At 37.9% G+C, this 532276-nt stretch overlaps 20 protein-coding genes and 1 long non-coding RNA gene across 34 annotated transcripts; 13 read left to right on the top strand and 8 right to left on the bottom strand.

The window, feature by feature from the left end:
• The first annotated feature begins 11458 nt into the window (after positions 1-11458).
• LOC117321569 (scavenger receptor cysteine-rich domain-containing group B protein-like) lies at positions 11459-29301 on the top strand. The gene is made up of 13 exons (XM_033876029.1): positions 11459-11767; positions 12090-12225; positions 17113-17327; positions 19102-19240; positions 20443-20648; positions 21399-21537; positions 22530-22765; positions 24056-24158; positions 24958-25079; positions 25796-25840; positions 26132-26240; positions 27436-27551; positions 29087-29301. Coding segments are annotated over exons 1-13 (1842 nt in total). The 5' UTR covers positions 11459-11493; the 3' UTR covers positions 29089-29301.
• Positions 29302-32402: 3101 nt separating this feature from the next.
• On the top strand, positions 32403-41252 carry LOC117321570 (neurotrypsin-like). The gene is made up of 6 exons (XM_033876030.1): positions 32403-32694; positions 33202-33340; positions 34494-34672; positions 35077-35176; positions 35798-35919; positions 39130-41252. Exons 1-6 carry the CDS (start codon positions 32430-32432, stop codon positions 39138-39140), a joined length of 816 nt encoding a protein of 271 aa, XP_033731921.1. The 5' UTR covers positions 32403-32429; the 3' UTR covers positions 39141-41252.
• Positions 41253-42834: 1582 nt separating this feature from the next.
• Positions 42835-50474, bottom strand: LOC117321571. Its single transcript, XM_033876031.1, has 6 exons — positions 50326-50474; positions 46985-47093; positions 44427-44545; positions 44146-44224; positions 43247-43365; positions 42835-42937 (listed from the first exon to the last, which is right to left on the bottom strand). The coding sequence occupies exons 1-5, from the start codon at positions 50387-50389 to the stop codon at positions 43248-43250; spliced, it is 489 nt and encodes a 162-aa protein (XP_033731922.1). The 5' UTR covers positions 50390-50474; the 3' UTR covers positions 42835-42937; position 43247.
• Positions 50475-73397: 22923 nt separating this feature from the next.
• Positions 73398-74459, bottom strand: LOC117342178 (protein rtoA-like). Its single transcript, XM_033904213.1, has one exon. It carries the CDS (start codon positions 74457-74459, stop codon positions 73398-73400), a length of 1062 nt encoding a protein of 353 aa, XP_033760104.1.
• A 35297-nt stretch (positions 74460-109756) lies between these two features.
• Positions 109757-125332, top strand: LOC117321568. 2 transcript variants are annotated; one of them, XM_033876027.1, is made up of 3 exons: positions 109757-116300; positions 117075-117098; positions 124456-125332. In XM_033876027.1, exons 1-3 carry the CDS (start codon positions 110114-110116, stop codon positions 124467-124469), a joined length of 6225 nt encoding a protein of 2074 aa, XP_033731918.1. In that variant the 5' UTR covers positions 109757-110113; the 3' UTR covers positions 124470-125332. The 2 variants fall into 2 exon arrangements, with proteins under 2 accessions (XP_033731918.1, XP_033731919.1); XM_033876028.1 differs by lacking the exon at positions 117075-117098 and having other exon boundaries at positions 109766-116300.
• Positions 125333-139361: 14029 nt separating this feature from the next.
• LOC117321560 (ADAMTS-like protein 2) lies at positions 139362-293192 on the bottom strand. The gene is made up of 19 exons (XM_033876017.1): positions 292971-293192; positions 280681-280787; positions 280475-280547; positions 280185-280287; positions 279493-279656; positions 277693-277813; positions 277353-277433; positions 151547-151716; positions 151220-151434; positions 149750-150036; positions 149424-149510; positions 148083-148178; positions 147662-147788; positions 147273-147480; positions 145105-145260; positions 144444-144617; positions 142650-142829; positions 142326-142470; positions 139362-141226 (listed from the first exon to the last, which is right to left on the bottom strand). The coding sequence occupies exons 1-19, from the start codon at positions 293067-293069 to the stop codon at positions 141093-141095; spliced, it is 2727 nt and encodes a 908-aa protein (XP_033731908.1). The 5' UTR covers positions 293070-293192; the 3' UTR covers positions 139362-141092.
• Positions 153197-156216, top strand: LOC117321567 (histamine H1 receptor-like). Of its 2 annotated transcripts, none has more exons than XM_033876026.1 (2): positions 153197-153738; positions 154933-156216. In XM_033876026.1, the coding sequence occupies exon 2, from the start codon at positions 154949-154951 to the stop codon at positions 155942-155944; it is 996 nt and encodes a 331-aa protein (XP_033731917.1). In that variant the 5' UTR covers positions 153197-153738; positions 154933-154948; the 3' UTR covers positions 155945-156216. The 2 variants fall into 2 exon arrangements, with proteins under 2 accessions (XP_033731917.1, XP_033731916.1); XM_033876025.1 differs by lacking the exon at positions 153197-153738 and adding an exon at positions 154258-154463.
• Positions 160935-168413, bottom strand: LOC117321561. Of its 2 annotated transcripts, none has more exons than XM_033876019.1 (2): positions 168346-168413; positions 160935-165406 (listed from the first exon to the last, which is right to left on the bottom strand). In XM_033876019.1, the coding sequence occupies exon 2, from the start codon at positions 163033-163035 to the stop codon at positions 161830-161832; it is 1206 nt and encodes a 401-aa protein (XP_033731910.1). In that variant the 5' UTR covers positions 163036-165406; positions 168346-168413; the 3' UTR covers positions 160935-161829. The 2 variants fall into 2 exon arrangements, with proteins under 2 accessions (XP_033731910.1, XP_033731909.1); XM_033876018.1 differs by having other exon boundaries at positions 163432-165406.
• Positions 190774-195279, top strand: LOC117321564. The gene is made up of 2 exons (XM_033876021.1): positions 190774-190865; positions 193710-195279. The coding sequence occupies exons 1-2, from the start codon at positions 190848-190850 to the stop codon at positions 194790-194792; spliced, it is 1101 nt and encodes a 366-aa protein (XP_033731912.1). The 5' UTR covers positions 190774-190847; the 3' UTR covers positions 194793-195279.
• Positions 195905-200435, top strand: LOC117321565. The gene is made up of 2 exons (XM_033876022.1): positions 195905-196004; positions 199234-200435. The coding sequence occupies exons 1-2, from the start codon at positions 195987-195989 to the stop codon at positions 200305-200307; spliced, it is 1092 nt and encodes a 363-aa protein (XP_033731913.1). The 5' UTR covers positions 195905-195986; the 3' UTR covers positions 200308-200435.
• Positions 218213-232667, top strand: LOC117321566 (octopamine receptor beta-2R-like). The gene is made up of 2 exons (XM_033876024.1): positions 218213-218277; positions 230896-232667. Exon 2 carries the CDS (start codon positions 230896-230898, stop codon positions 231952-231954), a length of 1059 nt encoding a protein of 352 aa, XP_033731915.1. The 5' UTR covers positions 218213-218277; the 3' UTR covers positions 231955-232667.
• Positions 243752-272467, top strand: LOC117321563 (histamine H2 receptor-like). The gene is made up of 2 exons (XM_033876020.1): positions 243752-243858; positions 266179-272467. Exons 1-2 carry the CDS (start codon positions 243814-243816, stop codon positions 267337-267339), a joined length of 1206 nt encoding a protein of 401 aa, XP_033731911.1. The 5' UTR covers positions 243752-243813; the 3' UTR covers positions 267340-272467.
• A 3416-nt stretch (positions 293193-296608) lies between the features above and the next one.
• Positions 296609-364025, bottom strand: LOC117321558 (protein vav-like). Of its 9 annotated transcripts, XR_004531381.1 has the most exons (32): positions 363790-364025; positions 356957-357073; positions 356531-356586; positions 354340-354438; positions 351900-352017; positions 349878-349979; positions 349581-349649; positions 347599-347823; positions 347248-347343; positions 346723-346794; positions 345609-345682; positions 345173-345191; positions 344825-344916; positions 344005-344050; positions 342546-342566; positions 333343-333441; positions 332828-332937; positions 327457-327546; positions 325497-325528; positions 324994-325044; positions 323614-323628; positions 317643-317669; positions 316743-316766; positions 313245-313369; positions 311944-312000; positions 310058-310191; positions 308026-308148; positions 305964-306054; positions 303449-303557; positions 303114-303268; positions 297061-300097; positions 296609-297006 (listed from the first exon to the last, which is right to left on the bottom strand). XR_004531381.1 is itself a non-coding variant. In XM_033876011.1 (31 exons), the coding sequence occupies exons 1-31, from the start codon at positions 363997-363999 to the stop codon at positions 300050-300052; spliced, it is 2688 nt and encodes an 895-aa protein (XP_033731902.1). In that variant the 5' UTR covers positions 364000-364025; the 3' UTR covers positions 296609-300049. The 9 variants fall into 9 exon arrangements, 8 of the variants coding, with proteins under 8 accessions (XP_033731902.1, XP_033731906.1, XP_033731898.1 ...); XM_033876011.1 differs by lacking the exon at positions 351900-352017 and adding an exon at positions 353608-353707 and having other exon boundaries at positions 296609-300097; XM_033876015.1 differs by lacking the exon at positions 310058-310191 and adding an exon at positions 311672-311721 and having other exon boundaries at positions 296609-300097.
• Positions 364026-364200: 175 nt separating this feature from the next.
• Positions 364201-371641, top strand: LOC117321559 (rab9 effector protein with kelch motifs-like). Its single transcript, XM_033876016.1, has 4 exons — positions 364201-364359; positions 365763-367206; positions 367379-367678; positions 367995-371641. The coding sequence occupies exons 2-4, from the start codon at positions 366384-366386 to the stop codon at positions 368276-368278; spliced, it is 1407 nt and encodes a 468-aa protein (XP_033731907.1). The 5' UTR covers positions 364201-364359; positions 365763-366383; the 3' UTR covers positions 368279-371641.
• Positions 371642-381508: 9867 nt separating this feature from the next.
• On the bottom strand, positions 381509-384159 carry LOC117321556 (DNA repair protein XRCC2-like). Its single transcript, XM_033876006.1, has 2 exons — positions 383987-384159; positions 381509-382378 (listed from the first exon to the last, which is right to left on the bottom strand). Exons 1-2 carry the CDS (start codon positions 384011-384013, stop codon positions 381530-381532), a joined length of 876 nt encoding a protein of 291 aa, XP_033731897.1. The 5' UTR covers positions 384014-384159; the 3' UTR covers positions 381509-381529.
• Positions 384160-384338: 179 nt separating this feature from the next.
• Positions 384339-407604, top strand: LOC117321555 (E3 ubiquitin-protein ligase COP1-like). 2 transcript variants are annotated; one of them, XR_004531380.1, is made up of 23 exons: positions 384339-384687; positions 387772-387831; positions 388426-388523; positions 393877-393941; positions 395244-395360; positions 395646-395714; positions 396076-396135; positions 396886-396927; positions 397375-397461; positions 398122-398230; positions 398966-399101; positions 399853-399913; positions 400173-400255; positions 400641-400749; positions 401372-401453; positions 401705-401821; positions 402227-402344; positions 403196-403320; positions 404061-404149; positions 404391-404450; positions 404845-404889; positions 405539-407244; positions 407282-407604. XR_004531380.1 is itself a non-coding variant. In XM_033876004.1 (22 exons), the coding sequence occupies exons 1-22, from the start codon at positions 384581-384583 to the stop codon at positions 405554-405556; spliced, it is 1857 nt and encodes a 618-aa protein (XP_033731895.1). In that variant the 5' UTR covers positions 384339-384580; the 3' UTR covers positions 405557-407604. The 2 variants fall into 2 exon arrangements, 1 of the variants encoding a protein (XP_033731895.1); XM_033876004.1 differs by having other exon boundaries at positions 405539-407604.
• Positions 407605-424286: 16682 nt separating this feature from the next.
• LOC117321554 lies at positions 424287-441245 on the bottom strand. Its single transcript, XM_033876003.1, has 2 exons — positions 441018-441245; positions 424287-425715 (listed from the first exon to the last, which is right to left on the bottom strand). Exon 2 carries the CDS (start codon positions 425713-425715, stop codon positions 424924-424926), a length of 792 nt encoding a protein of 263 aa, XP_033731894.1. The 5' UTR covers positions 441018-441245; the 3' UTR covers positions 424287-424923.
• A 20192-nt stretch (positions 441246-461437) lies between these two features.
• LOC117321552 (uridine phosphorylase 1-like) lies at positions 461438-472627 on the top strand. The gene is made up of 8 exons (XM_033876002.1): positions 461438-461596; positions 465437-465551; positions 466593-466751; positions 467215-467329; positions 467938-468008; positions 468324-468462; positions 469082-469228; positions 470556-472627. The coding sequence occupies exons 1-8, from the start codon at positions 461562-461564 to the stop codon at positions 470741-470743; spliced, it is 969 nt and encodes a 322-aa protein (XP_033731893.1). The 5' UTR covers positions 461438-461561; the 3' UTR covers positions 470744-472627.
• A 638-nt stretch (positions 472628-473265) lies between these two features.
• On the top strand, positions 473266-475997 carry LOC117321553. Its single transcript, XR_004531379.1, has 2 exons — positions 473266-475375; positions 475430-475997. It is a non-coding gene; the product is annotated as an uncharacterized LOC117321553 (long non-coding RNA).
• A 1176-nt stretch (positions 475998-477173) lies between these two features.
• Positions 477174-532061, bottom strand: LOC117321551 (tripartite motif-containing protein 3-like). Of its 2 annotated transcripts, XM_033876000.1 has the most exons (4): positions 531772-532061; positions 484361-484490; positions 479658-479876; positions 477174-478949 (listed from the first exon to the last, which is right to left on the bottom strand). In XM_033876000.1, exons 2-4 carry the CDS (start codon positions 484368-484370, stop codon positions 478150-478152), a joined length of 1029 nt encoding a protein of 342 aa, XP_033731891.1. In that variant the 5' UTR covers positions 484371-484490; positions 531772-532061; the 3' UTR covers positions 477174-478149. The 2 variants fall into 2 exon arrangements, with proteins under 2 accessions (XP_033731891.1, XP_033731892.1); XM_033876001.1 differs by lacking the exon at positions 484361-484490.
• LOC117342173 (stress protein DDR48-like) lies at positions 512247-514357 on the top strand. The gene is made up of 2 exons (XM_033904199.1): positions 512247-512288; positions 512753-514357. The coding sequence occupies exons 1-2, from the start codon at positions 512247-512249 to the stop codon at positions 514355-514357; spliced, it is 1647 nt and encodes a 548-aa protein (XP_033760090.1).
• Positions 532062-532276: the final 215 nt, after the last annotated feature.

The raw sequence follows: 532276 nt of genomic DNA, 5'->3' as shown, positions 1-532276 counted from the left end.
TTGTGTAAAAGGGGATTATCTCGCTGTATGGAAAGGGATTATTGAGTTGTATAAAAGGAGATTCTCGAGTTGTATAAAAGCATCACTCGTGTAATATTGACTTTATTTAAAGAGTACAGCGGAAATGAAATAATTGGTGAGTGGTACCTTATTGAATTATTTAATGTTCGCAAGCGTTACAATGTTAATAATAGTATATATGAACTGCACCAATACTACGAATTAAGTTATGGAATGTCGATTAACGAATAAACCTACGACATACAACAATTTCATCCTTCTTACACTGGACTCTTACACTGGACTCTTACACTAGACTCGTCAGTAATGCCGGGGGATGTCGCTTGGATAAACAGTGTGTTAATTAGATATATTTCTATACCGTGATAAGCAGTGTGTTAATTAGATATACGTTTGTATTTCTATACCGTGATAAGCGGTGTGTTAATTAGATATATTTCTATACCGTGATAAGCATTGTGTTAATTAGATATATTTCTATACCGTGACAAGCAGTGTGTTAATTAGATATATTTCTATACCGTGATAAGCAGTGTGATAATTAGATATATTTCTATACCGTGATAAGCGGTGTGTTAATTAGATATATTTCTATACCGTTATAAGCAGTGTGTTAATTAGATATATTTCTATACCGTGATAAGCGGTGTGTTAATTAGATATATTTCTATACCGTGATAAGCGGTGTGTTAATTAGATATATATCTATACCGTTATAAGCGGTGTGTTAATTAGATATATTTCTATACCGTGATAAGCATTGTGTTAATTAGATATATTTCTATACCGTGACAAGCAGTGTGTTAATTAGATATATTTCTATACCGTGATAAGCAGTGTGATAATTAGATATATTTCTATACCGTGATAAGCGGTGTGTTAATTAGATATATTTCTATACCGTTATAAGCAGTGTGTTAATTAGATATATTTCTATACCGTGATAAGCGGTGTGTTAATTAGATATATTTCTATACCGTGATAAGCGGTGTGTTAATTAGATATATATCTATACCGTTATAAGCGGTGTGTTAATTAGATATATTTCTATACCGTTATAAGCAGTGTGTTAATTAGATATATTTCTATACCGTTATAAGCAGTGTGTTAATTAGATATATTTCTATACCGTGATAAGCAGTGTGTTAATTAGGTATATTTCTATACCGTGATAAGCGGTGTGTTAATTAGATATATTTCTATACCGTGGTAAGCATTGTGTTAATTAGATATATTTCTATACCGTGGTAAACAGTGTGTTAATTAGATATATTTCTATATCGTCATAAGCAGTGTGTTAATTAGATATATTTCTATACCGTGGTAAGCATTGTGTTAATTAGATATATTTCCATATCGTGATAAGCAGTGTGTTAATTAGATATATTTCTATACCGTGGTAGGCAGCGTATTAATTAGATATATTTCATTAGATATATTTCTGTATCGTGGTAGGCAGTGTGTTAATTAGATATATTTCTATAGAGTGGTAAAGCATTGAGGTGTCAAACCAGTGGTATTAAAGGTTTAATTCACAAGGAAAATTGTGTCTCAACAACAACTAAAATAGATATCTGCTGGTGTGGGGATAAAATACTTATACGGTTAAAAACAAATACGTTAAAATATAGTAGGAATTGAATCAATTTGTAAAATTGGATCATTTAAAGGAATTAAATTTACAATATACACGGTTTTAAACTAAGTGTATACATAAAAACTTTGATGTGTCATGTAACGCAGCGGCAAAATTGAAACGGACTGAAGAAAATCAGCAGACGAACAATAATTGGTCAACTACTGCTTATGTTCGTTCAAGGGAGTTCGTAGGTCAGAAACTATAAGCTATCAAGCGATATGAAAGTAAAGACATTCAATAAACGAAATAAGCATTGTCTATTTTTCATAATAGGCATTGCCTTTTTATCATCAGACATATCTAGAAACACATCCGTTCAGAAAGTATAGAGTGAATATCTTGGAGTTAAAAAAATTCAAACTCTAAAACGATGAAGCAAGATTAGAATGTGACAACACAACATTGAAACCTCTAAAACTGTTGAGGGAAAGTAAAAACAAACAGATTATTTGGGGAGACTGACTTCTGCTCCATTAACGCCACTGATAATGGAAATCTAATCAGAAAGAGGTATGTTTGTTTAGAATTGCTCAGCAATAATCTTATATAAGATAAACCCCTACCTCTCTAGTTTGAAATTTAGAATCAAACGTATCCTAGGAACCAAAATTGTTAAGCTCAATTGTATTTTATAATGACGTTAATCGTAAGGTAATGCCTTCGTTTCTGCTGAATATAGTACGCCGATCAATAATAACATATATATTACATGACTACCAAAAATCACTCACTGTAGATTAATGTACATACACTGAGTAGATTTATAGACGGAAATGACTCAATTCCGAGGTTAACTTGTCAATATAAAGATTGATATTGACACGACTTACCACAAAACTACCCTCCACGGAAACGGCCGGAATAGGGTGCAGCATGGAAAGTGTTTATATGTTCACGCGAATCGATACATACAATCATTCCACTAATTGAAGCGGTAAGGTCGCCACAGGTAGGTTACATGTATGGGAAACAATGCAGTTACGGACACAGTTTGTATGTAATAGATGCTTCCTGGGTTAACGAAATTAACCACAGTTAAAAGACGACTTACACAATACTAATTGCACGTTTTCATATTAATCGACTGTGCAACTATGTATATTGTAAAAGATGCAATTTTCCGCTTTAAAATTGAAATATTATCGCGAGCCTATACAGTCACGGTCGAGATTCCTCTATTTCAGAATTCCCATTTTGACATTTCGAACATAAGATCTTGTCTTTAAGATCAACTCGTACAAATATCTTCGCGACAGGTGACCTCTACAGTATTACTGTAACACGAAATTAGCAAAAAAAAAAAATTTAGAACAAGAATATTTCTACTTCTACGTTAAGGTGCTACATATGGGACAAAATAATTATGATGGACTGAAAACAAGAAAACACTGTTATATATTTTATACAATACCGATAATTACATACTTGATGTAATATCTTCTATTTATTTGTGTAAACGTATTATTACTTTTCTTCAAACAATGTAAATTACCTCCACGTGTTTAAAGGTATATCGATATAAGCATTTACAGCAAGCTTGTCATTATCATTTTTTACAACTTCTCTTTTAAGAGTAGTTCTACCGAAACTTTGACATCCCTTCAGAGCTTAGCACTGATATAAAAGCCTTGGTACTTGGAGACAATATAAAGGTAGTATGTTGTATTAGGAAATGCTTTGGAATTAACAAATAAATATATCGATCAAAGAAGGTCTAAACGAATACATATTCTGTCCTAGAGTAAGATATGAAGATCCAAAGTGTCCTGTATGTTTGCCTGTTTGCTGCGTGTGATTTGGCGTTGGGTGATATTGACGTTGATGAAATACTGCCGTTTGGGCTCCTGGCATTGGCAACACAACCCCAACTATTTAGTGGTGCTAACACAATAGGATACGGTTATGAATCCCCAGTGTCTGGAAAAGGTGAGTTTACAACATCAATTATATAGTATAGTGAAGTATATGTTAATATTCCAGTAAACACTAATCTTCATCCTCATGTGGCACCTCGATATCCTCACGATTTTAAATGCTTTTTACAATTTAATTGAAAATTGTGTGCCGTTTCCCAATAATCGCCCGAACTAATATGTCTATCGTACAATATCCATAGACACATCCGAATGTCTACTTCTTGTGAAGAGTATATAGATAATATATGTGTGTTACGTCATTACAAATTCGTTTCACATCTTTACTGCATATATGGAAAAAAAACTATTTCCGCCAATATTTATGGTGATTATATATATATGTTAATGTTTCCCGGTGTAGCAGAGTTGATATATTGCTGTATAGGATGTTGAAATACCGGCGATTTCCTATTATTTATCACTACAGGTATATTGCTGATTGCAGTATTGGCATTCGTATGGCTTAAAGTAAGTTTACTTATGTAGCCGATATCCCACTTACATATCAGCATGTGTTGTCAAATATTTTCCAATCATAATGCACAATATGTATGATTTTGAAGAAACCGTTTCGTCTATGTTTAATAACATCAACTTATTTCTTCTCGTGTTCATTTTTACATAGGAAATACCAAAGTTTAGATAATTTAAAATTATACCTACATATGTAGTACAATGAACAGAATTGTTTTTTCGTTTCCTCTCGTCACGTAAAAATTAATTGGTAAGTTGTGGTTCGGCCTTGTATTTCCAGAAAATTAATACACATTCACCGTCTTAATTAAAATACTATTGATAATAATGTATTGTTGTTGTTTTTTTCAGTTGAAAGATGATGCCAAATAAATTTACACAAATTTCCTGTCAAAATGTCCATTGACCAACATTTGCCTGTCTCATTTGATGCTTTATCGTACATTTGAAATCCAAGAAAACTGATAATAAACTATACAATAGTGATTCAGCTACTTATAATCTTTTCTGATCATACGAAGTCAATGGCGTCGTGAGTTCGTGGCCCGGTCAGGGCACGAGTCAAAAAGTTGCTTTCCTTCGTCGTTTGTGTTACTATGTTATACATCTATTTATTAGTACAATGTATCAGATATAGATTTGAATTTCCTGTCGTAGTTACCGAGATAAATATTTATAACATATGTACAATTCGTATCCATGTATGTAAATACATTGCGATCCAGGTATTCATATCATCTAATAGACGACTTCCACAATGATCATGTCAGGGTATCGGGCCGATCATCACTGCGCCATTGAAACGTTCTTTTTTAAGAACGCCGATGTGGCACAGTGGTGTAAGATGCGGGTATTTCTGGCTAGGCGATTTGGTGCCGTAGACCGTGAGTTCGAGGCCCGGTCAGGGCACGAGTCAAAAAGTTGTCTTTCTTCGTGATTTGTGTTACTATGTTATATATATATATATATATACATTGTGTTATATATATATAATTGTCAAGTAGTAAAAACGACAGTACAGACAAGTAAATTGTCGAATTTTCGAGGCAACCTGCCCCTTTATCAAGACACAGGCAAATTACATACGATCACATGTAGACATAGAACATGGAACAGTTACACAAACATAGTGGGCATAAACAACAATAAATATCGTTATGTTGTGAAAACAATCCCCCCTCGACCGATAATCAATTCGCCGAGGGCCCATTATGATTAACTAGAAAACATCTTAGGTGGTGTACAGATGGTAAAAGCAAATGCATAAATAAATAAATAAATAAATAAATAATATAACTAAAAGGTTTAACAAAATAATATCGCGAGTTGAATCGATGTGATGGCAGCGCGTGCTATGTAGTGAATGTTTTTGTTTATGTTTTTCTGGTGATCGAAAGATCCTATTAGTGTAACGAAAACCGGGTGGCGGTATCAGGACGACTCGTCACAAACCGACAACATGTACATTGTAGGCCTACTCACACAACTTATTCAGCCAATCCAGCTGCTGTTTCACGTGAACCAAGTCCCTAAGGAAAGTGTGTTCATGAGGTGATTGATTGATTGATTGATGGGCCTTAACGTCCTTGTTCCGGTTACAACCGAGCCTAGGCACTAAGGGGGAAAGGTGTGGGTCGGGGCACTAATAGGGAGCAATTCCGTATTTCGTCATCGCCAAATGATCTTATACGGGATGGACAGACGATTATCTCTGTGTATTTTGTCTTAAAAAACAAAATTTGGAACAAACATAATATACATGTACACCCCTACTTAAATAGGATGGCGTAAGACTACAGGTGGAAAAAAGGCGGGAATTCCCCAGATAGGGGTTTCCCCGTCCACTGTAAGGTCCTTTGAGAACCTGTGCACAATATCTGTTTGTGTGGCGAGAACTTCAAACTACAATGTGGAACAAATGAATGATAGAGGCGACTAAATCTCCAGTTTTGACATATAGTGAGGAGGTTCTGTTGTGAGAGTCCCTCAACTACGTAATATCAGAGACACAGTGACGGACCGTAAATAATATCAATTACTACTGTTTTGTTCAGATAAATTTTACCTAAAATCGCCGGGTTTAACAAAACAAAAAATCAAAGTTTTGACTGTCATAGTTTGAGACGTTAAAACAGTTTCCGGACAGATACTATTTTTACCATGACAAAGTTTAGAGGATTTTTTAGTGTCTTATCACAGACATGTACATAAATTAACCGACCGTAGGATCTTTCTCCTAATATTTTTTTTGTATGCAAATCATTCCTGGTTTTGATTTTCCTGAAAAGTTTGACATTTTATGTTCCTTAATGATTACCTGGAAAAGGGACATATAAGATATGTATGTCCCTGCTTGATAATACCGCTGATAAAAATAGCGTTTGATACCTCCTGAAATTGGCTACAGACAATTATACAACTATCAAATTATTAGGAACATGTGTGAATTTGCTTGTGTACTCATCACCGTTTGTCAACATGTCACCCGATCACAGCCAGGTAATTAGTTGTGAATTTTATCACAGGTAAGTTGCAAGGTTCCTTTGAACTGCAGCCAGAGAACTTTAGATCACAGTCCTACCTGTACCGGTATTGAAGATACATGTATAAGCTGTAGGTAAAACCCTCCATGCCCGGAGGGGGTTGGGGGTTCAATTTCAATTTCAAAACATTTTATTGACACATAAGGACAATAGGATTGGACAGCAGGCAAAGCCTATATAAGTCCTCTCACAAAACAGTGACATACACAATGGTACAAACATGGACATAATATAACACATTACATATTACAATCTCAATGCTTAACGAAGAGGCAGCTCCATTAGATTAGTATTAATTTTGTTTTATGAAAAAAATACTCTAACCTTTTAAAATAGGTAAAGCAAAAAGACAGAATAGGCATTTATATCCTAATTGAATAAAATTTAACAAACTGTATGGAATAAACATCTGATGATATTGAATTTCCTTATCCCAACAGATACAGGCCACATAGTCCATTTCATCATCACACTGGCCATCCACTGATGAAATTTAGAAATTCCATATCACCAGATAGTTTATATTGTCTGGGTTAAAGGTTAAATATAAAGTTTGAAATGATTATTTGACTGAGAATAGTATTTAACCGGAGCTGCCTCACAATATTTACATATAGGTAGAAATATATATACTTTGACCACTAAGCCACACTCTCCATAGTAAACAACCATATGACTTATATATAGAAAAATGTAGGCAGAAGCAGGAAGTAGCATTACATTATATGGTACAAGTTTCATGGTATCGCTATGTGATAGAGGTACGGACAAAAGCCCCCCCGGACATTAGCCCCCCCGGACATTAGCCCCTAGGACAAAAGCCCACCCGGACATTAGCCCCTTCACACTAATCAAAAAGTGGACAAAAGCCCCTTCATAAAAAAAATATATTTATTTCTTTTATTTTTTTACGTTTTTATTTATTCATTTTTTTTTTAAATTACAATATATGTTTTAGCAGTGGTTATATTAAGTGCTACATATATATGTAAGTGACTTCAGTCACCAGTGGCTTCTGCAATGTAAACAACTACTTGAACTGTTACATAAACAATAAGCTGTTACACAGGTGTTTGGTAGGTTTTTCATTGATTTTACTGTTACATAAACAATAAGCTGTTACACAGGTGTTTGGTAGGTTTTTCATTGATGTTGTATTCTCCTCGAAGGAAATATATCATTAATGGCTTCATGTGTATCAACAGTGAAATTAATGTGTTGTAATGAATAATAACAAATTAAAAACTATGAAATCTACACCATGTTTTTGTATTCATTAATTGAAGTATGCAACATATATGACAGAAACTGTGAGTAAGTTTGTGGGAAAACATCATAATTTATTGTACAAACTTCAAGACATTTTGTTTTAAATGATAAGCTTTCCTGAAATGTTCAGCTTACTTAATAATATAAAGTTTGAACAAATAAATTATGATGTTTAACCACAGACATATAATGCAGCTCTGACATTGAACCAAGGACCTTCATTTTCCACACAATTATTCTCCAAATTTCAGAGATAAAAACAGCAGTATATATACAGTTTTTGTTTTTCAAAAGTACAGATTTATATAAAGTATACCAGTTAAATTTATAATGAAGGGGCTTTTGGTCCGGGGGGGCTAATGTCCGGGGGGGCTTTCGTCCGGGGGGGCTTTTGTCCTAGGGGCTAATGTCCGGGGGGGGGGGGGGGGGGGGGGGGGGGGGGCTAATGTCCGGGGGGGCTTTTGTCTTTTTGTCTTTTGTATATATACCATCTTTGTAAAAATTCATTCATTACTACTAGTATATCACAATATACAAAATGTACATCATTTTTATTATATATCTCACTACACATGCATATTTTGTTAAAGGAAATAATAATAAATAGTAAATAATAATAAATATTATAAGTATGTCTTTTATATCATAACATGCTTACATACATGTACATTTTGTATATGTACTATACCAATATGTTTATAAGTTATCAAGTATGAAATTTAAATCTTTTTGAATCAGAAATGTATTTAGATACTGCAGAGAGAATAGTTAAATTTTCAGTTTCATTACAATTTCCAAAGCCGTTGAGAAAAACATCTAGTAGTAAGTGGTCATGATGAATTACTTGTGTAGTAGTTTGACAGAGAATGATACGTATATCATTATATCTAGTGCATTCAAAGAAGTGGTATGCAGTTTCAATACTAGCATTACAAGAACACATGGGTGAATCGGATAGATGATCTTGGAAGAGGTCGAAGTTAAGATTGCTAGCATTATATCTTAGTTGACAGAGAAGAATGTTCATCTCTCGATTTCCTAATAGTTTGAAAACATCAGTAGTATTTGAATTTGGGATATGGTGCTGAGAGATTAATTTTTTAAACTGATATATAGAGTGAACATTTTCTAGACTAGAGGCAATGTTATTGAATTCATTAAACATGGAAGGAAAGAAACTATTAAAATAATTAATTGTTCTGCATAAAGGTGGATCAAATAGTCTAAGTGGATATCCAGATAGGGTTGGATCATGGAGATAGGGTTCAATAATATCATTCAAATAATCTGGTGATTCATTATGGAGAATTTTGTACATCAACAGTAGTTTGTGTTGTTTTCTTCTACTTTCTTATGTTAATGGGGTTGGGGTTTGGGGTGTTAATATGGTGACATCTAGCTGGAGGTGGTCAATTAACGTACATACCGGGTGGCACAGGACGCAACAAGCAGACGCATTTTTCACATTCACAATGAATCAATTTTATGGTAAATTAATAAGTATTATGTTAAAAGTGTCCATTTTTTAATATATATAAAATGGTGTAATAATCAGTTTGAAATTAAGAGCATCCTTGTATGAAATCTCAAGGAAAATATATCATTTAACAGATACAACTTCGAATTCACTTCCCTAGAAAAAACAGTATTTAGGACCGTTTTGGTCATTTTAATCCATCACTTAGTTGCGTGTTAATTTGTGTCTTCCTCATCACGTGAAAGTGTCCGATTTCTGTTATAAAATAAAGTATTTTGTAAACGTCTGACAGATTTGAAATTAAGAACAACAATGTATGAAATGTCAAATAAAATATAGCATTCAACAGATTAAATTTCACTTCACTAGAAAAAAAAATGAGTATCATGGACCGTTTTGGTAATTTTGACCCACTGCACGATACGAGTTTTTGTATCTTTGTATATCGACCTTAATTTGAAGACAAATTTACCTCTCATAACATCAATGAAATAACGCAAACTTTACACCGATTTGTTAAATTATACCAAACTAGAAATCAAACGTGTGACTTGCGTTTAATGTCGGCCTATTTCGCCACAAAATAGGCTTTAAATCCCAGTGTGTTTCGAAACGCTACGAGGCGATGCAGCCAATATGGCGGCGAATTCGGTGTCAACTGGGTTTCAGAACGAGGCACTCCGATACTTCCGGGCATGGGTGATATTTGGTAAGATATATAGATTGGTACCAGTCTCCCTATAAAAAAATCTATAAGATATAAATATTCTTATTTACGAAAAATATGTTTGTTAAATGTAATAGATTTTTCGTTATATCGCCGTAAAGTTGCATCAGTGAACGTTTTGCAACTTTTGACGTTTTTTTTTCGAATTCAAATCATTTCTTTACATAAAGCTCGTATGATGACCATTTTTTACAACATACCAATGTACCATGGTGATCTATTGCGAATCTCAATAGGTCTCGTGATATTCTACCTGGTTTCTACCTGGATACGAAATTACCAAATTTGTCAATGTCGTCGCCACAGGGGCTTATATACTAATTTTGCGAAATGCAAGACACAACAACACTAAAAGCTTATGAAAATCGGGTTATCGACAGGGTTTTCGGATATGAATACATGTTGGATTTTAGTGGTTATTCATTGATATCGAAGGTATTCCTTACTCCCAAATCCGAAATTGTACTCTGTGAACATCGTCCGCTAGACCTAGGACCTTCCTAAAGACTCCGATCAGGCCATTCATTTAGACATCTGTTTCAAACGATATTTATAGGCAGAACGACTTTCATTTAGAATTTACATATTGTTAGAGCTGATATTTTTTTCCTGAAAATAACGTAAATCCAGTCTATAGAAGCATAAGCGTTTCTGAGGAAAGAATCGAGTGTATCCGGTAAAATAACCGTTCTATGTCGCATTACCTCTAAATGTCAATTGGTAAACATTTTGCGCCATCTACAAATGTATGTGACTTATATAATAAAGGTAAAATATCAAATCCATTTTATAAGCAAGTCTTTTATGATGACACGAAGAACCATATTGTTAATATATTTCTTCTGGAAATCAGCTGTTCTTGGGTTTGAGCTTGCTGACTTCATATAGGCGATAAGAGGGCCATTCAAACGCCATTTTGCTGCAACGACAAACACGAATGTAATTATAAGCATTACATTTTTACCAGATGCTATTTTACAGTCGACACATTGTATTTATATCAGCTGGTCGACATGAATGTTTATCTGTCACTCAAATAGTAATCATATCTACAAACTACATGAAAACATCATGGTAGCTTAAATGGCTCCTATAAGGCCATCGTCGTTTTACGGTCTGTCCCATTATGCTCTCACGACCCCCACAATTACATGTACATACATTTGAATTTTTATTCATTGGATGGGTTATTCTGTCATACGAAAGTTTTGGTTATTAAGTCCGGGCATATTTTAAGTGAAATTAACTAAATCAAATCCCAATTGCTACAATTACTAGCTGAACACCCACCACATGATCATTTTAATGTTCGTAAATTACGTTAACCTTTGGAATTGTCACGTTTCAAACATGTCTTTAAATGTGACGTAGCTCCTGAGTATACATATAACCTGGACCCACCAGAAGGTGTCACATCAGGAATAGCCATGGAGCCTGTTACGCGTGCCTCGGTATCCGTGCTGGTTTTTATGTCTACGTTGGCTTTGCTTACGTCTGCAATGCCACCCAATAGCGAATACATGAAGTCTTACAGGAAGTCCAATATCGCAAAGCGACAAGATCTGTCGCAAATCAGTTCCGAAATATCGGAGATTAAAACTGATGTGGAGGAACTGAAGGCACAACAGCAGCAATTCGAGATGGCATTGGACAGCCTAAATGAGACCATTGTTGACCTTGTAAATAAGGCTAGTCAGAAAGGTGCGTATTCGTGGACTTATATTGAATTCCCGATTTGATAGTCCAACATTGACGCTTCGATGGTAAAATATAATCCAATATGTTTCCTTTCAAATATATCATATTGATTTAACAAAATGATAGAGCAAAAGGTGCTATCTATGTAAGCTATCTCAATGGATTTCATCATGATTGTAACAATTGAAGACAATGATACACAACCTTGCTGTTGTAACTATTTACCTGTTTGTAAAGCGGAATGATGTGGTACCCCGGTAATAAGTTCGAGTTATTTTTCATGAGGTTATTGTCATACTGATATCGATTTGTATATATTTTCAAGGTATAAGACTGGTAGACGGTGGTTCCGCGTATGAGGGGCGCGTAGAAGTGTTCCACGACGGTCAATGGGGTACAGTTTGTGATGACAGTTGGGACAATAATGATGCTGAAGTCGTGTGCCGTCAACTGGGGTACAGGTAATTATAATTGTTAATATGTTGATGACAGTAAGGCGGGAAGACAAAACTAGGTTACAGGTATGTACTTCTATATTAATGACATTAAGACAGACGGACAAAACATGGTTACAGGTAAGTGATACAGGTAATTGTTTGTATAATGACGACATAAAGACAGACAGACAAAACATGGTTACAGGTAAGTGTTACATGTAATTGTTTGTATAATGATGACATAAAGACAGACAGACAAAACATGGTTACAGGGAAGTATTACAGGTAATTGTTTGTATAATGATGACATAAAGACAGACAGACAAAACATGGTTACAGGGAAGTGTTACAGGTAATTGTTTGTATAATGATGACATAAAGACAGACAGACAAACCATTGTTACAGGGAAGTGTTACAGGTAATTGTTTGGATAATGATGACATAAAGACAGACAGACAAAACATGGTTACAGGTAAGTGTTACATGTAATTGTTTGTATAATGATGACATAAAGACAGACAGACAAAACATGGTTACAGGGAAGTGTTACAGGTAATTGTTTGTATAATGATGACATAAAGACAGACAGACAAAACATGGTTACAGGGAAGTGTTACAGGTAATTGTTTGGATAATGATGACATAAAGACAGACAGACAAAACATGGTTACAGGTAAGTGTTACATGTAATTGTTTGTATAATGATGACATAAAGACAGACAGACAAACCATGGTTACAGGGAAGTGTTACAGGTAATTGTTTGTATATTGATGACATAAAGACAGACAGACAAAACATGGTTACAGGGAAGTGTTACAGATAATTGTTTGTATAATGATGACATAAAGACAGACAGACAAACCATTGTTACAGGGAAGTGTTACAGGTAATTGTTTGGATAATGATGACATAAAGACAGACAGACAAAACATGGTTACAGGGAAGTGTTACAGGTAATTGTTTGTATAATGATGACATAAAGACAGACAGACAAAACATGGTTACAGGTAAGTGTTACAGGTAATTGTTTGTATAATGACGACATGAAGACAGACAGACAAAACATGGTTACAGGGAAGTGTTACAGGTAATTGTTTGTATAATGATGACATAAAGACAGACAGACAAAACATGGTTAAAGGGAAGTGTTACATGTAATTGTTTGCATAATGATGACATAAAGACAGACAGACAAAACATGGTTACAGGGAAGTGTTACAGGTAATTGTTTGTATAATGATGACATAAAGACAGACAAAACATGGTTACAGGTAAGTGTTACAGGTAATTGTTTGTATAATGATGACATAAAGACAGATAGACAAAACATGGTTACAGGGAAGTGTTACAGGTAATTGTTTGTATATTGATGACATAAAGACAGACAGACAAAACATGGTTACAGGTAAGTGTTACAGGTAATTGTTTGTATAATGACGACATGAAGACAGACAGACAAAACATGGTTACAGGGAAGTGTTACATGTAATTGTTTGTATATTGATGACATAAAGACAGACAGACAAAACATGGTTACAGGGAAGTGTTACAGATAATTGTTTGTATAATGATGACATAAAGACAGACAGACAAACCATTGTTACAGGGAAGTGTTACATGTAATTGTTTGTATAATGATGACATAAAGACAGACAGACAAAACATGGTTACAGGGAAGTGTTACAGGTAATTGTTTGTATAATGATGACATAAAGACAGACAGACCATGGTTACATGGAAGTGTTACAGGTAATTGTTTGTATAATGATGACATAACGACAGACAAACCATGGTTACATGGAAGTGTTACAGGTAATTGTTTGTATAATGATGACATAAAGACAGACAGACAAAACATGGTTACAGGTAAGTGTTACATGTAATTGTTTGTATAATGATGACATAAAGACAGACAGACAAAACATGGTTACAGGGAAGTGTTACAGGTAATTGTTTGTATAATGATGACATAAAGACAGACAGACAAAACATGGTTACAGGGAAGTGTTACAGGTAATTGTTTGGATAATGATGACATAAAGACAGACAGACAAAACATGGTTACAGGTAAGTGTTACATGTAATTGTTTGTATAATGATGACATAAAGACAGACAGACAAACCATGGTTACAGGGAAGTGTTACAGGTAATTGTTTGTATATTGATGACATAAAGACAGACAGACAAAACATGGTTACAGGGAAGTGTTACAGATAATTGTTTGTATAATGATGACATAAAGACAGACAGACAAACCATTGTTACAGGGAAGTGTTACAGGTAATTGTTTGGATAATGATGACATAAAGACAGACAGACAAAACATGGTTACAGGGAAGTGTTACAGGTAATTGTTTGTATAATGATGACATAAAGACAGACAGACAAAACATGGTTACAGGTAAGTGTTACAGGTAATTGTTTGTATAATGACGACATGAAGACAGACAGACAAAACATGGTTACAGGGAAGTGTTACAGGTAATTGTTTGTATAATGATGACATAAAGACAGACAGACAAAACATGGTTAAAGGGAAGTGTTACATGTAATTGTTTGCATAATGATGACATCAAGACAGACAGACAAAACATGGTTACAGGGAAGTGTTACAGGTAATTGTTTGTATAATGATGACATAAAGACAGACAAAACATGGTTACAGGTAAGTGTTACAGGTAATTGTTTGTATAATGATGACATAAAGACAGATAGACAAAACATGGTTACAGGGAAGTGTTACAGGTAATTGTTTGTATATTGATGACATAAAGACAGACAGACAAAACATGGTTACAGGTAAGTGTTACAGGTAATTGTTTGTATAATGACGACATGAAGACAGACAGACAAAACATGGTTACAGGGAAGTGTTACATGTAATTGTTTGTATATTGATGACATAAAGACAGACAGACAAAACATGGTTACAGGGAAGTGTTACAGATAATTGTTTGTATAATGATGACATAAAGACAGACAGACAAACCATTGTTACAGGGAAGTGTTACATGTAATTGTTTGTATAATGATGACATAAAGACAGACAGACAAAACATGGTTACAGGGAAGTGTTACAGGTAATTGTTTGTATAATGATGACATAAAGACAGACAGACCATGGTTACATGGAAGTGTTACAGGTAATTGTTTGTATAATGATGACATAACGACAGACAAACCATGGTTACATGGAAGTGTTACAGGTAATTGTTTGTATAATGATGACATAAAGACAGACAGACAAAACATGGTTACAGGTAAGTGTTACAGGTAATTGTTTGTATAATGATGACATAAAGACAGATAGACAAAACATGGTTACAGGTAAGTGTTACAGGTAATTGTTTGTATAATGATGACATAAAGACAGACAGACAAAACATGGTTACAGGGAAGTGTTACAGGTAATTGTTTGTATAATGATGACATAAAGACAGACAGACAAAACATGGTTACAGGGAAGTGTTACAGGTAATTGTTTGTTTAATGATGACACAAAGACAGACAGACAAACCATTGTTACAGGGAAGTGTTACAGGTAATTGTTTGGATAATGATGACATAAAGACAGACAGACAAAACATGGTTACAGGTAAGTGTTACATGTAATTGTTTGTATATTGATGACATAAAGACAGACAGACAAAACATGGTTACAGGGAAGTGTTACATGTAATTGTTTGTATATTGATGACATAAAGACAGACAGACAAAACATGGTTACAGGGAAGTGTTTATATGTCGATGACAATAAGATTGACAAATATTTATTGTATGTTTAAAAACCGTTGAAACAACATGGTAACACTGGTATAGTAATAGATATACTGAATAGCGCTGTATATTGTGGTCCTGACAACTCTCTTCACTGGTAGACGGAGTGGTATATACTTATGATATTGATCATATTTTAATGTTGATGTCGATGAAGATCATACAATATCCAAACCTCTCAAAATGCACTTTGAACGAGTCTGCAATCCGCGAAATTCATCAGGTGATAGTATCGATGGAAATAATGACAAAAAGTAGTACACTGTATGTCTGTTTTGTCGTACCGTGACTATACTGTATTGTTTACCAATCTAAACGCGAACACCACATGTAACTTCTAGTTGCTGAATCCAAATGCCGGAGCTTTGTACGAAACTATAGCTAACATTGCGTAGCGGGCAACTAGTGTTGTACAGCCTCCCATTTTATGCTGTCACTTTATTCGGCCACATTTTATAAAGAATGAATGAAATCAATTCAGAACATGCATCACTGGCTAACCAGTAAGCAGATGTAATAAAGTAACATAGAACATGATTAATCAAATCAAAGCCTCCATTAGGGATCGAACCTGAGACCTCTGGCTTATTAGTCTTACGCTCAACCGATCAAGGTAAGGAGAAGATCTATCTCTCCCTCTAAGAACGGTATACTGTGGCTAATATTTAACAGGGCTATATACTCCCCCTCAAGGAAACAATTCGTTCTCGAGTTATACCGGGGTAAGAGCGATGCTTTCGCAAGCAGCGATGAGTTCCTACGCTGGCGCCAATGTAACAGAACACATGATTAATCAAATTTAAATCACTGCCTCCGCTAGGGATTGAACCCGGGACCTCTGGCTAACGCTAAACCGATCGAGCTAAAGAGAAGATTTCTAGCCGAGCAGTATATTGCGGCTAGTATTTACCAGGCTTACAAAAGCAACAAAACGAAACTTTATGAGTATTACCCTCTCGATTGTAATGTAGCGTTTATGGTCTCGCTAATACCATACCAAGTATGACACTACTTACAATGTTTGTTCCATTTCATATCTTAGTGCTTGTTTTTTTGTAGTTTACACTATTCCCATTTATTGTAAATTACTGCTTAACCTTACCTTGGCACTCATTTGGAAATATTTTATAGTGGTGGAGATGCAAGATCCAATGCATATTTCGGACGTGGAAGCGAACCTACGTGGATGGACGACGTTAGGTGTGACGGATCTGAGAGTCGTCTTCAGGCCTGTAGGTTCAGTGGCTGGCGGATTGAGAACTGTAACCATGGGGAGGACGCTGGGGTTGTGTGTGTTGATCCCTCCATGCCTACTACTGAGCCAACAACAACGGCGACACCCCCAGGTACATAATGCTTCTTCTATAGTAGTTTGTTACGTTCAACCATAGTGTTGATTGAAATTGTTTATTAAGCAATGACACTTCCTTTTCATAAGTAAAAAAACTGAGTTTGAGAATTTTTATCCAGAAGTCTAGGAGATGATAAGTATCGTTCGGCGAACTATAGATGTGCTCCACAACCGTAACCAATCATCAGGGCACACTATAAAATATGTTAGAAGTGCATACATGCCTTCTAGGTTCCATACATCTTAAGACACATGGCATGCTCAGAAGTTTTGATATTATGAAAACGTAACCATAGGATGACATCATCCTTTTATGCAGCGTTTGTAACACAATTGAGTGACGTTATAGAATTTGTTTTACATTCATTGCACAATCGATGAGGGTGTGATGTATTCGATTTACAATTACAAAATACAGCAAAATGTAGGAGAAAAATAATTGGTGACCTCTGTATAGTGTAGACTTAGGCGTGCCGATTCTGAGGAGCAGTCATTAAATGTTTACTATCGGCCGGTACCCTTGATACGCATTCTTATTACTGTAAATGTACAAATTCTAGTGTTATTCTTATTTTTACGCTTTTCGCGCTACAGCAATGCGCTAAAATATAATAGCACTAGATGTCTTATAACATTTCTATATCTTAATTTGTTATACAAACTATTTTGGTGCGCTGTTTCTTCATTTCAGTAATGTGCTAGATTATAGAAATGTGCCTGAAGATAAACCTTGTTGAGATATTCACATTACACTGTGGTGTGTTCATCTCTCGTATTGTCGTACTCTCTATTTGGCGACATGAAACAGCAAACAATAAAGAGGTATGGCGCTTATTCGCCTGTTTCGACCGAACGTGGACTGTTTTCAAAATAAAAAAATATGTTAAAAAAAGATTTTTTGAATATAAGCCTTAAATCTATAACACGAATATTCTTATCTGCAATAAATGTGTGTAAATTGCATTGCATATTTTAATAAATGACTGAAAAGTTGCATCATCGGTCTATTTGCAATTTTAGAGGGGGGTTCCTCTCATTCCATTCCTGTTTTGACATCGTGCGCATCGGAAGATCAACTTTTACAATGTCTTATTTTATTCTATGTGCGAAAAGACATCTAAAATCCTATTCTAAAAAGATGTCCTTCGATGTACTGGTATCGAAAAAAAACATTTTAAAAAATTTAAAAAAAAAAAGAAAGAAAAAGTAGTTGCTGAAATATTTTGATTTAGCATTAACTAGAGATAACATATGCTTCCCATTTCAAAAGTGGGCTTGGCTCATACGGTAGAACCTCAAATAATCAACCCAAAAGTCCGGAGTTCAAATCACCCGGATTCATATTTTCATTTTTTTTTTATTCTTAATTTCTTCCCATTTTCTTGATTTCATTGCCTGCAGTAATGTATTGCTTTGCAATGCCTTGGTCAAGCGTCGAGGCTGTCTATAGTGTCTTACATACAAACATTTACTCAATGGATGATACAGATTGCCCAATCTGTCAGTGAATTCCATCCTCATAATACGACCTCAACTGTTATGGTACATGTAACCCCATTCTTATAATATGACATCAACTGTTATGGTAACTCCAACCTTATAAAACGACCTCAACTGTTTTTGTAACTGCAGTCTAATAGACACGCCAGCAAAGCAATGCTCGTGTTTTTATGACATATTATAATGTGCATGCTTATCAAATTCTTTAAGATTAACTTTCTAACTCTGATGCTATGTTTCCGTCTTATCGGAACCATTTATCATTTTAGCCAATCTCCGCCTCGTTGGTGGTCCCTCTGTATCCTCCGGACGACTGGAGGTATACCACGACGGTATATGGGGTACAGTGTGTGATGATTCATTTGACGTCCTAGACCTTCGTGTAGCTTGTCGACAGTTAGGGTTCAAGTAAGTTTTTTTATACTGGAGCTTATGTACAAAATAGAACGTTGATACATGGAATATATTATCATTGCCACGTCTAATGTTGACCAAGGTGCTACAGAATATCATCTCCACCGTCCGTAAGTCCTTTTGTTCGTCAACAATTGGTTAAAGTTTTGTTTCGGGGCAAATGTTTTTAGTAGTCAACAGTTCAATAACACAATATGTTTTAATTCTAATACTTTTTTGAGGTCTTACAATGTTTTAGGTCAAATTAGTAGATTTTTATTTTAATTTTGAAGAAGTTTGGACGTCATTATTTCGAGGAATTTTCAGTTACATCTTTTTCTTCTAAACTGTTTTTTTCCTGTTTTTGTAAAGGTTTATGTGTTTATGCAAATATGTTCTAGGGTCTAAAAGTCATAATTGTGGGTACTGAATTGAACCTTTATTGATGTTTTCTATAAAACTTCATTCACACACCTTTATTAGGGACCAACCAACCAATTGTTTTCCCATAGACTTTAGTGTTAACGTTTTGGAGTATTTCATTAAAATTCTTGAATTCAATATGACAATTATGGTTTATAACAAAAGTTTAGGGTATGATATAACACCTGATCAAAAAAAAAGTTGGGTCCTTCAGCTCAAATTTTCTCCAGTGTAGCCATTTTGAAAATGGGTGAATTTCGCAGTAAAAATCTCAAAAATCTGAAATGTTTACCTGTTGTTTATTATTACCTGAACTTTTGGGAAAACAATCAATCGGACTTACGAAATTTATATCAACATTTCTTATTGACAGTTACCTATCAGGCTACATATCTATTTTCTCACTTCATAACATACTGGCCAATCAATGGCTGCCAGACATTTTATCCTTGGCTCAACTTCCTATACACAGGGGCTGTTTCAAAAATATATTTTTTCAATTGGTTGGTTGTTCCCCATGGGGCATTTAACATCGCTTTACATCTAAGCATTCGATATGATCAGACGGGGGCGTCTTTGGGATGATCCTGTTGTGTGGTATTTCCTGCTATCACCTGTCAGCTTTTTAACTTAACTCTCCTCTGGGTTTTTTTTATTTATTTATTTTATGTGATATATCATTTTCTTGTATTTTGTTGTTTAATTTATCCTGCTGTGATCTATTCTCTAAGCCCTATTATGGTTTTTCTTTGCTTGATACATAGACATTATCGTTCGTGATGTTATTCTTTCAGTCACACTGGAAGACAAAGAATTCAAAAATTTAGCATAGGATCAGGACGAATATGGATGGACAATTTAGAGTGTGTTGGAGGAGAGTCAGCCCTCTCGGACTGCACATTTAACGGCTGGGGCAATGAGAACTGTGGACACAGTGAGGACATAGGCATAATATGTGACGACGAAGAATCCACTGCCGCACCACCAGGAAACCATAGTGGTAGGTAGGATTGATTTAAAGCAATTGGATCAATTTCATTGGATTCAATTTGATATTCAAAAAGTATTGACAAATAATGAAAACAGTGATGACATAAACTAAGATATAAATGATCAAATTGAAAGCTCTGTTTACAGCGAGAACATTAAAAATGTTCATGATTGGTACTTCGTATGGTAGGTATGTTCTGTTTACACCGAGACTGTTAAAGTGTTCCGGATTGGTACATTTTAGGGTAGGTGCATTCTGTTTACACCGAAAACATTAAAATGAGTATTAGGTATTGACAACGGAACTATACAGTACACCAACATGCAATGTAAACACCTCAAGACAATGCATTAGGATATCATCAAAGATAGTTTTGTATCAATTTCTATACAATTACACCTATTATGGATTACCCGTCAACATTTAAAGGCTATGTTATACCAGGTATATTTGTTATTTTTAACCGTGCATTGAACTTTACAAACATGTGTTCATTCACAACCTCGTAACTCTTCAATGTATTTACTTTTTATTAAGTAATCATAGAAAAAGACCATAAATATTAAATATTGTTATATCTATATTATAACTTGTCTGGAAAACATCATATGATTAGCTGTCTATAACCAACACTAATGTCAAAACTGATTTGAACAGCGGAGGTTGTCTTAAATGAAGCATACTCAACTGGAATATTTTTCTCGCTGATAGTTATCATCAAAGTTCCGAATTTGATAATTTATACCCTTCCAATCGCAGATAAGATACGCCTTGTCGGGGGTAACACACAGTTCGAGGGGCGGGTCGAGGTCTTCCTCAACGGAAGGTGGGGCACGGTCTGTGATGACTTATGGACATACGCCACTGCCATGGTCGCCTGTCGACAGCTGGGATTTAGGTAAATACATGTGTTGAATTATGATACAGTGCATTGTCTTGCAATTATTTATGTCATGTTTTATTTGCTATAATTTCCTTCCGCCTTTGTTGCTATACAAAATATAAGTAAATGTACTGAATTTATAGTATCATACATTATATCATGTGAATAATGTGAAACTATGAACTCACAATAATGTATCCCTCATTAATGAATTACATTTTAACAACAATACACTTATTGATTGTCCTTGTGAGTCAACCTGCTTTAAGAAACGAGCTTCATCAGGCAAACACAAATACATTGTCATGTAAATGTACATGTATCAAGGTAGTACATGTGTTGGATGCATCGGATATGATAGGAACACCATTGTCATAGGCGAAAACATACGAACTCAGCATACGACTAATCAGACCATGCGGGTTGTTTAATTATTTCTGGAACTTCTTGATTATGTTGATTTTACATCGGATTAGTTAATTTGCATGTTTTTGTTCGTTCTAATGATTTAACTTTAAGGAATCATACTAAAGTGAATTGATAAACACATATTCATTTAACTATCAGACAAAAAGAGACGACCTGTGCGTGGTCGACAAACCGATTGTCTCACCATGTTCAACACAACAGATGGTCTTTACCTGTCTGACAAGACAGAATATCTGAACATGAGCGACAAAACAAATGGCCACTACCTGTCCCACAAAACAAAATGTCTGAAATATCCGACAAAGCAGATGGTCTTTACTTGTCCGAAAAACCGTTGGTCTCTGTCTGTCCGACAAAACAGATTGTCTATATATGTCCATCAAAGCAGATTGTCTAGATATGTCCGACCAAACTAATGGTCTCTACGACTCCCTCAAAACAGATTGTCTGTATGGTTCCGATAAAATATGTGGTCTCTAACTATCCCACAAAACAGTTTTTGAATACGTTCTTTAACAAGAATCCATCATTTCCACATATATTGCATGATTTGGCTGCTATTTATTTTCCACAATCAGAGGAGGAGAGGTTCATCGCGAGGCTTACTTTGGACAAGGTACCGGAACTATACAGCTGGACGATGTTCAATGTCACGGTGACGAGTTCAATCTACTGCAATGTACCTACTTGGAAACACCACGTGGGAACTGCAACCACATGGAGGATGTAGGCGTCACGTGTGAGCCACCCGAAGGGACACCTATAAATACAACAGAAATTGTGACACCACCTATAGTCTCTACAACTAGTGAAGGTAAATAAGTGCAAGTGCATGCTCACCAAGTTTTATCTTTAAATGGAATTGAAATATATGGTTAAAGGCGTGTCTATTGTGAGTATCACTATTGCTACGCAATAACGGGAATGAATATACCAACTACGATTATACACTAGATCTGTTGAGGTACCCCTAACCACGATTATATATCAGGCCTCTTGAGGTACCCCTAACCACGATTATATATCAGGCCTCTTGAGGTATCCCTAACCACGATTATATATCAGGCCTCTTGAGGTACCCCTAACCACGATTATATATCAGGCCTCTTGAGGTATCCCAACTACGATTACATATCAGACCTCTTGAGGTATCCCAAACCACGATTATATATCAGACCTCTTGAGGTACCCCTAACCACGATTATATATCAGGCCTCTTGAGGTATCCTTAACCACGAATATATACTAGGTCTGTTGAGTTACCCCTAACTACGATTATATATCAGGCCTGTTGAGGTATCCTTAACCACGATTATATATCAGGCCTCTTGAGGTATCCCTAACTACGATTATATATCAGGTCTGTTGAGGTACCCCTAACTACGATGATATAGCAGGTCTGTTGAGGTACCCCTAACTACGATTATATACCAGGTCTGTTGAGGTACCCCTAACTACGATTATATACCAGGTCTGTTGAGGTACCCCTAACTACGATTATATACTAGGTCTGTTGAGGTACCCCTAACTACGATTATACACTAGGCCTCTAGAGGTATCCCTAACTACGATTGAATGCTAGGCCTGTTATCATATCCCTGACTATGATTAAATACTAGGTTGTTATCATATCCCTGACTATGATTAAATACTAGGCGTGTTATCATATCCCTGACTATGATTAAATACTAGGTTGTTATCATATCCCTGACTATGATTAAATACTAGGCGTGTTATCATATCCCTGACTATGATTAAATACTAGGCCTGTTATCATATCCCTGACTATTTTTATATGCCAGGCCTGTTAATGTATACCTAACTTTATTTATATACTAGGCCTGTTATTATATCCCTGACTATGATTAAATACTAGGCCTGATACTAGGCCTGTTATTATATTCCTCACTATATTTATATACTAGGCCTGTTAATCCTGTATCCCTGAAGGTTCATAAAGCCAATTCAATGTCGGAAACAACTGTTATAGTAATACAGTTAATCAAGCATTGTTGTAAAGTTTGTAATTGTAATATCAGCAGAGACAAACTTTCAAAATATCATGATTGAAGTGTTTATTTTAGAAACAAACTTTGATATTAAGGGTCCTTCTGTGACATCATGGACGCCATGGCCTGTTTGGACTATATTACGAACATTGATATGTCCAGTGTCAGCAGTCCTGAGGGTTTACATCATCTATGCACGTAAGAAATACACAGCTGTTATCAGTTAATATCAGTTGTAGGCATTTTGATAAACATTACCTGTAAATTGTTTGCGTTTTCATTCAATAGAAATTGCTTTGTTAGAAAAATTAGGCAAAAATCAATATAGTTTGTTAGTTTAAAAACTTAAGTTTCTCTATATATTCATCGTCTTTTACGTTTATGAATATATGTGAAGATATTCATGAACATATACGTTTATAAATATATTTAAAGATCTCGTGAACATATACGCTTATTAATATTTGTAAAGATATTCGTTAAGATATACTTTTATGAATATATTTAAAGATCTTCGTGAACATAATTATACGTTTATAGATAAATGTAAAGATGTTTGTGAATATATTGTCAATAGCTTTAGATATTCATACTTTCAAACATACATTTTTAAATAACTGTAAAGTGATTAAAGTGTAGTAAACTTGCACAAATATTAAAATTTCTGTACATATCAGTTGTTTATCGATTTTTGTCATTTAGATCAAAAACATTTCTACGTATGTTTTAACTTATTAGTGATATAACTTAACTAAATATATTAGGGGTAAATATTGATTGTCAGTCTACATATGAAACACCTTAATCGTCATAGATTACTCTTAAATACCATTAAACTGTCATCGATTATCTGCTAAATCCCCCCTCACAGTTAGATATTCTTAGAGTCAAAGTCAGACATATCCTAGAGACAAAAGTCGTCCTAAAGTTAAATTATATTTATAATTTTAGACCAGGAGGCCAGTAAATACCATGTGATATGTTGATGTGTTGACAGGGAAGCATATCCACAGTTTATGACCTGTATTGACGCTCTGCCACAGGCCTGTCTGCCCAGCGCAGTACAACATCAGATGGAAATGCAACAGCAAGCCATAGACAACATGTGTGCTAATATAGGTATAGACTTAATGTCAAAATTTATATGATAAAACAGTCACATGAGAGGGGAGGATTATGTCACAATTTCAAAACCATTTTCCAATATTTTATATTTTATGTGCACGTTACTCGGTTATGCCTGACTCACGTATACATGTTATACAAATCTAAAAAATAAACTGTATTATCATGTAGATATAAGGTAGATATTATGTGTTCACAATAATTCACTTGGAAAAATGCCATTGACAATTTTTCTGTAACTTAATGCATTTTTTTTATTATATCAATTCGTATTAATGATACCGGTTTTACTGTAATCTGGGTAAAATGAAGTAACTATGATAATGATTAATGTTATCTGGGTATAATGGTGTGAGTATTATGATAATTTTGGATATGATAATAATTAATGGTATTTGGGTTGAAATTTTTTCACGTGAAATCCACATGAAATTCACGTGAATTTTTTTTCATGTAAAATTCACGGGATTTTTTTCACGTGAATTTCACATGAATTTTACATGAATTTCACTTGAATATTTTTTTCACATGAAATTCTCATGAATTTTTTCACCTGAAATTCATGTATAATTCTCTTTTTTGCCCTTTTCACGTGAATTTCACGTGAAGGAATATTGCCTGCGTATAATGGTGTGAGTAATATAACAATTAATATTATCAGGGTATAATGGTGTAATAATGATATAATTAAGGCATTCTGTGTGAATTAGGTCCCGTGCCTCCCCCGACAACTGCTACACCTGGTGGCGAAGACGGTAAATACCTTAAAAATTAACAGACATACGATATTCATGTAATGGTTAAAAATCGCTCCATATCCAATAAAAAATTTGATTTGTCGTATCTTAACTTTAAAATGTGAATTAATATCTCAGCATCGTACATTATGTTTTAATTTTGGGGTAGCTTTTGATTTTTTCAAATCTGCATACATATATATTGTACAAATGTATATGAATTCTTCATTGAAGGGAAATTCTAATTTTTTTTAAAATATGTCACAAAATCGATAATCAGCAATATTGTTTTCTGGTGCCATTCTACAGTAACAGCCATGGGAACATCTGGCAGTTGCGATGTCCTTACATTTATGCCATGTCTTGAAATCGTGATGCCAGACCATACGGAAGCAGTGAATGTTGCCAAAATGTGCAGGTGAGACGTTAATATGGTTAGAATGCATATGTTATCTTCATGATGTTAAAGTGAAGGACAAATCTTCGTATTGTGAACGTGCAGGTGCGACGTTCATGTGATTTGAATACTGCTATAGAGTAAGTGAAACTCGTATCTTTATACTGTCATAGTGCAGGTAAGATATCCATAAAGTTAAAGTGCAGGTGATATATTCATACTGTTATATTGCAGGTAAGATCCTCATGTTGTTATAGTGCATGTGATTATTCATGCTGTTATAGTGCAGGTCATATCGTTATACTGTTATAGTGCAGGTCATATCAGGAGCAGGTGATACCTTCATAATGTTAATTGCATGCGAGATATTCACATTGTGATATTACAGGTGAGACTTTGATACTTTTAAAGTGCAGTTAAAGATATCAATATTGTCATAGTGCATGTAAGGTATTCTTGCTGTTATAGTACAAGTGATATCTTCATACTGTTAACGTGCAGGTAATATATTCAAACTGCTATAGTGCAGGACATATTGTTATACTGTTATAGGGAAGGTGATATATACTGCAATAACGCAGATGATATATACTGTTATAGTGAGAGCAAAATATTCATAATGTTAGAGTGCAGGCGAGATATTCATGCTGTTATAATGTAGACAAGCTTTTCATACTGTTAAAGTCCAAGTAAGATATTCATACTTTTAAAGTGCATGTGAGATAATCATGCTGTTTTAGTGCAGGTAAGATATTCATACTGTTAAAGTACAGGTAAGATATGCATACTATAGTAGTGCAGTTGAGATATTGATACTATTATAGTGTATGGGGAGATTTGCATACTGTTAAAGTGCAGGTAAGATATCCATACTATAAACGTGCACGTGAGATATCCATACTTTTTTCTTCCCTTTTTAGGTGTTTAAACTATGTAAAAAAAATAATGATATTCTTATTGCCCCAACCTACACTAAATAAATTACAAAATGTTAAACAGAGAATATATACTGAATACTCTAACGAATAAGGACATCGATCCATATATGATTTTAATAAATACAATAGCTACATGTATACGCATTCAAACCTGTTCATGCCGCAGACCAATACATTTACGTCGTACTTTTATATAATGTAATATTATACCGTTCATGCTGTGCTATTGGTATATCATAACAACGTTGACATATTTTTCTCTGTTCTTCCTGTTTTAGCTCCCATCCCCAGTTTGTAGCCTGTTTAAATAATCTCCCAGCATCCTGCAGTGACGACAGCACTTACAACCAGGCAGTTATCCCTACCAAGGACATGCTACAGTCCTTATGTCAATGTAAGTACAATACCACCACACATCTAAATACCTAAGTACAATACTACCATACATCTATATACCTAAGTACAATAATACCATACATCTAAATACCTAAGTACAATAATACCATACATCTATATACCTAAGTACAATAATACCATACATCTATATACCTAAATACAATAATACCATACATCTAAATACCTAAGTACAATACTACCATACATCTATATACCTAAGTACAATAATACCATACATATATATACCTAAGTACAATAATACCATACATCTATATACCTAAATACAATAATACCATACATCTATATACCTAAGTACAATAATACCATACATCTATATACCTAAATACAATAATACCATACATCTATATACCTAAATACAATAATACCATACATCTATATACCTAAATACAATAATACCATACATCTATATACCTAAGTACAATAATACCATACATCTATATACCTAAGTACAATAATACCATACATCTATATACCTAAGTACAATAATACCATACATCTATATACCTAAATACAATAATACCATACATCTATATACCTAAGTAAAATACTACTACACATTTATATACCTTAGTACAATACTACTATACATCTATATACCTTTATATATAATAACTTTTTACATTATTTCAAGTTAACGCATCTATTTTACATGTACTATACGGCAAAATCTTTGTATACCATGACCGGTTTTAATTTGAGTACGGAGTACGGATCTATAGATTTGTTGTACAGATCTATACGATGTAATTGCTCCAATCAAGTTTTTAATGGATTGGTTTGTTTAAACCGTATCTTATAGTTGGTCTCAACCCTTGTACACTGGACAAATAAGTGTTTTATAAAATAATTATGTACTTTACTATTATGACGCCATCAAACTATGACGTCATAAAATGATGTACCGAATAAAATTCATATTCTCCTGAAGAGCGACACAATGTAGCCGCGAAAGTACTAGGGAGACAGCAGATCTGTGTTTGACTTTTTATTATATATATATATATATATATATATATATATATATATATAGTACAATACTACCACACATCAATATATATATATATGCGCTGTGTTAAATATCCATTTTAATGTATTGCGATGATATACGATGACGTCATGTTAAATAACAATAGATTCCATACACACGCAAGCCAGTCATGAAACTATTGTTATATTTGATTAGCAACAGTTTTGTATTTGTACAAGTGGAAAAGCAATATTCCGTTTCTGTTAAATGATCTCTCTACATAATGGTATTATGTCATTTTAGCAGCGTTTTTGTTTTTTCGTTTTGTTTTTTCGGGGTTTTTTTTGACAGTTTTAAATAAGCGGACTTTTTATGCGATATCATAACAGTTGCGGATTTTTTTTATGGAATATCAATAAATTACCGGACTTTTAATGTAATATCAATATACATGTAATAGTGGACTTTTTATGTAATATCAATATAGTAGTTATTATATGTAATAATATATCAATATATGATCGCGGATTTTTTATACTTTACAGAGATTGAAGGGCAGACCAAAAGAAACGATGCTCCAGGAAATCAACTTCTTATGACTGACCAATCACGTGAACCTGAATACAAATAGATAACATGCAGTAGATGTTGCAAAATCACTACTATGTATAAACCTTTTCCTCACACGAGGACTTTGTATGTGCGTGCAGTATCTCCATGATTGGACATGATGAAATAAATCATATTTTGTCATGTTGTTTCTATTCTTAATAGTTTTATTATATTTCTAACTACTAAACTGCAAAGTTTAATCAGGAAGTGAGTTTGTGAAAAGCGATTGATTCAAAATAATTGAAGCATGTTTTTATCATTATACAAATAACACTTATACAACAAAAACAGTAAGTTTCCTTTATGGCTCTTCAAATTCAAAGACCAAACTTAAATACTTACTAATTCGTCGTGAAAATTCGCGAATTCTGCATGATTCGATTGCATCAATACCAAAACATACATCATATTGAGCTAGATAATCTGAACTTATGTAACGATATTATACAAATATTGCCCTTGTTCCGGGTTGACATGAATATTTGACCACCCGAGAGGTGTCATGTCACCCGAGGGCGTAGCCCGAGGGTGACATGACACCTCAAGGGTGGGCAAATATTCATGTCAACTCGGAACAAGGGCAGTAATTGTTTTATTATACCGAAAAAAACATAAGTGAATTAATTTTGGTATCAATAAGTTTATTTATTACTATCAACAGTTTTTAAGAAAACTTTTTAAGAGGTACCCCATCGTCTTTCTGGACCCGGCATAAAATTCTCCCAGTTGAACTTTCAATGTATGGACGTCGAAGTTTTCACAATCCTTGGTCTAGGCCTACCTGTTGCAGATAGGAAATGTCTAAAGGAATCCACGGCCACATTGATGACCCTTTTGGTGTTTTTAGAATCCTTTTCTTGCAATAATTTCGCCAATTCCTCCTCTGTTGGCAGACGATAGCGTCCGCCGGCAGCCATTGTTGTTGTCAAGCAGAATACTCGGAACTTCTCTAATTCGACTACTTTTGAAGACGTTACGGAAGAGAGTTCCGAGTTGGGGCTCACGAGAGGGTGACATAACGATTTTGGAGGGCTCACGAGAGGGTGACATTATGATATTCAGAGGGTGACATGATGTTTCGAAAGCGACAGCAAGTCAATAATGAATTATTTGGAAAGTTGTGGTTGACATAACGAATGTTTTTAATCACGTGACATGGTTTTCACTAATCAGAAGCTGTGATACAAGTCTGAGGTATAATAAAAGATATTGATTCACTATTTATGGTAATCGAAGTTGCTTACGCAAATTCAAAGGAATTGTATCGCACTTTTTGACTGAAGACCATAATCAATTTGTATAGAAGCGAGGAGATTATAATACTTGGTACGTGTCTAGGCAATATTCAATAAAACACCAATGTTATGCTGAATCTCATTTACGGAAATATACCACTAAAATAATTATGACATAAGAGCAAATAGATATTTTGATAATATTTACCACTTCTCACCTGACATCCGAAGCAAATAAGGGTAATATGTCTTGCCCAAGTATACAACCACCGCTGCTCAAACTGGTCAATATCTCAGCTTACCTAAAGATCAAACACTTACGGGTGGAGGAAAAACTACCTTTTTCTCAGGTCATATCACACTAATATGTAAGTGTGAGGTCATGATTACTATTATATTTATTTAGCGATTTAAGAAAGACATTTAAACCGACAATTTTTTCAAATATTTTTAAAATAAATGACAAATTTTCATAATACAAGCAAGTCACTCAGCAGAAGATCGATAATTTAGTGGCATGAATATATAGTATATAAGTAATTGACTTTGATATATCAAAAATTGAAGATGTAAAACTTCCCAACGCACCTCCCTCTACATACGCATAGACATGGGATAACAACTATATTAATGTGAACTCAATGCTATGACGGTTACAATCAAATAATATACTAGTACATTAATGTATATAAAAAAACAAAACAAATAGTATGAATATTTTCTAAATTCCACTGTACAAAAATATCCCTGTAAACTAAAACGTTAAAGAAAAATTAAATCAACCCTGGAAAAACGAAAATAATACGGCAGTGAGCATGACAAAGGGTGACAGCTAAGTACGAAAATCTAGCAAAGGCAGCTTCACTGACATGACATTAAGGCAGCTTCACCGACATGACATTAAGGCAGCTTCACTGACATGACATTAAGGCAGCTTCACTGACATGACATTAAGGCAGCTTCACCGACATGGTATTAAGGCAGCTTCACTGACATGGTATTAAGGCAGCTTCACCGACATGACATTAAGGCAGCTTCACCGACATGACATTAAGGCAGCTTCACTGACATGACATTAAGGCAGCTTCACCGACATGACATTAAGGCAGCTTCACCGACATGGTATTAAGGCAGCTTCACTGACATGACATTAAGGCAGCTTCACCGACATGACATTAAGGCAGCTTCACTGACATGACATTAAGGCAGCTTCACCGACATGACATTAAGGCAGCTTCACCGACATGACATTAAGGCAGCTTCACCGACATGACATTAAGGCAGCTTCACCGACATGGTATTAAGGCAGCTTCACCGACATGACATTAAGGCAGCTTCACCGACATGGTATTAAGGCAGCTTCATCGACATGGTATTAAGGCAGCTTCACCGACATGACATTAAGGCAGCTTCACCGACGTGGTATTAAGGCAGCTGCACTGACATGGTATTCACCAGGGTGGCAGGTCGTTTCGGTAACAAGTCGTTTCAGTACTTTTTCGGAAGTCGTTTCGAGACATTCGGAAGTCGTTTCGGTAGAAGGCCGGGTCGTTTTGGTACATTCATTAAGCAGTGTGTATAACTGGCGTCCAGTGGACGGGCATATTTAGATCAGTTTGGAAAGGTTATGATGATATCAACATTGATCAAAGTACATTACTGGCAATATTGTTTATATAGCATATATCAATCAGTATAAACACCATTAAGAAGCAGCTGTATTATGTAGTTTGATATCATTATTAAGCTTTTACTCAATAAATTACTTAATTGTGATGTCCAATTGTGTCCTTTGTCACAAATCTTAATTCGATACATCTAGCTATACATATGCTAAGAGTAAAAGAGGTACGAAATCAAAATGTCAAGGTAATTATCTCATTTAGTTCCCTCGTAGTAATGACTTAATTTGAATGTCAAATCTAATTCGATAGAAATTTTTGAAAAAAAAATGATTGTCTGCACATGGCATTGTTTTATCCCTTTTGTCGTTAGCTTGTTAACATTCCGTCTGTAAATTCAAAGTTGGAATAGTCAGCAGATGTTCAACGGTATCACAATGGACATAAGTAAACTCTATTTACTTAGTATAACTAAGTTTTTGTTACTGTCTGTCTGGATTACGTCGGTAAAAACACAGGACAAAGAAGTACTCAAAATCGGGCAACTTATAGCAAATTATAGAAACGTGTTAGATTTTATTTCGGAGAAGCGAACGATAATAGTCGACCGGGAACAGCTTGATGTACGGCAACGAGAATTAGCGAGGGCTACTGCGGGACAACATAAACACCTAGAGGGAGAAGGTTGGTTATAAACCTTAAGGTGACTCTTAGTTAAATTCAAAGTATATTCAATCATTAACTAAGTACCATTATATTCTTACACAATGTAAGAACACATTTTTACACTTCGGGGCCCACCTGCCAATGGTTCCATTTATTCGTAAACAATTGAGAAGCAATCGTACTATGGTGAAACCCAAGGCTTGACAACGAATAATGTGTATAAAATGTAAAACAAAATTATGATGCTTTTTATCAATAATTCAAATAAATGATAATTGATAGTTTTTTAAAGACAAATTATAAAGGACGAAATCAAATGGAGGCAGCCATTTTCTTGCAAGATTTTCATTTCATGACGTAACATTGTCAAAATTACCATGTGCAGTCAATGAAATAAATTCCATGGTATATTGCACTAGTTACGTATGCAACCAATATTACACGGACATTCATTGGATGATAGGTTGATTATGTCATCAAACGTTAAAAGGCCACTGATTTGTTGTGTATATTGAATACCCACAGGTACACTTCGCCTGGTTGATGGTCCTTCCGACTTAGAGGGGCGTCTGGAAGTGTTCCACGGTGGTGAATGGGGGACAGTCTGTGATGACGGCTTCAACATAGATGATGCACGTGTTGCATGTAGACAACTGGGAAACAGGTTGATATTTATTTCCGATTTCTATTGCCGCTTACTATTGGTTACATATCTTGTTGGATGTTACAGTACATGCTTTTTCTGCACTCATAACAAAATCTGTCATAGCTTAATATCATAGATTATAAATTATATTTCGCCCCGATTCATGTTTCGAACTGAAAGCGTTGTACCCTTAAATATATATCGATACTGGAAAAAGAAATGAAACAAATACACACATCTAAAAATACTTAAAAATCAATAGTTTACGTCATATAAACGCACATACGGGTACATTATAAATTTCGTTTGAAAACAATTACTGAGAAAATCAATTTAAGAGACACAAGTATTGATACGGCATTTTGTCAGCTTACAGTTGTTATTTCAATGTGTAATCTATGCATAGAAGTACTTTTTTATTTCCTTATCTTAACTAGTAGTCTTTAAATTCGGGTATACTTCTCTGTCTTTATTTTAATTGGAAATCTATTTTTATTTCTATTTTGCTTTTGAAATTGCATGTAATTGTTATGTTACAGTATCAGATAAAAATACCACAGCATCGTGCTTAACCTTTGTGAAAATATATTCAAACTCATGACTTGTATACAACTTTTGATCCTTAGGTTAAGGAAGCAAGATAAACAGGCGAGCTTCAATATTTTTTTTATTTTTTTTCATTTACAAACCAATATTACGAAACGAAGATGCAATTAAAACAACAGACGAATGTGAGAAATATATTGTGTGATATGGTATTTCTTATGCAATATATGTACAAATGTATACTGGATCTATTGATGCTTATAAGACAAGTACAAGTAAGACCATTTGTTTACTTTTTCAATGGTTCAAAAATGCGTTGATCTTTAGATTTGAATCTGTTACATGTGGTACTATACTTTGAAAACATTAAATAACCCTAATCACGCTTATCCTAATTTCATATGTGGTTTGTAGATATTTCATCATGACCGATAACTGACAACATGTGTTTTCCTATTCGGTTTTGTAGTGTCTCCTTGTGTTTTTCGTTTCGTTGTGGAATGTCCTCTGTCCTTGTCTCTACAAGATGTGATTTGCGTTCAGATTGCGGCCCTGTTTGTGTGTTTATTAACTTGATGTTATACATTAAACACAAACAGGCTGTATTATATGCTGATTATTTCAGTGGTGGGACTTACATCAGATACTATACCCCAGGCAAAGGAATGATATGGATGTCTAATCTGAGGTGTGATGGTGGGGAGACCAGACTTGCTGACTGTAGATTCAGTGGCTGGGGGGAGCATTCCTGTAGACACTGGCAGGATGTAGCACTATCGTGTGAATTACCGTCCGAGGCAGAAGGTAACTTGTATATATATATACTTATATACCTTCATGAGTACATTTTGTATAATTGGTATCTTTGTCACATTCTGTGGCCTAATGGGTGGGGTATTCACATCAAGAAAATACCAATTTGTAAACACCGACCACAATTCTAACGTGAAATCGATTACGTGTGTGTTAAACACAACATATGAATAGAAAAGGAGAATACGATTTAGTGTTCCAGCATGTATATTATCAATATCAGAATATTGCGTACGTTCAATGCCATATCGAACAAGTGGATATTACGTAAATATTTCCCAATTAGGTCATAATAAAACACCCCATATCATTTTTTCTATAAATATATCTTGACACCCAGTGTTATTGTAAACCGCTAAAACCTGAACTATATTGCATTGTGGATGTTTCACTAGATGCCGGAGCCCCATGCGACACAATGGCAGCCCAGGAATGTTTTGATCTACTAAACATGGCCAATCGCCGAAGTCCAGCCCGTCGCTCACGTCGCTGCAGGTATTGTTTTATTTGTTTATTAAATGTTTTATTGCACCTCCCAATCTAAATTTTAACAATACTTTCGACTTTTTTTTTTCTCCATTGCCTCCTTGCATCACATCACTGACGAGTCCAAGAAGGTCAAACAGCTGTATGGCGCAGTCAAATTAATTCCATTTGAATGCACATATAATATAACGTGTTCTTTGACCAATCACCTGATTATCTGGGTAATTAGTGGTGGGACTTCACACCATGCCAATGATTTGTGTCTTTTTTTCATTTTTTGTTTTCTGTTTTGTTTTTATGCTGTGAAATTTAACAACTAGAATCTATACAGTATAGTTGTCAGAAATTTTATGGCAATTCTGAAAAGATTTTCTGATACCACAACTAGCATTTAAATGTTGTTCTTTTACGTTGTATATGTATTTGTGATTATACATGTTTAAACAAAGTGTATTTGAATGAACTGTACATAAATTCTCCCAAATACATACAAAAAGACAAACCCGATGACCCAGTTTCAAACGTATGTATTGTAATAATTAATTGGAAACTAAAAGTTAATATGGTTGATATTTTGCATTTTTTGCTTTCTCTTTTCTTTCATTCTTATTTCTTTTATTTGCATTCCAGTACAACCTACCGATGGTTTCTCGCGTGTGCAGAGGGGTTGCAACAAACATGCTTTTCTGGACCACTTGGAACACAAATTGCAGAACAACGTGAAGCCATTACTAACATCTGTGGTAATATAGGTATGTTGTGGTTATGTTGTAATATAGGTATGTTGTGGTTATGTTGTAATATAGGTATGTTGTGGTTATGTTGTAATATAGGTATGTTGTGGTACGTCTGTGGGTTATGTTGTAACATAGGTATGTTGTGGTACGTCTGTGTGGTATGTTGTAACATTGGTATGTTGTGGTACGTCTGTGTGGTTATGTTGTAACATAGGTATGTAGTGGTACGTCTGGTGGTTATGTTGTAACATAGGTATGTTATGGTACGTCTGTGTGGTTATGTTGTAGCATAGGTATGTTGTGGTACGTCTGTGTGGTATGTTGTAACATTGGTATGTTGTGGTACGTCTGTGTGGTTATGTTGTAACATAGGTATATTGCGGTACGTCGTCTGTGTGGTTATGTTGTAATATAGGTATGTTGTGGTACGTCGTCTGTGGTTATGTTATAACATAGGTATGTTGTGGTACGTCTGTGTGGTTATGTTGTAACATAGGTATGTTGTGGTACGTCTGTGTGGTTATGTTGTAACATAGGTATGTTGTGGTACGTCTGTGTGGTTATGTTGTAACATAGGTATGTTGTGGTACGTCTGTGTGGTTATTTTATAACATATGTATGTTGTGGTACGTCTGTGTGGTTATGTTGTAACATAGGTATGTTGTGGTACGTCTGTGTGGTTATTTTATAACATATGTATGTTGTGGTACGTCTGTGTGGTTATGTTGTAACATTGGTATGTTGTGGTACGTCTGTGTGGTTATTTTATAACATAGGTATGTTGTGGTACGTCTGTGTGGTTATGTTGTAACATAGGTATGTTGTGGTACGTCTGTGTGGTTATGTTGTAACATAGGTATGTTGTGGTACGTCTGTGTGGTTATGTTGTAACATAGGTATGTTGTGGTACGTCTGTGTGGTTATTTTATAACATATGTATGTTGTGGTACGTCTGTGTGGTATGTTGTAACATAGATATGTTGTGGTACGTCTATGTGGTTATTTTATAACATATGTATTTTGTGGTACGTCTGTGTGGTATGTTGTAACATAGGTATTTTGTGGTACGTCTGTGTGGTTATGTTGTAACATTGGTATATTGTGGTACGTCTGTGTGGTTATGTTATAACATAGGTATGTTGTGGTACGTCTGTGTGGTTATGTTATAACATTGGTATGTTGTGGTACGTCTGTGTGGTTATGTTGTAGCATAGGTATGTTGTGGTACGTCTGTGTGGTTATGTTGTAACATAGGTATGTTGTGGTACGTCTGTGTGGTTATGTTGTAACATTGGTATGTTGTGGTACGTCTGTGTGGTTATGTTATAACATTGGTATGTTGTGGTACGTCTGTGTGGTTATGTTATAACATTGGTATGTTGTGGTACGTCTGTGTGGTTATGTTGTAACAGGTATGTTGTGGTACGTCTGGTGGTTATGTTGTAACATTGGTATATTGTGGTACGTCTGTGTGGTTATGTTGTAACATAGGTATGTTGTGGTACGTCTGTGTGGTTATGTTGTAATATAGGTATGTTGTGGTACGTCTGTGTGGTTATTTTATAACATAGGTATGTTGTGGTACGTCTGTGTGGTTATGTTGTAGCATAGGTATGTTGTGGTACGTCTGTGTGGTTATGTTGTAACATTGGTATGTTGTGGTACGTCTGTGTGGTTATTTTATAACATAGGTATGTTGTGGTACGTCTGTGTGGTTATGTTGTAGCATAGGTATGTTGTGGTACGTCTGTGTGGTTATGTTGTAATATAGGTATGTTGTTGAACGTCTGTGTGGTTATTTGATAACATTGGTATGTTGTGGTACGTCTGTGTGGTTATGTTATAACATAGGTATGTTGTGGTACGTCTGTGTGGTATGTTGTAACATTGGTATGTTGTGGTACGTCTGTGTGGTTATGTTGTAATATAGGTATGTTGTGGTACGTCTGTGTGGTTATTTTATAACATAGGTATGTTGTGGTACGTCGTCTGTGTGGTTATGTTGTAATATTGGTAGGCTGTGGTAAGTCAATATGGTTATGTGGTAACATAGTTATGTTGTGGTACGTCTGTGTGGTTATGTTGTAACATAGGTATGTAGTGGTACGTCTGGTGGTTATGTTGTAAAATAGGTATGTTGTTGAACGTCTGTGTGGTTATTTGATAACATTGGTATGTTGTGGTACGTCTGTGTGGTTATGTTATAACATAGGTATGTTGTGGTACGTCTGTGTGGTATGTTGTAACATTGGTATGTTGTGGTACGTCTGTGTGGTTATTTTATAACATAGGTATGTTGTGGTACGTCTGTGTGGTTATGTTGTAATATAGGTATGTTGTGGTACGTCTGTGTGGTTATTTTATAACATAGGTATGTTGTGGTACGTCGTCTGTGTGGTTATGTTGTAATATTGGTAGGCTGTGGTAAGTCAATATGGTTATGTGGTAACATAGTTATGTTGTGGTACGTCTGTGTGGTTATGTTGTAACATAGGTATGTAGTGGTACGTCTGGTGGTTATGTTGTAAAATAGGTATTTTGTGGTACGTCTGTGTGGTTATTTTATAACATATGTATGTTGTGGTACGTCTGTGTGGTATGTTGTAACATAGGTATATTGTGGTACGTCTGTGTGGTATGTTGTAACATTGGTATGTTGTGGTACGTCTGTGTGGTATGTTGTAACATAGGTATGTAGTGGTACGTCTGGTGGTTATGTTGTAAAATAGGTATGTTGTGGTACGTCTGTGTGGTTATTTTATAACATATGTATGTTGTGGTACGTCTGTGTGGTATGTTGTAACATAGGTATATTGTGGTACGTCTGTGTGGTATGTTGTAACATTGGTATGTTGTGGTACGTCTGTGTGGTATGTTGTAACATAGTTATGTTGTGGTACGTCTGTGTGGTTATGTTATAACATAGGTATGTTGTGGTACGTCTGTGTGGTATGTTGTAACATAGGTATGTTGTGGTACGTCTGTGTGGTTATGTGGTAACATTGGTATATTGTGGTACCATTTAGGTAAACACGACCACACAACTACTTTGAAAAGTAATACTGTATTACATTGATAGCAATTTTCGGCTTCGACCTTTTTTTTTAATTGTAAACTTGTGTATTGTTCTGAGCATTCATTAGAAGTCATACATGTACAGTTGTAGATCTCAAAATGTATATTTTACAATAACATCTTTTAATGATATTGCTGTGTTTCTTTCAGAACTTAACTGACGTGTAGGATAATCAATGAAGAACCTAAGAAGAAACAATTGATATGAATGTTGTAAACCAAAAGGTTATCAAAGCTAGTAAAAAATACATATTGTCAACTTTGTATGTTTCTGTATTTATTAATCGTTAACCTGTTTATACTTAAGCCAACTTATATGTAATTAAAGGCTTCAGAACATAAAAATCAAATAACATTAAATACACATTTTAATCATTTTTTATCACTTCAAAATATGGTCATACAATGTATTTGAAGTGGTTGTAACATCCAATTTTTAAATAAAACTACTTTTATGTTCAGACATATCCATTTAATTCCCTTTTTATGTATTGTGTCCATTTTTTTTTACAATTCAATATTGGCCTTACATCCTGTTTGATTGACATAACATCATTCCCCTGAAATATGCGTATACAGTTTTACTTAAAATTCGAGCTCTGTCAACATAAAACCTTATCATGGTTTGATATATTTCTTTATATATCACGAATAATTTTCGTTGAATGTTTAGTTTTGTTTCGACTAATTGTAATATCTAATTTCTCATTTCCTGTCTCTGGAGAAAGAAAACATGTTTTTATCGTATCTGGCTCCTGTAACATGATGGTAGTAATTGGGATGCATACATTGTTTAAGGGTTACAATGACTTGGAGTTGTTCGTGGTAATTTTGTGTATTCAAAGTCAGATTATCTCTCTGGTGTAGAATGATGGTTTGAATATAAAGATCAATACACGTGGAATCAACTTAGTAATAACAACATCCTTGATATTAGATGAAAGATTTAAATAAAGGCAAAATGTTATACTGAAGATAAATATATTAATAAAGGTATTAAAAAGGTAAATCACCACCTGTTAATTACTAGTTATACCCTTTATTACGGTTATTACGTTCGTCCTATATCATACTGTTCATTTCTGTTGCGCTATACAATTATACAATAAGCATCAAGTACAAGATTAAGTTGCAAATTAAAGTTAATTGTTTTTTAATAAATACTTGGGCCATGCACCTATATTTGTAACATTATTTGTACCATACTTTATGTTGACAGTGGTATTGGTTTACAGTGTTGATACTTACTCTCCCTCCATATCTAATGTTGTGTGACTGACGAGGCTAAAAGATATGAAACCTTATTTTTTGTGAAAATATCTTTTAATTGAAAAGTTCTTTGAATAGCTTACTGCCTCAAAAGAGTGTAGCAATAAATGATGAGAAACTTTTATATGATGTTTTCTGTATTTCTACCAGACACGTACTAAATTATTCATATCCTTTTTATGCATGTATCACTACCAGTGCACAAAAGTGATGAATATTATCAAACTTGGCGCGATGATGCTATATGAAAGGTATAAAGGTGCGTGTTCATTGTTTGTTGTTTAAATGAGAGAGGAAGTTGAATCAAGTTTATTTGAACATAGAAGTTGAAGGTAACATGCTAGATTTTTATCAAACGTAATAATCCTAATGTGATACCGGTGATTCATTATTAATTAATTCCAATATCTTAAGGATCTCGCAGTCATATCGAAGGATGAAGAAGATATTTTGAGAGACAGTAATATTGAGCTAAACGTAAAGTTGATGTCATAGCTGTTAATAAGGATTTGTCTAGAGCTTTTGATATGATTATTTATGAATATCTTACTGACGAATAAAAGGACACATTACCAGTTGATTTGTTAAAGCTAGTACTATGTTACAGGTAAGATGTTTTCCTAAGTCAGTGTATCTTACTTAAAAAGGGGAATAAGAGTAATGTCAATAACTACAAGAGAATTACATTATGATAGACTGTTACAGATGCTCAATTAGGTTTTAAATCCGGGCTTGGAACAAGAGGCGTCTTTTTAGCTATTAATGATAATGCATTCATTCAAACAAAACGAAATAATGTATTGTGTAAATAGTGCAAGTCATCAGTATTTATTATACTTACTTTGGAAAAAGTATATTGGAGGTAGACTGTTAAATGTATTCAATTCATAATGATGTTCGTGTGTAGTGGTAAATTATCCGCCATAATTGATATACACGTTGGTTTATTAAAAGGGGAGTTGTAACCACCATTTTGAAATAATAAATAACGAAGCTTAAATTCATTGCTGAATTTGTCTTATTTATTGTCATTTTGAACTTTTCTCCAGTCGATCACTATTATCTACCCAATCCTATGACAGGTAATGAGATTCATTTTGTAATGTGAAAATGTTGCAGTTTTGTCATATAGTAAAGCAGTTATTAACCTGTTTTCAGGTGAATACGATGATTTATCAACCCTCGAAAATGATATTTCCATCGGCCATCTTGTATGATATTAACTTGATGTTTCTATTTTCAGAAACGCCAGGGTAATGTTGCGTTTATGACGTCATAATCATTGAGACGTCACAATGAATGTCCCAGTGTAAATTTCCTGTAATAAAGATAAAAATTATCAATAATGGATCTCTGGTGAGGTCAATATGGTGTAATACCAACCTAATAGAATAAAATACTAACTGAAGACGAAAGGACGGAATTGAATTACATTAATGAATTTAAGCTTCTTTTTTTATTATTGCTTAAAATTCAACAAAATGTTGGTGTAACAACATCTACGAATTCAGTCTACTAAACTCTGTCCGGGAGCACATACTTACATATTTTTGTACATTTTTGAATAGTTTTTGAAAGTCTCATGTTACTATATTTGGGTACGAGCTCGAGTTGTTTGATTATTATATCACCCTGTAGCGCGGATTTGACGTCATGGACTGTGGGGAAGTCCCATGTTACTATATTTGGGTACGAGCTCGAGTTGTTTGATTATTATATCACCCTGTAGCGCGGATTTGACGTCATGGACTGTGTGGAAGTCCCATGTTACTATATTTGGGTACGAGCTCGAGTTGTTTGATTATTATATCACCCTGTAGCGCGGATTTGACGTGGTGGACTGTGGGGAAGTCCCATGTTACTATATTTGGGTACGAGCTCGAGTTGTTTGATTATTATATCACCCTGTAGCGCGGATTTGACGTCATGGACTGTGGGGAAGTCCCATGTTACTATATTTGGGTACGAGCTCGAGTTGTTTGATTATTATATCACCCTGTAGCGCGGATTTGACGTCATGGATATCTTTGGGTATGAACTCGAGTTGTTGAATTGTTATATCACACTGTTGCACGGATTCGGGGTTGATAGAATATTTGAGCAAAGTGAAAATGTTTAGAATTGGCCAATCAGGAAAGGGAAAAAATCGAAGTCATGTAATAAAACAAAATGTGACCATGTTTTAGCAAATGAGAATTGAGAAAAACTAAGCTTGTCTAATATGCCAGTTTTTATGTACAGGACTGTATCTGCAATGTAACATTCGGATTTCATATTTTGAGAGTGTCCGAATATAAACACTACATGTAGCTAACAATATATACTAAAAACATATAAGAAAAAGGGGGAAAGTAATATGTACACAAACTCATTATTGATAAAATAGTGGCAAAGTTAGAACAAATGTTGATTTCAAAGCGAGATCATTACAGTAAAATGAGGAAATGAAGTGTCTTGAGCGTAGTCGCCTTCATTGACGACACCGCAAAATAAATCGTAAATTGAGAAACGGGTTAGTTCAGACGGAAAAACCGATCGAACACATTTCCGTGCGTAAGATACATGCAAAAATAATAACTTGTTTTCTCTTATCATACAGAGTTTATTTGTTATGTAAAGGACACCAAACACAAATGTCATAATGCTGATGATATCCTTATTACACAGACTGCTGTTGTTCTTGATTAACCTGAAATTAAAGCACACGAATGTAAGACCATATCTGATACCATATTATAATACTGAGGTTATTGGGACTTATACCTGTACAGACCGCCTTGACTCTCAAAATTATACGATGTTGTCTATCATTTATATTATGTACTATCTTGACTTTACAAAATATTTTTATTTCATTATTATTATTATGAGCATTTAACGTGCTATAGCTGAAAATATATTTCGTGATTAATTTAAACATTTGCCGAGGTACAGTGTACCATCAGTCATACCGACATGAATGATATTCGAAACGTACAAAACTGGCCACCATATTTACCTTAGCAATTCATGGACTCAAGCATTGTACGAAGAGGTGCCATGTTCTGGTTGTAGTTTGAGTCAGATCTGCACGCATCGGGAAGTCCGCTGTCACAGTCAAGGTATTGTTCTTTCACACTGAAAAATGTTTAGATGTATTACTGATTTATATGAAAACAGGTTTATGCTGACGAGTAAAAGAATTTCACATTAAAATTAAAAGTCAGGCTATGAAAATAAAATAAACAATAAAAGAACAACAGTTTTACTTTAAGACCACAAGACAAATAGAAGTTAAAGCGCGATTCCTTGTCTTTTGCGTCTTTGATAAGAAATGCCACGTTTTCAACGTAAGAACCATGGTACTACATGTAGTTAAAAAAATACGATGTTTCCGTTAGTATTAACAGATATATAGCATGTCGAATATTCCTCAATAAGACCATAATTTTGACCATTTAACATCTTTATATTTTCTACAACCTTTCACTTATGAAATGTAATTAATGACATGACATCGATATTATGTATACGATGCTACCAAATGAAAGATCAGGATGCCAAAGTATAGCATTCAAATCTCTTTGTAAGCGGTTTGAAATCCATATCGGGATGAAATAAATACTTTCAATGTTGGAGAAACGCTTGGATAATATTGATATAGCACGACATGAAAAATAACAGCAAACGTAAATATGTCTGAGAAGGATACTTCGGCGTTAGTACATAGACTGGATTACCTGCCGTAGTTTTTCTACTCTCTGTTAGGCTTCGCTTCGAAAATTCAAAAAAATCATATTCATGAGCGCAGCCTGGCGGAGAGAAATGGTACTAAGGCACACAATCCAGTCTACGTGATTACAATCACAGACATCTTTTACACTGACTAATGACCATTAGTAGTAGGAGTGAATGTACCTGCATATTGCAGCAGCGCTGTTTCCAGACTGTTCTATAATGGCCATGCATGATATCATATCAGACACCGTACAGCCGTCTACAAAGAAATATATTATTAGATTCGAGGCGGAACATAATACGATTTTAGATATAATATGAACCTTAATACATATATCAAATATTAGCTTCTTACCTAGGTACTGAGTATCTACACAGAACATTGCGGGTGTATCATTATAATACCACTCGCTTATAAGGTCCCGATGATGGGCTCCTTGTATTATCGTGATCGATTTTACCTTTGCGACAAAGTTGATCTAAACCAGAGCGCATTTCCCCTAGGTTGAACTGTTCCATATAGGGTGCACAATGTTCCGGCAAGTTGTCCACACAGCTGTCAAACGGAGCGTGCATTGAGCTGAGAATAGAGAAAATCATAATTGTAGATCAAATTTTGCCAAGTTGTGTGTTAAAAGTTTAAATTCCGTCAAAATAATACACCTGCTACGCAGTCAATACATATCAATATGAAAGATATTATAAATCCCATGAAAGCGAAGTTGTTTCTGAAGTCTCAAGTGTATCACGCGAAGTACAAAGGTACAAGCCGCAGTATCACTAAACAATAATCTAAACACAATACAGGCTTTGATTCAATGATATCATTAATGATATCAACTTACCTACATGCTTCATTTACCAACACAGCATTACATGTACCTACATACTACCTTACCTACATACCTACATACTACCTTACCTACATACCTACATACTACCTTACCTACATACCTACATACTACCTTACCTACATACTACCTTACCTACATAACTACATACTACCTTACCTACATACCTACATACGACCTTACCTACATACCTACATACTACCTTACCTACATACCTACATACGACCTTACCTACATACCTACATACTACCTTACCTACATACCTACATACCTACATACTACCTTAACTACATACTACCTTATCTACATACCTACATACTACCTTACCTACATACTACCTTACCTACACACTACCTTACCTACATACGACCTTATCTACATACCTACATACTACCTTACCTACATACTACCTTACCTACATACCTACATACTACCTTACCTACATACCTACATACTACCTTACCTACATACCTACATACTACCTTACCTACATACGACCTTACCTACATACCTACATACGACCTTACCTACATACTACCTTACCTACATACCTACATACTACCTTACCTACATACCTACATACTACCTTACCTACATACCTACAAACTACCTTACCTACATACCTACAAACTACCTTACCTACATACCTACATACGACCTTACCTACATACCTACATACGACCTTACCTACATACCTACATACGACCTTACCTACATACCTACATACGACCTTACCTACATACTACCATACCTACATACTACATACTACCTACATACCTACAATAACCTACCTTACATACACTACCTACAACTATACCACACTACCTACTACATACCTTACCTACTACCTATAACCTACTACTACACCTACCTAATCTAATTACCTACCTATAAAACCTACCAATTACCATACACTACCTAATACCTCTATACCTACATATACGCCTTACCTACATACCTACAACTACTCACCTATACAAACCTACATACACCTTCCTACATACCTACTACCTACACTACCTACTACTACCTTACCTACCTACCTACTACCTACACTGACCTACATAACCTACTACACCTACATCTACTAACTACTACTACCTAACATACATACCTACCTACTACCACCTACTACATACCTACATATACCTTACCTACATACACTTACCTACATACCACTACCTTACTACATACCTACATACCTTACCTACATACCTACATACTACCTTACCTACATACTACCTTACCTATATACCTACATACTACTTACCTACATACCTATATACCTACATACGACCTTACCTACATACCTACATACTACCTTACCTACATACTACCTTACCTATATACCTACATACTACTTACCTACATACCTATATACCTACACCCTACCTACTACTACCTACTACATACGAACCTTACCTACATACCTACTACTACCTCATACCTATACACTACTACTACCTACATACTACCTTACACACACATACTACCTTACCTACTACCTAACACCTTTCCATCCTACATACGACCTACCTACATCTACCTTACACTACACCTTACCTACATACCTACATACTACCTTACCTACATACCTACATACTACCTTACCTACATACCTACATACTACCTTACCTACATACCTACATACCTTACTACCTTACCTACATACCTACATACCACCTTACCTACATACCTACATACTACCTTGCCTACATACCTACATACTACCTTATCTACATACCTACATACTACCTTACCTACATACCTACATACTACCATACCTACATACCTACATACTACCATACCTACATACTACCTTACCTACATACCTACATACTACCTTGCCTACATACCTACATACTACCTTATCTACATACCTACATACTACCTTACCTACATACCTACATACTACCTTACCTACATACCTACATACTACCTTACCTACATATCCTCGCTATACCTTACCTACATACCTACTTACTACCTTACCTACATACTACCTTACCTACATACCTACATACGACCTTACCTACATACCTACATACTACCTTACCTACATACCTACATACTACCTTACCTACATACCTACTTACTACCTTACCTACATACTACCTTACCTACATACCTACATACGACCTTACCTACATACCTACATACTACCTTACCTACATATCCTCGCTATACCAGCTGGAGAAGTATAGTCAGCGGTGGCGATATCTCCCATACATCCACTAACACTCATAGTACACATCATTTCGGTCATATCTCGAACTCCTGAAAATAAGAAAATAACAATTAATAAAACCTGAATATCGCATGCTCTGAAATAACACATGAAAGTGACAAGACCTTGTTATACCGCGATCAATATTAAGTTGTTGATTACCAATGTAAGCTATTATAGATAGGGGGATTTTCGGTATTGTGTCCTAACAGCAAAACGTTTTAATGTTCAGGTATTAGATATTTAAACATAATTGCCAAACTGTAATTTTGCTTTACCAAATATAAAAGCAGTTTCAATTTATTCAGATTGATATTTCAGAAATCAATTTATGTTATTTCAATCACATCATGAAATGTAACAACGATTGAAGGAGAGGGCAATATTCCTTTATTAAACTGTTACTTAAACAATAGTAAACATACGACAACGCCAAGCTGTGAAAAAACAAGACGTCACTCCATTTAATACGTGTACACCGAAAATACTTTATACGGCAAATTGGTATTTATATTTTTTTACATATTACGTATTGTACACGAAAATATGTTTTCAGTGCTGGGTTAAAAGTTGCTGTTTTTCTAATTAGATGTGCACGCATACGTCATAACGTCATCTTGTTCTGTGTACACAGATACAAACTCATGTTAATAGTGATTCTGCACTGACACAAAATACTTAAGTTTCCAATTTATGTTGATGTCACCAGTGAAATAATAGCTTCTTTGGTAAAAACAAAAAGAGATGTTTTGATTGAACGTAATATTTCAAAAATTGTAAAATAGCCAATCAGAGAGCAGGGTTAATGTTTGAATATGAAAAATTCATTTCAAAAAGTGCAACAAAATGTCAAAATTATTACAAAGCAATTTTAAATGCTTCAATATTTTTCAAGTAATATACGTTGGGAATGCGTTTGGCATTTATTATTACTTCAGCTACGCTGAACGAGTAAATGTGTGAAAGGTAGGTTAGTTTATCGCTTTTATTTATTATCATTTTTCCCGTTGTAATATGCTTGCGAATGTCACTTGTATAATATAATTTAATTTTGTATGAAACACGCATTTTCATTGGCTGAAATAATTTTGTTATACCTCCATAACAAAATTTTTGACGTTGCGAAATGTAACGTCATTTTTGATTGGCTGATGACTTTGCGTAATAATTGATCACAGAAAAGAGTTCGCCAAAGAAAGTGAAATATCTTGGTGTGTATAAGACGAAATTAAATTATAAGAATTAACATTAATTATTTTTTCTGTTATACAGTCATAACATAAAAAAACTGGAGTGTACTCTCTTCATAAACCGCTTCGCGGTTTATTTAGAGTACACTCCAGTTTTTTCTGTTATGACTGTATAACAGAAAAAATAATTGATGTTAATCCTTAAATAACCGTGAGCCTTTTCATTAGCTACACCATTCAGAAATCGATTGTGACGTCACTACGGAGGTGACGTCACTACGGATGTGATGTCATTACGGATGTGATGTCACTACGGACAATCACGTTATATTGACACAACAAAAAGGCTCTTAACGTCTTGATTTGTTCGCATACTTTTTAAGTTTAAAACTTGTCATTAAGTAAGTTTTCTTGGTTGAGTGATCAAAAGTATCCTACATTTATTTTCGTTATCAATGTGAAAACAATCATCCTACATTTACAACATACACTCAAAAACTGCAGTGAATTAAGAAATCAATTAAACCCCGAATAAATTATGTTCAATAAGTTGTTGACAGTTACTATTACCTTTCGGCTACCGAAAATAAAGGATATGAATGAAAACAATCATCCTACATTTACAACATACACTCCAAAACTGCAATGAATTAAGCAATCAATTAAACCCCGAATCAATTATGTTCATAAAGTTGTTGACATTGACTATCTCCTTTCGGCTACCGAAAATATAGGATATGAATAATACTCAATGTAACTAAATGTCTAGCTTCCGTCAATTTATTGATGATCAAACAGGATGTCGTTTGTTAGGACACTTTTCATAAACGGAATTAGAAACAAACAAAAAACACTTACTCTTTGCACTGACCTTTTTTTAAAAAACAGTAAGATATGAAATGTAAAATGGCATTACTTTCACAACATAAATGTAGATGTATCAGCCATTTTCGTGATGTAATAATCCGTATGTCGCTAAGTAGTACTAATTGAAAGATAGGGATCATTTAGTGTCGGTATCTAAAATATAGAGCTCTGGCAGATCTAAAGGAAGGTTAGTTCGAACTTGTACAATAATTTAGTATTTGACGCATGCAGCTTTGGTTTATAATCATTCATTTTAACACCGACTTCTTTATTCTGGAATTACGGAAAACAATATATTTTACGCTGTTATGTCATGTCAATCATTGCAGTGGTGCACATCATATGCTGGTTAAACATGTAATGTATAAATCACAATGTTATGTTTATTCTTATATACGTTAGTAGCAGGAAGGTGCGTTTCCTATATAAGTATGTCATATTTATTTTGTGTGAAAATATCTTTTATTAATTTATTTATATGTAGTCGTTGATATAATATTCTAACCCTCTAAATCTCTACCAAGTATTTAGTACATGTAGCAATTGTGATTAAGACTTAGTTAAACATTCGTGCTATTAATGAAACCTTCACTTTAATACGAAAACCGCCATATTCTGTCAATGATAAAATTCATTCTAGATATGCACCATAAAAATGTATGTAATAATACGTTTCCGAACGGACATAACATGTACAAGTTTTAAAACACATATTCAACAAGAAATATCTTTAAAAAAGATAAACGGCATAGCTTTAATGCTGGTGGTTATAATGTAAAACTGCTGGTGAAATAAATTAACGAACTAAGTAATAAATGCGCAGTTTCAGCACGGATAACAAAATTATACCAGTTTGAATCATTTTTGGTGATAATAAGACTGCATTTGAATCAGGAATATGATTTTATTAATGTGTCATTTGAATAGATACATTCACTTATTCAGCTTGCATTCAATCTTAATTTTGTTTCGTCTTTAATTGTATGTCTGCATTTTGCATTTACCGCTACATTGACCAATCACATACTTCATCTTGACCAGTAACGCCACCTGTTGCGTCATATCCGGGAACAAAAGAAAATTATACGGCTATGCCGAAAAATCTGAAATGTGAATTGCAAGATATAGAAGATAAAATAGCAATATATTTATATGTAGCAACGTTGGAGATGTAATGGACACAAAGTATTTTGGTAATATCAAGATGTACTAATATTATACATACCCGGCCTTGCTGCCACCAGACACACAGACAACGACAAGAGAATAAGGTTAAAAATCGTCGCCATTTTCTGTCGCTCTCCTACAGGATATCAGCACCAGTCAGTGGATAAATGACAGAGAGTATAGAGAGGTACCCACTCCGCCTCTTTATATACTTGTCATTGTCTGTAATTAAGTCATGGCGTAGGCTTGAAATCCAGTCTCCTGTTCTAGCAATTTCTACAAATCACCATATCTACCATAATTATATGTACTGTTTCACAAATAGGTTTATGGTTTGAATAGGCTAGCTCATATTTAATAGCAATCATTCGACGATTTGATGTCGTTATTCATTTCGGCATCTTTTAAATTGCCTCGCTAACAAGCAATTTGTAGAGCGCCAATCTAGAATTATCTTGAGTTCATAGGTTTAACTTACATGTACATGCTGAATGTCCGGTCGTAGAGGATGTTAAAATAAAAACATGGATATAACAGACAGACATCTAACTCAAATGAAATTCACATGGACCTGTAGATACTAACGACATCAATAGGATTACATTTACAACGATCGGTCTAAAACTATGGCCCATTAAAACAGCAATGTTAACTACTAGTAATATGTTCTCCACAAAGTATTCAACTTATCAGGACAAAAGAAGAATAAAAAGTATCGCCTTTAGTTTGTATCCGCCTAAATAGATAATGTATTCAAATATGAAGCAAAATATCTAAGTAGTATGATAGAGAGATTCTTACATTCGTTTATTTATCATAGATGGGTTACAATAATTGCATTTGCTCCCGAGCGCTAGAAATTCGTCAACTCGTTTATAAGGCCTCTGAGGAATTCAAATACACGGTATTAATATTGTATGTATGAACAACTTATACGAACTGTAAAATCTGGCTGTGAACACGGATCGCTGTGATAGTTTTAATACTAAGCATATGAATCTTGTCAACACCTTTTACAACAGAATGTTGTACCGATTACAATAGGTTTTAATGTTAGTACCCTGTCTGCCGACTCGGGGTCCTCTGTCCCGTCCCAACACAATCGACTGATGGACATGTGTATATATACTGCATATATATATAATAATTGTGATATCACGTTCTCATAATGATGACAAAACAGAAACACTTTTCATACAAGTATTCCATAAGTTTCATATGTATTTTTCGGAGTGTTTGGCGCCATATTTTCCCCAAAAATATGAGAGATGGCAACTGCTAGAAGAAAAAAGAACAGAGGGTTAAATGAAATATAACTTGACGAATAACATTGTGGTTCTGGAATGACTGGATAGTCCTATAAACGGACGAAACAAGCTGTATGGTAGAAGTTGATATTCATGTTTCTATAGTGTTCCGTTAGGGCCAAATTTCCAATATCCAAACACGATAGCGAAGGAGCGAAAAACGATGACGAAGGAGCGAAGGAGCGAAAACACGATGGCAAAGGAGCGGTGGACCTTCGCGTTTAGGTCAAAGGAACGATATTGAAAACATATTTATTGTTAAACTTACAACAAAGCATTAGACACAAGTTATAACAACGTATCTACGCCTTCCCCAAATATACATTTACAGTGATGTATTGCTGAAGGACACTACTTCTAAATATATTATCCACTGTAACGCCGACAATTGGATGCTCTAGCATTTTATTTTTAAACTGTGCTTACATCTAAATTGCCCAATTTAACATTTATCTTTTTTTCCATTATTCTTGTCAGATTAGACAAAGCATCAATCCGATACACATTCCCACACAAAGGTACATGAACCATCTGGTTGTGGTTTTGCTAAATAGAAATAATTGGATGCGTTTTCCAATGAATGGATAACTAGGAGAAATTGGAAATTATATTACTAATGACGAATATTTGTGAGATATAACCTCAGGCGTAAGGGGGATGTTTATTTATTACACTGACAGCAATTGAGCATGGATGATTACAATAACTGGAACCTGTCTGCATTTCACAATGTCACTCACAGCTGGTGTCGCATTGCTATGACTTCCGAATTTCTTGGTCCGACATATTGTACAAATCCAATCCTGGGGGTGTGCACACCAACAATTAAAACCATCCTTGGTATCGGTATATACATAAGAATTGATCACAAAACTTCAAAATCGCTCTAAAACGTAAAAGTTAACAAAGGGATCCCTCAAAGCTGTTTGTCATTACAAAGGTGATAATTGTTTAAAATATGCTTCTACTATATTTACTCTATATGAAAGGAATGCATTGGCTTCGCATGGCTGTGTTTCAATCCGGTGTGTTAGTCGGGGAACTTAAATATCCCTGCTGAACTTAAGTTTCATTTAAATAGTAAATCAAGTGATATTTATCCAGATTAAAAAACACTTTTCTGTTGCAATTAAACAGAAGTAACGTAACCAATTGTTAATATGTATCATGGCTATCACTGGGTCTTGATTTTGACATTTAATTTGCTAAGCTAGCTGTATATCTCGGCAAAACAAGCGTAAATTCAAGTTTCAGGAAAACAAATAAAGACATATAGCACAAAATAACCATGCCGGTATGGTCACATATTATAAAAAGCTTTATAAAAGCATAAACGTCGATTCTCTTTTTACGTTAAAATGCAAATGGCGACTGTGAATTGCATTGCACAAATATGAAATATGGGGTGGGGATTTCAATCTTCAAAAACGCTCTTATCAGACACTATAAAGAACTCTGATAATAGCAAGTACACATGTAGCCCGTCTTTAGGGGAAATACTTCAACAGCAGAATTTGAAGTAAAATATTTTATTCAGCTTCTGAAAAATAGCCCCAAACTTCACTATTTTACTATTTTTCTCGAAAATAGTCCTCTTACTGTGCCCATTAATAGTATATAATATGGGCATTTATAGTAATTGAAATGCCTCCCTATATTTCATATTGTGCAATAATTCACAGTCGCCAAGTTATCAGGCGAGAGGTTGACTTGGTAACTGACGGCGAACATAATGCTCCATGTTACTGGAAACGCCGTCAGTTACCGAGCGACGCGATATGTAGGCGGTAATTCTTGCAGAGGAATGCGAGGCGAGAGGTGGGCGAAGCTTGTTACTGAACGCGCCTTCTACGTGCAGACGACTGTTTCTCAATTGTTTGCAATGTCACACTTTTTTGAAACAAATTAAGATGATCCGTAGCTGTACTTGCAGAATAGATAGATTTTTGTCGACGATATTAGCAGATGTCAGATTGTGATCAATTTGATCAGGTATCGAATTTAAAAAAAATACAACCGGTTTGATGATGGACACTATATTACATAATCATTTGCTAAGTCAAAGCCAAGGCCATGTAGTTATTATTGAGATTTTTATTAAAATGAAATGAAGATCACCAAAGCATGTTTATATTAATTTCTCTATGTTGTATTTGGTACCATTGTCATCTAAATGACGGATGTGGCTTTATCATCGATATACTACAATATACCAGCTACTGACGATATGAGAAATAAATTATTTTCTCTGATAAAAATGGGCAGAACTTGAGAACAACTTCTGGTGGGAAACTGCACGTGCTGTGACGAATTCCTGTAATTGACTGTGACAGTGACTAGATTGCAGTTGGAGAAAACTATCTGACGTATACACACACTGAGTTCTGTTACTCCGCCCACAAATAGTCCGTTCAGATTTCTTTTTTTAATTAAAAACGCATTATTTGGAAACAGAATTGGCATTATGCATATTTCGTTTTATTGGATTCATTGAACACTAAATATTACTCCGCCGACATTTGAGTGTCGCCTTGACACTGAAAGACGGTAGCAACATTAACATGTGCTTCGTTGAACTTGTGTAAGTCGACAATGTTATTGTTTAGGCCTATAATTTAAAATCAACCTTCGTTCGAAAAATAAATGATGAGTAGTATATACATTGTAGATGATAAAAAGACAATCACATACTTTTTTCAGTGGTTGTCGTTGGAACAATGTTTCTCATCGCTCGCTATTGGATGAGATCGAGGGGCCGCCGTCAATCTCATCCACGACCGAGCGATGAGAAACATTGTTCCAACGACAACCACTAAAAAACAATGTGATTATGTAAAAATACAGTCCGTGTTTTACAAATGTTTGTGAGTAAGAAATATCTCTCAAGTTTGTATCGATAAAATAAAAGTATAGATATGAAGTTAGGGATATGTATGTCCACCAGGACTATGACAACAGACAAAGTCTATGAATACTCTCACAATATTAAACAGTATAATAATACACGTGTTATTGACAAATATATTAACTTACATATACAAGTGTATTACCATTTAAAAATAAAAAATGATAACGCGATATTAATGTACATGTTACAGTATTTACTCGTAGATTTTTGACCTCATGTTAGCTTAGTGATCATTGCCTGTTTCCCTAATGGATGTTAGGATGTTTATATCATTATAGCGAGCAAGATGTCTCGAATATTTGTATGTTATGTACTCGTTACACCCATGAAAAGGCTGACATACATGTACCTATTCACAAATAATGGGTCGCCTACTATACAACTAGCCAGACTTGAAAAGAACGAAGACGTTTATGCTGTTCTCTTGTCATCTAAGCTAATAATTTCTAATCATTAAATGTCAAAGTGTGTCCCGTTTTAGAGTGATGAAGCTACGACAGCTTGTTTACACTATGATCACGACAACTTGTTTACACTATGATCACGACAGCTTGTTTACACTATGATCGCGACAGCTTGTTCACACTATGATCACGACTGTTTGTCTACACTATGATCACGACAGCTTGTTTACAATATGATTACGACAGCTTGTTCACACTATGATCACGACAGTTTGTTTACACTATGATTACGACAGCGTGTTTACACTATGATTGCGACAGCTTGTTTACACTATGATCACGACAGCTTGTTTACACTATGATCACGACAGCTTGTTCACACTATGATCACGACTGTTTGTCTACACTATGATCACGACAGCTTGTTTACAATATGATTACGACAGCTTGTTCACACTATGATCACGACAGCTTGTTCACACTATGATCACGACAGCTTGTTTACACTATGATCACGACAGCTTGTTTACACTATGATCACGACAGCTTGTTTACACTATGATTACGACAGCTTGTTCACACTATGATCACGACAGCTTGTTTACACTATGATCACGACAGTTTGTTTACACTATGATCACGACAGTTTGTTTACACTATGATTACGACAGCTTGTTCACACTATGATCACGACAGCTTGTTTACACTATGATCACGACAGCTTGTTTACACTATGATCACGACAGCTTGTCTACACCTATGATCACGACAGCTTGTTTACACTATGATCACGACAGCTTGTTTACACTATGATCACGACAGTTTGTTTACACTATGATCTCGACAGTTTGTTTACACTATGATCACGATAGCTTGTTTACACTATGATCACGACAGCTTGTTTACACTATGATCACGACAGTTTGTTTACACTATGATCACGACAGCTTGTTTACACTATGATCACGACAGCTTGTTTACACCTATGATCACGACAGCTTGTTTACACTATGATCACGACAGCTTGTTTACACTATGATCACGACATTTTGTTTACACTATGATCACAACAGCTTGTTTACACTATGATCGCGACGACTTGTTAACACTATGATCACGGCAGTTTGTTTACACTATGATCACGACAGCTTGTCTACAATATCATCACGACAGCTTGTTTACACTATGATAGCGACAGCGTGTTTACACTATGATTACGACAGCTTGTTTACACTTTGATTACGACAGCTTGTCTACACTATGATCACGAAAGCTTGTTTACACTATGATTACGACAGCTTGTTTACACTATGGTTACGACAGCTTGTTTACACTATGATCACGACATTTTGTTTACACTATGATCACGACAGTTTGTTTACACTATGATCACGACAGCTTGTTTACACTATGATCACGACAGCTTGTCTACACTATGATCGCGACGACTTGTTTACACTATGATCACGACCGCTTGTTTATACTTTGATCACGACAGTTTGTTTACACTGTGATCGCGACAGCTTGTTTACACTATGATCACGACAGCTTGTTTACACTATGATTACGACAGCTTGTTCACACTATGATCACGACAGCTTGTTTACACTATGATCACGACAGTTTGTTTACACTATGATCACGACAGATTGTTAACACTATGATCACGACAGCTTGTTTACACTATGATCACGACAGCTTCTCTACACCTATGATCACGACAGCTTGTTTACACTATGATCACGACAACTTGTTTACACTATGATCGCGACAGCTTGTTTACACTATGATTACGACAGCTTGTTTACACTATGACCGCGACAGCTTGTCTACACATATGATCACGACAGCTTGTTTACACTATGATCACGACAGCTTGTTTACACTATGATCACGACAGCTTGTTTACACTATGATCACGACAGCTTGTTTACACTATGATCACGACAACTTGTCTACACTATGATCACGACAGCTTGTCTACACATATGATCACGACAGCTTGTCTACACATATGATCACGACAGCTTCTTTACACTATGATCACGACAGCTTGTTTACACCTATGATCACGACAGCTTGTTTACACTATGATTACGACAGCTTGTTTACACTATGATCACGACAGTTTGTTTACACTATGATCACGACAGTTTGTTTACACTATGATTACGACAGCTTGTTTACACTATGATCACGACAGCTTGTTTACACTATGATCACGACAGTTTGTTTACACTATGATCACGACAGATTGTTAACACTATGATCACGACAGCTTGTTTACACTATGATCACGACAGCTTGTCTACACCTATGATCACGACAGCTTGTTTACACTATGATCACGACAACTTGTTTACACTATGATCACGACAGCTTGTTTACACTATGGTCACGACAGCTTGTTTACACTATGATCACGACAGCTTGTCTACAGCTATGATCATGACCAGATTAATTACACTTTGATCGCGACAGCTTGTCTACACCTATGATCACGACGGCTTGTTTACACCATGATCACGACAGCTTGTTTACACTATGATCACGACAGCTTGTTTACACTATGATCACGACAGCTTGTTTACACTATGATCACGACAGCTTGTTTACACCTATGATCACGACAGCTTGTTTACACTATGATCACGACAGCTTGTTTACACTATGATCACGACATTTTGTTTACACTATGATCACAACAGCTTGTTTACACTATGATCGCGACGACTTGTTAACACTATGATCACGACAGCTTGTTTACACTATGATCACGACAGCTTGTTTACACTATGATCACGACAGCTTGTTTACACTATGATCACGACAGTTTGTTTACACTATGATCACGACAGCTTGTTTACACTATGATCACGACAGCTTGTTTACACCTATGATCACGACAGCTTGTTTACACTATGATCACGACAGCTTGTTTACACTATGATCACGACATTTTGTTTACACTATGATCACAACAGCTTGTTTACACTATGATCGCGACGACTTGTTAACACTATGATCACGGCAGTTTGTTTACACTATGATCACGACAGCTTGTCTACAATATCATCACGACAGCTTGTTTACACTATGATCGCGACAGCGTGTTTACACTATGATTACGACAGCTTGTTTACACTTTGATTACGACAGCTTGTCTACACTATGATCACGAAAGCTTGTTTACACTATGATTACGACAGCTTGTTTACACTATGGTTACGACAGCTTGTTTACACTATGATCACGACATTTTGTTTACACTATGATCACGACAGTTTGTTTACACTATGATCACGACAGCTTGTTTACACTATGATCACGACAGCTTGTCTACACTATGATCGCGACGACTTGTTTACACTATGATCACGACAGCTTGTTTATACTTTGATCACGACAGTTTGTTTACACTGTGATCGCGACAGCTTGTTTACACTATGATCACGACAGCTTGTTTACACTATGATTACGACAGCTTGTCTACACTATGATCACGACAGCTTGTTTACACTATGATCACGACAGTTTGTTTACACTATGATCACGACAACTTGTTTACACTATGATCACGACAACTTGTTTACACTATGATCGCGACAGCTTCTCTACACCTATGATCACGACAGCTTGTTTACACTATGATCACGACAACTTGTCTACACTATGATCACGACAGCTTGTCTACACATATGATCACGACAGCTTGTCTACACATATGATCACGACAGCTTCTTTACACTATGATCACGACAGCTTGTTTACACCTATGATCACGACAGCTTGTTTACACTATGATTACGACAGCTTGTTTACACTATGATCACGACAGTTTGTTTACACTATGATCACGACAGTTTGTTTACACTATGATTACGACAGCTTGTTTACACTATGATCACGACAGCTTGTTTACACTATGATCACGACAGTTTGTTTACACTATGATCACGACAGATTGTTAACACTATGATCACGACAGCTTGTTTACACTATGATCACGACAGCTTGTCTACACCTATGATCACGACGACTTGTTTACACTATGATCACGACAACTTGTTTACACTATGATCACGACAGCTTGTTTACACTATGGTCACGACAGCTTGTTTACACTATGATCACGACAGCTTGTCTACACCTATGATCACGACGGCTTGTTTACACCATGATCACGACAGCTTGTCTACACTATGATTACGATAGCTTGTTTACACTTTGATTACGATAGCTTGTCTACACCTATGATCACGACAGCTTGTTTACACTATGATCGCGACAGCTTGTTTACACTATGATTACGACAGCTTGTTTACACTATGGTTACGACAGCTTGTTTACACTATGATCACGACATTTTGTTTACACTATGATCACGACAGTTTGTTTACACTATGATCACGACAGCTTGTTTACACCTATGATCACGACAGCTTGTTTACACTATGATCACGACAGCTTGTTTACACTATGATCACGACATTTTGTTTACACTATGATCACAACAGCTTGTTTACACTATGATCGCGACGACTTGTTAACACTATGATCACGGCAGTTTGTTTACACTATGATCACGACAGCTTGTCTACAATATCATCACGACAGCTTGTTTACACTATGATCGCGACAGCGTGTTTACACTATGATTACGATAGCTTGTTTACACTTTGATTACGACAGCTTGTCTACACTATGATCACGAAAGCTTGTTTACACTATGATTACGACAGCTTGTTTACACTATGGTTACGACAGCTTGTTTACACTATGATCACGACATTTTGTTTACACTATGATCACGACAGTTTGTTTACACTATGATCACGACAGCTTGTTTACACTATGATCACGACAGCTTGTCTACACTATGATCGCGACGACTTGTTTACACTATGATCACGACAGCTTGTTTACACTATGATCACGACAGTTTGTTTACACTATGATCACGACAGCTTGTTTACACTATGATCACGACAGCTTGTTTACACTATGATCGCGACGACTTGTTTACACTATGATCACGACAGCTTGTTTACACTATGATCACGACAGTTTGTTTACACTATGATCACGACAGCTTGTTTACACTATGATCACCACAGCTTGTTTACACTATGATCACGACCGCTTGTTTACACTTTGATCACGACAGTTTGTTTACACTGTGATCGCGACAGCTTGTTTACACTATGATCACGACAGCTTGTTTACACTATGATCACGACAGCTTGTTTACACTATGATTACGACAGCTTGTTCACACTATGATCACGACAGCTTGTTTACACTATGATCACGACAGTTTGTTTACACTATGATCACGACAGATTGTTAACACTATGATCACGACAGTTTGTTTACACTATGATCACGACAGCTTCTCTACACCTATGATCACGACAGCTTGTTTACACTATGATCACGACAGCCTGTTTACACTATGATCACGACAGCTTGTTTACACTATGATCACGACAGCTTGTTTACACTATGATCACGACAGCTTGTCTACACCTATGATCATGACAAGATTAATTACACTTTGATCGCGACAGCTTGTCTACACCTATGATCACGACGGCTTGTTTACACCATGATCACGACAGCTTGTTTACACTATGATCACGACAGCTTGTTTACACTATGATCACGACAGCTTGTTTACACTATGATCACGACAGCTTGTTTACACTATGATCACGACAGCTTGTTTACACTATGATCACGACATTTTGTTTACACTATGATCACGACAGCTTGTTTACACTATGATCGCGACGACTTGTTAACACTATGATCACGGCAGTTTGTTTACACTATGATCACGACAGCTTGTCTACAATATCATCACGACAGCTTGTTTACACTATGATCGCGACAGCGTGTTTACACTATGATTACGACAGCTTGTTTACACTTTGATTACGACAGCTTGTCTACACTATGATCACGAAAGCTTGTTTACACTATGATTACGACAGCTTGTTTACACTATGGTTACGACAGCTTGTTTACACTATGATCACGACATTTTGTTTACACTATGATCACGACTGTTTGTTTACACTATGATCCCGACAGCTTGTTTACACTATGATCACGACAGCTTGTTTACACTATGATTACGACAGCTTGTTTACACTATGATCGCGACGACTTGTTAACACTATGATCACGGCAGTTTGTTTACACTATGATCACGACAGCTTGTCTACAATATCATCACGACAGCTTGTTTACACTATGATCACGACAGCTTGTTTACACTATGATTACGACAGCTTGTTTACACTATGATTACGACAGCTTGTTTACACTATGATTACGACAGCTTGTCTACACCATGATCACGACAGCTTGTTTACACTATGATCACGACAGCTTGTTTACACTATGATCACGACAGCTTGTCTACACCATGATCACGACAGCTTGTCTACACCATGATCACGACAGCTTGTTTACACCATGATCACGACAGCTTGTCTACACATATGATCACGACAGCTTGTTTACACTATGATTATCGCAGCTTGTTTACACTATGATTACGACAGTTTGTTTACACTATGATCACAACAGCTTGTCTACACCATGATCACGACAGCTTGTTTACACTATGATCACCACAGCTTGTTTACACTATGATCGCGACAGCTTGTTTTCACTATGATCACCACAGCTTGTTTACACTATGATCGCGACAGCTTGTTTACACTATGATCACCACAGCTTGTTTACACTATGATTACGACAGCTTGTTTACACTGTGATCATGACAGCTTATTTACACTATTATCACGACAGCTTGTCTACACCATGATCACGACAGTTTGTTAACACTATGATCGCGACAGCTTGTTTACACTATGATTACGACAGCTTGTTTACACTATGATTACGACAGTTTGTTTACACTATGATCACGACAGCTTGTTTACACTATGATCGCGACAGCTTGTTTACACTATGATCACGACAGCTTCTCTACACCTATGATCACGACAGCTTGTTTACACTATGATCACGACAGCTTCTCTACACCTATGATCACGACAGCTTCTCTACACCTATGATCACCACAGCTTGTTTACACTATGATCGCGACAGCTTGTTTACACTATGATCACGACAGCTTGTTTACACTATGATTACGACAGCTTGTTTACACTATGATTACGACAGCTTGTTTACACTATGATTACGACAGCTTGTTTACAGTATGACCACGACAGCTTGTCTACACATATGATCACGACAGCTTGTTTACACTATGATCACGACAGCTTGTTTACACTATGATCACGACAGCTTGTTTACACTATGATTACGACAGCTTGTTTACACTATGATCACGACAGCTTGTTTACACTATGATCACGACAGTTTGTTTACACTATGATCACGACAGCTTGTTTACACTATGATCGCGACAGCTTGTTTACACTATGATCACGACAGCTTGTTTACACTATGATTACGACAGCTTGTTTACACTATGATTACGACAGCTTGTTTACACTATGATTACGACAGCTTGTTTACACTATGACCATGACAGCTTGTCTACACATATGATCACGACAGCTTGTTTACACTATGATCACGACAGCTTGTTTACACTATGATCACGACAGCTTGTTTACACTATGATCACGACAGCTTGTTTACACTATGATTACGACAGCTTGTTTACACTATGATTACGACAGCTTGTTTACACTATGACCACGACAGCTTGTCTACACATATGATCACGACAGCTTGTTTACACTATGATTACGACAGTTTGTTTACACCATGATCACGACAGCTTGTCTACACTATGATCACGACAGCTTGTTTACACTATGATCACGACAGCTTGTTTACACTATGATTACGACAGCTTGTCTACACCATGATCACGACAGCTTGTCTACACCATGATCACGACAGCTTGTTTACACCATGATCACGACAGCTTGTCTACACATATGATCACGACAGCTTGTTTACACTATGATTATCGCAGCTTGTTTACACTATGATTACGACAGTTTGTTTACACTATGATCACGACAGCTTGTCTACACCATGATCACGACAGCTTGTTTACACTATGATCACCAGAGCTTGTTTACACTATAATCACGACAGCTTGTCTACACATGATCACGACAGCGTGTTTACACTATGATCACGACAACTTGTTTACACTATGATCAAGACAGCGTGTTTACACTATGATTACGACAGCTTGTCTACACCATGATCACGACAGCTTGTCTACACCATGATCACGACAGCTTGTTTACACTATGATTACGACAGCTTGTTTACACTATGATCATGACAGCGTGTTTACACTATGATTGCGACAGCTTGTTTACACTATGATTACGACAGCGTGTTTACACTATGATTGCGACAGCTTGTCTACACTATGATCACGACAGCTTGTTTACACTATGATTACGACAGCTTGTTTACACTATGATTACGACAGCGTGTTTACACTATGATTACGACAGCTTGTTTACACTATGATCACGACAGCTTGTCTACACCATGATCACGACAGCTTGTTTACACTATGATCACCACAGCTTGTTTACACTATAATCACGACAGCTTGTCTACACATGATCACGACAGCGTGTTTACACTATGATCACGACAACTTGTTTACACTATGATCAAGACAGCGTGTTTACACTATGATTACGACAGCTTGTCTACACCATGATCACGACAGCTTGTCTACACCATGATCACGACAGCTTGTTTACACTATGATTACGACAGCTTGTTTACACTATGATCATGACAGCGTGTTTACACTATGATTGCGACAGCTTGTTTACACTATGATTACGACAGCGTGTTTACACTATGATTGCGACAGCTTGTCTACACTATGATCACGACAGCTTGTTTACACTATGATTACGACAGCTTGTTTACACTATGATTACGACAGCGTGTTTACACTATGATTACGACAGCTTGTTTACACTATGATCACGACAGCTTGTTTACACTTTGATCAAGACAGCGTGTTTACACTATGATTACGACAGCTTGTTTACACTATGATCACGACAGCTTGTTTACACTATGATCGCGACAGCTTGTTTACACCCTGATCACCACAGTTTATTTACACTATGATCGCGACAGCTTGTTTACACTATGATCGCGACAGTTTGTTTACACTATGATTACGACAGAGTGTTTACACTATGATCACGACAGCTTGTTTACACTATGATCACGACAGAGTGTTTACACTATGATCACGACAGCTTGTTTACACTATGATCACGACAGCTTGTTTACACTATGATTGCGAATGCTTCTGTACACTACGATCACGACAGATTACACTTTCATAGACTCCTTTTTGAGTGGGTTAGTGATTACGCGGCTTTTTCCTATCAAAACGGTAAATACCAGCCGACATAATATGGAGCATTGATCCGTGAAAGTTTGAAGCTTTCAATTTCTGTCAATCATCCGCCAACAAAAAGTGGCATACATTTGTCTAGACAAACATTCGAACGATTGTTGCCTGAAAGCAAATGCCAGGAGAAAAAGAGGAAACCTAGCCATTGAGTCCCTTACATTCAATCTAAAAAAACCGCTGACAATAAATTGTTGTAACGGAGCTATTCTGCGTCACATAAACATGCAGATGTTAAAATGAGAATAACAACGTGTACATTCTATTTTATGAATTAAATCATGTCAATTAAGCTTATGGAACATATCTTTATAGATGATATTTGTTTGGATCATTGGGATATTTCGTGGAACAAACAGTGGAATAAAATAACTACGATATGGGGAAAAAAAAGCCATGTGGTACAATGCACCGAGTTTCCCTATGTGAATGTTGCTCGTCTCTAATACACTGGACTAGCCGGTAATCTAATATTTCTGTGATACACAGTATATCTTTCTGCGGCACGCATTGGTTACATTGGCACTGGCGTTGTTTACTATATTCCGAACGATGATGTGAAATAGTATTGGGACGCACTAGGTGAAACTACATGGGTTTTTTTTTAGTGTTTTTTTTTTTTTTTTTCAATAACGGCCTGCTTAATGAAGGAAAATCTAATATTCTATATAACATAGATTTAATATTTGATCTTTGATAAAGCCGTTGTTGCGAAGAGGTAAAGTTCATATTACGGGTACTACAAACTGGTCCGAAACTGACGTAATGTCTTCTCGCTTTCGATAGGTACGCGTCACTCTCTCAAATATCATTGGCATTCCGGGCTTTTTATTGGAAAGTATTTTTCTGGTCAAATTGTTTGGATCGACGGTCCAAATTATCTGGGGCAAAAAATATATATATTTGTGAAATTTGATATTTTCCCAATATTTCATGACGTGAGCGATGACCAATTTCAACCAAGTACTAAAAGACATATTTTGTTTTTACAAGACATCGTATACGTTATATTATAGACTGGCCCCCTGTCTCTAGAATATTAAAATTATAAATAAAATTGAGCTTTATGATTTTGATCCCTAATATATGCCTAAGTTTCTAGTATTAGAATTTAGCTTGGCAATTCTTAACAAAACAACTTAGGGTCTGGTGGCCAGTCTTGTTAAATCAATAAGATATCTTATTTAAATGTTTGAGGTATCTTATCTAAATTTATCCTAACACCAAGTTAGTATTGGACATGCAAAGGGAGGCTACTCTTATTAACATGTGCTGCAGGAACGTTTTGTTGGAGTTAAAATTCCCTCTCTCGTTCTCTCTCTTCTCTCTGAAGTTTTCCCCTGTAACATAAAACTGCAATAAATTGTAAAAAAAAAGTCATTACATATAGATATTCATATCGCTGTTTGAAAAATCTCTTATCAAATTCTTAACATTCTCCCCATAATACATGTGATTCAATGTACAGTGTTATTTGATTTTGATAAACATAAATACATTCAAAAACATGTCTTCGCGATATTGTCCTGTTATAAGTATATTGTATTGTTTATCGTTTTAACTGTGTATTGTTTATTTTCTAACTGTATATTGTTATACCCCTGCAACGAAGTTAGGGGTATACTGGAATCAGGTTGTCCGTCCGTCCGTCCGTCCGTACGTCCGTCCGTCCGTCCGTCCGTCCGTCTGTCTGTAGACGCATTTTGTCCGGACAACTCCTCCTAAACCGATAGGCCAATTCCAATGAAACTTCACACAAATATTAATGATCATGTGTAGATGTGCATGCCACTTTATTTTTCTCAAAATTATGGTTGCTATGGCAACTGGTCACTATAAACAGGTTTTCTGATAAGAACCATAACTTTAAGTTTGTCCGGACAACTCCTCCTAAACCGAAGGGCCGATTTCAATGAAACTTCATACAAATATAGAGGACCATGTGTAGATGTGCATGCCACTTTCTTTTCTTTCAAAATTATGGTTGCTATGGCAACTGGTCACTATAAACAGGTTTTCTGATAGGAACCATAACTTTAAGATTGTCCGGACAACTCCTCCTAAACCGAAGTGCCGATTTCAATGAAACTTCACACAAATATAGAGGACCATGTGTAGATGTGCATGCCACTTTCTTTTTCTCAAAATTATGGTTGCTATGGCAACTGGTCACTATAAACAGGTTTTCTGATAAGAACCATAACTTTAAGATTGTCCGGACAACTCCTCCTAAACCGAAGGGCCGATTTCAATGAAACTTCACACAAATATAGAGGACAATGTGTAGATGTGCATGCCACTTTTTTTTCAAAATTATGGTTGCTATGGCAACTGGTCACTATTTTACTGAGTTATCTTTGTTTGCCTCTAACTAACAGTTCCAATTCACCATTGACTCGTGCAGATTGCTGGGGTATTAGTCAGCCATCCTGGCGACAGTTCTAGTTTATTTTGTAACTGTGTGTTGTCTGTTTTTTTAAACTGTTTATTGTTTATTATTGGTTGTTTTGTTACTGTGTATTGCTTATTATTGTTTATTTCGTAACTGTGTATTGTTTATTTTGTAACTGTGTATTGCTTATTTTGTAACTGCGTATTGCTTATTTTGTAACTGTGTATTGCTTATTTTGTAACTGTGTATTGCTTAATATTGTTTATTTCGTAACTGTGTATGGTTTATTTTGTAACAATGTATTGTCTATCGTTTTAACTGTGTATGATTTATTTTCTAACTGTATGTTGTTTTATTTTGTAACTGTGTGTTGTTGTTTTTTTTAAACTGTGTATTGCTTATTATTGGTTATTTTGTAACTGTGTATTGGTTGTTTTGTAACTGTGTATTGGTTGTTTTGTAACTGTGTATTGCTTATTTTGTATCTGTGTATTGGTTGTTTTGTAACTGTGTATTGGTTGTTTTGTAACTGTGTATTGCTTATTTTGTAACTGTGTATTGCTTATTTTGTAACTGTGTATTGCTTATTTTGTAACTGTGTATTGGTTGTTTTGTATCTGTGTATTGGTTGTTTTGTAACTGTGTATTGGTTGTTTTGTATCTGTGTATTGGTTGTTTTGTAACTGTGTATTGCTTATTTTGTATCTGTGTATTGGTTGTTTTGTAACTGTGTATTGGTTGTTTTGTAACTGTGTATTGCTTATTTTGTAACTGTGTATTGCTTATTTTGTAACTGTGTATTGCTTATTTTGTAACTGTGTATTGCTTATTTTGTAACTGTGTATTACTTATTTTGTAACTGTGTATTGCTTATTTTGTAACTGTGTATTGCTTAATTTGTATCTGTGTATTGCTTAATATTGTTTATTTTGTAACTGTGTATTACTTATTTTGTAACTGTGTATTGCTTATTTTGTAACTGTGTATTGCTTATTTTGTAACTGTGTATTGCTTATTTTGTAACTGTGTATTGCTTAATATTGTTTATTTTGTAACTGTGTATTACTTATTTTGTAACTGTGTATTGCTTATTTTGTATCTGTGTATTGCTTAATTTGTATCTGTGTATTGCTTAATATTGTTTATTTTGTAACTGTATATTGTTTATTTTGTAACTGTGTATTGCTTATTTTCGTAACTTCATAGGTGTATTGCTTTTTATTTATATATGTATTAATTATTGTTTAACAATGTTTTGTTTATCTATGTATTTTTCATTGTTTAACTAGGTATTGTTTAACTATGTTGATTAACTATGTTGATTAACTATGTTGATTAATTATGAATTGTTTTTAGCTATTTATAGCTTCGCTCTGTACTGTTTATTTTGAATTACATTTTATTGTTTATTTTTAACTGTGGCTGTTTATTTCAGATGTTGGGCTAATCAAATCGCCCTGCGTCCGTGGTCGGAATTCCGTCTGTACACATTTGTAAATGTATATCGTTTTACTCGTTCAGCTTAGTCTTGTTTTACAGTATAATCTATTATATATTGTTTATTGTTATATATGTGTATTGTTTTTCTATTGTATTTGCTAGTATATTGCATAATACTTTGAATGATTTGTAATACTCTTCTAAATAAATATTGTTATGTGAGGTTTTTTTCCTATATAGTGCTTTTGATATAAATGTGCTGAAAAAACACACTTAAAGAGGCGAAAACAACTTTCATATTTAGACAATATAAACTGTGATTATGAATGATTAAAGATTCTAAACCTCCGACAAATAACGAGCAATTGAAAAACAAGGACGGACTGCTGTGAATTTTACATCACACCAAAAGTTTTCTTGTTTTCTAAATAAGTCATTGTGTTCCGATGGAATTCTATTGTGTTTCGCCGCTATATTTGATACATATCTTTCGGACTTACAAAAGATCATTTTGATGGCGGTGTTGTTGTTATTATAATCATTCTCATCTGTTGGCGTCAATCAGATAAAGTATCTACATTGTACATTCATAATTCAATGAGTGCGCTGGCGGCGGTGCAGACACGGTAGGGAACAACGTGACATAAGTTGGGAAACCACGATAGTCCAAGTCGACTTCGAGGGGGAAAAGCTGAGAAAACGCAGGCGAAATATAACATCTCAAATCTAGACATAGCTCATGTCTTCCGGATAATATACTATACAACCTCCTTGGTTTTCCCAAACACTTATACAAACCGTCGGCTATAGCCAACATTTCCATACGATTTGTTGTATTTCCCACGGCAAAAACTTGTTTTGACGCCAAGACCCATTTTACTGTATATTCATAACTGATCAATAGTAACCAAAAAACACGAATGGTGAAAATAGACTAAAATACGATTTATGTTAATTTTTCTGAAATGTTCCACGTATACTTTTGTGGTTGTGCAAAAATGATGAGTACAGGCAGCTGTAAATGAAGAAAGGAATATGGCACACGTCAAGTCTTAGAAACCGCATGATTCCTTCATGGTGTCCGGAATATCAATTAAACTTTTAATTTAATTCCAGTGTCAAAGAGATGCTGAAACCAAAAACAAGTTTGTCTAGGAATTCTGCCAGGTAAAGAGGTTATAAGGAGAAAAAAAGACACTCGACTTTCATTCTTTCGATGTCCAATCAGAACTATTTTCAAAATTTCTCCCTTCACCTAACAGCCACGCGCCAAAACGGATACATACGTCCCAAAAGCATACAGCAAATTTAACCATCACAGTGGCAAAAGAGAAAAAAAAATACATATGCTCAACTCACCATCGCCTAATGTCAAACGCTTTAAGCATATCACTCCAGAACTGTAAAAAGGTCCTACTTCTGTGCTAATCCCATTTACAGCACAAGATGAAAACGATGAAGAACTTGAAGATATTGTACTTTTACATGATGATATCACCAAAGGTATATCTACAGAGGACGCCTCAGAAGATGGTAAAATACTCAACAGGGACATTCTAAAGGAAGAATTAAATGCGTTGATTCCTGATGTCGTTAAAGAGTTTTCGAGTAATGGAAAATGGGTATTTCCCCGTTCATTTACACGTCATGTATACTAGATATAATTCCATTATTCTAAACGCATGTACTCAATGATTCTTTAATGGTGGCTCATCACTTTCGTGTTTCGGAAAAGTACGCGTGGGAACTGATTATGTAGTAAAAATCAACATAAATTGCTTTTCTAATATATTTTTGTCATTTTGTTTTCATTCGTCAGGTGATAAATGATTAAAACAAATACATACCTATCCGTTAAAGCAGTACGATGGCAGGAATATAGGTCTTAGTGTTAAAACAAGTTTTTGTCGTTGGAAATACCACAACAAATCACATGGAGATATCGACAATAACCGTCGGTTTGTAGAAGTGTTTGTGAAAACTACGGGGGGGTTGTATAATGATTTATGCATCCGAAGAACCAGAAATAATGTCCAAAAGACATGAGCTATGTCTAGTTTTGATAGATTCTTCATTTTCTTATTTTACTTACGTCATCTGTGTTTTTCTGCCTTGAAAATCTCATCGACTCCATCTTGAAATATCGTGGATTCACCACTTATGTCACGTGATTACGTGCTACACTCTCCGGGGGATCCGACAGGGTACGCGATCGCTCTCATTACCGATAGTGTAGCAAGCCCGGTGTGATTCACATCGAGCGGTATTAAATCTAAGCAGTTTAAACATATTTTATAGCAAAATGATTACAAAGGGATTCAGCACAAGTTATTCCAAATTATGCAATCGCTCTTTCCGTAATGCTGTACACAAAATATATAGGTATATACAACTTCCAAAAATACATAGGGTTTTGTTTTTAATCAACATATTTAGAGAGCGAGAGGAGGGGGGGGCGAACTATAATCGATTTTCCCAATGTACGTTTGAATGGCCCGTATGTTATGGTATTTCGGGGCGTGGCTATATATATTTATCGTCGACTTCCCCTGACAAAAAACTAAGTGTGCTAATGTCACCGTTGGATTAAGATTAATCAACATTTTAAATATGCACAATATTATAGCGAAATAGGTTAACTTGACGACCAACATAATGTACATTGTACACATTAATTGTAGCACACGTATATGTATACATTGTACACTAGCAATGAATTGCCCTGCCGACGGCCTCGTGGACGGTGAATCGAGAACTCCCTATTTACGAGTACTACAAAAGCCCCATTAGTTTGTGGCAGCAAAGCAAAAAGGAGGGAAAAGTGGATACGTCTGAATTGCGGATGGTTGTGCTATTCGATATTTTGTTTGCTTTTTCACAGAGGAGAATGGAAATTTAGAAGTGAAGGGGCCTATTTATAGCAAAGAAATCAAACAAAACGCAAAAGAAAAGAGACTTGTTGGTTGCCGGGGATATGAACAAGTGATCAAACAAATTGCCCGAGATAGATGTGCGTATACATACGTATAGAATTCTGGTCATGTGATACCGGCTACCGTTTGTTGCTCTGACTACGCACGCGGTGAAGCGCGCGCCAGTAGTAGCATCATCAGCATATCCATGTATTGTATATCTAGCGGATGTTGAAATTTACCTCGGCTGTTACACATTGGTGGATCATTGGATGTTTTCGTACCGGGGCGTTTCCTCCGGGCCCTTAAAACTCATGGCCGTAATAGTGGAATATTCATTGACAAGGTAAGATAGTAACGTCGGTTGCAATGCATGAGGTCAGTTTTGAACGTGTTATGAAGTATAAGTAAAGTTGCTGTGCTGAATTGAAAAAGTTACATACCTATGTAGGTACCGGTGTACGCATGTGTTACATGTATGTGTGCCACAAGGCGCCGGTTAGGGTTAGCATGTTGTATCGAGGTCAGAACTACTATGTACTCGGATAAAACAAATATAACCATGATCACGGATCTGGTATACCTACATTGTAACCATGGTATAAGTAATCTTAGAGTAGGTAACCATAATTACATACCGATATATAAATGGTGTTCCATAATTAATTTCTACTTTTATGAACCGATATTCAAGTATTCAACTTTCGTTTTAATTTCTCATGGTCGTTATGGATACTTTTCGTTCAGACGTTGCAACAATCCAAATTATCCGATAAATCTGTGAGAGAGTTAAGTGTAAACATTTTGGTGATACAGTAAGACTCGTAGACTTAAAATACTAAATTGGATGTGGAGAAAATGTGATGAACTTGATGTGGAATGTTAATGGAGTTTTGAAACAAGATACGTATACATTTAATGTTTATAAAAACTCACACGACATACGTGTAAGTCATATACACCAACTATTTATACTCGCTTGAATGACGGTTATTTATAGACAGAGGGAAATCTGGTATTAAATTTGGAAATGATTTTGACGGGCTGTGTTGAAATTTGATCGCTTCACAGATGCCCTGGTATTCTCGTAATCAGCTGGGGTGGTGTTGAAAGGTCATCTGCTGCAGGGAAGCGCCATCACAGGACATCAGTTGTGGTTATTAACCCGATATCCCCCACTGTTGCCTCCCGGTTTGTACCAGACTACCCCCCGGGGTCCCCCTGGGGTCAGGATTCCTCCTTAGTTCACACCAGATGTGTAGTAGATGAGTTGGAGGTTATCTTTGTATCTTACTTACCTTCGGAAGGGGGGCATCTCGCGTGGGAGCGGGGAAGGGGATCACGTTGTAGCCGGGAATGGGATCTCACGTGAGCGCGAGGACGGGTATGACACTGGAGCACGGAAGTGATCTCGGTAAAACAAATTACATAATATTGTTTACTTGTGTCAAGTGGCAAAGCGTGAGTTTGCGATTCAATTTGAAGACATCCGTGATTTTCCCGAACTTCCTGTGCACATCTATCCTGGGGATGTGGGGGTAATTATACTTCTTACTCCGGTATAATGAATAATTGATCAAAGTACGGAACTGTTCTAATAACTGATTGGCTTTGTACGTTTATGTTTATTCTTACTAGGGAACCTTATTTCTCCTGTAGGGGCTATCACTGGCGCCCCGTCACGGGTCAGATACAGTTCTGTAACTGGGCCCGCTTTAGTGTTTCTATGACAAGGATCTTTCTATGGGTCACAATATAATCATTGACGGCTTACAAATCAAAACCACACTTCTCAACTGAGGACAAAAACATTAGTGTGTGTGAAATAGTTTCCTCGCCCGTCTCTCATTGTGAGTACAGGGTTCGGATATTATTGACTCAGGAAGTACTGAGGCAGTGTGGCGTACCGACCTTGACATCGATGTTTGACTGGGAGGGGTGTGGCTGTGTCGACAGACTTTACCCACGTGTTGACAGGCGGGTGATTGGAGATGTAAGGCTATTGACAACAACTTGTAATTGTAAGTGCAAATATTTCCTATGCATTTTATGAAGTATACTTGGCGCCGCAAGCCGAGATTATGCTTGAGCATCTTACGTACATACTTATAAGTATATCTTATGACCCAATACAATTGTCTACCTCTATCCGTTATAAATAGATAAGTTTTCCCTTTTCTTTCCTTCTTGAACACATCTTTGTTTTGTGGATTAGAATACTTCATTTGATGATTGAGTAATTGTTTACAAAACATGTTGCTGTCGAAGTAAATTCTACCTTGGTCAGTTCCTGGTTTTTTTTCCTATTCATGTATTTTGGTATGTTTGTGTTCCGCCATTTTTGGTAGGTTGGTATGTTTGTGTTCGGCCATTTTTGGTATGTTGGTATGTTTGTGTTCCGCCATTTTTGGTAGGTTGGTATGTTTGTGTTAGGCCATTTTTGGTATGTTGGTACGTTTGTGCTCCGCCATTTTTGGTATGTTGGTATGTTTGTGCTCCGCCATTTTTGGTATGTTGGTATGTTTGTGTTCCGCCATTTTTGGTATGTTGGTATGTTTGTGTTCCGCCATTTTTGGTAGGTTGGTATGTTTGTGTTCCGCCATTTTTGGTATGTTGGTATGTTTGTGTTCCGCCATTTTTGGTAGGTTGGTATGTTTGTGTTCCGCCATTTTTGGTATGTTGGTATGTTTGTGTTCCGCCATTTTTGGTAGGGTGGTATGTTTTTGTTTGGCCATTTTTGGTAGGGTGGTATGTTTGTGTTCCGCCATTTTTGGTAGGTTGGTATGTTTGTGTTCCGCCATTTTTGGTATGTTGGTATGTTTGTGTTCCGCCATTTTTGGTAGGTTGGTATGTTTGTGTTCCGCCATTTTTGATGGGTTCACCGTAGGTATGTTTGTGTTCCGCCATTTTTGGTAGGTTGGTATGTTTGTGTTCCGCCATTTTTGATGGGTTGGTATGTTTGTGTTCCCCCAGTTTTGATGGGTTGGTATGTTTGTGTTCCGCCATTTTTGGTAGGTTGGTATGTTTGTGTTCCGCCATTTTTGATGGGTTGGTATGTTTGTGTTTCGCCATTTTTGGTAGGTTGGTATGTTTGTGTTCCGCCATTTTTGATATGTTGGTATGTTTGTGCTCCGCCATTTTTGGTAGGTTGGTATGCTTGTGTTCGGCCATTTTTGATGTGTTGATATGTTTGTGTTCCGCCATTTTTGGTATGTTGGTATGTTTGTGTTCCGCCATTTTTGGTAGGTTGGTATGTTTGTGTTCCGCCATTTTTGATGGGTTGGTATGTTTGTGTTCCGCCATTTTTGGTAGGTTGGTATGCTTGTGTTTGGCCATTTTTGGTATGTTGGTATGTTTGTGTTCCGCCATTTTTGGTAGGTTGGTATGTTTGTGTTCCGCCATTTCTGGTAGGGTGGTATTGTTTATGTTATATCCGACGGAAGGGTACGTGTTTATAATATTCTGATCGCCTAGATCTTCCTATTCTAAAGAGGGGAATGCACGTGTGCTCGGGAATATATGATACCATACGTACATTTAAAAATGCATACCTACATTTCAACATGCATCCCATCAAATAAATAACAGTCGTGTGTCCGTACATTGTATATGGAGTATTATGTAATGGTGAACATGCACGCGAATCTCTAGTGCCTGGCTCCTCATAAGCAGATTATTTCCGTCCTACAGAACCTTGTTTGAGGAATGTTTTGAAGTATCAACGACTGAATTGTTGTTCTTTCCATTTAGTTATTTCGAGTGAGTAGACAACACGTGGGACTCCGAGACTAACCCATGTCTGTAGCTGGGCATTTTACTTTAACTGGCCGATATGTAGAAGTGATGTATTTAGTTATTATATAGAATAGACAGACGCTAGCTTGTTGGTGAACGGGTCTAATATTAGAGGGATTTACAGATGTGGCAGTGGTAGTGTGCTGTACAGGTGCAGCTTAGACGCTTCAGTCAGAGGTGAAGGTCAAAATCAAAGCTGGGAGACAAATGTCAAAGCGTAAACCATTTCCATGACGTCAGAAGCGATGAATGAATCTTTACACACGTATTCGGTGAATGCTACAGACATGTTTCATTTGTTCATGTCGGTATTGAATTTTAATTTGACGGCAATACATATACAAACGTACATGACGGTTCAACAATATACATATGTACTTTGTAGGTAGAATATTTGATAATACTGGATGCAAGCCCACTCTCCTCAGGTCTATTGATTTTATTAATGAAAGAACTCATGATAAATTCACACATTTTTGAGAAACTGAAAACTGTGAATTCAGTACGAAAGTCCATCTTCATTCGTGGAGTGTAACGCAATCAGAAGGCTTGGCTAGCGAAGAAGACGAAAGTCTTGCTGCAGCGACATACGAATTCGGATGAATTCGGACATGTCCTTGTGTGTGATGACATATTAAATTATTTATTGTCGGTTAAATTGACACCCATCTTTGTTAATTAAAAAGATAACGGATGATCGAGACATTTCATCAAATCCATCCCTTAGGGTGGCCATAGACGTTAAACAATTCAAGGCGGCTCACTGAATTCCCATACATTAACTACATAGGTACCAAAGGCTATCCTCTGTGGTGACTTATACCGTAAAAAAATGTATGTTTTGGCAATGTTAGACGTGGGTTGTTTTCTTGACTGAACGGCCTGGGAGGAAGTCTCTGTTTTAATAAGTTCACTTATCAGTCATGGTATATTTAACTCCTAGTATTCCAGGGCCACTGAGACGCAAATCAAAGAGCCCGGCCGCAATGTGAAATTCCATGCCAGTAGTTCAGTACTGGAATAATTGATGATTATAAATAAGTGCACTTTCCTGTTATAACTCACCGTAAGCACCGCCCACGTGTTGACCGTCGTGTGGTACTGATGCTGCTACAAAAATCATCTCCAACTCAGATATTGTAAATTGTAGATGTCTTTTGAGATGGGAACTATATATCTAATTTATATCCTGGCTCAGGGTGGGAACCGTAGACTTTGTAGGGTAGGAACTATATACTTTATATCGTGTTGTAGGGTGGGAACTGTAGACTTTAAATCGTGTTGTAGGGTGGGAGCTGTAGACTTTATATCGTGTTGTAGGGTGGGAACTGTAGACTTTATATCGTGTTGTAGGGTGGGAACTGTAGACTTTATATCGTGTTGTAGGGTGGGAACTGTAGACTTTATATCGTGTTGTAGGGTGGGAACTGTAGACTTTATATCGTGTTGTAGGGTAGGAACTGTAGACTTTATATCGTGTTGTAGGGTGGGAACTGTAGACTTTATATCGTGTTGTAGGGTGTGAACTGTAGACTTTATATCGTGTTGTAGGGTGGGAACTTTAGACTTTTATCGTTTTGTAGGGTGGGAACTGTAGACTTTATATCGTGTTGTAGGGTGGGAACTGTAGACTTTATATCGTGTTGTAGGGTGGGAACTGTAGACTTTATATCGTGTTGTAGGGTGGGAACTGTAGACTTTATATCGTGTTGTAGGGTGGGAACTGTAGACTTTATATCGTGTTGTAGGGTGGGAACTGTAGACTTTATATCGTGTTGTAGGGTGGGAACTGTAGACTTTATATCGTGTTGTAGGGTGGGAACTGTAGACTTTATATCGTGTTGTAGGGTGGGAACTGTAGACTTTATATCGTGTTGTAGGGTGGGAACTGTAGACTTTATATCGTGTTGTAGGGTGGGAACTGTAGACTTTATATCGTGTTGTAGGTTGGGAACTATAGACTTTATATCCTATTGTAGAGTGGGAACTGTAGAGTTTATATCGTGTTGTAGGGTTGGAACTGTAGACTTTATATCGTGTTGTAGGGTGGAAACTAGATTTTATATCGTGTTGTAGGGTTTGAACTGTAGACTTTATATCGTGTTGAAGGGTGGGAACTATATACTTTCTATCGTGTTGTAGGGTGGGAACTGTAGACTTTCTATCGTGTTGTTGGGTGGGAACTGTAGACTTTCTATCGTGTTGTAGGGTGGAAACTAGATTTTATATCGTTTTGTAGGGTTGGAACTGTAGACTTTATATCATGTTGTAGGGTGGGAACTGTAGACTTTATATCGTGTTGTAGGGTAGCAACTGTAGACTTTATATCGTGTTGTAGGGTGGGAACTGTATACTTTATATCGTGTTGTAGGGTGGGAACTGTAGACTTTATATCGTGTTGTAGGGTGGGAACTGTAGACTTTATATCGTGTTGTAGGGTGGGAACTGTAGACTTTATATCGTGTTGTAGGGTGGGGAACTGTAGACTTTATATCGTGTTGTAGGGTGGGAACTGTAGACTTTATATCGTGTTGTAGGGTGGGAACTGTAGACTTTATATCGTGTTGTAGGGTGGGAACTGTAGACTTTATATCGTGTTGTAGGGTGGGAACTGTAGACTTTATATCGTGTTGTAGGGTGGGAACTGTAGACTTTATATCGTGTTGTAGGGTGGGAACTGTAGACTTTATATCGTGTTGTAGGGTGGGAACTGTAGACTTTATATCGTGTTGTAGGGTGGGAACTGTAGACTTTATATCGTGTTGTAGGGTGGGAACTGTAGACTTTGTAGGGTAGGAACTATATACTTTATATCGTGTTGTAGGGTAGGAACTGTAGACTTTATATCGTGTTGTAGGGTGGGAACTGTAGAGTTTATATCGTGTTGTAGGGTGGGAACTGTAGACTTTATATCGTGTTGTAGGGTAGGAACTGTAGACTTTATATCGTGTTGTTGGGTGGGAACTATATACTTTATATCGTGTTGTAGGGTGGGAACTGTAGACTTTATATCGTGTTGTAGGGTGGGAGCTGTAGACTTTATATCGTGTTGTAGGGTGGGAACTGTAGACTTTATATCGTGTTGTAGGGTTGGAACTGTAGACTTTATATCGTGTTGTAGGGTTTTGAAGTGTAGATTTTATGTCGTGTTGTAGCGTTTGTTTATCGGTATTAAGTATAATTTATTTGGAAATGTATTAAGATTCCGCCACGCCGCTAAATATGAAATACAGCCGGGTAAATCTACCGGTGTGTCAGAGATTAGTTCCGCTTGAGCGAACGGGTAGATGAGTTGTTGACTATCGTGTGTACTAATATCGGCGACTGCCTTAGGAAATTACCTGATGTAAGTAAAGCAGTACTTTTTATCACCAAGACATGTTGTTATAAGATTCAACCGACAATTTCTTTTATGAATTTATGAAACACTTATAATAGCATGTAGGTTAGTAGTGCCGATATGTTCAGTATTACAAACGGAATTTAGCTCTTAAAAAATGTCGGCGTTTACCACCGATCGACGAAAATTATACTTCGAGTTATTCGATCATTTCAAATAGGATTTTTATTGTTGAGACCAAATTTTCACTTCGTATTATCCGAGTTCTTCGAGTTTTCCGAGTTCGAGTTTTCCGAGTTTTCTTTACTAAGATAAAGAGAGAATTCGGCCGGGACCGACGAGGTACTTCGAGTTAAGCGGGGTATTCGAGTTATCCGAGTTCGAGTTAACGAAGTTCCACTGTATATCTATTCACACCAATACATGTTCGATGCAGTTTCGAGTAGATCCTATATTATGCATATCACGTGCATATTTTCTATATCGTGGAGATTTTGACGTATGTTTCTGTTGGCAAGGTCTGTCTGGTTTTCTACACCTTGTGTTACAATATACACCTGTATCAAACACTCGTCTGTACCGTGTCTGACGTTTCACTACCCAGCGTCTGATATGTGATGATCTTGTTGTCGGATTTTAGAAACTGTTACATGTATACCAGATCAACTTAACGATAGTTCAGACATCATTAGACCTAATTGACACTGAATCGCTTACACAGCAGTCTTAATTGTAGATATACCTTTATATCTAAACATCACGAATCTGTCGTTAAAATGATAAACATGTACAGAGCATATTTTTTTCCTGTGAACTAGACAAAAAAGAAGTTCTGAAATACACTCGATATTTAGTGTAGACAGATGGAGTCTTTGGTCACAAGATAGGATTGCGTGCAGTAAATCTGTGTCAAAGAATTTAACACCACGAACTTCTCCATTGTGATGTGGACTATGTAAGTTTTGTGGTGGGACAATATTCACATATTCACGTTTGTTGTGGGGACAATATTCACATTGTAGTGGGGACAATATTCACGTGTTGTTGTGGGGACACTATTCACGTTTGTTGTGGGGGACAATATTCACGTTTGTTATGGGGACAATATTCACGTTTGTTGTGGGGACAATATTCACGTTTGTTGTGGGGACAATATTCACGTTCATTATAGGTTCTATATTCACGTTTGTTGTGGGGACAATATTCACATGTTGTGGTGGGGACAATATCCACGTTTGTTGTGGGGCCAATATTCACGTTTGTTATGGGGACAATATTCACGTTTGTTGTGGGGACAATATTCACGTTTGTTGTGGGGACAATATTCACGTTTGTTGTGGGAACAATATTCACGTTCATTATAGGTTCTATATTCACGTTTGTTGTGGGGACAATATTCACATGTTGTGGTGGGGACAATATCCACGTTTGTTGTGGGGACAATATTCACGTTTGTAGTGGGGACTATATTCACGTGTTGTTGTGGGGACAATATTCACGTTCATTATAGGTTCTATATTCACGTTTGTTGTGGGGACAATATTCACATGTTGTGGTGGGGACAATATCCACGTTTGTTGTGGGGCCAATATTCACGTTTGTTATGGGGACAATATTCACGTTTGTTGTGGGGACAATATTCACGTTTGTTGTGGGGACAATATTCACGTTTGTTGTGGGAACAATATTCACGTTCATTATAGGTTCTATATTCACGTTTGTTGTGGGGACAATATTCACATGTTGTGGTGGGGACAATATCCACGTTTGTTGTGGGGCCAATATTCACGTTTGTTATGGGGACAATATTCACGTTTGTTGTGGGGACAATATTCACGTTTGTTATGGGGACAATATTCACGTTTGTTGTGGGGACAATATTCACGTTTGTTGTGGGGACTATATTCACATTTGTAGTGGGGACTATATTCACGTGTTGTGGTGGGGACAATATTCATGTTTGTTGTGGGACAATATTCACTTTGTTGTCGGGACCAAATTCACGTTTGTTGTGGGGACAATATTCACAATTGTTGCAGAGACTATAATCACGTTTGTAGGGGGGACTTTATTCATGTTTGTTGTAGGGATCGTATTCAAATTTGTTGTGGGGACTTTAAACGTTTTGTGGCGAGGACTATATTCGCGGTTTGTTGAGAGGGACTTTTAACTTTAGTATCTTATGTAACTTTAGTTACATTTGTATGTAAAATCCCCAATGAAGACAACGGTGTGACTACAGCACCAATCTCTGATAGATTTTGTCGGCCTAAGGACCTTTTATAACTGTTTGGATAGCTATCGTTACCAAGGGTGTGAAGCTGTAGATTTCTATAAATACACATGCGTGTGTGCCTGAGAAATGGAAGATCGTTAAGTACGTAAGTGGTGAAGTCATTTTCTTCCCATGATATCGTCAGACAGTAGATTGGAAGATAATTGTGTCCCTAAATTATTGTCTATATGAATGCTGGTTTTGCTGAAGCCGTTTAATTTCTCTACATAGCAAGTTCGACTGTCCGGGGTAATCACATCTGAGATGTAATACCACATTCAGTAAGTACATTCATATTATGTAGTAATTAATATAGATTAAACACGTTCATCGTATAATCTCAGCATTATCATAGTGAACAAAATGGTAGTGAGATTTCCATATTCTGGTATATTTAATTTCATTTTATAAAGAAAAATTTCTCTAATTTGATCATGAAAAGGACGTATATAAAAATGGATTTCGTTTTCAGTAACATTACAGTACAGACTCAAGTAAGTAGCATGCTATTTATTGGACAACATGGCGCGACTGGGATAAAATACTTTATGGTGTTGATGGCGTCCCTGAACGTGTAGAATTTCGAGCTGAAAGATATACCGACGCAAATGTTATTTTGTCCAAAATTATTACGGACGTCAATCGGTATCCGGGAATTCCGACCTATTGATGTGCTCTGGTCCCACTCGACAGTTACTCTCTAACTCGCTACATTTCAAAATCACATGGACACAGGGAAATGGGTACATGTAACTACTGAGTTTAACATGTGACCTAATAGTCATGGTCTGTTTCACATAGGAAAGTTAAGGGAAGAACAAAGAAGGTCGATCTAATTATACTCGTGTAGGAGATACAACAAATGACACCAAACCTACTAATTAACGACAGCGGCTAACCCTGAATGGGTACACGTGTGTTAAGTCACCAGGTGTTCGACATCTTGTTTACGCTCGTATTCTATACAGTGACATTTCCAGGTAAAACTGTGAATCAGATACCATGGTAACGGGATGTAGTGTGGAAAACTCAGTATGTTTTCTTGTTATGACGGATAGATCGTTACCGTGACAATAATCCTCTTACGTAGTATTCCCTCCTCTGGCCACACCCTCCTCACCTGCAGTCCTAGGGATCGATCGTGGGTACAGCCTGGACGAGGAATTGTGTACTGTTATAATGCTGTATGCGTCACACGTGTTTATGTCGGACAGTACGCGTTCCGTGGAAATTCTAGAAGGCCATGATTGTGCATGATTACAAACAGTGGATTGTATTGTGGGGATCAGTTAGTGGCGATGTAGACGTGTTCCCGTCTAACTGTAAGTACACCATGTTATCCCTGTATGAAATGTATGTGAGGTCTGTTCCTCCTGTATCCGACGAATCCCCATACAATGTATATACCCAGTACGGTTTAACTGAATCCGACACTTACTCGACGTCTGCCCACTACGATGCACTTCCTCGGACGATGCATTGAACTCAACACTACCCCGTAGGTACATTGAACTCAACACTACCCCGTAGGTACATTGAACTCAACACTACCCCGTAGGTACATTGAACTCAACACTACCCCGTAGGTACATTGAACCCGACACTTCCTGCACGTGTAGCCCCGTACGGTATACTTTATCCGACACTTCCCCACACATAAGGTGTACTTTATCCGACACTTCCCCACACATAAGGTGTACATTATCCGACACTTCCCCACACATAAGGTATACTTTATCCGACACTTCCCCACACATAAGGTGTACTTTATCCGACACTTCCCCACACATAAGGTGTACATTATCCGACACTTCCCCACACATAAGGTGTACATTATCCGACACTTCCCCACACATAAGGTATACTTTATCCGACACTTCCCCACACATAAGGTGTACATTATCCGACACTTCCCCACACATACGGTATACATTATCCGACACTTCCCTACACATAAGGTGTACATTATCCGACACTTCCCCACACATAAGGTGTACATTATCCGACACTTCCCAACACGTACGGTATACTTTATCCGACACTTCCCCACACATAAGGTGTACATTATCCGACACTTCCCAACACGTGCGGTATACTTTATCCGACACTTCCCCACACATAAGGTGTACATTATCCGACACTTCCCAACACGTACGGTATACTTTATCCGACACTTCCCCACACATAAGGTGTACATTATCCGACACTTCCCAACACGTGCGGTATACTTTATCCGACACTTCCCCACACATAAGGTGTACTTTATCCGACACTTCCCCACACATAAGGTGTACATTATCCGACACTTCCCCACACATAAGGTATACTTTATCCGACACTTCCCCACACATAAGGTGTACTTTATCCGACACTTCCCCACACATAAGGTGTACATTATCCGACACTTCCCCACACATAAGGTGTACATTATCCGACACTTCCCCACACATAAGGTATACTTTATCCGACACTTCCCCACACATAAGGTGTACATTATCCGACACTTCCCCACACATACGGTATACATTATCCGACACTTCCCTACACATAAGGTGTACATTATCCGACACTTCCCCACACATAAGGTGTACATTATCCGACACTTCCCAACACGTACGGTATACTTTATCCGACACTTCCCCACACATAAGGTGTACATTATCCGACACTTCCCAACACGTGCGGTATACTTTATCCGACACTTCCCCACACATAAGGTGTACATTATCCGACACTTCCCAACACGTACGGTATACTTTATCCGACACTTCCCCACACATAAGGTGTACATTATCCGACACTTCCCAACACGTGCGGTATACTTTATCCGACACTTCCCCACACGAACGTGCGGTATACTTTATCCGACACTTCCCCACACATAAGGTGTACATTATCCGACACTTCCCCACACATAAGGTGTACATTATCCGACACTTCCCAACACGTACGGTATACTTTATCCGACACTTCCCCACACATAAGGTGTACATTATCCGACACTTCCCAACACGTGCGGTATACTTTATCCGACACTTCCCCACACATAAGGTGTACATTATCCGACACTTCCCAACACGTACGGTATACTTTATCCGACACTTCCCCACACATAAGGTGTACATTATCCGACACTTCCCAACACGTGCGGTATACTTTATCCGACACTTCCCCACACGAACGTGCGGTATACTTTATCCGACACTTCCCCACACATAAGGTGTACATTATCCGACACTTCCCAACACGTGCGGTATACTTTATCCGACACTTCCCCACACATTAGGTGTACATTATCCGACACTTCCCAACACGTGCGGTATACTTTATCCGACACTTCCCCAAACGAACGTGCGGTATACTTTATCCGACACTTCCCCACACGAACATGCGGTATACTTTATCCGACACTTCTCCACACCTACGGTGTACATTATCCGACACTTCCCAACACGTGCGGTATACATTATCCGACACTTCCCAACACGTGCGGTGTACTTTATCCGACACTTCCCCACACATTAGGTGTACATTATCCGACACTTCCCAACACGTGCGGTATACTTTATCCGACACTTCCCCACACGAACGTGCGGTATACTTTATCCGACACTTCCCCACACATACGGTGTACATTATCCGACACTTCCCCACACGTGCGGTGTACATTATCCGACACTTTCCCACACGTGCGGTATACTTTATCCGACACTTCCCCACACGTGCGGTGTGCATTATCCGACACTTCCCAACACGTACGGTATACTTTATCCGACACTTCCCCACACGTGCGGTATACATTATCCGACACTTCCCCACACAGTCAGACTGTTGACAGTCAATATTTACATGTATAACCAATTTCCTTCCTCTGTTCGGCCTCACTTCTCTATCTCGCAGTAAAAAACAAAATGTATCAATAAAGAAGAAATATATCAAAGTTATTCCTTTTTTCCACTATTGGGCCTTACCCCTCGACCTCCAGGGGGAAGTTACCCGACCTTTTATACAGTACTGGGTTCCTTCACCGAATTATCCATAAAGTTGGTAATATTCGCGAGGGATTTGATTTTACTATGTTGAAATAACGCGAAAATAAATACCCACAAATATCTATAATTACTGTTTACAAGCCGGTGTTGCGCAAATTTTAATACCCGTGAACTAGTTCCGACTTGAACAACCGCGAAAAAATTGCCCTGCGAAATTTAACAACTGTACAGTACTCAAACTGATTTATCTCTTATACCCCATTTCCGACCCTTCTTGGATGCCCCGTTTATATAAAATGTGTTCTCATCCACCAAAGGATGTTTAGGTCAAGCATGGACCAAATCCTTTCCTACCTACAGAAATGATTTTGTGTCGTATTGTTTAACACGTCTTATCAACATCTACCTTTACCTATATCATAACCAGCAGTATGTTTCCACTATCCTCAGGTCCAAGGGGAGGTGGCCAGATCCAATGTTCATACGTTTGTACAAAATTGATTCCTTTCATTTTCATCCAAGGATGCTTCATGTCTATAATGGACCAATTCCTTCATTGCTACAGGAGGAGAAGGATGTTAAGATCACCTGAAACGAAGTATCGCGAGACGAAGCCTCGAGTGACCTATTGCGATCGCCTTTTGCTCGGTGTCGTCCGTAGTGCGTCGTAAACTATAACATACTCGATTTCTCAATAATCTAGAGGCTCAGGGTCAGGATATTTGGCCAGTGGCATACTTTGATGAAGGACTATCAAGTTTGTTCAAATGAATGACTTTGGTCAAGTTTTTTCATTGTCATTGAGGTTAAATGTCTTTAAATCTTTAAACGACTTCTTCTCAGTAACCAAGAGAAACAGAGCGATGTTATTGAACCAGTATCATGCTGGGAAGAAGGGCTACCACTTCTGTTCAAATGAGTGACATTGAGCTACTTTCAAGGTCACGATGTCAAAGGTTTTAAAAAAAATTAACGACTTCTTCTCAATAACCCAGAGGCCAAATATCAAGATGTTCGGCCAGTAGCATCCTGGGGTGACGAACTACGAACTTTGTTCAAATCAATGACCATGATGTACCCTCAAGGCCACAGAGGTCAAATATATTAAACTCTTTTCAACGACTTCTCAAAAGGCAAGAAGCCAAGGTTCATAATACTAGGACAATGTCATGCTTTGATAACAGACTGAAAAATTTGTTAAGTTGAATGTTCTAAACCTGCATTCAAGATCGCAATGGTCGAATTGTTAAATTCTTAACCAAAAACAAACAAAAAACAAAAAACATCAGCAATCAGTATGTATTCAGAACTCAAATGTCCGTTAAGGTCAATTGGCCCCTTGTTAATAATTTGCTATATTTCCCATATTTGGTCCCGTCCCATGCCCGTGGGCGCGAGACGTGCTCTTGAACGATGCTGCTTCAGATAAACTTAATAAAACACCACTGAGTCGTCTGTAACAATGAATTTAACAGACGGACGGAAGGACAGACGACGGACGCAGCGCCGTGGTACAGTTAGCTCACCGGTCCATCGCACCAGGTGAACAAAAATCTAAACAATATTTCCTCACGATTCAGTGATCCTTGTTCCAGGAAGAGTATAGGTATTAGGGAGAGAGATGTGTAGTAGATAAGGTAGAACTCGGGAGTATACTGCCGGTATGTCCCGTTTTCTAACGGTTTCAATGTATAATGACTGATTGACTGCACATACGGATATCATTGAAAGGCATAAAAACGAGATGGAAATGGAATTCTCAGGGATATACGATACTCATTAAATTGCCCACAATGTATCAGCTATTTATATCGCGTTCCCTTAGTGATGTTTTCCCAGTAGACGTAGTTGGTGTCACTGAGTATAGATAGTGCCAGTTGTCAGGTGTTTTGTGATGCATCGTCATTGGTACATTGATTCACACGAACTCACTCATGTATATAGGTCCTTCAACGAGTTTTCATTTCATATGGGATTTTACTAAACGAACCTTAAAGTTTTTATTTTTGCAAGCCTCGGCAAGCAAAAATTCAAACTTCGAAATAAGTTTCATAAAATCTCATATGAAATGAAAACAAATTCTAAGATACTTTTTATCACACATTTCAGAATGGTGGCATTTTGATTGGTCTGAAAATCAAAATGTTGAGAGCAAAATCAAACGAACACAGCTATGTTCAATTCATGACGTATCGTCATTTTGGTCTTATCATGACGTCACAATCAATTTCAGACTGGCACAGCTAATGAAAATCGGTCCAAGGTATATTAAACTTGTGACGTATACGAAAAAATATTACACGAGCGATTTTAGTGGATTCAGACCAATTATGTGATAAATAGCATACCGTTTAATGTCAGCACCAACCAGCGTCTAACAGAAAACATTACTGAATAACCTGACAACGTTAGTGTTAGTGTAAACTTTGACTGATGTCAAATGTTTTGACATGTTCTGATGTTACTAGTACATTGGACCAGATGTCTGCCCAACTACAGTCGATATCCTGTTTATTCCTATTTCACTACATTACTATATAAAGTAACACAGCCATCATTTGTTCTATTGCCAATAATTTCAACACCATTAAACAGAACTGAAGTACATGTAACGGCTTATCTATTCTTGAGAACGGACATCACACGCATGTTATATTTATTCAGAAGCCCAAGTTTCCTCTAGCCCAGACCCTATACTCAAGTTGTCTAAGACTGATGTCAGGACCACGTGGTAGGGTTACACGTACAAGTGCTGGTCCTTCACTTTCAAATATCGATTTAATTGACTTACTGTAAGTTTACTTTGACGGACAAAGTGTTCACCAATGTCGGCCGGACAGACCAGGGGGGAGGTGTCACAATTTGTCGCCTGTTCGACCATGTAATGGGATGTTACATTTACATTCTGTCTCCACGCCTACATGTTGTATCATTTCTTTTACATGGTAAGATAGAGATGGAAATGATCATCGTAATTTTAACTTGTCCTGGCAAATCAAGGACGACACTTCCGGTCCCAAAATTCCGTGCGATTTGGTTCCATATAAACAAAAAAGCAAACATTTTACCGATTTTTTTAACAATAATCTTGTTTCTATTTTAACCATCGACTGTAAATAATTATGGCATAGTTGTCTACCCATTGTCATCCATATATTACGCATAAATCTGCTTGTAATTAGAACTGACCACTGGTCATTATAGCGATCTCATAGACAAAGAACGCTGAGGCTAAATCCAACATTACATGTATCTCTACTGAAGTGGTGTTGTCCGTTGGCGAAGTTGAATGATAATGATAATTAAAGATAAGACAGCAGAGGCTATACATATCTCGAATTATGTCGAAATCTCGCGTTATTATGTAACTTAACCCTACAGTCTCAAACGTCGGCCGAGGTAAGAACGTATTGGTATAAGAACAATTTGCGTATCCGGTGTTTGTGTCTATTTCCTTTCGACAAGGAAGATAGATATCCTTTTTAGGTAAGGTATATATTATAGAGGCAGTCACTTAATAATGTACTTTAAAACAATAACGGAACGTTTACATACTAGCATCAGTTTGTGTTCCGACTGCTGACTCTAGACAAACTAGTCCGTATCACGGTAATCTAAACTCGAGGCAATCCGTTCTCAAGGATATGCATCAGCGTTTTTTAGAAGCTTGAACTGGGATAATTTGTCAGGGCATTTGTACCTCACTTTACAAGCTTAAGATGGATCTTCTCAAAATGGTGTATCGCCGATATAACGATAGTGCGTGTATGAGTCGTTCGGAGTACTGGGAATTTTACTATGTGCTATTGGGATTGTCGGTATTATTCCATCACGGGTCCGACGGAACCTTTGGATTAGAGGCAAACATATCCAAGTTCTTCCCGTCAATAATCTGGAGTTGGGGTTGCTCTCTTTGGATTGCCATGAGTAAATGTTTGATAACTTTCTATGTGACGTCCGGTGTTATATATATGTTCCGACTCTATCAAGCACAACCCTGGGTAAGACAGACAAACATCGGATGGGATACCATTTAGAAACTGATGCAGTATTTATATCGGAACATATTACTGTTGAATACTTTGCTTCAAGCAGAAACATTAACGGGACACCGACGATCTCTAATCTAAAGGATAAAGTTGTCAAAACAAATACCAATATACATTCCTAAGCCGAAACACGGGTCCATAATCGTAACTTTACACCTTGGCAAGTACCTTTCCACACAAATCAATTTAAAACTCAATATTTAACCAACATTCAACTCCTTTCTGAATCCAAGTCTTCCTCAGGCCTAACCGCAAGTTTTGGGCTGATACTTAATGCCACACTCTCTCTTATCTTGTGGCCCCTCCCACTATACCACTGTACTATCTTGCGACATCTCCCATTATACAATCAGATGCCGCCCCCCCCCCCCCCCCCCCCTACTATGCTCTCAAGTGGCCAGCTCCCACTATATAATCTTACGACCTCTCAAACTATATAATCTGGCGGCACCTCCCGCTTTACAAACTGGCGGCACCTCCCACTATACACTTTGGTCCCTCCCACTATACAATCGGACGACCCTTCCCAACATATAGTCTTGTTGTCCCCTCCTTGAAGAGCTGGCGGCCCCTACCACTATACAATTTGCCGGCCTATCCAGCTATACAATCGGGCGACCCTCCCACTATTCAATCTAACTGCTTCCTTCCCATTAAATAATCTGAGAATTAATCTGGCTGCCCTCTCCCAGTATATAATCTGAGAATTAATCTGGCTGCCCTCTCCCAGTATATAATCTGAGAATTAATTAATACAATCTGAGAATGCTACTTCTTTCCATTATATACATGTAGTGGCTGCTCCCTCACGATCTGACTGCCTCCTTCCCACTGTATAATCTTGCTTGCCCATCCTGCTCCCTGACGATCTGACTGCCTCATTCCCTTTTCATAATCTAGCTGACTACTCCTTGCTCCCTGACGATCTGACTGCCTCATTCCCACTGTATAATCTTGCTTGCCCATCCTGCTCCCTGACGATCTGACCGTCTCCTTCCCTTTTTATAATCTGGCTGGCCTCTCCCTGTTCCCTGACTATCTGACTGCCTTCTTCCCACTTTATAATCTGGCTGCCCCCTCCCTTACGATCGGGTGGTTCCCTCCCACTAGACAATATAGCGGCCCCTCCACTATATCATAAGCAGCCCCTCCTACTGGTTGCCCCCCTTCCAACTGTACAATCTGGCACTTTGGCTGCCTGCAATACAATTTTGCTACCCCCTGATGTTCAATCTGGCTGTCCCTCTCCAACTATAAATTCTTGCTAAGTAGCCTTACAACACAGAGAAACCCATTACAGCACTGTTCACACAATACATCGGCAAAAAAATACAAAGGTTGGCTTGGTAACAGCAAAAATGTGATAAACCTGCATTGCACGTTACAATTACAGCTGTCACGTGACACACGTTGTTCTCAATGAAAATTACTGATGATGCAGAAGAATGTATCATATTGATATTGGTTATTGGCATTGCCTAGTCGGTATCATAAAGCTACAGTGTACTAAATAATGTACCGTACAGTGTGTTACAGTATACAGAGTTATGTACCGTACAGTGTGTTACAGTGTACAGAGTTATGTACCGTACAGCGTGTTACAGTGTACAGAGATATGTACCGTACAGTGTGTTATAGTGTACAGTGTTATGTACCGTACAGTGTGTTGCAGTGTACAGAGATATGTACCGTACAGTGTGTTATAGTGTACAGATTTATGTACCGTACAGTATGTTACAGTATACAGAGTTATGTACCGTACAGTGTGTTACAGTGTACAGAGATATGTAACGTACGGTGTGTTATAGTGTACAGAGTTATGTACCGTACAGTGTGTTATAGTGTACAGAGTTATGTACCGTACAGTGTGTTACCGTATACAGAGTTATGTACCGTACAGTGTGTTACAGTGTACAGAGTTATGTACCGTACAGTGTGTTACAGTGTACAGAGATATGTACCGTACAGTGTGGTATAGTGTACAGATTTATGTACCGTACAGTGTGTTACAGTGTACAGAGATATGTAACGTACGGTGTGTTATAGTATACAGAGTTATGTACCGTACAGTGTGTTATAGTGTACAGAGTTATGTACCGTACAGTGTGTTACGATGTACAAAGTTATGTAACGTACAGTGTGTTACGGTGTACAGTTATGTACCGTACAGTGTGTTGCAGTGTACAGAGTTATGTACCGTACAGTGTGTTACAGTGTACATAGTTATGTACCGTACAGTGTGGTTAGTGTACAGATTTATGTACCGTACAGTATGTTACAGTGTACAAAGTTATGTACCGTACAGTGTGTTATAGTGTACAGAGTTATGCACCGTACAGTGTGTTACGATGTACAGAGTTATGTACCGTACAGTGTGTTACAGTGTACAGAGTTATGTACCGTACAGTGTGTTACAGTGTACAGAGTTATGTACCGTACAGTGTGTTACAGTGTACAGAGTAATGTACCGTACAGTGTGTTACAGTGTACAGAGTTACGTACCGTTTAGTGTGTTACAGTGTACATAGTTATGTACCGTACAGTGTGTTACAGTGTACATAGTTATGTACCATACAGTGTGTTACAGTGTACAGAGTTATATACCGTACAGTGTGTTACAGTGTACAGAGTTATGTACCGTACAGTGTGTTACATTGTACAGAGTGATGTACCGTACAGTGTGTTACAGTGTACAGTTATGTACCGTACAGCGTTTAACGGTGTATACAGTTATGTACCGTACAGCGTTTTACAGTTTATTAAGTAATGTACAAATAAATGTTTTATTTAAGGGGTTTCGGTCGTTGATGAGTTAAAGTATCGTAATTACATGTGTGTGTAGTTTAAAAAATTGTACTCGGGATACATTTTAGGGAATGAAACTTAGAACTCTGACTTATCGCTCGCTGGACTTGGAACAAATTCTTATACACGGCAGTATGACGTTACCGTTATGATTATTTTTATAGTACAGCACTGGGATCTAGACGACCTTGACGTAAAACTTCCCTCCTGTGATCTGGAGAAATCAACGCCATGTAACAGTTACATAATCTCTTTATCTCACTACTACACATACACAGTCCCCAGACGGTAACAATGTGTAAGTACACTGCACGTACAGACGGGGTGACGTATCAATGTCTGACACTGTGTATCGTGTACTATGATGTAGTCAGGTATATAATGTATATGGATCTGGTACATGTATAATGATGTAGTCACGTGGTACTATGCTGTAGTCAGGTATATAATGTACATATATCTGGTACATGTATTATGATGTAGTCAGGTATATAATGTACATATATCTGGTACATGTATTACTAGTATGATGTAGTCATGTAGTACATGTACTGCAATGCACACGGTAACGTAAATATCCAGTACTATGATTAAGTCGTGTGGTACTGCTGTGTACGTGGTAACGTAAATATCCGGTACTATGACGAAGTCGTGTGGTACTGCTGTGAACGTGGTAACGTAAATATCCGGTACTATGATGAAGTCGTGTGGTACTGTTGTGTACGTGGTAACGTCAATATCCGGTACTATGATGAAGTCGTGTGGTACTGCTGTGTACGTGGTAACGTCAATATCCGGTACTATGACGAAGTCGTGTGGTACTGCTGTGAACGTGGTAACGTAAATATCCGGTACTATGATGAAGTCGTGTGGTACTGTTGTGTACGTGGTAACGTCAATATCCGGTACTATGATGAAGGCGTGTGGTACTGCTGTGTACGTGGTAACGTAAATATCTGGTACTATGATTAAGTTGTGTGATACTGTTGTGTACGTGGTAACGTCAATATCCGGTACTATGATGAAGGCGTGTGGTACTGCTGTGTACGTGGTAACGTCAATATCCGGTACTGTGATGAAGGCGTGTGATACTGTTGTGTACGTGGTAACGTAAATATCCGGTACTATGATTAAGTCGTGTGATACTGTTGTGTACGTGGTAACGTCAATATCCGGCACTATGATGAAGGCGTGTGATACTGTTGTGTACGTGGTAACGTCAATATCCGGTACTATGATGAAGTCGTGTGGTACTGCTGTGTACGTGGTAACGTAAATATCCGGTACTATGATTAAGTCGTGTGATACTGCTGTGTACGTGGTAACGTCAATATCCGGTACTTTGATGAAGGCGTGTGATACTGTTGTGTACGTGGTAACGTCAATATCCGGTACTGTGATGAAGGCGTGTGATACTGTTGTGTACGTGGTAACGTCAATATCCGGTACTTTGATGAAGGCGTGTGATACTGTTGTGTACGTGGTAACGTCAATATCCGGTACTATGATGAAGGCGTGTGATACTGTTGTGTACGTGGTAACGTCAATATCCGGTACTGTGATGAAGTCGTGTGGTACTGCTGTGTACGTGGTAACGTAAACATCCGGTACTGTGATGAAGTCGCGTGGTACTGCTTTGTACGCGGTAACGTCAATATCCGGTACTATGATGAAGTCACCAAAGCTGAATGAAAAGATGGGTCTTCCTTTATAATTCTGCTATACATACTGGTAATGGTAATTGATACCAGGCCTGTGATCTGGGGTGATATTACGTATATCAGAGTCTCGTGTCTGCTCCACTCGTCTGTTTGGTAGACGGAGATGGAAGCGGTGTTAGTTCTCACAGGAACATGAGAATTGGTTAGTCTATATGTGTCCAAGTGTGTATACACGTACTACCAGAGTTGGTTCTTAATCCATGAGATGATACCGAAATACCGTGTCCCTGTGTTATTTACCATTGGACATCGCTACAGTTGGTCATCTGATCCGACTATCTCTATATCTGTCATAATTACATGTTTTATAAGTTGTAATGATAAGTATGTCTTTGCAACACCTTTCTAAGAAATGTAAACCATGTTTTTTAATCCAATGTGGTGGGTTGTTTAGTCAAAATGTGCTCTAAATCCTATGGGTTCTTTGAGAAATTGCTACCGGAAGTACTTTGTTTTTTTGCCTCGGTCTGGTCAGTGATTTCCGGTGGTCCTGGGTACACATAATGTATGAATTTTTATATTGGAACTATACCGTTGGTCTATTTTTATCCTATATCATCGTTACATTTTGACGGGTATAGGAAATAATTCACTGCTTGGAGAACGTTTCCACCCACACTCCGGCTCTCAGGTTGGGTAAGGGTGACATCTTTTATATCCCAGGGCCACGATTACTGATCTCGTTAGAAATCGTACGTGAACGAAGCCGCTGGGAGTTCGAGAAGACAGGAGGTGGATGGGGTCTGGGAGAGGATGTGTGAGGAGAGAGAGAGAGAGGGAAAGTCGAGGTACATGTAAGGCGAGAAGGTGGATGGGGTCTGGGAGAGGATGTGTGAGGAGAGAGAGAGAGAGGGAAAGTCGAGGTACATGTAAGGCGAGGAGGTGGATGGGGTCTGGGAGAGGATGTGTGAGGAGAGAGAGAGAGAGGGGAAAGTCGAGGTACATGTAAGGCGAGGAGGTGGATGGGGTCTGGGAGAGGATGTGTGAGGAGAGAGAGAGAGAGGGAAAGTCGAGGTACATGTAAGGCGAGGAGGTGGATGGGGTCTGGGAGAGGATGTGTGAGGAGAGAGAGAGAGGGAAAGTCGAGGTACATGTAAGGCGAGGAGGTGGATGGGGTCTGGGAGAGGATGTGTGAGGAGAGAGAGAGAGGGAAAGTCGAGGTACATGTAAGGCGAGGAGGTGGATGGGGTCTGGGAGAGGATGTGTGAGGAGAGAGAGAGAGGGAAAGTCGAGGTACATGTAAGGCGAGGAGGTGGATGGGGTCTGGGAGAGGATGTGTGAGGAGAGAAAAAGGGAAAATCGAGGTATATGTTAGACGAGGTGGTGGATTGGGGTTGAAAGGATGTGTGAGGAGAGAGAGAGAGAGAGAGGGAAAGTCGAGGTACATGTAAGGCGAGGAGGTGGATGGGGTCTGGGAGAGGATGTGTGAGGAGAGAGAGAGAGAGGGAAAGTCGAGGTACATGTAAGGCGAGGAGGTGGATGGGGTCTGGGAGAGGATGTGTGAGGAGAGAGAGAGAGGGAAAGTCGAGGTACATGTAAGGCGAGGAGGTGGATGGGGTCTGGGAGAGGATGTGTGAGGAGAGAAAAAGGGAAAATCGAGGTATATGTTAGACGAGGTGGTGGATTGGGGTTGAAAGGATGTGTGAGGAGAGAGAGGGGGAAATCGAGGTACACTGTACGAATAAGATGAGATGGATTGGAGTTTTTAGCGGATGTGTGAGAAGAGAGTGAGAAAGGCATGTAAGACGAGGTGGTGGAGGCTGGAAGAGGAAAGGAGTGAAGTGATCTACAATGGAACACTGATGTTTACGAATGTAGTCATTGGATGCGTAATGTTTCGAGATTTGGCTAGTTTTTATGTCTTTTAAGATTTCAAGTTTTTTTTTCTGAGATGTTGCAAGAAAGTTTTGTTTATTTCTTTATTTGTTTTTGTTTTTGTTTTTGTTTTAATTATTTTTGTGAGACTTTTTGTGTGTTTGGCTACACATACATTTGTCGGCGTGCCAGTGACAATATTGGCCTGTTCTCTGGTATATACAGTTTCAGCAAAGTAGCCAACACAGATTACTAACATTTACATGCCAACAACCCAAGAACGGAGGTAAATGTTTCATTTAACTTGAAGTATTCATGTATAGTGTATATATATCCGATTATCTAGATGGTGAGGAATCAAAATACATGTAGATAGTTGTGCAAAACGAAATTTTGGATACAATAACATTTTTAGCTCACCTGGACCGAAGGTCCGGTGAGCTTATGTCATGGCGCAGCGTCCGTCGTCCGTCCGGCCGTCCGTCCGTCCGTCAACATTTGCTTCAAATCGCTACTAGTCAAAAAGTTCTTATTGGATTTTGACCAAATTTGGCCAGAAACATTCTTGGCAGAAGGGGAACAGATTTTGCATAAATGGTGACTCTGACCCCCAAGGGGCCAAAGGGGCGGGGCCCAATAGGGGAAATAGAGGTAATTCTTTTAAATCGCTACTAGTCATAAAGTTATGAATGGATTTGAACCCAATTTGGTCAGAAACATCCTTGGGGGAAGGGGAACAGATTTTGCATAAATGGTGGCTCTGACCCCAGAGGGGCCTGAGGGGCGGGGCCCAATAGGGGAAATTGAGGCAATTCCTTTAAATCGCTACTAGTCATAAAGTTATGAATGGATTTGAACCCAATTTGGTCAGAAACATCCTTGAGGGAAGGGGAACAAATTTTGCATAAATGGTGGCTCTGACCCCAAAGGGGCCAAAGGGGCGGGGCCCAATAGGGGAAATAGAGTTATTCCTTTAAATCGCTACTAGTCATTAAGTTATCAATGGATTTGAACCCAATTTGGTCAGAAACATCCTTGAGGGAAGGGGAACAGATTTTGCATAAATGGTGGCTCTGACCCCAAAGGGGCCAAAGGGGCGGGGCCCAATAGGGGAAATAGAGTTATTCCTTTAAATCGCTACTAGTCATAAAGTTATGAATGGATTTGAACCCTATTTAGTCAGAAACATCCTTGGGGGAAGGAGAACAGATTTTGCATAAATGGTGACTCTGACCCCCGAGGGGCCAAAGGGGCGGGGCCCAATAGGGGAAATAGAGGTAATTCATTTGAATCGCTACTTGTCATAAAGTTATGAATGGATTTAAACCCAATTTGGTCAGAAACATCCTTGAGGGAAGACGAACAGATTTTGCATAAATGGTGGCTCTGACCCCGGAGGGGCCAAAGGGGCGGGGCCCAATGGGGAAATAGAGGTAATTCCTTTAAATCGCTACTAGTCATAAAGTTATCAATGGATTTGAACCCAATTTGGTCAGAAACATCCTTGAGGGAAGGGGAACAGATTTTGCATAAATGGTGGCTCTGACCCCAAAGGGGCCAAAGGGGCGGGGCCCAATAGGGGAAATAGAGTTATTCCTTTAAATCGCTACTAGTCATAAAGTTATGAATGGATTTGAACCCTATTTGGTCAGAAACATCCTTGGGGGAAGGAGAACAGATTTTGCATAAATGGTGACTCTGACCCCCGAGGGGCCAAAGGGGCGGGGCCCAATAGGGGAAATAGAGGTAATTCATTTGAATCGCTACTAGTCATAAAGTTATGAATGGATTTAAACCCAATTTGGTCAGAAACATCCTTGAGGGAAGGCGAACAGATTTTGCATAAATGGTGGCTCTGACCCCGGAGGGGCCAAAGGGGCGGGGCCCAATGGGGAAATAGAGGTAATTCCTTTAAATCGCTACTAGTCATAAAGTTATGAATGGATTTGAACCCAATTTGGTCAGAAACATCCTTGGGGTAAGGGGAACAGATTTTGCATAAATGGTGACTCTGACCACAAAGGGGCCAAAGGGGTGGGGCCCAATAGGGGAAATATAGGTAATTCCTTTAAATCGCTACTAGTCATAAAGTTATGAATGAATTTGAACCCAATTTGGTCAGAAACATTCTTGGGAGAAGGAGAACAGATTTTGCATAAATGGTGACTCTGACCCCCGAGGGGCCAAAGGGGCGGGGCCCAGTAGGGGAAATAGAGGTAGTACATTTGAATCGCTACTAGTCATAAAGTTATGAATGAATTTGAACCCAATTTGGTCAGAAACATCCTTGAGGGAAGGGGAACAGATTTTGCATAAATGGTGGCTCTGACCCCGGAGGGGCCAAAGGGGCGGGGCCCAATAGAGGAAATAGAGGTAATTCCTTTAAATCGCTACTAGTCATAAAGTTATGAATGGATTTGAACCCAATTTGGTCAGAAACATCCTTGGGGGAAGGGGAACAGATTTTGCATAAATGGTGGCTCTGACCCCAAAGGGGCGGGGCCCAATAGGGGAAATAGAGGTAATTTCTTTAAATCGCTACTAGTCATAAAGTTATGAATGGATTTGAACCCAATTTGGTCAGAAACATCCTTGGGGGAAGGCGAAGAGATTTTGCATAAATGGTGATTCTGACCCCCGAGGGGCCAAAAGGGCGGGGCCAAATATGGGAAATAGAGGTAATTCCTCTAAATCTCTACTTGTCATAAAGTTATGAATGGATTTGAACCCAATTTGGTCAGAAACATCCTTGGGGGAAGGGGAACAGATTTTGCATAAATGGTGATTCTGACCCCCGAGGGGCCAAAGGGGCGGGGCCCAATAGGGGAAATAGAGGTAATTCCTCTAAATCTCTACTTGTCATAAAGTTATGAATGGATTTGAACCCAATTTGGTCAGAAACATCCTTGGGGGAAGAGGAAAAGATTTTGCATAAATGGTGGCTCTGACCCCCGAGGGGCCAAAGGGGCGGGGCCCAATAGGGGAAATAGAGGTAATTCCTTTAAATCGCTACTTGTCATAAAGTTATGAATGGATTTGAACCCAATTTGGTCAGAAACATCCTTGGGGGAAGGCGAAGAGTTTTTGCATAAATGGTGATTCTGACCCCCGAGGGGCCAAAAGGGCGGGGCCAAATATGGGAAATAGAGGTAATTCCTCTAAATCTCTACTTGTCATAAAGTTATGAATGGATTTGAACCCAATTTGGTCAGAAACATCCTTGGGGGAAGGGGAAAAGATTTTGCATAAATGGTGGCTCTGACCCCCGAGGGGCCAAAGGGGCGGGGCCAATAGGGGAAATTAAGGTAATTCCTTTAAATCGCTACTTGTCATAAAGTTATGAATGGATATCAACCCAATTTGGTCAGAAACATCCTTGGGGGAAGGGGAACAGATTTTGCATAAATGGTGATTCTGACCCTCGAGGGGCCAAAGGGGCGGGGCCCAATAAGGGAAATAGAGGTAATTCCTCTAAATCTCTACTAGTCATAAAGTTATGAATGGATTTGAACCCAATTTATTCAGAAACATCCTTGGGGGAAGAGGAAGAGATTTTGCTTAAATGGTGGCTCTGACCCCCAAGGGGCCAAAGGGGCGGGGCCCAATAGGGGAAATAGAGGTAATTCCTTTAAATCACTACTTGTCATAAAGTTATGAATGGATTTGAACCCAATTTGGTCAGAAACATCCTTGGGGGAAGGCGAAGAGTTTTTGCATAAATGGTGATTCTGACCCCCGAGGGGCCAAAAGGGCGGGGCCAAATATGGGAAATAGAGGTAATTCCTCTAAATCTCTACTTGTCATAAAGTTATGAATGGATTTGAACCCAATTTGGTCAGAAACATCCTTGGGGGAAGGGGAAAAGATTTTGCATAAATGGTGGCTCTGACCCCCGAGGGGCCAAAGGGGCGGGGCCCAATAGGGGAAATTAAGGTAATTCCTTTAAATCGCTACTTGTCATAAAGTTCTGAATGGATATCAACCCAATTTGGTCAGAAACATCCTTGGGGGAAGGGGAAGAGATTTTGCATAAATGGTGGCTCTGACCCCCGAGGAGCCAAAGGGGCGGGGTCCAATAGGGGTAATACAGGTAATTCCTTTAAATCACTACTAGTCATAAAGTTATGAATGGATTTGAACCCAATTTGGTCAGAAACATCCTTGGGGGAAGGGGAACAGATTTTGCATAAATGGTGATTCTGACCCCCAAGGGGCCAAAGGGGCGGGGCCAAATATGGGAAATAGAGGTAATTCCTCTAAATCTCTACTAGTCATAAAGTTATGAATGGATTTGAACCCAATTTGGTCAGAAACATCCTTGGGGGAAGGGGAAAAGATTTTGCATAAATGGTGGCTCTGACCCCCGAGGGGCCAAAGGGGCGGGGCCCAATAGGGGAAATAAAGGTAATTTCTTTAAATCACTACTAGTCATAAAGTTATGAATGGATTTGAACCAAATTTTGTCAGAAATATCCTTGGGGGAAGGGGAAGAGATTTTGCATAAATGGTGGCTCTGACCCCAAAGGGACTAAAGGGGCAGGGCCAAATATGGAAAATAGAGGTAATTCCTCTAAATCTCTACTTGTCATAAAGTTATGAATGAATTTCAACCCAATTTGGTCAGAAACATCCTTGGGGAAAGGGGAACAGATTTTGCATAAATGGTGATTCTGACCCCCGAGGGGCCAAAGGGGCGTTGCCAAATATGGGAAATAGAGGTAATTCCTCTAAATCTCTACTAGTCATAAAGTTGTGAAGGGATTTGAACCCAATTTGGTCAGAAACATCCTTTGGGGAAGGGGAACAGATTTTGCATAAATGGTGGCTCTGACCCTAAAGGGGCCAAAAGGGAGGGGCCCAGTGGGGGAAATAGAGGTAATTCCTTTGAATCGCTACTAGCCATCAAGTTATGAATGGATTTGAACCCAATTTGGTCAGAAACAGGGGAACAGATTTTGCATAAATGGTGACTCTGACCCCCGAATGGCCAGAGGGGCGGGCCCAATAGGTGAAATAGAGGTAATTCCTTTAAATTGCTACTAGTCATAAAGTGATGAATGCATGTTCTATAAACAATTCTTGAGGTCTTTCAGACCTTAGAGAGTCTGGACTTCATTAATCTTTAAAGCAGTTGGGATTCCCACACTATAACCATATATAGCATTGTTAGAATCTTACAAATAAAACAATTTGAATATGAACATTATTTCAACATTTGGTCTAATCCAACCAGGTGAGCGATACAGGCCCCATGGGCCTCTTGTTTATATAAAAACGGTGACGTTTTCTGATGACGATGGTGTATCGTGTATGGTGATGTGTGTAGGTACCGTGTATCGAAATAGAAAATAGTGTTCAACGAGTCCTGCATCAGATATATCCAACACATAATGTTTGTAACGGTGCAGTGTTTACACGTGCATATACACGGCCGCACGAGCACGTGCTTTAGATTACAATGTTGATATTACAGCTAATTTTCTATCACAATAACGCGGACATATGTATCGGGGATGTTAAATAGTTAATTTCTACAACAACAGACGCGTGTCTGTCGGGAGGGGGGGGGGGGGGGGGGGGGGTCTACATAATCCGATACATGTACTGTTACAATTTTCGTATTAACATACCACAGCTGATGTAAAAACAAGACATTAGGGTTGTTTTAACAATCTGCTTGCTAAAGCCTTCACAGGAATGTAGATTTGTGTACATCCCGTATTTTTGCACACACAATAGTACAATGTACGAGACAGTAAAGGCTGGATTCCTCCCCCTCCCCACTCCTTCCCCTCCACCCCTCCCCCTCCCCCCCCCCCCCCCCCCCCCTCCCCACTCGATTCCTCCCCGTCCGCCCTCCTTCCCCTCCACCCCTCCCCACTCCTTCCCCTCCACCCCTCCCCCTCCCAACTCCTACCCTCCCCTTTCCTCCCTTTGCGGACCGGGTATTAAACCCTAAGAGTACATGCAATGGTAAGGGACAACTAGAAGCGGGTCCTTCATTGAAGAGTTTAAACTCCTTACGTTTCTTGTCGTTCTGTTCGCTGTTTCTGTGATTGGTTTTCTCCTGCTGGTGTTGCCTTGTCACTCGTGCCAATACAACATTAGAGAAATAAACAAAGCAATTCATTTCTTCTGGAAAAGATTGAATTGATAAAGATATTGTTTCCCTGTTGTAGGCAACACTGTAGCTATTATTGGTAAGATGGGTAGTCCGTCTGTTTTTCAACAGTCGTACATGTACAACTCTCTCGCTGACAAGTAGGAATCTCCAAATCTCCTCATAGTCGTAAATATTAACAACAGGAAACCTTAAGTAGTTTTTGACGTCTCGATTAGTGTTGGCGTACTCATAGAACGTATAATTTTAGACCTTCGCAATTCTATATATACATTACCAGGGAGTCGAGGTTTGTTTTTTTTTTTTTTTTTTTTACAATTTATACTAAACAGCTAGAGTTATGGACTTCATTATTTGGATACGATTCGCAAGTCCTGTATATCATCGAAAAAAGGTTGGTAGATATACAATATGTATGGGAAATAATTATCTAATACATATGTAAGTCATGTTATGTTCAAAGTAACTTTCTCAACTAAATCATCTCCCAGAGAAAACAAATCACGACAAAAATATCAATTAAAATGTGTGAACACTTAAAACGAAACATACGTACCCTGGGTTATATCGTATCATCTCGTTGACCAGTGTCCATTTCAAAGTAAGAGACATTTAGATAGTACTTAATACGATTTGCGAATGTTGTATTATAATGAACCCCAACTGTACTGAGGAAGGCAGGCTTGCAGAATTCATAGATTATGTATAACACGTCATGCTAACTAGGTTTTGTTATACAGTTATTTGCTATCGATCCATTGTTTGGATGAGAGTATGCAGTTAAGTTGATTGACTGATTGACAATTGATTGATTGATTGATTGATTGATATTTTTTTAAACATAAAAATACAAACAAAAAACATTAATTTGGTTTTAGGATTTTGAATCTCCGTTTCCGTTTCGTTCCACATTCCGTACTGTTTTATTTAGAACAGCCTCAGTGCACCTGCCGAGGGACGTGTAATACAAATAAATATATCTATATCTATATCTGATCCATCGCTTCTATTGTGTTGTCATCCTTTATGCACCAGCCCGTGTCCCTAGCCCCAATGTTGATATTCCCATCCGATGACCCTTTACAATATACAATATCCAATTCAATTTCTATTTTCTCATTTGTACAATTACAAAGTAACATAGCATATCAACCATTGAACTAGAATTTCGTAGTATTATTTAGACAGAAGCCTTTTCTGTCCTAGGAACTGTATACATGCAATATCTCATAATACATGGATCGTGGTGTTTTGTGTAATGCTGTTGTGTAGGAATAGGGCATTATACATATAGTTCAGTCGACAGATGTGACAAACTTCGATAATTGCACGTGGCCGGATACACAAACATGGACGTCCTACTCAGCTAACGTAATGTCCTTAATTTGTGCAAATTGACCATTCTATTGACCTGGTGGGGGCGTTATTAATGGTATTACAATGTTTGGACATGTCCGGGTAATTGGCCAGGCGACATCAGAGGAAATCGGGCAATTACGAGTCTAATTAGTTGCGGACCCTGTAGCTAACATGGCAAAGTCGTTAGTTGTTTGTGATCCGTTGTCAACTTATAATTTGTTCAACAACCCGTACAATATAAGGCATTAAAGTTAACCATGAGAGAAACGTGAGCTAGCTTTAGGGGAGACATATTAAAATGTGTATTGCCGCTAACGTTGTATTGATATAATTACACTTATTGCTTCCAATCAGTTGTTTACCCGAGAATGGACGTTTAGGGACACTACAAGGTGAAAACGTGTCTACTGAAGGTCACACAGCTGACACAGCAAACACTAATACGGCAATATATAATATAATTGGCCCTAGACTCATCAACGTTCCTAAACTTATTGAAATTCCTTAACTTAAAAGTTTCCATAAGAAAGTATTTAAGAATTTAAGGGGAAATCTCCGTTAAGGAACCTTACTTAAAATCTATAATGCTTTCCTAGGGAGTTTTTTCTGTCAATAAATTTCCTAAACATCGTTAAGTAATTTGTTGACACCTTTGTTTGCGAAAATAACGGTAATAAATGCTACTTGAATGATGTAAAATCTGTACTACTCAATTTTGACACGTCACACCAACATTACACGTGGCAGTAATTAACCAGACTGACCAGCCACATGGTACAACGATCAATCTAATAGCATGGGGGTGCTCTTACGTCACCTTTCTGGGGTTCTGGAAGGTCGCACTGTTGACTTTGCATCACTCAATGCTGTTACATGTCGTCACAGGAGTTTCCCAAAACATTTTATAAAGTTTAAACGCTTGTTAAGTATGTGGGAGTGATCTGTTCAATGTTTAAGGTCAGGTTCCATTTCCAAACCCTCGGCAGAGGTGGAGAGTATTCTACATCGTCTGATTAGCTGGAGTGATTGGTTGAGACGTTGATGGCGAACTCCCACGGTACATCGTTAGACCTATGATTAGTGAAAGATAGTTGAAAACCTTCCTTAATAATAACTATAATGGGTTCCAGGTAAAACAGAGACTGGTGACCGGGATATTCAAAATGGTTACCTCCAACCAAACATCAATCTGTACGATTGCCAAGACTTGCCAGTAGTTCCCCGTGGTCCCAACAGTCCCAACCGTCCCAACATCAAGCTTTAGATATTTTGACAGACACCGATGGTGCTTAAGACTGTACTTAAGACGTCCTAGACTGGCTTGAATATCACGGTGTCTTGACTGTACTTAAGACGTCCCAGACTAGCTTTAATGTCCTGATGTTTTGACTGTACTTAAGACGTCCCATAAATGTCCCGATGTATTTCAATCTTTCTGGTAGATATATTCATATTCGTCTGTTGTATCTGATATCTCGTGTCTCCTGCTGTCTTCCTTATTCGATCCTCATTAAAATACATGTACAATATACGTATTATGCTTTCTCATTACGTGTCCTGCTGTCTCAGTTTTGTCCTATTGCTCATTACGTGCCCTCCCGTCCCAGTTTGTCCTATTGTTTCATTATGTGTCCTGCTGTCCCATTAAGTATCCCGATGTCTCCCGTATCTGACTTATACATCATATACATTATCATGCGTCCTTCCGTCTCATCATCAGTTCTGCTGTCTCCCAAATTCGATTTTCGTTATGTGCCCAGGTGTCTCACGAGTCTGATAAATGTCCTTCTGTCTCCCTAAACCCAACCAATCGGTCTAGGATAATAACTCGGCAGCTGGTCCATACTACGGGTATAACATTGATGTTGGCCGTGTACCAATGCTCGTGAGGAGCAGCTTTATGTCGTTAATTTCTACAGCCTCCGGACAGCTGGGAACGGCAATAACTTGCTGACCACATGTCCAGGTCAGTAGACAGACAGCATTCACTACAGATTATGTAATACATACACATGTTAATCATCTGACCCAGGGGCCATATTATACATCCCTGTCTGACGACAGTACCGCGGTACGGAAGTATTTTTGAAGGGGAGTAACTCTATCATCCCTCGCGTGCCATGATTATGATTCCGTAGTCCGACTCTTTAATTCGGGATTGGGTGATAGTACTATACTCGGAAAGTTGTAGTTATGTTATTATCATCATATTGAAATGACATCACCTTTTTGAATGTCAGTCAGTGCGTTAATTGAATGATTTTAACTCGAACCATTATTATTTCGCGAACTAGAACAGGCTTTTGACATCTGTAGGGTCTATATGTAATGTAATAGATGTTTTTTTTTCTATACCACAGCTTTATTTTCAGACCCACGGTCAAGGTTGTCGATCCATACAAACAGTAGGATGTTTTATCTTGTCTTTAACAGTTACGTCAGTGCGTAGTTGACGCATTTTACAATTTACATTTAAATGCAATGCTGTGTTGTTCTAACAATCGAACGAGACAAGAATGTCTCTGAATATGACAAGTGTATCCATATCTTTCTGATTTGAGGTTAATAAAATATGTTCACGGGTTCAACATTCATGTTAAAAGATCCTACCTAATGATGGGAACTTTCCGTTTTATAACCGTAGTGTGGAACGATATTTCTTTGTCTCCCAAAACCCTGTCGTGTTGACAATCTCACCACAATTTAAAGTCTAGGACTCCCAAGTATATAGTGTGGAGAGATTAATCCATTTGTATGACGTTAATTATGGTTCGGGTGGCGGGATAAACCTGTCATTAATATACCAGGAAATCGCACATCGACCCTATATTGATACATTGTTATAGACATACACAGAGCATGTGTGTACTCGCCTCCGCTAATGCGTCCAAACTGGTCCCGTCTCAAGGATCTCGAATTAAAAAAGAAAGTATCAAAAAGAAAATGATCGCTTTGATATGCTCGAAACCAGATGTAGATAAGCTACAATAGAAGTATGCGGGTGACTAGTCAGTATTCCAAGTTAGCAATTTAAGGTCACATGAACTAAAACATTTTTCCAAATAAAATCAAGATGGAGGAATATATTGTTTCGCGGTGTAATAACTAGTAGTCTGTAAACACTGGGAATGTGCTGACATGTGTAGTTCTACCAAACAAAGATGTTAAAACAAAATCATAAAATAAAACTTTATTTGTTTTAAAATGATTGCGAAATAAGTTTTATCAACTTATATTAATCACGCTTGTTGGGACGAATGGAAACGTGGTCGTGTACAGATACCCTGTACCTTTTCACGTCCGATAGGGGAATTGAACCCCGGTCGACTAGGTGAAAGTGAAGTAGTTGATGAAGAGGGTCGGAGGGGGTGATACTTTATATTGGAGCATTTTGTTGATCGTGACCATAAGTTGAAGACATAACAGAACAGAGGAACATGGTCGGAACCATCACGATATGGCACAAAAGGTTCACAAGTGTTTCACTGTTCCATATATCCCTCTAGATTATGATAAAATAATGGTCCAAATATGGAAGTTGGGTGTTTTGTTGTTGTTGTTGTTGTTGTTGTTGTTGTTGTTGTTGTAGTTGATAGTTAAATTTCACAATATGAATCGATATTAAATAGCGAGTACGGAATCGTGGGAAATCATGACTTGGTAGTAAAGGACTTGTATATATATAATTTATTTTCTATATTACAGGTATGGCGAGTGACGTGTTACCTGGGACACCGGGTCTTCCCTAGGGGGAGCCACCTCTTGACCGATCATAACCACAGGTAAGGTTATACATGTAGGTCACAGACCCTGAGAACTGACCTTATCCATGTGTCTAAGTAAGGACGAACTTAGATTAAATCATTAGATCACATTTAGAGTTAGTCACTTCACAGCGCACGTCAACATCAACTTGTAAGTCGTTAGTCAGTCGTAGTCCCTCGGACATAACAGTCAACAGTATCAGTCGAGTGGGTGAGCCCGTCGCGTTGTAGATTGCGTGCTCGCAACATAGATGTCAACAAAAACGCAGTTAAAATCACGAAATGTCTACAGACTGGTAGTAAACACGTAAAGTCTGTCCTATCGGACTTTATTTATGATTTAGTAAGTTATTAACACGGAATATGTACCGAGGGCAAGGACACGAGAGCGCACTGACAAACCAACATAGCTATATTTTATGCGAGTACGTAAAATGTATTGTCCTGGGCCGTTCCCAGGTTATGGGAAAACGGGAGAAATATCTCTTCAGCCACGTGTAATTTTAAGACATATAGGTCTCAATGAATCTGAATGTGACGAACCACAAATAGTTATGACAATATTACAACCGACACAGATCCCTTTGTCACGTGACTAGCTAACCATAATCACTTTATCTTGTGCTTAAATTCTGAAAATCAATAAACGATTAAATCACCATTCGGCTGTTGGAAAGTTTGTATAGTAGTATCTTGTATAAATCCCGTTGGGTGTTAACCTCCGGTAGACAATATGTAACCGTTATATGACGAGGCCTCGGTACCTCACAGATCTACTGGATCTACGTGAGATATGGCTGGTCCTTCAGAAATCATACGTAAAATCACATTACCATATGTCGATATTGGCATTGTCCTACAGTTACACAACACGTGTGCCTGAGAGCAACAAGGCAATCTGAAAATCGCTCCACCCTGAAAACTTTTTCTCGTGTGTACAGTGTACACTTGACCAACCGGTTTTGGAGTCGGGAGCCCTTTTTCCCCACGATCTTCTGTAGTAATTACAGGCATTTATTAGATAATTGCTAAAGTCTATACAATTTTCTTCCGCGATTATGCAATTTCTACATTTAGGTAACAACGTCAAATTAATTGTAAAGTTAGATAAATGTTATTGAATAAGTCTTTTATTTCCGAAATTACCTCGGGGACAATACTGAATGCCGTCGATAATACAGACTGGCTTCCAGACGTACCGCGGCTTCACTGTCATCATTCATCGCTCTCCTCACATTGTTTCTCTTTTGTAACGGATGTCATTATTTTTCAAGGTCTCCGATAGGAATCGGATCAGTGGCATATGTATGGTTTGTCAGACACTCTCCCGAGGTTGACATACTCCCATTCCAAGATAAAACTTGTCTCGGTTTTAGCAAGCTTTCGGTTCCATTAATCTCCTAGGACTATAATACGTATATGGACCGTTGGTCGGGGATCCATGTCTAGTCCGAGTCCCTGTGTTACAAACAGGACACAGACGAATGTAAAATGGGTAAAAATCGCGGTCTTAGAGAAACCCTCCATGTTCCTAAACAAAGACATATTTTACAATTGGAATTTTAATTAAATATGAATTGAATTTCTTGATTTCATAAACTAGTTTCCATGGATTTCAAACGATGCATTTTATAGAAATTGAACAAAACATTTACTTATTATTATATTTAGTTTTCGTCTCAACGGGTTTGCATTAATAAGAATAAGCCCAACGAACCAATGAATTTGCAATCCCATTCGAAATTATAAGTAAACAGCGTACACACTTGTGTATTTACCTGATCAAAATCTATGACCCAGTGACCCTTCAGTTCCGGATTCCCCAAAGCGCTATATTTAGGCGATCTAATTATAGTGACAGGGGTATCACCATTTCGCTGTTTTGATGGCGATGATAATTTTGAAAGATATTAGAAAGTGTGCCTAACAGATCAAGAAAACTCGAGATGTTTTTAATTTGTGCGAAATAATCCTCTAAATATGTGTTTAATTGTTCAGATCTGGGTATCAGAGCTTTAGAATACATTGAGCTTGATAAATATCTCATTAACATAGTTATGATTTTTTAATCCCATGACAACACTCTAAGTGAACCTATTTAGGCGTGTTGTAGCTGTGTTGGGCTGTAAATTATCAATTTTCTAGTATCTACGCGAATACTAAATTTTGAATAAGACAAATCGCTGACTAGACTTAACATGGACATAAGTTATCTTTCAACGTTGAGTTTTAGTACATAAATGAATCATTGGAATGACTAGGAGTACACTAATACCGCCCCAAAACGTACAAATCTGTACCTTGTAGCCTAGGGCGATTATACTTTGTGATTGTCATGTCGCGGCAGTTGTTGACTTAATATGTAGATAGTGCTCGTGATGAGAACTGTTATGTAAATATTTATATAGTTTGATTAGGGTTTTATTGGATCAGTGGAAATAAAATACCGCCCGATCACATTTGTTTTGTCACCAGAAATAAATGTAGGTAGATTACGTATCTGATATGATATGAAAAGATGCATGATGTATTTGGCCATCATGTCATGACCATAGACGCTTGTATATAAAATGTTAATTTGAAGAAAAAAATAATATATATGTCAGGGGACTGGGTACTGCAGTATATATGTATTCTTTAATTAACATTTTCCTCGGACCTCTGTCATATTTCATTTTATATGCAAGCATCAGTGATCGTGACACGTTTTTGAGCCACCCGGATTTAAAATTTGGGTAACATTAGTTTCGTTATAAAACTGTTTTGGTGTCCCATGTGTCATCTTAGTATAATCAGTATCGCTTGCTTAGTTCATTTATACATGTTCTTAGATATGTTTCTCTGATTTCTCTTAAATTTCAAAACTGATTAGAGCTGCATTTTCACTAGTGTCATGGACCTCTATAATTGTAATAAAATCCACACTAGTGTTGAGGACCATGTGAGAAACATAATCCACGATCAATTGTGGTAAGAGTTCAAATTGCAAACGCCTTCAGTATTTATATTTTTGCCTAAGTGTATTAGGTATAATGTTTCCAAAGGCGTCCCAGTTGTAACCGATATTGATTATTATATCAGAGACATATATAGATGTATATACGTCTCTGATAATATGTTTGTTTTTATTTGTCGTTACTTTACAAAATTTAAAGTTATTTGAATACCAGTTTCCACCATGACGTGCAAGGCGTGCACACTCACAAATAGATGTTGCAGCACCTTCTTACAGACACAAAACAGTGTGGTGTGGCCTTCAACAAATGTGGAATAATATCTTACGCTTACGTCAGCATTTAAAATACAATAAATCGGTACGTATGGCCATAACAAAAACACACGTGTCTGTGCCGGTATACTCACACACACACACACCGTTAAGGCTTATCGCTCCGTCCTATGTTTACAACGCCCAGTGAGCAATGCAAAACACAAGGACAATATCCATGTCCTCTGACCTGCCGGGACGACAGCCACATTATGTCAGGTGAGGCATTGATCTCGATGTAAACAAATGACCAATTAGTGTATGTTAAAACAGTCAGAGTCGCGAGCTGTCATCTCGCTGTTCGACACAATCTCGTGTGTGTGTCAGATCGGTAATAACACTCGTATCGATCCGGACTCTGTGTCATGTGACACAGCTCTAACGCTCCATTGGATAACACCGCTAGGAATCTCGATCTATTCTAAACATTCGTCGATGTGGTACATTCACAAAATGTGTGAGATGTTTTAAGGTGAAAGACGGGAATGTAACCGGGTGGCACGCCTATATACCCGCATGGACACAATGTTATTTCACTGGATTTTGTCTGACAGGGGAGACTTGGCGAGTAAGAGCCTTGCTGATGGACAACACTAAATGGCGGACCACGTTGTATGTGTATGTATATATTTCGTGTCTACCTGTGTTGTGCCGATAGGTACAAATTACAGTACGGGGCTCAGTGAAGTGTGTCCAGTTGACAGATAGGAGAAAACAGCATGGATAACTGGGCTACTAACACCGGTACGGGGACCACGGTGGGGTCTGACGGGGCCTTCGAAAGGTTCCTCACGGCTGCTATAGCTACAATCATAACCATCATGTTTTCATGGAGACTTTTAGTCGAAAACGGCGATGAAAATGGGGATGTTAATACAGCATATCCAACTCGTCAACAAATGCTTGCATTGCAGTGCGCTTCGGGTGGTGCACCGCCTGGTGACCCGGAACAACAAGGTGATAGAGATGGTAACAGACATCAGGGCTCCCGTGGAGAACCCATACCTGTCAGTAATCAGAGATCACATTTAACCCCGGGTCACGATGTTATGGAATGTAAACATGAAAATCAGGTACATTCTTCACAGTTAACGTCCAGTGTACCCGTACAGTGTAGACCCCCTATGGACGGGGGTGGCATTAGAACAGTTGACACCCGTGGGGAGGAGGTGAGTGATCCCGAGGGGGAAGAACAACCTGCATGGGGTTACAATAATTGGGAGGAGGATACCTATTGGAACTTAAACACGCGACGAAAACCAAAAGACTTCATGACGTCACAGGTGAGGACTAAATCTGAGTCCTCAGACCAAAGTTATACTGCAGGGTCAGATAGCAGTGACCCGGACGGAGGGGGCCCCGCCCCGACGTCTGAGGGGGAGGATGATCAGTATGTGAACCGGGAGTACCGCAGTATCGTGGATAATGACAATTACACTAACATGATGGGGGATAGAAGTAGTGACAGTGAAACAAGTGAGAGTGAGGAGGGCGAGTATGAACCTCCTATGATAGATTCTGATGACGACGATGAGGCTAATTATTCTAATTCATTAGAACCTATTATAGAGGAGGATTCAGACGATATGTATGCCAGTGAGGACGAAACAATTGATGAAAATGATGATGATGATGATGATGATGATGATGATGATGAAGGTAAGAGAAACAGTAAAGAAAATTCCAATGTTGACGTGAATACATTTGTCGAACGCACTACATATGATAGGACATTACAAAGTGACATATCACTCGATGTTAAAGATGGTGATGACAATGAAAACATTAACGTCAGGCGAAGTAATGAAGACGATAAGGATGAAATTCGGAAAAGAACCTGTACGTCTGTAGAGGAAACGGATGTTAACTCGCCTGTATGTGTCAGAGAAGCGGAGTTGAATCGTCGTGATCCATCATCTCCCGCGGATATACCTGTCGTACCTGGAGCAGACGACACCAGCTCAAACCACGTGGATTTGTTTACATCTCGGCGTGAAGGCCCGGGGCCCGCTATTGTTAATGTGATTGAAGGGGAGAGGTCACAGGCTGGTGACACCGAACATTGTATGAATGAAAGCCACATTCCAAAGCCTGACATTAATAAATATCGCGGGGCAGATTTAGATTTAAACCCACCAGTAGACAACAGTAGTGTTCCCGAATCGCCTGTACGCACGTGTGCAGTCGAGGATTTATTTGATGGGTACGTCTCGGACGAGTCTTGTAGTAGTGCCTCAGTTGTGACTGTGGTTAGTGTAGATGTCGAGGACGATGAGGACAATGACATTAATCAAAACAGATCGACAGGTTATTCGCTAACTGGACCTACAGTCCACGGGGAGACATGCGATTATCCAGAGCAGCAACATTCGATAGGTAGACTAAGTGACGATGAGGACAATGCATCAGACTCCGAGGAATGTTTTGACGAGAAATGTGTGGAAAAAAGTGATTCAGTGATACATATACCCCAGTTAGTGGAGTCAGAATGGACAGAAATCGAGACAAATAACAATTGTGAGCCGTCGGTAGGATTAAAGGACGGCGTTATTGATATCGCCTTCATAGAGCGGGACAATGGACAAAAAACTACAGAATTCACTTACGGCGATTTTATTACTGACATTAAAGTAACAAGTGATGAAACATTATCACCTTCGGGTGAGGCACGCGAAACACCAAACACACTAATTGCAGACATTGTAGACCCTATAACACAAGCACCTGTTGCACGAACAAGGGAAGCCGTAGATCGTGACAATAGTGATCGGGTGGATACGGGCCGTGTTTGTGGTAACCTCTCCGACGAGGAAATGTTTGCTCTATCCCAACTGGCCAGCATCCCTGAAGAGGGCGAGGACCATGTTGGGAAGGATGAAGATATCGAACAAAATGCTTGTAAACATGAGACTGATGAGAAAACTAGCGACACCGTCGACACAGCCCTGATAGAACCAGATTGTGAGAGACAGGTAGAAAATGTCAACACCAACATCCCTGAGAGGTGTAGTGTCAGCGTTATCAGCTACGAAAATGTTGATGAGGAGGACGACGAGTTTACTGCCTCATCTGAGGAAAATAATGAAAGTGTGCCTCGTTTTCAAAATATTTCGACAACTATACAGGATTACGTAAACAGCTCTGACGATGACGTAGAACCACGTGAGTACAATCCTTATGAAGACGATTTTGCCGAATTTGAATTCCACCAAGATTCAGACGAGGATTCTTTCTTCCTTGTGATGGGTGATCAAAGTCACCTTCGGAAACTGGACACGGTGACTAACCTGGACGCGCTTGGTCTGAACGCATCTACTGATGGGTACAACGTACAGCCAGGCGAAGATGGTAAGTCGGTAGTGTTCTCAAAAACTGAAGAGGTGTACACCGACCACCATGTTAGGTACTTTACAGAGGACAGAGTTCCGGGTACACCGGAAGCACTCATCAATAGTACGATACATGAACAGGACGAAGATGCTCCGAATGAGCATGTGACTGATATCAGCAATATTCCAAACGGAGTTGTTGAAACAGTTGTACCGTGTGTTTTGAATGGTGTGAATGGTGTTGATGGCGATAAACCTCATGCTTCCGAGGAGGACTTATCAGATAGAGACCCGATACCAGGTACAATTGATCGGTCGGCGTGCAATAGCTCAGACAATCTGATAACAGACAATGATCAGGAAAACAATTCCCGCTTCAACAATGATTCAAAAAATGATTTATTGTTTGAGCATGACCAACTCGAGCAGTTAAGGGATATGAGCACAAGTTTAGAGAATACACGTGATACGTCAGACAATGATCGCACGAGTGACTCGCATTCTGATCTCAGCTCAGCTGATATGACAGGAAGTGGTGATATACGCATGCGTAGTCTCCAAGAGTATGTGATTGAACAGAGTTCTCGGGAAAGTTTAAACGAAGCCTTGCATATTGACGAGGAACAAGACTCCGGGATACAGTGCAATAGTTTTTCCCCAAATCAAAGCGGATTGTCTCCGGACAATAGACAGGTGAATGTTATAACAAGTGTCAATTCACAAGATATAGAATCTCAGAACGCGATTGGTAGTTGTGAAGATGTTTCTAACGTGGAATTGTTTATCAATGAGAGTGATTTGAATATCGACCACACGGAAGGAGTCCATCATCAAAAGGAGACTGTTATAGATGATATTCCATCATCATATCGTCAAAAGGAGACTGTTATCGACGATAATTTATCATCCAACCCTCAAAAGGAAACTATTATCGATGATATTTCGTCATCATGTCGTCAAAAGGAGACTGTTATCGGCGATATTTTATCATCAAATCCTCAAAAGGAGACTCTTATCGACGATATTTCATCATCAAACCGTCAAAAGGAGACTGTTATCGACGATATTTCATCATCAAACCGTCAAAAGGAGACTGTTATCGACGATTTTTCATCATCAAACCGTAAAAAGGAGACTCTTATCGACGATATTTCATCATCAAACCGTAAAAAGGAGACTCTTATCGACGATATTTCATCATCAAACCGTCAAAAGGAGACTCTTATCGACGATATTTCATCATCAAACCGTCAAAAGGAGACTCTTATCGACGATATGTTGACTGAAAAGACCTCAGTTAAAACTCCGAGGGAAACTGTTATCGACGATTCTTTCAGCTCAATGCATATCAATGAAACTAGTTTTAACGCCCCACGCCCACAAGGCGAAAGTAACGTGGATGATTGCTTACCAGCTTACCATCAGATTGAGACTGTCATCGATGATGTGTCGCCTGAACTACCTGTAGACGTTTCCAGTTCAGAGAAGTCTCATATTTCGTCTACGAACTACAAGCAAGAAACAAACATCGACGATATATTCTTTTCAAAACAATCTGACATTGACGATGTTTCACCACCACAAACAGCAAAAGTACTGTCTTTAGTGAATCCAACGGAGGCGGGTACGCTAGGGGCTAGCATCGCTAAGGCGGCAAATCGTGAGACGGCAATTGATGATTCCGTGAGATCAGACATGATGAAGTCAAGTACGATGGATGACCTTGAGAGTGCAATAACCCCGTGTATAGAACAGTATACCAAGTCAGTGAATTCTCCTACAAAACTTGAACCGGAAGTTGAACGTGTTTCGTCTTCATCGGAAAACTTAGGAACAAATTCAAATACATCAAACAAATACCAAAACAATACAGATGTACCAAAGTTTGGATGGGTTGTTCGGACGTCTGTTGTCAATCCTTCTGGTTTAAAAGGTATAAAAGCAAAAATCAGTAAACAACAGGAACGATCACGCATGCTCGTACCTGAACAGTACAAGTCTGTGCTCACTGAACCTGTTGTGATTAACGCTAGTCCGCCAGTCATACGGGTCCCTGAGCAAAAGCCGTTACCTATTATTCGCCAAAAGATCATATCCTCTCGACACCGCTTTCTCAGTGCTGATAACCTGACGGACACTGTAAGCGCACAGTTTGACCACTACAAATCGTCCGTGTCTAAAACACCGACTAGACAGCGTATTTATACACGTCGGGAGACAACGCCAGCTCAAAAAACGCGCCGCATCCTTAGCTTCGAGCGTGTAGATACCGTCGGCGGTTCATATTCACTTCGGCACAATAGTGACGACTCGTTTGAGAAACCTCCGTTCGATAAACTACACAAAGACTGTATTTTCTCCGCTCATAAACACAAAGAAATTATAGATACCACTGAATCAATAGACAAATTGCATGAACCTCTGCTTAGCTATGGGTCTGTCTCGTCATTGGTGGAAACTGATATTGACTCTGGTGAAACTTATGAAACATTTTTCGTGCATGAAACTGACGTTGATATGTTTGGGTTTCAGCATATACCTTTACAAAGAACGGCAAGCATGAGTGACATGATGACTTCAAGAAATCAGGAAGAACAAAAGGCGAGGAAAGGTCGGTTTGCCGACCGAAATATGCCCAAGTCCAAAAGTCTTATGACATTGGAAACAAACATTGACGAGGAAGTTGAAGGAGATGGAAGCCTTAAGCGCGTACCCTCCATACACGAGCTTCGCGTGGCTAAGTCTCTACAGAAACTTAATATCCCGGATTGGTACAAAAAATCTAGCGTCTCACGTAGTGGAAGCACGTATAGTCTCTTTTCCTCTGAACGACGGGACTCTACGTCCACGCTGGACTCAATAGGGTATGCAATGTCCACGACGTCATGCCCTTGTCCCTCTTTAAGTCCAACTTCCGGTGCTGTCGTGATAAAAACCAGAGTTACACCGTCGAGTGCAAATAGGTTTCTTCGCGCACCCAAGCTCCCTGTTACGCCAGAAAAATCCCCATTGCCCCCAATGAACTTCCGTTTACCTAGTGACAAATTAAGGAACAAAGATAAATCTAAAGAACTCATGCCGATACCGGTCGTGCCTTTCTCACAACTTAGACTCATGTTTGAAACAGGTAAAAAGAAATCCCCTGTTAAAAAAACTCCTAGTAAAAGGTCTGAAAAAGTTACCCCTCTTCCGTCACCTGATGTACCAGAACACCCTTCTACGTCACCAGTGACGTCATCGGCTGCCCCGCCGCCAATACTCAAGGTGACACAACCGGACCAACCGCCAACAAATGGTACCACAAATGGTAGGGATGAAGAGAGCAGAGTGAAAAATGGTCGCGTGCGAATTAGTGAACCTGAGGTTACAAATGTCAAGCCGGTTCCACCAGAAAAGCCAGCATCGTTATCCAAAAAGGAACCAACTTCGCCGCCGAAAAAGGGATTTTTCTCTCATTTTAAGAAACAGAAAAGCTCTTCTACAAAGTCGGCGCCGGTGTCACCGACTGCGGAGCCTGAGAAACTCAAACCGTCCATCAAACCGCCAGTCCCCGCAAAACCCGTCAAAAGCAGAAAAGGTAAATATGAACTTGTTATCACTTTTCAGTTTCATGATAATTGTAGTTATTACATTGTTAGTTTTTAACAATGTATATTCCCCTTCGGGAATATTATATTCTATCAATAAATTAAGAAAGCTGTAAAATGCATCAAAATTGATGTAATGATTTTTCCTTGTCGCAAAGTATACTATCTAATATCGATTTTTTTCTGTAGAACTATTTTTGTATTTCTTTAAACCACATGTTATTTACTAAGGAATGGAAGTATTGGTTTGGTGTTGATCAATATTTCCCAACGTAAAGCACATCAAATGTGACCGTCACGCACACATCGACCGAGACTGCACGCCTGCTATATCTATTGTTATTCATTTCAATGAATTGATATTTATTACGAAGAGACCAAGTAATTTAGTCTCTGGTTACAATCGATCATCGACAGCACCAATTTTTAAAACTTATATGTCGGGTTAATCTGTGTTCGTGTTATTGATTCTCACCCTTCCTCCGATAAAATTTTCAAACAACCATTATCTAATAGCAATTAACAGCCGACATATGTGTTTATCTCCTGGAAAGAGGGTGTATGTCAAAATAACAGAGTTTCATACCCAAGTCATACTACCAGATAATGTATATATCATAATGTTTTCCATTAAAAAACTATTTTAGTATCTACAGCCGACTTATTATGAGGAATGTGTATGGTATGTTGAGGTTCTGTAGTTATTCTGTTAATGTTGACTATATATATATGTAGCATTAATTTCTGTTATTGCGTTATCACAGAGGAGGTTAACAGTTCGTCTGTCGGTAAGTGAAATGACGGCACAGTCTAAATTACAAACTATATCGCTTCACTTTCTTCTCGCAATTCCCTCTCTCTTCTCTCTACGCTGCTTTGGTGCTGGTTGGTGGTGGTGCTTTATCACAAGCTATCGTGACTGGAGCTATAATGTAAATTATAATAATGCCCTGGTGCGCAGTCTGTCGTCTGTCCGTCTGCCATAAGTTTTCTCATTCTTGTTAACCATATATACTATATATCTACTAAGAGACCGGATATAGTATCACTAGTATGCTAGACTGAAGGCCCACATAGTGTATTCAAATAAATGACCTTCACCTCCTAAAGTCAAAGTGATCAAATTTGATGAAATCTTTTGAACGACAGCTCTTTGATAATCAATTTGCCCATTATTATCTCACTAAGCGGGTAAAGTGCTGAGATTAATGCCTTTGGTCGACGTTCTTGGCCTATTTTGGCCAACCTTCTTTGTCTACTTCCTGGTGAGAGGTGTCAATGTGTTTAATGACTTATCAGTAACTAAGAGGTCAGTGTTAATGATACAAGAGCAGTAGCAGACTTGGATGAATAGCTTCTTATTTTCGTCATTAGAATGAATAAAGTGTTTACCTACATTCGTCAATTTCGTTTGTAATGAAGACAAATCCAGCTTAACGTATGCATATGTTACCTAAATTAACTTTGAAGTCACTGTAATAAAATATTCAGTCTTAATCCTTTCAAAAATGTTATTTATTCATAAAGTGCAATATTTTAGAGATTGGGTTTCATAGGTGAGCGATACAGGCCCATTACGCCTTTTGTTGAAAGTAGTTTTAGTAACATTTGCTTTGCTTCACTTATTTTATATCGGATATAAAAACAATGACAAGGATAAATTTTAATCAGCATTTATTCTGCATAATTAAAATGATTGAATTCTCAACATCAAGATGACGTCATACATCTACATCAGACAGACTATTGTTCTCTATCTTGACATATGATGGTGTACGTTAGATATATACTTGAGGATATTGGAACATCTGCCGTCTACTTTACGAGAGACTTGATGAGTGTTGTTAATGTACAAAAGTCGATACCAGTTTGAAGTAATCGTCAGTTGTATAATTATGTTGGTATATCGAACCTTCCTCACATCTTATTGCAGTGTCTGTATTGTCCAATGCTATACACGGTTAGTGTACATCTGTACATGATGTAGTTTCCACGTCACTGACTCCGTGTACGGTGTACATGATGTAGTTTCCGCGTCACTGACTCCGTGTACGGTGTACATGATGTAGTTTCCACGTCACTGACTCTGTGTACGGTGTACATGATGTAGTTTCCACGCCACTGACTCCGCGTACGGTGTACATGATGTAGTTTCCACGTCACTGACTCTGTGTACGGTGTACATGATGTAGTTTCTGCATCACTGACTCCGTGTACGGTGTACATGATGTAATTCCACGTCACTGACTCCGTGTACGGTGTACATGATGTAGTTTCTGCGTCACTGACTCTGTGTATGATGTACATGATGTAGTTTCTGCATCACTGACTCCGTGTACGGTGTACATGATGTAGTTTCTGCATCACTGACTCCGTGTACGGTGTACATGATGTAGTTTCCACGTCACTGACTCCGTGTACGGTGTACATGATGTAGTTTCCACGTCACTGACTCCGTGTACGGTGTACATGATGTAGTTTCCACGTCACTGACTCCGTGTACGGTGTACATGATGTAGTTTCCACGTCACTGACTCCGTGTACGGTGTACATGATGTAGTTTCCACGTCACTGACTCCCGTGTACGGTGTACATGATGTAGTTTCCACGTCACTGACTCCGTGTACGGTGTACATGATGTAGTTTCCGCGTCACTGACTCCGTGTACGGTGTACATGATGTAGTTTCCACGTCACTGACTCCCGTGTACGGTGTACATGATGTAGTTTCCACGTCACTGACTCCCGTGTACGGTGTACATGATGTAGTTTCTGCGTCACTGACTCTGTGTACGGTGTACATGATGTAGTTTCCACGTCACTGACTCCGTGTACGGTGTACATGATGTAGTTTCCACGTCACTGACTCCCGTGTACGGTGTACATGATGTAGTTTCCACGTCACTGACTCCCGTGTACGATGTACATGATGTAGTTTCCACGTCACTGACTCCGTGTACGATGTACATGATGTAGTTTCTGCGTCACTGACTCCGTGTACGGTTACATGATGTAGTTTCCGCGTCACTGACTCTGTGTACGATGTACATGATGTAGTTTCTGCGTCACTGACTCCATTATTTAGGTTAAACAAATACTCTCCCCACTTATCCATACATTTACACGGTAATAGTGAAGTGTAAGTTTACATACACGAATTAGGAAGATTGAGCGTGCTAGATACCAGATTTTTGTCCGGATTAATTATCTGGCTAGTCCTGCCTTAACTAAAAGTATTGTACTAGACCGAGTTTTACATACAATGATCAAACTAGTTCATTTCGGTAGCATGATTATTTACATAATCTATAGATATTTAAGCATTGATGTCAATTTTTTTTAGTTTCATCGGGTATGAAAAAAAATTGTTTGCAAACTGTATGAATCCGCATAGCGGATTCTTACAGAAGTTTGCAAACAAAATTTTTTCATACCCCTATGAAACTAAAAAATAATTGACATCAACGCTTATAATTAATTTTTGAAAATAATTTTCTAATTTAAAACATGTTTTATGTACAATTTTACTGGTTTTATATGGGATTATTTTCCTCAAATCAATACACAACGTCAATTGTCGTATTGTGACATCACATTTTTCGCGCCATTCTCGGATTTTTTTCATAGTGGTATAATTAATTTTTCGTTGTTTTCATGGTAAATACTCAAATGTGATTGGTCGAAAAATTCTTTTCATTCTTCTATGAAAGAAATTCCGAGAATGGCGCGAAAAATGGACGTCACAATACGACAATTGACGTTGCGTATTGATTTGAGAAAAAGAATCCCATTTAAAACCAGTAAAATTGTACATAAATCATGTTTTAAATTAGAAAATCATCTACGCGGATTCATACAGTTTGCAAACAAAATTTGTTTCATACCCCGATGAAACTAAAAAAAATGACATCAATGCTTAAATGAAAGAAAAAAAAGAAAGCCGCATTCTGCGTTCAAACAACGGAACATTAATTATCACAATATGGCGGTCAATATGTTGGAAGTGCATAGTTTCGTCCCTGTTTAGTATTCGAAGGATAGATACTTCACACAGAAAAAATATCGAACAGGACGCGAATATTTCCTCCACGTGAGGCGTTGATCGCTAAAGATGGCGGTCAACATTGCGGTGTCAGCTTTGTTTGGTTTGGGTCTTGTAGACATGATTAGGTTTCGACTGGTCTTGCTCTGGAGACGGTAGCGACATGGCTCTCCGGGGTATTAGTGCCGATTATATATCCCTGATGAATGGGGCTTTCCATATAAAACAATATCGATTGGAGGACAAGCATCGCCACCTACTGTATGTATATGTACTTAGATAGGGAAACACAGTCCAGGATCTCTACCTTACCTTCCCTAATCTGCAGTATCACTTTTATTTATCCTCAAGGATTCTGAAATGTCGTGCAGATATAATCATTGCCCAGAATTATTGACTCCACGAGGCTCTGAGACACGGCAATCTTAAGTCGACGATGTCGGAAATGTTTACAGTAAATACAAAATGATAGATTCAAAGAGTTAAGCTTTTGTCGTGGGAATAGTTTAAAGAGTATAGCTATTGTCGTGGAAATGCTTTGAAAAGTATAGTTAGTGTCGTTGGAATGGTTTAAAGGGTATACCTGGTTTCGTGGGAATGGTTTAAAGGGTATACCTGGTTTCGTGGGAATGGTTAAAAAAGTATAGCTAGTGTCATGGGAATTGTTTAAAGAGTATAGCTTGTGAGCTAGTGTCCTGGGAATGGTTTAGCTGAAAGTTGCCTGAAATGATCTTGAGATGGATCTGACCAAGTGTTGATATTTTTCGGGTCGATTCTAAATCCAAGATGGCCGCAATGACAGCCATTTTAAAAAACACATTTCAAACTTCTTCTCCAGTTCCACTGGTGCCATTGAGCTGGAAATTGGTGAGGATGTAAAGGAAGGGGAGCCAACAAAGTGTTGCTATTTTTCAGCCTCTTAAAAAACTTTGACATGGCAGCCACAGTGGCAATTTTGTAACATGATTGCACAATTATGGTTTTCCTGAACAGCACCTATTTAAAACGCTTCTCAAGCTCCATCAGCAAGTTTCAGATTAAACTTACCTAAAATGATCCTGAGACGGTTCTGACCAAGTCTGGTTATTTTTCGGGTCGGTCAGAAATCCAAGATGGCCGCAATGACCAACAGTGCCACTATTCTTGCTACAGAGTATTTAGAGTCAGATGACTGTTTGTAAAATTATATCTATAACTAGCGGTCGGACAATACATTTTAGTCTGTGTATGTAGAATTATTTCTTTAACTAGCGGTCGGACAATACATTTTAGTCTCTGTATGTAGAATTATTTCTTTAACTACATTTGAGAACGATTTGAGCTTCAAACTAAAGCCATGAGTTGTTACATAATTTTGGACTCTAATCTTACAACAATTAGTTACTGGACGATTAAATAAACTATTTACGTAAGCCGTGTATTTCTCAGTTTCTGTTAAAACGTTAATCGCCTGCACGTTTTGTCTTACATGTTTGAGTGAAATGAAGTAGAGACTCCGAATTTCCAACTTAAAACAACGGAAACCATGGTATCAAAGTGAACTTTAGTACCTCAAACTTCACGCGGCATTTAGCTACATGTACCATTTCTTGGGCTGGCGGTGATAAAAGTCGGTCGATATTTCTTACTTTGCCTAGAAAAGGTCGTATACAATTTAGTGTTCTCGATGCTAAAACCGTTTCGTAGAAACTGCCTTCTAGCTGCAAGCATTTGTGACGTAAAATAGGCATTAATAAAAGGCAAAACTTATCGATATATTGTCTCTCTTCCGCTTGGCTTATTGATTAGATTAGCCTGCGATGCGCTATAAATCATTGCCGCATATGTGACATCCGGCAAATGAAAGATGTCACACTAAATGTATATTTGGTAAATATTGCTAGTTGTGAAGTCGATTACTTGGACTGGTGAATCATCCGTTGATGAATGTAGTTCAGATACCTATTTAAGTTTTCGGTTAAAAGTATCTGAATTAACAGAGATGCGATGCTGTTTTAATGAAATTTCTTTGTTTTATATACGTTGTAATTTAATTGTGAAACTCTCACTGCAGTTTGTTTGGTAACGTTATTGTATGAATCTCTCACAGTTTACCTATGTAAAACATCCACTATGTACTGACAGCACGGTTCACAGTATATGTATCCCTATAACATAGTGTACTGAGCCGATTTTCTCCACCAACTTCTCTATCAGTAATCTATACATACATAGTACTCGCCTACGTAAAGTGTGTTACGGACGGACAAGTGTCATTTAAATACTTGTACAAAATATTTAGTTGTGTTTGTCTGAAAAACTAATCCCCATTGAAATAGACGGAAACAGTTGTGCTGCTGCCTTACATGGTCACCCATCCGTAGTATGGAATGTTAATGTTTCCAAACAAGGCATTAACTAAACCTAGTGTTACACTATCTATTTATCAGAGTCCTGCCTGAATTACACAGTACATAACCTGTCTCGTACATAATTTACAAATTGTAAAACCAGTCTGTTTCTTTAGTGAAACAGGTTCGTTGTTTTACAATATTGTTGTCGGGAGATGGGTCACATATACTGTTTCACTACTGTCTGTCTGAACACGGCGACCCGGACTACACTACTGTGTGAGAAGGGTTGACAGGGTCGGACACGACCATGTAAATCACAACTTCAGATGACGATTCTTTGACGTATTTTACAAAACTGATGCCGGCAATTGTTTTCGAGTCGTAGACTCTCACGTGCTTTTATATCACATTACATGTATACCTAGGCCTGGTGACGTCATATTGACATGCAATGCCACAATGAGCGATATTTGTATTGTTCAACGTCCAATCAACAGTTATATCTATATAAGGTTGGTCGCCACACAGCTAGTTATGGCATATGTTATGTTGGTACAGAGCTTGTTATGGTACAATTATACATGTATATGGTTTATGTTCGTTGCCAAGCTTACTACGATATATATAGTTTATGTGAATATGGTTAGTACAGAGCTTGCCACGATGTACGGGTTATGTTTGGTTTAGGACTTGCTACGGTATATGGTTTACGTTTAGTTAAAGGTTTGATATATGGTTTATGATCGGTACAGAACTTGCTATGGTATATGGTTTATGCTTGGTACAGAGCTTGCTATGGTATATGGTTTATGTTTGGTACAGAGCTTGCTATGGTATATGGTTTATGTTTAGTTAAAGGTTTTATATGATTTATGATCGGTACAGAACTTGCTATGGTATATGGTTTATGCTTGGTACAGAGCTTGCTATGGTATATGGTTTATGTTTGGTACAGAGCTTGCTATGTCTTGGTTTAAAGCTTGCTATGGTATGTGGTTTATGTTTGGTAGAGAGTTTCTATGTGATATGGTTTAGGCTTGGTTTAGAGCTTGCAGTGGTATATGGTTTATATTTGGTAAAGAGCTTGTTACTGTTTATGGTTTATGTTTGGTACAGAGCTTGCTATGTCTTGGTTTAAAGCTTGCTATGGTATGTGGTTTATGTTTGGTAGAGAGTTTCTATGTGATATGGTTTAGGCTTGGTTTAGAGCTTGCAGTGGTATATGGTTTATATTTGGTAAAGAGCTTGTTACTGTTTATGGTTTATATTTGGTACAGAGCTTGCTATGTTATATGGTTTAGGCTTGGGTAAGACCTTGCTACTGTATATGGTTGATATTCTGTTAAGAGCTTGCTATGGAATATGGTTTATGTTTGGTAAAGAGCTTGCTTTGGTATATGGTTTGTGCTTGGTTTAGGGCTTGCTATGGTATATTTGTATTTGTGTTATGGGATCAACTGACATGTTTTTGGATTCTCTTTTTTGACGGAGCCCGGCTGTACAATATAGTTAAACATTGAACTGACTTACTATGACTTTTTACATTCGTTATTAATGACACTGTTTTGTAGGCAAACATTGCATTGCAATTTATTTACTATGATTGTTATTATTATCTATACAATGTAATATACCCTCGCTACAATGTGTAAATGTTGTTATGAATTTAAAATTTAGATGTATATCAATGATAATTGATAAAACATTAATTTGAGTTATACATACTAACACCACTGACAGCGAATTAATGCTACCCTATTGTTATTTTCAGAGACTACAGTATAACCGTGCACAGTCCTGTGTTGAAATGGAAACTTCTATGTTACCACTAAAACGGTGCTTTGTGTGAGCGTGAGCTGCGATGTGACTACACGTGACAGTGGCTGCTTGCGAATAAAAAAACGAAGCGAAGATCAACGTCAGAGCGAAGCTTGTCAAGCGAGTTATTCCTGACAAGCAAGCGTTCTCGCCACGACGATTCACCTTGGCGGAGACATGCATACAGCACTCTTGTATCTTACGAGAAGTACCAATACATATCACATGCGAACAAAAACGCCTTTGTGATTTTGGAATTACGTCATCCTCACGCCGATCTAATCAAGGATATATATTTATAATGGAATGAGGAATACTCAAGTAAACCGGAGGAATATTGCAATTTGTTGTGTAACATTTCGGACACGTGTTGGTGTTATATAGTTACGTTATTCGGAGTGGATTATATTGGCCGTGTTTTCGTACAAATGTGAAATATGGAGTCAGTACTTAAATGACGATTTGTTCATTCTTGAGTCAAGATCAGTTGCGGTGCTGTTTCATTATTCTGCGGCTTGCTAACTTGGATGTGTCAACAGAGGGTAAGACTTCGTCACGGTCGTCTCTTTTGTATACCGTGGAGCGCTTTCTTTTGTCTTAGTAGGCTTGAATTTCCCGCTCTGCCATAGTTGACATCCTTACGTCACATCCGGGCCGTCTTGTTCTCCTCGTAGTTAGATGTGGACACGCTGATATTGTGAGATGAATGAGACACGTTACGCATGATTTTACTATTTAAGAAGAAAGATATTTGATAATATTTATATTTAATATGGACCCTACGATAAATTATACAAAATTTTTAGTCTGATAAAAGATCATTATTGTACTGCTCTCGTGTTGCTTTGTTAATCAGCCGCATGTCAATCAGGATTGTAAACTCTATCAAGGAGATAACATATCAAAACAGTTGTACAGCGGGAGTATAACAAATGATAGCCGGAGATAGAAAGTAAATATTATCGTAGCTTTGGCCTGTAAATAGGGTTTATATCGACAACCGTGTGATAAGGCTGTTGAACAGTTCGCCCAGAGCTAGTGGTACCCAATCCATCACTGCGTGACACACACGGTCAGATTTGAGGTTTGATTTAACACATGGTCAGTATCATAATGTTAAGTTGTACGGCATGGACTCTGTACTGTCCTGAGTACAGACGGTTCCTCACTCTGTTTTGCATACACTGTACATATATCTGTCACGCTACATTACTCATAATATATTTCATCTTTGATATGACTGCCATGGCTTAATTGTACACTTACACAATTAGTTGAACTTTGTAATTTTTTGGTGTTTTTTGTGAACTGATATGATTATATGAATTCGTTATGATTATATACATATGATGAAATATTTCAAATATACAACTTCATATCGCTGTTGTAAGCTGAACTCCTTTCACTTGGAAGCCATTTTGTTAAGAAATTCTGTTAGGCTGCTGTTAACGACATCTTGCATGTTTTCGTTGCGGCCCGGAAAGTATATTAAAAATTTTGGCGGCATATTCAAATGACGCAATATACAGTAAGAAGGTACGTTTTCGTGCAAAAAAAATACCAGACAGACGTGTAACTGTTACACAGGGTGACGCAATATACAGGTAAAAGGAAACACCATTGGGGGAGTTATATAGTAAGACAGTGAGCAGGGAGGCCCATGTTAGGTTTTGTATGTGGAAGTCAACCGGATATGGCACGGAACAAACACATCTGATGGAATTAGTCATGTATAACTATATTTCTGTTGACATTCATATTGGCTATGAATGTCAATTGAAAGCAGCTGAATACTGGAAGAATCATAATCAATGTCACAATACAGTGTTAGTATTGGTGCATTGATAACAAAAGAAAACTGTCCGCCCTACTCGCATTCCCCTTATATAACAACAAACATAGTTTGTATTCCGCAGGACTTCAGTCTTCTGGCTTTCTTTTCTTTCATTGACAAGCAAAACTGGACGTCAGTCTTCCTTATTAATTTTTTGTCTTTGATAGTAGCGACACCGGGCGTCAGTGGGATTGCGTCAGTGTTCATAGTTTTATTTCATCATTTCCTTGTTTTGTTTTTATCTTTGAAAGTAGCGGCACCGGACGTTTTATTTTTGTCTTTGAGAGTAGCGACACCGGACGTTAGTCTTCCCCGTTTTATTTTTATTTAATAGTAGCGACCCCGGACGTCAGTCTTCCTAGTTTTATTTCATCATTTCTTTGTTTTGTTTCATCGTTGACAGTAGCGACACCGGACTTTTTATTTTTGTCTTTGACAGAAGCGACACCGGACGTCAGTCTTCTTAGTTTTATTTTTATCTTCGACTGTGTTGCCACCTAAATTATTCTCGGCATCAGTATGTTTAGAAAGACCGGGACCAGGCGACAGTAAAGATATTTGCGGAATCGTTAACCATGATTGATATCCGTACAACCACTTTCCAGACGAGTAATTCACACGATAACCTTTCCCAAATCTAATTATTTTCTGTCAAGACGTCGCCGTCGTCGGAAATCAAATGAGCTGCCGTTCCGTTACTGTTTTGACACCTCGGACCACAACTACATACATCGACAGTGTTTCTAATGAAGGTGTCAGGTCAGTAATGTCCAAATCTTCTTCACGTTTTCAATTACATCAAAAAAGTCACAGGAGAACGTTCACCTTTGTGAATTAAATCTAGCCCCAGTCTTGTGTCCAGTCTTTTATCATCTGGCTTAAGGCATGATGTGGCCAATTTTGTAACTAGAGACCCGACTGAAATTAATATCCTGTGTCACTTCTAGCGAAAGATAGTACGGATGACGGATAGCTATACACTATTTGGTGGAATCCACAGAACACAAAAGAAAGAGATAAGACAAGATTTCATATGTTGCTAACTAGTATATAGATACGGTCTCGAGAGCTGATGTCAGGATAAACTTGAAGAATATCTGCACATATGTTTACACTGTGATCAACGAGAGATAATTAGATATGTTGTTGCTATACACTTTATTTTGTCACAGACTTACTTTCTGTTTATTCTAAATGAACCTTCACACACATGGATCTGCACACAAATTCCTTTGACCTTAGACGGGACTACACGGATATGAGAGAAAGTTGTCGGACTTTGTAGGAAAGTTATACCGTGTTTGTATATCCATTGAAACAGGGGTCGTTTCTTGTATTTGTGTGGCCTAACAGGCTAACATTACACTTTGTATTTGTGTGGGTTAAAATCATACCTGGTATTACTATTTGTGTGGCCAAACATCGTACCTTGTATTTGTGTGGCCTAACATCATACCTTGTATTTGTGTGGCCTCTTATCACATCTTGTACATTGTATTTGTGTGACCTAATATAATACCTTGTATTTGTGTGGCCTAACATCATACCTTTTATTTGTGTGGCCTAACATCACACCTTTTATTTTTGTGGCCTTACATCACACCTTGTATTTGTGTGACCTACCATCATACCTTGTATTTGTTTGGCCTAACATCATACCTTGTATTTGTTTGGCCTTGGTTACCTAAGCTTTCTTATGTAGTTTTCTGGCATTATATTTTACACGTAATATACAAGTTATTTAGTTACAGCTCGGCGTAGAATATTGGAACGACGAACAGTATATAATGTTAATAGTCGGCTATAAAATAGCTACCACTGGTATCTCGATAGCACCTGGGATCCGACAGGGATTCAAAGCCAGCTCGATCCCCCGGGAGGAAGTAGTGATAAGGGTATGTTAATATTTCGGGGGGTTATAGGTAAGAACACTATGGTTCCTATAGGTATCTTAGGCCCATTACGATCTGTTGGAGTTTTTCTCGGAACTCCTGGAAATCAGCTTTCATTTCATTTCAAAATAAAACATTCAGTGTACATGTATACAGTATAGCAATGTCGATAGTCCTGTGCAGGGATGACTGCAATATCTACATGTAAAATAGTTCAGTCTATTGGGGAAACGCTTCGCAATGCTGTGAATGCTTTAAATATTTCATTTTGTTTAAAAATTCAAAACATCTGTCGTTAAATTGTCAATATTTTATTGTTTACACCAAGTCTACGGTCTGTATTTCTATGGTTTTAAATGTTAAATAACTGTCATATTGTATGTAGAGCCGGTTGGCAACCCCAGGCGGCTAGTTGTTCAGGTCAGTCGTGAGAATGGCGGACATTGTTATACTAATCCACTCCAGATACGTGTTCGTAATGAGGTCCGTACACATCCCCTGGTGTTAAAGTCACCGTTTTTAGCTAACACTACAAACGTAATCCGTCCAACCAATATGTGGTATCACCTGTGGGCCCAGCCGACAGTTCCACTGTGAGGACACTTGATATTACTAATGATCCTATTGGGTATCGACTTCGAGTGTCCTTATGAGAGTGATTTCTTTATGCCGTCTTTGCTTTTGACGTATCTTGACTTTTGAGTACCATCAGATCACAAGTTTGTATATATACCGCGTTACAATTAACATGTTTACAAGCTACCGTTTATACCATACTACCTACCTACTCCAGTACTCTCCATCGGCTTTTAGAGGGGGAAGGCAATCCTTAGTTTTAAGAAATTCCTGAAATGAAGTGTTCCCATTCGACAGCTTTTCGGGGAAATGTCCACTTCTAGCAATGTTTTGCAATATTTCTGGGTATCTGCGGATTTTTATGCCACGACAGCAAATAGTATGCTTTTATGAAATACTTATTGATTGAAAGAAGTTGAAAATTCTCACTTACTGCCATGTTTAGTATACATGTACGTAACGGAATGATCGTTCAGATTCAACTAACTTTTGAAAAGGAACTAAATCTGATAAAGTCTTCGTTTAGTAACTCATACTGCGATTTACTTTACAAACCTGTTGTTAATGCAAATCATAATAACTTTTGAAACCCAGGAAAATAGAAATTTCCAAATATTTTCACGGGAACCCATCCTTTAAAGTATACTTTGGAAGGTCCCAGTGGGACAAGTTAACCAGGACTTGCTGTTACTATAGGAAACAACAGGTGCTTTGGTTTAGATAATATATATTTAGTATTAAATCAAGAAACATCCACCATTTATAATATTTAACCTCAAGCACCTGTGTCGGAAATACGTTTCATGGTAGCGTTTTAATTGTGTTGGTAGTGTGTGTGCTGTGAAAATATATCGGTTTGATGTTTCTCCATATTTCACCGATAAAATATTTCATAGTCATGATGGTACATACAAAGCATGCATCACAACTTTATATCATGACGCCATTGTTTGGAAACGCGCGTTGATCCGACTATTTTGAAGGTGATATTTGTTCACGTGGGAAAGTCTATGTGCAGACTTAATCATCTGTGTGATGCGCCAGATCCCGATATCTACATGTGAACATGAAAGAGTTCAATAATACAATATACCACATCTGTCTCCTGGCCAGCCACCACCAACACCATCGATCCGGCTCACAACCATAGCAATTATTTATACGTGTAGAACGCCGCACGTGCATTTCTACCTAGTTTATCAACAGATGGTAATGTCTTAACTGTAGCAGGTGTGTCCTGGTGTGTCCTGGTGTGTCCAGGTGTGTCCTGGTGTGTCCTGGTGTGTCCAGGTGTGTCCTGGTGTGTCCTGGTGTGTCCTGTGTCCTGGTGTGTCCTGGTGTGTCCTGGTGTGTCCTGGTGTGTAGGTGTGTCCTGGTGTGTCCTGGTGTGTCCTGGTGTGTCCTGGTGTGTCCAGGTGTGTCCTGGTGTGTCCTGGTGTGTCCAGGTGTGTCCTGGTGTGTCCTGCATGTAAAAATGTAGTCAATTATTTGTCTTGGAAAGCCAAGAGGAAAGCAAATCACGCAACAGATTTAACGAAGTGGATTTTCGGTACACTCCGTCATACTTGGCGATGGATTCACTAAGGATATTCGGATTTCCCATAGGAGACATACCCTTTGACTTCGACACTGATTGGCGAAAAGGAAACTTCATTTAATGAGATGGGGAAAAAACAAGGGTCAAATCCTAAAACGAAGTGTTTTGACACTACATAATGTCTAGTTCCTTAACTTAACGTGTGTTCTAGTTCGTTGACCACGATGTTATGGTATTGACCTACAGTTTAGATTGAAGCTTCCGTCGAAAGTTTGGTTAGTTATGTGAATGTTTAATTGAACATCTGACCCTAAAGAGAATCTGGATACGTGTGTCCACTTCTCGTTCTATTTGTAATCCATTGGAAATTCGCAAGTAAAATAATTGATGAATACATGAATGGTGTTTAGGTGTTGGACTAAGTCGTCCTGAGCTGCTTTGATGTACAAATGTACGAAGCCTCAACCAATATGATAAGCTGCTTTGATGAGTAAAGCTCTTTGTGTGAGAACTAATTTGTAATGAACCTGACAGGTTCCTATTCCGCCGAATTACATATACAACTAGAGTGTTAATGTGTCTGTATATCACCGACAGTAACGCTTCATATAGTCTGACAGTGAGATTTATAAAGTTAAGTTTAAAACCGCGTTTAATCTCCGACCTACATTTAGACGTCTGTGTGACAAAAACAAGTTTTAACTGTCTAAACGGATGAGGTAGGAACTAGTAGGTAAAAAACAACAAACTTAGCTTCCTAAGGTGTGGATCAATTTATCGTATAAATTCGGGACGACTGATAAGATTTGTGATTTAATTTGTCTTTATAAACCCTTTTGAATGACGTCTCGAAGGGTAAATACTGATTTCTGATATTTCATCGATATACTTTATATAATTGTTTATGCATATTGTTCAGATATAACTATAAAAAAATATCATCAACAAGTCTACCCGATTGTCGAGTTAAAATGAAAAAGATCTTTTAAATAATTAACAGAAAATAGAAAATATACTCTTATCACTGAAATGTACTTATAATGTACAGTATTGATGAGTGATCAATAAACATGTACACTAATTTACATATACTACAACTCCTTGGCGCTATATGTTAAACTGACAAGTCTGTGTACTAGGTAGGTATATATGTGTGTAGGTAACGATGTGTATATTCGGTGCAGCAGGGAGATGATCTCAGACCTTAGGAATGCCATCATGGCTAGTTTACCGAGATCTCGGCCGACGGAGCTGAATTTTAATACAACATGCAGAATTTACTTTAAATAGACATTGTTGTTATGCATTGTCCGAGTTCAAACCGTTGAAATAATATCGCAGGCTAACAATTCTAGAAATGTCGCAGTAGCCAGAATTCTACACAGGTAAAGCCAGCATAAATTGTACTATGCTTTCAGTACAAAAATACTCACCAAACCACCCAAACGGACAGATACAACAGTGTGTACCGCCCACAGTGATACTAGTATAAATACAATCAATCAGATACGGAGAGGAAGAGCGAGAAGTTGTATATACTTCTGGAAGCATGCTCCACAGATGTGTAACATCATCGCCAGGTGTATATGACGGTCACCTTCAACACTGTTACGGTTTGTAAACAAAGCGAATGGTCTCTCAAGAACGCAATAACCTATCTGAGCACCGAACTGTCAATATTACACATAAAATTAATATAGGGCGCCATATTGTCAATGCAAATACCATACATCATATCGTCAATATCAGTTATTTATTTAAGTCACTAAAATATGCGATATAAATCGTTCAAGTCACTTAAAGGCGCCATATTGTCAAAAAAACTAAAAAAAAAAAGCCATCCTGCCAATGCCGGAATCACTTAAAGACGCCATCTTGTCAATGTCCAAGTCACTTAAAGACGCCATCTTGTCAATGTCCAAGTCACTTTAAAACGCTATCTTGTCAATGCCCAAGTCACTTAAAGACGCTATCTTGTCAATGTCCAAGTCACTTAAAAACGCTATCTTGTCAATGTCCAAGTCACTTTAAAACGCTATCTTGTCAATGCCCAAGTCACTTAAAGACGCTATCTTGTCAATGTCCAAGTCACTTAAAAACGCTATCTTGTCAATGTCCAAGTCACTTAAAGACGCTATCTTGTCAATGTCCAAGTCACTTAAAAACGCTATCTTGTCAATGCCCAAGTCACTTAAAGACGGTATCTTGTCAATGTCCAAGTCACTTAAAAACGCTATCTTGTCAATGTCCAAGTCACTTAAAAACGCCATCTTGGCAATGCTCCAGTCACTAAAAAACGCCATCTTGGCAATGTCCAAGTCACTTAAAAACGCTATCTTGTCAATGTCCAAGTCACTTAAAAACGCTATCTTGTCAATGTCCAAGTCACTTAAAAACGCTATCTTGTCAATGTCCATGTCACTTAAAAACACCATCTTGGCAATGCTCCAGTCACTTAAAAACGCCATCTTGTCAATGCCTCAGTCACCTACGCCATCTTATCAAGTTCCAGTAACTAGAAGACGTCATATTGTCAATATCAATCACTTTATCAATAAATGACGACTTTTTCAACACAAGACCTGTACCAATCACTAAAGGATGCCATAATGTCATGAATGACGCATTATTGTCAAAATGTAGGTTGAGCGAGCCAGTACCGTCAATTACAGGACATCGCGACTGTTACAGACAATGACAGATGCTATTGTCACGTAAACTGGTATTATAAACAGAGAAGCTCTATCTGCTGACGTTATATAGTGTCGGCACACACGATAGATACGAAGGTCTACTATAGGACGATTTTAAAAGACCATGGATCGAAGCCAAATGTTGTACAGCTGTTTCAAACCAATAGAAAAAGCATCACACAGCGAAGAAAATCCTCAATCAATTTCAAACAGGAAATGGGCAATAGAAAAGCTACCTTCGCATCTGAGCACAAGGGATGTGCTTTCGTTGTAACTCGGTAATGTTTTTGTTAATACGTGTAAGTTGAATTGTATGTTGAAAGAGGATTCGAATCAGTATGAGTAGAAGCAAGAATTCTAACTCGGAGCACAGACCGACGGAAATCACGGAATTAGGATACGGCGAGTTGTGGGTCTTGTAAAGTGGCGTTAGGAGGAGGAGGAGAGTTGGAGGCATTATAAAGGGGTAAGGAGGTGGGGAGTTGGAGGCCTTATAAAGGAGGATAAGGAGGTGGGGATTTGGAGGCCTTATAAAGGGGGGGGGGGGGGGTAAGGAGGTGGAGAGTTGGAGGCCTTATAAAAGGGGGTAAGGAGGTGGAGAGTTGGAGGCCTTATAAAGGGAAGTAGGGATGCGTAGAGTTGGAGGCCTTATACAGTGGGTTTAGGAGATGGGGAGTTGTGGGCCTTATAAAGGGGGGTTAGGAGGTGGGGAGTTGTGGGCCTTTTACAGTGGGGTTAGGAGGTGGGGAGTTGTGGGTCTTATAAAGGGGGATTAGGAGGTGGGGAGTTGTGGGTCTTATAAAGGGGGATTAGGAGGTGGGGAGTTGTGGGTCTTATCAAGGGGGATTAGGAGGTGGGGAGTTGTGGGCCTTATAAAGGGGGGTTAGGAGGTGGGGAGTTGTGGGCCTTTTACAGTGGGGTTAGGAGGTGAGGAGTTGTGGGCCTTATAAAGGGGGGTTAGGAGGCGGAGAGTTGGAGGCCTTATACAGTGGGTTTAGGAGATGGGGAGTTGAGGGCCTTATAAAGGGGGGTTAGGAGGAGGAGAGTTGTGGGCCTTATAAGAGGAGTAAGGAGGTGGGGAGTTGGGGGCCTTATAAAGGGGGTTAGGAGGTGGGGAGTTGTGGGCCTTTTACAGTGGGGTTAGGAGGTGGGGAGTTGTGGGCCTTATAAATGGGGGTTAGGAGGTGGGGAGTTGTGGGCCTTATAAAGGGGGGTTAGGAGGCGGAGAGTTGGAGGCCTTATACAGTGGGTTTAGGAGATGGGGAGTTGAGGGCCTTATAAAGGGGGGTTAGAAGGAGGAGAGTTGTGGGCCTTATAAGAGGAGTAAGGAGGTGGGGAGTTGGGGGGCCTTATCAAGGGGGGTTAGGAGGTGGGGAGTTGTGGGCCTTATAAAGGGGGGTTAGGAGGCGGAGAGTTGGAGGCCTTATACATTGGGTTTAGGAGATGGGGAGTTGAGGGCCTTATAAAGGGGGGTTAGAAGGAGGAGAGTTGTGGGCCTTATAAGAGGAGTAAGGAGGTGGGGAGTTGGGGGCCTTATAAGGGAGGATAAGGAGGTGGGGATTTGGAGGCCTTATAAAGGGGGGGGGGGGGGTAAGGAGGTGGAGAGTTGGAGGGCCTTATAAAGGGGGGTTAGGAGGTGGGGAGTTGTGGGCCTTTTACAGTGGGGTTAGGAGGTGAGGAGTTGTGGGCCTTATAAAGGGGGGTTAGGAGGGCGGAGAGTTGGAGGCCTTATACAGTGGGTTTAGGAGATGGGGAGTTGAGGGCCTTATAAAGGGGGGTTAGGAGGAGGAGAGTTGTGGGCCTTATAAGAGGAGTAAGGAGGTGGGGAGTTGGGGGCCTTATAAAGGGGGGTTAGGAGGTGGGGAGTTGTGGGCCTTATAAAGGGGGTTAGGAGGAGGAGGAGGAGAGTTGTGGGCCTTATAAAGGGGGGTTAGGAGGTGGGTAGTTGTGGGCGTTATAAAGGGGGGTTAGGAGGTGAGGAGTTGTGGGCCTTATAAAGGGGGGTTAGGAGGTGGGGAGTTGAGGGCCTTATAAAGGGGGGTTAGAAGGAGGAGAGTTGTGGGCCTTATAAGAGGAGTAAGGAGGTGGGGAGTTGGGGGGCCTTATAAAGGGGGGTTAGGAGGTGGGGAGTTGTGGGCCTTATAAATGGGGGTTAGGGGGTGGGGAGTTGTGGGCCTTATCAAGGGGGGTTAGGAGGTGGGGAGTTGTGGGCCTTATAAAGGGGGGTTAGGAGGCGGAGAGTTGGAGGCCTTATACAGTGGGTTTAGGAGATGGGGAGTTGAGGGCCTTATAAAGGGGGGTTAGAAGGAGGAGCGTTGTGGGCCTTATAAGAGGAGTAAGGAGGTGGGGAGTTGGGGGCCTTATAAAGGGGGGTTAGGAGGTGGGGAGTTGTGGGCCTTATAAAGGGGGGTTAGGAGGCGGAGAGTTGGAGGCCTTATACAGTGGGTTTAGGAGATGGGGAGTTGAGGGCCTTATAAAGGGGGGTTAGAAGGAGGAGAGTTGTGGGCCTTATAAGAGGAGTAAGGAGGTGGGGAGTTGGGGGCCTTATAAAGGGGGGTTAGGAGGTGGGTAGTTGTGGGCCTTATAAAGGGGGTTAGGAGGAGGAGGAGGAGAGTTGTGGGCCTTATAAAGGGGGGTTAGGAGGTGGGTAGTTGTGGGCGTTATAAAGGGGGTTAGGAGGTGAGGAGTTGTGGGCCTTATAAAGGGGATGAGGAGGTGGGGAGTTGAGGGCCTTATAAAGGGGGGTTAGAAGGAGGAGAGTTGTGGGCCTTATAAGAGGAGTAAGGAGGTGGGGAGTTGGGGGCCTTATAAAGGGGGGTTAGGAGGTGGGGAGTTGTGGGCCTTATAAATGGGGGTTAGGGGGTGGGGAGTTGTGGGCCTTATCAAGGGGGGTTAGGAGGTGGGGAGTTGTGGGCCTTATAAAGGGGGGTTAGGAGGCGGAGAGTTGGAGGCGTTATACAGTGGGTTTAGGAGATGGGGAGTTGAGGGCCTTATAAAGGGGGGGTTAGAAGGAGGAGAGTTGTGGGCCTTATAAGAGGAGTAAGGAGGTGGGGAGTTGGGGGCCTTATCAAGGGGGGTGAGGAGGTGGGGAGTTGTGGGCCTTATAAAGGGGGGTTAGGAGGCGGAGAGTTGGAGGCCTTATACAGTGGGTTTAGGAGATGGGGAGTTGAGGGCCTTATAAAGGGGGGTTAGAAGGAGGAGAGTTGTGGGCCTTATAAGAGGAGTAAGGAGGTGGGGAGTTGGGGGGCCTTATAAAGGGGGGTTAGGAGGTGGGGAGTTGTGGGCCTTATAAAGGGGGTTAGGAGGAGGAGGAGGAGAGTTGTGGGCCTTATAAAGGGGGGTTAGGAGGTGGGTAGTTGTGGGCGTTATAAAGGGGGTTAGGAGGTGAGGAGTTGTGGGCCTTATAAAGGGGATGAGGAGGTGGGGAGTTGAGGGCCTTATAAAGGGGGGTTAGAAGGAGGAGAGTTGTGGGCCTTATAAGAGGAGTAAGGAGGTGGGGAGTTGGGGGCCTTATAAAGGGGGGTTAGGAGGTGGGGAGTTGTGGGCCTTATAAATGGGGGTTAGGGGGTGGGGAGTTGTGGGCCTTATAAAGGGGGGTTAGGAGGTGGGTAGTTGTGGGCCTTATAAATGGGGGTTAGGAGGCGGAGAGTTGGAGGCCTTATAAAGGGGGGTTAGGAGGTGGGGAGTTGTGGGCCTTATAAAGGGGGGTTAGGAGGTAGGGAGTTGTGGGCCTTTTAAATAGGGGTAGGAGATGGAGAGTTGTGGGCCTTAAACAGTGGGGTTAGGAGGTGTGGGGAGTTATGGATATAATACTCTTGAAGCTATAGGCAAGGTTCAATGTGTCAGTGTTATTGAAAATTCACGACCTTCCTGGTCCTGGCAATCATTTCATAGCGAGATAAAGAAAGGCTACTTTGAATATTCGTATACACGACGGAGACTTAACACTATGAATAAGTAACACTACTAAACACCCCTGTACGTACAGGCCGGTGTACAGGGAGATCGATCACCTTGTACACGGTTAGATTAATAGAAATACTTTTCGTTTATTTTTTTTATTTTTTTAATTGACCTCTTTTGGTCAAAGAGAATGGCATATTTACAGAGAAGTGTGCAGTCCTTTTGATTGTGTCTAATTGTGTGCTTTATTTTCATGTAATCATCTGTGTGTGCGTGTATGTACAAGGTGTGTGTAGATAGTTACAACAATGTACAGATGTATTTGCTTACATGTCGAGACGTAGAGTACACCTGTGATATTCATTGTCACGGTCGACAAGAATTACAATTTATTTGTTAATTATTATACGAAAGTACACATATAATGCGGCGTCGAGTAAAGAAGACTTCAACGATAATTATGAGCTAGTCTGAGAACCTCATAAATATTCATGAGGTTATAAATACATGTATATATATATATGTTTCACTATAAGTACAAGAAGACAGACTAATTTTCACTAATGCGGGTACCTTGTAGGATCACATCATCGATTGTTAAATCAGCCATGAAGATGTAACTTTATTATTGCTTTCGGATATAAATCTCGTTCGGGTAGTCCTATCATTCATGTACAAATGGTCGAAAAGAGTGGGTCACCTACTGTACATTTCATATATAAGTATATCGTGTACATTCCGTACATTTTCTATACTGGTACAAGTACCTTTAGCTCACACCGGGTTGCTGTCGTAATGACGTCACACTTGTTAAGCGACACAGGATTTTATTTAGGACGTGTTTGTTCCACTTTTTATCATTGCATTCCACCAGTTCCATCAACCAGAAAATCGTTTACCCCATTTTAGTGTGGTTTCACACCGTCACTTTGAGATATTAAGTAGATCTCCGACACTGACTCATTTCGATTTGATTCTGACAAACGTACATGGGTGTAGTTTTATTATAGAAAATCTAATACGTAAACAAGTATTGAAATTTAATAGTCCCTCGATAACTTTATAGCTATATTAACGTTCATGACACGTGACCTTTGAACCTGTCAAGGTTGATACCTACAGGTACCAGTCATGAACAACGTCAAATGAATTACACTCAGCATTATTTCTGATATGAGTGAAATCGTTTTCTGACATCCCTTCATGATTTTCACGGATTTGAACCCTAGCGTCACTGACGGGAGGACGAGACAGCCGTATGATGTCCCTAACATCACTGACGAGTCCTAGAAGGACGAGACAGCCGTATTATGTCCCTAACATCACTGACGAGTCCTAGAAGGACGAGACAGCCGTATTATGTCCCTAACATCACCGAGGAGTCCTAGAAGGACAATACAGATGCAATATGTCCCAAGCATATAACTGGTGAGTCCTAAAAGGACGAGACAGCTCTGTGATGTCCCTATAATATAACTGATGAGTCCCAGCAGGACAAGACAGCTGTATGATGTCCCTATAATATAACTGATGAGTCCCAGAAGGACAAGACAGCTGTATGATGTCCCTAGAATATAACTGATGATTCCTAGAAGGACGAGACAGCGATGTGATCCAATGTATATATCAATATCTTATGGTCTACCAAGATTTGTGTGTATTGTAACAATTCTTCCTTAATACATTCAAATGCGCGTTTAAATACTGAAAATAGTTTCGAAATCACCAATTAGATGACAGATACTGGTCACATTTTATATATGACCAGTCCGATAAAAAGAAAATTTATGTAACAAGGGACATAACTCTTACAGGAAAATGTGAACATTCTATATTGAAATATAGAATCAAACTTGAAGGTGATATACAAAGAAATATAGCAATGTTTGAAGTTACAGCTAAAATATGTATCCAAACCCTATTGTTTACTGTTAATCGTTATAAGAATGTGACATTAATTTATATTTCCAGAAATGATATATCTGTGTTCAATACTGGAGGCAAACATGTTGCCATTCACACTGAATACATATGATATTTTAACAAAACTACTGACCAATCGAAACAAATTCGGCATTTTTTTGTATAAATGATGTATTTTAAGCAATTCCGGATTCATATTTTATTCTGACTGTTAGAAATGCCTTTTGAAGATCGTTTTAAACGAGTTTGCCCATTGTGTACTGACGCCTACTTACCTATCAATACTGTTATACTCATTACAGACATGTAGGTAAACTTACTGGTTTGACAGTGTTTTAAAAACTGTAGCTCAAATATATATTACAGGTGTACTTATTTTAATCATTACACAAATGCAGTATCTAGATATGGCAGATGAAAATGAAAATGTTACAAAACAAAGCGGAATTTTTAACAAATCACTTTTAGTTTTACTAAGATATAAATGACACAAATATATCCTTCATACATATTTTTATTTACTATTCTATCGTATTTTTCTTCCAAAATTTCTTCGTCCGTTATGTTCATTACTACATATTAATGTTTTGAAGGTGACACTTTAAGCGATAAGAGATCATTCGATTTACGTTCCATACAGCGCCTTTTCGAAATGCTGTGTTTTATCGGTCCAATAAGGTTCAACCTCTTTTATTGATTTAAAAAAAGGTTCACTATTCTGACTGGGTTATTTGTCTTATTGAAGTCTTGATTCTTCGGCAGGCACCGCCTCGATAATACACCAGGTCGAGTGTACTAATCCTGACATTTTGTCCAGATTTATTTGTAACACTATTTCATTAGAAGTGTGAACAAGTATAAAAACTTTACATACTGATGGCTGTACAATACATACTGATGGCTGTACAATGCATACTGATGGCTGTACAATGCATACTGATGGCTGTACAATACATACTGATGGCTGTACAATGCATACTGATGACTGTAAAATGCATACTGATGGCTGTACAATACATACTGATGGCTGTACAATGCATACTGATGGCTGTACAATACATACTGATGGCTGTACAATACATACTGATGGCTGTACAATGCATACTGATGGCTGTACAATACATACTGATGGCTGTACAATACAAACTGATGGCTGTACAGTGCATACTGATGGCTGCACAATACATACTGATGGTTATACAATACATAACAAAAATACAGGTAAGATCAAATGCCTACTTACATAAATGTTTATTGATTTAAGACAGTAATTCATACAATACATGACCAAATATATACACTATTTGTTAAGGAAGTATGACGCTCTCATTATTTAATGATTACCAACATGATGTCGGCAATGTACACAGTTTGTTATTAAAGTCTGACAACACAGTAATACAAGTTTACAGCTACTGGAATGTAAACAAGACAGAGACAACATACAGGATGGACCCATAAAATATGTCGTTAACATTATAGGTATTCACAGAACGTGTTTATGTCATACCTGGGATATGTACGTCACAGCGTACGTGTTTATATCACACCTAGTTATGTACCTCACATGTTTAGATCACACCTGGGGTATGTACGTCACAGCGCACGTGTTCATATATCACACGTTATATTAAAATAATTAAACAGGTACATTTGTATGTTTTCCGGTATAGTTTCTATATTATGCGAATTCTATATACGTAATCTTCAAGCGTTTCAGAATAAAATCCTCCAAAATAATAAAAATGTTTGATTTTTTTAACTTATTCTAACCTTCCGAGTTTCATTAAACTATTTGAACTTAAGGTATACATGTAGAAGAACAGCACATCTAAGCCGGAATTGATGACAGTCTGACTTAAGTTCTTACGTCAAGAAATACATAACGATTCAGCTACCTTGTCAGACCGTAATGCTCAGATTTAAAAGAAGACCTATTGTATCGATTGCATTGAATTAAAACAAATAGTCAAACAGGTTTGACACAGTCCACAGTTATCAAATACCTGGTATTTTGTATGAGTTTTACGTAAACCACTACTCAATTACATTTACGTACACGTAACGTGTTACCATGACTGAACAATTGTATAGGTACCTTTTACATATTTCTTGTTCAGGCCCTTAGAAAGCTATAAAATGTTTACTAAGTTTCACTACCTTACACAATTAACCAGAGATATGTTCGGTCGATTTTCTCCCTAACTGTCGTACTTGGTTTGAAGTCAAGAGTTACGCTTCCTTGTCCCCCTGTGCCGTTTTTCGTTGACAGGTGGCACAGCACTGCGATGAATAGTACGCCTGTTTACACAAGTCTGGTACCAACAAATGGCAGTTCTCTATCCGGTCACCATGACATCTGTCGTCTGTAATCAATAACATATAATAGATTACTAGTGTAAATGGGTTTGTCTCAAGGCGACTTGTTCTGATGTTCGAGAACGGCAACTGATGCAAAATTCTTGATGTAATCACCATTATTTGCAAAGCCTGAAATACCCTGGTTGATAGAATAACAGGACCCTGCCAGGTATGGCGTTAGAATCATACCTGCTGTCTTGTTTGGGACATTGCTTTGATAGTAAGAGGCGACTAAATTTTGGACCATTTCTTTTCTCCTCTTTCGAAATAACTTTCTTCATCCTAAGGTCTAATTTGACACTGCCACACTTTTGGCCTTCAGTTGAGCGTTCCACCCAATGAGACATGCTTTGCATTCTGTCCCATGGCCGAGACATGCAACTAATTTACTTCTGCCTAGCACTCGGCATTTGGGAGTGGGAAAACTGATTCTCACTTTCTCAGTAAAATGTGAATAATGTAAGCAGGTGGTGTATTCTTCTGAGTGTCTTCGGTAGTATACTTCAATAAGATAACACTATACAGTCGACGTCAGTTCCGCGCTATCACAAGGAGACAAACACATGCATACACGACACGTATGCATCTCGCACACAAAGGAGGCCGTTCCTCAAACTGCCATAGCTGTTGATAGGACGTTAAACAATACCAAACCTAACCAAACCCCCACAGGGAGAACGTCCTTAAATGACTATATCTATTGATAGGACGTTAAACAATACCAAACCTAACCAAACCCACACAGGAAGGTCGTCCTTAAATGATAGGACGTTCAACAATACCAACCTTACCAAACCCCCACAGGGAGGACGTCCTTAAATGACTATAGCTGTTGATAGGACGTTCAACAATACCAAACCTAACCAAACCCACACAGGGAGGACGTCCTTAAATTACCATAACTGTTGATAGGACGTTAAACAATACCAAACCTAACCAAACCATAGATTAACAATGATACACCAAGAAAACGAATGCTTTATACCATAATGGTTTCCAGGTGACAGTCTATCACGGGGAATCCAGAGGTGTTTTGAGCCTACCTGAGCTGTCAAACATCTGAATAAATTTTAACGGATGTGCGGTTATCTCTCGCCAGTATACCTTCTTGTTCGGGACATGGTCGAAGTTTACATCTTTCAGTAATCTGCGGTTTGTCGTTCATACTACATCTGTCTGAAGTCTGGTTTCCATGGTAACATCGTACATCTCGTGTTTTCACAGCGTCTTCTCCGCATGTTTCTGAACACTGTAAATATGAAGGGTATGAAAAAACATGTATTGTAATCCATGTGATTTCTTTAAACATAAGAACAAATGTGTTGCATTTTAATCATGGTATACTAGTATTTTAACTTATTGAGATTTGATCAATATTGCAACCTGAAAATGACGAAAGAAAACACTGTTCAGATAGCATCGACCCACCTCAGACCAGGTAGTGGTGAACCAAATCGCCCGACACTCCTCCACCAGACAAGGTGTGGTCAACTTGGGGCGCGGGGACCGTTTACAGTTGATGTTGGACTGGAGGCGGAACTTACCGCCGACGACAGAGCCACACGTGACCTCCCGGGAAACTTCTCCTGTCCCACAGTCCAGGTTACACTGCCAAATAGTAGACGTGAGGGTAAGGCTGTATTTCAATCACATTGTTCAAGATATGTATGAAACTTAAGTTTAGAGAATGTACCCTATCAGGTACATAATGTATGTATAGTACATACCAGCATCATGGATTTTATGGCACGGCACACTCACTAAAAACTGCTATATGCATGATCTCATCAGATTCAGACACAGACGCCAATATTGACAATTACCTATAATCTTTGGGCAAATGGAAGAAAAATTTTGATTTCCCCATGTTCTTGTTGAACGCTCTCTTCTTGTTCCTCTCTCTATCCGTCTTTTAGACAACTGCACATTACATGGTTGGCGGACTATTTTCCATTCATTTTCACTAAAGTCAGTTCTACGTTACGTCTTTAAGACGTAGAGAAAACATATCGTTTCATGTGAAACTACAGAAAGTTTGCCTAACGACAATCGCATCCTTTGTAGGATACACAGGCTGGTGTCTGAGCAGCAGAACTGCAGCTGTACATATCATATCGATTTCCTTTGTCATACAGACAGTCACTGCCACAATCATATACGTATGCATTACTATATGATATTCGTATACCGTTGGCTGCGTTTATTATAGCAATATATTTACCATTGTATGGCACTGCCACTATATAACCCTACCAATTCAGTTGCGAGTTCACCAGCTTATGAACTGCCAACTGAAATTTGAATTTGAAAATTTCAAAAAAAAAATCGCACGACAAATAAAAAAATCGCAGATGGTAAATATAAGCATTGAACGGCTTTCAGTTGGCATTCATAGTCAATATGAATGCCAACTGAAAGCCGTTCAATGCTTAAATGTTTTTATCAGGATCCCACACGTCGAATGATAAACTTGGATGCCGAGAAAATGTTACTGGAACATGACCCTAAATGGCAAACGCGAGTAACAAGTAATAATTTCAAATCTTCGGTTAATTAGTGAAGTTCGTAAATTATTGACCTTAGGGAAATTTCTGATGTTCAGAACTTCCAGATGTATGCAGATGAATAGCCCCTAAGTGCTGACTTAATCCTTAAGTTTCAAGGACACAGCGACACCAGCCGCTTACCTCGATCTTTACTTACAACGTGACCAGCAGAGGCAACTTTTAACTAAGCTGTATGCTAAGCGTAAATATTCCAATTGTAAATTTTCATTTCTAGATAGTAACATTCCTACCGACGTTATTTACATGTCCAATTCGACTCGAATTGTTCTTATTATCACGAACAGATGTTGACTTCTTACGGAGAAATTTAAAAAACAAGATTTTGAAAGGTGCCGGTTGATGAGTACAGAAGGAAAGTTTTATGAACGACATCATGACCTTATTTCTGAAACATCCTATTTCTCAAAGCGATAATAAGTCACACACGTTTGATGTTTATTGATATACCTAATGGTGTGTTGTAATAACCTGTATATGAAGTAAAAGACTATTACTCTTCCGGAGAACCTGGTCTTCTTGTACAATTTCAACGGTCTCCATGCAAATCTGTATTGTTTTTCATATTTTGCATTTTTATATTGATCGATTTAAAGTTAGATTTGTGGTTTCGTTATCATGTCAGTATAAATCCCCATGTGTTGTACACTATACATACCGTGCCCCACGGCTGGGCCACCCAAGTTGGTGGGCAGTACAGGGACTCTCCACAGGCAATAGTAGATAAAGGCTTGGTGTTGGGGTCACAATAGCTCTCTGCTAGGAGGCGACCCTGTGGATCCCTACATCCCACGTGGCGCTGACGTGTTCCTCTGCCACAAGGGCCCGAACACTGATGACAGAAGAATTCAATTCCATATACGTATTTGGATTCAAAGATAGACATAAACAGTCCCATTTAAAACATTGCCGTGCCCAGTTCATTTTGGTAGACATGTTTGCGTGAACCGATGAGATGGCAAATTGTGGTTGTGCTCATATTATGATAGAGAATATCGATGAACCACACTGAACGAACTAATGATAATCGATAGACATTGACAGGAGACAGGTCTCCTATGTGAGAAACTGCATACATATATAGACAAGCGAAGGATGTAATCCACGGAGTCTGACCAGTTAACACACTACATTGGTTACTTTCCTTCCGTCCACGAAACACCAGGAACCAGTTGATGGACTGAAGACCAATTGAAAAGGTAACTAATGGTATTTAATGACTTACTGGAGACCAGTCAATGAAATACATGATTGTATGAACGACTCACTGAATATCAATTACATTTGTAATGAAGTACATTACTTTATGAACGACTTACTGGAGACCAGCTGACCGTGTACCACTGATTTGTACACGTCCCCATATTACATGAGCGCTTGTTTTGTGGCCTTGACCGCGCTGAACAGTAAACATCACTTCCACTACTGCATTTGACGTGTCTTGTCTGGAAGCCATTTCCACACATTGTAGAGCACTGCAACAAATAACATATCTTACTGAAATATATGACAAAAGACGCATCTGTGTCTTCTAATGAATTTTAATTACATATATGTAATTTGAGATTGCTGAGAGGTAAGCTCTGCTGATGGTTTTTTCCTGATTGATTACCCTTACCGCGCATGCTACGTCTATTAAGAATATTGGTAGAGTAGTAAACGAAATATCGCGTTTGTTACATTATACAATATCCAAAATTTACAAAATTGACACAGTTAAGCGGTCGGTAAACCTCTTCCATGATTGTTTAAACATATATTTATGTTCTGGACTCCCCATCTGAGTATCATGATTTTTGGAATCTATCAACACAGACGAGTCTTATAGAGACGAACCAGCAGTATGATGTCCCTAATATCACTGACTAGTCCTTGAAGGACGATACAGCCGTATGAAATCCCTAACATCACCAAAGCGTTCTAGAAAGACATAACGGCTGTATGATGTCTCAAGCATCACTAAAGAGTTCTAGAAGAACGTTGAGCCCGAGACCGTTTTGTCGACCATTCAAACCAAAGGTGTCAATCTTTCTGCGGATAATCAGGGAGCAGGCTAATATTTTGCAGGAAGACACTTTAAAATCAGCTGCATATTGCATTATGTTCAAAACATCTGATTTTGTGTGGACACATAGAACGTTAGGGGTCAAAGTGGGAGGATGTAAAATGAGGCCCAAATTGACATCCCTCCTTTCATGTTCTAATCGGCAGTATAGCCACGAAAAACAACGAACTATCCGCATTCTAACACGTTTACTGGAAATGGATATCTATTTCGGAACACTGTTTTACATCGCTACAAGTACGCTTTCAAGTACTCTGTGACCGCCGCTAGTGACGGACAGACCAATCAGAACAAAGCTTTTTAAGTCGGTCATTTGGCCACGCCCATACTGGCGAGATCTCGATCTGTATGTTGACGAAGCGGTGTATTTAGATTGTTGTAAAAGACCTGTTACCTAATATTTAACGACATGTTTGGAATTTCTCCGTAGTATGCATAGCGATACGTGCATTTCGACCAATTCAGTGCTGATATTTTTCTCTAGGCCTAACCGTCATGTGAAGTTTTGTGCACTTGTTGCATTTCATTTCGGATTTTACTTTGCTATCTGCCTACACACGGACCGAATGAACGTTAAAATCAATAAATGACGATAAGAACTATATTTTCTATGTTTACATGTTTATCGGTTTTGTTATTAATTCATCATTTCGATTTCTTCACTTTCATTCCAATCCCATTTGTCATCAATTATAAATTTTGCGGAGTGTTAAATTTCGAGGCGAGCTTGACGCCATATGGTTTTGATAAAAAAAACGGGGCGTGGCTTAAGCGCGACGGGGAGGGCTTAACACGATTGAGCATTATCATATCGCACATTAGAACATGGTCCGTATCCAATCAAAACACGTTAAAAACGAATCATGTTATAATACAAAATTTATATGTAAAGGTGTCTTTTGTACAATCACACTAAGTCATATAGTGAAACAAAAGGCATCGCCCATTGTATTGCACTGAAGCAAAAGAAATCACTAATTGCAAAGCACTGAATCAAAACACATCATCCATTGTAAAGCACAGAAAAAAGACATCAATTGTAAAGCATGGAAACAAGACATCACTCATGGTAAAAGCACGGGAAAAAGACATCACCCATTGCAAAGCACGTGAACAACACATCACCCATTGTAAAGCACGGGAACAAGACTCAACCATTGTAAAGCACGGGAACAAATGATATTTCTTATTTGAAGAACAAGGGCATCGTAAACTAAACGGTTTGACAGCTTTGGAGAGAGGGAGCACTTACGATAACAAATATACCACATCGTTGCACATAATCCAAGTATGTATAGCGTCAGTGACAACAGACAAGAATTTACTGTCGACAAACAAAGACGTGATATACTACAGCGGCAACACAGGACAAAATAGAAAAATTAATTGTGTTTCCTAAATAAGTCGGGCTTATCTACTGACCTGTTGCCATTGCGAAACCTCCCACTGAGGGCCACAAGGGATTTCACCGCATCTACGAGACGACATGGGCTCTGCTCTTAGGTTACACAGGTAAGCGTGAACCGTACTATCAAATCCGGGAGCCAACATTTGCCAACACCGTACCGACCTAACAGACTCCCCTCCACCACACGTCCTGGAACATGGCGCCCAGGGACCCGTCACCCACCTACGAGGAAACACCAGAATAGTCAGCATTGACAAAACAGACATTACTTCATTTTCATTGATATAGTATCTGTATTGTATAAAAATTAATGCACATGATTATTGTAAGGACGAGTAGAAATCCACCAAATTCATTCATACATTCGTGGAAGAATGATTCCGATATCAATAGAGTTACCTACCTTGGCTGGCATCGTTTCCGCCCACACTCGTGATAAGTTGGGCTTGGACGCAGACTCTCGTCACAAAAACTATCATTGACACTGACACCATCCTGTCTCTCACATCTAAACAAGTTTATCTGTGTTCCTAAAACAATCAACTGCCAATCAATGTAAAACGGCAATGGGACACTTCGTATTAACGTATCGTTAATATCTGTTAAAGGAACGTTTTCATTTCATTATTAATATGTTATCAACAACCGTCAATTTAAATGCTGCAGTTCGCTAAAATGTTTATAATCCATACCGTGTACTTCTTAAAGGCGTGATTTATTTGTCGGGCCATACATGGTCATATTAACAAATCATCGAAAATGCAAGATTGTAAAGCGTTAGATATTAGCAGTTATGCAATAAATCACTGTTGAGACCGTCATACCGAAGGAACACGTAGAGCTACATGGTGTGATGGTATTCCTCCGCCATTCATATCCAGTTCTGGTTGTTCGTGGAAGGAATTCCTCATTACCTTCCTCTGAAAAGTAACATATGCACAACTTCATACAAAATAAGCACCTTTATGCAAAATTTCATACAATCAATCTATAATTTCGTTGGAATCAAAGTGCATTCATACTGTTTTTGAAAAAAAAATTGGAAAAATAATTTAAAACGCCCACCATCCGGGCTAAGTTACAATCTTAAATGAGAGCTTGGGTAGGGACACTGGAAACACTAAGGATATCAACAAGCACGTACATTGTATGAATTCATATAAGGAAATAAAATATTTCCAAACTAGGTAATGATGTCTCTTGAAACCTTGTGTTGTTGAGTTCTCCATCAGTGGCCGACATCAGTCACGAAAATCGTAATAATGAGAGCTAAACCCTTGAATATCAAATCATTTGGGAAATGTAAACACCGTAGGTAAGGGATGCAGGGATGTTGCTATCAAGAAATGGAAAACTAACATATCTAAAATTGCAATCATCACACGTAGCATACGGGTTAGTTGTAAGCTGTCCCTGTTGGTTACGTTGTAGGTAAAGCTCGAGATAAGCAGCTGATGTTGAAGGGTCTGTTGTGTCCTTGATTTCAAGTTCTACGTTGTATATCTGATTGACATAGTCAATAAAGTCTTGTTACCTTAAGGCGATATTTAAGTACTTCGCCAGGTCTCTCTTACGTTTTCGAATAGTAAGCTTCTTCAATTTAATCAGCCTCGTGTGAAAAATTAATGATACAAAACGGGAACATTTCTCCCCATGTGTATGTCAATAGTATGTTTGAAGTTCTGGTCACCAAACTCCAACAAAGATATTGTCGATCAGAAATTCAATTATTCTCACGATTTCATATTCGCGTTATATAGTTTGAATTCTAGTCTTACGAATTATGCTTCTGTAGAGCTCAAAACTTGTGAAAGAAAGCTCTCATATCATGTAAACGATCGTTAAGTTTGGAATGGGGAATGGTAGAGTAAAGAAAAGCAAAACCACATTCCATTAAATCAGTAAACATTACCCAATATTGAATAGTTAACTTTGGTAATGCTCCACAATATGAATGCGACAAAATAAATAAGTTTAGAATAGCAGGCAACCGATAGCGGCCAACAGACAACGCCTTTCATAGCTCATGAATATTTATATACATTCGATTTTAAAAATAACGCCAAGGTAAGTTCCCAATGATGTATATTTCAGATATAGAAATCAGAAATTATATGAATGCAGGATAAACGAGCAGTTGATATTGGTACCGGAAGTGAACTGACCTGTGTTGTCCACATGCCTTGTACTACTGCGTACACTGATATCGATACCCAGACTGCGGGCTAGGTTCTGTGACAAGTGACCCTTATCTGAAACAGACAAGACTGGCTACCACTATGAAGAGAACAATGAAGTATTTAATGAAGGTGGTTCTTATAGAGATAGCTGCTTCTGAAAATCATGGAAAGTTGCTGATTCCGAAAATAAAAGCTGTATACATGGTGAGTCTAAATTATATATGGAGTTAAAAAAAACGTGTGCATATAGTAAATGTATTTAGTGGCGGACAGAAAGAAGAAGGAGAACATTTTTGATTGACACAATTTACCTGTAGTATGTTCTTGCTTTCTTTCAACGCCAGTCGTGCTGAGTTTACTGTAGATGTTCCCATGTTCGGTATTTTCCGGGAGGTACTTCGGAACGTTCGATTTTCGAAGTTTTGGCTTTCGTTTGCGCGAAAGGCGTTTTATGATTTTGATACGAGGAAACGATTTATCGAGAACGGTTGTCACAGTTGTACCCTTGGTAGTGGCTTCTTCCGGAACAGGAAGTAGATTCACATCGTCAATAATTCCAGTATCTGGTACTGCTTCGTCTGTGGTGTCGTCTGTATCACTGGAAAAATTGAAACTTGAAAGTCGACAAAAAATCTGAGAAACCAATCTATAGATGTTGGCAACCAAAAGACACTAATATACATGTACAGTTGTTTTATGCCTTATCAGTTTGTTACCTGGATAATCAACAAAATTTTATAAATAGGCTATTTTATTAGGCTGAGGAACGCGTAAAAAGTCTTCAGTAAACTGTATATTAGGATGAAGCGTCTTTCTGATCGTGATTTGTAAACAGTATCTCTAACAACGCTTACTAGATTTGAAGTGAGAAAGATTCGAAGAAATCTCCAATCAGGTTTTGTTGTATATAATTGAAAATAGGGATTCGGCTACCACATCAAAATGTCATAAAAGAGTTTGTATGAATTCTTACAGCCTTCTGTGAGGCCAAAGGAACGTCAACTTTGGAGTTAGAGTTTACTTAAGATTTTAAAATCTTGTTGATTATTCAGGTAACAAAACAGTTGTTTCATGCCTTATCAGTCAACAGTCAAAACTCGGCCGAGTGAAACAGTTCATCGGGTTGGTCCCAAAACCGAGGGGGACAGTTTTGATTATTGACTGATAAGGCATGAAACAACTGTATAATAATGGCCAGACAACAGTCGAAAATACTTACTTTACATTTACATAGAGAGTCAGGTAACAATAATTTTTATACATTATAACTACGCCGGTGCTACCTGATAGCGGGATAATTGAAATAAAACTCGCATGTTATGAACACCAATGTCAATCGTAATTTAAATTGTTTGTTGCCCGGCGCTTTGTTTAGGTAAAAGATTGTTTCTGTTCTCTTAAATTGCTGAACAGAAACGTGTATTAAAGACAAGCGATAAACAAACGACTCTTATATGCACAGAAAAAATAACTTTTGTGAACAAGATGTTACTATATTTACTTCTGCCATCCTGCGGAAACAGTGTGCTCCAGTCTGGAGATATCAGGAATAATACGGGGATACTGCACGCGATCAGGAACTGTCTTTGAATATTAACAAACGAGATAAATACTGCAGTAAACATTTTGATCAAACATTGAAAAGAAGCAAAGAGATACATGGCTTCCCGTGTCTTTTCCAGTTAGTGATGGGAACAAAAACTGATTCTCAAGAACCAATCCCAAGTTGAACAATACTTCAAAACTATCTATCAATACCTAATTGTTGTCTGTCTTATTACCTTGATGGGTTATTCCAACTGGTGGTGTCATCGCGGAATTGGTCATGGGGAGCAGCAAATCCGCTGACTGATGTCACATGCGTATTGAGAAGCTTTTGCCACTCGTAACTGTTTTCTTGGGGCATAGAATCGATGACTTCGCGACTGGTAGTGACAGTTGTTCTGATGAATTCATATTCGAAATTGATGCTACTGTACGTTTCCAGTGTAAATCCCTAAAACAAATATTCGGCACATGTATATTATATTGTTATCACTCATCATAACGTAAACTTAATTGTTACCAATGCTAGTAGTGGGTACCTCTGTATACATGGATATACGTACGAGGATATCGAGCTGCTCGGAGATGGGTCCCTTCATTCGGAGGAACGAAACACCACCATTTTCACTTTGTTCGTAATGCATAACAGTGCCCGCAATGACCTTTGATCCGGCTAGACGTTCGCGTCTGTTGGCATCATTCAGGAAGAAGATTCCATCAGAGGATTTTAGGGCTGTAGAAAGAATTGAACGATTTATTATTTAATCATTGATTTTTGTTCCTTTCCGTAGTTCAACGTTCCTCGAGCATCCAGTGTCACATGAGGACAGGGGACGACTTAGATACAAATAACAGTTTATCATACTTCAATGTGTAACGCTGTGATTGTAAAATCCTAATTTTATTATAGTTGCTCTAATGACATTCAAATTTATACAACTTAAAGTGTGCTAAGTGATCTTACGAAGTCTTCAGTACTTGTAACATGAAGCACCAGTTTTACTTCATCGCTTGTAGAGCTGAACTAATACGAGGGCCGTGCATTTCTGTTTTAAGGGCCGCCTGGTTTATACCACCACACAATTTAAAAGAAATAAAGCTTTATTACTGAACAGATAAACTTTTTTTTCATTGAATATATGTTATTTTTCATGGAAATCAGTTTCCTGTAGGAATAGAAATAATAATTAATGATTTAAAAAAATTATTTTCTCATTGAAGAAGTTTCCTGTGAAGTAAAGTGAATTTTGAATTCAAGTTGTAGCTCACTGATTCGTTCTTTTCTGTTATATTTATGGCTAATTTCAAATTTATCAATTAAATGAACCAAGATTGTTTCCAGTAAAGAAAACGATTATATATTTCCTGAATTTAAAAAGGTGTATCCTTAATTTTTATATAATCTGTAACCGTGTATCATGGAGCTTCTGTTGATCTAATGTTGCAAACCAAGATAAGATCCCATTTAATTCTGCTATAAATTATATGCATTTCCGATTACCCTAACTTCATTCATGGGTTGATTTTAAAGAAATTTTGTGTGTTTAAAACGAAATATCTAGCATTAATTCAAAGTTTCATAAAACTGCAAATGTTTGAAAAAAAAATGAAATTAACAACAAAACCAATTTATTTCCTATGGCATGTTGTTTTGTGAAAATCGACCGATCAACAAATTGGGGAAAATTCATTGACAAAAATGTATACTGTAAGATAATGTAGTAGATTAAAATTTTGGAAACTTAATTTTTGCCAACAACTGTAGATGAAGATAGGTGTTAAACCATCGCAATAAATAGATAAATAAAGAGATGCATTTAACCATATATCAATATAATAAAACACTTGATAAGAAGGTTTAAGCAGAATATAAGTATGTTGTCTATGTTGTATCGTTATGATGTAAACACACTTCAGACAATTCGTCTAGAATGACAAGACCCACTTAATCGTAGTGGACTTATTCGTATCCGTGTTTTAATATGCTGATAAATTAACATTCATGAAAGTACGCCCTTATAAGCTCATTCTTTGTTGTAAACATTGTAAACATGTGTAGACGAGAACCTGAGACGTAATAGTACATAATAACGTTTAACAATATTTACAAAGCTAACAATACCTGGTATTATGGGTTACCTGAAGACTTTCCCCAATTTACAATAACACTTTGTATACTGCACGTGGTTTGTCAACCGTGGCATTTTCACTGGAAGTGCGCCGACGTCGCGTAGACACATTTGTACTGTCCTGAATAGTTCTGACAGCCTAACCTGGTATACGTAAGTGTCGATGTACCAGTTGTTTATTTTCATATTGTGAAATAGCAAATAATCCTCGCCATGTTGTACTCTATATAGGTGTAGACATTTCATCAGTATAGACTTGTACGACTTTTCACTGAATACGATCTATCTTATTACCTGATACCAGGTAAGACCTTCCTTGTGAATTAAAAGGTAAATTAGGACGTTCGCTCAGGTAAACAGGTGACAGCGTTTCCTATATCCATAGGTATTACTGTGACCCATACGCTCGTGTGGTTTTCAGTTGTGTAGTAGGTTAAGACAAAGTCATTCAGTTGTACGTAGTTACAGCCACCAGGGATCCCAAACTGGGTCGAACGTTTTAAAAAAAAGCCATCAACTACAGATTCAAGCGTTTATAAATATACAATGTCAATACGTGTGTTTGAAGTCGTGGACAAACGCAAACGAGACTAGACTCTATACCATCACAGCTGACCGGACATTGGGTAAGTAACTCAAGATCATTGTAATGAACATGCATTAATTAAATACTTCCTGCTCTAAATCTCAATCATCACTTTAATAAGCTTGATATCTTGTTATGTAGCATGTGTCGAACAACAATTAATTTGGAGTGTATTGTCGAGGTATATTCCATGAAATCAATCATTGGACATGATTCTAACGTTGTTTAAGACTTAAGGAATATACGTCTAAATTGTTTCTTTAGTAACTAAGAAAGTGGACCTATGTCGGTACTGAATAAATTTGGTATTGATTATTGGTAAGTCCTGCTAATCATAATTAGCGGACCAACTTCCGGTAGACGTGTATTGATAGCGTTAGTATGTTTTAATTTCACGTTATATGTATGTCTATCATTAATACCGTCACGCAAGACTGCACATGTACTCTCGTCATTTACAAGTTTGACGTCGACGATATTATCAGCTCTGTCTCGGTTTTTATAGGCGTAGATGAAGTGCGCTGCTCAAGGCGCCTTTAGGTGTATGCATACAAAGTGTATATATATTTTATTTTATAAATTCTTATCTAAAACCATGGTAATGACGCAAACAGATCTTCTCCACGAGACTAGTTTTACATTGTATAATTTATGTTAAAGGTCCATGTTGCACACTTACGTTAGCTGTGATAATAGCGACTGTTAATATATCCTCCCTTAGGACATAACATTGAGTGTGGCATACATGGAAATATTAGTAACAATGTAAGTATGACGCTAGCTCGAAACCTGGCAACCGGATCTTTTTTTTTCTCACGTAACAAGTGATGTCACTCTGTTGTGTTCCTGACTATAGAATGGAATCAAAACAGGATATACTTTGTCAGTCATGTTGAGTGGAGAAGTCAGTAGGTGTACGTGAGATAACGGGGTACAGTGTACTAAACAACAAACCAGAGACTATCACTGTGGCATTACGACAAATGTGTATGGTACTGTAACTAGGTCATTAGATAAACTTACATGTATATTACATGAAACCGACCTGATTTGGGTTCTGTATATATGTACGAATCTATCATGGCAAAGTTATCATTTCAAGTTTCATTCTATTTATTTGCACAAGCGCGAAATGGCTTTGCAAAAATATTTTTCTCGACAATCCGGCTTGCAAGCGTTTTACTGTAAAACATTCAATACAGCACGTTTGATTTTGTTTTGTGTATATTTCCAGGAAGTTCACGTGTACGATGGGAGACGAGACAAACGGGTTGTTTGGGTCACGCATTACGATAACTATCGTCGCCATCTTAACCAACGTTACAGCCCTCGTCGTTGTCTTCACATCGACGAGCTTGCACACCAATGGTTTCATTCGGAATATTCTTAGTTTGTGTGTCTCGGACCTCATCACAGCAACTTTCGTTATTCCAATAAGTTTGATCTACCATGGAAATGCAAATATTAATTATGGGAGCGAGGTTTGCAACGCATGGTTAAGATTGGCTTACTGTAATAGAGCACTATCATGCTTCATCCTCGTCACCATGTGTATTTTCTGTCTCGTAAGTAAACTTCACAACAACGGACGCATTAGATTACGCGTTTACAAAATCATAGAAATGGTCCTTGTTATCAGCCCTTGGTTTCTTGTGTTAATAGCGTACGTGCCATTATTTCTCACCGAAAGCAACAATACAAATTCCGGAGCCAATTTTGCAGACCAACTGTGCCTTTTCACAAACACTAATTATAATTTCTCAGTGTCCATCATCTTCTTGGTTTTGCCACCAAGTTTACTTTTACTGACAATCGTAGTGATGCATATCATGTACAAAGTAATGCAGCGCAAACATTCACAAGATCCCGATCAAGAAACGGAAGCAGATGGACGTCTGCGCATGTTTACAGTTGGAACATGGCTTGTAAGCTTAATGACAATTTGTTGTTGGATACCATTCATAATTGTGATGCTACTTCTCCTGTTCTGCCGGACCTCGACATCGTCAGTTAGCCAATGCTACCCCTCCTTACACGCCATAGACACCACCTATACAATATCTCTCGTACCGTCAACACTGACACCATTTTGTTGGCTATTTATAAGTGAATTCCGTGTCAAGTTGTTATCAATAATGTCCCATGTTACACAAACATGTACTTGTGGGCAGTCTGTGGATTGTACCAAATGTTCCTGTCAAAAACCGACAACAGAAGATGACATTAACGCCCTGACTATGTACTGACCTCTGTCGATATAAATCTTAACGTCGCCATAGTGGAATATTTACAAACTATTAAACAAAAGAAAAGTAAACATGGAATCATTCATGATGTATGAAATTGAATGAAATTGAATTGAATTGAAAGAAAGTAGTATTATGCCAGACCAAGTGATTCGTACTGTGATTAAATAGAAATGAGATCCTGGATAAACTGGGTTTTATATATACTGTCACGTTGTTTTTGTGATTGTACACATCTATTGCTATTAAAGTCATTTTCTGTGAAAAATGAATTATTTCTTTGAAATTTATTCAAAACACACGCATTATCTAGACCTATATTAAAACCATTATGTAGACCACATTGACAACATTATCAGACCATAATTCCCCGAAGCCCGGATACTATACCATCCCTCGACAATACTGTCAACCGACCATGTCCTCAAAGGCATTAATATATACATGAAGTATACGTATACAAGTAATAATACCGAAAATAATGGAAATGGTCGGCAATCTACATTACTATGCAGACAGTAGGTATTTTAGATGTTAAAAATGAAAAGGACATGAGGAGCACAGTAAGGCTGATCGTAAAGTGGACAAGAAGGAAGTTATTACCTGTGTTTTGTTATGGTTTTACGTTACAATACTGATCCAGTTTCTGTTTCGGTCGCTATACTAACCACACCTTAGCATATTATCTTAAAACAGAGTTTTGCCCAGATGTTTCAGAAATAGATCAGCACTTCTTGGACATCCTGACATCGTTAAGTTTTCGAAATTGCACATGGATTTGTTGCGTTTTTTATAAACATCGGGAACGAGTGTGGGAAAGAATAAAGTAGTCTTTTATTCAAATCTTTATTAACACGAATACTAGGTGCTCGCTTGCATGACACAATTGTTTTCGTGATTGGCAGGTGCATCTACTTCCTTATAGTCCCCCACAACTTATACTCGTGGGAGATATACCCACCATTAGCTAAAAATAGGTAGTGAACATTTAGGTGAAACATACATCTGTTTCTTCCACGTCGTCAAATGTTCAGCATAATGCCAAGTAAAATTTTGAATGACGTTTGATCTCAATTTACTCTAGACCTCGTTTAACACTTGTTACTGACAATACACAGCAGTCATTGTTACTATTATGATACGCGTACATCAATGTTAATCCAGCCTATTCTTTCCTTTATATGGACCCCAACATAAATAACATACATGATCTATATTGTGTAATTTTCTGGAAATGAAGTGTAAAAGACGGCGATGCTATTCAAATTAGTGCTACAACGAAGAGAAACGGCTAACAACAGAAGAACTATACAGCATCGTTAAAGCATTTTCTCCAAATACATTATCAAATAGAAGACAAATTCATCAGACAGAGCTAACACGGTATTCAATGGTAGGTTGATCGGATGGCACAGTGGTGACACACTTGCCTTTCATCTAGGCGGCCAGGGTTCGATTCTCTGATAGGACGTGAAAAGGTATGGATTCACGTGTCTGATCACGTGGGTTTTCACCGGGTACTCGGGTTTCTTCCCGTTTTCAAAATAAAAAAAAAATGTCCAAACTGAGTTTTTGAATAGAAACCTTTAATATATCACATCAAAATATTCTTATTTGCGAAAATATGTTTGTTAATTGCAATGGATATTTCATTATATAACAGTGAAGTTGCTTCATCGGACTATTTGCAACTTTTGTGGGAGGTGTATCCGAAAACAAATAATGTTTGAACATTGAGCGCATCGGAAGAACAACTTTTTCAGTGTCTTGTTTCATTCTCTGTACCAAAAGTAAACTTAAGTCCTATTCCTAAATAGGTCCTCCGCCACCCTGCATGGTATCAAAAATTGGGGAAAACGTAGTTGATTAAATATCTTAATTTGAATATCAACTAGATTGATTTTTAATTACAATATCAACCTCAATTTAAGTAATTTACCTAGCTCATATGGTAGAACCGCCATCTAGTAAACGAAAGGCCCGGAGTTCGAATCACTAAAATGTCAGTTTTTGATATTTTTCGGTATAGCCGTAAGGTATTCTTTTGACCTCGGATATGACGCGACAGGTGGCGGTAATGGTCAAGATGAAGTACGTGATTGGTCAATGTAGCGGTAAATGCAAAATGCAGATATGCAGTAAAAAACGAAACAAATTTTAGATTGAATGCAAGCTGAATAAGTGGATGTCTCTTTTCAAATGACACATTGAAAAATTATATTCCTGATTCAAATACAGTCTTATTATCACCAAAGATAATTCAAACTGATATAATTTTGTTATCCATGCTGATACGCTTCAGTTCGTTAATTTACTTCACCAGCAGTTTTACATTATAACCACAGCATTAAAACAAATTTTTAAATAATAATTTTCCTGGTCATATTTTAAAGATTTCAAATTTAAAATATATCAAATATAAGTACAACAAATAAACAGTTGGGATATAATTGTTTTAATTAGATTTAAGAAAAAAAGTAAAATGAAGGATTTACTCCGTATGTGTTAAATGTAAAATGAATACAATCTGCCACGTCGACAGGAGACATACATGCATATGGATAGGTAGTGTGGAAATCAGACTTAATTTGTCATTTTAATCATTTCGTACGGAATCAATAGTCTATAATATAATTATACATAAACGAAAAAAACTGTCGATAAGGGCAAAATTAATAACATGTGGAGTTTGTTCAGGCCGAATAAAAAAGGGCCTAGGAAGAAAAATAAAGTTTCAAGAGAGACTAATCGCCTAAAACACACATCAAATCAAACTGCATGTTGCATGCTGCAGTCTCGTCTCGGAACAGACCATTAAACATGGCGTGGTCTCCAACCGAGGGAGTTGCTTCAGAGGATCTCATTGGGTTGTTGGGTAGCATTCGTAATGCATTTAGTGGAACAAGTAAGGTCGACTTTTCTGACCCGTCGTTGGCTGGTGAACAGTGTTACAATACCACTGGTCTGAGGATCGAAGTTTGGGGGTCTGTGTTCTACACTTTCATAGGAACGCTATGTTGGATAGACAATCGACAGCTAGTCTCGAGCAGCATCGTTGCCGCTAAACGCGCACTCGTTGGAGTTTGTTCCAATTCCTTTTGGATGTAGCCACATCTCGCAGGAGGAAGTTCATGAAAAACACACTACAGACTTGTGTTCAACTGTTCTCTAACTTTATATCCGACTCTGTGATATTTGTAATGGATGACACATATCTGTACATCCAAAATAATACCGTATCAGCATATATCTTGTTTCCAAACCTACTGATAGATGTAATTGTATTGTGGTATAGTGTGTAAGTGTATCTGAAAATATTGTTAAAGCTAAATACAAATCCAAAAGGAAGAGTGTTCCATTGCACAAGAACTGTCCCCTGATAAGTCCGTGATGATATAGTGCCCATCGATGAATATATCGTAAGCATTGTTGGACCTTATTTTACCGACGGCAAAAAATAATAATGCTTTGATAACAGGACATCTATATGAGACAAATGCCGATAACATTTCATCATGGATGTAACAAAACGATACCCTACTATCGGACAATAGGTTGTTTTAGGCTTCCTTGGTGATACTGATATAAACACATAGAAAGGGAAAAGCAAATGTAAACGTCAAGGCGAACAGATCGTGTCTTGTCGCAAAATTAAGAAGGGCCGTGAAAACAGTAAATGGGTGATACCTTGAAATTGTGATTCCTAACAAGGACTTGCCAAATGTATGGGAGTACATTTCCATTGTTTCCGTATTGGCCCATTGGACATCGGCCACCATTATCATCAAAATATTCAGCGTCTTGCGCTATCATTGAAAGATGTTCCAATGGATTCACTTAACGCTGTTCCGGATTTCCCAATCATGTGTGATGGTGGTCTGCGCTTAGTATATATAAAGTTAATCTAGGTCCGGAATTATGCAGGTGAGCACTTGAACAGCGAGTCATCGGACGTGTATTAGAACAATGAGGCTCCAGATCTACCGTATACCCGGATGCAGTCCAGACAAACAGGTCGGATTTGACTAAGTGGTACGGAGAGTGTCGTGCCAAAGACAGTAGGGTGTTACGTGCACATTGCCATGTCGGATTTGACTGGGTGTTAATGCGAATTCCGTGCCAAGGACAGTAGGGTGTTGCGTGCACAATGCCACTGTAATGAGGTACTAGTCATTAGTACGTCGTGGAAACAATAAGCACAAAGTAGTTTGATTTTACGAATTTGATTGCGATTTGACAGATAAGTACACAATGTTAATTATAAGAACACTTCGATTTTGATCAGACGAACACTATTTGTTAAATAATCACATGTAAGCCAAGCTACTATTGTTATATATGACATTTTAGAATTTCCCCTTTATGTCATTTAGCATATATTAAGCGAAATAATTAAAGTGATTGTTTTATCAATCTTTACAATAAACCAGTCATAAAACATAAAATAGAATTGTGTTGGCCTTATATAATACAACGGACCAATGGACAATTACGATCTAGGGCCGCGGTGGCCGAGTTGTTAAGATGTCCCGACACTTTATCACTAGCCTCCACCTCCGAGTTACGAGTTCAAAACCCATGTGGGGCAGTTGGCTGGTACTGACCGTAGTTCGGTGGTTTTTCTCCGGTTTTCCTCCACTTCCAAACCAGGCACGTACTTAAATGACCCCGGCTGTTAATAGGACGTTAAACAAAATAAACTAAAAACGAACTCATAAAATGCCACGTGTTATTTAACTTCTATTTTCAGCTCATAATATCGCGGCGCGTGGCCCAAGTCAGGATTAGCGTAAAATAACCTTAATTCTTTCCTATCTTTTAAGAACTGTATGTGTAGCTTCTCTGCCTTCAGTGTGTGTATTCTTTTTGGACTGTTCAGTAGTTATTTTGAAATACCGATAAAACAAAATCCTCATCAAGGGAAGACGAGACTGCATTCAGTAACGGATGTATATTATTGATACTGTACCGTAAATAAGGAGGCGAGTCATTCAAATTTAGTGTAGTTTATTAGGAAAAGCAATGTGATTTTCATTGACAATGTGATTGTAGGAGACATTTCAATTTTACAAATGGTTGTAAATACATACAATTAACAAAAAATAGTTATAAATACATACAACTAACAAACAGGTTAAATGTGGTAGTTAGTGACATCCAGATGATTAATAGTCCGTTGATGTTGTAATACTCTTGAAGACTAATATTGCGTATGGTTCCCAATTATGATTCCATTGTTAAACCGTCAAACACGTGGGGAGAGTTGAAGTGTTTGGATGCTCGGTAGTATGGAACGTGTTTTCCATGACAACATGTTTCGTTTTGGTATTTAATGAATTCAACGTCCTTGCAACAGTCATCGTCATATAAGGTTTTTGGAAGCGGAGTAGTAAGAACATAAGTGAAAGACTAAAGGCGAGTCAGCGGTAGATCCTACCGCATAGTCTGTGACTAATTTAAAGGGAGGAGCCTGTTCCCAGACAGCAATAAAAATAGTATCAACAGCTGTGTTTGTAAACACACACTGATAAGATCACATACTGACCAGTGGCTGACACCAGCCACTGGTCACTTACCAGTCACTGGTATTGAAACACTTTACTACTGCAAACAAAATACGCTATATTTTCTGTAGGTTATTATATTTAATTAACCGATTCAAACTGATTAGTGACACTAATTACATATACATTGTATATTACTTATATTTATACTTAATTATATAGAATTATCACATATATATATATAATTTGCATCAAAAACTTGGATGTGCCAATACTGTAATACTTACTTAATTAGTACATAAAGCAGATATCCTAAATCTCTTCTGTTGATAATATTGATATTCAAGACACAAAAACGATCAAAGTGTCAGAAATATGAACTTAATAAAAGTATGCAATAAAACTGTTCCAAAGTCTTTCCAGGTGTGTATAACTTTGTGGAGTTAAGTTTTTATGTCCTGATCTTTTACGCGGTTTGCGGGGATCCTCATACCAAGTTATTGAAGTGAAGTCACGATCAACATTTTGGTTCCAATCTGGAACTGCCATGTTTGTACGCCTCTGGTATTCCTTATTACCGAATGAAATTCTCTTGTCATGGTATACCAGTGCTGCATTATTGAAGGATTCAACATAATGCGTGTCAATACAATGTATATAGTCCGCTGTATTTTGGTAAATTTGCAAGCCATGGATTGCCTGCAAAAGGAGTTTCTCTGCAGCAGAGTCCTTGATGATAACCTTAGATGGCTTATAATTTTCGTCCGTGTGGCAGCGGGAACTCGGCAAACAACCATCATGAATGTCCTTGTAATGTTGCACAACATTGTCCAGCAGCATCCGTAATTTTTCCACAGACTTTTCACAATGTCTCATCGCATAGTACCAATGAGTTTTTATGGATGCTGCTTTGTCAGATAATTCTCCATGCCATGTTTTTCCATGCATTTTCTTTGGTCCACTTGTTAAACTTTTGATGATTTTTGCTACCCCGTTTGCAGCATGCCAGGTGTCATTGGCATTCGTTACAGATGGCTGTTCTGCATCCAAGTATTTGTTGATTGATGCGTTCCTGTCATGTCCATGAATGTTCACATTAACACCACAATCATCAAAATGCTTATATAAAGTTTTCGCTCCAATAAGCTCATGTCTTTGGCTGACAGGATCATCATCACGTGTTACTGTGACAGCACCGACAACTTTGTGTGTCATACATCCCAGAGCAATGATATCCGATTGTGCTGCGTTTTTTCTCCATCCATGTCGCGCGTCAGTAAGAATGTCAATTCCCTCATAGTCTCCATCTTCTGCTTGCAATATTGTTTGCGCAACTTCATCATTTATAGCATCTTTGATACACTCTTTTGTAACCTCAGATGTAACGTCACAGTATATCTCGTGAATGCCTTCAAAGTAGGACTCTGGGCAGACACCGAAATTAGCAGCATTTCCGATTCGTTCATATCGAGTGTAACGTAGTCCACTTCCTAGTAGGGAATGAAGCATCCTCAAATTTACTAAATACTTCCCTCCTTCGATATGAGGAGATGTGTCACACTTGAAGGTATGCTTATCTTCACCCATAAAAGTCAGTTTTGCAGCATGTCCACTACGTTGCACGTCTTTAACATCAACAAGTTTTGCACATTCCTTTCAATGTAATTGGATTCCTGCACAAATGTTTCTGATGGCCGATTCCGTAATAAAGTAAATTGCTTCCTGTGTGGAATCTTTCTCGCAATGTAGATACTGTCTGAATTGAATACTTTCAATGTTATCTTCTGGTACTGTATCTTCATAGGTTTTCAGAAATAAATCCAAAACATGATTCAAAAGTTCTGTGTTTGTGACATTTGATATCTTGCTATTCAGTAGTAGTTTTGCTCTGTCAATTTTGTTGAATACTTCGGTTTTCTTCTCATCTGACTGTACATAGAATCTAACATTGCCAAGGACAGACTTGTTGTCTTTCTCTTTTCATTTCTTCTTTTCATCATTTCTCCTGAGTCTGATACACGTTTTTCTCTTGGATTCTCAATTCTATTCTCATCTCGTATTCTCTTTGGTGGTTGTGGATTTTGGTCAGTCATGTTTGAAAGCAATTTAGACTATTTTACTTTTGTTTAAAAATGAGGAATATCTAAATTTATTTTTTTGATGAGGGAAATTATACCACACCCCTACCACATAGATTGAAGTCGCGCACTACTATTCTTAAAAAAGGACCTAGTCGTTAAGGCCCGTGCAAATAGTGCATAACATGAAATTAAAGTGGGCAACATGCATAAAAACATGAAACACGACATAGCATGTATACTCATTACATGTTGCGATAATCGAACTTGAGCTAGAGACTTCGGTAATGAGTTTACCAAGCATTTTTTTTTTTTTAATTTTGTGTTAGGAAAACATAGATTTAGCTACATGACAGTTCTTGAATAACTCCTCTACGTTATACAAGAGTATAACTCATTCAAGTTATGCAAGAACTGTCATTTAGCTAAATACGTCTCTTACTAGGACGCTGGCTGGTCCAACACATTGATGAAGTTTGAAGTCTTGTACACGTTAACTTTCCCTTGAAAGTTATCCCCTACCCACAGAGTCCCCGTCGGATCACATGCCACTAGAAAGGGTCTATATAGCGCCTCTCCCTCTCGGTCCTCTAAAACCACGAATCCGCGAAATAATCCGTTATAGTCGAGAACAAATATGGATTGTGTTTCTTCATCTACAACTATGATATTCCCTTCTGCATCACAACATAAACCAGATGGTTTTAAGTTGGACCTGGGCAATTCAACTCCTAATACTGATCGGAGTACCATATTTTCATTGCTTCTTCCTGTGAAATCGCCAACACGTGAGCCATCAACATTAAGTAATGAGACTAACTTCCGGTCAACGTCGGTGAAACATATGCGGTTTTCAAACGAATTGATTGCTACGCAACTTGGCTTAAATGTCATGTATTCGTCGCCAATCCTTTTTAAGAGAGTACCAACGCTAGAGAACACTAGCAGCTGACCGTAATCGGCTCTAATACTAGACGAACCGGAAGTGTTAACTCCAGTTACAGCCAAGCACCCGTCAGACATAGACGCCATAGCATTGCCTCTGAAATCAACCAATGTGATGAACGTGGAATGCGTATTTGACCTTATTTGATAGGAAATAATTTCATTGACATCACTTGCTAATAGAAGCAAGGTCCCTTCATTTCTACAAACAATATCGTATATGCTGACTTTGGGCAGCACGCGGTACTGACTGACAACTACACCACTAAGAGATATCACATTGATAATGTTACTGCAGTCCGCTACTACCAGACAATTACCAAGGGGCATTGGACACAGGCATGTGATCCTTCGTGATCGCTCTATGTTTACGCTGGATAAGAATTGACAATGATAATGCGTCTTGCTGTGGTTTCGTGGAAATCTCAAAACTCGTGGTCTCGTCCATTGCTGCTCGTCTGAGAAGCAATTTTCCTCGGTACCTTGTCCGTCTTCCTCTATGTCGTCCTCGCGTAAGACACCAGTATAGCCTTCATCCGGATCCAGTCCAGCATCCAAGTGTTGTTTGTTGCCTGTAACCTTTTGATCACGCACAAAATAGTTATTAGGATATCCTGCTATTCCTTTTATCTGCAATGGATTTTCCGTCCTGCAACACGGACACACGATTTGACGTTTTGTCATTGGCTCATATCTTTTTATGAGCTGCTCTAAGCAATCTTTACAAAAGGTGTGTCGACACAGCAGTAGCTTAGGTTCCTTGAAAGCATCTAAACAAACAGGACAGTATATATCGTCCATCTCATACAGTAGAGTGCTGCTGTTTTGCTTTGAAAACTACGGTATTCAAGTCGTATTATCACAATAAAATACTGAGACGTGTCAGATACTTTTTTAGTAAATATACTACTCCTCTCCAACACTTGTCATAACATCTGAAACAAAACAGAACACATTAGTATGAATGTACAAATTAACTTATTATCACAAAACACACAATTTAGATTTAAATAAAATACGAGTGAAATATAGCCCCGGTTTCAGCTGCGGTTATTCGCCCTTGTAGGAGCTGGTGTTATTGTATACATAGCTGCTCCATTGGTATAGATGAGGTTGAGTGATACATAGAAAGTCCCTAGCTTTCCGAGACTAGGAACAGTATTCATGAAACCGTGCCCATGCTCTTATATTTTTTTCAGGCTCAGATACTTTTAGAAATAAACTGATACTTGAATTCATGTTTCCAACGATCTGGAGATATCGGGGGAAAAAACAAAGCGAGCTATTATCTTACATGTCTAGGTTTTCCTTTTAAACTGATATCTAATTTTTGAAACGAGTTTGGGTTGAACACGGATTTCACGTTTGAGCATGAGAATGGTTTCATGAAAACGGACCTGGGTCTATTTCGCCTCGGAAAGGAGACTTTGTCTCGGGAAACCAGAAATTTTGCTATACACCCAAGTTCCATAAGTAAGTCCCTGAAGTAGTTGGAATCCACTAAGGCATACATTCTTAAGACCATGGTTTGTTTCCACGTCTCTAGTAAACATTATTGTATCTTATTGGAAAATAGGAAAATCAAACGAATAACTCTAAATGCATGTATACAAGAAAAAAAAATTAAAACGAGTAGTACATACTGTCAACATTGCTATATTTCTTAAAAAGACCAAAGGTGCAAAAGTATTTTATGATTTGTTAATAGTAAATGCATGTATATAAGAACAAAAATGTATTTAAATAGTCAAGAATCAAAACGACAAAAAAATATTCCACAAAGTGTCTTCCCAATACGCCCATTGAGGATATACCGAGAATCAAGCGAGGCCGTTCTCAGTTGACAGGTCATGACAAATACTAACTCCCAGGTCAAGGACAGGTATATCTGTCAAAGTACATGTCTGGGGTGGAATTAAAACAAAACACGTGAGATCAGGCCCCTTGATCCGTTAACAATAGCTATCTAGGATGGTCCGGGGTATTTTGAAATGTAAAAGCTAGCTATTTAGGATGGTCCGGGGTATTTTGAAATCTAAAAACTAGCTATTTAGGATGGTCCGGGGTATTTTGAAATCTAAAACCCAGCTCAGTGCACACGTGGTCAATCTGGTATAGTTGGTGTAGGGAATAAAACTTCTCGTGTCTGTCAATTTCGATATTCTAACAAAATCATAAGGTAAAGCCCGATTCCTTTACAATGTATATAAGTTTAGTTATCCATGCTGCTAGTATAGGGACTGATTTTTACCTAACGGGGGACAAAAAAAATACTGGCCTGTAAGGATATTTTGTTAGAAAGTTTTTTGTCCATCATATAAACCAGCCAACCAGTGGCTAATCCACCCCTACATACATACCTTCCGCAAAGCTATGGAAAACAGCAATGACACTTCAAGTGACGCTATCATATATTCAAGTAAATCAATAACAATATCATGAGAAATTGACATTAATATATTGGGGAAACAAGAAGGTCTGGACAGTGTGTAAGGAAGTGACAAAATCAATTAATCGATGATCACAGTTTGCGACCAGGTACTAACAAATCGTCCCCGAATACTAGTTGTTGGATTTTCTTTTACTATCCTGTACCTTATAAAAACAATTTCTTCTTATTACAAATGTACTTTTTATAACTATTGTTAGCTTCAAAATATATTTCCTGGGGTCAAGTACCTGAAGAAAATGTGTTTCTTAGGTTTGTATCTGTTTTCCCTAGTAAATAACATATGAAATTGGTATTTTGTATATTCGATAATAAAGAGAATGAAAAATATATACTCCTACTTTAATATGACGTAGGAGTTCGTGTGTAAAAAGGTTAAATTCCCCAGGTGGGGGTTCCCCAATACACTATAAATGTTATGGTTACTGTTCTTCGAGTACCCGTGTTTTTTATTTGTCATCAAACCTATACAATAACATCATTAATAGCGAAAACTTCAGACTTTGATATAAATTTTGGACTTCAAATGAGCGAATGAAGGGATGGAGTCATTACCGGTAGTAAAAAAAATTGCGCGAGCACTAAATATAGCACATCAAGGACTCTACACAAGTAATCTAAGCCTTACTTCCTCTCGTTTTTATTATTTACAAAAAAATATTTCATTCTGATCGACACAGTGACACATGTTCAGATATAATCGGGATCACGTGAACGTTTGTTAATCGATTCAGCTAGATCTAAAAAAAAAATCCACAAATTAATTTTATATGTTTATTAACAAGTTTATGTGTATGGTTAGTGAGGCATACGATTTTCATAAGAACACATGTAGATTCTTTTATATGTTTTATAAACAAAATTTAATGAAACCCAAATAAGGGTGGAAATCCCTTTAAAACCGCTTATAATATTTTTTGGTTGTACACACCCTCAAACGACAGTCAGTTCAGCTGCAGTTGTTTATAACCTATCCTTTGGAGTGTGCACTGGTCACGTGTTACACATAACATTGACGTCACAAATATTATTTAGTATTGTACTTATACCACTCCATGTATACTGTGCCCAAGGTGACTATAGGGACACTATATAAGGAAATTACTGTAACTGATTACTTTGAACAATGTCTGATATAATTATTCTTATGTCAAGCATGTGAGATCAAGGCGTACTCCTAGTTAGTATTCCACAAACGCATGTTTATATTTCCACGAATAACTGATTCACTACATACTACAGTATAGATTCATATAGCTTCATATCTATGAATACGGCCGTACAAACCAGAAACACGGATACACACATTTTACAGACTACACGAATACACACATGTTACAGACTAAAGTTGAGACTTATTCATTTGTAGGCAGAAATACCTACAACATAATAATCATAGGATAACCACATCTTGTTGTCACTCACCTTGTGTTACATGTACTATACGTGTAGTTCTCCCCAGTACTGTGTATTTCATTGTGTAACATAATATCGTGTCTATTTTTAGCAACACCCTTATGCGCACGTTACAAATGTACCAATCAATACAGTGTGTTGGCTCATTTTAATTGGCTCACGATCTCTCGTTATAACAATAATAATAATAAGATAATAATTTAAAACAACGAACGAAGTAAAATAATGCCTATTTAAAACGTTTTCTTATTTTTAAAGCTTAAGTAGCTTGAGGCACTCGACCCTTACATGTGTACACATACACATGTGTACACTCCTTATTGTATTTGTATACACGCACACTCACCGTCTGGAGAGGAAAAGATAGCACATTTGACAATACAACTTGGGCAGCTAAGGGCATTTAAGCTTCCGGTGTATGAGTCTACTCAGTGTATATAACGTGTGCGTAAGCATTAGAATTAGACATAGCAGTATGACACATTACGTAAATGCTATTTATGGCATTTTTGCCAGTGAAAAATAGAAATTTATCAAACTGATCAAACATATTTTCACTGCAACGATGAGCAGTGAAAATATCAGAATTTGCAGTGAAAATATAAGATTTTGCAGAGAAAATATAAGATTTTGCAGTGAAAATATAAGTTTTCCGTGTTTGACCAATAAGAGCGGACCTTTCTATTCACTTCGCTGAAACTTGCCTATTTTTCCAATCGAAGCGGAGATAAATAAATTGGATATTTTGCTGAATTTCTGAAATTTTTAGACAATTTTTTAACATAATACTTACTTGACGTGAGCTATACATGCACAGATTCTCCTATAACGGCATTGCGTTGATCAGTCCTTTCAAAATGACGCCGTCAAGTTGACGTGAAGTAACGTCTTAAAGAGATGACGTCATTACTGATTCCCGCACTTTTTGACGCTATTAATTTTTCGTTTTGTTTTTGTTTTTAATTTTGTATATAACAACATATTAAGTTAATGAAATACAATAAAAAGAAAATTGAATGGTTTCCCGTTAAATATAACATGTGTGAGGTTCTTATTTTCATTTATTTGGATTTTTCTGTTTGCTATTTTTAAGGTGAGTAAAAAGTAAGAGGTTAATTGTAGATGGTCAGTTTAGTGGTAATATGGAAGTGGCTTCTAATCGGCCTTGACGACTGTCGAGATCAGAGATAAGGTTTTAAGTAGTAATTGATAGAGTTAAAACCAGTGGAGGTTGTTTAGAGTCATGGTGTAATTATTAGGTCTTAAGTATGTTAGATGTGACACAGGTGCCTGACTCGTTTTATAAAATAATAACATATAGAGTACATATAAATGAGAAAGGTTCTGAACTCCCCCAGGCTTGAAATCTGATGTATTTATTTCTAAGTACCGTAGCTTCGGTTGTTTTGGGTGGATTTTTTCGAAGTAGGACTTAAATTGAAGAGAAATGGCCAATCTTTAAAATAAGCCATAACATGTTGTTGATTTCTCGATATTAGTTTACGAAATCGGGCGTGAAACTTCAAAATCCCCTCGATTTTGTTTAGTCGGACAAGTTGACGTAACGGGGTCACCACACTTTGACTCTATTGGACATAGCTTTAAATACGAAGTCCACGGGTTAATCAAGAGGTACGCTTCATCAGATCACCGAATACAACTATTACATACACTTACTTTATGTATACGAGCACCCTATCGACGGCCCCGGGACTTTTTATGCATACTGATAGCAGATTTTCCACTTGAGTAGCCATGTTGTGTCAGCCGCGGTAAATTTGAACAAGCATTCTGATTGGTTCAACACATTTTCTATAACCAATCAGAATGCTTGTTCAAATTTACCGCGGCTGACACAACATGGCTACTCAAGGGGAAAATCTGCTATCAGTATGCATAAAAAGTTCCGGGGCCGTCGATAGGGTGCTCGTATACATAAAGTAAGTGTATGTAATAGTTGTATTCGGTGATCTGATGAAGCGTACCTCTTGATTAACCCGTGGACTTCGTATTTAAAGCTATGTCCAATAGAGTCAAAGTGTGGTGACCCCGTTACGTCAACTTGTCCGACTAAACAAAATCGAGGGGATTTTGAAGTTTCACGCCCGATTTCGTAATTAATATCGAGAAATCAACAACATGTTATGGCTTATTTTAAAGATTGGCCATTTCTCTTCAATTTAAGTCCTACTTCGAAAAAATCCACCCAAAACAACCGAAGCTACGGTACTTAGAAATAAATACATCAGATTTCAAGCCTGGGGGAGTTCAGAACCTTTCTCATTTATATGTACTCTATATGTTATTATTTTATAAAACGAGTCAGGCACCTGTGGATGTGAATAGTTGTCAGTCCCTTCTGGGGATGATATATTGTACCTTGGTGGTCATTCTCAGAGGCTGGTGTATATATGTTATCAGAGGCTGTGTTAGGTCCATATGGGTGGTTTATAAATAGACATGTGGTCAGTCTCCAGAACTGGTATATGCATAGCCGCCTGGTCAGTCTGGTCAGTCTGGGAGACTGGTTTATAAATAGGTATGCGATCATCCAGGGGGCTTCATTGAAATAGATTCTCAGCTCTGGTATAAATAGGTATGTGGTCATTGGGTAGACTGCCTTAAAATAGCTTCCCAGGCTGTGGTATACACAGGTATGTGGTCATTGGATGGGCTGCATTAAAATAGATTCTCAGGCTGCGGTATAAATAGGTATGAGGTTATGATCTGTTTATAGTTGGTTCCTAGATGATTTATATATAGAACTTGACCATGATGTCATTCTATGATTAGACTGTCGGTGCATGGTTAAGTTTAGCATCTATAATGTAGGTAGTTGGGTTTAGTAAGTGATGTCACTGGTCAAGAATAGTTTGCTGGCCATATATAAAGGCCTGTTACCTTAGAGTAGGGGCTGCTTGTTGAGATCGAGTTGTTCGAAGAGTTTTCAGAGTGAGTCTTTGGAATATGAGTTAGTTTAAGAGAGTTTTTAGGGTTAGTGTTTGGAGTTGGTCTTATCAACAGAGAGACTTTGGATTTTATTATCTTAGTTTAGATAGAGAGTATAGAAATGTGTAGAGTAGTTTAGTTTATGGTTTTGAGTTGTAGTTTAGTTAAGTCATAAGGAATAGCAAGAAACTTGTATTGTGCAGTTATTTTCTTCAAGTTGGTTACTTCTAAAAAGAATTGGAGTGAATTTTATTGGATACTGCTGGAATTGATCTGACTTTAGTCATTTCTTATTTACTTTGTGAATTATTTGTGAGTTTATACGTTCTACTCCTGGAGTATATATTGGATTGGAATTTGATATATCTTGATTGGCAAGTACTTTGAATGAAAGTCATATTTTAATAAAACTGAAGAAATTTACATACCTGTGTATGTTTTGTTTTGAATTTCATCGATTAACGTAACGATGTGGTGTCAGAAGAAATAAAAGGGTTAGCGAGAAACCCAACACATGTATTTAACTCGTACGACAAACAATTTCGATACTTTGTCATACTCGTGAAATATCTGTTATATTAAACAGGGAACCATTAAATATCCTCTATATATAAATATTCTTTAAATTAGTATGCCGTGTCCTATTCGATTTTAGACACAAACCATTAATGCGCATGAACGAGAATCGGATATCAGAGGTTCAATAAAGAATGACAAACATTTCATACAATGTACAATATATGTATACAGTGGTGTAGTCAGGGATGACCTACAGTGGCATGGTCAGGGATGGTCTACAGTGATATAGTCAGGAATGGGCTACAGTGGCGTAGTCAGGAATGGCCTACAGTGGCGTAGTCAGGTATGGCCTACAGTGGCGTAGTCAGGGATGGTCTACAGTGGTGTAGTCAGGAATGGCCTACAGTGATGTAGTCAGGGATGGTCTACAGTGGTGTAGTCAGGGATGGTCTACAGTGATATAGTCAGGGATGGTCTACAGTGATGTAGTCAGGTATGGCCTACAGTGGCGTAGTCAGGAATGGCCTACAGTGGCGTAGTCAGGGATGGTCTACAGTGGTGTAGTCAGGAATGGCCTACAGTGATGTAGCCAGGGATGGTCTACAGTGGTGTAGTCAGGGATGGTCTACAGTGATATAGTCAGGGATGGCCTATAGTGGCGTAGTCAGGGATGGCCTACAGTGGCGTAGTCAGGGATGGTCTACAGTGGCGTAGTCAGGTATGGCCTACAGTGATATAGTCAGGAATGGTCTACAGTGGCGTAGTCAGGTATGGCCTACAGTGGCGTAGTCAGGGATGGTCTACAGTGGCGTAGTCAGGTATGGCCTACAGTGATATAGTCAGGAATGGGCTACAGTGATATAGTCAGGAATGGGCTACAGTGATATAGTCAGGAATGGGCTATAGTGGCGTAGTCAGGTATGGCCTACAGTGGCGTATTCAGGGATGGTCTACAGTGGCGTAGTCAGTTATGGCCTACAGTGGCGTAGTCAGGGATGGCCTACAGTGGCGTAGTCGGGGATGGTCTACAGTGATATAGTCAGGAATGGGCTACAGTGGCGTACTCAGGGATGGCCTACAGTGATATAGTCAGGAATGGGCTACAGTGGCGTAGTCAGGGATGGCCTACAGTGATATAGTCAGGAATGGGCTACAGTGGCATAGTCAGGGATGGCCTACAGTGGTGCAGTCAGGGATGGCCTACATGTACAGTTACGTAATCAGGAATGGCCTAGAGTGGTGCAGTCAAGGATGGCCTACAGTTACGTAGTCAGGGATGGGCTACAGTGATATAGTCAGGGATGGGCTACAGTGGCGTAGTCAGGGATGGGCTACAGTGATATAGTCAGGGATGGGCTACAGTGGCGTAGTCAGGGATGGGCTACAGTGATATAGTCAGGGATGGGCTACAGTGGCGTAGTCAGGGATGGGCTACAGTGGTGTAGTCAGAGATGGGCTACAGTGGTGTATTCAGGGATGGCCAACATGTTACGTAGTCAGGAATGGCCAACATGTTACGTAGTCAGGGATGGCCTACAGTGGCGTAGTCAGGGATGGTCTACAGTGATATAGTCAGGGATGGTCTACAGTGGCGTAGTCAGGAATGGCCTACAGTGGCGTAGTCAGGAATGGGCTACAGTGATATAGTCAGGGATGGGCTACAGTGGCGTAGTCAGGGATGGTCTACAGTGATATAGTCAGGAATGGGCTACAGTGGCGTAGTCAGGGATGGTCTACAGTGGTGTAGTCAGGGATGGTCTACAGTGATATAGTCAGGAATGGGCTACAGTGGCGTAGTCAGGGATGGCCTACAGTGGCGTAGTCAGGGATGGTCTACAGTGATATAGTCAGGAATGGGCTACAGTGGCGTAGTCAGGGATGGCCTACAGTGGCGTAGTCAGGGATGGTCTACAGTGGTGTAGTCAGGGATGGTCTACAGTGATATAGTCAGGAATGGGCTACAGTGGCGTAGTCAGGGATGGCCTACAGTGGCGTAGTCAGGGATGGTCTACAGTGATATAGTCAGGAATGGGCTAAAATGGCGTAGTCAGGGATGGCCTACAGTGGCGTAGTCAGGGATGGTCTACAGTGATATAGTCAGGAATGGGCTACAGTGGCGTAGTCAGGGATGGTCTACAGTGATATAGTCAGGAATGGCCAACATGTTAGGTAGTCAGGGATGGTCTACAGTGATGTAGTCTGGGATGGCCTACAGGTATGTAGTCAGGGATGGTCTATAGTGGCGTAGTCAGGGATGGTCTACAGTGGCGTAGTCATGGATGGTCTACAGTGGCGTAGTCAGGGATGGCCTACAGTGGCGTAGTCAGGGATGGTCTACAGTGGCGTAGTCAGGGATGGTCTACAGTGATATAGTCAGGGTTGGCCTACAGTGGCGTAGTCAGGGATGGCCTACAGTGGCGTAGTCAGGGATGGTCTACAGTTATATAGTCAGGAATGGGCTACAGTGGCGTAGTCAGGGATGGTCTACAGTGGCGTAGTCATGGATGGTCTACAGTGGCGTAGTCAGGGATGGCCTACAGTGGCGTAGTCAGGAATTGCCTACAGTGATGTAGTCAGGGATGGTCTACAGTGGCGTAGTCATGGATGGTCTACAGTGGCGTAGTCAGGAATGGCCTACAGTGATGTAGTCAGGGATGGTCTACAGTGATATAGTCAGGGATGGTCTACAGTGATATAGTCAGGGATGGTCTACAGTGATATAGTCAGGGATGGTCTACAGTGGTGTAGTCAGGGATGGCCTACAGTGATATAGTCAGGGATGGCCTACAGTGGCGTAGTCAGGGATGTTCTACAGTGGCGTAGTCAGGGATGGCCTACAGTGGTGTAGTCAGGGATGGTCTACAGTGGCGTAGTCAGGGATGGTCTACAGTGATATAGTCAGGGATGGTCTACAGTGATATAGTCAGGGATGGCCTACAGTGATATAGTCATGGATGGTCTACAGTGGCGTAGTCAGGGATGGCCTACATGTACAGTTACGTAATCAGGAATGGCCTACAATTACGTAGTCATGGATGGTCTACAGTGGTGCAGTCAGGGATGGCCTACAATTACGTAGTCATGGATGGTCTACAGTGGTGCAGTCAGGGATGGCCTACATGTACAGTTACGTAATCAGGAATGGCCTAGAGTGGTGCAGTCAAGGATGGCCTACAGTTACGTAGTCAGGGATGGTCTACAGTGGCGTAGTCAGGGATGGCCTACAGTGGCGTAGTCAGGGATGGCCTACAGTGGCGTAGTCAGGGATGGCCTACAGTGGTGTAGTCAGGGATGGGCTACAGTGGCGTAGTCAGGGATGGCCTACAGTGGCGTAGTCAGGGATGGTCTACAGTGGTGTAGTCAGGGATGGTCTACAGTGGTGTAGTCAGGGATGGCCTACAGTTACGTAGTCAGGGATGGTCTACAGTGGCGTAGTCAATGATGGCCTACAGTGGTGTAGTCAGGGATGGCCTATATTGATGTAGTCAGGGATGGCGTACAGTGTTGAAATCAGGGATGGCCAACATGTTACGTAGTCAGGGATGGCCAACATGTTACGTAGTCAGGGATGGTCTACAGTGGCGTAGTCAGGGATGAAATGAGCGGTTCCGGGAATCCATTATTGATGAGAAGTTGATTAAAATTGATAAAGATTATTCTATGATTACAGATGCTGAGTTTGGTTTTAGAAAATACCTTTCGACAGTGGATTCTATTGTTGTATTACAATCTATGATTTATAGAACTCTAAGAGGCAGTCGCAGACCTTATTACTATTTTATCGCCTACAAGAAAGCCTTCGACTTTGTTAATCGCCAACACTGGTATAGAATAATTAAGAACGGATTGAGGGCAAATATTTAAAAATTATAAGTAGTCTGTATGAAAATGTAGGAAGTTGTGCTAAATTTAAAAGTATGAGTGCTTTTACAAAATATGATTGTGGATTTCAATTTTAAAGGTGAATTTTGTCACCTCATTTGTTTACTTTTTTCGTTAATGATTTAGAAAATGATTTCATTAAAAGTAACTGTTCGTCGATAGAACTTCAAACTATCGACCTGTTCCTACTTATGTATACAGATGACATGGTTATTTTATCTGAAACACCCGAAGATTTACAGAAAATATTTCATTTGAAGAATATAGTAGGAAATGGAATCCAATTGTTAATGTTTGTAAAACAAAAAAATGTCATCTCCAGGGATGGTTGATTAATACGAAATAACGAGAAATGGGCCTTCGAAAATTTAATTACCTTGGTCTAACCTTAAATTCCAATAGGAAGTTTAGAAAAGCTCAAAATTAACATGCAGAACAAGGACAGGAAGCTTGATGTGTCGTGAATAATATTTGCAAAAATCTGTTTTAATGTACATTGAATTTGTATATAAGAAAAGTCAGAATTTTCAAATATTCTTGAAACGAAAGCGTTCAGACAATTTTGTACTCAAAGCTTGTTCTATTGACATGTTGACAAATTAAGACCCTTAACTTGTATTCTTAATTCAAAACAGGAATATTCAACTGTCGGTCTCGGTTATATTAAATATACAGAATAAGGCGTGTAGATTATTTCTAGGATCTTCGAAAAACTCTTCAAATATAGCGAGTCGAGGCGATATTGGATTCATGGCGACACATCACAAGCAAATTATTGAAGTACTACGTCTACGTCTACGACTACACGGTGCAGAAGAACCCCGTTTAACTAAAACTATATATAATGCTACAGAACATATTGCTAACTCTTGGAGAAGAAAATGTGACACTATTATACACAGTTTTGGATTATCTGATGTAATGAACAGTCAACGTTCGATTAAATGTAAACTTCGTGATATTAAGCGGATATTGGATAATCGAGACCAGATAGATTGGAGAAATGATCTTTTTAATGATAATAACCGTGTAAATGGTAATAAGTTGCGTACCTACCGCCTACATAAAAATGAAATTAGTACAAGTTTTTATGTAAAAAATCTTAGAAATAGATCACAAAGAAAACTTTTATCTAATTTTAGAAGTGGTTCTCTGCCATTAGCTATAGAAACGGGTAGATACGCCAGGCCAATAATTCCTTTACAAGAAAAGACATGTATATATTGTACATCAAATCATGTTGAGGATGAAACTCACTTTTTTATTGATTGCGACTTTTACTCTGACTTGAGACTTTTAGTTTTTAATAAAGCAGAAGCTAATTTACAGAATTTTAATGCTTTAAACAGCAAAGATAAATTAATATTTCTGATGAAAGAAGATAATTTGCAAAAAGATGTCGCCAGGTTATTGTTTGATATGTACCAAAGAAGACAAAACTTTTTATCAATAAGTCTTAATATTAATTGACACTCAAGATTTTACTGTAGTAGTATCTCATAAGCCAAATATGGCTGGGTGTTGATGCATTTTAACGTTTTTAATGAAATTATGCTTGTATTTTATGTATGTTTTATGTATCAATACGTGACACTCTAATAAACATATCTGAATCTGAATCTGAATCTGGTTATATGTAGAAAGCAGTAACTTTCTTGATCAATTTAATAGTAATGAATTTAAACAACGTTAATTTGACAATTTCCAGCAAGAATGTTTTATGAAAGTTAGTTTATTGTCGAAAGGATTTTCATATATGGATTTAGTTGAGAATATTAAACCCCAGTCTTACCTTTCTAAACCGATTAATTCTAATCATCAAAAACTTCTTTCAAAGATTTGATTATCTGTACATGATCAACCTATTGATTGAAATCTATAAATATGTTTTCTGAATCTCGTAGTAAGATTCTATAGAAACCAATTAGAGTTAATGAAATGATGATATAAAGTAATAATACAGGTATGCCTAAAGTGCTTTTTTTGTTGTTGTTGTTGTTTTTCATACCTTTCTTAATTTCCTAATTTGATTTTCGCAGCAACCATTTAATTTATTCGGACCTTGTATCGACACTTTGAATCAGCCCCCCCCCCCCCCCCCCCCCCCCCCCCCCTTCTTTGTATCCAGAGATTGACTGAGTACTTTTCCACGTGCCACACGTTGTTAACATCAGATTGAATGTGCTTGTACTCAGGGTAAGTATATGATAGTACAATTGTATACATCAACTTCTTTTATATTCACTAAAAACAAACAACAAACCAAATATCATATCTTATGTACAACAATGACGTATCAATTCGACGTTCAATGATATTGAAAACTATTAAAGATATTGAATAACTGAACTAAGGTAACTCCACATCATTATTTGAACAATTCTTCAGGTGTACAATGATTTCCCTCCGTCACCTCTTAGACAACAACACTCTGGGCCCCTGGCATTACTGACCAATCTTTTAAAGGCAATGATGCGGCTTATTTTTTTATTTCATTTATTAATTTTTTCATTTATTTATCTATTTTTTTACTTAACATTATGTTCCTCTAATTTGTGTTGATCTTGTGCGTAGTTAATTAGTTAGAGTTATCTCCCTTATACCATATTGGTGATGTGTACCTCACCGATTGGCGGATGCCATGTGCAAATTGTCGCATACATAAAATAGTCTCTTGGTAAGGAAAAAGTTTTAGCATCAACAAGGGTGGGAACTCGGTAATTAACACCTTTCAATTAATTACAGTAAGCAATGATACCTAATTATTGAAGGTTATGTCCTACTTCTGACGTAATGTTGGACCATTGGTTACATTTATCATTTGATATTAATTGTAATTCTACTTATGACGTAGTGTGGTACCATTAATTACAATTATCATTGGATATTAATTATAATCCTACTTATGACGTAGTGTGGTACCATTAATTACAATTATCATTATATATTAATTATAATCCTACTTATGACGTAGTGTGGTACCATTAATTACAATTATCATTATATATTAATTAGAATCCTAGTACTCACGATGTTTTGAATCATTGATGTATGTTTACAATGTACAACATGTAGGCAATGTTACATTTACTAAGGTATGTATTCAGCACTCAGTATATAGTTTTATAGAAGTGAAAAAAGATTATTCTCATTTGGAATGTACATTTTAAGCAATTAAAACAAAAAGATAAAGACAACTCAAGCCGTAAGCCAATGGCTAACTAATACCCCGCTACCCCTCATTAGCAACCATGACAACCAAATGACCATTGTATTTGCTATCCCTCAAAACAACAAGAAAACCCTGTTAATAATGACCAGTAACCATGACAACCAAAATTTTGGAATTTAACAGCTGCATGCACATCTACACAAGCTCTTCTATATTTGTGTAGAGTTTCATTGGAATTGGCCCACCACTTAAGGAGGAGTGTTACTACAAAAGTATCATCAGAAAACCTGTTTGCAGTTACAAGTTATCAACGCAACCAAATTTTTTTAGAAAAAAAAGTTGCATGCACATCCACACATGAATGATTCTTTATATTTGTGTGATGTTTCATTGGAATCGGGTAACCGGTTTAGGAGGAGTTGTCCTGACAAACTTAAAGTTATGGCTCTTATAGGAAGACCTGTTTAAACAGCTGTGTGATAAACAGCGATGTGCGATCTGTGCGATACGGAATGTGCAGGAAAATGTGCGCACGATGGGCGATTGGAACGGTACATGTGCGATATGTATCGTGGTCGATATAAAATGAGGAACGCGTCATCTATTTATTCAAACGTGTGGAACGATTGTAAAAGATATACAACGATTAACATTTCAAGAGGCAGCTAATTACCATATTTTTGGTGAAATATATGCAATAATTATTAGGAATGAAACTAAACACCGATGTATAGTTAAATAAGTTATCTAAATGATTATTAAAGAACTTTATATAATTTGCTCGGACGTCGTCGAGGACACCACTAGGCCTTGGCGAGTCGAAGAAATGTGTATTCAGCGAGATTATATACAGGCTATTTAATACATGTAGAACTAAATAGAAACATTTCTTTTGTGTTTAAAAATGCATAATATATGTAATTTATGTATTAAGTAAGATAAATAATCATAGTGATGTCCGTCTACCATTCTGGTACATGTACATGTAGATGTATCACCAGGCCGTCGAAAACATCACGAATACTTGCGAGACAAAATGACGGTACTTAAATGGCAAACATTAACAGGTCATACATGTTCCATGAATAAAAACATTTTTTTATGCAGCACGTATATATAAAAGCGACCATCTTATATCATAATTTTATTTTTGTCGTATATCTTTTCGTATAACTAGTTATTCCGTAATATTTATAACCCTATCGTTAGCTGTGCGGTTTGTATCATTTGTAACATTTATTACGGAAGACCTCACCAAATATCGTCAGGGACTAGTTTCCCGCCTACTACAGCTAAGACAGGCCAAGTCCATCGACTCCTTCTGGACCATAGACGGTCGGATCTTTTTGAAAGAAACCCCGACTAGTCGAAAACACCTCATCAAATCACATGACGACATCGATGTTTGGGACCGGAACTACTAACAAGAGGCCCATGGGCCTTAACGGTCACCTGATTTTTGAAATATTTCAGTAAATTTGAATGAAAGAATGAATTTAAAAACAAATAAAACAAATGATAGTCAAAAATGTGATTTCCCTATAACTATAGTAAAGTTTATCCCCTCCCATGGGGCAAACGCGAGACCCCAGGGCTAGGAAATTCAAAATTATGGTAAAGCACCTTAAGACCCTTCGATCTGTGAAGAGTATTTAATTCTACCTTAAATGGGCTGTAAGAAGAAGATTTTTAAAATTTCTGTTAATTTGACCCTTTTTGGCCCCGCCCACCAGCCCCTGGGGGTCAACTAGGGCCAACATGTACATACCATCAAACTCTCATCTCATGCTGATAATTTGAACAAAGTTAGAATGAATTCCAATACAAATCCAACAAATAATAGTCAAAAATGTGATTTCCCTATATAAACTATAGTAAAGTTTACCCCCTCCCCAGGGGCAAACGTGAGACCCCAGGGTCATGAAATTCACAATTTTGGTAAAGCACCTTAAGATCCTTCCATCTATGTAGAGTATTTGATTCTACCATATCCGAGAGTAGAGAAGAAGATTTTTGAAATTTTTGTCAATTTGACCCTTTTTGGCCCCGCCCACCAGCCCCTGGGGGTCAACTAGGGCCAACATGTACATACCATCAAAGTGTCTTCCCATGCTGATAATTTGATACAAGTTAGAATGAATTCCAATTCAAATCCAACAAATAATAGTCAAAAATGTGATTTCCCTATATAAACTATAGCAAAGTTTACCCCCTCCCCAGGGGCAAACGTGAGACCCCAGGGTCATGAAATTCACAATTTTGGTAAAGCACCTTAAGACCCTTTCATCTATGAAGAGTGTTTGATTCCACCTTATCTGAGAGTAGAGAAGAAGTTTTTTGAAGTTTTAGTCAATTTGACCCTTTTTGGCCCCGCCCCTCAGGCCCTTGGGGGGTGGGGACCATATAATTCACAATTTTGGTTCACCCTCAGCCATGGAAGCTTCCTGTAAAATTTCATTGAATTTGGTTCAGCAGTTTTTAAGAAGTTGAAAATGTAAATTGTTTACGACGCACGACGGACGACGCACGACGCCGGACAAAAGGCGATTGCAATAGGTCAACTGAGACTTCGTCTCAGGTGACCTAAAAATATCCTTTTGGAATTACATGTAATATATGTATCCCTATGACCAGTAACGGAACTAATTACACTGTATTACACTGTATATGTTTCTAAGATAGCATCAAAAGTTGGTTATTTGTTTTGTTAAAATAGTTCTAGGGTATGTGTGAATGATTTGATTCGGTCTGACTCTCTTATGACACAATTTCAAACAATTACCAAGGATATACATGTGTATACAGTGTAGTGGGTTCACATATTGATGAAAGCGTCTATAAAATATTACTTTTTCCGATGAATCAGTGTACGTGTTACATTATGCTCTGTGATATTAAAAATGATATCAATGAAACTAGATATAAGTATTTTGCCCGTACATTATTTGCATTGTGCAACTCACATTTATATTTCGTTTAATTAGATTGACATATGTTGCATGTAGATCCTTTGTGGACTATAATGTTACATGTGTGAATCATTACTAAAAGTATCATTTGCTATCCGTGAAGCGTAATTAGACATGTCACTGATCACTATCAACTAGCCAGGAAAACGCTGGTCTGTGAATATATTTAATACATTACCCATATTGCTCTTAATGTGTAACACTCATTTTATTTAATATGATATAACTTATACCAGTAATATAATTGTAATTGCATGTTTTCCCTATCGTACTTGGGTGCGAATACAGTTTTTGAGTTTGTGTGTCTGGTTGTTTATAAGAACAAGAAGGTCTGTATATATGTACATATATATAATATAATGCAATTACCGGTAATTGAAGAATTTGTATAGATATATGATACATATATTATTGTACCTGCGTGGCAGTACACTTGTCCGTCTGTATATCTGTCTGTCTTTTCGTCCGTCTGTCTGTCTGATGGTTTTATAAGGATAAGCATGTCTGTATATATACATGTATATTTGTATTGTACCTGCGTGGCATTACGTTTGTCCATGTGTCTGTCTGTCTGTTTGATTCATAAGGATAAGGTTTGAGTATATAGTTTGATATTCGCTCTCGCTTCTGTTGGCCCGTGTCTATACCTGTCTGTCTTTAAGTTTGTGCTGCCGTGTCATAGTGTTCGCGTCCCGGTGTATCAAACATGAAAGGCTTATCGTGCGAGTGTAATTCTGTACGGATTTTCTGTCTGGTTGTCTGTAATGTCTGTCCGCGTCGTATATGTCTATTTGTGGCTATCTTTATTGTTTGACAATTTTTGCTCTTATGTTCAACTCGGCTACCTTAGTTATAAAATAAACAAAATACAACAAATTATGTGAAAAAATGTAATATTCAATCATGACCCAATGAACTGTTCAGCTGTAATTTAGATGATTTGGATATTCAAAAACTTTTAAATAGAATCTCAATTTATATGTTTTTATTAAGTATAAGTTATTCAGCAGCAATTTTAAGAAGTTAAGCTGCCGATCCTCCTTCTATTGAAGGATACACGTGTAATGACCAAAAGTATCTTTTCTCCTTTGAAACGAATGACAAGTCTTTTTATTATTTTACTCTTTTGTTCTAAATATTTTTGTATGTGTGTTACAAATAATATAGCCAGTGTTACCCATACCAGTTCCAAGATGTTTTACTTCTGTTCCCTTGCCTTTCTCTGTACATGTGTCACAAATTTCAAGTTTACAATACATGTAGCAAAATGTGCATTGATTTAGTTTTGTACAGAATGGCGATCGGGACTTATTATTTTAAAGTGTATGGCAAATTAATTTTTGGTAATTATATTTGGTCACCGACTTACATCTTACTTTTTATCATTTTGTTATGTAGTATTCGAAAATTTCCTACACTATACCAGAAAACGATGTTGATTATCTTCTGTGCTCAGAAATATATTTTAAACAATCCTAGTTTCATTATTGTTTTTATCTTACTCCTGTGTAATGACATAGAAACCAATCCCGGACCTGAACATGAACACAATGAACTGTCATTTTTTCACCTTAATGCAAGGAGTGTACGCAACAAAATATCTGATATTGAATTATTGGCCCACGAATATTCAATTATATTATTAACTGAAACACATTTAGATGAAAATATTTTAAACTCTGAACTTATGATCGATGGATATTCTGAACCACTCAGACTTGATAGGAACTGTTTTGGGGGTGGTGTCATGGTGTATATATCAAACGATGTTCATACAAACGCAGGATGGATTTAGAATTTGATGGTGGCGAAATCATCTGGGTAGAATTAAAGTTTACTAACTGTTCATATCTTATTTGTGCGGTTTATCGTCCTGAAGGATCAAATATACCATTTTGGGATAATTTCCAATCATGTATTGAGACTGCGCTAGGTATTAGTTCTAACATTATTATACTTGGTGACATTAATATTGATTTGCTTAGAATTCGAAATCATAGACTCAATGAACTAATACTTCTTTTTAATCTAACAAACGTAATACAAGAACCTACTCGTGTCACTGCTCGTTCTAGTACACTTATTGACCCTATACTTGTAAGTGATACTGTTAATATTTTAGAAGCCTCTGTTATCCCTGTCGAAAACGATGTAAGTGATCACTCTGCCACACATATTGTTGTACAATTACCGGGTAAGATTTTCAAAACATATAAACGAGATGTTTGGATATATAAAAATGCTGATTATGATAAGTTTAATAGTCTTATTAGAGAGTTTCCATGGCAAGATAGGATGGAAAATTGTACTGTAGACGAAGCATGTGAACTATTTACTAATTCTTTCCTCACCTTTGCTAATATGTGTATACCTAAGAAAACAGTAACTATAAGGAAATCTGACAAACCATGGTTTAATTCAGAACTACGCAAAGAGATCAGGAAAAGGGACAGATTCCATAAAAAAGCACGCAAATCTAATCGTCCGGTTGACATACTGAAATTCAAACAACAGCGAAACAGGGTAAATAACATGAAAAAAACTGCTAAATTATCGTTTTTCGAAAATATAAATGGTATTATAAACAATTTTGCCGTACATCATTCTGAGTCTTATTGGAAACTTATGCATCGTTTAATTGGAAAATCGGGTAAATCGGAATCAATTCCTTCACTATACGACAGTACTAAAGGTGAATTGGTATATGATAATAAGAAGAAAGCTGATTTGTTGAACTCTTTCTTTTGCTCCATATCTGAAATTATTGATGAACCAATTGATATTCCTGAATTTACATCAAGAGGTAATAATACTATTGAAAATATTATTTTATCTGTTAGTGAAGTAAAGGATATTCTTTTAAATCTTAAATTAAACAAAGCTACTGGTAAAGATACTATTAGTCATGAAATGTTGAAAAATACTGCTGAAATGTATGCATTCCCTTACAGTTATTATTTAACTTATCCTTAACTCAATGTAAGTTTCCTAACCAATGGAAGACTGCTATGGTAATACCTCTATTCGAAAAAGGTGAACGTTTTTTATCCTCTAATTATAGACCAATTTCTCTGCTTAGCACTGTTAGTAAAGTTTTTGAGCGAGTTGTGTATAAACATCTATATAACTTTGTCTTTGATAACAACCTTTTATATAAGTATCAGTCTGGTTTTCTTCCGGGTCATTCTTCTACTGTGTAACAATTAATTGAGATTTATCATAACATTTGCCTATCATTGGAAAATAAACTGCAAACTTGTATTTTTTTTTTCGATATTTCTAAGGCTTTTGATAGGGTTTGGCATCGTGGACTTCTGAAAAAACTTTATTCATATGGGTTCAAAGGTAATATTTATAACTGGTTAAAAGACTATATAACTGACAGAAATCAATTCGTTGTCATTGGTGACTCAAGCTCAGATACCGGATACTTGAAAGCTGGAGTTCCACAAGGGTCGGTGTTAGGGCCATTTCTATTTTTAATATTTATTAACGACATTTCTGAAAATTTACTTTCATTGTCAAGAATGTTTGCTGATGATACTTCTCTCTCATACTCTGGAAATAACAGAATGAATGTAGAACGGCATTTGAATGATGATTTAACAGCTATAGATCATTGGTCAAAACTATGGAAGTTAATTTTAATCCAAGCAAAACTGATGTTATAATCTTCAACGGCTCTCTTGAAAAAATTGATATTAATTTACAATTTAATAACACAACATTGACTTGCAGTAATATAAACAAACACTTAGGAGTAACGTTGAACGAAAATGCTAAGTGGGAAACTCATATTTCAAATATCGCTAATTCTGCCTCACGTCACTTATCTGTTTTACGTAAGTTGAAATTTACTTTGAAAAAGGAAATTTTGTCTAAATTATATATTGTATTTATAAGACCCTTGCTAGAATATGCGAGTGAATTATGGGATGGGTGTAACAACTCAGATACTGACAAGTTAGAGAAAATTCAGCTAGAAGCAGCTAGAATTGTCACAGGTTTAACCTCATTTACAAGTAGACAGTCGCTATATATAGAAACCGGGTGGGAAACACTATTAGAAAGGCGAAAGCAGAAAAAACTTTTATTATTCTATAAAATGCACTATAATATGGCGCCATCTTATTTGAACGACCTTTTGCCCAACAGAGTTAATGAAAATACTACTTACAACTTGAGAAATAACCAAGATTATGTACCACCTAGATGTCGTCTGTCTCTATATGAATAATCATTTCTTCCCAGCACAGTAAAAACATGGAATTCTTTAGACATCACTGTAAGATCTTCAGAAACAATAGCAAAATTTAAAAGACAAATAAAACGAAAAATACCTGTAGCAATAAGACTAGGAGTTGGTGACAGAAAACTTGATGTCATTCACACTAGACTTCGACATGGATGTAGCTCATTAAATTCAGACCTTTTTAAAGTTAATTTAACTCTGAACCCTTCTTGTAATTGTTCATTTCCCTTGGAAAATGCGCTACATTATTTTTTACAATGTCACCAATATTACGATCATCGTGTCATGCTTTTGAGGAAATTGTCTGTATTTAATGTCCATATAGATCTAAATCTGATACTTAATGGATCAGATAGACTTAGTCAAATTGACAATGACAATATACGATTGATTGTTCAAGAATATATAAAAAAAAATACTAACCGTTTTTATTAATCTGATGTCATTTATGTCATAATTGTAAGTCATGAACAATATACTGTACAACTCCTATATCAATTTGTGCAAAATAAATTATATATGACATATATATTATGCAAAATACTGATATATATAACATCGATAGACTATATATATCGAAACTATATTGTTGATAGTACATGTAAACCAACATTTTTATTACCATATTGTATATTTTGTTTTATGTTTACTTATTAATATTATGTCATGATCATTTACTTAATAGCCATAACACTATTGTAATTTTGGTAACTGGTATGGCACACGTCGTTGTTTCAACCAATAAATATTAATGTTGTGTTCTTTTATATATATATGTGTAAAATATCATTATATTGTATCGTAAATGCTGCCATTTGTTAATACCATTATATTCATGTTTATGGAAGAGGACAATTATAAGTTGTAAAACTTGTGTCCAATTCCTTTTGAAATGTTTTCAAATAAAATATGTTTAAACTATCGCACAGTTGTGCGGTTTGTATCGCACATCGCACATTTGTGCGCACGATGTCTGCACGGTGTGCGCACGATGTTTTTGGAACGTTGTGCGATCACACAACTGTAGTGACCATAGCAGCCATTAATTTTGAGAAAAAAACAAAACAAAGTGGCATGCCCACCTACACATGATCCTTTATATTTGAGTGAGGTTTAAGTGGAATCGGCTCACTGGCATCCATCCATCCATCCATCCATCCATCCATCCATCCATCCATCCAGACAGACATGTCTGTAATGTCCGTAGTTAGAAGTTAACAGATTATCAAAAACTAAATTTTCAAATTGCACGAACCAAACATTCAAAGTTTTGTATTTTTTGTTTATATTTACCCAGACTTTTTACACTTATTTACAAGTAATTTGAACACGACTTTTTAACGTCAGGGTGCCTTTGGCACCTGCCGTTATAGGCGTGGTGGGAAAATGTTGTTACTGACAGATCTCTTCCGGCTAACTATTCCTCTTTTCTGTCATACAAATGATATACATCCGCAGCCTAATATAGTTCCTATTTTGATAGCAATTATTGACACAATTTCAGTGATGTAAACCGTGTTTACTGCAATTATTTAAAATGAAATGTTAATGTTTGGTGTTCTAGACTATTTTAGAGTATAATTATTAACCTTTTTCCTCGTTAGTATATGCAATTTTGTTGGCGTAGGAATACGTAGTTCTGTCTCGATACTGCCTTGAAAACGAAAGTAGAAAAATCAGTTTGATCGTTGTGGACATTTACATGCATTCACAGAGAAACTATCCACATCTGTTCATCCTGAGTTCATATGCTGGAACATTTGATAGCTTAAAACCAATCCTATTTACGTAGTCAAATGCACCCGAGCATTCAACGAGATAACTTCAGCTGTCACGTGACTCTTCACTAGTCAGCCAAAATGGCGGTTATGTTGTAACTAAACCAACGACCGTTCGAAGTTTCATATTCATTTGTAAGTCGCTAGAATACGCAAGAAATATGTCCAGGAATTGAAGGCAAGTAATAACAAACTACATTGCCGTTTTTCGTGAGGATTTTATTAAATAAGATTATTATTTGTTGTTTGAAAAGAATCTAATGATTATGATCCGTGACTGATGTACTGGCGGTGTCAAAACTAGATATGTCTCGTCGGACAACGCGACCGCAATTTTCTATCAGAGTTAAAATGTGTTACTTAAGGGGTCATAAAATAAGATGTTTGATAGGCCTTATTAATAACTTATAGTATAAATAAAATTAAAAAAACTTCGGCTGTGTACATCTTGGATTTTATCTTTAGTTGTAGTTACTTGACAACATATTCTGTTAATAGACCGATTTGTCGCTCAGTTGATTCTTTTTTCAAAGTTTACAAGCAGCTTTATTGATTCAGGAGTATATCAATAATCTTCCACAAGCATTAAAGAAATGGGGAAAGAACTATACTCAGCTATTGTAAAGTTGTCAGCTGATATATATGTTATACATGTTTTCTTGAATATACATGTATATAGAATAGAAATACCAGGGCCAGATGAAGACATTTCATCTGATACAAATGTAACTGTCTGACTATAAAATCCAATTTTAAATTTCTTATAATATGACCTCAGACCCTGACGTTTCTCAGGGCCTTTGGCCCTTTGATTATAAACGGGCATCAGATTGTACACCTCGTTCGATATTTATGGTCATTGTAGTGGAATGATAGTGAATATAACTATTATCACAACATCCACGATGTGGCAGTGTCAAGTGTAGGGAACAAGATAACACCAATGTAATGTTACTACATAACCGATAAAAGGCAATAATTCAAAACACATGTTCCATACAAATAGGAGTAAAGTATATAAATGGAAGATAAAATATGAACCAGGTGTGCAACAGTTATCAAACACATGCTTAACATTCACATACATTAGTTGGCTAAACTAAATATGGTCATGGATTTTAGTTACGTTGTACGATACCATAAAATATTTCGAATGTTTCAAATAAAACCGCAAATTTTGAATGATAATTCCGTCGCGATATGTCACTGATGACAGTATTTAATAAGATCTATAACGGTCGCATCTAACTGATGGCTTTGTGTTATTTTACAATGCCATTTTAAAAGTGATACTTTGATGAAGAATATTCACTGGTGGTATTTGATAGTGGTATGCCACTGGTGGTTTTTGATGGCGGTATGTTACTCTTGGTATCTAAATGTGGTATGTTACTGTGGTATTTGATAGTGGTATGCCACTGGTGGTATTTGATGGCGGTATGTTACTGGTAGAATTTGATGTGGTTTGATATTGGTGGTATTTGATGGCGGTATGTTTCTCGTAGTATTCGATGGCGGTATGTTACTCTTGGTATCTAAATGTGGTATGTTACTGTGGTATTTGATAGTGGTATGCCACTGGTGGTATTTGATGGCGGTATGTTACTGGTAGAATTTGATGTGGTTTGATATTGGTGGTATTTGATGGCGGTATGTTTCTCGTAGTATTCGATGGCGGTATGTTACTCTTGGTATCTAAATGTGGTATGTTACTGTGGTATTTGATGGCGGTATTCTACTGATAGCATTTTATGGTGATATGTTACTGATGACATTTGATAATGGTACATGTTACTGATGGTATTTGATGGTGATATGTTACTGGTTGTATTTGATGGCGGTATGTTACTATGACATTTGATGGCGGTATTTTCAATAGTTGTGAGTTACCGAATGGTATGTTACTGGTGGTGTATTGCATCAGGATGATTGATTGTGTTCTCCAGTGTCACACGTGAAAAGTATCACTGGTGGCTGTGTTGATTTCAAAGATCATGATTGTTTATTGATGAGTTGTCATGGTTACACGACTCTCGTTTCCTATTGATGAGTTATCATGGTTACACGACTCTCGTTTCCTATTGATGAGTTGTCATGGTTACACGACTCTCGTTTCCTATTGATGAGTTATCATGGTTACACGACTCTCGTTTCCTATTGATGAGTTGTCATGGTTACACGACTCTCGTTTCCTATTGATGAGTTGTCATGGTTACATGACTCTTGCTTCCTATTGATGAGTTGTCATGGTTACACGACTCTTGTTTCCTATTGATGAGTTGTCATGGTTACACGACTGTTGTTTCCTATTGATGAGTTGTCATGGTTACACGACTCTCGTTCCCTATTGATGAGTTGTCATGGTTACACGACTCTTGCTCCCAATGGATGATTTGTCAGTGTTACACAGTTGTTGTTCCTATTGATGAGTTGTCATGGTCACATGACTCTTGTTTCCTATTGATGAGTTGTCAGGGATACACGACTCTTGTTTCCTATTGATGAGTTGTCATGGTAACACGACTCTCGTTTCCTATTGATGAGTTGTCATGGTTACACAACTCGTGTTTCCTATTGATGAGTTGTCAGGGTTACACGACTCTCGTTTCCTATTGATGAGTTGTCATGGTTACACGACTCTTATTGCGTATTGACTGGATGTCTAGAGTACATGACTCTTACACGAGTTGTCAAACCCACCAATTATCACCGACAAATCGATTACTCAGATTTGTTTAGATTAATTAACTCTTGCATTTAAATATTTGTATTTTTTCCGTTTCCTTATTTGTTATTATCCATTGAAAATCATTTAATCTTCCTATAGGTGTTGTATGCTTAATTACTCTTACAATTTAATTCCTGGTATGGTGATATAACAGGTACGTTATCGGCATTATACAGCCGGAACATCTTGTTGAACGCGTCATAGTCAACCTAGTGGGCGTATATAGCGTGTCAAAAGCGAGCAGCACACATAACTTGGGGAGATGGCTACCTCCACTCTGGTAAGTTTGAATTAGAAATCCTTATTAGCATCTATAAAAAATCTTATAATTTGTCTGTTAAAATGTCAATCCCTACCCAGAGTATGTACAATGCACGCGTCCAATGATGAAGAAGTATGTCAACTCTGTCGATCATTTTTTCAGCCATATTCTATGGAATTTTTGATAGTCTACCGATCTGTCTGCAACTGACATGACTTAATAGAAGGGGAGAATAATTCAAACACAATCTAATAGTTAAGAGTCAAAACTAATATGCTCAACAGAAGAGAATAATTTCCATTGCATTTTTGCGAGTGAAATATAGAAATTTATCAAACTAACAAAACTTTTATTGCATTTTTGCCAGTGAAACATAGGACTTTATTGCATTTTTGCCAGTGAAATACAGTATTTATCAAACTAATAAAACTTATATTTTCACTGCAGCGATGAGCAGTGAAAATATAAGATTTTTCAGTGAAAATATAAGTTTTGCAGTGAAAATATAAGTTTCCCGTTTTTAACCAATCAGAGCGGACGTTTGTATTCACCTCGTTGAAACTTGCCGATTTTTCGAATCGAAGCGGAGATCGATAAATTGGTTATTTTGTTGTATTTCTGAAATTTTCAGACTAGTTTTTGACAAAATACTCACTTGACGTTAGCTTTTCATACACAGATTCTCCTATAACAGCAGAAAACGTTTTAATTGTGTTGAGCAAGCCTTTCAAAATGGCGCCGTCAAGTTGACGTGGAGTAACGTCACAAAGAGATGACGTCATTACTGATTCCCGCACTTTTTGACACTATTAATTTTCGATGTTTTTAATTTTGAGTTTATGAAATGCAATCAAAAGAAAATTGAATGGTTTCCCGTTTAATATAACATATGTTTCACTCGTATGACAGAATATTTCGATAATTTTCACTCAATCTTCGCACTCGTGAACATATCGATATTCTGTCATACTCGTGAAATATATGTTATATTAAACGGGAAACCATTCAGTATCCTCTATCTATCAAACTAATAAAACTTTTATTTTCACTGCAGCGATGAGCAGTGAAAATATAAGATTTTGCAGTGAAAATACAAGGTTTTGCAGTGAAAATATAAGTTTTCCGTTTCTAACCAATCAGAGCGGACCTTTGTATTCACCTCGTTGAAACTTGCCGATTTTTCAAATCGAAGCGAAGATAGATAAATTGGTTATTTTGCTGTATTTCTGAAATTTTCAGACCAGTTTTTGACAAATAGTCACTTGACGTTAGCTGTTCATGCACAGATTCTCGTATAACAGCAGAAAACGCTAAAATCGCGATGATCAGTCCTTTCAAAATGTCGCCGTCAAATTGACGTGGGGTAACGTCACAAAGAGATGATGTCATTACTGATTCCCGCAATTTTTGACGCTCCTTATTTTTCGATGTTTTTAATTCAGTTTTTAAGTTTATGAAATGCAATTAAAAGAAAATTTCATGGTTTCCCGTTAAATATAACATATATTTGATTCGTATGACAGAATATTTCGATATTTTTCACTCGTGCTTCGCACTCGTGAAAATATCGATATTCTGTCATACTCGTGAAATATATGTTATATTGAACGGGAAACCATTCAATATCCTCTATATATTTACACTGCAGGAATGGGCAGTGAAAATATAAGATTTTTCAGTAAAAATATAAGTTTTTCGTCTTTGATGAATCAGAGCGGACCTTTGCATTCACCTCGTTGAAACTTGCCGAATTTTCCAATCGAAGCGATGATGGATAAATTGGTTATTTTGCTGTATTTCTAAAAAATAGTAAGGCTAGTTACAAAACATTTACTTCACGTTATCTATTTATGCACATATTGTCAGATAACAGCAGAAAACGCTTAAATTGCGTTGATCAGTCCTTTCAAAATGGTGCCGTCAAGTGGACGTGGAGTAACGTTTTAAAGAGATGACGTCATGAATTCCCGCCCTTTTTGACACCATTAATTTTTCGATGTTCTTAATTTTTTTTAGTACATAAAATGCAGTAAAAAGAAAATGGAATGGTTTTCGCACTCGTGAAAATATCGATATTCTGTCATACTCGTGAAATATTTGTTATATTAAAAGGGAAACCATTCGATATCCTCTATATACACAAATATGCGAACGCACTTTTATTTTCATTTAGTGTACCAAATGATATAGCTTAAGAGAATACTTTATTCACTAATTTGCGAAGGCGCTTATATCTTTATTTAACATTTAAGTATACAAACTGATATAGCTTAACAGAAGAGAATAATTTATACACAAAGTTGCTAAAGCAAATAAGAAAAGAATTGTTTATATCCTCTTTAAATTCAGATCCACTTTTCCCCGGCTATATTTATTTTAGGGTCGGTGATCGAAGTTGAATATTGTGGACGCTTTGCGGAAACCAGTGCAGTTCTCTTAATTATGCTATTCTAGGGCAAACCTTATACCCAATGCAGCATGTTCTTCTGATAATCAGTGTGATAATGTAGTTCACTATTTTAGTGTCGCCATTTTCTTTTATAAATGAAAGGAATATCGAGAACGTCCATCCTACATTGGACCTGACCTTATGTATCTGAATGTATGTGAAAACTTTCATTGTTTCCAGCCATGGATTTTGATCCGGGTTGTATTACACTGTAGAAATATACAGATCTCCATTACAGTTTTCTATGTGTAACGTATGTCGTGAGAAGGAGTGGATGAGTTTCAATAACTTGTGCCTGAACTTTTGTTCAAAGTTAGACAACACATCTATATACAAATGTAAATAATCAATAACCACATCATCTTTTAACTTCCAAACCTTATGTCAATAACATACCTATCTTACTATTTCAGCCGACAACGTCAGTGATTGGTTATAACACCACCGCCAACAGTACCTGGGCAGAGTACCATGGCAACCGCACTCGTCAGTCGTATAAGAGGGACCCGAACGAAATCCAGGAATTACAGGCGCGGTTCCTTCCGACCATTCTGGTGTCTGTCCCCGCTAACCTAATCCTTATCGTCATTATCTTATGTAACAGAAGCTTGAGAACTCAGACATTCTTCCTAGGAGTCCTCAGTCTGACTGTGTTCGACTTTTGTTACTCTGCGTTTGTTCTACCAATAAACATGGACCATTTTATCACCTGGGGAAGATGGCGTCACGGGGATATTGTCTGCTTTATCTATATAGTACTAATAAACAGCAAGGTATGGATGTCTGCTTTGATGATCATCGTGTTGTCTGTTGAACGTCTGTTGACCAAGCTACGATCGGTTGCCGTGATCGGAGAGAAAATGAGGACGAACGTATCTAGAGTGTTGATAGCCATTCCTTGGTGTATGTTCCTACTGGGTAGTATGCTTATCACTTGGATCAAATATGATGAAATGTCACGTAACAAATATATTCACGAGACTTACTGTCTGTTCATGGTGGAACAGACCTTCCATATCCCCTACATGGTCTTAGCGTTCCATATTCCACTCAGCCTACTAGTGCTGGTACCCATAGCAATGCTTCTAGTGTACAAGTACAAGAAATCAGACTGGAATCGTTTATCTGCGGGAGCTCAGGAACCCGAGGCTGTTAGTCTGTATATGTCCACCTTAAGTGTGTGGATTGCGAGTTTCGTTTATGTTGCCTTCAGTACACCTATGGCGGCTGGTTTGACTCAAATCGTCATGTGTATCCGGGGTTGGACCAAATGCCCAAGTATGAACCAATACAAGAATTCTTATACCGTCTCTCTCTTGCCATGCGTAATAATGCCTTTCTTGTGGATCATTACCGTTGAAATCCGAGCCGTTTTGTCGTCAATAAAAGCTCGTGTAATGAAGAAGGTGACATCCCCTGATGGCGAAGGTAATGGACTGTCCTTCTCCTCGCTTCGGCATAGAGTGTCATCAGACGGTACAGATATACACCATTAAATATCTCCATCACACCGAATCAACTAAAGCATGGCATTATGGGAAGTTGTATCAATCATCAATAACATGAAAGAAAAGACAGGGTCATCCCATTCGTTTATCTCCTTTAGAGCAATTTAGATTGACGTGGCTCTACGAGTACAATTGGACAGACCTAAACACACGCGTACGGGAAGTGACACAAAACACGCACGAACATTTGATTTCGTATGTCTTTGTGTAATATAAGTATTATATATATCGTCAAATATTCTTCTGTATATCACCTACGGAATAAAGGGATGGATCAAAGCGACGGTTGTAACGAAGAATGGGGAGTTTGGAACAATATCGTAAAGAACATTGTAGCTATCAGAGTAAATTATATATCATGTTGCGTGTACAAATTATAGATTGTATGATATGATGGAATCATTATTGGTGTAAATATACACTATTTATCAACTGTTTGTTGATTCGAAGATAAAACTAAGCATTCATCTCAGCACTATCTTGTTCTGTTTTATCTTATGGAGTTGTAATATATCTAATATTAATTACTGTGATCGGATGATAAAGCTCTCCAAGATGTACCAAAGTATAAACACCTTGTCCATATCAACGAGCATAACGGATTCACAAATAGACAATATTGTCAAATGTAAAATCACATCACAGAAACACAATATCGTTAACTTTGAAATGTCAAAAACACAATATCAGCAATTGTGAAATGTCAAAAACACAATATCGTCCATTATGGAATGATATCTGTGATATGGAAATTTTACAGTTCTATGGCTGGTTATACTCTACAATGATTCTAATTACCATAATATCTGTGATATTGAAATTTTACAGTTCTATGGCTAGCTATACTCTACAAACAATGATTCTAATTACCATAATATCTGTGATATTGAAATTTTACAGTTCTATGACTGGTTATACTCTACAATTATTCTGATTACCATTAATATCTGTGATATTGAAATTTAACAGAATATGTAATACTACTAGTAGTGACAGATTAGCGTATGGCCGATTCCTATCATATAACGATTAAGCCTCAAGTTAATTACGTCCAATCAGGACCGCGTCGTATATAATCATATAATAAGTCAGGGTAAATTAGGTCGATAGAAACGTGTATACAATGTGTTTCTCAAAACGTGATGGCCACTCTCATACCACGACGTTAATGGAAAAATCAAAATGTCGACCCCAGCTCTGGTAAGTTTTTACTCGCGTTTGGCGATAACTTTCGAATCCTATTTGAATTAATTCGTGAGTATTTGATAGTCGACTCCACTCAATACTTTATACATTTATATGTCTGATAACAATTTGACGTTTCTAATCAAAGTTTTATATGTCTGAAGACAGTTTAACGCGTCTGATTATAACTTTATGTCTGATGACAGTCTAACGTGTCTGATTATAACTTTATGTATGATGACAGTCTAACGTGTCTGATTACAACTATATGTCTGATGACAGTCTAACGTGTCTGATTATAACTATATGTCTGATGACAGTCTATAACTATATGTCTGATGACAGTCTAACGTGTCTGATTATAACTATATGTCTGATGACAGTCTAACGTGTCTGATTATAACTATATGTCTGATGACAGTCTAACGTGTCTGATTATAACTATATGTCTGATGACAGTCTAACGTGACTGATTATAGCTATATGTCTGATGACAGTCTAACGTGTCTGATTATAACTATATGTCTGATAACAGTCTAACGTGTCTGATTATAACTTTATGTCTGATGACAGTCTAACGTGTATGATTACAACTATATGTCTGTCGACAGTCTAACGTGTCTGATTATAACTATATGTCTGTCGACAGTCTAACGTGTCTGATTATAGCTTTATATGTCTGATGACAGTCTAACGTGTCTGATTATAACTATATGTCTGTCGACAGTCTAAGGTGTTTGATTATAACTATATGTCTGTCGACAGTCTAACGTGTCTGATTATAACTATATGTCTGATGACAGTTTAACGTGTCTGATTATAGCTTTATATGTCTGATGACAGTCTAACGTGACTGATTATAGCTATATGTCTGATGACAGTCTAACGTGTGTGATTATAACTATATGTCTGATGACAGTCTAACGTGTCTGATTATAACTATATGTCTGATGACAGTTTAACGTGTCTGATTATAGCTTTATATGTCTGATGACAGTCTAACGTGACTGATTATAGCTATATGTCTGATGACAGTCTAACGTGTGTGATTATAACTATATGTCTGATGACAGTCTAACGTGTCTGATTATAACTATATGTCTGATGACAGTCTAACGTGTCTGATTATAACTATATGTCTGATGACCGTCTAACGTGTCTGATTATAACTATATGTCTGATGACAGTCTAACGTGTCTGATTATAACTATATGTCTGATGACAGTCTAACGTGTCTGATTATAACTTTATGTCTGATGACCGTCTTACGTGTCTGATTATAACTATATGTCTGATGACCGTCTAACGTGTCTGATTATAACTATATGTCTGATGACAGTTTAACGTGTCCGATTATAACTATATGTCTGATGACAGTCTATAACTATATGTCTGATGACAGTCTAACGTGTCTGATTATAACTACATGTCTGATGACAGTCTAACGTGTCTGATTATAACTGTATGTCTGATGACAGTCTAACGTGTCTGATTATAACTACATGTCTGATGACAGTCTAACGTGTCTGATTATAACTGTATGTCTGATGACAGTCTAACGTTTCTGATTATAACTACATGTCTGATGACAGTCTAACGTGTCTGATTATAACTATATGTCTGATGACAGTTTAACGTGTCTGATTATAACTTTATGTCTGATGACAGTCTAACGTGTCTGATTATAACTGTATGTCTGATGACAGTCTAACGTGTCTGATTATAACTATATGTCTGATGACAGTTTAACGTGTCTGATTATAACTATATGTCTGATGACAGTCTAACGTGTCTGATTATAACTATATGTCTGATGACAGTCTAACGTGTCTGATTATAACTATATGTCTGATGACAGTCTAACGTGTCTGATTATAACTATATGTCTGATGACAGTTTAACGTGTCTGATTATAACTATATGTCTGATGACAGTCTAACGTGTCTGATTATAACTATATGTCTGATGACAGTCTAACGTGTCTGATTATAACTATATGTCTGATGACAGTCTAACGTGTCTGATTATAACTATATGTCTGATGACAGTCTAACGTGTCTGATTATAACTATATGTCTGATGACAGTTTAACGTGTCTGATTATAACTATATGTCTGATGACAGTCTAACGTGTCTGATTATAACTATATGTCTGATGACAGTCTAACGTGTCTGATTATAACTATATGTCTGATGACAGTCTAACGTGTCTGATTATAACTATATGTCTGATGACAGTCTAACGTGTCTGATTATAACTATATGTCTGATGACAGTCTAACGTGTCTGATTATAACTATATGTCTGATGGCAGTTTAACGTGTCTGATTATAACTTTATGTCTGATGACAGTCTAACGTGTCTGATTATAACTATATGTCTGATGACCGTTTAACGTGTCTGATTATAACTTTATGTCTGATGACAGTCTAACGTGTATGATTACAACTATATGTCTGATGACAGTCTAACGTGTCTGATTATAGCTTTATATGTCTGATGACAGTCTAACGTGTCTGATTATAACTGTATGTCTGATGACAGTTTAACGTGTCTGATTATAACTTTATGTCTGATGACAGTCTAACGTGTCTGATTTATAACTTTATGTCTGATGACAGTCTAACGTGTCTGATTATAACTATATGTCTGATGACAGTCTAACGTGTCTGATTACAACTATATGTCTGATGACAGTCTAACGTGTCTGATTATAACTATATGTCTGATGACCGTTTAACGTGTCTGATTATAACTATATGTCTGATGACAGTCTAACGTGTCTGATTATAACTATATGTCTGATGACAGTTTAACGTGTCTGATTATAACTGTATGTCAGATGACAGTCTAACGTGTCTGATTATAACTGTATGTCTGATGACAGTCTAACGTGTCTGATTATAACTATATGTCTGATGACAGTCTAACGTGTCTGATTATAGCTTTATATGTCTAATAACAAATTTTACGTGTCTGAATAAACTGAATATTTTAATCCATTCTGATGTATAAACTGTAGGCTGTAGTTGTGTAATGGTGATGAAAACTTATAATCAGATTAGTGCTGTATGATTCGGTTTGGTCCGGTTGTCATTGATGTTGATCTGGTTTTCTGTTTGTTTGTTTGTTTGTTTGATTTTTTTACTTCTGTTCCTTATAAACTGACACTGAACTTTAGAGATGAGAAATCAATGAAATGAAGTCTCATCTTAATTAAAAGACAATCCCTTCACCATTTCAGCCAAACACGACGTCGTTTGGGTACAACACCACTGCCAATAGCACCTGGCCAGAGTATCATGGTAACCATAGTTACACGAATTTCGAGATGGACCCGATCAAAGTCCTGGAGATAAAGGCTCGACATATTCCTGTGATTGTAGTTTCTATCCCATCCAACCTATTCATCATTGCAATCATCCTGGGAAACAAAAACTTGCGGACAAAGTCATTCTTCCTCGGCGTTCTCAGCATCAGTATCTTTGACCTGTGCAATGGCGTGTTTGTACTCCCAATGAGTCTAGAGCATGATCTTCACTGGAGTAGCAGATGGAATCACGGAGAACATGTATGCATTGTCTTTCAAGTCTTATCAATCTCTAAGACATTCCTGTCTTCTTTGATGAACATCGCTCTATGTATCGAACGTCTTCTAGCCAAACTTAAATCTGTGGCCGCCATCAGCCAGAAATTGACGTCGACAGTGTCCGGGGTGGTAATTGTCCTTCCTTGGTGTCTTGGTGCGCTCGTGTGTGCTCCAATTCTTCTTAGTAATCGAATATATATTCATCACTTTATATACGACCAATATTGTATGATTGTATTGGAGAAGGCTTCTCTTATACCCATCATAGTTACCATGTACCTAATCCCACTCGCGCTGCTGTTGTTGGTTCCGACAGTTATGCTGCTCGTGTACAAGTACAAGAACTTACGTAGGAATCTTTTGTCTGAGGAGCCTGTGAAACCGGAAGCTGTCTCTTTGCATATGTCCACACTGAGTGCGTGGATTGCGAGTCTATGTTATGTTACTTTGCATGGTCCTCTGTCGATTGTCATCACGCTTCTTATTAAGTGTACAATGCCCGACTGTCCAAGTACAGCTTCATACGTGAATGCTTACACCGTCTCCACCATAACGAGCGCAGTCACGCCGTTTGTTTGGATCATAACTGTTGAAGTTCGTGCAGTTTTCTCATCAATACAAACCTTCCTTTCCAGAATGCTGGTCCCGACTGATGGACGAAAGAGTGTTCTCTCCTTTTCTTCACTTAGAAACCAAATGCCAACCGACGACACCGTCGTGTTATCCTAGTACAAACTGATATGGGTGCATAATGTTATGCAATAATGTATATGCTATGTATTTGATAATATATTTGTTTTTACTGACTTATCATTTCTGATCTTTGACAAAAAGTAAACGTCAAAATAGATATTGAGTATCCGATTTTCTTACATTTTTTCTTCCTGCAAACCAAAGAGAATTATGTGAATGTTGTCAGAAAAGAAAAATTTCATACCAATATATCTTGTAAGATATCAGGTCATGTTGATGACAAAAATTTCAAAAAAGTATCATGTGCATGTTACAATAAAATAGAATTTTAGTATCTATAAAGTGAGCCACCAGTTAACGTTATAATACAAATGATGTAAAGTGAGTCAAACCACACGGTAACGTTTAAGTAACAATGATTGGTGAGTCAAACCACACGGTAACGTTATAGTAACAATGACGTAGTGAGATAAACCACACGGTAACGTTATGGTAACAATGACGTAGTGAGTCAAACCACACGGTAACGTTATAGTAACAATGACGTAGTGAGATAAACCACACGGTAACGTTATAGTAACAATGACGTAGTGAGATAAACCACACGGTAACGTTATAGTAACAATGACGTAGTGAGATAAACCACACGGTACTTAACGTAGTAGATAACCACACGGTACGTAGTAACAATGACGTAGTGAGATAAACCACACGGTAACGTTATAGTAACAATGACGTAGTGAGATAAACCACACGGTAACGTTATAGTAACAATGACGTAGTGAGATAAACCACACGGTAACGTTATAGTAACAATGACGTAGTGAGATAAACCACACGGTAACGTTATAGTAACAATGACGTAGTGAGATAAACCACACGGTAACGTTATAGTAACAATGACGTAGTGAGATAAACCACACGGTAACGTTATAGTAACAATGACGTAGTGAGATAAACCACACGGTAACGTTATAGTAACAATGACGTAGTGAGATAAACCACACGGTAACGTTATAGTAACAATGACGTAGTGAGATAAACCTCACGGTAACGTTATAGTAACAATGACGTAGTGAGATAAACCACACGGTAACGTTATAGTAACAATGACGTAGTGAGATAAACCACACGGTAACGTTATAGTAACAATGACGTAGTGAGATAAACCACACGGTAACGTTATAGTAACAATGACGTAGTGAGATAAACCACACGGTAACGTTATAGTAACAATGACGTAGTGAGATAAACCACACGGTAACGTTATAGTAACAATGACGTAGTGAGATAAACCACACGGTAACGTTATAGTAACAATGACGTAGTGAGATAAACCACACGGTAACGTTATAGTAACAATGACGTAGTGAGATAAACCACACGGTAACGTTATAGTAACAATGACGTAGTGAGATAAACCACACGGTAACGTTATAGTAACAATGACGTAGTGAGATAAACCTCACGGTAACGTTATAGTAACAATGACGTAGTGATATAAACCACACGGTAACGTTATAGTAACAATGACGTAGTGAGATAAACCACACGGTAACGTTATAGTAACAATGACGTAGTGAGATAAACCACACGGTAACGTTATAGTAACAATGACGTAGTGAGATAAACCACACGGTAACGTTATAGTAACAATGACGTAGTGAGATAAACCACACGGTAACGTTATAGTAACAATGACGTAGTGAGATAAACCACACGGTAACGTTATAGTAACAATGACGTAGTGAGATTAAACCACACGGTAACGTTATAGTAACAATGACGTAGTGAGATAAACCACACGGTAACGTTATAGTAACAATGACGTAGTGAGATAAACCACACGGTAACGTTATAGTAACAATGACGTAGTGAGATAAACATCACGGTAACGTTATAGTAACAATGACGTAGTGAGATAAACCACACGGTAACGTTATAGTAACAATGACGTAGTGAGATAAACCACACGGTAACGTTATAGTAACAATGACGTAGTGAGATAAACCACACGGTAACGTTATAGTAACAATGACGTAGTGAGATAAACCTCACGGTAACGTTATAGTAACAATGACGTAGTGAGATAAACCACACGGTAATGTTATAGTAACAATGACGTAGTGAGATAAACCTCACGGTAACGTTATAGTAACAATGACGTAGTGAGATAAACCACACGGTAACGTTATAGTAACAATGACGTAGTGATATAAACCACACGGTAACGTTATAGTAACAATGACGTAGTGAGATAAACCACATGGTTACGTTATAGTAACAATGACGTAGTGAGATAAACCTCACGGTAACGTTATAGTAACAATGACGTAGTGAGATAAACCTCACGGTAACGTTATAGTAACAATGACGTAGTGAGATCAACCACACGGTAATGTTATAGTAACAATGACGTAGTGAGATAAACCTCACGGTAACGTTATAGTAACAATGACGTAGTGAGATCAACCACACGGTAATGTTATAGTAACAATGACGTAGTGAGATAAACCTCACGGTAACGTTATAGTAACAATGACGTAGTGAGATAAACCACACGGTAACGTTATAGTAACAATGACGTAGTGAGATAAACCACACGGTAACGTTATAGTAACAATGACGTAGTGAGATAAACCACACGGTAACGTTATAGTAACAATGACGTAGTGATATAAACCACACTGTAACGTTATAGTAACAATGACGTAGTGAGATAAACCACACGGTAACGTTATAGTAACAATGACGTAGTGAGATAAACCACACGGTAACGTTATAGTAACAATGACGTAGTGAGATAAACCACACGGTAACGTTATAGTAACAATGACGTAGTGAGATAAACCTCACGGTAACGTTATAGTAACAATGACGTAGTGAGATAAACCACACGGTAACGTTATAGTAACAATGACGTAGTGAGATAAACCTCACGGTAACGTTATAGTAACAATGACGTAGTGAGATAAACCACACGGTAACGTTATAGTAACAATGACGTAGTGAGATAAACCTCACGGTAACGTTATAGTAACAATGACGTAGTGAGATAAACCACACGGTAACGTTATAGTAACAATGACGTAGTGAGATAAACCACACGGTAACGTTATAGTAACAATGACGTAGTGAGATAAACCACACGGTAACGTTATAGTAACAATGACGTAGTGAGATAAACCACACGGTAACGTTATAGTAACAATGACGTAGTGAGATAAACCACACGGTAACGTTATAGTAACAATGACGTAGTGAGATAAACCACACGGTAACGTTATAGTAACAATGACGTAGTGAGATAAACCACACGGTAACGTTATAGTAACAATGACGTAGTGAGATAAACCACACGGTAACGTTATAGTAACAATGACGTAGTGAGATAAACCACACGGTAACGTTATAGTAACAATGACGTAGTGAGATAAACCACACGGTAACGTTATAGTAACAATGACGTAGTGATATAAACCACACGGTAACGTTATAGTAACAATGACGTAGTGATATAAACCACACGGTAACGTTATAGTAACAATGACGTAGTGAGATAAACCACACGGTAACGTTATAGTAACAATGACGTAGTGAGATAAACCACACGGTAACGTTATAGTAACAATGACGTAGTGAGATAAACCACATGGCAACGTTATAGTAACAATGACGTAGTGAGATAAACCACACGGTAATGTTATAGTAACAATGACGTAGTGAGATTAACCACACGGTAACGTTATAGTAACAATGACGTAGTGAGATAAACCACATGGTAACGTTATAGTAACAATGACGTAGTGAGATAAACCACACGGTAACGTTATAGTAACAATGACGTAGTGAGATAAACCACACGGTAACGTTATAGTAACAATGACGTAGTGAGATAAACCACATGGTAACGTTATAGTAACAATGACGTAGTGAGATAAACCACACGGTAACGTTATAGTAACAATGACGTAGTGAGATAAACCACACGGTAACGTTATAGTAACAATGACGGAAGTGAGATAAACCTCACGGTAACGTTATAGTAACAATGACGTAGTGAGATAAACCACACGGTAACGTTATAGTAACAATGACGTAGTGAGATAAACCACACGGTAACGTTATATTTACAATGACGTAGTGAGATAAACCACACGGTAACGTTATAGTAACAATGACGTAGTGAGATAAACCACACGGTAACGTTATAGTAACAATGACGTAGTGAGATAAACCACACGGTAACGTTATAGTAACAATGACGTAGTGAGATAAACCACACGGTAACGTTATAGTAACAATGACGTAGTGAGATCAACCACACGGTAACGTTATAGTAACAATGACGTAGTGATATAAACCACACGGTGACGGTATAGTAACAATGACGTAGTGAGATAAACCTCACGGTAACGTTATAGTAACAATGACGTAGTGAGATAAACCACACGGTAACGTTATAGTAACAATGACGTAGTGAGATAAACCACACGGTAACGTTATAGTAACAATGACGTAGTGAAATAAACCACACGGTAACGTTATAGTAACAATGACGTAGTGAGATAAACCACACGGTAACGTTATAGTAACAATGACGTAGTGAGATAAACCTCACGGTAACGTTATAGTTACAATGACGAAGTGAGATAAACCTCACGGTAACGTTATAGTAACAATGACGTAGTGAGATAAACCACACGGTAACGTTATAGTAACAATGACGTAGTAAGATAAACCACACGGTGACGTTATAGTTACAATGACGTAGTGATATAAACCACACGGTAACGTTATAGTAACAATGACGTAGTGAGATAAACCACACGGTAACGTTATAGTAACAATGACGTAGTGAGATCAACCACACGGTAACGTTATAGTAACACTAACGTAGTGAGATAAACCACACGGTAACGTTATAATAACAATGACGTAGTGAGATAAACCACACGGTAACGTTATAGTAACAATGACGTAGTAAGATAAACCACACGGTAACGTTATAGTAACAATGACGTAGTGAGATCAACCACACGGTAACGTTATAGTAACAATGACGTAGTAAGATAAACCACACGGTAACGTTATAGTAACAATGACGTAGTAAGATAAACCACACGGTAACGTTATAGTAACAATGACGTAGTGAGATCAACCACACGGTAACGTTATAGTTACAATGACGTAGTGAGATCAACCACACGGTGACGTTATAGTAACAATGACGTAGTGAGATAAACCACACGGTAACGTTATAGTAACAATGACGTAGTGAGATCAACCACACGGTAACGTTATAGTAACAATGACGTAGTGAGATAAACCTCACGGTAACGTTATAGTAACAATGACGTAGTGATATAAACCTCACGGTAACGTTATAGTAACAATGACGTAGTGAGATAAACCACACGGTAACGTTATAGTAACAATGACGTAGTGATATAAACCTCACGGTAACGTTATAGTAACAATGACGTAGTAAGATAAACCACATGGTTACGTTATAGTAACAATGACGTAGTGAGATAAACCACACGGTAACGTTATAGTAACAATGACGTAGTGAGATAAACCACACGGTAACGTTATAGTAACAATGACGTAGTGAGATAAACCTCACGATAACGTTATAGTAACAATGACGTAGTGAGATAAACCACACGGTAACGTTATAGTAACAATGACGTAGTGAGATAAACCACACGGTAACGTTATAGTAACAATGACGTAGTGATATAAACCTCACGGTAATGTTATAGTAACAATGACGTAGTGAGATAAACCACACAGTAACGTTATAGTAACAATGACGTAGTGATATAAACCTCACGGTAACGTTATAGTAACAATGACGTAGTGAGATAAACCTCACGGTAATGTTATAGTAACAATGACGTAGTGAGATAAACCACACGGTAACGTTATAGTAACAATGACGTAGTGATATAAACCACACGGTAACGTTATAGTAACAATGACGTAGTGAGATAAACCTCACGGTAACGTTATAGTAACAATGACGTAGTGAGATAAACCTCACGGTAATGTTATAGTAACAATGACGTAGTGAGATAAACCACACGGTAACGTTATAGTAACAATGACGTAGTGATATAAACCACACGGTAACGTTATAGTAACAATGACGTAGTGAGATAAACCACACGGTAACGTTATAGTAACAATGACGTAGTGAGATAAACCACACGGTGACGTTATAGTTACAAGGGATTCGTGGGAAATTTGACGTTGAGGTCTAATCGAATTAGAAAGACCTGCAAACATTTTAGACTAGTGAACTGTTGATGATTTAGTTGTCACACAAGTATATAAAGAGCTTTGCTATGGCTTTTTCATTTTACAGAACATGTTGGTAGTTTTCAAAAATGGGATATACATATATATATAATTGTCGCTCTTATTAGTCTATGTCGCATAAAGGCAACTCAATTTTTCTATGGAAATAAAACAAGAGGCCCTGGGAGCCTGTATATTGCGGTGGCTAAGGCAAAATACTCTACGTGTATATAAAAGAAGGATTTCAACGAAATTGCTATATTTCACCTATTTGGCACTGCCTTTAAGGCTCATGGGAGGTCCACTGCTTAAGGACGCTTCGTACCAAATATGGACTAAATCCTTTCATTCTCACAGAAGAATAGAAATTTCAAAGAATTTGAAATACATCCCTTATTGGGCTCCGCCCCTCAGGGCCTTTGGGGACCAGACCCATCGTTTTATACAAGTCGGTGCCCCTTCACCAAATGACCCTCGGACCATGTGAGCTAAAAACTGTACTTCAACCTTAATTCTCGGCCAAAGTCAAAATATTGTCTAAGGTTTTATCATTTAATAAGTTGATATGTAATCGATCGCTCTATCAATTAACCCACTTAAGTGACGAGTTGGTATAGAAACACGTTGATATGGGACACATTGGGTTTTATCGTATCAATATCACTGCCAGGGTTAACTACATTTATGTAGGTCTTGATTAACATCTATCCCAGAGAGCATTGCGGTTCCCCGGATACGCTTTTGTTATGAACTATGGGAATGACCGATTGAAAGCTTGAATTAACGAATTAGAACAAGAGTAAGAGTGAGATTAATCCTAATATGTCCTAATACTCTGAAGGGTGTAACGTCGGATTTAATCTACAATGAAAAATGAACAAATGTTCAAACTACAAGTTCAACCCTAGGCAATAATTAATTAATTTAAAGTAAGTAAGTACCAATAAGGACTGTGCATATCGTTAAAAACAAAATGTCTCCCGCTAAACCAAAAACAAAATGTGCCCCACAAAACAAAAATAGATAAATAAATAAAAATGTGTCCCGCTTAACCAAAACAAGATGTGTCCCGCTAACTCAAAACAAAATTTGTACCGCTAACTCAAAACAAATGTGACCTGATAAACTGAAAACAGACTGTGTCCCGCTTAACCCGACTTACTATACTAGGATAATACACTTTATAAAACCAATAACGAAATGTCATAACACAATCAAATTAATCGTCGCTAGCACAATCAGACCACAGGCGTCTGAAGTTCTGACAGTAAACCGAGATATAATACCATATAAAAAAAAATCATATGGTATTATATCTCGGTTAACTGTCAGAACTTCAGACGCCTGTGATCAGACGGAAGTTTTTCTATCACCTGGAAATCGTAATGTTAGGACAACTTTAATATCAGATTTGTAAACACCATAGGTTGGAGAAGGGACACCACTATCCCAAAGGAACGAAGTCAACCATAGGGAGAGTGAAAACATCGCGCTTATACAGTTCAGTTGTAAATGTAAAATGAAAACTTTATTTATTTTACAACACTATACCATCTTTTATTACATTTTTACCAGTGAAATATCAAAAATTATTCATTCTATAAAAGTGATATTTATCACTAGTGAAAAATATCACTTTTGCTGATTTGACCAATCAAATTAATGATTAGAAAATACCAAAATAATTGACCAATCAGAAAGCCCGACATATATCTCAGAACCTGGACAGGGGGAACTACATGTTTTGTTTACAAATTATCGCTGTAGGCCTAGTTAGCATACGGGGTAGGTTTTTCGTTGATAAAAAATGCAATAAACAGAATATCTAACAGTGTCTTCAGTAATACCAAATATATTTCACTCGTGTGGCTAATATTTAGATATTTTTCACTCGTGCTGCGCAATCGTGAAAAATATCAAAATATTAGCCCCACTCGTGAAATATATTTGGTATTACTGTAAACACTGTTAGATATCCTCTATATACTTATCCTACTTGTTGGTACGCATACGTCAAGACTGCAGTCTGTTAAGATGGGAGTTATTTCCCTTCTATTATATCCAATTCGAAATTCGATTTTTTTTTCACAACAGACACCCAATCTATTGGGAGCAAAATGTGTTGACTTCAACCACGTGACCACAATGTTATAAATGATGCCATCAGGGCCCAGTTGTTCAAAAAGTGATTCGCTTAATCATTTGATCAGTGAACATTTATTTTTTCTTATACTTCAAAATCTTTGTATGTATATTCCTTAAAATAGGCAGGCAGGAAGAACTGATGAGTGCTATAGTTTCATAAACTTTTGTCAAATTAGTTTTATCAGAAACGATTTAATGAGGATTTTAAAATTGTGTTTAAACTATGATTAGCCTAATCACCTTTGGAACAACTGGGCCCTGACTACTTTGTTTCTAGTTACTTTCGAACCTTGTTTTCTTGAAATTAGCTAGGGGTCGTGAAAAACAAGAGGCCCAAGGGCCTTAACGGTCATCTGACTCTAAATTAAAGACCCTTATACTATTGTAGTATGCATTCTCTGTAGCGAGTATAGAGGCACTGTTGGCCATGGTGGCCATCTTGGAATTTGGATCAACTCGAAAAATAACAACACTTGATCAGGACTATCTCAGGATCATTTCTGGTAAGTTAGAGCGCTGAATCCCATTGTGGAATTTGAGAAGTTTGAAATAGGTGTTGTTCAGGAAAACCATGATTGCGCAATCATATTACAAAATGGCCGCCGTAGCTGCCATGTCGAAGTTTTTACGAGGCTGAAAAATAACAACACATTGTTGGCTCTCCTTTCTTAACATCCTCACCAATTTCCAACTCAATGACACCAGTGGAAATTGTGTTTTTCAAGATGGCTGCTATGACGGCCATCTTTGATTCCTGACCGACCCGATAAAAAACAACACTTGGTCAGGACCATTTCAGAATCAGTTCTGGTAAGTTAGAGCTGAATCCCACAGGTGGAATTTGTGAACAAGTTTGAAATAGGTGTTGTTCAGAAAAACCAAGATTGCACAATCATGTTACAAAATGGCCGCCATGGCTGCCATGTCAAAGTTTTTACGAGGCCAAAAAATAACAACACTTTTTTGGCTATCCTCCTCACCAGTTTCCAGCTCAATAGCACCAGTGGAACTGAGGAAGGAGTTTAAAATGTGTTTTTCAAGATGGTTGTCATGGCGGCCATCTTGGATTTCAGACCGACCCGATAAATAACAACACTTGGTCAGGACCATCTCAGGACCATTTCTGGTAAGTAAGAGCTGAATCTCACTAGTGGAAGTTGAGTAGAAGTTTGAAGTGTGAAAAGTTTACGCACGGTGGACGGCGCACGACGACGGACGAAGCATGATGACTATTGGTCATCCTGACCCGAAGGGTAAGATGCCCTTAAAACCTTTGCGTTATTACTACTATTCATAGCAACCGAGTATATTCATAAAAAAATTACTGTCGCGACTAAATCTTCAAACGGAATGCCGATGTTACAAATACAAAGAAAGGTAAGACAGGTAAAGAGAATCATACTGCTAACGACAGGTAAACAAAATCATACTGCTAACGACAGGTCAACACAAACATACTGCTAACGACAGGTCAACACAAACATACTGCTAATGACAGGTAAACAAAATCATACTACTAACGACAGGTCAACACAAACATACTGCTAACGACAGGTAAACACAATCATACTGCTAACGACAGGTAAACAAAATCATACTGCTAACGACAGGTAAAAAGAATCATACTGCTAACGACAGGTAAACACAATCAATCATACTGCTAACGACAGGTAAACAAAATCATACTGCTAACGACAGGTAAACACAATCATACTGCTAACGACAGGTAAACAAAATCATACGGCTAACGACAGGTAAACAAAATCATACTGCTAACGACAGGTAAACGAAACCATACTGCTAACGACAGGTAAACACAATCATACTGCTAACGACAGGTAAACACAATCATACTGCTAACGACAGGTAAACACAATCATACTGCTAACGACAGGTAAACAAAATCATACGGCTAACGACAGGTAAACAAAATCATACTGCTAACGACAGGTAAACGAAACCATACTGCTAACGACAGGTAAACACAATCATACTGCTTACGACAGGTAAACAAAATCATACTGCTAACGACAGGTAAAAAGAATCATACTGCTAACGACAGGTAAACACAATCAATCATACTGCTAACGACAGGTAAACAAAATCATACTGCTAACGACAGGTAAACACAATCATACTGCTAACGACAGGTAAACAAAATCATACGGCTAACGACAGGTAAACAAAATCATACTGCTAACGACAGGTAAACGAAACCATACTGCTAACGACAGGTAAACATAATCATACTGCTAACGACATGTAAACAAAATCATACTGCTAACGACAGGTAAACAAAATCATACTGCTAACGACAGGTAAATAAAGTAATACTGCTAACGACGGGTCAACACAATCATACCGCTAACGACAGGTAAACATAATCATACTGCTAACGACAGGTAAATAAAATCATACTGCTAACGACAGGTAAACAAAATCATACTGCTAACGACAGGTAAACAAAGTAATACTGCTAACGACAGGTAAACACAATCATACTGCTAACGACAGGTAAACACAATCATACTGCTAACGACAGGTAAACACAATCATACTGCTCACGACAGGTAACACAATCATACTGCTAACGACAGGTAAACACAATCATACTGCTAACGACAGGTAAACACAATCATACTGCTAACGACAGGTAACACAATCATACTGCTAACGACAGGTAAACACAATCATACTGCTAACGACAGGTAAACACAATCATACTGCTAACGACAGGTAAACACAATCATACTGCTAGCAGCAATCGAAAAAAGACGACAAATATTAACAAAATATATTTACATCAGATTAAAATGAAAATCGAGATCCTTGAATGTTCCGACGATATCCGAAACCCGTGTAAATATGTATGTCAAATCAAGGTAATGCCACGTCCACTTAACGAAAATCTGACGTGTGACAACGTAACCATCAGACATATCAATGAACATCAAACACGTCTAACGTCATACGGGACAAGGGCATACTTCATAACGAGATCAGGACTCCTAACGTCATACGGGACAAGGGCATACTTCATAACGAGATCAGGACTCCTAACGTCATACGGGACAAGGGCATACTTCATAACGAGATCAGGACTCCTAACGTCATACGGGACAAGGGCATACTTCATAACGAGATCAGGACTCCTAACGTCATACGGGACAAGGGCATACTTCATAACGAGATCAGGACTCCTAACGTCATACGGGACAAGGGCATACTTCATAACGAGATCAGGACTCCTAACGTCATACGGGACAAGGGCATACTTCATAACGAGATCAGGACTCCTAACGTCATACGGGACAAGGGCATACTTCATAACGAGATCAGGACTCCTAACGTCATACGGGACAAGGGCATACTTCATAACGAGATCAGGACTCCTAACGTCATACGGGACAAGGGCATACTTCATAACGAGATCAGGACTCCTAACGTCATACGGGACAAGGGCATACTTCATAACGAGATCAGAACTCCTAACGTCATACGGGACAAGGGCATACTTCATAACGAGATCAGGACTCCTAACGTCATACGGGACAAGGGCATACTTCATAACGAGATCAGGACTCCTAACGTCATACGGGACAAGGGCATACTTCATAACGAGATCAGAACTCCTAACGTCATACGGGACAAGGGCATACTTCATAACGAGATCAGGACTCCTAACGTCATACGGGACAAGGGCATACTTCATAACGAGATCAGGACTCCTAACGTCATACGGGACAAGGGCATACTTCATAACGAGATCAGGACTACAAACCGTTATCCAGATACTGGAACCATTAAACCAATCAAATTGTCCGGACTGGTTATGTAAACCAATCAAAATGTCCGGACTGGTTATGTAAACCAATCAAAATGTCAGGACTGGTTATGTTAACCAATCAAAATGTCAGGACTGGTTACGTAAACCAATCAAATTGTCAGGAATGGTTTTGTTAACCAATCAAATGATCAGGACTGGTTATCAATCCATTTTAAGAACTCGTTAGGCAAACCAGTCAAATTTTCGAAACTTGTCTTTCAAATCAATCAAATTGTCAGGACTGGTTAGAAAAAAATCGAAGTTCCAGGATTTGTGTAAACCATTCAAACTTTACAGGACTGTTTATGTCAACCAATGAAATGGATAGGGCTGGTTATGTAACTCACTCAAATTGTCAGGAATGGTTACAACCAGTCAAATTGGCCGGGACTGGTTTTGTTCATCAATCCAGTTGGCAGGACTGTAGAGGTAAACCAATCAATTTAGCATGACTAATTAAGTAAACCAATTAATTTCGGAAGGATTGTGGCTGTGTAAGCAGAACTAAAGTTAAACAGCATGACGTATGCCGTCTTAGTGAAATCAAAATTATGTAAGATTGTTCTTCATATAAAGGGTATCGACTTGTATCCGGAACGTTTTTTGTTAATCTCATTTAATTTATTAATGAATATAACTTGATTATATATCCATATCCGAGTCCGAGGTCAGATTACACAGTTGTAGTTAGGAATACTAGTACAGTTGTATCTACACAGAATTAATCCTTAATGAAAAAGAACAAAAAACATAGTTAGTATACTACAAAGTATGATAACCTGTAAGGTGGGCTTTTCTGAGGACATAGTTGACATAGTTAGTATACTACAAAGTATGAGAACCTGTAAGGTGGCCTTTTCTGAGGACATAGTTGACATAGTTAGTATACTACAAAGTATGATAACCTGTAAGGTGGCCTTTTCTGTGGACATAGTTGACATAGTTAGTATACTACAAAGTATGATAACCTGTAAGGTGGGATTTTCTGAGGACATAGTTGACATAGTTAGTATACTACAAAGTATGATAACCTGTAAGGTGGCCTTTTCTGTGGACATAGTTGACATAGTTAGTATACTACAAAGTATGATAACCTGTAAGGTGGGATTTTCTGTGGACATAGTTGACATAGTTAGTATACTACAAAGTATGAGAACCTGTAAGGTGGCCTTTTCTGAGGACATAGTTGACATAGTATGTGTGAGAATGTGGACCGAGTGTGTTTTGGGACAAGTGATATGGACTAGTTTGGTATTTAAGAGAGGCTACGGTATGGAAGCACAAACCATCGTCTGTAACAGCCAATTGTTGAGATGGTATATATCCCCGTCTTAAGTTTCATTCAGAAAACGGTGAAATTAATCACTGTGTAAAAATACATCATCAGCTCGTGCCTCATCATGTGCGTGCAAAGCGCGTGTAATGTTATATAGGTATAGTGTACTAAGACAGACAACCATTGCTATCTATCTTATAACTAGAGCACCGTCTCGGAGGTTTTAATGGCGGATTTCCGCTATCATTCTGTCTGGAAAACAAACTTGTCTGTCTGGAAACCCAAACAGGTGCTTCAACTTTAACTAGTACATCGGGAAGCTGTGTGGTTTATACTTAAATACCTTTATTTAAATCCCCCTATCTTGAACATTCAAAGGAAAATAAAGAATACTAGTTTTTTACTTCAAGATCTTAACAAACTACTATTAAAATACTTTCAGTAGTGCGAAGCTCCCCGGGGCGTCCTTATATTGTCCGCATTCCTCTGATAAATGGATCTTTGGCAAATGCTCACATTACCTTGACCTTGCTGAAAGTCTGTCGTTCGAACGCCTAACTGATAAACAACGCTTTTTAAAGATGGTGCTCGGTTGTGTGACCTTAGGTAGAAAAACATATAAAGTCAATACCAATGACGGAATATGTATAAACAATTAAATACAAATCATTTCCCAATTATTAAAGACGAATATCATATCTTGTTGAAATTCGGTTGATTTGGGGTTTTTTTCATTTCGTTTAAGAATTTAAATTCAAATTAAATGCATTTTTAATTCGCCATTATTGCTTGCTTTCGTATTTATCCATTTCAAAATCTCAAAAAAAAAATGATGCCGTCCTTGAAAACCTATTACCTGATCACGATGCCATGACATCAAAACGAACACGTTTTAAAATAGCATCACCTCTATACTCATTCCAAATAGTGTTTTTATTGTTCTATTTTGATATCGCAAAAACAAAATCGCCATTCTTTTTAAATGCACTTTATTTCGTGTTTGTATGTTAAACAGCGCGCCATTTAAACCCAGTGTTTGGTACGGTAACACATATCACTACGCGCATGAGAGTCAGTAGAATTATAGATGTTCAATGGAATTGATAATGACAAAGGTCATAGGGTCAATTACAGTAAATATTAACGTCGAGTCTACATCATTTTCTCTTAGCTCCGTTGTGTTATACCAATCAATGTGTTAGGTTTTCTTAGTTCACAATTTTACACCCACCGAACTTTACAGTAGATAAATCGGACACCTACTCGTACAGAAATAGCCGTAGTTTCCTGTTTGCTTGCACTAGTACACTGCCAGACGACAGGCACGTCATATTTAATCAAACACTACATTGTATAACATTTCCCAAGAATCTGTCTTAAACTCAAAACGATATCTTCGTGCTCATCTATTTACCATTTGGACAGTCTGCTTTTATTTTGGTCAACAACATATGACTGGAACATGTTCCTGCGCGTGTGATAGGAACTCCTGCGCTTCCTTTCATTCATAAACACTAGCCTGATCACTCAGTAGTAATACGCTTCAAAATGAGTGCCTGGTGATTTCGTCGCGGTTTATCAAGTATTATCTATTACAACATGCCGAAGTTAATGTTATCAAACTTTCTACACTTTTTTTCTATCTTCTTTTTCTAAAACAATTCACTGATATTTTTTTAATGACCTTACATGAAATTGTTGGAGTGGTTTGTAACAGTTGTTTGACAAGCGTACCGCGGAAGGTTATCGCATATCTACTGGTGGGTGTCGGGGAGTGTGCGATCCCCACACTTCAAAGTCACACTAATTAGTCCGACAGCGAACTTAAAATTTTTCAATTCACAAGAAAAATGTTATCAATATTCACTTTCCTTGTTTTATGTTCGGTTCTTAATCTTAGCATGTGTTGTTTTTGTCGAAAAATGCATTATGAATGAAATCATGCTGACGTATCGAGTTCGTTATAAATTGACTGAAACACCTGTTGTCCGATCCCTTTGTCATATAAAGATGAAATGAACAGATAACAAATTCTTTGCAGATTTGTTGTTTTCACTCTCAAATAGCCTAGGTTTTCTTCATTGCAATTAAGAACTTGTTGACAATAATTTCTAACGTGACTTACGTGGGATTGATTAAGCGACACTTTCTACCATAATTCGTCAATTGAAATGTATTATACTGTCGTAGCACTTGTTGGCATCGTAACCACACCTTAATACTAAACACACTCCAATTTGACAAATCTCGTCAGGTCAAGGATTGTAACAAAACATCGACTGTGTGCCATGTTGTAGAGTAAACTAATATGAGAACCCATGCAATGATGGGAGTTACCATTTGTGAATTCTATAAATGTCCTTTTGAAAACGAATAAAATGCCGTAATTGGGTTATTTTGTTTTCGGTGCCGTTTTGTTTCCTACACATGTACCTTATTTTGGCAAAATCAATATTCCGTGTCAAGGATAAAATCGTCAGGCTTTATTGACCGTGTGGCCCTGACTGAGAAACAAACACGTATACGACTCGTAATTGCGGCTATCTGTTTAACGTTGTGTTGTGGTGTTAAACAAGTTGTTAATATAATGTGATCTGGTGAAATATCGTGCTACCGTGTCTGGTAACGATGTTTCAGCGTTGTGAAATTCTAATCGATCAAAAGGGAACATGAGTGTCCAGGATATATAACAATCAAGTCATGACATGTTAACACAACTGATAGTCAAGTCATGACATGTTAACACAACTGATAGTCAAGTCATGATATGTTAACACAACTGATAGTCAAGTCTTGATATGTTAACACAACTGATAGTCAAGTCATGATATGTTAACACAACTGATAGTCAAGTCATGATATGTTAACACAACTGATAGTCAAGTCATGATATGTTAACACAACTGATAGTCAAGTCATGATATGTTAACACAACTGATAGTCAATTCATGATATGTTAACACAACTGATAGTCAAGTCATGATATGTTAACACAACTGATAGTCAAGTCATGACATGTTAACACATCTGATAGTCAAGTCATGATATGTTAACACAACTGATAGTCAAATCGTGTCATGTTAAAATAACTGATAGTCAAGTCATGACATGTTAACACAGCTGATAGTCAAGTCTTGATATGTTAACACAACTGGTAGTCAAATCGTGTCATGTTAACACAACTGATAGTCAAGTCGTGATATGTTAACATAACTGATAGTCAAGTCATGACATGTTAATACATCTGATAGTCAAGTCATGATATGTTAACACAACTGATAGTCAAATCGTGTCATGTTAAAATAACTGATAATCAAGTCATGACATGTTAACACAACTGATAGTCAAGTCGTGATATGTTAACACAACTGGTAGTCAAATCGTGTCATGTTAACACAACTGATAGTCAAGTCATGACATGTTAACACAGCTGATAGTCAAATCGTGTCATGATAACACAACTGATAGTCAAGTCTTGATATGTTAACACAACTGGTAGTCAAATCGTGTCATGTTAACACAACTGATAGTCAAGTCGTGATATGTTAACATAACTGATAGTCAAGTCATGACATGTTAATACATCTGATAGTCAAGTCATGATATGTTAACACAACTGATAGTCAAATCGTGTCATGTTAAAATAACTGATAGTCAAGTCATGACATGTTAACACAACTAATAGTCAAATCGTGTCATGTTAACACAACTGATAGTCAAGTCGTGATATGTTAACATAACTGATAGTCAAGTCATGACATGTTAACACAGCTGATAGTCAAATCGTGTCATGATAACACAACTGATAGTCAAGTCATGATATGTTAACACAACTGATAGTCAAGTCTTGATATGTTAACACAACTGATAGTCAAGTCATGACATGTTAATACAACTGATAGTGACGACATAACAAATTATCACAGCTGAGAGTGAATATATAACAAGTTGACACAACTGACGAACAATAATGTATCTAACCTTAGTTACAGCTAGTTTATTTAGATAACGAAGGTTTTTGACTGGAGTGTCTTATTTATGTCCAGTCGCTGAAACGAGTGTTCCATTTTAGCGTGTATGTTTTGTCTGATATCGATGGTGACCGACTGACCGAGAACTGGGTTAATATGATAAATTATGGTGAGGTTATCGCCCCCTGCTAATACAACGTTATGATATACTCTTGGTGCGAGATAACAATGGCGATAAACCAATCAAACTGTATGAGTCTGACAGGTCATATCTATACTAGTTAATTAGCTATCAAAATTTAATAATTATTCGATTTCTTTAAAACCTGAGATAGATATTCCTAGATCGAATTTCAATACCATGTGCTGATCTATACCAAGTATGATATAAGGGAAATTAAATTATGGGTACAGGGTCTGACCACTGACCAAGTTTAGTCTTATTTTGACTTGTAACCTGCCGTGGTGGAAATTTGACAAAGGTAAGCAACCATCATAAAACTTTCATCAATACTACAACTCATTACAGTCTGTGTAGACTTAAAGCGGAATATTTTACGTTCAACCATTAATCACTGTGTCCACTGTCTACACCAGAAATGGGTTCTAAGGAGAAGGACAGGAACACGGAGAGGTTTTACGAATGTTTGCAGTATGTATGTATTTACATCCATTGGAGCTATTGTCTGCTTCAAACAAACAATACCTCCGATCGTAAGACTCCCTTTATTGGACATTTCCTTAAGATGTGCGTATGGGTTCTGAAAATGTGCTGTCTGGCACCGCAATCACAGTCAGCGGCAGTTGACGAGGAATCTTGATTACATATTCCTAGTTAACGTTTCATGTTATTTGAATGTATAATGGTATATAAGTTTCTATTTATAGTTCTGTCTTCACTCCTTATTGGTACTACGAGATCCCGTGAGATGGGATGTCTTTGTTGTCATTATGAATTCCGAGTTTTTATCAAGACAATTGTCTTTGTTCGCTGCAGCCTCGAGCCGAGGTCGAGACTTACCGATATAGTCGGGTTTTCCTGTACAGCTTCGGGACTTTTCAAAGAAATAACATATTTCCCATCTTCATCTAATATGTATATATTTTAAGTTTAGTGAATGAGTTGTGAAATTCCTATACTTGATAGTCAGACATTTACAGATGTGTATATAATCTTCGTATATTTTATAGTCAGACATTAAGAGATCTGTGTATAATCTTCGTATATTTTATAGTCAGACATTAAGAGATCTATGTATAATCTTCGTATATTTTATTGTCAGACATTAAGAGATCTGTGTATAATCTTCGTATATTTTATAGTCAGACATGAAGAGATCTATGTATAATCTTCGTATATTTTATTGTCAGACATTAAGAGATCTATGTATAATCTTCGTATATTTTATAGTCAGACATTAAGAGATCTGTGTATAATCTTCCTATACTTTATAGTCAGACATTAAGAGATCTGTGTATAATCTTCCTATACTTTATAGTCAGACATTAAGAGATCTGTGTATAATCTTCGTATATTTTATAGTCAGACATTAAGAGATCTGTGTATAATCTTTCTATATTTTATAGACAGACATTAAGAGATTTGTATGACGTCATGCTTTATCTAACACTGAAAGACTATAGAGGGGAATCAGGTGCAAGATTGAACTGAAATTAAAAGAAGTCTGATTTTAGCCATCAAATCAATCTTGTTATATTTGTAACGATGAAATATAAAAGTAACTCATCACACATATACATTTTTGAATTTTCATTTAGAACACGATTTATCAGTATGTTTCAAAAATGGCGCTTTAAATTCAGGGAGAAACCACCGTATGCATGTCGTTATGTCACAATATCTACATATGACGACGTGGGTATCAATTTCAACACCAATGTTTCCCATACATTGTATGATGTATAGAGACTGGAGTACTGGTTCTGTTACACAGTGTATGATGTATAGAGACCGGAGTACTGGTTCTGTTACACATTGTATGATGTATAGAGACTGGAGTACTGGTTCTGTTACACATTGTATGATGTATAGAGACTGGAGTACTGGTTCTGTTACACATTGTATGATGTATAGAGACCGGAGTACTGGTTCTGTTACACATTGTATGATGTATAGAGACCGGAGTACTGGTTCTGTTACACATTGTATGATGTATAGAGACCGGAGTACTGGTTCCGTTACACATTGTATGATGTATAGAGACCGGGGTACTGGTTCTGTTACACATTGTATGATGTATAGAGACCGGGGTACTGGTTCTGTTACACATTGTATGATGTATAGCGACCGGAGTACTGGTTCTGTTACACATTGTATGATGTATAGAGACTGGAGTACTGGTTCTGTTACACATTGTATGATGTATAGAGACTGGAGTACTGGTTCTGTTACACATTGTATGATCTATAGAGACTGGAGTACTGGTTCTGTTACACATTGTATGATGTCTAGAGACCGGAGTACTGGTTCTGTTACACATTGTATGATGTATAAAGACTGGAGTACTGGTTCTGTTACACATTGTATGATGTATAGAGACTGGAGTCTCTATACATCATACAATGCGTAACAGAACCAGTACTCCAGTCTCTATACATCATACAATGTGTAACAGAACCAGTACTCCAGTCTCTACACATCATACAATGTGTAACAGAACCAGTACTCCAATCTCTATACATCATACAATGTGTAACAGAACCAGTACTCCGGTCTCTATACATCATACAATGTGTAACAGAACCAGTACTCCAGTCTCTATACATCATACAATGTGTAACAGAACCAGTACTCCAGTCTCTATACATCATACAATGTGTAACAGAACCAGTACTCCGGTCTCTATACATCATACAATGTGTAACAGAACCAATAGTTCGGTCTCTATACACATTGTATGATGTATAGAGACTGGAGTTCTGGTTCTGTTACACATTGTATTATGTAGAGAGACCGGAATACTGGTTCTGTTACACATTGTATGATGTATAGAGATTGGAGTACTGGTTCTGTTACACATTGTATGATGTATAGAGACTGGAGTACTGGTTCTGTTACACATTGTATGATGTATAGAGACTGGAGTACTGGTTCTGTTACACATTGTATGATGTATAGAGATTGGAGTACTGGTTCTGTTACACATTGTATGATGTATAGAGACTGGAGTACTGGTTCTGTTACACATTGTATGATGTATAGAGACTGGAGTACTGGTTCTGTTACACATTGTATGATGTATAGAGACTGGAGTACTGGTTCTGTTACACATTGTATGATGTATAGAGACCGGGGTACTGGTTCTGTTACACATTGTATGACGTAAAAAGATTGGAGTACAGGTTCCGTTACACATTGTATGATGTATAGAGACCGGGGTACTGGTTCTGTTACACATTGTATGATGTATAGAGACCGGGTGTACTGGTTCTGTTACACATTGTATGATGTATAGAGACTGGAGTACTGGTTCTGTTACACATTGTATGACGTATAGAGACTGGAGTACTGGTTCTGTTACACATTGTATGATGTATAGAGACTGGAGTACTGGTTCTGTTACACATTGTATGATGTATAGAGACTGGAGTACTGGTTCTGTTACACATTGTATGATGTATAGAGACTGGAGTACTGGTTCTGTTACACATTGTATGATGTATAGAGACTGGAGTACTGGTTCTGTTACACATTGTATGATGTATAGAGACTGGAGTACTGGTTCTGTTACACATTGTATGATGTATAGAGACCGGGGTACTGGTTCTGTTACACATTGTATGATGTATAGAGACTGGAGTACTGGTTCTGTTACACATTGTATGATGTATAGAGAGCGGAGTACTGGTTCTGTTACACATTGTATGATGTATAGAGACTGGAGTACTGGTTCCGTTACACATTGTATGACGTATAGAGACCGGGGTACTGGTTCTGTTACAAATTGTATGATGTATAGAGACTGGAGTCCTGGTTCTGTTACACATTGTATGATGTATAGAGACTGGAGTACTGGTTCTGTTACACATTGTATGATGTATAGAGACCGAAGTACTGGTTCTGTTACACATTGTATGATGTATAGAGACTGGAGTACTGGTTCTGTTACACATTGTATGATGTATAGAGACCCGAGTACTGGTTATGTTACACATTGTATGATGTATAGAGACCGGAGTACTGGTTCTGTTACACATTGTATGATGTGTAGAGACCGGAGTACTGGTTATGTTACACATTTTATGATGTATAGAGACCGGAGTACAGGTTCTGTTACACATTGTATGATGTATAAAGACTGGAGTACTGGTTCTGTTACACATTTTATGATGTATAGAGATTGGAGTACTGGTTCTGTTTTACATTGTATGATGTATAGAGACTGGAGTACTGGTTATGTTACACATTGTATGATGTATAGAGACCGGAGTACAGGTTCTGTTACACATTGTATGATGTATAGAGACTGGAGTACTGGTTCTGTTACACATTGTATGATGTATAGAGACCGGACTATTGGTTCTGTTACACATTGTATGATGTATAGAGACTGGAGTACTGGTTCTGTTACACATTGTATGATGTATAGAGACCGGAGTACTGGTTCTGTTACACATTGTATGATGTATAGAGACTGGAGTACTGGTTCTGTTACACATTGTATGACGTATAGAGACCGGAGTACTGGTTCTGTTACACATTGTATGATGTATAGAGACCGGAGTACTGGTTCTGTTACACATTGTATGATGTATAGAGACTGGAGTACTGGTTCTGTTACACATTGTATGATGTATAGAGACCGGAGTACTGGTTCTGTTACACATTGTATGATGTATAGAGACCGGAGAACTGGTTCTGTTACACATTGTATGATGTGTAAAGACTGGAGTACTGGTTCTGTTACACATTGTATGATGTATAGAGACTGGAGTACTGGTTCTGTTACACATTGTATGATGTATAGAGACCGGAGTACTGGTTCTGTTACACATTGTATGATGTATAGAGACTGGAGTACTGGTTCTGTTACACATTGTATGATGTATAGAGACTGGAGTACTGGTTCTGTTACACATTGTATGATGTATAGAGACCGGAGTACTGGTTATGTTACACATTGTATGATGTATAGAGACTGGAGTACTGGTTCTGTTACACATTGTATGATTTATAGAGACTGGAGTACTGGTTCTGTTACACATTGTATGATGTATAGAGACTGGAGTACTGGTTATGTTACACATTGTATGATGTATAGAGACTGGAGTACTGGTTCTGTTACACATTGTATGATGTATAGATACCGGAGTACTGGTTCCGTTACACATTGTATGATGTATAGAGACTTGGAGTACTGGTTCTGTTACACATTGTATGATGTATAGAGACCGGAGTACTGGTTCTGTTACACATTGTATGATGTATAGAGACCGGAGTACTGGTTCTGTTACACATTGTATGATGTATAGAGACTGGAGTACTGGTTCTGTTACACATTGTATGATGTATAGAGACTGGAGTACTGGTTATGTTACACATTGTATGATGTATAGAGACCGGAGTACTGGTTCTGTTACACATTGTATGATGTATAGAGACTGGAGTACTGGTTATGTTACACATTGTATGATGTATAGAGACCGGAGTACTGGTTCTGTTACACATTGTATGATGTATAGAGACTGGAGTACTGGTTCTGTTACACATTGTATGATGTATAGAGACCGGAGTACTGGTTCTGTTACACATTGTATGATGTATAGAGACTGGAGTACTGGTTCTGTTACACATTGTATGATGTATAGAGACTGGAGTACTGGTTCTGTTACACATTGTATGATGTATAGAGACTGGAGTACTGGTTCTGTTACACATTGTATGATGTATAGAGACCGAGTACTGGTTATGTTACACATTGTATGATGTATAGAGATTGGAGTACTGGTTCTGTTACACATTGTATGATGTATAGATACCGGAGTACTGGTTCTGTTACACATTGTATGATGTATAGAGACTGGAGTACTGGTTCTGTTACACATTGTATGATGTATAGAGACTGGAGTACTGGTTCTGTTACACATTGTATGATGTATAGAGACTGAAGTACTGGTCCTGTTACACATTGTATGATGTATAGAGACTGGAGTACTGGTTATGTTACACACTGTATGATGTATAAAGACTGGAGTACTGGTTCTGTTACACATTGTATGACGTAAAAAGATTGGAGTACAGGTTCCGTTACACATTGTATGATGTATAGAGACCGGGGTACTGGTTCTGTTACACATTGTATGATGTATAGAGACTGGAGTACTGGTTCTGTTACACATTGTATGATGTATAGAGATTGGAGTACTGGTTCTGTTACACATTGTATGACGTATAGAGACCGGGGTACTGGTTCTGTTACACATTGTATGATGTATAGAGACTGGAGTACTGGTTCTGTTACACATTGTATGATGTATAGAGACTGGAGTACTGGTTCTGTTACACATTGTATGATGTATAGAGACTGGAGTACTGGTTCTGTTACACATTGTATGATGTATAGAGACCGTCAGTACTGGTTCTGTTACACATTGTATGACGTATAAGAGATTGGAGTACAGGTTCCTGTTACACATTGTATGATGTATAGAGACCGGGAGTACTGGTTCTGTTACCCATTGTATGATGTATAGAGACTGGAGTACTGGTTCTGTTACACATTGTATGACGTAAGAGACCGGAGTACTGGTTCTGTTACACATTGTATGATGTATAGAGACTGGAAGTACTGGTCTGTTACACATTGTATGATGTATAGGAGACTGGAGTACTGGTTATGTTACACACTGTATGATGTATAAAGACTGGAGTACTGGTTCTGTTACACATTGTATGATGTATAGAGACTGGAGTACTGGTTCTGTTACACATTGTATGATGTATAGAGACTGGAGTACTGGTTCTGTTACACATTGTATGATGTATAGAGACTGGAGTACTGGTTCTGTTACACATTGTATGATGTATAGAGACCGGGGTACTGGTTCTGTTACACATTGTATGACGTAAAAAGATTGGAGTACAGGTTCCGTTACACATTGTATGATGTATAGAGACCGGGAGTACTGGTTCTGTTACACATTGTATGATGTATAGAGACCGGGAGTACTGGTTCTGTTACACATTGTATGATGTATAGAGACTGGAGTACTGGTTCCGTTACACATTGTATGACGTATAGAGACCGGGAGTACTGGTTCTGTTACACATTGTATGATGTATAGAGACTGGAGTACTGGTTCTGTTACACATTGTATGATGTATAGAGACTGGAGTACTGGTTCTGTTACACATTGTATGATGTATAGAGACTGGAGTACTGGTTCTGTTACACATTGTATGATGTATAGAGACCGGGAGTACTGGTTCTGTTACACATTGTATGACTGTATAAAGACTGGAGTACATGGTTCTGTTACACATTGTATGATGTATAGAGACCGGGGTACTGGTTCTGTTACACATTGTATGATGTATAGAGACCGGGGTACTGGTTCTGTTACACATTGTATGACGTATAGAGACCGGAGTACTGGTTCTGTTACACATTGTATGATGTATAGAGACCGGAGTACTGGTTCTGTTACACATTGTATGATGTATAGAGACTGGAGTACTGGTTCTGTTACACATTGTATGATGTATAGAGACCGGAGTACTGGTTCTGTTACACATTGTATGATGTATAGAGACCGGAGAACTGGTTCTGTTACACATTGTATGATGTGTAAAGACTGGAGTACTGGTTCTGTTACACATTGTATGATGTATAGAGACTGGAGTACTGGTTCTGTTACACATTGTATGATGTATAGAGACCGGAGTACTGGTTCTGTTACACATTGTATGATGTATAGAGACTGGAGTACAGGTTCTGTTACACATTGTATGATGTATAGAGACTGGAGTACTGGTTCTGTTACACATTGTATGATGTATAGAGACCGGAGTACTGGTTATGTTACACATTGTATGATGTATAGAGACTGGAGTACTGGTTCTGTTACACATTGTATGATTTATAGAGACTGGAGTACTGGTTCTGTTACACATTGTATGATGTATAGAGACTGGAGTACTGGTTATGTTACACATTGTATGATGTATAGAGACTGGAGTACTGGTTCTGTTACACATTGTATGATGTATAGATACCGGAGTACTGGTTCCGTTACACATTGTATGATGTATAGAGATTGGAGTACTGGTTCTGTTACACATTGTATGATGTATAGAGACCGGAGTACTGGTTCTGTTACACATTGTATGATGTATAGAGACCGGAGTACTGGTTCTGTTACACAGTGTATGATGTATAGAGACTGGAGTACTGGTTCTGTTACACATTGTATGATGTAAAGAGACTGGAGTACTGGTTATGTTACACATTTTATGATGTATAGAGACCGGAGTACTGGTTCTGTTACACATTGTATGATGTATAGAGACTGGAGTACTGGTTATGTTACACATTGTATGATGTATAGAGACCGGAGTACTGGTTCTGTTACACATTGTATGATGTATGGAGATTGGAGTACTGGTTCTGTTACACATTGTATGATGTATAGAGACCGCAGTACTGGTTCTGTTACACATTGTATGATGTATAGAGACTGGAGTACTGGTTATGTTACACATTGTATGATGTGTAGAGACTGGAGTACTGGTTCTGTTACACATTGTATGATGTATAGAGACTGGAGTACTGGTTCTGTTACGCATTGTATGATGTATAGAGACCCGAGTACTGGTTATGTTACACATTGTATGATGTATAGAGATTGGAGTACTGGTTCTGTTACACATTGTATGATGTATAGATACCGGAGTACTGGTTCTGTTACACATTGTATGATGTATAGAGACTGGAGTACTGGTTCTGTTACACATTGTATGATGTATAGAGACTGGAGTACTGGTTCTGTTACACATTGTATGATGTATAGAGACTGGAGTACTGGTTCTGTTACACATTGTATGATGTATAGAGACTGGAGTACTGGTTATGTTACACATTGTATGATGTATAGAGACTGGAGTACTGGTTCTGTTACACATTGTATGACGTATAGAGACTGGAGTACTGGTTCTGTTACACATTGTATGATGTATAGAGACCGGAGTACTGGTTCTGTTACACATTGTATGATGTATAGAGACCGGAGTACTGGTTCTGTTACACATTGTATGATGTATAGAGACTGGAGTACTGGTTCTGTTACACATTGTATGACGTATAGAGACCGGGGTACTGGTTCTGTTACACATTGTATGATGTATAGAGACTGGAGTACTGGTTCTGTTACACATTGTATGATGTATAGAGACTGGAGTACTGGTTCTGTTACACATTGTATGATGTATAGAGACTGGAGTACTGGTTCTGTTACACATTGTATGATGTATAGAGACCGGGGTACTGGTTCTGTTACACATTGTATGACGTATAAAGATTGGAGTACAGGTTCCGTTACACATTGTATGATGTATAGAGACCGGGGTACTGGTTCTGTTACCCATTGTATGATGTATAGAGACTGGAGTACTGGTTCTGTTACACATTGTATGACGTAAAGAGACCGGAGTACTGGTTCTGTTACACATTGTATGATGTATAGAGACTGAAGTACTGGTCCTGTTACACATTGTATGATGTATGGAGACTGGAGTACTGGTTATGTTACACACTGTATGATGTATAAAGACTGGAGTACTGGTTCTGTTACACATTGTATGATGTATAGAGACTGGAGTACTGGTTCTGTTACACATTGTATGATGTATAGAGACTGGAGTACTGGTTCTGTTACACATTGTATGATGTATAGAGACTGGAGTACTGGTTCTGTTACACATTGTATGATGTATAGAGACCGGGGTACTGGTTCTGTTACACATTGTATGACGTAAAAAGATTGGAGTACAGGTTCCGTTACACATTGTATGATGTATAGAGACCGGGGTACTGGTTCTGTTACACATTGTATGATGTATAGAGACCGGGGTACTGGTTCTGTTACACATTGTATGATGTATAGAGACTGGAGTACTGGTTCCGTTACACATTGTATGACGTATAGAGACCGGGGTACTGGTTCTGTTACACATTGTATGATGTATAGAGACTGGAGTACTGGTTCTGTTACACATTGTATGATGTATAGAGACTGGAGTACTGGTTCTGTTACACATTGTATGATGTATAGAGACTGGAGTACTGGTTCTGTTACACATTGTATGATGTATAGAGACCGGGGTACTGGTTCTGTTACACATTGTATGACGTAAAAGATTGGAGTACAGGTTCCGTTACACATTGTATGATGTATAGAGACCGGGGTACTGGTTCTGTTACACATTGTATGATGTATAGAGACCGGGGTACTGGTTCTGTTACACATTGTATGATGTATAGAGACTGGAGTACTGGTTCCGTTACACATTGTATGACGTATAGAGACCGGGGTACTGGTTCTGTTACACATTGTATGATGTATAGAGACTGGAGTACTGGTTCTGTTACACATTGTATGATGTATAGAGACTGAAGTACTGGTCCTGTTACACATTGTATGATGTATGGAGACTGGAGTACTGGTTATGTTACACACTGTATGATGTATAAAGACTGGAGTACTGGTTCTGTTACACATTGTATGATGTATAGAGATTGGAGTACTGGTTCTGTTTTACATTGTATGATGTATAGAGACTGAAGTACTGGTCCTGTTACACATTGTATGATGTATGGAGACTGGAGTACTGGTTATGTTACACACTGTATGATGTATAAAGACTGGAGTACTGGTTCTGTTACACATTGTATGATGTATAGAGATTGGAGTACTGGTTCTGTTTTACATTGTATGATGTATAGAGACCCGAGTACTGGTTATGTTACACATTGTATGATGTATAGAGACTGGAGTACTGGTTCTGTTACACATTGTATGATGTATAGAGACTGGAGTACTGGTTCTGTTACGCATTGTATGATGTATAGAGACCCGAGTACTGGTTATGTTACACATTGTATGATGTATAGAGACTGGAGTACTGGTTCTGTTACACATTGTATGATGTGTAGAGACTGGAGTACTGGTTCTGTTACACATTGTATGATGTGTAGAGACTGGAGTACTGGTTATGTTACACATTGTATTATGTATAGAGAGAGGAGTACTGGTTCTGTTACACATTGTATGATGTATCGAGACCGGAGTACTGGTTATGTTACCCATTGTATGATGTATAGAGACCGGAGTACTGGTTCTGTTACACATTGTATGATGTATAGAGACTGGAGTACTGGTTATGTTACCCATTGTATGATGTATAGAGACCGGAGTACTGGTTCTGTTACACATTGTATGATGTATAGAGACTGGAGTACTGGTTCTGTTACACATTGTATGATGTATAGAGACTGGAGTACTGGTTCTGTTACACATTGTATGATGTATAGAGACTGTAGTACTGGTTATGTTACACATTGTATGATGTATAGATACCGGAGTACTGGTTCTGTTACACATTGTATGATGTATAGGAGACCGGAGTACTGGTTCTGTTACACATTGTATGATGTATAGAGACTGGAGTACTGGTTCTGTTACACATTGTATGATGTATAGAGACCGGAGTACTGGTTCTACTGATAAATGTTACACATTGAATGATGTCTACGGCTTTTTCCTTGGTACGACGAATAGTTTATATTTAGTTCTGTTCGTCTGAAGGGCTGAGGGGTTAAGTTGTTATTAAGTTATCTGCGGTGTTGTGGTAAAATGATTGACGCTGATCGTTGAAGACATTAACACGTCTGTGCAAGTGCAAAAATGCGTGCTCATTTCTGTTAGTTTCGCCAAAATCTAAAACCTTTTTTACTAGCATGCATGTAAGAGTTCATCCTCTCTGACGGAAAAGATAACTTTATTTAACTGAAGCATCATGTTACGTGAATTAACGTCGTTTAACTGTCTCGTACCAGACGCAATGTGTCACGTGACAAATCGGTGACACGCCCTGTGACGTCGCCTCACCTCACTCCAGACAAACAATATCACCTTTATAAGGTTGTTGTGCTACAGGCAGCCTTGAGAAAATTCTATTTTCAAATAAGGTGATGATTTTCACACAGTAAGAGCAAAATCGATTAAGTGATTTTAAAGTTCAGTAGACCCTCTGTTGACGGAGGGTCTGCCGGTAATTTATCTAACACAAACGTCCTTGAAATTGTTGATCAGAAAGGCAATAGCCATTCCTCCTCCGCATTTTGAAAGCCCACACAATCATTATTAATTCAGTAGACGTAAAAGCAAAGCTCTTTAAGTGTTTATGATCGTTCTGACGAGATATTGAGAAAGATGCATTACGGTAAGGTGTCTATCACATTTTACTGTTATTATGAAACAGTTTAATTGTAAGCAATATTTTTCAACAATGACTCGTCAACACAATATCTTTTCAGTACACCCACTTTATAATATAAAGCGTGTTAGGTGGCGAATACTAATAACTGGTCTGATACTGTTTCTACATGTCCCTGTACTTTGTGTATATGACGTCATTCTCACTATGACATGTCCCTGTAATCTGTGTTTATGATATCATCCTCACCACGACATGTCCCTGTAGTCTGTGTATATGACGTCATCCTCACCACGACATGTCCCTGTAGTCTGTGTATATGATATCATCCTCACCACGACATGTCCCTGTAGTCTGTGTATATGATGTCATCCTCACCACGACATGTCCCTGTAGTCTGTGTATATGATATCCTCACCACGAAATGTCCCTGTAGTCTGTGCATATGATGTAAATGGTAGCTGTATTTTATTTTACACTGTTAATAGTAGCTGTATTTTATTTTACGCTGTAAATGGCAGCAGTATTTTATTTGACACTGTAAATGGTAGCTGTATTTTATTTCACAATGTAAATGGTAGCTGTATTTTATTTCAGACTGTAAATGGTATATGTACTTCTGTATATTAGTATTTTAATTTTTTAGATGACGACTACCTGGCCCAATACAACCATAGGCAACACATCCGCGACGACTACCAGTTACCATGGTAACAATGCTGAATCTGCCCGTATCGCCTCTCTTCACGCGAAGTACATTACGATTTCCGTTTCCGGTATCTTTTCAAATGTCATTCTCGTACTTCTTATTTTCCTGTCGAAGACACTTCGGACCACACCGTTATTCTGGAACATCCTGAACCTGTGTGTGTACGACAGTGTTACGGTGATGTTTGTTATTCCATTCGGCCTGGACTACGAGCTGGACTGGTCGTGGAGTTACGATGAGTGGACATGTAAGATGTGGTATGCCGCCGATTTCTGGCACATGTTGATGGCTGGAACTGTGATTTTCTGTATTTGTATAGACAGGATTGTTGCCGTTCTTCAAACATTTATTTCGATAAAAGTAAAACTACTACGATTTATTTCTATATTCCTTGTGACACTGCCGTGGGTTTTCCTTGTGGCTGTGTGTATCCCCTTGCTGGTAGTGTTTGAACATCCCGAAAGTAAGCTGCCTTCAACAATGTGTTTTTTCCAGTTCCATGATAGACACATGATGACAGTAGCATTTATATCTTTGGCATTACCAAATATCCTCTTGATTATCGCATGTAATCTCATGTTATTCGTGTACGTCCTAAGGGGAGGTAACTGGAACAAGATATCATCGAACCGCGAAGACACAGAAGAAATTCGTCTTAAGATGTCAATCACCGCCGTTTGGGTAGTTGTTGCCGTAAGCTTGCTGTGTTGGTTACCGGTCACATTCCTTGCATTCTTCAGTGTATTATTCCGGTCAAAATGCAAGGGTTTCACGTGGGATGATTTTACGGATGTGTATCTCTTACAGGTGATGACCTCCTCAATCACGCCATTTCTGTGGATCATCCTGCCGGAAGTACGTCACGAGTTGGCGGTATGGCGCCGTTTTATATCAGGAGTTCTGCGTTTTAGAAATAAACCTAACGACAGTCTTGTTCCTTCGTATCAAACAGAGACAGATGACAATGAAACAGAAATTCAGGATAACACAATCTAGTTCAAAACATAATAGAAAAACCAAAACAATATTGTATCTTTGACATCTTACCACATCTCAAACTTTGGCCATTCCATATTTTTCAAAGCAATCAACAGTTTATTCAATTAGTAATGCGACATGAATATATAAGGAAAGCTTTACATAAATCCTCTACTTTAAGTTATTAGTTGTATAATTTGTTCAAATATTATATTGTACATATATTTAATCATAAGGGAGCTGATGAGGAGTAGCCTCCTATCGACATGTCGGATGCTGATTCGAAACACAGAAACAGGTTCTGATCATTTGTAATAATGTCGCATAAGAGAACAGCGTAATTTCAATGACATGCTATAAATATTTCCCTCGCCTACGGCATCTACAAATGTACATGTCTCAGCGGGTCCGATACACGGTATTCATGTTGGGTGTCGCCGATGAACGCTTGATGTCGCCGATGAACGCTTGGTGTCGCCGATGAACGCGTGGTGTGGACGATGAACGCGTGGTGTCGCCGATGAACGCTTGGTGTGGACGATGAACGTCGCCGATGAACGCTTGGTGTCGCTGATGAACGCGTGGTGTCGCCGATGAACGCTTGGTGTCGCCGATGAACGCTTGGTGTCGCCGATGAACAATTGGTCTTTTTTTCAAATGTCTTAGTTGTATTCTTCACTTTATAATTATTTTTCCATTTATAAGTATTTTGAATAAGAGTTAGGCCACCGTTTACGCCTCGGTCATTTTCAGCAACTATGTGTACGTCGTCATCATTTCAGGCGTACAAATTCATGATATACGAACAAATGATAACGAGGGAATATTCCACCCCGTACCGACCGTTAAAACATAAAAACGAGTGATATCTCACCCAGAACCAACCGCTAACACATAACCACCGCCAACATTTACATACGGAGGAGAGCTCACCCCGTACCCGCCGTCAACATATACATGTATAAACGAGGGATATCTAACCCTGTACCCGCCGCTAAGTATACTCATCCCGTACCCACCGCCAAGAATAAGCGACAGATATCTCATCCCGTACCCACCGCCAGGAATAAGCGACAGATATCTCATCCCGTACCCACCGCCAGGAATTAGCGAAAGATATCTCATCCCGTACCCACCGCCAGGAATAAGCGACAGATATCTCATCCCGTACCCACCGCCAGGAATTAGCGAAAGATATCTCATCCCGTACCCACCGCCAAGAATAAGCGACAGATATCTCATCCCGTACCCACCGCCAGGAATAAGCGACAGATATCTCATCCCGTACCCACCGCCAGGAATAAGCGACAGATATCTCATCCCGTACCCACCGCCAGGAATTAGCGAAAGATATCTCATCCCGTACCCACCGCCAAGAATAAGCGAAAGATATCTCATTCCGTACCCACCGCCGAGAATAAGCGAGTGATTACTCATCCCGTACCCACCGCCAGGAATAAGCGAGAGATATCTCATCCCGTACCCACCGCCAGGAATTAGCGAGATATATCTCATCCCGTTCCCACTGCCAAGAATAAGCGGGAGATAACTCATCCCGTACCCACCGCCAAGAATAAGCGAGTGATTACTCATCCCGTACCTACCGCCAGGAATAAGCGACAGATATCTCATCCCGTACCCACCGCCAGGAATTAGCGAAAGATATCTCATCCCGTACCCACCGCCAGGAATTAGCGAGATATATCTCATCCCGTTCCCACTGCCAAGAATAAGCGGGAGATAACTCATCCCGTACCCACCGCCAAGAATAAACGACAGATATCTCATTCCGTACCCACCGCCAGGAATAAGCGAAAGACATCTCATCCCGTACCCACCGCCAAGAATTAGCGAGATATATCTCATCCCGTTCCCACCGCCAAGAATAAACGACAGATATCGCATTCCGTACCCACCGCCAGGAATAAGCGAAAGATATCTCATTCCGTACCCACCGCCAAGAATAAGCGAGATAACTCATCCCGTACCCACCGCCAAGAATAAACAAAATATATATCATCCCGTTCCCACCGCCAAGAATAAGCGGGAGATAACTCATCCCGTACCCACCGCCAAGAATAAGCGAAAGATATCTCATTCCGTACCCACTGCCAAGAAGGAACGAGAGATATCTCATTCCGTACCCACCGCCAAGAATAAGCGAGATAACTCATCCCGTACCCACCGCCAAGAATAAGCGAAATATATCTCATTCCGTACCCACCGCCAAGAATAAACGAGATATTTCTCATTCCGTACCCACCGCCAGGAATAAGCGGGAGATACCTCATCCCGTACCCACCGCGTAGAATAAACGACAGATATATCATCCCACTCCCACCGCCAAGAATAAGCAAGAGATATCGTATCCCGTACCCACCACCAAGAATAAGCGGCAGATATCTCATTCCGTACCCACCACCAAGAAGAAACGAGAGATATATCATCCAATACCCACCTCCGAGAATAAGCAATATTTATCTTATCCCGTACCTACTACCAAGAATAAGCGAGATACCTCATCCCGTACCCACCGTCAAGAATAAGTGAGATATCTTATCCCTTACCTACCGCCAAAAATAAGCAAGATATATATTTCTATCATCCCTACCGGTATCATACTGGTCTGTCCAGGTAAATACACCCATGCTTGATGTGTGTGTATTACCTCGCTTTCGGTGTAAGATTGCCACGCGCGCGCAATGATACAAAAGTAGGTCACCGAACCGAAAGTAGATCTATCATGATTTAAACATTTCAACAATACATTGAATTAAGATATGTAATCAGATAATAATTTTTTATTATTTATGATATAAATTATGTAAAAAAACACGTTCTTTTATTGTTTTTTATTAATAAAACATGGAACTATATTTTCACGCGAAAGGACACACTAGCTTGGCCGACACCAAGTGATTTGAAACAACGTTAGACTGTGGAAATGAATGGTTTCCTTCGTTTTTAGAACACCAAACGTCGTTTGCATATATGGGGTATGGTAAATCTATTGGCGCTGTTCTTTTTTTTTATTATATGCAGTAGGAAAAAAGTTTGGATTGAGAAAAAATGGCGTCTATCTGAGAAAGCTATCGACAGATAGTGCCTATTTTTGCATATTTTAGGTTGGGGAATGAGAGAAAAATACTCAATCATATGTGGTTCATGTAGGATTGGGATATTTCACCCTCTGGGTCACAAAATGTGGTAAAACCACATTTTGTGACCCCTCGGGTGGAATATCCCTATCCTACATGACCACATATGATAGAGTCTTATAATCCCGTACCCACCGCCAATTATATACGTGAGATATATATCCCGTACCCACCGCCAATTATATACGTGAGATATATATCCCGTACCCACCGCCAATTATATACGTGAGATATATATCCCGTACCCACCGCCAAGAATTAGCGAGGGATATATCATCCCGCAAGCACCGCCAAGTACAAAAGACTGATATCTTAACCAGAAACGTGTTATCTCGAGCTCGTTATACACTCTACAAGAATTCGGGACCACCGAAGTACAGGTAAGGTAACAATATCACCTAACTAGCAGGAAGGGCATTATGAGAACTATGCAAATTCTTTATATTGTATATAAATGAATTGAGTAACGTTGTTGGAAAAAATAAGAAAAGGAAGACTTAATTTCATGCAAATATGCAGCAAAAATGTTACAAATGCACGGCACAAAAAGACCCTAAAAATGTTCGTTTTTATTTATTTGAGCATTCCATTAGCATCTTGTATCTATGAGCCATCTGGCGGTCTCACCTACCGGTGAATACATGAAACTGACACTTGAAATCAACTAGTGCATACTTCGGAATGTTCCATCGAGTAATGTTATCTCTCTGTTGTGCTATCTGGTTTGTGCATTTTGTAGTTCATTCATGTACGTGTATACTGAACGATGCAATGTCATCCAGGTGTAAAACAAGGTCTAACAGCGTCTCCCGAATGGAAATTCAGCACAAGCATGCCATCGACAACACCAGAAACAATTTGGGTGACATACATATTTCGTGTGGCCCTAACGGGCGACATTCTATTTATCTGACACCCAAATTGTATTCATATCGACTGTATACTACCATTTGGTAACAGTTCAATGCTTATATTTACATTCATAAATATTTTCCATTTACTGTAGGTTATGACGCGTTTAAATTTGCCGCTTACCCTATCACTGACGTCATCAAGTTAAAATACCTGAACAGCCGAAATTTCCAGAAGGAATAATATAGTCCCTGATGACGTTATTAATAGCAAGCACATAAGATCGTTTTTGTACAAATTTGGCTTTATTTTTTATTTCATATACATTTGTAGGTATTGTCAAATTGTTCATAATTGCATAATTTCTTATTGTTTAAAATCGAAACCGTTTTTTTCTGCGCAATGATAAACACTTAACATTTAGAAGTGATGCGGCGTTGAACGGGCATTGCCCAGGACAGACTCGATTCCACGAAAACATGTTTCTATCGACTGGATTTACGTTATTTTAAGAAGAATACCAGCTCTTAAATTATAATTGAAAATCGTCTTGGCAGTAGGGGAAAACGATTCCAAGGATATTTCGTTCAAAACAGATTCCAGTCTAACCGGTCAACTCAGTGTCGCTAACTTACCAGACGATTTCCAACTTCACAGAGGCTCGATTTTGTAAGGTAGGCCTTTGACATCAGTGAATAACCACAAAACTAAAATCAAGTAGGCCTACACATACACAACTGGAAACCATGTCGATACTCCCGATATTTATACAAGATTTTTTTTATAAATACTTTACTTTTATTGTTGTCGTGTCTTGCATTTCTGAAAATTCGGAACGAGCCCCTGTGAGTGTGACGACATTGACAATTTGATCATATTTCGTATAGATCAGGAATGGCACTTATAGTAATTTCGTGTTGACTACATTTTTCTAATTATAAAATAATACTTTCATAACTTGTGACGTTGCTTTATTTTTCGTTGTGGCTTCTGTAAATAAATGCTAGCATTCCAAAGCTCTCTAGACCGAAAGTAACTGGCGGCCATTGTTTAACGTACAACACCTGGAGCTGTATTCCTACACTGACCGAATCACTGTAAATTGTAGTATACAGTCTCATGAATACAATTTGGTTTACTAACGACATATAGACAAATGCAACACAGAATGTAAATATAATTATATATTTGTATATATATATATATACATAATTACAGTTTTATGGTCATTATCATAAAAAAGTCGACCTATTGTCAACCATGAATAATTCGAAGTCCCGCTGTATCGAAGTTTTTCTGCAAGTCCCTTGAACTCCGAAACATCGAAGTTTGACTGTATGTTACTGAGACATCGATCACGTGACTGTCCTCTACAAGCCATCTCAATACTTAAGAATTAGTCCATATCACCCAATCAACTTTTCTATTGTGTTGCTAGCCATCAGTACCTGTTTCATTTTCAAATTGTTTAACGGAACATCGATAGTTAAAGGTCTGGGTTCAATAGTCGTCTATAAGAGAACGCAGTAGCAGGGATGCACCTATTTCTGAATAACAAACTTGTCTCAACAAACAAACAAATCCCTGTTTACTTTCAGACACCTTGGAAATTATCAAATTGCGCCCACAGTAAACAAGAATGCACATTCCGTGGAATCTTTCTCCGCCGATCTCCCATTAATGTATCAGATGAGTCTAGTGAGATTAATTGTTTAAGATATTTATTTCAACATTCGTTCGTCATATTCCCAGCAATTTCAAAAATGATTCAGAAGATATCGCCCGCCACTTTAAATCAACGATCTCCTAAAAGATCATTAATTAACCTCGAAGGAGATACTTTAAGTAGATACGTCATTTCCTGTACCTTCTGTTACGACTCAAATAATCAAATTTCCTTAAATATCATAACCTAGGTTAACTAACCAGTAAAGAGATATAACATTTGATCGTGACATCTGACCTGATGTCCTTGGCACGTTGGGAGTTGAATTTTACAATGCATATTGGTATCCCCTCGCGACGAGTCGGCAACGGGACAAAGGGATAAAGTCATACACGTATGTAAGCATGTGAAACCTAATGACGGTATCGTTCTATCGACTCCATTAATGTTTCAACCACCTGGGGTCAAAATTGAGATCACTGTTACTGTAAATATTGTCCTAAAACCTCAGGCGTGTATATCTGGTCAGTACTGATTGAAAAAAAAAATCTTAAATATATACGCATGTTGTCCTTTTGTCGTGTGACAATGATTTAAAGAAGAGAAAATGGATCCAAAGCGGTCGAGTTTGCGGATGATGCATTATCGACTGTGGAGCGGAAGTAGACTATTTGACAGAGCATTTTGACAACGAGCAACCTGATTAGTCGACAGCTAACTATATTTGTCGACCAATCAGACTGTCCGTTATAAAACAGCGATAGATAGCCTACTTCCGTTCCACAGTCGACCGCTTCAAAAATATAGCATTCTCTGAAATTAATTATTTTCACTACTGAAATTCAAAGTGAATCGAAGCTCAACACGGACGAATTTACATTGCGATTATGTGATAAAACTTTCGATATTACTGTAAAAGGAATAATGTACACATTTACATGACTTTTTAATACATCTTTGTGTAAGATATCCCTTGAAAAAGGTGCTGCCAGACAGACGGGACAAATCAAAAATGTATGAACATCCCTTTTACATGACAAATCAGTTCACATCGCCACTTTATCTGTCATACTGTCTGTTATACATGACAAATCAGTTCACATCGACACTTTATCTGTCATACTGTCTGTTATATATGACAAATCAGTTCACATCGACACTTTATCTGTCATACTGTCTGTTATATATGACAAATCAGTTCACATCGCCACTTTATCTGTCATACTGTCTGTTATACATGACAAATCAGTTCACATCGACACTTTATCTGTCATACTGTCTGTTATATATGACAAATCAGTTCACATCGACACTTTATCTGTCATACTGTCTGTTATACATGACAAATCAGTTCACATCGACACTTTATCTGTCATACTGTCTGTTATACATGACAAATCAGTTCACATCGACACTTTATCTGTCATACTGTCTGTTATACATGACAAATCAGTTCACATCGCCACTTTATCTGTCATACTGTCTGTTATACATGACAAATCAGTTCACATCGCCACTTTATCTGTCATACTGTCTGTTATACATGACAAATCAGTTCACATCGCCACTTTATCTCACTATTATACTGTCTGTTATATATGACAAATCAGTTCACATCGACACTTTATCTGTCATACTGTCTGTTATACATGACAAATCAGTTCACATCGCCACTTTATCTGTCATACTGTCTGTTATACATGACAAATCAGTTCACATCGCCACTTTATCTGTCATACTGTCTGTTATATATGACAAATCAGTTCACATCGACACTTTATCTGTCATACTGTCTGTTATATATGACAAATCAGTTCACATCGCCACTTTATCTGTCATACTGTCTGTTATACATGACAAATCAGTTCACATCGCCACTTTATCTCTGTCATACTGTCTGTTATATATGACAAATCAGTTCACATCGACACTTTATCTGTCATACTGTCTGTTATATATGACAAATCAGTTCACATCGCCACTTTATCTCTGTCATACTGTCTGTTATATATGACAAATCAGTTCACATCGACACTTTATCTGTCATACTGTCTGTTATATATGACAAATCAGTTCACATCGACACTTTATCTGTCATACTGTCTGTTATATATGACAAATCAGTTCACATCGCCACTTTATCTGTCATACTGTCTGTCTGTAGGGGCCGCGGCGGCCGAGTGGTTAAGGTGTACCGACACTTTATCACTAGCCCTCCACCACTGGGTTGCGAGTTCGAAACCTACGTGGGGCAGTTGCCAGGTACTGACCGTAGGCCGGTGGTTTTTCTACGGGTACTCCGGCTTTCCTCCACCTCCAAAACCTGGCATGTCCTTAAATGACCCTGGCTGTTAATAGGACGTTAAAAACAAACAAACAAACAAACAAACTGTTATATATGAAAAATTATAATTCTCGCACAATAAATACCCACGCCATGGTGTCATGCAGAGTCGTATGTTTATCACCCGGTTCCGACCTGACATGGTGTCATGTCATGATGTTGCTTTGCCATCTGGTTCCGACTTTTGTTTATATTGATAACATTTGTAAAAAAGTTATATCAACTTATATTTAACCAGTTTTGTATGCCCGGATGAAACAGCACAATGGGTCTTTTTGTGGAGGAAACCGAAGTACCTGGAGAAAACCCACACGGTCGGGCAGGTAACCCCATTCCTTTTCACGTCCGATCGGGTAATGGAACCCCGGCCGCCTTGGCGAAAGGCGAGTGTTAGACCACTGTGCCACCCGACCACCCGTCATGTATTGTATCCCGGGGAGGCGGCGAAGATAACCAACAGCTAAAGGTCTTCGTGCCTACACTATCAGTTCTCAATAGCTTGAACATACAAATCAGCAATGGTATGTGAAGAACTTGAAAAAGCAATGACTGAAAATTGCTCACCAATTAAATGAAATATGAACCCTTAATATCATAATAGTCTAATGAGGCACACAAGGTGGGGCATCATCCACCTTGTTTTGACAGTTGAAAGGGGAAATGACAGATTTCTATGTCCCCTCAGGGTGTTGTTTGTGGTAAATTGTATCTCCTACATATAGTACGCTACACTCCTTCGTTCCGACTGACAGGGTATGAATTCGTCCTCATTTGCCGTAGTGCGGCAGCCCTAATTGGGAATCACATTCGAGTGGATGTATTATTGTAACTGTATAGTATACCACAGCTACTAGTATCATCTGGTATATTACCCAATATACAATCTAGTTTAGAAATTCGAAATGCTCAGCAAAAACTCAAGGAACCGTGGTTGTGATACAACCGTTAACGATATCTAGCTGAGAATTGTCCATTTCGACGGTATGTTTCAAGTTCGTAAATACTTTACTATAATTCGAGTTTCGTTATTTGAGTCTTGAAATTCAAATCTTATTTAACAACAATTTTGGCTTATTTGTGTCATCCTCCGATGCTCTGTTTCCGGTATGTCAAATATGGGGATTACCGAATAATATCATGAAAACATTAACAGCTTCCGAAATGTGTTGTCTTTTCCAAATTGTTCTGCTTTGACGAGACAGTAATAATGAACCCACAATTGTGATATAGAGACAAAATGCTACACACTGGGCGACACTTGTGACATTTAACCTTTTAACATATAACATCTCTTTCTTTCTCAACCAAGTTAATGGTGACATGTGGATGCTTGTGGAGATAGTATTAGTAGCTGTAGTCCTACCAGGAGAGTGATAAGAACGAATGATCAAGCTGTAGCTTCTGATCATACGTACTGGTACAAGTTCTGCTAATCTCACCCCAATGATTTCAGTATCATGAATGACACTTGCATGACATAGAACATGAACTTTCGCCTATGTTGTTAATGAACCCATAGGCCCATCACATCGGGCTAGCTTTTATTGAATTGGGTCCTTTGTCATGTGATATTGACTCAAGTGATCTGTGAATGAACATGTATAAAATGGTTGTAGATGGTGCAACTTTCACAATTAAACAACATTTCAACTGTTTTCATTCACCTTCCAGGTTTTTGACAATAAACATCATTTATCTCTCAGAAAGTATATTTTTCAGCAATATCACAACTTCATGACATCTCAGGCCCAAATTCATGTCATCACAGCACAGACACTTCTAGCCAATTATATAATTTGGTCTAACAGTTGCTCCCTCACATAGGCTTTGCCTAAAATTATATCAATGAAAAATTCAGTCACCTGCAATTCGAAACACACAACTGCAAAACATCCAATTATGAACAAGCATGACAGGAAGAGATGTGACACCATCAATTTTGACATACAAAAATTGTATTGAAGGAGGTACTCAAGGATGTTCTTTTTTAGTCCTACAACTCTCCGACTATATAGGGTCGTGTACCCAAGGCCGGGTTTCATTTGGCTAGTTTATATCGACGAGGTAGCAGTCTAAAGTGCTTTTGCGAAATAGACAAAATCGGTTAGGGTTGTGGCTTTAAATTGGTTGAGCATCCGCCTTATTCACCTGATCCCGCTCCATCAGACTTTCATCTATTTCCAAAACTGAAAACAGCTATTTCAGACACCCTAACCCTAACATACAGTGGATGACTTTCTGAACTGCCATGAAAAGGAATTCTATAAAAGTGGCATTGATGTCCTTAAACACCGCTGGCAAAATATAGATACTGAAGGGGATTATGTTGGAAAATAATACAATATGTCCGGCAAAATTAAAATCCTTCAATATGAGGCTCACAACTTATCAATCAACCCTAGTATCTCCGGGCTTAGAACTTGGCTCTTGTATCCATTTGCGAATACATACGCAAAGACAAGATTACAATACCTTTCCCCCAAATTGTGAAAATAGAAATGGACCGAGAGGAATATTGACAAAAGATGCTCAATTGTAATCAGTAAGTAATAAAAGAGCGATCACATTCTCTACCTAAATGCCGTTATCCGAGGGAGAAAGAAAGAAAATGTCATTAATATATCATCGGTATACAACTTCTGTTGTTTTGTTTTTGTTTTCGTTTTTATTTTTTTGTTGTTTTTTTTATCGAAATATGGAACACAAAATTCAAAGAATGAATTGGTAGGGAAAGTTATAGAAAATTATCATCATTTCAATTAAACTAAGCACAAAATTTGTAATTTGCATGCATAATGAATCCATTGAGGCACGTGCGCTGTATGCTAAAAGTGCACGCACACATGACCAAGTACAAGGCCGACATTGACCGAGTTCATTCAAATATTAACCAGACACCAAATAGTTCAACGTACAAAGAATCAATTTTCTGTTCCCATAATAAAAACTACACTTATACTTACTGGACTTTTCGCTGACTAAGTCATATTTCACATGACACCTGTCAATAGCGCACTCACAATCGATGCACGTTTCAAGTGCACGTGCGCCGAACGTTCGGTATCTGTATCCAATTGACGCTCTGACGTCCATGTTTATTTACAAATACGCACATACATATATAGGTTTCCTATCTACTTGTAATTAGACACTATAAACGTAGATAATTCTAGTGCAGATATATTAAGACAATTCCTTTTCGAAAACTGTAAACGCGAGAAAAAAACGTGGCGTGAAATGTGTTGTAGTAAAGCTATGATAAAACTGCACCGACTCGCTCTACACTGGTGTCGAGTTTCACGCACTACTACCACATTAACGCATTCTTAACCACAGAGAAACGGATTTAAACCAACTTGATCCTTTTTTTCTAATCGTGTCAAACCCGCTATCATACACATAACGATAACAAACTGACGAGCCCGGATCCCCCTCCTCCAATCTGATATACCAACTATACTTACCCTTTGGCACCCACTTAATCCCCTCCCTCCTCATTTTGTTTTATCACAAAACCCATGAAATCTCAATATTTTATACCTCCTTGGTACTTTTTTAATTTCTAATTACAAATGTAGCATCAGTATATTTAGTACGTAATGTATATTATCTACATAAAGCTGTTCTACGCAAACGCCATACGCAAACTATGAATATTAATAATGAAAAAAAAACCACATATGCCATTATATATATATTATATGTATAAGGTCCTTTGACCTTTGACGTTTGACCCTCGCTCCCCGTCTGGCGCCCCTCACCTTGACCTCACCCGGTCATGGCAGCAGACAGACGGAGAGAGGATGCTGAACATCGCTTGACATCGTTAGTGTGTTCTTTGCGTGGTGACCGAACGCATGGTATCGGAGCGGAGCAGCATGTATCCAGCTTACAACAGCACGGTAAGTACACAAAGCAATTCAGTAATGTGACTGACGGAGGCAACCATTGACCGATATCATGTTAAGCATAGTAGACAAGGCATGAATGAATGGACTCGCGAGCCAAATGATACAGACGGTTGATAGTAGTAGTAGTTGTAGTAGTAGTAGTGGTGGTAATAGTAGTAGTAGTAGTAAGTAGTAGTAAGTAGTAGTAGTAGTGTTTGAGTTGGCGCTATCTATCAACTATGTGTTAAAGCGACTAATGGAAAAGCTGCAGACAATAACATGGGTCATGTATTTCAATGGCCGGCACGTTTTCACACTCGCTAACCACAGTAAGTGTGACTGATTAAATAATCAAAAACGTGCCTTATACAACTGGCGTGCGTAAATATGTAGATGGATTAATTCTTTATATAATGAAGTTGTTTCAATTCAGTTTTATTCCGTAGGTTTGCCAACTTATTGTGAGATGGAATATGTTGTATGTGTAAGGGGTCTCTGTCATCTGCGATTCGTAACGATTTTTGTTTTGATTTGAATAGTAAGATTATATTCTCTCACTTTCAGTTACACGCCTCTGAGAAGTTATTACCATATTGTTTTGGCTGTAATGTGTCTGCGTTTTTACAGATACGAATCAAACGAACAAACTTGCTAATTATTTAGACATGTTCCGTTTATGAGTGACTTGAATACTAAAGGGACAGCATTATGACTGTTTTGATGGGCTAGGTCGTATTACTTGGCCCTTTCAGCGGCTTTTATGGCACATGTTATCTGAAGCGATGTGACTGCATTTGATTTATTCGTTTGAGAATGAATAAGTGACTACTACAAAGTAGGAGAATACATGTTACAGTAGGATAGTGTTGGCCCCGGCCGTTAGTCATTCTCTTATCATGTGTTACAGAGAAAAACAGAATTTTATGTTCCAAACCAAATGTACAAGAAAAATCACTTAATAATAAATGCTAGCTGATGAAATATTTTAGCAAGCCCAAGTGTTATTTCGTTTATGTGTGTTTTAAGCAGAACCCAATGTCCTTTAACTGTTGGTGACGACGGTAGTGGGAGCCACAGGGGTTATTTAGTAATCCCGTGACACTCCACTCGCCCGCGTGACCCTGTTACATTTGTAAACACAAACACGTTTTATTTCCTTGTAAAGTCCTTAAGTTATTTTGTCAGCGTGTGGTAATTTAAATCTTAATATATATTTTCGCTATTTACATTTTTCTCCATGATATTTGGTGGTTGTTTATGAAGTACAGAAACTGTATTTTGTAAACGCAGAGGGAACTGATACAGCCAGATGTATTACATAGACATGTTATTATCCTAATAAACGTACCTAAATAATGAATTGCAAGGAAGAAAATTCGAAAATAAAGAATTTAAACGAATATAGAGAATACAGGCTGAACTACCTAGCACATTTTACACATAGAAAACTTACTTTTCAATGAAAGCATGTATATTTTTACATGTAAAACAATATTGCTTGAAGAAATCAAATTTTGTTGCTTTATTTAATTTAAAGTTAGATTAATTTACAAAATGTGACCATCTTAAAGGTAGCGAACAACATTCTGACCACAAAAAAAGTGTTAACAAGCTTTGCCGCGAAAATCATACGTAAGGGAACTGCATTGGTGTCTAAGCTGAACGTGAAAACTATTCAACTTAGAAGAGTCAAAGCGAGTCTGAGTGGAGGAATCCTGTAGTTAATATTGTTTCTTAACGCACAACGGTTATTATCACCAATAACAGTTGGCAGTAGAAAGTTCAAGAAGTCTGGAGTTAATTTGTTATAACAGGTTGTGTTTTCTGCCATTATTTTCTTCTAAGCCTGTTTAATAATATAGACCTCGATACAGGCATATGATGGCAGGCCCGTAGTAATACGGACCTTGTCTTTGCGCCTTCTTCAACTATCAAGATTTTAATCTAGCACACCCATCCCATAGTTAGCAAGCATGCTCTAAGGAGAGCGACTAATTAATTGTTTTAGTTTCTGTAAAGCATTCTTATTCCATACCCTAAACCCCAACCCCATCCCCCTTGAATTAAAAGTTACTTTCTATAGGGTATGATGCTGATCATTGAAGTTATAATAACTTTCCCATCTGCTTCTTAATCTTCATCAATTTTCACATGACTATTGATAAATAACACACAAGTTTCTTATAAGGATAAAATACTCAACCAAGGTTTAGCCCACGCATTTAACATATATAAATCTCTATTCAAATTAAATTTCCATGCAAGACTATGATGACTTCAAAAATGAGGTATCGTGTTGTCTGCAAATATCAGCAGTTGGTCACACCTGCTATTTTCCAACACAGTATGTGGGCGTTATTCAACTACTAAAGTATCATGCGTTTTGATTGGCTGATACGGTGAACTTTGACAGGGACTACTTTTCAATCAAGTGATTTATGGCGTTTCGATTGGTTGACACGGGAAGGCCGCTTCGCGCAGTCGTGGGCACGGTAACACGCAGAAAATAGTTCGCATTTGTTTTTTCTGGTCTCTGATTTTTTCTTATATATATTTCGACCAATTAAATGTTTCGAAGATAATCAACTTGTTTATTACCTGTTATGATTTTGTAATATATTATAATTTGACTCATTTCTGAAATTGACAGTCTTGTAAATTAATTAGCGGCATTTCACTACAGGTCATATCCCTTTTTGTAGTAGAAACAGATCACACAAACCCGTGGTTGTTGTATGTGACATTTCTTTTACCGTCGTTAGTTGCTTTTCAAAAGTTACAAAAGTCATTCGCTAAAGCTTTTGTAAGTTTTGAAAAAATAATTAACTCGAGTGGAAGAAATACTATATTCGACAACCATTCATTATGTAACTCTAGATCTATGTTCATGGTAAAGATAATGTATTGTATCAAATTATTAACTCGACCACTGTGTTACAAATGTGTTATTATTATCGTGTTTGGCAACTGAATTATAATTATACATGTAATATATATGACAACAGAATTTTGATTATATATGTTATACATATGCCAACTTTGTCATTTATATATTGTATTATATATATATATATTCCTATGCCAACTTTGTCTTTGATATACTTTACTATAATTATATACATAATATCTATGTCAATACTGTATGATAAGTATATATATAAAAAAAATTATGCCAACGTTGTCATTTACATACAGTGTTATAATCATACATTTCAAATCTGTGTATTTATATAGGATTTTATGAAATGCGTCTTAGCAATTTTTGTTTTTACCAGCCTTGACTCAGATTCAGTTTTTTAAAACCTCTTATGAAATGAAAACGAATTTGAAATACTTTTATCACATATCCTAACTCAGAAAAACCTACGTTTTGACATATTTTAAAGTCATAGTGTGAAGGGCTTAATCAAACTGAGACAGCCATTTTGTTGCGCCATTCACAATTCATGACGTCACAATCGATTTCTGACTGGCGCGGCCAATGAAAAACGCCTCAGGGTACATTACTACCGGAACACTTGGAAGTTTTACCGTTCTTAGTACATAAAGATCTAGCTATATAGTTTCACGGTCGGGGATGTCAATTTTCAAATTGTCATAGTTGGAGTGCCGCGTTTTCAATGTTGATACTGTCATTGTTGGAGAATCACAGTGAGATATGTCACAGTTAAAGAGTCACATTTAGAGATGTCACAGGTCACAGTTGGAGTTCTCAATGTTGAAGTTGTCATTATTTGAGAGTCGTAGTTGTATCACACCTTTAGTTATCACAGTTGAAGATGGCATAATTGGAGATCTCACGATTTGAGTTAACCACAGTTGAAGTTGTCATAGGTGAATATGTCATAGAGAGTCAAAGTCGGAGTTGGCACAGTATGAATTGTCACAGATGGAGATGTCAAAGCTTCAGTTGTCACAGATGGAGTTGTCACATTTAGAAATATCTCAGTTGGAGTTGTCACAGTAAGAAATGTCACAGATGGAGTTGTGACAGTTAGAAATGTCACAGTTAGAAATATCACAGTTAGAAATGTCACAGTTAGAAATGTCACAGTTAGAAATGTCACAGTTGGAGTTGTCACAGTTGGAAATGTCACAGAAATGTCACAGTTGGAGTTGTCACAGTTGGAAATGTCACAGAAATGTCACAGTTGGAGTTGTCACAGTTAGAAATGTCACAGATGGAGTTGTGACTGTTAGAAATGTCACAGATGGAGTTGTGACTGTTAGAAATGTCACAGATGGAGTTGTGACAGTTGGAAATGTCACAGTTGGAGTTGTGACAGTTAGAAATGTCACAGTTGGAGTTGTGACAGTTAGAAATGTCACAGTTAGAAATATCACAGTTAGAAATGTCACAGTTGGAAATGTCACAGTTAGAAATGTCACAGTTGGAAATGTCACAGTTAGAAATGTCACAGTTAGAAATGTCACAGTTAGAAATATCACAGTTAGAAATGTCACAGTTAGAAATGTCACAGTTGGAGTTGTCACAGTTAGAAATGTCACAGATGGAGTTGTGACAGTTAGAAATGTTACAGTTGGAAATGTCACAGTTAGAAATGTCACAGTTGGAAATGTCACAGTTGGAAATGTCACAGAAATGTCACAGTTGGAGTTGTCGCAGTTAGAAATGTCACAGTTGGAGTTGACACAGTTGTAAATGTCACAGTTGGAGTTGTCACAGTTGGAGTTGTCACAGAAATATCACAGTTGGAAATGTCACAGTTGCAGTTGTCACAGTTAGAAATGTCACAGTTGGAGTTATCACAGTTAGAAATGTCACAGATGGAGTTATCACAGTTAGAAAATGTCACAGATGGAGTTGTAGAGTACTTTTGTAGAGGGAGACGTCATAGCTAGTGACGTCATAGTTTGAGATATCATAGCTAGAAATGTAACAGTCGGAGCTGCCACAAGTGACTTGCTACTCCAATGTATGTTTTGTCCAGATAAACGCCATTCGTGTAGCGTTAGTCTTCGCTTAGACTGAGGAATTTAGAGGCGGCCGTCGTGCTTTGGTTTATAATTGTGCTTCCTCAGTTTTGACTATGTTACCCCATATAAAATGACTGATTGTGTATTCTCAATGCTTTCGCCAGAGGGGTTTTCTATTAGGAAAGGGTCCATGTATCTTTTTAACATTGCATTTCGAGATTTTTTTTTCTATTTCATTTCATTAATCAAACTTGGTTTGATCATCGTGTTCTGCCAGTACATTCGGGATCAGATATTCTCATCGAGAACCCGAATGTTAACATAGAAGCATGTAGCGGAATTGGATCGGGTCGATTGACCAGGTAGCTCAATTGGTAGAGCATCTAGTTCGGAGGTCTCGGGTTTGAACCCTGGTGTGGCTATGCGTTTCCCACTCCTCTTACAGATACATGAATGTATCATTCCATCGAGACACTGGAATTAGGATAGATACACAAAGAGTACATGTTCGTTGGTGAATGAATGTATCATTCCATTGAGACACTGGAGTTAGGATAGATGCACAAATGTATCATTCCATTAAGAAATAGAAACTTCCGTAGATATTTCGTTCAGGAATTCCCATTGTACATAATTTATGTAGGTGAAGAACAGAGGAAGGCGATGACTAATAACTCTTGACATATGTTTATATCAAAGATGAGTGTCACTGATAGGTAATGTTTGTAATAAGATGTGATACCGATACCAGGAGTTGTAGTGGAATCTCCCTAGACACCATTCGTTTACAAGGAACTAGTGATACCCGAGAGAGATGGAGATTTCTCTGATATCAGTCCGAGGGTCCGCTGGGCTATTTATACTTGACGAACACAGGTCAACACCATAAATAATCACAAATCTGTCGAGTAGTTGGAATGTCTGACCTAGATTACAGGTTTATGAGAAAATAAATCATTTTATAGGACATTTTTGCTAGAATTCGGCCATATGGTGCAAACACATTACTGAATATGATAAATCTTACACGCACTTGTCAGAAATGTAAAGGTGATGATATTAAATTTAGAAATGACCATTAGTGAAATGTATTAAGGTAGTTTTTGGTGGAATGAATATGATGTCCTACTTTGAAAGTTGCATTCAGTATTTGGGGAAAAAATTAGAATAATTGTCATTTCACTACAGTAGCAGTAGCCAATGTATACATAGTCGTCGATAATTGTTCTAGTCATAATCAGCCGTTTTACATATGGCTGCTCACATTGGTAATACATTGAGCCATCCCCTATTACTGGCCGTCACGAAATCGACTGTCGTGATAGAGTACAGACTCCGTACTCGTAAGGACCTCGTTAAAATGTTTTGTTTCTTGTAAATAGCTTTAGAGGGATATAAAGTACTTAAATTCTTGTTTTCCGGGATTCTGTGCATGATCAGATCCATAAACAGACACAATGCTATTATATATACATTTATACCTATTATATTGTCCTGAGTAGAGATAGAGAAGCCCTCAGGATTATCTGTCCGACCCTTGCTTCTATCTTTGCTGGGTAATAGCCGACAAACTTAAACTGTCTGCATCCTACAGGCTTTCGCGCATGTTTCACGTGAACAATTTAACCATTATATATATAAAATATTTCGTTTTTCTCATTTTCATTTTAGCTTTGCGCAAACACTTTTGTAGAGTAAAGATATGCCGTGAAAACAGACTGAAGGCAATATCTTTATCGCTTGAGACGAATTTAAGTATTTGAGCTGAATATAGATAATGTAAAAGTGAGAAACAGAGGTGGGTTTTTTTTCACAAGAAGTGGGTTAAGGTGTAATTCAAATCACGTCTTATGTTTAAAACAAGTGATAAAAACGACTATATACTCCAGCTGAAGAGTGTTTACTGGTTCCGCTACAAGATGTCTAGACATACTCTATCAGCTCTATAATTGTCTATCCCCTTAAATCTCTACAAATGTCATATCCTTCAACATGTCTCCCTGTGTACAAAACAACTATCTCCTTCAACATGTCTGTCTGTGTACAAAACAACTCTCTCCTTCAACATGTCTGTCTGTGTAGGCATTGGTACAGAACAACTCTCTCCTTCAACATGTCTGTCTGTAGGCATTGGTACAAAACAACTCCTCTCTCCTTCAACATGTCTGTCTGTAGGCATTGGTACAAAACAACTCCTCTCTCCTTCAACATGTCTGTCTGCGTAGGCATTGGTATAAAACAACTCTCTCCTTTGTCATGTCTGTCTGTGTAGGCATTGGTACAGAACAACTCTCTCCTTCAACATGTCTCCCTGTGTACAAAACAATTCTCTCCTTCAACATGTCTGTGTGTGTAGGCATTGGTACAAAACAACTCTCTCCTTACACATGTCTGTCTGTGTAGGAATTGGTACCGAACAACTCTCTCCTTCAACATGTCTGTCTGTGTAGGCATTGGTACAAAACAACTCCTCTCTCCTTACACATGTCTGTCTGTGAAGGCATTTGAACAAAACAACTATTTCCTTCAACATGTCTGTCTGTGTAGGCATTGGTACAAAACAACTCTCTCCTTCAACATGTCTGTCTGTGTAGGCATTGGTACAAAACAACTTCCTCCTTCAACATGTCTGTCTGTGTAAGCATTGGTACAAAACAACTCTCTCCTTCAACATGTCTGTCTGTGTAGGCATTGGTACAAAACAACTTCCTCCTTCAACATGTCGCCTGTACATTGGACAATAGTCTGCCTGTGTAAGCATTGGTACAAAACAACTCTCTCCTTCAACATGTCTGTCTGTGTAGGCATTGGTACAAAACAACTCCTCCTTCAAACATGTCTGTCTGTGTAGGCATTGGTACAAAACAACTCTCTCCTTCAACATGTCTGTCTGTGTAGGCATTGGTACAAAACAACTCCTCTCTCCTTACACAACATGTCTGTCTGTGAAGGCATTGGTACAAAACAACTCCTCTCTCCTTACACATGTCTGTCTGTGAAGGCATTGGAACAAAACAACTGTTTCTTTCAACATGTCTGTCTGTGTAGGCATTGGTACAAAACAACTCTCTCCTTCAACATGTCTGTCTGTGTAGGCATTGGTACAAAACAACTCCTCTCTCCTTACACATGTCTGTCTGTGAAGGCATTGGTACAAAACAACTCCTCTCTCCTTACACATGTCTGTCTGTGAAGGCATTGGAACAAAACAACTGTTTCTTTCAACATGTCTGTCTGTGTAGGTATTAGTACAAAACAACTCTCTCCTTTTAACAATTCCGGCCTGTGTAGGCATTGGTGTAAAACTCTCTCCTTCAACATGTCTGTCTGTGTAGGCATTGGTACAAAACAACTATCTCCTTTTAACAATTCCGGCCTGTGTAGGCATTGGTGTAAAACAACTCTCTCCTTCAACATGTGTCTGATTGTGTGGCATTGGTTGAAAACAACTCTCTCCTTCAACACGTGTCTGATTGTGTTGGCATTGGTTGAAAACAACTCTCTCCTTCAACACGTGTCTGATTGTGTTGGCATTGGTTGAAAACAACTCTCTCCTTCAACACGTAACAACTCTCTCCACCAACATATGTCTGTTTAGACATTAGCACACAACAACTCTCATTCAACAAGTGTCTGTTTGTATTGGCATTTGTTCAGAACAACTCTCTCATTAAACACGTGTCTGATTGTGTTGGCATTGGTTTAAAACAACTCTCTCATTCAACAAGTGTCTGTTTGTGTTGGCATTGATTCAAACTAACTCTATGATTGTCATCTCCCTTAACATGGTAGGTGATGGTAGTCAGCAGTATATTTTGTAAACATGTTTAATTTTGCGCACTATGTCAAAGCAAATACTACGAAAACCGTTAACGATGTGAAAACAAAAGGATATTTTATAGGACTGACGTGATCAGTCACACAAGGCGGGGTATTTATAGAAGTAAGTCACGTGATCAGTCACAAGGCGGGGTATTTATAGGAGTAAGTCACGATATCAGTCACAAGGCGGGGTATTTATAGGAGTAAGTCACACGTTATCAGTCACAAGGCGGAGTATTTATAGGAGTAAGTCACACGTTATCAGTCACAAGGCGGGGTATTTATAGGAGTAAGTCACGTTATCAGTCACAAGGCGGGGTATTTATAGGAGTAAGTCACACGTTATCAGTCACAAGGCGGGGTATTTATAGGAGTAAGTCACACGTTATCAGTCACAAGGCGGAGTATTTATAGGAGTAAGTCACACGTTATCAGTCACAAGGCGGGGTATTTATAGGAGTAAGTCACGTTATCAGTCACAAGGCGGGGTATTTATAGGAGTAAGTCACACGTTATCAGTCACAAGGCGGGGTATTTATAGGAGTACGTCACACGTTATCAGTCACAAGGCGGGGTATTTATAGGAGTAAGTCACGTTATCGGTCACAAGGCGGGGTATTTATAGGAGTAAGTCACACGTTATCAGTCACAAGGCGGGGTATTTATAGGAGTAAGTCACACGTTATCAGTCACAAGGCGGAGTATTTATAGGAGTAAGTCACACGTTATCAGTCACAAGGCGGGGTATTTATAGGAGTAAGTCACGTTATCAGTCACAAGGCGGGGTATTTATAGGAGTAAGTCACACGTTATCAGTCACAAGGCGGGGTATTTATAGGAGTACGTCACACGTTATCAGTCACAAGGCGGGGTATTTATAGGAGTAAGTCACACGTTATCAGTCACAAGGCGGGGTATTTATAGGAGTAAGTCACGTTATCAGTCACAAGGCGGGGTATTTATAGGAGTAAGTCACACGTTATCAGTCACAAGGCGGGGTATTTATAGGAGTAAGTCACACGTTATCAGTCACAAGGCGGGGTATTTATAGGAGTAAGTCGCACGTTATCAGTCACAAGGCGGGGTATTTATAGGAGTACGTCACACGTTATCAGTCACAAGGCGGGGTATTTATAGGAGTAAGTCACACGTTATCAGTCACAAGGCGGGGTATTTATAGGAGTAAGTCACACGTTATCAGTCACAAGGCGGGGTATTTATAGGAGTAAGTCACACGTTATCAGTCACAAGGCGGGGTATTTATAGGAGTAAGTCACGTTATCAGTCACAAGGCGGGGTATTTATAGGAGTAAGTCACACGTTATCAGTCACTAGGCGGGGTATTTATAGGAGTAAGTCACACGTTATCAGTCACAAGGCGGGGTATTTATAGGAGTAAGTCACGTTATCAGTCACAAGGCGGGGTATTTATAGGAGTAAGTCACACGTTATCAGTCACAAGGCGGGGTATTTATAGGAGTAAGTCACACGATATCAGTCACAAGGCAGGGTATTTATAGGAGTAAGTCACACGTTATCAGTCACAAGGCGGGGTATTTATAGGAGTAAGTCACACGATATCAGTCACAAGGCGGGGTATTTATAGGAGTAAGTCACGTTATCAGTCACAAGGCGGGGTATTTATAGGAGTAAGTCACACGATATCAGTCACAAGGCGGGGTATTTATAAGAGTAAGTCACACGTTATCAGTCACAAGGCGGGGTATTTATAGGAGTAAGTCACGTTATCAGTCACAAGGCGGGGTATTTATAGGAGTACGTCACACGTGATCAGTCACAAGGCGGGGTATTTATAGGAGTAAGTCACGTGATCAGTCACAAGGCGGAGTATTTATAGGAGTAAGTCACGTTATCAGTCACAAGGCGGGGTATTTATAGGAGTAAGTCACACGTCATCAGTCACAAGGCGGGGTATTTATAGGAGTAAGTCACGTTATCAGTCACAAGGCGGGGTATTTATAGGAGTACGTCACACGTGATCAGTCACAAGGCGGGGTATTTATAGGAGTAAGTCACGTGATCAGTCACAAGGCGGAGTATTTATAGGAGTAAGTCACGTTATCAGTCACAAGGCGGGGTATTTAAAGGAGTAAGTCACACGTCATCAGTCACAAGGCGGGGTATTTATAGGAGTAAGTCACACGATATCAGTCACAAGGCGGGGTATTTATAGGAGTAAGTCACTTTATCAGTCACAAGGCGCAGTATTTATAGGAGTAAGTCACGTTATCAGTCACAAGGCGGGGTATTTATAGGAGTAAGTCACACGATATCAGTCACAAGGCAGGGTATTTATAGGAGTAAATCACACGTTATCAGTCACAAGGCGGGGTATTGATAGGAGTAAGTCACATGTTATCAGTCACAAGGCGGGGTATTTATAGGAGTTAGTCACGTTATCAGTCACAAGGCGGGGTATTTTTTAGGAGTAAGCCAAAAGTAACAGGACGTGTTTTTATCCCTTAGTAATAATACACAATATTTTTTGCGCTTTTTATTAATATTCCACCTCTATTATAGAAGGCAGTTACAAATATACGTATGATACCAGTGTTATTTTTCGTAACACGGGGGTGGGAGATACGGAAGGCTGCTATATCGAGTTTCTGATATCGATTACTTTGGGCTCGTTGACGTCACTGCCGTCTGCTGTTACATTACATGTAGGGTAACTGTAGAACGGATCTCCACACTTATCTTATGAAATATGTTAACGTTGTTCGTGAAATCATAGGAAAACATCGGCTAGAAAAATAGGGAGATAGCTGACCGAATTCCAACGTCTCAAACCAAATTCACCTTGTTGATTAGTATTAAGCAGCAGTCGATTGCTATCGTAACTTGATTCATGGATTAAGATTAAATATCCAATTTAAGAAAAGCAGTCAAAATACAACTGGACATTCTACCAGGTACGGCATCGGTCCTCCTAGCCATACCCCGAGTACCGAACTCTTACATATCACCACACAACTCCTAGCCATACCCCGAGTACCGAACTCTTACATATCACCACACAACTCCTAGCCATACCCCGAGTACCGAACTCTTACATATCACCACACAACTCCTAGCCATACCCCGAGTACCGAACTCTTACATATCACCACACAACTCCTAGCCATACCCCGAGTACCGAACTCTTACATATCACCACACAACTCCTAGCCATACCCCGAGTACCGAACTCTTACATATCACCACACAACTCCTAGCCATACCCCGAGTACCGAACTCTTACATATCACCACACAACTCCTAGCCATACCCCGAGTACCGAACTCTTACATATCACCACACAACTCCTAGCCATACCCCGAGTACCGAACTCTTACATATCACCACACAACCTATGTGATTTCCTTAAACAGTTCTAAAACCGATACATGTTTTCCTATATTATCTATGATCTTTCTTTCTATTCGTCGATGGTTACTCTGTTAAATATGTCTTTATTAGAGGTTTTCAAGATGTTCCATAATAAAGACATTTTATGGCTAAGAAAAAATAAAATAAAAATAAAATAAAATGAAAAAATAAAAACTCAATGTATCTCAGTTGATATAATGTACATAAACTTCGGAAATCAATATTATATCTACCATTTTCTACATCTAGCCTATGGGATGGAAAGTTAATTCTGGTGATGACTTTAAGTACATTTTATGAAATGGGGTATTCCCTTTAAATTAATTTACAAACTTACATACGTGATTATAAACCATGAACTTTACTGCAGATATCTACGTTTTCTATAAGCTCCAGTCTTTTGACATCTAGGAACCTTACCGGAATACTATATCGTAATTATATCGTAATTATATCCTAACTACTCTATCGTATTTAACTGTTGTTTCTCATTAACAACTCGGATATAACTCTTCCATTTCTTATCTTAACATTAGCATATGAACTTGTATTCATATAAATAGCTGTGAAATCCGTGTAAAGTCACATAATCAGATTGAGAACTAGATTGGTGGAAACTGAACCACAAGGCATATCAACATCGAACACGACAGATTGTACATCGCACCATGCAGGAAATAAAGATTGTGATAATTAGCTATATTCTCGTCAAAACATCCATGCAATCATGTTCTAACATTATATTTTATTACAGTGTAATACTCAGATGTATTCTTAGCAATGATCGGGGTCTTCGCCTTTCAACTAAAAGTCCTCGTCTTTAAAACGTTTAACCCGTCGTGTCATGATACTGTATCCAGATATTACATTTCAGTATGATGGTCCTTTACAACATCTGTCATAAGAGGTATTACATTTCAGTATGATGGTCCTTTACAACATCTGTCATAAGGGGTATTACATTTCAGTGTGACGGTCCTATAAATCCCCCCTTTGAGCATATCTGTCATCACATGTATTACATTGTAGCCGTGACATTTGACACTTCCAAAGTGCACTGATAACTTTACAGTAGCTAATGAAGGGGGACATCGGGTTTACATGGAGTGTAAAAGCAGAGAAACGCCATGACCAAAAAATGATAAATTAAATATGTATGTTACTTGTTGTGAGAGTGTGTCAATCGCCAGCTCGGAATGACCCGTTGTCCTGCTGTCTAAAAGCGTGTACAATCCCATTATTGTACACCCTAGTATCAGAACGAAAACAGGATAGATCGTTATACACACAAGTTATCCATTTAGTTTGAAGGTCATATCACCTGGTGTAAAACGAGAATTATTGAAATATGTTGATGTTGAAACAACATTCACCCATTAACCAATATGAGGTACTTGAGCACTTCAGCGGTGCTTAGCCGTATGTATAACGTAAAGACATAGCCTTATCGTATGAACTGTTTTTTTATCAAACTGTCGTTCCACTGATTCATCAAATATTTCCATTACGTCAGTGAAGGAAAGCAGTAGTGATACAAAGGTGGTATTCATAAAACTTGAGAAAAGGAAGTGAGTATTTAGAAACATAGTTTAACAGCCACTTAAAGATGCTTAACAGAAGAATTGAAAAACTTTAAAACATTCTGTATTTGGATCACAGACGTAGAAATAACCACTTTAATTCTGGAATGCTGGATAGTTGTTTCCTCTTCTTTTGATTATCTGTGACGATGTTGGGTTTTCAATTGTTTAGGTATTTTAACGATGTTATCTTAGGACCAATTGTTTTACGAATATCATTTACTGGTGTTGAAATGAAAACCGACAAATATAAAATACATCTTATGCATATCTTCAGAATAATCGCTGATTAGCTTCACATTTCCAGACAGTCGCAAATTGTTCATATCAAAGCATCCAAGTGTGCCTGTTGAACCTGTAAAACATTCAGTCTGTGGATTTGAGGCGTTATGTGTCCGAATATTCACCGTGCTTTAATATTTCCCAATATTCACTATTTTCACCACATAATAATTTAAAATTATATCAAACTATGCGGAACGTTTGTTTGATTGTAACGGCCTTACAACAAACAAGATCATTATAAAATTACAACAAACAAGATCATCATAAAATTACAACAAACAAGATCATTATAAAATTACAACAAACAAGATCATTATAAAATTACAACAAACAAGATCATTATAAAATTCAAAAATATGTTGCCCACAGACATATTATGGGCCTCTCGAGGCTGTTTTTTATTGTGCGATCACACTGAAATGCTATCACCTCGACAAACATAACTTTCGCCGCTATTATCACATGATGATGACAACAGCCAACAATTAATATTGATATCACGTCATTTGGCTGTTTAAACCCTGCAGATCGTATATAGATATCAGATACCGTACTTGGTAGATCGTATATAGATATCAGATACCGTACTTGGTAGATCGTATAGATATCAGATACCGTACTTGGTAGATCGTATAGATATCAGATACCGTACTTGGTAGATCGTATAGATATCAGATACCGTACTTGGTAGATCGTATACATATCAGATACCGTACTTGGTAGATCGTATACATATCAGATACCGTACTTGGTAGACCGTATAGATATCAGATACCGTACTTGGTAGATCGTATACATATCAGATACCGTACTTGGTAGACCGTATAGATATCAGATACCGTACTTGGTAGATCGTATAGATATCAGATACCGTACTTGGTAGACCGTATATAGATATCAGATACCGTACTTGGTAGATCGTATAGATATCAGATACCGTACTTGGTAGATCGTATAGATATCAGATACCGTACTTGGTAGATCGTATAGATATCAGATACCGTACACGGTAGATCGTATATATATCAGATACCGTACTTGGTAGATCGTATAGATATCAGATACCGTACTTGGTAGATCGTATACATATCAGATACCGTACTTGGTAGATCGTATACATATCAGATACCGTACTTGGTAGATCTTATAGATATCAGATACCGTACATGGTAGATCTTATAGATATCAGATACCGTACTTGGTAGATCTTATAGATATCAGATACCGTACATGGTAGATCTTATAGATATCAGATACCGTACTTGGTAGATCGTATATAGATATCAGATACCGTACTTGGTAGATCGTATAGATATCAGATACCGTACATGGTAGATCGTATAAATATCAGATACCGTACTTGGTAGATCGTATAGATATCAGATACCGTACTTGGTAGATCGTATAGATATCAGATACCGTACTTGGTAGATCGTATATAGATATCAGATACCGTACTTGGTAGATCGTATAGATATCAGATACCGTACTTGGTAGATCGTATAGATATCAGATACCGTACTTGGTAGATCGTATACACATCAGATACCGTACTTGGTAGATCGTATAGATATCAGATACCGTACTTGGTAGATCGTATAGATATCAGATACCGTACACGGTAGATCGTATAGATATCAGATACCGTACTTGGTAGATCGTATAGATATCAGATACCGTACTTGGTAGATCGTATAGATATCAGATACCGTACTTGGTAGATCGTATAAATATCAGATAACGTACTTGGTAGATCGTATAGATATCAGATACCGTACTTGGTAGATCGTATAGATATCAGATACCGTACTTGGTAGATCGTATACACATCAGATACCGTACTTGGTAGATCGTATAGATATCAGATACCGTACTTGGTAGATCGTATAGATATCAGATACCGTACTTGGTAGATCGTATAGATATCAGATACCGTACTTGGTAGATCGTATAGATATCAGATAACGTACTTGGTAGATCGTATAGATATCAGATACCGTACTTGGTAGATCGTATAGATATCAGATATCGTACTTGGTAGATCGTATAGATATCAGATACCGTACTTGGTAGATCGTATAAATATCAGATACCGTACTTGGTAGATCGTATAAATATCAGATACCGTACACGGTAGATCGTATATAGATATCAGATACCGTACTTGGTAGATCGTATAGATATCAGATACCGTACTTGGTAGATCGTATAGATATCAGATACCGTACTTGGTAGATCGTATAATATCAGATACCGTACTTGATAGATCGTATAGATATCAGATACCGTACTTGGTAGATCGTATAGATATCAGATACCGTACTTGGTAGATCGTATAGATATCAGATACCGTACTTGGTAGATCGTATAGATATCAGATACCGTACTTGGTAGATCGTATAGATATCAGATACCGTACTTGGTAGATCGTATAGATATCAGATACCGTACTTGGTAGATGTATATAGATATCAGATACCGTACTTGGTAGATCGTATATAGATATCAGATACAGAACTTGGTAGATCGTATATATATCAGATACCGTACTTGGTAGATCGTATAGATATCAGATACCGTACATGGTAGATCGTATAGATATCAGATGCCGTACTTGGTAGATCGTATAGATATCAGATACCGTACTTGGTAGATCGTATAGATATCAGATACCGTACTTGGTAGATCGTATAGATATCAGATACCGTACACGGTAGATCGTATAGATATCAGATACCGTATTTGGTAGATCGTATAAATATCAGATACCGTACACGGTAGATCGTATAGATATCATATACCGCACCATAAATGATGTAATGAAAAGGAACAGAGAATACCGATATTAAAACGAAATCGTTGTTCCAACTTGAAATCGACAAAACGAAAGTAAAATACGAACAAAAATGTAGCTTGGCACGGAGGCCATTTAAAAAAAGTACAGAGCGAATAAGAACAGGTAATAACAATGGAAAATGATGTCGCATAATATTGTCGTAAACTATCGTAATTTAACGTCGTAAAATGTTGTAAATTAACGTGGTATACTAATGTGGTAAAATGTCGTGAATAAGGTGATAATGTTGGAGGTGTTAACGAGATGCTGAGATACCAACAAAATCTTTTACACCTTTCCTAATTCTGTTGTAAAGAGTTTTGAATAAATACAACCCATATGATTGTTGAATTGCATGGCTTCGTTCATATACCTCTATGAATGTAAATCTTTAAACTTTATTTATTTTACAACAATAGCGGAACAAGTTTTATCCGCTTGTATTTAGCACTGTCCCTAGAGGAAAGCGCGCGACAATATAACTCTTCTTGGAATGGCTTGTCTTATTCGCCTTGTACTTTTTCAAGTATCTGTAGAGTACGGTCGGTCACGATGTATGTAGGGCACGGACAGACTTTTGCTGGTGTTGTCGTTGGTAGTATCAATTTGCACGAGTATCTCATCTCAAACGGCCAGTTAAACAGTAGTGTAATGTTTTGTCGAGACTAGACCGAATTAAATAAGGCTTAGTGGTAATGACGTCACATCCTCGTAGAAGTAGGACAAAGTATTTAGGTACTTGTTTAGATTGATTAGCCGGGTGATATTGGGACGTTTTATGACGTCCTTGTGCGCATACTTCTGAATTACATTTTTTGGGTCTGATTGGCTACGTTTCGCAGACACCATGGTGACGTCATTGTCCGCATAGTTTGAATACGTTTTGCGGTTTAGAAGCAGGGTCATGTTTGATTTAGGTTCACCAAAGTAGGCCTGGAGAGGATTTGCCATATGTTTCAATTGTGTCTTAGAATATCGGTCAACTACCATGTGCAGCATAACTGCTGAGTTAGTCAGAGTACAGCGTGATTATACCTACCTCCGTGTGTCTAGCGAGCCGACTGATGATGTTACCCTATGTTATTATTTTGTCAATGAAATAATATCAAGTATGTAATACGCAGATTGCACGCGTACGCTAATTGTTAAGGTCTGTTCAAAACCTCCACTTCTTCTTTTAATGTTAAGGAATCCCTTTAATAACCTATATAGACATTCTGCCGTGGTGATAGCATTAAAGATAAAAGCCATCTTTGACATTGAAGAATGCCCGCCGTAATAACAGGCAACGCATTCGTGTAATTTGGCCACATGTCATTTGTTAAATGAATATAACTAGAGTTTGTGTGTTGTACTAGAACGCATTACGTACCAATGTATACAATGTTTACTAGAGCGCATTATGTACCCATGTATACAATGTTTACTAGAGCGCATTGTGTACCCATGTATACAATGTTTACTAGAGCGCATTATGTACCCATGTATACAATGTTTACTAGAACGCATTGTGTACCCATGTATACAATGTTTACTAGAGCGCATTGTACCAATGTATACAATGTTTACTAGAGCGCATTGTACCAATGTATACAATATTTAATAGAGCGCATTGTGTACCCATGTATACAATGTTTACTAGAGCGCATTGTACCAATGTATACAATGTTTACTAGAGCGCATTGTGTACCAATGTATACAATGTTTACTAGAGCGCATTGTACCAATATATACAATGTTTACTAGAGCGCATTGTGTACCCATGTATACAATGTTTACTAGAGCGCATTGTGTACCCATGTATACATTGTTTACTAGAGCGCATTGTGTACCCATGTATACAATGTTTACTAGAGCGCATTATGTACCCATGTATACAATGTTTACTAGAGCGGATTATGTACCCATGTATACAATGTTTACTAGAGCGCATTGTGTACCAATGTTTACAATGTTTACTAGAGCGCATTGTGTACCAATGTTTACAATGTTTACTAGAGCGCATTGTGTACCAATGTATACAATGTTTACTAGAGCGCATTGTGTACCCATGTATACAATGTTTACTAGAGCGCATTATGTACCCATGTATACAATGTTTACTAGAGCGCATTGTGTACCCATGTATACAATGTTTACTAGAGTGCATTATGTACCCATGTATACAATGTTTACTAGAGCGCATTATGTACAAATGTTTACAATGTTTACTAGAGCGCATTGTGTACCCATGTATACAATGTTTACTAGAGTGCATTATGTACCAATGTATACAATGTTTACTAGAGCGCATTATGTACCAATGTATACAATGTTTACTAGAGCGCATTATGTACCCATGTATACAATATTTACTAGAGCGCATTACGTACCAATATATACAATGTTTACTAGAGCGCATTATGTACCCATGTATACAATGTCTACTAGAGCGCGTTATGTACCAATGTATACAATGTTTACTAGAGCGCATTGTGTACCCATGTATACAATGTTTACTAGAGCGCATTATGTACCCATGTATACAATGTTTACTAGAGCGCATTGTACCAATGTATAGAATGTTTACTAGAGCGCATTGTACCAATGTATACAATGTTTACTTGAGCGCATTACGTACCAATGTATACAATGTTTACTAGAGCGCATTATGTACCCATGTATACAATGTTTAATAGAGCGCATTGTGTACCCATGTATACAATGTTTACTAGAGCGCATTGTGTACCAATGTATACAATGTTTACTAGAGCGCATTATGTACAAATGTATACAATGTTTACTAGAGCGCATTATGTACCCATGTATACAATGTTTACTATTGCGCATTACGTACCCATGTATACAATGTTTACTAGAGCGCATTATGTACAAATGTATACAATGTTTACTAGATCGCATTATGTACAGATGTATACAATGTTTACTAGAGCGCATTGTGTACCCATGTATACGATGTTTACTAGAGTGCATTATGTACAAATGTTTACAATGTTTATTAGAGCGCATTGTGTACCCATGTATACAATGTTTACTAGATCGCATTATATACCCATGTACATACAATACCCATGTATTAAATGAATATAAAAGGGAATATTATGTAAGATGGCATCACATGACGTGACTATTGTTAAATCCAACCTAGACCACTTAAGGCTTATACAGTACAGAAATGTCTGTGGTGGGTATTCTACACTAATAGATGAAACATTACAGACGAATAATATACTCAGTATGACGTAATAAAGGTTCGACAGATGTTAATCAGTAGCTTATTATAGTATTTTTCATGTGTAAAGTGCATATCTACGCACATTAACTGCTTGTTTGGAAAGTGTTTTTCCCACGTAGAAAATAATATCCCTACTCCCGAAATTTTTGAAGATTATATTGAGTCATTGACACAAGTTGGGGACGTTATACTGCCACATTGTCCTTTAATAGAAATGATATGGTTAAAACATGACCCATTGTCTAGTGTACCACTGTGGGAGGGACTGTGATTGACTGATATGGTTAACACATGACCCATTGTCTAGTGTACTACTGAGGGAGGGACTGTGAGGGACTGATATGGTTAACACATGACCCATTGTCTAGTGTACTATTGAGGGAGGGACTGTGAGGGACTGATATGGTTAACACATGACCCATTGTCTAGTGTACTATTGAGGGAGGGACTGTGAGGGACTGCTATGGTTAACACATGACCCATTGTCTAGTGTACTATTGAGGGAGGGACTGTGAGGGACTGATATGGTTAACACATGACCCATTGTCTAGTGTACTACTGAGGGAGGGACTGTGAGGGACTGCTATGGTTAACACATGACCCATTGTCTAGTGTACTATTGAGGGAGGGACGGTGAGGTACTGATATGGTTAACACATGACCCATTGTCTAGTGTACTACTGAGGGAGGGACTGTGAGGGACTGATATGGTTAACACATGACCCATTGTCTAGTGTACTATTGAGGGAGGGACTGTGAGGGACTGATATGGTTAACACATGACCCATTGTCTAGTGTACTACTGAGGGAGGGACGGCGAGGGACTGATATGGTTAACACATGACCCATTGTCTAGTGTACTACTGAGGGAGGGACTGTGAGGTACTGATATGGTTAACACATGACCCATTGTCTAGTGTACTATTGAGGGAGGGACGGTGAGGTACTGATATGGTTAACACATGACCCATTGTCTAGTGTACTACTGAGGGAGGGACTGATATGGTTAACACATGACCCATTGTCTAGTGTACTATTGAGGGAGGGACTGTGAGGTACTGATATGGTTAACACATGACCCATTGTCTAGTGTACTACTGAGGGAGGGACTGTGAGGGACTGCTATGGTTAACACATGACCCATTGTCTAGTGTACTATTGAGGGAGGGACTGTGAGGGACTGATATGGTTAACACATGACCCATTGTCTAGTGTACTACTGAGGGAGGGACTGTGAGGGACTGATATGGTTAACACATGACCCATTGTCTAGTGTACTACTGAGGGAGGGACTGTGAGGGACTGATATGGTTAACACATGACCCATTGTCTAGTGTACTACTGAGGGAGGGACTGCTATGGTTAACACATGACCCATTGTCTAGTGTACTACTGAGGGAGGGACTGTGAGGTACTGCTATGGTTAAGACATGACCCATTGTCTAGTGTACTACTGAGGGAGGGACTGTGAGGGACTAAAAGTACATTTTGTAATAGTAATATCTGTAACAGTATATATAGACCGGTACTAAACCCTACTGATGCCTGTCGACATAATAAGGCATAAGTAGATCAGGGGTACTTGGGACTCACTCACGGATGTCAAGTACATACGGAGGCACCATAGGGGTAAAGTCTGCGACATTTTAACGATCCATGTCTCGTCATGTGTGGCGGGGGCACTTGGTTTTGTTTCATTTGTTTAGCTCTCACTATTGAATTATTATAATTTGCTTTTTTCTCTGAAACGTTGTTTAGAAATTATATAGTTATATTGCATACGGATCATGTTTCCTCTCTGTAAGGTACTACGCAATGAGTAAGGTCAGATTCACACGTGGAGGCGCGCGTGTATTACCCTTGGGGTATTAGACCATGAGTGTTTTATGGCTAGACTGTCGCTAGACACCGATACAGGACATCTAAAAGTACATGACCCCGGGACAATTACCCTTTTAATCCGGTATGTCTTAATTGAAACCAATGAGGAAGTGTACAGGCTGTAACAACCTGACTCGGTTACAAATGCACTCTTATTGTCTACCACTGTCATTTTGTAGTATGACCTACGTACTAAGTATTGCAGTGATTTCGTCAGATTTGAAACAATCTAATTTCAGAGGTTCTAATTGGCATCGTATCAGCAGTTTTCGTGAAATGAACAGCTATAAACAAATAAAACATTTGTCGTTTTCTGTTTTTCTTTGAAACAGAGTATGTTATACAGTGGGTTTTTTTTATTCCAGGGTAACCTGACCCTTCGTGAGGCGTTCCATCACTTCATGACCCGGGTAGGAAAAAGGAACCTTAGTGATGACTTCCACCACTTAACGGATAGCGACTACTCCTATGACGACTATCTTGTCAGTCTTCACAACAAAACCCGAGAATACCTCGCAAATCGAGGTCAGCAGATTGATGACGATAAGGAAGTTCTTCGAAAGCACATGTTAGCCATAGCCGTCATTGTATGTGCCTTCACAGTTATCTTTAACCTCGCTCTGCTTCTCGTCATCCTGGCACGAAGAAGCCTTCGATCGAAACCCCTCTTCTGGAACATCATCAGCCTTGCTATTTCGGACCTTGTAGTGGGTTTGTTCGTACTGCCCGTTAGATTAGAGTACACGGACGCACTGACATGGAACCATGGTCTAGTTATCTGTAAGGTCTGGTCCGTCATGGATATCAGTCATTTCTGTCTTTCTGCGATGATCTTGGTCAGTATATGCTCAGAGAGGATTTTGGCCAAAATGGAAACTATTACCTCGATTAGTAGTCAGACTGTCAAGATGTTATCAGTCATATTGACGGTGTTTCCATGGGCATTTCTCTTGTTTGTCTGTCTGCCCGTACTGATTGTCGGAGAAGAAAACATCCGCTACGAAACGATGGTGCATTATGGGAGCTTCTGCAACTACGTACTAGAATCGTCTTTCTTTATCCCATCGGTGACCGTCATGTATATCCTTCCTTCCACTATACTTATCCTCGTCGTTACTGCAATGGTGTGTGTCTACGTCATTAAAGGCACTGCCTGGGAACGCCTCAACTCGAACACCACTGCAGCGGAGAGGAGGAGTTTGCGCATGTCAACGGTAGCTGCGTTGGTAGTTGGTATGGTTACAATTATATTTTGGTTTCCATATATAGTACTGTTGTTTATTTACGTGACCTGTCGTGACTACTCTTGTCTGCCCAACCAAGTAACCTCAGCCGTAATATTCATGGTATCCATCAGTACGTCAGCGGTGACGCCGTTACTATGGTTACTCATTGCTGAAGTCAGGGAAACGCTTGCCTCTCAAATGAATCCGATCTTGCATAAGATACATACGAGATTGGGATTCCGAAAACCTCCAGTTGAACGGGAACACAGTACGGAGCTGCTTGTGGACAATGACTTGTAAGTATAGATAAAATACACATCCACCTAACGGTTAGTATTTCTGACCTGTTCTCTAGCAACAGGAGCTGATCAATGTCGCTGTAACAAAGGCGGCATCTCACTAGGTTAAAAACGTTGTGGATTTGCCTTTTGACATAAATGACTACAAAATCAATGCAATTTAACGAACGTGTGATAGCGTGAATGTATCAAGAGTTAGATAGCACCAACCAAATGAATGAAGAGGATGTGAATGTACCAAGGCACAGCTAGCACTAAACAAACGAATGAATGAGATTTTAATGAACCGAAGACACAGCTAGCACTTAACAAACGATTGAATGAAATTTTAATATATCAAAGACACAGCTAGCACCAAATAAACGATTGAATGAAATTTGAATGAACTGAAGACACAGCTAGCACTTAACAAACGAATGAAGAGGATGTGAATATACCGAAGACACAACTAGCACAAAACAAACGATTGAAGGAGATTTGAATTGACCGAAGACAAAACTAGCACAAAATAAACGATTGAATGAGATTTGAATTGACCGAAGACAAAACTAGCACAAAACAAACGATTGAAGGAGATTTGAATTGACCGAAGACAAAACTAGCACAAAACAAACGATTGAATGAGATTTGAATATACCGACGGCACAGCTAGCACAAAATAAACGATGAAATTAAAGTCCTGTACAGAACATATCAAACAAAGAATGACTGTATGGACGGATAGTGATTATATACAAAATACGGACATTGTCACAACAAGTATCTAAACTTGGAGGCCAGTCATTGTAATATGTTATTACCAGCGATCATCTCTTTGTTTTGGCCTCTGAATCAACACGTGTTGGTGCCTAATGAATGTATGTGAAGAGTCGGTGTTTGCGATGGACATTAGCCAAGAGTTATGATGAAGTTGATCAATGCAAGTTTTACTAAATGTATGGTTTACTTTGTGTTCGTTTCCAGTAGTGCGTAATATCAGACCCAAACAGAATATAATCGTATCTGTATATAAAGAAGTTCAATTTGAAAACAGGTGTTATTAGAATGGAAAGAAGGAAGATGGAGAAAGGCTCATGTTAAACTGTTTACCTCCATAGTATTATCTCGTTAACATTTAAACTGTTGAATATCAATCACTGTAATGGAAGGTTTTCAAATTTGAAACAAAGATTTTTTTTTAAATAGAAGTGTAAGTATAACTTATGGGGAATTCTACAGAGCTGTCTGTACACTTTTTCAAAATCATGGCTGACAAAACATCTATGCGAAACCTATAATAGACCAAGCTTACTTTTGTCTTGAAATATCACATCCTTTATTGTCATAGATGTGTTTCAGTGTTCATTAAATATATATTTCAGGTAAGCTTTAAAACAACTCATGGCCTCTTGTTTAAACGAAACAAGTAAACTAGTCCATGTTGCAATGGAAATGGGATCATATATCTGTGATCGGTGAGGAGTATTGATTGTTAATGGTTATGTGCTTTACGTGTGTTTTTTATCATGCTGTGTTTAAAACAATGATCAATGCAAAATATCTACCCCAAAAAAATAATGAAAAGTAGCAATTATTCTAAAAAGAGTGATTGTAAATTTAATGTATTCCATAACCTGTCACAGTACAGACCCCCACAACACCTGTCACAGTACAAACCATTAAAACACCTGTCACAGTACAAACCACCTCAACACCTGTCACAGTACAAACCACCAAAACACCTGTCACAGTACAAACCATCAAAACACCTGTCACAGTACAAACCACAAAACACCTGTCACAGTACAAACCACCAAAACACCTGTCACAGTACAAACCATCAAAACACCTGTCACAGTACAAACCACCAAAACACCTGTCACCGTACAAACACCAAACACCTGTCACCGTACAAACCACCAAAACACCTGTCACAGTACAAACCACCACAACACCTGTCACCGTACAAACCACCTCAACACCTGTCACAGTACAAACCACCACAACACCTGTCACAGTACAAACCACCAAAACACCTGTCAAAGTACAAACTACCACAACACCTGTCACAGTACAAACCATCAAAACACCTGTCAAAGTACAAACTACCACAACACCTGTCACAGTACAAACCATCAAAACACCTGTCAAAGTACAAACTACCACAACACCTGTCACAGTACAAACCACCAAAACACCTGTCACAGTACAAACCCCCAAAACCTCCACCACAAGGGACCAATACATTAAACACGGATAATACGATTTAGCTTGCTTACACCGAATCTAATAAAAAAAATAGGTAAAACGATTATTTCGTTACAACCAAGTTATAGACTTATGAACAGTGTAACGGAGAAAAATACTTCGATATGCCCTCAATGTAGCGTGTATATTACCTATATCGGTGACATCTATATCGTCCATAATCATTCAGGTAGTTTGTGTACATACATTTTTCAAAACTTGTATTAAAAAAATGAGCTGCTAAATTTATGAAATAGTATTTAATATGTAGATGTCTCTTAGTTACTGGTTGACAAACAATACGTTGGAGTAAAGTAATATTCGAATTGTATACTGGTAGTAACACCTGATTTTATAGCTAAAGGTAACTAGAATGAAACCATATCCATGTACAGACAATATTGGATGATGTTTTTTTTTCATATTGATGTATGATAAGTGTAACTATAAGTATATCATGATTTGTGTATTTGCTTTACAAACAATTCATACATGACGCGAGCCAGAAAGTTTACATGAATGGAAATAACCAACAGTATATATTGCATTCTTCATCTGATGTATTCCATAGTGAAACTATTGTACATTTATTGTATCGATGTAATAATGATGGTTTAATAGGTGTTCATTGCTTTTATTTTAAATGGAATTTAACGTCTCGGTGTCACCGTTAATTAAAGCTTCACCGGGATTATATATTTAAGGAGTTTTGATGACAAAGGGAGTCGTCTCTTGGGTAGATATTGTATATCATATAATTTAATGTGCCATTGAAATATTGTATACATGTAGTTGGTAATATTCGCTGGGGTTTTAATTTCGCTAAAGTCGTAGTCATTGAATATAGCGCGAGAATAAATACCCAGACATATTCATATAAAGCACAAATGTATTATGTTTTTGCCAAAACAAATTTAGAAGGCGGTGTTGCGCGACATTTAAAACCGCGAACTAGTTCCGACAACTAATCAACCTAAATATGACATTTACATGTCATAGTCAGTTACATTCATCCCATGACAACCATACTCAACCATTGTTGTTTCATATGATTATTGTAATATTGTTTGAAGCCAATATATTCTGTCGTTGTGTCAATATGTCGCTATGTCAATAAGACGCTGTGCTATTATGTCAATACTATGTCAATATTTAGCTATGTCAATCTATCACTATGTCAATATATCACTATGTCAATATATCGCTGTGTCAATAAGTCGCTGTGTCAATATGTCACTACTGTGTCAATATTTCGCTATGTAAGTATTTCATTATCGCTTACAGATTAATATTTATTATTTATAACGTGACGTCATTGTCTAGTTTCGGGAGCGGTATCTGTACAAAATGTTTAATAGTGTCTGTTGGTTAGTGAAAGGAGGAAACACTCATGTGTAGGAACTCAAGAAAACGCAATTATTTGAGAAGTTGTATGGAATTTGGGGCAAAATCAATGCGGATCCACCTACAAGGCAACAAACATCCGTATAGCATGTGCAGCAAGCCGTTGAAAAGGAACTTGCATTTCTGTACGAAGCAAATTCAATATGTTTCTGACTTTTCCAAAGTAGAGACTATTATTGTTTTATATTTTGACATATTGCTCGAGTATTAATAATTGTATAACACGGTTATACTGTAAAATAACGACTTGATCGTGTAGCTTAAGTACTATTTCACGCCAATCCTACCTGAACTACTAAATTGTTTGTGTTATTGTTACTTTTACCCCATTTTACACAAAAGTAAAGTCACATAAGGAGGATATTTTTTAAGTGTACGACAGTTTCATAACACGACGGCCAAATCGAAACCTAAGAAAGAAAGATTGATAAAATCAAAGCACAGCTTCTAAAACGAGGGACAAATCAAAGACGGAACGGAAAGACTTTGAAGTAGAAAACCATTTTTTGTACACAGTGTTTAGTGTGCCATGAGACCATTATAAAAATATTGCTGTTTTAATGTAATTTTGAAATGATTTACATGGCGAATCGCTGTTATGATTATTATTAGAAAGAGTGAAGACATGACCTTCGGTGAATGTTAACTTCGTTTGTCGATCGTATAGATACAGTTTATATATACATGTATATGAAATTATATCAAATTGTAAACCACACACACATTACAATGTACAAAATTATAATACATACTACTGTCAATGTTCGCCTTTTCAACATTGTATATTAGTATGAAATATATACGGCTTGTTTAGACTTGCGCCATGTATAAATCCAGTGTTGTATATAACGTGTAAGGTAATGTGGTATGGACTAGTGCCAATTAAACTGTTTGTGGCGGGTGATATATGTAAATAAGTAAGATTTACATAGAGATGGGAGCTGTCGTCTTGTCTTGTGCTAGATATCAATGTTAAACCTCGCGGCGTCTTTATATGAATATTGAATATAATAGACTACTTGCATTATCATATTCTACTACAAAATATAATATTTTACAGTCTTAGAGTCAACAAATGATATTACTGTATATAGATATAAACATTTATGTTGTGTTATTGTATTCTGCGTATCATTGTGTACATTTTGTGCGTATGACATGCACGTGTATTTCGAGTTATGTTCACACTCTGTCACGTACGTATATTGCCACAATATGCACGTGTATATGGTGTCACCATAGACCAGGCGTATATTGCCACAATATGCACGTGTATATGGTGCCACGATATGCACCTGCATATATTGCCACAATATGCCAGGTGTACACGTATATGATGCCACCATATGCCACAGTAATGTTTTGCCTCAATATGCACGTGTATATGGTGCCACAATGTTGTATTTGGTGCTGTTGTCTGTTGATCTGTGAGCTTACATATCCTGTTTGACAAGAACCGTCCATGTATCTGTGTAAACAATAAAATCGATGTTGTGCTAGCCCCAGTCTTGTTTGTCTCTCGTCACCTGACACGCTGGACATATGACCTTTATATAATTGTTTTCCAGTGGACAGGCAATTGATCGCCAGGTCCTCGCTGTCATTCGGCATTACAGTTTCCTGTTTAAGTCCCAAGGAACAGAGAGCTGATAACATCACCGGTCAATATTGTTTACTTTCATGCTATACTGTTCAAAATATGTTTCTTTATTCTACCAAGCTCAAGCCAGGCCATGGCGTGTTACTACAGAATAGGTACGATATGTTACGTCAGTAAGATTATATAAGGAAACACTTGTCTGCTTCTGTTGCTTAAATGAACAAAACAAGCTTTATTTTTTCCTCAGATCAGTCCACTGTTTGTTGTCATGAACACAGGTGGTTGACCGGCAACCGCAATTGACTTCTAACAAGATATATGTGATTCCCTTATAATCGATAGAGAAAAGCATTCCTTCGAGAACGCTAAAATTCGCGAGGGATTGAATTCTGAATCAGGACTAATTGTCAGCAGTAACGACTGATTATGAAAAATACTTCTTACACTGACCAGTCCAAATTAAATTATACACATTTGCTCCGACTCTGATCGAATGTTTGAAAAACACACTATATTTGAAAATAGAAAACACACACAACTCGTCCCAAACATGATTTTACATCAATACATTAACAGACAAGTCGTCCCAAACATACTTGAATCGTTGACATCCAATATATTACAAGAAGTTTTCTCAAAATCTGCTGGAATTATTGACACAACTGACTGCGAGAAAGATGGTTACAAAGTTGATAATCCAAAATCAGTACATAACGGGACATTCATAAAAATCGCCCAAGTATTATTGAATTGCTAATGTCCGAGCACAATACAACTAACGTCTCTGGAAATTCTGAAATCTCTACGACACGTATGTTATTAAGTTTGTTTCTCTACATAACACCTACCACATCATACAAGATAAGGAGTTAGGGGATTTATGTAGGCAGACAAGGGGGACACTAAAGGTCGATGGGACACTAAAGGTCGATAAACAGGGGTCCTGTCAGTTCGGTGGGAAAAGACACTTTACTGATATGCTGATTTTCCTTTTATGTATCGCAATTGTTTTTCTAAGTCCAAGAATTCCTAACAGAGGGGTTGCCGTGAGAGATACCGACTTAATGACAATCTTACGATGCGAGAGATGCGGATTGATGACTATCTAGAGGACATTTGGAGGTTATTGCTGCCGGTTCTCACATTGACATCATCACATTACTTGGATCTAACCTAGATTGTTGTCGATGTAGTACAGGATCCTACTCCTACGGACTATACGGGTTATTCAGTCTTTTGTTTTTACTACTTCACAGGAATCACCAGATCCTGATGGAAGGGTAAAATGAAGGTCTTGTTTTTATACTAAGTAAGGTGGTTTGGTACAGAATAGAAAATACATGTACAGGTATATAATTGTTGACATATATACATAATACAGTACATTGTAACACATATGACGAAGAAAAACAACTGTATTATTTATGCCCTTACTAGACCTCGAACTCACGACCTACGGCGCCTAACCGCCTAGCCAGAAATACCCGAAGCTCATAACGCTGCACCATATTCACGTTCCCGGATGTCTATATATACATAATTAACAATGTCCAATCGTTTTATTGGTAATCGAAGTTCGTTTCATGAATACACGATTCACATCGTTCTAAAACAGCATGGTGTGTTCTTTACAACGGACCGTCGTCTTAGGACTGGTCGTCAATACCGTTAGTTTACATGACCCCTGACAACACCGGTAGGTTACATGACCCCCCCAGACAACACCAGTAGGTTACATGAACCCCTGACAACACCAGTAGGTTACATGACCCCTGACAACACCAGTAGTTTACATGACCCATGACAACACCGCTAGTTTACATGAACCCCTGACAACACCGGTAGGTTACATGACCCCCCTGACAACACCAGTAGGTTACATGAACCCCTGACAACACCAGTAGGTTACATGACCCCTGACAACACCAGTAGGTAACATGAACCCCTGACAACACCAGTAGGTTACATGAACCCCTGACAACACCAGTAGGCTACATGACCCCTAACAACACCAGTAGGTAACATGAACCCCTGACAACACCAGTAGGTTACATGACCCCTGACAACACCAGTAGGTTACATGACCCCCTGACAACACCGCTAGTTTACATGAACCCCTGACAACACCAGTAGATTACACGAACACCTGACAACACCAGTAGGCTACATGACCCCCTGACAACACCAGTAGGCTACATGACCCCCTGACAACACCAGTAGGTTACATGACCCCCTGACAACACCAGTAGGTTACATGAACCCCTGACAACACCAGTAGGCTACATGAACCCCTGACAACACCAGTAGGCTACATGAACCCCTGACAACACCAGTAGGCTACAAGACCCCCTGACAACACCAGTAGTTTACATGACCCCCTGACAACACCGGTAGGCTACATGACCCCCTGACAACACCAGTAGATTACATGAACACCTGGCAACACCAGTAGGCTACATGACCCCCTGACAACACCAGTAGGCTACATGACCCCCTGACAACACCAGTAGGCTACATGACCCCCTGACAACACCAGTAGGTTACATGACCCCCTGACAACACCAGTGGGTTACATGAACCCCTCACAACACCAGTAGGCTACATGAACCCCTGACAACACCAGTGGGTTACATGAACCCCTGACAACACCAGTAGGCTACATGAACCCCTGACAACACCAGTAGTTTACATGACCCCCTGACAACACCGGTAGGCTACATGACCCCCTGACAACACCGGTAGGTTACATGAACCCCTGACAACACCAGTAGGCTACATGACCCCTGACAACACCAGTAGGTTACATGACCCCTGACAACACCAGTAGGCTACATGACCCCTGACAACACCAGTAGGCTACATGACCCCTGGCAACACCAGTAGGTTACATGAACACCTGACAACACCAGTAGGCTACATGAACCCCTGACAACACCAGTACTTTACATGAACACCTGACAACACCAGTAAGCTACATGAACCCCTGACAACACCAGTGGGTTACTAACCCCTGACAACACCAGTAGTTTACATGACCCCCTGACAACACCGGTAGTTTACATGAACCCCTGACAACACCAGTAGTTTACATGAACCCCTGACAACACCAGTAGGCTACATAACCCCGGACAACACCGGTAGGCTACATGACCCCCTGACAACACCAGTAGGCTACATGAACCCCTGACAACACCGGTAGGTTACATGAACCCCTGACAACACCAGTAGTTTACATGACCCCTGACAACACCAGTAGTTTACATGAACCCCTGACAACACCAGTAGGTTACATGACCCCCTGACAACACCAGTAGGCTACATGAACCCCTGACAACTTCAGTAGGCTACATGAACCCCTGACAACACCAGTAGTTTACATGAACCCCTGACAACACCAGTAGTTTACATGAACCCCTGACAACACCAGTAGTTTACATGAACCCCTGACAACACCAGTAGGTTACATGACCCCCTGACAACACCGGTAGGTTACATGAACCCCTGACAACACCGGTAGGTTACATGAACCCCTGACAACACCAGTAGGTTTACATGACCCCTGACAACACCAGTAGGCTACATGAACCCCTGACAACACCGGTAGGCTACATGACCCCTGACAACACCAGTAGGCTACATGACCCCCTGACAACACCAGTAGGCTACATGAACCCCTGACAACACCGGTAGGTTACATGAACCCCTGACAACACCGGTAGGTTACATGACCCCTGACAACACCAGTAGGTTACATGACCCCCTGACAACACCAGTAGGTTACATGAACCCCTGACAACACCAGTAGGTAACATGACCCCCTGGCAACACCAGTAGATTACATGAACACCTGACAACACCAGTAGTTTACATGACCCCCTGACAACACCAGTAGATTACATGACCCCCTGACAACACCGGTAGGTTACATGACCCCCTGACAAGACCTGTAGGCTACATGACCCCAGACAACACCAGTAGTATTGGACTTGACTTCCAAACCAGGATGATAAGACCTTGGTCTTTGTGTTTTATTGGGCTATATTAGACATGTATTTCAGAAATGTCTCAAAACAGTCTTGATTACAGTCCCTTTAGATTAGGCAACAGGAATAAATGTTATCAATAAAATGTTGTAATTTGTATAGCCCTGTATAATACACACAAAAATGATGACATATATTCATGATCGCTCTCTACATATGTAAAAGTGGAGAGTACGTGTCACTGTTCTAGCTATTGTTACCGGAAAGTGGTAAGATGTCCGGTTGGAGAGCCAGAGGTCGTTGGTTCGAGCCCCAGCACAGGCAGGACACTTTTCATTACTCCTTTCTGTTACATGAACACATCAAATCAGATTTTATTTTGAATATCATAATAATGTTTCAATGTTGAATTTCAATTCAAGAGATGAACGAAACTTACGTTTTAAAATCAACTCCGAATAAAAACCAGACCTCCGCTTTTCTGGTTTCTGATATATGATCAGGATACTGAATTTACCGCATTCCAGGACGATATCGCAAAAATGGAGCACGTTTGCTTTAATATCTTGACCGAAAAATGGACACCTTTAACCAGGTTGTCTCGACTGCAGCAGTCATCTTAAGAGTACGGCTTGGTTTCAGGCGAACACAACAGAGTAGCTGGAGTTGTCTCCCTTATACGTGTGGCGAGTTTTCGATTTCATCCTGATAAATACTCTCTATTGTTTATGTTCTAACTTGAATGCGTTGTAGTTATTAGGAAGTGTCAGGATTAAGTCTTTGATATAGACATTGACTTACCGACGGTAGCTTCCGACCCTGACGTCTGCCGTATATGGATATTCCGGGAACCTTCCTCAATCTCTACCAAAGTCCTGTATCCTAAAATACAAATAAACCTATCCATATACGATACTTAATTTCTACGAATCTCCGTAACTTGAATATTTTATTGCAATTTATCACAGAATGTCTGTATCACAGTACGTATATCATTTATCCTCTCTTGACTCCGAGTTCTGCTATATTTAAAAATGAAATAGTCTACAAATGTGAACACTTAATTATCGATGAAAATCCTGAAATCAACTATTTTTATTTATCATTAAACTTTGTCCTCAATTTTCTTCTTCGTCATTACCTGAGTAGAGCACCTGGGATATGGAACCAGAAACCACCTCACATGAACTTCCGTCACCATTACAAACTCCACACCTGTCGTAGGTGGCGCTGGAGTCGAGCTGCAGGTCACATCCAAGTGTCTAGACACACATGATTTCAGATAATTGTATACCAAAATATACGGAGAGCAAATATATGATTCTGGTTATTCAATGACCTGTCACACTAACTGGACATATGTATTCAAGTCCAGAAATTTTAACATTGGACGCATGTTTTTAATACTATACATCGACTCATCCTGATAAATATGTCGGTATTGGGTTTATTCTATTAGAATGATATGTTTCCGGAGAAGTCTTCTGGCTGAAAATAATGGATTATCCTTCATTAAGAGGTATATATAGCTCTTCGTTACCGATAAAAAAAGAAGGGCCAATTTTGGATATTGACTAAAATCAGAGACCTACATGTATATATTGATAATGTTACGGCCTCTAATATTTTACCTGACCTAATTAGCTGGTAGTTTAAGTTCACCTGTGGTGTGTCAAAAACAAAATATTATATTAATGAAATTATTAAAATGTCAACTTTGAAAATGTTAACCAAATAATTGGAATTATTTAATTGTTTCAAACGTCCTCGTTGTTGGCGGTATGACGAATTCTTTCAAACGTTCTCATTGCTAGTGGTATGACGAATTCTTTAAAACGTTCTCATTGCTAGTGGTGTGACGAATTCTTTAAAACGTTCTCATTGCTAGCGGTGTGACGAATTCTTTAAAACGTTCTCATTGTTGGCGGTATGACGAATTCTTTAAAACGGTCTCATTGTTAGTGGTGTGACGAATTCTTTAAAACGTTCTCATTGTTAGCGGTGTGACAAATTCTTTAAAACGTTCTCACTGTTGGCGGTATGACAAATTCTTTAAAACGTTCTCATTGTTAGCGATTTAACGAATTCTTTAAAACGTTCTCATTGTTGGCGGTATGACGAATTCTTTAAAACGTTCTCATTGCTAGCGATTTAACGAATTCTTTAAAACGTTCTCATTGCTGGCGGTATGACGAATTCTTTAAAACGTTCTCATTGCTAGCGATTTAACGAATTCTTTAAAACGTTCTCATTGTTAGCGATTTAACGAATTCTTTAAAACGTTCTCATTGTTGGCGGTATGACGAATTCTTTAAAACGTTCTCATTGATAGCGATTTAACGAATTCTTTAAAACGTCCTCGTTGTTGGCGGTATGACGAATTCTTTAAAACGTTCTCATTGTTAGAGGTATGACGAATTCTTTAAAACGTTCTCATTGCTAGCGATGTGACGAATTCTTTAAAACGTTCTCATTGTTAGCGGTATGACGAATTCTTTAAAACGTTCTCATCGCTAGCGGTGTGACGAATTCTTTAAAACGTTCTCATTGTTGGCGGTGTGACGAATTGTTTAAAACGTTCTAATTGTTGGCGGTGTGACGAATTGTTTCAAACGTTCTCATTGTTTGCGGTATGACGAATCCTTTAACATTGAAATCAGATTGTTTTTATGAAAGAACTGTATGGTGCGATTTAATCCATTTTGGCTTATCTGTATCTAGCTCCCAATGTATTTTGAAAGTGGTTAATATGTTGTGTATTTTGTTAAGTATATGGAATCAATCTGACCACAAACGAATAAAGTAATGAACATCCATCATATCATTTTTGTGAACGTGTTTATATTGATAATATTGTGTAGTCTTTCCGTCTTGTACCGTATCATTACAAATAAGAGTTTATCTGTTTATGAATTCTCTGTGTATAAACAGACGTTCCTACCTCACATAGACCCTTGACACAAATTTTCGGGGTGTCGTCAAGGGAACAGCTCGTGCCATCGACGACTTTTGACGTAAACTTGACGACCAGTCCGGCCACGTCTACAGCAGAGCAGACGAGTGAGCAGGGGTGGAGACGATGGTGTGAGGCTGGTGAGATGTGGCCTACAAAAAATACGTGACTGACTATGTCAACAAATATGGGTCATGTTACTTACAATGTCAACAAATAGAATACAGATGACTTACAACATCAACAAGTACGGGATATATGTGATTTACATCATCAACAAATACGGGTCAGGTGACTTACAATATCAACAAATACGGGTTAGGTGATTTACATTGTCAACAAATACGGGTCATGTGACATCCACCAACAAATACGGGTCGTGTGACATCCACCAACAAATACGGGTCGTGTGACATCCACCAACAAATACGGGTCATGTGACTTACAACATCAACAAATATGGATGGAGTTTCGGCAACTGCATTGCACAAGATTAATTTTATCCCAAATAAACTTCATCTGCTATAAAATCAGAACCTAATTAAGAAAGCACGTTTTGAAAAAACGCTTGGAAACGTGTAGAATATCGAAATATAAACAAACCTAAGCGTAAAATTAAATTAATAGACATTTGGAAACATTGGAATAACACGTATATGGTTAAAAGGGTATAATTTTACCTGTGATGAAGGGTTTCCACGAGTGTTTCCGGTTGTTGTGACTGAGCCCATTAAAGAAAGCACATTGGAGACCTCGGAAATCCAGGGCCCCTTCCGGACATTTCTGGGAACAACAGTGTTAATGATAACTTCCTTCATTTCTTCAACTTTCCAAAGTTTTATACATTTTTTTCTTACTTGCTTTTTGTTGTTTTTGTTGTTGTTGTTTTTTTGGTTTTTTTGGTGTTTTTTTTTCGAAATATCATCAAAGAAAGTGTCGTTACACTCTGTACATGCAGTCTATGACTTACCTTGACGTTGCAAGTCTGGCGCTGTTCCTTGTCCCCACGGCACAGCTCAGCCTCCACTGGAGTCGGATGTCGGCTATCCAGAGACAATACAAAAACATTAATGAAATTATTTGAATTCAAAGTTATTGTTGTGTTCACTTGTGAGAAATTCCTTATGCCAAAGAAGAAGAACAAGGAACAAGAACAAGAAGAGATCGGTGACCTACCCAAATCTGTAACAGGTCCTGTACCGACGCTTTACTCCAACACCACATGAACGAGAACATGGCGAGAACTCATTCCACGCGCTCCACCGGAAGTCAGGGTCATAGTGCTGCAATAGGAAGCAACCATCCTTTTATCAATATACAGATAACATACACTACATAAAAGTAACAATACATAGATAGTTTGTTTGCAGTTTTATCATTTTAATTATTTATGAATAATACAATAAAGACTATACTAATAACAAAAGTCAAAGTGATACTGCTTTGCTGCAATATAAGTAAACTTCAGATTCATGGCACTTTGACATCACGTATTCTAACGTCAAGATCACATTTCTACAGTATCAAAGATCAATCCTGCAAAACGAGGTCAGGGTCAATGAAGTGCATCAATATACCAGATAGACATTATATGTTTCAAGTGTCTACCACAATACGTTGTGTTATTCTACTCTCATACCATTATGTATGCCACTAGTGTTATATGACCTTCAGGTCTTTTGATTAGTTAAAATTGTGAACTTTGACCAGAATTTTTTTCCTTTGTTTCAGAACTTTGACCCTCGAGTGCTTTGTATCACGTGATCTTTGTTTCGTCAGGAATCGCTTCGACGTCATACCGTTGTTTCCAGGTTGTGACGTGATGTTCAGACTACTAGAGAAGCTAAATACGTCAAGGTATCGGAAACTGGCGTTCTCTACACCCGTTGCAAAATATTCATAATAATGAAACGACTTGTCCGATAAGGATTCTCTCGATGATTCTCTCGATGATTCCGTGTATTATTTTTGGTATAGAGCAGATGGAACCGCGCCATATACATAGTGCATATTGTCCACGGTTATTTTGTTTATGGATAAAGTGTTTAAAGAACATGAGATATTTACGTTTGAAAGACGCCTTATCATCATTAGAGTATTAATGTAGTTGGTCTAACTTTGAAAATAATGAAATATTTATTAAAATTAAATTTTTGAATATTAATCAGGGACTTTAAACATATGAAAATATCACAACGCCTTATTTGCATGTCAGCAAACACATGTGTATTCCAAGCAGACTTGCCACGATACAGCCGCCGCTGTCTGATTATTGTGGTAAAACTAGGTTACACAACTCGTAGTTATTGAGTATGATGTTCATTTCTCTCTTTAAACGTTACAACAGATACGAGCTTTAGGGAAAATAAATACCATTTCCAACAACCACTCGTTGTGTAATCTGTATTGTAACCTCTATTTATAGCATCATCGACCAGTTATACTGTGAATTCGCCCGTGTAATATTTCTGAGTTATGTGTTAAAAAAATATCTTTAAAAAGTACATCTATTTTTTTTTTTCATTCTATAAAACTCGTCTCCAAATTCAAATTTTTGCGAGCCATAAAATTTTCTTCTAAGACTTGTTTCATCAAATTTCGTAAGAAATGAAAACTTTTAAGATCCTATATATTTAGCTAATTTACATGTACATGTATTATGCTATTTTGATGATTACTTACATGTTTGTAGCGTAGTGTTTCATCGTGAAGATGCACAATGATTTTAGTTTTCTCTAGTGAAAATGATATCAGCTGATATCGTGTACTACACATCTACAATATCATGTCTACATTTAGTACGTAATGCTGTTTACAAGGTATGCATGAAATAATCGTCGCGTGTAGAAAGTATCGCTTACATGTCAATTTGATAAATGTTTAGAACAATATCAATCGCATAACAGCGGGAATGAAGCAATGGAAAAGAGATAAAATGAAAAAAAAAGAAAAAAAAAGAAAGAAGGAAAAAATTGACTGATTTCATATTCACGTTGAAACGAGTATATTGAAACAGTTTATTGTTAAAAAAAACCTAACTCACAATTACCTTGTTATCACACGTACACCTTGTGCGGTTTTTACCTTCGTCATCAAATTGAAATTGTCGTAATTTGATAGTGTGTTTTGCCTGTTTATAGATTGTAGTTGGGTAAGTTTCGGTAATATATTCTGACCATGGTCGCGTTAAACAACTGTCACGTCCCATTACTGGAACACGATGTTGTAAACATCGACACAACGTCTGGTCGTCTTGTCTGGGTCAACGCGGACGTCGGGTGGACCAAAGCACCCCTCGTCGTCAAAAGTCTTTACATTTTTTTGATAATTGTGTATTGCAATTTTATTTAAGAAAATTCATTTCTAAATAGTCAAGAATTGTATTCACTAAGTGATGTATATGGATATTAATAGAGCACTCAGATCGTGTACGTTTTGCCCTTTGAACGCAATTGATGACGGTACCATTTTTTACTTAAATGTCTTTTGTATCAAACATTAAGACGTAAACATATTAGAAGTTAATATGGAATTAGGCTATCTTTTTAATCTAACTAAACTTGTTAGTATACAGAGTCATAAGATAATCAATAATTTACGCAAATTTATTGTCGAAGTATTTAAAATTAGATAATCTTATGTTAGAATATATAATAAATACATGTATATATATATAAATACCGAATAATTTGCAGTTTCTAACACTATATCTCTGTGTGTAAACTCCTAAAAATATTGAATGTTCTTTTCTGATGAGCTGAAAAGCTTAAGGCTAAATAAAGAACAATGAACTAAACAATGAAATGCAAACAAAAAAACAAAAAAACAAGACACTAAAAACACAAGTCTTCGAGACAAACGTACATTTAACATTGTACGCTAATTAATATGCAGTGTTAATTTGTATATAATTGGTGTGATTAAGTCACATGTTCCTTTTTAGCTTCACATTAGATATAACCATATCATGTAGATATCACGGCCTCCGGGGTACACAAACGACCAAACTACTGATGTTTATTTCGGTGTCTGACAATAAGTATATAGTTATTTTTATTTGCAGTCCCTGTATGCTTTCTGACCACCAAAACCTTTCACAAATAGTATATATTAAAGTACAAACAACATGCGTATGAAGATATAAGGCCTAGAGAACTAAAATAAAAAAAAAATGAATTGTCACATCGTTGTTGGTTTTTTCTTTTATTTCTTTTTATATTTTTATTTATTTATTTATTTTCATTTTCATTTTATTTATTTTTTATTTTTGGGGGTGGGGGTGGGGGGGGGGGGGGGGGGGTGTGTGTGTGTTACAATATAATATACTCTACAGAAGGGTCACTTGGGGAGATACATATGGGGTTCCTCACACAAGACAGTCTCCTTCTGTACCCTTATTCGAATATCAGTATACACATTGTTTTAATGGAGTTAATTAAAAAAAAATAAAACTGGCTTGCATCAGCCCGTGAGATTACGGGGAAGGTACAGATGACACACACCGAGTACACAACACGACCAGGAAAGGAAAGCGAACGTGATATATTAAATCCGACATCCGACACCTTTACATTGTCATACGACACTACGCTACAGACCGCCGGGCGTTAAAGGGGCTACAACGGACAGAGAGTGAGTTTTTGTGTTACAAACCGTGTCCCGTCCTGCAATCATGATGCTGGAGAAACGCATGTAGTCACATTTAATCTGTGTCCCGACCCTCCTATCGTGGTACAGGAACCACACATTTAGTGTGTGTACCGACCCTCCTATCGTGGTACAGGGACCACACATTTACTATGTGTACCGACCCTCTTAACGTGGTAGAGGAACCACACATTTAGTCTGTGTACCGAACCTCCTATCATGGTAGAGGGACCACACATTTAGTCTGTGTAACGACCATCCTATCGTGGTAGAGGAACCACACATTTAGTCTGTGTACCGACCCCCCTAACGTGGTACAGGGACCACACATTTAGTCTGTGTACCGACCCTCCTAAAGTGGTACAGGGACCACACATTTAGTCTGTGTACCGACCCTCCTAACGTGGTACAGGGACCACACATTTAGTCTGTGTACCGACCCTCCTATCGTGGTACAGGGACCACACATTAAGTGTGTGTAACGACCCTCCTAACGTGGTACAGGGACCACACATTTAGTCTGTGTACCGACCCTCCTATCGTGGTACAGGGACCACACATTTAGTCTGTGTACCAACCCTCCTATCGTGGTACAGGGACCACACATTTAGTCTGTGTACCAACCCTCCTATCGTGGTACAGGGACCACACATTTAGTCTGTGTACCAACCCTCTTATTGTGGTACAGAGACCACAAATTTAGTGTGTGAACCGACCCTCCTATCGTGGTACAGGGACCACATATTTAGTGTGTGTACCGACCCTCCTAACGTGGTACAGGGACCACACATTTAGTCTGTGTACCGACCCTCCTAACGTGGTACAGGGATCACACATTTAGTCTGTGTACCGACCCTCCTATCGTGGTACAGGGACCACACATTTAGTGTGTGTACCGACCCTCCTATCGTGGTACAGGGACCACACATTTGGTCTGTGTACCGACCCTCCTATCGCGGTACAGGGACCACACATTTAGTGTGTGTACCGACCCTCCTAACGTGGTACAGGGACCACACATTTAGTGTGTGTACCGACCCTCCTAACGTGGTACAGGGATCACACATTTAGTCTGTGTACCGACCCTCCTAACGTGGTACAGGGACCACACATTTAGTCTGTGTACCGACCCTCCTAACGTGGTACAGGGACCACACATTTAGTGTGTGTACCGACCCTCCTAACGTGTTACAGGGACCACACATTTAGTGTGTGTACCGACCCTCCTAACGTGGTACAGGGATCACACATTTAGTCTGTGTACCGACCCTCCTAACGTGGTACAGGGACCACACATTTAGTCTGTGTACCGACCCTCCTAGCGTGGTACAGGGACCACATATTTAGTCTGTGTACCGACCCTCCTATCGTGGTACAGGGACCACACATTTAGTGTGTGTACCGACCCTCCTAACGTGGTACAGGGACCACACATTTAGTGTGTGTACCGACCCTTCTAACGTGATACAGGGACCACACATTTAGTGTGTGTAACGATCCTCCTAACGTGGTATAGGGACCACACATTTAGTGTGTGTAACGATCCTCCTAACGTGGTACAGGGACCAAACATTTAGTGTGTGTAACGATCCTCCTAACGTGGTACAGGGACCACACATTTAGTGTGTGTAACGATCCTCCTAACGTGGTACAGGGACCACACATTTAGTGTGTGTACCGACCCTCCTAACGTGGTGCAGGGACCCCACATTAAGTGTGTGTACCGTACCTCCTAACGTGGTACAGGGACCACACATTAAGTGTGTGTACCGACCCTCCTAACGTGGTACAGGGACCACACATTTAGTGTGTGTACCGACCCTCCTAACGTGTTACAGGGACCACACATTTAGTGTGTGTACCGACCCTCCTAACGTGGTAGAGGGACCACACATTTAGTCTGTGTAACGACCCTCCTAACGTGGTGCAGGGACCCCACATTAAGCGTGTGTACCGACCCTCCTAACGTGGTACAGGGACCACACATTTAGTGTGTGTACCGACCCTCTTATCGTGGTACAGTGACCACACCTTTAGTGTGTGTACCGACCCTCCTATCGTGGTAAGGACCACACATTTAGTGTGTGTACCGACCCTCCTAACGTGGTGCAGGGACCACACATTTAGTGTGTGTACCGACCCTCCTAACGTGGTGCAGGGACCACACATTTAGTGTGTGTAACGACCCTCCTATCGCGGTACAGGGACCACATATTTAGTGTGTGTACCGACCCTCCTAACGTGGTACAGGGACCACATATTTAGTGTGTGTACCGACCCTCCTATCGTGGTAAAGAGACCACAAATTTAGTGTGTGAACCGACCCTCCTAACGTGGTACAGGGACCACACATTTAGTCTGTGTACCGACCCTCCTATCGCGGTACAGGGACCACATATTTAGTGTGTATACCGACCCTCCTATCGTGGTACAGAGACCACACATTTAGTCTGTGTACCGACCCTCCTAACGTGGTACAGGGACCACACATTTAGTCTGTATCCCGACCCCCCTAACGTGGTACAGGGACCACACATTTAGTGTGTGTACCGACCCTCCTATCGTGGTACAGGGACCACACATTTAGTGTGTGTACCGACCCTCCTAACGTGGTGCAGGGACCACACATTTAGTGTGTGTACCGACCCTCCTAACGTGGTGCAGGGACCACACATTTAGTGTGTGTAACGACCCTCCTATCGCGGTACAGGGACCACATATTTAGTGTGTGTACCGACCCTCCTAACGTGGTACAGGGACCACACATTTAGTGTGTGTACCGACCCTCCTAACGTGGTACAGGGATCACACATTTAGTCTGTGTACCGACCCTCCTAACGTGGTACAGGGACCACACATTTAGTCTGTGTACCGACCCTCCTAACGTGGTACAGGGACCACACATTTAGTGTGTGTACCGACCCTCCTAACGTGGTACAGGGACCACACATTTAGTGTGTGTACCGACCCTCCTAACGTGGTACAGGGATCACACATTTAGTCTGTGTACCGACCCTCCTAACGTGGTACAGGGACCACACATTTAGTCTGTGTACCGACCCTCCTAGCGTGGTACAGGGACCACATATTTAGTCTGTGTACCGACCCTCCTATCGTGGTACAGGGACCACACATTTAGTGTGTGTACCGACCCTCCTAACGTGGTACAGGGACCACACATTTAGTGTGTGTACCGACCCTTCTAACGTGATACAGGGACCACACATTTAGTGTGTGTAACGATCCTCCTAACGTGGTATAGGGACCACACATTTAGTGTGTGTAACGATCCTCCTAACGTGGTACAGGGACCAAACATTTAGTGTGTGTAACGATCCTCCTAACGTGGTACAGGGACCACACATTTAGTGTGTGTAACGATCCTCCTAACGTGGTACAGGGACCACACATTTAGTGTGTGTACCGACCCTCCTAACGTGGTGCAGGGACCCCACATTAAGTGTGTGTACCGACCCTCCTAACGTGGTACAGGGACCACACATTAAGTGTGTGTACCGACCCTCCTAACGTGGTACAGGGACCACACATTTAGTGTGTGTACCGACCCTCCTAACGTGTTACAGGGACCACACATTTAGTGTGTGTACCGACCCTCCTAACGTGGTAGAGGGACCACACATTTAGTCTGTGTAACGACCCTCCTAACGTGGTGCAGGGACCCCACATTAAGCGTGTGTACCGACCCTCCTAACGTGGTACAGGGACCACACATTTAGTGTGTGTACCGACCCTCTTATCGTGGTACAGTGACCACACCTTTAGTGTGTGTACCGACCCTCCTATCGTGGTAAGGACCACACATTTAGTGTGTGTACCGACCCTCCTAACGTGGTGCAGGGACCACACATTTAGTGTGTGTACCGACCCTCCTAACGTGGTGCAGGGACCACACATTTAGTGTGTGTAACGACCCTCCTATCGCGGTACAGGGACCACATATTTAGTGTGTGTACCGACCCTCCTAACGTGGTACAGGGACCACATATTTAGTGTGTGTACCGACCCTCCTATCGTGGTACAGAGACCACAAATTTAGTGTGTGAACCGACCCTCCTAACGTGGTACAGGGACCACACATTTAGTCTGTGTACCGACCCTCCTATCGCGGTACAGGGACCACATATTTAGTGTGTATACCGACCCTCCTATCGTGGTACAGAGACCACACATTTAGTCTGTGTACCGACCCTCCTAACGTGGTACAGGGACCACACATTTAGTCTGTATCCCGACCCCCCTAACGTGGTACAGGGACCACACATTTAGTGTGTGTACCGACCCTCCTATCGTGGTACAGGGACCACACATTTAGTGTGTGTACCGACCCTCCTAACGTGGTGCAGGGACCACACATTTAGTGTGTGTACCGACCCTCCTAACGTGGTGCAGGGACCACACATTTAGTGTGTGTAACGACCCTCCTATCGCGGTACAGGGACCACATATTTAGTGTGTGTACTGACCCTCCTAACGTGGTACAGGGACCACATATTTAGTGTGTGTACCGACCCTCCTATCGTGGTACAGAGATCACAAATTTAGTGTGTGAACCGACCCTCCTAACGTGGTACAGGGACCACACATTTAGTGTGTGTACCGACCCTCCTATCGCGGTACAGGGACCACATATTTAGTGTGTACAGACCCTCCTATCGTGGTACAGAGACCACACATTTAGTCTGTGTACCGACCCTCCTAACGTGGTACAGGGACCACACATTTAGTCTGTATCCCGACCCCCCTAACGTGGTACAGGGACCACACATTTAGTGTGTGTACCGACCCTCCTATCGTGGTACAGGGACCACACATTTAGTCTGTGTACCGACCCTCCTAACGTGGTACAGGGACCACACATTTAGTGTGTGAACCGACCCACTTAACGTGGTACAGGGACCACACATTTATTCTGCGTACCGACCCTCCTATCGTGGTACAGGGACCACATATTTAGTGTGTGTACCGACCCACCTAACGTGGTACAGGGACCACACATTTAGTCTGTATAACGACCCTCCTAACGTGGTATAGGGACCACACATTTAGTGTGTGTACCGACCCACCTAACGTGGTACAGGGACCACACATTTAGTGTGTGAACCGACCCTCCTATCGTGGTACAGGGGCCACACATTTAGTCTATGTACCGACCCTCCTATCGTGGTACAGGAACCACACATTTAGTCTGTATCCCAACCCTCCTAACGTGGTACAGGGACCACACATTTAGTCTGTGTACCGACCCTCCTAACGTGGTACAGGGACCACACATTTAGTCTGTGTACCGACCCACCTAACGTGGTACAGGGACCACACATTTAGTGTTTGTACCGACCCTCCTAGCGTGGTACAGGGACCACACATTTAGTGTGTGTACCGACCCTCCTAACGTGGTACAGGGACCACACATTTAGTCTGTGTACCGACCCTCCTAACGTGGTACAAGGACCACATATTTAGTGTGTGTACCGACCCTCCTATCGTGGTACAGAGACCACAAATTTAGTGTGTGAACCGACCCTCCTATCGTGGTACAGGGACCACATATTTAGTGTGTGTACCGACCCTCCTAACGTGGTACAGGGACCACACATTTAGTCTGTGTACCGACCCTTCTAACGTGGTACAGGGATCACACATTTAGTCTGTGTACCGACCCTCCTAACGTGGTACAGGGACCACACATTTAGTGTGTGTACCGACCCTCCTAACGTGGTACAGGGATCACACATTTAGTCTGTGTACCGACCCTCCTAACGTGGTACAGGGATCACACATTTAGTCTGTGTACCGACCCTCCTAACGTGGTACAGGGACCACACATTTAGTGTGTGTACCGACCCTCCTAACGTGGTACAGGGATCACACATTTAGTCTGTGTACCGACCCTCCTAACGTGGTACAGGGACCACACATTGAGTGTGTGTACCGACCCTCCTAACGTGGTACAGTGACCACACATTTGGTCTGTGTACCGACCCTCTTATTGTGGTACAGGGACCACACATTAAGTGTGTGTACCGACCCTCCTAACGTGGTACAGGGACCACATATTTAGTCTGTGTACCGACCCTCCTATCGTGGTACAGGGACCACACATTTAGTGTGTGTACCCCGACACTCCTAACGTGGTACAGGGACCATACATTTAGTGTGTGTACCGACCCTTCTAACGTGATACAGGGACCACACATTTAGTGTGTGTAACGATCCTCCTAACGTAGGTAGAGGGACCACACATTTAGTGTGTGTAACGATCCTCCTAACGTGGTACAGGGACCACACATTTAGTGTGTGTAACGATCCTCCTAACGTGGTACAGGGACCACACATTTAGTGTGTGTAACGATCCTCCTAACGTGGTACAGGGACCACACATTTAGTGTGTGTACCGACCCTCCTAACGTGGTGCAGGGACCCCACATTAAGTGTGTGTACCGACCCTCCTAACGTGGTACAGGGACCACACATTAAGTGTGTGTACCGACCCTCCTAACGTGGTACAGGGACCACACATTTAGTGTGTGTACCGACCCTCCTAACGTGTTACAGGGACCACACATTTAGTGTGTGTACCGACCTTCCTAACGTGGTAGAGGGACCACACATTTAGTCTGTGTACCGACCCTCTTAACGTGGTGCAGGGACCCCACATTAAGCGTGTGTACCGACCCTCCTAACGTGGTACAGGGACCACACATTTCGTGTGTGTACCGACCCTCTTATCGTGGTACAGTGACCACACCTTTAGTGTGTGTACCGACCCTCCTAACGTGGTACAGGGACCACACATTTAGTCTGCGTACCGACCCTCCTATCGTGGTAAGGACCACACATTTAGTGTGTGTACCGACCCTCCTAACGTGGTACAGGGACCACACATTTAGTGTGTGTACCGACCCTCCTATCGTGGTACAGGGACCACACATTTAGTGTGTGAACCGACCCTCCTAACGCGGTACAGGGACCACACATTTAGTCTGTGTACCGACCCTCCTAACGCGGTACAGGGACCACACATTTAGTGTGTGTACCGACCCTCCTATCGTGGTACAGGGACCACACATTTAGTCTATGTACCGACCCTCCTATCGTGGTACATGAACCACACATTTAGTCTGTATCCCGACCCCCCTAACGTGGTACAGGGACCACATATTTAGTCTGTGTACCGACCCTCCTAACTTGGTACAGGGACCACACATTTATACATATAGTGTGTGTACCGACCCTCCTAACGTGGTACAGGGACCACACATTTAGTGTGTGTACCGACCCTCCTATCGTGGTACAGGGACCACATATTTAGTCTGTATCCCGACCCTCCTATCGCGATACAGGGACCACATATTTAGTCTGTGCCCCGACTCTCCTATCGTGGTACAGAGACTATATATTTAATCTGTGTACCGACCTTCCTATCGTGGTAGGGACCAGACATTAAGTCCTGAAGTCCCAAGATTGAATTTAAAGTCAATGAGATGGTTGAATTAGAGTGGAGAGAGGTGGAGGGTCGAGAAATAAGGATTGGGTGATTATGTTGAATACAGGGTAATGAAGAGATAGAATTATTGCGTTGCACATTGTAAGCATATGGTACCGACAGTTTAAGTCAATATTACTTGAATCAGAAATGTGAAGTTCATTATTTCAACATGTAACTGTAAACAAATCAATATGTATATATATAAGTAAACTATGCTACTGTCAAACTAAGTTGTCAGACGTAGTCTCATGCTTCTGTCAGACTCCTGTCAGACGTAGTCTCAGGCTACTGTCAGACTCCTGTCAGACGTAGTCCCAGACTTCTGTCAGACTCCTGTCAGACTCCTGTCAGACGTAGTCTCAGGCTTCTGTCAGACTCCTGTCAGACGTAGTCTCAGGCTACTGTCAGACTTCTGTCAGACTCCTGTCAGACGTAGTCTCAGGCTACTGTCAGACTACTGTCAGACTCCTGTCATACGTAGTCTCAGGCTAATGTCAGACTCCTGTCAGACGTAGTCTCATGCTACTGTCAGACTCCTGTCAGACGTAGTCTCAGACTCCTGTCAGACGTAGTCTCAGGCTACTGTCAGACTACTGTCAGACTCCTGTCAGACGTAGTCTCAGGCTAATGTCAGACTCCTGTCAGACGTAGTCTCAGGCTACTGTCAGACTCCTGTCAGACGTTGTCTCATGCTACTGTCAGACGTAGTCTCAGGCTTCTGTCAGACTCCTGTCAGACGTAGTCTCAGGCTACTGTCAGACTCCTGTCAGACGTAGTCTCAGGCTACTGTCAGACTCCTGTCAGACGTAGTCTCAGGCTTCTGCCAGACGTACTCTCAGGCTACTGTCAATCTTCTGTGAGACGTAGTCTCAGGCTACTGTCAGACTCCTGTCAGACGTAGTCTCATGCTACTGTCAGACTCCTGTCAGACGTAGTCTCAGGCTTCTGTCAGACGTAGTCTCAGACTCCTGTCAGACGTAGTCTCAGGCTACTGTCAGACTTCTGTCAGACGTAGTCGCAGACTTCTGTCAGACGTAGTCTCAGACTTCTGTCAGACGTACTCTCAGGCTACTGTCAGACTCCTGTCAGACGTAGTCTCAGGCTTCTGTCAGTCGTAGTCTCAGGCTACTGTCAGACGTGGTTTCAGACTTCTGTCAAACTCCTGTCAGACGTAGTCTCAGGCTACTGTCAGACTCCTGTCAGACGTAGTCTTAGAATACTTTCTTCAACTTTGGTCCAGAAGAAAAGAAACTGCTTGGGAGAAATTAATAAACATAAATCTTTCACGTGTATGATATCAATAACTGCTTACCGTTTCCACCTGGCCGTGTGTCATGGAAGTCCATATTTGGTGCGGAAGTATAAGAAGGCTATATAAGAGAGAAACGTACAACTCCTTTAAGTAAACCATGTGAATGCATGGACCAGATGCTGGGGAAAGTCAGGTTACAGTAGGAACACGAAAGATAACCGTGTCTCCATCAGAAGACACCAGAAAACGATACAGAAATGAAACGATAAATATATATGTACTTGAGGTTATCTGGTAAAACACTTGAGTGAGTGTGGACACTGCCTCCCCACACAGAGTAGGACACCTGATACAGACGGTGTAAGGTTCCTGATGTCTATCGAGCGTTTTTCTCCACTTTCTATCTGAACTCACGGCTGTATTGTGTGTGTTTATTCAGGTGCTCCACGAGTTGTAGATATGTATCCTCTTACTGGTAGGTTCTCTACTGTAATACATCTCCGTCCTAAACCGAGGCTGGTTCTACACACACCTGGCAATGTCTCTACGGTTACCTGGCTTATATAAGGACACACGCCTGTTACGAAACCATGTGTTCCAAACGTTGTTGTTGTGGTGTTTTCAATTTTGTTTCGTTTTGTTTGTTTGTGTGATTTTTTGTTTTGTTTTGTATGTGTTGGTGGTGGTCTTTACGAGATTTTATTGGTGTATAGCATACCTGGTTGAAAATCGAGTCCCGCATCAATGAACCAGAGATCTCGAGGGGAATTAGCATTCATTTCGTTAGTGAATGTGTTATGAAGGCTCAGTTGATCTTATTCTATAATTCATTTTGCTGCGTTAGAAATTTTCCTTTCGGAATGAGAATCCCCTTGCTATATTATTTCCTCTGATATTTTGGTCTATAAGCTTGCAATCAGCCTAAAAATTAAATATGAAAAACTAACTACCAAGGACAACCCGATATTGCATATTCTAAAACTAATCATCAATATTATCTTTAAAAGAAATAATAATACATGTAATAACTATTTACACCTGTCAAAATCCCAGATTCTCAGACCTGTGTGTCGGTCGTCTGCACTAGCCTGGTAAGTCAATATTTATATCTTAATACGAAATTTTGCTTTACTTCATCACAAAGATTCGATAAGTTGATGATAATTTGTGAAGTTGATTGATTTCATAATGAGAACAAGACAGAAACACAACACGGATAAGATTGTGCGGTTTTAACGTGAATATAGTAATAATAATTACCGACAGGTACGAATGAGGAAACACCGTATAACATGAAACGACACTGGCATCTGTTGTCGACAAATTAGCAGCATATAGGGTTCGCTTACACATTCTATCAGATTTGAAAAGTTAAAAACCTGTCAATTATTAATGAAAAATAATAAGTTTTTAAAGTGAATACCAATTCTAGGAAAATTTTCCCTTTTTCGGAGGGGAGGGGGGGATTTTTTTATAGCCTTAAAAATGGGGAAAAAATTATCACTTAATTACTGGACCCCCCCTTTCGAAAATTTTGGCTAACTTTGCGGAGATGGCATACAATTTGTTTAGTGCATAAAATTTAAGGTTAAACATTTTCCTGAGCCCTTTAACACTATCCTCCAAAATCAGTATTGGTTGGACAGATGGACTGACAGCCGTTGTAATCCATACCCCCCACCCCCAACTAACGATGTGTCTCCATTTAACACACACACAACTAGATGTGATACAATATATAGATGTGTGATACATTGTTTAGATATGTGATACATTGGATAAATGTTTGATAAATTTAATAGATGTGTGATACAATGTATGGATAGGTGTGATATGGTGTATAGATGTGGTACATTGTATAGATGTGATACATTGTATAGATGTGTGATGCATTGTATAGATGTGTGATACATTGTATAGATGTGTGATACATTTATAAATGTGTTACAATGTTAACGTGTTTGATATATTGTAAACATGTCTGATAGATTGTATAGATGTGGGTAACATTGTATGCATGATACACTGTACATTGTATAAATGGACAATACATTGTATAGATGATACGTCGTCTAGATTTGATACGTAGTAACAAGAGGCCCATGGGGCCTGTATCACTCAAATGGTTGAATTAGACCAAATGTCAAATTAGTGTTGGGTGTTCAATTCGTTTTATTTGTCAATCTCAAACAGTGCTATATATGGTTATAGTGTTGGGATCCCAACTGCTTTAAAGAAATAACGAAGTCCAGACTTACTAGGGGCCTGAAAGACCTCAAGAATTGTTTTTACATCATGCATTCATCACTTTATGACTAGTAGCGATTTAAAGGAATTACCTTTATTTCCTCTATGGGGCCCCGCCCATTTGGCCCCCTGGGGGTCAAAGTCATCATTAATGCAAAATATGTTGGCTTCCCCCAAGGATGTTTCTAACCAAATTGGGTTCAAATCCATTAATAACTTAACGACTAGTAGCGATTTAAAGGAATTACCTCTATTTCCCCTTTTGGGCTCCGCCCCTTTATCCCCTTGGGGGTCAGAGTTACCATTTATGCAAAATCTGTTCCCCTTCCCAAAAGGATGTTTCTGACCAAATTGGGTTCAAATCCATTCATAACTTTATGACAAGTAGCGATTTAAAGGAATTACCTCTATTTCTACTATGCGGCCCCTCTCCTTTGGCCCCTCAGGGGTTAGAGTCACCATTTATGCAAAATCTGTTCCCCTTCCCAAAAGGATGTTTCTGACCAAATTGGGTTCAAATCCATTCATAACTTTATGACTAGTAGCGTTTTAAAGGAATTGCCTCAATTTCCCCTATTGGGCCCCGCCCCTCCAGCCCCTTGGGGGTCAGAGTCACCATTTATACAAAATCTGATCTTCCGCCAAGGATGTTTCTGACCAAATTTTGGTCAAAATCAAATAAGAGCTTTTTGACTAGTAGCGATTTGAAGCAAATGTTGGCGGACGCCGCCACGGCATGACAAAAGCTCACAGGACCTTCGGTCCAGGTGAGCTAAAAATGTGTGATACAATGTATAGATATTTGATATATTATATAGATGTGCGATACTTTGTATAGATGGATGATACATTGTATAAATGTAATACATTGTATAGATTTGATACTTGGTAAAGATATATTGTATAAATGTATGATACATTGTTTATATGTTTGAGGGCATTGTATAGATATGCGATACATTGTTTATAGATGTGTGCTACATTGTATAGATGTGAGATACAATATATATGTGTGATACATTGTATAGATGTGCAATACCTTGTATATATGTGCAATACATTGTATAGATGTGAAATACATTGTATAGATGTGTGATGCATTGTTTAGATTCGTAATACAATGTATAGATGTGAGATACAATATATATAAATGTGTGATACATTGTATAGATGTGCAATACCTTGTATAGATGTGAAATACATTGTATAGATGTGTGATGAATTGTTTAGATGCATGATACAATGTATAGATGTGATACTTTATATATACATTTTTGTATCATAGTTTGTTTATGTGAGTGATACAATGTATGATATGTATGGATATGTCGTAGACTATGTATATAGGTAATTCATTTAATGTACAATCCATAAGAAACATATGTCATATGTAACATAGTTTCTGTAACTATAACCATGCCTTTACAATAAAACAAAACAAAACATAATAATTATTGTAGTTGAAGATTGTATTTAATGTAATAATAGAGAACAATGTGTTACACTATAATACAATGTAACAGCAAATAATACCTACAGTGAACTTTAGTGAATCCCTTTGTTCCGTCAACATTGTTCACCTAGGAATGCTTGCTTATTAAGTAAACAGTAACTAGCTTGTTTGTCACATACAGGTATAATCTCATATTGTCACTAGTTTTATGGTTTTGAAGAGGTTCACTGTTAGCAGGTTTTGCTGTTTAATGATATGACAAAACAAAATATATCTGGATAGCGATACTGTACATAATATTATGCATCAGAAACCAGTCCCTCAGAATCACACTCTATAACATTATATAGCAGGTACATGATATTGTTATGACAGGTACATACTATAACCATGTACCTGATATTGTTATGACAGGTACATACTACTGTTACTATAGCAGTAACCATGTACATGATATTGTTATGACAGGTACATACTATAACCATGTACATGATATTGTTATGACAGGTACATACTACTGTTACTTATAGCAGTAACCATGTACATGATATTGTTATGACAGGTACATACTATAACCATGTACATGATATTGTTATGACAGGTACATACTACTGTTACTTATAGCAGTAACCATGTTCATGATATTGTTGTACATATTATCCCAGTTTTCCAAGGCTTCTTAATAACATGGCTGAAATGATCATTGTCCTGCAAAGAGTACATAGCTTATAAAATTTACGATGATACAGCATACAAAATATTACAATGTAAGAAAGTGCTAATAAAACTTTGTGGAAGGCAAAATAAAATATAAAAGTTTATATTTCCATTATTTCTTTCATTATAAATTCAGTTGAAATCTTTTTAATTACTGCAATATTTTTGTCAGACAATAACTGTCAGTCATACATAATTATCAATCAATTAATAGCATAGATTTTCATGAAGTTATTGAAAATGTGGGTTGCAGTCAATAATTTGTAAATCATTATATTAATTCCATATCATCGGACATTGTGTACATCTTAAATAATAACATGTTGAACTATTCTCTTCCATCATATATTATAATCAATGATGGCTGCCAAAATTTCCCACTTACATAGGGTCTTATCTGGGGATAAACCCACCCCACACTTTTGCCCATTTTCAATGCACTAGCCCTCTGCACTAACCCAGTAAAATACGGTACCATAATAGGCCTACTCTCCTATATAATATGTCCATGTCATAAATATTGTATGTTATACCTGTAGTAATGCCATTATGATGCCCTTGATAAAAATCCAATATTCCCAGAGCCCCGTTCGATTTGCACTCTTCTAAGAAGAGAAGCCTTCTAAGAAGATCGTATTCCGTTATATGTAAATCGAGTAAACCGGGAGAATAAAACAAAAAATACCCGGGTAAGCAAGTTTTTAAGTTTTCTCAAACACGATGACACAAACATGTGCATGTATGTGTCATAAATCCTTCTCTAGTGAAACTCGTCACTCGCACACTTAAAACATGGTCGCCGCCATCTTGGAAGATAAATCTTCCAGCTTCGAGACGGAAGAGGTAGAAGATCTTCCAGAAGCAGAAGAGCTTCAAATCGAGTGACCGGAAGATATATTCTAGAATGAGAAGAGTGCAAATCGAACGTGGCTCTGGTCTTACACAACAATATAAGGGTTTAACTTATTTTCCCGTGAAGCTAATTTGTGTAATAAACCGAATATTCCACTCATCTTTATGTACTGTAGAATTCACTCAATACAACATATTTTTCTTTAAGGTTGTGATATATTTCTTTAAGGTTGTGATATATTTCGATAATTCTGTTAACATTTACACCACTAAATGGTGCTGTTTTAATAATGTTCCTGTTCCTAAACACGATGAGCTTTATTTTACGAACACAGATTATACAATTTATCTCATGACTTCTGTAAAATGTAACATGACCCCTTCTCTAGTAATACAATGGCAGAAATAGCATATACACGAACTGCTAGTTCAACTAGATATCTGTGATCATTCTGTGTACTTTAGGTCTATATACCTAGCACAAAAAGGATCAGTTATGTTTGCACGTATATGATAGCATATATATATACACTGCCCACACACACATATATAATTACAAATATCTATATATATATATAGGACATCTGAGATATGTCATCACTGTTTAGCACTGTTTATTCCACTTATTTGTGACTGGATTAGATGATGTGATTGGTATTATTTACAAGGTCTGTTGTAGATTGTAAACAATGGATTTACCATGAAGCATTAACAGAATCCTACACACAGCCTTTACACATCACAGGTACGACAGAATACCAATACTTAGCACCAGTGAAAATATTGAAATATTCTGCCACATAATTTTGTCTTGTAACAGAAATATACACAAAATGATTATGACACTGACTGCTACACTGCCTATGAACAGAACATCATTTCCTGTCCGATTACTCAAAGTAGTAGATATCACCATCTACCAGGCGACCTTAAATATGGAGTATATTTAGAAATGAAGGAAAAGACTGATTGGATGGGAGGGAGTGTTGATGCTGAAATATATCTGCAGGCTAGCAAAATTTTATTAGAGCATATAAGTTCACACATGTAAGGTCAATGTTCAACAAGGTCCTTCCATAAGTAGTTAAAGGTCTGTTTTTGTCTATTATTGCTGTCAGTCCTGGACACATCTTGATATCACAGTACATGTCACACTTCCTGTAACCCTGCTGACATGTGTACTATGTCACACCTCCCTCAACCTGGGTAAGATGTGTAGTTAGTTACACCTCCTGTAACCTAGGTAACATGTGCAATGTCACATCTTCTGTAACCTTGGTGACATACAAACTTGTGTACAATATCACAATTTCCATAACCATGGTGACATATCAACATGTGTAATTTGTTCTTTTGTAACCATGATGACATGTGTACTATGTCACACCCCCAGTAACCTTGGTGACGTGTACTGTGTCCCACTGTTTCATGTCCCACATAGTCTGTACACTGACACACAATTTGTGTGATATGTCACGTATTGTCTGTACTGTCCTACATGTCATACAGTGTCTGACACTGTGTGTCACTTCAGGTGAATCACAAAGTATATGGATGTTGTCCCACACTGAGTAGTCTGTAACAAGTGTCTGCATATGAACATCATCAAACACATGAGTTTACATAGCTTTGAGCTATGATAACCTCCAACTGGAATCCTCCATATAGACTGATAGTAAGGTGGTTATCTAAGATGAATATTATAAATAATGGGATATTAATCCAAATTATCACACAATACATAAGCAGATGACCCATTACATGGGTGGTGTGAATTTCCCCACTGATTATCACCCCTGAACAACAGCGTCTTCATTCCAACACCAGGTGGTGCTACATTTCCTGTGACCTTTGAAAGTTGAATTCCCCATCATTCTTCTTCCTCTTCTCTAACGTATGCGAGGGGGAAGTAGCCGACCTGTATTGAAAGAACAAAAAATGGTCAGCATTAGGATTAGCTTAAATATAAATTAATAGTAATAATATTCCTGATTCCTCTTTAGGGAGAGGGGCTATTATTTACTTTGTGTGAGGAAAAAGTGCCCTCCTTTGTTACTTACTTGTATGAGTAAAAGTGCCCTCCTTTGTTACTTACTTGTATGAGTAAAAGTGCCCTCCTTTGTTACTTACTTGTATGAGTAAAAGTGCTCTCCCTTGTTACTTAGTTTGTGTGTAGAACAGTACTCTCCCTTGTTACTTAGTTTGTGTGTAGAACAGTACTCTCCCTTGTTACTTAGTTTGTATGGAACAGTGCTCTCCCTTGTTACTTAGTTTGTGTATGGAACAGTACTCTCCCTTGTTACTTAGTTTGTGTGTAGAACAGTACTCTCCCTTGTTACTTAGTTTGTGTGTGGAACAGTGCTCTCCCTTGTTACTTAGTTTGTGTATGGAACAGTACTCTCCCTTGTTACTTAGTTTGTGTGTGGAACAGTGCCCTCCCTTGTTATTTAGTTTGTGTGTGGAACAGTGCTCTCCCTTGTTACTTAGTTTGTGTGTAGAACAGTACTCTCCCTTGCTACTTAGTTTGTGTGTAGAACAGTACTCTCCCTTGCTACTTAGTTTGTGTGTAGAACAGTACTCTCCCTTGTTACTTAGTTTGTGTGTGAACAGTACTCTCCCTTGTTACTTAGTTTGTGTGTAGAACAGTGCTCTCCCTTGTTACTTAGTTTGTGTGTGGAACAGTACTCTCCCTTGTTACTTAGTTTGTGTGTAGAACAGTACTCTTCCTTGTTACTTAGTTTGTGTGTGGAACAGTACTCTCCCTTGTTACTTAGTTTGTGTGTGAACAGTACTCTTCCTTGTTACTTAGTTTATGGATGGAACAGTACTCTCCTTTGTTACTTAGTTTGTGTGTGAACAGTACTCTCCCTTGTTACTTATTCTGTAGGGAACAGTACTCTTCCTTGTTACTTAGTTTGTGTGTAGAACAGTACTCTTCCTTGTTACTTAGTTTGTATGAAACAGTACTCTCCCTTGTTACTTAGTTTGTGTGTAGATCAGTACTCTCCCTTGTTACTTAGTTTGTGTGTAGAACAGTGCTCTCCCTTGTTACTTAGTTTGTATGGAACAGTGCTCTCCCTTGTTACTTAGTTTGTGTGTAGATCAGTACTCTTCCTTGTTACTTAGTTTGTGTGTAGAACAGTACTCTCCCTTGTTACTTAGTTTGTGTGTAGAACAGTGCTCTCCCTTGTTACTTAGTTTGTGTGTGGAACAGTACTCTTCCTTGTTACTTAGTTTGTGTGTAGAACAGTACTCTCCCTTGTTACTTAGTTTGTGTATAGAACAGTACTCTCCCTTGTTACTTAGTTTGTGTGTGAACAGTACTCTCCCTTGTTACTTACTTTGTATGGAACAGTGCTCTCCCTTGTTACTTTTTTTTGTATGGAACAGTACTCTCCCTTGTTACTTAGTTTGTGTGTGGAACAGTACTCTTCCTTGTTACTTAGTTTGTGTGTGGAACAGTGTCCTCCCTTGTTACTTAGTTTGTGTGTGGAACAGTACTCTTCCTTGTTACTTAGTTTGTGTGTAGAACAGTGTCCTCCCTTGTTACTTAGTTTGTATGGAACAGTGCTCTCCCTTGTTACTTAGTTTGTATGGAACAGTGCTCTCCCTTGTTACTTAGTTTGTATGGAACAGTGCTCTCCCTTGTTACTTAGTTTGTGTGTAGAACAGTACTCTCCCTTGTTACTTAGTTTGTATGGAACAGTGCTCTCCCTTGTTACTTAGTTTGTATGGAACAGTGCTCTCCCTTGTTACTTAGTTTGTGTGTGGAACAGTACTCTTCCTTGTTACTTAGTTTGTGTGTGAACAGTGCTCTCCCTTGTTACTTAGTTTGTATGGAACAGTGCTCTCCCTTGTTACTTAGTTTGTATGGAACAGTGCTCTCCCTTGCTACTTAGTTTGTATGGAACAGTGCTCTCCCTTGTTACTTAGTTTGTATGGAACAGTGCTCTCCCTTGCTACTTAGTTTGTATGGAACAGTACTCTCCCTTGTTAATTAGTTTGTGTGTAGAACAGTACTCTCCCTTGTTACTTAGTTTGTGTGTGAACAGTGCTCTCCCTTGTTACTTAGTTTGTGTGTAGAACAGTACTCTCCCTTGTTACTTAGTTTGTGGATGGAACAGTGCTCTCCCTTGTTACTTAGTTTGGGGATGGAACAGTACTCTTCCTTGTTACTTAGTTTGTGTGTAGAACAGTACTCTCCCTTGTTACTTAGTTTGTGTGTGGAACAGTACTCTTCCTTGCTACTTAGTTTGTGTGTAGAACAGTACTCTCCCTTGTTACTTAGTTTGTGTATAGAACAGTACTCTTCCTTGTTACTTAGTTTGTGTGTAGAACAGTACTCTCCCTTGCTACTTAGTTTGTGTGTAGAACAGTACTCTCCCTTGCTACTTAGTTTGTGTATAGAACAGTACTCTTCCTTGTTACTTAGTTTGTGTGTAGAACAGTACTCTCCCTTGCTACTTAGTTTGTGTATAGAACAGTACTCTTCCTTGTTACTTAGTTTGTGTGTAGAACAGTACTCTCCCTTGTTACTTAGTTTGTGTGTAGAACAGTACTCTCCCTTGTTACTTAGTTTGTGGATGGAACAGTACTCTTCCTTGTTACTTAGTTTGTGCGTGGAACAGTGCTCTCCTTTGTTACTTAGTTTGTGTGTAGAACAGTACTCTTCCTTGTTACTTAGTTTGTGTGTGGAACAGTACTCTTCCTTGTTACTTAGTTTGTGTGTAGAACAGTACTCTCCCTTGTTACTTAGTTTGTGTATAGAACAGTACTCTTCCTTGTTACTTAGTTTGTGTGTAGAACAGTGTCCTCCCTTGCTACTTTGTGTGGAACAGTACCCCTCCCCACCCCCCTGTAACTTTATGTGGAAATTACTGCTCTCCCTTGTTACTTACTTTGTGGGAGGAACAGTGCCCTCCCTCATTACTTACTTTGTTTGAGGAACAGTGCTCTCCCTTCCACCAGCCCTTGTCACTTCCTGTTTTACTGTATATGGCCACTCTGTCCCCACGACACAGAGACAACTGTGTAGTAGCAGTGGCAGCATAATCATATACTGCTACTGCATAACCAAGACAACGCGTACCTGTAAATCATTATGGTGAAATTGTAAAAACAAAAACATAAAATAAAGATAAAAAATAAAAAAACTTAACACAGTCACCTTTTATCAGTTATTAAATTCATTGAAGAAAAGAAGATTTGTGATTCTACACATATTCTACCAAAGAAAGACTAAAGCACATGAAATAGTCTCAGTACATACCTGGTCCAGTAGCCCCGCCTATCTGTGTCTTGAAAGGATAGACAAGAGTGGTATCAACACCAGGGAAGCTGTCTTTGAGCGAGTTATGTTGATAGTATTCCACCAAGTCCTGTGTGTAAGACATATGTAACATTTAGGCCTAAACTAACAGCAGTATCTCTTTGAATAATCCCCATGTAAATGCTTAATACATGTCCATTTACAATCAACAACTGCTAAAATGTGTAAACTTCACCTGTACTGGCCGACAACAATAACAAGTTTTAGGATCTATTTCAGAATATTGAGTTGGCAAAGCTCTTAGATTCAGGATATGAAATGTAACAAGATTTGTGAAGCAAACATATGAAAATTTATGAATTAGAACTTTGACCTCAATGAGACTTTGACCTTCACTACATAGACTGGTACCCTCCTCAGTTACCTTCCTCACTACAGAGGACTGGTACAGAGTAACCATTTTGAGGAGGAACTCCTAATCTAGTGTGTGTGTATCTAAATTGCTGTCCATGTCATCATGGAGATGGTTACTTATACCAACGCAACAAATGTCAAAATAGTGTCATTACCATAAGCACATTAATATTGGACACTGTCATAAGTCATTCAAAAGATGGAAACATAAGACCCTCTTTCTTTGTTCATCGAGCAAAGGGAATATTTACCCTTATCGATGAAATCAAACACTTTTTTACTGCATCTTAAATTAGCAATATATAGGGAAACGGATATAGAAATTAATCCATGGTTGATGTACTTACTGCAGAAGGTGACATTTAATATGTAGGAATTATTTCTGAGACAACTGCGAAATAGTTGCCCCATGAAATTAAACAACTGTACAGAATAATCAAGTTTCTTTTTTCTTCATTTTCATCAAATCTATTTCTAATGGTAATATTCACTTCAGTGTATAGGATCTCATATTTAAAACAAGAGATCCATGTTCCATGTCAGCTTGATCTTTTCTCTATTTTTCCCTTCCTTTTAATAATCTGTGTAAATTGAGAGCCTACATACGAAATTTGAGAAAGATCCCTTCAGTACTTTCTGAGAAATAGCAATAACAAACTTCAATTGTTAAAATTCAAGAGGGCTGCCTGTCGACCATGTTGTTTTCTGATTTGTCACAAAATGCAATATGCATAACTAGGCACCAAGGGGAGCCTACATACGAAATTTGAGAAAGATCCCTTCAGTACTTTCTCATAAATAGCGATAACAAACTTCAATTATCAAAATCCAAGATGGCTGCCTGTCGGCCATGTTTTACGATTGGTCTCAAAATGCAAAATGCATAACTAGGCACCAAGGGGTACCTACATATGAAATTTCAGAAAGATCCCTTCAGCACTTTCTGAGAAATAGCAATAACAAACTTCAATTGTCAAAATCCAAGATGGCTGCCTGTCGGCCATGTTGTTTTCTGATTGGTCTCAAAATGCAAGATGCATAACTAGTCACCAAGGGAAACCTACCGTACATATAAAATTTCAGAAAGATCCCTTTAATACTTTCTGAGAAATAGCGATAACAAACTTCAATTGTCAAAATCCAAGATGGCTGCCTGTTGGCCATGCTGCTTTCCGATTGGTCTCAAAATGCAATATACATAACAAAGCTGCAAAGGAAACCTACATATGAAATTTCAGAAAGATCCTTTCAGTACTTTCTGAGAAATAGCAATAACAAACTTCAATTGTCAAAATCCAAGATGGCTGCCTGTCGGCCATGTTGTTTTCCGATTGGTCTCAAAATGCAATATGCATAACAAAGCAGCAAGGGAAACCTACGTATAAAATTTCAGAAAGATCCTTTCAGTACTTTCTGAGAAATAGTGATAACAAACTTTAATTGTCAAAATCCAAGATGGCTGCCTGTCGGCCATATTGCTTTCCGATTGGTCTCAAAATGCAATATGCATAACTAGGCACCAAGGGGAACCTACATATAAAATTTGAGAAAGATCCCTTCAGTACTTTCTATGGATTAGCGATAACAAGAATTGTTTATGGACAGACGACGGACCAAAGGCGCAGGGCGATTTGAAAAGCCCACCATCTGATGATGGTGGGCTAAAAAAAGCATACTACACCATACTTACATTTAAAGTATGAAAATATTTATCGACGTTTAGACAATAGTAGCTGTCCTCTTTGTGGATTTTGATATTCTTGACCACTTCAGACGTTCTAAAAATAAACACACCTTAGACAATGGTCAGTTGGTAGCCTCATTGAAATAGCCACACTGTCACAGAACAAAGTCACACATCTCAAAACAACAGGTATATTGACTGGGATGATTGTCACTTGATGCAAACCAGATTATTGCACCTTTGAGTGTAAACTTCAATTGGAAGCTGGATATCACAATCTTCATACATGATTTCAATTCATTTCAGAGCTAAAATATCAAGAACTTTAATACTTCTGTATGATAAGATATGTGACTTTTTATGTGACAATGTATCTCTTGATTAGTAGCATTTCATCCGTAATGCATATATACTCACAGGCAAGGACTTAAAGAAGTTGGTATCCGCCAAGAAAAAGTGATTTTCAGCATTGCGTTCCACTCGGATATGGCGTACTTGGTTATCATATCTAGAAAGAACAGAAGGAAACGTCCATACAAGCAAGCAGAGTTCATGCAATGACAGGAACTGATGTGAGAAGGGAAAGATGGAGGTGACAAATGTTCATGTCAGAAAAGTTTGTATGACAGTCGAACATTGTTATCTCGAAGTCAGTAAGGCCATGAAAAACTTTGAGCTGTCCAAAGTATTCAAGCTAACTGACTTCAAGTTTTAGGGGTTAGAGACAATGAAGTTTGAGGATGTTATGTTGACAATGTATTTGTACCAATCTAATGCTTTATACAATAGAAATATAAAACCACAGGACAGATGAAAACAACACCACTTTTTTGGTTGTCACATTGTCTTGTTTAAGTGCTGGGTGTCACATTGTCATGTTTAAGTGCTGGGTGTCACATTGTCATGTTTAAGTGTTGGGTGTCACATTGTGTTGTTTAAGTGTTGGGTGTCACATTGTCTTGTTTAGGTGGTGGATGTCACATTGTCTTGTTTAAGTGTTAGATGTCACATTGTCTTGTTGAAGTGCTGGGTGTCACATTGTCATGTTTAAGTGTTGGGTGTCACATTGTCTTGTTTAAGTGTTGGGTGTCACATTGTCTTGTTGAAGTGTTGGGTGTCACATTGTCTTGTTTAAGTGTTGGGTGTCGCATTGTCTTGTTTAAGTGTTGGGTGTCACTTTGTCTTGTTTAAGTGTTTGGTGTCACATTGTCTTGTTTAAGTGTTGGGTGTCACATTGTCTTGTTTAAGTGTTTGGTGTCACATTGTCTTGTTGAAGTCTGAGATGGATAGATATTGCATGCAGTCAAGGGCTGATATAATTGATTGATAGTTTCATACCAGAGAAGATATCTAGCCTAAAGAAAGAGTGAGCTTGTAAAGCACAAACCCATTCAGTATAATTATGCTTTATACTATGAGATGCCAGGAACATGACAATTTAATAATGTTAATAATTTCAGTCCTTTCAACTGAATTTGTTTTTACAAACAAATGTTGTGTACATATAAAATACACCATAGAGAGTATTCGGTCTACAAACACTAGCATAACAAATTCACACAGAGTATATTTGGGTACATCACAGCATAACCACATTCACAATACCATTTTGTATGCGCCATAAACTCATTGTATTTTCAAAATATTGAATCCTACAAGAGGCCCAAAGGGTCTGTATTGCTCACCTGGATTATGGGGAAACACTCTACATTTCTACAGAGGAAGGATTTTGAAGATTTGCTATATTTCCCCTATTTTGTCCCACCACTCTGGCCCCTTAAGAGACCAGACCCGTCATTTTTATCAAAATTTGTTATCCTTCTCCCAAGGATGCTTCCAACCAAATATGGACCAAATCCTTTCAATCCTAAAGGGGCTAGACCATTGTTTATATCAAATTGGTTTCCCTTTCTACAAAGAATAATTCAGATCAAATCCTTTCCCTCTTGCAGAACAAGAAGAATTTTAACCAATTTGGTGCATATTTCCAGTGTTTGGCCCTGCCTTTAGCCCCCTAGGGAGGGGGACTCTGGTCACTGGAAGTGAAAAGTTGATGGACGACGGGTGCTGCACCACAGCATAAGCTCACGAGTCATTTGGACCAGGTCATCATCATTGCTATATAAGTTATGCAAATATAAAGTGCTGCTTATAATTTATATTAACTACCTAGTATATTTTATGAATAAAGAATACCATCCATAGCAATATTGACAATTACAACAAGGCTATCGGGCATGGATCTTGTATTACAATGTAGATTATTGCGAATATATATTCTGTATCTACAAAAAATCCATATTTTGTAAATTACAATTAAAAAACATTGATGTTCGTTTGTGCCATTATATGTGTATCACAGTTTGATTTGAAGTGCGAGTATATGACGATGAAGTTTTGGATATCTTCTATCCACAACTGATTGTGACAATTTTACAATTATTTGCCAGACAACCTATAGGAACTGGTGTCTACTTACTTGATGCTCAAGGAGAGCTCCCCCTTACGGCCTGGGTTCTCACTGACTCGTATGAGGAAGGTGCCGTTTTGTAGTCCCTTCAGTCGATCTATTGCCGCATCCCTCTGCATATTACCCACAAACCTGTACAGTCACAAAAGTGCATTGTATGAAACCTACGTCAGTTTCACTTTGGATATATTTCACACTAAAATGTGGGAATTCACAGAAAGCTTTGAGACAGCTGAAGTCAAATATATTTAATTAATACACTTTTATAACCTAATCAACATTTTTCAACACAGAATCAAAGATAAATTTAAAGTGACAAGAATTGAAGGGGAAGCATTAATATCCAAACAAGGTATAATAAATATAGACGTGCCAGAATTGGTAACCTGCAGTGATGAAATATTGGCCTGTTATCACTAGGCATGGCCAAACAAGTGATTGTTGTAATGATGGCCATAACGTGATTTTTGTAATTAGTGAAATAATGGCCTAGTTGTAATCACTAGGCATGGTCATACAAATGATTGTTGTAATGATGGCCATAATGTGATTTTTGTAGTTAATGAAATAATGGCCAAGTTGTAATCACTAGGCATGGTCATACAAATGATTGTTTTAATGATGGCCATAATGTGATTTTTGTAGTTAATGAAATAATGGCCTAGTTGTAGTCACTAGGCATGGTCATACAAATGATTGTTTTAATGATGGCCATAATGTGATTTTTGTAGTTAATGAAATAATGGCCAAGTTGTAATCACTAGGCATGGTCATACAAATGATTGTTGTAATGATGGCCATAATGTGATTTTTGTAGTTAATGAAATAATGGCCTAGTTGTAGTCACTAGGCATGATGATACAAGTGATTTTTTTGTAATAGATGAATTAAAGCACACGGATACACAGACAACTGCATTCTAACACACACCACAGCATAAAGAAACACACAAAGGGTCACAATGTTTTGTTACGCACAAGCCAAACAAAGGGAAGTAACTTCAAAGCATATAAAAACATAAGAACAGGCAGCTTCATGTTTGAGATTACAGAATGCATATATGATGTTTAAATCAATTTCTGTTAGAAGTAGCCCCATGGCATTCTCCACTGGATCATTGACATAGCCTGCCCCCCACCTCCCCCCCCCCCCCATCCCCCTGTGGATGTACTCACCACTTGTACGCTGTAAGACCCCTGACCTCTATGTTGATGTAGCCCTCGCCCCCGTGGGTGAACCTATCACTTGTACGTTGTGAGACCCCAACCTCTATGTTGACGTAGCCCTTGCCCCCGTGGGTGTACCTATCACTTGAACGTTGAGACCCCTAACCTCTATGTTGACGTAGCCCTCGCCCCTGTGGGTGTACCTATCATTTGTACGTTGTGAGACCCCTGTTATCTATGTTGACGTAGCCCTCGTCCCTGTGGGTGAACCTACCACTTCTACATTGAGACCCCTAGCCTCTATGTTGACGTAACCCTCGCCCCCGTGGGTGTACCTATCACTTGTACGTTGTGAGACCCCTAACCTCTATGTTGACGTAGCCCTCGCCCCTGTGGGTGTACCTACCATTTGTATGTTGTGAGACCCCTGTCCTCTATGTTGACGTAGCCCTCGCCCCCGTGGGTGTACCTACCACTTGTACGTTGTGAGACCCCTATATTCTATGTTGACGTAGCCCTCGCCCCTGTGGGTGTACCTACCACTTGTACGTTGTGAGACCCCTATATTCTATGTTGACGTAGCCCTCGCCCCGGTGGGTGTACCTACCACTTGTACATTGTGAGACCCCTAACTTCTATGTTGACGTAGCCCTCGCCCCCGTGGGTGTACCTACCACTTGTACATTGTGAGACCCCTGTCCTCTATGTTGACGTAGCCCTCGCCCACGTGGGTGTACCTACCATTTGTACATTGTGAGACCCCTGTCCTCTATGTTGACGTAGCCCTCGCCCCTGTGGGTGTACCTACCATTTGTACGTTGTGAGACCCCTGTCCTCTATGTTGACGTAGCCCTCGCCCCCGTGGGTGTACCTACCATTTGTACGTTGTGAGACCCCTGTCCTCTATGTTGACGTAGCCCTCGCCCCCGTGGGTGTGGGGCTGTGGGGGTGATGTTACACGTCCATTCTCATTAATCTGGACATCCACATAGGAATCCTTCCGTATGAGCTGTTATAGACAAGCATACAATACTTCACTACATATCACTAATCTAATAATTCTCCTTTTCTCTTTTAGCTAGTTTCTTTCATAAATCTCGGATTTTCATTTACTGTTAATCTTGAAAACTAGGCCATTTATAAAATACAGGTGTTGAAAGTAAGCCTGGAATTACTGCAATCAAACTCATCCTGAAAATTAGAACTGATGCCAGGATTGGCAGGATGGCCAGGATGGCTGACTATGGTATATAATTAAGATATTCCTTGCTCCCAAATCCACCCTGATTGTGTTAACAAGTGGCCCATGGGCCTTAATAGTTACATAAATTTTGAAATATTTCAGTCAATTTCACCCTTTTAGGCCCCACACTCATCTTCCTCTGGATGATAATGTAGGACCACCAATTTGCTATCCCATACTGATAATTCTAACCAAATTTGTATTATTTCCAATGCCATCAAACAAATCATGTTAAAAAAATGTGACTTCCCAATATGAATTATAAATTATGATTTTTACATAAGCACTCAGGTATCAATGAGAATCATCAAATGAAAACAGAGCCAGAAATTCGTTCAAAGTATAATTTTAACATTACAATGCTAACATGTACCCAGGTTGTGACTAATGTGAGAAACCCTCAAATATATAAGTACCTGGTATTAGCCAATGAAACATTTAGCTTTTATTTGGTTTATTTTGTTTAACGTCCCATTAACAGCCAGAGTAATTTAAGGACGTGCCTGGATTTGGAGGTGGAGGAAAGCCAGAGTACCCGGAGAAAAAACCACCGACTTACGGTCAGTACCAGGCAACTTCCCCACATGGGTTTCGATCTCGCAACTCTGAGGTGAAGGGCTAGTGATAAAGTGTTGGGACACCTTAACCACTCGGCCACCGCAGCCCCTAGCTTACAATTTTTACCAGTCTGTTTGCAGATTTCAAGTAGAAATAGCATTATCATATAAAGTCCATCATGATATGCATGCATCAAATACCCAATAACATATATACATGCTCTTTATCCAGGGAGGTCCAGAAAAACACCATGCTTGTTACAAGCTACCGGAAATAATTGTGGATATAGTGATCATTATCGTGTGGAAGGTCTTGTTTAGTCCGATGTTCTTTGTTTTTGTGGAAATGAAGAAAGATTGCCAATACTAAGTAGATGTATTTAATCAATATTTATAGCAACAATGTACTGGATATTGAGATGAATGCTTCGACTTAGATGTATGACAAGTTGGTATATTTGCCTTAAGGTGAGTTTTTTTACTGCTACCAGCTGCCAATCACAATATTTGCTAAGAGTGAAAATATCACTGCCAATTTTTGTCCAATCACAAACACGAAAACAACAACGGATGCCTAAATGCTGACAACGACGTGTAATTTGATGGCGAAACATTTTATTGTAGTGAGGCGTACGGTTGTGGATGCTGCAGCAGAAACAAACCATGCCATACTGCTACCAAACACCTACCAGTGAAACAGGTTATAGAAATCCAGATTCAGCCAAACTAGCCCATTTAGCTGTAAAAATGTAGGTCACTACATGTCTTAATCTTGTTAGAAAAGTTTCAATCAGAAGACTTCTTCCTCAAAGTCAGTGAAATAACCTGATAGAAAAACCAGCAATGATCGACTAACAGGTAGAAACAGACAGGGACTTAATTACAGTTATAGGTATAATACGACCTTATTTCAGTGTATGATAAAGTAAATAGAAGTCCCTGTATTGAAGCCTATTCTTACCTTTTCTTCTTTCACTAAATGTTGGGGGAACCAGCCCTCGACAATCTCTATCTTGCCCTGTGTGTTGTAAAGACAAATACAGTTCCATGATATAACATTTTGATGAAGCTGAGGTCAAGGACAACACAAAGACTGTATTTGTTCTAATTTCAAGTGTCAAGTCAACATAGGTATAATGCATAAAAATTATCAGATTATTGTTTTTCACATAACTGGCATGTTATATCATAACTATAGGATCTTGAATGAGTTTTCATTACATATAACATAACTGTTACATTGGAAGGCAAAAATTAAAATTTGGAGGACTTAATCAAATGAGGACAACTATTTTGTTGCACGAATTTTCAATTGATGATGTTATGTCATTGTCCATATTAATATTATGATGTAACAATGAAGTTCTGATTTGTACTGCCAATGAAAAACACTCCAAGTTAAGTGTTATTTAAAATCCTTTCAACAGCTAAAGACATTTAAGGATGGTTTCCCCTGAGTGGGTACAGTTTGGCTTAATGTTGTTTGACGTCCTATCAACAGCTAAGGTCATTAATTTATGGACAGCCTTCTCTGTGTGGGTATGGTTTAATTTGGTTAGGGTTTTGTATTGTTTAACGTCCTCTCAAAAGCTATGGTAATCTAAGGGTAGCCTCCTCAGTGAGCGGGATGTATATGTGTAGTGTATGTGAGTGTGTGTTCTGGGAGACTGTGGTACATTTGTGATTGTCTCCTTGTGTTTATAAGGAATTGATGCCAACTCTATAGTGCGATCTCAAAAATATTGAGGTGAATTCACTAGGTGACACGCTGATTATGTGATAAATATTGACACATGTGTAATAACACTATAATTGTAATGTCTTAATGAAAATGATGTGATGATGTGATCACATGACTGTTTAGGTAGTAGAAAACTAGTTTTGTGTTATGAAGTCAACCAGGTAGTCGAAAAATTAAACCAGTCTTATAGGGAAATAAATAATAATAAGGAATAATAAAGAATTTCATCTTATATTTTTCATATACTTAGAATTGCATTAATGAATCTACTAAACTCATTAAATAATTGGTATGTCACTGACTTACAAACTCTTTTTTCATAAATTCTTTATTCCACAATACATTAGCAGTCATGTAAGATAATTATATTTAAAGAGTGTTCAAAGGCTGTCATAGATATATTGCTTTGAACAGAGAGAAAAAAAGAACATGATATTCCAGAAAGAACAATTTACTTATCAATCAAATCACTTCAATTATTTTTTTATTTATTCAATTAACTGAAATATCTGTTGGTATACCTTCCACCACTGGGGGTCTGTACAGTTGATAATATCTATAAGCATATTCTTGCGGAATGACAGGACATTTCTCCCCGCCCCAGGTGCAGGCTGTCCTATATAATCACACAGGGCCTTCACTCTGCCTGTAAACAAAAGAATTTGCATTTAATTTGTAATTGGTACACGTGTTACAGTATAACAATGGTACAGGTGTAACAATATAACAATGGTACAGGTGTAACAATATAACAATGGTACAGGTGTACCAGTATAACAATGATACAGCACACCATACAGACATAATAGCCACTCCGACATAACAAAGGTTACTATAATAGAGATAGGAACAGTGAATGAAGGGACATAACTCTGCATGGAGCATGACATATCTTGTCTGAGTATGGCAGTATGCAATGACCCAACTCTTAGAAGATATTCACACTCCATATTTGGCAATTCCATGTGATTGAATGCATCGGATATGCTAATCTGACGGACACTGCTACACTGTGACAAATTTATTGTGTTTTTGTCACACTAGCTACTACACCGTGACAAAATTAATTGTGTTTTTGTCACACTACTACACCGTGACAAAATTTATTGTGTTTTTGTCTCACTACTACACCGTGACAAAATTTATTGTGTTTTTGTCACACTACTACACCGTGACAAAATTTATTGTGTTTGACCCACAAAGAACATTGTTGGATTCCATCAACTTGAAGAAAACTGAAGTCATATAGTGATACAAATCCCACTATAACAGTTTTCACTATGGATTGTACCAGTGTCAGCGTTAAAGATATATGCAAATGCAGATAAATGGGCAGTAGGAATACATTGTTATTTCAAAGCGCTTGTAGCTAACTATATAATATTGATGATATTTGGTCAGCAAATCCAAGCGGTTATTTGCAGTAAATATACTATAGTCGTGTGGAATAGCCCATATAACATGCATTCTTACAAAATGGCACCAACAATAATGTTAGGCAAATTTACATACAAGAAAAATGTTAGTTTTCCCATAGAACAAGTTTCAATTGTAAGACTGCAATATGTCTTTTTTCACATGTGGTCCACACTCTTGAAAATGTTCTTTACAGATAATGTACAATTAGTATCAAAGGAAACCCTTCCTCAAACATTCTTTCTGTAAGATATATATGAAATGGTACAAATGTAGGTAGTAATTAAGTCTGTATCCCACAAGTGAATCCAGAAACGTCATCAGAGTTAGCTTATTAGGTTCAGTCGAACCTCTTTATTTGGAAGTCATCTCAGGTATTCAAAAGTAACAGAGTATATTTTACATAGAGTTTTTAGTCAAACTGAAATTGTACTTCAAGTTAAGCAGAGTCTTCGAGTTTGAGATAATTTTTTGACTGTATGTGCATGGGTCATCCAAGATGCACCTGCCAATCATATAGAAGAAAGATATGTCCTGAACAACTGTAATGACTGCATACAGTTTACCAACAACCGCAATATATCATGTAATACATGTACATATATATTCCTACCACCAAACAAGCAGGAGGTTTATTGCACTACATTGTATAAGGTCTATGCATATTTTTTGTCAGCAGGGCCAGTTTGACTATCTAAATACATATATTTAATATTTAGCATGTTTATGTTATGTTACATTAGTTTCTTCCCAAAGTCACATACATGCTATTTTAAAAACTTTCATCAAGAAACATATTAAATGGACTGGCAAGAAAAAGAATATTTTTAAAACAAGAGCTGGCCCATGGGCCTTTAACATTTACCTGATTCCGGGTATTAATATAATTGTCAGTCTCAGGGCCAATGTATGTATATTATTAAATTGCCTTCCCATATTAACAGTACTAGCCAGGTTTGAATTAAAAAATAAATTTCCTATAATTGAGAATTTTTAGGCCTTGGAAGTTTTCTGCAAAATTACAATGAAATTGGTCCAGGGGTCTCTGAGGAAAAGTCGAAAATGTAAATTGTGTACATACAAATGACAGAAGATGCATATATGACAGACAGCGATTGAAATAGGTCACTCGAGAAGTTGAGAATTCATCTTAAGTAATTTCAAAATAAATCAAAGTTTAAATTAATATAAATTTTCTAATTAGACAGCACAGCAATGATGTCAGACCCTAAAAGCACATTCAGGTATAATATCAACATCCTGATCTATCAAGGAAAGAATGGCAAACTCTGCAAAACCTCTTAAGTCAAATTTGTGAAAAAGAAATGCATCGCTTGACAAAGACTGACCAAGGCTTACAGAAGAAGATAGCATTATATGGTTAAGACAACATTGTGGTGGGGAATCAATCATCACAGAAAGTTCAACTGAACACAAAAATATTCAATAAAAACATACAGAACAGCATGGCAAACAGGAGAACGAGGAAAGCATATCAAAACAGGAAACTTAGGAAGGACACTAGTGGGACAAAAACAGGAGAACAAGAGAGGGAAGGACACTGTCGGGACAAAAACAGGAGAACAGGAGAGGGAAGGACACTGGTGGGACAAAAACAGGAGAACAGGAGAGGGAAGGACACTCGTGGGACAAAAACAGGAGAACAGGAGAGGGAAGGATATTGGTAGGATAAAGAAACAGAAGAGAGGGAGGGACACTGGTAGGATACACAAACAGGAGAGGGAAGGACACTGGTAGATACACAAACAGAAGAGGGAAGGACACTGGAAGGATACAGAAACAGGAGAGGGAAGGACACAGGTAGTATACAGAGACAGGATAGGGAAGGACCCTGGTAGGATACAGAAACAGATGAGGGAAGGACACTAATAGGATACAGAAACAGATGAGGGAAGGACACTGATAGGATACACAAACAGAACAGGGAAGGACACTGATAGGATACACAAACAGGAGAGGGAAGGACACTGGTAGGATACACAAACAGATGAGGGAGGGACACTGGTAGAATACACAAACAGGAGATGGAGGGACACTGATAGGATACACAAACAGGACAGGGAAGGACACTGGTAGGATACACAAACAGGATAGGGAAGGACACTGGTAGGATACACAAACAGGAGAGGGAGGGACGCTGGTAGGATACACAAACAGAAGAGGGAAGGACACTGATAGGATACACAAACAGAACAGGGAAGGACACTGATAGGATACACAAACAGAACAGGGAAGGACACTGATAGGATAAATAAACAGAAGATGGAGATGGAGTCTAATAGGGTTAATTGTTTCAAGTTAAAATATAATTTGTTAAGGTTCATCATATTACAACCATCAATCATGCTTGTATGATGTCTAGATTACAGATCAATGAAAAAAATAACAATAACAGGTAATCATAATTATCGTAATCTGGGATAGTGTGGTTGTCATCTAAAAGCAACAGTATTGCATTCATTTAAAGCAAATATAAAACTATGTAGGATCTCTGGACTGAAAAAATGAGAAAATGTAGATGACATTTGGGTAACAGCAGTAGCAGCAGCAGCAAGTAAAGCTAGCATGCTCAATAAACTTACTGAGTCTCCGAGACTCTGTTGGTTCTGTAAAATTCAAACAGATCCTTTGCATATAAGCATAGAATAGTTATAATTCACACACACTTACACACATTCACTTGTTGGACCACTTTAATTGTATTAATCATTCAGTATAAAATACATCCATCCTTTTTATAACACTGTGCAAAACTGTTAACATGCAAATACAAACCCGCGAAACACACTTAATGTGAATATGCTAACATGTACCGATTTGATATTTTTCTGTTACACAAGGAAACATTATACTGTGTAACTTCTATCACAAGTCTAGGACTGGTGACAGCATGACAAACCCCACGGGACCTTAATTATGTGACAGTATGACAAACCCCAGGGGACCTTAATTTGAAGTAATTAGTCTTCTACAGTCCAACCTGTTAAAAACAAACCCCGTTTTACATGTACATTGTATAGTGATAGTAGCAATACATACATTTTTTTAAGGATTATCCTTGATATTCAGACTTGCAAGAAGTTATATGTCCAGGGAAATTTCTTAAAAATACAATAGCTGTTTTATATTAATATAACATTATTATTATCGATAGTGGCCATCAATCACCCATGTTTAAATCAACAACCCAGTGAAGTTTTCGCAATGTTTATATAAAGAAATCATGCCTCTAAAGTCATAAAAACAAGAATAAACTAGGGAGAGCTGACCAAAATGTGAACTTAAGCAAGGCATGTTTGTTAATATGTAATGAATGCAAGAAAATGTAAGTCACTTCAGATTCACAGGCCCAAGCCACAGTTCAGTAAAACTAGCTTTCAGGAGAATTCGAAGGAAGGCCAAAACTAGCCAGGGAACACCCTTTAGGCAACATTTAAGGAAAGTAACCTATGTCAACCAAATGTTAGAAATTCATAACTTACCAACAACTCGAGGAGGAATCGGCGGTACTGTAACAAAAAAACATACAGACATTGTATAAGCTTATCATGATGTAAAACAACAATTTTTACTTGATTATAGAAAATGTATTAGGTAGCAGATTGTTTATCACAACAAATGGCCACGACATTCTTAAGAAATTAAATACCTGTAATTAAAAACAAAATTTTGAAAAAGACTCTTTTAATCAATTTTCTATCAATTCATTGCAAAATAATTAAAATTACTAAGTCACAAAAGCATCACTGGATGAGATGATAAGTAACCCTAATTCACCTAACATAACCCATAAGTTATGTCCTGGCTGAGAAAGTAATCATTACCACCATGGTAATCTATCAAACACAAACCAGTCTCTATGTACAGGATGAGGAGTAACCGTTACCATGGTAATCTATCAAACACAAACCAGTCTCTATGTACAGGATGAGGAGTAAGCGTTACCATCGTAATCTACCTAACATAAACTAGTAGCTATGTACAGGATGAGGAGTAACCGTTACCATGGTAATCTATCAAACACAAACCAGTCTCTATGTACAGGATGAGGAGTAACCGTTACCATGGTAATCTACCTAACATAAACTAGTAGCTATATACAGGATGAGGAGTAACCGTTACCATGGTAATCTATCAAACACAAACCAGTAGGTATGTACAGGATGAGGAGTAACCGTTACCATGGTAATCTACCTGACACAAACCAGTAGGTATGTACAGGATGAGGAGTAACCGTTACCATGGTAATCTATCAAACACAAACCAGTCTCTATGTATAGGATGAGGAGTAACCGTTACCATGGTAATCTACCTAACACAAACCAGTAGGTATGTACTGGATGAGGAGTAACCGTTACCATGGTAATCTACCAAACACAAACCAGTAGGTATGTACAGGATGAGGAGTAACCGTTACCATGGTAATCTACCTGACACAAATCAGTAGCTATGTACAGGATGAGGAGTAACCGTTACCATGGTAATCTACCTAACACAAACCAGTAACTATATGTACAGGATGAGGAGTAACCGTTACCATGGTAATATACCTAACACAAACCAGTAGCTATATGTACAGGATGAGGAGTAACCGTTACCATGGTAATCTACCTAACACAAACCAGTAGGTATGTACAGGATGAGGAGTAACCGTTAACATGGTAATCTACCTAACACAAACCAGTAGCTATATGTACAGGATGAGGAGTAACCGTTACCATGGTAATCTACCTAACACAAACCAGTAGGTATGTACAGGATGAGGAGTAACCGTTACCATGGTAATCAACCTAACACAAACCAGTAGGTATGTACTGGATGAGGAGTAACCGTTACCATGGTAATCTACCTAACACAAACCAGTAGCTATGTACAGGATGAGGAGTAACCGTTACCATGGTAATCTACCTAGCACAAACCAGTAGGTATGAACAGGATGAGGAATAACCGTTACCATGGTAATATACCTAACACAAACCAGTAGCTATATGTACAGGATGAGGAGTAACCGTTACCATGGTAATCTATCAAACACAAACCAGTAGGTATGTACAGGATGAGGAATAACCGTTACCATGGTAATCTACCTAGCACAAACCAGTCTCTATGTACAGGATGAGGAGTAACCGTTAACATGGTAATCTACCTAACACAAACCAATAGGTATATGTACAGGATGAGGAGTAACCGTTACCATGGTAATCTACCTAACACAAACCAGCAGCTATATGTACAGGATGAGGAGTAACCGTTACCATGGTAATCTATCAAACACAAACAAGTAGGTATGTACAGGATGATGAGTAACTGTTACCATGGTAATCTACCTAACACAAACCAGTAGGTATGTACAGGATGAGGAGTAACCGTTACCATGGTAATCTACCTAACACAAACCAGTCTCTATGTACAGGATGAGGAGTAACCGTTACCATGGTAATCTACCTAACACAAACCAGCAGCTATATGTACAGGATGAGGAGTAACCGTTACCATGGTAATCAACCTAACACAAACCAGTAGGTATGTACTGGATGAGGAGTAACCGTTACCATGGTAATCTACCTAGCACAAACCAGTAGCTATGTACAGGATGAGGAGTAACCGTTACCATGGTAATCTACCTAGCACAAACCAGCAGCTATATGTACAGGATGAGGAGTAACCGTTACCATGGTAATCTACCTAACACAAACCAGCAGCTATATGTACAGGATGAGGAGTAACCGTTACCATGGTAATCTATCAAACACAAACAAGTAGGTATGTACAGGATGAGGAGTAACTGTTACCATGGTAATCTACCTAACACAAACCAGTAGGTATGTACAGGATGAGGAGTAACCGTTACCATGGTAATCTACCTAACACAAACCAGTCTCTATGTACAGGATGAGGAGTAACCGTTACCATGGTAATCTACCTAACACAAACCAGCAGCTATATGTACAGGATGAGGAGTAACCGTTACCATGGTAATCAACCTAACACAAACCAGTAGGTATGTACTGGATGAGGAGTAACCGTTACCATGGTAATCTACCTAACACAAACCAGCAGCTATATGTACAGGATGAGGAGTAACCGTTACCATGGTAATCTATCAAACACAAACCAGTAGGTATGTACAGGATGAGGAATAACTGTTACCATGGTAATCTACCTAGCACAAACCAGCAGCTATATGTACAGGATGAGGAGTAACCGTTACCATGGTAATCTACCTAACACAAACCCAGTCTCTATGTACAGGATGAGGAGTAACCGTTACCATGGTAATCTACCTAACACAAACCAGCAGCTATATGTACAGGATGAGGAGTAACCGTTACCATGGTAATCTACCTAACACAAACCAGTAGCTATGTACAGGATGAGGAGTAACCGTTACCATGGTAATCTACCTAGCACAAACCAGTAGGTATGTACAGGATGAGGAGTAACCGTTACCATGGTAATCTACCTAACACAAACCAGTCTCTATGTACAGGATGAGGAGTAACCGTTACCATGGTAATCTACCTAACACAAACCAGCAGCTTTATGTACAGGATGAGGAGTAACCGTTACCATGGTAATCTACCTAACACAAACCAGTAGGTATGTACAGGATGAGGAGAAACCGTTACCATGGTAATCTACCTAACACAAACCAGTAGGTATGTACTGGATGAGGAGTAACCGTTACCATGGTAATCGACCTAACACAAACCAATAGGTATATGTACAGGATGAGGAGTAACCGTTACCATGGTAATCTACCTAACACAAACCAGTAGCTATATGTACAGGATGAGGAGTAACCGTTACCATGGTAATCGACCTAACACAAACCAATAGGTATATGTACAGGATGAGGAGTAACCGTTACCATGGTAATCTACCTAACACAAACCATTAGCTATATGTACAGGATGAGGAGTAACCGTTACCATGGTAATCTATCAAACACAAACCAGTAGGTATGTACAGGATGAGGAGTAACCGTTACCATGGTAATCTACCTAACACAAACCAGTAGGTATGTACAGGATGAGGAGTAACCGTTACCATGGTAATCTACCTAACACAAACCAGTAGCTATATGTACAGGATGAGGAGTAACCGTTACCATGGTAATATACCTAACACAAACCAGTAGCTATATGTACAGGATGAGGAGTAACCGTTACCATGGTAATCTATCAAACACAAACCAGTAGGTATGTACAGGATGAGGAGTAACCGTTACCATGGTAATCTACCTAACACAAACCAGTAGGTATGTACAGGATGAGGAGTAACCGTTACCATGGTAATCTACCTAACACAAACCAGTAGCTATATGTACAGGATGAGGAGTAACCGTTACCATGGTAATATACCTAACACAAACCAGTAGCTATATGTACAGGATGAGGAGTAACCGTTACCATGGTAATCTATCAAACACAAACCAGTAGGTATGTACAGGATGAGGAGTAACCGTTACCATGGTAATCTACCTAACACAAACCAGTAGGTATGTACAGGATGAGGAGTAACCGTTACCATGGTAATCTACCTAACACAAACCAGTAGGTATGTACAGGATGAGGAGTAACCGTTACCATGGTAATCTACCTAACACAAACCAGTAGGTATGTACAGGATGAGGAGTAACCGTTACCATGGTAATCTACCTAACACAAACCAGTAGGTATGTACAGGATGAGATGTAACCATTACCATGGTAATCTACCTAACACAAACCAGTAGCTATTTACAGGATGAGGAGTAACCGTAACCATGGTAATCTACCTAACACAAACCAGTAGGTATGTACTGGATGAGATACCATTATCATAATCGACTACCTCAGATGAATTTTATCCGTAGCTTGAAATCAAGTGGCATTATGCCATAATACAAAAGAAAGCAGCAGATCACATTCTAGACAGGTTATATCACAGATTGTACTTGTCAAACTCAGTTACAGGAAACTTTACTCAATAGCAGTATACAGAGATTGTACTGACAAGGTCCTCTAAAGAAGTCATGCAAAGATAATTTGTCATCTAATACCCTATGACAGTCTATATATGAAATAAATGAATGAACAAATCACAAGCTTAAGGGAAATCTTTTTAAGAATAATGTATTAATCCTCAAATAAGCCTCCTTCCCCATGGAAAATGTTTTGTACTGATTTAAAAGTTTTGGGAGGGCTAGGCTGCGAGCCATTTTTAGCTACTACATTTGTATTTCAAAATTGATGGTTCTGCAGAAATGAAGAAAGGGGTTGATTTGAGGGCAGGAGCTTATTTGTGGAACAATACAGTACTCCTATATCATTTATCAAAATTTATAGTAGAAGCAACATGTGTTTGAAAGAACAATGTCAATAATTTATTATGCTGATATAATGCAATACAAAAGCACACAAAGATAGCAAGAAATCAAAGCATATGCCAAATGTCTAAAGCAATTGGTTATTTTAGGGAAAGTTCTCAAACACACGAATAAACAATTAACAAGGGTACTGGATCGAGCAATATATGCCAAAGTTACATGCACTTTCCAAAATTAACCTTCAGACTTTAAATTATCCAAGTTTTTATGTCAAGTTTCATGTTAATCCATCAACATTTGCAGTAGATATTCATATTTGTATGTAGCAAATTGCCAGTCACATAAAGTCGTTATCTATCATAGCATAATAAAAAGACAATTGCTTTTCACAAACAGCAGCATCCATCTACCCGCTAAAGTCTCTATAGAATTGGCAGTCACCCATCTATCATAATATGTAATAAGACAACTAGTTTTCACCAACAGCAGCATACATCTACCCTCTAAGGAGTCTAAAAAATTGGCAGTCACCCACAGCAACCCCATCAAGCATGTTTGTAGAGACACCACAACAGTTAATATTTAATCAGTGATTTCCTCTGGCTGATTAAAATACAGATCATCATTAGACACTACAATCAGAAGATCTGATGGAGGCAAATAAGCTTAAGAGTCATGTTCAAATGACCTTTCAACCAACCAATCAAAACACAACTTGCAAACTTGTTTTGATTGGCTGAAAACATCATGTTGTATATAGTAAAGCAATGATATCAACTGAATATGACCCCTTACTGACCACATGCACTTAGATCTTCGTAACATAGATAATGATCTGTATTTTAATCAGATTGTGATTTACATTGAATAAAATATATTTGATAAGTTTTATTTGACAAGTATGTTTTCTTGAATTCTGATCTGTTTGTTTTCAATGACGGTACCATCTTTTATCTCCCACTAGTTTGTCCGGTGTTATTTGATTATATTCAGTTATCCATTTGTCCTCTCAGGATAATTCTGATGGAAATCTATTATCATAAAATGAGAATATTTCATTTAGGAAATCACTTTTAGATAATAACTGTTTGCCAGTAGATAGCAGTATACATCAGGATATATATATATAAAGTAAAGATCTACCTGAAGCCCCGGCTCCTGTGGCAGAAAATTTGATTATAGTTACTTTAAATCTACATAAACATCTCTCTCATTCAGATTACATAACTCATTTTACCAATTAATCTGTCTATATAAACATCTCTCTGACTCAGATTAAATAACTCAATGTACCAGTTGATCTGTCTATATAAACATCTCTCTGACTCAGATTACATAACTCACTTTACCAATTAATCTGTCTATATAAACATCTCTCTGACTCAGATTACATAACTCACTTAACCAATTAATCTGTCAATATAAACATCTCTCTGACTCAGATTACATAACTAACTGTACCAATTAATATGTCTATATAAACATCTCTCTGACTCAGATTACATAACTCACTGTACTAATTAATCTGTCTATATAAACATCTCTCTGACTCAGATTACATAACTAACTGTACCAGTTGATCTGTCTATATAAACATCTCTCTGATTCAGATTACATAACTCACTGTACTAATTAATATGTCTATATAATATAAACATCTCTCTGACTCAGATTACATAACTAACTTTACCAATTAATATGTCTATATAAACATCTCTCTGACTCAGATTACATAACTAACTTTACCAATTAATCTGTCTATATAAACATCTCTCTGACTCAGATTACATAACTCACTTTACCAATTAATCTGTCTATATAAACATCTCTCTGACTCAGATTACATAACTCACTTTACCAATTAATCTGTCTATATAAACATCTCTCTGACTCATTAAATAACTCAATGTACCAGTTGATCTGTCAATATAAACATCTCTCTGACTCATTATATAACTCAATGTACCAGTCGATCTGGCTATATAAACATCTCTTTGACTCAGATTACATAACTCACTTTACCAATTAATCTGTCTGAATAAACCTCTCTCTGACTCAGATTACATTAATCACTCTACCATTAGATACAAACATCTCTCCGACTGTACTAGTAGATATATCTATATAAACATCTCTCTCAGATTACATAACTTCTTGTAACATTAAATCTGTGTACATTAAATCTGTGTATCTAAACATTGTCTGATTCTGATTATATATATCATCTCAATGAAAACGCTCAGATTCCTGAATGTAATCTAAACCTAAAACAAGAGCTTTTCTCCCACAACATAATATAAGTCCAAGTAAAACTAAAAGCTTAATATGTTTACAATAACAAACATGTAACAATGGTACATGTAATGGTACTCAGTATAAAAATAACAAGAATATAATTATAAAGTACACACAACCATGTAGTATTATGACAACACACTATGGTTACATAACAACAGTCTATAGGTTTATATATGATTAGGTACAGATCTATGATTAGGTAAGACCTATACTGTCAAGACTTACCCCTTTCTCTTTCCTTTCCTATACACTCTTTGTGAACACCATGCTTCTTTTCTGTAAGTCAATGTTGAAATTTTTATGTTCCCTTTTTTTACTACAAACTAGTAGGAAATTAAATGCACATGTGTTGGTTAACGTTTTTATCCATGTTTTTTCCTGACAAGTCAAATGTCAAGCTACATTTTTCAGACGAGTCCAATGTCTACAGCTGTTTTATTTTACAGACAAGTCAAATGTCAAGATGTCGGTTAGCATAATTAGAATTCCTACAGATCGTGGGGCATTTCTAAATGATTTGCTTTTATGCAAACAATATAACATGTTCAAGAATTAATACATGTAAATCGCTTTATATTACATTCATGAACTTTAAATTTCAAAACCTAATTCAGGGACAAAGTGAACTAAAGCTATCTGTCATTTTCTTCTTATCTGCCCCCAGTAACAAATATGTAATTAGGCCCTGAACAATTCCTAGTGTAGATAATGAGACAAAGGGAACTTACCTTGGCACAAATACCCCTGGAAAAACACACCTCTGAAATAACAAACATCATCCTCAGTTATGATTTCTACCCCCTTAAATAATAATATAATGTTATTTGTCATATTCCTTAAAATGGCAGATAAATAGGACAAAACTCAAATGGTTTTAGTTTATTAAAAGTTAAACCATTGTCAAAGCCTAAATCCAACATCTGCTTTTCAATGAACAAGAGTTACCTCCCTTACATTAGAATCTGACAATGTGATAAATATACCCTCCAGAGCTATAATACTGGCTATAAATACATCCTCCTGAGCTATAACACTGGTCATAAATACATCCTCCTGAGCTATAACACTGGCTATAAATACACCCTCCTGAGATATAACACTGGCCATAAATACACCCTCCTGAGCTATAATACTGGCTATAAATACACCCTCCTGAGCTATAATACTGGCTATAAATACACCCTCCTGAGCTATAATACTGGCTATAAATTAAATACACCCTCCTGAGCTATAATACTGGCCATGAATACACCCTCCTGAGGTATAACACTGGTCATGAATACACCCTCCTGAGATATAACACTGGTCATAAATAAACCCTCCTGAGATATAACACTGGCTATAAATACACCCTCCTGAGATATAACACTGGCTATAAATACACCCTCCTGAGCTATAATACTGGCCATAAATACACCCTCCTGAGCTATAACACTGGCCATAAATACACCCTCCTGAGCTATAACACTGGCCATAAATACACCCTCCTGAGCTATAATACTGGCTATAAATACACCCTCCTGAGCTATAATACTGGCTATAAATACACCCTCCTGAGCTATAATACTGGCTATAAATACACCCTCCTGAGCTATAATACTGGCCATGAATACACCCTCCTGAGCTATAACACTGGCCATAAATACACCCTCCTGAGCTATAACACTGGCCATAAATACACCCTCCTGAGCTATAACACTGGCTATAAATACACCCTCCTGAGCTATAATACTGGCTATAAATACACCCTCCTGAGCTATAATACTGGCTATAAATACACCCTCCTGAGCTATAATACTGGCCATAAATACACCCTACTGAGCTATAACACTGGCTATAAATACACCCTCCTGAGCTATAATACTGGCTATAAATACACCCTCCTGAGGTATAATACTGGTCATAAATACACCCTCTTGAGCTATAACACTGGCTATAAATACACACTCCTGAGCTATAATACTGGTCATGAATACACCCTCCTGAGCTATAACACTGGCTATAAATACACCCTCCTGAGATATAACACCGGCTATAAATACACCCTCCTGAGCTATAATACTGGCCATAAATACACCCTCCTGAGCTATAATACTGGCTATAAATACACCCTCCTGAGATATAATACTGGCCATAAATACACCCTCCTGAGATATAACACTGGTCATGAATACACCCTCCCGAGCTATAATACAAAAGTCGCCTACTGGCACTGCTAGAAACAGTAACAGTGACCTTGACCTTGACTCAAAACCTTGAAACATGAACTTGATCTGTAGCTACTCATACTTACATTACATACCAACTTTCACCAACAACCTTGAAGCATGGATTAGAAAAGTGTAAAAAAAACTGAGTGGACGGACTGCGAGAGGGACAAGCTGATTCCAATATACTCCCCGCAATTATTATTTGACTGAGAGAGGGACAAGCCGATTCCAATATACTCCCCGTAATTATTAACAGACTGACAGAGGGACAAACTGATTCCAATATACTACCCACAATTAATAATTAAACGTGGACTACTAGAGACCAAATGGAGCCTACAAATGAATTTGCGAAAGATCCACAAAGAATTTACTGATAAAAAGTTTATGCACTAAGATATTTTACAAATATTTGACCTGGTTGTAAAGAGATCTATCAAGGCTTCCTGATACTGAGGAATATTTCAATCATTCATACCGTAAAAGTTTTGAACACACATAACATTCTGTGGGCTTGTCAAACGTATGCATCACGAAGTTTGGGTGGTCTGGTGGTTGTGTGTTTTCTCTGCAAAAATAAAAGCAAAGTAAAGCATGGTTTTAGGATTATGTTACTGAATTACTTTCAAATGAACATGGTAAATAGGATCAAAGATTTAGAATACTGCCCCACCATGTGACTGACAGCTATATAATCTATGTAACTGCCCCACCATGTGACTGAAAGCTATATAATCTATGTTACTGCCCCACCATGTGACTGACAGCTATATAATCAATGTTACCGCCCCACCTTGTGACTGACAGCTATATAATCTATGTTACCGCCCCACCATGTGACTGACAGCTATATAATCTATGTTACCGCCCCACCATGTGACTGACAGCTATATAATCTATGTTACCGCCCCACCATGTGACTGACAGCTATATAATCTATGTTACCGCCCCACCATGTGACTGACAGCTATATAATCTATGTTACCGCCCCACCAAGTGACTGACAGCTATATAATCTATGTTACTGCCCCACCATGTGACTGACAGCTATATAATCTATGTTACTGCCCCACCATGTGACTGACATCTATATAATCTATGTTACTGCCCCACCATGTGACTGACAGCTATATAATCTATGTTACTGCCCCACCATGTGACTGACAGCTATATAATCTATGTTACTGCCCCACCATGTGACTGACAGCTATATAATCTATGTTACTGCCCCACCATGTGACTGACAGCTATATAATCTATGTTACTGCCCCACCATGTGACTGACAGCTATATAATCTATGTTACTGCCCCACCATGTGACTGACAGCTATATAATCTATGTTACCGCCCCACCATGTGACTGACAGCTATATAATCTATGTTACTGCCCCACCATGTGACTGACATCTATATAATCTATGTTACCGCCCCACCATGTGACTGACAGCTATATAATCTATGTTACTGCCCCACCATGTGACTGACATCTATATAATCTATGTTACTGCCCCACCATGTGACTGACAGCTATATAATCTATGTTACTGCCCCACCATGTGACTGACAGCTATATAATCTATGTTACTGCCCCACCATGTGACTGACAGCTATATAATCTATGTTACTGCCCCACCATGTGACTGACAGCTATATAATCTATGTTACTGCCCCACCATGTGACTGACAGCTATATAATCTATGTTACTGCCCCACCATGTGACTGACAGCTATATAATCTATGTTACTGCCCCACCATGTGACTGACAGCTATATAATCTATGTTACTGCCCCACCATGTGACTGACATCTATATAATCTATGTTACTGCCCCACCATGTGACTGACAGCTATATAATCTATGTTACTGCCCCACCATGTGACTGACAGCTATATAATCTATGTTACTGCCCCACCATGTGACTGACAGCTATATAATCTATGTTACTGCCCCACCATGTGACTGACAGCTATATAATCTATGTTACTGCCCCACCATGTGACTGACAGCTATATAATCTATGTTACTGCCCCACCTTGTGACTGACAGCTATATAATCTATGTTACTGCCCCACCATGTGACTGACAGCTATATAATCTATGTTACTGCCCCACCATGTGACTGACAGCCATATAATCTATGTTACTGCCCCACCTTGTGACTGACAGCTATATAATCTATGTTACTGCCCCACCATGTGACTGACAGCTATATAATCTATGTTACCGCCCCACCATGTGACTGACAGCTATATAATCTATGTGTAAAAAGAGACCCAAAGTATTAAGTTAATATTGCTATGTTACACTACATGCAGGCACACTCATTGATTGTGACAGAGCTATCATAGGTACTATACTGTGACAGAGTTATCATCGGTACAGTTATCTACACTGTGACAGAGCTATCATCGGTACAGTTATCTACACTGTGACAGAGCTATCATCGGTACAGTTATCTACACTGTGACAGAGCTATCATCGGTACAGTTATCTACACTGTGACAGAGTTATCATCGGTACAGTTATCTACACTGTGACAGAGTTATCATCAGTACAGTTATCTACACTGTGACAGAGCTATCATCGGTACAGCTATCTACACTGTGACAGAGTTATCATCAGTACAGTTATCTACACCGTGACAGAGCTATCATCGGTACAGTTATCTACACTGTGACAGAGCTATCATCAGTACAGTTATCTACACTGTGACAGAGTTATCATCAGTACAGTTATCTACACTGTGACAGAGCTATCATCGCTTCAGTTATCTACACTGTGACAGAGCTATCATCAGTACAGCTATCTACACTGTGACAGAGTTATCATCGGTACAGTTATCTACACCGTGACAGAGCTATCATCGGTACAGTTATCTACACTGTGACAGAGCTATCATCGGTACAGTTATCTACACTGTGACAGAGCTATCATCGGTACAGTTATCTACACTGTGACAGAGCTATCATGGGTACAGCTATCTACACTGTGACAGGGCTATCATCGGTACAGTTATCTACACTGTGACAGAGCTATCATCGGTACAGTTATCTACACTGTGACAGAGCTATCATCAGTACAGTTATCTACACTGTGACAGAGCTATCATCGGTACAGTTATCTACACTGTGACAGAGTTATCATCAGTACAGTTATCTACACTGTGACAGAGTTATCATCGGTACAGTTATCTACACTGTGACAGAGCTATCATCGGTACAGCTATCTACACCGTGACAGAGCTATCATCGGTACAGTTATCTACACCGTGACAGAGCTATCATCGGTACGGTTATCTACACCGTGACAGAGTTATCATCGGTACAGTTATCTACACTGTGACAGGGCTATCATCGGTACAGTTATCTACACTGTGACAGAGCTATCATCGGTACAGTTATCTACACCGTGACAGAGCTATCATCGGTACAGTTATCTACACCGTGACAGAGCTATCATCGGTACAGTTATCTACACTGTGACAGAGTTATCATCGGTACAGTTATCTACACTGTGACAGAGCTATCATCGGTACAGTTATCTACACTGTGACAGAGCTATCATCGGTACAGTTATCTACACTGTGACAGAGCTATCATCGGTACAGTTATCTACACTGTGACAGAGCTATCATCGGTACAGCTATCTACACTGTGACAGGGCTATCATCAGTACAGTTATCTACACTGTGACAGAGCTATCATCGGTACAGTTATCTACACTGTGACAGAGCTATCATCGGTACAGTTATCTACACTGTGACAGAGCTATCATCGGTACAGTTATCTACACTGTGACAGAGCTATCATCGGTACAGTTATCTACACCGTGACAGAGCTATCTACACTGTGACAGAGTTATCATCGGTACAGTTATCTACACTGTGACAGAGTTATCATTGGTACGGTTATCTACACTGTGACAGAGCTATCATCGGTACAGTTATCTACACTTTGACAGAGCTATCATCGGTACTACACTGTGACAGAGCTATCATCGGTACTACACTGTGACAGAGCTATCATCGGTACAGTTATCTACACTGTGACAGAGCTATCATCGGTACGGTTATCTACACTGTGACAGAGTTATCATCAGTACAGTTATCTACACTGTGACAGAGCTATCATCAGTTCAGTTATCTACACTGTGACAGAGCTATCATCGGTACGGTTATCTACACTGTGACAGAGTTATCATCGGTACAGTTATCTACACTGTGACAGAGTTATCATCGGTACAGTTATCTACACTGTGACAGAGTTATCATCAGTACAGTTATCTACACTGTGACAGAGTTATCATCAGTACAGTTATCTACACTGTGACAGAGTTATCATCAGTACAGTTATCTACACTGTGACAGAGTTATCATCGGTACAGTTATCTACACTGTGACAGAGTTATCATCGGTACAGTTATCTACACTGTGACAGAGCTATCATCGGTACAGTTATCTACACTGTGACAGAGTTATCATCGGTACAGTTATCTACACTGTGACAGAGTTATCATCGGTACAGTTATCTACACTGTGACAGAGCTATCATTGGTACTACACTGTGACAGAGCTATCATCGGTACTACACTGTGACAGAGCTATCATCGGTACAGTTATCTACACTGTGACAGAGTTATCATCGGTACAGTTATCTACACTGTGACAGAGTTATCATCGGTACAGTTATCTACACTGTGACAGAGCTATCATCGGTACAGTTATCTACACTGTGACAGAGTTATCATTGGTACAGTTATCTACACTGTGACAGAGTTATCCGATACAGCTATCTACACTGTGACAGAGCTATCATCGGTACAGTTATCTACACTGTGACAGAGTAATCATCGGTACAGTTATATACACTGTGACAGAGCTATCATCGGTACTACACTGTGACAGAGTTATCCGATACAGTTATCTACACTGTGACAGAGCTATCATCGGTAAAGTTATCTACACTGTGACAGAGCTATCATCGGTACAGTTATCTACACTGTGACAGAGTTATCATCGGTACAGTTATCTACACTGTGACAGAGTTATCATCGGTACAGTTATCTACACTGTGACAGAGCTATCATCGGTACAGTTATCTACACTGTGACAGAGTTATCATCGGTACAGTTATCTACACTGTGACAGAGCTATCATCAGTACAGTTATCTACACTGTGACAGAGTTATCCGATACAGCTATCTACACTGTGACAGAGCCATCATCGGTACAGTTATCTTCACTGTGACAGAGTAATCATCGGTACAGTTATATACACTGTGACAGAGCTATCATCGGTACTACACTGTGACAGAGCTATCATCGGTACAGTTATCTACACTGTGACAGAGCTATCATAGGTACAGTTATCTACACTGTGACAGAGCTATCATCGGTACAGTTATCTACACTGTGACAGAGCTATCTACACTGTGACAGAGTTATCATCGGTACAGTTATCTACACTGTGACAGAGCTATCATCAGTACAGTTATCTACACTGTGACAGAGAGCTATCATTGGTACAGTTATCTACACTGTGACAGAGCTATCATCGGTACGGTTATCTACACTGTGACAGAGCTATCATCGACCATGTGCATTTGTTTACAAACATAACTTTACCACCGATTTGATATGCAATTATTTGAAGTGGTCAGAGAAAAATAATCATTCGCTACCTAGGGAGTGTGACAAAGAAATCTCAACCCTCGGGGAAATTCAGGAATGTCAAACCCTCGACAAGCCTTGATTTTGACGTTCATGAATTCCCCTCGGGTAGTGATTTCTTTGTCACACCCCCAAGGTAGGGAAAGATTCTATTAATCATCTGTACAGTTATCTACTTACAATGCTAATTTGATGGCGTCTATCCATTTTAACCGCATATCTTCTGTTTTAGCATAGAATGTATATGCTGATTTGTTTTCTTTCTTTACCATAATAAATGGACAATTCCACTGCAAATAAAAAGCACACATTTATTTTTATTCTTTATTGCAGATATAACATGACTATTATCTATTACATAAATTTCTGATCCACTGTTCTATAACCTGCTATTGGATCATTCTTTTATTGCAGTTAGTTTTAGACTATAAACTAAAAATTATAATAATACCATCTAAACTTACTGGCAGGCCTACAAATCCAATCTAACTGGCTTCTGATAAATATTTCATTATGTGAAGAAAGACAGACCATTTCACTTTGCAAGCCAGAGCAGGACAATTGCTCTTAAAACTAATTTTTTGGAAATCCCTTTCCAAGGATTACTAGCTGCAAAAGCTGAACTACGAGAGACAGCACAAAATGACATTGATGTGTGTCTCTGGTTGTCTGTAATGTACATGTGTTTACTTTACCTTGTCCCCTCGCTTCAACTGTGTTTCTTTTGTCAACAGACTGTCGTCTACCTTGAAAGTGGCCAGAATGATGGCTTCTTTGTAATTATATGTCTCCCCCTACAAAGTTAGCACAACAGGTTAAAAGAGAAATACTGGTTTCAGTAATATTTCTAAACAAAAATCAGCATATCTATGACTCTTATCTCTAACTTAATTTTTTAACACATTGCTGGGTTTTTTTTATTACATCTAAAACCTGTATCGTTTTATTTCATCAGCTGTCACGTCAAGTTCTATATTCATGGCGTTTTTTTTGTTGTTTTTTTATGAAATATACAATAAATGATTGTCATGTTGACATTTCTTCTTATTACATAAATACAAGTACTAATACATATACAATGATTGACTGTTCTCTAATAGCTATTGGAGTTGTTAACATTTAGTCTCCTGACTAGTAATTGCTTCAAAAACTAAATAAGAAAACAATCCTTTAACGAAACTGTAAATTTTACTTAATTTGTAGCTGACCCTAACATTACAACATTATACAGAACTGAATTAATCAATTAATTACAAACAATTTTTACAACAATGACCTCCCCTTTTACACCTACAGGATTAGTTAACATACTGAAAGGAAAAGAAATGCAGTTAGAAATTGCCATTTTACTACGAGAAATAAAATGCTGTTATAGAATGTAATAATGGTGTAATTGAAAGATACTGGAACCACTCTGTCATTTGTGAAAATTTTAAATTTCATCCATGTACGTTTAGTAGTCAACTGGTTATTGATTACATCTAAAACATCTAAGGGCACCCCTCTCAAAATGAATATCAATATTGTGTAACCCCTCCCCCCAGCTGCAGTGGTTGCAAAGGATTATTTTTTTATTTGATATACGGTTCCATTCCTCAACTAGCACCAACATCAATGTTGATTGGAGAGTTCAGCCAGTGTCTTATTCTTCTGTCCAACTCATTAAAGATATTCTATCAGGGAATGGTCAGAGTAACCTAAACATTTACAAGGGTACTAAACTGACAGAGAGGTTCCCTGTCGGCCAATTACATCATTATTGCATTCTTTTTTCCCTTGTAAACCAGGTGACTTCTCACTGCATTTTTCTCCCCTTTCAGTATAGGATGATTTTACATGAAACCTGCCTTATATAGCCCTGCAGCACAGATGTCTAAGGCTGATTAAAAATGTTCAAATATTTCAATTAAAATGTCTAATTGAATTCAAAGTTTTATATTGTGAACAATCACAGAATCTTATTAATTTGAAAATAAGGCATTCTAAAACATTGTTGTCAATTTAAATAGAAACATCTAAAATGATTGTAGAATTATGTGACCATCTGACTGATCATTTCCCGAGAAGACAGAAGTTAAATGTTTAAAACCAGACCATTTACAGCATTTGTAATCAAATGTTTACACTATAAAAACTTGATCTGGAAACTTAAAGTACATAAGACAGGCTCCAGTACTACACACACCAGGGATCAGAGTATATTATACTAGTACTGTGTATTAATCTCCATATAACTCAGGAATATAAAATTTACAATTTTACAAAAACCTTTTTTCTGAATAAAAATAAATATATGATTTTGAAAATCAAAAATGCACAATACAAAGTCAATGCAAAAAAACATAAATCAAAATGCTTCATACATGTTTATTTGTGGCAGTTGTAAATCAAAGTGAAAGTAGAAAGTGAAAGTAGATAGGTCATTGTCATGATGCATAATTATAAGTGAAACTGTAGTTGATTAAAAACCAATATACAGTGATATTCATGAAATTAAGACTGGCTTCTGCCATTTACAATTTGAGATGTAACTGTAATGATAGATTTATATTTGATTACTATCATTACCTACTAGATATGCCTTTGATGTAACAATCAATTTTAAATTAATGGTTCTAATCAGTTATAATCAATAATCCAAACATTCAAATATAAAAGAAATATCTGTAATTAATAGAATTGATGAGTGAATAAAAAGCAGATTAGGAGCCTCAGGGAAGGTGGATGTCTCCCAACCAAAAGGAAGCCAGTTAAGGATATCCCAACGATAAGGAGGCTAACCGATTACTTCTAACCCAAAGGAAGCTAAGCGATTTCTCCCACCCAGGATAAAGCAAAGGGATGTCCCCTGACCATAACAAGGCTAAGCATTGTATCCTTATCACATACAGAAAACTGTATGAATGTTAATGACATGAATGCCAATAACTGCATGGCATGATGTATAACAATGGAAACTACTGAAACTGGTAAACTATCTGATAATCAGAAAGTTGACAGGCTATTGGATGACAAACAAGATTTCCTGTTTCAACAGTTTAAAGAGGAAGTGTCTGGTGATGTTTTTGGGTGAGTCATTCTTCATAGCTAATGAAATATAATCTTGCAACTTTATATAATTAAATATTAAACTGCTTGCATTTATAGCGAATGTGAATGTCATCTTGAACAAGCATATTGAGCATTGCTAAGCAATTCAAGTCCCCTACTCACCCCTGCTAGCTATTCTGGTCATTTACTAGTGTATGAAATGTATGAAATTTGATCCAAATCCCTTAAGGAATGAGGCCTCTAGAGACCTGACAACAATTTTCTAAAAATAGTAATGGTGACCTTGACCCCACAACCCTGACTCTCATATTTGTCCAAGATATCATTATCCTTAATAAGTGTCATAAGCTTGATGAAAATCCCTCAAAGGATCCCGCTAGAGCACTGAAAAGGTTTTTCTTTAAAAAAAAAAAAGGACAAAGTTACCTTGACCTTGACCCAATCCACCTTGATACTCAAACTTGTCTGAGAATTCATGGTCCTTTATATATTAATTGGGTGAAGTCTGATAAAAATCCCTCAAGGAATAAAGCCGCTTAAGTGCTCAAAAAGGATTTTCTAAAAACAGTAACAGTGACCTTGACCTTGAACAACCATGAAAGTTGGAATTGCCAAGATATTATGGTCCTTGGTAATTGTTTAAGTTTGATCAAAATCCTTCAAGGAATGAAGACACTAGAGCACTGGGAAGGATTTTCTAAAAATAGTAACATTAACCATTAACCTTGACCCAACACCTCTGAAACTCAAACTTTTCTGAGACATTATGATTCTTTATCATTATGCGAGGTTCGATCAAAAATCCCTCAAGGAATGAAGCCTTTAGAGAACTGACACCTTCACTAAACATTCCATCTAAATTAGGCAACTGCCATATTCAACCAAAATAAGTCTACTGAGTGTTCACAAAACACTAAAGGGGGTGTGCTTGATAAAACCATGTAAATATAAAAGTTTCCATGAGAATTCTGGGTAGATTTTATTTTCATTTACATAATTTTATGTAGCAAAATAATCAAGTGTCTTTGGTTAAAAGACTTAAGATTATTATGGCAGATCAGGGAGGTATGGAGCATTTTATATGTTTCAATAAACGCACCCATCCTCTTTTCCTGAAAAAAGACAACAAAAAACAGAGGGGGTGCATGTGCTTATTGGGTCAAATATGGCATATGGCAGTGTTTATTTTCTATCTTTGGGAAAGCAGGTCAACACTGTAGGTGAAGTGTAACATCTACAAAACAGTGTTTCAGGAAAAGGAACAGATTCCTCATTCATTACAGCTAAACCAATAGTAAATATACCACAGGGCTAAAAAGTAAAAGATTTAAAATATTGGTTTTTTTTCAGGGAATACTTAATAAGTTGAAAAATTGTGGATAAATATATGGATGGTTTTGTTATACAAATATTTAGAATTAACATCTTAATATATAAATTATAAACTGATGTTTTATCCAATTAACTTTAGAATCTATGATCTCTATTTTCATATGCCATGAACACAACATTAATTTTGTTTATTTGTACAGGACAGACTTTTCTGTAACTAGATTACCTATGACTATTATTAGTAACTGTTGTGACTTACAGCTATGGTACCTATAGATTACCTATGACTATTATTAGTAACTGTCATGACTTAAGCTATGGTACCTGTAACTAGATTACTTATGACTATTATTAGTAACTGTCATGACTTACAGCTACGGTACCTATAACTAGATTACCTATGGCTATTATTAGTAACCGTAATGACTTACAGCTATGGTACCTGTAACTATATTACCTGTGGCTATTATTAGTAACTGTCATGACTTACAGCTATGGTACCTGTAACTATATTACCTATGACTATTATTAGTAACTGTCGTGACTTACAGCTATGGTACCTGTAACTAGATTACCTATGACTATTATTAGTAACTGTCGTGACTTACAGCTATGGTACCTGTAACTATATTACCTATGACTATTATTAGTAACTGTCGTGACTTACAGCTATGGTACCTGTAACTAGATTACCTATGGCTATTATTAGTAACTGTTGTGACTTACAGCTAGGGTACCAGGTAACACAATGAAGGGATACATGTAAGACCTCTACTAATGAAACCCTCACTGACAGTTAAATATCAAAATGAACAACAAATGACATCACAGCTTGGTTCTATAAACAATTTTACAACACAAAAAGCTACATACAAAGGAACCCATCACTGACCGTGACATATTTTTGTTAGAAGTATTGACCATCAGACATGTTATAACCATAAGTTTGGTATATTTTTGGTCATGATTACATATTAGTGTCCCAGAGTCTCTACCAATTTGTAACTATAAAATATAATAATTGTAGTCAAGATAATCCCATGGGTTTTACAGGTGTAACAATTAAGCTTTTGACTTCAGATGACCTGGCGATTCCTTGGTAACAAATTTATACGAATGTGAATCAAAAAAAGCAATAATCAAAATTTGACAGCTGGAGTATATATAGCTAGTAGAGTATACAATATATATCAAAAAGATATGATCCAGCATTCCCCATTAACAGGTACGTTATGCCTCTTACAGGGTTTGAATTGGGTGTTTTATAAATTAAGGATACTTTTCAGATTAAATCCTTCAGTATATAGCATGAATGAGATTTCTGAAAGTCTAACGACTGGTAGCCTCAGGGTCCTTAATTATCTATGTTTAAAAAATCTACAGGCACATATTAAATTCAAAATCTGTTTTTGCATATATATCTTCATTTAATTTGTAAAATAAATTTTTAACAAAATGTACAAATTAATCAAGGACGTTGTTTGAAAGAGTAATAGTGAGAAGTGTGGTGTAGCATTGGTGTGCCTACAATTAAAGCAGCCGACAAAAGCTTCACAGCAAGCTTAAATACATCCATGTGTTTTGATACTTTATCACTGATCAATAGAAATAACAACCTGTTTCAGGACATTGGGCATTTTTAACTAAATTGATATTCTATACATTTTAAGTCAGGATTGAGAAGACTGAATAAAGTCTATTATGCTCATATGATTTTTCTTTCAATTTAAATAAACAGTAATTATAAGGTCTTTGTGTTCCCAACATACATTAAATTGTAATTAGTTAATCTGTCCGTTACTGTTGCTATGGAATTACATATCTGAACTGACCAAAGATGCAGCGTCCTACTGTACGAGGTTTCCATATGGGATGAATTTTGAAGTCCGTCGTGAATCTGCTTTATGAATCTAATGTCTAGGTCTAGTTTCAAAATTATGTGCCAGATAAGTTAAATTACATAAACTGTCCTATTCCCAAAGTTATCATTAGTTTTTTTTCTGAAGTTTACTTGCAGGCTAGTTAGTATGAAATTACATTTTGTACAGGTGGCAGAAAATAGCATTTCTTCTAAACAATGGCTCAATGATAGGTTCCTCTGTGTATAAATAACACCATACATATATAACTATGTTGTCCAATGTAAATATTCCCAGTGTTGAAGGAAGGATTACATTAGCTACTCTCCAACACCACTCTCAAAATTCTGTCTAACAAGGATAAGATTATCTACATCTGACACAGGAAGGATCACATTATTTACGTCTGACACAGTAAGGATCACATTATTTATGTCTGACACAGGAAGGATCACATTATTTACGTCTGACACAGGAAGGATCACATTATTTACATCTTACACAGGAAGGATCACATTATTTACGTCTGACACAGGAAGGATCACATTATTTACGTCTGACACAGGAAAGATCACAATATTTACTCCCCCAGTCTGACACAGGAAGGATCACATTATTTACGTCTGACACAGGAAGGATCACATTATTTACGTCGGACACAGGAAGGATCACATTATTTACGTCGGACACAGGAAGGATCACATTATTTACGTCTGACACAGGAAGGATCACATTATTTACATCTGACACAGGAAGGATCACATTATTTACATCTAACACAGGAAGGATCACATTATTTACATCTGACACAGGAAGGATCACATTATTTACATCTGACACAGGAAGGATCACATTGTTTACATCTGACACAGGAAGGATCACATTATTAGGGTTATGTCTGACACAGGAAGGATCACATTATTTACGTCTGACACAGGAAGGATCACATTATTTACATCTTACACAGGAAGGATCACATTATTTACGTCTGACACAGGAAGGATCACATTATTTACGTCTGACACAGGAAGGATCACATTATTTATGTCTGACACAGGAAGGATCACATTATTTATGTCTGACACAGGAAGTATCACATTATTTACGTCTGACACAGGAAGGATCACATTATTTACATCTTACACAGGAAGGATCACATTATTTACATCTGACACAGGAAGGATCACATTATTTACGTCTGACACAGGAAGGATCACATTATTTACATCTGACACAGGAAGGATCACATTATTTATGTCTGACACAGTAAGGATCACATTATTTACGTCCGACACAGGAAGGATCACATTATTTACATCTGACACAGTAAGGATCACATTATTTACGTCTGACACAGGAAGGATCACATTATTTACGTCTGACACAGGAAGGATCACATTATTTACGTCTGACACAGGAAGGATCACATTATTTACATCTGACACAGGAAGGATCACATTATTTACGTCTGACACAGGAAAGATCACATTATTTACGTCTGACACAGGAAGGATCACATTATTTACTCCCCCAGTCTGACACAGGAAGTATCACATTATTTACGTCTGACACAGGAAGTATCACATTATTTACGTCTGACACAGGAAGGATCACATTATTTACGTCAGACACAGGAAGGATCACATTATTTACGTCTGACACAGGAAGGATCACATTATTTACGTCTGACACAGGAAGGATCACATTATTTACGTCTGACACAGGAAGTATCACTGTAGCTACCCACCCACACTGGCCACACTCTGTTATTTTGGCATTATGGGAGGATATATAACTTTAATCATGTTAAGTTATAGTTACAAGATTGTAAAATGATCTTGAATATCAAACAGGATGTGTGAAATAAGTTTTAAGTTTACATTTTAGCTTCTTCAGTTAAAAATTATAAAATGAAGATCTGTTTTATGAGTATAGTGGGAGTAGTGTAAATGTCTCAGCACCTAAAATGACCTCTTGTTTGTCTCCAATTTGTAAGTGGTTCAGCATTATCACAACAGCCAGGGACATACCAGAACAGATACATCAAACTGCTGTCACCAAGACTGTGACATCATTAAGTCTTTAGTTTTTGACATGACGTATAACAGGGACATGTATATTTTCTGCAGCTATACCAAAGTTTGTATCTGGAGAGTTCTAGCCTTTCTGATCTTCAGATGGAAATATTTGCACATTTAAACATCTACTCAGAGATTTGCTTTATACCAGCTGGAAACAGAATATTCTTTATCTCTGTAAAATTGAAAATTTCTTTCTACCACAATAGGTGGGTGTTATTCAACTCTCAAGGCATAAAATAATCATTACAACTGATGAATAACATTTAGTTTATACCAAGTGTGGAATAAACTCTTAATGCGTTTTGATTGGTTGATCACACAGTGACCTTTGACCGGAACTATTTTTTGATCACGTGGGTCAATATGATTTGATTAGCTAACACTTGAAGGCCACTTCACAATGTCCCGGAAATGATAATGCATGAGAAGTAGTTCGCAGTTGTTTTTGTTATATTCTTGAAAATATAAATTCAGCAACCACTCATTGTGTAACCTCTATGTATCCCAGAGAAACAGCAACAAGCTATATCTAAATGAAAAAAAGAACTTGTTATAACCCAAGGAAACTTGCTTTATTCCATGGAAATAGATATTTGCTTTATTTATCCCAGGGAAACAGAAAAATGTTATATCCCAGGACCAAGAAATATGCTTCATTCAATGGAAATAGAAACTTGCTGTATCCCAAGGAAACAGAAATTTGCTAAATCCCTCAAAACTTGAACTGTATGGTAAAACCCTCAAAACTTGGAAATGTATGGTTGCTAAATAATCTTCCCCTACAGACAGGAACACCAGCCCAATTTACCTGTATCAAATCTGTGTGATAGTAGCGATGTGATACATTATAGTGTGCTTCACAGTATGTCTTTGATCAACAATCTAACCATATTACCATCATATTTATCTGTCATTAGCAGCTACATTGTATATTGCAACAATATCCAAACGAGCAGTATCATGTTCTCCAATAGTTAAATTCCCAAATATCTTAATCAGTATTGTAGTTTTTTTTTCAAACCAATAATCAAAACTTGAAATGTGACAACATGAGTACACTTTATAAGTACAAGTCAAGAGATATATAATAACATGTCTTAAACTGGGTTATGAGAAAACAAGAGAGATCATATCAGGAATGACATCATCACCACAACATTTCTAATCTCAGTTCAACCAATGAAAATCTTTTAGAGAATCATAGCTCAGTTATAGATATAGTGAGCAATGTCAAATTTTGATTGATTGAACAGGTATATGTCTATCTGGAAAGACAGAGGAAATATTCAAAGGTTCACAAATATAAAGTACTTCATCACATTACACCACATGTTTCAAATACAAACTTAACACTTTAAAATGACTTAATAAACGAGCATCAGAGTTGAAGATAAATTTTTGTGGCAGTGTAGGAGAGTAGCTTGGCCCATCTAGACACTGGAGTGAGTCAGTTATTACATGATGCACAACATTCGCCCAGACAGTCAGAGAGACAAATATGCATTATATAGATGACAATATCCATGGTTACACGTCGCAGGATGTGACGATCAGCAGACATTAATGTAGCCTTACCCACAAAAATTTATCCACCATCTGATTAAGTGGTAAGCACGAAAAAATAAAAAAGGAAAGAAAAACAAGTGAGCTATGGGCTTCGTAACACACAATCACAAATATACAATAAGCAGACATTGTGTGGTTATTTCTAAATGTTTTCATTTTGTAAATTCTAATTTTACATTTAATTTTATCTAAAGTACACATAATTACAAGATCACTCAATCAATCATGAAAATTAACTAAATTTTATCAAAATAATTTTTATTATGTGGTTTCTAACAGCCAATTAAGCACTGTGTTTCCCAACAGCCAATAAGGAACTATTTTTCAAGAGCCAATGAGGAACAGTGTTTCCCAACAGCCAATAAGGAACTGTGTTTCTCAACAGCCAATAAGGAACTGTGTTTCCCAACAGCCAATGAGGAACTGTTTCCGAACAGCCAATAAGGAACTTTGTTTCTCAAAAGTCAATGAGGAGCTGATTCCTAATGGCCAATGAAGAACTGTGTTTCCCAACAGCCAATGGGGTACTGATTCCCAATGGCCAATGAGGAACTGTGTTTCTCTAAAGCCAATGAGGAACTGTGTTTCTCAAAAGCCAACAGGGAACTTTTTTTCCAAACAGCTAGTGGGAAACAGTTGCTTAATAGGCAATGAGGCATTGTGTTTACAAACAGCCAAGGAGACACTTTTTCCCTGTAGCCAATCAGGAACTGTGATTCCTGAGAGCCAATGACTATGAGACTACAATGTTTCCCATTGGTCAATGAAATTATAATAAATGGAGTATGAAAGTAGCCAATAGACCCCACAAAAAGTTTTGATACTTTGAACAAAAAGATCATAATTTTAGTATCATGACTGATATGCTGCTTCATTACAAAATATAACAATTCGAAGAAAAAATGCCATTCATGAAAGTATATATATATTCAATACAGGCAAGTTTAATGTCACAATTATTGTCTCATCCCCATGACCTCAGATGGAAAGAGAGAGCAAACTATGACCTAAGACCTCTACACCTGATGTGCCCTCAATTATATCTACTTGAAGCATATATCTCTCCGTTCCAGCCATCACTACTGCAGAGGAAGGCAGATACATGTTACATTCAACAGACTCTAATCATCTAGCAGTTTGATCACTATCAACATAAATATTATTAGTTATATAATATATTTGTGCAAATAACACTGTTAAAAAGTTAATTATCAAATGAATATTACTGAGAAATCATTCAAATGTATATGGAAGTAAAACCAACTTGTGCAAGATTAACTAATTGATGAAACTTAGTTGAAAACTTATTGCTATGAGATTTTACATTGTCTATAAAGTTAATATGGAACACCAACCAAAAAACAGGTAGGTACAGACAAGGAGGATCAAACTACTAACCAAAGAAAATCACAATTTGTCAAAACAACAAGAAAAATAGGGAAACAGTATGCACTTAATTTTGACCTACCTTTGATTTGCACATGAGCATGACTTTATCAAACAGGAAAATATATCTGTAACAAAAATAGATAAATTGAACACGAACAATTACATATGAATTAGGACAAGCACAGTAAATTGGATTGTGTCAAAAGCAAGTCTACTTCCCAGAAATGCTTTAAATTTTATTCATGATCTACCAAGCTGTTCTGTAGTACCTGGTACATAGTAGAAGCGTTTCAAAGTTGATGAAGGACAAATAGGCAAGACAATGTTCCTACTAGTAGGTATTTTGTACATTAAGATCCCTTTAAACAATATTTGTATGCATGTGATTCCCCAAGGAATGTTAAAGTTTTCTTAAGAATAGAGTATCATTACCTGGAATTCTGGGGAATTACTTAAACAATTCTCTATCTTTAACCTTTTTTGCACTAATTTTCATTTTCTGAAAATGATGGCTATTTACGCCATTTATGATGCAATCATATATTTATACTGTAATGAAGGACGGATCAGAATTGTCGGAGACAAATACTGCGAAAGAATTATTTGAATTTTAACTACCTGGTAAATATAAGTTGTTTTCCCCAGAACATAGTATTTTTGCTAATGAATCAAAGCTGAATATTAGATAGCAATGGTAGTGTTGTTGAAGCAGAATTTGAACAAAATATATACAGTATAAACAGTAGGAAGTTCATTAACTTTTCTTCAAAATTAATTTATTCAATAAACTTTCCTGGATTTTAGTCCAAAACTAAAGAGCTTGAATCCTTATCTTCAGTAATTATTATAACCTCCACACCTTCTACCCGTTGCCACACATCCAGATATACAATACCTACCTGGTTTTCATTTTGTTGTCTTGGTGGTTTCTCACTTTCAGCTCGCCATCCTTCTGTAATCTGCCGTAATCCTTGAGTGAGGTATTGGCCGGCTGTAACAAACATCACAGTCGTACTTAACTGTTAAAGGTTTCTCTAGTCAGCCCAATCAAGGTTGACACTATGACATAGGGTATCATGGCTACAGATTTTCTTATCACATTGAATGAGAGGTCAACTGGATAAAATTTTAAATATCAATTCAAAATACCAATATAGACAGATGTTTTACTTATACATCTGCAAAGATCTGTACCAAAACTTCTACAATATTAAGTTGAACGTCTCCAATTTAACAATTATACTTACCATTTGTAAGTCACCAATACTGAAAAAATCATAACAAAAAGAAGGATAATGAAGGTACAGAGACTTGTTAAAAGTAAAACATAAAATCGGACAAATACACTTGGGTTATTTCATATACTGTCATTTAAACAGTTGGACCTGGACCCGAATCCCTAGTTAATTAAATAATGACAGACCTAATGGTTTTGTTATCAGGCCTGTCAAACATTTTACAAATTGATGAACCAGATTTTCTACATAAGATAGAGGTCCTAATCATATATATATATAATTACAAGTAATTCTGTGTAAATTTCTTAACATTTTTTCAGCAGATATAACAAAGTTGAGTTATGTCACAATTAAGTAATTCCACAAAGCTGACACTTTTTTAAGAATGAACACTGTGTAATTTCCAATTATATGCTGATATATCCTGCATCACTTGTATACATACCTATTCTGAATCTCTGATATCAGAAGGAGAGTTTCGTTGTCCCTTTTCACTTCATTCACATACAGCGACAAATCCTATTACACAAAACACATACCAGAAAATCAGGAACAGTAGGGTATCATTGTAGTTTTCTTTGTTTCATTTACATAATCCTGCCACTAGTCTAAGTGCGTAATGAAAATAAGGAATCTTCAGTTAGTATTAGAATTTAATTACAATATGGAATCTTCAGGTATGATTTAACTACAATATAGAATCTTCAGTATTAGAATTTAATTACAATATGGAATCTTCAGTTAAGATTTAACTACTAGAAGAATGTATTAGATTCTGTTAACATAGACAAGAGGCCCATGGGCCTTAACGGTCACCTGAGATTTGAAATATTTCAGTTAATTTAATTGACCCTTATTGGTCCCACCCATCAGCCCCTGGGGGTCAGTCAGAGCCAACATGTGCATACCATGAAACTGCCATTTTAAGCAGATAATGTTAACCAAGTTAGAATGAATTCCAATCCAAATCAAACAAATTATTGTCAAAAATGTTATTTCCCTATATAAACTTTAGTAAAGTTGACCCCCTCCCCGGGGGCAAACATGAGACCCTAGGGTCATGAAATTCACAATTTTGGTAAAGCACCTTAAGACCCTTTCATCTATGACGAGTATTTGATTCCACCATATCTGAGAGTATAGAAGAAGATTTTTGAAATTTCAGTCAATTTGACCCTTTTTAGCCTCGCCCATCAGGCCCCTGGGGGTTGGGGACCGTATAATTCACAATTTCATTGAATTTGGTTTAAGGGTTTTGTAGAAGAAGTTGAAAATGTAACTTGTTTACGGACGGACGACGACGGACAAAAGGCGATTAGAATAGGTCACTTGAGACTTTGTCTCAGGTGACCTAAAAACACAAAATTGAGACATTAAAATGCAGATATTGTTCTAAAGTATTTGATTGTAACCATAATGAATAGCTTAAAGACAATCATATTATTGATGCCATGTCAGACAAACAGATTAAAGAATTTACCACTGGAAATTCTGACATTAAAAAAATAGGTGGAAATTGCATTCTAGGACAGAAATTAGCAGAAATCAAGAAAGCACACCATCATAGCCTCAAGGCCAGCCTCAAGTGTCCGGATGTCTTCTGAATTCTTGCTTGTCTGTCGCATCAGCTCCTACAAAAATTAACATTCACATTTCATTTAACAGGACCTGGGTGTTAGATTAAGTAAGCTAAATTTAAAGAAACTAGATCATGGACGAAATCTGTGTTAATACAACAGTGATCACTAGATACAATTAATTTTTCGCCATCCTTTAGTTACGTCAATAGGTTTATTTAGTAGGCCATGAAACAATATCAAATTCTACAGTCAAACTGACATAGCAGTACCGATATTTTGTACGTCATGTGCTAAATCTCATAGAAATCACAATTTCATGAATTTCATACTTTAACAACTTCCAAGTGATTATGATTCAGTCTTCGCCCATTTTGACTAAGCAGAGGTCAATTTTTCTCTATCAATATATATTGGATCGTTTATTTGGGGTTTTTGAAGACTTCAGTGATTAGTAATTTTGCTGAATTTTAAACAAAGATACCAAAAGATGATGATATGACTTACCCTGAGAAGGAGATGATATTTCAAGACACGCTGCATAGGAACATGTAATAGATCACGTAGTTTAAATTTGCCCTCATTTGCACGTTTTTCACAGGTCTGAAAAATACACAAATCAAAGATATATGAACAACGTTAACCCACCTCTGAACAAAGTCTGACTACAACAAATTTGAAGTGGCATTAAATTACGAGGAATCAATATTATGTTTCCAGGCTTCAACTTGCAGCAGATCAATAAGCTCAACACATAAACAATAATTCATTTTGCTACAAGTTGTAACACTGACAATTAATGATTGCCAAAAAGTAATTTTTAACTCAATCCCAAGTACAATTTAAACAGAAACTTACCTCTATTTGTGCTTTAATCATTGTTTCATTTCGCTTAAGAATTTCATCTATTTTTTCTTGTGCCTTCGGTAGGTTTGAACAGTAGTCACCATATATGAGGAGTTTTGACTTCCATTTGATGAAGACCTCTGCAATATGGCTTGCCGAACCGGCAGTGGTAGAAAATGCTTGCCGACAGGCTAACTGTAGCTCAACCAGCAGGCTTTTATGAATCTCTAATAATTTCTGGAAAAGGTAACAGTACATTACAGCAATGTATAATGTTATTTGAAATGTTCCTGAATTATATCATAGTAATACCTTATGAAATCACACAAAGGTCTACAATTATGTTAGGTTTCTATTATGATATGATTGAGATCTAACAGTTGATCAACACAAACAAGATTGCATCACACCTAAAGTTAGAAAATGGGGGCATACGTAACAATATGTAGTTATAGTAAAACAGACTTTAGAGTCCAGCTAGTCGACACTGCTTTCTACCACAACATACGCAACAATATGTAGTTATAGTAAAACAGACTATAGAGTCCAGCTAGTCGACACTGCTTTCTACCACAACATACACAACAATATGTAGTTATAGTAAAACAGACTATAGAGTCCAGCTAGTCAACACTGCTTTCTACCACAACATACACAACAATATGTAGTTATAGTAAAACAGACTATAGAGTCCAGCTAGTCGACATTGCTTTCTACCACAACATACACAACAATATGTAGTTATAGTAAAACAGACTATAGAGTCCAGCTAGTCAACACTGCTTTCTACCATAACATACACAACAATATGTAGTTATAGTAAAACAGACTATAGAGTCCAGCTAGTCGACACTGCTTTCTACCACAACATACACAACAATATGTAGTTATAGTAAAACAGACTATAGAGTCCAGCTAGTCGACACTGCTTTCTACCACAACATACACAACAATATGTAGTTATAGTAAAACAGACTATAGAGTCCAGCTAGTCAACACTGCTTTCTACCACAACACACAGAACACTGATTCTATAGGTAGGGAAAGGTTAGAATCATTAGGAATCTTGCTTTTCTTAATATGAAAACAGCATGTGCACTAAAATGCATTATCGTTAGTGTTTTTTAGTCAGGGGAACTTAAGTTTAACAATCTTAACAAATTCATTTAACCCTTAAATGTGAAAAACAAGATTGCAAATCTTCTTATTTTAAAGTTAACACCATTTTACAGTTAGCAATACAATAACATCAAACACAGGTAATACATTTATAGAGTTAACAACACAATAACATCTCACACAGGTAATACATTTATAGAGTTAACAACACAATAACATCTAACACAGGTAATACATTTATAGTTAACAACACAATAACATCTCACACAGGTAATACATTTATAGAGTTAACAACACAATAACATCTAACACAGGTAATACATTTATAGTTAACAACACAATAACATCTCACACAGGTAATACATTTATAGAGCTAACAACACAATAACATCTCACACAGGTAATACATTTATAGAGTTAACAACACAATAACATCTAACACAGGTAATACATTTATAGTTAACAACACAATAACATCTAACACAGGTAATACATTTATAGAGTTAACAACACAATAACATCTCACACAGGTAATACATTTATAGTTAACAACACAATAACATCTCACACAGGTAATACATTTATAGAGTTAACAACACAATAACATCTAACACAGGTAATACATTTATAGAGTTAACAACACAATAACATCTAACACAGGTAATACATTTATAGAGTTAACAATACAATAATATCTAACACAGGTAATACATTTATAGAGTTAACAACACAATAACATCTAACACAGGTAATATATTTATAGAGTTAACAACACAATAACATCTACAACACCAAACATATCACCAGTAATAGAGTATAAAATGACTGGCAGACATTACTGTAATGAGATAGGACCTTCTGTATGTTAATCTTACCTCTATGTGTGCAAATATTACGTCACGGTCCCCAGCAGGTATCACATCCCTTAACGGCTTTATAAAGTGCTGTAATGACATGGACAAAAAGTAAGTTCTAATGTCACTTTAAATTAAAAACAAATAGTTTGAGATCACTAGAAAAATACATAGGATTACAATGAATTTTATAATTCTGGTAACAATTGTACAAAGTCAATTATTTGAAGGAGCAATCATGATGGCTGTTACTCTAATCAGACTTGTTAGTAACTTATGTCAACTACACGTATAATATATACCTGCACCTGTACTTACCTGCACTAACATCGTCAAAGCATCTGCGTAGTTTTTCTCTGTGTCGTGGATTTCCTTCACACAGTAGTCTAGTTTTGTGACTGGAGGAGGTAACTCTGATGGCTAAAAACATGATTCACAAAGTTACAATTTCATCTACATTTTACTTTTAAGAAAATAAAAATATATGACCTTGAACTTTGACCCAATATGGTAAGTTGACTTCCTGTTGAATTCTGACCAATTTAGCTTAATAATGTCATAAGAGAAATGTTTACCAGTAAGACATACATAATGTATTAGAAAACATACAGTATAAGTTGTCAAAACTGGCCCCTGTCTAATCCGAATCCCTGTCTAATCTGGTTTGGTCCGGCATTTTGTAAAATCAACCTGGTCCAACCAGCTGTCATGTTAACAACATTTTCACAATAACCGGTTATTCAGGATGACGACCATGTCACTGACCCCCCCCCCCCCCCCCCTCAATTTTGGTGAGGGGTGAGCTAAAATCTGTCAAAAGTTAATATTACAAAACAATATTGCGATTAAAACATGAAGAAGCATAATTTTCAAACTACTGAACTTTATACCTTGAGCTACTGAAATGTTTACAATGAAAAACATCTTTTTCTGAATGAGACCTTACAGAATTACAAAGGCTAAACACAATGCTCATCAAACAGCTAAAAGAATTACATATTTACAACATCAAGATGCAAAATTAAATCAAATGACAATCCATGCATTCTTAATACATCACATTACTGTCTATATTATGTCTACTATAATTCAATCGCTTATAGTGTCATACTACACATCTACTGGTATATACATATACCTAATTTCATAATAATATGACCAAATTTCATAATAATATGACAATATCTAAACCTATCAAAGGCCTCTGTCTTCCTGACCAGTTGACTGTTTGAAAGAAGAAGACAAATACTCCAGCACACCTCGTCGACGGAAGAAATTCAAAGAAATAAGAATAATAATAGTAAAAAGAAGAAACGGAGCTAAAATAATATGCCATCAAACATTGTTTGGGGGACACAATTACCCCTACAATCCATTTACTCCTACAATCTAATTACACCTACAATCCATTTACACCTACAATCCATTTACACCTACAATCCATTTACACCTACAATCCATTTACACCTACAATCTAATTACACCTACAATCCATTTACTACTACAATACATTTACACCTACAATCCATTTACTACTACAATACAATTACACCTACAATCCATTTACTCCTACAATCCATTTACTACTACAATACAATTACACCTACAATCCATTTACACCTACAATCCATTTACTACTACAATACAATTACACCTACAATCCATTTACTCCTACAATCCAATTAATCCGTAATCCAATGAATCCTACGATCCAATTACTCTTTCGGTCCAATGAATCCTACATTCCAATTACACCTACAATCCATTTAATCCTACGATATATCTGTTGTTATTGTGCACTTCCCTGGTCCCAGGTATTAGGACATAGACCTCTACAAAAATGTAACAATCCTGCTTATTACAATTAAGTTAAAGAAGATAAAATCACCAGTTATCAAGACTGTGTGTGTTATTATATTAGTCTCTTTAGAGAGATGAACTGATGAGAAATACATAAAAACACATGCAGAATTTATCAATGTTACAGGAAAAATGAATTATCATTATTCAATGCATTAGGAATTTCCTATGGATTAATTAGCCAACTTTTAATTACACACCCTAGACAGCTGTTAACACAATATTATGATGGTTATATTTCAATTATCATCAACACCAAAGCTCTGTGACATAACCATTTATTGGAGTTAATTGCTTTAAAATCACTAAAGATTCTGGTTATAATGGATTCAAAATATACCTTGTTTATGTGAGTATTCTGTTACTGCGTGAATCGTTAGGAATCACAGCTGATATAAATAGTGTTAGGATGGAGAGATGTGTTACACTGACACACTGTTTACACTATTATTACGTATTAGTATTATACACTCGACTTACAGTTACAGGATGTGAGCCTCGTTTGTGTCTCCGAGCGCACAAGTCCTCATATATTTCTTCATCGTCATCTTGATAAACTTTGTCATAAATTTCTTCATTATCGTCTAGATCATTTTCACTGTAGCACAGGGTATGTAAAACAAAAGCAAACACCATGGTGCAAGACAGGAGGAAAGAAACGCTAGGTGACTAAAACTATACACACAAATCGTACAGACGTAAACAGCAATATTCAACATGCATCCATGGATGAAGCAAGCTCCATTCCACCCTACAGAATATTCATACATATTACTGAAAATAAATCAGAAGCTAGCTTGATATTGTTATCAAGAATTTCATAATACACATGTAGATGTATGTTCTGAAACAAATCATCTAAATGAATAGATACTTAGTTTATTGTCAAAACAATGAACCTGCTTACAAATGACAGCTATAGGGGACAACAAAATTATGCTTTGTAGCATAAAACTTTAAAATTGAAGGGGCATAACTCCCAGAAAACAATCAGCATTAAAAATAAATTGCATGAAAAATCATGTGTAGAAAGCTTCATAAGAATCAGTAAAGAGATCTAGAGCATAGGCAGCATTGTTCCTTTAGATTGAGTTTTAAGACTGGTTTTGTATTTCACACACATTTTACCAATATAGGTGTAATATGTATGAAATATCTTCGTTTTGTATGAATTGTCATTGTTTTGTATGAAGTGTGTTTGTTCTGTACAAAGTGTCTTTGTTTTGTATGAATATGAGTCTTGGTTTTGTATGAAGTGTCTTTGTTTTGTATGAATTGTCTTAGTTTTGTATGAAGTGTCTTTGTTTTGTACCAGGTGTCTTTGTTTTGTTTGAGGTGTCTTTCTTTTTGTATGAAGTGTCTTTGTTTTGTACAAAGTGTCTTTGTTTTGTACAAGGTGTCTTTGTTTTGTATGAAGTGTCTTAATTTTGTATGAAGTGTCTTAATTTTGTATTCAGTGTCTTTGTTTTGTAAGAGGTGTCTTAATTTTGTATGAAGTGTCTTTGTTTTGTATGAGGTGTTTTTGTTTTGTATGAAGTGTCTTTGTTTCCTTTTTAACTACCTCCAGCATCCTACAGAAATAATTTTGTGGTTTGTTACAGTAAACTTTCATCATCCATGCCCAAAACGTACTAAAATCTGTTGGAACTGTAGCAATGCTTCCATACGAAGTAATTCAGTAATTTTATATGGGGGACATCATTCAAACTGATGGATTATTTTAAAACATTCTCATTGTTTAAGTGCTGAAATGCTTTAGTTTTTACAAAATATTGCAACAATCATGCTAATGAACACAGTGAACAAAAAACTTGATGTTCAGAAAAATGTTCTTGAAAATGGCCTTGGTTGAAAAGAAATATTTGGTATTTCAGAAATTTTTATTTGAAGAATTATAACTCAATAATCTTATAAAAGTTTTAATGAATTTCATTAATTAGCTTTTCATGTCCTTCAGCTTATGAGATATTCATGTTCCAAGATATTTACCACTTCAAGAACATTTATCCACATGCAAAAAACAAACAAAAAACTAAAAAAAAAAAAAAAAAATCTTAATAAAAACAAAAACATGAAAACAGTAAGCAGACATCAACATTCAAGATCGATCAGGTGATGCAAGATGGCATGTCATCATATCTAAATCTCCACTAGGTGGCACTGTGATGTCGCATCACCATGACAATACCTGTGAAACGGAATTAAGATTAATGGAGCACAGATCATCATAGATCTTCTCATCCTGTCCTGTATCAGTGTGCTCAAGATCGTGTGGCATGTCATGGTCACTGTAACCGAATGAGAAAGAGCTTATATATCACACACGGGTTAGTATGTTATTGTACACGGAAAACAACCTTTTAGCCTCATGATGGTCAAGAATATCGCATGGAGTTATCCCAGCCGTAAATTCTACAGACATTGTAACATCATACACTACAACAATAGCAACATGTATTTGTTTTAACATTTAGTAACTAAAACAAAATTATCCCCTTGTGCAATCATTCAGAAAGTTGTGATTAAAACATTTTACATCCAGGGGTAAGTCAATTACACACACTGTGATATAGACATGAAATGGTGTCAATCATCAGATGTCAAGTTTTACTGACCTCACAAAATGAGACAAACCTACTCCCTACATGTATACCATGTCACACTCTGACAGATTAAAGTTAATAGCTATCAAATTAGTCAATAATGATCTGTTCTCTAATTTTTACATGTTACCTGGAAACTGATGTGGCAAGAAATATATCGGATTTTTAGAAAAGGGTTAAATATGTGGATAAGATCACAAGCACCAGATGAAAATGACCAGTTATATGAATAACTAGACCAAATAGGTGCAGCACATCTGTCAGACAAGAACATTCTGCAGAATAGACCGCATTGGATTGATAATAATGTTACTCACAGTGCCATCCGCGGCAGGTTACCGTAGATATCCTCATCGTCGTCATCTTCCACAGGAAGGGGAGGAGCACGATGTGTTCTGTGGTTTGGTGGGAAACCGCTACAAACAAAACATAACTTTACAGTATTGTCCCCGACAGATGTGGGCCTATTTCTGGAGTCACCAGTACAAACTTTTAAAACAAATTTGTTTGACATTTTGACTTACTGTTATTGGCAGGATGCCATGTTTATTATACATTTATCTTATTAGAACTAAATCTGTTAATCAAGCTATGCCATGACTCTTGGTCTTACGATTTCATGAAAGAAATATTGCATGATTTTTTTTTCATCTTATTTAACCCCTTTAGTTTTTACAGGCAGGTTACAATACTGTATTTCAAAACTTTAAGCTTACAGAAATTTGATAAGAGGCATTAAATTAATATAGGTGATAGTTTGTTTGTTTTCTGAAAATACATTTATGATAGAGGACTGGTACAAGTGCTGGGAATCAATCTGAGATTAAGATCTTTTTCTTACTATCAGAATTGATCGATAATTGATTATTGCTTGAAAATGAAGCTGAAGATTCAGAACAAACTTCCAGAGAGATTAACACTAATTTTATCCCCACTTATCTAACAAAGAGATTAACCCTAATATGTTATCTCCAATTATTTAACAAAGAGATAAATCCTAATTTTATCTTTGATTATTTAGTGAAGTGATTAACGTTAACCCTAATTTTATCTCCGATTATTTAACAAAGATATTAACCCCAATTTTTATCTCTGATTATTTAACAAAGAGATTTACCCTAATTTTATTCTCGATTATTTAACAAAGAAATTTAGGAAGTGTAAATAACAATTAGCTATTGTATCTTTTGAAATTATGGTTCTTTATTACAATTTTATAAAATCAATCTTACAAAAGGAATATTAATTACAGATTGAGTGTCAAAATCAATTTAGTGTTTCCAATTACCCAAAATACTTACTTCAATTTTATTATTTCAGATAATTCTAAGATTGTACTGTTCGTTAGTACATGTAGTTTAAGGTGATATTCATAAAGGCAGTATATATATTACATTTAAAAGCCCTAACATTAACTATTTCAAAAATTCTTATTAACAATGGAAAGTTACATATACTATAATTGAGATGAAAATCATAATATGGATCAGACTTTCGTTGGACTGGTATTAATAACACTGCAAGTTGAACCCCCATTCCAGATGTGAACATTAAAAGCAACTGTTGTATAAACATGTCTGAAGGTCCAATTTGTATGATGGTGAGTTCCAAACAATGTTAAGTATAGACAATCATTATAACAGTTTACTTCACATGTTTATTTCTCACGATGCTTTCATTGTTTGATCAGTAACATCCTACCTATTTCTAAACAAGATGTTTTAAGAAAATACACATGATTACTGAAAACTAAGTAAATTGGCTGTAAGTATATAGTACTTTGATCCTTCCCAGATACCTCCCAGCTACATCCTGCTTCAGCACTCTGTACCAGTCAATGCCTACGGTCAAGTAGCTATAAGCAGTTCTTTATGGGCAAAAATCTCCTGGACCAGTATTTACATTTATATGGGAAAATTTCTATTAATTGTAATTCATGATTCTCCATGGGCTACGTCATGGAATACAGATTTAGAGTAAATTATAATTACATTCATGTACTCATTTCCAAACGTCCTAGCTACCACAATGCATGTAGTCTATACTATAGGAAACAAATTGAAACTTTAACACTTCACTGACAAAATTCATATTGCCCATGGCCAGTAATAATTTCACCATCCACTGGTAACATTCATATTCGCCCAGTATAGATAATTTCTCCATCCACTGGTAAAATTCATATTCTACCAGTAAAGATAATTTTGCCATCGTCTGGTAAAATTCATTTTCACCCAGTATATATATATAGATAATTTTGCCATCAACCTCCCAGTATAGAAGCTCATCATCCACTTGTAAAATTCACATTCTCTCAGTAAAGATATTACAATATCCACTGATTAACTTAATTTTCACTCTCTATTAATTGTTAAAACAATGAATTGGTTTGTAACAACTTGTATAGAATATTGTATTAAACCAGATCTTATGTCATTCCTCAACTAAAATGAAGATGTATCAAACTGACAAAGATTGTCTTTGACAGTACATTGACTTAAGTCTTACCTATATCGACTTTGGGCAATATCAGTTTTTGACAGATGAGACAGAGTCATCAAAACCTGGAAAATGTTGTAAGACAAACTTAAGACATTTGTTGAAAAAAACTTGAATGAAAAAGACCACATTGCACATTTAAAGTAAAACATTAATCTATCCCAACATCTGTACTTTAGATCCAAATGAATATTAAGAGCTAAAACTGTATTTTCTAATTAATTAGGAACAGACAAAAAATAATGAATATTTTTACAAATTTTCATTCTTCACCATTTTTTTTCCAATTCATGAAAGCACAGACTTCTGTATAATTTAGGCACATCAGAAAGAATACTGTAATATCAAATATAAAGGCATTACAATACGAAAGTCCAAGATCTAATGTTATTGCACTTATACGTAATTACAAACAAATTATTTAACTATAATTACCTTACGGAAGTCTTTGACATCAAAGAGGTCCGGAGGTTCAAAGAGGTCTGCATCCCGCAGACCAAACACCTTTTTACATGTCTGTAGGAAAGTGCGGATGTTCTTCAGGCATAAAAACTGTACAGAGAAAAAGATTAAATTACTGATAAATTAGTCTAAAATGACTAATAAATTAAATGTAAAATCATAAGATGTAATGTTACAGTGTATACATAATATATGGACAAGCAATTCATTATATACAGGGACTTATATATATACACTCACGGGCCAATATTGGATCAGTCTCAAAATCAAATTGACATATAACAAGGAACAGAGAAGGAACTGATATATAAAGTTTGGGAAAAATCCTTCTGTTTCTTTCTTTTTATTATTATTCCCAAGACAATAGCGATAACAAGCCTCACTCCTGCATGCTACAAGCCCAATAACAGGTTGTTATTATCAATCATTTGTCTTCTTATAAGAGTATTGACAGGTCAGAATTCTGCCTGTTGATTACTTTGAAAATTCTGTTTTTCTTTCCTTCGGAAGCGTAGACCTGGAAACCAACTCATTCTTTTACCTTTATATTATGTCAATATTGGAAATTTGTCTTATATATTCAGTTTTGTTATTTTCTACTAATACATCATGTTTAGCTTGATCTTTTTGCGTCAATTTAAAAGAGATTGATAGTTATCTCTGTGATGTTGTGATAAATTTATGTTTGTCAATCAGTTTGTGCTTAGCCACTTGTTATAGTACACTTTAATTTGATATCATTGAAGCAGTGGTGAAGTCTTTCAAACACATTACCGACTTAGATCATTACTATTGTTATGTGACCATTCATTGATTGAGGGAGGCGGGATATTTAAATATGATTTACAGAAAGAATAGGGAAATTACATAGATTTTAAGTAGATTACCAGTAGTACATGCATATGTACATATAATAATTATAAGTGGAACACACGTTTATTGTACATGTATCATACAGAGTTAAGGATTTTGATGGTCAAAGGTTAAAGTGGTCAACCTATCTATTAAGACCGCCCCCTGCTAATAAGACCATTTTCACTCAGGTGGTCTCTATAGAGAGGTTTCACTGTACCTGTAAACCTGTGCCCTCACACAAGGTAGGAAGGTGACACGAGATCTCTCTTCCCAGTGTTTTTGTTTGGCACATTTTAACACTGAATATTGGCTGTTTCCCCTATACCAAAAATGTTGCATTTTCCAAAACATTTCAATAACGTTTCCCCAATTGAAAATTTTGTTTCTTTTACCTACTTTCTGACGTTTTGTTAAAGATAACACCCCAATTTTCTAAGCCATAAAGTATATTTCGAACCAAAATAGTGTGAACGTTATCATTGTCCTATAGGCCTAGAGGTGTGCCAACTTTGTTCTTTCCTATCTTGATCCTTAAAAACCATTTGAATAGATGGTAAAGCTTTCAAGCACTAAAATGACACCAACATTGTAAAACCATGTACATGTTTAAACCATGATGCATGTAATACCAAATAGTATACTTTACAAAATGACTGACTATCACTTAAAAGACATGAAGGGCAACAAATTAGTGATGCATTTAAAGTGATAAATGCAACTAAAGTAACTTTCTGATCAATAGCTATAGCAACCAAGTGATTTATATAGTCTGAGTATCGCCTGGCAGAAAAAATCTGTCAGACCGATACCTAACACTGAAATAGATGGAGACAGATCTAGAGGAAACTGTAACTGGCGATTATATGATGTTGACCACTTAATGTGTTCATTGTATATGAAGCAAGTGATGTTTACTTTAACAATGCTGAAAACACGGTGAAATATTTATCAATGAATTTATTTGACAACATCAGTGCTGTTATTTTGTTATTTGGTATTTTCCCAAATTTCCAAAAATGTCGACAAATTTTCCCAGCTCAAAAGCCACGAAAGGTTGAAAAATAATTGGAAGAAAAACTCTTCTTGCAGTAAAGTTGAAATTAAAATGGCTGCTCGGTCATGCCGAGCGAGGTGATACTTATACATGTATAACCATTCATGTCGAATAAAAGCAATCCACAAGTGTCCTAATTATAGCGATGGGTAATTTTTTTGCAGATGTCAAATAAGTTTGGTAGGTATTACGACTGTACTATATTAAAAGCAGACATGTCAGGGCTTTTTTGTGGGCAGATTTGGGGCCGAATTTCGGAAAAATATCCAATTTTGTAATGGGGAATGGGGCCGAAATTCGGCCCCATTCCCCATTACAAAATTGGATATTTTTCCCAATCCGACCAGTTAAAATTCCCAATTGCATGATCTATAAAAAATTATGTCTTTAAAAATCTGGATGGAGCCATCCCGTCTACGTTTTATTGGTTATTCTGGCCTGATAAAGGGAGATAATGCTCTAGAGTCTAAATAAATATAGCATAGATCCATATTTGTGTCTACTTGTTATTTTTACCATTATGTCCATTTTTCCCAATTTACCTGTAGCCGCGCATTTTTTCCCAATCCCAAAGCCATGGGCCCCATTCCCAAAGTAGTGAAAAAAAGCCCTGCAAGTTGATGTTCTGACCTAATTTTGCAACATAGTTAAATCAATATCAGAAGCGATTTCGTAAATACAATTAACAACTTATGTAGACTATGTTTTCAATAAATTAAATGGACGATTCATTACAAAATGATATACACTAAATAGCTTCTGATTCTAATCAAACATTTAAGCATTGATGTCATTTTTTTTTAGTTTCATCGGGGTATGAAACAAATTTTGTTTGCAAACTGTATGAATCCGCGTAGCGGATTCTTACAGAAGTTTGCAAACAAAATTTGTTTCATTTAAGCAATGAACAGCAGTTTTAATGTTGTTATTGTCAATATGGGGAATTCGCAATGCGGAGCAAATGTAAATATACCCCGATGAAACTAAAAAAAAATTGACATCAACCCTTATAATTAATTTTTGAAAATGATTTTCTAATTTAAAACATGTTTTATGTACAATTTTACTGGTTTTAAATGGGATTCTTTTTCTCAAATCAATACGCAACGTCAGTTGTTGTATTGTGACGTCACATTTTTTCACGCCATTGTCGGAATTTCTTTCATAGAGGAATGAAAAGAATTTTTTGACCAATCACATTTGAGTATTTACCATGAAAACAAAGAAAAATGAATTATATAACCATGAAGAGACTTAACATTTACATCTCATATAGTCTAACTTTTGTGTAACACGTAATTAGGGGCATATAGCTAATTAGCCACACAATGGCTGAGCTGCAACGATCATAACAATTATTAAGAAATGAAAAAAGTTAAATGATCAATTAACATTGAATTAAATAATTACTATCATATTACTAATTTATAAATGTGTCATTGTTGTTACGTATCAGATTTACATGCAATGTATATTTATCCTGCAAATGCCACTGCATTGTCGTAATTAATACACCCAGGCCACCATATATATTTTTGTTGTATACAGCAGTGACGGAAAACAGCTGTATTTTGGAATCTTATATGCGTCAATCCGAATGACTTACTTTCAAGTGAAACAATGGCGAACATATTTGGATCATTGGGCCTAAATTAAAAGATTGTTTGTTTCCCCTCGCCCTACCGACCTTCCGAAAACCCTGCCGACCCAAATGTTTTTTTAAAGATTTTCCCTTCGACTTTTTTTTTAATTCCGGAAAATTAATTCCGGAAAATTTCCGACTCGGTTTTGTATATTACTATAACCGGAAGTTCACACGATTTTCCCCCCGCACAGACGAACAACCTAAAAACATTCCGAGTATCTTTGATGCAGACGACCGACATGGCTACTTCATTTGGGCAGAAAAGACAACACGAAAGATGGATTTACCCTGTGTTCCTCTGTAACAGTACGATGCTGTGGAAAAACTCGCAATTTATGCAAAAATAGACTGTATGAATATAATGAAAGTGACACGTGGAACGATGTTCTCCATGACTTGCTTGACGGCATCCTCGATTTCAGCATGCATAAAACAGACACCGCTACACTTACTGTCTCGAATAAGTTAATGGGCACAAATACATTCGAACCAGATATTGACGAACCTTTACGTGTGGTAAAGGAATTTGATAAGACGTTAAAATATGTTGCTTTCGTCATTGAAAGAGATAAAGATGTCTGGTTTCCAGACTTGTCTACTGACAAACTCCATGCACCTGAACGATCTGCATTTTCGGTACTGATGAATTCTTGTAGCCAGACAAAAACACCACCTTTCAGGAATAATACTGAACACTTTACAGGTACGTTATATAAGATGTCAAGAGTCTTTAAGAGGGGACTTGTTCCTTTTAAGATACTATAAGGGGAACAAGCTTTTAATACACCCACCCCCTCTTTGTATTGTATCATTTTGTTATATTAAATAAATCTATACCTCCGAGTTAAAGGGGAGGGTTCCGGTGTATACATGTATATTAAATGCAGCAGAATCACTATATTTTGATGACTTTTATCGATTTCAATATTTTAATTTTACATGATGGAATATATCAAATATTTTCTAATTATTATTAAATCCTAAACATGAGTTTTACTGTAAAGTTTTAAATATAATTTCACAAAAGTTTCCTGTTTCCCTGGGCACCGACACTTTATAAGAATTTTAATATTTTATTTAAAATGTCGCATATCATTTCCTGTTAACTGAGACAAGTACTTCATTGAATGTGCAACATTTAATATCATTAAACATGTTTGGTATTTTACTAAATATTTAATAGCTTAATAACAGTATACTGATTTAATAGGATTAGAAATACATGATTTTGTTCTCTCTTTCAGCCAAAGATAAACTTTTCAACGATTTACTTCAGGAATTGAAGGATGCAGGCGACAGATTTCCTTCCTCAATGTCGGAAAAAGCAATGGCTGATCAGATCCAGATCGTCCTTAATTCATTATGGTACATCAGTGGCAATGTCGAAACAATAAATGAGAGGTCAATCCATACACCAGCTGTGAAACCAGTCCCCCAAAGGTATTAAAGGTTCCATTTAATATATGAACATCTAGAAATTATTTAGTGATCGACGGTGTCTGACAATTTAAAGTTATATTAAATCTGAATTAAGTGGGATATTTGCAGAAAAGATAACAAAAGCTTAAACGTAAATTGAAGAAAAGTAGTATATTTCTCACTTCTTAAAATCAACAGTACATACTAAAATAAAATAGCAGAGCAAAATTAATTAAATGCTTCACATACATAGTTATGCAGATGCGAGTTGTCAAGAATAAAACTACATGTAATTGCTGAAAATAAGAAAATAAATAGGAATTTATATATAATATTTACAAATACTTCTGAAAAAGACATTTTCATATAGGTTATTGTTTTGAGTCTGTACATCAAGCTGAATTTCATTTATATCTGTACAGGTAATGCTATGCAGGGCAAAGTCTTTGTACGACTCCAGATGTCATGCTCAACTCCCATCGAGTTCCCATACTATTCCTCCAATATTGGAAGACATGACTTATGCTGCCACTGTGGAATTGAAAACTGTGTGAAAAACAAAGAAGCCCTGAAAACGCATAAAGTTGTACTTCCAGTTTGCGTTAACTGTCTCAACAAGGGCATTCCCAAAAGAATGCCTATTAAAAAATAATGGACAGACACAGTTCTAATTCTTAGTAGTCATAATAAAGCTACTCCAAAAAACACTGAATTTTTGTTGTCTATAAAAAAAAACTTTCTCCTACCTACCTACCCTAACCTAAACAGTAGGGTCGGGAGAGGGGAAACAAAGATATTTTTAATAACGGCCTTGCTGATACTGTTTCATCTCAAAATAATTATTTTTGATAACTGTTGTAGGATAAATAGAATACATGGTCAGTGTCTCAAAATATAATATAAAGCTGTATTTTTGGCTGGGGACAGAAAGACAAAAGTGGCTCGCTAAGACTCACCACTTTTGTCTTTCTTTACCCTCGCCAAGACAGAGCTTGTATTTCAAGACACTGACCATGTATTCTCTATATATATATATATGCCAGGTAGATGTTTTCGTCTTTACTCTTTGCAGAGATTTTTGCTGACATTGACTCATATCGTTTGAACTTGCACTTATTTTCTGAAACATAATTTAATAAAATTCGAACATGTTCATCGATTCTTATATAATTTTGTACGAACTGACTGATGGTTTAATTACCATAAATATTTAAGATTTCCCCACATACATACCCTATTTTTTCTGGCATGTTAAAGGAAACAATGTATTATCTTTTTAGGCCTGCACATAAAATCCAATCGCCACATGAACATATATGTTAATATAAATGATATTAAACAGCAATTGATAAAAAACAAAAAAACATTCAATATCAACTACCTGCAAACAGTAGATCTTCTAATCTGTGCATTACTTAGATCTACATTTTTTTTTTAAATTTACATCCTTGTCTAGAAATACACAATGTTTGATTACTATTTGTATATTATTTAATAACATGTCAAAAATATAAACCCAATACATATGACAGTGTGATCGTACGCATCACGCAGTTATGCCCTACTTGTAGGTTAATACGAGGTGGATCTGCTGTGCTTCTGGTAGGCTAAGTGGTAGGCTAATCGCTTCCGGACGTGAAACTAGGAAGTGAAATATAAACATAAATCCTATATGTCACTTTGACATATTCTCATTTCTGTTGACTTTAAATCACGTCTGGTCTCCAATGATAATTCCTGCATAATTTTACCAGAATGTACATTGAAATTAACAAACTGCAGGAATGAGATCACCACCTGTCTTTCAGTTTTACCAATGAATGAAAAACTGACCTGAGATAGTTGCGGGCGAGGGCTAAAATCCTTGACGTCCACACATGCAGGCTTTAAATTATTAAGTAAATGACATATTAAAACACCGTCTCTCAAAGCTTGTGCTAGGTCAAATATCTCCGCATCTGGAAGTGTTGCTCGATGATCCTCTGGCAGTATTTTACAACGAACTAGCCAGTTCGCACACTGCTGCCATTCCTCCGACGCCATTTTGAAGACTATTGGTGGCTTTGCAGTCCCGCATCATGATGATCAACGACAATGCTTCATATAGAATGTTGTCATTATTAGAGCCGTTATTTGCTATAACTAAATTACAATAGTAAATCTTCCTAAGTACATGCTGTCTTGGGAGTGGAAATTTGGCATTTGAGTTTCCAAAGGGGGGATGTATAAAACTAAATACGAAAATAAATTCCATAAAGAGTAAAGTTAGCTTTACTTCTGCCGCGGTTGTCGCATGGGTTTCTAGGGTCGAGAAGTGAGGACTTCCTTATTGAGTGCGATTGGAGTTGGGCACTGCCTAATTTACTGCCATATACCTTATCGTTGCCCAAAAGAATTTTATAGGTAATTATGTAAGATATATCCTGTTTTCAAAGTGCTGTGTTTTCTTCTAAATTGCAGCTGTTGCCAAAAATTACCGGATTCAAAAACGTGTCTGCTCTTTTTTTAATCTGTTGCCTGAGATATAGGCTTAGGCTACTCTATATTGTTCGCGATCAACTGTACATCTCAGTTTGGGACGGCTCCTCCTTGAGTTGGATCAGCATATTATCTTACTTTCCGAGCGTCCGAAGGTTAGATGGTGTATTCAAAACGTTTTATTTTGTGTTGACACAACCGAATTGACAATGAAAAGTCGACCAGGTAACAGTGTAATTATAAGTTTATACTAGTTTAGTATAAGCTTACAGTAGGCCTATAATATATATCGTGAAAGAGCTCGATAGGTATGGAACGTGTGTCTCCGACGTGATGCACTCCTACTCATCAAACTGATCCAATTCCAAAGAATCTAATCTTATATTAGAAATCTAGATCTTTTGATCAGTGTACGACGTGTGTGAAAATGACAATTTGTTTCTACAGTGACAATTTGAGTAGTAACACACATGCCTTTCACTTCTAGGCCCGACCAAGTGGGTTTCCCGTAGGTACTCTGGTCTCCTTTGACAGTAAGACCACTATATATAGCTAGTAGCCCATATATATACATGGTGTCACTGCCTTAGGAAATTCAGGGAGTTGGGCTATAATAAGACCCCTTGCACACTTCCATCCGGGTCAACAAGCGTGATTAATATCAGTTGATAAAACTTGTTTTGCAACTGATGTAAAATAAATAAAGTTTACATTTACAGTGACTGTTTGAATAGCAAACCCAGTTGTTTATTTCCTGCGTGTAGAGGAATGGAGAGCTCTCTGACATTAATCAATGCCAGACAAATATAGAAAAATGTGATAAATAATGCAGTGTTAACTCTAAAATGAAGCTTGGTCCTGATAATAAAATCTTCATTTTGTCAACTTATTAACTGATACAAACTAACCCATAGTTTAGGTATTAGGCGCAAAAAATTTGTAATAAAATTGTCCTGATGAAGCTCAGTCAGTTCAAGTGAAACTGGAAGCTATACCACGCCAATATAGACAAGAATATCAGTCCCATGTTTGTTGTAATTGATGTACGTACATGTACCTGTTTTAAGATTCATCAATTTACAGTACATGTACAGTACTGCAGTTATACTTCATCATCAGCAACTTTTACGACAGATCTATCTTGAGGGAACATTTCTCCTATGTACATGTCAGTTGGGGGAAGGCCAAAGGATGATGTTGCTGTTGGTATTTTTAATTTCTTCCAAATTTGTCAAAAACTGAGATATCCTCCCAATGTACACATGCAAAGGTTGCTGGAAATCTTGTTAGAAAATAACACTAATTTATCATTACATTTTCTTTTTCAGATGATGGAGTGAATACCAGAAGCATCAATGAATAAAACACCCAACTACTTTGAGTCGTCCTACTTTATCCATCAGAGGTACGAGGACACATCGCTAATGATATTTCAGCAGCAGCAACGTAAGAAAAAAGATCTTAACTTTGCTACAAGTACAAAACGCCCACTATCAGTGGAGGTTGACCCTAGTAACCATGTGGAGTTTGGTAACTATGGTAACAGAGGCGTGGTGGCTCGACAAGAAGGCATCAACCACATGAAAATGGATTCCACTCATGTTCAGTCAAGTGTTTGTAGCATAGTATAGCCACACACATCCATTACCTGCTTTCCTTGGACCTTCTCTTTTACATTCCTGTCATATCATTATACACCATTTTATTTAACATTTAAACTTGTTAACATTGTGTAATCACCTGTGCTTGTCCTCATAGCTTCTGTTTCATGCTTGTGACTTATTTATCAATACAGAAAAGGAACTTGTGTAAAACCAAACTACAATACATTTATTTCCAATCACAGCTGTTGTGATATCATGTTGGTGTGAATCTCATAACAAGGAGACACTAGATCTTTATCATACCAAGCTAATTCACCTCAAAAATACTCCTTATTATATTTTGCCATGGAGCTACACCCAATGCTTGATTCAGACACCATGCCCAATACGGGGCTATGGTATGTATTATCAACCTTCGGAGACAGCCCTTCAATCCGTGTCGGCCATACCTGTTCTTTTGTTAAGGGATCAAAGCCTGGTGACAATGGCAGGCTGTACGTCATTGGTGGGGCAAATCCTAGTGGTGCTTTTTGCGATACCTTCTACATGGATCTGAACACCATGCAGTGGGACATTGTTGACTACCCAGGATTCCGGGCCAGATATGAACATGCTGCTTTTGTACCTGTAAGTACCCCCGATAAGATATATGTATTTGGTGGTGCAGATCCAACTGGAAACATGAATGATATCCAAGTGTTGGACACATCCTCAAACTCCTGGTCTACCCCTGTCATCACAGGCAAGCCACCAACCCCTCGGACATTCCACACTACAGCAGTGGTAGGAGACCGATTCATTGTGTACAGTGGAGGTCACAGTGGCCCTGACCCTGTAGGTGACAGGCAAGTCCACTCTTTTGATTCAAAGTCTGGTTCTTGGTCAATTCTTCACGTGCAAGGAGATTCACCCAAACCCCGTCATGGTCATGTGATGGTTGGTATTGGAAACCGTTTGTTTATTCATGGAGGTATGGCTGGGGCTTCCTTTTATGATGATCTTCATATACTCGACCTCAACAAAAGGTGCTGGTCTAATGCTAGGAAGAAGAAAGTGTTTCCATCTGCCCGAGCAGCTCACTCTGGTATGGCCTACCAGACAGACCTTTATATATTCGGTGGAATGAATAGAGAAGGAGCCCTTGATGACTTGCACAAACTAGACACAGGTAGATATATTTTCAATTCTTTCATACATCGGGTATATGGTATCATGTGAAAAAGACATAATTTTAAGTGAGGAAATGGTATTGGCATACTACCTTGTAGCTTATTTGAAGCTACACATTACCAATGGAATTTGCATCCTATAAGTGTTTCATTGTTTTGTATCCTTCACAGTATCTATGGTATGGACTAAGATTGAGCTACAGGGCCCACCACCTGCCTGCAGACTAGATTTCGGCATGTGTTACCTAGAACTAGAGCGTGCTTTTCCGGATGCAGCTGAAGATGATGACATTATTGGAGCTACATTGGATGCCCAAGAGGTTCTGGACCGTGAGCTGAAGCCCGGCAGTGCCAGTTCCCGGGGAAGTAGTGTCAAACCAGGAAGTGCCAGTTCTCGGGACAGCTTCTCTCTAAGAGATCTAAAACCAGGCAGTGCTAGTTCTAGGGATAGCAGACATGACACCAGCTCTGGTAAAGTAACATCATCAGTGTAACATTCAAGATAAAAATCAGTGTTTTAAATAAATAATTCTTCAATACAATTAGTAGATGAGCCCGATTCCACATTAAAGACATTTGAGGATGTGAAATTTTTCATTATTTTTTTTATAAATTATGAATAGCACTGGTACAGTATTAAAAAGAATGGATTCTCCTTGACATTGTGTATTTATAATTTATTTACTCTAAAAATATGACAAAAAAATTCTAAAAAGAAACAGCATATTTTAAATGTTATTTGTTGATCTATCTTAACATTTTTAATGTGAAATGTGTATTTCAACAGAGAGTTCCAGTCAAGATACAGAGGGAACTCAGAATCTCCCTGACCTGATGCCAGACCTCCAAGGTGCAGAGGGACCAGGGGACCCCCAAGATCTATTGTCTGACAAGGAAGAGGAGGAAGAGGAGGAGACACCTAGGCCAGAAGGAGCAACAGGTACCAACGATGTCAACATACCCCCTAACACCATGACATTGAAATTCTGTCTCATCCATGGAGGCATGGACACAGAGGGTGAAATTTTTGATGACGCCCTTCTTTATGTTATTCCCAAGTCTGAACAGTAGTTTGATGTTGAGTGCCATAAGGCTGCTCTGTGTGTAGAAGTTCTAAGAGGTAAAGTCTTGTGTATATGTTACATGAAGAAGTGATGCAAGAACAATATATGTTGTGTAGCTTGGCCTCTGTTAACCTGGGATGCTTTTTGTATTTATACAAGTCCAAACATGACACCTGATTGTATTTTTATGATTAAGATAATGTGTTCAATTCATCCAAATAATTAGTCATGATACTGGAAGGAGTTATCCTTCAGACTGCATCCAATAGATCAAACTTTTTTTCAAACTTTTGAATGTAGTACTTTTTAGATTAAATGAAGTTTTCGTTTGAAGAAATTAATGGTCATTTCTTAATTGCTATTTTTCAAACATTCATATTTCTTAAACCAAATCCATGTTCCAGGTGTAACACATCTTAATAGAGAGATGGTTTTGAAATATTTATACTTTGAGTGGCAAGTATTAAATCAAATGTCTTAATACAAACCAGCTGATGACCTGTTCAGAAGGAGTAATATCATGATAAATGTATTTGGTACAGAACATGTAATAATTTTGCCTTCAGTCCAGTTTGCGTGAGAGTGACTGGGTTATAACTAAGTTGGTAGGCCTTTTAATATGAAATTTACATTGTATTTGAACAGTTTTGTTTCCCACAGCTGCCAAATCTATTATTATGTTCAGTACTAGTATAAGACTATTTGAACCAGTAACATTTTATTTACATGTATGGATCACACGAGAGAACACCCAATAAAGAGATTATATGGATGATGGGTTCTGAAGGAAATATAATGTATTATATTGTTTACCCCGGTAAATTCATCAATTCTCTTAGTGTTCTCTATTGGCAAATTTTGAATCCACTGATGGAGTAAATATTTTACAGGAAGAGCCTTTTATTCTGATGTGTCTTTAAAATTGGTAGATCTCTAGTACAAGTAGATAGGCTGATAAAGACACAGTATGTTTTTGGTTGATCTGATAGAATTACTTAACACCATATTTGGCCTCGTGCTCCTTCTTAGTAGTGTTTATAGTTCCTATATGCTTTAGAACATTGTCTCAAAAGGGTTAGTTATTTGTGTCTTCAAAACAAAAATAGATACTTAAAGGGTTAGTTATTTGTGTCTTCAAAACAAAAATAGATCACTTTTCTTCTGGTGCACAGGGACATATCGTTACTATTGAAAAACATTTCAAAGCTTGAACAACGGCTTTCAGACCTATAAGCTAAAATTATTATACAAAAACTTAATATTTACAAATTAGACAAGATATTTTAGAGAATTAATTTGTGATGCACTACAAAGAAACTGCAATTTTTTTAAATGTCTAAAATGTGAAGATCTGTTTATTGTTTTACACTTGATTTTTTATGACTGAATGCAGATCTCTTGTTTGTGTTATTTTTTACAAATTAGATATATGATTATTATTATAATTCCTGATTATAACCATTTACAGACTAATTGAACAGGGTCAGACCTTAAGTAAAAATATGTTTTGTGTCTAAATATTCTTTTATAGCTATCAATTGTCAAAACCAGTTACACAGATCTCTATGTTTGTGTTGAACGTTAATGGAGCTTTTGTTGTAAAGTATACATGTGTAGACCAGCCATATATATAAGAATAAGCCCAAGATTTACCCAAGATAAAAAATATCTTCATTTGTTTGTGGAATAGCTTTAATTTATTTAGTCACAGGTATCATTTCATGAGAAAAATTAAAAGATTTCCTCACACACAACAAAAATGAAAGTCCTAAAAACCTACCAGAAATCAAAATTTCATACTTTATTCATAAATCAAAATCATACATACCAGTCTTTGGTTCTCACTGCCATACGTAAAATGTTTGGCACCAACAGGGTTCTAGGTGTACATTACCTGTCTCACACTGCAGTCTTTGTGACTTTTACCCTATATGTTAACATCTCTGGGACTTTACCATAGAAACTCATACATGGTATGTTGACTGTCTCATGCAGTAGTCTTTAGGACTAGTGAAAAGGATGCTTCTTTTTTTCTTTTTTGCAGAAACCATAAATAAACCATAAATCTGTATGTGTTTTTTCCCTGAAGATTTATTGACCAGTCTTTTCTATGAGTTAATTTTATCCTCAGAAATACAAGGAATAACAGCACCTATCGAGATTAACATTTTACAGTACCTGGTGTGTTGTCTGGGGGTTTCTGATGTTTTATGGTGTGATTTATGTCAACAATGATGTTACCAGATGGAAGTCAACAACTGTGGTTACTGACACCTAAACTGAAGCTCATATAACTATAGGTTGTATCTAAATATTATGTAGGTGTTTGTACCTTAGAGTTACCTGTGTTTATTGATCAGTTTACTTTTTAGTGAATCATTTATTTCTATGGATTTTTCTTCTTTTCTAAGTGTTTATTAAATACCCACCTACATGTAGAACTCAATTTTATGCATTTAATCTCATATTGAAAACTTGTACTTATGATAACTTTAATTGGAAATGATCTGATTATTAAATGCCAAGTGTTTAGTTACAAAATTTTATAGTCAGATGTTAACACATGTTATGAATACAGCCATGTTATTTTATTTACCAGTTTTTACCAATTATTTACAATTTCGGATCTTCCTCACATGCATATAATGCAAAAGAAAAATGGAAATACAATGTAGTCTATTAGAGAACTGCCCGGCTGTGTACTATTGTATAGTGAGCCAGCTGTGTACTACTGTATAGTGAGTCAGCTATGTACTACTGTATAGTGAGTCAGCTATGTACTACTGTATAGTGAGCCAGCTGTGTACTACTGTATAGTGAGTCAGCTATGTACTACTGTATAGTGAGCCAGCTAGTGTACTACTGTATAGTGAGCCAGCTATGTACTACTGTATAGTGAGCCTGCTGTGTACTACTGTATAGTGAGCCAGCTGTGTATTACTGTGTAGTGAGCCAGCTGTGTACTACTGTATAGTGAGTCAGCTATGTACTACTGTATAGTGAGCCAGCTGTGTACTACTGTATAGAGAACCAGCTGTGTACTACTGTATAGTGAGCCAGCTATGTACTACTGTTTAGTGAGCCAGCTGTGTACTACTGTATAGTGAGCCAGCTGTGTACTACTGTATAGTGAGCCAGCTGTGTACTACTGTATAGAGAACCAGCTGTGTACTACTGTATAGTGAGCCAGCTGTGTACTACTGTATAGTGAGCCAGCTGTGTACTACTGTATAGAGAACCAGCTGTGTACTACTGTATAGTGAGCCAGCTGTGTACTACTGTATAGTGAGTCAGCTATGTACTACTGTATAGTGAGCCAGCTGTGTACTACTGTATAGAGAACCAGCCGTGTACTACTGTATAGTGAGCCAGCTATGTACTACTGAGTAGTGAGCCAGCTGTGTACTATTGTATAGTGAGCCAGCTGTGTACTACTGTGTAGTGAGCCAGCTGTGTATTACTGTGTAGTGAGCCAGCTGTGTACTACTGTATAGAGAACCAGCCGTGTACTACTGTATAGTGAGCCAGCTATGTACTACTGAGTAGTGAGCCAGCTGTGTACTATTGTATAGTGAGCCAGCTGTGTACTACTGTATAGAGAACCAGCTGTGTACTACTGTATAGTGAGCAGGCTGTTGTGGGTCTTTAGTTTACACAAGGGTGTTACAAATGAGTGTGTTATAATGTTATGAATGTATCAACAAAAGAAAATGTGTCGGGAGATGTATTGTTATACAAAAACATTCTTCTGTATGTAAACTGTATTTGTTGAACAGTGATGACTGTACTGCCATACCATCATACTTTCTATATACCTGGTGATATAAAGCCATCCACTTCAGTTCTGTGAAGAGAAATCACATTCTCTGCAATGCTGTACTCAAAAAGCAGTGAACAAATCGTGTGTAAAACCAAGTACATAAATGTAATGAAAATATTGGCATCAATCTTTTAGGCTACTTAATAAAAGGTTATGTTGATAATGAAATAAAGCTGAAATGTGTGAAATTTTTGTTAACATTGGAGAGAAAAAATCAGTTTATATATAGTTTTAAGTTGATCAGCATATGAACAAATCTATAAAAGCGACAGTAAGCTAAGAATTGATTCCAATAGATGGAAAAGTTACTGACAGGTTGTTTAGGAGGTATGACTGAGGAAGCTAAATGATATAAAAATTATTAATATATTTATTTTCAATTTAGGATTAATAATATTTATTATGATATTTATGATATTAGCATTTTTCTGTGCCATTTTGAAAGTGCTCAATTTTGATGTCTGGTAACCGCTAAATATAAATTAAACCATTGTACATGACCATTATATTGACATGCAGATTACATTATAATATCATATCACTTTAAATTTATGCTGAAATACTAGTGTAGCTTGAAATTGTTCCTAGTAGATGAACAGTTACAGGTAGCCCTGGCATAATCATTGGCATCAGCATCCCACTCCAAACCTTTAAGTTTTGGAGTATTTTTTTTTTATTAAAGTCCATAATTATGTATCCCACACACTTCCAGATTGGTATAATATTAATTCATTAGCAGTGAGGAAGTGATGTTATGGCAAAGTAATTTGGATTTTTTTTTTTTTTCAAATTTTACCATTGTTTTGCATCAAAACTCACTTTTAGAGTTATAAGTTCATTTTAGGTCTAGGAATATGACATAACAACAAAATAATATGGAAATATGTTGTATTTTTTTCAAATTTATCATGGTCCATGGACTTAACTTTTGTTCAAAGGCTTTAAGAATATATCCTGCACCCCTCTAGTCTCATTTGGTATACAGTTATATGACTAGTTATGATAAAATGACATTTCAGTGTTGGAAATATTTGGATTTGTTGGAATAACTTTTTGGAATTTGATTCAACTCCACATAGATACACATATCTACTGTAACTTATTGTAAGTGGATAAGATTTGAAACCGAGATTTTATAACCTAAGAAGTTTCTAAAATGTTACCAGAGATGTAATTAACTGTGATGGCTGATGCCAGTGAGGGTTGCAATCATTGACAGATTGCAGTTGTTCATATTTCTGTTTTATCACTAACATCAGTGCTGTCTAGATGCAAACCAAGATACATTGTATGTACTTAAGTTACTTAGAAATTCATACACATTTATGGATCTAGGGAGACTTTCAGATTTCATGATTTCTATAAAGATGACGTTCTGTTAATATCTATGTTTTGAAGATTGTTGCATATCAGTAGTACATGTTGTACAGGTATACTGTCTTGTTTTTTCATCAACTTCCAAGTTCCTCTCCAATAATGAATTATAAGCAGCGTGGTTACCTTATGTGTGGATATTTCAAAGACACATACTGAATACAAATGAAAGTGTACAAGATCAAGCCAGTACCCAGTAATTATCGTTTATCCAGATACCTGTAAATCAATTATGACAGGTATGATTTTGGCTAAATTTATTACACCCACTATTTACCCCTGCCCAAGTCTATATTTATCTCCAAAACATCTGCATATACAATTTTGGAACATATCTTTCTGTTTTATTTCACTTCTAGTATTAAAGAGTTATATTTGGAAATTATATAATATAGAATTCCAGAGTTGCATTGATATTAGAGGATTGTGAAATATATCTGAAAATTAGCAGGAACCCATTTTTGAATGTCAAGGAAAGATGTAGTGAAATGGTGTTTAACCAATTAACATTAATGAGATTAGTATTAATTTTCTAACTGGAGTTTTATTTTATTTTGTCAATGTTGAATCAAGAGCTAAAAATGTCACAAAAAGCAAAGTAGATCAGAAGAGCAATGGGTCGATACTTTTTAGAGTTTCTTTATTTGTATGAAAGCTTTTGCACTGCATAGATTTAACGATGGTTAATCTAAAAGCTGATGTTTGAAGGTTCCAAAAATGGTGTATGTGAATTAGCATGAAGAAAATTCATTCAACTGAAGTCTGAGATGAATCTATGTCAAAAAGACACCAAAATAGGAAATGATTTTGCACTGATCTTAAGTAAAATGCATTTGCTTAAAAATGTAATGCTTGTGTACTGTGGAGCCTTAGTCCAAACTCCTTTATGTATTTAAAAGGTCCATATACTTACGCGGGCAGCAATATATTACTGTATACATGTAATACTTAATGGAGAAATAAATTGTATGAAACACAGTTTGACTATGGAACATACTGGTCTGTATTATTTATCTACAATAACAGTTAAAGTGGTGTAAATAGATCAAACAGTTAATGGAATCAATCTACTACAACTTCTGGTTACTGTAACCATGGTTATTTACAGAGTTTAGTTTTACAATTTAAATAAGTGAAATGTATGTGTGGGAGTTATTTCTGCAATCGATATATATCTTTTATCTTATTAACATGTTCCTTAAATACCACATACAATCACAAAACAATACGCATTGGAGAATTTTTTAAGACTGAATGACCCCCATGTATTTAGTGTAAATTTCAATGCTTACGGTACAACTTAAGATTACAGCCAAAAGTTAAAACTTCTGGTAATAACTACGGGTTATCAGTACAAGTTACAACTCATGTACATAAAACATCAGTTTTGGTGTTAAAGAGTGCCAAGATGTCAAAGACCTTTTAGGTTCAAAATAGGGATACATTGTAGTTATACTTAGTTTAGTAGTCTGATTTGTGATCAGACAGGAATTGTTACACTTAATCTAGTTGTCTGATTTGCATACCTGCCAAGGGTCAAATGTTGGCAAACTGGAGATCTCCAGTTTGAGGACTTTCCTCAAACTGGAGATTTCGCCTGCGACATTTTTAGCCCACCATCATCAGATGGTGGGCTATTCAAATCGCCCTGCGTCCGTGGTCCGTGGTCCGTCCGTCCCTCCGTCCGTAAACAATTCTTGTTATCGCTATGTCTGAGAATGTACTGAAGGGATCTTTCTCAAATTTCATATGAAGGTTGCCCTTGGTGCCTAGTTATGCATATTGCATTTTGAGACCAATCTGAAAACAACATGGCCGACAGGCAGCCATCTTGGATTTTGACAATTGAAGTTTGTTATCACTATTTCTGAGAAAGTATTTAAGGGATCTTTCTCAAATTTCATATGAAAGTTGCCCTTGGTGCCTAGTTATGCATATTGCATTTTGAGACCAATTGGATAACAACATGGCCGACAGGCAGCCATCTTGGATTTTGACAATTGAAGTTTGTTATCGCTATTTCTGAGAAAGTGCAGAAGGGATCTTTCTCAAATTTCATATGTAGGCTCCCCTTGGTGCCTAGTTATGCATATTGCGATTTGAGACCAATCGGATAACAACATGGCCGACAGGCAGCCATCTTGGATTTTGACAATTGAAGTTTGTTATCGCTATTTCAGAGAAAGTACTGAATGGATCTTTCTCAAATTTCATATGAAGGTTCCCCTTGGTGCCTAGTTATGCATATTGCATTTTGAGACCGATCTGAAAATAACATGGCCGACAGGCAGCCATCTTGGATTTTGACAATTGAAGATTGTTATCGCTATTTCTGAGAAAGTACTGAATGGATCTTTCTCAAATTTCATATGTAGGTTCCCCTTGGTGCCTAGTTATGCATATTGCGATTTGAGACCAATCGGAAAACAACATGGCCGACAGGCAGCCATCTTGGATTTTGACAGTTGAAGATTGTTATCGCTATTTCTGATAAAGTACTGAAGGGATCTTTCTCAAATTTCATATGAAGGTTCCCCTTGGTGCCTTGTTATGCATATTGCATTTTGAGACCAATTGGATAACAACATGGCCGACAGGCAGCCATCTTGGATTTTGACAATTGAAGTTTGTTATCGCTATTTCTGAGAAAGTGCTGAAGGGATCTTTCTCAAATTTCATATGTAGGCTCCCCTTGGTGCCTAGTTATGCATATTGCGATTTGAGACCAATCGGATAACAACATGGCCGACAGGCAGCCATCTTGGATTTTGACAATTGAAGTTTGTTATCGCTATTTCCGAGAAAGTACTGAATGGATCTTTCTCAAATTTCATATGAAGGTTCCCCTTGGTGCCTAGTTATGCATATTGCATTTTGAGACCGATCTGAAAATAACATGGCCGACAGGCAGCCATCTTGGATTTTGACAATTGAAGTTTGTTATCGCTATTTCTCAAAGTACTGAATGGATCTTTCTCAAATTTCATAAGTAGGTTCCCCTTGGTCCCTTGTATTGCATTTTTGGACCAGTCTGTCCTGAAAACAACCTGACAAACAAACAGCCATTATCGTTAAATCTCAAATTTCTTATATAGCTAGGATTCCCTTGTTTGAAAAGTACTGGAGGGATGTCTCAATTTGCACAGATTAGTAAAATGAAGGGAAAAGTAGAGAAAAGATCAATCTGACATGGAACCTATGAAGATCATTCAATGGTGGGCGCCAAGATCCCTCTGGGATCTCTTGTTACTAAACATATTTAATTCATCAACAACAACAAAAAGGCAAATTAATTGAATAATAGTATTCAATTTGATAAAAAGTAAATTAAAGTTATTATAACTTGTCCTGAATAGTGAATGAAACTACTAAACAGTAAACAAAAGTAGGAACAAAATCTCAGGAGTCAGTGACTCTCAGTTGTAAAATCCTTAGAGTCAAATAAAAATCCTTAGATGAATTGTTTTCAAATGTATACTGATATTGATGTAGGTCAATTTTGGATTCAATTAAATGTAGCATATTCAAAAACATTAGTTCAATTGAATTTACCTTCAAATAATTCCATTTATTTTTTTAATAATCTAAATATAGAAATTGCAGGCTCTTCTTTTTAAATCAAATCCATGTATAAGTTTCCTTGGAAAAAAAAGAAAATTAAGTGTCTTTCTTTTTTAATGACATAATTTCCCACAAAAATAATTGTCTAAAATCAGGAGAGAGAAAAAAAGTCCTGAAAAAAAATTATCCATTAACGGATTCCGGGTCCATTTTTAGGATATTCATCACAACAAACATGGCCGCCGTCAACAGCATGGTGCCGATTTTTTGAGAGTCTGACTGCAGTTCTTTGCCAACATTCTTCAATCAATAAAAATATACTAATTTGTTGGCAAATATGACTAGTTTAGGGTTTGTATAACTTCTTTGGAAAAATCTACGTTGTTAATAGCTTATTTTACTACAGGTATGTTGATTATTGGAAACTTCACCTGAGACCCAATTTGGTGAGAGTCGGCCGGGTTTGTCACAGTTGACTGACTCTTTTAATTAACCCCTAGGGGTCAATTAGTGTCACTGACCATAGCTAATATCAGAGACATATATGTCTCTGCTAATATGCCCTTTATTGATTCTGTATATTGGACAACGGTTTAAGACTTATATACACACTAATTTTAGTCAGAATTTTAGCGTCAAATTGACGCACTTCATGTCCGAGGGCGAGGTACTTGGGCCAAGCGGGAGAAAACTGGAGAATTTAATTTGATAAAATTCGGGACCCGTGCGGGTCATTAATTTCAAACTGGAGAATTTGATTTTTTAATTGAATATTCGGGAGTCTCCCGCCAAATGCGGGAAACTTGGCAGGTATGGATTTGTGATCAGACAGGAATGGTAACACTTAGTTTAGGAATGGTTATACTTAATCTAGTAGTCTGATTTGTGATCAGACAGGAATGGTAACACTTAATCTAGTTGTCTGATTTGTGATCAGACAGGAATTGTTACACTAAGTCTATGTATTGAGAACTTTCAGCATAAAACTAACACTATAAGTCACTTGATGATCAAATGTTGCAGTGATTTTATCCAATTACCATACAGACTAAGGTTTATACCTAAACCAGACATAATGTGCAGTAAAATAAAGTGTTTTGTAAAAACATGCGAGTATCCTTGCTTTCTGCTGGATTATTATAGTTGGTGTCGGGGCAAGTCAGATATCTACACTGACTCTGTCTTCATATGATAGTTATAGTGGGGATGCTGTATTAAATTGGTTTCTTGGGATATTCTTATAGCTCGAACCTTTGTATTTTTTGCCCACCATCATCAGATAGTCTGTTCTAACGGAGGCCATCTTGGATTTTGAGAATTGAAGTTTGTTATTGCTATTTCTTGAAAAGTACTGGAGGGATATTCCTCAAACTTCATATGTAGGTTTCTCTAGGTCCCTAGCTGCGCCAATTCAACATAAAAATTTTATCAAGAAAACAAAATGGCAGACATGTGGCCATTTTGGATTTTGATAATTGAAGTTTCGATCGTTATTTCTTGAAAAGAATTGTAGGGATGTTTCTCAAACATCACATGCAGATTTCACTTGTTCTTGTTATCAGGTTATGAAGAGGAAAAGAAGAAAGAAGGGGGAAAATAGATCATTATACCCCCGCAACAAAGTTAGGGGGGTATGGTAGCACACCACAGTAAGACAGCCTGGCCATGGGCAATTTTTATGTTAAGCAAATAACTCCTGTATTATGATATGCATAAAAAATGAAAAAATAAATGTACACTATAATTGGTATATCCAGTATGAAGTAGTACATACAGGCTTCACATTTATTAAAACAAAAATCAATAAATTGGTTCCGGATTTTAAATATCCGGATTTTCCGAACGTGTGTTTACACAGGAAATTTAGTTTCGCCTACAGCGCAAAATGGAAGCCCACAGAAAAGGTAAGATAGCGGAAAAACTTAATTTACAACATATGTCCAAACAAGATTAATTCTGTCTTTGGGATAGAGATATTTAATTTTAAACGGGTTTCAGAAAAAAAATTGTGTAGAGAATTGTGCCATTTTGGGTCAAATATCATAATATTTTGCAATTTTTGAGAATTTTTTAAGCTGTTACCATGGTATTCACAGCTCTAAAAATCACAGAAAATATCAGTTTACTTATCCTTCAGAGCTCTATTAAAATTGCAAATGTTGTACAGATTTCAAATATATATACTTTATTAGAGGTTATATGTAAGGTTAACTGGCAATGTTTACATATCTAAAGCATGTGCCATATTTTTCAGAATTTGGCATTTTTACTGTACACTGCTACCTATACTGGAATCAGATTGTCTGTCTGTCCGTCTGTCTGTAGACACGTTTTGTCTGGACAACTCCTAAACTGATAGGCCGATTCCAATGAAACTTCACACACATATTAATGATCATGAGTAGATGTGCATGTCACTTTCTTTTTCTCAAAATTATGGTTGATATGGCAACTGGTCACTATAAACAGGTTTTCCGATAAGAACCATAACTTTAAGTTTGTCCGGACAACTCCTCCTAAACCGAAGGGCCAATTTCTATGAAACTTCACACAAATATAGAGGACCATGTGTAGATGTGCATGCCACTTTCTTTTTCTCAAAATTATGGTTGCCATGGCAACTGGTCACTATAAACAGGTTTTCCAATACATAACTTTGAAGTTTGTCCAGACAACTCCTCCTAAACCGAAGGGCCGATTTCAATGAAACTTCACACAAATATAGAGGACCATGTGTAGATGTGCAGCCACTTTCTTTTTCTCAAAACTATGGTTGCTATGGCAACTGGTCACTATAAACAGGTTTTCCGATAAGAGCCATAACTTTAATTTTTTTCTGACAACTCCTCCTAAACCGAAGGGCCAATTTCAATGAAACGTCACACAAATATAGAGGACCATGTGTAGATGTGCATGCCACTTTCTTTTTCTCAAAATTATGGTTGCCATGGCAACTGGTCACTATATTACTGGGTTATCTTAGTTAGCCTCTAATTAAGAGTTCCAATTCACCATTGACTCGTGCAGATTGCGGGGGTATTAGTCAGCCATCCTGGCGACAGTTCTAGTTCAATGGTAGGCACAAAGATTCCTCCGAGATATCTTGTGTACTAGATGATGTGCCCTGCAGAGACTGATAAACTACACTTCACCCATACAGTAGCTTACCTGTCTTAATGATTGAAACTATGACAGCTTACCATCAGAATGATCAACATGACACTGACAGGGGCATCAACTATAACAGCACCATTAGCCAAGAGGTTTCATCTAAATCCTGTTGTTAGAAATCTGCAACATGATGGGACATAGAAAATGCACCGAACTGATATAAAGTCTTCTCAATAACCAAGAGGCCTGTGGTTACAAGAGCCAGTAGCATGCTGGGATGAAGGGATACCAAGTTTATTCAAATGAATTATGTTGACCTACTTTCAAGCCACAGGGATCAAATGTGTAGAAATTGTAACAGCATCTTCTCAATACCTATGATGTCCAGGGTCATTATATTGGAACAGTAACAAGCTGGGATGAAGGGATACCAAGTTTGTACAAATGATTGACCTTGAACTACTTTCAAGGTCAAAAGGGTTCAAATATGTTGAAATAATTAAATGTCTTATTCCCAATAGCCAAAAATCTAGGGTCAGGCCATTAGTCAATTACCATACTGGAATGAATGACCACAATGTTTGTTCAATGAACAAACTTTGATCTAACTTTCAATGTCACATAGGTGAGAAGGGTTAAATCTTAATTCAAAACCAAAACATTATCATTATACTACAGAACTCTGGTGACTGATTGGGCCCATAGTCCTCCTTGTGTAGGATGACAGCCAATCAAATCCAACACTTGAGGTTTACTACCATATATATATATATATATATATATATATATAGGAGACTCCTAGTAATTACCAAACCAAACTGATGAAATTCAGATGATGGGAAAGTATTTTTTGCTTACAAAAGAAAATACCTTGAGGGCCTGTATCACTCAAATGAATATATTACCGGGTAGCATAATGATGACAAATTTAGAAGGATTTTTATTAATTTAACATAGCCATGCAGTACTTTAAGATATCATTTGACCTAAAACCAATATGTAAGAAAATGATATGCACTATCGGTCTACATAAAACAGGAAAGTGTATATGTGGCAATCTCCAACATTTTTCATCCTATATCTCTGGAAAATCGGTAAGCTTTTATAATCATGATACGTAGTTGTGTTTCACCGAGTGTTGAACTCGGATGAAATGAAGCCTTAATAATAAAGGTCACTGGATCAAAGGTTATAAGGTTAAAATGTACTGCAGGAGACGAGGGTTTTAATCCTGATCTCCCCTCTTGTCTACCTCTGAAATCACATGTAGATTATACATACCAGTGTACACACTTTAAAGTTACAAGACACATCAGCTTTATAACTAGAATTATTATTTGATTATGATATTCCAGACAAAACCACACAGGATTTCACAATGATGAATAATCTTTACTTAAATGAAATTCCACTTTCAGCTACAGTGAATTTTTTCTGCCAAGATGAACAATTTATACTAAACTGTACATCATTGCTACTGTCTCTCTTTAGTACAAGTCTGTTTTTAACAAATCGAGACCAATTACGAGAAAGAAATTCTGAATGATCCATTTCAACAGTACATGCGCTATCATCTCCCCTTTCTGATTCTTTCAGTTTTCGCTTGAAATATGCACTTTTTGTAGCAAAAAGCACTAAATTATAGTCATTGACAAGGCGTGAGAGAATGTTGACAATAAGATTCATTACATGCTCTTGAGCGGTCACACTTTCCCCTCCAGCACATCTGTCCAACCAATAAAACGCAGAAATACTGTCAATCATAATCACACAGATATCCAGATTGGTACTAATGCTACTTTCAAGACTATGAAGTGTAGCAAGAAGTTGTATGCTGCTTTTACACTGAAGAACATTCAACCGTTCCAAAGATTCCTTTATAAGAATTTCTACATCTCTTGAGTTAGGATTGAAGGTTGTAACCGGATTTCCGGTGAAAGTCACTTGATGGTTTTGTTCTAGAAAATCTGTTATTTTTTTTTCCAATAAAGTAACAAGACGAAGAATTGAAAACTTATAGTCAGTATCAATAAACATTAAACTTGCTCCACATCCACCAAAGTTCCAACCTCTCCATGTCTTTGGAAGAATTAAAGAGCAGGCTATATGTAAAAGCATTTCTGTTTTACCACAGCCTTCACTTCCATAAAGCTCCAATACATCTTTTCCTTTCAGCCCTTCAGGAAACAACACTGGTTCCACTTTTGAAATATCTGGACGATTTCCAAGACGAGCTAGCAGCTACAACATAGAAAATTAGAAAGTAATTAGTAAAACAAGTATGGAGTATTGCTGAACTTACAACAACAGGTCCCCTATATATAGCTAGCTACTAGCTTTTGAAAGCCAAGTACTACATACACTGTTAGTTCAATGGTCCAATGGACTAGTTTTGCAAAAGTTACTGCCCTTTGTTTATTTTGATATTTGTGAGTAAATCTTCGACAACATTTTTCAACTGATTTTTTTCAAAACTTGGTAGGGTTTGTAACTATAGTATATTGTTTTGTTTCCCCTAGAGGCATTTTGATTCATATATTTTTGCAAAAGGTATTTTCCTTTGTTTACTTTGGTATTTAATTTTTTCAACTGATTTCATTGAAACTTGGCAGGATTTATAACCATGATATAAAATTGTTTCCATATATATACAAGAGGCATTATGATTTGACTATTTTAGCAAATTGATTGGAAAATCTCTAGTTGGAAATGTTTTGAGGAATCAATTGCCTGCTATGTTAATTAATACATGTGTTGCAATTCATCTATACCAGGCTCCAGGAGACTTGATCCTTTTCCTTATCCATTTGTTTTTGCAAAAAAAAAATGTCAGTCGTTCTTTGAATAATTTTCAGTGTATGATTTTTGTTCAGAGATCCAGCATGTTTTGAGTGATTTCTTTGAAACTTGGTAGGCTTTAATTTTTATAACCATATTAACTTGTTTAATGAGATGGACACTTCTTCAGTAACTGACTTAACTGGTGACAATACCCAGCTGGCTCTACCTTCTGAGCCAAACAAGCATACTCTGTCAGCTGAGTGGTAGAGACCGTATTTAACACAATGTACAAGCTACACCAACCCACTCCTTTTACAATACTCCATGTTTTTCTTGAGAGTTACCCAAATCTCAACCCGAGACCCTGAATACCACCACCACAGGATTTTTATGGTGGCTAATTTTGCACAGTTACATTGGTGCCCCTGGATGAGCGACAATGCACCATGCAAAGAGCAACAGCATGCTATGCAAAGAGTGACAATGTGCAATGCTAAGAGAGATAGTGTGCCATGTGGCAAAATGAATACAACAAAATTACACGATATGCAGTGCGACATAAAAATCTAGTTGCATTTGCAAGGTAAAATTTTCTCTAATTGCATGGCGCATCAGCAACAATGCTCCATGTGAAGAGTATATAATAATGTGCCATGCAAAAAATAACCCCAAATGTGATTGAATTTTGTTTATGTAGCACTGTCGCGAAATTTTGTCACATGACACATTAATTTTGTCTCACGACATGCTGTCGCCAATTCCACAGTACATAGATTTTAGTTAGGCGCCAATGTGAATGTGAAATACAAAGTACAGGGAAACGCACATTCCTGTGGAGTGTCCCGACTGGAATCGAACCCGGATCTACAATTGTGATTAATACATGGTTCTATTTCCTGAGCCAAAGAAGCAAGCTCAGTCAGCTAAATGAAAGAGACCGTATTGAACACATTGTACAAGCCACACGGACGTACTCCTTTCATCTTTAAATTTTACAAACAAAATGTTTTCCATAAAAACGATATTTGACATGTTAGCAAAACTTCAGTTTGGAAACAAAACACTGACCTGTACCCCGGTTTCTGAACAGCTCATTTTACAGTAGCTGTCACGTTTTCCAAGGGCCAATAAGCCAAGTTCCTACTAAGTAAGTAGGCCTATATAATACTGTACGATAGGCCTATGTATACTGCACTTGCTGTCGGTTTGTGGAACTAGGGTTATTGTGCGCCACTACTGATATTGAAAAAAAAATGATTGGGGGATTTATTGAACAATTTACACACAATTTTGCCTTGATTCGGTCGTTCGGGTTTTTTCTTGTTTTTTTTGTTATAGTTCTTTGTGTTCAATTATTTATCAACATTTAGGTCTCTAGTTTTTATCAATGACATTTCAATGAATGTTCATCGACGCTGTTGCGCATGCGTACAGGAAAAGGGTTCACACGGTAAACATTTCTTGTATTTTGGGTCATTATATTTTTTCAGTGATTATTTATATCGTGTGCAACAAGATTTGTGGAATATATCTACGTTACTATATTCCGATTCATATAGCTCTTGCAATATGCAGCTTTAAACTGTGTTGCACATTCGTGCATATTGTATTTTCCAAAACATCGTGCATTTCAAGAATGACAGGCATTTCCATTGATTGACAATGACTGCAAGAACGCCACAGACTGGTCGGAGAAGAAAGCGACAACAACCGCCAGTATACAGTGGAATAAGTGGGTCGTACGAAGACAAAGACAACGATTATGTCTGGTGTGCATTTCCTTGCATTTTATTGAATCATGAATGCGTTGTTTTGTTATAATATCATTTTTGATTAGTTTATAGTTACTGGTTTTTAGCAGACTATCCCAATATACACCCCCTACACAGTACAGTGTACATATGTTGGTTTTGCTCAATTGATAATCATGTTAATAAGCCGGATGACATTTTTATAGGCTTTAAAGCAATGGCAATGTTTAGCAAATATTACAAAGCATGTTGCATTGGCAACAATCCAATGCCAATTCACAATAGGTCCTTAGGTTTTCTAAATCACAACTTGAAAATAAACCCACCGACATATAGAAGAACACGAATGCAAAGCACTAGCCATACCAAAACTTGAATACTGCCCTTCCATTGAGTACACGCACACCACAAAGCAAGATAAACAAATAGAAAAATTACACCAAAGAGCAGCATGCTACATTAACAACAGATACGACAACACCACGCGATCCGACATCAGGCATGATTATCAAACTACAATGGCCAAAACTACAAACACAGTGCTTCTGCAAGAACTTTTTACAAAATTGTACACCAAATCATAGCTGTAAACCCTAAACATATACATCCACACCTGCAGACCCTCGAACGAGACATGCACACCCTCACTGTCACATATAAACACTTGCTATAATACCTAAAGATATAATTCATTCTTTTCACACACAATAACACAACAGAGGTTCCTTCCCATAGTAGCAGTACAATGCACAACGTTGGAGGACACATAAGGTACACATACCCTTGAAGCCCTCAACACACACTAATTACTTTTTATCTATAATTACGTACCCTATTAAAAAAAATTTAAAAATAACTTAATCATCACTTATCACACCTCTGCAATAGGACCCTGGCGGCGTAATCATCAGTAGTGACACAGCCCCTGAAAATAAAAGAAGAATAGTTTCAATGATCATTATTACCTTCCATCACATGTTATGATTATCTATCAATAACTGGACATGTATATAGTGTTATGAGAAGGAGTTATATAATGAAAGTGTCCTGCCCATGCCTGGGGCCCAAACTACCGACCTCTAACTTTGTAAGCATACATCCAAATCCTATCATAGGGTAAGAGGGAAATTCCTGCTTCCCTGAGCAGGTTACTGGAGCTAGTATGCCTGATTATGAGGTACCCCAAAATTTTAGACAACACAAAACCCAGGTTACCATACATATTTGCCTCCATGGAAGGCATATGGCCACTCCATGATCCATCTCTTATAATTAGCTTTAATTCGCTTAAAGTGGTCAACAACACTAAATCTCTTAAAGGAAAAAGTAATAACATATATCCTTTAATACAATAAATATTCGATGCAGGCTGTAAACCTCTATGTCCATATCAAAAGTAATATATAAAATGTTTACAATATAATGATATTCTTCGTGGTGTGCAATGAAACATGTCCTTAATCATGTACATATCCTTCCCATGCTAGGACTCTAAACTGGCAAACCCTTGCTCTTTAGAAGCATATACATCCTATACCTATAACCTAAAGGGAAATTTATGCGAGGCTGAGTTAGCAAAGTGCCCCATACTGTCAACTTTTACACTAGTACATGGTGTGAATTGTCTTTGCAGTGTCTTGTACTAAAATCAGATCTTATACCCCAATTATATATGTTTATTACCCTTTTAATATCAGTTATGATACCAAATTGCTCTGGAAGTCTGAATATCCTCGTCACTTCAACTACATTCACAGTTAATCTTGTTATTTTGACTGTTTGAACTCTTGGCAAATGAGGCTTCTGTAAGATACCGGGTACATGTACATTGTATATGGTACATTTAGTTTGCTTGTTGTTGACTTGTTGGGTCTGAACTTGGCTCCTTTCTATCATATATAGTTACATTCAAGTCAGATGACACCAATGCGAATTTTTCAACCTGATGACTTTCTGTCACATCTCAAAAATCATTTTCTGCATCCCATCTCCACGTTACAGAATAATACAATGCAACATGCTTTCAATGTCAACATAATCATTAGAATATTGATCACTAATTATAAATTTTAATCTAGGCTGTACATGTGATGGCTGTGATAACAAATTTCATCCTCATCCAAGGCTGACACTAATACAAACATTCAGAGCAAAATTTGGTTTGTTATCTAGATCTGCTGTCATTTATCCATGACAGGTATATATATAGGTTGATTAAGGGTGTGACATCATTAATGACACTACTCATACTCATGCTCATGATCAGTTAAATGTGGAAAGATGTTTGTAGGAAGTTATTATATGAGGACCAGTAAAGAAAAGCTGGTTTGTCCTCGAATAAAATCAAAGTTTAGTCGCTGTTTAGAAGTACCGGTAGTTAAAAAATAATCTTTTTTTTTTCTACACCAGTCAAATTTGACAGGAGTATACGTATCATAGTATGGCATTATCCATCCATCCATCCAGGCAACGTAAACTTATTTGTTTGGAGATCTCTACATTTTCGACCAAAATTTGTAGGCTTTATATAATCATGATATATATACAGTGTTTCCCTGAAAGGAATTTTTGCAAGAGTAACTGCCATTTGTTTATTTTTGTGTTTGATTTTTATCCAGAGATCCTCTACATTTTCCCACCTATTTCTTTGAAGGCATTTTGATTTAACTATTTTTGCAAATTAAAGTACAAATGTAATTGCTCTCAATGAGGGTATGCTTGTTAATATATTACACTATATAGCATTCGAAAGGCATGAAAGGCATGCAATGGTTACTGGTTAGCCTCATAGTACGTATACTCTTTGTTGAAATTACCTGGTAGTGTTAGTTATAAGAGTTTTTTTGAAATATCTGCATTGTCTGAATAAAAAGAAGTTGTGCATATGTTGAAATAATTGAAATATGTAGATCAGACCTGTAAGAAATATCAAAATCAGTTTTAACTGTACAATTTAGGTAGATTATACAGCATTGTATAAATAATTGATGTTCAATGCAATGTTTCATTGCGTTTTCTATTATATTCCTGCAACAGATCTAGATAATGGATTATAATTGGATGAAGTATTGTACATATATTACTTATTTCGTATTCTTCCAGTCCAATTTGTTTTGACCTGTTAGAAGAGGCTCATATGACGAAATGTGGCCACACATTCTGGTAAGTTATCTAGGATTTTGTCCTATAGCTATAATTATCATAAGATGTTATAAGCCCAATTTTACTTGTTTCTTTGTATTTGTTTTATTCAACACTATGGTAATTATATTACAGTGACTGTCGGTATAATTTTTTTAACCATAATATATACTTTATTTAACCTGTATGTGATTTCAGTTTGTGCCAAAATGTAACATTTTATATATATTCCTGATTTACTCATTCTACAGCTACATATGTATGCATGTACAACCATAAAAACTGAAGATTTGTTTGGTTTCATTCTATAATTACAGTGTTCATTCTATACACTGGATCACTTATTCATTTACCTAATCTACATGCTTTAAAATGTGTCAGTAATAAATCCAGGATTTCCTCATTTTACCTACAAGTGTACATGCATGCTTCAGTTATGATAAATTAGTAATTTCCTCGTTTGACTTGCTGTTACTATAAAGTGTACTGTATTAGGAATAATTCTATGACTTACATATTTGAGTGATACATGCATTGTTTTTATCATCAATTCAATGATATATTCATTCATTGTAGTATTATTGTTATAAGTAAATCAATGATTCCTCATTTTAGCTACAAGTGCATCAAACAGAGCCTGGAACAGAGCAATAGATGTCCAAAGTGTAACTTTGTCATTGACAGTGTCCAGCAGCTCTTTCCTAATTTCACTGGTATGTGAAAATTTCACTCTCAGAGTCTAACTGTTCACATTTTTACCTCCTCTTGCACTGAAAACTTGCCAAAACTTTTATTATTAATATAAGTGCCTGTGAACTTATGTGACAAAACATCATGACAAAGGATAAGGTGCAATAAGGGCCATTTTTGGCCCCAAAATTTAGAGAAAATAAATGATGACGATATCCGGGATTTAAGCATTTTGTTGGAAATTTCACTCAGAAAAACTGAAATTTGAGATTGGCCGCATGGATGTCCCAGCATCATATTTTGCCAATGGAATAAAATAAAAATGTTACGTGCATGTGTTGAATTCCATGCTGGGACATCAATGCGGCCAAATCCTCAAAAGAAAAAAAACGACGATTGCCCCCAACGCTGTTGCCATGAGGTATACTATACTAAAAAAACGACCGGACAGCACGGCTTTCAGAAGTCCGGAAGACAACTCAAATGGAAAATAACCATATTGTTAAAATCAAAACAAAACTCATTATATCCGTATTGTTGTTCAAAATAATATGTTTAATTTATATTTTCGAAATAAATATAAAATATTGACTTTCAAGGCATATTTTTATCTCTCAAAACATAAACTTAATTCCGGAAAGCGTCACCACCATGGCTGTTTCGTTATATTGTAATATACCGGCATCGAAGACGTGTTTGTTTACATTTTTCACGATGACAGAAGAGAGAACTGATCGTCCGCCTTGAAGTTTGGCTGATGGTTTGTTCAACAGAAGATGTTAGCAGTCGAAACAGGTATATAAGCGTTGATCTGTTCCCAAAATCTGACCAAAGTGCAAGTTTCTTCCGTATAAAGTGGTCTTTTCTTTCAGTCCTGTCATTATAACACATACAGTGCTCATTCAATCGGCCGGTTGCCGTTACGACAGGCCCAACAGTACATCCCCTAGTGTTTGCTGTTTTCGTTATCAATAAAGAATTGTTTTTATGTTATGATCATGGGAGATCTATACAAATCATTTGAAAAGAAAGAAAATAATGTGTTTCTTCTGCTGCCCCGACGCGGGCAGACGACAGCTGCAAAGTTTTTCTTCAAAAACGGCTGCACTGACCGTTGTAGGACAGGTTTATTAGAATATTAAGTATAAAATATCATAATTTTTATATTAACTGTAATGTTTAGGCACTCACACAGTTTAAAAAGTCAAAAATCGAAAAATGTGGTTGAAAATGGAACGCGAATATTTTACACTGCTGGCTTTTACTGCGGAACGTATAGGCCTATAGGCCTACTGCATTTAAACTTGGTGGTGTGAAAGTCCGCCCGCGTGGTCGAGGGGTTGCATGATTGGCCGCAGGGCAAAAGATCGCGAGTTCAAAACCGCTTGGAGTTATTATTATTTTTTTCTTTTTGAAACTAAATTGACCTTTTTTTTAATCTTCCAAGTATTTCTGTGAAATTTTAATTCGTTTTATAATTTAATATTAAAAAATCAAATAATTTTACTTCTTTTAAGCCAAATCTAGAATAATTTGAAAAAGCATGATTACCCAAATTCAGTTTCATATTTGTGTTATTAATGGTTTGAGTTTTCACTTAAATTTTCGTTATAAAACATTAACCAGGAATGCAGAAATGCATTTAAGCATTTGAAATAGGTCAATACTAAATCAATCTAATTAAAATATAGATGGTCATTCTCACTACGTTATATGAACATCTAACAACATCCCATAAGGGGTCACGTCAGGGTGACCTTTTGGATTAGCCAATAAAATGACTACTTCCAGAATCTTGGAAGTGAATTGTATATGTCCTAATTAACATGACTAGAGTACACAGCTTGTATAATCTGTCAATTTGTTTCAAGACATTTCGTCCAATAAAGTATAAAAGCTATATACTGTGCCGAAATGGTTTGCTTCAGATGCATGGTGTGACGAAATGTTTTGCTTCGATGACATCGACAAAATGCCAATTCGCCCTGAAAGTGAAATAGACATCTCGGAGGTCATTAGAACGTGACCCCTTATGGGATGTTGTTAGATGTTCATGTAATGTAGTGAGAATGACCATCTAGATTTTAATTAGATTGATACTAAATTATTTAGTACAATGTATTAAAATTGTTTCAAACTAATTTTCATTAAACCCTGTTGTATTTTCTCCAATGAAAAAAGCATGGACTATACTATATATATATTATATATATAAAAAGAAATTAATATTTGTTAACTTGTACTAAAATATTATTTATGATTTGTATTGCAGAATGCCAGGGACCGGGCCTAAGTCTTTTCAATGCGTTGCATGTGGCAAACGTACACGGCCAAAAGAAAGAAGATTTGTTAACACTGATGTCTACAAAGACTTTATTCAGCATTTAACCATAGAAGTTACAGCAAATGACGTAACATGTCAAACATGTTTTGTGAAATACAAAAGGTCAGCAAAAACCGTAAAACCTAAAACCTGTGAAAATGTGACCGATAGTGAAGATACACCAAAAGATCCGAACTATGTTCCACCGCCTAAAACCTGGAAATGATAACCAATTCAAAAGTCCTCAAAATATTCAATTACCCATTTTGTCATCTGGTAACAGTCATTCCACCTGCTGTATATGCAAAAAGAGAGGTTCAAAATTGATGACAGTTTCAATCGACTGTAGAACTAGACTATTTGCAGAAAGGGTCATCTGCTTCTAGCTGGATCTAGATGTTGCTGTAAACACCTTGATTCAGGTAAATATTTTAATGAAGAGGCACTTTGCTCTGTGACCGACAACTCGACGAATTCTCAGGAAGGCAGCACATATTTCAATAAAACTGATATTTTGTCACAAATTGCAAACATAAGAGCTATTGCAGTGCGAAATGAACGATACCGAATTGACTTTGATAATAACCATTCTTTAACTGATGCAGATTATCAGAATCTCACAGGCATTACAAAAGCTGACTTCAATGACTTATGCTTACTTTTATCGAGTAGCACATCCATTCGATGTACAAAAAAAACGAACAAGTAGAACATGTATTGCGTTATTGCTCGTTAAATTGAGAACAGGCATGTCAAACCGACTACTGTCCACTTTATTTAATATTGGAAAATCTTGTGTGCGCAGGGCGATTATGAGTGCAAGACAATTTCTTTCTGTTAATTTTACACCATGAAATGTGGGATTCCAGCATGTAACACAAGATGACGTAATTGAACATCATACAAGACCACAAGCACAAGAATTGTTTGGCACCATGATCAACAAACCAGCTATATTAGTTGTGGACGGCACATACATATACACTGAAAAGGGTAACAATTTTCAATTTCAACGGAGATCTTACAGCATACATTAAAATAGACCACTCGTCAAACCGATGGTAATCGTAAAACAACTGGGTACATCGTTTCTTTTCTGGGACCATATCACGCCGATTAAAAAAAACAACGATGCTTCCATACTGAAACATAATATCCAGACCAACATGGAGATTGATGATGTGTATAATAGTTTGATGGCATATGTTGATATGTGTTGATAATATTATTCTAAGATGATCATGATGACATGATATTTCAATAATTTTGTTTACACATATGGTATCCAATGATATAATGTGTTCATATGATGAGTTATTGTTAATAATGTAATATAAAGTGTTAATATAAAATATTTAAACTGTTTCTTGGACTTTGTTATTTCCTGCTGCAATGGAATTTTGTCAGAAGTGCTTAATATGCCGTGAACATTAAACAGTTGGTCACTTTGATTAGAAATATCCACCAATGTACAATTCACAACTTACAACACGTGGTTGTTTCACCACCAAGGTTAGTGGGAAGCTAGTGATCATATCCTTCAATTTTTACCTTAAACCATTTAACCAATGACTGACACGTTACTATTATGCTATTGTATGTGATGTTACAACCCTACTGTCTGTCTAACTTCCCTGATAAAGAGCATTTTAACGGTTATTTAAAAAGTTATTTACTGATTCTTACGTTGTCTTGTGATGTTTTGAAGTAATTTTGATGTGGTTGCTATGGTAAATATGTGGTTGCTAAGATCAAAATAGCCTTCTATAAAGTATTCATACCTCTATGAACGCCATGTACAATACTGAGTATACTAAAGGAAAAGCAAATACAGTGTAGTGTATTTATTGTAGTTCGATCCAGTAACAAGTAATTTGTATGGCAGAAATCATAAAAATTAGCTAAATTAGCATACCTGTGTTGTCAGGCTGGTTGCTAGGTAACATAACACGGAAACGCATTAAATTTACTTTTTTTATAAAGCCCTCATATCTATGCACCTTTGTTGCAAAAACAAAGGAAATCTATGATGGGGCCGAAAATGGCCCTTATTGCACCTTATCCTTTAAGGTAAAAGAATTAATTGACTTACGTATTAAGTGTGTCATTTTAATTTTTGCATGAGTATGTCAAATAGGCAAATATTCATACAGCAATCAGATTGTGAAATTATTTGGCAGCAATGCAGGCATCATGGACCTTTTCCTTCTAGATTTGATGTGATTACATATCATGGATGTGTATATATACTACAAAGAAAATACCACTAGAACATACACTTGGTGCAGTGTGATACTACTTAGCACAATATTGTAAATGTCACACTTTTCCCAGACACCAATTGTCTGTCACCATCCAATACAATTATAAAGAAATTAAAGGTGAAAGCTACATGTTCTTGTGTTATATACTGTAAATGGAATTTTAAACAACTTAGTTTTAAAGAAAGCACTGTTAACTGGAAAACAATTCTGATGTTCATGGTGATGTGTAGTGTATGTCATGTAAAGTGTTAAATTATTCAGAAACAATTAATTATATAAGTGACTGCAAACCAGTACTAGTGGCCTGTGACCTTTACGTATATAAAGTGTGTTCCTCGGCATTGAAAATGTCCTTCAGTGGTTAATATATTTCATTACCACAAACATTAACAACATGGCTGACAGTTTAGAAGGTAGGTACACAGTCCGTCAATACATATATAAAGAACTCAATATGGCAGTAGGAGTTGATTATCGTTAACATTTTCAAGTCGTGTATCAATACATATATATTGTATACTGGTGCAAGATGTTCTCTTCATCAAAATTTGATATACATTTACATGTTCTTGTGTGAACAGATATTTTCTTATTTTAGAGGATGGATTTCTAACAGTAAATTGGATTTCTGTCTGCAATAAAATGCCTAGTTTCATATCTAGTTCAATAATTAAATTGGTTGTTTATCTGTAATTAAAACAGATCAAGTCCTTGTTGCTTGATTAACAATAAATCTGACTAATTAAGAGTAAATATTAAATTGATTCTTGTATTCCTATTTGTCTTCAGTAAATGAACTGGTGCTGAAACACAGGGGAAGACAGGATGAAAAGAAGATGAAAATTGACCAACAGGTATGATTTAACGCATATTGTATTTTCTTAATGTTCTCAAATGTGTATACCTGATATCCCATACAATGTAATGTTACTTAGTATATGATTAATATGTAAATGAACATTTTTGATCATTGTTGATCAAAAGTACATTTTAATGTACAGTAATTGAATTCATGATCAACTTACAATATTTTCTTTTATTATTAAAAACCATTATGTACCTGCTTTGAAGTTAATTTGTACTATTATGGGGCATCTGTTGTCAATTAATTTAAAATAGTTAAAACGAAAGTTTGAGATGGCAGCATGTCGGCAGAAGTATGTTAACACAAAAGTGGTTTCTAGTTAAAACAACAAAAGAAACAGATACAGGCCAGATGGACCTCTTGTTTAATAATACATGTAGCTGAGTACGTATTATATAGATGATTGCAATATACGTTTAAAATGGCAAATATATGTGGTAACTGAAGATGATTGATTTCATTGTTGATAATTTATGAGATTCACAACATTATTAGCTCACCTGGTCTGAAGGACCAAGGTGAGCTTATGTCATAACGTGGCGTCTGTCGTCCGTCCGTCAGTCAACAATTGACTTCTTCTTCATAACCACTGATCGGAATTTGACCAAATTTGGTCAAAAGCATCCCTATGGGGTTGGGACTTCAAAATTGTACAAATGGTGGGGCTGACCCCCGGGGGTCTGAGGGGCAGGGTCAAAAGGCGTCAATTTGGCTCAATTGATATAAACAACTTCTTCTCTGAAACGAAGCACTGGATATCTCTCATGTTTGACTGGTAGCATCCCCTTGGGATCGCGATTTTAAATTGTACAAATGGTGGGGCTGACCCTTGGGGATCTGAGGGGCGGGGTCAAAAGGGGTAAATTTGGCTAAATTGATATAAACAACTTCTTCTCTGAAACTAAGCAATGGATATAGCTCATATTTGACTGGTAGCATCCTTTTGGGAAAGGGATTCAAAATTGTATAAAGGAAGGAGCTGACCCCCCCATATATTGACAGAGCAATACCAGCGACAAATATACTTAAGCATTATTCTTGTTTCATATCTCATGAAACCAGGTGAGCGATACAGGCCCTCTGGGCCTCTTGTACAGAATAGCTTTGAAATTGATATTTCATTGTGTAAAGAAAATGGTCTTCCTGTTGTTGAGTTGAAGTTATCATCAGTGGAGCATTACAGAATGTATAGACGTCTATCTGTAATCAATGTATTTGCACTACAACTATATATAGACTATCTACCTGTATGTTTTGTAAGTGATCATGCAGCATTATTTTTTGCCTACAGAACTCACCTGGAACTGGCTCAGATCTCTGTGACCTTGTGACCGAGGACAGCCTTGATCTTCCCCATGTCAACCAGCTACTGTCATTATTACACCACAAAAAACAGCTGTTAGAGGCGGTGAGTGATGGTCCTCTGAAATTGAAATGTTGAGAGTATGATGTTACCACTGTTTCAAGGATAACTATTAGTTGCTTCTCAGGTAGTATGGATTCAGAATTATACAAAGGGAGGATGTTTAATAGGAAAAAAAATATACTGCGGTATTGGTAGTAATGTTTTGAGTTTTCTGAAAGTAAAAATTGGACAAGAGAAACTGTAATAGTTCATGTAATTCATCATCAGAATAAAACATTTAAATTCACGGAGAGAGAAGTTCTCTAATGTTCTTTTGTCTATTTACAGGATGGTACATTAGCACAAAATTTAATTTTGAAAGAATTTTTACAACAAATCCATGTTAAAAAACAAGAGGTAAGTTCTTGATACAAGCTCTGATTACACTGGTACTTAATGGCTGGAAAATTAGTTTACTGATGTACTGTTTCAGATTTGTGATTCAACTCACTATTAGCATTGAAAGTCAGTTGTCAAATATCTGCAATGGACGAATTCCTATATCATTGAAGAGGCAAAACATAAAATTTGAGTACAGTTTTGATTGTTACAGTGGTGATTACAGAGGGTTTTCTTTTAATGTCTGAGAGCAATACAATCATGTCTATAATATTAGGTACAGTAGTATTATGAAAGAAATATGAATAGTATTTGATAAGTAATCTGTATAGCCAGTCTATCAACAGTGATTTTACTAGCCTCCATCTGGTTGTTACAGCACATAGACCAGTTAACCAGAGAACTTGCTGTGATAGATGAAGACACCAAAAAAGTAGAGGTGAGTAATCTCCCTTGATCAGTTGATGGAAACAAGTGGAAAGCTGCAATACTTTTCCATGGTATGAAATGCTTGATAGCTGTTAAGTTATGTGTTTAGCTCTTCAGAGTCAAAAACTTATTGTAACTTTAATTGTAAATGAGTTTCCAGCATTGTAACAAGATTTGATTTCTGTATATATAACAATACAAGAGCTGTCTGTGTATTTTGTTTGTAGAAGAAAGCTTTTTAATTGCTATATCTTTCACTGGTCTATTTTACAGTCAAAAAACTTCTTTATAATTTAGCAAGTTACATTACTGGAATTGTTAGCCTTAAGAAAGTGCAATATCATTTGACTAAGTCGACTTTTGGTTTTGGTTTTGGTTTTCTTATGATTTGGCTTATATATTATATTTAAAAAGTTCACCATGTTTGATAAGATTAATAAACAGTTTGATCTATGGCCTATATTCTGACTTTGGTACAAATTTACATTTTTGTGAGAAGTGGAAATGAGCAGTTTGCAAAATTGATTAAATTATTGCTGATTAATTTGACCTTTGACATTTTAATAGTGATATATATGTATTTATTTCTGGCATATGATTATCATATTGTTAGAACACATGCAAATAACAAATAAGTGCATGCCTAGGTATACAGACAGTGATGCCTTGTAAATAGAATGTATAATTTTCTTTGACATGTAGCTATGTATAAATAACAGCAATAATGGTACATTGTAAAATATGTTTACTGTTTCAACAGATGATGATCTCAGAACACAGAAGGAAATATCCCTTTACCCCAGTGAGTACTCGCAAGTATCTATTATTGCTGTCTAAGGAAAAATCGTGTTTTTACATATTCGGTCAAATTCTAAGTAATGTAGTTTATTGTACAAGTAATTCAAATAATACAACTCAACTAGTTTCTTATCTGAAGCTGAATCTACTATTATTTCAGACTGCTAAATTACCACTAACAAATTTAAGTGGACCTATTTGAAATATGATCACAGATTTTATATTGCTGTTTCCAATATGAACCATACCGATTTATAAATAATTACAGGATAGCAGTTGCTGTAAAGGCTTTGTCTCGAGTCATTTTATGTCTCGATCACTTTATTTTTGTTGTACAATTCAATAGTTAGCCGAAAAGTGACAAGCCGTTAATACTCTGTACAGCACATTATATCGTGTGAAACAAGAATAATTAACAAATCCCAGTTGAAATCACATGATATTTTCACAGGATCATCTGGTGCCCAATGGGTTTGATCCCTCCATTTCCACCAGTTCTGACATGGGCAGTCAAGAAGGTTTTAATGGCAGTAAAAACGTGAGTAACACTCTAGTCCTCTGTCACATCTCTCCCTGACAAAGGAGTCAGGAAAGTGTTCATGACTGTAAAAATGTTACTGAGCAACACCCCAGTCCTCGTTGTCACATGGATATTAAAAATGTGAGTAACACCTTAGTCCTCAGTGTCACATCTCTCCAATGACAGTTTGTTTAGATAGATTTTTGTTTCCCTAACTTCTCTGAAAGTTTTTACTTAGCATCACTGAAGAGGAATGGATGTATTTACTCTTGGACTATCTGATCTTACTTTGACAGAGAACATTAGGAAGGCTTCTGTAGAAACAACCAAATTTAGTAACCCTGTCTGGCGGATTGATAGCATTTTCTTTGATATACTGTATTATAGGCCAGGTTTCATTAAAAATAAAGTAGAAAATAGAAATCTTCACCAGTAGCAAAAACCTCTCACTGTCAACTCTCATTCTCAATCTTACTTATTAGGCTATTAGGAATTCCACAATATTGTAGAATGTGAGCTGGTGACATGGTTCTGATCATATGAGATGCTAAGGTCTGTAACATAAAAAGTAGTACACATAACTCTACAATACCGGACAGAATTATCATTAGTAACATTAAAATAGTTATATGTACACACAATGACTGGTTGACTTATCTCACACTTTCTCACCTACAGGCCGGCAAGTGGTTAAGTACAACTATGGCAGCTAGAAAGAAGAAGGTCAGCCAACACTTTGATGATCTGGAGCAGTGTTACTTCTCTGTGAGACAGAGGGAGATACTGAGTAAGTTGTACCCTAGACTCTATGTAATGGGAGTAATACATCCAAGACTTTTAAAGATATTTTACATTATATTGGAACGTTTTATATAATTATAAATATATCCTTTACATGGCATCCAGTTGACCATTGAGAGTATGTTTTTGACTCCCAAAGATGAGATCTGTTTCTTCGGTTTGAAGGGACTGGTCTATTTGATGCCTTCAGATTTCTGAGAAAGAGCGAGTTATTTTCTGAAATTGCTAAAAATCAAGGGTCAACTGAGTGCCAGTAACGGCTTCTTCTGAAAAAACCTTTTTACAGAGTTATGCCCCTTTATGTAAAAAATGGTTACTAGCTTGTCTGGCTATTCATTTGCTTTGTTTTCAATGGATTTTACTAAAATTTGGTATGTAGTTAGAGGACCCTATGAGGCTGTGCTCTATGCAAAGATTTTGTCGAATTACCATTTCTAATAGAGTTATGCCCCTTTTTCTTTAAAAACGAGCAAAATTTTGTTTCACTTAGTTCTTACCTAAACTTAGAACATGTTTTATTTGGTTATAGTAGGTTATATTAGGTTATAGTACCATAAATAGGAAGCTTTACAAAGTATCTAAACCAATCATGGAAAAAGTATACTTGTCACCCCCTCGGTGACAGCTCTAGTTACTTTCTGCTGGCTTTTTAGATGTATTTCTATGTAAACATCATATAACCTAAATTATAACGGTCATAATATTTTTTTTTTCTTCTCAGCTGGTGGAGAAAATAAAGATGGATTGGGAGAGTTTACAGAAAGCCTTTCAAAGTTCACCAGATTTAGTACATTTAGGCCGCTAGCCACTCTCAGCTATGCCAGTGACTTCTACAGTGGGTCCAGTATAGTATCAAGGTACACTTTTAATGATGAGAATGAAATTCAGACATTTAATTCTCTTTTAGAAAAAGAATGAAGACACATGTTTCAACAGAAAAGAAACTTTTTATTAAATAAATATTTTCCCAGCATATGTCAGATTTACAGAACTGATGTTGTACATTTACACTCTGTACATATATACACACTTTTACTAATTATAGATATTGATTCACAAAATTAATTTGTTGTGAGTGTTAGATTTTTTGTATGTATTAATTACTAGCAGTGGTGTGGAAGATCAGCAGGTAGACCAATGCACCATCTAATGCACTCGCGTGACAATAAATTGGCGATCCTGAACGGAAGTGTGCGCTGGCACATGCATTCAAAATGGCGGCCTCCATTGTATGTAAACGGTGTTAAGTACATGGTGAGGCGTTTGCATTATTTTTACAGTGAAAAGATCTTTTATAGTGTATGATTGTTATATTTAACAGTAAATCCTTCTAATAGGAATGACAGCTGCCAATGATTTTGTCGTTCATCGCTTTTTAATGTCAGTTTCTCCCAATGTTCAATACATTGGATGTTATCTTGGTTTTTCTGTTAAATAATTTGGTGTGCTGGTGCACTTGCACCCCCAAAAGCTCAGTCATTCCTGTCTGTTCAGAAGCAAGCACCTGCTTTCGTTCGCAAGCACTCACCATCCTGAACACAGCCAAGGTGAAGATCCAAGGTGTATGGTTTGAGTCTACAAAGATTATTTTTGTGTTGTCTGTTTCAGTATTGAGTTTGACAGAGACTGTGACTATTTTGCCATAGCGGGTGTTACAAAACGTATCAAGGTAAGAAAAACAAATACACTTATCAAAGTCAAACTGTCTACACCTTTATGGTCAGTATATTCCCCCAAATTAAGGGTGAGTGGGACATGTAATGTTTTAGTCCCTCTCTAATGATAAAGATTTATTGTAACACAGTTATTTTTCTGTGCTTTGTACATTGAGTATATTTGCCAAAATCTTCAGCATAAAAGTTGATTGAAATAACATTAAATGGACTAAACAGAGGCAATATTGGTGACAATTACCTCTGTGTTTACAGGTGTTTGAATACTGCAATGTTATAAAAGATGTGGTTGATATTCATTACCCGGTGAATGAGATGGTGTGCAACTCCAAAATAAGGTAACGTTTACATGTATCAACTTCAAAATAAGGTAACGTTTACATGTATCAACTTCAAAATAGGGTAATGTTTACTTCTGTCAACTTAAAATAAGGTAACGTTAATAGTCATGTATCATTTCTGAAATAAGGTAAAGTCTACACATACCAAGTCTAAAACAAGGTAAAGTCTACATGCACAACACCAAGAGCATTGGAGTGAGATCTGATATCACTACATCATTATATGTTGGATTAAAGTTTACAAATTCAAATAATAAGCCAGTGTTACCAGTTTTTATTGTGGACTGTAAAGTACATTGTAGTACCCATATTCTATAGAGAGGAGGTTTTGAATTAGTTTGGGCTAAACTATCATTACATAAATTCTGTTGTTCTATTACAGTTGTGTGACTTGGAGTGCATACCACAAGAACATGCTGGCCAGTTCTGACTATGAGGGCACTATCACCCTGTGGGACGCTTTCTCAGGCCAAAAGTCAAAGATTTTTCAGGTTAGACCATTGCATTGTGGTCCAGGTACCGTGCCCATATCATCTAATGGACAATTTGTCTTTAAAAGTACAAGATAACTCCTGAACCCCTTAACCAATTAATATAAAAAAATAATGCATACTCAGCATAAATGAATATAAGCAGTAAATTCAATATCAATATAACAGACAGGTGTAATAAGCTCAAGTTTAGAGCCAGACACATTATAGAGCTCTTTCTGATGTGTTAGTAATCTGTTTCTCAGTTTGAATAGTTCCTAATGTTTACAAAGGAAATAGAATATCAGGAACAGGTTGATTTATCATTTTACCAGATATTAAGCTTTTGAAAGGGGTTTGTTCTAAACAGATCAGGTAACTCTAATCTGCATAGTCAGTAGATTAAATCAAATTACATCAGTTACATCAAATTTTTAGTGTAGTCATTGTAATTGTTTTCAAGTAATTGCAGTTAATTGAATAAATGGTTATCTTTTACTGGATGCGTGTAATATGGAATTTATGTTTCTTGTTGTGGTGATGAAATGAAGAAAGCCCCCACACCCCTGAAATATCTACAGAGGCATAAAACGATCAGAAATGTTTTGTGACTGTAACTATAAAAATGTTTCTAACTCTTCAGGAGCACGAAAAGCGTTGCTGGAGTGTTGATTTCAACCGAATGGATCCCAAGCTTCTAGCATCTGGATCAGATGATGCCAAAGGTAAGATGTGATATAAAATAGTTATAACTCCCTCACAACAGTCAGCCTGTCAATCATTGAAAAAAAATGACTGCATATTCAGAGAAATCAATGAAACAGGAAAATCAAACTCATATTACTTGTTCTCCATCATGAGAAGATCAACGCCTTTATTGTTTATTTGCAAGGGTCAAAGGTTTAGGTCACTCTGGATCATATCAAAATTGAAACTCAGGCTGATGTACGTGTACATATGATGTTTTCTGTTACAGTTAAGCTGTGGTCAACTAATGCTGAACACTCTATAGCCAGTCTAGAGGCGAAAGCCAATGTATGTTGTGTCAAGTTCAACCCCGAGAGTCGTTACCATCTGGCTTTTGGTTCCGCAGGTAAAACCTTCCTACTGATTAATTTGTGACCCACTAAACCTGTCGCAACACCTGGCATCTTACTTTTAAACTTGGATATTGTATTTGTCCCTAGCTGTGCCATTTGAATTTAGATATTTTATCAGAAAATCAAAATGGCTGACAGGTGGCCATCTTGAATATTAAAAATTGAAATCTATTATTAATCAAAAGACACTGATGTGATGTCAGTATTGAAGTGAACTGAACAGTCTGTAGCCCTTTGTATAGGGTTGCAGAAGATGGTGTAAGTGATGCCGGGTGGTGCAATGCTGCACAAGTTTCATAGAAACATGTTTATGTAATTTTCCCAAACTTGCATTTGAAATAATGTTTGTATACGAAACAAATATGTATCCAAGTTATGTTGTTTATCTCTCCTTCCAGATCATTGTGTACACTACTATGACTTACGGAACACCAAACAGGCTGTGATGATCTTTAAAGGTCACAGAAAAGCTGTGTCCTACACAAAATTTTTAAACACCAAAGAAATAGTATCAGCGTAAGTATGTGACCATATTGGCCCCTAAGGTAGAAGGGTGGAATTACTAATAGATCTGTAAATAATACGTACTCACTATAATTTTATAGTACAGGCATAAGTGTGTGACCATAGTGTCCCTATTAAAGGTAGAATGCTAAAGTTACTAATAGATCTATAAATAATACGTACTCACTATAATTTTATAGTACAGGCATAAGTGTGTGACCATAGTGTCCCTATTAAAGGTAGAATGCTAAAGTTACTAATAGATCTGCAAATAAAACGTACTCACTATAACTGTTTGACCACATTGGCCCGAAGGCAAAACACTAAAGTTACTAATAGATCTGGAAATAAAACATATTCACTATAACTGTGTGACCACATTGACCCTGAGGCAGAAAGCTGAAGTTACTAATAGATCTGTAAATAAAACGTACTCACTATAACTTCATAATTAATCTGTTATCAAATGCTTTTATTTTTTTTAAATGCTTAAACTAATTTTGAATCTTGAATGTGTTAAATACATTGCAGCATTACCTCCCTTGTGTCAAAGATGAAAAGCTTCATGTAAACAAGTATTCTATTTCTGTCTTTTCTGTGGAATTTGTTGTATTTGAAGCTAGATTACATATAGATAGAGTTGATTGAAATGTTTGGAGTAACTTAGAACATGATGCTGTTGTCTGAAGTGCCCTGTTAATTTACAGAACTGTGTCAAATACTTCAAAGTTACAGCAGATAGGTCAACCATTGTTCCTATAAAACACAGACTATATACAGATATCCATTGTATGTACATGTATAGTAGTTCCATAAGACATTTATCTTCATTTATTATATTAAAGACTTCAATTTACTTTCAGATCCACGGACAGCCAACTTAAATTATGGAATATTAAAAAGCCTACAAACTTACAGACTTTTAAGGGACACATAAACGAAAAAAACTTTGTTGGTTTAGCAACAGATGGAGACTATGTCGCCTGTGGTAGGTTATAGTATTTGAAATCTACCCTCATCTTTTTGTAAGTTTCTTTTGTTCCAGGATAGTTTGCATCTTATTCAGAAGTATTAAAAAGCAAACTGTTCACTAGGAGGTTTGATTATTCTGTTTAGTTCTTTCAATTGTAGGTTAATAGTTTGATAAACATTCTCTGATGTTGTTCTTCATTTACATTTGTAACAATGTTCATGAAATACCATTCTCTATATTCACCAATGTCACAGAATATATATTTTGTCGTTTTTTCACACTGTAAATATAATATGACAAATATGTCACGCTACCTGTGGTATATGTACAGTATATCTCAAAGTATTTAAATACTTTGTCTGGCATTAATACTGTATGATTGGTTAACAGGGATTTGATTATACTAGTCTACATGACATTGTATAATATAGAATTATTACATGGAGGTAAATACCTATTGTAATTGTACATGAATTATCTTCAGTCTGTGGATGTATTTATGTATACAGAAATATTTAAAATTGCCAAAAAATATTAGAACCACAAAATTAGATAACTACACAGTAAATATATTTTACCTATATTCCAGCTATACCCTAGCTAGATATACCTATCACAGTTTTCTTTTTAGTGTTTATAAAATTTATATAGTAGTATTGCTTGCTTTACATTGGAGTATAGAGTCATTCATTATTCATTCAGATTTGTGATAAAATGTATAAATTTAATAGAGTTCTGTATTTTCTGTATTTCAGGAAGCGAGAACAATTCCTTGTATGTTTATTATAAGGGCTTGTCTAAACAACTGCTCACATTTAAGTTTGACACAGTCCGCAGTGCTTTGGTAAGTCACATTTAACAACCTAAATAAAGATACCAGTGACAGTCCATAGCTAAATCTATCAACTCAGTATTTCTGTCACTGGATGTGTGGAACATATTTTATTTTTTACCTTTTTCACCCTAGTTTGTTTCTTTTATTGTAAATTACTATCCTAGAGAGATACTCTACATCCTATAGAGAAACTGTATATGCTAGATATACTGTACATGCTATAAAGATACTGTATAACTATTTGTTGCAGGAGAAGGATAAGAAAGAAGAAGAAATCAACGAATTTGTTAGTGCTGTTGCCTGGCGACCAGTAAGTATCCTCTGATTTCTTCAATCTTTGTATTACACATACAGGTTGTCAACAATCTCTATTACACATACAGGTTGTCAACAATCTCTGTATTACACATACAGGTTGTCAAGGTGACATAATATTTATAAATAAGATAAAACGTTAAAAAATATTCTGCAACATTGAGGGCTTTTGATTATAATGTAGCTTAAATGTTTGATATGGTGTCTGTAATATATTACCTCTGACCCAGGGACATGTGATAGGAGAAATATTCGCTCTGACACAGTGACATTTGAATGGTGAAGTATTCACACTGACACAGGGATATGTGACCTGTTCAGTTTTTTTCTGACCAATGGCCACTTTTCCTAAATGTTAATTTTAGCTGAATATGTTTTGTCATTTTCAGGGCTCCAATGTGATAGTAGCAGCTAACAGTCAAGGAACAGTCAAAGTAAGTCGCAGTATAAACTTAATTTTGTCAGTCAGGTAACAGTCAAGTAAATCAACAGTGCCTTCTTCCTTCTCTCCCCACCTCAGTCAAGTTTAGAGGGGCACTAAATTGAATGTTTTGGTTTTCAGAATATGTAATGTACTCATTATCCAATCGACAGGTAGGCAAAGGGATATAGGAATCAGCCTGTACATACATACATAGCCATCCTCACTCGACCAACTTTATTAAGTATCCATTTGTATTGAAACTTCATACACTTACAGCCAATATCTTGTATGAGTTTGCATATCAACCACCTGGTATCAAAACTGAGATCACTTACTATAAATAGATTTTTGACATCTTCACTCTGCCAATGTCATTTATGATATTTACCTGGTAGCAGTGTTTTTCCTATAAGGATTGATTCAGCTATTAAATAAATTTGGTAGTTTACCGCCTCCCATAGGTTTTCTCTTTGAAACTTATATAGCGTAGTGATTCAACAATTCGTTCCATCTTTGTTGCATATTGACCAATGATAATCATGAGAGGATTCATATCACTTGAGATGCCTTGTTGATAATTTGATTAGATGGTGATTTTCAGATCCATATATATAATGGTTCCTTGTAGGAAAATGATTTCAATCTTTATTATTTCCCAGGTGCTAGAGTTGGTGTGACAAATGCTGCTGTATCTGACAGATAACAATCAACCGAGTACAAGGGTAAAAAGTAGATGTAGGTGTGTGATTGATGACAACTAAATGTTGAATACTAAAAGGATGGGAATGATGACCACTAGATGTTGTATGCTCAAAGAATGAGATTTATGACAACTAGATGTTGAATGCTCAAACGATGTGATTGATGACAACTAGATGCTCAATTAGATGTCGTATGTTTAAAGAACAGAATTGATGACAACTTGATGTTGTGTTCTGAAATGACAACAAGAAATAATGACAACTTGATGTTGAATACTGGAAGGACATGATTGAAGAAACTGGATTTTGTATACTGAATTGACAATAAGGAATGAAGACAACAAGAATTATAAAAACTGGATGTTGTACATGTAAAGAACAGGATTGAAGACATCAAGGTGTTGTATACTGAAAGGTTAGGGATGATGACAACTAAATGTAATTGTGTATTGAAACAACAAGAAGAAATTATTACAACTAGATGTTGTATACTGAAACAACAAGAAGAAATTATTACAACTAGATGTTGTATACTGAAACGACATCAAGAAATTATAACAACTAGATGTTGTGTACTGAAACGACAACAAGAAATTATCACAACTAGATGTTGTGTACTGAAACGACAACTAGATGTTGTGTACTGAAACGACAACAAGAAATTATAACAACTAGATGTTGTATACTGAAACGACAACAAGAAATTATAACAACTAGATGTTGTGTACTGAAACGACAACAAGAAATTATCACAACTAGATGTTGTGTACTGAAACGACAACAAGAAATTATAACAACTAGATGTTGTGTACTGAGAGGACAACAAGTGTATATTAAGGTCAGTATTAAAAGTGATAGTATTGTTGTGAATGAAGTCATTTTTATCAATGACAGCACTACTGACTAAATGTTGCTAAATCTGTGATAACAAGGACAACCAGAGCTATTCATATTTCATTGGACAATAAGCAGACAAACTAAGCAATTATCATTCAGTCCTGGTCCAGGAAGACAACCAGAGCCAATCTGTGCTATTGATACATACACTGGAAGTCGTGTTTTAATTAGTATAAAAATTGCTAGATTATGAACATTTGACACGACAACTTAAACCATATGTGAAAGTACATGAATATGTACTATTAGTATGATGTAAGTGTGTAGAATGTGAAATAAATGTGAGCACATGTGTGGGGTGAGTATGTGTGTGTGGTGAGTACATATGTGTGGTGATATACATGTGTGTGGTGAATATGTATGTGTGGTGATATACATGTGTGTGGTGATATACATATGTGTGGTGAGTACATATGTGTGGTGAGTACATGTGAGTGAGGTATGCAAATCATTAATAGCTTGAATGATATGTAATATATTATGGTGCCCATGAACGTGTGTCTTTGTTAGTTTGGATGGGATGATTTATTTGTAGATTATATTATTGTGTACATTTTTATATCTTGAACCTTATCATTGTGAGGATAATACCGATGATATCTATCCTGTTACAGTACAGCAACTTAATACCTCAGCAGTGTGGGCTCTCTTTAATCTAGTTTCTCTTTGGATTGGAAAGTTTCTAATACCAGGGTAGTGACAGATACACTACTTGGTACACTACTTGGTGCTGGTTTTACTAAGCCTCCACGTACCCAAGAAAATAGGTGTGGTAGATATATCTCATCTAAAACAAGAAAATAGGTGTGGTAGATATATCTCATCTAAAACAAGAAAATAGGTGTGGTAGCGACGTCTCATCTAAAACAAGAAAATAGGTGTGATAGAGACGTCTCATCTACAACAAGAAAATAGGTGTGGTAGCGACGTCTCATCTAAACAAGAAAATAGGTGTGGTAGAGATGTCTCATCTAAACAAGAAAATAGGTGACGTAGAGATCTAGACATCTCATCTAAAACAAGAAAATAGGTGTGGTAGTGACGTCTCATCTAAACAAGAAAATAGGTGTGGAAGAGACGTCTCATCTAAACAAGAAAATAGGTGTGGTAGTGACGTCTCATCTAAACTAGAAAATAGGTGTGGTAGAGATGTCTCATCTAAACAAGAAAATAGGTGTGGTAGAGACGTCTCATCTAAACAAGAAAATAGGTGTGGTAGCGACGTCTCATCTAAACAAGAAAATAGGTGTGGTAGAGATGTCTCATCTAAACAAGAAAATAGGTGTGGTAGAGACGTCTCATCTAAACAAGAAAATAGGTGTGGTAGCGACGTCTCATCTAAACAAGAAAATAGGTGTGGTAGCGACGTCTCATCTAAACAAGAAAATAGGTGTGGTAGAGATGTCTCATCTAAACAAGAAAATAGGTGTGGTAGAGACGTCTCATCTAAACAAGAAAATAGGTGTGGTAGCGACGTCTCATCTAAACAAGAAAATAGGTGTGGTAGAGATGTCTCATCTAAACAAGAAAATAGGTGTGGTAGAGACGTCTCATCTAAACAAGAAAATAGGTGTGGTAGCGACGTCTCATCTAAACAAGAAAATAGGTGTGGTAGCGACGTCTCATGTAAAACAAGAAAATAGGTGTGGTAGCGACATCTCATCTAAACAAGAAAATAGGTGTGGTAGCGACGTCTCATCTAAACTAGAAAATAGGTGTGATAGAATTTAAAATCAGAGAAGTGTAAATCAGTCACCCCAGAATTATATCATCAGATGAAAGGTGTTACCTATAAGGTTGCTGACTTTAAATCTGTTTGATAATTAACTGAAAATTATGTAAATGTTGTTCACCTCAGAATTAAATCATTAGCAGCTGATATGCCATGACCAGTAAGGTAATACCTTAGGTAATATACACCAGCAATCCACCAGAAGTGTCATCAGCTGATAGCCTGATAGGCCATTACCTGCAGACACTAAAGATATTTAACCTGTTAGATCAAAGTTATTTACACTTACTTGATATAGAAGTGGAACCTGTTGTTTTATTGTTTTTCCGTTGTTCCAGGTTTTTTTTTTTTGTTTTTTTTGTAACAATATTAAAATAATCTGTTGTGTTGACACATTATTTTATGTGTTTACTCACACTTAGATGAGGGATATAGATTCACACAGTATCGCTTTACACAGAATAAAACCCTTCTACTGATAGTGTATACATTGTTATTGTGTAAGACTGACATAGGGCATGACTGTTCCCCCTCACCCCCCACTCTCTGTGTTGACCGTGTGGGTGGTTCACTGACATAGGGCATGACTGTTCCCCCTCGCCCCCCAGTCTCTATGTGGACCGTGTCAGTGGTTCACTGACATAGGGCATGACTGTTCCCCGTCGCCCCCAGTCTCTGTGTGGATCGTGTCGGTGGTTCACTGACATAGGACATGACTGTTCCCCCTCGCCCCCCCAGTCTCTATGTTGACCGTGTCAGTGGTTCACTGACATAGGGCATGACTGTTCCCCCTCGCCCCCCAGTCTCTATGTGGACCGTGTCAGTGGTTCACTGACATAGGACATGACTGTTCCCCCTCGCCCCCCAGTCTCTATGTTGACCGTGTCAGTGGTTCACTGACATAGGGCATGACTGTTCCCCCTCGCCCCCCAGTCTCTATGTGGACCGTGTCAGTGGTTCACTGACATAGGGCATGACTGTTCCCCCTCGCCCCCCAGTCTCTATGTGGACCGTGTCAGTGGTTCACTGACATAGGACATGACTGTTCCCCCTCGCCCCCCAGTCTCTATGTGGATCGTGTCGGTGGTTCACTGACATAGGGCATGACTGTTCCCCCTCACCCCCCACTCTCTGTGTTGACCGTGTCGGTGGTTCACTGACATAGGGCATGACTGTTCCCCCTCACCCCCCCCCCCCCCCTCAGTCTCTATGTGGACCGTGTCAGTGGTTCACTGACATAGGACATGACTGTTCCCCCTCGCCCCCCAGTCTCTATGTGGACCGTGTTGGTGGTTCCTGCTGTATTTTGTTTTAGATTGTTGTACCATCATTAGACCACCTGTGTTCTATAATCTCCACTCAGTGGACGAAGCTGTTATGCCCTATAAGGCAGTATTGTTTAACTACAGTGTTAATTACTGTTCCAGATTGAGTTTATATTTTGTTACCTGATTTATTGTTACCTGCCAGTGTTTTCATTGTTTCAGTGTGTGTGATGTGTTTATTTATCTGTAGACACTGGATGTAAAACCAGACAACTAAAATTTGTTAGTGCTTCATAACAAATGACACCAATTTAATTGAGTAATATTAAAACAATTCAAAAAAAAAATAAGTTGTATTTTTGTTACTATTTAAATATTGTTACAGTATACAATTATCAAGCTAGTGGTATACAGTAAAATTTTCTTCAGATGAACTGGCTTGATACAAACTTCTGTTTTTTCGCTTCAAACTCTGTAATGTATAACCTTTAACAAATTTCAGGTATAACAGACCATTTCCTTTGGTCCTGTAATATTTGTTAAAAACAAGTTTTACTGTATAAGTCATGCTGGAGCCTGTAGTAATATTTCATTAGGATTAACAGCCATGTAATATGTACATAGTCTGATGTGTAGGAGGAGGTTCACAAAAAAAACCTGTTATTTTGCAATGGTAAACAGTAATTATCAGGTATAGTGTTATAACTTGGTCTGTTGTAATCTTATATTCTTGTGCAAATGAATTTTATATGTTTTGTTGTCTACTGTTATTATAATGTTCTGTGTATAACTATAGAAACATGCACTAATTGTAAGGAGATTCAAAGAAAATTTATGAAGGTTTGATTTCATTAGTTGGATGTTGTTATGATATAGGTACATGAAGAAAAACTGGAGGCTATGTATGTACCTTAACAGTTCAGTACAAACCGAGTTAGTTGTCAACTGAAAGCTGATTGTTTAAGTGTCTCCTGTTACTCACGAATAACTTGGGTTCTAGCTGGTTCTAGGCCTGTACTGGTATACCTCTGTAGACGGTGACTATTCACTGGCAACATTTGGGTTTTAACATATTTGTTTCAATAGGGGAAACTGTTTTTAGCTCACATGGTACAAAGTAAAAGTTTTGTCATATGAATGACCTTGACCTATTCTCAAGGTCACAGAGGTCAAATATGTTAAATCTTTCAAAAATCTTTTGTTCCAAGTGATCTTGAGGCCTTATATTTTCAAGGTCACATGGATCAAGCAGTTTTAAATTGCTTTGAGAATATTCTTTTCAAGTTCTAGAAGACCCATGCCAGGATACTCATGTTCAGATATAAAATATGTGAAAATCTTCAAGAAACTTTTTCCTTGTTCTGATATTTGATATCAAGTATCTGTAATAGAGTGCTGTAAAATTTCCTCATGTAAATGATCTTGACATTTCTTAAAGGTCACAGAGGTCACATAGTAAAACTTTCATTTTTGGAATCGCACTCTTTTGTTCACGAAGACCCAGGGTACTGATATTTGGCCAGTAGATATCAGGAGATTTGATTGTTATCAAGTTTTCTTATGTGAATGACCTTGATTTTAAAGGTCACTCGGGGTCATAAATATGTATGTTAAACACATTTAAAATTCATTTTTCTTTAGCATTCCAATGACTTTTGCATATAGCTTTAAAGTTAAAGTAGCAGTAGTGTAAAGACTAGTATTTCACAGGATGAACACCCTTCTCATTGCTATAATATGGGTAATGTGCCATAATATGGGTAATATGTTGTTTATCAAAACCACCAACAAAGGTAATTTTTGATATCTGATTTACTTAAAGCTATTAACAGACTGACAATACATCAATGTAAGACCCTACATTATAATTCACCGATGCATCAGTGAATCATATTACCTCTATTAGAAATTGCATCAATTTAAGTAACATATGTTCATTATGAATGCAGTCAACTTAAAATTGTAAATTTGCCTTAATTCCTTACTAGCCATGTGAGTGATTCATGCCCTGTGGGCCTCTTGATATCTGTAAACAAGGTGTATATGGCTAGTTATCAAGTATGAGATTGTTTAGATTATCACCTGGAAACTTCTCTTTTTGCAACTTACTTCAGTTGAGTGGAATAGTAAATGTAAAGTAATTATTCACTGAAGTCTGTAGTGGTTTATCAGAAAAAGTGAATTGTATATAAGATTTCTTTCTAGTGCCAGAAGGTGTGTTGGAGGGTACGAGGGTGTGGCGTGGTATATTGGTGTCTGTATATTGTGTGTGTTACTACATAGGTAATGAGTTGTGATATTTATTGTTATAGATTCTATTGTGTACAGCTGTATGAAAGATAAAATATGTATGACAGAATTATTATAATAACACTGCATAGCTTGTGTTAACTGTAGTTATTCTATATTTTTATCAGTTAGACTATAAATAGAAACCAATTCTGGCAGATTTATTTGTCCGAAAATTTCAATTTTACCCTCTGAAATCTAAAAGAGTGATTATAGAAACAAATGTGTAAACACTTTCTCTCTTAGACGATACTATGTTTTACAGGTAGTCGGGTCATGTTTATCCTGAATCTAGGGTTTACATGGGACAGGTTATCTCCCTTCTCTGTTACATTTGACAGGTTATCTCCCTTCTTTGTTACATGTGACAGGTTATCTCCCTTCTCTGTAACATGGGACATGTTATCTCCCTTCTCTGTTACATGTGACAGGTTATCTCCCTTCTCTGTAACATGGGACAAGTTATCTCCCCTCTTTGTTACATGGGACAGGTTATCTCCCTTCTCTGTAACATGGGACAGGTTATCTCCCCTCTTTGTTACATGGGACAGGTTATCTCCCTTCTCTGTTACACTTTCTGTGATATTTCTGCTTTGATAGAGAATAGGTGAGTGCTTCAATACAACAAGAGATTACTAAGTTGTCATTGTAAATAACTATCTGCAGAAAGTATTCATTTAAAACTTACATTTACATGTGTTGTATGATAATATAAAGATGTCGGTTCTGAGTTTGGATATCCTGATGCTGGGTATCTGTAAGAACAGTCTTCCATGTTGTTATGTACATGTGTTAGGGAAGTTTTGCCAGTACAGTGCACCCATGCTTACAATGAAAGATTAGGGAAGGATTTGTTTGTGAAGAAATGTTAAAAGAAAAAAACTTTTAGCATATTCAGGCAAGACATGTTACATATTGTCACCACACATCACTATAACTTTGAGATCAGTTCAGGTGTACTAAATCTGAAATTATAAAGATTTAATAAAAAAAAAAAAGTTCTTCACCAGACAACCTATGGTAAACAAGACAATAACTCATTATACTTTTTTTTTTAATTGCCAATGCTCTAAGAGCAAGAGTGCTGGGTACTTGATGTATCCGGACACTTAAGGTTGGTACCTCCATCATCAACAAAATGTGGTCATGGTTGTTTACCAGAGGACAGTTTAGGAAATTGGTAAAAGTTTATATTCTAATACAATGTCTTATCTTTGTGGAGATATTGCGCTTAAGGTTTTGTTATTTATATTTGAACAAGTAAATTTTGATGTTTATATAGTGATATTTACTAAATATCTGTTGGATTTAGGGCATTAGTTACATGTACTTGCAGTTTAAACGGACTGGCTGCAGTAACACAGCTCATGAGATTGTCGTTTTTAGTGCTGAGTGAAATGAATTTGTTTCAAGAAGACAATTATTGTCTTTTGAGTTAACAATTTTCTGAAAGAGAAATGTAATAAAACAAATTTAAAAAAAAAACTGTGTTTGTCCTTGCAATGTACCTGTACACATGGGCTTCAGTTTTTACCCACTGGTACAGAAATCGTTTTATTGACTCATCGCCAGTTACATATACAAGTTTAACCATGAGCTAATGCTGTTCCTCCAGCATCGGCATCTCACTCTTTGTTATAAGTTTTTTAAAGCTTCCACATGTATATGTACACACTTCAGCTTATGTCATGGTCCGACGTTTGTTATCCCTTGTCATTAATTGCTACTAGTCCTGAATGCCTGAATTGATTTCCATGAAATTTGGCCTGGAGCATTATTGGTTAAAGGGGATCAAACGTTGTAGAAAAGGAGGGTGTGGCTCTCCTGGGGTCGAAGGGGCTCGGCACAGTAGGGGAAGTTGGAGTAAATCCTTTAAATCCCTACTAGTCCTGAATGCTTAGATGGATTTTGATGAAATTTAGTCTAGAGCATTATTTGGCAAAGGGGATCAAAAGTTGTATATATAGAGCGTGTGGCTCACCTGGGGCGCAAGGGGCAGGACCCAGTAGGGGAAATTGAGGTCAATCCTTTAAATCCTACTAGTCCTGAACGCTTGAATGGATTGTGATGAAATTTAGTTTGGAGCATTATTTGGCAAAGGAGAGCAAACATTGTATAAACGGAGGGTGTGGTTCTCCTCAGGCCGGAGGGGATGGGCCCAATAGGGCACATTGAGGTAAATCCTTTAAACTGCTACTAGTCCTGAACGCCTGAATGGATTTTGATGATATTCGGTCTCGAGCACCATTCGGCAAATGTGATGTAATGTTGTGTAAACGGTGGGTGTGGCTCCCTTGAGCAGGAGGGGAGGGCCCGATAGCGGATATCGATTCCTTTAAATTGCTACTAGTTTAAACCCTTGATATCAACACCCATAACCATATATAGCATTGCTGGACATCAGGAGATGAACACAATCATGATCTAAAAATAGGCCCTGGGGTCTTTCCCCACCCCCAGAGACTTAGTTTCTTTGATATATCTTTGAAACCATTGAGATCCCCACCCTATAACCATGTATAGCATTGTTTGGCATAAAGAGATAAACCCGATCATGATCTAAAAATAGGCCCTAGGGTCTTTCCCCTCCCTTAGGGGCCTAGTTTCTTGGTTATATTTTTGAAACCCTTGATATCCCAACCCCATATTCATATATAGCATTGTTTGACATCAACACATTTAACTTGAACATTATTTTGACATTTGGTCAAATCCAACCAGGTGAGCGTTACAGGCCCTCTGGGCCTCTTGTTTATTTTGTAAGGTGAGCTTTCAGAGGGGTATACAGCTGGCCACCAGAGGTCTCGATCGCTGGGGCCACTCAAGAGCATGTACGCCTGTGGCCGTGATAGATGACTATAAGCCAGTAACCAATCATGTATAGAATGTACTAGTGATGAACATTAAGCTCGTTATATAATTTTGTCAATACAACTTTCGTAAGAGAAGGAGAAAATGAGAGTAAGAAATAAAATTTTGTTAACCAAATACTACGATTGATGGAGCCAATATTACTCTAGAGCCTGGCATGTGTTATTTAATTTCTTACACACATTATATAATTTTGACAATAAAATATGTTTCACGGGAAGCTGAGAAATGGGTCGGTATGTGCTGTTGTGGTTGTGTCCTTAACAAGACACTTGATCATAATTGTCCTGTATGGCATGCGACGGTCATCCCGTATATTGTTCAGTGAGGTAGTCACCAACTACTACAAGGAGATCCCTCCTCAAAATGACCCTGGTTGTTCACAGGGTGATAAACCCAACAAACACGCGTTATATAATTTTAACTATTTAACATTAATAAAATCATATTACGTTTGCATTAGGCAACAAGTAGAAATCAACTGTGTTCCTTGGTAGAAGCTGAGAATTCTTACATTTACGCCGTATTCGTATATTATTAGGAAAATCTTAATAACGTAGTATATGTCAGTATTCGACATTCACGCGCGTTGTTTGCCCAAAAGTCACTGTGGGCGTGTCTGTGGTATGTCCAGGTTAACAGAACTATGATTTACACCCGTGTAATGGCATGACATTAAGAGAGGTGCTTTGATGTAATAGGAAACCATTATTCCCACAATGTTGTCCGTTTTACCAATGGCGTCATAATCATTACTAAGACCAATGATAACATATTCTATTGTTGATATTGACCGAACCAAAACCAATGTGCGTTATACAATGTTTGTAAAGCCTGAACAGTACGACAGAACCATTGTATTGGCCGCCATAAGGACGCCGATATAATAAACCCAGCTTAAAAATGTTACTCGGAGGGAAATTTGTAATTGATTTGTAATAACATCATTCTACGTGTATTGACATAATTAAGTGGCTTAGACAAAACAAATCTACTCTGCTGCAGGGCGAGTCTCAACGCGTGTCGGCTTCATTCCCGGATGTACACCACACTGTCATCCTCCGGACACACCAGCTACCCGCCCTTTTCCGCTTCACCGTGATAGTTTTGTGTCTAGAACTCTTTCCAGTTTGTCAAAAATGTAAGATATTTTGAAATCTTCAGAGATTTCTAATTAAATATCTCAAATACTCAAATAATAGCTGTACATTTAGTTGACTAGAAATATCATGAATTCTTACAGGTTTATTTGTAGTATAAAGCATACTGTATTTATCAATTTTATTTCGCGGTGCTTTCCACAAGAAAAAATAAAGGGAAACGCCCTGTAAAAATGACTGGTACTTTTTCGCGTTTTCGCTTCGACAAAATGCTGTTTAAGGGTATTAAACCGGAACTGTTATAGAAAAAAGTACTGTTACACTTGTCACAGGATAAGTGTTGCATTTTTATTCAAATCGTCCTGCGTCCGTCGTCCTTCGTCCGTCCGTCGTCCGTAAACATTCCTTGTTATCACTATTTCTTGAAAAGTTCAACAGGGATATTTCTCAAACTTCATCTGCAGGATTCTCTTGTTCCCAAGTTATGTATATTTGATTTGGATTTTTGATCAGAAAAAGAAATTGGCTTACAATCGGCCATCTTTGATTATGAGAATTGAAGTTTGTTATTGCTATTTCTTGAAAAGTACTAGATCGTTAAGAAGAAAAGAAGAAAGACGGGGACAAGTGGAGAGAAGATCAGTCTGAAATAGAACCAATCAAGATCATTCAATGGTGGATGCTAAGATGTCTCAGGGATATTTTGTATACGTATTGATAAGGTAGGAGGCGAAACCGAATATTCAACATTTAAAAGAATAACACAAGCATGTAATTGTTACAGAAAGTCGAGAACGTGAGAGCAGAACCAAGTCAAGCTGATTAAAACAACAACAGCTGTTAAAACACAAAAGATGTTAATGCTTTCGGTTACTCAATCCTATCTCTGGAGAACTTTAATTGCATCATGTAATTCTTCGCTGGGATTTTACTGCTGTAACCCGCACGGGATTATACAGCTAGTCGTCTTCCGTCACAACCACGATTACTCCTTCACACGAGAGCATTAAAGAACGACACATCAAAGGCACCAGAGTTAAACGAGATGATTACAGTCCGTAATCGGCATCATCGCCAAACGATTACATTTCAACACGTTAAGGGCTCCAACGTCACCCGAGGACATTACAACACGACAATGAGGCTACCGTCACCCGTGGACATTACAACACGACAATGAGGCTACCGTCACCCGTGGACATTACAACACGACAATGAGGCTACCGTCATCCGTGGGCATTGCAACACGACAATTGGGCTACCGTCACCCGTGAACATTACAACACGGCAATGGCGATACCGTCACCCGTGGACATTACAACATGCTAATGGCGATACCGTCACCCGTGGACATTACAACATGTCAATGGCGATACCGTCACCCGTGAACATTACAACATGCTAATGGCGATACCGTCACCCGTGGACATTACAACACGGCGGTGACGATACCGTCACCCGTGGACATTACAACATGCCAATGGCGATACCGTCACCCGTGGAATTACAACACGCGATGACGATACCGTCACCCGTGGACATTAAAAACCATGCCAATTGAGATTAACCGTCACCCGTGGACATTACAACCATGCTACGGGCGATTTCCGTCACCGTGGACATTACAACATGTCTAATGAGTGATACTGCATCCGTGGACATTCCAACACGGCCGACGATGCGATTCCGTCACCCGTGGACTTAAACACTGCAATGGCGCTACCGTAATCAGTGGAATTACAACATGCCAATGGCGATACCGTCACCCGTGGACATTACAACACGACAATGGCATATCGTTACCGTGGACATTACAACATGTCAATGGCGATACCGTTACCCGTGGACATTACAACACGGCGATGGCGCTACTGTCACCCGTGAACATTACAACATGCCAATGACGCTACCGTCACCCGTGGACATTACAACATGCTAATGGCGACACTGTCACCCGTGGACATTACAACATGCCAATGGCGACTACCGTCACACGTGGACATTACAACACGGCTAATGGCGATACCGTCACCCGTGGACATTACAACATGCCAATGGCGATACCGTTACCCGTGGACATTACAACATGCCAATGAGGCTACCGTCACCAGTGGACATTACAACACGACAATTGGGCTACCGTCACCCGTGAACATTACAACACGGCAATGGCGATACCGTCACCCGTGGACATTACAACATGCTAATGGCGATACCGTCACCCGTGGACATTACAACATGCCAATGGCGATACCGTCACCCGTGAACATTACAACATGCTAATGGCGATACCGTCACCCGTGGACATTACAACATGCCAATGGCGATACCGTCACCCGTGGACATTACAACATGCTAATGGCGATACCGTCACCCGTGGACATTACAACACGGCGATGGCGATACCGTCACCCGTGGACATTACAACATGCCAATGGCGATACCGTCACCCGTGGACATTACAACATGCCAATGAGGCTACCGTCACCCGTGGACATTACAACACGGCGATGGCGATACCGTCACCCGTGGACATTACAACATGCCAATGAGGCTACCGTCACCCGTGGACATTACAACACGACAATTGGGCTACCGTCACCCGTGGACATTACAACATGCCAATGGCGATACTGTCACCCGTGGACATTACAACACGACAATGGCGATACCGTCACCCGTGGACGTTACAACATGCCAATGGCGCTACCGTCATCAGTGGACATTACAACATGCCAATGAGGCTACCGTCACCAGTGGACATTACAACATGCCAATGAGGCTACCGTCACTCGTGGACATTACAACACGGCGATGGCGATACCGTCACCCGTGGACATTACAAAATGCCAATGAGGCTACTGTCACCCGTGGACATTACAACATGCCAATGGTGATACCGTCACCCGTGAACATTACAACATGCCAATGGCGATACCGTCACCCGTGAACATTACAACACGGCGATGGCGCACCGTCACCCGTGGACATTACAACACGGCGATGGCGCTACCGTCAACCGTGGACATTACAACATGCCAATGGCGATACCGTCACCCGTGGACATTACAACACGGCAATGGCGATACCGTCACCCGTGGACATTACAACACGGCAATGGTGATACCGTCACCCGTGGACATTACAACATGCTAATGGCGCTACTGTCACCCGTGAACATTACAACATGCCAATGGTGATACCGTCACCCGTGGACATTACAACATGTCAATGGCGTTACTGTCACCCGTGGACATTACAACATGCCAATGAGGCTACCGTCACTCGTGGACATTACAACATGCCAATGAGACTACCGTCACCCGTGGACATTACAACACGGCGATGGCGATACCGTTACCCGTGGACATTACAACATGCCAATGAGGCTACCGTCACTCGTGGACATTACAACATGCCAATGGCGATACCGTCACCCGTGAACATTACAACATGCCAATGGCGATATCGTCACCCTTGGACATTACAACACGGCGATGGCGCTACCGTTACTCATGGACATTACAACACGGCGATGACGATACCGTCACCCGTGGACATTACAACACGGCGATGGCGCTACCGTCACCCGTGGACATTACAACACGGTGATGGCGCTACCGTCACCCGTGGACATTACAACACGGTGAAGGCGATACCGTCACCCGTGGACATTACAACACGACGATGGCGCTACCGTCACCCGTGGGCATTACAACATGCCAATGGCGATACCGTCACCCGTGAACATTACAACATGCCAATGGCGATACCGTCACCCGTGGACATTACAACACGGCGATGGCGATACCGTCACCCGTGGACATTACAACATGCTAATGGCGATACCGTCACCCGTGGACATTACAACACGGCAATGGCGCTATCGTCTCCAGTAGACATTACAACATGCCAATGGCGCCACTGTCACCCGTGGACATTACAACACGGCGTTGGCGCTATGGTCAACCGTGGACATTACAACATGCCAATTGCGCTACCGTCACCCGTGAGCATTGCAACACGTGAAGAGCGCCGCCGTCACTCTTTGAACATTACAACGCGACAAAGGCGCCACCGTCTTTTGTGAACATTATCAGTTAAGGTTGTTGCCATCGCCCGTGAACATTACAAGACAAATTTTGGTGTCACCGTCTCCCATGAACATGAAAACAAGTCAAGGGTGTTTTTTTTTTTTTTTTATTATGTGATCGATAAATGTCATGTCTTAGTTCCGGATAATGTCAGCCTATTGTTTGATGTGTTGGTTCCGATAATTAGTTTGTCTTGTTTTCAGGAATAAAGAGTTTAGCGCCACGAAGCGAGAATGGTGGTGACGTGTTGTGATTTCTCTAATTCCCCAACGCATTCCTCGAATGTTAGAGCGGTACGAAAGGTGACAGTGAGCCAAATGATTCGCATAATGCTAATCTCACACTGAGAAAGTACTACATTACAAAAAAAGCTGGCGAGACCTGATTAATAAACATCAGTTGAATAATAGGACTGAAATTTGACAAGATTAACGATAAACCAGGTATTAGTCTACGAGACATCATACTCAGATTTGCTGATAATGAACGACAGATAGCATGTTGGGTGTCATAACAAAGGAAATACGGTAACCTTCGTCATAGATGAACCACAGTAAACCGAGTCATCATAAAGGTCATAACAGAGAAACTACGGTAACCCTCGTTATAGAGAAATAAAGGTAAACTGATTCATCGTATTTGTCATCAGAGAGAAACTACGGTAACCCTCGTCATAAAGGAACCACAGTAAACCGAGTCATCATAAAGGTCATAACAGAGAAACTACGGTAGTCCAAGTCATAGAGGAACCAAGATAAATCGGGTCAACATAAAGGTCATAACAGAGAAACTACGGTAACCCTAGTCATAGAGAAACCAAGGTAAACCGAGTCATCGTAAATGTCATTAGAGAGAAACACTACGGTAGTCCAAGTCATAGAGGAACCAAGCTAAACCTAGTCACCATAAAGGTCATTACAGAGAAACTACGGTAACCCTAGTCATAGAGAAACCAAGGTAAACCGAGTCATCGTAAATGTCATTAGAGAGAAGCACTACGGTAGTCCAAGTCATAGAGAAACCACGGTAAACCTAGTCACCATAAAGGTCATTACAGAGAAACTACGGTAACCCTAGTCATAGAGAAACCAAGGCAAACTGAGTCATCGTAAATGTCATTAGAGAGAAGCACTACGGTAGTCTAAGTCATAGAGAAACCACGATAAACCGAGTCATCATAAAGGCAATTACAGAGAAACTACGGTAAGCCGGGTCACTATACAAAATTCACTAGAGTTAAACGACGGTAACCCGCATTTCCAAAATGCTCCTTATTGTGGAACTAAAGTACTCCTAGTCACCACAGGTCAATACAGATAAACTATCCTTAACCGATTGATCACAAGGGGGCATTATAGAGAAGATATGGTAAACTAAGTCGTCACCTAATGTCAGCTTTAGAAAGTCAATGGGAAGTTCGTGGTAAAGAAAAAAAAATGACACAGAGCGGGCTAATTACTAAAACGTATTATCAACGCCACCTCTCTCTGACTTCATACAGTAGTCCGGGGGAAAAGAGCATAGTAATCAGTAAATTGGCAGGTAATTCATACCAGGTCTACCACCTGATAGAGTTTGAAGTACAAAGGAGATCACGATTTGCATGATTGTATTTGTCAGCTGACCAAGATAATCTTCTAATCTCAACTTTTCTTTCAAGAGTTTTTATTATGTAACTGTATTCTCTTTCAGCAAAACAAGGCCATGGTTGATGTTTGTAGTCTACACACAAAGTTCAAATCCCCGAAATATAAATTTAGTAACATACCAGTACGGATGTAATGATAACCATGCAGCTCCGTGGACTCTTTATTGCTACCTACTTACGTTAGAAAGACCCCAATGGAAAACGTAGGGGAATGGTGGTTTGATATCTAAGAAAATCGGGGAGCGAGACAACGAACCGGAAATGGGACCATTGATTAGTACCGGTAGCAAATTCTAGGAAGATTGAGGCAAAATTGGTGTCAGTGTCGGTAATATTCACCGACTAAACTTCTATCACGAGATATATTTGGGCTTATCGCAAATTTCTCCTCTAAAAACCACACAGACGGCGTTGAAGATAATCATTTCAATAACCGAATACTACAAATAAAAGTATATTTAAGGTACCTAGTCACGCCCCGTCGGCCCTCACCCGGATCAGTCTCGCTTTACCACGCCTTCCTGTGGTTTATATAAAAGGGACCCGTAACGATTGGGGGTTGGTTATAGCGGATTTACCACGAAACTAACTACAAGGATAATTCTTTTAATTTAAATAACACCATATATGTAATAAAATATAATTTCTTTCGTAAAATTCCAATAATCAAATCGAGTTTGATAAACTTGATAAGTCTAGCGCAGTCTAGGCTGAACGTCGGTATTACACGAAGTCAGTTTGAACGGGAATGTCCATAATTATGTACAATCACTTAGCAATGCATCGTGTATGTTTTGAAACTAACGAACGTAATCTATATAACCTATATCGATTTTCTCCGTTTTTATACATGTCCAAGTTGATTCAAGGGCTTCTTCCCTATATCAAGATTCCCGTGATAGATGTTTACTACTGACAGAATTAAGATTTGCAGGTTGATGACGAAGACATATTTGTATAATCGACATCATGATCTAATTGAGAAATGTTCTTTTTTCATTTGTGAAGTGTGACGCTTGTGGTTGTGTTGCTTCCATTCCAGTTCTCATTTGGAGAATGCGCCTTTACGGAGATGTGACAGGATCTAGATAAGAAGACGCTTGACCTGCCGGAACACCTGGTGACAGGATATAGATAAGAAGGCGCTTGACCTGCAGGACACCTGGTCTTTTTCTCCCGTTCCAATGGTCTACGTGTAAATATATATTCTATTAATATTAACCCGTTTATCGATTTTCAAGTAACTTGTTTTCACGCCTGTTTCCTACTCTACCCCCTCTCCCCTTCGTTATCGAACAGAATAGATTTATGCCTAGAAAATGGATGACATCATTGGCTTTCTTTTTACACGTGCACTTTGACTCTTGCCCATTTTGCTGGTATTTTTAATCACTTTTGTTGGCCCTTATGACCTTTATAGTGTTGATGGGCCGTTAAGCATTTCAACTCACTAACTAACTATTGATTACGAAGAAATTAAAAAAAGACAACACAAACGTCCTAATTAGACAAACTAGAATTTAATCAACATTAATTCAAATGAATTGTTGTGGTAAAGTGAAGATTTATAGTTTGAATTTAACCATTATTGGGCTATTTTTTCAGTAAATGTGCAGTAATCAAATTCAAATCTACCAAATACAGTATTTGCGGAATGGAATGTTGCTTTTGGAATGTTGCCGCTATGTAGATTCCATATTATATACAATTTTAACGGAGTGAATTCCACTTGTATAGCTGCACGACATCACAAGAAAAAGATATGTCTTTGTACATTTTGTATTATTAATTTCACTACACCATCATGTAATCAATGGCTTCCAACAAACAATAATGTGATTTGGAAAGTCTTCCGTAAAAGCTGACAGCCTATATACTGTTACTAAATACACAAATTGAACACAAAGAAAGCTCTAAGGATACAATACACATTTGAATGGACAAAAAGATGGAAGGATACAGGACAGGAAAGACACGGGGTTTGAAGGACATGGGACTGGAGGGATACAAGGCTTGAAGGACACAGGACTGAAAGATACAGGGCAGGCAAAACACAGGGTTGGGTGGATACAGGACTGGCAGGACACATAGCAGGCAAAAACACGGAGCTAGAAAGGCTCGGGACAGGAAGGACAAGAGGGACACTAACTGGAGGGGCCAGGAGTTGGAAGGACAAAAGGGACACTAACTGGAAGGACCAGGAGTTGGAAGGACAAGAGAGACACTAACTGGAAGGACCAGGAGTTGGAAGGACAAGAGGAGCACTAACTGGAAGGACCAGGAGTTGGAAGGACAAGAGGAGCACTAACTGGAAGGACGAGGAGTTGGAAGGACAAGAGGAGCACTAACTGGAAGGACGAGCAGTTGGAAGGACAAGAGGAGCACTAACTGGAAGGACAAGAGAGACACTAACTGGAAGGACCAGGAGTTGGAAGGACAAGAGGAGCACTAACTGGAAGGACGAGGAGTTGGAAGGACAAGAGGAGCACTAACTGGAAGGACAAGAGAGACTCTAACTGGAAGGACCAGGAGTTGGAAGGACAAGAGGAGCACTAACTGGAAGGACAAGAGAGACTCTAACTGGAAGGACCAGGAGTTGGAAGGACAAGAGGAGCACTAACTGGAAGGACCAGGAGTTGGAAGGACAAGAGGAGCACTAACTGGAAGGACAAGAGAGACTCTAACTGGAAGGACCAGGAGTTGGAAGGACAAGAGGGACACTAACTGGAAGGACCAGGAGTTGGAAGGACAAGAGGAGCACTAACTGGAAGGACGAGGAGTTGGAAGGACAAGAGGAGCACTAACTGGAAGGACGAGCAGTTGGAAGGACAAGAGGAGCACTAACTGGAAGGACAAGAGAGACACTAACTGGAAGGACCAGGAGTTGGAAGGACAAGAGGAGCACTAACTGGAAGGACGAGGAGTTGGAAGGACAAGAGGAGCACTAACTGGAAGGACAAGAGAGACACTAACTGGAAGGACCAGGAGTTGGAAGGACAAGAGGAGCACTAACTGGAAGGACGAGGAGTTGGAAGGACAAGAGAGACTCTAACTGGAAGGGCCAGGAGTTGGAAGGACAAGAGAGACTCTAACTGGAAGGACAAGAGAGACTCTAACTGGAAGGGTCAGGAGTTGGAAAGATACAAAAAGTACACATCATAAGAACACAGGGTCGGGTGGGTCACAGGCAGTGATGCAAAGCGATTTGAACGTAGCTGCATATCATTGTTTAACTTCCAGAACAACATATGACTTTCCTTAGGAAGTAATTTTACACTGATTAGCGGTAGAGCTTAACACACCAAAATGATTTTGTACTTCCTTTCAGTTGGATTTTAAAACTCTACACATATTGTACAAACCAAATCTGTGATATACATATTCCAGCTTTTAAACATTCACAAGTATGTTTTCAAATATAAACACTGTTGTGTATTTATCTCAGCTTTACCAGCCCTTGGATTTCCCCATAAACAAAGATCCGTAACGCTTTCGCCCACCATTCCGTGACATGAACAATGTACCATATCTCTTTTCGACTTGTTCCTCCTCACCATCGTCAACGAAAGACTCATCATCCTGGTTTTCGTCTGATCGCTTGCCATAACGACCGTACCTGTACCTAAGACCGCGTCCACTTCCAAGGTTCAATGTCCCATACCGTTTGTCCATAGTGTCCTGGTCGCTTTCGTCCTCACGTTTGATGACGCTTCCATATCGATACAACCGGCCTTTTCCACTTCCCATACTTAGCGTGCCATACCGTTTACCACGGGAGCCGTACCGATAGCCTCCCTTGTTCCTATTATTACCAAGGAACAGCATACCGTAACGTTTTCGTGGGTACCCGTACCTAGATGACCCCATGAAGGTCGTGCCGAATCTCTTAGCCACGTTAGATTCGGGGTATTCGATGTCTCCCATTTCTTTGCTTTCATCGCTGGAAAAATCAACATCATCCGATCCCGTCATGCTATATGCGTCCATCAAGCAAGCATCCGGGTTATCAACACATCGCTGACACACGTCATAAGCTTTATCTTCCATACAGCATGTCGTCAGTTGCACAGCAATATCTCCCGGAAGTCGTGAGCACCGGAAACAGATGCCAGCTACATCCAGGTCTTTGTCACAGCGCGTGCCCTCTGACATGTCACTGACCGGGATAGATACTTCCTTTTCTGCCGAAACATAGGCAATGGCGTACACCAACACACTGAATCCGATAGCTCGAATCATCTAAAACAAAAAAGGCGGAAAAAGAATTATGAACAGCTGCAAAGCATTGCATCATACTCAACGACCAGCTCTTGGTTTGAATACCCATGTATGTCACACCAAAGGATAACAGATACAATGAGCAGAAGTGAGGTCATGAAATGCATGCCCACATTTCATTCTGTATTTCTGACTAATTACTCCATAAGCAAAAAAAAATAGATTTCGCCAATAGCAAGAGGTCGACTACGACAGAAGTCTTATGTACTGATTATAAACCGTAAGGCTTAAAGTAATAGATTGAGTTGAATATGTGTACAAGGTATCGAGAAGATTGTAAGGGGAATTGAAAGCTCTGGGGCGGACAGAGAGACGGAACCTGATTCAAACAAATATGGCTGTATAGTGAATGTATATTAAGCTCCATATAGCCAGTGTACTGGAAGTGTTTTGGTAACTTGTTGTCACTGGCCATAACTACTTACACCAACAACGGGTCATTGACAGTTCAGATAAAGGGCGTTGGCCAATGTGCTTTCATTAACCTAATCTTTTATAATGTGTCAAAGAGATGTAAACAAACAAATTATCGTGAAATGATATTTTGTTCACACTTTCTGGTTGGCTAAAATAGTGGCAAGAAAAGATTTGATGACTTGTACAAACGCTGGCTTACTTGATGTTTCCATATTAGATGATGAATTACTTCCACCTGGTATTGTTCAACTTGTCCAATATCTTACACACCATTGCAACATTGACTTACAATTACTCCGAAGTATTGAAGAATAGACTTTTTTAATTGTCTGATGTCTAAAAGAAAACAGTACATATTTACAAATTTTCGTACAATTGAAACAACCATTCTCTATACTATTATAGACGTTTGATTTCGGTTATTGTATGGCTATATTACCTGAAAAACTACAACCTCGGACTTTGTCCACGGTTAATATTTTTCTCACGTTGATAAAACCAAGTATATACCTCATCAGCAGGCTATACTTGTATAATTATTTGAACATCGATAAATAACAAAAAAGGATATAAAATACCCCCAATCCACTTTACAACCTAAATAACTGGATCGAATACCTGACGTTACAGTTGCACTTTTTTGTGCAAATAGAAAAATCGATCACAGACAATCTAGACTAAGACCCCACCACATTGTATAGCGTCAGGAAAAGGAAGGGGAAATGTCGAACAACTCCCATTCAAACTTGCATTTCAACAAATGATACCGATAACAAATCCTAATGACTGTTTCATGTTTAAAAGACCATAGCGAATCTCAAAATGTCAATAACACGTTTGGATGGTACGGTTATGGCAATTCTAAAGGTGCATTAAGGGAGTTGTTTCACACAAAAACACAGCTTTATATCAATATATATCGGTTGACATAACGGTCCGGTAAAAATACCATGTTGTAAACAAAAGAGTGCGGCAACAGTATTGCGTAATTCAGAAATCATGGTCGAAACAAAAGGGTGCACCATCAATGCAACGTCATCACGAAGTCGTGTTTAAAACAAAAGGGCGCGACAACAGTATACTGTCATCATATGATGCCATGTTAACAAAACGCTGCAGCAACAATTTACAATAATTGACATTACTTAGGTTAATACAAGGAATTGTAAACCTAAGAGAGGTGATATACCACGAGGCCAGAGGTCTCGGAAAAGTCTCGATCAAAAAGTAAACAGGTACGGCAACAGTACACCGGCATCATACGATGTCAGGATTACAATAGGGTCGGCAACAGTACACCGGCATCATACGATGTCAGGTTTACAATAGGGTCGGTAACAGTACACTCGCATCATACGATGTCAGGTTTACAATAGGGTCGGTAACAGTACACCGGCATCATACGATGTCAGGTTACAAAAGGGTCGGTAACAGTACACCAGCATCATACGATGTCAGGTTTACAATAGGGTCGGCAACAGTACACCGGCATTATACGATGTCAGGTTTACAATAGGGTCGGCAACAGTACACCGGCATTATACGATGTCAAGTTTACAATAGGGTCGGTAACAGTACACCGGCATTATACGATGTCAAGTTTACAATAGGGTCGGAAACAATACACTCGCATCATCCAAAAGTTACATGGGTAAGTCTAGTTAAATCCGAAAGTCACCTGGGTAAGTCTATTTTAATCCAAAAGTCACATGGATAAGTCTAGTTGAATCAGAAAGTCACATGGGTAAGTCTAGTTAAATCAGAAAGTCACATGGGTATGTCTAGTTAAATCCGTAAATCACATGGGTAAGTCTAGTTAAATCCAAAAGTCACATTGGTAAGTCTAGTTGAATCAGAAAGTCACATTGGTAAGTCTAGTTAAATCAGAAAGTTACATTGGTAAGTCTAGTTATATCCAAAAGTCACATTGATAAGTCTAGGTCGACCGTAAGTCACATGGGTAAGTCTAGTTAAATCCAAAAGTCACATGGGTAAGTCTATGTCGACCGTAAGTCACAGGGGTAAGTCTAGGTCGACCGTAAGTCACAGGGGTAAGTCTAGGTCGACCGTAAGTCACATGGGTAAGTCTAGGTCGACCGCAAGTCACATGGGTAAGTCTAGGTCGACCGTAAGTCACAGGGGTAAGTCTATGTCAACCGTAAGTCACATGGGTAAGTCTATGTCGACCGTAAGTCACATGGGTAAGTCTAGGTCGACCGTAAGTCACAGGAATAATTCTAGTTAAAATCACAATACAATAGATGATATGTCACAGACAGACAGACTGGGAAAACATGCAGTAATAAGTGACATATCTCAGCCGACCTATTACCTCATGTTTTGGTCGTAGTCACGCTCAGGACTCTCGTTAAGCAGACGAGATACAGCGATTCTTTCGATTTCTTATCGAGTAATCTCTTTATGCTAATCGTATTATAGTGGGAATCTGTGGAAGTGTGTTCTCCGATGGAAAACATGTTCCAATCAGACATATCAAGTGTTGTGTTGTCACCCGTGTTTATATTCTAAATATTATTATATTGGTGATCAGTTGGTTGTGGTTTCTATTTATCATTGTGTACCTTTGATGTCGGCTAATGTTACCAGCAATCAGAACGCTCCGATATCTGCCATCAGCATTTGTATAAAGACTCAATACATGATGGAAAGCGAGACCATAACAACAATTGATTCCGGTCCGGATCTATATTGTAACGTTTTTACAGGTTTTAGACATCAAAGGAAACGACATCGAAACGACACAATTTAGTACAGATTGTGCAATCGCGACAGAACGTAAAAAAAGTCGAGTTGAGGGGTGATGGTGGACGAGAGCATTCTCAGTTACGTATTATGGGGACGGCTAGTGGTAAATGTAGTATCCGTGGTTAATACAGCGAAAGTCAGGCGATCACGTGTCGGACAATTTCATATAAATCACTAACATAATCCTCGAATTATCACGCCATTCCCGCCATTCGGTCGATACAAATTACTTGTTTATGGAGCAACGTTGATCCAGTACTTCATGCAAGGGCATCCCCGTCAAATTCTATGTATCTTTCTCGCATTCTAATTTGTCTTCCTTACATATTCTTGTTTTTCCTTTCATATATCTGTACTTCTGTCATTGCATTACATTGTCAGTTTACCATTTGAAATTTGATTGATGTACAATATTCTTTTCATTTCCCGTATATCATATTTCCATATTTTGTGTTACAGTCAGATCGGCATACTTTCGATGTTGTTGATACCATACCCATTGGATTTAGGATGACACTTACACGTTGGTTCTTTAGCAACAATCGTCGGTACCCACGTGATCTGTCTTCGCATATAGCTCCGATCGATCCCGTTGGGACACTCGCACGAACAGTCTTTTATTTATGAATTTATTCGTGAACTTTATCCAGTATTCTGATCAGCTCCGTAACAAAATGGCTTCGGAAAATCTTACCAATCAGAAATGTCGTTTTATATGGTCATTTGTTTGTTTGGCAAGATGTCGGATGACAAACAATGCCGACCCATGGGCGCAGCCATCTAGTCTAGTTCTATTTTCCAGCCGAAGAAGAGCTTCATTAATAAGATGAATTTTGATTGGTCTATCAAAATATGAATATTAACGTCAAACCAAAGGTTGTCAAGCCAGTGCTCCCACGGGTCAAACGAGTGATACGTAGAGAAGACTCCGTTGGGACCGACGATGTCTAGCAACAAGCACTTAGACGAACACGAGCTAAAATTATATCAATAGATGGCGCTGTTGGACACACACTGTCCGTTTTCCCGTGAAGGCCTTATGTAAAAAAGATACAATTTTCTAACACAATTCAATTGAATACAAAACCTAACTTTGAATGAATTGGACAATTCCTACAATTTTAGAAATCGTGAACTATTCCGTATTGTTATTATATGTTGTTTACCTACGGTAACATTTCCAATTCCTTCGACTCTACTCAAGTTTTTTCCGATCTTATACCACTACGTTATTGTGATCGTGACGGTAATCAGGTTAGTTTGTGTACTTCTGGACCTGTGCTAAAGGTAGACCTTTGTTTTTATGTGCAACGTATATTGACTATATGGACACCCTCAATATATTGAAGAAATGTATAACTTAACGTCTTCATTTTTATTAACAGAAATTAGTTACAGCTGTACTCCGACAACATAGACGTTCTCTACCAATTTCGCTAGCTGAACGTTTGAAGACACCCTCAATGAGTAATGATTGATGAACTTAATTTTAATTATATTGGTCACCTCTCCCAGGTCAAATGCATATTACTTTCAACAATATTCTTCAAACCCAGGAGCGCTGGAAACAAACAAAATGTATTCTTTGTAGATTGAAGGGCTTTAATGTGATTTATCATAACTCTAAATCCTATTACCCCCTAGATTTCGTCCCTTGGTAGGCGGTGAAGTTTTTAACATTTAGATGAACGTTTGATGCTACGAAAATTGTGATTCTGGCCAACCCCTAGGGTAAGAGGGGAGTCTGGTCAACCCCCAGGAAAGGAGGGGAATCTGACTAACCCCCAGGGGTAGAGGGAAGTCTGACTAACCCCCAGGGGCAGAGGGAAGTCTGACTACCCCCAGGGGCAGAGGGGAGTCTGACTAACCCCCAGGGACAGAGGGAAGTCTGACTAACCCCCAGGGACAGAAGTAAGTCTGACTACCCCCAGGGGCAGAGGGGAGTCGGACTAACCCCCAGGGACAGAGGGAAGTCTGACTAACCCCCAGAGTTAGAAGGGAGTCTGGCTAACCTTCAGATGCAGAGGGGAGTCTGGCTAACCCCCAGGGACAGAGGGGAATCTGACTAACCTTCAGAGTCAGAAGGGAGTCTGGCTAACCTTCAGAGGCAGAGGGGAGTCTGGCTGACCCCCCGAGTCAGAGGGGAGTCTGGCTAACCTTCAGATGCAGAGGGGAGTCTGGCTAACCCCCAGGGACAGAGGGGAGTCTGACTAACCCCCAGAGTCAGAAGGGAGTCTGGCTAACCTTCAGAGGCAGAGGGGAGTCTGGCTGACCCCCAGGGACAGAGGGGAGTCTGACTAACCTTCAGAGGCAGAGGGGAGTCTGGCTGACCCCCCGAGTCAGAGGGGAGTCTGGCTAACCTTCAGAGGCAGAGGGGAGTCCGACCCTCAGTTTTTAATCTATATGGGACGTGTTGGATGGTTAAGTCATTAATTTTTAAGGTTGAAGGAAATTTCTGATGGCCATGTTTTGAAAACAAAAACAAAAGAATAAAGATAAACTATAGATAAATGTCAAGTGGCAAGGCAATCCGCCCTTTTGTCAAGACACAAGTAAATTACAAATGATCACACTCATTCATTTCATCACTAAAAATCACCTGTGGCCAATTATCATCCACATTCCATGCCGGTTTTTCTCTACTCTACCGCACTCGATTTCCCGATTAATTTTTGGAACATGTCATTGATTTGGCTCCTGAACACCTCCTGTAATTATTTTACGACAATTTACGTCTAACTGACCTCTGTGACAATTCCTGAGGAACACTGTTATAGATTGGTTTGTTTATCCGTTTGACCTTGACCTTCGTAAACTTTTTCCGGGAAGATGTACCATATAGTTTTCGTTTTGGCATATCAAAGCAAAATACTCCGTGTGGTAGGTAACTGGTGAAGTTAAAACAAGCAAAGAAGAGATACAGACGAGGGGTAGCGTGTTTCCAATTTTCCCGCCATGTTTCCACGATAAACTCCCCAGACAGGAAGCACTACCGGAAACGCCACTACATGTGAAAATCTGCTGATATCAGCTGATCAATAGCGACGAAAGGGCCTAATAATTCCTTAGTTATTACAGAGCCGACAGTCATCTGGAAATTAACAGTTATGTCGCCCCAATCATTAGGCCGATAATGGCGGGAAATGGTCACGTGGTCTCTGATGGGGAAGTTGACGGGAAATGGCGCGTTTTATTGTTAAGTTCCCGTGTTAGCTAGGAAATGGCAAAGTTACATAGAAATCTCATTTCCGTGAATACTGAAAGAAGTTCGACACGAAAGTAATGGAGTAATGTGACTTTAGTGCTTTATCGGTTTTCTGTGAATGGAATTAAAAATATACTTACCACATGATTTCACGTAATCACAAGAATTGCGTTTCGGCCATGTTGGGTACGAGGGCACTACGGACAAAATAGAGTCATGTTTTGATCTGAATTGTATGTTTCCACGGAGGTTAGCCGAGTCCTGTTCTAGTTCTGCGATAAGCTTACTCGTTATTGCCCCCAAAAAGTAACATGCTGATACTATGGCATACATAGCCTTATTCCTTCTATACCGTAACATGACTCGTAAACGTTAATTTCAGCTTGCTGTCGCGGATACCATTCAATGTATTTGTATGGTGAAAGCAATTGGAAATTCAATATGGTAAGATTGGGCATACATTCTAACATATGGATTCTGAATACTGACACACTTTTAAATCAATATAATGCTGAACTTCTTGTCAAAAATAGCATGGTAATGATATTAGCTGTCTGTATTCTCGTGTTTATTACCCGACTGAATAACGTGTGCGTCCGTGCGTTAGTGTAAGCGTCCGTCCGTATGGCCGCGTAAACCTTGTATACACTATATATATCGCGAACTTCAGCAGATGTAATACATATTCACATCAAGACACCACACCGTAAAGTTCTGCAACCGATTTCATATAGGTGATCATTGGACATATATAAAGGTCAAAGGTCACAGTTAATCACATTTGAAACAAAAACCCGTGTATACTGTACTGTATCTCATGAATTCTTGGTCAGATTTAGTATATCTTCTCACCATACCCTCACACCATCAATTTTACACCTGATTAGACACGTTCTATGCAATGATAGATGATATGACACGAAAGGCGATTGACATATAGTTCATTAACGGGTTCAATAAATTACACTTTAAACAAACACGAGTGTAATATTCTATTTATCTCAGGACTTTTGTTAATAAAGTTAAGCTTTTTGAAAATTTGCATATTCGACAGGCGAATTTAGACTCTTTCCTGCAGAGACAATCGTGCGATGTTATATATAGCATTATGACGCCATGAACTATTTATGACGTCACAATAGTGTTATAACACGTGTCTTATGATTGTATTTATGACATTGCCGTATTCCCAAGTAATACGGGCCAAATCAGGTGGGTGGCTCCTCTACTCCCGCACACTATCGTAGCCCTATCATATTATGTATTGTGAACCTCTTCCACAAGCCATTGCTGGCTCCTTTACGATCTCCCTAGATGTAAATGTCAGCGCCGTGTGTAATAACTCTAGTGTCTATTTGATATACTAGCCCGTGTTCATTCACAAAACCAATGGGCGACGATCCAAGTAGAAACTATTGGAGAGACGATAAACAAGGGGGCTGGAAATAAACAGAATATATGGTGATATATACTTAACGATTTGTAACCTCTTATAGAAAGGCACGATACATTGTTCCTTAAACAATCAGTGTCGCTACTGTAGTAATAAATCTGACTACAGTCCACGAAGTAGACAACAGAACTATATGGAAATACATTGTATATGGAATTGAAATGGAAACGACAACCATTATACTAAACAACAACTTTGAATAAACACATTAATTTAGAACAGAACTTCAATTGAAAAGAGCATCAATTAATAGATCATCAATTATTCTTCAATGATCTGGAGGTATCCCAGATTGCATTCGTAAACACTTCCGGTGTAATTAAAGGATTTCTAAGGAAACCTGTACTTTCAGTATTGACATATAAATGTAACGCATTTTTTTTTTCTTGAAAAATATCTTAAAAATTTACAGATCAAAAACACTTGTTAACATTTGCTGTAAATCATTTTGACCGGAAAGAGATTGGACACGGTGAGGCAGGAAGCCGACACCCTGGCGCTATCGTTCCTGGCACAGAATATCGTTTCTTTTGTTGCCAAGATGCCCCAAATGTACTGAACTAGACATTTCCAGCTGGGCGCGGGTTTGAGCGGGGTCATAACTTGTGTGACTGTAAATCAAAGACAAACGATACATTTGTGAAAATAATAATCTCGATTGTACACATTTGACACTCGATGATTTTTGATATTACCTCTACGTTAAAACCTCGTTTACGATATGAAATCGAGATCCACATCCACAACCTCGCCAGAATAGGGTAACGGATATAGAACTGCTGACGTTAGCAGATCCTGATACTTGAGGTTATATACTGGTATACTGCACTGAATGACCTAGTGTTACAGATCTATACAGTCGGCGAGGCAAACTCTCTGGGGTCAATGGCTTCAATGTTATAATAAAACGGTTAAGATATTATAATGAATATTCTAAGATTGACTATAAAACACATATATTTAACAGTCCAGGGCTCGAGGGATCGTGAGCTTGTTATATATCCATTACGGACCCATTATCTAACATCCCATGGCCTCTAATACTTTGTCCTCTGGTGTGAAGCCCAAACAATCTCACCGACATCTCATCCCCAACGCCTCGTTCCATTACTACCCGTCTTCTAACTTATGCAGGTAACTTCCATGGAAAACTTTATTTGTTACAGTCGAATGTTATACACAGTAGGATAATTGTTATGTCCAAACAACCTTAAAAATACCTGAATCAACAACATTATCTTGTGATTTGCTAACTATGAAGTGCAAATATCAACAGGGAAGTTTGCTCTGGACTGAAGGTACAGTTTCCTCTGGACACGATACCTACCTTAAAGTGGAACCAAGCGGACTACCAGAGGTAGTGGACGGAGCACGCCTCTCACTAAAGGTATAACGTTGGGCCTCGACAAGAAACACGGTGAACTATTTACCCCGTGGACATGTGTCTCACGTATGGTGTGAAATTTGCTCAGAACATGCGTCTCACATAAGGTATTAAGTTTGCCGTGGATATGTGTCTCACTTAAGTTGTTAAGTTTGCCGTGGATATGTGTCTCACATAAGGTGAAAAGTTTGCCGTGGATATGTGTCTCACATAAGGTGTTAAGTTTGCCGTGGATATGTGTCTCACATAAGGTGTTAAGTTTGCCGTGGATATGTGTCTCACATAAGGTGTTAAGTTTGCCGTGGATATGTGTCTCACATAAGGTGTTAAGTTTGCCGTGGATATGTGTCTCACATAAGGTGTTAAGTTTGCCGTGGATATGTGTCTCACATAAGGTGTTAAGTTTGCCGTGGATATGTGTCTCACTTAAGTTGTTAAGTTTGCCGTGGATATGTGTCTCACATAAGTTGTTAAGATTATCCTGTACATGCGTGTCACCTAAAGTGTAAGGTGTTTGCCCTTGACATTTGTCTCACGTAAGGTGTAAAGTCAGCCATGGACATGAGACTCGCTAAAGATATCAAATCTGAGAATAGCTGACGGTGTGCAGGATTTCCTCTTGAATAGATCCAAAGACAAGCAGTAAAACAATTCACTTTTATACCAATTGATTCGTTAAAAATGGTTCACATTTTGGAACAAGAATATTACGACGTTATATGTATCTTTGAGGCGGTTATTTGATTACAAAAACCATATTTTTCGAAATACTGGGATTTGTTCATTGATTTCTGATGTAAAAAAAAATAACAATTTACAACGGAATGGTGTCGTCAATTTCACCATAACAAAGCATTAGTAAAGACACTATGTCAACTGGGAAAGCTGGTAGAATCCCCGTAAATCTTGTATTATTACCCAACACAGAGTTGTATAGGAAATCAATGCCAGTATATTACCTGCTGAAAGGCCTATCTCAGTCACAGCCGGCTAACTAGACCATCATATCATTTAAAGTGTCTTAGTGCCATGTCAAATTAATTGTATGACCTGTTTTTTAATGGCGATTTTCTGTTGACTGTAAAGCTTGCTTTGTCGAACTAATGCGTAGTGTCGTGATCTCGGCATTACCGTGAGTTGGGAGTCTGGATGGTACCATTGTAGTACCAAAGCATATTACCCATAATTACCAAACAACAATCCAAGTTAAAAAGGATGTCGGTTCTAATTATCTACAGCGTATCTAAATGAAACACACAACGCCCGCATCAGAATCAATACAACGTCTTCCATACGAACGTCAACTCGACATGTGTCTCCTTTCACAGCCAGGTCACGTGATGATGTGGTGATGTAATAATGTCCCTGGGTCACTCGACTGTTGACATTCCCCAGAAGTTCTGATAGTTCATTGGCCGTTAACTTGCCAAGAAAAGCTAACATAGCTAAAACGACAATCGTCTGGAACCAGGGCCATTTTTGTTTTGATTGATTATAGAGTGTAACGTTCTCGCAAAGCCATGGTCATTGGAGGAAAGATGTCAAGGAGACACCAACATTTGTGACCATATAAGGAAGGATGTCAGGGAGACAACAATAGACAGGTAAATGTGACACCATCAGAGTTGTGGGGCGAACACAAACCTTGATATTTCTCTGGTACGTGTATGTGTTTAATACGGACATGCATTAATTAATGAAACACATTCTCCATACAAACGTAATGATCAATCCTTAAAAACAATAACACTTTAAACGATGTCAGACCATACGGATTTACCCAGACCAATATGACCAGGCATGACTAAAGACGCCAGATTATTATAAGGGCCAGATATGACCAAAGACACCATCCCAATATCATGCCAACTTGACAAAAGACACGAGACCAATGCATAATACTACTATAGTAATAATAGCCAAGGATGCTAAACCAGTATAAGGTCATACATGACCACACCTACCAGACCAATATAATACCAGAGATGAGGAAAGACACCATACCAAGAAAATACCAGAGGTGGCCACAGACGTCATACCAATAAATACCAGAGATGACGAAAGACGCCATACCAATAAATACAAGAGGTGGCCAAAGACGCCAGACCAATAAATACCAGAGGTGACGAAAGACGCCATACCAATAAATACTAGAGGTGACGAATGACGCCATACCAATAAATACCAGAGATGACGAAAGACACCATACCAATAAATACCAGAGATGACGAAAGACGCCATACCAATAAATACCAGAGATGACGAAAGACGTCATACCAATAAATACCAGAGATGACGAAAGACACCATACCAATAAATACCAGAGATGACGAAAGACGCCATTCCAATAAATACCAGAGATGACGGAAGACGTCATACCAATAAATACCAGAGATGGCCAAAGACGTCATACCAATAAATACCAGAGATGGCCAAAGACACCATACCAATAAATACCAGAGATGACGAAAGACGTCATACCAATAAATACCAGAGATGACGAAAGACGTCATACCAATAAATACCAGAGGTGACAGAAGACGCCATACCAATAAATACCAGAGGAGACGAGAGACGCCATACCAATAAATACCAGAGGTGACGAGAGACGCCATACCAATAAATACCAGAGATGACGAAAGACGCCATACCAATAAATACCAGAGGTGACGAAAGACGTCATACCAATAAATACCAGAGATGACGAAAGACGTCATACCAATAAATACCAGAGATGACGAAAGACGCCATACCAATACATACAAGAGATGACGAAAGACGCCATACCAATAAATACCAGTGATGACGAAAGACGCCATACCAATAAATACTAGAGATGACGAATGACGCCATACCAATAAATACTAGAGATGGCCAAAGACGCCATACCATTAAATACCAGAGGTGACGAATGACGCCATACCAATAAATACCAGAGATGACGAAAGACACCATACCAATAAAACCAGAGATGGCCAAAGACGCCATACCAATAAATACTAGAGATGACGAATGACGCCATACCAATAAATACTAGAGATGGCCAAAGACGCCATACCAATACATACCAGAGGTGACGAAAGACGTCATACCAATAAATACCAGAGATGGCCAAAGACACCATACCAATAAATACCAGAGATGACGAAAGACGTCATACCAATAAATACCAGAGATGACGAAAGACGTCATACCAATAAATACCAGAGGTGACAGAAGACGCCATACCAATAAATACCAGAGGAGACGAGAGACGCCATACCAATAAATACCAGAGGTGACGAGAGACGCCATACCAATAAATACCAGAGATGACGAAAGACGCCATACCAATAAATACCAGAGATGACAAAAGACGCCATACCAATAAATACCAGAGATGACGAAAGACGTCATACCAATAAATACCAGAGATGACGAAAGACGCCATACCAATACATACAAGAGATGACGAAAGACGCCATACCAATAAATACCAGTGATAGCCAAAGACGCCATACCAATAAATACTAGAGATGACGAATGACGCCATACCAATAAATACTAGAGATGGCCAAAGACGCCATACCATTAAATACCAGAGGTGACGAATGACGCCATACCAATAAATACCAGAGATGACGAAAGACACCATACCAATAAAACCAGAGATGGCCAAAGACGCCATACCAATAAATACTAGAGATGACGAATGACGCCATACCAATAAATACTAGAGATGGCCAAAGACGCCATACCAATACATACCAGAGGTGACGAAAGACGCCATACCAATAAATACCAGAGATGACGAAAGACGTCATACCAATAAATACCAGAGGAGACGAAAGACGCCATACCAATAAATACCAGAGATGACGAAAGATGCCATACCAATAAATACTAGAGATGGCCAAAGACGCCATACCAATAAATGCCAGAGGTGACGAAAGACGCCATACCAATAAATACCAGAGATGACGAAAGACGCCATACCAATAAATAACAGAGGTGGCCAAAGACACCATACCAATACATACCAGAGGTGACGAAAGACACCATACCAATAAATACTAGATATGACGAATGACGCCATACCAATAAATACTAGAGATGGCCAAAGATGCCATACCAATAAATACTAGAGATGGCCAAAGACGCCATACCAATAAATACTAGATATGACGAATGACGCCATACCAATAAATACTAGAGATGGCCAAAGATGCCATACCAATAAATACTAGAGATGGCCAAAGACGCCATACCAATAAATACTAGATATGACGAATGACGCCATACCAATAAATACTAGAGATGGCCAAAGACGCCATACCAATAAATACCAGAGGTGGCCAAAGACGCCATACCAATAAATACTAGATATGACGAATGACGCCATACCAATAAATACTAGAGATGGCCAAAGACGCCATACCAATAAATACCAGAGGTGACGAAGGACGCCATACCAATAAATACCAGAGGAGACGAAAGACGTCATACCAATAAATACCAGAGGTGACGAGAGACGCCATACCAATAAATACTAGATATGACGAATGACGCCATACCAATAAATACTAGAGATGACGAATGACGCCATACCAATAAATACTAGAGATGACGAATGACGCCATACCAATAAATACTAGAGATGGCCAAAGACGCCATACCAATAAATACCAGAGATGGCCAAAGACGCCATACCAATAAATACCAGAGGTGACGAAAGACGCCATACCAATAAATACCAGAGATGACGAAAGACACCATACCAATAAATGCCAGAGGTGACGAAAGACGCCATACCAATAAATACTAGATATGACGAAAGACGCCATACCAATAAATACCAGAGGTAGCCAAAGACGCCAGACCAATAAATACTAGAGATGACGAATGACGCCATACCAATAAATACTAGAGATGGCCAAAGACACCATACCAATAAATGCCAGAGGTGACGAAAGACGCCATACCAATAAATACTAGATATGACGAATGACGTCATACCAATAAATACCAGAGGTGACGTAAGACGCCATACCAATAAATACCAGAGATGACGAAAGACGCCATACCAATAGATAACAGAGTTGACGAAAGACGTCATACCAATAAATACCAGAGATGACGAAAGACACCAAACCAATAAATACCAGAGATTTCGAAAGACGCCACACAAATAAAAGACCAAGCCCATGGAAAGACCGAACCAAGCCGAGGAGAAAATCAAACTTTTTCTTATAGCATCACAATGTAACAGAAGGATAGGATGCCATGCGATTTCTGCCATCCTAAAAGAAGGCGACCGCTAAACACGTTGGCCATACCGTTACTTAAACACTGAGGTTATACCACTCTTCATAGGGATTGCTAACAACAAGTTTAGATACATGCGACTCTTTTATAATGTATAAACCTATCGGGACAATCGTTGTTCAACAACTCTTTAGGCTTTGATAGCATATATCGGTGGTCACCGCTGACCATTGTCCGGTAGATTAATAGCGCTAAGAGGACAGAGACACACCTATCGATTTACCATCCATGATCCATTGTCCGGAAATCAAACTGGACATCTAGGATAATACGTTGTTTATATCATAGATCCAAAACATGATTGACACGCGCCAATGCACGCGATTACAAGTAAAAGCACGTGAAATGACCAGAGCAACGATGTGACAAACAACAATGGATATCATGATCAGCATTATTGTTCCGGGAACATTGTAACCTAATCGGATATAAGAATAATTGAAGCTAGGTAGTCCGTACAACTTAATTAGAGAGAGTCTAAAAAGGACAAACGATGAGTAAAGGGACAAACATTGGACATATTTCTACCGGTATGAAAACAGCATTTTGAGGAAAGCAAACCGTGATACAAACTAACAAAAGTTTAAAGGAGGGTACATCTTAAGAAGTTTTGTTTTCTTTCAAAATCATATATGGACTGAATAAACGAATATCAAAAAGGAGAATCAATGAGCGGAACATAATTTGACAAAGACTTCAGTGAAAAAAAAATAGGCTGAGGTGAGGAGTCTTACCTTGGCTGCGTCCGTCCGGTCTGCCGGGAGTGCGGCTCCTGAGGACTGTAGGTGTTCTTATAATGGCAAGGGTGATCAATATAACGCCGCAGAGTTAGCGAGTGATGGAATCTACCAGGAGCATGTTGTACAGGTATAGTGACATTTTACCGCTTCAACACATCAGAATTAACGCCTCCGAGATCACACTGTTCCGACAAACAAATATTATCCCGTGTTCAATGAACCAATCCAAACAACTTCAGTTTCTGTAGCATGTATTTAAATGTTGATCTCTGATTGGTTACATTTGATACAATGCTATCGATAGTGTATATTTAACACGTAATGCGCTATCCAGGCCATTAGTTATACAAACACGCTCACTGAAGGACACAACATAACTTAATAAAAATATCCAATTGTGTTGATAAATATATCCTGAACCATAGATAATATTAGTTTACTAATAAGGTGATGGATTCCACATACATCTTTTCATCATTGATGTGCGTGCCAGATTTTATTTGCTTGTCAGGGAATGGAGACATGGAACAACTTCCATGGTCGTTCCGGGGAAACTTTCCCCCGTATCCATACCGTCTGTTTCAATAAGACAGATACAAGATGCTGGCTTTCAAAGAGCTCGTTTGGTTCGGATTAATCTAGATTGTAATCGGCGGCGTGACGGCGTGTCGCCCACGCGCTGACAGGGGTTTGTACGCCTGTGCTGTATTGAATCCTATCACTTTACAGTGGAATTGGTGCTGATTTGTGGTGGGTGTAGGCATGGTACATGAAATTAAAACTAAATTTTCAAATCCAAGACATTTTGGCAATGCTTAAACTTTCAAAGCAATCTAACAGAGTGCATAAAACACAATACAAATTCTCGAAGGACAATATGTCGAAAATGAAGAATGACAAACTAGCGTAGTAAAATTGTTTTGATATATAGAACAGATATTGACAAGCCTTGTTACAGAGACCCGTCCAGCGAACTTTCAGTACAAAAGGAATTCCCATGTCAGGTCGGTTTATTGATAGCCGTTAACGTTACTGATAGTGCTCTAGACAGTATATGATATGAGTATCGTATTAAGAAGCATCACTATATCATGCTGGCATTCCTTGCTCCTGTCTCCGGGTCTTTGTGACGACCCAATATTTATTCTGTGATAATTGAACATATATCCTTTGTTCTCGCTAATGTAATCTATGTATACCGAAGCCAATTGCACGAAAACAGCCAATACAAAGGCAACGCATTAAAATATACTTTACACGTATACTTTTGTTTTGTGTCTAACCATCCGTGTGACACAGACAGATTTTCAATAATCTTTTTTTTTCAAAACAATGCTTATTGATGATTGTTAAAGCGATGAACGATTGTGCTAACTCAGTAATGGTGTCGATCAGTGGTGATAGGTTCGATACCAGGACGCCCTTAGTAGGCAGCTTATTAACCGAACTGGTAATGGCTGGTGCTCTCTCTTATAGTTCATTTAGTCTTTGAACACGACACGTGTAACTAGTCGCCGACAAGGACACGTGTTTACAAGTATTCCCTGACCACGACCAGGTGTAACTTATACCTGACGACATGTGTTGACACGTATTCCCTGACCTCGACGCGTGTAACTAATACCTGAAAATGACACGTGTAACTTCCCTGACCACACCAGGTGTAACAATTTGGACACCACACGTGTAACAAGGACCTGGCAATGTGACAAAGATATGTGTAACTATTACCTTAAAACGACACGTGTAACTAGTCTCCGACTACGACACGTGTAACTAGTCTCCGACTATGACTCGTGTAACTAGTCTCCGACTACGACACGTGTAACGAGTCTCCGACTACGACACGTGTAACTTGTCGCCGGCTACGACACGTGTAACTAGTCGCCGACTACGACACGTGTAACTAGTGTCCGACTATGACACGTGTAACTAGTGTCCGGTTATGACACGTGTAACTAGTCTCCGACTACGACACGTGTAACTAGTCTCCGACTATGACACGTGTAACTAGTGTTCGACTACGACACGTGTAACTACACACGTAGTCGCCGACTACGACATGTGTAACTAGTCTCCGACTACGACACGTGTAACTAGTCGCCGACTATGACACGTGTAACTAGTCTCCGACTATGACACGTGTAACTATTCTTTGACTATGACACGTGTAACTGGTCGCCGACTACGACACGTGTAACTAGTCTCCGACTACGACACGAGTAACTAGTCTCTGACTACGACACGTGTTACTAGTCTCCGACTACGACACGTGTAACTAGTCTCCGACTACGACACGAGTAACTAGTCTCCGACTACGACACGTGTAACTAGTCTCCGACTATGACACGTGTAACTAGTCTCCGACTACGACATGTGTAACTAGTCTCCGACTATGACACGTGTACCTAGTCTCCGACTACGACACGTGTAACTAGTCTCCGACTATGACACGTGTAACTAGTCTCCGACTACGACACGTGTAACTAGTCTCCGACTACGACACGTGTAACTAGTCTCCGATTATGACTCGTGTAACTTGTCTCCGACTATGACACGTGTAACTAGTCTCCGACTACGACACGTGTAACTAGTATCCGACTATGACACGTGTAACTAGTCTCCGACTACGACACGTGTAACTAGTCGCCGACTACGACATGTGTAACTAGTCTCCGACTACGACATGTGTAACTAGTCGCCGACTATGACTCGTGTAACTAGTGTTCGACTACGACACGTGTAACTACACACGTAGTCGCCGACTACGACATGTGTAACTAGTCTCCGACTACGACACGTGTAACTAGTCGCCGACTACGACATGTGTAACTAGTCTCCGACTACGACACGTGTAACTAGTCGCCGACTACGACCTGTGTAACTAGTCTCCGACTACGACACGTGTAACTAGTCGCCGACTATGACTCGTGTAACTATTCTCCGACTACGATACACGTAACTAGTCGCCAACTATGACACGTGTTACTAGTCGCCGACTATGATACGTGTAAGTGGTCTCCGACAATGACACGTGTAACTAGTCGCCGACTATGACACGTGTAACTAGTCGCCGACTACGACACGTGTAACTATTTTCCGACTACGACACGTGTAACTAGTCTCCGACTATGATAATGTAACTAGTCTCCGACTATGACACGTGACCATGACACGTGCAACGGTACATTGGCATGACACGTGTAGCTATCTATATATAATCCAAACCAATATTAACCAGGAAACTGAATATTTAACACTTGATCATTGCATGCATAGTGCTACCCTAATAGTACTCAATCGGGAATACCAAGTATGGACAGATATTTATGATGGTTAATCAGTGTTATTTCTCACATCAGGTACGGAAATAAAAATGATCCTCTAATATCGCATTAATTGTACTTCAAATATAACAAACGAACAATGTGATCAGATCTGATTTCTAATGCTGGCATGTTGGTAATCATTGTACTAAACTAATTCTAGAAACTATTTACCTGGTGTCTTATAACTTACAGTAAAACCAACAACGTCTTATTTTATTGCCACCATAAAATAAAATACTTGATTATTTTTCTGTCAGTTTGTCAAAATATCACAGAGTAGGTCTTGTGAGGTAAACCAGAACCTCGGGACTGTACACGGTATTATAGGTCTTGTGAGGTAAACCAAAACCTCGGGACCGTACACGGTATTATAGGTCTTGTGAGGTAAACCAGAACCTCAGGACCGTACACGGTATTATAGGTCTTGTGAGGTAAACCAGAACCTCGGGACTGTACACGGTATTATAGGTCTTGTGAGGTAAACCAGAACCTCAGGACCGTACACGGTATTATAGGTCTTGTGAGGTAAACCAGAACCTCAGGACCGTACACGGTATTATAGGTCTTGTGAGGTAAACCAGAACCTCAGGACCGTACACGGTATTATAGGTCCTGTGAGGTAAACCAGAACCTCAGGACTGTACACAGTATTATAGGTCTTGTGAGGTAAACCAGAACCTCAGGACCGTACACGGTATTATAGGTCTTGTGAGGTGAAACCAGAACCTCGGGACTGTACACGGTATTATAGGTCTTGTGAGGTAAACCAGAACCTCGGGACTGTACACGGTATTATAGGTCTTGTGAGGTAAACCTCAACCTCGGGACTGTACACGATATTATAGGTCTGGTGAGATGAAACCAGAATCTCGGGAGCATACACGATATTATATGGCCTGGTGAGGTAATTTACCAAATTCCACCAAAAGTCACATGTTCGTAATCAATCATCAGTATCGTTTCTTCCTCACCATGTCGAGATTTAATACTGACCGTTCGGCCAGCGACCATTTGTCTCTGTCAGTTTACACTGGCGTTAAGTACGTTTTCTCGTGACCTGTTCAGTTTCGTTTGTCAGGTAACTCGGAAACTAGGTGAAGAGAACCAGTCAATAATCAATATCTCCTAATAAAACGGTAAAGTAAGGGCACCCTCACAAAATCATGACATTACCAAATAATTTAATCAATTTCGTATTATTAGAACATCTCTATGATTTAAAATTGGTAGAGGGTAAAGGACGGGTATTCGCTTTAAGATGTAGAATCGTGCTGGTATCGTACGAGAGCGAGTTTTAACAACTTTATTTATGAACTGTACATAATACCCAAAAGAACAATATGTGTGTTTATATATGTATAATCTACATGAACATATCAAAAACCACGAGGTGTAATATTATTGCAAATTAATTACCGGAAAAATAAATTGATAAAATGCGCAACCGGTATATAACCACGTATATTACCATGACTCCTTAAAGGAATGACGATAAAAGGTGTCAACAATAAGTTAAAGCAAGCTTTCAACTACACCAAGACTGTGATTCTGGAATTCTGTGAATGCTACAGAGGATGCCCTCCAAATACAATATCGAGTCTTCGCAATAAGGCAGAGTAATGTTCCCTTGTGATCAAGTAATCTGAATAACATCTTTATAAAATATTTCGAAATTGTTTATTAAAATGTGTGCCACATGAAGCGAGCCTTTCCCAACAGGACTGGGAATTTATCTACTAACTTTCTGGTCGTAACAAGTTCCACGGTCTGACGGACCAACGATTAAAACGTAAACAAGGGACTCGTTTATGGTATGTCAAGTCTCGATACAATTTCAATATATATATATTGATGTAAGCAAAAACAGTACAGTTGTTATCTTTATGTTTTGTTCAATAAAAACAACCAGAACGGAAGTAAGGAAAATAAAAATTTAAACAATAAGATCAGTACTTTATGTAATGGTATACATGTACGATTGTAAACTGAAGTAATTAATAAACGTTCTCGTCAATAATGACCCAACAAGGCACCCCCCCCCCCCCCCCCCCCCCCCCCCTCCCCTCCCTCCTCCTTTTTTTCCATAGAGCGACCTGATTTCTTTTGAGATATATTTGATTGACAAAACATCCTGGATACAGTTCTCGGATATACGTTAAAGGTAGGACGATCAGAGCGGATTCATTATAATGTAAACGAGTATCAACGCCAGTGTCATAATCTTTATAAAAGAAATTGTCCTAGATCTACTTCTCACGATAAATCACGAGACACTGATTGGTCGACTCACATAAACCTAGACAGAGAGGTGTTTTATATGTTAACTCATCAGAAGGTACTCTGGTCTAGATTGGCGTCCGTTGTGACCAGACACTACTTTATGATAATCTGTTCATTACTTATATCATCAAATACTAATAGGTGTGTCGCTCTTCTCTACTGAAATAGATTGATGTCCACGGTCAGATTGATGACGCGGTAGCTATATACCTCTTCGATTTTTTAATGAGTCAATTTCTAGTCCTAGGAAATATATCCCCGATTCTGATAATGTTTACAGTAAGTAGGGAGTGGTGTAGGTGTGTGTTTTATTTGTAAACTGTACATTGTGCGTCGGTATGATCCTATCAAATAAATATTGGCCACTACAGTGGGCGGTCATAGATTTCTAGAAAGGTAATTTAAACAAACTATGGCTTTATTACTTTACTCAACTTTATTTGTCTAGATTATATGACCGGTTCTTTGTGTCTTTGTTACATGAAAGCAATGTGATACGTGTAGAATTTTTTTACTATGATACTATCAATAACATGTACTGTTTTCCCCACCCAATAGGATTTTTGAAATTCGTGACTCGAGTCGTCGTCAGAAACCTACGAAACTGTTGGTTTCCGTCGATGAACTAATAATCTGAAAACTAGATTCCGAATGAAATGTAAATCATTTTCTAGAACGAAGAGATGTGCATCATTTTCTCCTTATTTCATATAGTTTAGTTGACTGTTAAAGTACAACCCATTATCGTGAATACCCATCACGTAAGCTGATGTTTGGTCAATATATTCTTACTGACCAACCCTGCCGTGGGTCCTGGTCAAACATGTTTATAACAAATATCATACGTCATCACTGGTAACTCTACAAAGATCAGTAAACAAAGAACAATAGATGTACCAAAACATGGCAATTCAACCGGTCATCGTCAACAATTCCGGGGAAGAATGTGGCTGTTACTGATAATTATGAATATGTATAGCCTGTAACGGACAAATTGAATCAATAAATATTACAAATTATAATGTGTATGGTATTAACACTATACTGGTATATCATTAAGTTGATTACTCTCTGTTTTATATATGTAATGTGTTGTTAGTTTAACCAGTTAGTTTTAGTGTCTTTTGTTGACATACAGACAAACGGATCAGTCGGCAAGTTTTTTCAAACTTATCAATGACCCCTCGTAATAATGACAAATACAACACACACAAAATCCAATGATGGCAAGGCAATACAATCTACGTTTTAAAATTTTTGCCTATGGACCGACTGGCCCACGGAAACAAACTTTAAACATTATTCTACAGACGCCGATAGATTAAGTTACAATTATGTAAATCAGAAAACGTTGGTCAACGCTTGGCATGTTAGCTTCAATTCCCATAGACACAAGGACGGTTACTCCTATTAGTAATATATTAGTGATCTGCAATCAAAATATTAAATCCCTCAACATCAGAGTTTATGTAATGGGACACGTTATTATACTTTTAACAAAATCAGAAATTTTGTAACAATACTTATCCGATTATCGCCCTCGAATAAGTTTCAGATTAACATTTACTGGGTACAATTAAAAACAAACCTTTTCTAATTTTGAGGTAGTAAAGGCTACTGGCTGTACAAGTGTTTAAGTTGATTTGATTTGTAACAAAAACAATTTATCACCAAATACGTTCAGCAGGAAAGATTGCAGAAATAAATACACTGTAAGTATGCAAGAAATGAGCTATATCATAAATTTCAGGGGCGATTTGAGAAATCACAAACACATACAATAATGGGTTCTTAAATGTAAGCCTTCAATTAATGAGGTACGCCTTTTCCGCTTTGTTTTACTCGTTTTTTTTTATTAGGGCTTTTCACTTTGTGGTGAAAAGACCTATTGTTTCTGTTATGTTTCTTCTTCTTATTATTCTTCTTCTTCTGCATTTCATTTTGTAGAAACTGTTACGCCAAACTGGTTAAAGTTATTCAGATTTCTTTTTGAGCCTTTATTATAAAATGATTTGAAGGGGTGCAGGTAATAAAAATTAAGTAGGTCGAAATATCCAAAATGGCTGCCATGACGTCAAAGCTTATTTTGCTTAAATGGCCACAACTCAAAAACGGTATGAGGTTAAAAATATTCAAAGGTATATTCATGTAGGATTAAACTGGGGCCAACTTTTACATTATTACGGCTTTGAGGTTAGAGGTTGAACAAAAAAGCTTGCTGGAGGTCAAAGTTATGCTATTTTTAGAATTTTTTCATTTTTTACTATTTTTGAAAACTTCTTCTACAGATCAATAGAGTATGTCATTCCGGTGATATTGATACCTTCGGTGTCTTAATAGCACTTCCGGTTAATATAGTACGCCATTTTGAAAATTTCCCTATATATTCTATATTAAAAATCGTTTTACATTTTAAACTTATTCTCAAATTCCACCAGTGGGACTCAGCACAAACTTTGACAAAATTTTTTGAATATTATTACATAGATTGATGCAGTATGTCATTCTGATGATTTTAGTACCTTCGGTTTTTATTTAGCACTTCCGGTTCAAGTTGTACGCCATTTTGAATTATTTTTTGATTGCGCAATCATTGCAAGAGGCCTAGGAACTTGATACAGCTGTACGAGTTATCTCCCCTCGTCCAACTCCTTTGTTGAAACGTTATATCTCAGATGCCAGATTATTCAATACTAGAATGTGGATGACCCATCAAGTGTTCTAAAATACTTTTTTATGTTTGGAAATACCAAGCCTTTAGGTCATTTATGCTAAGTAGTGAAAAGCCCGTCAAATTGTTAACCAACAATTTCTAGTTTGTTTTGTTTTTATTTTTGTCGCCAGACAATAATGTTATATAATAAATTGTTGATATATTTACACTACGAACCAAGCTTATTTTCCTATACTATTGTGAAATTTCCAGTTTTGATAGTGGTATTTCTGTTTTCCCAAAATACATGAGTTACCCTTATGAGTTGATTGGATTTCCGGGGACTTGGTCGCAATTGATTGTTGAACAAAAGAGATAAAACTGCATCCTCTTTTGAAGACTAGGCATTTCATGCGTCTTGAAAAATGTCCACCGTAGTGAAATGTTCTTGGGGACAAATATATATCAAAGATGATCAAGAGATCACAATAACATCATCTTAGAATGGAGGTAACGGAAGAACTCGGGTTACATTGCCTTTATCAGCGTAGGATCCATGTCAAACAACTTACACAATGTAAGATCGTTCGAGACGTTATCCACATCGACAAGTAATGAATCAATAGTTCGGCCCACAACATCCCAACTGAAATAGACTACAGATACTTAAACAACATTATTCTCTCAGGATCTTGGAAGTCGAAATGTAGAACAAGTTTTTTTCTGGTTTGCTTCTGGTTGAAGTACCTGATTAAGCAAACGTGCAAAGGAAACCAATTTTAACTCGGATTCGATAAAACAAGTTTACATGTTAAGAAATGATAGATTAACACGGATACATTTCACATGTTACAGGGAGAATAGGACAAAGCGTTCAGAGAGGGGAAGCGTCTTCTGTCTTATACACGACCCTCGCATATTAATTCAGGAATCACCATGTTCTCAAGACGAGAACGGGATATAACAGCAAAGTGAACCAGCAAGCTACTGACCGTTTTGATTTACAAGAAAATATTGTAAGGCTCCAGGGCTGACCTAACAGAACGAGAAAGAGAATATACCCTGTATCATTATTGCCTTGTAACCTTTAGGTCAGCAACACTAGGGTACACCAAGCCACATTCACAGGTTTACAGAGGATATCGAATGTCTTCCCTTTGAATATCATATATACATTTCACGGATATGACATGTTATTGATATATGTAACGAGCGCAAAGCATGGGAGAAAAATATCAGTATGTTCTGTCACACAGATGAAATATACATCATTATATATACATTATTAGGACTATATTGAATTGTAATGTGGATTAAGGGACGGTACATACTGAAGGATGATTACGAAGCTGTATAATACAACCTTCTTGTCCTAGAACTCGTGAGTGACGTTTGTGGAAAAACTTATGGACAATTCTAAATGTAAATTAGGAACACAAAAATGGGTCTGAAAAATAAGCATGATCATCACTGGAGTAACTTGAATCGTTCAATAAAATGATTTATTGTGATATGTCCAGACTGACCAGTAAGGTGATTACATAGTCAGGTTTGTTATGGACCCAGAAACAGAGGAGTCTGATTATATTTATCAAATGTTCGGCAGATATATGAACTCCTTGTCCCTCTCGGGATATTTTGTACCGGTGATGTCATTCATAAATGGATCAGTTTATCTCTTAATCGTGACGGGGAAGCAGAGAGTATAATTCCATTTATCCAGATAATATTTATTGGGGTTTATTGGTGTCTTCTCGCGGATAATGGTTTATTATATTATTTTCACAGTTTCATGTTCTCAATATAACCCTGTTAGTCTCGCTAGATTTATATGAATTCATGAACATCAACAACAGAAATAATAATAATAAAACAAAAAACAAATACAAAAATAACAATAAAAACAAGAATATTAAAAGCATAGAAAATATAGGTTGAGTTTTGTGTCAGAAACGTGTAGGCCAGCCTAACCTAACCTCTCCGGTAGTATAGCCACTCTCTCCTCTCTCATATAAGACGGGAGACAACTCAAATTAAACCATTCCCACCTTCCAACACGCCAGTCATTAAATCGTATTGTACGTTATATGTATTGTTTTAGAGACGACTGACGTGATTTAGGACCGAAGCATTTTGATTGATTATGTAAGCCTATCACCCGACTTCCTCAAATCCATCGACAATGTTCATTTTAATTCCGATCCCTTTCACACCCTGTATATCATTATGCTATTTAAAAGAAATTTCCGTAGAAAAAAAAACCCAAGAACTTTCATGACAGACAGTATTTGATAGCCATATATGTAATTAGTGTTATTTGATATACGTTGAAAAATAACATGTCATGCATTGTTTTATTAGGTCGGCCCCCTGAGCATCACTTCACCTTTACGAAGGTCGGCCATTTCTTGAAAATACATTTGCACCAAATTATTATAAAATGAAAGGTTCTGTACATGGGTTTAAATATCGAATGCTTTTTTTTTTTTACTATACACCACTAAGAAAAGGTCGAAATAGGTGAGGCAGGACATGATTGTCCTTTCTGTAACCTCCTTGATGCAGTTTAACTGATGTTCGCTATACTGTATCAAACTATCAGTTTGTTTCAGGAGGTGCTAATTTCTTTTAGTACAATCCTTTCAGATTGCCGGTGGTAGATACTGTATGTGTAGTTTGTAATCCCGCTGTTTGTAGTAACCTGTTTGTAAAAGTAATACGGTTCACAATATACACATGTTCCTTATGTTCTTTTAGTCAAATATTGAAAATTATAAAATTTATTGAAATAATTGGTCTTTTGCACCCCGCCATCCAGATTTTGACATTTTTTATGTGTTTCGAATTCAGTTGCCTCCTAAAATTTTAATATGATTTACCCGTGGAAATTGATGGAAAGTCTCCCTTTACTTACATTAGTTAAGGAGAGACCTTAAGAGCATCAATAAGAATGATGTCGTATTCTAATCTAACATCAGTTTCCTGATAAGTACTATTTGAGAGTTAAATGTTAGTTCAATACCATGTTTTATTTGTATTAGGCTAAAAAGCGAAATCCAATAAGCCTTTACAGAACTACTAAATAAATGTAACATTGTCTCCCATCTTCACAAAATGTACACCTTTCTGTTTCAATTAGTTTTAACTTTAATTTCACATTAGTGTACTGATAATTATGCAATATTTTAAACCGAAAATTCTGGAGTTTAGTTCCACCAGTAAGACGTCTCGGAGAGGGAATAGTAAATTTGTCGTGTTTCATCAGCGATATTAACTTGGAACATGTCATTCCATTTTCGTTGACGGGTTTTGTTTTATGGTTGTTAAGCAACATTTAATTTTATATTTTGTAACTTCATCTTTTTCAATAATATACTCTATTATCTTAAAGTGATTTAGATAAGCACATCATTATTCCCTTAAGAGATCCGTTTCTAATATCTTGGTATGGCATTAATGTGGCCGAGGTACCCTATATAGGTAATCTCAATGTCGTATTTTTCTGTAAACGTTTCAAAAGAGACAGTTGTTTACTACTTGATCATTAATAAAAAAAAACCACTTTTAAACACCAATGTCTGTAGAAATCAAGCCTCTATCTATTTTAGTATTACCATTACACAATATCGGTTGAGAAACAATTTGTGTTGGGGTTGTGGGTTGTTTATCCTCTACGATGGATGACAATACACATATTAATTCCTTCCAAACAGTGTTTTTACTCATTCTTCTTTGGTCATTTTGAAAATTGTATTCCTTTCACAAATAATTCTATCTTATCCAATACTAATGTTTTCCAAGAGGATCAATGAATGGGAGCTTTTTTTAACCCATGAGAACTTCAAAGCATGACAAAATAATAAAACATGAAGGACACCTAATCCACCTTCATTGTAATCGTGATACATACCATTTCTTTTCACTTTATCAATCTTCCTTTTCCATATAAATTAAAGAATGTCGACTGAATATCTTTGATAATATTTTCTGGTGGCTCTGGAAGTACAGTTAATTTTTGTATCATATATATGCTATAGTAGTACCCGTTTCCGGTAATAACATAGCGGTTGAGAGAGCGGAGATTTATTACACCTCAGCTCGCTTGAAAGCCTCCAATGTTGGGGCACATATACTACCTTATTCTCCAAGTGGTTCCGAAGACTGTGCGCACGAAGAAGGAATTCCTATATTGCTCACAGTTGTGTGCAGACACTGCGAGAGGCTTTGAATTTTGGTGACATTTCTCCCAACAATATTCGTTGTGATGTAATTATCGAAATACTTCGCTTTGTTGGTTCGTTTTGGTCGTTGTTTTTTAGGTGTTCATCAGGAGGTATAGATGGTAGCTCTCCACCTCTTTATACATGAAAGTAAGTCTCTGTTGTGCACGCCTGGTTTGACGTGATGGTAGCTTCAGATCGTCCAGCTAATAACAAATAAATAATACATCTGGCCGCCAGTCTCTGCACTCTTTCAATTTTGTGAATTTCATATGAAGGTATAAGGGTTAATTTTCATTTTTTTTCTCTCTAAAAGTTGACCATTTCATGTGTATAATTTCATCCCCAATTGTCTGCCCAATGTTCTAGATTTTGTAGGCTCTCTTGTAGCTGTTGATGGTCGCTGTATTGGTTTATTTCTAAATAAAGGAGGCAGTCATCTACAAAGAGTCGTAATTTGGATTTAACACAGTCTGGAAGACCATTGATGTGACAAAAGTGGTCCTAGTACTGTTCCTTGGGGGACTCCAGAATCTACCGAGACCTCTCACGAGAATTCTCCTTCAAGTGCTACTATGATCTGACGCTGTGTCAGGAAAGTCGGGAGCCACATAAGTAGATATCCATTATGCCGTATTGGTTCAGCAGAAATTTTGGTGGGGAACAGTATCGAACGCCTTTGAGTCGAGGATGACGAGGTCGACCTGTTTGTTCCTTTGTGACTGCTAGCTGTGTTTCGCAGATGATTGAATAATGTCAATATATTGTTCTGCTCTTGGTGGTATAGTATATGTTCACACACAGTTAATGATGTGTTCTAGCACTTCCATGGTTCTGATGGTAGTAATACCGGTCAGTAGTTTTCTGCTGCATGGCGGTACCATTTTTTTTCAGACGGAAGATATGTTTGCACTCAGCACTGCAGGTGTTTAAAGAAGATTGAAATATTGCCGAGTATCAAAACAGGTAAAGCTTAATATTTTATAACTGTGACTTTATCTTTGAATGAAAGTTTACATATCGATCTCGCCAACTCCACAATTAATACTTCAATTGCGACAATCAAAATATATCAATTACATCTTTATTAGCGCCTCTCTGCAAATCTCTAAATTCATCATGAGTTTTCTGTGATGTTTACTTTTTCAGCACTCATTACCTCCAACCGGAAGTCCATGCATACGTAACAGGAGCAGAAAAGCATGACAGACGTGACGAAAGAAATGTATACTGTTTATTGTACATTATATGTATTTGTTAGAGACGGCTGATGTAATTAAAGACCAATGCATTAAAGAGAAAAAAAAACTTTCATGAAGTCAATATTTGATAATAATAGTTCTGGAATATGTTTTATTGAAAAATTACTAAATAACGACATACGTATTCAGATATTGTAACTTCCGGTTTCGTTTTAAATAAACAGAACTATCAAATAAAAACAATGTGTAAATCATCAAGATTAATTTAAATATATTTATTCAATACACAACATTACGTACACAAATTACAAATGATTGGAGAAAATAAGCTTAAAAGACATATTAATTCCTAAACCAATTACATAGAATGGCAAGGAAGAAAAGGAGACCTACAATTGAATCTTGAAGTACGCCTTCTTTAATATTTTGAGTTTCTGAGGAAAGTCCATTTATTATAACTCTTTGACTTCTGTCAGATGAGTAGTTTTTTACGCTAAGATAATAATACTTCACTAATGTCACAAATTACAGTTATAACTTCTTAACCTGCATTTCAAGCCCTCCCAATATCATTTGTGATGTTTAATAATCATGTCTCGCTCAAACCTCAAATGGGGTATATAACTCCGCTGATGTGGCAACCACTAACGCTCCAGAAATGTCGACCATCGGTCCACAGACTGTTATTAATGGTGTTGCCGTTCCGCAACACCAAAATACCCATTGCCAGATATGTTGAATTGATGACGATAACGAAAAACCAGGAAAATGGTGATGGCTTGGATGCGAAGCACCCAATTGTGAGTATTCGGTGCATTCATTTTGCACCAACATTAACGTAAAAAACAAAACCCAAGAAAATATTTGAAATTCATTGGATATTGGTGCCCTACCCACAATAAATTGTAAAGGTTGATGTGTTTATTTGTTTTTTTTATGGCTTTGATATAAGTTATTTTTAATATATTGATTTATATATTTATTGCTATGTTGACTGTTTGATATTTTATTTGTTTGGTTTCAATTTCACCAAGTGGCAACAAATTTAGACATGCACATACCTCCTCTAATCTGTGATACTCGCAGCCATCTTCTCTCGATGGTGACGTTGCTACATTAATCTGGACAGCAGTTCTACTTCCGGTCAGAAAAAAATACATATTGATTGAGGAAGAAAAAGAAAGTGACAACAGACAAGACATATTTGTTGAATCGTCTTGACAATAGACACGCATTGATGTTTATCTTTGGAATCAAATTTAGGACAAAACGAGGTGAGGAAAGATACAAATAATTTGTTCTATTTGGAAATCTATGATTCGGGGTCATATTTCTTTAAAAACAATCGTCTTTGTACTCTTCCTTTGCTGAAGTTGCGTCAGAAGGAACTTTGGATCTGAGATTAAATTAACCATGTCATTCTCCGGCACAACATTCTTTTCTATCATCTCAACAACTTTTTCCAAATGGACACGATAATGAATTTGGTCGTTTTCATCAACCGGTTTTACAAAATGTAGTTGGGAATGTTTTCCACATAGCGTACACAAATAAGTTGGCGTCATGGACAGACACTCTTCTGCGATCAACGCCAGAACAACACATTTACGATTTGTTTGCCGAAATTCTATATATCTTATTACAGTCATCGTCGTTAGGAACGAATTCCGAATGTTTCTGGCAGCTACATTTTGGTTTCATCCTGCTGAAAAAGTATTAATGGGGCTTTACATACATTTTATAGATACGTTTCTGTCTTCATAGTTACTAGATTGCCCTTTTTCCGTAAGTAGCGAATCTGTCTATTCATGGCATGTGATATGATTTTGTTTATTTTGTAAAAGGTATCTTACGGGAATATAATTGTATAACAATATTTGTTTTTGTTTCTACTCTTATATAATACTATAGTTAAACAAGTGCGTATTTTATTTTAGGAAAATAGCTAACTGGTAGTGTAATATTTCACGATATTTAACTAATTCAAGAACTTCGAAGATATGCACGTGTACTGTTGTATGCCAGTAATAGGCGACCATACTTTTAAATTAAATTATATATCCGGACGTAATAGCCGGCTTTTGTTTTACACTTACCTGTGTTTTCTTCTTGAATTTCATAAATGCACGCTTAGTCTCAAATTAGCTCATGATGATCAGACGAGTCCACGGAACTTCCAATGCGATGTGACCGTTTAATATCACAAACACTACGGATATGCCAGCTTTGATGATGACACCTAGTACTAGGGCAGTAGTGATCTCAGACTGGGATTAGGGGATCCCAGAAATCCAAGAGGCATCCAACTATTAGTATAAATCCTCCAGTTTTACCGTAGGTCTTGATTTTCTAGCTTTATGGCATCTAGTTTGGCCTCTAGGTGTTATTTCCTTTTGTATCAAGCTCGTTATTTCTCTTGCAAGCGTGTCTCTATCGGCCACGGTATATCTTTGATATTGTCCGGTGAGAGATTTACATTACAAGCTTGAGGACCGTTTGTTTTACTCGCAATTGTTTTTCGCAAAATATTCACTGAGGTGTCCGATTGTTCCATTTTGGTTACTCTCACCTGTTGAAACGCATTACTGAACCTGCCCCACCGCACTGCTTTCTATGTATAAATACACGCGCTGCTGACGTAAGACCAAAACGTAAAACGAAAGGTCAAGGCTCTTGTTTGTAAAACACCAAAATAAAACACGCGGTAATATTTTCATACAATTTTCTTAAAAACTGTTCTTATTTGGGTGGCGTCACGTTAGGGACAAAGCCCGACGGATAGCCAGCAGTCAGAGGGTAATTTGTATGTATTCTTAGTCAACTTAGCATTGGTAGTTTCATATCATTTCACCTTACTGTGATATCCTTTTTTTATGTTTGTCTCAATTATAGCTCTTCAGGGCTGATATTTCTGTTTAGGTGTTGTGCAAAGAGCTACTTCATAGACAAACTCATTCGGAAGTCTTGGTGGAATCTCCCGATGAGTTAAAGATCGGACCGAATAATATCTTTCCAAAATGTTATAACCTAACAACACAGTATCTCCTTCCGAGAAGTATTTGTTTTTTTTATTAATATATTTATGTTGAGGGCATCTGCTTAAGATAAATAAATAATAGAGATAATGTTCGAATCATAAACAATGACCTGTTTTATCATTGAGTATTCCGAATTATTTTCCAATCATAACGCATGTTGCCTGGTTTGTGCAAGGGGAAGTAACTCGTACATGCTATACGTCCATTATTTTGTTTAGTCTAGGATTTTCCAATTGACAATCGAAAAGTGAAATCCACGATAGCTTCTACATTTGATAAATGAAAGTATGATACTCCTGATTGGTTCTGGAGTTATTTCTAAGAAATAGGCCTACCAAAATGGCCGTGACATCACGCGATATTACATCAGAGTAAAGCAGAAAATGCCGAGCGCTGCCGCGACGACGTTCAACAATCGATGAGTCTAAAGGCTAACGGCTTTGCAAAAGGATATTAATGCTTGTAAACACAGAGCGCTTACGAAATTTCCACGGTTTCCAAGTTCTTATTTTTCCCTCAAACACAAGATGTGTGACAAGTATACACAATATCGGTAATACGCGATGGTATACAAAAAGTATACATATTGTTATTGTATCAAACTTTTTGAAAAAAAAAATTCAGTAGTATATTGTAATAACTTCACATATGCGATAGTTTTTGAACATATAGGCTTATAATTAGCAATAATGTTTTATGAAAAATTGTAAACATTCTTTTCTTTTCGTGTTGGCTTGGGTTTCTGTGGTAATATGTCAGGATATATTTCAATCTTGTGTTACGGTATCATTTTCACACACAAATAAAAACTGGAATTTGTCTCCTATACCACAAGTATATAGTGGGCATATTCGGTCCTGTTGTTGTAACCCTCTCAGGTTCTAAATTAACAAATAAGTGATTGATTTTTATTCAAACACTAAATATTCTTCTAGGACTGAATAAACTGGTCTTTCAATTTTTGTGTAGATAATTAGTATGTGGTAAACAAGTTTTCAAATACATCCAGACATGACAAAAACTAACACTATCTAGTGTTTTTTTTAAATTATTCATTGGACCTGTTCTTACAATTTGATTTTTCATTCAAAATCAGTGAGTACCAAAATTTAAACATTCTTATTCTGATAGCATTACCTACATGACATCTTCCAATCTTCCAGTTTGTATATAAACCATAAAGTTGGTTGTAATTTTTCTTAAAATCAGGATTCTCTTACAGAATTTTAAATGTATGTTTTCAAGAAATCTTGAGTTCTCATAACCCTATATTTCACATGATAGCATTCTCGGAACTTATTATGCATATTTCGTAACTCCTGTGCTGTTTCTGGGATTAAAACACACATTTTCACAAAAACGCCAATAGTATCCAGACATAGCTAGTGGAGTTTTAGGAGGCAGTCACAATTTGTCTCCATAACAAAATCTTCCAACTCGTTAAGATACACTGCAAATAAAAATGGCGAAATTTGTTGTCCTTGTTTTAGCCCGATATTGTGGTGAGTATTGGTGGTACTTCATTACCATTTCTTACACACGATTTTGTATTGGAGTATACATGTTAAACATAACTTTAGATATTTCACCAGTGACATTACTATAGTTTTTCCACACGCCTATTCGCCAATCTCAATCGAATGCTTTTCGAAAATCAATGAAAGCTATAGTTATATTTCCCGGAAGATAACAAAATTGATAAAGTACGAGTAAAATCTATACATACATGTATATCATCCATGGTCGAATGTCCTTTTCTAAAACCTGCTTGAGTGTTACTTATAACACTGATTTCGTCGGAAAGATTGTAAACTAGAATTTAATTATGATGTAAAAACTTTTCCTAAACACGAAACAAGGGTTGTTGCTCCATATTTATCTTAATTTTAACTGTCACCATTCTTTTTAAACATAGGTTTACTCATACCGGTGTTCCAGCTCAACAGTGTCTAACACACTATTATTACATATATAGATAACATGATGTTAAAGGGACATCACGGTAAACTAATTTTTATTTTGTATTTTTTCATATTATTGGGTATATCTTTTAAAAGAATATCCTTATGAACAATAACCATTCGAATTTGATGAAATATGAACATAAAAAACATCAATTATTAATTATAAAAAGGTTATCAAAATTCGTTGATCAATAGTCTGAATATGCTAATTTTGTGACATATACGATAAAATGGCTTCCAATGTGAATCGACTGCGGTTGAAAACGATAACAGCTTCCGCATTGAAGAGAATAATAGGAAAATGGGTCAAACACAATCCTAGAATTAAACTGGGGAAGCAGTACAATACAGTTCAAACATGAAAACAGCAGTGATACGGATGCTGCTTGTATTCTGCTTGATTGCTTGAAAGTAGGTCAAGACAATCTCGGTACATGCCTTGTTATCAGTTTTGTATACTCTCTGCTTTACATTTTAATTTTTGGTTTGCATTACTTTATTAAGATCTTGTTACATGTAGCTTTCTTGGCTTAGTGAAACTCCTTCCTTTTTATGACACATTTATGATTAAACCAATGTTTGTCTTTCGTCATTCTAACACCACTTTTACTCCTGTCTTTTTGTCCCAAAGGTATGTGAAGATTTCATCACACAATGGTAACACCATTCACTAAGTCATCCACATCTTTATCGGATAGTTAAAGTTCAGACTCCTCCATGTTATCAATTGTCGTATCCATCGCTTTAAACTTCCCTGCGTTATACGTTCTAAGTTACAATAGACTTCCATTTTTACTCGTTTTCCTTCCAACATATATGTCATCACCAGTCCTACCATTGGTAATATATAGAATACTAGATTTACAAAATTCCAACAATGACAAACCAAAGGTATTTGGCTTTTCTAGAACCTGGCTTGTTCTTTATAGTTGGACCGCTAAACAGGCAAATGTCTCAAATTTTTCGAATGCAACTCTATAAATTCGGTACTAACTGGGGTTATCGAATGCAACTCTATAAATTCGGTACTAACTGGGGTTATCGAATACAACTCTATAAATTCGGTACTAACTGGGGTTATCGAATACAACTCTATAAATTCAGTCCTAACTGGGGTTATCGAATACAACTCTATAAATTCAGTCCTAACTGGGGTTATCGAATACAACTCTATAAATTCAGTACTTACTGGGGTTATCGATGTATATACAAATAAGAGAAGGGACAATGCCACTTTCGCGGGATTTCATTTTTATAACGATGTTTACATACTACTAAATTATAACGTTGAGGAACTCTTTTGCTTTGATTAATTTTTTTTTTAATTTATCTATTAATGTTTTTTAATTATTTTCCATAATGAAATATCACTTGCCCGATACCTTTCAGATACGACTACGGCCATTACAGCTGGTTGTTAATTAGGACCACGACGGAGAACATTGCACATATGGTTTCAAGGTTGTGTACATTGCGCTTGCATCGCGAGGGGTGTGTATGTGATCTAGCCATTTGATTGGTTAGCTATATGCGCACGTATAGTGTAAAAGATAAGGGTCGTGACGTCACAAAAACTTCAACCGTTAACTTTCATTAATTTACATGCGTAAAAGAACTTTTTAAAGAATACGTAAACACTGCATTTCTTTTGTAGCCCATGATCTGTCTCGTAAAAAGCTCGATATCTTGCGAATCAATCATAATATTTACCTACAAAACCCCGTCTGGGGCCCCACAAATCATATGGCCAGAATTGGAGCGAGTGTAAAATAGCAAGAACCCAGTAAACATACTACAACTCGATTAACAGGACGGATTAGCGGGCGCTGAGTATTGGCGGTCAGTGAGAGGCATGGAGACTGTTATTGGGACTTCGGAATCTAACGGGTACGTATTTATGTTTGTTTCGAACATAGCCTCACTAATGTAAACAATACTATCACATAATGTGCAACATCACGTACCCATGTTTCGTGAGGAAATATACTATTTATGTAGTTCTTCATACTGTCACGTGATTTAGAGGTAATTTTCAGCGATGTGGGATAAAATTATAATTCAACTTTATTTTAGCACATTTATAATTACAGTCCCAAGTAAACTAATAAAGACATGATACCAGTATCATTGATTTATATATATGATACAAAGTCAGACCGTGTACATGTCCATCTTCCCCAGTTCTAACGAATGGTTACTGAATAAGCAGTTCTAATCTATTAACTTTGTATTATCAGAAGAAAGCATATTGGAAAAAATCCACGATTACTTGATTTAATGTAGAATCAAATAGACTGGCTTCCGATCTGAGAATAATATAGTACCTTCATCCTAAAATGAACTGCAAGTTTTGAAGAGTCGTTGTGCTCTTTGGAATTCTCCTTGGCATGCCTCTGGCGATCATACGTATATATAAACTTTCCAGTTATTGGTAGTAGCGAAACCTATCGGATATCCTGCTGTTATTTAGTGTACATGTACGTACTAACGTAATATATACACACTCGCATCCCTGACTACACCAACTGTCTAAGGAGATTATGCATTATCATGCATGACATACAGAAAGTTACCTCCTAAACGGTGCCAGTTCTAAAACTGTTCATATACTGCATGACCTACATGACCTACATGACCTACATAGGCGCGTTAATTTTATCCGAAAGACTTACAATAACTGGAGGAGGATGAAAATAACACCCGAGGTTATCGGGAAGTCCAGTCCCACAATATATATATATGATGGTCGATGTGTTTCATTTTTATATGACACAGAGTGTTACGTGTGTATGACGAATAAAACTTTCACAGGCACTTTAAATAGTAAGGACTGCTTATTAAGTTGATGAGGTGGATGGGAAACCGAATGAGTGATTGATGATTAATCAGTTATGTAAAAGAGACTCACATCATCGTACCGGTTGTAAGACCATACATGGTTTTGGGACTATTTTTGGGTTATTTAAAAGGTGTATGTAGACATTCATACCGATCAAAACAAACCATGATTTACAATAACTTCTCAGCTTCAACAGGCGGGAAATTACACGTACGTTTATCGTGCTTAATTGATTATGACGTTAGCAGAATACACCATCGCTTACTGAACCGAGATCGTCGACGCGGCCAAGAGAAATAGAAGTTCCGTCTGTCTCAAAAAATGGCACGCCAAGCAGTCCTGTTTACATTCAGCTTCATTCAACAATGTTTGGGTCAGAGGTTATCGTAAGCGAGGCAAACGGGGTTTATTTTGGGAAAGTCATTACTAATTAAAATAGTAAGAACGAGTAGTATTGTTTAACTATGTTTTTAAACCAAATACGTTAAATGGAAACGAGAGACATGTATTATTCTCATTCAATCACCTCGGTCAGGCAGATAATGGCCGTGATGTTAGCTAGATGAAGAATTCCAGCAATGAGTCCTCCTATATCGGGCCCCTGTGTGGTACGTATACCCTCAGCCAATGAGATGCATACATGCCTCACACCCCCGACCCGGTGTTAGTAAACAACCAACCATTATTTCTTCAACCGACCAAACACATATACCTCGAATTTTGGTGTTAAATCTAAACTCTTGGTCGGGTATGCAGAAATTCAGACTTCATTTTTGTTATCTGACTGCTGATGGTATATAAATAATAGCGAAATGTATAGATAAAAAAATAAATTCCCTTAGGGTGCCCCTTATCAAACTGCTGTAACTGCACAGCAAACGACGGTAGGACATATGTGTGCAGTTTTTGTGCGATTAAATTACAGGGCCGTAACTACTTAGAAACAAAAAACCTAATACAAGCAACATATAGTGCCAAAAACCTCTGGCTTATCACATCACTAAGTCAGTCACAACATGACCCTTTCCAATGTGTCTCCGACACAGTACCACCCAAGAAACTAATCAAGTTTAAATTCCTTATTCATACAATTTCGGAATTGACAAACTTATAATGTTATCACATGTTGTACCCAGATATCGCAGTGTGTTGTTGTTCCCAGATTTACCTTTCGGTGAACCTTCCTGTTATCCTACAGACCTAGATAAGACCCGGGCTGTATTAGTAGTTTGGTTTATAGATGTCCATGAATGGCTAATCGTCCTGACCGACTGACGTTGCAGAACCATTTGGAACTACACGTCACCAATACCCACTTTTTATGATAAGCCCGGGGTCCGTAGTTACTATAAACTCTACAGCTAATTTGTCTCGCTGTTTACTGCATGACGTAATATACTAACATGTATTCCATCCATATCTTCTTCACAAAACGAACACTGCTCCAACGACCATAATTAATTGCACCCTCAAACTTACATAACATTCGACCCACAAACACTTCTTATCCTCGATGACCCTTGAGCTGGCAATGTTATTAGTGACCAATCATGACACTTGGTTCGTAATCTTAATTCAGATTCTAATGTAAACAACAACAGAACCTCTCAAACACACCTGGCTAACAGACTCTTGTACTCCTCTCTTATTAACACACCTGGCTAACAAACTCTTGTACTCCTCTCTTATTAACACACCTGGCTAACAAACTCTTGTACTCCTCTCTTATTGAAACAACTGGCTAACAAACTCTTGTACTCCTCTCTTATTGACACACCTGGGTAACAAACTCTTGTACTCCTCTCTTATTGACACACCTGGGTAACAAACTCTTGTACTCCTCTCTTATTGACACACCTGGCTAACACACTCTTGTACTCCTCTATTATCGACACACCTGGGTAACAAACTCTTGTACTCCTCTATTATCGACACACCTGGCTAACAAACTCTTGTACTCCTCTCTTATTGAAACACCTGGCTAACAAACTCTTGTACTCCTCTCTTATCGACACACCTGGCTAACAAACTCTTGTACTCCTCTCTTATTGAAACACCTGGCTAACAAACTCTTGTACTCCTCTCTTATTAACACACCTGGCTAACAAACTCTTGTACTCCTCTCTTATCGACACACCTGGCTAACAAACTCTTGTACTCCTCTATTATCGACACACCTGGCTAACAAACTCTTGTACTCCTCTCTTATCGACACACCTGGCTAACAAACTCTTGTACTCCTCTCTTATCGACCCATTGACTAGAAAAAAAACCGGTCCAATAAGTTATACGTTGTCCCATACTCCTCACAGATAACACTTCGTCGAACATTTGTCTTTACGTTTTATGAAAATTAAAAGATAAACTTATTCTTCTGGTACTGTTTCATTTGTCCATATGATAATACATCTTTGTTTCTATTTTGTCATCTTTTTATCGATTTTGAGTTAGAATTCCGATTTCGCTAGCATGTCGGTATAATATGCTTCTCACCTTACGACATAATTTGTAAAAGTTAAAATTATGCTTCATTGATCATTTAAATAACAATATTATAATCACGTCTTATCGCCCACAAGGTTTGAGATGTTTAAGTCCTAATGTGAATTAATTGTCTCTGTGACGCTTGTCACTCCGCTTGGAATGAACCTGGAACAAGGTAGAGTGCTGTTCTGTCACTGACGAACACAAAATGTATTTCAGTTTCATGCTTCCGTCGGATATTGAAAGACTGAAGAGCAATATATATAAGAAATAAATCCATATTTCCCTTCGCATATTGAAACATTTCATCTGTTTTCAATCTCCAGTCAAGTGTATTAAATAGTAGATATGGGTATCTATCTAAATCCTTGGTTGAGATGTGTCTCCCGCTTTGTCCGTTACAGGCCCGTGAAGGTGCGGAACCCTCACATCAAATCCCTCAGTGTCGATCATCTATATCACATCGCCCTGGACACCTCCGACATCGACAAGCTCGAGAGCATCTTCGGGGATGTCAAGGTCAGTGTAACAAGGCGCGAGTTCAGATGGGGGCGTCAATGTAAGTGTGAACAAGGCGCGAGTTCAGATGGGGGCGTCAATGTCAGTGTGAACAAGGCGTGAGTTCAGATGGGGACGTCAAGGTCAGTGTGAACAAGGCGTGAGTTCAGATGGGGACGTCAAGGTCAGTGTGAACAAGGCGTGAGTTCAGATGGGGACGTCAAGGTCAGTGTGAACCAGGCGCGAGCTCAAATTGGGGTGTCGTTATCAGTTTTAACAGGGTGCGAGCTCAGATAGGGCGTCGTTATCAGCTTGAACAGGGTGCGAGCTCAGATGGGGGCGTAACAGTGTGAACAAGGCGCGAATTCAGATGGGTGCCTCATAGTTTGAACAAGTCGGAAGTTCAGACAGGGGCGTCACAATGTGAACAAGGCGCGAGTTCAGATAACGGCGTCAGAGTTAGAGTGAGCAAGGCGGAATTTTAGATGGGCCATCGGGGTTAGTGTGAACAAGACGCGAGTTCAAATGTGGGCGTCAAGAGTTATTGTCAACTAGGCGTAAGTTTCATTTGTTGGCGTTAGAGTTTGTGTGTACAAAACGCGAGTTCATATGTTGGCATCAGAGTAAGTGTGATAAAGGCGTAAGTTTCAGATGTGGGCGTTAGAGTTAGTGTGAATAAGACGCAAGTTCAGATTGCGGCGTCAGAGTTAGCGTGAACAAGGCATTAAATGGGAACGACAAACTTTGTGTGAACAAGGCATTAGATGGGGACGTTAGAGTCAGTGTGAACAAGGCATTAGATGGGGACGTTAGAGTTAGTGTGAACAAGGCATTAGATGGGAACGTTAGAGTCAGTGTGAACAAGGCATTAGATGGGGACGCAAGTTCACATGTGGGCGTCAGAATTTGTGTGAACAAGACGCAATTTCACATGTGGGCGTCAGAGTTAGTGTGAACAAGACGCAAGCTAAAATACCAATGCAACTTTTTTTCGAATAAACTGGTTAGTGCGGTTGATGTTTACTGAAAGGTACAGATGTAATAATCAGCTCTGTTTTGCAGTTCGTATGTTTTGGAGGCCAACCTTCCCGGATGGAGGGATTTGTGAAGTATATTAATAAGGAACTAGGCCTCGACACACATGGTCCCTGTCCACAAAACTACGCTGCCGGGACTGACCGCTATTGTGTGTATAAGGCTGGGCCTGTCCTGTCTGTAAGCGTAAGTATATACGATTCTCCTACCTACTCGTCCCAAACGGTCTGGTGTTTACCATTCATACATGTACGTATTATTCCCTTACTAGTCTACCTTACTACAGTCTTTGGTATCATTTCACTCCTCACCTCGTCCTCAGCCTATATAACCTTAGCCTGGTTAAGTGAACTAACTAATGGGACACAGTAGAAACACCATTATACTGTACAGGAAGTAGAATACCATGTGGAGACGTAGAATCACCATTACGGAGAGTTAGAACATTTCGAAATATAGATTCAAACACCCAAGTGTGATAAGTGACAAATCCGGTGAAAAGTGGAGTCATAAGAGTTTAATTTTGTTCGATTGTCTCAGTCTGTGAAATAGAATAAAGCTTCAAAATCTGCTGACGGAACACGTAACTCTAAGATCAACCTTACCTTTTCATTTTCCAGGTTGTAATTTTATGTAACTTATATTACAGCACGGAATCGGGATACCCTCCCTGTCAATTGTGTTCAATGAAATCCTCAAACTCATGCACTACGCCAAATGCCGTGACGTCACATTTTTTAGAATAGGAACTTGTGGCGGAATTGGTAAGGATATTATAATAGAGTCGCCTCCCTTTGGGCTTTAATAATGAACAATTCAAAATAAAATGTTATGAAGGTGTTTTCACTGTAAATCGATTGTATTGATATGGGATGACATGTGAACGCCCCCTGGTCCATATATTGATATGGGGTGACTTGTGAACGCCCCCTGGTCCATATATTGATATGGGTTGACTTGTGAACGCCCCCTGGTCCATATATTGATATGGGATGACTTGTGAACGCCCCTGGTCCATATATTGATATGGGATGACTTGTGAACGCCCCATGGTCCATATATTGATATGGGATGACTTGTGAACGCCCCCTGGTACATATATTGATATGGGATGACTTGTGAACGCCCCCATGGTCCATATATTGATATGGGATGACTTGTGAACGCCCCCTGGTCCATATATTGATATGGGATGACATGTGAACGCCCCCTGGTCCATATATTGATATGGGATGACATGTGAACGCCCCCTGGTCCATATATTGGATATGGGATGACATGTGAACGCCCCCTGGTCCATATATTGATATGGGATGACATGTGAACGCCCCCCTGGTCCATATATTGATCACAGTTCTTTGGCGTCACACAGGTCTGGAGCCCGGCAGTGTAGTACTTACAGAGAAGGCAGTAGACGGAGAGTTTTCACACTTCTACAAAATGGTAAGTCTTACCTCCCCTTATTTCCTCTGTCCTTCGACAAGTATTTACTGTTCCTCCTATGAATGACGGTAAACCATAAAGAAATGCGATTCGGCTGTTCATCGGCTGGGGTATTGTTTCCCATCGATAAACTCGAGTTAGCCTTCAATAAATGTATTAGACGTTTGGTCATTGTATTGTTGTGTACTTGTGTCTTACCATTATGTTCTTATCATTAGATGGTTATGTCCATAGAACAAAATTCTATATATAGTATGTTTAAAACTAGGTTCCGTGTCACGACATTTGATGGATGTCGCGATTTTTCCTTTTTAGTTCATCCTCGGGAAGAGGGTGGAGAGGCCAGCTATCGTAGATGAGAGCCTCGTCCAGGATCTGGAGGCGTGTGCCAGGGAGGACGATGAATTCCGAACCGTCAGAGGCATTACGATGTGTACTGAAGACTTTTATGAATGTGAGGATTTTATTTACTCCTAGTTGTAAAGTATATAGTTGTCTGGGAGAGGGAGAGGAGATAGCAATATATGGACATTCAAAGTACTACAAATGTTATTTGCAATACATCACATGAGAGTTTCATAGTTCAGGGATAGCAATATATGGACACAAAGCATCACAGGGTTAGCACGGACCTTGAGAAAGTCTTTAATTTCACCTTGGGCCTTGAAAAGCCTTGAATTTCACCTTGGGCCTTGAAAAGCCTTGCAAATTGGTTTACAGCCTTGAAAAAGCCTTGAATATTAAGGTTTCATTAGGATAAGTGAAACCCTGGCCACTGATCATTTGAAAAATGGGCATTGAATATTTAATTAAGACATTGAAAAAGCCTTGAAAAGGCCTTGAATTTGGTTTGACAAAATCCGTATGAACCCTGCATCACTTCGGAGTTCTGTAGTTCGGGGATAGAAATATATGGACATCCAAATTATTCCACCTTTTTTTACAAAGCCTCACTTGAACTGTACTGTTCTACTGTTTTATCGTTGACACAATCGTATCTTAATGTATGTAATAACTCACACAGACTTTAATGAGCGGGGTTAGTTGTTGTAATTATGACTCTTATCAAACAGGTCAGGCCAGGTTGGATGGCGCCTTCTGTGACTTCAATGAACAGGACAAGATGGCATTTATGCAGACGTTGAAAGAAAATAATATCTGTAACATCGAAATGGAATCTCTGGGGTTCCTGGCGTTATGTCGACATGCAGGGATCAAAGGTGATATATATATCATTATTTATTATAATACGTTGATGTTCTGAAAATTGATGAAAGTTCGCAATAAAAATGTATTTTTTCTTTAGTTCTTTTTCCTCAAATCTTTAGTTTTATAATTATTGATATGTGAAAACGTTCAAGTCGCTGTTGGTAATAATATAATACATCACTATATCTGACACATACATATAGTATATGCTCGTGTTTTAGACCTAACTTAAAGTAATACATAGCATACATGCTCACTCTGCTTCATTATTTGCGAAAAAAAAAATCACAAATACCGATTAAGTCGTAAAGGTCGATTTATTATTAAATGCCATATTTACAAGTAAATAAGTTTTATCCGGAAGAGTAAATCCCAGTTTTGTTTTTTAAAGTAAAACAGGTTCGGAAAAATTTCTGTAAAAAATCCGGGAAGTATGGTAAACATCGATAGTTTTGGGTATAATGTCCACAGACTAAACCTTTTAGACGAGTCAATTGTGTGTTTAAATGTTACGTTACATGGTTACATGTGAAAAATTACACTGGTATTTTAAATGATTCGCCATGTAGATTTAATTCAATTTTTTAAGTTTTGTTTCAAATTATGGTATATTTTTTCATGTGTCATATTTCAAAGAAGCTTGTTGAACTGAAGGTATAGTTACACTTTCCAACAATACTTATCAATTGTCTCTAATACACTGGTTACAATCCGTCGATGTAAATGCCATTTCAGCTCGAGGTTTGCCGTAACCTTAATGTCATTTAAGCTGGAGGTTTTTCATAACCTGAATGTCATTTCAGCTCGACCTGAATGCCTTTTTAGCTTGACCTAAATGCCATTTCAGCTCGAGGTTTGCCGTAGACTGAATGTCATTATAACTTGAGGTTTGCCGTTACCTGAATGTGATTTAAGCTCGGATTTAAGCTCGGATTTTTCCTGTCGCATTTTACTTGATAGTGATACGATTCAGAATATGCACCTGTAATTTGCGTTTTTTAACCCAGTATTGAAAACAATGAAACTTATTGAATTATGTGCCTTTTGCGACTCCGCATCCAGATTTTACCATTTGTTTTCTTGGTCGCCTCCAAAGTATTATCACTTCAAGCACTTAGTATCACGGATGGGAAAAGGACGAAACAGCTATGGATGGTGCAGTACAATTTATTTTCGCTCTAAAATCCAACTCTGAGTTTACCTTGAAAGTGTTAACTTCATGTGTTATCATCCTATGTGAGAGGGACCTTCATTAATGGATTATATACCAGTTTTACTACGTAGTATTTATTACTTCAGTGCTATATGTTAAGTATTTACCATATATATAACTTGTAGGAGCTGTGGCGTGTGTGACATTACTTGACCGCCTGGAGCAGGACTACATCACAGTGGATATCCCAAAACTCAAGAAATGGCAAGTCAGGGCCCAGACGTTAATCCTTCGCTACATAAAGAAGAAGTTAGGCATCGAGTGCGGGCTAATACCTAGCCTGGTGTACCCACAAACAATATGGTGCTATTAAATAGACAGTATTCTGGTGATGATTACATAGTTATTATATTACTCAACGTACCTTTAACATTACAGGCCATAACATTTAAAGTATAGTATCAAATGATATTGGTTCTAGTAAGAAATAGGACATCAAGGTAAACCATATTTTATCAGAATAAATAATTATATTCTACATAATGATATAGAAATCAAATACAGACAAACCTGTCTTTACACTAAATTTGTAAAGTATATGGCTAATATGACAGTGTTTGGGTGAAGTCAGTGTTGGCAATGACAGTGGACCATGTCGTAGTTCTGTTGGATATGGTCGGATGTTCCAGGATGTCGTTAAAATCAGTGGTCGGTAAAGTCGGGTTTCACTGTACTATGCTTTACAAAAGTAAACATTTCCAAAAGGTTTTCCTCATCAACAAAGTTTATACGGATGAATTGTAAACTTACAGCACTGCCGTTTTTCTAGCAGGAATTTTGTATCCTCAGGTCTGTAAGATTGTCTCTGAATTCCTCAGGTATATTTGCACCTTAGCGTCTTTCTGTACGCGTGTTATGGGGCCAGATTTAACAATATACTAAGGATTTGCTGAAGATATCGTCTATGTATTAATATAGTATTGATCATGTTAGAATTGGTTTGGTCATCCTAAATAGTGAGCTTGACAGTGATGTTTATTATCAGATACTGAGAAGTGTGCCGGGCAGCTAGGAGGTTTTTTGGGTACATATCTATGTCGAGTACCTTGTTTAATATGTTTCCTGGATTTATATTATATTGAACTGGTCAAATGATATGTTGCCTAAATTATACTAGACGCACACTTTATAACCTGGATTTATGTTATAATTATGCTAGTCACTATGTTACCTGGATTTACCTGTATGGTTATTACCTGGTGTTTACATTATCTTGTGCTTGAGAGTTACTTTACCACTGTTTTTACATTTTCCTACTTTATAACTTATTTAGTGTTCCAGTATGATAATTATTTTAACAGCTACCAGATATTACGATATCATTGTCCCCGTGGATTACCTTGTTACACCCAGACATTTGTAAGATAAATTAACATCTTGTGTCTAGTCAGTTTACCAAACGTTCGTCTCATTTGCTGAATTATTTTTCTAAGGCTGGAGATCATCTATGGAGGGTTTATAATCTCACACATTGTACCATTTGGTCTGTAGTATGAACAGGTAAAGTCCGATCTTCTTGTACATCAACATACTTAAAATGCTACTGGAATATTCTAGTCATAAATAAAGTGGGTTTTAAAGGGAAAAGTAGGCGGTGATGTATGTCGTCGGGAATACATGACAAGTATGACGGAATTAGGGCCAGCAGATGTGATAAGTAGGAACATGACGTCAGATTCAAAAATAGTTGTTTATAGAACGCTATTTTCATGATATCTTGGTGTTGACGAGTTGACCTACGTATACGAGTTCATATGCCCACAGTCGTCTCCTTAAAGTAGTATATCTATAGAAATCTTATCTTTATTTTTATTATTTTAAAGTTGAGAACGCAAAATCCTGTCGATTTCCTCATCATATTGTATTTGAAACAGATTAAAACAGACCGACCCGGCTTATACACAAACGTCTGCTTTTGGTTAGTATTTATAGAAAAAAAAGATTAGCCCCTTTGTGTTCGATTACCGACGATAAAAAAAACCCTTATGGGTGGGTAATTTTGGTAAACTTAAGTTCCACACTCATTGGAATGTGTTTAGATATACGTATTGTTTCGTGCCGACACGGGCATTATATCGTTGTAGAATGCATGAACTGATAATTTATAGCCGTACGTGATTATTATTGATACATGTGTGTTATATGTGATGTATATTTTATTTCTCAGTGTGGTAATAAAGCACGTGATGAACATGTATAAAACGTGTCGTTTATTGGTGTAGTGTTTATAAAACTAATGACTAAACTTTTATCGCCTTTGATAGTTTACTTATGATTGAATTTAATTCAGTTATTGCAAAACAGTGTCTAATATGGTAGATTACCTCGTGTACGGCCTTGTGATATACACGAGTATAATCTACTGGTATTAAATCAGACATGATGCCAAGTAAATAGGATGATGCGTAGCTTCACTGTTTGTTTTGATTCCTTGAAGTCTGACTTTTTTCACATCAATAGTCGCTATAGATGACTAATATGGCAATCTTACGGCCGAGGCGGTAAAAATGGCCGCTTTCCCACCCAAAACAGGACGATGACGCAGATTGATAGCCCTGTATTCAATGTATGTATTAAAACAATAACGATATTTGAACACCAGAAACCTACATTATACAAATTGCCATGATAATCTTGAGTTCGCTCACTGACATGACATAATTATGAAGTAATGACAGTATTATTTAGCTGGGATTATTAAAACTACACCTAATTTATTGTTCATGTGCTAGCTAATGAGATTCCTTATAAAGTTCATACACAGAGTTAATATTTATTGGGACTGGAGTGAAAGCTCACATGAAACAGTTTAGAGTTGTCTCCCTGTATCTGTCGGGATTGTACTCGCCGTTATACATTTTTATCTCCAGTTATTATCTTTTGGACAGTGCATTAATATCCATACCGTTTTCTAGTGGACGAATTTACATTATTTTGTGCCATTTTCTGCATGGCTTTTGTATAATGAAATAAGCATCGGTTTTACTATTCCATTTACCTTCCATGCTAATTTTCCCCGTCTAATTAATATCATACATATACTTCTGCTTTTCTATATAATCTTAATGTGTTATAGCGGATAGGAGGTATACTTTAAACTAGACTGGGCGATTGTATAGCATGTTGTGCCAAGAATAACAAAAAACAAACAAAGGAAATGTAATGTGCTTTAGTTGTGAAAATTGTATCCACCGAGTGCCGGTAACAACAACAGCATTTATTAAGGTCGGCAAATTTGTCTCGCAGTAAAGTCCTACACTAACTCACAAAAATCATATAGAGTTATACCTCATAGCATAACTTATACAGTCGCTTTACCTATATCAGTTGAACACAGACATTATTTGAGTGCTGTTTTGCGCGATGCGTGTTGAAGTATTCTCTATAACAGTAAGAACTATGCTATAACTCCAATGAGGTACTTTCCCATGATCCTCAAGATAATTATCGGATGTCATAGGTTAAAATACAAAATGTTTTACAATTACACCATGGCTATGCGTATTTACAAGTGTTCCATCGACAACACTGAGCTATTTGCATATAAAATGGTAAAAATCTACTACTTTTATACAGTCGACCTCAACCCTGGATACTCATACATACTCTTGATTCCGTCCCTTGTTAGATCACGGAATTAACTGGTACCAAGCCCACATAAATGAGCCAACAGAATTCATTTACTGGGACATTACACTGTTCAATGGTAATTACACTGACTCCCGTAAGTATCTGATAGCCTACATAGCTACCCACTAATCGTATCACGTAAACACTACTCAGGGTTAGTCGCCGTGTTTTCTTGCTTCGACCCCCTGACTTCTGTCTTGACCTCCACCCCTGGTCAATAGAGCCAGGAAAAAAGAGGTTTACACTGACCAATTCAATGGAAGACGTATGATATCCTCAACAATATCTACATGAACAATATTGTGTAACAACTATATGTAACGTATCCATACTGCATCATACATACAGGGAGCTACGGCATCTGACACATTGGTCTTACATTTCATCCAGACCCACAGGTAGATTGAATGGGTAGGTTTCTTATAACTGCTCTACTCAAAACAGAGAAATTAGATTTAAGTTTCTTTCAAATATGATTGTTATAAACAAAAACAAACATGTTTGAAAACGTGATCACAAAACGACAGCCAACGCACAGCATTTCAAAGATCATGTTTACAGAGTAGATTCTAACCAAACTTATCTTATCACGCTTTATTGGAGCCTTCGGGGTCTGGAACCATGCCATCCTCATACAAGCCGCACACCATTATTGCTTATTTAAATACACTTCTTTGGATTGGAATAACACCACACAATCATTCACCCATTACCAACGTCATCTGGTATCGTAAGCAGCATACATTACGAACATCACGTCCCACATTCCAAACTATCGTCTAGAAAACTAGCTATCGCTAGAGACTACCTGTGTTTAAATGTCACAATGTCACCTATACTCTAGCCCTACAGAGTGAATCTAATACACTAATCATTGACGGTAACAGAAGTTACTGGTCACTATGATTGTGTTGGAGTTAGTTACTGCGATTCAAACTGATAATGGTTTATGTAAATTACAACTGTTTTATTGGTTTTCAAAGTTAAGGATGAAATATTGGTTTCGGTTTCTATCGACGATGTGGTGATATAATGTGATGTTAGTTACTGTTGTGATGGATGTGATCTTATATCGGTTGTTATGGTTATAGATGTGTAGGTTATGATTTCTATTGTGACGTATTAGGTTATGATTTCTATTGTGACGTATAAGGTTATGATTTCTATTGTGACGTATTAGGTTATGATTTCTATTGTGACGTATTAGGTTATGATTTCTATTGTGACGTATTAGGTTATGATTTCTATTGTGACGTATTAGATTATGATTTCTATTGTGACGTATTAGGTTATGATTTCTATTGTGACGTATTAGGTTATGATTTCTATGGGGATGGATTATGTTATGATTTCTATTGTGACGTATTAGGTTATGATTTCTATTGTGACGTATTAGGTTATGATTTATATTGTGACGGATTAGGCTATGATTTCTATGGTGACGGATAAGGATATTATTTCTATACTGACAGGTAAGTAGTTGGTTTCTGTAGGTATAGATTTGGTGTTAGGTTCTGTGGTGACGCATTTTATGTTAGTTTCTATGGTGATGGATTAGGTTATGATTTCTATGGTGTACATATTTGGTGTTAGTTTCTGTGGTGACTGATTATATGTTAGTTTCCATGGTGACGGAGTTGGTGTTGATTTCTGTGGTGATTGACTGGGTGTTGGGTGCTGTAGTGATATACATGGCTTTGGGTGTCTGTGGTACGGATGCTGTGTTAATTTTACGGTGATAGAGGGAGTAAGGTTGATTGCATTGTGGTAATCAATGTGGTTTTGGTTATTGTGGTGTTAAGCTGGAGGTGATTGCCGTAGTGGCAGTGTTTGTTAAAACAGTACTTGAGGTATTGTGGGTGGGCCAGTAATGTTATCCCTGTGACACATGACTGACGAATGTATGTACAGTAATAATAAAGACTATATATAATTAATCGGATAGAAAATTGTCATTTATCCTTGAAATTATTTATTGAACATATGCTGTTTACATACAGCATTTAAACAAAGGATACTTCTTTATGGCAAAGATCGATCCATGAGGATAGCCATTGCGATCACAAATAGAAACTACAGTGCCGATTCTACATCTGCAAGGAAGAAACGTTTGTATCGATCGAGGAAACACATTTAACATGCTTAGAACGCAAGCTCCCTATCATTACTGATGTACCAAAGTTTTATTAAAGATAGATAACAAACACTATATCGTTCAAAATCTCAGGAGGATTAATTCACAAGAAAGTTTTGAATTTACCAAAACAATCGTTATATCTGTAAAGCGACGGCAACGATAATGTTCCATGGGAGCACATCACCGCCCTATTACCATAAAATATCGCCCACGCTCCTGGTCGTGATCTGATTTTGAAACCGAACACTATGTTGAAACAGCAATGCTGATTGGCAGAGACTTCTACGCCTACACATTGACGTCATCGAGTACAAAAAGCCAGTGAATCAATATTTTTCGACTTCCTTCGTTCCCACGTAGTTATCATTTGGTATTGTTTATACGATTGCGTTTTTTTTGTCGAGAATTCAGAAAAACAAGATGCTGGAAATGAGTCGTTCTGTTTGTTTCCTGTTTCTGTTGTAATAAATCTATTTGAACCTTTGCACACTAGTATTGTACTCGAAAGTGTTCTTTTGAATTTGTCGTTTAAGTGTTTACATTTATATCTATGTATGATGTCGTGTTCATATTATTTGTAGACATATATCAGTGTATTCCTATTTCTGTTAATCGAGGAAATTTATCAACTACAGGTACATGTCGGTATTTATCAGCGATACGTTTATATAACGGTGTGTCGATCTATCTGTACTTCGGTACTTTTTAACCATTGTATGCAATAAGGAGGATACCCAAAATTAATTTATCGAGGAAGTATTAAGACATAAATTTGATTTTATTCGAAAGCACACCATATACCGTTTGGTATTCATTAATCAATATTAATTAATGTATTACACGTAATTATCGTTAGATAGATAAATAAATAGATAGATAAATAAATAGATAGATAAATAAATAGATAGATAAATAGATAGATAAATAGATAGATAAATAAATAGATAGATAATTAAATAGATAGATAAATAGATAGATAAATAGATAGATAAATAAATAGATAGATAATTAAATAGATAGATAGATAAATAGATAGATAAATAATATTCCTGAATGAGAAAAGGGTACCGGTAGCAGGAACCGAAAATGAAAGTCTATCAACATAAGAGTTCGATGTTTTGTTTGAAGCTTAAAGAAAATGAGGGTTTTGTCAGACGCAGTAGCTGAGGACTATTTCCATACATTCCATAGACAACAATATAACGTTATAGCTATGTCTAATCCTATGTTAGATTATTTCATATTGCAAAGAGTTGCTTACCAAACCTTTACACACTCGCACCCACAGCTATCTACCTATCTACGGGCACATTACTAACTACATCACTGTACACAATATCACTGGATGCATAGTAAGCCACGGTGTACCAGTCCTGGTCAAAAGCGCGTGCACATGTGTAGTACGTCCAAGTTTATCAAATGTGATTTGTTTGATTGACATTCTAACCCCATGTCATAAAAATGGACTAGTCTTATCGGTAGAGTTGTTGAGTCCATTTTTAAATTGGGGTAACACGAACAACGTTGATTTCACTAGACCATATACCGGAAGATTACCCTTAGTCCCCTCTTGTGTACATATTTCTGAGTAGTAGAGCGTGACACACAGAATATATATTATTCTTATAGTGATATGATTTGGCTGTTGTATTGATAATATTTTCTTAGTTTCTTACAATGTACCTATCTCCGTTTTATTCAGCATAATTACCCAAAATTGCTGTTTTGTTCGAAAACAATTAAAACGCTCATATTAAGAATATAATTATTATTAGCATGTCCTAAACGTTTGAATGCCATTGTATAGCATTCCTCGGATTACTGTCTGAGTATATACTTCCGGTTTAGGGGCTAGTGGTACCTTGTGTCATTGGAAGACATTCGCCAACACGCTGGCTCTCTCTCTCACTCTCTCGTAACCATGGTAATAACACATTGAGAAAAAATATTCTTTAAACATTAATTGCATAGAACTGCACTGAGTTAACGGACTTGTAATCATCATAATGGTATTTATAGATACAGATCTCGTGTTTTTTATCCGTGTCATAGTTTGTCAGGACTAATCGTCCAGGTGCTGCAAAAGCCAAGCACCTTGGGTTTGTCAGCCCGTCCTTTGATGTGAGAACCTCCCAGAGCCGGCCATTCCGCGCCAGCAGATAGACAGTCGAGTTACATATCACAAGGATGTTTCCATCCGCGTCCACACACATCCCTTGTAAGGTCACAAAACTTTCATTCATTAGTTTAAAATCGTTTTGTTTGAAAGTTCTCAAACCTCGTCCTTCGAATGAGAATATTTTGATGCAGCTGTTCCCAGAATCGGATACAATAATGTGTTTGTCTTTGTCGAAGCACACGAAGTACGGATAATCGAACTCGTAGTGGTCACTACCGTACTCTCCAAACCCATGAATTACGGATCCATCCTTTCGAAATACCGTCACACAATGTTTACAAATGTCTGTGACCGCTAGGTCGCCATCTTTAGAAATATCAAGGCCATACGGGATATCAAAAATCTCGTTGTCCCCAATCATCTGCACTAGCTGACCCTGGAGAGAAAATATCTTCACGCATGCGTTTACACTGTCTGTTAAGGCCACATGTCCGTCTGTTGTCATGGCAACACACATAGGAAAATTGATCTGGTCCACCTTGCATCCTCGCGTCCCAAAATTTGATTTAAAGATTCCTTCGCTTGTGAAAATCTGTATTCGGTGATTGTCAGTATCAGCTATGACGATATCGCCTGCAAAAGAAAGCATTTCCCAAGGGATAAAACCACCTTCGATAACCCTATCATACTGGTATGTCTGACTGTCTACATCCATGTTATATGGTCATAGGGGGCTCCCCAAATCACTCCCAATATAAACATTTATCACATTACTACATGTTGTTGTAGGAGATCGATAGTTTTAATTATGGACTACTTTGGAAATCCAATAATATTCTTGCGTACGAGGGTGTGTCAGGCTTTTTGTGATAGGTTTCATTCCCAAAGCGGTAAACAATTCCACCTTTAACTCATTTCTCCCTCCCTCTTTAGGTATTTCAACGCATGACACCAAGCCTCTATTTCAGTTCATTCCGCTGACCCCCTGGCACACCATCAGTAGACACAATCAGTGTCAGAGCCTGTAATCTTGTTACATTGATGGCCATGTGACTTATTTGAACTCACCACTGAGTCCGTCTGCTACCGTGTTTCTCAACGCAATGCACCCAATATTTCCCAATGATATTAATACGTTCTAATTTTGGACCACATTACTACACCGGCAGTCGAACTCATTTGCATTCATTAAGTTTTAATATGATTATCAATTATTGTAAAATCAGGTTCTAATCTTGCTACAGCCAATTAAATCAGACGGAAATACCGATAATCATGCCAGATGATATTGAAAAACAGATGTCCATTGGTTATCAAAATGTCGCAAGATGAAAGGTTTACCTGATTTTGTGACGCATATGCCACACGGGTTGTTGAATTGGCAGCGGCCCCGACCCCGCTTGCCAATCCGGCGAATCAGTTTCTGATTCTCCATGGCTACCTTCCGGTCCTGCGTATACGAGGAAATGGTTTCCCGGAGGAGATGCATCATTTGGGAGGCAAAAGGGTTGTCTCTCAAACATGAAGCCGTTTTTGATGGAGTCGGGACAACTGAGTTATCTGCAAAGACAGTAACAAATGACATTTTTATCAATTCATATTCATTAAAGTATCTTTTTTTTTTTTAAATGGGTCGAATCGATCTACCGTTGCATAACTAACAGTATTTTACGGTGGTAATTGTGAGCTACATTTATATAATTTATCAGCAAACACATTGAGATTGTTACATACAATGTAAGTAGCAGTTATGGATGGAAACTGATATCAACAACTACTGTTATGAGAGTATGAACTATATTAGTTACCAATTGGGCCGCCTTTGAATTACATTAACAGAAGTTACAAATGAAAGGTGGCTATGTACTGCATTTACAACAGTTACCAATGGGGTGGCTATGTACTGCATTCACAACAGTTACCCATGGGGGTGGCTATGTACTGCATTTACAACAGTTACCCATGGGGGTGGCTATGTACTGCATTTACAACAGTTACCCATGGGGGTGGCTATGTACTGCATTCACAACAGTTACCCATTGGGGGTGGCTATGTACTGCATTCACAACAGTTACCGAATGTTGCCATGAAATGCATTAACACTACAGTAGCTGTCGAAAGGTTTGTTTTTGAACTAACACCAAATCTCGCTCGAGAGGGTTTTTAGCCATGAGTAGTGACCTGTAAAGATTAACGAAAATCGTTTCCAATCTCTTTGCATTATATAAAATGGGAACAGGAGACTTTAACCATTTTGATGCCCTTGGAATTCAGTGTTTCAAGTAATGTATACATTTCCGTTTCCTATTTCTTTATTGGAATATACCAATCCCGTAACTATTAAAAAAAAAAACACCATTTTTTTTTTTTTTTATCTTTTTTTTTTTTGATTTTTTTACGAATCTGGAAACCAGGCTCTCCCATGTCAGCTTTACATTTATGATCACCAACACGAAGTCAATTGTATCACGTGACTAGAGTTTCCGGCTATATTAAAACACAACCCATCCTTTACAGGTCTGTAAAGTAAGGGTTTTTATTTATTCATTTCTATAAAAATGTTTTATTCAACATTCGTAAAATTACCGTAAATAGAAGTTGCATATTAATGTCGACCTGTGGTATATATGGCAATTCACTACCTTACTGAATATCCCAAAGGTAAAAGAAACCGGTCAATACACAAACCCTGTGATAGTAACCATGTATTATTTATCTACAATGGACGAGACCCGGGGAGATTTATTTCTGACTTATACACCAATTTACAGTCGTTCCGACCTGATATCGACTCGGCTAGCGGTAATTACGGTATCTAAACATGCGATCACTTTGCAATCGTCTCTCTCACAGAATATGTTCCAAATCTTCATGTTCTTTACTTAAGATCAGCAAAAAATTATTTTACCTGGGGAGCTGTTAACCCATTGTGTTAATAAGACAATTGTTAGACCCCCAAGATAATATTGTAGACAAAATTCTCAAGGTGTACAGGTCCTACCTATTCCATGTAAGTGTTATTGCAGTTGATACTCTTACTTTAAAACCTAACTGCGCAGATACAGATGTCTTATAAGACGAGAAAAATCTATCCTTATAATGTCCGGAAATGTGTATCGGAATATCACCATAATTCATACCGGTATTAGAGGATCATCCTCTATACAGCCTGTTTTAATATAGAAACCCATAGAAACACGTGTACAATGATAAAACAACTCATAAAACAACAAACAAGGGCTATTTTTGTAGCATTCAGTGGAACGTTATTCCTATTTGCCATAAAGTCATCGGCTACCTGCGTCAGTCTTCCTTACAACGGTAAATGAGACAAATGCTACATTTCCGTACCTTCCCAAGGTGTGGCTAGCTAGCCTTCACTTGTCTCATCACGTGCCGTAAGAGGTCTAATATTATGAGAACATGGTCAATACACAACAACGAGTACAAAGGCTGTGGTCTCGGATTGTTCAAACATTGCAACATTCACACAATATCAAGTTAACATTAACGAGACAATCCTTTTTATCGACTTCTGATACATACAAACGGAAAGGATTTAATGAAACTATGCTTCTGTTTGAGTAACAGAACCACAAAAAATGTTATAATCGACACAAACTAATTTTGTATCCAATCCTCTCTAAAACATTTGTAAAAAAATCTTCTTATACCACAATGAAAACCTCTCACAGTATGAAGACATCCTACATGTTTGTGTTTTACTCACAAACAATATAAATACGATATATTTCGGTAGATTTTTGACCGATGATGGCGAGTGACCATTTGACTGTTGGAGGCAGAGAGAAACTCTAATTTCTTTATTTCTAAATGTTTCTTAGAAAATACCTCGTCACTTTTATGTACCAAGAATAAAAACAAACATTTAGGGTTATAATATGTCGTTCCAAAATTTGTGAATTTGTAGTATATGGATTGTCTGTGAATATTTAACATGCAATACTGGAAAAAAGCAAAGCTGTTACATATACATTCAAACCTGTAATAAGTTGCCTTCCAAGGGAGGCAATAAAACAGTCATATATGACAGTCGTCTCTTAATCCTGGTTCAGGTAACTAGTGTGGTAAATAGCATTTAAAATCCGGTCACATATGAGAGGGAGTCACTTCAGAGTCAAATGTTCTTGAAATAAAGTAATTCCTAAATGTCATTACTGGAGTGGTATTATTTTAAATCTTACGTGTTAACTATATCATGTGTTAACTATATCATGTGTTAACTATATTATGTGTTAACTATAGCATGTGTTAACTATATTACATGTTAATTTCATTATGTGTTAACTATATTACGTGTTAACTATATTACGTGTTAACTAACTGTATTATGTGTTAACTATATCATGTGTTAACTATATCATGTGTTAACTATATCATGTGTTAACTATATCATGTGTTAACTATATTACATGTTAATTTTATTATGTGTTAACTATATTACGTGTTAACTACAGTATGTGTTATGTCCCTGAATGCCATTTAACATGTGGATATAACTTAATATCCTGTTCAACGCTCAATCTAGTGAAATGTTTTAGATGCGGGCCATACTCTACCGATATTTATTAAATAATGTAAGATAATTCTCTATTAACGTTCTACATGTTATACAGGTATCAGAGTGATTTTGCGTTACATCTTCATTTCAATTTTTTTCTAAATATTATGTTATACTAACTAATTATCTATTAGTTTTCCATTGACTTGCAATTTTGTCAATGAAATCTGATGAAATAAAAATCTGCAGGTATACTGCAACAAAAAAGGTAAGATGTACTGGTTTTACATAAAAGCATGCATTATTCTGTGCCCATCTGTAGTAAGATCAACTGATCTGAGAAAAAATCATGCATTATTATGTGCCCATCTGTAGTGCAATCGAAAAAGAAGCAAACATGGAATAAAACACTTTTTGTAACATGCTATCGGAGAAATGCATTATTAAACACATCTTATACATTTCAGATGAATCGAAACACTACGATTTTGGGTTGCATTTCCCCACGGTCTTTCTGTTGTGTAACAAGTGTTCATATCTACCTGATACTGATAGGCGCGAGCTCATCTATTATATATGGTAAAGATCTGCATATTTTACAAGATACAACTGCTCAGGAACCTATAGGAGTTTATAAATCTGAACGAAGAAACACTGTCCAACAAAAACCATTTACACCATGCTTATTTCATAGTTACGTGTAACACTCTCAAGCTGGTGGCCTAAAACTGGCAGGATCTATAAGAACATTAACCCATGGGACATGGGTAAGATCAATCGTTCTTGGCTTTAAATACCTCATGGTTCTACAAACACCAGGCGTCATACAGACGTCATACAGACGTCATATAGACATCATACAGACGTCATACAGACATCATACAGACGTCATACAGACGTCATATAGACATCATACAGACATCACATAGTCCTGTTATTCTACATATTCCTACATTAAGACGCATTTGCTAAAACAATTTTGGAATAGGTTAACGTGCCTGAAGATTACTCAAATATATAATATAATATAATATAATATAATATAATATAATGAATAACTTGAACATAGTTTCAATGCTATGGAGATATAATACAAAAAACTAAAACGGTTTATTAAGAGTACCCTCCATTTGTTGGTGTAATATATCTCGATACCATCAACACATATGTTTTAAGTTAATCCTTGTTATCTAATTTACTATACACAATCCCTGTGGCAATCCACTTTTGATGATGAACTTTTGTCTCACAGATATTATTACGCCGCTGTATGAGCCAATCAAAATCTATGTTACAAACGGCGACGGCATTTTACGTTGAGGGCTGATAAATTATTTTCAGGCAAGAAAATGCAGATTAATATGATAAAATATAATATAAAATAGTATAATATGATATAATCAACTATAGATAAAATGTAAAAATTGGCAAAAAAATAGTCCATTTCTAAGTTTACATAAACAAAAAACTATAGATAGAATAAATAAGAAAAATAAACCCTCTGCTCAAGGAAGGTACATACCCTGTCTCATTACTAGTAGTGCTTTGGGTTCGTCAGAAGAAGTCGTTTGAAGAAATAAGAAATTGTGGTCGCTGTGACTTTGAACCAAAACTATGGGCCACTTTTATCATCTTGAATTTGGTTACGGAACCTGTGAGGGTGAAAAAGCACATCATACTGCAATCTACATGAAACCCAATTGTTAAATAGAGAGCGACCCATCAGATCAATTAGAAATAGATATACGAGGATACAAGTATAGGCATGCAGGTCCATGATAAAAGGTGTATACCTTCAGAGATCATCCGAACGTTTTGGGCGGTGATTCCTCAGTAGAAAGGTGTTGTACAAAGACACAGGGAGAAATGAGCCTTTATACGGCAGCATGAGAAGCTAATTACACTGTGCAGGGACAAATCGTGATAGCAGGTCACTTAAACATGACGTTATTGAAATCATTCCAACACTCCTTCAGCATGTATTTATATAAAATGCTATGATCGCAATACCCCAGTGTCTCGCGCGTCCTATTGTGAATCGTCTGCCGCCTCCACTATAAGTCAACATCAGTGCCATGTCTGATGAGTTGTAGGTAGTCCTCTGAGGTTTATACACTGTGTACTGACGATCTATTTAATGTCTGCCTCTGTTCAAGAAATTACCCTTTTTATCCTAAACGTCTTAAGTAGGAAATCGGTTCTCTCTCTTTCACTCTCTGTCTTTGTCTCTGTGTCTCTTTGTCTCATTCTCTGTCTCTTCTTTGTCTGTCTGTCTGTCTGTCTGTCTGTCTGTCTCTCGAAAGAAAATTCGTACGATACATTGAAGCATTTCTAAAAATTCCAAACAAGTTGCAAAATCATTGAATTGCCTTGCTAGGGTATATATGTTCGTTATACACGGTCACAAACGTTACTAAGAGAGAAAAACAAGATGGCGGATGCATCTCTAGCCCTTAAGTAAGTTGTGTCTTACTTTTTACACTTATTCCACGACTTCCCATTTATCGATATGGTCGAAAGTACATTTGATACATGCAAGATTCTTGGACTGGCAACGGATCATTCTCAGAATATGTGGTTGTTTCAAACATTCAAAGACCATTCTCGTATACTGTAACTTTGACTGTGTTTTCGTCAGGAAAATCACGTAAATTTGTAGCAATAATCCACACTGAAATACTATTAATAACACTTGTCATTTTTAAACCAAAAATGTTGATGTACTAGTAAATTGGGGAGTCGTGTTTAAATGAACATGTTTTTGACATTATCCCATCTCAATATTCCGTTTAAGCTTAAATTGTCGGATGAAACAACGACCTGACGAAAACACCGCCAAAGTTACGAGTATACGAGAATCGTCTTTGAATGTTTGAAACAACCACATATTCTGTAAAAAAAAAAATCCGTTGCCAGTCAAAGAATCTTGGATGCATCAAATGTACTTCCGACCATATTGATAAATGGAAAGTCGCGGGATAGGAGTTAAAAGTAAGATAGACTTACCGTGAATCGAGAGATGTCTCCACCATCTTTGTTCTTTTAGTAACGTTTATGACGTAGTTTCCCCGCCATGTTATATATATGACAGAGCCTTGCATGCCAACAACCAAACAACATATTTTGTATTAAATTGTCAAATTCAAAACCAGTACTTTTCACTTTCATTTTTGTTCCTTTTTTAAAATTCTAACTACTATACATGAGCCTTACGGATAAATCATATTATGTATTAAGTTGCGCAAGACCCGAAGTCGATTATAAGGACAAACTATTTAAAAATGATTTGTACAGACATGAATATGATTATAAATTCCTTTATTAACATCAGTTGACAGTATATGTGGAAACACCTTTAGAGCTTACCCAAGCGAATAACGAGGTCATCTAATGTATATAGACATGTATCCATGTACGAGGGACTTTGTTAATTGTAGTTTTTAAAAAAGAACAAAAAGGTTGCTCCTAATTTGTATTATAAGTAACAGATTAAGTTGACGAAGATCAGACCAGAAAAGTGTGTTTATTGATGAGTCCCGTAACAGTGACGGGGGATCGGGACGTTCTGCCCTGTAACAGTGACTGGTGTTCGGGACGCTCTGCCCTGTAACAGTGAGTGACTGGTGGTCGGGACACTCTGCCCCGTAACAGTGACTGGTGGTCGGGACACTCTGCCCTGTAACAGTGACTGGTGGTCGGGACACTCTGCCTGTAACAGTGACTGGTGGTCGGGACACTCCGTCCTGTAACAGTGACTGGTGGTCGGGACACTCTGCCCTGTAACAGTGACTGGTGGTCGGGACGCTCTGTCCTGTAACAGTGACTGGTGGTCGGGACACTCTGCCCTGTAACAGTGACTGGTGGTCGGGACACTCTGTCCCGTAACAGTGACTGGTGGTCGGGACGCCCTGCCCTGTAACAGTGACTGGTGGTCGGGACACTCTGCCCCGTAACAGTGACTGGTGGTCGGGACACTCTGTCCTGTAACAGTGACTGGTGGTCGGGACACTCTGCCTGTAACAGTGACTGGTGGTCGGGACACTCCGTCCTGTAACAGTGACTGGTGGTCGGGACACTTTGTCCCGTAACAGTGACTGGTGGTCGGGACACTCTGTCCCGTAACAGTGACTGGTGGTCGGGACACTCTGCCCTATAACAGTGACTGGTGGTCGGGGCACTCTGCCCTGTAACAGTGACTGGTGGTCGGGACACTCTGCCCTATAACAGTGACTGTTGGTCGGGACACTCTGTCCTGTAACAGTGACTGGTGGTCGGGACACTCTGCCCTGTAACAGTGACTGTTGGTCGGGACACTCTGTCCTGTAACAGTGACTGGTGGTCGGGGCACTCTGCCCTGTAACAGTGACTGGTGGTCGGGACACTCTGCCCTGTAACAGTGACTGGTGGTCGGGACACTCTGCCCTATAACAGTGACTGGTAGTCGGGACACTCTGTCCTGTAACAGTGACTGGTGGTCGGGACACTCTGCCCTGTAACAGTGACTGGTGGTCGGGACACTCTGCCCTGTAACAGTGACTGGTGGTCGGGACACTCTGTCCCGTAACAGTGACGGGTGGTCGAGACAGTCTGTCCTGTAACAGTGACTGGTAGTCGGGACGCCCTGCCCTGTAATAGTGGCTGGTAGTAGGGACACTCTGTCCTGTAACAGTGACTGGTGGTCGGGACACTCTGCCCTGTAACAGTGACTGGTGGTCGGGACACTCTGTCCTATAACAGTGACTGGTGGTCGGGACACTCTGTCCTATAACAGTGACTGGTGGTCGGGACACTCTGCCCTATAACAGTGACTGGTGGTCGGGACACTCTGCTCCATAACAGTGACTGGTGGTCGGGACACTCTGCTCGGAATCCCTAACGTTCCATCAACGGAAACTCCGTATAATCCACTTATTGATTAGCCGATTTGCTCTCTACAACAAAAATATGCTGCCGGTGGTTTGTAAGTATTTTGATCAATTGAATATAACCTGACCGAGGCCATGAGGGAGCAGAGGTCGTACTATCTCGAGGTTCGTCCTAGGACTTGTCGGGTTTATGATCGAAGTACATCCATTGAACAGTTTTCTATAGCATGATGAAGACAGACACAACATTTGGCAATCCTGCTGTCGCATTAACGAGGAAATTGTAGTTTACAAAATATCAATCGTTATTGTAAAACAACGTGACCACGCCCCTCCCATTACAGATAGCAGTTTAATAGGCCTTACAATGATGAGGATGATCACATTTATAGAACATTGATCTGGTAACAAACACATTAAGTCACGATTCACTGTACTAACAATAGGGTCCTGTACAACACTACGTACAACCATAGGGCCAACATACCTATCATCACTGTGCAGTGGAGGGCTTAGGAGTTTATATTAAGAACAGTATTAAGTATTGATTTTTATAAAATGATATATGAAAATGCAAATTATTTCTCAATTAACAGGCCATTAATCTATGTATCTAATACGTGACCGTATACGCTATTGATTATACAAAAATAGGACTATTGTAAAGCCGATGGAATTATTGTTTGCATGTTTAACAGTTTTACTACAAAAATACAAGAGAGTAAGCACAGAAAAGATTGTTCGGCATCTTCATTTCTGACTGATTCTTAAAACTTATACAATAAAATACACGGATACATCGTAAAATTCCGATTATCAAATGATGTACTGCACAAGCATGGGAATGCTTATTGAAATTTTCGCTATAAGATATTCTGCCGTATTTGGGATTAAAACCCCGAATTTCACTACAAGATGTCAACATCTAGCACTCATCAAAACTGCTTTTTATGATACTGGGAACTTTTCGGGCGATATGAGTACTGATGTGATTTGATAAACAACCCACCATATATTGCACACGGTACTTTAGTTGCTTGCTACAGAATATGAAATCATCCCTCGCAGGTAAATTTGTCAACTCCAGTCGATATGTCGTTTTATTTCTAAAACCTATCAGGAACCAGACGTTGGATTCCAGTGTACTAATAACACTCCAGTATCAATTTATTAAACTAATACTCTGTATTACATAAACCGCCTACACGAAAGATATAGGCCTGCCTCCGGGACGACCCAGGTGTCGTAGGTGGATACATCTATTTCAAGAACCACTTGAAACATTTACCGCCCGCATAGACACGATCTTTGAGTTAATACCATTCCATATCGCGTATAATATACTTTCATATGTCAGTTTATGTGTGTACTGTCATATTTTGGCCTAGAATTGTATGCCGGGTGTGTCCTCGATTTGACCTAGATTTGTATGGCGGGTGTCCTCGATTTGGCCTAGATTTGTATGGCGGGTGTCCTCGATTTGACCTAGATTTGTATGGCGGGTGTCCTCGATTTGGCCTAGAATTGTATGCCGGGTCTGTCCTCGATTTGACCTAGATTTGTATGGCGGGTCTGTCCTCGATTTGACCTAGATTTGTATGGCGGGTGTCCTCGAAAAAGCAGAAGACGCTTACCCCCCCCCCCCCCCCCCCCGAACCGAAACGCCTGGTCTTATTCATCTTACTATTTTTCATTGTATCCATGTAAATTCATATTTCATTTATCGTTTGCCTCCATTTAATATATTTTGAGTTAGAGTATGCTCTCGTTATGTAAGAGTTCGCGGTGTAGTATCAAATATTCTACCATGTTTGCTATGCAACGCCAGTTCTGATTGGTTTAAAACCATGTATTATTTTCCAATAACCCACGCTAGTGCCAATAATACACGGTCGTGAGTCACGGCTGTTACAATTTTATATATATAATATCCACCCGTTTTATAAAAGGTCTATAGCCGAGTGGGCTAATGGGTTAGTCTTTCAATAATTTTTTATCACGACGCTAGTTCGAATCCTACGGAGGCCCCCCCCCCCCCCCCTTTTTTTTTTATCTTTTTTTTTTTATCTTTTTTTATTTTAATTTTCAAAATCAATTCCATATGATAGATGCTCTTGATCGTACTTGCCTGAATATTTCATCAACAAATAATGCAATACTCAAGAAATAAATTACAAGGTTTTCTCGGGGTTTCTTTGCTGTTTTTCTATTCGAAAGAGGTCGATCTCAGAATTAAACAGTACATGGTAGAATAGAAATAATCAACTTTGACTCGTGTATTGTTGCAGGATATACAACTCGGACTCGGATATTTTGCAATTTTAATTAATAACTCAGGCCTGTGGCCTTCGTTATTAATTTAATTGCAAAATATCCTCGTCCTCGCTGTATATCCTGCAACAATACACGAATCATCGTTAATTATTTCTTAAACAAAACATTATTACCCATTCGTCGAGCGCATGGTTGTTTAATGATTTCAGAAGATGTCTTTATTTCAATTTGTTCTTAATTCCTGCTTATTCATGAAGCCTGATGACTTATATGTATACTCAGCATTAAGTAGAAGTTCGATGAGGATGAAATGTATGTGTTAGAGTTAAAACAAACTTGGCGTTAATGGTGGTCGACCAGATATGGCACGATTTAATCACCGTTTTGATATACATGTAGTATACTGTGGTGCTTTCATAATAATATATTGTGGTAATGTCGTCCGGTTTTTGTTCTTTTTTTCTTTTGCTTTTGTTATTCTAACCCAGTACACTCCTTATCTGTCATAACCTTTACATGCGAATGACTCTCCAAATAGGGCAGCCACTTCAATTGTGTTGGTCAGACATATACAGGTAATTTGGACGTGTGTTGTTCTTCAGAAGACAAGTATAGTAATATCTTGCGTTGAGAACTTTTATAAGAACTGGTATGTGATACATGTGATAAAAGAAAGAAAGTGTTGCTGACCATCCAAATTAATCACAGCGTTTCATCATTATAAAATATCATGATGTCCAAAACAGTATATTTCCTAAGGTTAAGTACATTTATCAAAGAAAACAATAACAGTGTATATTCCTCTGATCAATCAAACCAAATTTCATCAACATATTTTGAATACTTTCAGCCCTCTGTATATTCTCGCCAGCGCATTGTATTACTTTATCGTTTGTGGGGTTTAAATTGACCATATTTGAAGATTTGTATGAGCCGCTTTCTTATTAAACAATTAGTTGTGATATAGTTATGGAACAGAATACTCACTCCTCGGCATGCACTCGACTATCTCATTCACTGACTTCTTAACTATACATAATGACAATGCTAGTAAGTACAGTAGATCGCAAAGATATACATTGTAATTATAACTTTATACTGCTATTAACTCGAAAGTGTGTATCCCCAACATCGCATACAACAATGCACTTCATGTGAATCTCGTAAACAAACGCAAAACATCACGCGAGCTTTTTCCCCAAACCATTCCAATTTTCGTTTTCTTGGCAACTAGCCAGGATAGCAGCTCAAAGTTCTTCATTCAGTATTTTGGAAAATCGATACCTAACTACATGTAAATTTAATGTGTGTTCTAGCTGATTTGGAGCATTTTGCGTGTTTTAGTTCGCTGAAAAAAAAAATTCAATGGAAGGTTCTATGCAGGTCGTAGCTATAAGTCATGTGATTGAAGATAACATGATCTATATTTAGTGCTGTGTGCTCCTGTTATCGGACAGGTTATTGGTAGTCTGTAGTGAACCTCACTAGGAATCGAAACGGAGAGAGTAGACATCCCGTTATGGCTTGAAATAAGGACAAGGCTATCGTCACTTACTTACCGTAAAGATTTCACACGCATCATATGACTATACAATTTATAAAACGTTTTAAGTTTTTAATTTTTTTTTAAAGTTTAATATTATATGGATACACTATCTGTACAATGTAAATTAGCGGAGAAACACGATAAACAATTAAAGACCATTGTATGATATTTATCGTATAAAATATATTTTGGAATAACTATGAATAACATAAATAATAATTCCCATTGTCTAACTTTACAAATTAGTTATAATCATTAAGTTAGGGGACACGTTTCGCTTTTCACTTATCTTAGTCAAATTAAAACAGCTGTATGGTGACCCTAGAATTACTTACGAGTCCTAGAAGGACGAAACAGTTGTATGGTGTCCCAATAATTGCTGACGAGTCCTAGAAGGACGAAACAGTTGTACTGTGTCCCAATAATTACTGACGAGTCCTAGAAGGACGGAACAGCTGTATGATGTCCCAATAATTACTGACGAGTCCTAGAAGGACGAAACAGTTTTATGGTGTCCCAATAATTACTGACGAGTCCTAGAAGGACGAAACAGTTGTATGATGTTACAATAATTACTGACGAGTCCTAGAAGGACGGAACAGCTGTATGATGTCCCAATAATTACTGACGAGTCCTAGAAGGACGAAACAGTTGTATGATGTTACAATAATTACTGACGAGTCCTAGAAGTACGGAACCGTTTGATATAGTTTTATATAATTAAGTTATTCCGCATATATTGTATGTTACTAAATTCATATTTAAAGGCGCTATTCTCTTGTGTGTATTATGTACCAAGCTTCTGCGCATATATGATGTATCCAGACAGGCCTTCTTGCCAGAGATAATAACATCGGGGTTGTTATATTCCCTCGGAGCTTCAGCGCAGTGTAGTCAATAAGGTTTATAACACACGTGGGTACGTTGTGATCCTCTAGAGCCCACCTGAAAGGTACACAATTGGACAAGACCTTGTTTAATTTAACTATGACTGTACTGGCAATGCTTATTATGGGAGCATGACTCGATTTACAATTCTATTGAGTGGTTATGGAGTTACGCGTATTTCACTCTCATAATGTTAGTTTGTTAATAATTCTTAGAACAGCAAAATCAGTGTTATCACAATGGTCACATGACCAAACGGTGTTATAGTCCCGCCCCTGTACTGTATCCTCTACGTACTGAAAGGTATAGCATTAATATACTTTGATAAGATATCATCCATCTGACCAAGAATGTATCTAACATTGTAATGGTATGGTCCCGCAGACTTCTAGATCACTTTTACACTGTGTTATGTTGTGATCCTCCAGACCCCTAGATCACGTTTATAATGTGTTATGTTGTGATCCTCCAGACCCCTAGATCACCCCTAAATCACGTTTACAATGTGTTATGTTGTGATCCTCTAGACCCCTAGATCATCCCTAAATCACTTTTACACTGTGTTATGTTGTGATCATCCAGACCCCCAAATCACGTTTACACTGTGTTATGTTGTGATCCTCTAGACCCCTATATCATCCCTAAATCACTTTTACACTGTGTTATGTTGTGATCCTCCAGACCCCCAAATCACGTTTACAATGTGTTATGTTGTGATCCTTTGACCCCTAGATCACCCTCTAGCTAAATCACGTTTACAATGTGTTATGTTGTGATCCTTCAGACCCCTAGATCACTTTTACAATGTGTTATTTTTTTATCCTCTAGACCCCCACTGCTGTGTAGTCCATTAAACAGGTTCAATGATTTCCGTCTGGGCTTGGTTTATATAGGACACCACCGTGCACTTTCTTACCAGTGGAACTGTGTCCATTCTCATGCGTCTTTGTTTGGGGGAGTGATCAATGGAGAGCACTGTGTTAAGTGCCACGTAAGAACTGTCCACCTCTCCAACAGCAGTAGAAGTCAGTACAGCTTACACAGAAAGTAATGTTCAATAAAAAGTAAGCTCATTAAAACCAATTTGTAAACATAGTATATGTTCTGTTTTGAGTAAAGTATATCTTGTGTTATTAACCCCCTCCAATCGGTTTTATTTATAAAATCAACGACCAAATGCAAAAAAAATGGGAAAATGCATGCGCGAACATAACCATGCTGTGAGGTTGTAACAGCTCGGATAGACTAGTATACTGTAGAGATCCATACCAATTACGGACCTAGCGGATCTGTTATGTAACACTTGATACCGCTTTTACAAAACGTGTAGGTGACAAAAGCATTGCAATAAAACATGAACCAATGCCATTAAACAAATTAAAATGTGTTGTACTGTAAGTAGCTGACTTTTTATTTTGCCTTTTTCCTTAAGTTCCATCAGAAAAGCAATTTAGTAAGATTTTGCTCGGTTTTCCTCGAGCGATTTCAAGTACAAATATTTCAAAGCTGGTTGATTTGCCTGTCATCGTGTCTCTGAGGATGATTTTAATTCGTGACTTTAGTCGATCAAGTACAGGGCGCTTATCCTCTAGGAATATTGTTGTAGGACAAGGTAGTTCGGAATGATCAGCTTCCTTCGTTTCAACAACGGCATCACAGTGTAAATCTGGCCTAGTTATGATAATGTTATCAAATTGAGAATTAGGGCTGTTACAAACGAAACCACCAGGCATACTAATACCGAAGTGGGTGACACCATAGATCGTAGTGGCGAACAAAAATAACCCGTTGTCTTCATGGACCGACAGAGTTCAAATAACACGTGTTGCAATTTATTTGTCTGACAGTCAGAACCTATCATGGAAGTATTGATAGCGGAAACCAAACCACGGCTATTGAATCAACCGTGGCAGACATATTTACACGTAAGTTGGGTAAGCTGGAAAGTAACAACATAGAAATGGAAAGTTTACAATTGTGAAATTGTCCCTTTTAGTTACATTGCAGTCATGGTCTTATGTTGTCTTAGATTTGAAGTTCGTGGTGGCATAAACGACCGAAACACGTGAACATTGTGTCATTTAAAGACAACATGTCGATAAGTCTCAGGATTGTACAATGGACAAACAAGTGATTATCACCATTAAATGGGGATTTAGAAATAGAGTATGTACCGAATAATGAATGGAAATCTCCACCATTCAGCTGCTACATCCCTCACCAGGAAGACCAGGGACTAAAAGAGAGATATCGCAAACTGGATTGAAATTTACACCATTTGGCTGTTTCATCCCTTATCAGGAATGACAGGAACCAAGTGAAACATACCGAAAAATGAATGGAAATCTTCACCAATTGGCTGTTTCGTCCCTCATTAGGGACACTAAGGACCAAAAGAGAGATATCGCAAACTGGATTGAAATCTACACCATTTGGCTGTTTTATCCCTCATCAAGGATTCAAAGGACTAAAAGAATAAAAGTCATCAAGAAGGGAAACCAGGAAACTCAAAATAAGACAAAACATATGTAAACTTATTTATGGAAGGTCTAAGTGGTCTAGTACCATTGTAGGTTTAGAGAGGGGCCGCGTTTGTTCCAGAGACTCGCATGAATTGAAAAATTAAATTTAGTAATAGAAGAGATTTAAAAAGAAGTCGATGTTTGAAATTAATCAAATGTTCAAATTTCATAATATAATATTACGGTTGTATATAAAACAATGGTGACTTTACATTTCAACGATTTTTTTGTGAGTGATCTTATAAATTCTATCCTGTATGATAACAACACGTGAATCATAATTAAATTTCCTCCCTAGATTTCCACAGGTGTATCCATTTCCTGTCCCCATCTATCCCCTGTCCTTTATACGTACAACAATACATCTTTTGTTCAGTGTTGTCCAAATTCCATCCTTAAATTAGGTTGATAGTTCAAATACTCATTGTGGTATAAAGATTTTATGTTCATTTTTTACTTTGCTTAGTTTTTCCACGCGTAAAGAACGCCTGTAATTGTTATCTTTGAATATACTGTATCTGTCAGTCTTTTATCGAAGTTTGGCCCATTTGGATAATCCTTACATTAAACTATGTACAAAATCGAATAACTAATGAACGAATACAGGATTTACTTATAGTATCAGAAAATATATAAAAACATAAACGAGTGCTGATATGGACGAATTTGGTATTACTGAAGACACTGTTAGATATTCTGTTTATTACATTTTTATCAACGAAAAACCTACCCCGTATGCTAACTAGGCCTACAGCGATAATTTGTAAACAAAAAAAGTACTTTCCCCCTGTCCAGGTGCTGACATATATGTCGGGCTTTCTGATTGGTCAATTATTTTGGTATTTTCTAATCATTAATTTGATTGGTCAAATCAGCAAAAGTGATATTTTCACTAGTGAAAAATATCACTTTTATAGAATGAATAATTTTTAATATTTCACTGGTAAAAATGTAATAAAACATCAGTAGGGAGCTGTAATGGGAAGGAAACCACAGCCAAATGTCAGTCTTGATCAGTGTGACCTATAATAACCGGTGTTAGACAACGACAGGCTGATATATATATGTCCAGGCTTCAGACACGACCTACTGCTCCGGTGGTCACCAGACACTATCATCAAATCAATACATGCATTTTACGTGCCTTACAAGCGTTTAACGGTTGTTTTGAGTTAGCAAAACATTTTACGTGTATTCCAAACGTTTACCGATTGTATTTAGTTAGCAAGACAGTTTACGTGCCTTACAAGTGTTAGTTAAGTTAGCAAGACAGTTTACGTGCATTACACGCGTTTATCGGTTTTATTTCGTTAGCCAGACATTTTACGTGCATTACAAGCGTTTATCGGTTATATTTCGTTAGCCAGACATTTTTACGTGCATTACAAGTGTTTATCGGTTATATTTCGTTAGCCAGACATTTTACGTGCATTACAAGCGTTTATCGGTTATATTTCGTTAGCCAGATATTTTACGTGCATTACAAGCGTTTATATGTTTTATTTTAGTAAGCCAGACATTTTACGTGCATTACAAGCTCTTATCGGTTATATTATGTTAGCCAGACATTTTACGTGCATTACAAGCATTTATCGGTTGTATTCGGTTAACAAAACATTTTACGTGTCTTACAATCATCTGTCGGTCGATTGAGGGAACCAGACAATTTACATGCCTTACAAGGATTCAGAATCCCATGTAGATCTATTTTTCTTCTTTCCAAACAGTCTGGTCGCTAGATAAACCAGACTGCGTGCACATTTCACCAACAATTGTGTGTCATTTGTGAGATAAGGGTTTGCCTGGGTAGGTCCTTGTGTCCTTTTACGTTTCAGTAATATACGCTTAACCAATTACTCGTCTGAAAAGTACATCTTGTTTCCTATAGTCTTTGATAGGGGAAAAGGTGTCAAGTTGTGTATGGAAACACTACCAGCCTAATTCTGTTTTGACACTTAAATTCATTCGCGACAATTTCTAAGCCACACGAAACATTATTTCTAACTGACAACCGAACTGTACAATCACAGGTCATATTTGTAAAACAATCAATAAACTTGAGGAAAATGACTCGTCAACATTGACCATGTAAAATTTATAATTCTAAAGTTTCAGCATGAACCTTCGAAACATAAATAACAAAATTTGCCCTGGCTTTTGGATATCAACAGTGTTGAGCCTTCCCTTCAGTCAGTGTAACCTTCCCTTCAGTCAGTGTAACCTTCCCTTCAGTCAGTGTAACCTTCCCTTCAGTCAGTGTAACCTTCGTTCCAGTCAGTGTAACCTTCCCTTCAGTCAGTGTAACCATCCCTTCAGTCAGTGTAACCATCGTTCCAGTCAGTAAAACCTTCCCTTCAGTCAGTGTAACCTTCCCTCCAGTCAGTGTAACCTTCCCTTCAGTCAGTGTAACCTTCGTTCCAGTCAGTGAAACCTTCCCTTCAGTCAGTGAAACCTTCCCTTCAGTCAGTGTAACCTTCCCTCCAGTCAGTGTAACCTTCGTTCCAGTCAGTGTAACCTTCCCTTCAGTCAGTGTAACCTTCCCTTCAGTCAGTGTAACCTTCGTTCCAGTCAGTGTAACCTTCCCCTCAGTCGGTGTAACCTTCCCTTCAGTCAGTGTAACCTTCCCTTCAGTCAGTGTAACCTTCCCTTCAGTCAGTGTAGCCATCCCTCCAGTCAGTGTAACCTTCCCTCCAGTCAGTGTAACCTTCCCCTCAGTCGGTGTAACCTTCCCTTCAGTCAGTGTAACCTTCCCTTCAGTCAGTGTAACCATCCCTTCAGTCAGTGTAACCTTCCCTCCAGTCAGTGTAACCTTCCCTCCAGTCAGTGTAACCTTCGTTCCAGTCACTGTAACATTCCCTTCAGTCACTGTAACCTTCCCCTCTGTCGGTGTAACCTTCCCTTCAGTCACTGTAACCTTCCCTTCAGTCAGTGTAACCATCCCTCCAGTCAGTGTAACCTTCCCTTCAGTCAGTGTAACCTTCCCTTCAGTCGGTGTAACCTTCCCTTCAGTCGGTGTAACCTTCCCTCCAGTCAGTGCAACCTTTCCTCCAGTCAGTGTAACCTTCCCTCCAGTCAGTGTAACCTTCCCTCCAGTCAGTGTAACCTTCCCTCCAGTCAGTGTAACCTTCCCTTCAGTCAGTGAAACCTTCCCTTCAGTCAGTGTAACCTTCGTTCCAGTCAGTGTAACCTTCGTTCCAGTCAGTGTAGCCTCCCTTCAGTCAGTGTAACCTTCCCTTCAGTCGGTGTAACCTTCCCTTCAGGCAGTGTAACCTCCCCTCCAGTCAGTGTAACCTTCCCTCCAGTCAGTATAACCTTCCCTTCAGTCAGTGTAGCCTTCCCTTCAGTCAGTGTAACCTTCCCTTCAGTCAGTGTAACCTTCCCTCCAGTCAGTATAACCTTCCCTTCAGTCAGTGTAACCTTCCCTTCAGTCAGTGTAACCTTCCCTTCAGTCAGTGTAACCTTCCCTCCAGTCAGTGTAACCTTTCGTTCGGTCAGTGTAGCCTTCCCTTCAGTCAGTGTAACCTTCCCTTCAGTCAGTGTAACCTTCCCTCCAGTCAGTGTAACCATCCCTCCAGTCAGTGTAACCTTCCCTTCAGTCAGTGTAACCTTCCCTTCAGTCAGTGTAACCTTCCCTTCAGTCGGTGTAACCTTCGTTCCAGTCAGTGAAACCTTCCCTTCAGTCAGTGTAACCTTCCCTTCAGTCAGTGTAACCTTCCCTCCAGTCAGTGTAACCTTCCCTCCAGTCAGTGTAACCTTCCCTCCAGTCAGTGTAACCTTCCCTCCAGTCAGTGTAACCTTCCCTCCAGTCAGTGTAACCTTCGTTCCAGTCAGTGTAACCTTCCCTTCAGTCAGTGTAACCTTCCCTCCAGTCAGTGTAACCTTCCCTCCAGTCAGTGTAACCTTCCCTTCAGTCAGTGTAACCTTCCCTTCAGTCAGTGTAACCTTCCCTCCAGTCAGTATAACCTTCCCTTCAGTCAGTGTAGCCTTCCCTTCAGTCAGTGTAACCTTCCCTTCAGTCAGTGTAACCTTCCCTTCAGTCAGTGTAACCTTCCCTCCAGTCAGTGTAACCTTCCGTTCGGTCAGTGTAGCCTTCCCTTCAGTCAGTGTAACCTTCCCTTCAGTCAGTGTAACCTTCCCTCCAGTCAGTGTAACCATCCCTCCAGTCAGTGTAACCTTCGTTCCAGTCAGTGTAACCTTCCCTTCAGTCGTTGTAACCTTCCCTTCAGTCAGTGTAACCTTCCCTTCAGTCAGTGTAACCTTCCCTCCAGTCAGTGTAACCTTCCCTCCAGTCAGTGTAACCTTCCCTCCAGTCAGTGTAACCTTCCGTTCGGTCAGTGTAGCCTTCCCTTCAGTCAGTGTAACCTTCCCTTCAGTCAGTGTAACCTTCCCTCCAGTCAGTGAAACCTTCGTTCCAGTCAGTGTAACCATCCCTCCAGTCAGTGTAACCTTCGTTCCAGTCAGTGTAACCATCCCTCCAGTCAGTGTAACCTTCCCTCCAGTCAGTGTAACCTTCCCTTCAGTCGGTGTAACCTTCGTTCCAGTCAGTGAAACCTTCCCTTCAGTCAGTGTAACCTTCCCTCCAGTCAGTGTAACCTTCCCTCCAGTCAGTGTAGCCATCCCTCCAGTCAGTGTAACCATCCCTCAGTATCAACAGCCCCAGAAGAGGCTTCTCCTCCAGTAAGACATCTATCACACTGGATTCATTCACAAAATTTCCACACGAAGGCCGATCGATACTGCGAGCCTTAGATTCCCACTAACGTAATATTACTGGCTGATGTTGTACGTGTTCGCCTGGTATGTCGGTAAATAACTGATATCTATTCCTAAATCAACCCATTTTTAATCGTCTTATGGTCAACATTCTGGATCATATGAATATATTCGTCAACTTTAATGTAATGTAGTTTCTCATTAAAGTTAAGAAAGGAGGATTCCGGATTACTCGAACTCCGGTTGGTTTCGGGTTTACTTTTGTTATATGATATCGTTGTGGTCGTATTTCTGTTCCAATGACAATAGATGATAGACATGAAAGACACTCCAGCTCCACGTTATTATTTTCAGACTATGTCTATAGAAGGTGCTCTTTTACAAATATCATGTTGTATTTATCAGTATTTGATAAAACAGCTTTCATTATGGAGGCCACTGTATTCACAAGTACCAATATAAAATGACAATTTATTATTAAATAGTATAACGTTTATATACACAATAATATATCAAAGTAGCTTTAACTAGCGTTTTATATGCACGTTTAATAGCCCGAAGCTGATTGGCTAAAACAAATCGAATTATTATGGGAAAACATCGCACAATTTGAGATAGTTTCATGATTGTTCCCTCGGGGATTGAAAATTAATCCATTTATTTCTACTCCAAATCAAACGAGGTATACATATTTGCCAGTAGGGACCATGTCTGTATGAAAGGCACATGTACAAGGGTGGTCAACACATTTACTGGTAGACCAAGTGGCCACTAGGTCTATGCGTGGATGCCTTGAACCAACTTCCGATATTGACAAACAATGGTGGTTTTATTTCGTTACGTCATGCAGTAGACCAACACCAATTGTACAATAGAAATATGTGTTGCTTGGCAATGATAGTGTGTGTCAGGTCGTGCTCTTAAACGTTAAAATATGGCGATAGAATATGACAGGCGAATCCTCAATTGTACTGTTTACCGAATAGTCTGTAATTAAGAGATATTTATGCGAGTGTCCATCCTGAGTATACTATTTTCTTTGACAGAGGGTTATTATGCATGATTATCATTGGACAGCGCCATCGAGTAATTTTCCATTCAAGTTTCGTCGGCAGCGTAGCTCCAATTGTCTACGACATCACACGAGAATCTTTTGTAACGAAGTATTTGATTGGATAAAGATTCGGAGTAAATTTCCATTCAAGTTTTGTCTTGGTGCTGCTGTACGCGAGTGGCACCAGGACGCTCCTTTATCGATCCGCGGTGTGTAAACAATTATTCCGGAGCTGACAGGTGAATGCTAGAGAGTGTTTCCTAATTGAAAATTTGATAATCTAATCTAAATCCTTATACAATCAATGTTCTCAGCTACTGTTGTGAAGATAGTCGCCAAAGCTAACTCTAGGCCAGACCTCATTTTCTAGGAAATAGTGTTCCAACACACAGCTACATTCGCATTAAATCAACGTCGGTTCTGTTGTCTCAATAGGCTCGCCATATAATGTACGGTATTGTATAACTCTATCATATATACATTTAAGAAAATATTCCATAAAACTGATATCCAAGCAGACCATCATTCATCAGAGTGACATGGATTCTGTAGATTGTAATTATCAATCATCTCCACACAAAACTGACTATCACCATGTCCATGGTGTACTATATAGCTTCTGGGACAGAGAGTTATGTAGACAGGTTAGTGTAGTTTGTGATATTTTCATTCCACAAAGAGTTTATTGAATACTATTCAGGTAATTAACTAACAGACTATACGAATCTTTGATTGTGCTGAGTGGAGGGCAGGAGCGTCATTTTCTGGAGATATACGGCTCTGAATAGTAGTTATTGTGTTCGGTGGAGGGCAGGATCATCATTTTCTGGAGATAGACGGTTCTGAAGAGTTGTTTTTGTGTAGGATGGGTGGGTTTTGTATAACCGTAAGAAATCTACCTACTATCAGGTACAGCTCGTATTCAAAGGAAGTTTTCAGTGAACAGTTATAATAACCCATCCTCATGAACAGATTTTCCGGCGTGCGCAGTTTCTATGTGTGACTAGAAGGTTTCCAAAACCACAAATATTCGTTCTTATAGGTAAGAGGAAACCGGAGTACAAGTGGTCGGGCTGGTGACCCCCATACCTTTTCACGTCTGATTGGGGAATCGAGCCTCGGTCGTTTAGGTGAAAGGCAAGTGTGTAATCACTACGCAACCCGACTACCCTTACAGACTGGTTGTAAGGTGGGATGAGAAAACTACCGCGGTTTATGTGGGCCTATGAATAGAAACATTGCCTTTTACCAATACGCTTACAGGAGTTCCATTCCCTAAGCCTTTTACCAATACGCCCACAGGGGTTCCATTCCCTAAGCCTTTTACCAATACGCCCACAGGGGTTCCATTCCCTAAGCCTTTTACCAATACGCCATAGGGGTTCCTTTCCCTAAGCCTTTTACCAATACGCCTATAAGGGTTCCATTCCCTAAGCCTTTTACCAATACGCCCATAGGGGTTCCATTCCCTAAGCCTTTTACCAATACGCCTACAGGGGTTCCATTCCCTAAGCCTTTTACCAATACGCCCACAGGGGTTCCATTCCATAAGCCTTTTACCAATACGCCCATAGGGGTTCAATTCCCTAAGCCTTTTACCAATACGCCTAAAGGGGTTCCATTCCCTAAGCCTTTTACCAATACGCCCACAGGGGTTCCATTCCATAAGCCTTTTACCAATGCGCCCTTTTACCAATACGCCTAAAGGGGTTCCATTCCCTAAGCCTTTTACCAATACGCCTATAGGGGTTCCGTTCCCTAAGCCTTTTACCAATACGCCCATAGGGGTTCAATTCCCTAAGCCTTTTACCAATACGCCCACAGGGGTTCAATTCCATAAGCCTTTTACCAATGCGCCCTTTTATCAATACGCCTAAAGGGGTTCCATTCCCTAAGCCTTTTGCCAATACGCCTATAGGGGTTCCGATCCCTAAGCCTTTTACCAATACGCCCATAGGGGTTCAATTCCCTAAGCCTTTTACCAATACGCCCATAGGGGTTCAATTCCCTAAGCCTTTTACCAATACGCCTACAGGGGTTCCATTCCCTAAGCCTTTTACCACTACGCCCACAGGGGTTCCATTCTCTAAGCCTTTTACCAATACGCCCATAGGGGTTCAATTCCCTAAGCCTTTTACCAATACGCCTACAGGGGTTCCATTCCCTAAGCCTTTTACCAATACGCCCACAGGGGTTCCATTCTCTAAGCCTTTTACCAATACGCCCATAGGGGTTCCATTCCCTAAGCCTTTTACCAATACGCCCATAGGGGTTCAATTTCCTAAGCCTTTTACCAATACGCCTACAGGGGTTCCATTCCCTAAGCCTTTTACCAATACGCCCACAGGGGTTCCATTCCCTAAGCCTTTTACCAATACGCCCATAGGGGTTCAATTCCCTAAGCCTTTTACCAATACGCCCATAGGGGTTCAATTCCCTAAGCCTTTTACCAATACGCCCATAGGGGTTCAATTCCCTAAGCCTTTTACCAATACGCCCATAGGGGTTCAATTCCCTAAGCCTTTTACCAATACGCCTACAGGGGTTCCATTCCCTAAGCCTTTTACCAATACGCCCACAGGGGTTCCATTCTCTAAGCCTTTTACCAATACGCCCATAGGGGTTCAATTCCCTAAGCCTTTTACCAATACGCTCATAGGGGTTCAATTCCCTAAGCCTTTTACCAATACGCCTACAGGGGTTCCATTCCCTAAGCCTTTTACCAATACGCCCATAGGGGTTCCATTCCCTAAGCCTTTTACCAATACGCCCACAGGGGTTCCATTCCCTAAGCCTTTTACCAATACGCCATAGGGGTTCCTTTCCCTAAGCCTTTTACCAATACGCCTATAAGGGTTCCATTCCCTAAGCCTTTTATCAATACGCCCATAGGGGTTCCATTCCCTAAGCCTTTTACCAATACGCCTACAGGGGTTCCATTCCCTAAGCCTTTTGCCAATACGCCTATAGGGGTTCCGTTCCCTAAGACTTTAACCAATACGCCCATAGGGGTTCAATTCCCTAAGCCTTTTACCAATTCGCCCATAGGGGTTCAATTCCCTAAGCCTTTTACCAATACGCCTACAGGGGTTCCATTCCCTAAGCCTTTTACCAATACGCCTACAGGGGTTCCATTCCCTAAGCCTTTTACCAATACGCCCACAGGGGTTCCATTCCCTAAGCCTTTTACCAATACGCCATAGGGGTTCCTTTCCCTAAGCCTTTTACCAATACGCCTATAAGGGTTCCATTCCCTAAGCCTTTTACCAATACGCCCATAGGGGTTCCATTCCCTAAGCCTTTTACCAATACGCCTACAGGGGTTCCATTCCCTAAGCCTTTTACCAATACGCCCACAGGGGTTCCATTCCATAAGCCTTTTACCAATACGCCCATAGGGGTTCAATTCCCTAAGCCTTTTACCAATACGCCTAAAGGGGTTCCATTCCCTAAGCCTTTTACCAATACGCCCACAGGGGTTCCATTCCATAAGCCTTTTACCAATGCTCCCTTTTACCAATACGCCTAAAGGGGTTCCATTCCCTAAGCCTTTTACCAATACGCCTATAGGGGTTCCGTTCCCTAAGCCTTTTACCAATACGCCCATAGGGGTTCAATTCCCTAAGCCTTTTACCAATACGCCCATAGGGGTTCAATTCCCTAAGCCTTTTACCAATACGCCTAAAGGGGTTCCATTCCCTAAGCCTTTTACCAATACGCCCACAGGGGTTCCATTCCATAAGCCTTTTACCAATACGCCCATAGGGGTTCAATTCCCTAAGCCTTTTACCAATACGCCTAAAGGGGTTCCATTCCCTAAGCCTTTTACCAATACGCCCACAGGGGTTCCATTCCATAAGCCTTTTACCAATGCGCTCTTTTACCAATACGCCTATAGGGGTTCCATTCCCTAAGCCTTTTACCAATACGCCCATAGGGATTCCATTCCCTAAGCCTTTTACCAATACGCCTATAAGGGTTCCATTCCCTAAGCCTTTTACCAATACGCCCATAGGGGTTCCATTCCCTAAGCCTTTTACCAATACGCCCATACGGGTTCCATTCCCTAAGCCTTTTACCAATACGCCTACAGAGGCTCCATTCCCTAAGCCTTTTACCAATACGCCTATAGGGGTTCCATTCCCTAAGCCTTTTACCAATACACTTATAGGGGTTCCGTTCCCTAAGCCTTTTACCAATACGCCCACAGGGGTTCCATTCCATAAGCCTTTTACCAATGCGCCCTTTTACCAATACGCCTATAGGGGTTCCATTCCCTAAGCCTTTTACCAATACGCCTATAAGGGTTCCATTCCCTAAGCCTTTTACCAATACGCCTATAAGGGTTCCTTTCCCTAAGCCTTTTACCAATACGCCCACAGGGGTTCCATTCCCTAAGCCTTTTACCAATACGCCTATAGGGGTTCCATTCCCTAAGCCTTTTACCAATACGCCTATAAGGGTTCCATTCCCTAAGCCTTTTACCAATACGCCATAGGGGTTCCATTCCCTAAGCCTTTTACCAATACGCCATAGGGTTTCCGTTCCCTAAACCTTTTACCAATACGCCCATAGGGGTTCCATTCCATAAGCCTTTTACCAATGCGCCCTTGTACCAATACGCCTATAAGGGTTCCAGTCCCTAAGCCTTTTACCAATACGCCCATAGGGATTCCATTCCCTAAGCCTTTTACCAATACGCCTATAAGGGTTCCATTCCCTAAGCCTTTTACCAATACGCCCATAGGGGTTCAATTCCCTAAGCCTTTTACCAATACGCCCATACGGGTTCCATTCCCTAAGCCTTTTACCAATACGCCTACAGAGGCTCCATTCCCTAAGCCTTTTACCAATACGCCTACAGGAGTTCCATTCCCTAAGCCTTTTACCAATACGCCTATAGGGGTTCCATTCCCTAGCCTTTTACCAATACACTTATAGGGGTTCCGTTCCCTAAGCCTTTTACCAATACGCCTATAAGGGTTCCATTCCCTAAGCCTTTTACCAATACGCCCATACGGGTTCCATTCCCTAAGCCTTTTACCAATACGCCTACAGAGGCTCCATTCCCTAAGCCTTTTACCAATACGCCTATAAGGGTTCCATTCCCTAAGCCTTTTACCAATACACTTATAGGGGTTCCGTTCCCTAAGCCTTTTACCAATACGCCTATAGGGGTTCCATTCCCTAAGCCTTTTACCAATACGCCTACAGGAGTTCCATTCCCTAAGCCTTTTATCAATACGCCCACAGGGGTTCCATTCCCTAAGCCTTTTACCAATACGCCTATAGGGGTTCCATTCCCTAAGCCTTTTACCAATACACTTATAGGGGTTCCGTTCCCTAAGCCTTTTACCAATACGCCTATAAGGGTTCCATTCCCTTAGCCTTTTACCAATACGCCTATAGGGGTTTCATTCCCTAAGCCTTTTACCCATACGCCTATAAGGGTACCATTCCCTAAGCCTTTTACCAATACGCCTATAAGGGTTCCATTCCCTAAGCCTTTTACCAATACGCCTATAAGGGTTCCATTCCCTAAGCCTTTTACCAATACGCCATAGGGGTTCCTTTCCTTAAGCCTTTTACCAATACGCCTACAGGGGTTCCATTCCCTAAGCCTTTTACCAATACGCCTATAGGGGTTCCATTCCCTAAGCCGAGGTGAAATGTACACTAGCCTGACCACATGTATAGAATATTAGATTGGGATCTTGTTCTTGATCATTTACAGCTAGAGTATTGTTGATAATATTTGCATCTCATAATTTTAGAAAATACAGTTCTTAATCACAGTATTAAGGTTTCCAGCCCGGATATTTGGATATGCAATGCAAAGTATGTGATAAATTCATCGAAAAATAAATGATTTTAAACACGGGTTGTTTTGTTTGAGATTGCGGATGAATACATCACCGGAATTAGACGGGATATATCATTGGTTAGCAAAAGGGTGTGGATAATCTAACAACAAGCCTCCTGTGGGGAAATAGGCGACAGGAAATAGGATGTATCACATCCTACGCCTGTAAAAAACCTCACATGACAGTAGGTGTGGGGGAAGGGATATATGGCAGTACGTCAATGACAATAGATGCATGCTCATTAACTCATTCAGTGAGCTTGTGAATACGCCTGAGAGTATTGATCTTTGTCTGGACACCTTTACAGAAAATATTCATTCTATATTTGACCGTTTTTGTATTCAGAGAAGAACTGTTATGAACTGCAATTGCTCTTGTCATGAGTCTCATCTTAAAAAATCCAAAGAGCCAGATAAACCTTGGTTCGACCCTGAATGTAAGCGATTATATAACAAATATAAAAGTGCCTTGTATCATTTTAATAGATGTAAGTCTAATGAGCAAAGAGCCATTTTGGCCCGTTCAAAAAAGAGCTATAAATGCTATGAGGCTAAAATGAAACGTAAGTACCCTCCAAATGGAGGGGGACATGATGGTCGCCTTGAAACGTAATGATCCTAAGGCTTTCTATCAACATTTTTCGAAACGCAAGTCTGGTAGTACTGGTGATCTGTCACTTGACGATTTTTTTGAACATTTCATGAATTTATCTGATAATCCGTCTAAGTCAGAGAGTGATGATGTATGTATTGATAACAATGAGTGTGTCTATCCTGAGCTCGATGTTTTATTTAATCTCAAGGAATTATTAACTGTTATCAATAGTCTCCCAAAAGGTAAGGCTGCTGGTATTGATTTGTTGCTCAATGAGTATTTTACCGAATACAGCGATCTATTCGCACCAGTTTTACTACAAAAAATTAATACTATCCTTAATGTAGGATATTTTCCCAAAGTTTGGACGCAGGGTATTATTGTACCTGTACATAAAAAAGGAGATAAAAATAACGTCAGTAACTATAGAGGTATCACAATTATTAGTCATTTAGCTAAGCTTTTTACTTCTCTTCTGAATAAGCGTTTATTGGTGTGGAGTGAAAGTGAAAATGTCATTTCTGACGCACAGTTTGGGTTTCGGCCTAAATGTGGGACCAGAGACGCAATTTTTGTTTTGAATACCTTAATTACCAAGACTTTACAAGACAATAAAAGACTGTATTGCGTGTTTGTTGATTACAGGAAGGCATTTGATAGTATATCTCATAAAATGTTGTGGCTCAAATTATGGAAAGCAGGGGTCAGAGGTCGTTTGTTAGATATTATTAGATCGATATACGATAACGTTAAATCTTGTGTTAAGCTAAGTGGTAAGTTATCGGCATTTTTTGACTTACATGTCGGATTATTACAAGGGGAATCGTTGTCCCCGATTTTGTTTTCTTTATTCATTAATGATATGGAATCTGAATTAATTAATTCTAATTGTCAAAGTTATCAGTTGCAGTTGATTAACCTGTTCATTTTAATGTACGCTGACGATACTGTCCTGTTTTCAGAAAACATACAAGACCTTCAAAACATGCTAGACTTTTTGCATTCGTATTCTTCACGATGGGATTTAGAGGTAAACCTGGATAAAACTAAAATTGTTGTGTTCAGGAAAAGTAAAAGAATTTATCCTATTGAACGTTAGACATACAATGCCAATTGAGTTGGTAGATCAATTTTGTTACCTTGGTCTGATTTTTAATTATAATGGTAAATTTACTGTTGCTTTGAATAACTTTGCTATGCAAGGCAGAAAAGCTTACTTCTTGTTAAACAGGAAAATGAAAAGATTCATGTTAAATTGTGAAACTAAATTGTCATTATTTGACACATATATCTCATGTTTACTGAATTATGGATGTGAAGTTTGGGGATGTTGTCCGGCACCACAGTTAGAGAAAGTACACTTACTGTTCTTAAAAAATGTACTTGGTATAAAAAGACCGCCAATTCTTCCACGGTCTACTATGAGCTTGGGCGTTTCCCTTTACAAATTAGTCGCAAGATTTCTGTTCTAAAATATTGGATTAAACTTCTGAATACGGATAATTGTGTTTTAAAATCATGTTATAATGAACTTGTAGAGCTTAACGTAACAAAGCCAAGATGTAAAATGAATCTCATGTATCATGTAAAGCATGAGCTTAGTAGTTTCGGATTCTATGACGTCTGGTTGTCCAAGTGTGTTCCTAATGAAAAACATTTTTTGCTGTTATACACACAACGGGTGCATGGTTTTTTATCCAAGAGTTGAGAAACAATTTCGAAAATTCTTCTAAATGTATTTTGTATCAGCAAATTGTAGATCGATTTGAATTGCAGTTGTATCTCACGAAGTCTTTTAAATTTAGAAATGTACTTACTAAGTATAGGATACAAGAACACGATTTAAGTGTTGAAACTGGTAGATACCAAGGTATTCCCAGAGCCCAAAGACTGTGTGTATTATGTAATAGAAGGGAAGTTGAAGATGAAACTCATTTTATATTATTATGTCCAGTTTATTCAGAGTTGAGAAGTGTGTACATCAAGCCTTATTTTTATCGCCGCCCTTCTGTATTCAAGTTAACTGAATTATATGCAAGTAAAAATGTTAAAAATTTAAGAAATTTCAGTAAATATCTAATGCATGCTTCGTCCAAAAGAATATCTCTACTCAATAACTGAATTTTGCATTAGATAGTATTTGTCAAGTTTCGTTATTTTGCTTGCTTTAGAGAGTGTGTTATATACATGTGTGTAATGGTATGAATTATAATTATATCGGTTGTGTTCTCCGCCATCTTGTTCAAATGAATTGTAATGTACGTTTATGTATTATGTAATTCCTATATGTTGTGCTACATTCGGAAATAAACTTAACTAAACTAAACGTGCTGGGGAAGGGACACCAAGTCACCACGAGAGCCAGGTATGGTAAGCCAGGTATGAGTCAGGTATGGTAAGCCAGGTATGATGAGCCAGGTATGGTAAGTCAGGTATGGTGAGCCAGGTATGATGAGCCAGGTATGGTAAGACAGGTATGGTAAGCCAGGTATGGTAAGACAGGTATGGTAAGTCAGGTATGGTAAGCCAGGTATGGTAAGACAGGTATGGTAAGCCAGGTATGGTAAGCCACCCACTGCCAAGCCTCTCGTGATTAGCTTCCAGCGTATATCAGTTAACTTCTCAGAAATCAATAGGTTCCTGACTTACTACAATTAGAATCACCTCTTTATCCTTTAGTATACTGCGTGGGCTGTAAGTATGATGAATTGCGTAAGAATTAATTGACTATGTCTGGTTAGGTTTGAGAAGTTGTGACTCTGGTCAGAATGAACATGTTATGTCGTTTAACATGCAGCTAAATACCACACATTTTTTATTACAAAATACTGGGTTTGAAGACGTAATAAAGCACACCAGGTTATGTTAAAGGTAACTCCGTCACAACATATCTAGACAATGCTCAACTTCATCACAACATATCTAGACAATGCTCAACTTTGTCTCAACAGATCTAGACAATGCTCAACTTCATCACCACAGATCTAAACAATGCTCAACTTTGTCTCAACAGATCTAGTCGATGCTCAACTTCATCACAACAGATCTAGACAATGCTCAACTTCATCACAACAGATCTAGACAATGCTCAACTTTGTCTCAACAGATCTAGACAATGCTCAACTTCATCACCACAGATCTAAACAATGCTCAACTTTGTCTCAACAGATCTAGTCGATGCTCAACTTTGTCACAACAGATCTAGACAATGCTCAACTTCATCACAACAGATCTAGACAATGCTCAACTTTGTCACAACAGATCTAGTCAATGCTCAACTTCGTCACAACAGATCTAGACAATGCTCAACTTTGTCTCAACAGATCTAGACAATGCTCAACTTCATCACAACAAATCTAGACAATGCTCAACTTTGTCACAACAGATCTAGTCAATGCTCAACGTTGTCACAACAGATCTAGACAATGCTCAACTTTGTCTCAACAGATCTAGACAATGCTCAACTTCATCACAACAAATCTAGACAATGCTCAACTTTGTCACAACAGATCTAGACAATGCTCAACTTTGTCTCAACAGATCTAGACAATGCTCAACTTCATCACAACAAATCTAGACAATGCTCAACTTTGTCACAACAGATCTAGACAATGCTTAACTTTGTCTCAACAGATCTAGAAAATGCTCAACTTTGTCTCAACAGATCTAGGCAATGCTCAACTTCATCACAACATCTCTAGACGATGTTCACTTTAAGTCAATAGTGTCGGTCACGCCTGACTTGATAATTACAGTCTTACTCAAAGCTCACCTTATTACAACAGCCCTTTTCAAAACTCATTACACCAGACTTACATAAAGCTCACTTTGATAGAACAGCCCTTCTCAAAGCTCATTATAGCAGACTTACATAAAGCTCACTTTATTACAACACCCCTACTTAAAGATAATTTTACCAACATTACATAACACTTACTTCATTACAACAGCTCCTCTCAAAGCTCATTACAACAGGCTTATATAACTCACTTTACTACAACACCAATAGCCAAAGCTCGCATCTACAATGAAGGACGGTAAATACTCAGTGAACCGGTAACATATAAGTTTGGAATGTCAAACCTAAGGGTAAACCCTATTTAGTACACACAATAATTTGCACAAATAGCATTAGTGTGACGTGTGACTTTACATCTCTTTGATGAACTATTCATTTTTTTGATATTTTTGTTCATATCGTTTATTTATGTTTTCTTTGTCTTTTTAAAACATATCCCACCATTTCACGATGAAATCAAACTTGCTTTGGTTACAACATACTTGATCAAAATAAATTCTCAGAATTTTTGCCATCTTGTTAATTACGCTATCGCCATATACGCAAAAGAGAATCTAATTATAACTGAAGTTGTCAATGTTTTCAAGGATTCCGGTAATTCTTGTACATGGCACAGGTACTTGGGGTCAGGAACTAAAGTTATAATGGAATTGTCCAATTTTAATTTGTAACATCATTTCTTGTCTATTTATGCACCGATACAACATTGGAATCGATTATAAAGCGTTTTTTACCTGTGGTACATGGATATTGTAAAAGTTTACAAACGTTTACATCAGACCACGAGGGCGACTACACATCAGACCACGAGGGCGACTACACATCAGACAATGAGGACGATTATACATCAGACCATGAGGAAGACAATACATCAGGCCATGATGACGACTATACATCAGATCATGAGGAAGACTATACATCAGGCCATGAGGACGACTATACATCAGACCATGATGACGACTATACATCAGACCACGAGGACGACTATACATCAGGCCATGAGGACGACTATACATCAGACCATGAGGACGACTATACATCAGGCCATGATGACGACTATACATCAGGCCATGATGACGACTATACATCAGGCCATGAGGACGATTACACATCAGACCATGAGGACGACTATACATCAGACCACGAGGACGATTATACATCAGACCATGATGACGACTATACATCAGACCATGATTACGACTAAACATCAGACCATGACGACGACTATACATCAGACCACGAGGACGACTATACATCAGACCATGATGACGACTATACATCAGACCATGATGACGACTATACATCAGGCCACGAGGACGACTATACATCAGGTCACGAGGACGACTATACATCAGATCATGATGACGACTATACATCAGGCCATGATTACGACTAAACATCAGACCATGACGACGACTATACATCAGACCATGAGGACGACTATACATCAGACCACGAGGGCGACTACACATCAGACCATGAGGACGACTATACATCAGACCATGATTACGACTAAACATCAGACCATGACGACGACTATACATCAGACCATGATGACGACTATACATCAGGCCACGAGGACGACTATACATCAGATCATGAGGACGACTATACATCAGGCCATGATGACGACTATACATCAGATCATGAGGACGACTATACATCAGACCATGAGGACGACTATACATCAGACCATGATGACGACTATACATCAGACCATGAGGACGACTATACATCAGATCATGAGGACGACTATACATCAGGCCATGATGACGACTAAACATCAGACCATGAGGACGACTATACATCAGACCACGAGGACGACTATACATCAGGTCACGAGGACGACTATACATCAGACCATGAGGACGACTATACATCAGACCATGATGACGACTATACATCAGACCATGAGGACGACTATACATCAGATCATGAGGACGACTATACATCAGGCCATGATGACGACTATACATCAGGCCATGATGACGACTATACATCAGACCACGAGGACGACTATACATCAGGCCATGATGACGACTATACATCAGGCCACGAGGACGACTATACATCAGGCCACGAGGACGACTATACATCAGACCACGAGGACGACTATACATCAGACCACGAGGACGACTATACATCAGGTCACGAGGACGACTATACATCAGACCATGAGGACGACTATACATCAGGCCATGATTACGACTATACATCAGGCCATGAGGACGACTATACATCAGACCACGAGGGCGACTATACATCAGGCCATGATGACGACTATACATCAGGCCATGATGACGACTATACATCAGGCTACGAGGACGACTATACATCAGATCATGATGACGACTATACATCAGACCATGAGGACGACTATACATCAGACCATGAGGACGACTATACAGCAGGCCATGATGACGACTATACATCAGGCCATGATGACGACTATACATCAGGCCATGAGGACGACTATACATCAGGCCATGATGACGACTATACATCAGACCACGAGGACGACTATACATCAGACCACGAGGACGAATATACATCAGGCCATGAGGACGACTATACATCAGACCATGAGGACGACTATACATCAGGCCATGATGACGACTATACATCAGACCATGAGGACGACTATACATCAGGTCACGAGGACGACTATACATCAGACCATGAGGACGACTATACATCAGACAATGAGGACGACTATACATCAGACCATGAGGACGACTATACATCAGACAATGAGGACGACTATACATCAGACCATGAGGACGACTGTACATCAAGTCACGATGATGACTGTACATCAGACCACGAGGACGACTATACATCAGGTCACGAGGACGACTATACATCAGACCATGAGGACGACTATACATCAAGTCACGATGATGACTGTACATCAGGTCACGAGGACGACTATACATCAGGCTACGAGGACAACTATACATCAGACCACGAGGACGACTATACATCAGACCATGAGGACGACTATACATCAGACCACGAGGACGACTATACATCAGACCATGAGGACGACTATACATCAGGTCACGAGGGCGACTACACATCAGACCATGAGGACGACTATACATCAGGCCATGATGACGACTATACATCAGGTCACGATGATGGTATCAGGCCAAGAGGACGACTGTACATCAGATCACGACGACGGTATCAGGCCAAGAGGACGACTGTACATCAGGTCACGATGATGGTATCAGGCCAAGAGGACGACTGTACATCAGGTCACGATGATGGTATCAGGCCAAGAGGACGACTGTACATCAGATCACGACGACGGTATCAGGCCAAGAGGACGACTATACATCAGGTCACGAGAACGACTTACAAAAGTGTACATCAGGCTACGAGGACGACCATATAACTAAAGCAAACGTGCATCAGGAAAGTTTGTTGCGTGGAAAAAGTCCTAATATATCCAAAGTTATGAAAGAAGATTAGAAAATTAGCATCAAACCCACCAGTGACAACGTACATTGTATACGCAAGATTTGCATCTGGAATTCCTGTGGGGATACCGTGATAAATCCACGTCGCCATTACATCATCCCTGACTGTGGTAGTCTATCACGCTTCATAGTGGCACTTAGAGTTCGATTATGAGCACATAATGTAGCCGTGGGGTCAGAAAGATGCTAATGATCCGTAATGGCGGGAAATCTGACGCAATCCAACAGCCCCGATTAGTACGTTAGAGGCACTGACGAAATCTTACAGGCCCGGATGAGTGCGCTGGTCGTCAGGGGCATTAACGAAATCTAACAGGCCCTGATCAGTGCACTGGTCGTCAGGGGCACTAAACCGCTAGTACAGTGATAGAAACCATTATTTGTACTTATTTACAGTGCTTTTACGCCAGGTCGATCGTATGTCTGTTGGCGAGATATACTGCATAGTGTCTCTATATGAAAAACTCTAAACAACGGTTGATACATTGGACGAATGGATCAGGCGGGCGTAATGGCAGATTCGGTAGACATTGGACACAGACATTTAATTGCTTCACGATTACCCAATCAAGAAAGCATTTTGTGTTATGCTTTTTAACCTGTTCAATATGTTCACTTTTTATTTTTTGTATTATTTATCGTTCTAAACTTTGACGCAGTGTTTTTCACGGTAGAATTGCTTCAAAGAAAAAATACACTAAATCATAGTAAAATACCAAACTACATCATAGTCAAATTCCTACACCAAACTCCATCATAGTATAACACACCAAACTCCATCATAGTATAACACACCAAACTCTATCATAGTATAACACACCAAACTCCATCATAGTATAACACACCAAACTCCATCATAGTATAACACACCAAACTCCATCATAGTATAACACACCAAACTCCATCATAGTATAACACACCAAACTCCATCATAGTATAACACACCAAACTCCATCATAGTATAACACACCAAACTACATCATAGTATAACACACCAAACTACATCATAGTATAACACACCAAACTCCATCATAGTATAACACACCAAACTCCATCATAGTATAACACACCAAACTACATCATAGTATAACACACCAAACTACATCATAGTATAACACACCAAACTACATCATAGTATAACACACCACACTACATCATAGTATAACACACCAAACTCCATCATAGTATAACACACCAAACTACATCATAGTATAACACACCAAACTACATCATAGTATAACACACCAAACTACATCATAGTATAACACACCAAACCACATCATACTATAACACACCAAACTACATCATAGTATAACACACCAAACTACATCATAGTATAACACACCAAACTACATCATAGTATAACACACCAAACTACATCATAGTATAACACACCAAACCACATCATACTATAACACACCAAACTACATCATAGTATAACACACCAAACTACATCATAGTATAACACACCAAACTACATCATAGTATAACACACCAAACTACATCATAGTATAACACACCAAACTACATCATAGTATAACACACCAAACTACATCATAGTATAACACACCAAACTACATCATAGTATAACACACCAAACTACATCATAGTATACACACCAAACTCCATCATAGTATAACACACCAAACTACATCATAGTATAACACACCAAACTACATCATAGTATAACACACCAAACTACATCATAGTATAACACACCAAACTACATCATAGTATAACACACCAAACTACATCATAGTATAACACACCAAACTCCATCATAGTATTACACACCAAACTCCATCATAGTATAACACACCAAACTACATCATAGTATAACACACCAAACTACATCATAGTATAACACACCAAACTCCATCATAGTATAACACACCAAACCCCATCATAGTATAACACACCAAACTACATCATACTATAACACACCAAACTACATCATAGTATAACACACCAAACTACATCATAGTATAACACACCAAACCACATCATAGTATAACACACCAAACCACATAATACTATAACACACCAAACTACATCATAGTATAACACACCAAACTACATCATAGTATAACACACCAAACCTACATCATAGTATAACACACCAAACTACATCATAGTATAACACACCAAACTACATCATAGTATAACACACCAAACTACATCATAGTATAACACACCAAACTCCATCATAGTATAACACACCAAACTACATCATAGTATAACACACCAAACTCCATCATAGTATAACACACCAAACTACATCATAGTATAACACACCACACTACATCATAGTATAACACACCAAACTCCATCATAGTATAACACACCAAACTACATCATAGTATAACACACCAAACTACATCATAGTATAACACACCAAACTACATCATAGTATAACACACCAAACTCCATCATAGTATAACACACCAAACTACATCATAGTATAACACACCACACTACATCATAGTATTACACACCAAACTCCATCATAGTATAACACACCAAACTACATCATAGTATAACACACCAAACTCCATCATACTATAACACACCAAACTACATCATAGTATAACACACCAAACTCCATCATAGTATAACACACCAAACTACATCATCTATAACACACCAAACTACATCATAGTATAATAACAAAACTACATCATAGTATAAACACACCAAACTACATCATAGTATAACACACCAAACTACATCATAGTATAACACATCAAACTCCATCATAGTATAACACACCCAAACTCCATCATAGTATAACACACAAACTACATCATAGTATAACACACCAAAACTAACATCATAGTATAACACACCAACTCCATCATAGTTATAACACACCAAACCCATCATACGTCTAACACACCAAACTACATCATAGTATAACACACCAAACCCCATCATAGTATAACACACCAAACTCCATCATAGTATAACACACCAAACTACATCATAGTATTACACACCAAACTCCATCATAGTATAACACACCAAACTCCATCATAGTATAACACACCAAACTACATCATAGTATAACACACCAAACTACATCATAGTATAACACACCAAACTACATCATAGTATAACACACCAAACTACATCATAGTATAACACACCAAACTACATCATACTATAACACACCAAACTACATCATAGTATAACACACCAAACTACATCATAGTATAACACACCAAACTCCATCATAGTATAACACACCAAACTACATCATAGTATAACACACCAAACTACATCATAGTATAACACACCAAACTCCATCATAGTATAACACACCAAACTACATCATAGTATAACACACCAAACTACATCATAGTATAACACACCAAACTCCATCATAGTATAACACACCAAACTACATCATAGTATAACACACCCAAACTACATCATAGTATAACACACCAAACTACATCATAGTATAACACACCAAACTCCATCATAGTATAACACACCAAACTACATCATAGTATAACACACCACACTACATCATAGTATAACACACCAAACCACATCATAGTATAACACACCAAACTACATCATAGTATAACACACCAAACTACATCATAGTATAACACACCAAACTACATCATAGTATAACACACCAAACTACATCATAGTATAACACACCAAACTACATCATAGTATAACACACCAAACTACATCATAGTATAACACACCAAACTACATCATAGTATAACACACCAAACTACATCATAGTATAACACACCAAACTACATCATAGTATAACACACCAAACTACATCATAGTATAACACACCAAACTACATCATAGTATAACACACCAAACTACATCATAGTATAACACACCAAACTACATCATAGTATAACACACCAAACTCCATCATAGTATAACACACCAAACTACATCATAGTATAACACACCAAACTACATCATAGTATAACACACCAAACTACATCATAGTATAACACACCAAACTACATCATAGTATAACACACCAAACTACATCATAGTATAACACACCAAACTACATCATAGTATAACACACCAAACTACATCATAGTATAACACACCAAACTACACCATAGTATAACACACCAAACTACATCATAGTATAACACACCAAACTACATCATAGTATAACACACCAAACCACATCATAGTATAACACACCAAACTACATCATAGTATAACACACCAAACCACATCAAAGTATAACACACCAAACTACATCATAGTATAACACACCAAACTACATCATACTATAACACACCAAACTACATCATACTATAACACACCAAACTACATCATAGTATAACACACCAAACTACATCATAGTATAACACACCAAACTACATCATACTATATCACACCAAACTACATCATAGTATAACACACCAAACTACATCATAGTATAACACACCAAACTACATCATAGTATAACACACCAAACTACATCATAGTATAACACACCAAACTACATCATAGTATAACACACCAACTCCATCATAGTATAACACACCAAACCACATCATAGTATAACACACCAAACTACATCATAGTATAACACACCAAACTCCATCATAGTATAACACACCACACTACATCATAGTATAACATACCACACTACATCATAGTATAACACACCAAACCACATCATAGTATAACACACCAAACTACATCATAGTATAACACACCAAACTCCATCATAGTATAACACACCAAACTACATCATAGTATAACACACCAAACTACATCATAGTATAACACACCAAACCACATCATAGTATAACACACCAAACTACATCATAGTATAACACACCAAACTACATCATAGTATAACACACCAAACTACATCATAGTATAACACACCAAACTACATCATAGTATAACACACCAAACTCCATCATAGTATAACACACCAAACCACATCATAGTATAACACACCAAACTACATCATAGTATAACACACCAAACTACATCATAGTATAACACACCAAACCACATCATAGTATAACACACCAAACTACATCATAGTATAACACACCACACTACATCATAGTATAACACACCAAACTACATCATAGTATAACACACCAAACTACATCATAGTATAACACACCAAACTACATCATAGTATAACACACCAAACTACATCATAGTATAACACACCAAACCACATCATACTATAACACACCAAACTACATCATAGTATAACACACCAAACTACATCATAGTATAACACACCAAACTACATCATAGTATAACACACCAAACTACATCATAGTATAACACACCAAACTCCATCATAGTATAACACACCAAACTCCATCATAGTATAACACACCAAACTACATCATAGTATAACACACCAAACTACATCATAGTATAACACACCAAACCACATCATAGTATAACACACCAAACTACATCATAGTATAACACACCAAACTTCATCATAGTATAACACACCAAACTACATCATAGTATAACACACCACACTACATCATAGTATTACACACCAAACTACATCATAGTATAACACACCAAACTCCATCATAGTATAACACACCAAACCACATCATAGTATAACACACCACACTACATCATAGTATAACACACCAAACCACATCATAGTATAACACACCAAACTCCATCATACTATAACACACCAAACTCCATCATAGCTAAAAACAAGGAATATCTTTAAAAAAGATAAACGGCATAGTTTTAATGCTGATGGTTATAATGTAAAACTGCTGTTGAAATAAATCAACGAACTAATGCGTTTCAGCACGGATAACAAAATTATATCAGTTTGAATCATTTTTGGTGATGATAAGACTGCATTTGAATCAGGAATATAATTTTATTAATGTGTCACATGAAAAGATACATCCACTTATTCAGCTTGAATTCAATCTTAACTTTGTTTCGTTTTTAACTGCATATTTGCATTTTGCACTTACCGCTACATTGACCAATCATATACTTCATCGTGAACAGTTACGCCACCTGTCGCGTCATATCCGGGAACAAAAGAATATTATACGGCTATGCCGAAAAACCTTACACTAAACTACGTAGTAGCAAAACACACACAACAACAATACTCCTAGAGCACACAAATACCTACGTCACAACAATCTACACAATAACCTTAGTCATAACATCCCATACAAAAGCATACGTCAAAACAATCTACACAATAACCTACGTCACCACAATCCACAAAATAACCTACGTCACAACAATTTACACAATAACCTTAGTCATAACAACCCATACAATAGCATACAATCTACACAATAACCTACGTCACCACAATCCACAAAATAACCTACGTCATAACAATCCACACAATTACCTACGTCATAGAAACAATCTACACAATAATCTACGTCATAGAAATAATACACACAATAGTCTATGTATTAACAATCCTCACAATAACCTACGTCATAACAATCGACAGAATAACCTACGTCACAACAATCCAAACAATAACCTTCCTAATAACAATCATAACAATAATATACGTCATTGTAATATATAACAGTTCATACCGACTGATATTGACAACAAACCATTCATTTTGTTGGTAGTCAACTTTTACGATTATATGTTGCTGTGTAATTTAGAATGAGAGATTTAAGAAATGGAATCATCTTACGTACACAATTGCTCTTAAATTAATATCCCTATCATCATAATTGACTTAATGGTTGCTTCGAATGGGTCTTTAGATTTCTTCTTTGATATTCCATTGCACAACCCAATGACTCAACAGACGTACGATCAATATCATAATAATGCTTTACTAAATCAACATTCCGTATGTACGAAGCAAACGTTTTGGTAATGTGTTATGTTTACACAATTATTGTTCCTTAATTAAACGAGCGTGTCCAATTGTTACCGAGCTTGATTCCTACATAAAAACATACTTATTCGTGCTGATATGTCAATAGTTACAAATGATTCATTTCAACTATTTTGGAATGTAATCATCTTAATTGCAGTAGATATTATCAGTTAGAAATGTTGAAATGCAAGAATTTCATTTAAGGTCTATAACTGTAAAGGGAAACTGTAACAGTGTCATTTGAATGAATACTCTATTATGTTCTGGCATATTGTATAGGGCCTAACAGCCTTCTATTTGTCTTATTGTGACTAGATCCTCTCCGGTATGCTATTAAATCAATTACTACTCATGTCTAAATCCAAACAAGTGTTAATGGTATCGAACTGCGCAGTTTTCTGTCATAGACAAATCAGCAAAAAATGTAGATATCATTTGAAAGTATTGCGTAAATGATGACTAAAGTAACTGCGCATGTCCGCTTTGGTAAGTAATTGGATATTAACTGCGTTGTCCCTTGTGCCTTAGAAAATTACGGGGTACCATAGCTACTTCTAAATCTGACCTTTCTTTGTGAGATTGACAGACAAGGCTAGTATAGAGATGTACTACGAGAGATATTTAACTGTAAGATCACACACAAGGCTAGTATATAAATGTATTACGAGATATATTTAACTGTAAGATCACACACAAGGCCAGTATAGATGTGTATTACGAGAAATATTTAACTGTAAGATCACAGACAAGGCTAATATAGATGTGTATTAAGAGAGATATTTAACTGTAAGATAACAGACAAGGCTAGTATAGAAATGTATTTCGAGAGATATTTAACTGTAAGATCACACACAAGGCTAGTATATAAATGTATTACGAGATATATTTAACTGTAAGATCACACACAAGGCTAGTATAGGAATGTATTACGAGAAATATTTAACTGTAAGATCACAGACAAGGCTGGTATAGAAATGTATTACGAGAAATATTTAACTGTAAGATCACAGACAAGGCCAGTATAGATGTGTATTACGAGACATGTTAACAAGGTTTTATCCAGGATATGGATGGTAAAGCGATATTACGAGAGATATTTAAATTTAATCCATGACGTGGCTGGTATACTAAACCTAATATATCTGGTAATGCATTTCTATAATAGTTAAATTGCAGACAAGGTTAGTGAACGAGGTTGAATTACAGACAAGGTTAGTGAACGAGGTTGAATTACAGACAAGGTTGGTGAACGAGGTTGAATTACAGACAAGGTTAGTGGACGAGGTTGAATTACAGACAAGGTTAGCAGGCAAGGTTAGTGAACGAGGTTGAATTGCAGAAAAGGTTAGCAGACAAGGTTAGCAGAAAAGGTTAGCAGACAAGGTTAGTGAACGAGGTTTAATTACAGACTAGGTTAGTGAACGAGTTTGAATTACAGACTAGGTTAGTTAACGAGAATGAAATTACAAGCAATGATAATACAGAGATATTACGAGAGATATTTAACTAATTGATTTCCGGACTAGGATAGTAAGGAGATGCATTACCAGAGATGACTAACGCTAATACATAATATTACATCTCTGTACTAGATATGTCTGTAACCAAGTTAGATCAGGGCGTGTAATTAAGGTCGATACAAACCTTGACGCTAACAGACGAAACTTGATTCATCATTAAAAGACCAGATAATCATCTCATCGTTTTGTTATATATATTTCCAAGAAAGACATTGTAAACATGTTTATTTACATTTAAAGCAATATTTTAGCAAACTTTTTTCCTTTCACTTACAAAGAAATTTGAGCAAACTGTTCTTCATTGACCTTTTCCATACGCTATTTAAGGTTAAGCTTGACCAAAATGTTGTTCTGTAGGAAAATATATTTGTTGTAAATGTTGTTTTCCTTGAAATACCATGTAATCATATACCAGTCAACTGGCCTAACCACGTGATGGCGAGTAAGCTCGCGCCACGGTTAATGTAACCCGTCCATTAGTCAACAAAGACCGTTTTAGGGCGACATCGCGTGCCTATCCCTTTGAGACTACGTTTAAAAGAGGATGCCTATGTAGTATAGATATAGAATCGGATCAATGTAATTACCCCCGGCCAATGGGGGAGCGAACGGATGGTAGGATAAAGATGGTTAATCCTAAATACTAAAGTCATTCATTCCACTGTATCTGAGTAACTTCATCGTGGCCTAAATACCGAGCGATGTGATTAGCAAGAGAGAGTCAATGACGATCAGATCTCCATAATTCGGTCAGTTTGACTGAAAGTTTCGTGTTTGTTCTAGGTTTGTAGATACGTCGTGTTAATTGACAATCAAATATCTTTCCATTTCCTAAGGAGTTCAGTTTTTCCCTTAACATTCACTCAGTTCCATTAACATTCTCAAGTTTCTCCGTAAAATTCGGTCAGTTCCATTAACATTCTCAAGTCTCTACGTAAAATTCGGTCATTTCCATTAACATTCTCAAGTCTCTACGTAAAATTCGGTCAGTTTCATTAACATTCTCAAGTCTCTACGTCAAATTCGGTCAGTTTCATTAACATTCTTAAGTCTCTACGTAAAATTCGGTCAGTTTCATTAACATTCTCAAGTTTCTCCGTAAAATTCGGTCAGTTCCATTAACATTCTTAAGTCTCTACGTCAAATTCGGTCATTTCTATTAACATTCTCAAGTCTCTACGTAAAATTCGGTCGGTTTCATTAACATTCTCAAGTCTCTACGTAAAATTCGGTCAGTTTCATTAACATTCTTAAGTCTCTACGTAAAATTCGGTCAGTTCCATTAACATTCTCAAGTCTCTACGTAAAATTCTGTCATTTCCATTAACATTCTCAAGTCTCTACTTAAAATTCTGTCATTTCCATTAACATTCTTAAGTGTCTCTGTAAAATTCTGTCATTTCCATTAACTTTCTTAAGTCTCTACGTAAAATTCTGTCATTTCCATTAACATTCTTAAGTCTCTACGTAAAATTCTGTCATTTCCATTAACATTCTCAAGTCTCTACGTAAAATTCTGTCATTTCCATTAACATTCTTAAGTGTCTCTGTAAAATTCTGTCATTTACATTAACATTCTTAAGTCTCACCGTAAAATTCTGTCATTTCCATTAACATTCTCAAGTCTCTACGTAAAATTCTGTCAGTTTCATTAACATTCTCAAGTCTCTACGTAAAATTCGGTCAGTTCCATTAACATTCTCAAGTCTCTACGTAAAATTCTGTCATTTACATTAACATTCTTAAGTCTCTACGTCAAATTCGGTTAGTTTCATTAACATTCTCAAGTCTCTACGTAAAATTCTGTCATTTCTATTAACATTCTCAAGTCTCTACGTAAAATTCGGTTAGTTTCATTAACATTCTCAATTCTCTACGTAAAATTCTGTCATTTCCATTAACATTCTTAAGTCTCTATGTAAAATTCTGTCATTTCCATCAACATTCTTAAGTCTCTACGTAAAATTCGGTCAGTTCCATTAACATTCTTAAGTCTCTACGTAAAATTCGGTCAGTTCCATTAACATTCTCAAGTCTCTACGTAAAATTCTGTCATTTCCATTAACATTCTTAAGTCTCTACGTAAAATTCGGTCAGTTCCATTAACATTCTTAAGTATCACCGTAAAATTCGGTCAGTTCCATTAACATTCTTAAGTGTCTCTGTAAAATTCTGTAATTTCCATTAACATTCTTAAGTGTCTCTGTAAAATTCGGTCATTTCCATTAACATTCTTAAGTCTCTACGTAAAATTCTGTCATTTCCATTAACATTCTTAAGTCTCACATTAACATTCTTAAGTCTCTACGTAAAATTCTGTCATTTCCATTAACATTCTCAAGTCTCTCCGTAAAATTCTGTCATTTCCATTAACATTCTCAAGTCTCTACGTAAAATTCGGTCAGTTCCATCAACATTCTCAAGTCTCTCCGTAAAATTCTGTCATTTCCATTAACATTCTCAAGTCTCTCCGTAAAATTCTGTCATTTCCATTAACATTCTCAAGTCACTCCGTAAAATTCTGTCATTTCCATTAACATTCTCAAGTCTTTCCGTAAAATTCTGTCATTTCCATTAACATTCTCAAGTCTTTCCGTAAAATTCTGTCATTTCCATTAACATTCTCAAGTCTCTACGTAAAATTCGGTCATTTCCATTAACATTCTCAAGTCTCTACGTAAAATTCTGTCATTTCCATTAACATTCTCAAGTCTTTCCGTAAAATTCGGTCATTTCCATTAACATTCTTAAGTCTCTACGTAAAATTCTGTCATTTCCATTAACATTCTCAAGTCTCTCCGTAAAATTCTGTCATTTCCATTAACATTCTTAAGTCTCACCGTAAAATTCTGTCAGTTTCATTAACATTCTGAAGTTTCTACGTAAAATTCGGTCATTTCCATTTATAGCCTCATACCTGTCCTTAAAATTCAGTCAGTTCCCTTTTCAAGGATATGCATTTTAAGGTACAACTATTTTATTTCATACATCCTTTATCTGTTTTTTCCGTTATTCAGTAATTAAGAGGTTGATTGATATGTCTGAAAATGTGCTATACTTATTAAGGGAGGTCCAATGATCAAAGTTGATAAAGAACTTGAAATACATGTAGACTGTAACTAATTCTCAAAACCCTGTGACTGATATCACCATTTTTGACAAAGAAAACAACCTTTCCCATAACACTATTCACCGTATGTGAGCAGTATACACGAACTACACATACATACAATAACACATAGACCCGCGAATCACAGGATACCAATAAACATTCATCATTTGGTAGAACTCAAGTAGTACCACCTAGTCGATACCACATCATCTATCTCTTACAGAATATCATTCTAGAATATCAAATATGTCTCCATTTTGAATTATATTTTCTTTGAAACAGTCTTCATTGAACCATCAGCCCATTGAGTTTAGGAATGGAATTGGAGTTAGAGTGAATTTGAATGGCTCTGGAATCAATAATTCAAGGAAAAGTATGGTGATATGGTTCGCCCCACAAGTCTTGTATGAGCTCAAACATAGGTAGTATTAAATATTTACCCACTACAGCGGTATACAAACCGTACTATTCTCCATACCAATGTACACATCAAATAAAGCATCTCTAATGTTTACTTGTTAAAGCCAGAGAGGACAAAACTTTGATATAAACACACATGTTTGTCGTCATTGCTACTCCTCTATTATATGGCTCTATGACTATAGGTACTCATTTGAGAGACAATTAAAACTGTATTATCACACAGGGATGTGTACATACTTCTCGGGTCATTCAGAGACGGAATGGTCAACGATTTCTCGTTGTCATGGCATCATTGGACTTGGGTGACAATGGGTGAATATTACTGTAATCAAGTGTTCAAAAAACATTACCAATGAGTCTGTAACGAAAGGACGTCTGCTGTTAATGTCAGTATAAAAATAAAATGAAAGTGTCCATAGGTTATCAACAGACTAAACTCTATACAGGTTATATACAATCAAACCCAAGTACAGGTTATGTACAGTCTAACCCAAGTACAGAATATATACAGTCTAACCCCAGGACAGGTTATATACAGTCTAACCCCAGTACAGGTTATATACAGTCTAACCCCAGTACAGGTTATATACAGACTAACCCCAGTACATGTTATATACAGTCTAACCCCAGTACAGGTTATATACAGACTAACCCCAGTACAGGTTATATACAGTCTAACCCCAGTACAGGTTATATACAGTCTAACCCCAGTACAGGTTATATACAGTCTAACCCCAGTACAGGTTATATACAGTCTAACCCCAGTACAGGTTATATACAATGTAACCCCAGTACACGTTATATACAGTCTAACCCCAGTACAGGTTATATACAGTCAAACCCCAGTACAGGTTATATACAGTGTAACCCCAGTACAGGTTATATACAGTGTAACCCCAGTACAGGTTATATACAGTCTAACCCCAGTACAGGTTATATACAGTCTAACCCCAGTACAGGTTATATACAGTCTAACCCCAGTACAGGTTATATACAATGTAACCCCAGTACACGTTATATACAGTCTAACCCCAGTACAGGTTATATACAGTCAAACCCCAGTACAGGTTATATACAGTGTAACCCCAGTACAGGTTATATACAGTCTAACCCCAGTACAGGTTATATACAGTCTAACCCCATTACAGGTTATATACAGTCTAACCCCAGTACAGGTTATATATAGTGTAACCCCAATACAGGTTATATACAGTCTAACCCCAGTACAGGTTATATACAGTCTAACCCCAGTACAGGTTATATACAATGTAACCCCAGTACACGTTATATACAGTCAAACCCCAGTACACGTTATATACAGTCAAACCCCAGTACAGGTTATATACAGTCTAACCCCAATACAGGTTATATACAGTGTAACCCCAGTACAGGTTATATACAGTGTAACCCCAGTACAGGTTATATACAGTGTAACCCCAGTACAGGTTATATACAGTGTAACCCCAATACAGGTTATATACAGTCTAACCCCAGTACACGTTATATACAGACTAACCCCAGTACAGGTTATATACAGTCTAACCCCAATACAAGTTATATACAGTCTAACCCCAGTACACGTTATATACAGACTAACCCCAATACAAGTTATATACAGTCTAACCCCAGTACACGTTATATACAGACTAACCCCAATACAGGTTATATACAGTCTAACCCCAGTACACGTTATATACAGACTAACCCCAGTACAGGTTATATACAGTGTAACCCCAATACAGGTTATATACAGTCTAACCCCAGTACAAGTTATATGCAGTCTAACCCCAGTACAGGTTATATACAGTCTAACCCCAGTACAGGTTATATACAGTCTAACCCCAGTACAGGTTATATACAGTCTAACCCCAGTACACGTTATATACAATGTAACCCCAGTACACGTTATATACAGTCAAACCCCAGTACACGTTATATACAGTCAAACCCCAGTACAGGTTATATACAGTCTAACCCCAATACAGGTTATATACAGTGTAACCCCAGTACAGGTTATATACAGTGTAACCCCAGTACAGGTTATATACAGTGTAACCCCAGTACAGGTTATATACAGTGTAACCCCAATACAGGTTATATACAGTCTAACCCCAGTACACGTTATATACAGACTAACCCCAGTACAGGTTATATACAGTCTAACCCCAATACAAGTTATATACAGTCTAACCCCAGTACACGTTATATACAGACTAACCCCAATACAAGTTATATACAGTCTAACCCCAGTACACGTTATATACAGACTAACCCCAATACAGGTTATATACAGTCTAACCCCAGTACACGTTATATACAGACTAACCCCAGTACAGGTTATATACAGTGTAACCCCAATACAGGTTATATACAGTCTAACCCCAGTACAAGTTATATGCAGTCTAACCCCAGTACAGGTTATATACAGTCTAACCCCAGTACAGGTTATATACAGTCTAACCCCAGTACAGGTTATATACAGTCTAACCCCAGTACACGTTATATACAGACTAACCCCAGTACAGGTTATATACAGTGTAAACCCAGTACAGGTTATATACAGACTAACCCCAGTACAGGTTATATACAGTCTAACCCCAGTACACGTTATATACAGTCTAACCCCAGTACAGGTTATATACAGTGTAACCCCAGTACAGGTTATATACAGTGTAACCCCAGTACAGGTTATATACAGTCTAACCCCATTACAGGTTATATACAGTCTAACCCCAGTACAGGTTATATACAGTCTAACCCCAGTACAGGTTATATACAGTCTAACCCCAGTACACGTTATATACAGTCTAACCCAAGTACATGTTATATACAGTCTAACCCCAGTACAGGTTATATACAGTGTAACCCCAGTACAGGTTATATACAGTGTAACCCCAGTACAGGTTATATACAGTGTAACCCCAGTACAGGTTATATACAGTCTAACCCCATTACAGGTTATATACAGTCAAACCCCAGTACAGGTTATATACAGTCTAACCCCAGTACATGTTATATACAGTCTAACCCCAGTACAGGTTATATACAGTGTAACCCCAGTACAGGTTATATACAGTGTAACCCCAGTACAGGTTATATACAGTCTAACCCCAGTACACGTTATATACAGTCTAATCCCAGTACACGTTATATACAGACTAACCCCAATACAGGTTATATACAGACTAACCCCAGTACACGTTATATACAGACTAACCCCAGTACAGGTTATATACAGACTAACCCCAGTACACGTTATATACAGACTAACCCCAGTACAGGTTATATACATTCTAACCCCAGTACAGGTTATATACAGTATCTGAACCCAGTGTAGTCCGAGGTCGGGTCATTTATAACTAAACCAAGTACAATGTATAAGTTAAATACAAAATCTAGGCCTACATAATTACATTATATTTTAGATATATTTCTAACTGGTAAATGCTTCCGTTATGATAATATGTGATCCATATGCTGATTATTTCGCGTGAATTCCCCTTCGCATGTGTTACCAATAAATCATATTGATGGCACATATAATTATTTTCTGATCTGTGTCATCAGGAGGCTATGAGTGATCACAGGTTCACATAGTCATAATGGCAGTAAGAGGGCAAATGTGATCACAGGTTCACATAGTCATATGGCAGTAAGAGGGCAAATGTGATCACAGGTTCACATAGTCATATGGCAGTAAGAGGGCAAATGTGATCACAGGTCCACATAGTCATAATGGCAGTAAGAGGGCAAATGTGACCACAGGTCCACATCGTCATATGGCAGTAAGAGGGCAAATGTGATCACAGGTCCACATAGTCATAATGGCAGTAAGAGGGCAAATGTGATCACAGGTTCACATCGTCATATGGCAGTAAGAGGGCAAATGTGATCACAGGTTCACATCGTCATATGGCAGTAAGAGGGCAAATGTGATCACAGGTTCACATAGTCATATGGCAGTAAGAGGGCAAATGTGATCATAGGTTCACATCGTCATATGGCAGTAAGAGGGCAAATGTGATCACAGGTCCACATAGTCATAATGGCAGTAAGATGGCAAATGTGATCACAGGTCCACATAGTCATAATGGCAGTAAGAGGGCAAATGTGATCATAGGTTCACATAGTCATACGGCAGTAAGAGGGCAAATGTGATCATAGGTTCACATCGTCATACGGCAGTAAGAGGGCAAATGTGATCACAGGTCCACATAGTCATAATGGCAGTAAGATGGCAAATGTGACCACAGGTCCACAGAGTCATAATGGCAGTAAGAGGGCAAATGTGACCACAGGTCCACAGAGTCATATGGCAGTAAGAGGGCAAATGTGATCACAGATCCACATAGTCATAATGGGAGTGAGAGGGCAAATGTGATCACAGGTCCACATCGTCATAATGACAGTAAGATGGCAAATGTGATCACAGGTTCACATAGTCATATGGCAGTAAGAGGGCAAATGTGATCACAGGTCCACATAGTCATAATGGGAGTGAGAGGGCAAATGTGATCACAGGTTCACATAGTCATATTGGCAGTAAGAGGGCAAATGTGATCACAGATCCACAGAGTCATATGGCAGTAAGAGGGCAAATGTGATCATAGGTTCACATAGTCATACGGCAGTAAGAGGGCAAATGTGATCACAGGTCCACATAGTCATAATGGCAGTAAGATGGCAAATGTGATCATAGGTTCACATAGTCATACGGCAGTAAGAGGGCAAATGTGATCACAGATCCACAGAGTCATATGGCAGTAAGAGGGCAAATGTGATCACAGATCCACAGAGTCATATGGCAGTAAGAGGGCAAATGTGATCACAGGTCCACATAGTCATAATGGCAGTAAGATGGCAAATGTGATCACAGGTCCACATAGTCATAATGGCAGTAAGAGGGCAAATGTGATCATAGGTTCACATAGTCATACGGCAGTAAGAGGGCAAATGTGATCATAGGTTCACATCGTCATACGGCAGTAAGAGGGCAAATGTGATCACAGGTCCACATAGTCATATGGCAGTAAGAGGGCAAATGTGATCACAGATCCACATAGTCATAATGGGAGTGAGAGGGCAAATGTGATCATAGGTCCACAGATCATAGGTCCACATAGTCATAATGGCAGTAAGAGGGCAAATGTGATCACAGCCCAGCGGCGCTTCAGGATTGGAGAAAGAGGCCAAATAACAAACAGAGAAATCGTCCTATAACCTGTATACTGCTTGAGGTAAAAGTCGACCAGAAGGCCATTGAGAAGAGTAAAGGAAGCCGGTACAATTTACCTTAAGCTAAAAGTAGCCCCTGTCTCATCGATAGTACGACCAGATGTAGTTATGAATGGTAGGTGGACATTCCAATTGTAAAAATGTACTTACGAAAGAGGTGTGAGTAAGGTGAGCCTTCCCAGCCGGATGTAGTCCAGTTTACGTTCACTTCCCTGCGTGTACAAATACAACTGTACTGTCGATATCACCCATTCCTCCGTTGCTTGTGCATATAGCCCTTTTATTTATGCCCCAGTGTTCATGCCTTTGCAGTCGAAAGACATCCGTATTGATTTTTCCTCGGTCCTAGTCTACGTTTGGTATTGCTGTACCGTGCAATGTAGTCTCGCGCTGCAGCGCTCACTCGTCCTGTTACGTTCTATCTCTCAAGCTTGTCTGACTATCAGCCGAGCAGTCCGTCGTGATATCACTGAAGAAATTCTACCACTGAAGCGAGTTACTCCAGATAGTAGTATGGCTTATTTAATAAATCGGATATTTTCCAATGGATGTTGTTTGAACTGAGATCGAACTACATTTACCATAGTGTGGCTGTAGCCTTGTGTCATTGATTCGGAAACGAGTGGCATTGGTTGTGCTTTACTTAATTGCGGCA

This window comes from Pecten maximus, chromosome 2, assembly GCF_902652985.1.
Source record: "Pecten maximus chromosome 2, xPecMax1.1, whole genome shotgun sequence".
In the NCBI taxonomy this organism is placed as follows: domain Eukaryota; kingdom Metazoa; phylum Mollusca; class Bivalvia; order Pectinida; family Pectinidae; genus Pecten; species Pecten maximus.
Note: the sequence above shows the minus strand (reverse complement) of the source record. Positions and strands in the feature narration are given on the sequence as shown.

What these genes read in the sequence shown, in the direction of transcription:
- LOC117321569 (XM_033876029.1), top strand. Translation starts at nt 11,494, where the DNA reads ATGGAGCCTGTTACGCGTGCCTCGGTATCCGTGCTGGTTTTTATGTCT. An exon ending in CAACATGTGTGCTAATATAG is followed by an intron (nt 25,080 to 25,795) that starts GTATAGACTTAA and finishes TGTGTGAATTAG; the next exon opens with GTCCCGTGCCTCCCCCGACA. An exon ending in TACACCTGGTGGCGAAGACG is followed by an intron (nt 25,841 to 26,131) that starts GTAAATACCTTA and finishes GCCATTCTACAG; the next exon opens with TAACAGCCATGGGAACATCT.
- LOC117321570 (XM_033876030.1), top strand. Translation starts at nt 32,430, where the DNA reads ATGTTCAACGGTATCACAATGGACATAAGTAAACTCTATTTACTTAGT. An exon ending in TAAACACCTAGAGGGAGAAG is followed by an intron (nt 32,695 to 33,201) that starts GTTGGTTATAAA and finishes GAATACCCACAG; the next exon opens with GTACACTTCGCCTGGTTGAT. An exon ending in CGTCGCTCACGTCGCTGCAG is followed by an intron (nt 35,177 to 35,797) that starts GTATTGTTTTAT and finishes TTTGCATTCCAG; the next exon opens with TACAACCTACCGATGGTTTC.
- LOC117321571 (XM_033876031.1), bottom strand. Translation starts at nt 50,389, where the DNA reads ATGGCGACGATTTTTAACCTTATTCTCTTGTCGTTGTCTGTGTGTCTG. An exon ending in GGTATAGCGAGGATATGTAG is followed by an intron (nt 44,546 to 46,984) that starts GTAAGGTAGTAT and finishes CTCTATTCTCAG; the next exon opens with CTCAATGCACGCTCCGTTTG. An exon ending in AGATCAACTTTGTCGCAAAG is followed by an intron (nt 44,225 to 44,426) that starts GTAAAATCGATC and finishes ATTTCTTTGTAG; the next exon opens with ACGGCTGTACGGTGTCTGAT.
- LOC117342178 (XM_033904213.1), bottom strand. Translation starts at nt 74,459, where the DNA reads ATGGCGGAACACAAACATACCAACATACCAAAAATGGCCAAACACAAG.
- LOC117321568 (XM_033876027.1), top strand. Translation starts at nt 110,114, where the DNA reads ATGGATAACTGGGCTACTAACACCGGTACGGGGACCACGGTGGGGTCT. An exon ending in ACCCGTCAAAAGCAGAAAAG is followed by an intron (nt 116,301 to 117,074) that starts GTAAATATGAAC and finishes GCGTTATCACAG; the next exon opens with AGGAGGTTAACAGTTCGTCT.
- LOC117321567 (XM_033876025.1), top strand. Translation starts at nt 154,444, where the DNA reads ATGGAAATATTAGTAACAAT. An exon ending in ATGGAAATATTAGTAACAAT is followed by an intron (nt 154,464 to 154,932) that starts GTAAGTATGACG and finishes GTATATTTCCAG; the next exon opens with GAAGTTCACGTGTACGATGG.
- LOC117321561 (XM_033876018.1), bottom strand. Translation starts at nt 165,272, where the DNA reads ATGGACGATATATACTGTCCTGTTTGTTTAGATGCTTTCAAGGAACCT.
- LOC117321566 (XM_033876024.1), top strand. Translation starts at nt 230,896, where the DNA reads ATGACGACTACCTGGCCCAATACAACCATAGGCAACACATCCGCGACG.
- LOC117321563 (XM_033876020.1), top strand. Translation starts at nt 243,814, where the DNA reads ATGGTATCGGAGCGGAGCAGCATGTATCCAGCTTACAACAGCACG. An exon ending in ATCCAGCTTACAACAGCACG is followed by an intron (nt 243,859 to 266,178) that starts GTAAGTACACAA and finishes TTTTTATTCCAG; the next exon opens with GGTAACCTGACCCTTCGTGA.
- LOC117321560 (XM_033876017.1), bottom strand. Translation starts at nt 293,069, where the DNA reads ATGGTTTACTTAAAGGAGTTGTACGTTTCTCTCTTATATAGCCTTCTT. An exon ending in CACACGGCCAGGTGGAAACG is followed by an intron (nt 280,788 to 292,970) that starts GTAAGCAGTTAT and finishes TTCCTATTGCAG; the next exon opens with CACTATGACCCTGACTTCCG. An exon ending in TGGCCCAGCCGTGGGGCACG is followed by an intron (nt 142,830 to 144,443) that starts GTATGTATAGTG and finishes ACTATTTGGCAG; the next exon opens with TGTAACCTGGACTGTGGGAC.
- LOC117321558 (XM_033876007.1), bottom strand. Translation starts at nt 363,999, where the DNA reads ATGGCGTCGGAGGAATGGCAGCAGTGTGCGAACTGGCTAGTTCGTTGT. An exon ending in TGATTAAAGCACAAATAGAG is followed by an intron (nt 347,344 to 347,598) that starts GTAAGTTTCTGT and finishes TGTATTTTTCAG; the next exon opens with ACCTGTGAAAAACGTGCAAA. An exon ending in AGTTGAAGCGAGGGGACAAG is followed by an intron (nt 332,938 to 333,342) that starts GTAAAGTAAACA and finishes TTTTATTTGCAG; the next exon opens with TGGAATTGTCCATTTATTAT.
- LOC117321559 (XM_033876016.1), top strand. Translation starts at nt 366,384, where the DNA reads ATGGAGCTACACCCAATGCTTGATTCAGACACCATGCCCAATACGGGG. An exon ending in CTTGCACAAACTAGACACAG is followed by an intron (nt 367,207 to 367,378) that starts GTAGATATATTT and finishes TATCCTTCACAG; the next exon opens with TATCTATGGTATGGACTAAG. An exon ending in CAGACATGACACCAGCTCTG is followed by an intron (nt 367,679 to 367,994) that starts GTAAAGTAACAT and finishes GTATTTCAACAG; the next exon opens with AGAGTTCCAGTCAAGATACA.
- LOC117321556 (XM_033876006.1), bottom strand. Translation starts at nt 384,013, where the DNA reads ATGAGCTGTTCAGAAACCGGGGTACAG. An exon ending in GTTCAGAAACCGGGGTACAG is followed by an intron (nt 382,379 to 383,986) that starts GTCAGTGTTTTG and finishes TCTATGTTGTAG; the next exon opens with CTGCTAGCTCGTCTTGGAAA.
- LOC117321555 (XM_033876004.1), top strand. Translation starts at nt 384,581, where the DNA reads ATGACTGCAAGAACGCCACAGACTGGTCGGAGAAGAAAGCGACAACAA. An exon ending in GCTCTTTCCTAATTTCACTG is followed by an intron (nt 388,524 to 393,876) that starts GTATGTGAAAAT and finishes ATTTGTCTTCAG; the next exon opens with TAAATGAACTGGTGCTGAAA. An exon ending in AAGACACCAAAAAAGTAGAG is followed by an intron (nt 396,136 to 396,885) that starts GTGAGTAATCTC and finishes CTGTTTCAACAG; the next exon opens with ATGATGATCTCAGAACACAG.
- LOC117321554 (XM_033876003.1), bottom strand. Translation starts at nt 425,715, where the DNA reads ATGATTCGAGCTATCGGATTCAGTGTGTTGGTGTACGCCATTGCCTAT.
- LOC117321552 (XM_033876002.1), top strand. Translation starts at nt 461,562, where the DNA reads ATGGAGACTGTTATTGGGACTTCGGAATCTAACGG. An exon ending in TTTCACACTTCTACAAAATG is followed by an intron (nt 468,009 to 468,323) that starts GTAAGTCTTACC and finishes TTTCCTTTTTAG; the next exon opens with TTCATCCTCGGGAAGAGGGT. An exon ending in TCGACATGCAGGGATCAAAG is followed by an intron (nt 469,229 to 470,555) that starts GTGATATATATA and finishes TATAACTTGTAG; the next exon opens with GAGCTGTGGCGTGTGTGACA.
- LOC117321551 (XM_033876000.1), bottom strand. An exon ending in CATATGCGTCACAAAATCAG is followed by an intron (nt 478,950 to 479,657) that starts GTAAACCTTTCA and finishes TTTCTTTTGCAG; the next exon opens with GCGATATCGTCATAGCTGAT.
- LOC117342173 (XM_033904199.1), top strand. Translation starts at nt 512,247, where the DNA reads ATGACGACTATACATCAGGCCACGAGGACGACTATACATCAG. An exon ending in CGAGGACGACTATACATCAG is followed by an intron (nt 512,289 to 512,752) that starts GTCACGAGGACG and finishes TCAGACCATGAG; the next exon opens with GACGACTATACATCAGACCA.